The following is a 576,716-nucleotide window of genomic DNA, read 5'->3' as shown; positions in this document are numbered from 1 at the left end:
AGAGAGAGAGAGAGAGAGAGAGAGAGAGAGAGAGAGAGAGAGAGAGAGAGAGAAGGAAGGAAGGAAGGAAGGAAGGAAGGAAGGAAGGAAGGAAGGAAGGAAGGAAGGAAAGAAAGAAAGAAAGAAAGAAAGAAAGAAAGAAAGAAAGAAAGAAAGAAAGAAAGAAAGAAAGAAAGAAAGAAATCTGACTAGAATATTAATGGTCCCAGCTTAATACCAGCATCTCCTCCCAGCATGCTCAGGGGTTCCCCATGGCCCTCAGGGTGGGTCTCCAGGGTGGGTCTCCCGGCTCAGAAGGCCCCTCAGGATCAGGCCTTGCTTACCTCTCTGGCTTCTTCCTGGCAACTTCTCCCAAGCTATGTCAAATCACCTGTGGTCCCCCAAGCACAGTATACCCTTTCACAACTCTGTGTCTTTACTGTGTTGTTCCTTCTGCCAGCAATACCCTTCCTTGTCTTTTCTATCCAACAAACTCCTATTCATCCCTCAAAACCCTGATATGGCATCTTCTCCCTCATTCTGAAGTTTTTCCAGACCTCCCAAAGATAAAGGGTTTAATGCCTCCGGGCATTCTACTTCTTTCAGCAACACAGCCCTGCACTGTAATGAAAGGACTGGCTCCCCTAGAAAGCAGGACAGTGCACACCTTCTCTGTGTCTCTGTAACCTAGTTCAGGGCCTGGCACCCTGTAGGCACTACTGAGCTGAAGGAGAACACTCTCCCCAAACCTAGATTTTAGAGGTGCATTGCCTGCCCTGTCATTCATCTTCCTAAAGCCTCCCTCCTGGAGGGCCGGTCTGGGTCTTGCATTTTGCTTGTCTCCTCCTTAGCAGTAGGGCTGCAGCTACACTATTTCCTATTTCCTTGGGGGTCTGACAGGGTACCCAACTGTTCTACGCCACCAACTGTCCCTTGGGGTGAGATGGACAAGGCCTCCCCCCACCACCCTTTGTACCTTGGAGGGGAGGAGGTTGACTTCCACGATGCACATGGCTGCCATGTAGGACACTGCCAGCCCGATGGCCTTCTCCAGGAAAAACAAGATTCCAGGAACCAGCAGCCACTTCCAGAAGTTGGGCCCATGAAGGATGAGCAGAATACACATGAGGAGGTAGGCCAGGTGACTCCAACAGAACACCTGTGTGTGTGGGGGGGGGCAGTAAACTTCCAGAGCTCAAGGCCTCATGGGTGGAAAAGAGACAGGACTCAGGGTTATCCTCAAAGCCAGGACAGTGCCCAGAGCCTTGACTCTCTCCTGGGGATGGGGTTGGGTAAGAGGTTGGTGTTGGGAAGATTCTTTTTCTGAGGGCTTGGCCAAGGGAGCCTTTAAGGGAAGATTTCTGATACCAGAGGCAAACATCTGAAATATCTGCCTGGGAGGTTCTGGGCAGAGTGGCGTGCCCCACAGGGATTATGAGCATCAGTATCCCTACCCCGTGACCCATTCTCAGAAGGAAGAAAGAAAAGACAGCAATGGCTTCCTAGGAGTGGAGAAGAAATATCTGGTGGAAGACAATTTTAGCACCTTCCTCATCGGTCAAATGAGGCTTCTGATTCCTACCTCAAAGGCTTGTTGCTGGCCCAGAGTAGGTATTCATATATGTCTATTTCTGACGTGCCTAGGCCCGGAGACTGTCAAGGTCTCCAAACCAAATCCTCTGTGACTTTCTGCATCTTGAGGAGGCTGGAGAGATGGAAGCAAAGATGGAACTGACGTTTTCAAAGCACCTACATGCTAGGTATGTAGTTAGTGGTTTTACATGTATCATCGCCTATAATTCCTAAAAAAACATTGAGAATTACGCCTCCATTTTACAGATGAGAAAACTGAGGCTTGGAAAGGTGGAGTGATCAGTAAGCAGGGGAGTGGGGATTCAAAACCTGCTGAGCCTGTGTTTCTTCCCCTCCCTGTGCTGTTTTAAGCCCAACTTAACCCAAATAGGTTAAAGGGATAAGCCAGCAAAAAGGCAGACACTTCCACAGCAAAACATCTATACTTGGCAGACACAAACTACAGTCCAGTGGCAGAACCCAGCAGCAGGCCCTAAATCACATGCAAATAACAGGGAGACCAGCTTGGGACTTTCCTGGGCTCTGGAGTAAATCAGAGGGGACACAGAAAGAAATGAAGGTGGAACTCTGGCCTTGGGGCAAGCAAAAGGGCAGGGACTGGAGCACCTCAAAATGGCCACTCCTGCAGATGCCCGAGCTGGAGCATATGAACATGAGGAGGAGCAGCAGCAGCAGAGACGCCTGTCGGGGAGGCTGAGCTGTGCACCCAGCCAATTCGAGGCCTTGTGGTGAGCAGCAGCTCCCAGAACTGGAAACGGCTGGCCTCTGCCTGAGCCTGGAGTGCTGGAAACAAGCCCAAAAATCTGAATGACTGCAAGACCAGTTCTTCCCACTCCACCTTCCCTTGGGATCCCCACCCTGCACCATCAGATACTAGCACAGGCAGAAACTTTTGTCCAGAGCGTTGGTTTATCCAGGGCACCCCTTCTCTTGCCTTTGAGCAGGCAGGGCACTCAGGGGCTTGGAGCCCTGTGTTTTGGGCTTGGAGCTGCTCCAGGTTCTCCCCAACCCAACCCTGCCCCAGATCACTCACCAAAGTTCACAATGTGAGCCATGGTGTGCATGTGAGAGACAGCCCCACCACCACATAGCCCATGGGCTGGTGGAACTGGATGTTCTGGTCCAGTGGTAGGACTTGAGCCAGCCACGTGGCTCGCAGCCAGGTGAGGCAGCGTCTGAGCATCAGCACCTGGCCGGGCAGAGTGGCAGAGAGCCCCACCTCACTCTCTGTCTGCCTTGTCCCCTTTTCCCAGCCATCTCCCTGCAGCCCTCTGAGCTAGCTGTGCTTTCTGAACAGGACTCTCACCAAACTCCCCTGCCCCATGCCTGCTGCTTCCCTGGTTCACAGCTGGGGTCTCTAGAGGAGAGTCTCCAGAATTGGGGTGGGAAAGTTACAGAATGTCTATCTGTATTAATTTTTATCTAAACACATACGCTTTTACTAATATTTAACATACAGGGCAGACACAGTGGCTCACTCCAGTAATCCCAGCACTCTGGAAGGCTGAGACAGGAGGATCACTGGAGCCTAGGTGTTTGAGACCAGCCTGGGAAACACAGCAAGACCCCTGTCTCTGTAGGAAAAAAAATTTTTTTAACTAGCTGGTCATGGTGGCACACACCTGTAGTCCTACCTACTTAGGAGACTGAGGCAGGAGGATTGCTTGAGCCCAGGATTGCTTGAGCCCAAGCGTTTGAAGTTACAGTGAGCTATGCACCCCAGCCTGGGTGAAAGACAGAGACCCTGTCTCAGATAGATAGATAGATAGATAGATAGATAGATAGATAGATAGATAGAATAAATTAAGTAAATAAAATATCACTGTTGACTTGGTGCCCTCATTTAGTCCATATGTCAGATGGGTGCGTGCCATGTTAGTTCTCGAGGCACCTTGTAGGAGGAGCAGACTTTCCTAAACGCAGTGTGGTTGACCAGGGTACTCTCATTGCTCATTTGCTTTCAGTATATTTATGTGTGCCAAGGATGTGGACTTGCAGGTGCCGGTATTTGGCGTTACCGAAACTCAGCTAACTACCCCTCATAGGAAGGACAAGTAGCTTTAAAAGTTTCCCAGCAGAGAAACCACAGATTGACAGTTGTGTTGATAATGCAAGAGCAAGTGACCAAGAAAATAAGTCACACGCCTCCCACTCCTGGAATAAACTCTGTCAGCTGGTTACACTGTTAACGCAAAGCCCACTCTAGGAATGAGGACCCCATTTTACAAGATGTGATTATTACACATTGTATGTAACAAAACATCCCATGTACCCCATAAATATATACACCTACTACATGCCCACAAAAATTAAAATTAACAATTGAAAAATAATAAAAATAAATGTAAAAGAAAACCCATAAACCCACTTTAACAAGAAGCGGATATCTAGAAGCATATCTGAGCTAGAGGTGGGCATTCCTGCTCGTCAGTGATGGATCTTCCCCTGTTGTTAGTTACTTTGTGCCTTAAGTCTATTAGCTAATGATAATAGGACGTGAAGACAAGCACAAAAGGGCCTTTGTTTTACTGGGAATAGTTGTGTCATTAAAAACTCTTAGAGGCCAACTGGAGTGGCTCACGCCTGTAATCCCAGCACTTTGGGAGGCCAAGGTGGGCAGATCATGAGGTCAGGAGTTCAAGACCAGCCTGGCCAACATGGTGAAACACTGACTCTACTAAAAATACAAATATTAGGGCTGCACGTGGTGGCTCACGCCTGGAATCCCAGCTCTTTGGGAGGCCGAGGCAGGTAAATCACAAGGTCAGGAGATGGAGACCATCCCGGCTAACAGGGTGAAACCCCATCTCTACTAAAAATATACAAATTAGCTGGGTGTGGTGGTGGTCGCCTATCATCCCAGTACTCAGGAGGCTGAGGCAGGAGAATTGCTTGAACCCAGGAGGCAGAGGTTGCAATGAGCTGAGATCCTGAGATCGCGCCATTGTATCTGGGTTAAAAACCACCCCTTAGAGACCTCATCTGTAAGTCAGAGAACCACATGCCAACTCCATGATCTGGTATTCAAGGCCTCTTGTAGGGTTTCCTCTTGAAGGTGGACCTGCACAGGACCCCACCACGGGGGAACTGTGAAGATGAAATGGAGCCTACTCAGCACCGTGCCTGATGCACAGTGAACAAAAATGCCGGTTATGTTTTTACCTACTGGCTGCGTGACTGTGGACAAGTTACTGTCCCTCTCTGGGTGGCATCCACCACCTCTGGGCGTTGGCCCAGTTGATTTCTAAGGTGCCACCCTGCCCTGGCATTTCAACTGCCCTCTGTGGGTCGCTCTGTCGAGGAGGAGCCCACCTCGGAGCCCCTGCTTGCTTCCCCGCCTGTGCTGGCACAGCCTACCTCGATGAAGCTGCAGTCCAAGTTGAGGCACTGACCGCAGCCACCATGACACCGGTGCAGAGGTCCCAGTGCGTGCTTGCCGCCAGCGCGAAGAGCAGCAGGTGGAGGCCTGCGTAGGCAGAGCAGCTGGCTGCTGTGGTTGTGCCAGTAGGCTCGGGCCAGTGGGCGCGGCCGGCGTGGGTGTGGGCGGGAGGTGGGGGGCGTCAGCCAGTAGGCAGCGCTGTGAGAGAGGCGGGCTCCTCTCAGAGGGGCGCGGTGGGGCAGGGACCACGCGTGTCTGACCCTAAAGACCCCCCCCCAGCTGTGGTCGACCAAGTCTGGCAAGCAGGCTGGCTTCCTTCACACCAGGAAACAGAGGTCACGTGACTTGGTCACAGTTGCACAGCTCCGTGGAGCTGAAAGGGGACTGCAGTCTGCCTGATGTCACAACCACGACTATTTTTTTTTTTATTACTTCTCTTTACTTTCCAATGTTAAAACAGGTAATAGAAAAGGATGGAAGAATCTGAGATATGTTTTGGTAAGTAAACCCCAAGTAAGTTAATACACAGGGGCCCAGCACGGTGGCTCATGTCTATAATCCAAAACTTTGGGAGGCTGAGGCGAGGGGATCACTTAAGGTCAGGAGGTCCAGACCAGTCTGGCCAACATGGCGAAAGCCCATCTCTGCGAAAAATACAAAAACTAGCTGTCTGTGGTGGTGGGCGCCTGTAGTGCCAGCTACTCAGGAGGCTGAGGCAGAAGAATCGCTGGAACCCAGGAGGCGGAGGTTGCAGTGAGCCTAGATCATGCCACTGTACTCCAGCCTGGGCATCAGAGTGAGATTCCGTCTCAAAAAAAAAAACAAGTTCATACACAGGCAGAATTAACTACAAAACCGGCGCTATTCAGAGCCTGGAGCCTTGGGTCTTGTTGTTTTCTTATTTTCTCCACTGCACGTACTAATTTTGCGCTTCTCTAGTTTGTGTGTTTGTTTATTGGTGTGAATGATACGTCTCTCCGTCTGGAATGGGGCCCCAGCAGGGTGGGGACCTCATTCGCTGCATTATTCAGAACAGTGTGGTGGAAGGGAGCTGCTCAAACATTGACTGCACAAATAACTACCTTTGTTAAGTATTTGTGTAATCCTAGGCAACTTACTTCAGGCGAAGTAATTTCCTTTTATAAAATGAGCATTGCTATAAAATGCACTGGTATATGCAAAAGGGTTCAGCACACAGTAGGTGCCTCATACCGTGAGTGGATTCTGCAGAGACACTGCAGGAAATGAAGGCAATGAAGACAGCTGCCCTGCGGGACACCCAAGAGTGGGCTAAACAGGGGAGGGGCAGGGGCGCGGCGGGGAGGGGCGGGGCCGATCCGCGGTGAGTTCCTGCCACACTTTTGGCCGGGAGTCTCACGCCGCCGCGGACGGTGCCAGTGCCCGAGATCCGGCCGTACCTGATGGTCAGGTTCTCCGTGACTCCAGGGAAGGGCTGCAGCTGGTCCCGGAGCTCCTCGAAGGTGATGGCCCCGCTGCCTCCCGTGTCCGCCGACTAGAACAGCGCTGCGTCAGCTGGTCCAGCTTCTCGTCGGGCAGCGAGATGGCGCTCTCGCGCAGGCACGACTGCAGCACCGTGCGCAGCTCGTCCGGGTCGATGGAGCCGCTGCTTGTCCCGAGTGGGGATGAGGCCGAGTGGGGGCCTGCCCCAGCACCCCACTCTGTACCTGCAGACGCCCCCTGCCATGCACACACACTGCAAGAAGCGGTGGGCCTCTTCTGTTTACCCACCTCCAGCTCTTTGCCAATCAGTTCTCTTTAGGGGTATAAACCTTGCTCAGAAACCTTCCCTGGTGCCCGACTGCCTAGCTCAACAGCGATGGATGCCTCACCACGGGGATTGAATAATCTTTGGCTTCAGTGGACGCCTGTCTCTAGAGTCTGTAGCTTCCTAAGTACTACTCAACTTCCAAGACCAACTGCCCAGAAAAACACTCCTGCTTACTTAATCTATAAGGGGCTGTGTGGCCACAGTTTCAATTATCCAGAGGCATCCTGTATGCGGGTTAGTGCTGAGGGAGTGTGCCTTGTTGTTCAACTTGGAGCAGATGCTCTGTTTATCCTGTTGTCTTGAGAGGGGCCGCAGCTGGGCATTCCAGCCCAGCGGTGTGGCCTTATGTAAACATGGGTGGTTGAAAATGATGGGATAAGGAAGCCAAAACTACCAACAGAGATGAGATTTTTCTGTATGTATCTTATTCTTCCTGAGCAGCAGAGTCCATGATTAATGACTTCTTGGCCTGCTTTGGATATGGACACAGCGGCACCCTGCTCCTGCCCCTCCTTAACTGTGCTACAGTGGGTTCTAAGTCCTCTGTACCTCAATTTATTTATCAAATGGGAGTTATGATAATAATAGTTCATACTCATAGGGTTGAGATGAAGGTTAAATTAGTTAACTTATGAGCAACGGGAGCCATCACAGAGTGTTGAGCAATTTTTATGTTATGTATCTTTTACCACAATAAAAATGATACTGTAAAGCAATATATTTTTACATTTCAAAATGTTGACTTTTTTAAAGTGAAAAATTGCAGTATGTATATAATCCCATTTTGTTAAAAAGAAAGTGAGTCGGGTGTGTGTGTGCAACCAGTTAGAAGGCGATACAGCAAAATGTTACGGGTGATTTTTGTGTTCTTCTTTATACCACTCTGTATTGTCTGAAATGTTCATAGTGAGCTTATATTATGATGAAAAGGAAAAAGCAACAGAGCTTTTTTTTTCAAACATAAAAAAGAACAAAAGAAGGTTCTGGCCTCTGGTAAGTTGAATAGAAGGCATTTGTCTCCTGTGCCAGAGTCCTCCTTTTCTCCAGCTGCCCCAGAAAGCGGGCAAGGATCAGACAGAGAGACAGGAACGGGGGAAGAGATGCAAGGGAATGAAGTGTCAGCCTCACCTGGAGAAACCAGTCCCAGGCTGGGCACAGCAGGTCCGGGTGGCACCTCCAGGCCTAATGAGGTGAAATGGCCAGTTCTCACTGAGGACCCCCACTGCTCTCCCCACCACAGCCCACACCCAGGAAGAGCCCTTGCCATCGATGTCATACACCTGGAAGATGTATGGGGCTGCCGTGGATGAGCAGGGTCAGTGCGTCCCGCAGCTCCTGGAGGGTGATGGTGCCACTTCCATCAGAGTCAAACAGGGCAAAGAATCTCTCTGCAAAGAAGGACTGTGGGCAAGAAGGGTGGAAGACAGGCACAACTGTGGCTGCAGGGCCTTGCCTTTGAATTTGTTCACTGTCTTCCTGTGTGTGGGAGGGTAGCAAGGGGTGGCAAGGGGTGGCAGTATTCAGGCAGGACTCAGGTGCCTGAACACCCATTGTGATTGCTCAGTGGAAGACCTGTTCTGACCCCTGCAGTGAGCATGGGCTTGGTTTGGGCTTTAGGCCCCCTTCTGGTCCTGGGCTTTGTAATTTGCATGGGCTGTCTGCCCCCTACATACAATCACCCCCATCAGCCTTGCAGTCCAGGCTTCTGGGTGGCTCCTTAACCAACATGGGAAAGGGTCAGACAGGGGGTCCTCCTGTGGGCTCCTTCCAGCCCTGTCTCACCCCACTTGGGGTGAGCCCAAGGGATGAGTGAATCTGGGAAGGACTTACAGATTCCACTGGAAGGTCCGAGTCCTTTCTTTAGTTTGTTTGTAAGGCTGCCTATGTTTTATACTTAAGGCTTGTTTTTAATCACCAATTCACTCATTCACTCACTAAGGAGTCCTGCGCTGTGTAGCCTTTACCTGCCAGGCCTGGTGTTAGACACTGGGAGCACAGAAATTAAGAAGACAGGATTAGATGAGTGTCCTAGAGATGCTGTCTTGGGAGGCTCCCCTCATGGCAAGCGGAGGACCCTGTGGGGTTATAGTGTCTGACTTAATAAAACCATGAGGCTTTTATCAGAGGTCGAAGACCAACTTAATGAAATAAAATGACAAGACAAGAATAGAGAAAAAAGGATGAAAAGGAATGAGCAAAGTCTCCAAGAAATATGGGACTATGTTAAAAGACCCAATCTACGTTTGATTGGTGTACGTGAATGTGATGGAGAGAATGAATCCAAGCTGGAAAATACTTTTCAGGATATTATCCAGGAAAATTTTCCTAATCTAGCAAAGCAGGACACTATTCAACCCCAGGCAATACAGAGAACACCACAAAGATATTCCTCAAGAAGAGCAACCCCAAGGCACATAATCGTTAGATTCACCAGGATCGAAACGAAGGAGAAAATACTAAGGGCAGCCAGAGAGAAAGGCCAGGTTACCCATAAAGGGAAGCCTATTAGACTTACAGCAGATCTCTCAGCAAAAACACTATAAGCCAGAAGAGAGTGGGGGCCAATATTCAACATACTTAAAGAACAGAACTTTCAGCCTAGAATCTCATATCCTGACAAACTAAGCTTCACAACTGAAGGAAAAATAAAATCTTTTATGAACAAGCAAGTACTCAGAGATTTTATTACCACCAGGCCTGCTTTACAAGAACTTCCGAAAGAAGCATTATACATAGAAAGGAACAACCAGTATGAGCCTTTCTAAAAATATACCAAAAAGTAAAGAGCATCAACATAAAGAAGAATTTACATCAACGAATGGATAAAATAGCCAGTTAACATCAAATGTCAGTAACCCTAAATTTAAATCGACTAAATCCCCCAATCAAAAGATACAGCCAAAACCTAACGCTATATCCAAAGATACACAAAGACGCAAAACAAAAGTTTGGAGAAAAATTTACCAACCAAATCGAGAGCAAAAATAAATAAATAAACAAAAAGCAGGAGTTGCAATTCTCACATTTGATAAAATAGATTACAAAGCAACAAAGATACAGTGGTAAAAGGATCAATGCAACAATAAGAGATGTTAATACCCAGATACATAAGACTCATAACGAGATTTAGACTCAACGAGACAGAAAATTAATAAGGATATCCAGGACTTCAACTCAGATCCGGAACAAGTAAACTCAATAAATATTTATAGAGTTCTCCATTTTAAATACACAAAATATTGATCAGCCATTATTAATACCCATTTGTAGAATGAAGCAATATTCCTGTTCTCGCTCCCTCTTTTTCTTCCTCGTTCTTCCTCTCCTTCTCTCTTTTTACTTTTCAGCATCCTAGTTCCTCACCTCTACTCAATACATTCCTCTGAACACTTGATTCCTTGTGATTCTCCCGTCCCACTGAAACCTCGAATCTATTAAAAAAATTAAAAAATAAATAAATAAATAAATAAATAAAGCCATGAGGGGTTCACAAGTATGAGGTATAGGCTGAAGTCTGCCGTAGACTTATAACCATGACAGCAGTGACAGTGTGACTGCATCCACATGACAGCAGTGATGCTGTGACTGCGTTCACGCCATGATAGCAGTGACTTTTCCACCTTGCATTTACGCAGATCTTTACTGCTTTCCAAATATTTCCCGCCATCGCTACTTCCTTTGGTCTCTCCGACAGCCTGGTGGGCCAGGACATTTTGCAGAGTAGAAACAGTCGCAGACCAGTTAAGTAACTTAACTAAATGTAGTCAGCAAGTTAGAGACAGAGAGAGAGTTCAAATTCAAGTCCAGTGTTTCCTTCCATTCTGCCCCAAAGCCTTCACCCTCTGCTTAAACGCTTGTAGTACAAGATGGACCAAGCCAGGATTTAGCCCTCAGGTCTTAACTCTTCAGGCCCAGGTTGTCTCCTATGATGTCACCACGGTATTGGCTGTCTAAAGTCCTTACCCCTGGGCTGTCTGTCCTGTGATCTAAACAGAGGTGAGTGATGAAATTAGGACACTTCTGTAGCATCAGGACCCAGGAAACCAAAACTGAGGCAGTGAGTGAGGAGTTACAGATTCTTGTTGCTGTAAATGTCCCCCTGGGAGAATGGCCTTGTCTATTTCTCATGAGTACAACATAATCCTAAATGATTTAGCTACAGTAATCCTCATTCTTTGTGGATTTTGTTTTGCAAATGTGCCTACTTCTTAAAATTGCTGTGTAACCCCTGAATCAGTACTCACAGCCCATCTGTACTTATCTGTGGACATGCACAGTGCAGTGGAAACTGTGAGTCACCCAGTGGCTTGCTCGCCACTGAGGCTGGACAAGGCGCCGATGCCTGCCTTCTTGTTTCAGCTCTCGGCGAGTGTCCTTTGCATGATCTGGCTGGTACTACACTTTTCACATTTTTGTGCTTTTTGTTGGTGTTTTCACCCAAGCATAGCATTGAGGTGCTGGCTAGCATTCCTAAGCCAGCAAGGGCTATAATGTGCAGTATGGAGGAAATATCTGTTAGGAAAGTTTCATTCAGGCATAAGTTACCGTGCTGTTGGCCATGAGTTCAATGTCAACAAATCAACAATGCATATTTTAAATGTTTATTTAAATAAACACACATAAAACAAGGTTACTTACTGCTCATTTGACAAAAATATTGTGCCCCAAGGCTCACAGGAGCCTAACTCTATATTTTCTTCTAGGAACAATGGTTCCGAATTCACTAATTCAGTGTTTGCAGTGACTTTATAGAACATAACTACCATGAATAAAAACTGATTTTAGGTGTGTTTTTTTTAGATTTTATTTATTTATTTTTAAAGACGGGATTTTACCGTGTTGGTCAGGCTGGTCTTGAACTCCCGACCTCAGGTGATCTGCCTGCCTTGGCCTCCAAAGTGCTTGGATTACAGACGTGAGCCACCACACTCAGCCTGATTTTAGTTTTAAAGATTTAACAAACATTAAAAACAAATGTACTCGTTTTCACTTAAGCAACTAGACAAAGAATAAAATAAGTACCACATAAATGTAAGTACATACGATTAAATACAAAACCGGAAATTAAGGTATTAGAAAACCAAAAAAGTCATTTGCTTCAATTACGGAAATGGTTTTACAGATGTATGCATATATACTCCTCTGTTATCTGTGGGGGATACTTTTTAAGTCCCCCAGTGGATGCCTGAAACTGCAGATAGCACCAAACCCTATATAAACTATATGTGTTACCTAAATAATACACACTTATGATAAAGTTTAACTTGTAAATTAGCTACAGTAAGAAAATAATAATAGCTAGTAATAAAATAGAAGAATTATAACAATATACAATCTACTGTAATACCAGTTATGTAAAATGTGGTCTCTCTGTCTCTGAAAATATGTGATATTACTGTACTCATCCTTCTTCTTCTTGAGATCTGTGGATCTGATAACCGAGACAGCCACTAAATGACTGAGGGGTGGGCAGGGTGTATAGTGTAGATTCACTAAATGAGTGGGGACAGCAGAAAGGCTCGAGATTTCATCAGGCTACTCAGAATGACATGTAATTAAAAACCTATGAATTGACATTTCTAGAAGTTTTCATTGGATATTTTCGGCCTTGGTTGACCATGAGTAACAAACCATAGAAAGTAAAACTGTGTATAATGGGGGCTAGACTGCCTCTCAATACTCATCAAATTATTCTTTTCCTTTTTGTTTTTTTAAACTCAAGTTCTTATTTTTATGGGAGGACAAATCATAGTAAACTAAAGGAGAATTTAAGAATATTTTAAAACAAAAAAATTTCCAGTAGGCAAATCAAGAAGATAACAATCATACAAGCCACAGCTATGTGATTCTTCTACAACCTCCATGGTAAGACATCAGTGCCCTGGTTTGTCAAATACTTCTTGCCAGTACTTATAGCCACAGGTATTGCTTACTGTTTCACTGAGTCCTGGACAGAAGTTTTACTCCAAAAATTTACTAGGCATACTGAGGAATACTGAAGTACGTAAACCATAACAGCCAAGATGCAATGGTTGTGAGATTTACTAAAAGACCTGACTGAAAACATCATCATAGACACAAAAGAGATGGTCATGAGAAGCATTGCTATGGAAAACACACTGACCCACCGCTATGGCCAGTGCCACAGAACTGAGCAACGAAGCCACCATCATGAGGGTAAACATCAAGATGAAGAAGGTGTCCACCTGTGGCATTAATCCCAACAAGATTAGGAATATTACAGCCTTATTATTATAATACAGGTATTATTATACACATAAAGTAATACTTGGTAACATCTTCTTGGGTAGTAAATTAGATAACAGTTTTCCAAAGAAATAAGATGACACTCTGTAGTATCCACTAATATATTTGTGCATAAAGAGCTTCTTCTCTAGCGCAAAGAGCTCTATGACCGACTTGCTACTGAAACACTGGCTGGTAGTCAAGAAGAGAACCCGGGCTCTATTCTTGATTTCAGTAGAATCATTTTTTAGCCCAAAGCAAATGGCACCTATAATCAGCCTCGGTATGGTTGTGACAATTACCTGAGCTAAAAGCTTCCTGGGATTTACCCAGCAAGTTTTTAAATGCATGCATGGAAACCTATCTGAGAGAAGAAGGTGGCATAGATGATCTTGAAGGCTCGGATCCTCTTCTGTTACTTACCCGCTCATCAGCTTTTGTTTCTCTGTTGAAGGAGGAGTTGACGTAGAACTCAGCTAATTTTTCTGTGAGTGGCTTATCTCTCTTAGCCACAGGTCTCTGTGGCTTCAGCTTCACAGTCTTCTTCCTCTCTGTTTAATACCACAGCAGTGAATCCCCATTAATGACACCCAGGAAGAAGCATGCAAGGTTATTATAGAACTCACAGTGGAACCAGTTGATGCTAAGTACCCCAGGGTCTTCTGACCAGGCCCATGGAACATTCGTCTGCCTGAGGCCAGTAAGGTGAGGCTATTAAACAGCTTGAAGATGGAATATTCAGGCTGATGAATGGGGAGGAGACAGTGGTTCGTCCTTCCTTAGACATCCTTCTCAAGAGCAAAAAGGTCAGCATTTGCTGTGCTTGAGTCCAATCCAGTTGTGGGCTCATCCAGGAACAGATAAAGAGGATCAGGAATAGGCTCCATTCCTATACTAGTGCTTTTTCTTTTTCCTTCTGACACACCACGGATAGATTGAATTCTAACCTTGGAATCTGCTGTTTATCCAGACCTAACTCTTGAATGATCGTATTTTTCTATTTTTTTTTTTAAATAATTCATCACAGTTGTTGGAAGCTGAAGAGCTTCTGAGAACTGTAAATGTTCTCTCACTGTTGGGGTACTCATTGTGACATCATCCTGTACCATGTAACCTGAATTACATTTGAAATTGGCAGGTTGAGGTGCCCTATTTATCTGAACATCTCCAGATAATCCATGTGGATCTTTCCTTGCAACGAAGACATCTAATATTGCCTCCACTCGTGGGTCCCAGAATGGCATTGAGGCAAGGTTTCACGACCCCATTGATGTTTAATTGTATTTCTTTCTCAACTGGTTTTTGACCATGTAGAAAGCCACTCTTCACTTTTTCTCAATAACAGATGTTATGAAAGCACAGCTCATTCAGTAAATGCCTTCAGGCCTTTGGAGATCAGTTTGGGTAAGCCATTGGTATTTCCTTGTGACACTGGGATAAAAACTTCGACATTACTGGAAGACATCTGGAGCATTTCTACCTTTCTTTCTAGACACTCTAAGCACAAATGGCTTTCATTTACTCACTCTGCTTAACAGTACTTGGGTTTAACCAGTTTCCAATCTCAGGATCCATGGGCTCAGAGGCAGAGCATTGATAATCATTGATATAAATGTTGAGATGAGTCAGCTGGACCTTCCAAACAAACCCTAAAGAAGCAGCTTCCACTTAATAATGTCACCAAGCATGTGCACTGTGCTTTCTAACTCACGAGGAGCTGTCCCATATTCTCCCAGGCTTTTAAATATGCAGATTATGATACATCAATTATGCCTCAATATAGTGAAAAACACAAGTTGGTTCTTTGAAAAAACTAAGAATGAAAGTATGATTAAGGAAAAAAGAGAGAACAAAACCCCCGAATATACATTAATATTGAGAAAGGCAATAGAACTACAGATAAGGAAAGGGCCACTGAAATATAAGAGTACTGTGTGCAAATGTTTGGTGGACTTAGAAAAATGAATTAGTTCCCAAAGAAGGTAACAATCTGAACAGACCAATAATTATTTAAGAATCCAAAAGGGCAGTTAAATGTCAACCATTGAAAATAATGTCAGGGCCGGCTTGTTTTTAGAGCTGAGTTCTATCTAATCCTCAAAGAATGACAAACACAATGGTAAACCATCTTAGATCACAGAAAGAGATAGTAAGAGTCCAGTTCATTTTACAAAGCAGGCATTAACCAAATCTAATAAAAGGAGCATACAAAAAGGAAATTCCATATAAGTTTAATTTATACAAAGCTTTAACTAAAATATAACCAAGTTAAATCTAGAAATTTACTTTAAACCCACCTTAGTTTAGTAAGTTAGAACTTAACCAGCTAGAACTTAATTTAGTAATGTAATCATGGTTTAATATTAAGACACCAATCAACATAATTTCTGATATCAACAAATTAAAGAAGACAAATAGTTTTATCATGTCAATAAATGCTCAGGAAGCACCTGATAAAGTTCAACATTCATTCTTAATTAAAACTGTAAGAAAAATGGGAGGAAATTACCTAAATAGCATAGATGTTTAAAAACTAACAGTTTTCTCCCTTGTTTATAATATTTGCAATGTTTATTTAGTTTCTCTAGTTTACTGCATTAAATTCAATCTTCAAATATTAGGTAATAGTGGCTAGTTTCTGGGCTCAAGGGATATGGACCAAAACCAATGATCTATATCTATATGCATATAAAAATTGACACCTATATCTACGTATTTATTTATCATCTTTATTTACATCTTTACTATCTTATTAGCCAAAGCAGTTACAAATGGAAATTTTTAAAAAATTCTATTTATAATTGTTATCAAAAGTTGGATAATTAAATAAATGCTTTTGGCAAAATGTCTACATAGAAGAAAATAATTAGATAACTACTGTATACGATCTTATTTACATTTTCTGATCAAATTATAAATACCTAAATGTAAAAATCAGTAAAATAATGTGTTAGCAGAAATTATAGGAAATCGTATCATCTTTGAGTAGGGGCACAAGGTGGGAATCCCGAAAACATTAAGGAAAATTATCTGTAGATCCGCATAAGGAAAAATTAATGTCTGCGTGATAGAAAACACTAAATTAATTCAAAAGGTGATAGGCTGACAGAAAATTTTTAAATAAGCATGACAGAATGGTCTCATTTGTTACAAAATAATAACTAAAAGGGCAACAATAACAGTGAACGTGTTTTTAGGTATTGATAAATTGCAGCTGCGTTAGTGTTCTTTTAACACAGAAGTGCTGTAGGTTTGATAGAGACAAAAACCAACAGAAACCAGCAATGGGAAGTAGCAAAAGATAGAAAAAGACAATTCTTAAGAGAGAACTTATATTGGTTGATAAATATTTGAAAAGATGTTCGTTCAGTTCTCATGCCTAGGGAAATTGAATTTATAACAATTATGTCTTGGCCAGGCACGGTGGCTCATACCTGTAATCCCAGCACTTTGGGAGGCTGAGGCGGGCAGATCATAAGGTCAAGAGATCGAGACCATCCTGGCCAACATGGTGAAATCCCATCTCTACTAAAAATACAAAAAAAAAAAAAAAAAATTAGCTGGGCATTGCGGCTTGCTCCTGTAGTCCCAGCTACTCAGGAGGCTGAGACAGGAGAATTGCTTGAACCTGGGAGGCAGAGGTTGCAGTGAGCCAGATCACACCACTGCACTCCAGCCTGGTGCCTGGCAACAGAGCAAGACTCTGTCTCAAAAAAAAAAAAAAAAAAAAAAAAATTATATCTTTTGTAGTTGGGGAAAGAGGTATCGGAATGACAAAAAATTCCAAAGATAGGTAATACCCAATTTACATAGTAATGGTGAGAACATGAATTGTACAATCTTTCAGGCAATTCCATTTTTAGGAATGTATCCTACAAAGATAAAAGTGTTATTACATAGTGGCCCATATCCATTATCCACCTCTGTGTACTACATTGCCATGTGAAACAGCGAAGATGGCCCCAAGCCATCTGTAATAGGTGTGAATTGATTTGAATAAATACAGTAGCACTGTGTGGAAGAGAATTCATCAGGCTGTCAGGACTGAGCCTTAGAGAGACAGGACTGGAGAGGAGAAAACGACTTTCAGTTCCATGTTGCTGTATGCCTCAGTACGGTTGATCCGATGGTATTCATGAGCATATATCACTCTTGTGATAATCCCTGAAAACTCTTATTTTGAGATAATTGTGGATTCACATGCAGGTGTGCGGAATAATGTAGAGATTCTGCGTACCTTTTATTCTGTTTCTCCCAATGGTAACATCTCACAAAATTGTAGTACAATATCACAAACAGGATATTGACAGTGAGAGAGTCAAGATACAGAATTTCCTGACACTACAAGTCTCTCTCAAGTTGCTGGTTCACAGCCACACCCACACCCCTCCTTGCCCCATTCCACGGCAGGTGGGCAGTGGGCAAAGTCCTGACTCTCCACTGGGTCTCCTCTGACCATCCCAGTTGGGAGGAGGAGGGAGTACCTCGTTACTGCCAGGTACTACAATTAAAAATAAAGCAAGGTGCCGTGGTGGTGGCTCACACCTGCAATCCTAACACAGTGGGAGGTTGAAGCAGGAGGACTGCTTGAGTTAAGGAGTTTGAGACTAGTCTGGGCAACATGGTAAGACCTCATCTCTAAAAATTAGCCAGGCATGGTAGCGTGGACCTGTGATCCCAACTACTCTAGAGGCTGAGATGGGAGGATCACTTGAGCCTAGAAGTTTGAAGCTACAGCGAACTTTAATCACACCACTGCACTCCAGCCTGAGCAACAGAGTAAGAACCCATGCCTAAAAATAAAATAAAATACAAATAAAAATCAAACAAACATAAAATCCCTCCCCATCCCCTGACCTTTAATCCTGGGCCACCAGTGAGCTCTGGCCCAGGATGTGGCTCCCCAGGGAAGCTTCTCCAAAAGGTGATACCCAAGGTGTTGCTGACTTCTTATCCCCCAGCAAATTAATACCTTAGTAAAACAAACGTTTTACAGAGCACAACCTCATCCCAGAACACACCTGTGAGGTAAGTGGCTCAACAGGTACAACCCACCCATCAGATGAGGACCCGTCCTCTGAGGCATGATTCCCAGTTTAGGGGCTCCTGTGCTTGATCAGCAACCTCCATTCGAATTCTCCTGTTACCTAGAGACTCTTCACTGACACTTAGGGCGCTGAGCAGGGAATCCAGGCCCTCAAATTCAGCATAACCAAAACCTTTCAGCTTCTCTGGATTGCTGGTTCATGTGGTAAACGCACTGCGCTGATATTTAATCCTCTAAAGAATTCCTTAACTGACTCTTCTGTCACATCATAGGGTAGGTTCCCTAGAAAAGCAGTGTAGGGTGGTGACTTAGGAAGATAGTTCCAGAAGACATTGGGTTCCCAAGGTGCCCGTGGAGCAGTGGGAAGGACGGAACGGTCAGTTGGAGGTGCCCTGTACATGTGGTCATCATCACTGTGCCAAGCTGTTGAAACATCTCCTTCCAGGTCATCTGTTTCATCAGCCCCGCTGACTGGCTTGGAAACATAGGTGCTCCTGCCCCAGTCCCTCGATCCTCAGCCAGAAAGTCTGTTAGAGAGATAGTCTTCTGCTTCTTATTCTTTTTTGCTGAAGCCACCATGTTGGGAGAGGGAAAGAGAATGCAAAAGCTTGGTTTTGTTTTAAAGTAGAGTGCTACAAGAAATTTCTCCCAGTATGTGGCCCACAGTGGGAGTACCCTAAAGGAATCCTTTGACACTAGCCATGTCAAGTCTCCTGAACCAGCAGGGGCTCACTGGAAGCCCCTTTGCTACCATTCACCTACTTTTCTACCCACGGGCTCAGCCAGTTCTCATTTGTTTGGGGCCAGTCACAAGACAAGTTCTACAGAACTGCAGTGATCTTCTGGTAATCTCTGGAAATGGAGTGCTCCCTTGCCAGGATAGCAGCAATTTTAGAGGCTGCTTTAACTGTTTCAGTAGTCTTCCTGGCAAAGTAAAGAGAGAAATACAAACGCATTCGTTAATCAGTTCAGGAACAATATGCAGGAACCAGAAAATTCTTTTGAGGAAATAAGCCAAGCAGTAAATATGAATTATACTTTCAAGTTATGGCCAGTTAAGGAAAAAAAGCAAGAATGAGAAAATGTGAGACAAAGCTGCTGGTAACTGTCATTGTAACTATCTGTGTGAGTCTCTTTCTGTCCCCCTGGACTGTGAGCTCCTAAAGCCAAGGTCTGTGTCTCATTAATTTTGAATCTGAGGAAACTAGCACAGTGCCCAGTATATCATGGGCACTCCCTGTATGTTTGTGGAATGAATAAACCTGCCTTAATTCATCAAATACCTAGGAAACACTATATGCCAGGCCCTGATTGCGTATACAGAGACAAGTAAGATAATCCAGCATGGTAAATGAAGATACAAAAGTGTATTGCAACACAGCACTGCGAAGGGAGAATCAGGAAGAATTCCCTGTGAAAGTGACTGATCTGTAATGGGTTTTAGAGGATGAATAGGAGTTTGCCAGGTGAAAAAGGAAAAGGACATTCTGGACAGCTGGAAAATGATATAGAAAGGCATGAAATGAGAATGCATTCTGTGTTCTGGGAACTATAAGCAGTTCAGGTAATGACTTGGAGATGCACAACTTTGAAAGCAGAACTGGGGCAGGGAGCAGTAGTCAGGTCATGACAAATTTGGCAGGAAGAGAGCTAAAGGTCTAGGATTGTCTAGGAGCTGAGGAGCCAGTAAGCAATGCTAAGCAATGGAGCAACACATCAACACTTGCCAAAAGTTCTGACAACAATCTATTTCATATCCCAGTATCTGGATAAAATGCAAGTTTTTACAAGGGAAGTAATAAACATTATGAAAAAAAGTTTTATTTTTGAGACAGAGTCTAACTCTGTTGCCCAGGCGTGAGTGCAGTGGCATGATCTCCACTCACTGCAATCTCAGCCTCCTGGCTCAAGCAATTCTCCTGCCTCAGCCTCCCTAGTAGCTGGGATTACAGGCATGCATCACCACACTTAGCTAATTTTTGTAGTTTTGGTAGAGGTGGGGTTTCATTATGTCAGTCAGACTGGTCTCAAACTTCTGACCTCAAGTGATCCTCCTGCCTGAGCCTCCCAAAGTGCTGGGATTATAGGTGTGAAACACCACGCCCAGCCAGAAAATGTATTTTTAAAAGCATCTTTTTCTAAAGAAAGCTTCTGGAAAGAGACTTTTTTCTCTCAATGACACTTTTTTATAATTACACAAATCATAAACATTAATTATTAGTCCAAGGCTGGCAGATTGCTTGAGCTCAGGAGTTCAAGACCAGCCTGGGCAACCTGGCAAAAACCCATCTCCACCAAAAATACAAAACATTAGCTGGGTGTGGTGGCGTGCAGCTATGATCCCAGCTACCCAGGAGATTGAGGCGGGAGAATCACTTGAGCCCAGGAGGCAGAGGCTGTAGTGAGCCAAGATCATGCCACTGCACTCCAGCCTGGGTGACAGAGTGAGACCCCATCTCGATTTTAAAAAATAATAATTACTGGAGGGAAGATCCAAGATGGCCGTTTAGGAGCAGCTCAGGATTGCAGCTCCCAGTGAAAGTGCAGAGGGTGAGTGAATGCCACATTTCCAGACAGATCTTTATTGCCCACAGACCAGGAGATTCCCAGGTGGAGGAGCCCCATGGGTCACCAGCGTGGCTGTTTTGGCTGGCGCAGCAGTTCTCCATACAAAATACACTGGTCTGGTTGCCCTTTTAAGCTGGTGATTGGAGCTCCGGAAAGGCAGAGTCACCCATTCATCTGATTAAACAGGGGACTGAAACAGGGAGCCAGGCCAGGAGATTCCCGGGCAAAAAAAGCACTGCGAATCTCAGCAGTGTTGTTTCAGCCAGCGCAGTGGGTTGCTGCAGGGGAAATCACACAGATCCCAGCACCTTTTCAGCAGGCGACTGGAACACCTGGGAGAGAGTCAACCATTCAACTTAAATAAAAGGCTCTGATTTTCTTCTAGGGTTTTTATGGTGTTAGGTCTTATGTTTAAGTCTTTAATCCATCTGGAGTTAATTTTGGTGTAAGGTGTCAGGAAGGGGTCCAGTTTCTGCTTTCTGCACATGGCTAGCCAGTTTTCCCAACACCATTTATTAAACAGGGAATCCTTTCCCCATTGCTTGTTTTTGTCAGGTTTGTCAAAGATCAGATGGTTGGTAGGCTATTCATTGCTGCCTCAACTTCAGCCCTTGTTATTGGTGTATTCAGGGTTTTGACTTCTTCCTGGTTTTAGGCTTGGGAGGGTGCAAGTGTCCAGGAATTTATCCATTTCTTCTCTATGGTTTATGTGCATAGAGTTTTTTGTAGTAATCTCTGATGGTGGTTTGTATTTCTGTGGAATCAGTGGTGGAATCAGAGATTACTACAAAAAACTCTATGCACATATTCGATTAGGAAAGGAGGAAACCAAATTGTCTCTATCTGCAGATGACATGATAGTATACCTAGAAGACCCCATCATCTCAGCCCAAAAACTCCTGAAACTGATAAGCAACTTCAGCAAAGTCTCAGGATACAAAATCAATGTGCAAAAATCATAAGCATTCCTATACACCAATAACAGCTCTGCACTCCAGAGCTGTTCCTATTTGGCCATCTTGGATCCCCTTGCTCTTTCCCCACACCCCTCTTAAGACAGAGTCTTTCTCTGTCTCCCAGACTGTGGTACAATCTCAGCTCATTGCAACCTCCACCTCATGGGTTCAAGCAATTTTCCCGCCAGGCAGGATTACAGGTGCCCACCACCATGTCCAGCTAATTTTTGCATTTTTAGTAGAGACAGGGTTTCACCATGTTGGCCAGGCTGGTTTTGAACTCCTGACCTTAGGTGATCTGCCCATCTTGGCCTCCCAAAGTGCTGAGATTACAGGCATGAGCCACTGTGCCTGGTCTGATTCTCCCTCTTAATTGCCACTTCTTTCCACCTACCCCAAGCCACATTTGGCTTGTGCACAGCGCACTTCTACTTTTGCCCACTTTCAAAACTGTAGCGAGTAGGGTTTGTTTTTTTTTTTAATGCTAATTTGATCATACCAGTCCTCTTTGCTTAAAATCCACTAATGGCTTCTCATTGATCATAGGGTATGGCTAAAATATTCAATAATGCACTGAAAGCGCCATAGGATCTATTCTGACCTGGTGTATATGACACCAGATCCATCTTGTGATGCTCTTCCTTGCCTTTCTACACTCCAGGTACTTCCTGGACTTCTCATCCTTATTTTTAACTCCGGTGTGTTACAACAACATTCAAACCTTCTGTTCCCTCTGTCCGGAATGCTCGCTTTCTCCTTACGCACACCCTAATCTTTCAGACTACACCTTAATTGCCACTTTCTTGGGGTAACTTTCCCATTATTCTTGGTCTGAGGTCAAATATCTCACACCTTCATAACAGCTTATCACAACTGAAATTTTAAAATTTTTGAAATTGTTTAATGTCTATCTTTCCTGCTATAATATAATCTCAAAGAGAAAAGAAAGTAGGTTTTATTTTTGTATCCCCTAAGCCTAGCATCTATCATGTCTTGCACATAGTAAAAGGTCAATAAATCTTTATCAAACTATGAATAAATGTCTTGATAAATAAATGTGTTTGAATACTGGTCAAATCATAAACAATTACCTGAACCAAAATTATAATATTACACAATTAAACTTAATGGTGTCAGTCATACTCTCTGACAAAAGATTTGCAAAGCTTCAATGTGTATGTACACAAGGAGAAGAAGTGAGAACTCCAAAAGTGCTTAGTGACCAAAGAATAAGGTTGTATCTTAATATATTACCTAAATTTCAAAGGAGGCACACCTATATTCAAATAAAAGTTTGGATACAAGCCCCAAGTTACACTATTAAGAAAGAAAACTCGCTGGGCACACTGGCTTCATGCCTGTAATCCCAGAACTTTGGGAGGCTGAGGTGGGCAGATTGCCTGAGGTCAGGAGTTTGAGACTAGCCTGGCCAACACGGTGGAACCCTATCTCTACTAAAAATATAAAAATTTGCCAGGCATGGTGGCAGGCATCTGTAATCCCAGCTACTTAGGAGGCTGAAGCAGGAGAACTGCCTGAACCTAGGAGGCAGAGGTGACAGTGAGCCAAGATTGCACCACTGCCCTCCAGCATGCATGACACAGTGAGACTCCATCTCAGAACAAGAAAGAAAAACAGGACAGAAAACTCAGATTATCTGAAAAAATAATAAAAACCATACAATCCAAAATTTTATACTTTATGTATATACAATTATTTGAAACTATAGAGATCACAGTCTCTTAACTCATAAAATGAGTAAATTTAATCTATTCAAGTAAAATCTAAGCTTAAACATTTTAAAGATCTTCACAACATTTAAAATTAATGAGAAAAAAACTACAAAGTCCTGAACCAAATTTTTATTTTAAATTAGATTTTTAGTGCATATGACAATTGTTCATAACACGACACATAAAGATGTTGTCACACTGAACTACAAGAGAAAATATTTTTATACAACTTTTGAAATTACTAATACACTTATTTCTCCTGTGGAAAAAATGCAGTTTGTTTAAATCAACTTCGTCACGGAATATCAAGTAGGTTTAAAATTTTTATATTATTGTTTAATAACTTTTTAATAAGGTTGTGAGTCTCCCCTTGATCTACACATAATATATTTTTTAATGTATTGAATACTGTAGCAGCTTTTTCTCTCATCTCTGGTGGAACACATTTAATATCTAAATATTCATAGAGCTTAAATCTAGAATTATACAGCATGTTAATAACAGTTTCAATGTCATCAATTTTATTACTCGTTTGTCCTAGTGACAATAACTGGGATTTATACATTGTTTTTAATTTATGTTCTGCTGCTGCTGCTAGAGCAAGGCTTCGTTTTAGGTAATCTTTAGAGGCTTGAATATCTTCTCTATATTCTGGTTTGCTGGTGTCACTAAGTGCCTGTTGCACTCGTGAATTAATATCTAAAATTTTTTTCAAAATGTCATCATTATTCCAACTCTGTGGGTGTCTTCCAAATGTTGGTTCTTCAGGTTTTTCTACTGCGGTTTCACCAGAGAGCTGAGGAACATCTTCTGATTCTGTAGACATCTCAGTCCCCGTGCTCCTATAAAAAGAGGTGACAGGTGATTTGCATGAGGTGAAATATGGACTTGTAGATGATTCAGTAACAACTGGCAATATTTTTGGTGCCTTAGTTTGTCTTGCAGTTGGCTCCAGCTCTGGCTCCGGCTCTGGCTCTTCATTTTCAATATAAGGTTCCTCTGTGCGTAAAACAATGGAAACATTGTTTGGTTTTATCGACCAGAACGGGGTACTTTCCGTGTGTTTTTCCCTTCCTGTTTCTGGTGTGAAGCCTCTAGTAGGGAAAGTCGTAGTTTCTTCACTCACAGGACTGATTAAACCATCATTCTCAGTTGAAGTGTCTCCATGTGTAATTATCTCCTTAAATTTTGATCCCTTCGATCTTATAGAATAAACATGTTTTGGAGAATTAGATCTTTTCTCAAGACCTGGCTCCCTAGTGGGAACAGTTGGTATTAGGTTCTCTAAAGCTTGTATATAATGATTCAAGTTTTGTTCTTCATCAGGTGTCACAGTTATGCCTTAAGGGAAAAAAATCAAATAAATAATAAGTAACATTTATTATTATATATGACACATTGACAGAATCTACTGACCAAAATTTATTTCATATGCTATCACTTAAAAATTGAAATAAAGAACAAATAAGCAAAGCACTTTTGACACAGTTAACTTTCACTTAAATAAACAAAATTATTTCTTCAGGTTCTTATTAAAACAGTTGAGTAAGCTTATTGCAGAAGTTGCATATTAACACCATTTCCTCTACAGTTTTGCTTTTATTCTCCCACACAACTTATGGTTCAACAGGCAACTTATTAAACCAAAATTCTTGATTATGTCCTCTGACACAACGGTGTGCTGGAGTAGGCTTATACTGGTTCACTAGAGCCCATTGTTAGATTTTTATGAATCTTGTGAGCCAGATGTTACACACAGACATTTTAAAAAATTAACTTATTTACATTTACAAATAAATTATATTAAAAACAAATGTAATAAATACCCCAAACTCATCACTTTCTAATTATTTCACTATTTTCTCTGCTGGTGAGGTTATTTACATCTAGTGTATCTGTATGATGAAAATGTAATATAGATGCTGTGCTATCGTGCATCTCTACCTCCCTGCTCAGTGATGTCAACTTGATAGTTTGAAATCAACCATGGTGAGACCATCTACGCCATGTAAATGAGCAAATGCTACAAATCAGAGTTTCCTCCTCTCTCTCAAAAGCCAGTTTTAAATATTTACCAGTATACTACTGCCTTAAATTCAACAAAGATCTAACTAAGTAATGTTTTACTAGAACCCAATTAGTCTTGTCCATTTGTTTATGTATTATCTATAGGTGATTTTGCCTGCAACGGTAGAGTAGCCATAAGAGACCACATGGCCTGCAAAGCTGAAAATACTATCTGACCCTTTACAGAAAAAGTTTGCCAATTCCTGGTCTAAATCATCAACATTTCACTCTTAACAACAAAATGGTAGTTCTATTTCGTGAACCACTGACTGCACCTTCCTTCTCCTCACCCATTCCTGTATCAAAAATATATATATATTCTTGAATAAAGTCTGATCAGGAAATATTTCCTGTCTTTTATTTTAAGCATCAGAAGCCCCAGTCACCTAATGGATAAGGCATTGGCCTCCTATTTTAAGCATCAAATTGTTTTAGTTGACTTAAAAAGGAAAAAATACAGAAAACACCAAAAAAAAAGGCCAAGGGTATTGTTGGGGCATCTAATGTGGAGGGTTTTTGAGGAGTCTCCTAAAATATTTTGATAAGCAAAATTTAAAAAATGGTAGTTCTATTTATACTCCCGTTTTGCAGCATCTGAGCAGTAAAGCCTCTCATTTTCAACATAGAGAACAGAAAAGATAATAAGATATTCTGGAATTCTGGGAGTAGTTTTATTTTAAGCATCCAATTGTTTTAGTTGATTTAAAAAGGAAAAATACAGAAAGGACCAAAAGAAGTCCAAGGGTACTGTTAGGGCCTCTATCTAATATGCAGGGTCTTTTTTTTGAGGGATCTCCTAAAATAAAATATTTTGATAAGCCAAAAAAAAAAAAACCGGTAGTTATATTTATACTCCTATTTTGCAGCATCTGAGCAGTAAAGCCTATTTCTAAGGTGGAGAAATGAGAAAAGACAGTAAGATATTAAGATATTCTGGAATTCTGTTCAACTAAATGTGACTTTTAATGGTTTACTGTATTTAATGGTTTACTGTACTAAAATACTCCCGAACCAGAGTATTTTAAGTGCTATGATATTTTACTATGTGCAGTTTTAAGGTTTGCCATTTTCAAGTATACAAATTGATTTAACCCAGGGAAGGAAGTCGCTTTTTACCAAACGCTAATGTATTACTCCTACCTGAACCATCCCCCTGCAGGCTAAAGTAATAAACTTTCTGTTCAGGAGGCTCTTGTTACCCAGGCTGGAGTGCAATGGCGCATTCTCGGCTCACCGCATCCTCTGCCTCCTGGGTTCAAACCATTCTCCTGTCTCAGCCTCCCAAGCAGTTGGGATTACAAGCATGTGCCACCATGCCCCGCTAATTTTTTTGTATTTAGTAGAGACGGGGTTTCACTATGTTGACCAGGATGGTCTCAATCTCTTGACCTCGTGATCCACCCACCTCGGCCTCCCAAAGTGCTGGGATTACAGGCTTGAGCCACTGCGCCCGGCCGGGAGGCACTTTTATTTAGCTTTTTGATAAGCACAAAGTACTCAAAACTTGCCTTGTATTTACATGTTTCTCCTCCCTTCTTTATTGTTACAACTTAGACCAGATAAACATTTAATCAAAATTAAAAGCATATTTCTAAGTTTTAAAAAATTCTTAATGAGAACAGTTTAGTGAGCCAGTGTGGTAGTGGAAAGATACCACAGTTGTCTGGAGATCTTGATTCTAAAAGTAAATTCTGCATTTTACGTAATGCTTAGAAAAGCCTTGTATACTCCTAAGATCCAAATGATGGCAATAGGTGAAAAAGAAAGCACAGAACATAAAGTAGAGTTTGATGCTATCCTTATTATACTTTTTAAAAATCACTCACATAGTATCATATATTTTGTCTGTGAACTGCAGATTTTTTTAATGAACTGGAATGATAAACTAAACCCATATGGGCAGTTGCCTCTGAGGAGAGGGAGTAGGACTCCATTTGGTCAGTAGAGGGGGCTTTATAATGTTTTACTCCCTAAACCACACACACACACACACCTCAATCATTTATTACAGTAAACCATTAAAAGTCACATTTACTTTTTCAGTTTCAAGTATTTTTTCTCCTTTATTTTTTAATGACAAAAATTGTATGAAAATCACATTTTAAAAAGAAAAATAACTTATTTATGTAAACTCATATTTATAAAATGCATTGTTCAGAGCCTTCATGAAGGTAAATATTGAGTAAAATGAATATCCCTTGTGCAGTGAAAATAAAATATTTGATCCTGGTCCTGGATCTACCAATTTATAGCAGCATGACCTTAGGTAATTATTTAACTTATCTGAACATTCACTTAACTATAAAACTAAGATACTACATTTGCCTTTTTAGAACCAAATAAATTAGATATTTTAAAGCATTTTCAAAGCTACAGAGCACTAATAAGATATTATTCTTTATAAAAGTAACTGCTTATATTTCTCATTTTAAATATAAATTTTCTTTAAAATTATGTAGAAAAAACATGGTCCCTAAAAAGAACATTAAAATATGCTTTGTATCTTATTTAGTGGGAAACAGTAGAAGCTTTTCCGCTAAAGACAGGAACAAGGTAAGAATACCTAATATCTTCATTACTATTAATATTTAACATGGAGATACTAGTCAATGCAATTAGACAAGGGAAAATAATTGGGGACATGAGAATTGGAAAGAAAGAGGTAAAACTACGTTCATATACAGACGATGTAATTATAAATACAGACAACACAAAAGAATCCATTGAAAAGCTGCCACCATTAGAGAATTTCATAAATAGCAAGTCATGAACATCAATATATTAAAATGAATATACAAATATAAACTAGTTATAAGAGATGAGAAAAAAGATGCTGTTTACATAATAGAAAAAAAATGAAACAAAATATTGGCTGTGTGCAGTGACTCATACCTGCAATTCCAGCACTTTGGGAGGCGGAGGGGGACAGATGGCTTGAGCCCAGGAGTTTGAGACCAGCCTGGGAAATATGGTAAAACACCAACTCTATGAAAATACAAGAATAAGCTGGGTACAGTGGCATACACCTGTAGTCCCAGCTACTGAGAAGGCTGACGTGAAAGGATCACTTGAGCCTGGGGACGTTGAGGCTGCAGTGAGTCATCTTTCCACTCTACTTTATTTTAAATTTATTTAAAATAGATTATATATATATAATAACAAAACAATTTTCAAATGCCAAAATCAATATGAAGAGTTATAGTAGGCTAAATAATGAATATTCAAAGATATCAGCCTAGAACCTGTAAATATTACCTTAAGAAAGAAGGGTCTTTGCAGATGTGGTTAAGTTAACTTTCTTGATATGGGGCGATTATTCTGGATTACCTCAGTGGATTCTAAATCCAATCACAAATATTCTTAGAGAGACACAAAGAGATTTGACACACATGCAGAAGACGAAGAAGTAATATAGAGGAAGAGGCAGAGATCAGACTGATGTGGTCACAGTCAAGGAATGTGGGCAGACACCAGAAATTAGAAGAGGCAAGGCACATATGTTCCCTTGAGCTTCCAGGGGGAGCATGGCTCAGCCTATGCCTTGATTTTGGCTCAGGAAAATGGATTCAAGACTTCTGGCCTCTAGAACTCTAAGAATAAATTTTCTGCTGTTTTAAACTACCAAGTTTGTGGTAATTTGTTATAGCAGCTACAGCAAACTAATATAGGAATATAATAAAATCTTCTGAAAGACATAAATAACAAATAGTTATACCATGATCTCAGATGAGAAGATTCAACATCATAAAGATGCTTATATGTCATATCCTCTCTTTTAATTTATACATTTAATATGTTCCTTAAAATGTCAGTAATTTTTTTCTGGAGTTAGAAAAACTTATTATAAAGTTTATTTGGAAGAACAAATAAGAACAGCCAGGAAAACAAACCCTAGCCTTATCAAATATTTAAATATGTTACAAAGTCTCTATTATGAAAAATAGTATAGCATTGGCCATGAATAGATGAATGGAACAGAATGGAAAATACAGAAACAGACCCAATGCATGTGGAAAAATAGCTCACAATTTATGAACTATTCCAGTTAATAATTAAAGAAGCCGTTTATAATTAAAATGTGATCATTTTGCAATAATTTTTTTTTTGAGATGGAGTTTTGCTCTTGTTGCCCAGGCTGGAGTGCAATGGTGCAATCTCAGCCCACTACAACCTCTGCTTCCCAGAGTAGCTGGAACTACAGGCACCCACCACCATGCCCAGCTAATTTTTGTATTTTTTAGTAGAGATGGGGTTTCACCATGTTGGCCAGGCTAATCCTGAACTCCTGACCTTAGGTAATCCACTTGCCTTGGCCCCGCAAAGTGCTGGGATTACAGGCATTAGCCATCGTGCCCAGCCTTTGCAGTAATTTTCTATGGCATGTCTAAAAAGGTACAAAATCAGACATTATGTGTTTCCTAATGGAAAAACACACTACCACCTATGAAGCAGTCTTGCAAAAAAAAAAAAGTCAAATCTGAATCCAGTAGGTCTCCCTAGATATAACTAACAATACAGAAAACACATAGGACAGCAAGGGAGATATTAAACTACACCATGGGGATATAATCAGCAAAACCTAGACTGTGAGAAACTAAAGGATGTATGGCCCAGTTTCTTCAACAAATTGCAAGGGGAAAAACAGAGATGGAGGAAGAACTATAGATTCAAAGAGAATGAACAGGTATATTAGTAAATTATATGTATAAATCTTACTTGAATTCCAATTCTATCAAACTGGAAAAAGAGAAGGACAATCAGCAAACACTAACCAGATATTTGATAATATTAAGGAATTACCATTATAAGTAAACAATTACATTTTTGTATTTTGTAAAGTCCTTATATTTTAGTGCTTCTTGCTGAAATATTTGCTGATAAAATTATATAATGTCTAGAATTTGCTTCTAAACAATCCAAGCCCAAGAAATTGAGAAGGGTGTTCAGGGAGGTGAGAGGAAAAGGAATGTGGGTAGAACTGTCAATGAAATAGGCTTAATCATGAATTAATAATAACTAAAGCTAGAAATCACCACTAAAGAACTTACCCATGTAACCAAAAACCACCTGTTTCCCAAAAATTATTGAAATGATGATAATAATAATAACTGACGCTATTATAAATATGTGGAGATTATACAATTCTTTGTACTCGTGTATATAAATTTTTCCATAGTAAGTTTTTTACTATGAAAAATATATTAATTCTGAACAACCATCATAAGCAAATCTAAAATGTATAACCAACAAAGTTTTCAATGCTTTTAAAAAGACATTGCCGGCCGGGCACAGTGACTCAAGCCTGTAATCCCAGCACTTTGGGAGGCCAAGGTGGGTGGATCACGAGGTCAAGAGATCGAGACCATCCTGGTCAACACGGTGAAACCCCGTCTCTACTAAAAATACAAAAAATTAGCTGGGCATGGTGGTGCATGCCTGTAATCCCAGCTTCTCAGGAGGGTGAGGCAGGAGAATTGCCTGAACCCAGGAGGCAGAGGTTGTGGTGAGCTGAGATTGCGCCATTGCACTCCAGCCTGGGGTACAAGAGTAAAACTCCGTTTCAAAAAATAAATAAATAAAATAAATAAAATTTGAAAACTTCATTCAGTAAATAATACATGTGAAATATATTTTCTTTTCATAGAATGACCAATTAAAAGAGGAGGAGAAGGGTACGAAGAATAATGTAAAAGCAAATTTGCGTGAAAACTTGCTAAAACTCACTGTTCATAAAAGATATACAAATTAAAAACAATTTTGGTTTTGCCAGTCAAGTAGGCAAATATTTCTTTAATTATAAAACCTAGATTGGCATGTGTATATGTTACTTCCTTAGTGAAGTAAGTTCCATCCTACACAGACAGGGGAACAATAAAACCCATTTCCCATATCCCCTATTGTCTAGCCCCTGGAGAACACACAGCATGGCCTGTTGAGGGGTTGGGGGTGAGGGAAGGGAACTTAGAGGATGGGTCAATAGGTGCAGCAAACCACCATGGCGCACATATACCTATGTAACAAAACTGCACATTCCGCACATGTATCCTGGTTGTTGTTTTTTTTTTTAAGAAATAAAGAAAAAAAAATAAATTACATCCTTACTCCCCTTTTGATCCCTAAATCCTTCTTTAGTCTCTCTCTAGCACACTGACCTGTTCTTTATAGAATTTAGACAGTTCTAACTGTATTTGTTTGTTTAATGTTTGTTAACTGCTACACTTAGTAGGCTCTTTTGAGAGCTGTGACACATCTACTTTGTTCATTATTTCCTCTGTTCTACCCATGCTTAGAACCATACTAGACAGTCAAAAAGTATTTGTTAAATGATTAACTGAATGAACAGAATGCTGGAAAATATGTAAATTAATTGCACCTCTAGTAATTTATCTTAAGAAAACAATCACGGGTACAAACATTTCTGTAGAAGAATACAGAGGAGGAAAACTAGACTTCACGTTATGTTTAAAAAATAAATCTGCTAGTCTAAAAACTATCACATGGGGGTGCAGTTTCCCTACCCTCATTGTCCAGTAATTATTAGAGAGAAATTTTTAAATGAATAATAAGAATTTTCTTTTGTTTTAGGCAAAGTAGGCAGTTTTTAAAATAATAAAAGACACAGCTTACTATGTCTTTCTAAATTTCTAAGTGATAAGTTTATATAAAATAACATCATAAACATCATGGTGAAATAGTTCCAGTTCTCAAAGAGCCCTCATACTTCCTATAACTGCCCCTTACTAAATACCTAATATAAGTTTAGATCACATAAACTTAAGTCCTACTAATTATCTTTCATTAAATTCTATCAATCTCTAAAGTTAACACTGCATTAACATAATTTTAATGTAAGTCACAATCTTAATATTAAAATACCTTCACAATTTACCTTTTATTTGTCTTAAAATATACAATTCAATGGTTTTCAGTATGTTCATAGAGTGGTCCAATCACCACCACAATCTAAGTTCTACTGTCACCCCACAATAAAACCCATTTCCCATAACCCCTATGGCCCAATCCCTGGACAACCACTAATCTACTTTCTGTACCTATGTATTTGCCTATGCTAAACATTTCATATAAATGGAATCATATGATACATGTCCTTTTATGAGTGGCTTCCTATACTTAGCACAATGTCTTCAAGATCATCCATGTTGTAGCATGTATCAGTACTTCATTCATTTTTGTGGCCAAATAATATTCCACTGCATAGATATACATACGTTTCTACTTTGCCCTTGGCCAATAACCTTGATATGGCAACTGCTGATTGCACCCAAAATTTAACCAAGAATTACAGATGCTCATTTTGTTAAAGATTTGACTATAACTAGGATTTTTATTACAACAATAGTGAAAACAGAATGGCTTTATCCATAAAGAACTCATGTATGTAAGACTTAAACATATACCCAAGCATCCATCACTTATAGATGGTCCACACTCTGGCTAAATGTCCATAACTTTGGAGAACAAATTGCTTGTATTTTCTATATATGCCATGAAGTGGACTCACAAAGAATAAACTTCCCTTATTCAACAGCAGTTAAGTGCCAAAGTAAGAATAACTGAAAGCTGTCATCATGTAAGAAATACCAGTTAAAACATGAACATCTTCAAATTAAAATGAACTTTAATGAAGGTTAAAATTTTTAAATGAACTGAGCTGAAGAAGTACTGTATTTCCAACTCAAAGTCGTAATAATTGTACTTGATTACTGAGGTGTACTCAAGAAATGGTCATAAAAGGAAATACTAAACCTTGTTATTCATCCAGCAATTTTCCTATAATTTATTATTATTCAAATCTTAATTTTTGCTGACAGGTAAACAAACAAGTAATTATGTTCATATTACTCAGGTGTTCCAGTTAAAGAAATGTAACTTTATGACTTCGAACTTCCTGGTATTCATGTCCTTGGGTTGTGTCTTCTCACACTGGATATGGGCTTGCCGCATGTGACTCGTCTTGGCCTACAGGATATTAGCAAGTCTGATACAGCATAGGCTTAGTAAGAGCATCCATGTTGGGGCTTATAAATCTCCCTCTTGGAAGCAAACTTCCACGGTGTAAAGAACCTTGGGCTAGCGGACTAAAAGATAAGAAGTCATGTAAATACCTTGGAGAATGAGAGGCTATATTGGATATTTCTATCCATTTGATCATCCAGCTGAATGCAGCTGCATGAATAACCTCACCTATACCATTTGAAGCAGAGCTGCCCAATTCAATCTAGTGAACCCATAGAATCATGAAAAATGATAAATTTGGGGAGCAGTCTTTTTTTTTTTGAGACGGAGTCTCACTCTGTCGCCAGGCTGGAGTGCAGTGGCATGATCTCGGCTCCCTGCAACCTCCGCCTCCCTTGTTCAAGCAAGTCTCCTGCCTCCGTCTCCCGAGTAGCTGAGACTACAGGTGCACGCCACTAGGCCCAGCTAATTTTTGTATATGTTAGTAGAGACGGGGTTTCGCCATGTTGGCCAGGATGGTCTTGATCTCTTGACCTTGTGATCCGCCCGCCCCGGCCTCCCAAAGTGCTGGGATTACAGGCGTGACAGCTGGGGGAGCAGTCTTTTATGCCACAATAGACAACCAAAATAGCCTCATTAAATTATGTTTCAATTCTAGTTTGGATAAAGAGTTAAAAATTAAGACATATCCTGCTAGGTGTGGTGGCTGGGTGTAATCCCAGCACTTTGGGAGTCCGAGGCGGGTGGATCACGAGGTCAAGAGATCTAGACCATCCTGGTCAACATGGTGAAACCCCATCTCTATTAAAAATACAAAAAATTAGCTGGGCGTGGTAGCACGTGCCTGTAATCCCAGCTACTCGGGAGTCTGAGGCAGGAGAATTGCCTGAACCCAGGTGGCGGAGGTTGCGGTGACCCGAGATCACGCCATTGCAGTCCAGCCTGGTTAACAAGAGCGAAACTCCGTCTCAAAAAAAAAAGACATATCCTATGAGTAATGTTATAATTGGAACCAAAATAAACTCATGACTTTAAATATTTCTCTTCTAGTTCTGTTCACTAAAATGACAAAAATAACAGTATTACCCCACTGCACTAGTCTAGTATGTCTCACAGGCACTTTGGTCTCTAATACCATGTTCTACAACCCCCTAGAAAGACGATTTATTCCATTCAGAGTGAGAAAGACACAGAGTGGGAAAGACACATAGTGGGCTTGGAACAATCAGTTAATGTCAGAAAACAAGAAGTCTTTATAAATATATGGGATCCTATCAAAAGAACAAGAGAGGACAGCTCACAATGGCTTTAAATGGTCAAGATATGAATATTTGAGCCTCAGAAAAAAATTATACTTAGGTTAAATAAATTGTACATTTTTAAAGTGCTTCAAATATATTATATAGTGATACTAAGAGAAATTTTTTCAAGTCACTAGTATTTTATTTGGTTATGAAAAATTGTTAAGTTTAATTTCACATATATTATCAAGAGATTAAAGTATATCCATTTAAGGGGTAATATGGTCAAAAGAACAGAAAGGCAGGACTTTTTTTCCCCATAAAACACTAATGGGCAGGATAATGAAACTTCCTGCTACTGCCCCACAGGTTATCTTTGGACACTCACCTATTAGATGACATGCTCCTCATTATCTCAGACATTAATGAAGTGTGTCATGACATTTCATTCACAGGTCTGAGAGACCCTCCTAAGTGCTATAGCCTTGGCCACTAACAGTGTAAAGTGAACTTGCAGCACCAGAACCCAGTGTTATCTTTGGAATGTATTTGAAATAAAAGAAATCTGCTTTTCCTTTGAATTTATTTGGTGATAGAGTCAAACAATTGTTGCTGGTTGCTGCCTTATTATTTCCCTTGCCTTGTCTGGTTCATTAGGACAAAATCCTTCCTAATGACAATGACAGAAGCCAAAGACTGACATATTGAGCCTTATAATACCAATCTAGAAATAAGAGCTTTTGTAATCCTAGACTAAAACCAGTGCCATTAACCCTATTTTTCCTAGTCTATACCAAGAGATGATCTAGATGATCCAATTTATTTGGGAGATATCCCTGAAATTAATATTTTATTTATATTTAAAATGTTAAATTATGCAAATTCTGATTTAAATGTTAACATATAATATACTTTAATTTTATTTTTAATATTAGTTTGCACTCCCAGCCCATATTTGATGAGTTAAAATTATAAAAGACAAATTATATAATTTTAATAGTAGTTGATATCATTTAAATACGTAACTATTAAGTTAATATTACTTTAGAAGTTACTGTGCTTTTCTTTTTTTTGAGATGAGGTCTCACTCTGTCACCCAGGCTGGAATGCAGTGGTGCCATCTCAGGTCACTGCAACCTCTACCTCCTGGGCTCAGGTGATCCTCCCACCTCAGCCTCCTAAATAGCTGGGACTACAGGCGTGCCTCACCACATATGGCTAATTTTTGTATTTTTTGTAAAGAAGGGGTTTTGCCATGTTACCAAAGCTGGTCTTGAATTTCTGGGCTCAAGTAATCTGCCTGCCTTGGACTCCCAAAGTGCTGGGATTACAGGCATAAGCCACCACACCCAGCCTGTACACTTTTTTTTAAAGCAAAAAGAATTCTCATTAAGAAGTAAGTTGCACAGTATAAATACATTAAAGAGGCATGATTTTAAAAATGAGAAAGCATTTAAAACTATGGAAAAATCAGGTCCAGGAAACTGAACATATAAAGTTTTATATAGTAAAAAGCTGTTTATCCAGCCCCATCAGTGTGTGTGTGTGTGTGTGTGTGTGTGTGTATGTGTGTGTGTGTGTGTGTGTATGTAAAGGAGTGCCAACTTCTGTATACCCAAGTGGTATTTATGTCTAACTGAATTTAAATTAAACAAATACTAGCCAAACTTGGATTGGGCCAATACAAGAAGTACGGAGGTTTCAACAAATGCAGTTACTTAATATACCCATGATGTTTGTGTAACATAACCTCCAAACTGGCTAGTAGTCTAGAAACAATGTGTCAAAGCTGCACTTTTCATTATAAAACCTATGTGCCTTATCTTTTGCATCTTGCCAACAATTGTTCTAATAGTGGCCATATGAAAGAATGCATAGCTGATTTACATCAAGCTCAATTATATACGTATTTTTGTATACTTATTTTAAAAACAAAATTATTTATAGAGAAAAGAGAGACAGATACAGAGAAAGAGCCATGTACCACAGCCTGCTCTATATATTTCTTAATCCACTCTGGAAAAGAGAGGTAAACTACATTTTCCATGACATCTTCTATGATTACAATCTGTATAGAGTTTCCTCATGTCTTATAACATCTATATATTCAACACAAAATCACCTTTTTTTCTGAGAAGTGTTTTTTCATTTCCTACAACCCTTTTCTTTCTTCCCGAGAAGACGTAGGGAACATGGTGCAAAGAAAGAGAACAGGCCGTGAAATTACGGTGTTAGGCAAGAGAAAGTGCTAAGTTAAGTGGGTGTCCACGGACTCCTACCCAGCAGCCCCTGAGTACTGTGTGACAGTGTTAAAATCACTTCAATTAAAGTCTCCATATATGTTAGTCACTTGTGACTTGCTGATCTACAACTATCAAAATGCAATAACTGGTGTCAGTAATAATGATCATTGGACACCAAGAAAAGACAGTAGCAGCTTCATTATGTTCTCGTCCTTTATGCCAAGGAAGAAAAGTTTTACAAAACTTATTAAAAACAGCTACAAATTATAAGTGCTAGTATTTACAGAGCTAACTTTAGTTTTCTGGGACACTTTATCTAGAACTTTTCCCACTACTATTCATGATAATTTAGATTGTGTCATATTTTGTTTTTAAATCGATTTTTAACTAAGATCTTTTAGCAATTCTGAAACATAGATTTGCATAATCAGCATGCACAATACTACTTTTTTCACACCTGTTAAATTGGATTTATTAAGTTAACCCAAATTCCAACATTACTAAATGCCGCAGTGAACTAGTTAGACTAAATGGGTAAGCCTCATCTACCTGACTTCAATACTAAGTGCCTCAAGGTGCCCATATGACATTGTTAGTAAAGTCTTGGTGTCCCTGAATTTGAGTTCATTGGTTTTCAGCTTTTGGGGAGGGACAAAATTGCTTTTTGTCAAGTCGTTATAATCCTGCTTAACTAAGGCTTTGAATAGCGTGTGCACATGCGTGCTCTCTGGGACTGCATCATCAGGTGAGTGTCCCAGACCGCGGCCCACAATCCACACGCTCTCCAAGTTTTCCTGCACGGGTCAACCCTTTTCTGTACAGGGCCAGATAGCGAATACTTCAGGCTTTGGAGGCCAGACTGTGTGGCAACCACTTAACCCCACTGTTGCAACGTGGGAAAGCAGCCGTGGGCAATACATAAAGGAATGAGCGCGGCTGTGTTCCAATAAAACTTTATTCACGAACAATCAAATGTGAATGCCATGCTTTTCCACGCGTCATGAAGGAGCACGTTTCACATTTACATTTGAAAATGCAAAAAGCATGCCCAGCTGGCCAGCCACTTGGCGACGTGGCCGGCTGGCGGCAGACAGCCAACCCCCGCGCCGTCACACGCCCACCAAAGGCTGGGGAAGGGCCGGGGGGGCAGAGGCAGGCCTCTGGCCAGGTGAGGGGGATCCAGCCGCGCCCACGGCCTGCCGGCGCCTCCGGTCAGTCTGGGCCCCGCCGCCTGAGTCACCAGGAGAGGAGAGGGACAACCCTGGGCGTCGAGGCCAGGACCCTGGACAGGGGGAGGGAGGCATGTAGGAACACGGAGAAGGAAGGGCCAGGCTTTGGGGTCGCGGAGCCCGGGAGGTTCCCCCAGGTCCGCTGCCGCCTCAGGCCGGTCACTCACTCGGATAAGCCGGCACAGACGAAGGCCATAGCAACAGCGCAACTAGAACGACTAAGGGCTCCATGGGTGCCGTCCACAGCACTCCGCCATGCGACCGGAACGTCCTGGGGCCACCAGGCTGGGAACCTCAGGGCCGAAAGGAGAAGTGTCAGCGGCGGACCACCCTGCCTCAGGCCCTGGGACGCCCTGCAACCGTTGTCCGCAGCGCGCAAGCGCAACGGGGCGAGGGAGGGGAGCGCGAGCTGCCAAGGCCCGCCCCCGCCTGGGGCCGCGTGCTGGAGGCTGGAGACCGCGCTTCCTGCCCCTTCCCAGTGCGCATGCTCGCTCCGCCTTGGTCGCTGGGAACTTCTCGACGCCCGGCTACTGCGTGGGCGGTGAAGCCTCTGGGCGGGCGGGGGCTCCGCCCATCCTGCGAGCTGTGGATACAGCCGTGGCCAAAACGCGGTCCATGCGAGGAAGGAACTGTAATGAGAAAGGCAGAAAACCTGGCAGTTACCACAGCGTGAAAGGTCTGTAGTGGGGAAAGCAATAAGTACCGCTGCAGACAGTAGAAAACCACCCCCTGAAAGCAGATGGGGAGCTTGGCTAAGTGGAGGACAGCTTGGAGCGCTCCAAGAACTGAGCATAGTTCCGGCGAGTTGCATTGCTGGGGCTAGGAGGGCAGTTGTTGGAGGCCAGGGGGGAGAGGTATGCAAGGGCATGAAAAGCACATCGAGGGATTTGGGTGTTTTTGCTTTTCGAAAGATCACATTCGATCTCTTTGACATTCTTAAAATGATAGGGTGGGGTGAGGGGGAGTACGACTATGAAGGGATAACATGAGGGTGTTTGGGGGGGGTTGATGGATAGCGGCGGCCACAAGAATCTATACATGTGTTAAAATTCACAGAAGGCCAGGCACGTGGCTCATGCCTGCAATCCCAGTACTTTGGGAGGCTCAGGCGGGCGGATCACTTGAGGTCAGGAGATGGAGACCAGCCTGGCCAACGTGGTGAAACTTCGTCACTACTAAAACTACAAAATTAGCTGGGCATGGTGGCGCACACCTGTAGTCCCAACTACTTGGGAGGCCGAGGTTGGAGGATGGCTTGAACCCGGGAGGCAGAGGTTGCAGTGAGCCAAGATCATACCCCTGCATTCCAGCCTGAGCAACAGAGGGAGACTCCACCTCAAAAAAAAAAAAAAAAAAAAAAAATCGCAGAACTGCACATCCCAAAGAATCTGTTTTTCTGTGTGGTTATTTTAAAAAATTCACATACACTCATCTCTGCCTCAGGAAGCAAGGGGCTTGGATTTTAGTCTGAGGCAGCGGAGAGTACTGCCAGGTTTTGAGCTGGGAACGGTTGTAATTAGATTTGTATTCCAGAAAGCTTACTCTTCCTATAGCATCAAAAATGGGCTGGAGGGAAAGAAGACTAAAGGTCGGGAGCCAAGTGAGGAGGCTGTTTCCCTAATCCAAGGATGGAATGACAGGGGCCAGGACTCATGGTGGCAGAGGACACGAAACACAGGGACAGATCTGAGAGATCTTTAAAGCTGGCATCAACAAGATTAGAGAATTGATTAAATGTGGGAAAGGAGGAAGAAGGAGGCAATGCTGAAACTTCTGGCTTGAGCATCTAGATGTACAGCGGAGCCATTGATTGGAACAGAGGGTATCTGTGGGAGTGGAAGAAGTTGAGTTTCATTTTCAACATTGCTATATTGAGATGAATTTGGGACTTGGGAGTGTCTTGTCCAGCGAGCAGATGGATGTAAGACCCTGAAGAGAGCTGAGATGGAGATGGAGCATTGAGAGGCATCAGCATCTAGAAGTAGGGATGTCTGCGACTGCCCAAGGAGAGTCTTTAGAGGGAGAAGATCACTGGACCTAAGACAGAACCCTAGGAAACATGGGCAGACTATAGAGAGGAGGACAGACCAGTGAAGGGGACCAAAAGTAGGGAGAGGAATACCAGGAAAGCCCAGACCCATCACAGAAGAGGAGGAATTCAAGACTCTTAAGTGCTTCTGAGCAAACAGTAGAAGGACTCGGATGTAGCAGCAAGATTCTTGGCAGAAGCAGTTTCAGTGGAGTGGCTTGGGCAGAAGTCAGAACACAGTGAGTTGAGGAAAGAATAATTGGTGGTGAAATGGTAATAGCTATTACAGACAACTTTTTCAAGTCTTTAATGTGCTCCACCAGTGCTTAATCCAGATGCAGCATCCTGGAATCAAACAGTTGCAACTACAGTATGTGTTGCTTCACGATGGGGACACATTCTGAGACATGAGTCATTATGGGAACGTCATAGAGTGTACGCACGCAAACTTAGGTGGTATGGCCTACCTCACACCTAGGCTCTATGGGATAACCTATTGCTCCCAAGCTACAGATTTGTACAGCATGTTACTGTACTGAATACTGTATACAATTGTAATACAATATTTGTTTCTAAACATATCTAAACAAAGAAAGGGTATAGTGAACAAACAGTATTAGAATCTTATGGAACAGGCCCTGACTGGGGCTGCTGCCTTTCTTTCAGAGATGCCCTGCCCAGAGAGGAGGAATCTAGAGAGGCAATGTGGCTAAGGCAGCTTTGCGGAGCTGTGGTGGGCTCTGCCCAGCTCAAACCTCCCTAACATTATCAGCATGAGAGCACCAGCAGCTTGGTCAGAGAAGGACTTCGGCCACCTGGGGGCAGCAGAGCCTCACCAGTGGCTGAGATGGCACTTGTTACTTCAGAGCATCTCTCCAACCGTGAGTCAGAAACTGGATTTTGATTTTGTTGCAATAGATCATGTTTCGCTATTGTGTGTTTTGCTTTACTCTCGTGCATTTGGAATGCACCAAATAGCATGCAATCATGTTTAAATGATTTGATAGTAATAGCCTTTGTTCTCCAAAGTTTTCTTCACTGCTGGCTACCTAAAAGAACGTTAAACATCCAGTCTTTCTCTGACTGTTAAAGCTAGTCCACATGCAGTTACATGACAGACAGTCCTAGGCTGAAATCAGTTCATGAAATGAAACCTGGGAGCACACAGAAGAAGGCTGATCCTTGGTAATGCCCACTTTCCGCACATTCTACCCCACCTGATGTAGGCAATATACATTTTTAGATAAACTTTTATTCATTGTATTTTTTTTACTTTTGTGTTTGGGGATACATGTGCAGGTTTGTTTTATAGGTAAACTTGTGTCATGGGTGTTCGTCGTACACATTATTTCATCACCCAGGTACTAAGCCTAACATGTGGGCTCTGAATCGCCTCCATAGGATGTTTTGGATTTAATAAACGGATGGCAGAGGAATCCTGGAGCGTAGATGGCGATTGCTGGGAAGGGGTTATAAGTGTGTAAGCCTCACAGGATTTTTAGCTCTGTCCAGGAAGATCCTCTCTTTCCTATTGACTCTACCAAAGTCATGTGCATCCCCGTCAGAGTCTGAGAGTGTAGCTGGGGACTTACAGAGAATTGTGACAATGATTTATTGTCCTGTGGATTCATCCACCTAGGTGAATCCTGGAGTTCTAAAGGAATACTCAATACAAATTTAATTTGTATTCACTTAACTTTTATAAAATTAATTATGTCCTCACTACGTAGAAAGATTCTTAAGGACGGAGACCATGTCTTTTTGTGTTCATACACCAGGAACTTTTCACAGTGCCTGGCAGAGTTTAGACTCTATATTTATGTGCTGAATAATATGTGAAACTTCTGATGATTATCACCAAATCAAATAGAAGATGACTTTGGGTAAGGAGAACCTTAATCTCTGAATCTCATTTTGCTTATGCCTAAAATAATAACCCTTTGTATTTGAATTATACTTAAGTCTAAACCTTATATATAGATTAAATATATTTCCTTTCACACACACTGGGAGGGTAGGAAATATGTTTCCTTTCACATTAATCATCCTGATGAGCTGAGACTACAAGACCCAGGTCTTTTGTCTCAGTACAGCACATTCTCACTATACCTCTCTGGATTGCAAGGGATAATTAGACTAGTCAGTCCCTTGGAGATGTTCTTCTAGCTTCAAAAATGGTTCTCAGGCCACACTGAGAATTAGTGCAGAAACTTTTTTAACTTAACCAATAATCAAGATTGTGTGGTACTGGCAGAGAAATAGACACATACATCAATGGAACAGAACAGATTTAAAATCCAGAAATAGACCACACAAATATGTCCAGGTGATTTTTTACAAAATGCAAAGGCAATTAAATGAAGGAAGGATTGCCTTTTCAACAAATGGTGCTGGAGCAATTGGACATGCACAGGTAAAAACATGAGCATCAACCTAAATCTCACACTTCATACAAAAATTAACTCAAAATTGACTCACGGGTGTAAATCTATAAAACTTTAAGAAAAAAATAGGAGAAAATTATTATCAGCCAAGTCCAGGTCTGTTCTGCCCATGCACAGTAAGTCAGTCACAGTAACCTGGATTTGCAAAAGAGAAAAGATTTATTTACAAGGCTGCTGGGTGAGGAGGTGGGAGACAGCTCTCAAATCTGCCTCCCCAAAGATTAGGCTCAGCGATATTTATGGGCTAGGGAAGTGGGGTGGTCTAAGGTGTGGGGAAAGGTGATTGACAATGGGGAAAAATAAACTGGCAGGTTCTGCACAAGTGTCATTTCATAGAACATATGCACAGAAAATGCCAGTGTTAGCATGATCCGAGGGTGGAGTTTTGGCCCTCTAACATCAGAACGCCGCCTCTACAGCAATTGCACAAGCCCAGTTGAAGGGGAAGTGGTCTCAACCAGTTCAAACTGGACAGAAGCTGGCCCAAGTTCCTGAAAAACAACCCAAGTGACCATTACCATGGCGACCCATGAGTTATCGGTAAAGGAGCCAGTGAAGGGTAAATCTCAGTGTTCAGCAGCAAGGGCTTCAGCTACTGAGGCCTTCAGCTGCATGGAAACAGGAAGGGGAAAAAAATAACAAGAGGCAAACTACCAAAAAAAGCAAGCAGAGCAGGCAGACCTGACCAAATTAAGGCCTGGGTTTTAAAATCTTCAGCATCTACAATTAGGCGAAATGTTTTTGGATTTGGCAACAAAAGCATGATTAATAAAAGAAAAACAACTGATAAGTTGGACTGCATCAAAATTTAAAAGGTTTGCTCTGAGAAAGGCCCTGTTAGGCTGAAAGACAAATTACAATTTTTTTTTAATCTGCAAATCACAAATCTCACAAAGGACTAGTGTCTAGAATAAAGAGAATCAGAAGTCAACAGTGAGAAATATCAGTTTGAAAATGGGCAAAAGACACAGACATTCACTGAAGAGAATATACAGATGCAAATAATGCACCTGAAAAGGTGTTCAGCATCATTAGCCACCAAGGAGATGTGAATTAAAACTACATGAGGTATCGCTACACACATACCAGGATGACTAAAATAAAAAGAGTGACATCAAATGCTGTTGAGGATACAGAGAAACTGAATCACTTATGAATTGCTGGTGGATTTTTCCAGCAGCCAACTCTGCAAGGCAGTTTGGCATTTTCTTATAAAACTATGCAAAAACCATACAGCTCAACAAGTGCACTCTTGGGCACTTCTTCAAGAAAATGAAAACTTATGCCCACATAAAAACCTATGCATGAGTAATCACAGCAGCCTTATTCATCATAACTATCCTGGAAACAACTCAGCTGTCCTTCAGTGGGCAAATGATTATACACACTGTGGTGGACCCACACCGTGGACGACTTACTGTTCAGCAGTGGAAGAAATGAACTTCTGACACATGCAACGATACATGCAACAACTTAGAAGAACCTTCAGTGAATGATGCTGGGTGAAAAAAGTCAGTCTCCAACGATAACATATTATATGATTCTGTTTATATAACATTCTTAAAATGACAATCACAGAAATACAGTAAGGTTAGTTGTTGCAAGAGTAGGGGATGGGAGAGAGGAGTGGGAGGTAAGCAGGTGTGGTTAAAAATGGGCTACACAGGTATCCTTTGGTGATGGAAATGTTCTTATCTTTATTGTAGCAATGTCTGTATCCTAGTGGAGAGCCAGGCATGGTGGCTCATGCCTGTAATCCTAGCACTTTGGGAAGCTGAGGCGGATGGATCCCTTGAGCCCAGGAGTTCAAGACCAGCCTTGGCAACGTGATGAAAACCCATCTCCATGAAAAAATACAAAAATTTGCCGCGTATGGCCGCCCGTTCCTGTAGTCCCAGTTACTTGGGAGTCTGAGGTGGGAGAAAGGCTTGAACCTAGGAATGCCGTAATCACACCACTGCACTCCAGCCTGAGTGACAAAGCAAGACCCTGTCTCAGAAAAAAAAAAAAAAAAAAAAAAATCCTAATCCTGGTGCTGAAATTGTACACATCTTGTTTTATAAGATGCTACTATTGGAGAACACTGGGTAAAGGGTATGTGGAATCACTGTATTATTTTCTACATAAATGCATATGAATCTACAATTATCTCAAAATAAAAGTTTAATTTAAAAAAAGAAAAACCAGCCCTATCGCCAACCAATTGAATCAGAATTTTTCGGGTGGAGTCTGGACATTGGGACTTTTTAAAAAAAGAATTAGAGAATACAAAAGATTTTAGATAAGTAACTCTAATACACAACTAGAGCTGAGAAGCCCTGGACTGTAGTGGGGGACAAATGCAGCAGATGGCGCTAGTAAGCAGTTTGAACCAAGATGAAAAACTTGCCACTCTCTCTCTCTTTCTTTTTTCCCCTCTTCTTTTAGCAGAATCTTGCTCTGTTGCCCACACTGCTCTGCAGTGGCACAATCTTGGCTTACTGCAACCTCCACCTTCCAGATTCAAATGATTCTCCTGCCTCAGCCTCCTGAGTAGCTGGAATTACAGGCATGTACCACCACTCCCAGCTAATTTTTGTATTTTTAGTAGAGATGGGGTTTTGCCGTCTTGGCCAGGCTGGTCTTGAACTCCTGGTATCGAGTGACCCACCGGCCTTGGCCTCCCAAAGTACTGGGATTACAGGCATGAGCCACCACACCTAGCCCGCCACTTTCATTTATTTTAATGTCAGTGAACCATATTAAGGATAAATGCTTAATTTTCAATGTTGAAATTGGCAGATACTGCTAGTGGTCTCCGAGGTGGTCAGTGCAGCCTAGAGACGATTCAGTAGTTGATCACACAAAGGTAGACTCGATTTTTAGGTCTTTTTTCCCTTTATTCCTACTCTGAGTAGTTAATTGAAGAAGAGTAGAAGTCAGCATCTCATTGATGCTTATTTTTTTAACTGAGGTGAACGTCACATACATAAAATTAGCCATTTTAAAGAGAACAGTTTGGCGGCATTTAGTACATTCACGGTGTTGTATAATTACTACTTCTAACTAGTTTCAAAACATTTTTTTGGCAGGGTACAGTGGCTCACACCTGTAATCCCAGCACTTTGAGAGGCCAAGGCAGGAGGACCACTTGAGCCCAGGAGTCCAAGACCAGCCTGGGCAACACAGTGAGACTCCATTTCTACAAACAAACAAATATTTTATCTCCCCAAAAGAAAACTTCATGCCTGATAAGCAGTTATTTCTTATTTCCCTCTCATTGTAACCCATGGAAAACAACAGTCTGCTTTGTCTCTTTGGATTTACCTATTGTGAATATTTTATATCAATGGAATGTTATAATACGTAGCCTTTTGTGACTGGCTTCTTTTACTTAGCATACTGTTTTTGAAGTTCATTCATACTGTAGCATGCATCAGCATTTAATTTCTTTTTATGGTAAAATAACATTCCATTATATGTATATATCACAATTTGTTTATCCTTTTATCTGTTGGTGGACATTTAGGTTCTTTCCAACCTTTTGGCTGTTGTGAATAGTGCTGCTGTGACCTTGAACATCAGTGTGTTTGTTTGAGTACCTGTTTTCAATTATTGGGACTGTTATTTGAAATTACTAGATCAAACTGAAATTCTTTATATTACTTTTTGAGGAACTGCCAAACTTTTCCACAACAGCTGGACATTTTGCATTCCCACCAGCAATATACAAGGAGTTGGTTTTTTTCACATCCGTACCAAGACTCCTTATTTTCTGGTTCATTTGTTTTACTTACAGCCACCGTAGTGGGTATGAAGTTTCATTGTGATTTTGATTTGCATTTTCCAAATGACTAATGATATTACACATTTTATTCAGGTGCATTTTGGCCACTTGTATGCCCTTTTTGGGGAAATGCCTGTTCAAGTTTTTTCCCCATTTTTTAATTGTGGTGTTTTTCTTTTTGTTACTGAGTTGTAAGAATTCTTTATATATTCTGGACAGCAGACTCTTGTCAAATATATGACTTGCAGGTATTTTTCTCCCATTCTCTAGGTTGTCTTATCACTTTCTAGATATGACTTGCAGGTATTTTTCTCCTTTTCTCTAGGTTGTCTTATCAGTTTCTAGATAACCTCTTTTATACACAAAAGTTTTTAAATTTGATGAAGTCCAATATGCCTATATTTTTCCTCTGGTTGCTCATGCTTCTGATATCATATTTATGAAACCATTACCAGATCTGAAGTCATGAAGATTTACCTCTATATTTTCTTCTAAAGATTTTATAATTTTAGCTTTTATGTTTAGATTGTCAGTCCATTCTAAATTGATTTTTAAAATATGGTGTGAGGTAGGGATCCAACTTAATTCTTTTGCATATGGACAGCCAGTTGTCCTAGCACTACTATTTGGAGATACTATTCTTTCCCTATTGAACAGTCTTGGCACTCTTGCCAAAAATCAACTGGACATAGATGTGTGGGCTTATTTCTCAACTCTTAATTGCATTCCAGTGGTCTATCTGTCTGTTCTTATGGCAGTATCACAGTTTTGATTACTGTAGCTTTGTAGTAAGTTTTGAAATCTAAAAGTGTGAGTCCTTCAACTTCGTTTTTCTTTTCAAGATTGTTTCAGCTCTTCAGGGCTCTCTGTGTGTTATGATCCATGAACACAAATGTCTTTTCATTTATTTAGGTCTTTTAAAATTTCTTTTAGCTGTGTTTTATAGTTTTCAGTGTACAAGTCTTTCACCTTTTTGGTAAAATTTATTCTTAGGTATTTTATTTTTTGATGCTATTGTAAATATAATTGTTCTCAATTTTCTTTTCAAATTGTTCATTGTTTATGTATAGAAATATGACTAAATTTTGTGTTTTGATCTTGTACCGTGCAACTTTTTCAAATTTGTTTCTATTAGTTCTGACCCACTTCACTCCCCCAGGCCATTTGGAACCTTCCAGAAATAACATTTATCTTAGCGCCATTCACAGACAGCTTCTGCTTCCTGTTTTAAAAATATCTTAAAATTTACTTGGATGGTGTCTAGAGAGAGACAGATGTAGGCTTGGGAAAACCCAAGAGAGTAAGAAATAACTTGGGGAAGAAGGAAAAGCATTCTTTATTCTTTTTATCCTCCATATTTAAAATAGAGCAGTATGAATAGGCCCAAACATATAACTTTAGTTCTTTAGGCAATATATTAGCGTTGACAAGTGACTTCAACATTACCTACCTGAACCCTTTTCCTAAAAATATAGTGGGATAGATTAGTGTTTTTCTTTTTTTTCCTATGTCTATACCTAGGATGGTGTGGAGAGCCTGGTTTCTCACCAGTGACAGTCACTACTGCTTTTTGTCTCTTATGTGGACAATGCAAGTACATGATATTCAGAGTCAGGACCTAACAACAGCTCTCTGATTCTTGAAAAAAAAAGTGTTTTTAAAGAAATTCTGGTTGGGTATGGGCATGGTGGCTCATGCTTGCAATCTCAGCACTTTGGGAAGCTGAAGCAGGCAGATCACCTGAGGTCAGGAGTTTGAGAGCAGCCTGGCTGACATAGTGAAACCCCATCTCTACTAAAAATACAAAAATTAGCCAGGCATGGTGGCAAGAATCCGTAATCATAGCTACTTGGGAGGCTAAGACAGGAGAATCACTTGAAACTGGGAGGCAGAGGTTGCAGTGAAACAAGATTGCACCACTGCACTCCAGCCTAGGTAAGAGTCAGACTCTGCCTCAAAAAAAAAAAAAAAAAAAAAAAAAGAAAAGAAAAAAGAAATTCTGCCTTAAAAATAAAAAGTAATATAAATGCATCCTAAAAACTTCCAATGAGATACTTCCAGTCCCACTCCCAAGCATTAACCACTCTTAACAGTTTGCTGGGAATATAGTACTTCCTGAATTATTTATGAGCACACATATACACGTGTATTCAGATTCTTTTAATTTTTAATTTATTTTAATACTGTACATGTGACTTGTTTTCTTCTCCCCAGTTTATTCCTAACTTACTTCCATGTTTATACAAATCACCTCCTTTTTCTGACTGCATAGTATTCCACAGTCTGGCTCTACAATGAAGTTTTTAACTTTATTGTTAAATATCTAGGTCGTCAACTTTTAACTATTACAAATATTATAAAGACTCAGCAATAAGCTTTCCTTATTCATATATTTTTGCAAATCTGTGCAAATATTCAGTGCACTGGATTCTCAGAAATGACTTTACTCAATCAGAGTATATGTGTATTTAAAATTTTATATATGGGTCAAATTTATATATGGGCCATCCATAAAGCTTGTACCAGTTTACCTTCCCACAAATACAGACCTGAGTACTCTCTTCCCCACATCCATGTAGTAAGACTTAACTGACTCTCCGTTTTGGTAAAGTTGATCTATTTTCAGTCATTCATGAGCTACAGTTGCCTTTGTTTTGACTGACCTTGCAGTTTAAATCTTACTGGTGCCGTGAATGGCCAAGCCTTAAGTGGCTGATTAATGAAGCCTCTGTACTTTTTGTTCTTTTACCATTATGATATGGATAAATACAGTAGAGTACCGTCAATGGATTTCCTTAGAATTCTTTAAATAACATTTTCTTCTGTTCTAGCTTACTTTAAGAACACAGTATATAATACATGTAACCTACTAATTATGTGTTCATTGACTGTTTATGTTATCAGTAAGGCTATCAGTAAAGTTTTCGGGGAGTCCAAAGTTGCACGTGGATTTTCGACTGAGCAAGGGGTGGGCGCACCTAACCCCTGAATCATTTGAGGATCAACTGTATTTAAAACTCAGAGTTGCGTTTTTACAGATTTGGAATTTTGTTATCAACCACTCTGAAATCTAGCCTCACTGAGCTTTCCCTGAGTCCCAGTGCTTCTCTAAAATGTTTTGCCAGACCATTTCCACACCAGCCTTCCTCTCACTCCTCCACTCTTGCTGTACCCACTTTCTGCAACCCTGGAACTCCTGCTCCAGTCAGAACTTAACATCTTACCTTCTTGACAGACTGCTACCCCTATAAACCTTTGGACTGATATTTATTTCTTCTTCCTTTTAATATTTTGATTTCTTTTAACCATTGAACTTTTCAAAGGAATGCAATGTTTATATAGAACTGGCCAGAATTTCAGTTACAGTTATTTTGAAAAATTCCATTAACGTTAATTAATGGAAGGATGTTTTCCAACTAGACATCAAATAGAAGGCAAAATGGATTGCATTAATAAAAGTGAAATGCTACTAGTTATTTTGACCTGGGTAGAAGTTATACAGGTGTTCCTTTTATGACCAATCATTGAGCTCTTCCTTTCTGTCTCATATACTTCTCTGCAAATTATATTTCACAATAAGATCATATTTTTAAAATGTCAGTATGCACTGTCAAGTTGCTCTTCAAAATGTTTGTACACATCTACATTCAGACCCCCAGTGAGCCAAGCACTTCTTCCACGTGGCGCCCTTACCTGGTTGTGCAGTAGACTTCTGCCCGCACAAAGCTCATTTACTTTCAGTCATTTAATGAGGACATTTTGCAGATGTGTAGTGTCAAGATCTTCATCTATGCTATCAGTAAATGTGAAATTATGAAACATGCCATAACCATCTGCAGAAACTTTGTCCTTCCAATCTTCTATCTTGTTTTGCCATTTTGGCATTCCATCTTATCTGTCATTTGAAAATAATTCATTTCCTCCTTGCATGAAATTAGTGAGATAGCTCCAAATATTGAGAATAACATAAAAGTGAGCAACTCTGACACCTTTAAAAAGATGTTTACATCTTTAAAAAGCTGGGATCAAATTAGTTTCTTATGTTGCAGAAATAGCAAGAGTTGGTGTTTTCGAAGAATGTTTATTCTTTGTAGAATTCAAACCTCATTATACAACAATTCTTGTTTGTGATTAGCTTCCATATGATCACATAATAGAATAACCTCAAATTTAACACATACTCCTTTATGTAATTCACAGTTTTATCTATGCCACTAAGACACAATTGGTTCAGCTGGGGATTTTTTGTTTTGTTTTTTTGACAGCAAGACTTTCTCAATGATGGAACAACATGTTGGTTTACATCTGGCCCGGCTCTTTTCTCTGGATTAACTACTCCAGAATGCTTACCTGTCTGATGCACAGGTAATACATCTGTGCATTTATTATCTGTGCATCAAAAATACTTCTACCCTTAATCTCCAAATCACATAGACAATGTAATCTATCATCATTTTATACAGTTCTGAGTTAGTTGTGTTTGCAGTAATGAAGTTGGAAAAAAAAGAATTCTACTTCCATATCACCATCATGCTCAAATAACACATACACTAAAAGAATTGCTTTGTTAGCATTACCTGTACATCAGGTTCATTAAAAAATAGTATGCTGGCTTTATTTGTACCATAAATTGGTCTTCCACATAATTAGCTAGTTTTAAAATACATTGATCTATAGTGTAATTGGAAAATAGTCTTCACAGTGTCTTTGTGCAAGATTTTCCCATCATTTCCAAGTAAACATTTTTGATGAAGTTTTTGGTAATGTCTCCACAATTTAATTTTTGTCCTAGTCATGCAAAGTGCTACTTGATAAGAAGCCTGAAAAGTACTCCTCACTCTTCATATATGAAATATTGAACATTATTTTCTGTTAGCTTTTCAATTCAATATTCCTTCTTTCAATTATTTTGGTTGAAAATATATGTCTTAATGATTTGCGTGTACATGTTGCCTACATCTTGATGGTGGAATTGCTTACATTAGCCAGTATATCTCTGCAAATAACACATTCAAATTTTAGTACTTCTCAATTAATTAGAGCAATACAACAGAACTCAGTACATAAAGGATCATACTTCTGAGTCAATCTAGTAGAAACTCTTGGTTGTCATGTCTTCAAAATTACTTTCATAATAATTATTTTTTACTACTGGTGCTACAGTTAGAAAAGACATGTATTTTCTAGATTTTTAAAATTCCATTGAAAGTTATTCTAGTAAATTAGGGCTAAAAATAAATGACACACATTTTACTTTCCTAAATTGACTAATAATATTATATTATAAATTAAATAGTAGACGAGTAAATATTAAACTGGTTATAAAAGCAGGTATTGAAATGCTTACTATTTTCAGATTTTTGTGTATTTTTACATCACAGTTAACCACCTAACCTTAAACTATCACACGATGCAGTCTGGTCCTACTGTGCATGAAAACGTGAACCTTGACCATTCTTAGCTGAAAGATATAAGAAGAGTCTAATTATGACTAAAGGAGGCAAGCTGGCCCGGGGGATGGAGGAAGATGGGGATAGGAAGAAGACAGCTCCAGCTTCTCCTTGAGTGGCTGACCTGAGGCTGGAGGACTCTCTGAATGTTGGAAATTGAGCCATTCCCAACACAGAATCTCTGAATAGCGTGGGAAGCTGCAGGACTGTTGTCCAAAAAGTGCTCACTGCTAAAAACCTGGAATACAGGCATCAAGGAAGTGGAGGAATGGGGTCTCCTAAGGGCATGGATGCTAAAATTCCTTTCACATGCCAAAACTTTACTTTCCCATCTGTGACACGGTGTCATAAACGGTATATGCTGCCTGCCAATTCTTTTTCAAGTCTTCTACTGACCTAGAATGAAGCAAGAATATGTTGATGCACTTGGGAAGCTCTAACTCCATTGGCAAGGGAAAAGTCTTTGAAGTACTGCATGTGTGTTTTAAGACTAAGGTTTACCCTATAAGACCCCATATCCTCTGGGGACCACAGTGGCTTCCTGGGTTGCTATGAATTAAGGTATCTGGGTATTTCCCAAATTCTGAGTACTTCTCTTTTCTCACAGCACAGTTAGATGGTTAATTGTTTTTTCCATTAGGAATGAACTGGAGTTGGACCCTGGGTACATACTTGCGACATTATAGTTAGTCGTTCTACCCAGTTTCCCCTGTTTTCGAAGGCCTCTTGGTCTGTGAACTGGATCAGAATTAGATAAAAGGAGGCTTTAGTCCTTGTTTGTAATGTTGTTATACAAATCAAGGAGAGCCTAAGAGGCTACCCATTTTTTGGTCCATCAATGTAGTCATAGATAACTAAGGTACATCCAAAATATGGAAAATTAGTTTAAAAGAAGTACATATTCCAGCCAGGCGTGGTGGCTCATGCCTGTCATCTCAGCACTTTGGAAGCCCAAAGCAGGTGAATCACTTAAGGTCAGGAGTTTGAGACCAGCCTGGCCAACATGGTGAAACCCCGTTCTACTAAAAATAACAAAAATTAGCAGGGCATGGTGGCGGGCACCTGTAGTCCCAGCTGCTTGAGTGGCTGAAGCATGAAGATCGCTTGAACCAGGATGCCAGAGGTTGCAGTGAGCTGAGATCATGCCACCACAGTCCAGCCTGGGTGACAGAAGGAGACTCAGTCTCAAAACAAAACAAAACAAAAGTATGTATGGAGATGTCAGTATACATGTAGAAGCATATAGATATCTAGCTATAGATTTTATAGACAGATGAAGACCATATATATATATGTATATACAGAGATAGATATAGGAATAGATGTAGATGTTTGAGTGCATTCACATGTTTGTGAGTATGTATGTGCGGTTTAAACATGTTCCCTCCAAAATTTAAGTGTTGAAACTTAACGGCTAATGTGATGGTACTAAGAGGTGGAGCCTCCAAAAGCTGATTAGGCCATGAAGGCTCCTCCCTCATGAATAGATTAATGTCCTTTATAAAAGAGGCTTCCTGCAGGTTCAGCCCTCCTTCTGCCATGTGACGACACAGCATTCCTCACCTCCAGAGGATCCAGCACCACGGTGCCATCTTGAAAGCTAAGAGGAGCCCTCATTAAACAACTGAGCCTGCTAGTGCCTTGATCTTGGATTTCCCAGCATCTATTGGGTTTCTAGGATTTCTGTTTCCTAGTATTGTCCACCAACAGGGCCTGAAAGCAATGGCACCTCAGTGGGAATGAGCACATCTGATTTTCCAGTCTTGGTTCCTAAATTACATTCTTACTAAAAGGTACCAGTGTTCCTTGGGGAAATGGCTAGTTCTAGGACTGGAGCAGGGAAGGGATGAGACAAGGCTGGAAACTTTTATTGTGTCAGAAAGTGAAAAAATGTTCCATGGATATCTATCAAAAGGACATAGGAATTAGCTTTACAGAGTTCCCGTTGGCCAAAACAGGGACAATCTGAACAATCAGAATAAATAAGGATAATAATGAATTACACCTACTGAATAAAATAGGAGATCATGAGTCCACACTGATATAAACAAATAAATAAGTTGTGGGGAAAGCTCTTCTTTACAGTAGAATGCCATCTAATACATGTAGAAGGCATCATGGAAATAGAAAATCAGCATTGGCGACCATCATGGGGATGCCCAGTTGAAGTGAGAATTGTCAACAGATGCTAAGGCTGGGTGAAAGTTTGATGGGAAAAAAGATATTGCAATAATCTCTGAATACCTCTTTACAAAAATATTATGTTATCAAGGGAAGAATCGTGACCTTATGGTGAAGAAATGGGGCAATGACACAACTAGATGAGCAGGGCTAACATCCCCAGGGTTAGGATGGGTCAACATTGTGTGCTCCTGGATGGAATACCCTAGGAAGAACGCAGTGGTAGATCTTGGTGTACCCGAATCTAGTCTTAAGAAAACATCCCACATTGAAATTCCTCCCACAGAATGGAAGTCCTGTACTTACTTTCTGTCAAGGACCTAAAAAATCAGGAAAAGGCAAAAGACCTGTTGCAGATTTATGAGTCTGAGGAGACAACACAATTAAATGTAACATGTATTTCCTGGGCCAGGAAAGAAACAGAGACACTGTTAGGACAAGTGGCCAGTGAGAGTGAGAACTATGGATTGGATGGCAGTAAGGAACCAATGTTGATGTCCTCATTTGGAGGCTGTATACTGGTTTTACATCCTAGTTTTTTGGAAAATATGTGATGGTTCCTTAAAAGACTCATAATAATGGGCATATATAAGTAAAGAGAGCGGGTAAACAGCTGAGCCTGCTAGTGTCTTGATCTTGGACTTCCCAGCCTCCAGAGTTTCCTAGTGTTACCCACTGACAGGACCTAGAAGCAATGTCAGCGAAGAGAAAATTTAGTAGCCTCAGCAATTGGGTAAAGTAATATGGGAGTTACCTGCAATTTTTGGAAGTCTGAAATGATTTCTACACATGATTTTTTTAAGGAAAAAAGATCTATACATACCGACATAGAAAGGTCGCATGGACAGGACCAGTAACAGTCACCTCCTCATTCGTATTGAAGCCCAGAGCCAAAGGAGCACTCAGTAATACAGATACAGTCTTTATTTAAGACTTGGATGTTTTGTTCATTACACAGTCTTGTGTTAATTTAGATTTTTTTAAATACTGCACTGAAATTTATCTTGATTACTGAGCTTTTGGCAATTCCTCCAGTTGCTTTGAGGAGTCCCTTAAACTGTGTGCCCAAACGCCTCCCTCCCCTCACCATTATCCTGGCCCCAAAATAATATATATTGTTGAATAAAATAAAAGGAATTGCAGATGAACATGAAGAGTATGCAAAAACATAGACAAATTAAACACCTGTTCACTCGTTTCTGGACATATTTATATATAAATGCAGAGAAAAACTTCCAGTAGGAAATACAGCCAGCTGTGAATGATGATCTCTCTAGGGAGAGGAGAGAGATTGGAAACAAGATACGTGGCACTCTTTATACTGTCATTGCTTAAACATTTTTGCAACAAGAATGTTTTCAGATTTTATGCACGTAATTTTATTTTTTAAGTCAAATATTTTTCATCCAGAAGGTTTAAAAATATCGTGGGAAGGTTGCGGTAGAGGTGGTCTGTTTCTCCATTCGCCTCTACCAGGTTTAGCTGACTTCTTTCCACTGGCTAATTTGCTACAGATGTTTGGGCGGCAGTTCTGCCTCACCTCTGCACCCTTCAGACTGCATTAATTCTTTTTTGTTTGTTTTGGTGTTTTGGTTTTTTTTTTTTTTGATACAGAGTTTTGCTATGTCGCCCAGGCAGGAATTCAGTGGGGCAATCATGCTCACTGCAGCCTGGACCTTCTGGGCTCAAGTGATCCTCCCACCTCAGCCTTCCAAGTAGCAGGAACTACAGGCATGTACCACCACACCTGACCAATTTTTGTATTTTGTGGAGACAGGTGTTGTCTCTCACTATGTTGTCTAGGCTGGTCTCAAACTCCTGGGCTCAAGCAATCCTCCTGCCTTGGCCTCCCAAAGTGCTGGAATTATAGGTGTGAGCCACTGTGTCTGGCTGTTTTAATTATTTAGCACGTGATACATGAATAGCATATTCTTTCCTTAAGGTAGGCTTTGTCTCTTTTGAATGTGCCTAGAGTCTACATTTTTCATATTTTATTCATTCTCCTATTATTGGGAAATAGGAGATATTTCCATGGAATTATTGGGAAATAGACATTGAGCAGTCAGATATATGGCTGTCCCTTGGTGGGTGGGTAGTGGAAAGAAAGAGGAGCTTTCTTTTGCTAGGGAGCTTCTGATGTTTCACTATAAAAATGCTTTCAGTGAACACTGTGCATGTCAATATCTAAAGTTTTCAATATGAGAATGAGATCGTTCTCGTTTATAACCTTATCCAAGCCAGGTGGAATTAGCAATGCCACTGCTCACAGAAGACAATGTAGCATATCTAAATTGTTTCTGTATTTTGTTTTGAAAACATTTGAAGAACCCAGTGTCCTTGAATAATGGAGATGGGAGAACACATTTTTTAAGCAATTTCAGCAAGCTCAGGATACTCATTTTTAAATTTTCGTACAAAACAAATCCATTTTTTTCCTCCTCTACTTAGGATACAGAAAGCTGGAAATGCCTCTAAAATGTGGGAAAGCTAGATAAACTACAAAATCATAACTTTCCTTGAGCCCGTCTGAGGGCTGGAGTTGCCTGAGTTCCGGAGAGGGCCAGGGCCCCACCTAGGCAGGGAGGGACGTGCAAGGTCTCCGCTGAGGCTGAGCTTGGGAGGAAGGAGCAGCTGTCATACGAGAGGGCGAGAAGAATCAGCAAAAATTTTCATAAAGACCGAATGTGAAACAGACACAAGGAGAGTCTGCAATTCTCCAAAAGCTCTTTTTCCCAGGTTCTCACGGAGTGCTCAGAAGAGAGACGAGCGGGGTGAGGGCAGGGCAAGATGGAGATGAAGGCAGGGCAGGCGGTGGGAGAGCCCCTGGAGGCGCAGGTGGCAAGAGGTGACAGCCGCTTCTGCTTCTTCAGTCCTGGCCTAGAAAGAAAGTGCCCTCGGTTGGTAGAGGCAGCAAAGACTGTTGTCCTCAAGGCACAGACACAGACCTACTGTCACAGGGGAGGAGAAAACCCCTCTGTCCTTGAGAGAGGGGCAGGAAATGGTCCTGGGTTCAGTACCCTACACCAACACCAACATAGGTTAGCTACCACGAGGGAGGCGTGAGGAACTCTCTCCCACCCAAGACCAACAAATGCAGTGTTTGACTGCTGTGAGAGGGAGGGGCAGGAATGTTGAGAAAGCACCACCCGCTTCCCAAACCCAGGCCCAGGGGACCAGCCCAAAACTGAGGCTGGAAGGGCAACCCAGAGCCCACCCACCTCCCTCTCCTGCACTTTCAATCTGTACTCATTCTCATGGATGTAAGACCACCGTCTACAAACCACACTCTGAGTAGCACTGCATCATACCATCCTATGTTTTGTATATTTACATTTGTCCATAATAAGGCAAAAAACAATGTACATGTTGGCTGTGGTAACTTTTCCAGGTCTAGTGAGCTGTGTGTCTCCCACTGCCAGGAGTGAGATGGTTCTGGCTAATGGAGTGTTCTGGTTGGGTGAGAAACATCCCTTACACCACACATGTTAACTGTAGTCAAAATAGAAGCACCCGATGTTTAGAAAAGTCAGAAATAAAAATAAACTACAGCAACAAAAAAGAATTAGAAAAGTCTTTAAGAGTAGCTCTCAGAGATGAGGAAACTGGGCCCAGGAGGCGAAGCGCTCTGCCCAAGGTCACCCCTCTGATTCCTGGGGTATGGGGCCCCAGACCCCCAACTCTCGTCATACTAGCCTATCCTGACAATATTTACTAGGGGTGAAAATCTTCCAGAATGTAATTTGGGGCACGGACCCACACCTTTAGCACTGTATAACACCAATATAAAATAGTTGGTTGGAAAATTTGCATAGGTAGAGAAGTATCAGAGGCACCTGGCCACCGAAGCTCTCATTCTTTCACCCAGAGATAGGTCTGGGTACGCTGTGTGTAGCATCATGGTGGCAAATGACCCCATCTTCATAACACTATGTATACTTAGAGGTCAAAGCAAAGGTAATACTATGTTCCTTTGTAACTGCAGAAGTTGCTAGGTTGAGAATGAGACCTTGTCAGAAAGGGGGCTCCTCGAGGAAACAACATCTGGAATCAGCCTGTTCTTTCGTCAGCAAATTCAGCCCTAAGAAGCCAGCTCCCTGCTGAGCCAGGGAAAGAGAAGGCAATGAGTTCCCAGGGCCACTTCTTCTCCCCTTTTCTCTCCTCTGTACCATAACACGCTGCTGTGGCTCGTCAGTCTTTCAGGCTATTTGTGTCATGAACATAGAAAGGTTACTAAGTAAACAATGCTATCTGTTTAGTATTTTCATTACCCATTTTCTGATTTGATTTTTAAATTTTATTTATTTTTAGAGACAAGATCTGGCTTTGTGGCCCAGGCTGGAGTACAGTGGCATGATCACAGCTGACTGCGGCCTCAACCTCCCAGGCTCAAGCAATCCTTTCACCTCAGCCTCCCAAGTAGCTAGGACCACAGGCAAACACCACCATGCCCAGCTGATTCTTAAAACTTTTTTTTGTAGAGATGGGAGTTCATTATGTTGCCCAGGTTGGCCTTGAACTCCTGGGCTCAAGCAGTCCTTCCGCCTTGGCCTCCCAGAGTGCTGGGATTACAGGTGTACGCCACTGCACTTGGCTCATTTTCTGATTTTAAGGCAGCTCTTTATAAAATACTGGTCTGATCTCAAATTTGATGGGGGATGTGATAATAAGAAAACCTAACAGTTGTATGTATTTGCTTTTAAAATATATTTGTTTATGTCTTTTGTTTATGCCAAGCAATTTGCCCAAGAACACAGTTAGCAATTGACTGGGCTGAACCTTAAACTCTGTTCTTCTGACTCACATGTCAGTACTTTCCACAACCGTGAAATTGTCTTTCACCACCTGTTCTTGCTCATTTTTCAAGTGTAATTCAAGATCTGAAAAATTTGGGTCTAGAAGTTCAGCTGCAACTTTGGAGAAAAGAGCATATGTTTTAAAGGCAAAATGTCTTTCATAGGCAAAAATTTATTTTACACAAAAGTAGCCATGTTTCTCCCAAGTGTTTTCTTTTCCTTTTTTTCCCCTGAAGTACAAATTAAATTAATGCCTGTCAGACTTCCCAGATAGCTCCCTGAAAACTGTAAAGCCCCTCTGGAAAGTTCTTCAGCGAGTGCCTAGGGTGTTGGGAGCCACACCAAAAGCAGGAATAGTCAGAGGTTAGCGCCGTGTCCCTGCAGGCTCGTGGGTATGACCCACACAGGGAGTTACCTCGCGAGTTAACTGCAGTGGATGGGGAGAGATCCACAGCAAGTACTTGAACATTCTGTACTGATACTGCACATCTGTATGGCCAATGCCATACTGGTCCTACATTTATATAGACCTTAGGTATTGTCACAGAGTGGTCCATTCTGCAGCTAGTGATAACAGCTGCAGATGTTGCATAGGTTGTTCTAAACTCTTCTTCCCAGCCTGGCTCCACTTTTTTAGTGGTAAATGATACCAGTATCATGAAGCACATGTCACTGCTCTCTGCTTTCAAGACAAACTTTTGTGTTTGGGTTTTCTCCCCCATAGGGAAGAAGCATAAAACATAACGTCAATACAGATCCTTTATATTTATTGCTAAATCACAGTAAACTAAGGTGCATATTTAATTTGACACATGCTGATGTAGTTAGCAGTGAGCCCTCAATGAATAGTGTGTGGACATTTTCTACTATTGCCTTTGAAAAGGTTGCACAACGTAGCTTGAACAATTTGGCTTGTGTGTTTACTAATTTGTAGAAGGAATTCCCAGTGTCAGGTGTGTGAAAAGTGGAATGTTTTAATAATTTATTAATAATGCCATTGCTAGCACCACTCTGCTGACTTCGCTTCTTTACCTGCTCAGTCCTAGCACCTGTGGCCTCCTGTTAGTTGCCCAATTCCGACATGCAGGAATGACTGAGTGAGGCTCAGAGAAACTTGGCATGGATTCTTTCTTTGGCATCATTTAATATATTTAAACCCAGCGCTGTATCTGGAGGCAGCCAGTATTTCACCACTGGGTTTTATATATTAAATGACATATTCCAGCAGCAGACCAGGATCTAGCCTGGCTGGATTCCTGCTGGATTTCACAATTTTCTCTGGAATGTCTGGCCAACCCACTCCAGCACTGTCCTCAGTGGGGGTGGGAGGAGGGGGTCCTCTTCTTTCCTTCCTCTCATGACAAAATTCCCCTCCTCTTTATTTACTTCATGGTCTATTCGTCTAATCAACATGTTGACTGTTATTATTTTCTCTGTTTTGTGAATTGATTTTTTTTTTCTTAATTTTGTACTTCCCCTTTAGGAATGTATTTTAAATTTAGAATCAGTCAGGGTTTTACTTACAGTAATTAAAGAAATTGGCTTTCTGATTTTTAGATGTGCGCATGCAAACTGAAATCAAAATTTATTGCTATTAGTCAAAATCAAATGATACCAGTTTACAAAACATAAACAGGCAAAATATTCACAAGCGTAAAATGCAAATGATGATACACTGTTTGTTACTCAGTAATATAAGGAGAAAAAAGCTAGCTTTCATTTTTACCTCAAAGAAAAAAATTGGCTGAGCATGGTGGCTCACACCTGTAATCCCAGCACTTTGGGAGGCCGAGGTGGGTGGATCACCTGAGGTCGGGAGTTCTAGACCAGCCTGACCAACATGGAGAAATCCCATCTCTACTAAAAATATATAAACACACACGCACACATACACACACACGCACACACACACGCGCGCACACACACACACGCACACACACGCACACACACACACGCACACACACACACACACTTTAGCAACTATATCTGGGCCAAGGAAATTCAGATTTTGAGAGAATTGGTCTTTCCAGATCAACATTAAAGAAGAAACATGAGGTCTTGATATAATAACTTCACTTGCCAACAGTCATAAAATAGGAATTATTCAATATGGTGCTCAAGCCAAGAATTTTTTATTTGGGGAAAATATAAGTTAAATTACCTTTTCATATCATATGCCAGAAATGCCTAGGTAGACCAAATAGTTAAATATGTAAATTCCAGTTCATAAATAGAGAAAATAAAGTCACATATCTGTCAGGTTCTATTCACCAAACAGAATCTCTCTCTCTCTCAATGGGGAATAATTAATATCCTAAGTTTAAGAGCAATTTTAGAAACTCAGCTGGGTGCAGTGGCTCATGCCTGTAGTCCCAGCACTTTGGGAGGCCTAGGCAAGAGAATCTCTTGAGCCCAGGAGTTTGAGACCAGCCTGGGCAACATGGGAAAATCCAATCTCTACAAAAAAAAAATTGTTTTAATTAGTAAGGTGTGGTGGCATGCACCTGTAGTCCCAGCTACTCTGGAGGCAGAGGTGAGAGGATCACTTAAGTCCATAATATTGAGGCTGTAGCGAGCTGAGATTGTACCACTGCACTCCAGCCTGGGTGATGGAGTGAGACCCTGTCTCAAAAATAAAAATAAAAATAAAAAAACTCAAAAGAAAAGAAAAGCAGCAGTAGATATAACTACATTGGAAAAATTGTAAACTATGATAAATGGTTAAAATGTGTACTAGGTGAAGACCTCATATATATATAGCTATCAAGGTCCAAACAAATTATGGGCAAAAATATAAATAGATAATTATTTTTCAAAAGGGCTGAGTGAGGTGGCTCACCTTTAATCCCAGCACTTTGGGAGGCCGAGGCAGGTGGATCACCTGAGGTCAGGAGTTCGAGACCAGACTGACCAACATGGGGTGAAACCCCGTCTCTACTAAAAATACAAAAATTAGCTGGGCCTGGTCGTGGGCACCTGTAATCCCAGCTACTAGGGAGGCCGAGGCAGGACAATCACTTGAACCTGGGAGGTGGAAGTTGCAGTAAGCAGAGATCCGCCACTGCACTCCAACCTTGCCACAGAGTGAGAGACTCCATCTCAAAAAAAAAGAAAAAGAAAAAGAAAGAAAGAAAGAAAGAAACAAAACTAGTTAAAAGGCAAACAATACATTTAACCTCAATTGTTTGCAAATTGATGCAATACAAATACAATTTTGCCAAATTCAAATAGTGCGTATTACTTAAAATTGATTTTAATAAGCAATTCCGCAGTAAGATGAATTTCTGCTCATTACGTTGAGTACGTATGTTTTTAACTTTCTGGAACCTGTTGAGTGGTGTATACCAGTAATCTGAAAAGTGGTGGTATCTTTTGACATCCAGGAACCTTGAGGCTGACTGCTCCTGTGATGTTGGGCACAACGTACCTGACCGAGGCAGCCTTAGCAGTGCTGAGCTGAGTAACACAGAGAACACAGAGAAAACCACTCAGCCTTTACATCTACGACATAAGCCTTTATATCATTTTTAATATGTGAGATAATCAAGATCCGATTTTACAATTACCTCAGAAAGAAACTGCAAACATAAGTTCTATTTGTAAAACACTGGGGGAAAGGTATTTTTGAATATATGTTGTAAAAAATATTTAAATGTGAGCGTGCAATTGGTTATACATGCTTTTCGAATACTTCAACTTGCCAAGTGATTGATTCAAACTTGATACAATTAGAACAGCAACAATTAGAGAAGCCATCTTTAATTTTCTGTACCACATAGAAAAATCCATCGTCAAAATGAGTGAAGCTGGGCTGCCTCTGAAAACCGAACTGTAATGCATTCTATTTTGATTGGATTATCAGTTCAGAAATTTCCCAATACCAAATTCTACCACTCTGTATAAAGAAGGCGTTTATCAATGTGCTCAGTAAAGACTCAGTAAGTAAATAAAGCCTCATGCAATTCTCTCCGTAAAGCAGAAGGGCCTTCTCCCCACCATTACCCCTATGCCAAATCTAGTGAAATCCAATTGTTTCTTTAAATTTTGTTCACATGTTCTTTCCTCTGGGAATCTTCCTCAGACACATTTCTTCACTTACATTTTGAAAACTGCTTTACCTTTCTTCTCATAACACTTTAAACACACATTCATATACATATAATATTTATTTTATTATAATTACTGCATTTCAATGTGTTGCTTGTCAGCCTTCCCCTCTAGCCTACATCCTGGGGGACAGGAAGCCAGGCATGTCACCCATCCCTCATTATCATGCAGTTCTTCACACCCACCCAAGCCTTGCATCAGCGGGTACTCGATAGGTATGTCAAACTTGGTTGAAATTAAAAGGCTAAGAGAGGTTGTTATATGGAAATTTTTCTACACATGAATCTTCTTTTATGTAATCCCACATGGAGCGATCAATGGTAATTCAGCCACTGAGGCAAAGGCCCACACAATACTCACTCTTCCTATCTTTAAAATAAACCCCTCTTCCCAAAGGGGTTATGACCCTGTTCTTTAAGCTCAGCCATACTCCATTTCTCTGCTAGACTCTCCACATATCTATGCCCATAATTCTCCAGGGGCACTTCCTAACCGTGAATTTGCTGGATCAGAGAGAAGAATTTCCATTCTCATCAAGCACTGTGTATATTATATGCCTTTGCCAATTGGCCTGATGAGACGTGGCTTCTTTTTGTTTAAAGTTGCGTTTCTTGGATTTTCTGTGCTCCACCTTGTCTTCCTCCTCGCCCTTCTTCACCTACACACCTTTTGCTGTCCTTAAGAGCAACACTTTTCTCCTTTTATATTCGTGTTACCCTGATGTAATTAACAGGTAATCATCCTCAGTCATCCAGGGATCCCATCGTCCACCTGGGCAGAAGGCCAGAGCTGTATCAAAGAAGGCCTGCCTCCAACTGCATGGGCCACTTGCCCGACAAGAACAAAAAGACTTGAGGCAACTAGCTGTGTCAGTGCATCAGCCTGGCCTAGTTAACTGCAGCTCACTCTTCAGACCTCACTTCAAAAATCGAGTCCCCAGAGAAGCCTTTGCTGACTTCCAGATGTACCCAGGTGTTCCCATTCTGAGCTCCAATAACTATTTTTTAATTTTTTTTAAATTTTACTAATATTTGTAATGTACATGAGGACAAGGGACTGGTCTTTGTGCTGCTCATCATCTCCTATCACAGTGCTTGACACCTAGTAGGAGATCAATAAATACTTGCAAAATGAATCAAAGAAAACCATCAATTGGTAATTCTAAATGAAATCCCCAGGGTCGGGCATGGTGGCTCACACCTGTAATCCCAGCATTTTGGGAGGCCGGGGTGAGCAGATCCCCTGGGGTCAGGAGTTGGAAACCAGCCTGATCAACACGATGAAATCCATTCTCTGCTAAAAAGACAAGATTAGCCAGCTGTGGTAGCTCATGCCTGATATCCCAGCTACTTGGGAGGCTTAGGCAGGAAAATCAGTTGAACCTGGAAGGCAGAGGTTGCAGTGAGCAGAAATTGCACCATTGAACTATAGCCTGGGCAAGGAGCAAAACTCCATCTCAAAAAAAAAAAATGAATAAATGAAGTCCCCCTGGAACTGGTTATCCCTGTATGCACATTAAATCACCTGGGAAATTTCTTTTTTAAAAAAATACTAATGTCCATCCCAGCAGTAGACTTTTTTTTTAATGGAGTTTCACTCTTATCGCCCAGGATGGGCTGCAATGGCCCAGTCTCAGCTCACTGCAACCTCCGCCTCCCAGGTTCAAGCGATTCTCCTGCCTCAGCCTCCCGCGTAGCTGAGACAACAGATGTGTGCCACCATGCCCGGCTAATTTTTGTATTTTTAGTAGAGACAGGGTTTCACCAGTTGGCCAGGCTGGCTTCGAACTCCTAACCCCAGGTGATCTGTTCGCCTCTGCCTCCCAAAATGCTGGGATTACAAGAGTGAGCCACTGGGCCTGGCCAGCAGTAGAGCTTTTAAATCAGAATTTCCAAGTGATTCCTCTCATGCTACCAGGGTTAAGAAACTGATGATCTGTGCCAACCACCTTGACAAGGAAGGCCATTGGCCACCAGAGGGCGCACAAACAACACCAATAGTTCCAGGGAGCTACTTGGAGCTACCTAAGGACTTCTTAGATGAGTTCGTCCTTTCAGTGACAGTTTTACATCTGGCTCTGTATACACACACACACACACACACACACACACACACACACACACACACGATCCTGCTTCATAACACTAAAAAAAGTGAAAATGAACTGCAGAGGACATGGTGTCTCTTGTGGGTTCTGCCCCACGAGAGTAAGGCAGCATGAGTTTGGGTTTGTTTATTTGTTTGTGACAGAGTCTTGCTTTATGGCCCAGGCTGGAGTGCAGTGGCGTGATCTCAGCTCACTGCAACCTCCCGCTCTTGGGTTCAAGCGATTGTCCTGCCACAGCCTCCCGAATAGCCAGATTACAGGTGCACAGCACCATGCCTTCTATTTTTTTGTATTTATAGTAGAGAACTTTTGAGGTCAGGATTTTGAGACCAGCCTGGCCAACATGGTGAAACCCCATCTCTAAAATTAACCAGGCATGGTGATACATGCCTGTAGTCCTAGCTACTTGGGAGTCTGAGACAGGAAAATCATTTAAACTCAAAAGGCAGAGGTTGCAGTGAACTGAGATTGTGTTATGTGCTTCAGCCTGGGCGACAGAGTGAAACTCCATATAAAAATAAATAAATAGGAAAAGAATTACTATGTGATTTGATTTCCATTGTCTATTTAAAACATACACAAGCTAGTTCATCTGTGTGTGTGTGTGTGTGTGTGTGTGTGTGTGTGTGTGTGTGTGATGGAGTCTCAGTCTGTCACTCAGGCTGAAGTGTAGTGGTACCATCTTGGCTCACGGCAACCTCCACCTCCCTGATTCAAGCACCCCTGCCTCATCCTCCTGAGTAGCTGGGGTTACAGGCGCACACCACCATGGCTGGTGTATTTTCAGTAGAGATGGGGTTTCAACATGTTGGCAAGGCTAGTCTCGAACTCCTGACCTTAGACAATCTGCCCACCTTGGCCTTTCTAAGTGCTGGGATTACAGGCATGAGCCACTGTGCCCAGCAGATCTAGCTCATCCTTAACAGTCAAAAATGTTACATCTTTTTTTCTCCTTCAACTCAAAATTTTACATAAAAATATATTTATGTTTCAAAGTTCTTTTAATTGATTACCATATTATCCTTAAGTATAACTAAAATATGGGAAATTTTATTTTAATTTTAAACTTTCAGATGATTCTAAATGTTAAGAAATTCCAGATTGAGTTATCATTTCAAATATCATCCGTATAAAATGAAATATAATCTCACGGTTATAAATATTTTTTATTTATTAAGTATAAAATGTTGAATTACATTAACTGTATCAGGTTTAAATTGTATTAAATTATATATGCATTCCTTAATAGGCTTTTGTTTTTTCAGTTAGTTCATATATGCAGGGCAAATATCACTGGTTATTAAAATGAGACAAGGTTCAGAATAAATTCTATTTCTACTGTTATTTCCTTATATGTTAATACTCAGAAAATATGTTTATAGACCAGGCATGGTGACTCATGCCTGTAATCCCAGCACTTTGAGAGGCTGAGGCAGGCAGATCACCTGAGGTCAAAGTTTGAAACCAGCCTGGCCAACATGGTGAAACCCCGTCTCTACTAAAAATAGAAAAATCAGATGGGCATGGTGATGGGCACCTGTCTGTAATCTCAGCTACTCAGGAGGCTGAGGCAGGAGAATCACTTGAACCCAGGAGGCAGAGGTTGCAGTGAGCCGAGATGCCATTGCACTCCAGCCTGGGCAACAAGAGCGAAACTCTGTCTAAAAAAAAAATATATATATATATATATATATATGTATGTATGTAAAAGCATATGTATATAAACATGTATATGTTTACATATGTCACTGAGTGGAAATGGAAGGAATTTTATTATGCAATGTCATTCAACTTTTTAGAATCTTCTTCTGAGTCATATGCCGAAAATCCCATAATGATCTAGTGCCATGCTGTGCCCTTAACACACAGATGTCTGGATGATGACAAACCACGCCTTAAGTTTATGGTGCCTTGCTTCCAATTGATAATTGATGTTTCGGTGTACCATTCTTTGTTGCCCCAGAAGCAGAGACATAGTTAGAAGTGAAATGGATAAGTGAGACACCTTCCTCTTATAAAGTGAGAGAAGCAGAATTATAAAGGCAAATTAAAGGGAAAGCTTCATGACACCTGGGTTACAGGCATGTCATCAGGCAGAGATAGGGGCTTCCTGCTTCCTGTTTCCTGAGATGGCAAGCTGCGTTAATAATGCAGTCTTCTAATGTGTAAAGCAAATGTGAACAGAACTGCAAAGATAAACAGACGACTCATAGCTTCAATGGGAGATATTAATATGCTCATCTCACGAATAGGACAAACAAATAAACCAGCAAGGGATAGAGGTGAGAACACATCAGTACCTCACTTGACGTGACATACCTTTACAGACCCGCGACAACCGTCTGCAAAGCACACATCCTTCACGTCACACACAGAATGTGGTTTTTTAATTGGCTGTATACAAGGCCAAGCATGTGAGGTAATGTGTATGCTAATTAGCTTGATTTAGCCATTCCACACATAGACGTTGTCAAAATATTATGTTGTACTTTATAAACAAAATTTTTCTCAATTTTTTTAAGAAAAATGTCCAAAGACCTTGACAGTTGACTCACAAAAGATGACATTCCGATGACAGGTAAACATATGAAAAGATGCTCACATCATATATCAACAGGGAAATGCAAATTAGAACAACAATGAGATGCCATTGGCCAGGAACAGTGGCTCATGCCTGTTATCCTAGCACTATGGGAGGCCGAGATGTGTGGACCACGTGAGGCCAGTTTGAGACCACCCTGGACAACGTGTCAAAACCCCATCCACATCCCCCCTACAAAAAGGAAAAAAAAGTAGTTGGTCATGGTGGCACTCACCTGTACTCCCAGCTACTCGGGAGGCTGAGGCAGGAGAATTGCATGAAGTGGGGAGGCCAAGCTTGCAGTGAGCTGTGAGGGCAGCACTGCACTCTAGCCTGGTGTGGCCACTTTGGAAAACAGTGTAGCAGTTTCTTACAAAACTAAACATACTGCTATCATAGGATCCACAACTGTGCCCTTGGTACTTACCCAAAGATGTTAAAAACTTATGTCTACACAAAAACCAGCACAACAATGTTTATAGCAGCTTCATTCATAATTGCCAAAACTTGGAAGCAATCAAGATGTTTTCCATAGGTGAATGAATAAACTGTGGTACATCCAGACAATGAAATATTATTCAGCACTGAAAAGAAATGCGCTATTAAGCGATGGACGAACCTGAAAGGCATATAACTAAGTGAAAGGAGACGTCTGAAAGGGGTACATCTGTATGATTCCAACTATAGGACATTCTGGAAAAGGCAAGATTGTAGAGACAGTAAAAAGATCAGGGGTTGCCAGAGCCTGAGGCAGGGTGGTAAATAGATAAATAGAGCACAGAGAATTTTTAGGGAACTGAAAATGCTTTGTATGATACTATAATGGTGAATAACTATCATTATACGTTCGTCCAAACACATAGAAAGCACAACATCAGAGGCAAACTCTGATGTAAACTACAGACTTTGGGTAATCATGAAGTGCCAGCGTAAGCTCATCAGTTGTAACAAATGTACACTCTGGTGGAAGACGATAATGGTGGAGGCTATGTATGTGTCAAGGCAGAAGGTACACGAAACATTTCTGTACCTTCCTCTCAATATTGCTATGAACCTAAAATGGCTCTAAAAACATAAAGTCATTTTTAAGAAGGACATCATAGTAGTCTTCCAAAATTTATTTTTACTCCTTGTTATGTTAATCAAATTTATCCTTATTGTTTTTTGTTGTTTTTTTTTTGTTTTTTTTTTGAGACAGAGTTTCGCTCTTGTTACCCAGGCTGGAGTGCAATGGCGCGATCTCGGCTCACCGCAACCTCCGCCCCCTGGGTTCGGGCAATTCTCCTGCCTCAGCCTCCTGAGTAGCTGGGATTACAGGCACGCGCCACCATGCCCAGCTAATTTTTTTGTAATTTTTAGTAGAGGCGGGGTTTCACTATGTTGACCAGGATGGTCTCGATCTGTTGACCTCGTGATCCACCCGCCTCGGCCTCCCAAAGTGCTGGGATTACAGGCTTGAGCCACCACGCCCGGCCCTATCCTTATTGCTAATGTCACTGTTACACATTCATTTTCTCCACTTTTTGGTGTCTGCATAATTATTGAAAATCCTAAGAGCTTTTATGTATGAAGCTTATCTCCAACAATAACATAGATATTAAAAATTAAATCTGGGAATTGTTAAAAAAAATTTACTTATTTGCTTTAAAATAACAAGGACCCATTGTATGTTAACATAGAAACATACATTTTATTAGAAATGACTGTATTTCCCAAGACACAAAAAAATTTTAGTGAGAAAACTAAATCATTACTTTATAAATCTTCTTAGTGTCTGGCCAAACAGAAGACAGCCAGATTCTTATATCTGCTTCGGCATTTAATTTGCTGTGAAATGCTGGTTGGCAGAAATATTTGAAGATAATCCAAGCTCACACCGATGTGGAATTGGAGAGGGAGGAATATTTCAGGAGCCTTTACAGATCATTGTGGCCACTTTTTAAGGTTAGTTGTAGGGTGGAATCTGAAACCGTATCAATAAACTTTAATAACGCTGTCATGTTAAAATCCACTGGTCTGTCTTGCAGTTTGAATGGATTTTTGCCCCAGCTCAATTTTGCAATAATAAGATTTACACTAGCACTGTCACCCCAGCATGTGACAACCACATGTTATTCATGGGAACCCCAGAAAGCTGAGGGACCACAGGGGGCTCAACAAGTCCAAGTGGCCGACTCAATGATGCCCTTGAGATTTTCCTCTTTTCCAGCTCATGGAAAAGCACTGGAGTTTGTGGGCGGTAAGTTACACGGATTTACAGATTAAATCATCTCTTGTTAACCTAAGCAACCCTCCCAAGATGGACACGTTATAAAATTGGACTTTCAAAGGGACCTTGGATCAAAGATGTCACTAAACAAGCAAGCACAAGTGAGCAACAGGAGAATGGCAAAGCTGACACATCTGCCAATTTGCAAGGTCACAAACAGCAACCTTCAAATAATCAGGTCTGCCAAGAAGTCAGCTAAAAAGACTCAAAGTTATCAAGAAGACTTTCGGAGATACAGTCATGCCTTGCTTCGGGATGGGGATACGTTCTGAGAAATGCATTATTTGGCAATTTTGCTGTTGCGTGAACATCATAGAGTGTAGTTACACAAATGTAGATGGGATAGCCCACTACACATCTAGGCTATATGGTATAACCCACTGCTTCTAGGCTACAAACCTGTATGGCACACAACTGTACTGAATACCATAGGCAACTGTTAACACAATGGTGTCTGTGTATCTAAACATCTCTAAACATAGAAATGGTACAGTAAAAATAGAGCATACAAGAAAGAATGGTACACCTGTATAGGGCAGCTGCATTATAGTCTTTCGGGGCCAAGGTCATATATGTGGTCTGCTGTTGACTGACACATCATTATGCAGTGTGTGTCTATGTATTATTTACACCCACTATTGTTAGCCACCACCATTACTTCACATGTACATTAAACCTTAAGATATTAGCTATGAGATTATGAAGCAAAGCACTTACATTTCCTGTGTGTGTGTGTGTGTGCGTGCGTGTGTGTGTGTGTGTGTTAGTTTAGAAAGTAGGCATCAGAATAATTCCTTTTTGTAAAGAAAGTCCAAAATAGTCTTTGCTGTCGCTAGGAAAATATAAATTATTCAGTCTTGTATTTGACCTAAGTGTGTACAAGATGTTGTGTACAGATTGTTCCCTCAAGTAGCTGAACATTTTCCTACTTTATTTTCAAGAAGACGTCTTAGTTTTTAAATAATTAGAAATAGTGAATAGGAATTAAGGCTGGAGTGTTCTGAATATCTTGCCTCTGATTTGGCAATAAAAGACAAAAGAAAGGCTGTGCTCAACTCTCAAAACTTGGTGCCAATAGTGTACAACCAGTAGAATACTTAGTGCGCCCAAATTGGCACATAACTTATAATTAAGTGTGTAGTTATTTATCTCCACTCAGTGACAGGCTGTGAACAGAAGGTGACAATGGTGAGGATTATATTGTCATTGCTCTGAAGAGCAATCAGAAATTATCTGATTTTTTTAAAATTCTCCTTTTATAAATGAACAGAAAGTCATTCTGTTGCATTTTTAGGATCCCAACCAAGAAAAAAAAAAATGTATCTGATCTATAAATTCCATACTTAGGAACAGCTTAAATCTCAGAGTTATGAGATATCTTAACACTTTTTGTCTTTGGCATCAATAAGATATTTTGTTGTTTATTGAACTGATCAGCTTACAGTTTAACATGACCAGATATCACCCACTTCTCTCACCCAGCCTGGGAGGGCTGGAATGATTACTCTCTCCTTGCTCTCTCATGGCGCTTCATACATAAACGCCACATGGCACTGCCCACAAAGTGTCACAGCCACGACTCACATGGCTGCATAACTGACTGGACCAAATCCTTCACAGGCTGAACCATTTCTCATTTCTTTCTTGCATCTCCCAGAGTCACTGCCATATAGTAGACATCAGTCTATAAGACACGCTCATACAATTCATCTGTTTTATTGAACTATCTGTACCATTCTGAGCTTCTTTGGATTTCAGAGGCTATAGACTGGGTGTGATGCTCCAACCCATCTAACAAGTAACTTGTTAACACTGAATTTTAGGTGAGGCCCAAAGCAACAGCAGGTTCTGTAGTGGGTCCAGGTGTGGCACAGGCCACGCTGCCTGGGGCTCAGGATGGTGACCCAACAGATCCAACAGTACTTGGAGGTTTGTAGGAATGAAAAGCCTGTATGTAACAGGGAAGTCCCAATAAGAGAACCCTCGCATAGTGCCAGAGTGTTTTGAAGCAAAGCTACACCTTTCTGAGCTGACAACTAATCTTAGGGAAGAAGATTCTGGTTTACCTCAAGGACTTTGTAGTCTGAACATTTGACTATTTCATTGGTTCCCCAGGAAGCCAATTCTAAGATGGGACTTGACAGACAGAAGGTATACTGGAGACTGCAGTTGGGAACAGCAATCTATTAGAGAGTAAGAGAGACAGAGGAAGATGTTGAACTGTGATGGTTGCAACAGAGGCCTCAGCTGCTCACGCAGGGAACTCAAATTGAGATGTCCCTATTGAGATGTCCCTATTGAGATGTCCTGCCTTGAAAGGGAACAGGCACCAATGTTGCCATATCAACCAGGTATTAGATCTGGGAACCAGGTTACCTTGGGAAAAGCTGTTCCTGTGGGCTTTGAGAAATTTCACAGGGAGCTCAGCTGTGGCAGCCTCTCAATCCTAGATTGGGAGACATGAGCTGAGTGCCAGTCTCCACCATAAGAATGAGTGACTAAGTGGCTTGAGTTTCCCACCATGAAGTGAGGGTTCTCTGATCCTCTAAACCTTAAGGTTGGGTGTCTGCAGAAACAAACTCTTATCAAATGGAGGTGACAGCTCTGAGATCAGGTACACGTAGGTCTGGAAGGCACATGCAACTTAACATCTGCCACCTTGTGCTACAGTGCTGGTCCTCCCTCACTTCAATCTGTGCCCTTATGAGGAACTTCCATTGCCCAATAGACAGAACTTAGAGTCATTCATCTAGCTGCCCACTGCAGATGGAAGGAGAATGACGTGATAAATGAATAGATCGACCTTGAGTTTTAGGCAGTGGCTAACAGTTTGGCCACCTGGTTAGGACTTGAAAAAAACCAGATTGTAAGATTGGTGACAATAAAGTCTGGGTAAGAGGTATGAGGATGGATATATGAAATAGATATGGAGTGTGGGGATATGCACGCCCCATGCACATGTTCATCAGAGGGCATCCACTCTAGAGGAGGCTCTTAAAAATAATGGCCACATCAAGCAAATGCGATTATGGATCTAGCTTAGGACAACCAATAGCAAAAACTAAGACTGAACACCATTTCCCGGGATGATCAGTCAACTACGCACCGTTGGAATTCACTCCAGGTGGCTGGCAAAATATTAGAGAAATATTAGGGAAAGTTAGATTATAGTCTCAAACCTTTTGGAAGGCCAAAAGATTTTAATGGAATGAGCTGAAGGCAGCCAGTTCATTATGTTAGAATTTTAAGTCATAGGGTAAAAGATAGGGACAAAAAGCTTCCCCAGTTAAGTCTGTTTACCCCACATCCCTTTGTCTCTACTCTAATTTGTTTGCTCATGTAAACTTTGTGCTTGATGTCCCTCTCAGGGGGAGGTCCAAGGGGAATTACCCATTAACGGTATTTATTCTGGACCCCAGAACCAAAAGCTTTTATCATTTGTAAAATCACTCTTTTAACCATGCTAATCATCCACAAGCATGTTGACTTAGAACCTCTGTTATTAAATCTATACTGAGTAAATGTGAGGAGGTACAGGGACCTGTCATTGGTTAGCTGCAGTCACCCTCTGAAAGCAGCTGATGACCATCCCTCATCCACTTGGAATCACTGTACTGGGTGTGAGACTGCAATCATTCATCCTGTCCTTGGTCACGGTCTGCAGGACAGACCACCACAGGTGGTGATCAAGGTCTCAGGTGGTGACCCCAATGTGACACTCGGCCCAAGCCACTAGAAATTTTGTTATATTGTTCTTATCAATTTGTCCTAATTAACATAAACACCTATTTGAGGGTGCTGGTTTGTCTTCCCTGTGGGACATGGCTTTGCCAACATAATCATCTGTAAGAGTTAGAGAAAACCTTATTTACCATCATTAAATCCCATGCAATATATGTATTCATCTATGTATTTATTTTTACCAAAGTACTCACTTCATAGCAATAAAAATGCAGCAATGGGCTTCTGCTCATGGAATTCACTGATTATCACATACCCCCTCGCTCAGAAATAGGTGACCCAACAAAACAGAGAATGACCCGTTAGACTTCCTGTGGTTATGTTCCAGGAGGCAGCATCTGCAACGCTGAATTGCCACCCTAAAAGGTCTAGGAACCATGGGGTAAAATTGGGGGTGGTCTCTCCTCACTATTACAGCTAATAAAATTACCGGAAGAATTCTTCCTTTCCATCCCAAAATCCCGGGCTCTGCTCCTTCAGGAGATATAATATACTTCCATTGAACTTGAAGTTAAGTCTCCCACAGGCTGAGAAAGGATAACTATACTGTCTGGGGTAGGTAGTACCAATTATCAAAGGAAAATTGCGTTGCTACGGAAAGGACCACTGTACCTGAAACCTCGGGAGTCACTGGGGTGCCACTTGGAATAGGAAAATGTTTCAAGGATAGTAACTGCACACCCAGTATTAAAGGCCAATTAAAGCTAAAGTGCGGTGGCTCACAACTGTAATCTCAGCATGTTGGGAGGCTGAGGCAGGCAGATCACTTGAGGTCAGGAGTTCAAGATCAGCCTGGCCAACATGGTGATAAACGTCTCTACTAAAAATACAAAAAATAGCCTGGCATGGTGTCGGGCACCTGTAATCCCAGCTACTTGGGAGGCTGAGGTGGGAGAATGGTTTGAACCCAGGAGGCAGAGGCTGCAATAAGCCGAGATGGCCCCACTGCCCTCCAGCATAGGCAACAGAGCAAGACTCCCTCTAAAAACCAAGAAAGAAACAAAAAACACTAAAGTAACTCAAAGTATATGAAAGACTCAGGCCATTCAGGTATTTCCCACCAAGCAAATTACCCCAGCTAGCTAAGGTGCTGGCTGAGGGCCAGGGTAACGTGGAATGAGAAGTGGAATGGCTTTGTGACCAGTTATAGAAATGAGAACTGAAGCATCCATGCACGTTTTACATACATATTCACGATTGATATTTTTTCACTCTCCCTCTTCCTTGGGTATTTTATATAAGGAGTATTGCTCGTGTTTAATTTTACAATAAGTTCAACAGACCATGAGAAGTAACATTCAGACTAGATGGGGAGGGCTGAAATTCACCTGAACATCTTGGGCATGAGGTGGGCATAATGACTAGAGAGATTTGCACCCCTTCTTTTTGGAGGAAAGAAGAAAGCACCTGCACATGGAGGATACAGCCTTCATGTTTCATTTTGTTAAATAGAGGGGAAGGATGAGAATGAATATTGAATAGGAAAAGGGGTGGACTGTGCTAGTTCTGGGTCTGTTTCTATCAGAACCACTTCATTGGATCTGTTTCCATCAGATCCACTTGCCCTGCTCTGCTCTGTAGCTGACGGAGGCTAAGACCCCATTTCCCAGGCTTCTGAATGGGTTGAGGGGTGCTAGAGGGAGATTACAAAGAGGGTGGAAGGGCCAATCCAAGGTCCTTTTCCCCGGCCCAGCCCTCTTTACCACAAATGGCATCTCCAGAAATAGCTGGATTTCCTCCATGGGTTTATCTCCCACAGAAAAAGTGCTGTGATTCTAGCTTCCTCCAGGTGACCCTGGCCCTGGGCTTTGGTTACACCATGTTTTCCCTTTGTCCTTCCACCTAATGTAGTGCTGTCTACCTGCTGTTAACCTTTGGGTTATTTAATTTCCCCACTTTATTTCTCAGCTTTCCTATCACCTTTATGATCAATTCCTTGCATTATTATTTTTTCATTTCAAGTACTCATCACTTCGGGAGGCTGAGGTGGGTGGATTGCTTGAGCCCAGGAGTTCAAGATCAGCCTAGACAATGCGGTGAAACTTCATCTCTACAAAAAAATGCAAACATTACCCAGGCATGGTGTTGCACACCTGTAATCCCAGATACCCAGGAGGCTGAGGTAGGAGGATAAGTTGAGCCCAGGAGGTTGAGGCTGCAGTGAGCTGTGATTGTGTCATTGCACTCCAGCCTGGGTGACAGAGCAAGACCTTGTCATAAAAATTTTTAAAAGAATCATATTAATAATCACAATAGTTTATATTTATTAAGAATTTACTTTGATCCAGGCCTTGTGCTAGAGATTTTACATACATTAACTTATTCAATCCTCGAAATAACTCTAAAAGGCAAGTCCTTTATTTACCTTTATTTTATAGCGAGATGGCACAATTTGCCTGAGGTCATATAGCTAGTCAATGGCCCAAATGAGACCTGAACGAAAGTCTGTGCAACACCAAATTCATACTCACCATGGTCCTTCAGCACCATAATGCATATCACACAAACAGCCAAACAATATCTTCTAAAAATATATATAAAGTACCTATGATATAATATTAAAATTTAAAAGTAAGATGTAACACTAGATGTCGAGGATCATGGGAGGATTTTTAAATCTCATGTGTATCTATTTATCTCATAAATGATACTGGAGATGTCAAAACAAGCTATTTCCAAGTGGTACAATTGCAGGTCATTCTTACTTTCTTCCATATGCACCTGCATGCTTTCTGAATTTTCCAGTTTTAAAAAAATGGATGCGTATGATCTGTCTCCATCAAGACCAGTGTGACCCAGGCTCCTGCTCTCGGGTTCCTTGGTCTGTCTCAGAGTGCCACCTCCCAGCCTTCCCATTCTCACACCTGCCAGGAGGTAAGAAGAAGGGAAGAAGGGTGTACCCATCCCTTTGAAGGAGACGACTTGGAAATGTCACACACTTCTCTCTCCATGGCACTGAGCAAAGGTTAATCACCGGGTCAGCCCAGGCAGTGAGGGAGGCAGGTAAGTGTTGTCATCAGGCTGGTTGCAGGTGAGTTCTGTTAGTGAAGGATGGATAGGACAAACAATTGCCATTCGCCTTCACAGACCATAGAATCAGCATAGAATAAAAGTAAAATGTTGCTTTCAGTGCTCAGCTCTACTACATACTATCTAACTGATGGATTCTATTTGTATCCAGATAGAGATGCTTGACGTTTTGGCCTTCACAGGGGGTGTTGTACAGGGAGAAGTGATTTTGTTAAACTCTTTATTTTGGAATAATGTTAGACTTACAGAAAAGCTGTTAAATCCAACACAGAAAGGTCCTTTACCCAGTTTCAGTTCCTCCAAATACTGTCATCTTAAATTGCCACGGTGCCCTTGTCAAAGCTAAAAAGCCAGCATGTGCTGGATACGTTATTATTAATCAGACTCCAAACCGAATTTGGATTTCATGAGTGTTTTCACTGCTTCCCGTTTCCTGTTCCAGGACACACTCCAGGATCTCACAGGACATTTAGGTATCATGTCTGCTTCGTCTTCTCTGGTCTGCGACAGTTTCTCCGTATTTCCTTGTTTTTCTTTTTCTTTTTCTTTTTCTTAGTGACCTTGGCAGTTTGAGGAGCACTGGTCAGGTATTTACAGAATGTCCCTCAGTTTGGGTCTGTCAGGTGTTTTCTCCTGGTAATGGTTTGAGAAGAATACTAAGGAGATGAAGCGCCTTTCTCGACATGTCGTATCAGGGTACGTGATGTCAACTTGACATTGCCAATGATACTAACCTTCATCACTTGATTACGGTGGGTTTGCCAGGTTCCTACACTATATATAAACATTGGTTTTCCCTTTCTATACTCTATTCTTTGGAAGTCAGTCACCATGTCCAGCCCATACTTGGGGTAGAGGGTGGGGGTACCTTCATATAGTATTTGGTATTCTTCTGTAAAGAATATTTGCCTCTGCTCAGTGTCGGGAGGAAATTTTTAAGGCTTATAATGCATTGCTTTAATTTCAAGAAATGAACAAATGATGAGACCATCTTACAGGCGTTGTGGTCAGTGCTGGGGATACCCTGATATAGTGCTGGTTTTTGGCAGGGACAGTCTTGTCAGGGACAAAAATATCTAAGCAAAGGGTGACAGTCCAAAGTGAGAGGTGCTCTAGAAGTGTGAGTCCAAGGTGTCACGAAGCCTCGATGGCTCAGGTGAGACAGTGTACTCTCTGGGAGAGAGGAAGTCAGGAAGGATCCTGGTGGGTAGAATGATATGTGAGGTGAAGTTGAATACACTTGTCTGGTTAAGTGAATAACTGGAGATTGGCCAGGTGCAGTAGCTCTCGCCTATAATTCCAGCACTTTGGGAGGCTGAGACTGGAGGACTGCTTGAGCCCAGGAGGTCAAGACTAACCTAAGCAACACAGGGAGATGCTGTCGCTACAAAAAAATTTAAAAATGAGCTGAGTTTTGGCCGGGTGTGGTGGCTCACACCTGTAATCCCAGCACCTTGGGAGGCCAAGGCAGGTGGATCACAAGGTCAAGAGATCAAGACCATCCTGGCCAACATGGTGAAACCCTGTCTCTACTAAAAATACAAAAATTAGCTGGGCATGGTGGTGCACGCCTGTAGTCCCAGCTACTCGGGAGGCTGAGGCAGGAGAATTGCTTGAACCCGGGAGGTGGAAGTTGCAGTGAGCCGAGATTGCACCACTGCACTCCAGCCTGGTGCCTGGCGACAGAGAGAGACTGTCTCAAAAAAATAAATAAATAAATTAGCTGGGTGTCATAGCACACATCTATAGTCCCAGCTACTTAGGAGGCTGAGAAGGGAGGATCACCTGAGCCTGGGAAGTAGAGGCTGCAGTGAGCCAAGATCACACTACTGCACTCCAGCCTGGGCACCAGAGTGAGAAATCGTCTCAAAATAAATAAACAAATAAAAATAATAACTGAAGGTCCTGTTAACCATTATCAGAAAAATTTTAAAAAAAAGAACAAAAATCTGCTTTGTAGGCTACAAAACTCAATCTGTGATTTGTTGTATTTGAGATGGGAACATCAAGTAGATATTTGGGCAGCCTGGCTGGGGTCCTGGGAAGAGGATGGAATTTAAGAGACAGATTTGGAAATTTATTCTCGGGGGGCGGGGGGGGGTGGTTTGCGAGGCCTCAAGAGTAATTAAAATCTTTAGAAGAGAGAGTAGGAAGTGAAAGGGGATGGCCAAAGAAGAGGAACGGAGTCAAAGGCCTTTCCTACTTAAAAACCTCCTTTACAGTGTGAAGCAAGAGCGCCTTGGTCGTCAGGAAGGAAGCAGGTACAGGGGATCAGTCCACACCCAGCCTCAAGGCAAGTACTAGGGCGTTCTTCATTCAGGGAAGGTGCTGCAACTGAGCACGGCCCCGGAAGGATTCTGACCCACTTGGTGGCTGTGATGACGGAAGATACTGAGCACGACTTCTCTCTTCCTCCCTCAACCCTGGCGATAGAGTCTTCATGTGAGATTAAAAGTAAAAGAGAAAAAAAAAGTTTCTCTCCTGACCTTGAAATGCTCAGGTGGACCAGGCATGATGACTCACACCTGTAATCCCAGCACACTGGGAGGCTGAGGTGGGCAAATCACTTGAGCTTAGGAGTTCAAGACCAGTCTAGCCAACATGGTGAAATCCCTCCTCTACTACAAATACAAAACTTAGCTGAGCGTGGTGCCACACACCTGTAGTTTCGGCTACTCAGAAGGCTGAGGCAGGAGAATTGCTTGAACCCGGGAGGCGGAGGTTGCAGTAAGCAGAGATACCATCAGTGCACTCCAGCCTGGGTGACAAAGTGAGACTCTGTCTCAAAATAATAAATAAATAAATAAATAAGTAAAATGTTGGTGTATGTTTGTTCTAATTATATATCTGTCCAACAAAGAAAATTAATACAATTAAAGAAAATATAGTAAAAATTACTCATAATCCCACCCCACAAAATAATTAACTACAACTAAAATGTTTAAATGTGAATACACACATCTATTATAAAATGTACATCTATTATATCTACTTGTGTGTGCAAATAGATATAATGTAATAGATATACACTGTTAAAAAATTAGAAATGATAATTACATGGAAAAATTAAAGTCACCTAGGTAGCCTCCCAGAGAGTTTTTACACCTATGCTTGCATATAATTTTTGACCAAAAAATGGAATCATACCATACACATTGTTCAATATCTTTTCTTAAAAATATGCTATCATTAATCATCGTTATCACCATTATTGGAATTATTAATTATGGAGACATCTGATTTCAGGAAGGTATCATTATTCCCATTTTACAGCTAAAACACTGAGGATGACAGATGTTAAGTAAATTGTGATCTGGAGCAATTTTAACCAAGTCTTAGAGACTCCAAACCCATGCACTTAATCTATGTCAATAAATCCTCATTTAGAATGTTGGTTTAAAATTAATTATTCAATTAATTAAAGCTACTAATGCAAAAACTGCAGTTCAATTTAAAATATTAATCATGCTCTCATTCTCTTTTTACATCTAGAGGATTTTAATAATTGCTTATAAGGAGCTTGGATTAATTTTGGTCCCATTTACAAATTTAATTAAATGCTTTAATTGTTTCAAATTGAATTTTGAAATTTAATATGGTCAATTTCTTTTTATGCGTTTCAATTATATCATTAACAAAGAGATCCTTCTTTAAGTAATACTTCTAAATTTAATAAGTTAAATATAAATTGATAAGTCTTAAATGCCTTTAATTATTCCTCTATTGTTTATAAAATAAGTGACATTTAAACATTAAATAACAAGTTTAAACCAATTGCTCATTTACACATTGTAAGTTAGCATCTCAAATCTAGTATGCTAAATGATACTAAACTTACAAATATCTAAAGAACCAAACAGAAACAAATTCATTAACACATAACTATTAATACTGCTTGTTTAATTTACTTCTTCATCTTTAAACTTAATTCCAAGTGTCTTGACTCAAAACATTTATCCAGTTCCAGTTTATGTAATAAAGGAGTAGCTTGTATTGGACTAATTCTTCTACCAGTAACAATTACAAATTCTGAACAAAACATAAAAAAACAACTGTGTGAAGGCACTGGAGGGCAGCTGAAATTAGGAAGAATTGAGAATGAATGTTATTCTCGAAGAAGGGAAGCTCACTGGGTGAGGACCATGTTTAAATCAGCTTTTCCCCATCACACTTCCCAGTTCACTGTAAGGTCTGGAGAAATTGAGCTGAAGCAGAGTGACACCTTTAGCAGGCTGGTGAGACAGAAATCAGTTTGGGAAATGATCCAGAGGCACTGGAAATTGAGAGAGAGAATCCTAGAAAGGAGAAAGCCACAAAGGAAACAGATCCATAATCTTCATGTGAATTTTCCTCAAATCCTTGACTGATTCCTAAATCGTGTATGCACAGGACAAGACTCCAAGAAACCTAGCAAAGAGAAGGAGGCTAAAGAACTGAGATGAGATTTTAGCAGGTGTCTAGGAAATAAAGTTTGGCATTTAAATCAAACAAGAATATTGGAATTAGGCCAGATGCAGTGGCTCATGCCTGTAATCCCAGCACTTTGGGAGGCTGAGGCAGGAGGATCCCTTGAGGTCAGAAGTTCGAGACCAGCCTGGCCAACATGGTGAAACCCTGTCTCTACTAGAAATACAATGATTAGCCAGGCATAGTGGCACACCTGTAATTCTAGCTACTCAGGAGGCTGAGGCAGGAGAATAGCTTGAACCCAGGAGGCAGATATTGCAGTGAGCCAAGATCACGACATTGCACTCCAGCCTGGGGGACAAGAGCAAAACTCTGTCTCAAAAAAAAAAAAATTAAAAACCTCAACAATTTTTTTAAAAATTAAAATCATATAGAGTGTGTTGCTAACCACAGTGGAATCAAACTAGAAATCAAAAATAGAAAGATAAGAGAAAATTTTCCAGATACCTGACATTAGACAGCGGACTTTAAAATAATACAGAGGTCTTATTAAGAAATTAATTTAAAAAGTCTTAAAGGAAAATTTTTAAATGCATTGAACATAAAAATAAAGCATATTAAAATATGTGGGATACAGCTTAAGCAGTGCTAAGAGGCAAATGTATAGAACTAAATGCTTGTAATAGAAAAGAGAAATGGGTTCAAATCAATAATCTAAGCCCTTACCTTAAGAAACTGGAAAAGGAAGAGAAAAATAAATGCAACGTGAGCAGAAGGAACAAGAGAATAAAGACAAGAACAAAAAAACTGTCAGAGAAAATCAGTGAAACAAAAAAGCCAGTTCTTTGAAAACATCAATAGATTGACATTTAGTAGACTGACAAAGAAAGAATGAGCAAAGGCACAGATTGCTAATGTCAGGAATAAAACTCCAGATCCTATAGGCACTGAAAGGATAATAAAGGAATATCACGAACAATTCTACACACATAAATTCAATCATTTAGGTACATTGTTAGTGAAGCCATTCATTAAATTCATTTAAAAAGACCACTACTACAATTAATACAAAATGAAATAGGTAATTTAAAGATGCCTATAGCCATTAAAAAGATTGAATTCATACTTTTCAAGTCTGAGCAATAAATCTCCAGGGTCAGATGGTTTCAGTGGATGAGAATGGATGAGCAGCAAGAGAGAAATGATGCTGAATCATTTTATGCTAAGTCTACTAAATGTTTAAAAAAGAAGTAATACCAATCCTATAGTCTTTTTTAGAAATAAAAGAAGAAACACTTCCCAACTCATTTTTATGAGACCATTATAATCTTAATACCAAAATCAGACTAAGAAAGTAAAACAGACCAATGTGTCTTATGAACATAGAAGCAAAAATATTCAACAAGATATTAGCAAATTGAATCTAGCAATATATAAACAAATAATAAACATAACCAGGAGTGTTTTATTCCAGGGACGTAAGGCTGATTTATGTTCAAAAATCAATCAATATTAACAAGACAAAGGAGAAAAGTCACACAGTCTTATCAATCAATTCACGAAAAAAGCATTTGACAAAACTCAACACCCATTCAGTCTTATCAATCAATTCATGAAAAAAGCATTTGACAAAACTCAACACCCATTCATGATAAAAACCAACCAAACAAGAACAAAACCCCAAAATTCTCACCAAACTAAGAATAAAGGGGAATTTTCTCAACTTAATAAAGAGGACCTACAAAAAACCTACAGATAACATTGTATTAAATGGTGACAGACTGAATGCTTTTATCTTAAGATGAGAATCAAAGATGTCTGCTCTCACCACTGTCGTTCAATACTACTGGTAATCCTAGCCAGAGCAATAAGGTAAGAAAACTAGATTAAAAAGCGTACAGATTGGAAAGGTAGAAATACAGCTGTCTCTTAGCAAATTATATGATTGTCTATACCAAGGAGTCTTAAAAAAAAAATGCCAAGGAGTCTTAAAAATAAATAAATAAATAACCCAAAAGCTAACCTCTTAGAATTAAATGAGTTAAGAAAGCTTTGGGGCAACACGTAAAAATCAATCATATATACTAGCAAGAAACGTGAAAACCAAAATTTAAAACACAATAGCATTTTAATCACTCAAAAAAGAAATATATGGATGTAAGTCTAACAAAATATGTACAGGATATGTATACCAAAATGACAAAATAGTTTTTTTTTTTTTTACTTTCATGGGTTTGACACTTTTAAAGATTACAGGGCAGGTATTTTGTAGAATCCCAATTAATTTGGGTTTCTCTGGTGATTCCTCATAATTAGATTCAGGTTCTGCATATTTGTCAGGAATATTGCAAAAGTGGGTGCTGATTTTTCTTGTTACTTCCTCTCAGTTTTCAGGTTTCAATTTGTCTCATTACTGACAATGCTCACTTTGATTGTTTGATTAAAGTGTTGTCTCCCAGGCTTTTCCACTATAAGGTTACTCCTTTTGATTAAAAAAAAAAAATTTACACACATCAAGAATCACTCTTTCTTGGTGCATAGTTCTATGAGTTTTGAGAAATGTATATAACAATGTAACCACCCACTGTAGTAAAAATACAGAACAGTTCTCTCACTCTAGAAAATGTTTTTCACGCTGCTGCTTTGTAGTAAAGCTCTCCCCCAACCCCTTACACCAAACAACAACTGATCTGTTCTCCATCCCTACAGTTTTGCCTTTTCCATAACGTCTTTGTGCTTTAGAGGATAATGTCATATAAATGGAATCATACAGTGTGTAGCTAAAGAACGTATGTAGAATCATGCAATATGTAGCTAAAGCCACTCTGTTGTCCCTCACGGTTAATAAATATTTATGGGAAAATCATTTTAGAGTACATAAATATCTTGCTCCTCATCAAACTTTCAATTTATTTGCCTATTTAAATCAGTATGGACTTGTGGTCCATACTCATCCATCCTATTTAAGTCAATAGTCATAATCTATTAATTTCACTATGTATTTTGATGCTCAAATTGCCCCTAATTTGGCTAGCGGGAGTCCTTTCCAGCTGGTTTCTGTGTCCTTTTGAAATATCCTCATCATTTTTTGGCACTTTCTGGTTTTCAGGGACAACAACACGTCCTGGGCTTCCCTTGGACTCTTCACTATTGGGGGGCCCCTTCTCCCAGTCCCTTTCAGTAGGCAGACCACGTGTCTATATAGTACAAATATATGCATATGTACTACGTGTGTATACACAAAATATGTACATATGGATATATGTATATGGCATATATATATGCATACGCACATATATTTCTATCTATATTTATTTCTATCTATCTATATAAATTCAGAACTATTAGCTTACACCGATACCTTGAGTTCCAGCCCAACATCTCAGGGCTCATTCTAGTTTAATCCCTTTCTGGCTCCAATCGTCCTTAATATGTCTAGTTATTCAGTCTGGAACCAGTTTGGCATCACTTCCACCCACTCCTGCCTCCTGCAAAACTCATGTCCAGGCTTCAACTCATCCCCTGGGACAAGCCTCCTGCACAAACACCCTCCTCACTCTGCTCGGGCTCCAACACCCAAGGCTGGGCTGGCCTTGGACTCGGAGGCCCTGGTTTCCCCTGCTGAGGCTCTGAAGCCCCACCCGGGGCCTCCCAGACCCCCACGTGAATGCTGTCCTCACTCTGCTCAGGCTCTGACACCGTGACAGCTCTTGCTCCTCACCCTGGGTATCCTCCTCAACCTGCTTGGGATCTGCGCACCCAGGACGGAGGGGCCGCCTTTGGGAATGTGCTTCTCACCTGGCTCTGGTCTGTTCTCACCCTCCTCTCACTGCGGGGACACCTTCCCCCACTGTGCTGGGCAGCTTTCTTCCTGTTCTTCCAGCTGAGACACCCCAAACTCCCTGCGTGGACACCCTCCTCACCCTACCAGATAGAGAGATTACAACAGATCATCTTGTCCCGCTGAGGCTGCTCTACCTCCAGTTTGCCTAGGGCATCGCCTGTCCAGCCCGCACAAGTGAAGGGCCTGGGTTTTATGAGGTTCTTTCATCCATGATGAATTCTGAACTTCAATATTTGTGTCTTCATAAATATGAGACTGCCAAAATCGCTGCTTAGCTTTTTAGCCCCTTTGCACCTTTCTCTTTATTTATTTATTTTTGGAATCTTAATGCCTTAAAAGGAGATTGTGAATAGAATTTCAGGCTCATTTCTTTGTAAGTTTCCTTTTTTTTCTGGGATCTTGACCCCTCAAATCCTGGCTGTCTAGGTAGCACTGAACTGCAATTTTTGTCTCCCTGGCCCAGAAAGCTTGCTGGAGGTTCTGTGGCCAGAACTGTGAATTTGCAAACACCCAGGGGAAAAGCTACTGAGAACATCTTTAGAAAACAACTGAATGCACTTCCCTCTGCTTCAGGATGTTGGTCCTTCAAGCCCCAGCCGTCCTGCTTCCTCTGCAGCGGTTTCAAACAGCTTTCATAAAATAGCTTTTCCAATCTAGTTTTCATAGTGGTTCTCAGTAGGAGAGAAAATATGCTACCAACTATTCTGTCATACCTAGAGGCAGAAATCTACGTTTGAGTTTTGTTTTGGTGTTTTTTGTTGAAAGTTTCTTTGAGTTAGGAAGTCAATAGGTTCACTAATCCAGAGAGTAGGAGTAGAGTGTATGTAGATAATCATCCTTCTGCAGTAAATGTCTATTTTGGTGCCAGAAGATATTAGATATATTCTGTTCCTCTCTAAAAAGGGCTAACATGAAACAAGCCATCCTTACAGGGTTGTCTGTACCCGAATGATTCAGATGTGAGCAGAAACTGTTTCTCTTAGTAGATTGCCCATTCCTTCCTTTTATCACGTCTATATTATAAAACAGAGAAACTTTAAGCAAGGGTTACAAAAATTGGAGCATATTTAAAATTTTACATGTAATAAATGTGACCTCCTTTAAAATACAAAACAGATACAACCTTTACATTTTATTATTTACTCTAAGATAATTATAAAATTATTAGAATATTAATTTACACTGCACTATTGGCACTGATGTCCAATAAAGTTTAAAGTTGTAAGAACACCTTTTTCTTCCACTCAGCAGTGTACCTTATGAAGACAGATAGGGTCTCATTTGATTATAACATTCACATGTGATTCTCTGAAATGTGACTCCCTGGCCATGACAGACCCTACCTGGGACAACTGTTCAAAAGAAACAGAATTTAGAAGAAAACCCTGATTATGGACTTGCCCCTAGCCTAAAGTTGGGAGGAAAATAATTAAGGTATAAAAAAAATTTCCAACTCTGGCCAGGTGTGGTGGCTCACACCTGTAATCCCAATGCTTTGGGAGGCTAAGGTGGGCAGATCACAAGGTCAAGAGATCAAGACCGTCCTGGCCAACCCCATCTCTACTAAAAATACAAAAATTAGCTGAGCGTGGTGGCGCATGCCTGTGATCCCAGCCACTCAGGAGGCTGAAGGAGAATTGCTTGAACCTGGGAGGTGGAGGTTGCAGTGAGTGGAGATTGTCACTGCACTCCAGCCTGGCAACAAAGTGAGATTCGGTCTCAAAAAAAAAAGAAAAATTCCAGCTTTAAAGGTGTATCACTAGGTTGTCTTCACGCTAGAATGCCTATAGGTAACTAATTTAACAGACATGTCTCACTATGAGACATCCCAACTGTTGCAGGGATAAATTGTAATATTAAGATAAATTATAATAATATCCACCTTACAGGCCTGGTACAGTCGGTGGCTTGTGCCTGTAATCCTCCTTTATTGGGAGGCCAAGGTGGGTGGATTGCTTGAGCCCAGGAGTTGGAGACCAGCCTGGGAAGCACGGCAAAACCCCGTCTCCGCTAAAAATACAAAAATTAGCCAGGAGTATGGTGCATGCCTGTAGTTCCAGCTACTTACTTGGTAGGCTAAGGTGGGAGGATGGCTTGAGTCCAGGAGACGGAGGCTGCTGTAAGCTGAGATCGTGCCACTGCACTCCAGCCTGGGCAACAAAGTGAGACTCTGTCTTAAAAAAAGAAAAATCCACCTTACAGAGTTGTGAGAATTAAATGAAACAATGGTACGTGAAAGTACCTGGCAAATAGTATTTGCTCTCTCAGTGGCTATTTTCAAAGATGGTTTACGATGTGGTCAGTGACTACTAAAACTATGTAAACACAACTGGAGTATCACTTCCACATAGAGAATGCTTTCCACAGTAGCTGGCAATTAATTTCATTCATTAGTTCGGTGAGAATGGCTGTATGTAACATACATATATTCAAAGTGTTCATGAATGTGAAATGATAAAGATCTAGGAGAATCAGTAGGATTATCCTGGTTGGATCTCTTCGTCTCATAGATGAGGAAACTGGGCCCAGGAGGTGAAGGGCATTTCCGTGGGTATCCTCCTTGGTTATTGGCAGAGCTGAGACTGGTTTGTGGGGAGTCCAGACTCCTCAATCCCCTCTCCTCCCATGTGTCCACACAGATCATGTCTATTTGGAAGCCTACATTCATAACTGGCACTTTTCTCTTCTCTCTCATTATAATAGCCAAAGCAGGTCACATGGCCAGCCCAGACTCAAGGCTGGGGAAATGAACTCCACCTCCCAGTAGGAAGACCTGCAAAGTCACATTGCAACAGACATGGCTATAGGACAGGGTGAAGACTCTAGAATATTTTTGCAATTAATCTACCACAAATGGCCAATGTCTTCCACAGACCTGATCTTTTCTCCAGGCAAAAGTAGCAGTGGGCCCCATACACACTTTTTCAAGTGCCAGGATTATGTTTGTCTTTTGGCATTCTAGACATCTCTCTAAACTGTGCGGAAGTCTTGGAAAGGTCTGTAAGTATCTGCTGAGTACCTATTGTGAGCTCAGCACCACTGTGAGGCTGAGGAGAGTACAGAGGCATGAATCTGTAGGAATCAGTAAGCTGTCCCTGCAACCTTGCCAATGAGATAAGATACACATAAGAACAATCAGGAGATGTGAATGGCAGTGAACCACAAGTGACCCCAACACAGGCAGAGGAAGATGAGAGCAGCCTGCCAACAGTCAGGACAGCCACAGCTCCTTGAAAGCAATGAAACGTACACTAGGCAGGGAAAAAGACAGGACTTAAGTAGCCAGATGGAGGGAAGGGAACATGTCTTAGCTGAGGGAAATTGCATTAGCCTGGGTTGCTGCAGGGAGGTAGATGGCATTCGAGGTGGAAAGATGAGGTTAGTCTGCATAATAGAAACCTTCCGTTCAGATGGCTGGGACACAGTGAGGTGTCTGGGGCTACACCTGGTCTTAGAGGCAGGGACCTGAAAAAGAAGGACAAATCTGGCGGTATCTACGAGGCAGAGCTGGGGCAACTTCAGGAGAGGAAACAACAGAGAGAAACCTTCTTTACCAACCCAGGCACTGGTGGAAAAGAGATTGTGTTAAGAAGGTCTGGGTACTTTGGGAGGCTGAGGTGAGCAGATCATGAAGTCATGAGTATAAGACCAGCCTGACCAACTTGGTGAAACCCCGTCTCTACTAAAAATACAAAACCTAGCCAGCATGGTGGCAGGTTCCCGTAATCTCAGCTACTCAGGAGCCTGAGGCAGGAGAATCATTTGAACCTGGGAGGCAGAGGTTGCAGTGAGCTGAGATCATGCCCTTGCACTCTAACCTGGGCAACAAGAGTGAAACTCCATTAAAAAAGAAAGAGAGAAGAAAAAGAAGAAGGAAGAGGAGGAGGAGAAGGGGGGAGGAGGAGGGGAGAGGAGGAGGGGGGAGGAGGGGGAGAAGGAGGAGGGGAGGAGTAAGACGGGGAGGAGGAAGAAGTGGAGGAGGAGGGAGAGGAGGAGGAGGAGGGGGAGGAGGGGGAGGGGAGGAGGAGGGGGGAGGAGGAGCGGGGAGGAGGAGGCAGGAGGAGGAGGGAGAGAGAGACCGAGAAAGAGAGAGAGGGAAAGGAAGGGGATGGGAAGGGGAGGGGAAGGGAGAGGAGTGGAGAGGAGGGGAGGGGAGAGGAGGAGGTTTGGCAGTGGGAACCTAAAAGGAAAATGCAAAGTCTGGTTTGAAGGAAGGATAGACAGGTGTTGGAACTTTTATGCCCCTTGCATTCAGACTCTAGTGGCAAACTCTATTCTAAGGTAATTCAGTGTTTCCTGATTCTGACATATACGTACAAAGTTGAAAGTTCTTTCTTCCTTTCTCTGTTATCTCCACTCTCTTATCCTAAATGCAAAAAGAATAGTTGATTGGTAGGTAAACAGAATTTTTCAGCTTAGTTTTTCATTCTTGAAAATATTCCAGAACAAATGAAATCAAAAGTACATATGTGGAAAGTTCACCTTTGAACATGTTGTACTTAATACTGCTCACCTGCAACATTTAAAGACAATTCTATTAGGTCCAGGATTTTTATTTCAGACTGGAACTGGCCCACACGTTAGCCACTATTGAGTACTTGAAATGTGGCTGGTCCAAACTGAGATTTGCTGAAAGCGAAATATATACACTCACACCTGTAATCCCAGCACTTTGGGCAGCTGAGGCAGGTGGATCACTTGAGATCAGGAGTTTGAGACCAGCCTGGCCAACACGGTGAAACACCCTCTCTACTAAAAATACAAAAATTAGCCTCGCATGGTGGCGCACACCTGTAATCCCAGCTACTCAGGAGGCTGAGGCAGGAGAAGTGCTTGAACCTGGGAGGAGGAAATTGCAGTGAGCCGAGATCATGCCACTGCATTCCAGTCTGAATGACAGAGTAAGATTCCGTCTCAAAAAAAAAAAAAAAAAGTTATAGATGAAATTGAGGTGGAAAAAAAATTGGGGTGAAAAAAAGAACAAAATTTTTTAAAAAGGCAAGTATGTCTAGAAATATTATGTTATGGAGATGCCCATATTGCAGTTAATGACATTAACAGGTAGAAAGGTTTCTCATGTCCTGTGAAATGAAAAATTGTTCTATACATTTCTATTTTCTTCCCAGGCTGAATCTGTGATTTAGTGATAAATCATTCGAATATCTTGGAGCACATGTTATATGATCCGCTTTCAAGGACAGTCACTTGTATGATTATGGTTTCTTTTCCCATAGGGGAGGGAATACAAAAGAAAATTGCAATAAAAATTCCCATTTATTAAAAAGTTTTCATGATAAATGTTTTAGATTATTGTTAACACATGATAAATTAATGTGCCTGCATCGTTTTTGCATTAATTTATAAAATCTAAATACAGCTAGCGGTAGGCCCTCACTGAACAGGTGTGTTTTGTTGTTGCAACTGTTTAATTAGGTCTCTCCAGTGTTTCTTATCTACAGCAGTCTCCTTGCTGCTGCTGCTGCTGCTGCTTTTCATGACATTGACTTGTTGAAGATTCCAGGTCAATTCCTCGTTAAATATTCCGCATGGTGTTCTTTGACTTATCTCATCATTCCCTGAATTCCCGGAAGGTGGAGATCCGGTCTAGAGGAGCTTGCTTACACTCAGGCCATACATTTTAGTTAAAATGCTTTGTAGGTGATATTGTATGCTTAATAGTACATCATATTAGGAAGCATACATATCAAGTTTTTCTACGATTCATGATGCTGAGTTTGATTACTTGCTTAAGGTGGTAATTGCCAGATTTCTTCATTGCAAAGGTATGTTTCCATTTGCAGTTAATGAATAATAATCTGGATGATTCAAATAATCATGTGAATATTTGATTCCCTAGTAATTGTTCACTTAATGGCTGTAACATCCATTGCCAATCCCAGCAAGATCCCAGCTGGAACCAAAATTATTTTATTAGAGGTTGTAAAACGGTGACTTTAAAAGTCTATCATTCTTTTTACGTCTGCTAGCTACTAGCACTCTTCCATAAAGAATTGCCTTTGTCTCTCAATCAATTGAATTGTTTCTTATGCAATATTTACACGTAATTATGGTCATTATTCATTTTGACGCTCAAATTTTCCTGGATTTGATGAGTGTCATTTAGACATGCCCTGCCATTCTTTGAGCACTTCCTTGCTTTTTTGTACAGTGAAACGCTCACCTTGTACTTTCTCCATCCCATGTTGGGCCCCCTTTAGTGAAGAAAGACATTTAGAAGCCAAGATCTGGGCAAAACATATGCTTGGTGCTACTTGGGTCTCTCAATGAACAATTTTTAATTGAGATATGATTCACATATAAAATTCATCCTAAATGTACAATTCAAAATGCAAAACAGCCAAAACCCAACGGCATGTTACATCCAGACCCATTTCACTTGCAAGGATACACAAAGACTCAAAACAAAGGGATGGAGAAAGATTTACCAACCAAATGGAGAGCAAAAATAAATGAATAAATAAAAAGCAGGAGTTGCAATTCTCATATCTGATAAAATAGATCTTAAAGCAACAAAGATAGAGTGGTAAAAGGATCAATGCAACAACAAGAGCTAATGATCCTAACACCCAGATACATAAGACCTATAAAGAGATTTAGACTCAATGAGACAGAAAATTAATAAGGATATCAAGGACTCGAACTCAGATCCGGAACAAGTAAACTCAATAAATATTTATAGAGCTCTCCACTTCGAATACACAAAATATACATTCTTATCAATACCACATCACACCTACTCATAGGTTTAAATGAAACATGGATTGGCCATTATTAATACCCATTTTTTTTAGAATAAAGTAACATTTCCCTTCTCTCTCCCTCTTTTTCTTCCTCTTTCTTCCTCTCCTTCCCTCCTTTTTTTTCTTTCCTTCTCTCAAAAAAAGAATAAAAAGAAATCAAATTGTAGACCTCTAGATCCAGGTCGGCAATGTCTCTCTCATTGCTCAATTTCCTTCCTTCCCTTCTCTCCCTCCCTCCCTCCCTTCTTCCTCCCTCCCTTCCTCCTTTCCTCCCTTCCTAAAAAATAAAATTAAATTAAATTTAAATTTAAAAATTAAAAAAAAAAATGCAAATCAAAACTGCAATGATATATCATTTAATACCCATTAGGATGGCTGTGATAAACAACAATATCAGAAAATTCATGTTGATGAGGATGTGGAGAAGGAACCCTTCTGCACTGTTGGTGGGAATGTGAAATGGTATACTTGCTATGGAAAACGGTGGGCAGTTCCCTAAAAACTTAAAAATAAAAGCCTCACACGATCCAGCAATGCCACTTCTGGGTGCATATCCAAAAGAACTGAAAGCAAAGACTTGAACAGATGCTTGTACATGGATGTTCCTAGCAGCATTATTCACTATAGTCAAAAGGTGAGAGCAACTCAAGTATCCATGATGGATAAATGGTCAAACAAAGTGGGGCATATGTGTACAATGGAATATTATTCAGCCATAAAAAGGAAGGAAATTCTAACACGTGCCACAACATGAACGAACCTTATAGACATTATGCTAAGTGAAATAAGCAAGTCACAAAGGGCAAATACTGTACGATTCCACTTATATGAGGTGCCTAAAATAATAACTTCATAGAGACAGAAAGTAGAAAGGGTGCTTGCCAGGAGATGCAGGGAGAGGGAGATGGGGAGTTATTGTTTAAGGGGCACAAACTTTCAGTTTGGGAAGATGAAAAACTTCTGCAGCTGGCTGGTTATGATGCTTGCGTAACCTATGAATGTTCTTAATGCCACTGAACTGTACACTTGAAATGGTTAATATTTTGATGGTTAATGGTAAGTTTTAGATTATGTATATTTTATCACAATTTTTTAAATGTTCAGTTCACAGAGTTGTATAACCATCATCACTATCCAATTTGAGAACGTTTTTATCCCCCCCAAAAGAAACCCCATGTCCATTAGCAACCACAAATCTTTCTGTCTCTGCAGACTTGCCTATTCTTGACATTTCACATAAATGAAATAAAATATGTGGCCCTGTGTCTTTCTCTTAGCATAATGCTTTCAAGGGTCATCTATGTCATTGCATGTATCAGCATTTCATTTCTTTTCCTGGGCAAATAGTATTTCATTGTCTAGATATACCACATTTTGTTTGTTAATTCATTAGTTGGGGATATGTGTGTTAGTTTCCATGTTTTAACTATTATGAATAACGCTGCTATGAACATTAGTGTACAAATTTTTGCGTGAACACATATTTATAATTTTTTTGTAAACGTGAAAATGGATCTACCTCAGAATAGAATTGCTGGGTTATAACGATGACTCTATGTTTAACTTTTTGAGGAACTTCCAAGTTGTTTTCCACAGTGGCTGCATTACATTCCCTCCAATATATGAGGGTTTCAAGCGAAGAGTTTCTAATGTTGTTCTTTTCTAAACCTCTAGAAGATCATATAACTTGGTTTAAATGATAAAGACTTTGTCTTGTATTGTTTTACAAATGTATACTAAAATACACTGGGAATGCCACACACTTAAAAGAACTCTTAACTTAGAAACTATATATAGTACAAGCTCTGCTATCTATAATCCAGACACTTTTCTTACTCAACCTGTGGCCTCCTGATCCCTGGCAGACTGACAGGTAGGGCTGGATGATTTCCAGCAGGACCTGGCATGTTGTGCTGGGTAGACAGGCAGCGCTCAGCATCCTTCCCGCCCCTCCTCCGCAATGCGGAGCAGCGGGAACTACACTTCCCAGGATGCCCCCTCCAGCTGGAGTTTGCCTTGGGAGGAACTTGGGGGACATTTGGAAGGGGAAAGGGAAGGGGATCCATTATTCTCCGGAGGGGGTGACAGCCAGATGCCGAAGAGATGTGAGAGTCGCTTAGGTTCCCCAGCGAGCTCTCAGGAGCCACCCGAGTCAGGCTGACACCTTCATCTCCGCTGCCACCGTCGCAGCAGCTGCCCCGCGCCGCTCTCCGCCCTGCCAGCCGCCCTGTGAGCCTAGCGCGGTGTGCACGGGGCCCGCCACGGCCGCAGCGCGGAGCCGCCTGTCCTCCCGAGCAGCCGGTGACACACACACACACACACACACACACACACACATACACGTGGAGTGGGGTGGGGGGTTGGGAGGCAGTATTTAAATACAATTAAGGAGAACAAACCTGAAGCGTGTCTTAGAGGCCGACTGTGCTTCCACCAGAGAAGTTTCTATTTCGGAACTGAAGGAGTTCAGCCTTGCTATCCGTGATCGTGAGCATTTTTTTTAAAGCATTTTTAAAAAGTTATTAAAAACTCCTTGTAAACACCATTTAATGGTAGAATAATAATCCATCAAGCGGATGTCCCATCATTTAAGAACTAGTCCCTTAATTTTGGCATTGAGATTATTTTTCTCGTTTTTACTTACGAATAATCCTGAAAAGAGTGTTTTAATTATTTTTTGACGGATTCCAAAATGTGATATTTCTGGTTCAAAATATAGAAACATGTTAAACATTATCACTACACATCACTAGTTTGGCTTTCAGAAATGTGACAATTACACCCCTGCACGTATTGAACATACGTTATCTGGCCATACCACGGCTGCCATCGAATGCTATCATTTAACAGTAAGTTTGCTACTTTGATAGGTTTAATTTAGGTGTAAAAATTCAGCTTTACGGACCGGGCGCGTTGGCTCACACCTGTAATCCCAGCACTTTGGGATGCCGAGGAGGGCGGATCACGAGGTCAAGAGATGGAGACCATCCTGGTCAACATGGTGAAACCCCGTCTCTACTAAAAATACAAAAAATTAGCTGGGCATGGTGGCACGTGCCTATAATCCCAGCTACTCGGGAGGCTGAGGCAGGAGAATTGCCTGAACCCAGGAGGCGGAGGTTGCGGTGAGCCGAGATCGTGCCATTGCACTCCAGCCTGGGTAACAAGAGCGAAACTCCGTCTCAAAAAAAAAGAGATGGAGACCATCCTGACTGACACGGTGAAACGCCGACTCTCCTAAAAATAATAATCCACAAATTAGCTGGGTGTGGTGGCGCGCACCTGTAGTTCCAGCTACTGGAGAGGCTGAAGCAGGAGAATCACTTGAACTGGGAAGGCGGAGGTTGCAATGAGCCAAGATCGCGCCACTGCACTCCAGCCTGGTGACAGAGCAAGACTCCGCCTCAAAAAAAAAAAAAAAAAAAAAATCAGGTTTACCTTTTCCTCACCTGCTGATTAGCCATCTGTGTGCTCGTCCTCTCTGTTCTTCCTTCTTAACTCCTTTCTCTTCTCTTTTCTTTCTTTTTCTTGTCTTTTTTCTTTTTTTCTGTCCCTTCTGCCATGGCTCCTTTCCTACCCTCCTCCCTCCCTTCTTTCCATCCTTTCTTCCTTTCTAGAATTTACATCCTTTATTTACAACTCTGTTGAATGTCATTATGTTTTTGTAGACTCCCCCAACTTCCTGTTGCATTTAATTGCTTCCACTTCGTTATATACTGGGGTATTCTCATGTAGCAAAAATGTACTCGTTTACAGTTCCTAACATTACTTTTAATCATTGAAAGTTTCTTTGCAATTCAGAAAGCAGATAAATATTAACCCCTGTTTTATATTATTTATGACAATCTAAAATTTCTGGCTTTATTTTATACATTACCTTTTACTTACCAAAGCATTTTTTGTATATGTTAAAAAAAGTTCTAACTTAAGTTTTCCCCAAAATAACTAGTTGCTTGAGTGCAATTTGGACAAATCCTACTACCTTCATGTAATTATATTTTTAGATGCTCAATGTGGCTGTGTGTGTGTGTGTGTGTGTGTGTGTGTGTGAGAGAGAGAGAGAGAGAGAGAGAGAGAGAGAGAGAGAGAGAGAGAGAGAGAGAGGGAGAACATGCTTTTTTTTTTTTTTTTTTTTTGAGACGGAGTTTCGCTCTTGTTATCCAGGCTGGAGAGCAATGGCACGATCTCTGCTCACCGCAACCTCCGCCTCCTAGGAGGTTCGGGCAATTCTCCTGCCTCAGCCTCCTGAGTAGCTGGGATTACAGGCGCATGCCACCATGCCCAGCTAATTTTTTGTATTTTTAGTAGAGACGGGGTTTCACCATGTTGACCAGGATGGTCTCGATCTCTTGACCTCGTGATCCACCTGCCTCGGCCTCCCAAAGTGCTAGGATTACAGGCTTGAGCCACCGCGCCCGGCCAGAGCATGCTTTATTGGGAAGCAGACTGCTGCACAGTGACTGACAAAGACCACCCAGTGGGCACTTACACATCATACTCCAAAGACATAGGATGTTTTGCTAATAAAAACCAACGGGAACAGGGATTCCACTGGGCAACTCCCCCAACCTCATCCCTTTCAGGAGTGGAGAAATCTCCCATTTTCCTGATGGCAGCTGTGGTTCACTAGAGATAGAGCCCCTCAGGGGTGCTTTCCTGTTTCTTGCAAAGAACATTTTCTTTAGATTTTTTGAAGTCTTCATTTGTTACTTTCATTCTACATTCTCTTAAGGCCATCAGACCAGCTTCTGTACAGATTGCCTTAGGGTCAGCACCAGAGAGGGCATTTTTAGCTATGATCAAGTCGTCCAGGGTTACATCATCGGCCAGCGTCATACTGCTTGTGTAAATCTGAAAGATGTGCTTCTCAGTCTTTCCATCAGGCAGGGGGGACTTGATCTTCCTGCCAATGCGGCCTGGTCTGATAAGTGCTGGATCCAAAGTTTCTGTTCAGTTTGTGGCCATGATAACTTTCACATCTCCCCTAGAATCAAATCCATCCAACTGGTTCAACAGTTCCAACATTGTTCGCTGAATTTCTCTCTCACCACCAGAATTTGAGTCATATCTTTTTGTCCCAGTGGCGTCAATTTCATCAATAAACACGATGGACGGTGCATGTTCTTCAGCAGCTCAAAACAGTTCCCATACGAGTTTGGGCCCATCACCTAGGTACTTCTGAATAAGTTCAGAGCGAACCACTCTCAAGAAAGTGGCTGAGGTTTGGTTTGCTACTGCTTTGGTTAACAAGGTTTTACCCGTGCCAGGTGGACCATAGAGAATGACCCCCTTAGGAGCCTTTATACTCATCTCTTCATAATATTCAGGATGGGTAAGAGGAAGCTCCATAGATTCCTTAATTTCCTGAATTTGGTTGTCCAAGCCCCCAGTATTGGCATAGGTCTCCTGGGGGACCTTTTCCACCTTCATCACTGTGACCAGGGGATCAGTGTCATCCATCAGCACCCCTGTCACAGCATTCACCTTGTGGTTGAGCAGGACTAAGCAGACAGGTTCCAGCAGGTCCTTGTCTACAAATGACAGAATACTGACCTAGTGTTCTGAGCCCACAGATGTAGATACGATGGCATGTTTGTCATCAATGATCTCTTCCAAGGTTCCTGCTGACATCCAGGTGCCCCTCAAATCATCCACTTTTGATCTTTCCTCCTCTCGCTCTTCTAATGGTTTCATTTGTTCCCAATTTCTAATGAATTCTTCCTCCATGAGAAGGTAATCTTTAATTCTGTCTAACTTCAGTAATTGCAACCGGCACTGAGTGTGAGGTGTCACCAGTGGCAGTTTGCTGGCAGTATCTGGTCCCCTTGCTTTCTTCTTTTTCCCCACTCTAGCTGGTACAGGAGGTTCATATTTCTTTTTCTTGTCCTTGCTATCCTTCTTGCCACCTCCAGGACCATGAGCACCACTCCGACTTTGACCCATCTTGCCTTGGCCACTCAAGCTCAGTGTGGCTCTTTTTAATAACTAAGACATACTGGTTGAAATAGTTCAAAACCTCAGTAATACATAATGTGGGAATCCCATTCCCTAGAGATAACCATTGCTGAGGATTTAGCACATTTTAAAGTTTTTAGCTTTTTAAATTGAGATAGTTTACAAAAACAATATGCATAAATTTTATGTACAATTTGATTAATTATGTCAAATATATATAACCACCCAATCAAGATATAAAACATGGCCAGGCATGGTGGCTCATGCCTGTAATCCCAGCACTTTGGGAGCCCGAGCCAAGTGGATACCTGATGTTAAAAATTCGAGACCAGCCTGACCAACATGGAGAAATCTCGTCTCTAAAAATACAAAATTAGCCAGGCATGGTGATGCATGCCTGTAATCCCAGCTACCTAGGAGGCTGAGGCAGGAGAATTGCTTGAACCCTGGAGGAAGAGGTTGCAGTGAGTCGAGATAGCACCACTGCACTCCAGCCTGGGCAACAGAGCAAGACTCTGTCTCAAAAAAAAAAAAGACATAAAACATTTCTGCACCCAGAAATTTTCCACCAATCCTCTTCAGTCAATCTCCGTTCCCCGAAAGCAACAACTATTATATTCTAATTTCAATCACTGTAGTTTGGTTTTGACTGGCCTTGAATTTCATGTCAATAGAATCTTAAGTATAAACTCACCTGTATTTGACTTCTTTCATGCAACATAACACTTGAGATTCATCCATGTTGTTCTGTGTGTTAGCAGCTCATTTCTATTTATTGCTGAAGGGTATTCACACTGTATGGACAAACCACAATTTATTTATCCATTCCCTTATTAATGGACATTTGGGTTCCTTCCAGTTTGCAGGGATGTTGAATAAAACTGCTAAGAACACACAGGTCCTTTTGTAGATGTGTCTAGAAGAGAAATTTCTGGCTCCTAGGGGAGGTGTAACTTTAACTTTATGAGAAATGGACACATAATTTTCCAAAGTGGGACAGCTGCTCCCCTTCCTCACGAACACTTGGTACTATCGTGTGTGTGTATGTGTGTGTGTGTGTGTTAGATGATAATAGTTAATAAAATTTTGGCATAATCACATATTTAGAGAAAGTTGCAAGTAAAACACAAAGAACTTTTTTTCTGAATATTTTAGCATAAATTGCCAACCTGATGCTCCATTTTCCTCTAATTCTTTAGTGTGCATTTCATACCAACAAGACATTCTCCTACTTAATCACATGCAACCATCAAATTAGGAAATTATTGGTGCATACAACCATCTGATTCTCAGACCCTAGTCAAGCCTTTTTAAAATTTTTAAATTTAAATTTTTAAATTTAAATTTTATTTTATTTTAGAGACAGGATCTTGCCATGTTGCCAAGGCTGGCAAACTTTGGGCTCAAGTGATCCTCTTGCCTCAGCCTCCCAAAGTGCTGGGATTACATGCGTGAGCCACCATGCTCAGCCTGAAACTTTAGCAATTATCCCAATAATATTCTTCCTAGTAAAAGGATGATTCAGTAATTATATGCTGCAGTTAGTTGTCAAATTTCTTCGGTCTCCAGCTCTTCTCAAGTTTCCTTGACTTTCACGACCTTGCTACTTCTGAAGTTTACAGGCCAATCATACTGTAGAACAGCCCCAAATCTGGGTTCATCTAATGTTTCTTCATAATTACATTCAGATTATGCAGCTTTGGCAAGACTGTCATAGAAAGCACATCACTTTCAGTTGCCCCTTTTCTAATGGTGTTCAGTGATCACTTGAAGAAGGTGGTGTTTACAAGTCTTCTCCACTGAAAAGTTATTGTTTTCCCTTTGTAAGTAATACTTTTGCATAGAGGTACTCTGAGATTAGGTAACTAGCTGCTTCCCACACAGACTTTTAATTTGTTCATTTATTAATATATATCTGCATAAATTGTGGTTTCCTATGTTCTTTGGTGGGTTATAATCTATCATTTATTTTAATACTCAAATTGTACTAAATTGGCCTCTGTACACTGGCTTCTGTGTCCTTTTGACACACATGTTCCTATCATTCTTAGAACAACCTATTCCTTTCTGGAACAAGTATATCCAGAATCCCCTATTCTTTTTCTGCCCATACCTGGAATCAGCCATTTCTCCAAGGAAGCCTAGTTTATTTTAGTGGAAAACTGTATCTAGGAACCAAAATTTAGGCAGTTGGTGTGCTCAATTTTATGGCATGTTACTGCTTCCAGGGCGTCTCTCAGGTCAGAGCTAGAGAATATATGGACACACACACACACACACACACACACACACATACACACACACACACACATCTGTATTTATTTCTATACCTACATGTATTGAAAACCATGAGTGTACACGAATATTTGTTCTTTTTTTTTTTTATTTTTAGTAGAGACAGGGTCTCGCCATGTTGCCCAGGCTGGTCTTGAACTCCTGGGCTCAGGAGATCTGCCCATCTCAGCCTCCCAGAGTGCTGGTATAACAGGTGTGAACCACCACGCCCATTCTATGCCAATACTTCTAGATCCAATCCAACACCATAGAGTTCACCTTAGTTTTCCCCCTTTCTGCATCTGTAGCTCCTTTCTGACATATGCCGTTCTTATTATATTTACTTTTTTGGTCAATATGCTAAGTGCATCCAATCTCCCATGTTCATTGCCATCCCATCCCCAGGATGGCAATCTCCTCATTATGCTCACTCTCTCACACTCCATTCAAGGTCATTCCTCTACCACTGAGCCCTCTTCACCTTGCCCCACTTCTGAAATCTTTGAGCCTCCCCTCCAGTAGATGCCCTCCTTACTCCACTTATGCTCTGAAGATGCTGCACCGTCTTCACAGCAACACCCCTTTCACCTAGCTGAGGCTCTAACTCCCTAGGTTGGGCTATTTCCTTTATGGACTCTGCTCTCCTAGCTCAGGCTCTGACATCCAATACTGGGCTGCTCCTATATGGATATCCGTCTCACCCTGGAGCTCCTACTCCAATATGCCATGCTGAATTGTCCCTGGACATGACCACCTCTCTCTCTGCTGGAGCTCTGAACTCCTCCATGCCAGGCTTTCCCCCACATAACTGGCCTTCTCTCCTTACTTGGGCTCCGACCATGCCAGGACTTCTCACTGTGGGGATGCTTTACTCACCCTGTTCAGGCTCTGATCCACTGTTCTAACCCATTGTGACTGCCTCCCCCTACCCTCACCAAATCCCCATCATGTGGCGTTACTAGACATTTATACATCTTCCTTTGTCAAATGTCTGATTGAGTTTTTGCCCATTTATAAAGTTGTTTACCTTGCTTATTGGTTTGTAGGAGTTCATATATTCTGGATCCAAGTCCAATTTATTTATTATTTATTTATTTATTTATTTATTTATTTATTTATTTATTATTTCGAGAAAGAGTCCTGCTCTGTCACCCAGGCTGGAGTGCAGTGGTGCAATCTCGGCTGACTGCAATCTCTGCCTCCTGGGTTCAAGCAATTCTCCTGCGTCAGCCTCCAGAGTAGCTGGGATTACAGGCACCTGCCACCATGCCTGACTAATTTTCGTATTTTTAGTAGAGACAGGGTTTCACCATTTGGCCAGGCTGGTCTTGAACCCCTGACCTCGTGATCCACCTACCTTAACCTTCCCAAAGTGCTGGAAATATAGGCGTGAGCCACCGCGCCCAGCCACCCAAGTCCTTTTTAAATAAATGCACTGAGAATGTTTTCAACCACACTGTGGCCTGCCTTTATTTTCTTAATAGTATTGAGCAGAAATTTTTGCTTTTTATAAAGTCCAGTGTATAAGTTTTAAATTTTATGGCTAATGTGCTTTTTTGTGCATCCTGTCTGAAACAGTTATTTACCCTAAATTCAGAAAGCTATCCTCATATTTAAAAACTACTGTGTATGCTATGAGGCAGAGGTCAAAGTTATTTTTTTCATAGATACTCAGTTTTCCAACACCACTTATCGAAAAATATATTCATTTCCTGATGAATGACCTTGGGTCGTTTGTTAAAAATCAATTACCAGCTGAACATGGTGGCTCACACCTGTATTCCCAGCATGCTGGGAGGCCAAGGCGGGAAGACTACTTGAGACCAGGAGTTCAAGACCAGCCTGAGCAACACAGTGGCACTCTGCAAAAATGTAAAAATATGCCAGATATGGTGGTATGCACTTGTAGTCCTAGCTACTCAGTAGGCTGAGGTGGGATGATCACTTTATCCCATGAGATAGAGGCTGCAGTGAACTATAATTGTGCCACTGTCCTCCAGCCTGAGTGAGAGCAAGGCCCTATTTCTAAAAAATAAACAACCAAATAAGTCCATTACCATATATTGGAGATTCATTTCTGGACTCTCTATTCTGTTCCATTGATCTGTAGTCACTCTGTTCTTCTTTTGCAAGGTTGTTTTTCCTAGGTCTTTGAATTTTCTATACCTATGTGTACTGAAAACTATGAGTCTATACCAATTCCTTATTTTTATTTTTAGTAAAGGCCATTTCCCAACCTATTGTCCAGGCTGGTCTCAAACTCCTGGGTTCAAGCAATCCTCTCACCTCGGCCTCCTAAAGGAGGTGAGACCATATTTATCATATTTATTCCCAAATATTTTATATATTTGAATACTATTAAGTGATATTTTAAAGTTTATATTTCAATTGTTTCTTGGTAGCATATAGAAATACAGTTGGCTGTATATTGACTTTGTATTACACGATATTCTTAAATTCACTTTTCAGTTTAGTATTTTTTCATATATTTTTAAAGATTTTCCAAAAATTAAAAAAAAAAATTCAACCGGGCATGGTGGCTCAATCTGTAATCCTAGCACTTTGGGAGGAAGGCTGGAGGATGACCTGAGGTCAGGAATTCAAGACCAGCCAGGCCAACATTGTGAAAACCTGACTCTGCTAAAAGTATAAAAATTAGCCAGACGTGGTGGCACATGCCTGTAATCCCAGCTACTTGGGAGTTTGAGGTAGAACAATTGCTGGCACCCAGGAGGCAAAGGTTGCAGTGAACTGAGATCATGCCACTGCACTCCATCCTGGGCAACAGAGTGAGACTCTGTCTCAAAAAAAAAAATAATAAAAGATTTTCAATGTAAACAATCATGTCTGCCATAAAGACAGTCTTGCTTCATTCTTTTTCAATCTGCATACCAATTTTTTTTCCTGTCCTGCCACACTGGCTAGGACTTTCAACACAATGTCAAACACCAGTGGTGATCATGCATATTCTTGCCTTTTCCTAATTTTAGGGAAATAACATTCTAGCTCTGTCACCCATGCTGGAGTACAGTGGCACAATCTCAGCTCACTGCAATCTCTACCTCCTGGTCTCAAACAATTCTCTCACCTCAAGCTCCCACCACTTAGCTAATTTTTTGATTTTCTTTTTTTTTTGTAGAGACAGAGTCTCACTATGTTGCCCAGGATGGTATATCTTATTTTCTACCTATGTTATAAACCCTGCAAATATCTATTATGATTGTTGTTTTAATAGTGAATGGTCTGCCAGGCACAGTGGCTCACACCTATAATCCCAGCACTTTGGGAGGCCAGGGCAGATCGATCACCTGAAGTCAGGAGTTCAAGACCAGCCTGGCCAACATCGTAAAACCCTGTCTTTACTAAAAATACAAAAATTAGCCAGGTGTGGTGGCAGGTGCCTATAATCCCAGCTACTATGGAGGCTGAGGCAGGAGAATCACTCGAACCCGGGAGGTGGAGGTTACAGTGAACCAAGATTGTGCCACTGCACTCCAGGGTGGGTGGCAGAGTGAGAATCCAGCTCAAAAAAAAAAAAAAAAAAAAAAAAAGTGAATGGTCTTCTTTCATATTTACTCAGCATGATGACATGGGATCATTTTCCTCTGACCTGATAAATTACTTTAGGATTTCTTATCATGTTAGTCTACTGGGTATGCAACCTCACAGTTCCTATTTGTCCAAAGACACTTTTTTTTACTTTCATATTTGAAGGTTTTTTTGGTGGAGGGTAACAGAATTCTAGGTTGACAGGGTTTTTGTTTAGCTTTATATTTCTTTCAGCATTTTAAGGATGTTATTCTATTGTCTTCCGCGTCCCCAGATTTTTGTGAAGAGATTAGTTATCATCTTTATTGTTGTTCCTCAAGAGAAACTGTATCGCTTTTTTTCTCCAGCTGCTCTTTTTTTTTTTTTTTTTTGACAGACTCTTGCTTTATCACCCAGGCTGGAGAGGAGTGGCACAATCTTGGTTCACTGCAACCTCTTGGGTTCAAGCAATTCTCCTACCTCAGCCTCCCAAGTAGCTGGGATTACAGGCACCATCACCACAATCAGCTAATTTCTGTATTTTTAGTAGAGACAGCATTTCACTATGTTGGCCAGGCTGGTATCAAACTCCTAACTTCAGGTGATCCACTCGCCTCTGCCTCCCAAAGTGCTGGGATTACAGGCATAAGCCACACCCAGCCTCGGCTGCTTTTAAGATTTTCTTTTGGGCCAGGTGTGGTGGCTCATGCCTGTAATCCCAGCATTTTGGAAGGCCAAATAGGACAGATCACTTGAGTTCAGGAGTTCGAGACCAGCCTGGCCAACACAACAAAATCCCATCTCTACTAAGAATAAAAAAAATTAGTGGGCATGGTGGTGCATGCATGTAGTCCCAACTACTCAGGCAGCTGAGGTGCAAGAATCACTTGAACCCAGAACGTGGAGGTTGCAGTGAGCCAAGATCATGCCACTGCACTCCAGCCTGGGCAAAAGAGCAAGACTTTGTATTAAAAAAAAAGAGATTTTCTTTTTATCTTAAGTTTTCAGAAGTTTTATTGTGCTGTGATTAGGTGTGCTTTTATTATCCAGCATGAAGCTTTTTGTGAAGCTATTTGAGTCTGTGAACTTTATCTTTTATTAGATTAGAAAAACTCTCAGCCATTATTTTTCAAGTATTACTTACATCTGGCTGGGCACAGTGGCTCACACCTGTAGTACCAGCACTTTAAGAGGCCGAGGCAGGCAGATCACTTGAGTCCAGGAGTTCAAGACCAGCCTGGCTAACATGGTGAAACCCTGTCACTACTAAAAAAAAAAAAAGTATTACTTACATCCTTTCTCTTTCTCTTCTCTTTCTAAATAGTAATTACACATATGTTAGACCTTTTGTCTATGCCCCACATCTCTTTGTTCTTTTTTTTCATTATGTTTTTTCCTTCTGTGTTCCATTTGAATATTTTCTATGACTATTTTTGAAACTAGACTGGTGCTGTAACCATTCAAATAGTTCTTAATTTCAGATATTTCAACTTGCATTTCTAAAATGTCCATTTGATTCCTATTGATAAATTCAAATTAAAAAAGTACTTCATCTTTTCATCCATGTTATCCATCTTTCCCTCTAATTTTTTAAACATACTAATGATCATTATTTTGAAATCTTTGTTCACTAACTTGTATCTGAATCATCTCTGGGTCTGCTTCTTTTACTGTTTTATCTCATGATTTTTGTTTCTTCCTTTTTCTTTTTTTGTTGCATGTTCAGTGATTTTTTTTTTTTTTTTTTTTTTTTTGCATGCTGGATATAGTAAGTGATACAGTGGATGGGCTCTAGATTATATTCTTCTCTGAATGTTGAATCTTGTACTAGCAGCGTCTATTTAAATTTAGCCCTCACATGCCCAAATTGACACATCTCTTGTTTGGGAAGTGTCCATTGCCCTCATTAGGTTTAATTACAAAATTTGATCATGATCATAGTGTAGTCTCTCAAAGTGCTCTAGAAATTGTCAGTGTTTTACATGAAGAGGCCATGGGTCTCCGGAGCACCCTGAAACTGTATCGAAGTTGTACATATTTCCAAACATTTTTATTCTATTTATTTACTTATTTTCAAGATATGCAGCAAGTTTAAAACCTGAAGGTTAACAGAAACGACAAGAAGACACAGATGCAATGCTACAGTAAAATGGGGCTGGGGGTGGAAGGGGGCAGAGGGACATTGGATATCATCATGGCAACTACTGAGTGACTCCTCTGGTGCCCTGAGATCATGAGACACTTGACCATGTCACAAAGAATGGAGTAAACTAACAACTCTGAAAGACAAGTAGGTGAAAGCATTGCCGAGGTTAGACTAGGGGTCAGGACCTGGAGCTTTATCACAATAGTGATGCTCAAGGATGTCTGGGTTCAAGAGTATTCTGGTCAGCATTTTAACATCCAGAGAAGGGCTTCTTCAGGACACACTCCCTTCTCTTAACACAGGGTGAAGAAACCCAGCCCATCCTGGGTAACTGGGCCCCATAATACCTTGGTCTTTTGATGCAGAGCCGTACTACACACCACTGTGTCCCCCAGCCAGTTTCACTACGTCTGCTAAGCACCCATTTTGCAAATGGATCTCAAACAGAGGACTAATCCGGAGAAGGTGGGAGGAGCCACAGTGGTGGGATTTAAGAAACAGGAGTTGGCCAGAGGAGTAGACATGTCCCATGTTGGGACATGAAGATTGCTATCACTCAGAAACACCTTTTCCCCAGGTTTGAAGGCTGGCATCCCAAGGTAGGGGCAGCTGGCATCCCAAGATAGGGGCAGCTGGCACAGCGGAAAGTATCGCCCAGGTAGCCATTTCCACAAGCTGACTTGGGTTGGGAACTCATCTGTTTCCTTGACTTCTGTTTTTCTAGTTCTTCAGCAAGGCCACAGGGTCAGCTCTGGCAGGTCTTCCTCTTTTTCCCTTCCCCGTAAGAAGCAGCCCACTGGGAAGCCAGATCTGGCTTCTTCAAATCTTTTGGATCTAGCAGCTCATCTGAGTCAATGAGATCCATGCTGTCATCCTCCATATGACTGGCTGAGAGGGTCCACAGCTTGGCAGCAGCAGGGTACCCAGCAAGCTTCACTGAAGGAGATGACTACTTGGTAACAGAAAGCTTAAGCTGATGAGAAGAACCCACTTCAAAGTTTGGTTTTATGCCTGTGATCTGAACAAACAGCAGGCTGTCACTCATAACCCAGGTGTTCTTGAACAGACTGTTACCCCCTCAGGGCTTAAGGGGTCCCACCGCAGGAATAAATGTTTTTTAAAAAGTATGTTTTTCTCATCTCTAGTTGTAGTGCACAGCGACACATAAAAGCCTCTTACCACATGCTCTGACTAAAATTCAGATTATAAATTAAATTGTATTTTCCTGGTCAGTACTTGGAGCCCAGAAAATTTTACATTTTTATAGGGTTCTGTCTTTTATTTTCATACCTTCCATAAAACATGTAATAACAAGATAGAATATGTTTGACCTAATCTTTGTGGACTTTTCTATTATTCATATAATTGGGGTAAAACTTTAAAATTTACATACATATTAATTTTCTTGGTTTTTTTTGAGACATTTTGCTGGTCTCCCAGGCTGGAGTACAATGGCACGATCTCAGCTCACTGCTGAGAGCCACCGTGCCCAGCCAATATTGATTGTTGTAATAACAGGACACTATAGGAAGAAATATTTCTGGCCAGGTGCAGTGGCTTACACCTGTAATCCCAACCCTTTGGGAGGCTGAGGCTGGTGAATCACAAGGTCAGGAGTTCAAGATCAGCCTGGCCAAGATGTTGAAACCCCGTCTCTGCTAAAAATACAAAAATTAGCTGGGTATGGTGGCGGAGGCCTGTAATCCCAGCTACTCAGGAGGGTGAGGCAGAGAATTGCTTGAACCTGGGAGGCAGAGGTTGCAGTGAGCCAAGATCACACCACTGTACTCCAGCCTGTTCTACAAAACAAATGCATAGAAAACCAAGACCAAAAAAAAAAAAAAAAGGAACAAAAGAAAAATATACTTATTTGGTCAAGACAGAACATAGAAATACAAGTGCTCAGATTTCCTTCAAAAGTGAGGAGGGAAATAGATGAATTTTGTCATCCCATTCCTTCTTGCTTTTTGATGAATACAAAACCTAAAGGAATAAAAAGCTGTGCACAAGTACCTTCACTAAAAATGGCTTGTGCACAAAATTAGATCAGAGTTAAGAAGATCTGTAATTCCTATTTCTCCTACAAATTGCCTTTTAAGACAATTCAATTCCTGGTTAGGAGTCTAAAATAAAAGACAAGACAATTCCTGGGTAGGGGCCTAAAATAAAATGTTTATAGTAGAAAAGCCTCTGTGTTACGGTCCTAGAACCCGGAATTAAAAAAAGTTACTTGGCAATCTGTTTCCCCAGTACTCTATTGTTATTTACTTGACATTGAAGATTAAGGTTATTTAAATGTTTCAAAGATACTTTTTAAAGTCTGGCGCTCACTATGTTGAAAGTATTAAGTCATCGAATAGATATTGAATATTTCATGTTCAAATAAAAAATGAATCCAACATTTTTCTTCTCTTCAAGGATTTATTGTAATTTTGCGGGAGAGGTAAACGAGCACAGCATGTGGAAAGAGGCCACTTATTCTACCTTACAGTGTATAATAAGCAAGTTCAAGGAGAGGAAAGCTATTGTCTGTGTGGCCAAAGCAGATCACCAAAGTTTCCATGGAGGCAATGGTATCAAATGCGGTCTTAAATTTGGGGTAGAATTTTGAGTGGTGGAGAAAAAATGATGGAGTGTACAGGTGGAAGAACTGCATAGTCAAAGATAGAAAAGAAAAAGGAAAAACAGAAGATCTAATTTGCCTGGAAATTAGAGACAACACTGGAAAGGTAGTGTGAGGTCTTCTTTTGGGAATTTAATGCCAGGTAGGGGAGAGCAGGCCACAGAGAATCAGAGAGGCTGTTGTTGACTGGAGGAGCACTGGAACTGGAAATCAGAAACATTCATCTGGCCACAAGACCACATCGGGACCTCAGGGCCAGTGCTGGTCTAGACAAGAGTTTCCCACTAGCCATTCTTGAACAATGTAGTGAATTCTCATGAAATTAAATTCAATGTAGAGGAGTGTCCTATATTCTAAAGCTGAGTCCTCCCTACATTACCATTTTTAAAATAGTCTATAGAACAATAAAAGATACGTTTTTTAAAGAGTGTCTTTATCTGGCAAAATTAAAAGTTGGGAATTCTATGTTGGTCCTAAATCCTTTTTTGAAATGTTATTGGTGAGAAAACCCAAAGCCTGGGAATTCTTGGCACATGGTGCCAATTCAGACATGAGAAAGAGTGAAGTGGGTGTGAGCTTCCTTGGATAGAGAGGTGAAAAAGTGGGGCTGACAGGAGGAAAGGTGGTTGGAAATTTAGAGGATGAGGTAAATATTTGGTTATGGGAGTCAACAGAGGACCTTCCAAGGGTACCATTAATCAAAACAGGAGAGTCGGGAGAATAAAGGTAGCTTGGTGGAGGCAGAGTAGGCAGAGGCTGGCAAGGAAGAGATTTGTTTTGGAAATGTCACGTGGTTTGTCCCTGTAGGACAGCTGTTTGGAAATGTCCAATGAGCAATTAAAATGTCAGTCTGCAGCTTGGGAGGGGGGGTTATTTATTGATGAAACAAGAGGCATTTATTTTATACTTACTATGAGCCAAGCACTAAGTTTGGGGGAAAGAAACATATTTGCACGTTATTTCTATCGACTCGCTGGCGTTGATCTTTTCTTCATTAAGTACTTGTTATTAATATAATCCTTTTATCTGTTTTATGGTGCTTTGAACCTGTAAGCTAAGATACACTGGAAATATAATATTCACATTTACAGTTGTTCTACAAAACAAATGAATAGAAAACCAAGACCAAAATAAAAACCAAAAACGCTTTATTAGTGTATTAGTTACTAGCACAGGCTACAGTAACAGATAAAAGCTATAATGGCACAGCCTCATAAAAGTTTCCATCTCAGTCACAACTTACCACCACCGACAAGTAAAAAGGTTGCTGAAATGACTAAGAGACACAGCCTGAGAGGGGGTCCACCTCATAAAGACAAGGCTTCCGAGGGTCACAGCATCTCCGTCAGTATGCAGTGGCACTGTCAAGCCCTTAAGTGGCAGCATCACTTCCACTGCTAGCACCCAGTCACATGGCCCCATCTAACTGCAAGGGCCATCTAGGAAACACAGTCAAGCTTTGTGTTCAGGGAGAAGAGGAAATGGATTTTGTTGAATAATGAGCAGACTGCTATAATTTTCATTAAATCATCTGAGAAAAAAAAAGTTAAATTCTAAGAAATAAAACACTGGGTCATGAAAAACACTTAGTGTACCAATGAACAGAATCTTCAGCACTGCCTCTCTGGAAAGAAGTGATTGGCACTTATAAGAAACTTCTATTCATGTAACAGTTAAACCATGTTTTATTAGAAACAAAACAGCTGAATTCCAGTATTGCTCAGAGTCCTCACAAGGGCATCATTTCTTTTTTCTAGCTGAGTAGCTAACTGACCTGAAATGATGGGAAGGAAGACAATATTCCAGCATTAATATGTTTTCTACAAGCACATCCTTGATAACCTTCCTCTTTGTTCCCAGGAATAAAGGCCTCTTCCATGTGTTTATGGTTTTTGCATTGGTTTCACGATCAGCTTTTATTCTTCAAAACTGTCCTTCAATGACCGCATCCTGTGATGAACGCTTACTCTGTCTTTGTCTGTGACTACCTTCCTACTTCCGGAAGATTTTGACTACAAATCTCATACCCTTCATCTTAGTTCTGCACTTGAGCCTGAACTTGTCCTCAGAGTAGCAGACAGAAACCCAGTAGCAGTAATCCATCACTGCTCAAATCTTATATCATTTGATATCTAGAGGTATCTGCATTTATCTATGAAATATGTAGATTATCCTTTAGGACTAAATTCCTTGTAATTTAAAATCAAATATTTCTACTGGGGATATTTCCTTTCCAAGTCTTAAGGTTATCACCAGCTCTGCTTTGGTAAAGCCTTTTTTCTTTGAGCCTCCGTCACCCAGGCTGTAAGTACCGTGTTGGCTAGTTGCAATCTCTACCTCCCAGGTTCAAGTGGTCCTCCTGCCTCAGCCTCCCAAGTAGGTGGGATTACAGGTGTGCGCCATCCTGTTGAACTAATTTTTGTACTTTTAGTAGAGATGGGGTTTCACCACATTGGGCAGGCTGGTCTTGAACTCCTGACCTCAACTTATTTTGCCACCTCGGCCTCAAAAACTGCTGGGATCACAGGTGTCACCCACCGTGCCTGGCCGATAAAGTCTTACCGGCAACAGCAGTAATATATTTTCTTCTGGCTTCAAATTTGGAAAGGGAAGCATTTGGAAAGAAACTGGGATTTCAGGTATTAGCTCTACTTTACATTGATCCTAAACAGGTGATACAGTGTCTTGCTGGTAAGTACTAGAGAGGAGGAAGGGAGATATTATGGGAGTGATATGGAACATCAGGAAACCTTCATAGTATTATTTTGTTAGAACGTGTTCATGGATTTTTGGTTTTGGTCACCTAGCACCAGAACACTTGGGTTAGGCACAGTCCTAAAATAGACAGGAGGGAGGGTCACACATCCCACTGTGGTAGCTAAAGGGGGAAGATAATCTTTTTTCTCTGACAGCTGGGGCATCTGTAAATTCTGTAAATCTTCTTGCCAAGGGCTTTGAACCTCGAGGGAGTGACACAAAAAGGCAGGATGCTGAGATCATTGTAGGTACGGTGGGGTTCAGAGTCCACATGATAGAGATGGCTTGTGAGGTGCGGGGTCCTCTGCAGACTGTACCTAGGACAGGGATCATCTTGGCTGTGCTCCAGGCTGCCAGCTTTCCTGGCTTCTGATTCTTCCCTGGAACTTGTTTTTCCTTGGCTCTGTGACAGACTTATAAAAATTGCCTTTTTCTTGCGTTGGTCAGGGTACATTTCTGTTGTCTCCACCAAAAATTGTGACTAGCGTAAACATTCCACATATCATCTACACCTATAATTTCCATTAAAGTAACTCTTTAATTGCAAAAATTATCAATGGAAAACTTTTTAAATATACACAAAAGACCCCAAAACCAAAAACCACTATGACCTCACCACCCATTGCAAAACCACTGTAATCCAAGTTTTTAAACATTTTTTGGTACATACTCTCCAGGACCCTTTTCCTGGGCATATGAATATTTTCTGTTTTTTCTTTTTCATTTCCCTTCTTCCCCTTTCTTTTCTTTCACTATTACAAAAGTGCTATGATACCATGATCAACAAATCTGTTATGCAGCTTTGCACACTCGTATCCTGAATTTGTCTGCTATTCTCCCTTATCTATAGAATTACTTCTCAACATAAACACAGACATGAGTTGGTCTAGCCTAGTGAAAAATGTGTGTCACACTTACTCAACTTGCCTTTCAATAAATGTATGTAGAAGTGATCATTCTTATATACAAGAAGGCATATACAATAACTTCAGATACATAATTATAAGACCAGTGCAAGGCTGGGAGCCATGACTCACATCTGTAATCCCAGAACTTTGGAAGGCCCAGGCAGGAGGATTGCTTGAGCCCAGAAGTTTGAGACTGGCCTAGCCAACATGGTTAGACCTCATCTCTATAAAAAATTTAAAAATTGGGCCAGGCGCAGTGGCTCATGCCTGTAATCCCAGCACTTTGGGAGGCCAGTGCAGGCAGATCATGAGGTCAGGAGTTTGAGACCAGTCTGGCCAATATGGTGAAAGCCAATCTCACTAAAAATACAAAAATCAGCTCTGCGTGGTAGCACACGCCTGCAGTCCCAGCTACCCAGGAAGGTGAGGCAGGAGAATTACTTGAACCCAGGAGGTGGAGGTTGCAGTGAGCCAAGGTCGTGCCACTGCACTCCAGCCTGGGCAACAGAGCAAGACTCCATCTCAAAAAAATTAAATTAAATTAAAAATTTAAAAATTAGCCAGGTGTGGTGGCACATGCCTGTGGCCCCAGATACTTGGGAGGCTGAGGCAGGAGGATTGCTTGAGCACAACAGGTCAAGATTGCAGTGTGCCATGATTGCATCACTGCTCTCCAGCCTCAGTGACAGTGAGACCGTCTCAAAAAGAAAGAAAAAAAAATCCAACAGAGTAAAACGTGTTCCTCCACTGGGTAAAAGTCCTCCAACACCTATCATGGCTATCTCATTTTGTCATGTACAAATGAATTCAAGGTTTTTATATTAAAGTTGCTTGGATCCAGAACTTCTAAAGAAAGTTTAGGGTATTCATATACTCACCTGAAAAGACCCAATATTTCAATTATGTTAAAAAATTTACTAATTTCTCAGAATGCATTAAATTGATCTCTAATTCAAGAGGTGTTGTACACAACTTTTTTTTACAAATAGATTGTTACTTAGAGGTATAAATAATTGTCATTACAAAGCACAGAATCTAAGAGGACTTAATTATTGTATACATAATTTTACTATGTATACGGAAGTTATGTCTTTGCAAATAGTAAAAATATTAAAAGTTCTTAAAAAGTCTGATCTCTACCTCATATCTTAATAGATTTTAGTATTTGTCATAGAAGTAAACTTCAACTCCAGATGGATTAAAACAAATTAGTAGACTCTAAATTAATTGTATTTCTATTTTTTCGACCACAATTGCTCCTCATTCCATTATTTCTCTTTAAGGCAGGCATTTTTTTATTCCTTCATAGCCGCATCTTAATACTAAAAGTAAGAGCTTACTGCTCTGGTTTTCTTCCTGATGGACAGTAAACAAACTTCCCTTATTACTACTTCAAAACTGCCTTTAATAAATATATTTAAGAAACCGATCCACAAAATTTCTAGAGATTTCCAAACAAGTGTGAAAGTGATTTTATTTTTATTTATTTGAGACGGAATTTCATTCATCACCCAGGCCTGATGGTGTGCAATGATGTGATCTCAGCTCACTGCAACATCTGTCTCCCGGGTTCAAGTAATTCTGCCTTGGCCTCCTGAGTAGCTGGGATTACTGTCACCACGCCCAACAAATTTTTTTTTTTTTTTTTAGTAGAGATGAGGTTTCACCATGTTGACCAGGCTGGTCTCAAACTCCTGACCTCAGGTGATCCACCCATCTTGGCCTCCCAAAGTGCTGGGATTACAGTCGTGAGCCACCGCACCCAGCCTTTTTTTCTTTTTTCTTCAAGAGGAGGTCTGGCTCTGTCACCCAGGCTGGAGTACAGAGGCATGATCTCTTGCAGGCTCACTGCAACCTTCACCTCCCAGGCTCAGGTGATCCTCCCACCTCCGCCTCTGGAGTACCTGGGACCACAGGTGCATGCCAACATGCCAGGCTAATTTTTTTTTTTTTTTGCATTTTCGGTAGAGATGGGATTTCACCAGGTTGCCCAGGCTGGTCTCAAACTTCTGAGTTCAAGCAATCTGCCTGAGGCCTCCCAAAGTGCTGGGATTACAGGCATGAGCCACAGCACCAGGGCAATTTTTTTTTTTTCCTTTTCAAAAGAAACCAACCATCTTTAAGCTGTTTTTAAGATTTTTATTATTTTGTTTTTGTTTTTAGAGAAACAGATCTTGCTATGCTGTCTGAGCTGTCCTTGAACTCCTGGGCTCAAGAGATCCTTTCACTTCAGCCTCCCAAGTAGCTGTACATACTGGGGCACATCACTATGCCTGGCTTATTAATGTCATTTTAAAAGTCACAAACATGCCTGTTTTCACCAAACAGTACTTTTTCTCCATGACCAACCCATTGATAAGGTAACTATTCCATCATTAAAAAGTTTTTTTTTTCCTAAATCATCCAATACATTATTAAGCAAAAGAAAATAAGGAATATTTAACTCTTTAGATCCCAGGCTTCAATATTATTTTGCTATTCAAATAAAAATGTAGTAGTCTTCACATTTGTTACCACAGATTTCAAAAGGACAATCTACATTCCTAAAAACTCTTTATATATACAAAGGAAAGAGAAGATAATTAAGCTGGAGTTCTTCCGTATCATTATCTTTGGGGTCCAAGCAGCAGAACCATGATGTAGGTGACACAGTACTATGGCCACCTGCCAGAGTATGTGATTGAAGCTGAATAACAAAAAGTATATTAGCTCGACTCATAAAAAGGATGCTAATCAAAGGGTCTGTATCTTTAGAGCCTAAACAAGGGCAAATGAGCTACTGGTGCAAAAGTAATTGCGGTTTTTTACTTTTTTTTTTTTTTTTTTTTTAAGAGTTACTTTTGCACCAACCCAATAAAATGGCAATAGTAACTATATGGTTATTTGTAAAACAGTACTCTCTTACACATTTCAAAAGAGCCCAAGGATACTCATTGCTCATATATCTTTGAGAACAAAATAGGTTGCTCATGTATTTGAAATGGTTCTGGATGGAAGATATTCTGGGAGGCAGGAAGATCTTTCCTTCCTTGACCATCTCTCTCTCCAGCGGGTCAGACTTTGAATTGTATCTCATTTATTTTTCTCAGTGTGAATCAAACCTAGTTCCAGAGGTTAGAGACTCTACATCTTTCATAACCTAATTCCTATTGTAGAATTACTCAGTAGTTAGGAACGTTCACCTGTTCCCACTGTTTCAAAATTCAGCCAGGATTCCTTGATATGGGACTTCTTTTTATATTTTCTGAAATGCAGTGCCACTTAGAGCACTGATTTACTACTATAATATACAATGAAATGTAATTTTAAAAACAACTTCGTAAAATAAGATTGTAAGAGCAGTGTTTTTTTTTTAATACTGTGTGGGGCAAATGGCTCAGCTTTGGCTGAGCTATATTCCTTTTTTCTTTTAAATAAAAAAGCAAAATCATATAAAAACTTTCTTACAAATAGATTTGTAAAAGCAAAAGAAAATTTATTTCAAGTATGTAAGGAAAGCAGAAAGTATTTAATTGGTCACACATATACTTTTGGATATTTCAGCTTTTGTAATGACTGACATACAGTGAATCCTCTTTCAATTTTCTAATATTAATACAAAAGTAATCAAAATGTACAAAAGTAAGATGCTTCTAAAATCAACTATCACGTTTAATGTATTTTGTAACCAGGTCATGATTTTTTCAGTTCTAATTTTAATTTGTTCTGTACTTTCTCTTTAATGGGGGAGGGGTTAGCTTCTGAGTCTTCCTCTTCAGTAGAGTGAGCTATTTGTACAATGAAGTGAGCTATTTGCTTCTATTTAGCAGAGCTGGATGGGGCATTCTCTGCATTTGATTGGTTGGTTTTTAAGGGATTACTCCTCTGGAAAGACACTGTCTCATATCGCATTGCTAGCAGCGTAGTCTTAACCGTGGTTAAACTTTTAAATTGAAGATGAACACTCACCATCCAAGAGAGCACAAACTTAGGGAATCCTGTTACATAGATCATACACACTATATTTACCTGTTTTGATAAGAGCTCTGTCTGAATACAACCTTAAATACCATATCCAGAAATAACAACTGACTCAATGGCCTTAATAGGTAACTTGGGGAGCCTCATGTATTACAAAGAAGTCAATGAAACTCAAAAAAGGATAAATTCCAACTGTACAAACAGGCTTCAATAAGATTAACAAAATCTAAGGATGACCACTAAGTCAACAATTTAAATAAATTATGATTTACACCCAGATGAAATAAAACGATGACTTTTAACTTTTATGTTGCATTTCCCATCTACTCAGAGTAAACATCAGAATTCAAATTTCATTTATCACTTTATCTGAAAAGTCAAATCCCTAGTTCCAGGGCTTTAAGCTTGCGATCCATCAGGTTGCAATATTTAAGTTACTACAGCTTCTTCCCCAGTGTAACCATTCTATATGTGTTTTATTTACACTGTCACTTCTTATTTCCTCAACTTTATACGTCTAATAATGGAACTGTATTGGTACTACGTAACATTATTTTAAACTTTGCAACATACATACTTATTTCCCCCTTTGAACTCATGTTCCTGAAAAATAAACACCATGTATCCAGAAAGAGAAAACTACCTTGAGGTGTGTGGGGATGAGTGGAGACATGTAGAAACAGACACTAAAATACAGTCGTGTGGAAAGGTAAAATCAGGATGTATCTGTCCTTGTTGACGACAATCCTCGTGGTTTATTAACAGCTACAGGCAGCCAACTTACTGCCACAAGTCGGTAACGCAGTGGGCATCAGGGCTTTAAGGTCTCTTAAAACTTAGTGTGATTCAAAAATACCCAAGGCAAGCACGCCGAAAAACCTGGACAAAGTGCTCCAGTTAGAGCCTCCTTGGCAACCCGAATAGAACCAAATGACTCAGGTGGACGATTAGAATAAACTCTGCGCCGTTCTCTTTCACTAGGTCTATAAAGCCCATAAATTATGTTTGGTCCAGAAAACCAGGAGTTATGAGCACCCTCCTTTTACACCTTTTAATATTCTATATATCCAGCAACAGATCTTAATCCATGATCTTCATTCATTTATTGCCTAAACAAGATCTTGGGTGTCTCCTGGTGATCCCGTCTTCCAAGCTGACCTTACATGACAGCAAACTGAAAAGCCTCTTCGTAGCAAGGGTCGCGACCGCGCGGTAAGTCATCCAAAAGTGGAAGCATCTTGCTTTTATTGACTTATGCATTCGAGGGTGGCGATGGCGGCCACCTGACCCGGACGAGGCCGGAGGGAAGGGGCGCGCGGGCAGGGCGGCCGCGGCGAGGGTGGCTGGGGCAGCCACGCTCCCCAGCGCTACCCGCGGGACCCGGGACACGACGAGCCCCTCCCCGCACTGCACCCTGACCCCTCCCCTCCTTCCAGGCCTTTCATCCGCCCTCCCGCAGGGCAGCCCGCGGCCCCCCGGACCTCAGGCCTCCCGCCTCCTTCCGCAACCCGGTCGCGCCGCCCCGCGAAGCCCTAAGCCGGGCGGGGACCCCGACCCGATCCCTCCGGCCGCGCCCCTCCCCCTCGTAGAACGCACCTGCGGCCCCGCCCCCGGCCGAACGCTGAGGCGGCGGCGGGCTGGCGAGGCCGGGCGCCTTGGCCCTCGAGGCACAGTCACCTTCCCTTCCCCCGCCATTCCGCCCACCCCCCTCACTCAGCCACAGAGCAGCCGCCGCGCTCCTCAGCCGCCCCGAAATCTAAAGGGGTCCGTCTCCGGCACCACAACCAAATGGCCGAGCCTCCCTGGCCGGCTGCGCAGCCCGCCCATTGGTCCCTTCCCCCCCCGCCGCGGCTGCCATTGGCTGTTGCCCGGAGACCCTCGGTGGCGATTGGCTCTAGCTGCTGCCGCTCGCCCGCGAGGCCGCAGATCCCGCCTCCACGGCGATCAGGTTAGTGTGCGCCGCGGGTGCTGGGGGCTCGAGAACCGAGCGGAGCTGGTTGAGCCTTCAAAGTCCTAAAACGCGCGGCCGTGGGTTCGGGGTTTATTGATTGAAATCCGCCGGCGCGGGAGCCTCTGCAGAGAGAGAGCGCGAGAGATGGAGATGGGCAGACGGATTCATTTAGAGCTGCGGAACAGGACGCCCTCTGATGTGAGCATTTGCCAAAAATATCTCTGTCGGTCCATTCTCCTACTTTGTGTGTGTGTGTGCGCGCTGGGGGGAGGCACTTTTTTTGATGGGGGGCGCCTGGGAGGTGTGGGTTTGGGGGTCGGACTGCAGGCGAATGGCAAGGCTGGGGGGTTGCAATGCCATCCGAGCATGTTCCGGCTGCCGCCACCGCTGCCCTTGGTGTGTGACTACCTGTGCGTGTGCTCCCGCGTGTGCGAGTGTGGGTGCGAGAGTGTGCGTGCGAGTGTGCACCCATCGGGGGCCGGCGGGCGCACGCGTTTGGGTCGGAGAGAATGAGGCGAAATCACCCTCGGAGATCGCTGCTCCCGTGACTCCGTCTGGGGGGAAGATTAACGAGGGAGGAGGAGGAGAGGGGCTGCCTCCTGGATTTAACAACAAAAAAAGGGGGTTTTACATTTTATAAATGTATCCCCCCCTTCCGCCCCCCTCCCGCGCCTCCCCCCTCCCTTTCTCTCGCTCGCTCGCACACACAATAAGTTTGGGGCTTTGCGAGTCCGGTTTAGTTTCTGATAAATGTGGGCCGAGGCCCCCGGGGAGAGCGCGTGGGGAGGGGGCTGCAGCGGAGTTGGGAATGGCCGGAGTTTAAAGTGCGTCTTCATTTCTTTGCAGTGATGAGGCGAGAGACGGGGGAGCCATATTTGTAACTTTGTAGTGTTCGTGAACGCGCCCTTTCTCTCCCTCCCTCCCTTTCTCTGCCTCCCTTCCTCTCCTCCTCTTTCTCCCTCACTCTTTCCACCCCACCTTCGGGCCAGATGCTGATGTTTCTTCCTTTCCTTCCGAAGGGAGGATAAATTAGAAGGAGGGGGAGGGATTTTCGAACGTGCTAAGGCACAGATAATCCCCGCGCCTCCCAGCCTCCAGCGATCGCTGGTGCAAGTTGCCCAAAGGCTACGTCCCGGTCCCCTCTCGCTCCAGCTCCTTCCGGCCTCCCCGAGATGCCAGCCTTTGGGCCCTGGTGCCCCCCAGCTCGAACCCCCGGCCCGTCTTTCTCAGGGCTGGGCTCGTCGGCAGCCATTCGGCGCCTGCTTAATAAATGGGCACGGGAAACTTTGTCAGGACGCGAGCTGCCCGGAGCTGGCGCCCGTGGTGGGTACAGGCTGGGTCCACGTTTATGCGGGCATGGCAAACACGCAGCTCTAGGACGAGAGTTTGCCCGCTAGCCGCCGTTATTGATTGGGCAGCGGCGGGAGCACGGCCGGAGGAAACTTACACGGGTGGGAATGCTAGGCTCGAGCGAAAGCCCACCCCCGAGGAGGGGGAAGGTGAGGGTGGGTGACTCGAACGCTGGCTTTTATTTCTGCCTCACTCTCGCTTTCGAACCTGAGTGTTTTCGGCGAGTTGGCGGCTCCAGGGCGGAGACCCCGACCGACTCCCCTCTTGGCCCCTCGCGGAGACCGGGGACGCGCTGGCGGGAGGACGCCCCTAGCCTCAGCGGCCCGGGCTCCACGGAGTTGGGAGTTTGGGCAGCTCCGTGCCCTGGCCTGTGGCCCCTCCAGCCCGTTAAACCCAAATCCCGGCGAAGGCAGGCCTCGCTTCCTCTTTTCCCTAGTTCCTCCCCCAGACCTGAGTGAGACTTTTGAAAACAAGATCCTTTTTGTCTCCCCCCTCCCGCCTTAACGCAGCTGTGGACTGGAGACGTGCGAGTGCCTTATGGCGCGCAGGGCGGGGAGGGGGCGGCCGCAGGAGGGGAGGGGGCGCCGCCGGAGGAGGCCGGAGTTTCCGCGCACAATTTGCCGGCGGTTTGCCTCTCTCCGGCAGCTTTGGTCCCGACCGGGACCCGGCGCCTCGCGTTTGGGGGCTGGGTGTGGTGATGGGGGAGGGGGCCGCGGTCTTCCCGCGTACTTTCCGGAAGCCCCCTGTGCGGAGGGGGAAGGGCGCCGAGCGCAGGGCCGGGGTCGCGGCGGGTGGGTGTGGGGGCGCGGCTGGCCTGGCGAACCTGACCTACGCCGCGGGTCCCCTGGGAGCGATCCGGAAAGCGGGTCGAACCGGCTCTTTAAACTTCCCCGAGTGTGTGTGCATTGGGGAGGGGAGCGCAGCGCGCCGAACTGGGAGCGATTTCTCACGCTTCGCCCCCTCACCTCCCAGCCTCGCGGCCCACACGCCGGCCCCCTGCCTGGAGGCGGGGTGGGGCGCGGGTGGCGGAGGAGGGGGCACTTTCTGCACATGGGGGGGGGGAGGGGGAGAGAGCTAGCGAAAGAGGGACAAAAGGGGTGGGGGAGGAGGAACTGTATTTTTTTTAAAACGTTCTTAAAACAAATGGCTCCCGGAGCGCACCCCCTCCGCCCCTCCCTGCCGCGCTGCCCCCGGGTCCCCCGCACACCCACCTTCGGCACCTCTCCCAACTGGGCTCCGGGAGCTGGTGGCCATGCCGAGACGCCGAAATAGGACGAGCAGCCATGTTTCCCGGGGCTCGCGCCGCACGCCCCGCCCCTCCTCCCCGGCGCGGGGCGCGGGGCTCGGAATGCGGGCTCCGGGCTCCATGCTGCGCTGGGCGCGGGGCGCAGGCGGGCGGGCAGCGGGGGTGCAGTACGCGCGGAGGGGGCCCCGCGGCTTCCCGGGCTGGTTTCGAGCTCCAGATGTTTTGTTTGTTTTTTGTTTTTGTTTTTGTTTTTAACGGCTAGGTCCACCCGGGGCTGAGCCCGAAGGGCGGCGAGGCGTTACTGGGGGGCGGGAGCGGCCGCTAGGGCCCTGCGCGCCTGTGGCACGACTGCCGGGCGCCGGGCTGCCATTTTGTCACCGTAGCTGTTGTCGCTGTGGGGGGCGGGGGGAGCGAAGTCTTGCGCCATCGCCCCGACGGTTTCCCGCGTGAAGGTGGCAGGGGGAGCTGGCTTTGGGGTCCCCCAGTTATGCTCTGAGCCCCGGTGGGGGTTTCCGCCCTGAGCCAACGGCCTGAGGCTATGCTGGAGCGTCACGGCTGCAGCGGCGCCGGGAGGACGACGATCCTCTGTGCAAGTGCCCCCCCCCCCCTCACCGCGCGCTCCCTGCCTCCCCCGCCCTCCTCTCCGGGGTTTCGCCGTTCCTCCTGCAGGCGTTGAGACGTAGTTAAATGTGGCCTTAAGGACGCACGGATCGCTCTGGTGTTTGCTTTTTCGGCGGAAGTGATAGAGTGAGGGGAACATTAAATATGAGGTTCTTTTGGCGGGGGTGAGGGGTGTCGTGGGCGCGACTCTAGTGGCCCTGACTGAAGCCAAGGACAGCAGCCTCTTCCCCGGGAGGGAAGAGTTGTCGATGCGTTGGGGAAACGCCCTCCCGGGCTGGGCTCTCCCAGAAGGTAGGTCGCGCTCCGTGTTTCAGGTGGATGTTGTAGAGCCCTGCCGGCTAGGGGAACCCACTTGGTCTTAACCTGCTCCTTCCCTCTTTTATTTTTGCCTGCGGGGAGGCAGCTACAATAGTAATGAGATCCTAAACCGAAAGAGAGGGATGAAGGTTTGCTTTTGAAAAAAGTAAACCGCCTTTCTCTGGCTGTTGACTCTGTAGCTAGGCAATTCGTCGCGTCGGGTGCTCCGATGCTGGCGTCTCTGGGACTTTTAAAAAGCCGATATAGGTGCTGGTTAAGCACCTCACGAGCTGAACTCTGGTATCTGTGCAGAGAATAACTTGCATGGCAGTGTCCGCCAGAGGCTGCCTTGGAAGCCAGCTTTTCCTTTGACCTTTGGAATACATCGCATGATGTTTTCCAGGCTGACTTACTGCCTAATTGGGTTCAAGTAGCATGATATTAACTCCAATTCATGCAAGCCAACCAGGAACTCGCAGGCAGAAAATTGAGCCTGAGTTCCCATATCGTCATGGTCAGTTGAGTTCTGCTGCTGATAGTAGTTTCGAGTCTGGGGGCTCTTTGGTGAAGATGATGGGCTTAGGAACCACACAGACCTGGGTTTGAATTCTCCCTGCCACAAGGAAGTGGCATACGTTTGCCTGCCCTTGCGACCTTGGGCTGGTGAACCTAACCTACCTTTTTGAAGCTTGGTTTATTTACCTGTAAAATGGGATAATCTAATAGTGAATGATGACAAAACTGGCTTGATATGGCCCTCAGTAGATGCTGTCTTTGTGACAGTGTTAGTCTCCGAGACATATCAGGGTGCTTCCATCCATTACTTTGAGCTCCTTCGTGGTTTAGGATGATAACAATATTAGCTAATGCTTACATAGCAACCAGGCTGTGTCTGGCACGTTTCTAAGTGGATTACACATATCAACTAATTTAGTCCCACATCAGCTCTATGAGGTAGGAATTATCATCATTGTGCATATGGAAATTGAGGCATACAGTTATCATGTGACCAGTGAGTGGCAGAACCAAGATTCAAACTCAGCCAGTCTTATATACTCAACCTCTGTACTGCCTCCTTTGAAGCAGCACCCTTTTTCCTTAAGATGCTGTAAGGAAGAGCTTTTTCTTCTCCAGCTTTGGAGTGGTGCCACCTGAGAAAGAGAAAGAGTTTCCTATTATTGAAGATACTGAAATGAAGAGTGGATAGCAAGCATCCTGGTTGAAGATATTAGAAGGCCAGGAGGTTCCGAACCAGGGGCTCTGGATTATCATTTTATGGGGGAAGCCATGCACTGAGTTTGCACATCACCGTTGGTTAGGTTGAAGTGGATCGGCCTTTCAGGTGCTGGGGGACACATTTTAGGTAAGGAGAAGATGAGCAGGAGCTGCTCAGGCAGTCTGCATCTGCAGCCAAAAAACTCAACATAATTGGCCTGTCTTTATGTCTGGGACATAGTATACTCATGACACCTCATTGGATCATCTCAGTTAATCATCCCAGCAACTCTTTCAGGGTAGGCCAAGCAGTGCAATGCCATCCCTGTTGTGAGGATGAATCATCTGATTTTGGAGAGGTTAAGCAACTGGTAGGTGGCAGAGCTGGGTTCTCACACTGTAAAACCACAGGCCTCTTTGGTGGACAGAGACTTCAAGGATTGGATAGTCCATTGGATCCCAAACGTGGCCCATAACTAGGGGCATGTAAAATGCAGATTCCTGGGCTCCACCCCTGGTCACAGGAGTACCACAGCGATCACCAAACTGTAACTGAGCTCTCTGCTTCTGTTTGTACGAGAATTATTTGTACATGTAAACATGGCAGTCAGTTTGCTGCTCTGGAACTCTGACTTTGAATCCCAATGACATGAAATGTTATTCCCCCAAAAATAAGAATTCCACTTGTCTCGTTAGCAGATCTCATTACAAAAGAAAAAAATTGTACTCAATATATTCTTGACTTTTATCAATAAAGAAATTGTGGAAATGTGTTAGATTTTTCTCTTGTTATGAAATGTAGTGTTCTCAATTTTGTCCCTGGATAAAGTCTGCTATCTGCCCCCTTTGCAGAAAAGTTGTGCTGAAAAGGTGGCTCAGTAGATTGGAGAGTGGGCCCTCTGGGATCTGGTGTTTTGCTTTGTTTAAGCAAATGGCAAGCCATATATTTGGGTAGTACTCTCAGGTCTTTTTAAGGCCTTTTATTTCTGGTGTGCCCTTTAAGTAATTGGTGCCTAGTGGAAATCAGCCTCAACCCAGGAACCTCCATAGGAAGAGAAATTATCCTTGTTATCGGTTTAGTATCAAGATGCACTTATCATCTAGAGAATAGCCAATTGAAATTCTTCTTGTGTACTCACAACATGTCAAAGCCTTCTGTGGATCTTGTAGTTAAATGGCTACTCTTAAGTTCTAGATGTCATCTCAGAGATAGTGGGAAGGAGCTCTGGATTGCAACAGTTAGAGCTCTGAGGCTCAAACCAAAGGTGAGGCAGCGGTGCACCCAGTGGCTGACATCAGCTTCTCAGGGCCCAGATCTTTGAAAGCGACAGACAATCCTGGAATTTCTAGTTTTGGCTGCTGCATTTCCACCGTCTGTGTTTCCTGGGGAATGAACCAGCAGCATAGTGGCTTTGAGTTTCAGAACACTATTTTTCCCTCGAGCCTCTTACACCTGAGCTAATGAATGGAAGGAATGGTTATACAATTGGCCAGGTCAAGGGGAGGAGAAGATAAATTCAAGGGGACAAATCCTAGTGGCCATAACGGCAGCTGTGTTAGGACAGCAAATCACAGTTCCAGTTCCTTCTCTCGTGCAGATGGTGCACCACCAGCCTCTCAAGGTGACTTACTCTAGACTTGCACAGTTGGCCATCCTTTTCTTTGTTGTTTTTTTTTCCCCCTTTCCTGTAGCAGTATGAGGCTTGTTTCCTTATTTATTTATTTATTTATTTAATACTTTTTGTAGAGATGTGGTTTTGCCATGTTGCCCCAGCTGGTCTCAGAATCCCCAAAGCGCTGGGATTACAGGTGTGAGCCACTGCGCCTGGCCCCTTTCTTCAATACCTTTGCAAAGACACCTGATTGAACTTTGGGAGCTGGCCATCCCAGAGCTTGAGTCCAAATTAATTACATAACATTGAAATAAAGAACTTCATGGAAATTGTGTAGGATGCTCTTCAGACATCTCATGCACATTGAAATAAAGAACTTCGTGGAAATTGTATAGGATACTCTTCAGACATCTCATGCCTTCTCTATCTTGGTGCAGTCACTAAGGAAAGGAGCAGAGATCTTGGTGATTGGGCCGTGGCCCAATTGTCTGGCCTGAATTCTAACTTGGTTTAAGAGGAGGTTCATAGCTCTGGTGTCCAGAGAGGCCTTCCTTTACAGATGTTTGCCACCTGGATCTCTCCTCCCTGTTTTGGCACTGTGTCCCTTGCTCTAGCTAGTTCTCTAGTCTCCTAGGAACTACCCTCTCCCAGTCCCCCAGCATCACTGCCTTCAAGTAGATAGGGAAACATGGACTTGACTCTGAATCTTCTATTGCTTTGAAATATAATTATGTGGCCAGGCACAGTGACTCACACCTCTATTCCCAGCACTTTGGGAGACTGAGATGGGCGGATCACCTGAGGTCAGGAGTTCCAGACCAGCCTGATTTTTAGTGGTGAAACCCCGACTCTACTAAAAATACAAAATTGGCTGTGCGTGGTGGCACATGCCTGTAATCCCAGCTACTCAGGAGGCTGAGGCCGGAGGATCATTTGAACTCAGAGTCAGAGGCTGCAGTGAGCTGAGATCGCACCATTGCACTCCAGCCTGGAGACTCTGTCTCAAAGAGAAAAATGTAATTATACAACAAATGATAAATACACAACAATGATGTTTTCATTAAAGAGATGGAGTCTGGCAGGGATGGAGATTTGTGAAGGCATCTGTTATTCAGAATTTCTCATTTAATAAAATTTGTTGAAACTAGATGAGCAAAGCACCATGGCCCTGAGCCACCTTCTCAGACATGGAAGCAGCCTCCTTGTCCAGAACTAGTTCGGATGATACACAGACTCCAAAGAAGATAAAAATGCCTTTTTCTACCACATAAGCCCTGTCCTGGGCCTGCTGGGCCACACCCTGCAATCCCCTGCTTTTCCTCAGATTTATTTTGTTTTAGCTCCACAGCTGCCCCCTGAATTCATTCAGCTACTGTTTCCTTTACCAAAACTTGCTCCAGGCAGCAGATCTAAAAGATTGGCTTACTTACTACTCCACTATGATTTACTCTAATGTGGATTAAAGTCAGCACTGTTTTTCCCAGAGGTATTTACATTTGGAGATTCTGGTTTGGTGAGGAAATTACCAGAGAACTATTAAAGACTTGGATGCCATCCTCAGCTTTGCTGTTAACTAAGTTGGACAAGTTGTTTGGCTTCATGGGGCCTCTGTTTTCTCCATCCTAAAATGGGAGTGTTGAATGAGATCAGTGGCTTTCAAACTTTCTGATCCTGATGGTAAGAAATAATGTTTTACACCACTAGCCAGTATGTCCACGCATTCCTGTGCTCTGTGAAAAACCGCAGCGTGCTCCTCCCTTACTACACATAAAATACTTCCATTCATTAAAAAAGAAACTGTCCTTTTTAATGGCCAGTTTGGACCTACTAATTTGGACCTACAAATTAGTTTCATTACTTGTTAATGTTTGAAAGACATTAAAAGATGGATATTAAGGTTCCTTCATACTCAATACTTGTGGTTTGCTCGGGGGGAATGAGAGGATGCCCTTGGTAACTTAGTGAGACCTCTCCACTGAGAGTCAGTCATGACTTCTGTTTCAAATCAGCCCACTCCATCTTCTCTAGCTGCTCTCCTTGTATCTTGCTCCTCTTCCCCCAAACTTTCTCTCGGCATGAGGACTCATTATCCTGGGCTCTTACCCAGATGAGAATCTTCCAAAGTTCCTGCTGCCAGTGCCCCCCCTGCCCACCCAGCAGCCATGTTCCCCCAGCTCCTTCTCCACATCTTGTCACTCAGGAACCATCCTTCAGTGCATTGCACACTTTGAGTGCTGGGTCAGGGAAGATTGTGGAGAGAGGAGAGCACACCTGGTTTCCCCCACATAGACTGCCTGAGGTGTGTCCTGCTTCCCCACTTCCAACTGTGGCACTTGGGCACGCCCCTCTCAGGGCACCTTCCCTTTTTGTCTCTGCAAAATGAGGTCGTAATAGTGCCCACCACACTGGCACACAGTAAATTCTCGAAAAATGTTAGCTATTGTTGCCATTGGAACACCATGGCTAGAATACTGTAACTGCCATTCACTTAATTAAAACAACAACAACTTAGGGCCGGGTGTGGTGGCTCACACCAAAACGGCGGATCACCTGAGGCCAGGAGTTTGAGACCAGCCTGGCCAACATGACGAAACTTCATCTCTACTAAAAATACAAAAAAAAAAAAAAATTAACTAGGTGTGGTGGCAGGTGCCTGTAATCCCAGCAACTTAGGCTGAGGCAGGAGAATCCCTTAAACCCAGGAGACAGAAGTTGCAGTGAACCAAGATTGTGCCATTGCACTCCAGCCTGGGAATAAGCATCTCCAAAAGAAAAAAACAACTTACATTATTCGCAGACACATTACACACAAAAGTAACCTTTCTTTCAATGGAAAAAGAGGTTTTAGAAGCTAGAGATTCAAACTTAGCAGAGGTTATTTTTTTCCGACTAGCAATTCACTCCAGTCCTGACATTGGACTCGAGGTAGTTTCTATTGCGAGTAACCGACTCATCCCTCTCCTGGGTAATTCTTTTTTCTTACTGCCCTCAGCAACTATTTCAGGCCTCCACCCATTCCCTCTCAGCCAGGATGTCCTCCTCACAGAAAATGGAAACCTCTTGGTTTCCTAAGCAGGTGTGAGGCCAAACCGGCCTTACTCCCTCCCAGTTCAGCGTTTCTCTTGTGTTGTCCACTCCTGCCTCAGTTCCCTTGTTCCTTCTGTCCTTTGGATTCGCCAACTAGGGATGCTTCTCTCATCTTAAAGCAAACAAAGATACCCTTAATTGATCCTGTGTTGGGCTGTGTTACTGCCTATTCCACTCTTCTCCCTAAGCTTTCTGAATTGTCTATCTTTTCCATTCTGTCACTTCTCTTACTCCACCCTGTGAAGTCTGGTTTGCTTCCTAAATAGTGCCAAGTATCCCAACAGCCTTCATTTCTTCTCTTGCATGATGTCAGTGGCAGGATTCAGCATTCTTTTTTTTTTTTTTTTTTTTTCCCCCAGGCAGAATCTTGCTCTGTCACCTAGGCTGGAGTGCAGTAGCATGATCTCAGCTCACTGCAACCTCCACCTCCTGGGTTCAGGCGAGTCTCGTGCCTCAGCCTCCCGAGTAGCTTGGATTACAGGCACCTGCCACCATGCCCAGCCAATTTTTGTATTTCTAGTAGAGACGTGCTTTTACCATGTTGGCTAGATTGGTCTTGAACTCCTGACTCAAGTGATCCATGTGCCTCAGCCTCCCAAAGCACCGGGATTACAGGCATGCGCCGTCACATCCGGCCGGGATTCAGCATTCTTGACCTTTATGAAAGATATTACCCCTTGGCTCTGCCCTCCTCTGGTTTATCTCCTATAGCTCTAAGCACTCCACAGTCTTTGGTGTCCTCTTGCTCTCCTGTGTCCTCATGAAGTACTGACTCAGTTAAGCCTGGGCACTGGGCCTTCTTATCCTGTATTCTCTCCCCATGGAATTTCGTCCTCCCTCACTGACAGCTGCAGGAACTATGTGCTGCTCCCTGAGATTTGATGTTTACCTCTTGGGTAAGCTCAACACCCATCTGATGTCTCCACCTGGGTGCTCCAACAGTGCCCTGCTCTTAAATCCAAAGGGAACACGTGTCCTCTGTCCCTTGCCCCCATTGCCCACACACACACTTTCATGATCCTCTTTCCATCCATCACCATCACAAGCCCTGTCTGTTTAAAACGTGTTCCGTTGCTTACCACTGATCTCCCTGTACATAGGCTAGTCCTCTTGAAGCCATGCAATGACCTTCAACTAAAATGATATTATCAATGTCACTCCATACTTAAAATTCACCATTGTTCCTAGGATAAAGTCCCAAATCTTTAGTAAAACCAATAAGGTACAGCATGGTCTTGCCACTGCTGGCCTCTTCCTGTGATCCGTTCCCTTGCCCCACCCGCTCTGCTTGGGCCCCTGGCTGCCTCTCATTCCTGCAAACCTGTACCACACTGTGATGGCCACCATATATACTTAGCATCTAGCCATCTTTACCATCTCCATCGTCCTCCCTAAAGTCTAGATCTAGTTCTTTCGCCAGAAAACTCTTACAGAACTTTTCCCTTAGAGCATTTCAGTTTGTAACTATGTATTCTGGGATTAGGAGTATTTAATTAGCATCTCTGTTCCCTTTCCTAGTTGGGTGCACTGCACAATTTGAGGGACTTGCTTTTGCTCACCGCTGTGGTCCTCAGAGCTCCACGCTGCCTGGCATATGGTAAGCATTCTAGGAGTCCTGATAGAGTGAGGGATCTGCAGTACTTACATTTTCTTGTCACTTTCTTCATCTACTGGGTGGTACACCAAGCATGAAGCCACCGAAAGGAAGTGCACACATTCGCGCCCGCACCCCCATCCCCGCTGGTGTGAGTTTCTGATTCGTTTGGCCTCTGGGTGGGTGATGCATACTTCTCAGCTCACTAGTCATCACATTTTTCTGATTATCACACCGTTTATCTGTAAACAGTTTGAACCTGAGTCCCAGTATGTCTATCTAGCAGTTATGGATTATTCACACACACTGCCTATAAATATATGTTACAAAATATAATACCAAAAATATAAATTCAAAGGGATATGTTTAAAAGTCTAAAAAGTCCTGAAATTCTCACGTCCCAGTGGATTGTCTTGGGCAGTCCACATGATTACTGTTCTAATTAATTGTTTCTTTTATTTTGAATTCAGTTAGTAAAGTTCACTCTGTAAAATAAATGCTCATACCTTCTCAGACACTATGTGCTTGTTAAGATCTCTCCAGCCCCAGTGTGTGATGAGTAGGGGTGGGGGACATTCACAATCCCCCTTTAATAGGCTAGCTTGCCCGAGATCCTTGGTGAATCGAGGCTCCACTGCTGTGTGTCAGCTTGGTGCTCCTGTTTAGGCTGTGTGGACAGATCCACCAAAGTCCTGTCAGTCACACCTGGGGTCCCACAGAGGTAAACCCCGAGTTCTCTCTGCCCATGTCCTGAGAAGCCGAGAAGTAGCTACAATAAAGATTCCATCAGCCATAGACTCAGGGTGGGTGGGAGGTTGGCTTTCTCCTACTTATCTTGAAGCCGGGAACAAGTAAGAGGCAAGGTTCGTGGGCTGGATGGGCAGAGACAGAGGTGCACAGTGAAGCTTGAAAGAGAGAGGCCTGCAGAGTTTCTGTGCTGAGACTCCAGTGAAGTTGTGCTGGGACTCTGCAGCCAGCAGTGCCCAGTCTTGGGTTTCTGGATTCTGCTGCCCTCTGTAGAATTTGTGAGAACTATGTATGGGCAGGGGGTGATAGAGTAGAGGCATGGGCCTGTCATTCTAAATTTAGAGAATTACTTGCAGATTTCTTCAGGGACCATGCATCTGGAGGAGGGCTCATCTCCACTTGATGTAACCAACTGTCTCACCTTAGCCATTTGCTTCACGGGCAGGCCTAAATGGTGTAACTGAAAGGAGGCTGAAGGGAGTCCACTGACACGGCCTGTGTGCCCAGCATCCAGAATGAGGCAAGGAGTTGTATAAATGCTATGTAAGTATTTTTGTAGCAAATTTAAGTTCTTGAATCCAGTCCTGGCCTCCTGGACTGGGTAGGGGAGAAGAGAGTGGTTATAGAGATGGTGGTGTCTGGTTCCTATGGTGGAGCTGGGGTGATGGAGCATAGCGCATATACTACAGGAAAGAAGGTGTGTGGTTGGGAAAGCAGATTTCAACCCCAGCTGTGCATCAGAACTGCCAGGGGAGCATCTGAAGCAATACCCAGGCTCTGCCTCAACTGAATCAGTCTCCGAGGGTGGTGCCCCAGTCTGTGTATTTTTAGAAAGCTCTAAAGGGGACTCTAAAGCACAGTTGGGAACCACCCCATGGAGCAGGGTGCAGAGCTTCGCAGCAGGTAGGAAGAAGTAACTAAGTGGAAACTAGAGGAAAATGAAGCAGAGAAAGCAGGAAATAGGAAAGAAGGATGCAGGATTGAATCTGCTGGGCTATAGGCGTCTATCTGCTCCTTGACCTGTCCCCAACATCCCCGCCACCACAGGGATGTTCATACAACCACGTTCTGCTCATCACACTTGGAATTTGTCATTACATGTATCTCTGGATGCTGCTCCTGGGAGTGTCCAGTGGGCCTTACTGACCAAGACTGGGCTCGGCCCATCCTTCATGTCCAGCTCTTGAGAGTCTGTGATCTTTTGTCAGAGGGCAGGAGCCCAGGCGTCAGGTACAGTGGGCAGTGCTTGAGGACTGCTGAGCCTGAAGATGTTAGCAGGTCACCTCACTGAGCCTCAGTTGCCACATCTGTGAAATGGTGAATACAGTAATACCTGCTTCCTAGGACTTGTTAGGACTGAAAGAAATATGGTTTATGCCAGGTAGACGGACCCTGAAGGTTGAATTCTACCCGTCAGGGCTTGAATGAGCTGTTTGGACAGGGGTGGGGGTGGGGTTGAGCCAGCCCCTCTCCAGAAGCTGCTTGCTTGGGTGGGAGCAAGTCTGAGAAGAGCTGTCTCAGCCTGCCCCAGGAGGAGGCCTTGCCTGGAGCTGTTGAAGCAGAGGGGAGGGGCAGGGAGGCTCTGGCGAAAAGAGAGACTGCCCCCAGTTTTTTTTGTGTGGAAGTGGGGCTAGAGGGATACCAGCCAAGCTGCAGGCATCCCCTGCCCTTGGGCCTCTTCTGGGGTGGTGGCTTTTGCCCTGGCTCACCTTTTCTGTATCAGTTGTTCTGCAACCCTAGCCTTCTTTGCCTCTAAACTCCCCTCTGGCTGCAGAACTCTGGGCCAGCCTCTCCCAGTCCTTTATCTTTCATTCACACAGCTCCTGAGAGGTCCCCTTTTCTGGGAAGCCCTCCTCAACTCAACTGGAAGAAAGGAAGTAAATTGTGTCCACCCGGGTGACATAAAGTTAAAAGTCCTGGGGACTTCCAGGGCACGCAGCAGTGTTCGCCTCTCAGCCAGTAGCACTCACTTAGGTGTGCATCTGTGCCTTCCTCTCTGGTCAGTGCTCCTTTATATGTACATACCCCCTACCAGAGGGCAGCATTGAGGGTGTACAGAGCCCAGTGTGACTCTCCTGCTGCTGGGGACATAGGAAGGCTCTGTGATGATGGCAGATGTGGTTCTGTAGCCTTCTGCTTGGCTGCCAGTGGGAATAGCCTGTCTGTTCTGGCACAGGGGCCTGTTCCATATGGAGGGCCAGGAACTGGCCTTCACAGCCACCCGGGCATTCCTTCCACTTCTGCACGTCCCCCCTTCCCCATGAAGATTTGGGTGTACCCTGGTTGTGGCCTTTGAAGACTGGGCAGGCATGTACTTTGTGAAGCTTTCCAGCTGTCTCTGGTAGGCCTGATGAAGCCTATCCACAGAGGTTGGCCTGAAGCCGTAATGAGCAGTTCTGTTCTTTCTAGCCCTTGTCTAGTTTATGACTGTTGCAGACATGCCTTTCTGTATCTCGGTTAAAAGTACTAGTGTGTCTGTGCATTTAGGTGTGGTCTGAGTCTGGGAAAGCTTCTCCTTGAGGAGGGCCCTCCAGGTTGCTCTTTGGGGTAGGCTGGCTGCCCTCTTAAAGCCAAAAGGGTACATCGTTCAGGGCAGGAAGTAGGCATGTGTAGGCACTCAGGAACCTTCCTTCAGTTCCAGTGGCCAGTGTGGTCATGAACAGGAGTGACAAAGTTGATGTGGGAGTGAGAATGTGCCTCTGAGATTGACCAGTGGCCATAGACTCCAGCAAGATGTGGATCTTGGTCTGAGAGGCGCCCACTGTACCATAAACAAGACTTGTATTGTGCAAATGGCTTGTTAGCCCCACGAGGCTTATTACGGCTACAGATGTCCCCGATGGTGAGCAGCACTTGGCCACTGCTGTCGGATGTTAACCAGAGTTACGGGGGTGGTTTCTGCAAATACACAATACTGTGGAGGGGTTATGTGGCTTACCCAGAAGTGCCTAGACTGCAGAAGAAGGTGCCGTCTTTCTGGTTGATCCTTGGCTTGGCTGACTCATTCGTTCATTCATTCCACACACGTTGATGAATGCCCACTCTGTACTGGGTTCTGTTCTAGGAACTAGACAGACAGACGCATCACCTATGCTGCTCTTGTAGGGCTTCAGACAGTGACAGTAGCTGGCGGTACAAAACTGGGGAGACAGTCAGTAGTAAACTATCAAACAAAGGTATGGCTGCTGGTGTGATGAATGCCATGAAGATCCATAAAGCTGTGTTAAAAGAGATGGGTGGTCCAGGAAGCCCTCTCTGAGGAGGTGGCATTTGAGCACTCAAATGACTTAACCTCACCTCTCCCGAGGACCAGCAGAGCCATAATTGGCCAATAGTTTCATCTAGAAGCAGGCATCCTACATCAATTTGAAAGGAGCTTCTGGGTGAAGTAAGACTTTATTAATTAGCCCGTTAGGAAAACAGTTTCCCAGGATTGTTAGAGCTGGATAATTTCATGCCTAATGTTTTTCTTGGAGCTTCTAAAAGGAAGACACTAGATTTTCATCTTTGTACTAAATAGTGAGAAAAGGTAATATGTCTTTTTTAAAATGTGTTTTGTTTAACTGTTTGTTGATACCATTATGCCAGACACCATATTTATTCTTCTTTAGTCTCTATAGAAATGCTGCTGGATAAATGGTATTATGCCCACTCTGCCAATGAAGGAACCCAGGCTCAGAAAGGTTAAGTAACTAACCCAAGGTCAGGTAGTACTTAGGAGCCGTGCTTGGGTAAAAAGCCAGGTCATCTAACCTGGAATCTTAGCTTCGACCCCTTGCCTTCTCCCAGTGACTTTGTTGATAATATGGACATACCCTAGACTCTTGACTTTCCTTTCCTTTCTCTTCTCTGTTACAAAATATGCTGCATTTATTTTCCTGGGAAAGCAAAACAGATTCTGCCAAAAGTTCTGATTTTTAAAAACATTTTATTGTGAAATTGAGCACATAAAAGCAAACAATATATGTGAGGTTTAATGATTTTTGTCCTCATTTTTTTTTTTCTATTTAAATGATTTTATACTCTCAGAGATATCCTAGTAAAAGCAACTTTCCATGTGCCTTTCTGTGCCAGGGTCTTAAGAAATGTGTCTAGGGGCTGGGCGCAGTGGCTCACGCTTATAATCCCAGAACTTTGGGAGGCCGAGGCGGGTGGATCACGAGGTCAAGAGATTGAGACTATCCTGGTCAACAAGATGAAACCCCGTCTCTACTAAAAATACAAAAATTAGCTGAGCATGGTGGTATGTGCCTGTAGTCCCAGCTACTCGGGAGGCTGAGGCAGGAGAATTGCTTGAACCCAGGAGGCGGAGGTTGCAGTGAGCTGAGATCGTGCCATTGCACTCCAGCCTGGGTAACAACAGCGAAACTCCACCTCAAAAAAAAAAAAAAGAAAAAGAAAGGTGTCTGGGTTTTCCCTGTGGCTCTGACAGTCCATCAAACATCAGGGTTGGGCACGCAGGTGAGAAGCATACCCAGGTGCCTCAGAGATGCCTAAGTGTCTGGAAGGTGGAAGAAAGGCAAAAGGTTTTCCAATAAAAGTAGGCTAAGACATAATTAGGGGCTTAGGTGCTACTTTAAAAAATAAGTAGCAGTGTATTCCAGACTCCTCTAAAAAAAGAATTGCATATGGTGGGACAGGCATGGCAGTGTTGTGCCTTTGCCTGGAATACCTGGCTGCTGCTGCCCTCACGAAGACCCCTTATTGAGTATCTACCACCAGCTTTGTGTGCTCCTTGCTTGCTCTAGGTACTTGGCAAGTATTATCTTTTCGACCTTTTAAAACACCCCTCAGGTGTAGGTTTCACCACCCATTTCCAGACAGAGAGATTGGCCTAGAAAGGTCAGATGGCTGCCAGGGCACACTGAGTGGCCCTTGTGTGTTGTAATGGTCCTTTCTGTTTGTCCCTCTGAGACTGGACACTTTGGGAGCAGAAGTCAAAGACACCTTTATCATTGTACCCCCAGCATTTAGTAGGTTCTGGCATTTAGTAGGTTCTGAGGAGCACTTATTGAATGAATGGAGGTTAAGTAACTTGTCCACATAAAATGACAGTGATAAGCCCATTAGATAATAGGACTCTGGGCCAGGCACAGTGGCTCATGCCTGTAATCCCAGCACTTTGGGAGGCTGAGGTGGGTGGATCACCTGAGGTCAGGAGTTCGAGACCAGCCTGACCAATGTGGTGAAACCCTGTCTCTACTAAAATGTAAAAAAATTAGCCGGGCACGATGTAATCCCACCTACTCGGGAGGCTGGGGCAGGAGAATCGCTTGAACCTGGGAGGTGGAAGTTGCAGTGAGCTATCACACCACTGCACCACTCCAGCCTGGGCAACAAGAACAAAACTCCATCTCAAAAAAATAAATAATAGGACTCTGAAGCTCTGTGATTGCCACCCTGTAGGTCAGAAATGAGATCTGATTCCAGCTCTTACCAATAAGCTGGGTGAATGCAAACTGACATACCCAAGCTTTTGATATTGCAAAATTATTGATTACCACAAAAGGTTGGAAGCAACCCAGATCCTCATCAATAAGGGGCTGGTTAAGAAAAATGATGGCACACTATGTAGTTGCAAATAAGAAACGAAGAAGGTATTTATGTTCTCTATTAACAAACTCCATGAAGAAAAAGGCAAGGCAATGATTAGTATACTATGCTATATTTTTAGTAAAAGGGAGAAGAAATAAGATTCTGAATTTGCTTATATGTGTGGAAACATTCTAGAGAGATGCTTAGCAGGTGATAAAGTTGACTGGGCAGACAGAGCATAAGATGGAAAGGGAGGGAGAGTTAACTATCTTCTTATACTTTTGGTTTTAAAACTGTGAGTATGAATGTGTTAGTCAAACAATTAAAAAGGAAAGAAAAAAAAAAGAGGTGACCTTGAACCAGAGATTCTGCTGACCTGGGTGTTAGTCTCCCTATCTGTATAGTGAAGCAGTTGGCCCAGATCAAGACTCCTTAGTCTGAAGTGGAATGTTGTGAATATTGTAGTTCTGAGGCTTTCATGAACTTTTCCAGGAGATCCTGGCCTTGTCCCAGGGTTATCTGCACCTGACCTTGTGCAAGGGTAATCTTCAGTCCTTCCATTGGCGGCCTGGCCTGGCCCTCTCAGGATGTTTGCAAAAGGTTAGGGGGCACAGAGAGCAGGGAGCCTTCCTCAGAGGTGTCGGGCCTTGTTCCTGTCCCCATTCCTCAGAGTTTATCCTCTGAGCTCATGCCTCTGATGTGACTCAGTTGGTTCTTCCTCCAAAGTGAAGGATCACAGAAGGAGAGACTGTTCTGGAGCATTCTGGCAAAGCGCTACAATTTAATAGGAAGGGGGAAAATGACGGAACATTTTCCGGGTTATTTTTGATGCTTTTCAGCTCTGAAGCTAAGTGCAAGGCAGTGTGAGGGAATCAGTTGCATAATACCTCATTTCTGCTTTCTGGGGTGCAGAGTCTTGAGTAAGAAACATGCTCAAGGATAAAATTCATCCTAGTAACCTCTAGAACAGCCTGGCTTACCCACGATCTCATTGGGTTTCATGGAGACATGTGGGATTGGTAGGGTTTCTTCCCATTTTACAGGTGAAGAAACTGAGTCTCAGTGTAAGTCTTGCCCAAAGCAACACAGTTTGTAAGTGGTAAAGCCTGGAATCAAACCAGATTTTCCGACTGCTTCTCCTGTGTCCAAACCATCGCAATCAAAACATTCTCCCATAGGAGATTTCCAGGGACGTAGATTAGGCCCATTTCTACCTGGAAATGTGGGGCAAGTACAGGCCTGATTAAAGCTTCTCTTCTTTTAAGGCAGAGCAAGGGAAATATTAGTCTTATGGCCAGATCTCAGGTCTTAACTCCTTTTCCAGTGGTCCAGATGTTCTGTCTTGCATGGTTTGTGAAACCTACTATCCCACCACCAGTTGAATGTGGCATGTCCCATGTGGGTGAAGGTGTGTCTAACCTATAGCAGCCTTCTCTCCACCCCAGTCTCATGCAGCCACCTCCTTTCCTTCCCTTCCACAAGCTCTCTTGTACCCACCTGGCTTCCTAGCTGTTCCCCAGTAGGGCCAAGCTTGCACTCAGGGTCTTTGCCCTGGCTGTTCCTTCTTTCTTTCTGGAAGGCCCTTCCCAGTTGTCCACTTGGCCTTACGTCTCTGCTGAAAGCTCACTTTGGATAGACCTTCCTGGTTACCCTTTCTAAAGTAGTGTCCCTTGTCACTGTTGCTTGTCTGTCCCTTTTTTTTTCTTTGCCACATTCATACACATTATGTACATGTATATGCATTTATTGGTTTGTTATTTGGTTCCCCTGCTAGAATACACCCATGAGACAGGCACCTGGTTTTGTTCACCTCAGTATCTCCAGTGCCTAGCCTGGTACCTAGCATGGCATGTAGTAAATACTCTGTACGGATTGCTGAATGACTGTATCAGGTCTGCGCCCTAAAGCAGATAATGCTTGTTTAAAGACGAAGGAATCAAATCATAGCATTTTAAGAAGGGAAAGGACTCAGGGCTCTCTTTGCAGGGCTTTATCGTACAGTATTATTAATTCATCTAATAAGCATCCAGCACTGTTCATGCATGAAGCTCTTTGCAGAGCATCACTTAGAAACCTTCTGATTCATATAGGGACAGGAAGCTCCCGAAATTTCAGAGCAGCCCATTTCGTGAGACAGCCATCATGTTGTAGAGGCCCTCTTACAAAGTACACTGGGAGAAAGCTGCCTCTTTATGATTCCTGCACTCTTATCTTAGTTCTTGAACCACTGGAAAACACAATAAATGTACATGACACTCCTTCAAATAAGTGGAGAGAGATAGCGATCATGGTCTTCCCCCACCCTCAAGCCTAAACATCACTAGTTCCTTCAATTGTTCTGGTATCCCAGGTTTCAGATGCCTTCCTATCCTGGTTGCCTTCCTCAAGTTTGTTCTTCAAATTTTGGAAGTTGAGGTCTGGTTTTGTCAGTGCAGAGTGTTTGGGACCTTGACAAGGAACCCTAGTCCATCCCACGTGTTTCTGTCAGCGCAGCCCATCTGTGCTGGCTGCCACGGTAGAGGCCTCCTTCATGAGCCTCTGATGAAGACTAAGATCAAGTTCCTTTTTACATCGTCTTCAGTCATCTGGACCCTCCCTGACTTGTCACAGTTTTTTGGTTTGGGGTTTGTTTTTGTTTTTTAGCATTCCGAGATTAAAGCAGCCATAGACTTGTGATGAACTCAGCCTGTACTCTTTTTAAAGAAACAGCAAGTGTAGGTGAAGTTCTGTCACCAAACCCAGGTGAAGAGAAGGGAAATCTATAAGTTCAGCAATACCTGCAAAACCTGTCACTCCTTTCTTCCCTCTTTGTGTCTCTGTGTCTCTTCCCTCACCCCTGCCTTCATGTAGTGCATCACTTCCCCATAGCTTCCTCGCTCTCCTTCATTCCATTGCTTTTATTAATGCTCCTTCCAGTTGGAAATATGGAGCTAACATATACTGCTAGCCTATTCCATTCATTCCATTGCTTTTATTAATGCTCCTTCCAGTTGGAAATATGGAGCTAACATATACCGCTAGCCTATCTTGCACTTCCATCACTAATATTTTTGCCATAAATGTGTAATTTACAGATTTGCATGTTTCACACTTGTCTAAGGGAGAAAAAAAAAATGATGTTAAGTTGTTTCTTATGTGTAGCCCTGGGCTAATTTGTTTTGTGGCCTTGGATAGAAAAAACTTTCAGCCCCAGCCTTAGGTTCTTCTGCATGACTGGTTGCCATTTCTGCCCAAATCAGCGGTTTCCCATTGGTGTTTGGACACAAGGGCTTCAGTGCCGAGGCGGCGTTTGCTCTGTTTCTGTCATTGCTGATGCGGCTGTCATTTTCGGTAGAGGTGGCAGGGAAGGAGGCCAAGGTCGAGGTTTTGTCTGTGAGACCATTTAGCTTTCCCTGCCTCTTCTGCACTTGCAGCCCTGCCTGGGTGTGTGGAGGCTGGGAGGGGGAGAGCAGGGGCTGAGCTCAGGCCTGGGCTCTTCCTAACAGCTGATTCTATTTTCTGCCTTTCTTTCCTTTTGCTCCAAGGAGGATGGAGAGGCCTGTGACTTTGGGGGTGTGGGCCCTAAGTTTGGGGTCTTGAGAGAATGGCCTAAGCTTTGATTCTGCGATGGGGTAACTGTGTAGCCTTGGGTGAGTCACAGAGTTTGTTTCCACCCAGCTTTGTCAATTGCTAGGGAAGTTGGATTAGATACAGTGGTTCCCCAAAAGTGGCATCGATGGGGTCCTTTGGTTCTTTGAAACATTTTCTAAAAGCTTCCTGGAAGTGGAGCAGATGCTCACACCACGGCTGTGGGACATGTCTCGGCCTCTGAGTCTGATTGGCACGGTTTCTTACATGGGTTAGGCTGGGGGCTGGAATAGGCAGAAGCATTGAATTGCCAACTCCTGTATCTCTGAATTAACTTCCGTTTTGCTAATAGCTCCTCTACTCGGGGGTCCACAGCAGACTCCAAGGCAGAAACTCAGCTGCTCCCTGAAGACTCCAGTGGGATTTCCTTTGCAGACACCGCCCGCAGTCCACAAGCAGTCCCAGCCAAGCTGGGCTTAAATCTCCCAATCTGATTTCAGCAGCCAGAATTAACCATATCTGTTAGCTGAACAGTTGATTTGCCTAAGAGTAGTTTTGGTGGGAGCTTTGTCTCAGGAAGCGAATAAAGGGTTAGCCGCCTTCTATAATCTCGATGATTCTCCAGAGCCATTGCCCCCCCACACTGCAACCCCTCCCCTACTCTGTTTGGCCATTCAGCAAGCATTTACTGAAAGCCAGCCCCTCTGGGGAGGGTACTAGGGCGACACCGAGACCTCGGACCTTAGCAAGGCTGTGTTGCCGGAGAGAGATGATCGGCCTGCAGCAGCTTTCAGGGTCCCGGAGCAGTTTGCCTGGAAGGGACAGAAGAGGGTAAATTTCCTTGTCTATGAGGGAAGCACTTTGTAAACCGTAACACGCAACACCAAGTGGTGTCATTATTTTTGCTGCACATCAGGGAGGCTAGCAGAGGGGTGAGGTGGGAGGAAGCACAGAGTTTTTCCAGCGAGCACGGATGGGCGGGGGCCTGGGAATCCTCCTCTGGATTTGGACTTGATCCCCGTGGCCATTACAAGCTTTTGGACAGGGCAGTAATAAGACGTGATGTGATGTGATCCAAGCAGCGTTTGAGGAAGATTGAGCAGGATTTCCCCCCTTTGCCCTCGAGGCCCTGGTCTTCATTCCCTGTGGCTTTGCTGTTTCATGGGTGCAGTGCTGTGGCTCCATAATAAGATCGCCAAGAACGGCTGTGGGTTTGTATTATGAATCACCAAATTGCCAGCTCATGGATCTGAGTAGTGACTGGTGATTCTGGTCCCTCCCCTCTTCCCACCCCAGGCATCTTAGAGGCCACTCCAATGACCTGTGAGAGGATAGACATCAGATGGGACAATGCCTGACTCACATTCAGAACCCAGCACCCAGCGCCTCTGGGGGCTGTGTTTTTATATTCTGATATGTGGCTTTTTAAAACTTGTTTTAATTATTTTTACAAATTGATATCGTTGTACTTATTTTGGGGTTGCTGGTATGTTTTAAGAGATTAGATGATTGATTTTCCCATTTCACTCATTACCTGGGTAACTGCCCCATGTCCCAGATTTCCTTTCTGGAATCCCTTAGTGATGAATCCTGGACCCCTTGACGCATGAAATTGCCCACGTTCTTTGGGGAGCAGTGACTGAGTTCAGACGTGGGGTGGGCACTCATGCTCAAAGTGTATATACCGAGAGAATTTTGAAACTAGAGGAAATCTTAGCCCCCTTTCCTTCTCTTTCCTGCTTACCATTCACACACCGCCTGCTGGGACTCTGCTTCCAGTGCCCACCTCTTCAGTCTTCCAGCATCCACTGAAGGTGAAAAGGGAACAACCATTTAGAAGAGTCTAGTCTGTGAGATTTTCCCTGGGTCATGTAGCTTGCCAATTCTAAAACCCTTTTTCCACACTGCTGCTCACATCTCCCAGCAAAGCTAGAACCCAGACCCCTCCTTCTCTTTTTCAGACCCCAAAGTTCCTGCTTCTCTGTGAACACCTTTAAGAGCTATACATGCTCTTAAATTAGGCAGGCCTGGGCTAGGGGCTGGGCAATCAGGGAAGGCTTCCTGCGGGAGGTAGAACTGACAGGTCCTTGCTATGGAGTAGAGTCTAGACCAGCCGAAAAGTAGGAAGGAGGTTTAAGGGGAGGAAGCAAAGAAACAATATCAGGGAGGGGCCCAGCTAGGATTCACCAGATAAACAGGCCCATTTTGCAAGCCCCAAACTCAGGTCCTGCAGCCATCCCAAGCCTGCGGAATACTGCCCTGAGTCGTGTGTTTCTGGCTGAAACATCTGCAGTGAAACCAGCTCCTCTGCTTTGGTGAAGCAGAAATCCAAGTCCTCCTCACACCCGAGGGAGGAGAGAGAGGAAGCTGGTTCCAGACGGTGCAGGAGCAAGTCACAGGGTTTATGTTAATGCGGGCCCTGCCCGTGCCGGCGGCTTAGCCTATGAGCTGGGGCCCTGGCAGACAGCTTAATTACCGCTGCAGCTCGCCTCAGCTTGTGTTCCTTGCTCCCTAAAATAATAAGGATGGCGTCACCGACTTCCCTAGGCCATGTGCTCCCCGCCTGCCTTCAGAGCTCTATTGTAGGAAACAAACAAACAAAAAAAATCAGAGACATGGATGCTTTTTTCTTAGGGAGATTTTTGTTTGTTTGTTTAAAAGTAATAGGGGACTCTGCCCCTAGTTAAGGTTTTAAAGGAGCTTTGAGAGGTATGGAGATCAGGGTCTACTACTTTTGAGGCCTCCTGTTAGCAGCAACTTGAAGCTACCCGGATGATCTGTTAATTTCATGGTCTTCAATGGGGGACGTGAGTTCCAATCCCTAGTGGTGGTGTGTCTTGTGGGGAAATGAATCGCCCAGCTCACAGTGACTCTGGGTGGGCCCAGCTCTGGACCTTGCCTCTTCCTCTGGAAAAAAAGAGCTGAGCTTCACCAAAGTTTTGTAGACTGTGGGTCACATTAGACATATTTTGTTTTAAGTAAGTGTTAAGTGTTGTTTTCAGTTGCGTATGCCTGCATACACGTTAAAAATGTGTGTACTGGGCCATGGTGTAAAATGTAGAAAGCCACTGGCCTAGGAGATCCCTAAGGTCTTATTAGCTTTCGAAATGTCTAACTTTCCTCCCAGAGCTTTTACTTTTCCCCAAGATGGAACCTGACTGATTTTTGCAGGTTTTGCCACACTGGCTATTAAGCAAAACGATAGATTTAATGTTAAAACCACAAAGTGACAAACATCTATCGCCCCAGTCTAAAACCTTGGTGTCTCAGACAATCTGGCCTTCTAGCTGAAATGGGATCTGCAGCAGGGGACGGCCCATTTAAAAGCTGACCTATTTAAAACCCACGAGCACCAAAAACACAGGGTCAATTTGATATGAGTCTTCTCTTGTGTGCAAAGACTGGAACCTGAAAACCAAATTGGTCAGGGACTGACAAGCTTGAAACCAAAGCTACAAATATTTCTTAAGTCTTGCTCCGTGAAGGAAAAGACCAATCAAGGGTTAGTGTGAAAAACAAAACAAGGTGTGGATGTAAGATCCAAAGGGGCTTGTTTTGAGCACACGGTTCCTGGTTCCCCAACAGGGTGAGAGGCCTCTCATTTTCCGTAAGGAAGCCGTACAGACAGATGAGTTGATTGAAATCTGCTAACCTGCCTTTTGTTCCCATTCTTGTGCCTGGACTGAACACAACAGTAAACATGGCCGTGGATAAAGGGGAAGGCATGTGGCTTTTGCCAAGCTGGGGATGCTCTAAGTACATTCTTACTTAATCCAACCCTAGGTGATGGACATTATAGTCACTGAAGGAAACGGAAGCTTACAGTAAGCTGGCCAAAAAGAAGACAAGTTGAACTGGAGCCAGTTCTCTCTGATTCGGGAGCCTGCCTTCTGTCCACCTTTCCATGTTGCCTCGGGAAGTACTAGAAAAAGAAGGAGCAGTTCTAACTGCGCTTCATTCTCTCTGGTCCTGTCCTTCAAAGAGCTCTGTCTCAGGCCCACACTGTCTACTTTAATCAGGGCGAGCTTCGCAGGCAGGTGGCGCATACAGCGTACACTTGGTTTAATGCACTACTGTCACTGTCTTGAAATTCTTCATAATTTTTAAGCAAGAGGCTCTATGATTTTCATTTTACAGCTTTTGATATAGTGTATCTCCTCTGTTGGTCCTTCCGGGTCTCCCTCATCTGCCTTCAGTGTGCCTGTTCCAGCTGGTGGAGGCATTTGAAGAATGCACGCTGGCCCAGCCCTGGTCCTGCTACCTGGCACACTGGACTGGAGTTGTTTACTGGTCGCTGTCTCCTCCCAGCCGGCCACCACACCTCTTGCTGGCAAGGACCCCGACCTTGGTTTACTGTTTCTTCGGTGTCCCCTCAGACAACAATGTCACAGGCGTGCCCCTGTGTAGAGAGGGCTGCAGACGTGTATGCAGAACCCTGGGTCAGTCAGGTGGTGGGGGAGAGTGTGCACAGCCAATATGCCTCTCAGGGGCTTGTGCTTGTCTTGGGGCGCAAGAAAGACTCCAAAAAATACTGGTATTGTTTATAAAAGGTAGGGCTCATCCAACATTTATTCTGTTGAATACTGTTGAATATGTTTCACGACAGTTTGACTCACCTCTGTATTTCCGGCACCTAATGTTATGCCTGGCGCAATAAACAGGACATTTGTCAAGCAGTTGCTCTGGTCTCCGCTCCCTGCTAGGCTGATTACAGAGAAGGACAGTCCCTGACCTCTAGGAGGATCGGATGCTTAATACACGATTAAATGATTCATGCAGCAGCTGCCCTTGGTGCCCCAGGATGCACAGAGCTGGGCTGGAGAAGGCTTCCTGGGGAGGGGAACTGGATTTGTAGGGTAAGAGTGAGAGATGGGGGGTGCTGAGATTGGATGAAGGGGAGGGAGCTCCAAGAATGGAGAACCTTAGAGGTCATGTGTAGAAAGTTGAATTTTTCCCAAGGTAGTGAGAAGCCAGGAATGTTTTCTGGGCTGGAGTTTACCCTTCATAGGTTAAACAGATCTCATCAACCCCTTTCTACAGAGGCAGAAGCCTGAGGCCTGGGGGAGAGAGCTGAGATCATTGAGCCAGTTGGGTCCTTGCCCTCTAGGTCGAGTCCTGTTCCCGGTGATCCAGGCTGCCTCCTGACCACTTCCATCCTCAGTCACAGAGACCTGGTTTGGAGGCAAAAGCAGGCAAAAGCAGGCAAAAGTGACTCGAGGTGACAGTGACCAGCGCTGCAATGTTGGGAATAGAGAGGAAAGGTCAAATTTAAAAGATCTGTAAAGACATGATTTCAGTTTTAAAACAACAGATTGTTCCTTAGAGCAGTAACGTATTTGTGTTTATCGTGGAATTTTCGGGTCCCACTGGTGGAAAATGACTGGCAAGTCTTTGCTTCGGAGACAGGTTTTTCAGGAAGTGCAGGAGCCCCTGCACTCTGACGTCTTGGGAACCTTTAGTGTTGCCTCACTGGCCTCCCGTGAATGTGAGGGCCTCTTTTAGGTGTTCACTTGAGGAATGAAGTGAACATTGGGACCTGTGTAGGTTTCTTTTTGGGGTGTTGGAAAAGCTTCTGATACAAGCAGAGTAATTTCGGTTCAACCAGATAGAGTAACCACGTTTGGATATTTTTAAATGGCCGGTGGAATTGGGAAAGAGTCTACAAAAGTACAAATTTTCAGTTTAATTTTAACTTTGCACTTCGCTCACACCCAGGACTTGGCAGGGGAAGTGGGCCTTGGTTTTTTTTTTTCTTTTTAAAGCAGAACACACCCTGGATGGAAAAGGGATGTGCTCTTCACATGGAAGGGTTAGAGCCAAGTACAGAGGAAATGGGTTTGGTATTGTAGCAGACGTTCAGGGTGGGACCAGGCTTTGAAACTGGAGCACGAGGAATGTGTGGCCCTGTGTGGAGGCAGGCAGGGAGGAGGACGGGATGCCTTTCACAGGAAGTGTGGCCCTATGTGGATGCAGGCAGGGAGGAGGACGGGATGCCTTTCACAGGAAGTGTGGCCCTATGTGGAGGCAGGCAGGGAGGAGGACGGGATGCCTTTCACAGGAAGTGTGGCCCTATGTGGAGGCAGGCAGGGAGAAGGACGGGATGCCTTTCACAGGAAGTGTGGCCCTATGTGGAGGCAGGCAGGGAGGAGGACGGGATGCCTTTCACAGGAAGTGTGGCCCTATGTGGAGGCAGGCAGGGAGGAAGACGGGATGCCTTTCACAGGAAGTGTGGCCCTGTGTGGAGGCAGGCAGGGAGGAGGACGGGATGCCTTTCACAGGCAGCTGTTGGGCTGGTGTTTTGGTTTCGTGCTGTTTGGTGTATTTCAGTACTTCACAGCTCATCTGCTGCTCCCATTGGGACCCCTCTTCACCTCACAACAAACAGTGGGTCTTCCCCCATGTGGTTTGGGCTTTTTGGTGGTATCAGGAACCTCAGGTCTAAGCCCTGGTCCCTCCCTCCCCTCTGTGATCTCACCCCGCATGAAACAGTGGGGATTCTGAAGACCTCACCTTTAAAGAGATGGGGATTTCCCGAGGGAGTGGAAGCAGCCTCTTGCTGTTTGGGGAAGAGCAGGGTCCCAGGCCCCTCTCCGTATCCTTGCCCGCTCCTGCAGCGTCATCTGAGCCAGTGCAGGGCTGGGCTGTGTGCTTGGGTTGCTAAGGACGTGTAACCAGAGCAGAGACCTCTGGGGTGGTGCCCACCTGGTTGGTGGAAGTTAGAAGAGGAGCTGAAAGGGAGCAGTTACGGCTGTAGGGGCAGAAAGTTGTGATCCCTTTCCTCACCCATCATAGAGTTCACGGCCAACACTTAACAACAAAAGAAAAGCATAACAAATTTATTTAATCAAAGTTGTAAGTGACATGAGAACCTTCAGAGAAGACCCAAAGACCTGGGAAAACTGCCTATTTTATACTTAGATTTGATGAGGAATAATAACAGCATGAAGAAATGTGATTGGACAAAGGGGTGTAGGCTGAGAGGGAACCCAGCAAGGCCTGTCTGTTCAGATTCTTCTTGGCCTCTCTGTGTAGCATTCCTTTCTCCTAGATATGGAGAAGGGAGAGAAGAGAGTAGACTTTCTCAGCTTGCTTTGGGAAAGAGGAATTCTAGTTTTCGTGGCCCGCCTTGGGGAAGAGAAGTTCTGGATTCTCTGACTTCTAGGGAGAGAGGATGAGAGACAGGAGGGCAGGAGGAAGTCACACAGAGCTTGCTTCTGAAGCCTTCCAATCTCCTTTAATTCAAAGTATTCAGCACACCAAAACCCCTTACATTGGGGTCATGTATTCTGAGCCCCAACACAGCCAAGAACTTGTAGAATTGACTTAGGGGTCTAGGGAGAGCTTGTGCCCAAGATTCCTGTCCCAAGAAGCCATCAGGGGCCCCTCCTTATCTTGTGGCTAACACCAGCCACCTGGGTGCAGTAGACACCCTCCTGTGACCTTGTTTTGGGATTTTAGGATAAGCAGTTCGGATGTACCTTTAAAACGGAGCCAACACACACCCCAAGGAGTGGTTATGGGGATTAAATGAGACTGTGTATGAAGCACCTAGAGTGTGCCTAGCGAGTACTCAAGAAACATGCTATCATTATTTCTGATAAAACCATTAATAGTGGTTGCTTGCATATTGTCCTCGAGAGGAGAGACCACCAGTTTGGGTGCGATGGTAGAAGCCGGGGACTGGCTTTGTCAGGACTCTAAAACCTATGTCTATCTGTAGCATTCCTAGGCAGCCTGTCCCAGCAGCTGCCCCTTGGGCAGGGGTGGCAGGCAGCATTGTGCCTCTCCAGGAAGGAGGCCGACTTCCTGGACGAATTCCCTGGGCTCCCCAGCACTGCTCTCCAAGGCCCTCCTCTCCTTGGCTAACAGCAGTAAGAGGAGAAGCCATTGACCCATCTAGAAAAACCACATGCCTGCAGTCTTTGAGGGTAGACTGGAATCTCTTCTCGTATTTGCCTTGCTCTGGTGGAGCTTCAAGAATTCCCAGGGCCTTCCAAGGAAACCAATTACTAAAGAAGACTTTGAGCCATGTGACTCCAGTGTTTACTGCTCAAAGGCGATGGCTCCCCTCCCCCAGTACACTCTCCCTCCATTTGCACTGGTCCCTGAAGGCCCAGCTTCCTGGCCCTACACTGCTTCCCTGCCCTAGGGCAGAAGGCCTCACAGGATTTATTCCCAGGCGCTCTTGCCATGACCTTGAGAAGGTGGCTTGACCTGGACACCTGGATCTCAGGGACCGAGCGGGTGGGAAAGGACTGAACCTCCCCCTCCCAGACCCAACAGGAAGGTGGGCTTTGGTGACCATTTCCTAGGCTGAGAACTCCTTAGCTCCAGGAGAGGGCTGCGCTCCCTGGCTCTCCCACTCTGTGGGCTCTGCCAGATGAAAGCCACAAATTGCTGTTGTCCCGGGCGGAGCGGCATGCCTCCACCCACCACTGAAGGATGAAGACAAGGCAGCTGCAGGGCCCTGCAGGACTCTGAGATCCAGATGGACCCCAGCGCTCCCCTGCTCTGCCCACTGGCAAGAGTGGGCCGAGGAAGGGCATAGCAGGCTTCGTGTGGACTCTATTTCCATCTCCTTTCCCCCATATCTCTACTTGGCCCAGAGATCCCTGAGTAGGAGGGGCACCTGGTCATTCTGGGCCCAGTAGGAAGAAGCTAGGCAAGTTGGCATGCTCAAAGGAGCAGGAGCAGCCCTGGACAGGGACTGGTTAGAAAGCCTGGCTGCTTATCCAAGAGAAGAAAACGCCCCGAGGGGCCGGAGCAGCCCTTTGAACAATGCAGGACTGCTGTAGAGAAAGACCGAGCTTGTGCCATGTGACCCATTGGTGAGAAATCTGGGCCTGTGAAAGGAAGTGAAAGGGAGAGAGGGAGGCAGCAAATCTAGTTGATACTGGTAACTGTTTCCTGGCAGGTGCAGGGAGCTTGGGCTTCTGTATCCTGGGTTGAAGGGACTCTTTCAGATAGGAGGTGCAGGCAGGGATCACCTTTAAGGTGTCCTCCAGTCCAGAGAAGCCAGGTTTCCCAGAAGCTGGACTGCTCTGGGGCAGGATGGAGAACTGTGGGCCAGCTGCCTGGAAGGAGGGCCACACACCGGGTCTCCCTTGTTTACTCCCAGTGTCATTTTGTGCCTGCGACCTGGTTACTCTCCCTCAACCTATCTTTTTGCCTTTGTCATTAGAACCTGCAGTTTCACCTTCACCTAAGTTACCTCTTAACAGTCCTGTGAAAAGGTGGCTCTTTTCAGTTCTTTCTAGTTCATTAGAAATAAAGGATTTAGGACCCAAGTTGTGGGCAGGAGAGTTGAATGGGGAAAAGATAGGGCCACAGAGGTGCCTCCAAAGACAGACTTTGGGATTTTCTTGACTTCAGCATTTCATTATGGACCCATCCTAGGGTTGGGAGTTTCCATTCTCCTTCCACATCTATGCTGGACGGTGAAGAACAAAGTCTGGAGCTGTGCTATCCAATATAATAGTTACCTGTGTCTCTTTGCACCTACGTTAATTGAAATTAAATAGAGTTAAAAGCTCTGTTTCTCAATGTAGGGGTCTCATGAGGGCATTGGGGTGGTGGGGCAAGGCCCAGAAGTCCCCAGCAGTGCTGTGGCTGGTGCATGTGGGTTTTGGGAGAGTGCCAGAGCAGCGCTGGAATGAGACCACCAACCTTGCCAAAGGCATCAGGACTCACTCAGTTTGTCTTCTGTGGTCCAGCCGAGGCCCCTGTCTGGAGTGGCTCCCTGGTTCTGCAGCTCTGCTCACCACAGGCCTCCTCTCACCCAAATGTTGAAAAGGCAGAGAAGTCAGGGTGGGCAAATCCATCCTGTGGTCATTAGCAGCACAGTGATCCAGAAAGCAGGAAGAAGTGACGGAATGATGGGCTGCTTCCTGTGTCTGTCTCCCTGTTCTCCCAGGAGTCCTCTAACATCCCTCGCCTGCTTCCGCCCCATTCCTCACCTCCACTCACACAGTCGGTCCTTCTTGCAGGTGAAAGAACTTGTCCTGGACAACAGTCGGTCGAATGAAGGCAAACTCGAAGGCCTCACAGATGAATTTGAAGAACTGGAATTCTTAAGTACAATCAACGTAGGCCTCACCTCAATCGCAAACTTACCAAAGTTAAACAAACTTAAGAAGGTAAATAGAGTGTTTGGAGTCTGTGTGGGTCGGGAGGCAGGGGTGGGGAGGAGGAAGGTTCTTACTTTGTGTTTAGAAAGCGTAATTGAGGGGAAAGCCAGGTGCTCGCACCAGCATGCCAGACAATTCCCTGAGACTGCTTTCCCTTCTTGCCCGTCTGGGGAAAGCTGGGCAGCTCTGAGCTGGGAGCCTTTATTTTAAAAGCCATTTCTGCTTTTTCTTTCCCTGCCTTGTTTAGCTTGAACTAAGCGATAACAGAGTCTCAGGGGGCCTGGAAGTATTGGCAGAAAAGTGTCCGAACCTCACACATCTAAATTTAAGTGGCAACAAAATTAAAGACCTCAGCACAATAGAGCCACTGGTAAGTCATCCGGACCGTCCCCTCCCTGCAGGGGTAGGAGGCGGGAGGAATTGGCATCAGCGAATACTGCTTTTGCATTTGTCCTTTTCCCGCTTAATTTCTTTGACTCTCATGCTGTGCTATGAGACAGAATTGAGCTATTGTTTCTGCTGCATCCATAGAGAAACTGAGGTCCAGAGAAGTGAAATAGCTTGACCAAGGTCACACAGACAGAATGGGCAGCTATTGTACAGGTGGGGTAGAACCCTAGTCTCAATTTCTGGTCTCCTGCTTTTCCACTCAGTTTTTGCTCAGCTTTGGAAACCTGAGCTATAATGTCTTGAGGTTCAGGGCACGGCTTGTCCCTGTCTGGAAAGGTAGGAGTGATCCAAGAATTAAACTGGCCCTGGAGGTGGACTCCCGTTTTCTCCTTGGGTCGCTGACCTCTGAACTGTGGGAGATGAGTCAGTCCTGACATAGAACCATGGAGTGTGAGAGCCTCGTGCAGGCAGCCCTTCCTCAGCGTGGCATGGAGGACAGTGGCCCCTGGTCACCAGTCCTTGGTGTGACAGTGGCCAGGCCCTCAGAGACCTGGGTAGCATTTCTGGCTCCTCTGCTCATCCTTATAGAGATCGACAGCTCCCAAGCTTCACTGATTTACCAGCCAGAAAGGGGCAGGTCATGTTCAGAACACTTTACATATTACTAGGATCTGATTTGCTGTATTCCTTTGATTTTAAGGAAATCAGCTCTAAGATGTGTCACTGATGAGATAACAACTCTTTTGGAACAGGAAATACTACCACATGAAGGAAATATACCTGTTGTGAATATATACTTAAGAATCACCTCATAAGGCTGGGCGCGGTGGCTCACACCTGTAATCCCAGAACTCTGGGAGGCCAAGGCAGGTGGATCACCTGAGGTCAGGAGTTTGAGATCAGCATGCCCAACATGGTGACACCCTGTCTCTACTAAAAATACAAAAAGTAGCTGGGCGTGGTGGCAGGCACCTGTAATCCCAGCTACTCGGGAGGCTGAGGCAGGAGAGTCACTTGAACCCAGCAGTGGGGGCAGAGGTTTCAGTGAGCCAAGATTGCGTCACTGCACTCCAGCCTGGGTGGCAGAGTGAGACTGTCTCACAAAAAAAAAAGAAGCACCTCAGCCATCTAGAATCAGGAAAAGGTCAGGAGGACAATTGGCCACGTTTGCCAAATTTCTCTTCTGGGTTTATAGGGGAGGTTGGGTATCCCTCAGATTGGACTGGTGTTTTTGGGGTTTCTATCCCAAAAGGCACTCCTTGCCCTCCATGGATGCTCACGGGACTTGCTGTTGGCCAGTGTGGCAGAACAAGACACTGGCATGTCTTTTCCACGCTCAAATTTTACCTATCCATTGATGGCATTGGGGCCAACTAGTAGAATATGCTTCCCACAGAACTTCTTTTCAGGTCTTCCAGTAGTCTCTTAGGAGAAAGACAGACGATTTTGATCTGTCTGGAAGTCTTGCTTTTGTAATGTCATTGCAAAAGGAAAAAGTCTTTGAAGTTCTGTGTATGTGTGTATGGGTGATTGAGTGTATAAAATCTTTGTGAAACATTGTGATTCAGTCACCGTTAGGTATCAGGCACGTTTATGTTCACACTGTCCACTGCCCCCTGCCCAGATCACACATGTCTCAGTGCTTTCCCTACCCTGCTTGTCAGTGTGCGTTGCCTCACCTCCCTGGGGTGGGAAGCTGCTTTTGGTAGGAGGTGCGGGGCTTGCCCACACGGACCACTGTCAAGACTTCCGCCCTGCCCTTGGCTCCTGCTGAGAATGACCCAGGTCTCAACTGCAGGGTTGAAGAGACAACAACCTAGCTTCCGACACTGACTCAAAGGAGCAGTGGTTTCACTCCCTTGTTAGACCTGGTGCCCTTTGGATCAGGGTCTCAGCCTGGGATAAGATTTTTTGTCCCTGGTACCTCGAAGGTCGGTGAGGTAGGAAGTCAAAATGCAGCTCAGTTACTTGGCAGCAGTATGACCCTTCACTTCTTGGGCCTCAGTTTCCTCTACGAGCGAACAGGGATAACATTGGCGAGAACCCATCTGGTAAAAATCTTTGAATCATGTCATATACGAAGGACAGAATTGGGATCCTCCATCGGATTTTCCTCTTGTTCTCTTTTGACAGGCAGTATTCAAAGAGTAAGAGCACAGGTCTGAAGTTGGGCCACCTGATGAATTACCAATCCTGTGCCCTTCATTTCCACATCTGTGAAATCAACTAATAATTATTTCTGCCTTACAGCGGTTGTGAGATCAAGTGACCCAGTACATGAAGTGCTATGTTAACTGCCCTCATCATCCTCATTATCAGATGCAGAAAGAGTTCAAGTTGACTTTTGGTTTCCCCCCACTCCTTAGTCTCAGGGAGAGGCAGCAAACCTCTTGGCTCCTGCACTCACAAAGCCCCAGGTTAATTTCAAGTCGGTCACTGTTAAGACAGAAGCTGTAATTGTAGAATGAAAGTGTTAACCTTGGATAAGGCTTCAAAGATCCTCCAGTCCAACCCCCCCCATTTTCCAGATGAAGACACTGAGGCCCACAAACCGCAGGTGATGTGTCTGGGCAAACACCATGGCTAAGCAGAGCCAAATCCAAGCTTCCTTATCACCTGGAAGTCGTGGTCTGTCCACACTGCCTCATGGCACCCTGGCCTGTTTGCTGGAGCTGTTCCCCCGCCTTCCCCCCACAGATCACTTACTGTTGACTTCATTTTTCCACTTGCAGAAAAAGTTAGAAAACCTCAAGAGCTTAGACCTTTTCAATTGCGAGGTAACCAACCTGAATGACTATCGAGAAAACGTGTTCAAGCTCCTCCCGCAACTCACATATCTCGACGGCTATGACCGGGACGACAAGGAGGCCCCTGACTCGGATGCTGAGGGCTACGTGGAGGGCCTGGATGATGAGGAGGAAGATGAGGATGGTGGGTGGCAGGGGCTGGGCTGGGGCTGCAGGGGCCCAGCTGAGGCCTTGGGGGGTTCCTCCTTGGTTTTACAGAGTGGGGTGGGTTGGGTGTTGGGAAGCCCCCACCCAGCTACTGTGGTAGGCTGGCCAGCTGTCAGGCAGCTACCTCCTTCCAAAGCTATGGAGGGGAGCGGAGCTGTCTGCTTTGTTTGCCATAGTCCCTAGTCTGTCTCATTGGTTGACTTCCCTGAAAGAACAGAGCATGAGTCCTATGCTCATGGAACTATCCTGAGATTCTCCAACTGCATAATAACTCCTTTAAAACCATCCACCTGAATCTCCACTTCAAATTTTGTCTATTTTCCAAAGCCCCCACAGAGGGAATTCTACAGGCCTTCTATAGTGTGACCCACACTTAGACACTCTCCCAGGAAGAGAGGGAGGGGATAGAGAGAGAGGAGGGTGTGGCCTCAGGATGCCCACCCGTGCCCGCCCGCCCGCCCGCTTTCCCATCTAGGTGTTTCTGTAGTGGAGAGGAGGTCTGGAGCCAGAGGGGTTGTGGGGCCCCCTGGTGGTTGCAGGCCACAGGCCCATACTTGGGGGCACTGCTCAGGTGCTCAGGAGCCCCAAGTGTTGAGAAATGGGGGGGCTGCAGGCAGCTTCTTGGGCTCCCTGGCAGTGTGGTGTGCAGTCGGGGCCTACAGGAAGGAAGGAGGGAAAAGAAGGAAGTTCTCCCATGCCCTCCCTTGCCACCAGCACAGGGCAGCTTTCCCATGGGTCTTCGTGGCCAGATAAAGTTGAGAACGGAGACACTTGCCTGATTAATTCAGATACAGGATTTTGGTTTTCCTTGTTCAATTGGGAGAGTTTTGCAGGATACTCACACCATGTCTGCCTTGGTGGGGATCTCATGATGTGGCAGACAGCAGCCAAAACTGGCAGTCCTGGGACCAGGTCCCCTAGGCCCAGCTCAGCTAGTGACTTGATGTGTGACCTTGAAAAAGTCAGTTCTCTCTGTGCCTCAGATCCCTCACCTTCAACGTGTGGAGTTTGGCCTAGGTGGTCTTTGTGAATGAATTGACCTTGCCGCTTTCCCAGGCCCCAGAACTTGTTGCTCTGCTCTGACAGTTTCCTGGTGGTCTCAGTGTGAGAGACCTCCAGAAGGAGTCTCACATTCCTAACACTTGGGAGGGGGCTTACCTTGGGCACCACTTCAGGATGTGTTTAATTATGTCAGCACTGTTTGCGTGAGAGTTAGTGTGTTCCGTCTTTGGGCTTAGGTAGGTGTGGGAGGGTCGTGGGCCCCACACTGAAGGCACCACAGGGGCCTGTGCTGCATGGGGCCAGAGCCAGCTCCTCACTAGTTCTGTTTCCATTCCCCATTTCGATTGCACAGAGGAGGAATATGATGAAGATGCTCAGGTAGTGGAAGACGAGGAGGACGAGGATGAGGAGGAGGAAGGTGAAGAGGAGGACGTGAGTGGAGAGGAGGAGGTAAGGAGGCTGGGGTGGGCAGGGCAGGGCCACCGTCTGCCCCTTTGAGGCAGCCCCACTGAACGCCTCTGTCATCAGCCTTGGCAGCCCTGGAGCCCTGGTTAGGAAAGTTGCTCCCCCGTGGTGGGTAGTGAAGTGAGTCTGTTTCAGAGCCTTTCGCTGGGCTGGTTCTGGGGAGGCGGAGAAGGGAAGAGGATTTTGGAGGCAGGGACTCAACCTGCTGGAGTAGACCTGGCCTTTGTTTCTATGTGAAGAAGCACAGAACACATGGCACCATTTTCTGCTTTTTGTATTCATATGCTAATTACGATATTCATTGAGCACTTAAACTGTGTGTTAGAGAAAACCAAAGACTGCCTTGAACTAATAGGTAGCAGGATAACACTGCTGGATCCCGAATCAGAGAGTGACACTATGCAAATAGAGCGTCAGGAGTTGGCCATTTTCCTAAACAGATTGGCTGGTTCCCAGTTTTTTAACAAGGTCTGTGAGGGGGCGAGTCCCAGCTCTACCACTCGCTAGCTGTGTGTCCCTGGACGATTGACTTGACCTTTCTGAGCCTGTTTCTTCATCTGTAAAACAGGGATCACGATAGCTTTCTCGTAGGGTTGTTAAGAGGATAAAGTGAAGTGTAAGTAAAACGCGTAAGGACAGTGTCTGACAAGGGGTAAGTGTCTGACTGCCTGTTGTAGGCGTTCGCACCCTCCTCCAGGTTCCTGGCACTGTGTGTTGGGTTTTGTGTTTGTATGTTCCGAGCCTCTCTGTAGCAGAGTCATTGTCTATGACTTGCTCAGAATTCTAAATCAACTCTTGCAAATTGCAAAAGTTAGACCTGGAGAGCTTTCAAATGACAATAGCTTGGACAAGGTGCCTGTGTCCCCTCCCAACTCCCCCAGCAGTTTCCTGTCTCCCTCCATGGAGGATGCAGACACATCCGCTCGCCACACGGACTCGCTCAGATAGTGTCTTCCAGTCAGCCGGCCCAGACTCGAGAGACACAGGCCAATGACAATAGAAAAGCAGAGTCCGGTGTGGTGGCTCACACCTGTAATGCCAGCACTTTGGGAGGCCGGGGCGGGCGGATCACTTGAGGTCAGGAGTTTGAGACCAGGCTAGGCAACATGGAAAGACCCCGTCTCTACTAAAAATACAAAAATTAGCTGGGCTTGATGGTGGGTGTCTGTAATCCCAGCTACTCGAGGCTGAAGCATGAGAATTGCTTGAACCGGGGAGGTGGAGGTTGTAATGAGCCAAGAAGGTCGCCACTGCCCTCCAGCCTGGGCAATAGAGTGAGACTCAGTCTCAAAAAAAAAAAAAAAGCTGGTGAGATGAGCTTGGTTTGAGTTTAGTTGTGCTGCTGCATTTGTCTTCTCCTGAGGTCTGGACTCTTAGGCTCATCTCTAAAGAATATTGTGAGTATTTTACAAATAAAGTCTTAGTAAAACAGGTTTCCCTAGAAGAGGGCAGTAAGTTATATTGGCCAATAGCTCTTTCATCTTCCTTTTCCTGTTACAGGCGTGCAGCATATGGGGGGGTTTGGGGGGTTTTTAATCTCACTGACCATCTGCATATTTCCAGCTTTCAGTAAAGGAGACATTTGGAAAAAACAAACAAACAAACAAACAAAAACGCAGAACCTTAGCAAACAGACTGATGCGGGAACTCTTCGGCGACATTTTAAAAGAATATTTCCCTTGATAAAAAGAAGTCTGTCGCCAAGTTCTTTTAAACTTCAGGAACCGGGTTTAGCAAGCAGAGCTTTAACTAGCGTATGCCTTCAGGAGCAGAGGAAAGCAAGGCCCTGTGTTGAGAGTGAAAGTCTACACTTTGCTGAGTCTCAAGCTGGTTGGGAATTCAAGCCTCAGGGGGCTTGAATTTTCTCCCCCTTCCCTCCCCTCCAGGTGATCCGAGTTTGCAAGCTAGAGAAGGGGCTGGGTCAGGGGACATTGTACTTGCCCACAGAATCTGGATTTCCTGAAACTGGGGTCTTCCCTTCAAGCCAAAACTAGATTGAGGACAGATGCAAGAAAGGATGGCCTACTTTGCACAGCAGGGAGTCTGCTCGGGAACTCGTTCTCCTCAGAATGTGCAGACTGGAAAGCTGCCTGCCTTACAGGGACTTCAGATCGGAGTTCTTAACCTGGGGATGGAATCCATAACCCCTTGAAACTGCTTGCAAATATTATAAATGATGCGGGCATTTTCTGGAGAGGAGTGCAACTTTCTGCAGATTCCCACATGGGTCCTTGATCAGAAATAAATTAAGAACCTCTGCTTTATATTCCTCTCGAGATGTCAAGTCTTGGTGGGGGCTCTGAGAGGCTGGGGGTGACCCCACATTTTTGTGCTCTGTGTGGCTTCCTCAGCATGTCCCGAGGCCGGGGCATTTCCAATGTTCTCATGTCTGTCTTTTCTCCTAGGAGGATGAAGAAGGTTATAATGATGGAGAGGTAGATGACGAGGAAGATGAAGAAGAGCTTGGTGGTATGGCAGCCTTTTTACTCTCAGCTGGTAGAAGCCTGGCTCTCACTTTGACCTGGGATTGCTTAGACCCCGAGGCCCCTGGTAGTAGGCAGGACACTCCTGTTAAAGACTGCAGGTCTCCCGCTCCAGCTGTGCAGACACCTTGACTCAGTTTCCCCGAATGGCATGGCTTGCTAGTCATGTGGTCCCCTGGCTTCTAATTGGGTGGGTTAAGTTGAAGAGGCGAGATGAATAACTAATCTAAATGGCTCTTTCTTACTCTTCCAGAAGAAGAAAGGGGTCAGAAGCGAAAACGAGAACCTGAAGATGAGGGAGAAGATGACGACTAAGTGGAATAACCTATTTTGAAAAATTCCTATTGTGATTTGACTGTTTTTACCCATATCCCCTCCCCCCCTCCAATCCTGCCCCCTGAAACTTATTTTTTTCTGATTGTAACGTTGCTGTGGGAACGAGAGGGGAAAAGTGTACTGGGGGTTGTGGGGGGAGGGAGGGCGGGAGGGGGTGGAATAAAATACTATTTTTACTGCCACTCTTTATTTTTTCCCCCTACTTTTTCTTTGTGTCCGGTTTTTGTCCCTGTAAATGCGATAGCTAAGTACACACTAAGTGAGCATTTGTTCCTGACTCTCAAAGAGGATGGTTTGGAGTTCTCTTACGTCTCCTGGTATTTCCCAAGTCTCTTGGGTTGGGTGGAAGGCCATGGCTGGTCTCAGTTAGGTTACTCAACGCTGAGGAGGGGCTGAGCCCCAGCCATAATCTTTTGCTTTGGTTCATATGATACCTGCTTTTCTCGGGCCTGCTAGAGGCATCCAACGCCCTGGTTTGTAAATAGCAACCTAAAGGCGTATTTCGGCACTGGTTTGGGGACATTCCCCATCTCTCATCCCTTTTCCCCTTCACAGATGGTGGTGGGCTTCACTCTACAAAGAGGACTCTGATGTGACTCTTGAGAACTTATGAGCCAGAGAGCTGAAAACGGCAGGCTTGTGAGTTACAAGGAAAATGGATTTATTTGGTAATTATAATTAAAAGAGAAGGAAACAAACCCTCAAACTTCAACTTCTTTAAAAGAAAAAAAAAGTCCTATCTTGTTCTGTAAAATATTAGAACGCTTTGTTTTACAAAAATGATGAGAGAATTCTTCCACATGTACTTCTGTGCTTAGAAAATTTTTACGGACCTAAGCGCTGGAGACGTTGCTGCATGTCGGCTGGGTTTTTTTTTCATACACCCGAGCACGGAAAAACTAACGCAAAATTGTATTTTCTTACCTAGTGGAAATCTGAAATGACTGCAAATTCCTAGTGAATGTACAGGTTTGCTTTTGTGTCCCTCTTCTGGTTGCTTTAGAAGTGACGTGTAATTTCTGAACCCATGTTTCATCTGTATAAAAGAACATCTGCACCAGTTTTTCTCCTGCCCCTCAGAAGAGCCAAACTTTGAGTTTTATGTCTGTTTGTCATTGATAAATTTCAATAAATCTTTTTATACAATTTTTTTGGGGATGGCTTCTTTGAGTCCAACAGGCCATTGATCTTTTCAAGATGCATTCCAGATGAACTGCTAGGTGAGGGGGGAACTTCATTTTTGTTACCTGATAGAATAGCTTTTCTTAAGAGAGAGAGAGAGAGAGAGATATCTAATGTGATACTAAGTTTGGGTACTTTTGGTCTTAAAGCAAGACTGGGTGGTGTGTCTTCATTAAAAGCTTCATTTTAAAAAGTTACAGTTACTAAAAAAACCAAATACCCAAACAGTCAAGTCAGGCCAACCGTAGAACCTCGTTTTGAATATCTTTTATTGTTTTCTTTGTGATATTGTAAAAAGAATGTATGGCTAAAACTCAGGAATGTATAAAACAAATTATTTCGCAAACCCGGAGGTTTACATATGGTGTTTTATTTTGTTTCTTTACTTAACAGCATAACAATCATTTCCCTGTATCTTTAATTTTCAAAAGCATGCATATTAAATGGCTACATCGTAGTCCATCAGCTATATTCTGATTTCCTTCATTCTGACCAAATGGTTAGACGTTTTAGTTATGTCCAGCTCCCAACTTACCACTGTAGTAGATACTGTTATATTACAACTTATTCATACTTTTTGTGGATTTCTTAGTACAAACTTGTAGTAAAGTGGTAGAGTCATCAGACCAAAAGCTAAACCATTGATGAGGCTCGTGTACAAGTTTCCATTGTTTTCCAGTAGAGTTAAGCTCATTTACTGTGGTTGTTTATACATATGCACATACACTCATTCTTATGTATCCATTCTTTACAGCCTTGAATCCCGTAGCAAGTCCTAGTTCCTCACAATGTCTTACAGTTACTGTGTGATTCCTGCTGGGGAACGTGCTTCCAGAAAAGCCTGTGACCCACCTCACCTTCTGGGCCGTGCCCTGGCACCTACTGCCCTTTAGAGCAAGCTGCCTGTGGCTCTAAGCATGGGATGGAGAGGTGACCTCCTTTGGGCCAAGTGCTGTGCTAAGCACCCGGGCTGTGAGAATGAACTAGATAGGCATGTTCTTGTTCCTCTCAGAGTGAAAGAAAAGGGAGTGAGGTGAAATTGAGAGATACTCTGGTCTGGCCTCAGATTTTCTGGCCTACTCCATGGGCCTTTAAGAATCATAACTAATAGATACAGCAATAAATACTACAGGCCAGGTGCAGTGGTTCATGCCTATAATCCCAGCACTTGGGGAGGCCAAGGCGGATGGAGAGCTTGAGCCCAGGAGGTTGAGACCAGCTTGGGCAACACGGTGAGATATCCCGTCTCTACAAAAAATAGAGAAATTAGCCCAGTGTAGTTGTGCATGCCTGTAGTCCCAGCTACTCAGGAGGCTGAGGCAGGAGAATCACTTGAGCAAGGAGAGTTGAGGCTGTAGTGAGTCATCATGACCCCACTGCACTCCAGCCTGGGCAACAGGTGGAGAACCTGTCTCACAAAGAAATAACTACAAAATGTACGGGAAAATGGAAGGTGGTGAATGGGTTGATAATGGGCCTCAGGGAGGAGAACCCTTTCTGTATTCATCATGCCAAGCAATTCACATCAACCTTTGAGGAAGATCATATTATGCCCATTTAACAGATAAGGAAAACAGGTCAAGAAACGTGGAAGAAGTGGAATCACCATGAAACCCATGCCTATGTGGAGCTCTTTTCATTTCATGGAACTCAGGAGTAGCTAGAAAGCTCAGACAAAGGAGAGGCGAGAAGGGCAGAGCTGACCTTTCCTGAGCTCTTGCTCTGTGCCAGGCCCTTTGCTTCAAATGCAGCATCTCATTGATCTTACCAAATCATCAAGCCACCTTACGGAGTACACAGGCGGTTTATAGGGTAACACCCAAGGTCGCTTAGCCAGGAAAAAGCACCATCAGGAATTAACCAGGTGTGCAATTCCAGAGCCAGACCTCTTACCCCTAACTTTAAGTGCCTCCCGCATCCCGACTCCTGCTCCCCAGACTGGACCACCTGTGTGAGTGAGCCGTGTTGGAGTGGTTACCCTTGACCATGACGGCTTCAGCGAGGGCAGTTTCGCCACTCAGCGTGCTAGTAAATGCCACGAGACAGACCCTGGAGAGGGAAGAACTTTTCCTAAGTCACCTTGTGCAACCCTGTTATTTGATCAAAGAGGAAACCAAAGCCCAGAGAAGGCAAGTGACGTGCACGAGGTGGCACTGCAAGGGAGTGACGGCCAAGCCTGGAACCCAGGCCCCTTCTCACACATGGCTGTACTGTTTGGGTGGGGGGAGGCCAGCTGCAGTGTGGTGTGTTTTCCAGAAAGAAAACAGCCGAGCTTAAGTGAATAGGATACAGTGAGTGCCATGGCCGTGTGTGTGTTTTATGTAGCACTGGAATGCATCGTAGGTTCGTGATATTCACAGTGGATTTGGCTCCCTGACATTGTCCTGTCTGACACTGATCACCACTGAAGGGCTGCACATTTCCTGGTGCAGACCAGTGCCTGCAGAGGACAGTAATGACGACGCTTCTTGATTATGAGCTACTCTGTGTCATGTGCTTTCCATCCATTGCCTCCTTAATCTTCATGAATTTCACAGAGGAAATCGAGGCTCAGGATGAGACAACTAGCCCAGCTAGTAAGTGAAGGGCCTCAAAACTACATCCTTCTGACCCAGAGACCTTGGTCTTAGCCACTGTGTTAAAAGTACCAGGCAGATGAGGGAAGGGGGCGGGAGGGGGGGGGTTGAGCAATTCAGTTTGTCTCATTTGCTGACTTGCAAAGGCTGTTTTTATCCTGGTTTAGAAACTCATTGTTCATGGTTGGAAGGATTCCCACAGTGGGTCCCTAATAAGCAGCTTTGGACAACAGCAGCTCTAAGTCGCTGGTCCAGCCCGTGGACAGGCCCCTGGGGGCAGGCTGGCCCAAGGGTGAGCGGGCCAACGAGGGGGCTGGAGATGGTTGCACAGATGAGGGTAGGTCCAAGACTGGGTCATCTAACAGGCCCTCCAGGCTGGCCGTGGATGTGCTAGCAGAGGAGAGATTGTCGGAAGCTCCGCGCTCAGTGGGGCATCTGGAGGCTGCTGGCTGACTGTGAACTGGGGAGCTGACACAAGGAACGTCCGCGGGGCTGCCTGCCAACCATCCGTTTTTCTTGGCCTAGCAACAGCTCTAAGGGACCATTGGAAGGACTTGCATGGATATGGACCATTCTCCATTGCCGAAGTTCAGACGGGCTGGCCCCATCCCTCTAGGTCTTAGGTAAGCAAGTTATTTTGTCTTGGCCAATCAGCCTAGTCCAAATCCTAACCACAGTGACTGGTACAGAGAAGTACCTGGAGCCCAAATTGGTTAAATGAGGCTTGGTCCCTAGAATCTAGAAAACAAGAATATTCCTATGGGAGGTGCTGGGCTAGAGGATGAAGGCTGGAGTTGAGGAGGCAGAGCCCTTGGATACAGCCTGCCTGAGAATGAAGCCAGGACAGAGAACCAGCAAGCCTCCAGGTGATCCCTTCTTGTCCTGGGAGTCCTGATACGTACAATGAAGTGAGGACTTTGACAGATTCTTAGAACTTACTGTTTGCCGGGAACTATACATTACTTTTCTTGTGTTTCCTCATAACCCACATTTCAAAGATTGAATCCATATGAGTGCTCAATGCATATTAACTGCTTCATGCCAGACACAATAAATGCTTTATAAAAATCAAACTAGTGTTTCCCAAATTTCCCTGATAATACCTGGGGCCTGTTAGGTTGCCAGGCCTCACCTCTGGGAATTCTAGTTCAGTAGCCCTGGACTAGGGCCCAAGAATTCTTAGTTTTTCTTTTCTTTTCTTTTTTCTTTCTTTCTTTCTTTCTTTTTTTTTTTTTTTTTTTTTTTTTTGATGGATTCTCGCTCTGTCGCCAGGCTGAAGTGCAGTGGTGCAATCTCAACTCACTGCAACCTCGGACTCCCTGGTTCAAGCAATTCTTCTGCCTCAGCCTCCTGAGTACCTGGGATTACAGGCACATGTCATCATGTCCAGCTAATTTTTATACTTTTAGTAGAGATGGGGTTTCACCATGTTGGCCAGGATGGTCTCAATCTCCTGACCTCATGATCCACCTGCCTCAGCTTCCCAAAGTGCTGGGATGACAGGTGTGAACCACCATGCTCTGCCAGAATTTGTAATTTTCACAATACCCAGAGGCTTCTCATCATGAGGGAAGTTTAGGAAATGCTGCATTGAACTCAACAGCCACAACAGCCTAGTGAGGAAGATAATACTGGCCTGCCCAACATCACACAGATGGCAAGTGGAATTCAAATCTGGGTCCACATGTCTTTTACACCTCTTGTAGAAAGGGGATGATAATAGCTACCTGTGTATCTCACAGGTTGTGAGATGATGCAAAGATGGTGTGTGAGTCTGTTCTTACACTCAAAAGAAATGCCTGGCCAGGTATGGTGGCTCATGTCTGTAATCCCAATACTTTGGGAGGCTGAGGTAGGCAGATTGCTTGAGCCCAGGAGTTAGAGACCAGCCTAGGCAACATGATGAGACCCTGTCTCTATAAAAAGTACAAAAATTAGCCAGGCATGGTGATGTGCACCTGCAGTCCTGGCTACTCGAGAGGCTGGGGTCAGAGTCTCTTGAGCCTAGGAGGTCATGACTGTAATGAGCTATGATTGCACCACTACAATCCAGCCTGGGCGACAGAGCAAGAAAGACTCCGATCTCAAAAAAAAAGAAAAGAAAAGAAAAGAAATACCTGAGGCTGGGTTATTTATAAAGATTTTAATTAGCTCATGGTTCTGCAGGCTGTACAGGAAGTATGGTCCTGGTATCTGCTCAGCTTCTGGTGAGTCCTCAGGGAGCTTTTACTCATGGTGGAGGTGAAACAGGAACAGGGCCATCACATGGCAATTAAGTGAGCAAGAGAGGAGGGGGAGGTGCCGTGCTCTTCTAAACAAACAGTTTTCTGCATGAACTCAGAGTGAGAGCTCACTCATTACCTTGGGGATGGCACCAAGCCAATCATGAGGGATCTGCCCCCATGACCCAAACAAACACCTCCCATCAGGCCCCACCTCCAACACTGGGGATCACATTTCAACATGAGATTTGGAGGAGATGCATATCCAAACCATACCAGATAGGAAAGAGCAGTGGAAAGTGAAAATTGCTTTTTTTTTTAAAAAGAAAAAGTAATGGTAAAGAAGCCCAGGCAACCCAAATATTTTTTGTAACGGAGAAAACAAAATTTGAAATGGCCCTTGGTAATTGAGACAAGCCTCTTGGAAGTTTTCCTCCCTTCCCTTTAAAAGTTTACATTAGCTGAATCCACTCTTTGGTTTTTTGTTTGTTTATAAATGTAAGGGGTACAAGTGCAGTTTTGTTACATGGAGGTATTACACAGTGGTGAAGTCTGGGGCTTTAGGGTAACCATCGTCTGAATAATACGCATTGTATCCATTAAATAATTTCTTCATATCAACCACCACAGTCATGATACAGTCCATGGACTATCTTGGTTATAAAAAGCAATGAGTTTGCCCTCTGGGAGTATCCTAAATCTTGCTGATGGCCTTCCAGGTGTTACACATTCTGGTGAGACGCTCAGGAGTCAGGAGACCTGGATTCCCATCCTAGCTCTGAAACTGACTAGCTGGGTAATCGCCAAGTCACCTCTGTGTCCTATAAAAACAGTGATGCAGACTAAATGACTTTGACAGTCTTAGTCGATAGTTTGTTGTATTATTTCCCTCATAGCCCTGGGGCCTATAGTCACATCTATTTTGAACACAAAGTAAAGCATTCCCCTGCCAAAACTCTGCAGTGGCAGTAGAAAGGGTCAATGTGGGAGAAATAGTAGTCTCTCTTGTGAGGCAGAAGTGTTTTGATGGAGAATTTGCAAAATCACTTTCTGAGGTCTCAAAGTGTAGACCGATAGCCTGGTCTATACACATCCACAATTGCCTGGGTAATCCAGCTGGCTCAATAAGGAAGTGGAGGCAAACTAATCTGTATTGAGTGCCCCTTATCTGCCCAGAGCTTGACACACGTGACCTCATTTAATTCTCACAGCAGAATTCTACTTGAAGTAGTTATTGTGATTTCTACTTTCCAGATGAAGAAACTGATGTTCGGAGACATTATGTTAAGTTGCTCGAGGTCACAGAGCCAGGAAGGCACCAGCTGGTATTAGAACCCGTAGCTTCCTGGTCTAAAGTATAGAGCTGTTTTCTCAATTTTTAGGTCTTGTGCAGCCTGCAACGAACTGCAGCAAGATTCATCTCACCCAAATCTTGGCTTGATTACTTTCACACCTTTTCTCAAGAATCCAGCTCTCAGGCCCAGCACGGTCCTCCCACTCATTTCTGCAGTTCTCCAGACTTCCAAGCCTGTGACAAAACCAGGCTCTCCATAGTCCCTGGGAACAGATGTCTTGCAACAAGAATGTTTCAAACCTCAGGAACAAAGACAATGAATCTCTACTTCTGGAGAGACGAACACTAGATGTTTTGAAAGACTAACAGGAGGCCAGGCGCGGTGGCTCACGCCTGTAATCCCAGCACTTTGGGAGGCCAAGGCAGGCAGATCGCGAGATCGGGAGTTCGAGACCAGCCTGGCTAACATGGTGAAATCTCATCTTTACGAAAACAAAAATTAGCCGGGTGTGATGGTGCATTCCTATAGTCCCATCTACTCACAAGACTGAGACAGGAAAATCGCTTGAACCCGGAAGGCAGAAGTTGTAGTGAGCCCAGATCACCCCATTGCACTCCAGCCTGGATGACAGAGCTAGTCTCTGTCTCAAAAAAAAAAAAAAAAAAAAAAAAGATAAACAGCAGCTCCTTTCAATGCCTGAAAAATAGGAAGAGGCAACACAGTTGGTGGTACCATCCTAGGCTAGAGCCAGGAAGCCTGTGTGATGTTGGACTAACCACCTCTCTCTGCTCTCCACCTTCCAGAAGTGCCAAGAGATATACGGCATGCATGCATGCTGATAGGAGTGATCCAGCAGAAACGGAGGCATCAGTGATACAAGGAGAGAGGGGAAGAAACCTGGAGAAAATCAGAGGCATGAGTTCTCGTACATAAATAGAAGTTTTGCCTTTGGGAAAGGACAAGACACTTCACCCTTCTTAACAGGAGAGTAGGAGAAAAGCTATAGGTACAGGTAGGTGGGCAGATTTGGTGGAAGGAAGATGGGAGAGTTCCTGTTGGCTTTTGAAGGAAACGTGAGGCAAGGTCATCAGTGGGAGATGGGGGCCCAGAGGAGCAGAATGGGAGTGGGAAGTCTGAGGAGAGATAGGAGGCATGAGAGTTGTTTTGAGGGCAGGAAAACAACTATACCAGGGAGGCATGGGAGGGCTAAATGCCCACTTACTTGAGACGGATGAGCATGACTAAAGGGAGGCCCATCAGATGGCTCAGTAGCTTGAGTGCAGGCATGGGGGAGGCAGACAGTTGCATTAACTAGCCAGAGGATTCTACTGAGTAAAGTGCAGGCCGTGGAGGACAGGGCATTTAGAAGGCTGCAAGGATGGACCATGCATTCTAAGCTGGCTAGGGAGGGAAGTGAGTCAGCACTGATAGTGAGAAGGTGGGGAAGGTCAACAGATGGAGGAGCGCTGGAGCTGAAGGGTTGCTGGGGTGGGAGCATCGAGGTGGGTGAGTTGAATTGAGTGGAGAGTGGTGCGGTGTTGGTGAGAAGGTCAAGGACATGACCGTAGAAACAGGTGTCTCCTAGGATAGAGGAGCTGAGGAGGTGGCAGAATGGAGAGGCTGAGGTATTGGATAGTTCATCCTGGAGACTGTTGGCATTGCTGACAATGATCATGGGAATAATAATAGAAAAAAAAAAGATAATGAATCAAAGTTAAAGTCCTCACTCAGGCCAATGAAGAGGCACTCGCGCCTCTTTGAAGGAGGAGGGACAGGCCATGGAAGCAGTAATGCTGAACGGAGAACAATTCCCAGTTCCAGGCTCTGGGGTCCAGGAAGAAGGGGCAGCCATCCTCCTCATGAGAAGTCTGCAGGGGGAGTGGAGTTATCAGGCAGGGAACAAGAGAGGAGGTTCATCAGCTGCTTATCAGTGGACCACACATGGTCCCAGCAGGTGGAGAAGATGAAAAGGGTAGAAAATAGCCCTTATTTTTCCACTATAACTTTCATGTATTTTCTTAATTAATTTTTAGAGACAGGGTCTTGCTCTGTTGCCCAGGCTATAGGGCAGTGGGGTGATCTTAGGGCACTGCAGACTCTACCTTCTGGGCAAAAATTATCCTCTCAATTCAGCCTCTCAAGTAACCGCCTGGCTGATTTTTTATTTTATGTTAGTTTTTGTAGAGACCGATTTTCACTAGGTTGCTCAGGCTGGTCTCAAACTCCTGAACTCAAGCAATCCTCCCACCACAGCTTTCCAAAGTACCTGGATTACAGGCAGAAGCCACTGTGTCCAGCCACGGAGCACTTGCAGCGCAGCTAGTGAGACTAAGGAATGGTCTCATTCTTTTTTTTTTTTTTTTTTTGTTTTTTTGAGGCGGAGTCTCATTCTTTTGCCCAGGTTGGAGTGCAGTGGCACAATCTTGGCTCACTGCAATCTCTGTTGTCCTGGGTTCAAGTGATTCTCCTGCCTCAGCCTCCTGAGTATCTAGGATTACAGGTGTGTACCACTATGCTAGCTAATTTTTGTGTTTTTAGTAAAAACAGGGTTTCACCATCTTGGCCAGGCTGGTTTCAAACGCCTGACCTCAAGTCATCTGCCCGCCTTGGTCTCCCAAAGTGCCGGGATTACAAGCGTGAGTCACTGCACCTGGCCTAGGAATGAAGCTTTTAATTCTATCTAATTAATTTCAGTGTAAAGAGACACAGGCAGATATCATACTGGACAGCACAGCTCCAGGCTTTGCTCTTCAGGGTCCTAAGCATGTATATGGAAGGAAGTATTTTTAAGCTGCTGGTGGGGCAGGGCTGGGGCAGGCTGCAGAGCCAGATCTTTCTGTTCCAGAGCTTCTGATGTCCACAGAGATACTGGCTGTCTTGGCTTCTGCTTGTCTTCTCTGAGTCTTCGGAGATTGTTGGCCTCTCCTTTTGAGGGCCGCCCAACTCCCTGCAACCCCACGCCCTCACTTCTCTGTTCTAACCGGGAACAGATAGTAGTCACTGCCTGTTGCCTTGGACCCACCCACCTTTCAGACCAGTTCGGGCGAGTTCGCTGACTGAGCATCCACTTCCCAGATACATAAGTCAGGTGTCCCCTGTCACCTTCGGCCAGTGTTCCAAACATCGCCGTTACAATTCAGATGGCAGGGGGGAACCGGGAGTACCACTGTACCATCTAAGCCCCATCCAGACTATACAACAGGTGTTTTGGAGAACTGCAACAAAGGTTCCTCTGTCATCTAAATATAATGGCAGCTCCAGGGCCTCAGGCATTTAGTTCACTCTGCTCTTCTCTGAATGACCCAGGCAAAAATGAGCTGCCTGGTCACCAACGCTAGAAAGCCCCATGATTGGTCGGGTCCTGGTTTGGATGCCAACCCCTGCTTCAATCATCTGGTGAGGGGGCTCCTGCTTTAATTTATAGGCCCTCAACTGTGCAGAAAGAACTGCCTGGGCCCACTTTCCCAGAAGAGGCTGTGGGCGTGCTCACCACTTGGAGCTCCACGGGTGTCTAAAGCAGCAGAGTGCCTGAGTCTTGCTGCCCACACTTCAGCACCCTAGATCCCCCTGTGGGCCTCAGACACAGAACCTGCCTTTTCTGGCTTCCCTGAACCCTATTCATAGTCTGCAGGTGCTTACTTGCCTGGACTGGCCTCTGGAAGTCTCCCTGCCTCGATCATTTTGGTTCCTGGCACAGTCCTTACTACTCCTTACCAGCTCCAAGCTGTGGCCATTTAATTCCTTAGAAGGCAAAGCAGGCAGAAATATGGAGTCTTTGCAGTGAGGGGTCTTAAATAAGAGGATAGACCTATGGTTCTGTTGTACATTATGGAGTAAAACTTCTCAACAGATTGGATTTCAGGAAATGGACCACACTACACAAAATAGTAAATGCGAGCAAATATACAAAGAAATATAGAGGCCAGGCACGGTGGCTCACACCTGTAATCCCAGCACTTTGGGACGCCAAGGTGGGTGGATTACCTGAGGTTGGGCATTCCAGACCAGCCTGACCAACATGGAGAAACCCCGTCTCTACTAAAAATACAAAATTAGCCGGCATGGTGGCACACGCCTGTATCCCAGCTACTCGGGAGGCTGAGGCAGGAGAATCGCTTGAACCCGGGAGGTGGAGGTTTCGGTGAGCTGAGATCATGCCATTGCACTCCAGCCTGGGCAAAAAAGATATATATATATATGGAGAGAGAGAGAGAGAGACAGATTTTTTTTTTTTTTGAGACAGAATCTCACTTTGTCATCCAGGCTGGAGTGCAGTGGCACGATCTTGGCTTACTGCAGCCTCCACCTCTCGGGTTCAAGCGATTCTCCTGCCTCAGACTCCCAAATAGCTAGGATTACAGACGCGCACCAGTACGCCTAATTTTTAAAAATATATTTTTTAGTAGAAACAGGGTTTCTACTGTCCTCGAACTCCTGACCTCCAGTGATCCACCCACCTCGGTCTCCCAAAATGCTAGGATCACAGGTGTGAGCCACCTCACGCCTGGCCAAGAGCAGATACTGACCACATGCCAGCCACTGGAGTAGGTATTGGGTGGGACTACAAACCTAAGGAGGCTTGTTTTCTGCTCTGTTTCAAGACAGCAGACTGAAGCACGATTTGGAATTGAGGTGTCCCTCGAGGTTTTATAGTGACAGAAAAAATTTGAACAGGCCAAATTTGAACAGCAGCCACCAAAAATGAGAATTCTTAAAACTGTCTCAGAATGGAAAGAGGCTTCTGACAATTTAAAATACAGTTTTTGGGGCCAGGCTCAGTGGATCATGAGGTCAGGAGTTAAAGACCAGCCAGGCCAAGACGGTGAAGCCTTGTCCCTACTAAAAATACAAAAAATTAGCCGGGTGTGGTGGCAAACACCTATAATCCCAGCTACTTGGGAGGCTGAGGCAGGGAATTGCTTGAACCTGGGAGGCAGAGGTTGCAGTGAGCCGAGTTCGCACCACTGCACTCCAGTCTGGTTGACAGAGTGAGACTCCGTCTTTGGGGGGGAAAATGCAATTTCTAGCATTCTAGGAGTCTTTCTGGAAAAAAAAAATGCTGTTTCTAGCATTCTAGGAAGAAAAAGGTACAGGAAGGGATATTATAATATTTATGGAAAATAACAGAAAACGGGAGCCATGGTGGATCCGCCAGTTGTCCTGGCGCTTGAGGAGGCGAGGCTATGAGTTCAAGGCCAACCTGAGCAACATAACAAGCTGTCATTGATTAACAACAAAAAAATTAAAAAAAAAAAAATTTAGACCGGGCGTGGTGGCTCAAGCCTGTAATCCCAGCACCTTGGGAGGCCGAGGCAGGTGGATCACGAGGTCAAGAGATCGAGACCATCCTGGTTAACAAGGTGAAACCCCGTCTCTACTAAAAATACAAAAAATTAGCTGGGCATGGTGGCACACGCCTGTAATCCCAGCTACTCACGAGGCTGAGGCAGGAGAATTGCCTGAACCCAGGAGGCGGAGGTTGCGGTGAGCCGTGATCCCGCCATTGCACTCCAGCCTGGGTAACAAGAGCGAAACTCCGTCTCAAAAAAAAAAAGAAAAAAAAAAAAACAACAACAAAAAGAAAATAACAGAAAACAATTACTATGCATACAAATAGGAATAGTATGTGAAGTTTATTGTTACATGAAAAGTTAATATGCTCTAAATTCAATAAGAACAACAACAACAAAAACCGGGTTTTAAAATGAGCAAAATATTTGAACAAGAGCTTCCGAGAGCTGTGAGCATGGGAATGGGGACTGATTGGAAAGAGGCACAAGGGAACTGCCTGGGGGGATGGAATTATTCTATCTCTTAACTGGAGTGTGGATTACACATGTGTATACATTTGTCAAAATTCATAAGCATGTGAAAAAGTGCCCAACATCATGAATCATCAGGGAAATGCAGATTAAACCCACAATGAGTTCTCACTAACCCACTGGGGTGGTGAAAATTAAGGAGACTGACAACAGCTAAAGTTGGTGAGTATGTGGAGCGAGCGGAGCCCTGTGTACAGCTGGAAAATGGTCCAACCTCTTAGGAAAACATTCTGGCAATTTCTTTTAATTTCATCATTGTATACATACCTTCTGACCCAGCAATTCTTTTTTTTTTTTTCTTTTTGTTGAGACAGAATCTCACTAAGTCACCCAGGCTGGAGTGCAGTGGCATGATCTCAGCTCACTGCAATCTTTGCATGTACCCCCACCTCAACTACCCCCCTGACCCCTGGGACTCTAGTGATACCCCCATCTTATCCTCCCAAGCAGCTTCAACCACCACAGGCATGCACCACCACACCCAGCTATTATTTCTTTGTAGAGATAGGGTCTCGTTATGAGAGAGAGCTAGGCTGCTCTCAAACTCCTGGGCTCAGTGATCCACCTGCCTTGACCTCCCAAAGTGCTGGGAATAGGTGTGAGCCACTGTGCCCAGCCAGACCCAGCCATTCTATGCCAAGATATTTACTTAACAAAACTAAAATTCATTCACAAAAAGACTTGTACTAGAAAGTTTATAAATTTCATTTGTAATAGCCAAAAACTGGAAACAACTCAAATGTCCAAAAACAGACAAATGAAAAAAAAAAAAAAAAAAAAACAAATTGTGGCATATCCATACAATGGAATACTACCCAACAATAAAAATCAGTGAATTACTAATAAGCACCACCCAGAAGAATCTCAGAAACACTATGCTGAGCAAAACCAAGCCAGACACAAAAGCGTACATCCATATGATTCTATTTATATGAAATTTAATAACAAGCCCCTGCCAGCATGGGAACGGGGATTGATTGGAGAGGCTGGAGGGAACTACCTTAAGATGGATTATTCTATCTCTTGAGTGTGGATTACAGGTGTGTATACATTTGTCAAAATTTTGCCGGGTGCGGTGGCTTATGCCTGTAATCCCAGCACTAAGGGAGGCCAAGGCGGGTGGATCACCTGAGGTCAGGAGTTCGAGACCAGTCTGGCCAACATGGTGAAACCCTGTCTCTATTAAAAATACAAAAATTAGTCAGGTGTGTGGCGTGCGCCTACAGTCCCAGCTACTCGGGAGGCAGAGGCAAGAGAATCGCTTGAACCTGGGAGGCAGAGGCTGCAGTGAGCTGAGATTGCACCATTGCACTCCAGCCTGGGCAACAAAGCAAGACTCCATCTCAAAAAACAAAACAAAACAAAAAGAAACAATCATTGATGTGTTGTGCTAACCCCTATTGACCTAAGCGGGGATGGTACCAGGTTCAAGAGGCCAAAAAAGAGACTCAGAGCCACCAAATGCGACACGGAGTTTTTGTTGGGGGCTTACATGCAGGGGAGAGAGTGCAATGGTGGTGGGCCAGGCAGAAGAACTGCAACTGTTTACAAAACGCATGCCGCTGATACAGCATTTCCACTTAGCACCCTAACAACCTCCACCTGGCAACCTTCACTCAGCCCAGAACTCAGAGCCTCGATCTCCCGTATGGCTTGTCTTCCACAGGGCAGAACTGGGGCTCAGGTGTTCCTCATAGACAAGGAATGAATCTCCAGGTTGGCCACTCCTGAATTCCCTAGCTCAGAACACACACTCAGGTGTGTCTGCCATACAGGGTCATTTTCAGTGTACCTTCCGTTATTGCTATCAGGTGCATTTGCCTTACACATACAAGATTTGTGCATTTTACTGTGTGTGCACTACAAAAATATAAAAACATTAGCCAGGCACAGTGGCTCATGCCTGTAATCCCAGCACTTTGGGAGGCCGAGGTGGGCGAATCTCCTGAGGTCAGGAGTTCAAGATCAGCCTGACCAACATGGAGAAACCCCATCTCTACTAAAAATACAAAATTAGCTGGGCGTGGTGGCGTATGCCTGCAATCCCAACTACTCAGGAGGCCGAGGAGGAAGAATTGCTTAAACCTGGGAGGCGGAGGTTGCAGTGAGCTGAGATCCTGCCACTGCACTCCAGCCTGGACAACAGTAACAAAACTCCATCTCAAAAAAAAAAAATACAAAAATGTAAATATTAAACTTTTATTAATGATATGCATGCTGAGGCATTTAGAGACGAAGTGCACTGATTTCTGCACTTTATTTTGACATGCATAAATAAGATGAATTGATGTATATATGGTAAATAGAGCAAAATGTTCATTATAGAATCTAGGTAGTAAATATATTTTCAGGGTTTCAGTATCTGAAAAGTTTCATGGTGAAATAATGGTGTGAAGATAATATGTAAAACAAAGATATAGAATTAAGATTACAGCCAATTTTTAAAAACCACTGAGAACATTAATTTAGTATTTTTATTTTTATTTTTTTAAATATAAAAAATTAAACATTTCTTACACAACGTATATTTTTTTAAAGACAGGGTTTCACCATGTTGGTCAGGCTGGTCTTGAACTCCTTACCTCAGGTGATCTGCCCACCTTGGCCTCCAAAGTGCTTGGATTACAGGAATGAGCCACCATGACCGGCCTAATTTAGTATTTTTATATTTAATTAAGACACGCTAACATAATACTTGTAATACCAGAGTTTAAAAAAAAAAAAGAAGAAAAATCTCATTATAGAAATTCTGAGGCCATGCACAATGGCCCACGCCTGTAATCCCAGCACTTTGGGAAGCCGAGGCGGGCAGATCACTTGAGGTCAGGAGTTTGAGATCAGCGTAGCCAACATGGTGAAACCCTGTCTCTACTAAAAGTATAAAAATGAGCCAGGCTAATTAGCCTGGTGGTGTAGGCATGTATGACCCAGCTACTTGGGAGTCTGAGACATAAGAGTCACTTGAGCCAGGGAGGCGAAGGTTGCAGTAAGCCAAGATTGCACCACCGCACTGACAGAGTGAGATTCCGTCTAAAAAAAAAAAAAAAAAAAAAAAAGAAAGAAAAGGAAAAGAAAAGAAAAAAGAAAATTTGAAATTATGCAGAGAAGTAGAAATAACATTTTAAAAATCTATACTCTCACGACCCATGGAAAATCACTTACAATATATTAGTATATATATATTTTTTTTACTTAACATATCTTGAAAATTTTCCACTGTCAATAAATGTTCTTTAAAAAAACAATTTTTAGATGGTACTATATTCCATTGCATGTCTGTACTATATGTAAATTGTTTAATCACTCCCTGCTGTCAGATGTTGCCTTGTTTCCAAGTTTTTCTATTGTGAACAAAGCTAGGGTGAACATTGCAAAGCTAGTGCATACATCATCAACCACATTTTGATTTTTCTTTAGGTTGTATTCCTTAAATTTCGCTTACTGGGTCAGAGGCTAGGAACACTTTTTAATGTTTAATGCTAGCAAATTGTTTTCTAGAAAGATTATACCAAGGTACATACCCTAGGTGGTGTACCTGAGTGTTTGTTTCCTGCAACTTTTATATCTTTGGTTATTTTATTTATTTTATTTTTTTTGAGGCAGAGTCTTGCTCTGTCGCCCAGTCTGGAGTGCAGTGGCACTATCTCAGCTCACTGCAACCTCCGCCTCCTGGGTTCAAGCAATTCCCCTACCTCGAGTAGCTGGGACTACAGGTGCCTGCCACCACATCAGACTAATTTTTGTATTTTTAGTATTTCACCATATTGGCCAGGCTGGTCTTGAACTCCTAATCTTGTGATCCACCTGCCTCAGCCTCCCAAAGTGCTGAGATTACAGGTGTGACCACTGCACTTGGCTAGGTCTTTTTTAAAGTCTAGTTTTAATTATTTTGCCAATCTATAGGGGAAAATTGTATTATGTTATCATTGTAATTTGTATTTCTTTGAATACTATTAAATGTAAACATTTATTTTTCCAAATTCTTACTAGAGATTTGTATTTCTTCTCTGAATTATCTGTTTACATCCTCTGTCTATCATTGTGGGGGAGGCTGTTACTACTTTTACATTGATTTGTTGAAGCTTTTTGTAAAATAACTGTATTAATCTCATGCCTTATGTGTTTGCTACAGCTATTTCTCAGCTTATTGCTTATCTTTTCCATTAAACTTCTGATTTTGAAATAATTATAAATTCACATGTAGTTGTGAGAAATAATACAGAGAGATTCTGCATACCCTTTACCCAGTTTCCCCCAATGGTAAGATCTTGCAAAATGATACTATAGCCTGGGCGAGGGGCTCATACCTATATTCCCAGCATTTTGGGAGGCTGAGGAAGGCAGATCACCTCAGGTCAGGAGTTCAAGACTAGCCTGACTGACACGGCAAAACCCTGTTTCTACTAAAAATACAAAAAAATTAGCCAGGCATGGTGGCAGGTACCTGTAATCCCAGCTACTTGGGAGGCTGAGCAGGAGAATCTCTTGAACCCAGGAGGGGGAGGCTGAAGTGAGCCGAGATCACACCATTGCACTACAGCTTGGGTGACGAGCAAAACTCTGCCTCAAGAAAATAAAACATTAGGCTGGGCGCGGTGGCTCACACTTGTAATCCAAGCACTTTGGAGGCCAAGGCGGGCAGATCACCTGAGGTCGGGAGTTCAAGACCAGCCTGACCAACATGGTGAAACCCCGTTTTTATAAAAAATAAAAAAAAGAAAGAAGATAAACGATTATAGTACAATATCACAACCAGAATATTGACATTGATAGAGTCAAGATATAGAACATTTCTGTCACCACGAGGACTCCCCATGTTGTCTTTTTCATGGCCACACCTACATCCTTCTAACCTCTAATCTCTCCTTAATTCCCGGCAACCACTAATCTATCCTCCACTTGTATAATTTTGTCACTTCAGAAATATTATGTAAATGAAATTCAACATTATGTAAACTTTTGGGATTGTCTGTTTGCACTCAGCAGAATTCTCTGGAGGTTCATCCCAGCCACTGCATGGATCAGTAAAGCTTGTTCCTTTTTATGTCTGTGTAGTATTCCACGATTTGGATGTACTCTAGCTTAACCACTCACCCATTGAAGGACATCTGGGTTGTTTCCAGTTTGGGGGTATTATGAAGAAAGCTGCTACAAACATCCATGTACAAGTTTCCATGTAAACATGTTTTCATTTCTGTGGGATAAATACTCAGGAGTGCAGTTGCTGGACGGTATGGTAGTTGCAGGTTTAGTCTTCAAAAAAGCTGCCAAACTCTTTTCCAGAGTGTCAATGCCATTTTACATTTCCACGAGAATATATAAGTCACCAGTTTCTCTACATTCTTGCCAGTATATGTTGCTGTCACTATTTTAATTGTTACATTAATTAATTAATTAAAGAGATAAAGTCTTTCTTTGTCACTTACACTGAGATGCAGTGACACAATCATAGCTCCCTGCAGCCTCAAACTCCTGGGCTCAAGTGATCTTCCCACCTCCGTCTCCCAAGTAGCTAGAATTACAGGCACATGTCACCAAGCCCAGCAAAATACTTTTTTCTTTTTCTAGAGACAGGGTCTTGAACTCCTAGCCTCAAGCAATTCTCCTGCCTCAGCCTCCCAAAGTGTTGGGATTACAGGCATGAACCACTGTGCTCAGACACTATTTTTATTTTAGAACTTCTTTTTTTTTTGAGACAGTCTCGCTCTGTCGCCCAGGCTGGACTGCAGTGGCGCGATTTCCGCTCACTGCAACCTCCACCTCCTGGGTTCAAGCGATTCTTCTGCCTCAGTCACCGGAGTAGCTGGGATTACAGGTGTCACCACACACAGCTAACTTATTTTAGAACTTCTAATAGATGTGTGTAATAGCTCATGGTAGACTTAATTTGCATTTCCCTAATGATTAATTTGGAACACCTTGGTACATATTTACCATCAGTATATCCTCTTTAATGAAATACATCTTTATTTCATTTGTCCATCTTAATTCTTTTATTTTTTGAGACAGTCTTGCTCTGTCTCCCAGGCTGGAGTACAAAGATGTGATCTTGGCTCGTTGCAACCTCTGCTTCCCAGGCTCAAGCACTTCTCCACCTGAGCTTCCCTAGTAGCTGGAACTACTGTCTCATGCCACCACACCCTGCTCATTTTTGTATTTTTTTGTAGAGATGGGGTTTCACCATGTTGCCCAGGCCAGTCTCAAACTCCTGAACTCAAGTGATCCGCCCGTGTCGGCCTCCCGCAGTGCTGGGACTACAGACCTGAGTCACCACTCTTGGACCCATTTATGGATGTTCTAATTGGATTATTTTTCTTTTAACCATTGAATTTTAAGAGTTCTTTATGTTTATTAGATTGTCCTTTGTCGAAGTTAGAGTTTGCAAATTTTTTATTCCAGTCTGCAGCCTGTCTTTCCATCCTCTTGACAAGGTCTTTTGCAGAGTAAAAGTTTTAAATTTTCATGAAGTCTAATTTTTCCATTTTTCCTTTTATGGACAATGCTTTTGGTGCCAAGTCCAACAACTCTTTGCTTAGCTGTATATCCAAAAGACTTTATCCTATGTTTTACTTTCCCAAAGGTTTTATGATTTTATATTTTATATTTAAGTTTAAAATCCATTTTGAATTAATTTTTGTATGAAGTGGGAGATTTCAGTGAGGTTCTTTTTTTTTTCTTCTTAAGCCTATAGATGTCCAGTTTCCCCAGCACTGTATTTTGAAAAGCCTCTTTTGGTTGGGCATGGTGGCTCACGCCTGTAATCCCAGCACTTTGGGAGGCTGAGGCAGATGGATCATCTGAGGTTAGAAGTTTGAGACCAGCCTGCCCAACATGGTGAAACCCCATCTCTATGAAAAATACAAAAAATTCACTGGGCATGGTGGCAGGCACCTGTAATCCCAGCTACTTGGAAGGCTGAGGCAGGATAATTGCTATAACCTGGGAGGCAGAGGTTGCAGTGAGCCGAGATTGCGCCACTGCACTTCAACCTGGGCGACAAGAGCAAAACTCCATCTCGAAAAAAAAAGGCTCTTTTTTCTCCATTGATTTGCTTTTGCATCAAAAATCAAGTGGGCACGTATGTGTGGGTCTATTCTGGGTTAAACTCTGTTCTATCGATCTGTATGCCTATTACTGCGCCAATAGCAGACACTCCTGATTACTGTAGCTATATAATGCCTTGAAATTGGATAGACTGATTGTTCTTACTTTATTCTTATTTTTCAAAACTATTTTTATTATTCTAGTTCCTTCACCTTTCCATATAAATGTCAGAGAAATCTTGTCTATGTCTGCAAAAAATCTTCCTGGGATGTCGGCAGAAACTGCATAAAGCTTATATATCAATTTAGAGACATGCTCACTATGTTGTCTCCTAATCCATTCACGCAGCACATCTCCCCTAGACCTTTGATTTCTTTCATTAGTGCTTTGTGGCTTTCAGTACACACGTTCTGTGCATGTTTTATTAGATTTATACCTAAGCATTTCATTTTTTGAGTGATTACGGTATCTTATCTTTAATCTTGGTGTTCACATGTTTATTACCAGTACATAAAATTACAATAGACTTTTCTGTCTTGATCTGGTATCATGCGACTTTGCTAAACTCACTTATTTTGAAAGTTTTTTTGGTAGATTCCTTGGAGTTTTCCATGTACGAAATTATATCATCTGCAATTCGGGGCTGTTTTATTTCTTCCTTCTAAACTTCATGTCTCTAATTTCCTTTCCATGCCTTAACGCTCCGTCTGGAATTTCCTGTACTATCTTGAGTAAGAGCGGTGAAAGCAAACATCCTCGCTTTGTTCCTAAAATGCGGGGCGAGCATTCAGTCTTTCTCTAGTGAGAATAACGTTAGCTGTAAAGTTTTTGTACGCCTATTTTCCTATTTTTCTAACAGTCTTTATCAAAAATGAGTATTGGTCCGGGCGCGGTGGCTCAAGCCTGTAATCCCAGCACTTCGGAAGGCCGAGGCAGGTGGATCACGAGGTCAAGAGATCGAGACCATCCTGGTGAAAACCTGTCTCTACTAAAAATAACAAAAAATTAGTTGGGCATGGTGGCGCGTGCCTGTAATCCCAGCTACTTAGGAGGCAGGAGAATTGCCTGAACCCAGGAGGCGGAGGTTGCGGTGAGCTGAGATGGCGCCATTGCACTCCAGCCTGGGTAACAAGAACGAAACTCTGTCTCACAAAAAAAAAAAAAAAAAAAAAAAAAAAAAGAGTATTGAATTGATTATCAAATGTTGAACTGGTCTTGCATCCTGAAAATAAATCTGACTTTGTTATAATGTACGATTTGTTTTATCTTATTTTTATTTTTAATTTCTTTAGGTTTTTTTTTTTTTTTTTTTTGAGACAAGAGTCTCACTCAGTTGCCCAAGCTGAAGTGAAGTGGCACAATCTTGGCTCACTACAACCTCAGCCTCATAGGTTCAAGCAATTCTCCCTGCCTCAGCCTCCCATGCAGCTGGGATTACAGGCACCAGCTACCATGCTTGACCAATGTTTGTATTTTTAGTACAGACGGGGTTTCACCATGTGACCAGGCTGGTCTTGAATTCCTGACTTTAGGTAATCCGCCCCACTCAGCCTCTCAAAGTGCTGGGATTACAGATGTGGGCCACCATGTCCAGCCTGATTCTTTTTATATACTGCTGAGTTTACTTGCTAACATTTTGTTAAGAATTTTTGCATCTATATTCATAGTGAATATTGGATTGTCATTTTCTTTGTAATCAGATTTTTTATCTGATTTTGGTATCAGGGTAATGCTAGATTAATAAAATAAATTGGAAACTATTCCCGCTTTTGTTTTATGAAAGACTTTGTTAGAATTTGTGTTAATCCTTTAAATGTTTGGTAGAATTCTCCAGTAAAACCATCTGGGCCTAAAGATTTCTTTTTTGGGAGTTTTAAAGTTATGAATCCAATTTCCTTAATAGATATAGGTCTAATCAAGTTATGTCATATTAGGTGAGTTGTGGCAATTTGTGTCTTTTGAGAAATTGATCTTTTTCATCTAGTTTGTCAAATTAATGTGTGAAGAGTTGTTCACAGTATTCCTTTTCCTTTCGATCTCTGCAGGGTCTGTGGCAATACCCCCAATTCCATTTCGGATATTGGTAATTTATAATTAGTGTCTTCTCTCATTTTTTGTCCATCTTGCTAGAGTTTTGTTAACTTTATTGATCTTTTTAAGATGCAGTTCTTTGTTTCATCAGTTTACCTATATTTTCTGCTTTTAAGTTCATTGATTTCTCCTCTTGCCTTTGTTATTTCCTTCCTTCTTGCTTTGAATGTATTTGCTCTTTTCCTGGGTTCTTGAGGTGAGCTTAGATTGTTAGCTTGGGGATTTCTCTCTTGTCTTCAATATTTATTTCTTTTTCTTTTTTTTAGAGATAGGGTGGTGGTGGGGGTCTCACCATGTTGCCCAGGCTGGTCCCAAACTCCTGGGCTCAGGCAATCCTCCTGTCTTGGCCTCAGAGTGCTGAGATTACAGGTGTGAGGCACCATGCCTGGCCTTTCTTTCTTTCTTTTGAATATTTATTTATTTTTCTTTCTAATAGAGATGGGGGTCTCACCTTCTTTTCTAATGTATGTATTGTATTTAGTGCTAAACTTTTCCTCTCAGCACTACTTTAGCTGTCTTCCACAAATTTTCCTCTTCCTTCCTCCCTTCCTTCCTTTCTTTCTTTTTTCTTTCTTTCAGACAGGGTCTCACTTTGACATCTAGGCTGCAGTGCAGTGGTGTGATCTTCACTCACTGCAGTCTCAACATATGGGCACAAGCAATCCTCCTGCCTTAGCCTCACAGCTAGTTGGGACTACAGGCACTTATCACCACACCTGGCTAATTTTTGTATTTTTAGTTAAGATGTGGTTTCATTGTGTTGCCCAGGCTGGTCTTGAACTCCTGGACTCAAGCAATATGCCTGTCTCGACCTCCCATAGTGCTGAGATTTCAGGTGTGAGCCACCACACTAGGCCACAAATTTTCCTATGCTTTATTTTCGTTTTTATTCAGCATTATGTATTTTTAAAAAATTTTCTCTTGGGACATTTTTTAACTCATGGATTATTTAATAATGTGTTGTTTTGTTTCTAATTGTTTGATATTTTTACTCTCTCTTTTATGATATCTAGTTGGATTCCATTGTGTTCAAAGAATAAACTCTGTATGGTTTTCATTCTTAGATTTATTGTCATCTTTCTGTCAGCCTCGTCTCCAGATTCACATATGAGGCACTATGATGGGATTTAAGCCTTGAAATCATGGCATTTGTGATCAGGATTAATGGAAGTTTTTATCTGTTATCCCTTGCTACTTTAAAACAATAAAATAAAAACACTTCTAAGGCTTAAAAGGTAAATATCAAAATATTGAAAGAACAGATGGGTACAGAAACCTCATCAGCTGAATGCCTAGAACCACTTCTCTCATACCATTGGTATATTAATTTGAAACAAAGTTAAAATTCTTGTTCTCTTTTGTTTTAAATAGGAAATACATCCACATGGCTGAAAACCCATATAATATTAGAAAGGTGTGTAACAGAACATCTCACTCCCACCCCATCCCCCAATTCCTCTGTGCCCATGCCTACCTTCCTTCCAAATGACACACTTGCCTCACCTTCTTTGTATTCCTTCTTTCATTCTACAAATATGAATATATTATTATAACTTCTCTTCTCTTCTCCTCCCTTTTTAGCTTTTCTTTTTTTGTTTTTTTTGTTTTGTTTTATTTTTTGAGCCAGAGTCTCGCTCTGTCACCCAGGCTGGCATGCAATGGCACAATCTCAGCTCACTGCAACCTCCACCTCCCAGGTTCAAGTGATTCTCCTGCCTCAGCCTCCTGAGTAGCTGGGATTACAGGCACCCACCACCACTCCTGGCTAATTTTTGTATTTTTAGTAGTGATGGGATTTTGCCACTTTGGCCAGGCTTGTCTCAAACTCCTGACCTCAGGTGATCGCCTGCCTTGGCCTCCCAAAGTGCTGGGATTACACTCCTTATTTTTTTCACACAAAAGTTAGCATAAAGAACATTTAGAACATGGGCTCTGAAGCCAGATGGACAATGTCAAAACTGTAGTTCTTCCACTCACTAGCTGTGTGTCTTTACACAAGTTTCGTAAACTCTCAGTGTCTCAATTTCCTCATTGGTATTGTGAGGCTGATAATAATAGCATCTGTCTCATATGGCTACTTGAAGATTAAATGACCTAATATATGTATGAAGCATTTAGGACAGGGCCTGGCACAGGAGGATCCTTCTATCTGTGGTACTGTTATCATAGGGAGGTGTGGTCTCATGAGTCTAAGAACATGGGCTCTGGAGCAAGACTGCCCAAGGCCAAATTCATTGTCCACCTGTAAAATGTAGATTATAAAATAGTACCTATCTGGCCATGCATGGTGGCTCATGCCTGTAATCCCAGCACCAAGGTGGGTGGATTACCTGAGGTCAGGAGTTCGAGATCAGCCTGGTTTCAACATGGTGAAACTCTGTCGCTACTAAAAATACAAAAATTTGCTGGATATCGTGGCACATGGCTGCAATCTCAGCTACTCAGGAGACTAAGGCAGGAGAATGGCTTGAACCTGGGAGGCGGAGGTTGCAGTGAGCCAAGACTGCACTCCAGCCTGGGCAACAAGAGCGAAACTCTGTCTCAAAATAATAATAATAATAATAATGGTACTTATCCTCATAGGGCTGTTGTGGGATTGAAATGATCTCATATATATATATGTTTTATATATATATATGTGCATATATATATATATATATATATATATATATATATATATATATAACTTGGGACAGTGCCTTGCACAGGGTAAGCTCCATTGTATTTCATCAGATCCGAGATGCCATAGATTATAAGACACATCATTATTTTATGTACTAAGAAAGAAAACCATTACAATAAAATTATGACCTGCCTTTGATTATAACACATCCTCATTTCAAATATGTTACAAAGTAAAAAAATACACATCTAGAGAGATCGATCCAAGATGGCCGACCACTAACAGCTCAGGATTGTAGCTCCCAGTGAAAGCTCAGAGAACGAGACGACGCCACAACTTTAGACAAATTTTCGTCACTCACCGATTAGCCGATTCCCAGTGGAGGAGCCCCACGGGTCGCCAGCGCGACTCTTGTGGCCGCCGCAGCGGTTTTGCCGGCGTCTCTGCGCAGCAGCTCTTCATGCAGAGCCAACGGGACTGCTTCCCCTACTGACCGGAGTTTGGAGCTCCGGGAAGGCAGAGCCGCTTGTTGCGGACTCAAGAGGGAAGCCAGACCAGAGATTCCCGGGCAGAAGAGCACCATCAGTCTTATCGCTGCTATTTAGGCCGCCACAGTGGGTTGCTCGGATCCCAGCACTGGGAAACAATAAGTCGAACGTCGACTCAGAAACCTAATTAGAAAGGCGGTTCATCTACAATGAAGGGAAAAAAACAGCCTATGAAGGCCGAGTATACTCAAAATCAGAACCCATCAGCAACGGAACAAGCCCTGATGGAAAAGGACTCATCAGTAACGGAACAAGCCCTGATGGAAAAGGACTCATCAGTAACGGAACAAGCCCTGATGGAAAAGGACTGTGTTCCATTATCTGAAGTTGGCTTTAAAAGGTGGATGATAAGAAACTTCTGGGAGTTAAAAGAACTTGTTCTAACCCAATGTAAAGAAACTAAGAACTTGGAAAAAAGGTTCGATGAAATGTTGAAAATAATAGACAATATAGAGAGGAATACAAATGAACTTATGGAGTTGAAAAATACAACATGAGAACTTAGTGAAATATGTACAAGCTTAAACAGCCGAATGGATCAAGCAGAAGAAAGGGTATCAGAGGTCGAAGACCAACTTAATGAAACAAAACGACAAGACAAGAATAGAGAAAAAAGGATAAAAAGGAATGAGCAAAGTCTCCAAGCAATATGGGACTATGTGAAAAGACCTAATATACGCTTGATTGGTGTACCTGAATGTGACGGAGAGAATGAATTCAAGCTGGAAAATACTCTCCAGGACATTATCCAGGAAAATTTTCCTAATTTAGCAAAGCAGGACACTATTCAACCCCAGGCAATACAGAGAACACCACAAAGATATTCCTCAAGAAGACCAACCCCAAGGCACATAATCGTTAGATTCACCAAGATCGAAACGAAGGAGAAAATATTAAGGGCAGCCAGAGGGAAAGATCAGGTTACCCATAAAGGGAAGCCTATTAGGCTTACAGCAGATCTCTCAACGGAAACCCTACAAGCTAGAAGAGAGTAGGGGCCAATATTCAATATACTTAATCAACAGAGCTTTCAGCCCAGAATTTCATATCCTGCCAATTTAAGCTTTACATTTGAAGGAAAAATAAAATCTTTTAGGAACAAGCAAGTACTCAGAGATTTTATTACCACCAGGCCTGCTTTACAAGAACTTCTAAAGGAAGCATTATACACAGAAAGGAACAACCAGTATGACCCTTTCTAAAAATACACCAAAAAGTAAAGAGCATTAACATAAAGAAGAATTTTCATCAACGAAAGGACAAAATAGCCAGTTAATATCAAATGGCAGCAACCCTAAATTTAAATCGACCAAATCTCCCAATCAAAAGATACAGACAAAATCTAACGGTATATCCAAAGATATACATAGACTCAAAATAAAGGGTTGAAAAAAAAACGTACCAACCAAATGGAGAGCAAAAATAAATAAATAAAAAGCAGGAGTTGGAATTTTCACATTTGACAAAATAGATTTCAAAGCTACAAGGATACAAGGGTAAAAGGATTAATGTAATAATAAGAGATCTTAACACCCAGATACATAAGACCCATAATGAGATTTAGATTCAACGAGACAGAAAATTGATAACGATATCCGGGACTGGAACTAAGATCCAGAACAAATAAACTCAATAGAGCTCTCCATTTTAAACACACAAAATATACATTATCCACAAAATCTAACGATATATCTAAAGATATACAAAGACTCAAAACAAGGGGATGGAAAAAAACTCAACAACCAAATGGAGAGCAAAAATAAATAAATAAAAAGCAGGACTTGCAATTCTCACACTTAATAAAATAGATTTCAAAGCTACAAGGATGCAAGGGTAAAAGGATTAATGTAACAATAAGAGATCTTAACACCCAGATACATAAGACACATGATGAGATTTAGATTCAATGAGACAACAAATTGATAACGATATCCAGGACTTGAACTCAGAGCCAGAACAAATAAACATAATAGAGGTTTCCATTTTAAACACATAAAATATGCATTAACCACTTTAAACACTCAAAATATTGATCAGCCATTATTGAAACCCATTCTAGAAATGAAGTAATATTCATTTTTCCCTCTTTTTCTTTTTTTCCCCTTCTTTTTCTCTTTTTCCCTCTAAAAAAAAAATGCACATCTTAGAATTGATGAAATGTGGGATATAAGTGTTAGCTACTCCATTCTTATATTACTTAAAAATCTGTCATGAATATTGCTCTGTATTGGTACAAAGAGAGCATCTCCTTTTTTTAAAAAAATGGCTATATAGTAATCCATTGTGTGCATGAGCCGTAAATTATTTAACCTGTGTCCTATTAGTTTCCAGTCTGTTGCTGTTACAAACAATACCACAATGAATAACTTTGTAGACATGTCATTTTGCAAGTCTGCTGGTGTATCTGCAAGATAAATTCCCAGAATTGTCGTTGCTGGGTCAAAGAGCAAACATATTTGAAGTTTTGACAGGTACGCTGAGCTCAAGTTTTAACTTGCTCAAGTTTTAACTTGCAAGTCCACTTCAAACTAAGGAAATCAAGGATTAAGAATATTTGGGCTGGGTGTGATGGCTCATGCCTGTAATCCCAGCACTTTGGGAGGCTAAGACAGGTGGATTACCTGACATCAGAAGTTTGAGACCAGCATGGCCAACATGATGAAATCCCATCTCTACTAAAAATACAAAAATTAGCTAGACATGGTGTGCACCTGTAGTACTAGCTATTCAGGAGGCTGAGGCTGGAGAATCTCTTGAACCTGGGAAGCAGAGGTTGCAGTGAGCAGAGGTCATGCCACTGCACTCCACCTGGGTTACAGTGCGAGACTCCATCTCAAAAAAAAAAAAAAAAAATGTTTGAGAAGGATGGGCCTGATGGAAAGGAGAACTGAATGAGAAGAATCCCACTCAAAGGTATGGGAGAAAGAACATTCTCATTCACTGCTGGGGGCCATGTACATTGGTCAAACTTTTAAAAATGTTTTTCTTTTTCTTTTGTCAATTTTACTTCTAGAAAGCAATCTTACAAGGCCAGGCATTGTGGCTCACACCTGTAATCCCAGCATCAACCTATGTCCCTGTATCAACCTATGTCCATAATGTATTGCTTTGTTAAAAACAATACAGGCTGGGCGAGGTGGCACACGCCTGTAATCCCAGCATTTGGGAGGCTGAGTTGGGTTGATCACCTGAGGTCAGGAGTTCGAGACCAGTCTGACCAACATGGAGAAACCCTGTCTCTATTGAAAATACAAAATTAGCTGGGTGTGGTGGCACATGCCTATACTACCAGCTACTCAGGAGGCTGAGGCAGGAAAGGCGCTTGAACCCGGGAGGCAGAGGTTGTGGTGAGCCAAGATCGCGCCATTGCACTTCAGCCTGGGTAACAAGAGTGAGACTCTCTTTTTTTTTTTTTTTTAAAGACGGGGTTTCACCATGTTGATCAGGCTGGTCTTGAACTCCCGACCTCAGGTGATCCGCCCGCCTTGGCCTCCAAAGTGCTTGGATTACAGGCGTGAGCCACTATGCCCAGCCGAGACTCTGTCTCAAAAAAAAAAAAAAAATACAAAAGGGATTGCAGGGCAGCTTGAACAGCATGAGTACATTTCAATGTGTGTGTATGTGATGTATCAATCCCACAGATAGATGGATGGATTAATAGGTACATAGATAAATAGATAACATAACATCGGAAGGTCTGAAAGGATAATTAAACAATTAATGATATTCACTACAATTACCTCTGGATATGAGAGAAGGGTAGGGAAGGGGGACTTCACGCTGTATACTTCCAAATTATTTGAATATCTGTGATAGACTTGTGCTTTAAATGAGCTTGTTGTGCAGAGGCAGCAGTCCCAGCACTTTGGGGGGCTGAGGTGGGCGGATCACCTGAGGTCAGGAGTTTGAGACCAGCCTGACCAATATGGTGAAACCCCATCTTTAAATGTATATATATTAAAAATAAAAAATAAAAAAAGAGGCAGCAGTCATAGACATTTAGTTCTTGACTCCTAAAATTTTACTTTACTCCTGCACCAGTGTTACCAGAAACACCAAGAAATGGCTGGGTATAAAAGGGACTGTGGACCCTGTGAGTTGAAGGGATAAACAAAAAACGACCAACCCAGATTCAGAGACAAGTAGCGCTGACTTGTGCTAATGTATCACCTAGAAAATGATTCAGCATCATCACCTACAAAAGTAGGCCCTACCTGCTGGGCACTTTTCAAATACAAATCTTCTTTAAATGGCTAAAGTTGTTTAGTTTTCTTTGTCATTTAAAATATTATTTCTTCCTTTTTTTTTTGAGATGAAAGTCTTGCTGTCACCAGGCTGGAGTGCAATGGGGTGACCTCCGCTCACTGCAACCTTCACTTCCTGGGTTCAAGCGATTCTCCTGCCTCAGCCTCCCAAGTAGCTGGTACTACAGGCACATGCCACCATGCTCGGCCAGTTTTCGTACTTTTAGTAGAGACGGGATTTCATTTCACCACGTCGGTCTCAAACATCTGACCTTGTGATCCACCCACCTCGGCCTCCCAAGGTGGGATTACAGGCGTGAGCCACCACACCCAGCCTTTGAGCCCTTGTATAAGGGCGCTAATCCCATTCATGAGGGTGAACCCTCATGGCTTAATCACCTTCCAAAGTCCACACCTCTTAATACTGTCGTACTGAGGATTAAGTTTCAACATGCATTTTGGAGGGGGCACCATCATTCAAACCATAGCATCTACCAACTAGAGTAAAATTAAGGTATTTTATACCAGGATATGCGTATAAATGGTCCTAAAGGGAATAACTTTTTAAAAGGTGCAGGCTAGGCTGAGGTTGTGGAGAAAGTAGGCCTAGGCATGCTGGTGACGGGAAGGTCAATAATATTTCAGAAATACATGGTGCCTAAAGAGGATGGCAGCCAGCCAGGTGCAGTGGCTCACGCCTATAATCCCAGCCCTTTGGAGGCCAAGGAGGGCAGATCACGAGGTCAGGGGTTTGAGACCAGCCTGGCCAACATGGAGAAACCTCACCTCTACTAAAAATACAAAAAATTATCTAGGTGTGGTGGCGCAGGCCTGTAATTCCAGCTACTTGGGACACTGAGGTAGGAGAATTTTTTGAACCTGGGAGGCGGACGGAGGTTGCTGTGAACTGAGATTGTGCCATTGCATTCCAGTCTGGGCAGCAAGAGTGAAACTCCATCTCAAAAAAAATAAAAAATAAAAAAAAAGATGGCAGCCTCCTGCTACGATAGCCCATCTTCCACTCCTGAATGAACCCTGACCTGTGCATTCGTCACCGCCGGGGGTGGTGTGCAATGAACCCCACTGCTTCTGGGGAAGAGATACCTGTTCTCAAGAAAGAAGGAGAACGACTGAAAAATGAAGGATTAATCTTTGGAGAAAACCATTTGAAATCATATAAAGGGAATTTTTAAGGAATCAGTTTCCTACCAGGAAACTGAGAAGAGGGAGGATAAAGCTTCATCTTCCAATAAAGAACTTCTATGCTGCTGAAGTTGTGTCAGCAGCAAGCATCTATTTCAGCACGTCTGACCCTCTTAGGACAAAGTTGTTGCACCTTCTAGTTTCAGACTCTGGATAAAGTTGATAAAGTTTCCATCTAGGGAATCCTCATTCTCCAAGCCATTTTTCCTTTTTCTCATCCTTTCCCTACTTTCTGAGGAATTCAGCCTGCCTTCCTCCTTCACCTTAGCATATTTTTGCTCCCATTCTTTTGCTGAGTTTTCTGGAGTGTGGGCCATTTGGAAATCTTTCTTAGGAAAAAGATTTTTGGTTCTGCCTTCTTGCCCGTTTACCTTAAAATGGCATGTTCGTTGTGTCTTGGAGATCCTGTTTTCCCATCCGATTACTCACGTTCCTGTTTGTTACTTTTCCCAGGTGTCTTACGGGTGCCTGGGAGGGGTTTCTTGATCTGATATGGTTCCTGATCCTGTAAACTCAATTTGTCCAGAGGCCAGAGGAATCTGAAGTCTCTGCCATCATTGGAGTCCCTAAGTTTTAAGCCATATCTGGGGCTTTACAGCAAAAGGTGACTGGGTTTGTCATCTTCCTTCAGCTCTTTTCTGGCACTGCTCATCCTCACTGGTAGATATTTGCTAGGGGTGCTTGGTGATTGTGCTTCTTTTTCCCTTTTCCTCTACTTTTCTTTATTTTCCTTAACCAAAACATTGTCTTTTTATTTTTGTAGAGACAGGGTCTCGCTATGGGGCCCAGGGTGGTCTCAAACACCTGGCCTCAAGGGATCCTCCTGCCTTGGCCTCCCAAAATGCTGAGATTGTAGGTGTGAGCTTCTGTACCCGGCCAACATGGTCTTGATTTTCTTCTGCTTCATAGAACTGTTTGAAACATCTATTCTTTAAAAAAAATTTTCTGCTTTCTTTAAATTCATATTTTTTTTTCTTTTTTGAGATGGGAGCTCACCATACTGCCCAGGCTGGTTTCAAACTCCTGAGCTCATGCGATCTGCTGGCCTCAGCCTCTCAATGTGTTGGGATTAAATGTGTGAGCCACCCCACCGGGCCAAAAAAATCTATTCTTCTCAGCTGCTCTTCTCTCACAATGAAAGAGGGGCAAACGTGGATCTTGGAAGATGCCTGTTTTCTGGTTTTCTGTCATCACAAGAAGATACCGGTAGTTAGGGGTTCTCATCAGGCACTCCTCTGGGCTTGCCACCTCCTCAGCAGGTGGGACATCCTGCCCTGTCCTTCTTCTCCTTTCTCTACAGCCCTGGCACACTCGCACAAAGCTCCGCAACGCCTTTGCTCAGAAAGTTCCCCATGCAGGCTCTCATCAAGGTTATCTGCCTCCCCTGCTAAAAACAGGAACGAAAATGCTACTTCCTGGATTACATCTTTACATGAATATGTAATTTCCCGGTGACATCACTTCCTGGAGCCCACCAACCACTTCCCGACTCGATTTTGTCCTTGCCACCTCCAAGTTATTTGGAAGTCATCTTGTGGCTTTAGTCCCTGATTATGGCTTCCTCTGTTGTTTCACCTCTGGTAGCCTCTTGATGGGTCCATGAGAATGCATCATTAAGACTACTGTGGCCAGGCGTGGTGGCTCACGCCTGTAATCCCAGCACTGTGGGAGGCCGAGGTGGGCAGATTATGAGGTCAGGAGTTCGAGACCAGCCTGACCAATATGGTGAAACCCTGTCTCTACTAAAAATACTAAAATTAACCAGGCGTGGTGGCACGTGCCTGTAATTCCAGCTACTCAGGAGGCTGAGGCAGGAGAAATCGCTTGAACCCAGGAGGCAGAGGTGGCAGTGAGCCAAGATGGCGCCATTGCACTCCAGCCTGGGTGGTCACAGAGCGAGACTCCATCTCGGAAAAAAAAAAAAAAGAAAGACAGATTACTGCAAAGCAGCTTTTTACTCCAACAAAATGTTTTCCACTTAGTCCTGTTGAAGGGCAATCAGTCTTCTGTCATGTTCTTTAGTGAGATATTCTCTCTCTGTTTCTCTTTCCTGCTCCCCCAAGACTATATATAGGAAATGCATGAAACACAGATTAGAGAATACCTGTGGATCCACCATCCAGCTTAAGAAATAAAGCCTGACCAATACAATTGAAGCTTCTTTATTTTTTTTCTTCTTTTGTTGAAGCCTCTTTCTTTTTTTTAATTTTTTTAATCTTTTTTTATTTTTTTAAAGATGGGGTCTCACCATGATGGCGTCTCACCATGATGGCCAGCCTCGTTTTGAACTCCTGACCTCAGGTGATCTACCCACCTCAGCCTCTCAAAGTGCTAGGATTACAGGCGTGATCCACGATGCCTGGCTGAAGCCTCTTTCTAATTCACAATCACCATCACTCACACTTCCCCCCAGATAACTGTATTCTTATGGTTCATGTATTTTTTCTTATTTAATTTTAATAGTATATGTTATAAATAACTCATATATTATTTATTTATTTAGAGACGGAATCTTGCTCTGTCACTCAGGTTGCAGTGCAATGACATGATCTCAGCTCACTACAACCTCTGCTTCCTGGTGTCAAATGATTCTCCTGCCTCAGCTTCCTGAGTAGCTGAGACTACAGGCACATGCCACCACACTCCGCTAATTTTTGTATTTTTAGTAGAGATGAGGTTTCACCAGGTTAGCTAGGATGATCTCAATCTCCTGATCTTGTGATCTGCCCACCTTGGCCTCCCAAAGTGCTGGGATTACAGGCGTGAGCCACCATGCCAGGCCTATTATTTTTATTTTTATTATTTTTTGAGAGACAGAGTCTTGCTCTGTCACCCAGGCTGGAGTGCACTGATGTGATCTTGGCCTACTGCAACCTATGCTTTCTGGGTTCAAGCAATTCTCCTGCCTCAGCTTCCCAAGTAGCTGGGACTACAGATGCGTGCCACCACACCCAGCTAATTTTTGTATTTTTTGGTAGAGATGGGGTTTCACTGTATGTTGGCCAGGCTGGTATCGAGCTTCTGACCTGAAGTGATCCACCCATCGTGGCCTCCCAAAGTGCTGGGATTACAGGCGTGAGCCATTGTGCCCAACCGTATATTATAATATATGAGATACTTATATATTATTTATAAAGAATAAATAACACAATGAACTATAATGCAGGTCAACATGTAGAACATAACCAAGAACTATTTCCCTTAGATGTCCCCTTCTATTCCTTTTTCTTACCCCCACCCCACTATCCTAAATTTTGTGAGTTTTTTCTTTGCTTTTAAACTATATAGTTCTCTTGGCAGTCATCTTGTAAGCAAAAAAATAATAATAAAAATAAAATAAACTATATAGTTTTATATACATATGCTAAATAGTATGCTGTTTAATGTTGCTTGGTTTTGAGCTCTATAAAGATTCTATCCTGGAATTGCTTGAACCCAGGAGGCAGAGGTTGCAGTGAGCCAAGATGTTGCCACCGCACTCCAGCCTGGGCGACAGAGACTGTCTCAGACAACAACAGCAACAACAAAATTCTATCCTGGACTCTTTTACCCTCAACATTGTGATTCTTCCAAGAAGTTGCATGGAGCTGTGTCTTATTTATTTTCACGCCTGTATAATATGCTGTAATTTATCTATTCTCTGGTTGATAAACATTTAAGTTGCTTCCATGTTTTTTAAATTAGAAACATTGCTTCAATAAACAATCTTGTACATGCTTCCTGGTACACGTGTGCAAGAGTTTTACCAGATCATACAATGAGGAAGGGGTCTACAATGGTGATTCTCAAACTTTGCTGACTAGGCCGGGCACAGTGGCTCACGCCTGTAATCCCAGCACTTTGGGAGGCTGAGGCGGGTGGTTCACCTCAAGTCAGGGGTTGGAGACAAGCCTGGCCAACACAGTGAAACCTCGTCTCTACTAAAAATACAAAAATTAGCCAGGCATGGTGTCACGTGCCTGTAATTCCAGCTACTAAGGAGGCTGAGGAAGGAGAATCACTTGAACCTGGGAGCTGGAGGTTGCAGTGAACTGTTATCATGCCACTGTTTTGAGATGGAGTACAACTCCATCTCAAACACACACACACACACACACACACACACACACACACACACAACTTTTCTAACAGAATCACCTGGGGCTGGGTGCAGTGGCTCACGCCTGTAATCCCAGCACTTTGGGAGGCCAAGGTGGGCAGACCACAAGATTCGAGACCAGCCTGAAACATGGTGAAACCCCATCTCTATTAAAAATACAAAAATTAGCCAGGCGTGGTGCCAAGTGCCTGTAATCCCAGCTACTTGAGGGGCTGAGGCAAAATTGCTTGAGCCTGGGAGGCGGAGGTTGTAGTGAGGCAAGATCATGCCAGTGGACTCCAGCCTGGGAGACAGAGTGAGACCCTGTCTCAAAAACAAAAAACAAAACAAACAAACAAAAAAAACCAGAATCCCCTAGAAGGCCAATAGGGAATACAAAGAGCTCATTGAGGTGGCCCAGGGCCTGGGCCTATCTTTGTTTTTAAGCAAGTTTCATAGGCGATTCTGAATCACACCAAAGTATGGGAACCACTGTCTAGAGTTTGAAAATGTTGGCTTTCACATGAAAATGACTAATTATTTTGTAATGGTTGTACCAATTTACCCCCCAGCCCCACCAGTGGTGCAGTGAAGTAGCTGCTCAGTCACATTCTTTACTACAGTTCTTATTGTGCAACTGGTTTCACCAATCTGCTGAATGTAAAATGATATCTCACTGAGGTCTAGATTTACATCCCATTGCTACTAATGACGTCTAGCATCCTTTCATGTACTTGTGACTAGTTCTCTCGCGTACTGTGTTCATTTCTTATTGCATCTCACTTTTCTAGTGAGGTGTTATTTCTTATCGATCTGTAGGGAGTATTTTTAAATTCACTAATTCATTCACTAATTACTGTATTTATTGAAAGATTTTTTTCCTTTGTCAGACACATAGTGAATAAAACACAGATCCCTGCCCATGCAAAGTTTACGTTCTAACAGGTGACATACAATAAACATGATACACAAGTAAACCATGTACTAACTTAGAAGGGAATACATAATATGGGGAAAGGTGGTGTGCACTCTTGGTATCACTCTGAGCTGCTGCTCTCCACTAATTGCTCTGTTGTTTTTGATGATACCCTAAGGTATAATTGCTCTATAGTCTGATCCAATTAAAGGTGGGCCCTTTTGCAGTGGCAGGGTGTTGCCAGGTGTTAAGGCTTGCTCCTACCCTAAAAGGGCGCTTCTACGCTGTCTCTTACTCTGATTCTCTGTTACATTTCTAGCTGGTCTGTAATTTGGCTCCCTCTTAATTTTCCACACCAGAGTCTGTATTGTTTCCCACAGTGCCTTTAGGCATGAACTTCCCCAAGTTCCATTCCAAATAAAGTCAGGGAGCGCTGCGGAACTCTGTGTTCTTCTGGTCCACCTTTCTTCTGAGGAGAACCTCTGTACCACTGCCCAGGAGCTGAGGGTGGCCACAGCATTTACTTTTATTTGGATTCCAGTTATTCCATTGTCATTTGTTGAAAAGACTATCCCAGGCCGGGTGTGGTGGCTCACGCCTGTAATCCAAGCACTTTGGAGGCCAAGGTAGGCTGATCACCTGAGGTCGGGAGTTCAAGACCAGCCTGACCAACATGGTGAACCCCATCTTAAAAAAAAATGAAAAGACTATCCCTTTTACCATTAAATTAATTACCCTTACACCTTTGTAAAAAAGTCAGTTGCCCACGTAGGTAATTTTGTTTCTGAATTCTCTCTCTCTCTCTTTTTTTTTTTTGCGACAGAGTCTCACTCTGTTGCTCAGGCTGGAGTGCAGTGGCACTATTCTGGCTCACTGCAACCTCCGCCAACGCGGTTTAAGAGATTCTCCTGCCTCATCCTCCCGACTAGCTAGGATTACAGGTAGCTGCCACCACAACCAGCTAATATTTGTAGTTCTAGTAGACATGGGGTTTCACCATGTTGGCCAGGCTGGTCTCGAATTCCTACCTCAGGTGATCCGCCCACCTTGGCCTCCTAAAGTGCTGGAATTACAGGCATGAGCCACCCTGCCCAGCCTATTTCCAAATTCTCTGTTAAGTTCCATTGATTTAAATATCCATCATTATGTCAATACCAATTTTGTTTACTGTAAATTTATAGTGAGATAGTGAGTCAAAATAAGGAAGTGTAAATCCTTGCATTTTGTTCTTTCCTAAAGTTGTTTTGGTTATTTTATGTCCTTTACATATAAATATAAATTTCTTCAAAGGAGCCTGCTGGGATTTAATTGAGTCTATAAATCAATACGGGAAAAATTGTCATCTTAAAAATATAGAGTCTTCTAATCCATGAACATGATATGTTTTCTATTTACTTAAGTGATATGATTTGGCTATCAGCCCTCTAAATCTCTTGTTGAATTATTATTTTTTTTTTTTTTTGGAGACAGAGTCTTGCTCTGTTGCTCAGGCTGGAGTGCATGGTGCGATCTCAGCTCACTGCAACCTCTGCCTCCTAAATTCAAGCAATTCTCCTGACTCAGCCTCCTGAGTAGCTGAAATTACAGGCACCCACCATCATGCCCAGCTAATTTTTATGTTTTTGTAGACACAGGGTTTCACTATGTTGGCCAGGCTGGTCTTGAACTCCTGACCTCAGGTGATCCACCTGCCTCAGCCTCCCATAGTGCTGGGATTACAGGCATGAGCCACTTCGACAGGCCTCTCAAATTGAATTGTAATCCCCAGTGTTGGAGGTGGGGCCTGGTGGGAGGTAGATCCCTCGTGAATGGTTTAGCACCATTTCCTTGGTGAATGAGTTCACGTGGGATCTGGTTGTTCAAAAGTGTCTAGCACCTCCTTCCCTTCTCTTTTTTGCCTGCCCTTGCCAGATGATACGCTGGCTCCCCATTTGCCTTCTCCATGATTTTAAACTTCCTAAGGCCTTCCCAGAAGACTTAACAGATGCCTGGCACCATGGTTGCTGCACAGCCTGCAGAACTGTGAGCCAATTAAATCTCTTTTCTTTATAAAATACCTTCAGGTGTTTCTTTATAGCAATGCAAGAATAGCCTAACATATCAGATCTTTAATTTCTCAGTACATAGGTCATCTTGCACAGTTTTAAATCAATTTATCCCTATTGTTCATTTTTTAAATGCTATTATAAATAGTATTGATTCTTAATTTCCTTTTCTGGTTATTTGCTGGCATTTTAAAAAGTACTGCCTGGGCAGGGTGTGGGGGCTCACACCTGTAATCCCAGCACTTTGGGAGGCCGAGGTGGTCGGATCACGAGGTCAAGAGATTGAGACCATCCTGGCCAACATGGTGAAACCCTGTCTACTGAAAATACAAAAAGTAGCTGGGCGTGGTGGCACTTGCCTGTGGTCCCAGCTACTCGGGAGGCTGAAGTAGAAGAATCGCTTGAACCCAGGAGGCAGAGGTTGCGGTGAGCAGAGATTGCAGCACTGTACATTAGCCTGGAGACAGAGCAAGACTCCCTCTCAAAAAAAAAAGTACTGTCTGGTTGGTGTGGCTCACGTCTGTAATCTCAGCACTTCGGGAGGCTGAGACAGGTGGATCACTTAAGCACAGGAGTTCTAGACCAGCCTGACCAACATGGGGAAACCCCGTCTCTACTAAATATACAAAAATTAGCCGGGTGTGGTGGCGTGCACCTGTAATCCCAGCTACTCTGGAGGCTGAGGCAGGAGATTTGCTTGAACCAGAAAGGCGGAGGTTGCAGTGAGCTAAGATTGTGCCACTGCATTCCAGCCTGGGTGACAGTGAGACTCTGTCTCAAAGAAAAATAAATAAATAAATAAATAATGATATCTGTATATTGACCTTATATTCTGTAATTTTGCTAAACTTAATAATTCTAGTAGCTTTTTAATACATTCATTTGGATTTTCTTCCTATGTCTACTATTATATCATCTGCAAATAAGACAACTTTGCTTCTTTTTCTTTCCTTTTTCCTTTCTTTTTTTTTCTGACAGCCAAGAAGGGTAACCTCACCCATCAACAAACTGTTTTATACTTCAGAATTGATGAAAGAGGCCAGGTGTGGTGGCTCACACCTACAATCCCATCACTTTGGGAGGCTGAGGCAAGGGGATCCCTTGAGGCCAGGACGTTGAGACCAGCCTGGGCAACATAGTGAGATGGTGTCTCTAGAAAAAACTTAAAAATTAGCCAGGCATGATGGCATGAGCCTGCAGTCCCAGCGACTCAGAAGGTTGAGGTAGGAGGATTGCTTGTGCCTAGGAGTTTGAGTCTGTAGTGAGCTAAGATCCCACCACTGCACTCCAGCCAGGGTGACTAAAAGAGATCCTATCTCTAAAAAAAAATAAAAATAAAAACACAAAGAAATGACAAATGTTTGAAGTAATAGATAACTGTAACTTGATTACCACATATGGTATACACCCCAAAATAAGTAGAATTACCATGTGTCAATTGAAAAAAAAAACGCATTTTACGATTTAAGTGTAGAAAACGCTTAGAATTTCTTTCTGTTCTTTCTTTCTTTTTCTTTTTTTTTTTTGAGACAGGGTCTCACTATGTTTCCCAGGCTAGAGCGCAGTGGTGCAATCTTGGCTCACTGCAACCTCTGCCTCCTGGGTTTGAGTGGTTCTCTAGCATCAGCATCCTGCGTAGCTGGGTTATAGGCACACACCACCATGCCTGGCTAATTTTTGTATTTTTACTAGAGACGGGGTTTTGATATGTTGGCCAGGCTGGTCTCGAACTCCTGGCCTCACGTGGTCTGCCTGCCTTGGTCTCGCACGGTGCTGGGATTACATGCGTGAGCCACCATGCCCAGCACCTAAAATTTCTTTAGATGAAAAAGCACTTTCCTGTGACTGGATGGTGGATTCAGCACATTCCACCATAACCATGAAGGGTAAACACAATCTAGATTGTGTACAGCTAAGAGAGTTTACAGCTTATCTTTTTTGGTCTTTTATTCATTCATTTCTTTTTTTAACCTTCCTCTTCCTGATCCCCAACAGCTTTGGGCACCCGCTTCCCATAGCAGTGATTCTCACTAGAAGCAAACTTTGCTATATCAAAGTGGACCCATTGGAAGCATAGCCACAACCATTGTCCACAATCTTTTGGTCAAAATTCACAGTTTCTGGCATATACACACTAACTCTGGTTAAAACATCCAGAGAGAGGAGATTCAGAGCTTCCATGTATTTGTGGAACTCCCCATCCCAGAACTTGGGCAGTTTGGAGAAAATGAAATTGCCAGTCACCTGACTCCAGAATGCAGAATCCAGCAACTCAGAAAGCAAATCCTTGGCCTCCTCCAACAATCCTTGCACACAGCTGTTGGCTTTCTCTCCAAGTCTGTACTACACAGCTTTCTCAAGCAGCTCCGTGGCAAGCTTCGCTGTGTGCTGAATCTGTTAGAGCATCTGCTTTTTATCGGGATCTGTGATCTCATTGAATTTTACTGAAAACGGCTTCAGGGCAGCGTGAACATTCCCTAGGAGCTGTGCCACCTGGGACTTCTTCTCCCCATGTTCCTCAACAAGTAGTTCTTGTCATCAATATCCCTAATGTTCATGCAATAAAGGACATCACGTTTGAAGTAATCCTTCAACACTCGTCTCAAGATAACGAAAGAGATGTAGGACCTGGCATGCCCCGTGTGACATGCATCTTAGATGGCTGGCCCAGACCATGTCACCTTTCTGACATCTTGAGCTACACACATGTCCTTGCTCTCAGTGAGGCTGTTGCAAAGGTGAAGCTTACACGGCTTGGCTGGGCCCAGCAGGAAGGGACCATGGAGGCTGTACTCGCTGGTCTTTATCCTGCTCCCCAGAGGAAACTGCCATGGCTGGGAATCCCAGACCAGCAGCCACTGTGACAGATACTTACCCTGCTTCTTCTTTTTTAATCTGCCTACCTTTTATTTCTTTTTCTTGATTTATTACACAGGCTAGGACCTCCGGTACAGTTCTGAATAGAAGTGGCGAGAATGGCTATCTTTACACTTGTTCCCAGTCCTAGAAGAAAGCATTCCTCTTTCACCATTAGGTACAATGAGAGCTGTTGGTATTTTTTAGATGCCTTTTATCCGGGTGAGGAAGTTCCCTATCATTCTTAGTGTGATAAGAGTTTTCATTTTTTTTTTTTTAGAGGGAAAAAGAGAAAAAGAAGGGGAAAAAAAGAAAAAGAGGGAAAAATGAATATTACTTCATTCCTAAAATGGGTTTCAATAATGGCCGATCAATATTTTGAGTGTTTAAAGTGGTTAATGCATATTTTATGTGTTTAAAATGGAGACCTCTATTGTGTTTATTTGTTCTGGCTCTGAGTTCAAGTCCTGGATATCGTTATCAATTTTTTGTCTCGTTGAATCTAAATCTCATTATGTGTCTTATGTATCTGGGTATTAAGATCTCTTATTGTTACATTAATCCTTTTACCCTTGCATCCTTGTAGCTTTGAAATCTATTTTATTAAGTGTGAGAATTGCAGGTCCTGCTTTTTATTTATTTTTGCTCTCCATTTGGTTGTTGAGTTTTTTTCCATCCCCTTGTTTTGAGTCTTTGTATATCTTTAGATATATCGTTAGATTTTGTGGATAATGTATATTTTGTGTGTTTAAAATGGAGAGCTCTATTGAGTTTATTTATTCTGGATCTTAATTCCAGTCCCGGATATCGTTATCAATTTTCTGTCTTGTTGAATCTAAATCTCATTATGGGTCTTATGTATCTGGGTGTTAAGATCTCTTATTATTACATTAATCCTTTACCCTTGTATCCTTGTAGCTTTGAAATCTATTTTGTCAAATATGAAAATTGCAACTCCTGCTTTTTATTTATTTATTTTTGCTCTCCATTTGGTTGGTACGTTTTTTTTTTCCAACCCTTTATTTTCAGTCTATGTATATCTTTGGATATACCATTAGATTTTGTCTGTATCTTTTGATTGGGAGATTTGGTCGATTTAAATTTAGGGTTGCTGCCATTTGATATTAACTGGCTATTTTGTCCTTTCGTTGATGAAAATTCTTCTTTATGTTAATGCTCTTTACTTTTTGGTGTATTTTTAGAAAGGGTCATACTGGTTGTTCCTTTCTGTGTATAATGCTTCTTTTAGAAGTTCTTGTAAAGCAGGCCTGGTGGTAATAAAATCTCTGAGTACTTGCTTGTTCCTAAAAGATTTTATTTTTCCTTCAAATGTAAAGCTTAAATTGGCAGGATATGAAATTCTGGGCTGAAAGTTCTGTTGATTAAGTATATTGAATATTGGCCCCCACTCTCTTCTAGCTTGTAGGGTTTCCGTTGAGAGATCTGCTGTAAGCCTAATAGGCTTACCTTTATGGGTAACTTGATCTTTCTCTCTGGATGCCCTTAATATTTTCTCCTTCGTTTCGATCTTGGTGAATCTAACGATTATGTGCCTTGGGGTTGGTCTTCTTGAGGAATATCTTTGTGGTGTTCTCTGTATTGCCTGGGGTTGAATAGTGTCCTGCTTTGCTAAATTAGGAAAATTTTCCTGGATAATGTCCTGGAGAGTATTTTCCAGCTTGAATTCATTCTCTCCGTCACATTCAGGTACACCAATCAAGCGTATATTAGGTCTTTTCACATAGTCCCATATTGCTTGGAGACTTTGCTCATTCCTTTTTATCCTTTTTTCTCTATTCTTGTCTTGTCGTTTTGTTTCATTAAGTCGGTCTTCGACCTCTGATATCCTTTCTTCCGCTTGATCCATTCGGCTGTTTAAGCTTGTACATATTTCACTAAGTTCTCGTGTTGTATTTTTCAACTCCATAAGTTCATTTGTATTCCTCTCTATATTGTCTATTCTTTTCAACATTTCATCGAACCTTTTTTCCAAGTTCTTAGTTTCTTTACATTGGGTTAGAACAAGTTCCTTTAACTCCCAGAAGTTTCTTATCATCCACCTTTTAAAGCCTACTTCAGATAATGGAACACAGTCCTTTTCCATCAGGGCTTGTTCCGTTACTGATGAGTCCTTTTCCATCAGGGCTTGTTCGGTTGCTGATGAGTCCTTTTCCATCAGGGCTTGTTCCGTTGCTGATGGGTTCTGATTTTGAGTATACTCGGCCTTCTTCAGCTGTTTTTTCCCCTTCATTGTAGATGAACCGCCTTTCTAATTAGGTTTCTGAGTCGACGTTCGACTTATTGTTTCCCAGTGCTGGGATCCGAGCAACCCACTGTGGCGGCCTAAATAGCAGCGGTGAGACTGATGGTGCTCTTCTGCCCGGGAGTCTCTGGTCTGGCTTCCCTCTTGAGTCCGCAACAAGCGGCTCTGACTTCCCGGAGCTCCAAACTCTGGTCAGTAGGGGAAGCAGTCCCGTTGGCTCTGCATGAAGAGCTGCTGCGCCGAGACGCCGGCAAAACCGCTGCAGCGGCCACAAGAGTCGCGCTGGCGACCCGTGGGGCTCCTCCACTGGGAATCGGCTGATGGGTGAGTGACGAAAATTCGTCTAAAGATGTGGCATCGTCTCGTTCTCTGAGCTTTCACTGGGAGCTACAATCCCGAACTGTTAGTGGTCGGCCATCTTGGATCGATCTCGTGATAAGAGTTTTAAATGTGAATGAGGTTGAATTGTTAATATCTATTTTTGGGGTTTTTGTTTGTTCGTTTGAGACAGGGTCTCGCTCTGTCACTCAGATTGGAGTGCAATGGTCCCTTCACAGCTCACTGCAGCCTTTATTTCCAGGGCTAATGCAATCCTCCCACCTCAGCCTCTTGAATAGCTGCGACTACAGTGCACACCACCACACCCGGCTGATTTTATTTTCAGTAGAGATGAGGTCTCCCTATATTGCCCAGGCTGGTCACAGCCTGAGCTGTGAGCTCAAGCAATCTCCTGAGCTCAAGCAATCCTCCTGCCTGAGGTGCTGGGATTACAGTTATGAGCCACCTTGTCTGGCTGAGAGTTGCATTGTGTCACATACTTCTGTTTGTTTGTTTGTTTGTTTTGAGACAGATTCTGACTCTGTCACTTGCCCAGGCTGGAGTACAGTGGCTCAATCTCAGTTTACTGCAGCCTCTGCCTCCCAGGTTCTCGTGATTGGATTCTCCAGCATCAGCCTCCTGAGTAGTTGAGATTACAGGCATGCACCACCACACCCAGCTAATTTTTTTCATGGGATTTTGCCATGTTGGCCAGGCTTGATCTCAAACTCCTGACCTCAAGTGCTCTACCACCACGGCCTTCCAAAGTGCTGGGATTACAGTTGTGAGGCACCACACCTGGCCTCACATGCTTTTTCTATATCTGTTGAGATGCTTATATGGATTTTATCATCTGTTTTATCAAGTTACCCTTGAATCCCTGGAATAAATCCACTTGATCATGATGTATTATCCTTTTTATATTACTGAATTTAATTTGTTAAAATTTTGTTTAGAATTTTTCTCCATCTATGTTCATGAAGTATGCTAGTATGTAATTTTATTTTCTTATAATACCTTTGTTTAGTTTAAATCTCAGGGTACAACTACACTTAGAAAATGTCTTGAGAAGTGTTACTTTTCCCTCAATTTAAAGAAAGTTTATAGATTTTTTTTCCTAAATGTTTTCTAGAATTCACCAGTGAAGCAAAATGTTCTGGTGTGTTCTTTGAGGGAAGTATTTTAGAAATTTAATGTTTCAAGTAAATATGGAACTGTTTTTATTTCTTTTACAGTAAGAATTGTACTCTGTATCTTTCAAGGAATGTATTCATTTCATCTAAGTTTTAGAATATGTGGGCATAAGTGGTTTATGATAGTCCCTTATTATCCTTCTCACAGCTGAAGTATCTGTGGTAATATCCCCTTTTTAATTTTCCTTTCATTGTTTATTTGAGTCTTCTGTTTTTCTTGATCAGTTGAATTAGTTTATCAATTTTATTCATCTTATCAAAGATACAGTTTTAAGGCCAGATGTGGTGGCTTGTGCCTGTAATCCCAGTTACTCGGGAGACTGAGGCAGGAGAATCGCTTGAACCTGGGAGATAGAGGTTGCAGTGAGCCGAGATGGCACCACTGCACTCTGGCCTGGGGGACAGAATGAGACTCCGTCTCAAAAGCACACACACACACACACAAAGATCTAGTTTTAGCTGGACATGGTGGCTCATGCACTCTGGGAGGCTGAGGTGGAAGGATTACTTGAGGCCAAGAGTTCGAGACCAACCTGGGCAACGTAAGTGAGTCCCTGTTTCTATAACAACAAAAAAATTTAGCTAGATGTGGTGGCATGTGCCTGTATTCCCAGCTACAGAGGGAACATGGGGGCTGAGGTCGGAGGGTCACTTGAGCCAGGGAGTTTGAGGCTGCAATGAGCCATGATCATGCCACTACACTCCAGTCTGGACAACAAAGCAAGACCCTGTCTCAAAAAAAAAAATCCAATTTTGTACCAAATTAATTAATATTCTCTATTCTTTGTTTTGTGTGTGTGTGTGTGTGTGTGTGTGTGTGTGTGATTGAGACAGGGTCTGTCTCTGTTACCCAGACTGGAAGTGCAGTGGCGCCAGTCTCTCCTGGGCTCAAGCCATCCTCCCACATCAACCTCCCAAGTAGCTGAGACTACACGTGCACACCACCATGACTGGCTAATTTTTGTATTCTTTGTAGAGGCAGGGCATTTGCCATGTTGCCCAAGCTGGTCTCAAACCCCTGGGCTCAAGCAATCTGCCCACCTTGGCCTCTCGAAGTGCTAGGATTACAGGAGAGAGCCACTGCACCTGCCCTCTTTGTCCATTTTCTATTTCATTAATTCTACTCTTTATGATTTCCTTCCATTTTACTCTGGGTATGTTTTGCTCTTTTTTTCTAGCTTCTTTTTTTTTTTTTTTTTTAAAGACAGGGTTTCACCATGTTGGTCAGGCTGGTCTTGAACTCCCGACCTCAGGTGATCCACCTGCCTTGGCCTCCAAAGTGCTTGGATTATGGGCGTGAGCCACCACGCCTGTCCTCTAGCTTCTTAAGATAGAGGCTTAGAACACTGCTTTTAGGCACATCTTATCCAATGTAATAAATCAAAACCGTAAATTTCTCTCTAATTTATTAGAACTGCTTTAGATGTGTCTTATAAACTTTTGCTTGTTGTGTTTTTTTATTTATTATTATTTTTTGCTTATTGTGTTTTTATTTTCATTCAGTAATATTTTCTATTTTTCAGTGCAATTTCTTGTTTTTTTTTTTTTTCCTTTTCTTTTCTCTTTTTTTGAGACAGAGTCTTGCTCTGTCACCCAAGCTGGAGTACAGTGATGTCATGTTGGCTCACTGCAACCTCCACCTACCAGGGTCAAGCAATTCTCCTGCCTTAGCTTCCTGAGTAGCTGGGATTACAGGCATGTACCACCACACCTGGCTAATTTTTGTATTTTTAGTAGAGATGGGGTTTCACTATGTTGATCAGGCTGGCCTCAAACTCCTGACCTCAGGAAATCCACCTGCCTTGGCCTTCCAAAGTGCTGGGATTACAAGTGTGAGCCATCACGCCCAGCCATCAGTGCAATTTCTTCTTTAACTATTGGGTTACATGGAGGTATACTGTTTAATTTCTCAATATTTAGGGATTATCTAGATATGTGTCTTTTTCCTCTTTAATTCTGCATGCTCAGAGAATATATTTGGTATAATTTCATTCATTATAAATTGACTGAGATTGTATATGCCTTAAAATATGGCATATTTGTGAATGTTCCATGTACACGTGAAGAAGGCATGTATTCTGGCAGTGCTGGGTGTAGTGTTTTATAACTATATATTAGGTTAAGTTATTTAGTCTTTTATATACTTATTGGTTTTTTATTTCCTTGTTCTGTCAGTTAGTAAGAGATGAGTGTTGAAATCTACAACTGTGGGCCAGGCCTAGTGGCTCACGCCTGTAATGCCAGTACTTTGGGAGGCCAAGGAGGGCAGATCATGGGGTTAAGAGATCGAGACCATCCTGGCCAACATGGTGAAATCCTGTCTCTACTAAAAATACAACAGTTAGTTGGGTGTGGTGGCACAAGCCTGTAGTCTGAGCTACTCAGGAGGCTGGGGCAGGAGAATTGCTTGAACTCAGGAGGCAGAGGTTGCGGTGAGCTGAAATTGTGCCAAAGTACTCCAGCCTGGTGACAGAGTGAGACTCTAATGAAAGAAAGGAAGGACGGAGGGAAGGAAGGAAGGAAGGAAGGAGGGAGGGAAGGAAGGAAGGAAGGAAGGAAGGAAGGAAGGAAGGAAGGAAGGAAGGAAGGAAGGAATCTACAACCGTAGTTGTAGATGTTTCTATTTTGTCTTTCAGCCTGTTTTAGTTCTTTTCCATGTACTTTGAAGCTCTATTCCTTGGTGTATGCATATTTAGTTATGTCTCCTTGATGAAATGGCCCATTTCTCATCATAAAATGTCATTCTTTATTCCTGCTTATAATCCTTTCTTCTGTAGTTCACTTTGCACAAATCGATACATCCATTTCAGCTATTTTCATGTTAGCATTTGCTTGGTATATATTATATTTTCCCCATTCTTTTACTTTTAACCGACCTATGCATTATATTTAGAGCTTATTCAGGTAGATGTTTTATATAGTCTGACATCTCTGCCTTTTAATTGCAAAGTTTGGGCCATTTTTATTTAATGTAACTATAAATATGGTTATATTTAAATATGGCATCTTGCTATTTTCTATTTGTCCCAACTGTTCTTTGTTCCTTTTTCCTTTTGTTTGCCTTCTTTCTTATTCATAAAATAGTTTCGTGGTTTTATTTTATTCCCACTTTTGGCTTATTAGCTCTATCTCTATTTTACTTTTGAATGACTGCTCCAGAGTTTACCATATACATCTTTCAATTAGCACAGTCTAACTCCAAATAATGGTATAAAACTTCACATAGGCCAGGTGTGGTGGCTCACACCTGTAATTTCAGCACTTTGGGAGGCCAAGGCAGGTGGATCACTTGAGGTCAGAAGTTTGAGACCAGCCTGGGCAACATGGTGAAACCCCATCTCTACTAAAATACAAAAACTAACCAGGCGTGATGGTGCCTGCCTGTAATCCCAGCTACTTGGGAGGCTGAAACATGAGAATCACTTGAACTCAGGAGGTGGAGGTTGCAGTGAGCCAAGATGGCACCACTGCACTCCAGCCTGGGTGACAGAATGAGATTCTGTCTCAGAAAAAAAAAACAACAACAACTTCACATACTTAACAAGAACCATGCAGGTTCTGAGATCACATTCTACTTGTAAGAATATTAATTAGCCTGCCACAATTGTATGCTAGTAGAAGACTCAGGATTTTTTTCCCTGCATTTATTGATGGTATAAAAAGTAAAGAAAAACAAGACTCTGAACTTGGATATCCTGCGTCAAAGACAAAGAACCTTACAACTCATACCACAGTAGTCAGTGGACGCTGTACATACAGTGGATTTGCATTCCAACCTATGAACCCTGGGCTTAGAAAACCTCAATCTTTTTTTGGGGGGGATGGAGTTTCGCTCGTTACCCAAGCTGGAGTGCAATGGACGGATCTCGGCTCACCGCAACCTCCACCTCCTGGGTTCAAGCAATTCTCCTGCCTCAGCCTCCTGAGTAGCTGGGATTACAGGCATGCGCCTCCATGCCCAGCTAATTTTTTGTATTTTTAGTAGAGACGGAGTTTCGCCATGTTGACCAGGATGGTCTCGATCTGTTGACCTCGTGATCCACCTGCCTCGGCCTCCCAAAGTGCTGGGATTACAGGGAAACCTCAATCTTTTATAATGGTCTGCAAACACATTTGCTTATGCTTAAGTTTTGCCCTTGAGGGACGAATGAAAGCGGCTTTATAACTTTCCTCAGAATGTCGTTCTTCCGAGCGTTTTTACATTTCTCAACCAATTCCTCTGCTTTGAATGTTGTGTGTGTGTGTGTGTGTGTGTGTGTGTGTGTGCGCAAACACATACTCTCTGTGGACAAAACTGAAGTGCAATATCTCTGGTGGGCTGAAGGTCACGTTTCTTGGACTCCCTGTGAAGAATGTAGGACACAGCTGATAGATGCCTAGATGCCAGCCGCACCAAACTGGCCTCTGTGCTTCATTTCTCAGTTCTGCCATTGGCTGCTTTAAGGCCTGGGCCACACCGTGAATATTCCCTAGACCTTGATTTCCCTAGAAGTCAGCTGGGCATAATGAATAATGCCTGTATTTTCTCAGCATCTTTTTACCACTTGAAATTTTTAAGAAGTTTTTGTACTTACTGAAGGGCTCTTTTAGACTTATTTAGACAGATTTTCTTTTATCATATGTCACTCCTGTGTGCACATAAAAAACAAATATAAGCAAAATAAATTGGTTATGGCACTCCCAGGACTTCTCCGCAATTAGAGTCTGGCTCTTCTGAATCACCATGGCTCAGCATCATTGATGTCTGTGTTTTCTGACACAAGATTGTGTCAGCAGGAGGTTGAAGAGGCAGAATGTCTTTCTTTTTTTTTTTTTTTTTGAGACCAAGTCTCGCTCTGTCATCCAGGCTGGAGTGTAGTGGCGTGATCTCGGCTTTCTGCAACCTCTGTCTTTCAGGTTCAAACTATTCTCCTGCCTCAGCCTCCCGAGTGGCTGGGATTACAGGCATGCACCACCACACCCAGCTAATTTTTTTGTATTTTTAGTGGAGATGGGGTTTCACCATGTTGGCCAGGCTGGTCTCAAATGCCTGACCTCAAGTGATCCACTCACCTTGACATACCAAAGTGCTGGGATTGCAAACACGAGCCACCATGCCCATCAGCACTTCTTTTTTTTTCTTTTTTCTTTTTTTTATAAGATGGCATTTCACCCTTGTTGCTGAGGCTGGAGTGCAATGACGCTATCTTGGCTCACTGCAACCTCCACCTCCTGGGTTCAAGCGATTCTCCTGCCTCAGCCTCCTGAGTAGTTGGGATTACAGGCATTCGCCACCGTGCCTAGCTAATTTTGTATTTTTAATAGAGATGGGGTTTCTCCATGTTGGTCAGGCTGGTCTCGAACTCCCTACCTCAGGCTATCTGCCCACCTCGGCCTCCCAAAGTGCTGGGATTACAGGCGTGAGCCACCCTGCCCGGCTGAGGCCAGCATTTCTTAATAGGACAGTTCATTTTTGCTTTTGGAATTTTCTTCCTAACCAGTAACACTGATTCTGCAAGTGCAAGCAATGAAAGTATCTCAGGACTGCTGAATGATTATGAGACACATCCCAATATCAAAGATGTTGAAGTGGGAAAAACCAGGGTTTTTGAATTGGGGAAGTATCGTATGGAATGTATTTGTCCTCATGTGGTGTGATGATCAGTAAATAACCTGCCTTCCGGTTCTTCATAGTTCCTTGTGATAAAAGTCCTTTTATCATCATCTCCTTGTTTTCTGGATTTGAAACGAAATCTCAGAAAGCTAAACAAACTCATGCAAGCCACTGGAGGAAGCGTTTGTACCCAGCTGTGTCTGACTCAAAGATATCTCCTTTCCATTTCCCTTCCTATTCCTCCATTCCTCTTCTTCTTCTTCTTCTTCATCTTTTTTTTTTTTGGCTGGAGTCTTGCTCTGTCACCATGCTGGAGTGCAGTGGCACCATCTCGGCTCACTGCAGTCTCTGCCTCCCAGGTTCAAGTGATTCTCCTGCCGCAGTCTCGCCAATAGCTAGGACTACAGGCTCGTGCCACCATATGCAGCTGATTAAAAAAAATTTTTTTTTCTAGTCCATAAAAAACTTTTTGTATTTTTAGTAGAGATGAGGTTTCACTGTGTTGGCCAGGATGGTCTCCATCTCTTGACCTCATGATCCGCCCGCCTCGGCCTCCCAAAGTGCTGGGATTACAGGTGTGAACAGTGGTGGCGCCCAGTTTCAAGTGATTCTCTCATCTCAGCCTCCTGAGTAGCTGGAATTACAGGTGCCTGCTACCATGCCTGGCTAATTTTGGTACTTTTAGTATAGACAGGGTTTCACCATGTTGGCCAGGCTTGTCTTGAACTCCTGACCTCAGGTGATCCACTTGCCTTGGCCTCCCAAAGTTCTGGGATTACAGGTGTGAGCTACCAGCCTTTTCTGACTTTAAAACTTCTTATTTTGCCCTGAGGATTAGTAGGCTTTGGACACTCTGTTTCTCCAAGCCACACCAGCTTGGGGAACAGAATATAATTATATCATAAAGACCATGAATAAAACAGTGTTTCTCTGACTCAGCCTCTCCCATGGAATTGCAGGAATCTCAGAGCCTCTCAAATCTCTCCCAACCAGCTTAGGGGATCCCCAGGGGGTCTCACATGTGCTTCCCAGTTAGTCCACCTGCCCCTTCCTCAGTCAGTTTCTGTCCCTCACTTGTCTTGTGAGCTTAAAGCCAGCGGCCACATGTTCTCGGGGGAGGACTTTCATCCTGTGCCCTCAAAGGACCAAAACCCTCTCCATGCAAGAGAGGCTCTCCTGCTGCTTCTCACCGCAGGGCTTGGTCTTTGGACCTTATAGGGTCTATTTCTCTTCTGAGAGAAGCTTTTCTGGCCTTTATGGAAAATGATTCTCCCTCCTTTAGTCTTTCTGTCTCTGGCCTAGCTCCCTACCCCTCTGGACATGCTTAGATGTACAGGAATTTATAGCTGAGGTAGCTTAGGACTAAACTCTTGGTCAAGGGACCCCCCACAAAGACAGGTCCTGTCTCCCTGTATTACTTTTATTTTGTTATTATTTTTTAAAAAATAGAGATGGGGGTCTCACCATGTTGCCCAGGCTGGTCTTGAACTCCTGGGCTCAAGCAGTTCTCCTGCCTCGGCCTCACCAAAGTATTCCAGGCATAAGCCACCATGCCTGGCTAATATATTAGTTTTCTATTGCTATAGTAACAAGTTACCACAAATGTAGTTTTGTAAAACAACACCTAGTTATTATCTAATAGCTCTGTGCATGAGCAGCCTAGGGAAGCTAGGCTGGGTTCTCAGTTTAGGGTTCTCATAAGGCTGAAGCCAAGGTGTCAGCAGGACTAGGTTCTTATCTGGAGGCTGTAGGGGAGAATCCACTTCCAAGCTCATTTGGGTTGGTAGAACTCAGTTTCTTGTGGTTGTAGGACTAAGGATCCTATTTCCTCCCTGGTGGTCAGTCAGTAGTATCTTTGCTCCTAGAGGCTGCCTTCATTCTTACACTTTTCATGTCCTCACCCATTCATGTCCCCATTCAGATGCTCTGAATCTCTGACTTTCTTCTTACTCCTCCTCCTCTTTCTCTTTCTCCTCCTCCTCCTCTTCTTCTTCTTCTTCTCCTCTTCTCTTTCTTCTTCTTCTTCCTTCTTCCTTCTTCCTTCTTCTTCCTCCTCCTCCTCCTCCTCCTCCTCCTCCTCCTCCTCCTCCTCCTCTTCTTCTTCTTCTTCTTCTTCTTCTTCTTCTTCTTCTTCTTCTTCTTCTTCTCCTTCTCCTTCTTCTTCTTCTTCCTCTTCTTCCTCCTCCTCCTCCTCCTTCTTCTTCTTCTTCTTCTTCGGTTGACATGGAGTCTCACTCTGTCACCCAGGCTGGAGTACCATGGCACTATCTCAGCTCACTGCAACCTCCACTTCCTGGGTTCAAGTGATTCTCCTGCCTTAGCCGTCAGCATTCCAAGTAGCTGGGACTACAGGCACATGCCACCATGCCTGGCTAATTTTCATATTTTTGGTAGAGATGGGGTTTTGCCATGTTGGCCAGGCTGGTCTTGATCTCCTGGCCTCAAGTGATCCACCTACCTTTGCCTCCCAAAGTGCTGGGATTACAGGTGTGAGTCACCTCACCCAGCCACTAACTTGAGTCTCTGATTCCACGTACACAAAGTTCTCTGCTTTTAAGGGCTCATGTGATCTGATTGATCCCACCTGAGCAAAGCAGGATATGGCTCTATTTTAAGGTCCAAAACCTCAATTGCATCTGCAAAGACCCTTTAACCATGTAACAGACACATTCACAGGTTTCAGGGATAGGTGCATGGGCATCTTTGGGGGGCCTGCCACACCCCCGCCAACTAGTTTGTAATCTCCATGAGGAGTTGGGTGCCAGCACAGCCCTGGCACTGTGGGTGCCTAATAAAATCTATCACCAGGAGAACTTGGGGGTCCTTCTGTCTCAACACCAGGAATTATAGTGAAGAATTAAAATTCTGGAGAATTTAATTTTGAAAATACTCTTTTTTGAGACAGAGTCTTGCTCTGTCTCTCGGGCTGCAGTGCTGTGGCATGATCTTGGCTCACTCCAACCTCTACCTCCGAGATTCAAGCAATTCTCCTGCCTCAGCCTCTCAAGTAACTGGGATTACAGGTGCCTACCACCAGACCTGGCTAATTTTTGTATTTTTAGTAGAGATGGGATTTTACCATGTTGGCTAGGCTGGTCTCAAACTCCTGACCTCAAGTGATCTGCCCACTTTGGACACCCAAAGTGCTGGGATTACAAGTGTGAGTCACTGTGCCCTGCCCTGAAAATATTCTTTACTCAGAAATTGATAGAGGAAAGTATATTACCACCTTGTGGGAGGTAAATGCCTTTAACTCTTTGACTCTTGCAGGTGGGAGTCTTCAGAGCGTGGTTCTTGTGGGTGTGAGGAAGGCTTTGGGTGCTGCCTGCTGGTGGGGGAAGAGGGACAAGATGGCGCATCGGCCTGGGCAGCGTGAGTGTGTTCAGGTCCAGGAAGCTGGGTTGACAGATAGATGCAGGCTTTTCCCAGGTGGGCTTTTAGCCAGTGCTTTGGGAAATCTTGGAAACAGGCTGTGTGGCTGAAAAGAAATCCACACACACATCTGGTCAGGTCTGCTTTGTGTTGGGGTCTACCACATTCAGGACCTCACTAAACCTCAGAGAAACCCCTCTAGGTGGGTTATAGAAGCTTCATTTTACAGACAAGGGAACTCAGGGTCAGAAGTTGAATGATGTGTTCCACGTCACACACTGAGGCACAGAGGCAGGACTGGAGCCTGCTCTTCTGTCTTGCAGTCAGTGCTCTTTCTGTTTTTGTAGTTGCCTCCTGCTGGGTTGGAGGTGGGAAGCTGTGGGTTGTCCCTGGTGTATTTGGTAATGGTGGAAGCTTCTGTACTTGTTATTCAAGTCCTAGTCCACCTCTTTCCTCAGTCTATGCGAATCTCTTTCTTCTGGATTCCTACAACATTCATTTATTTCATTCATTCTGAACTCGATACATACTTATTGAGTGCCTATAACCTACCAGGCACTGTGCCAGGTGCTGGATACAATGGTGAACAAGACAGACATGGTCCATCTCTCAGTGGCTTACAGAGCTGCCTTCATTCTTGGGGAAGACAGACAACTCTATCAGTAATAATGGTGAAGTGTGATGGGTGTCGGGAAGGGGAAATTGAGGATGCTATGGGATTACTGGGGTGTGCGTTCTGAGCTATTCTAGTAATGAAAAGGACCTTTCTTGGGAGGTGGCATTGAAGCTGAGACCTGAAGGATAAGAGGAAATTTGCCAGACCAAGAGAGTAGGCAGGTGATCCATGCAGAAGGAATGCGTTATACGAAGAACAGGAGGCTGGCCAGGCATGGTGGCTCATGCCTGTAATCCCAGCACTTTGGGAGGCAGAGGCAGAGATGGAGGTGGGCAGAACACCTGAGGTTGGGAGTTCAAGACCAGCCTGACCAACATGGAGAAACCCCGTTTCTGCTAAAAATACAAACTTAGCCAGGCTTTGTGGCACATGCCTATAATCCCAGCCACTCAGGAGGCTGAGGCAGGAGAATCGCTTGAACCTGGGAGGTGGAGGTTGCTGAGAGCTGAGATTGTGCCATTGCACTCCAGCCTGGGCAACAAGAGCGAAAACTCCATCTCAAAACCAAAAGCAAAACCAAAAACCAACAAACAAAAAGAAAACGAAGACCAGGAGGCAAGACAGTCCCTGGACACAACTCAGGGAATTAGGAAAACAAAAGTGAAAGTAGGTCTGACTGGCGTGTTTTCTGACACCAACAAATGCCCTGACAGCAGCTGGGCACCCAGCAATTCAATTCAATTCTGGCACTAACTACCCAGAGTGGGTGTGGACCCCACAGCTTAAGGGCTCAGTTCCAGAAGACTGCCCCTACTTCAGACTCCAGTCCCAAATCTCAGACCACCTGTACTTCTGACCGATTGGCTATACATCAGGGGTTCCCACGAACCTCCCCTCTGGTTTGTTGATTTGCTAGAATTGCTTGCAGAACTCAGGAAGTAAATTAACTGTAATTTACTCCCAGTTAAGTGTTTATCATGAAGGATATCCTAAAGCACACAAATGGATAGCCAAATGAAAAGGTACATAGGCCGGGTCTGTAAGGGTCCTGAGGGCAGGAGCTTCTGTCCCTGGAGAGTTGGTGTGCATTCATCAACTCAGAAGCTCTCAGAATCTTCTTATTCAAAAGTTGTATAGAGGCTGGGCCACGTGGCTCAAGCCTGTAATCCCAGCGCTTTGGGAGGCCAAGGCAGGCAGATCACTTGAGGTCAGGAGCTCAAGACCAGTCTGATCAACATGGTGAAACTGTGTCTCTACTAAAAATACAAAAATTAGCTGGGCGTGGTGGTGGGTGCCTGTAATCCCAGCTACTCGGGAAGTTGAGGCAGGAGAATCGCTTGAGCCCGGGAGGCGGAAGTTGCAGTGAGCTGAGATCGCGCCACTGTACTCCAGCCTGGGTGACAGAGTGAGACTCCATCTTTAAAAAAAAAAGGTTGAATAGAGTAGTGCCTGTAATCCTAGCACTTTATGAGACCAAGGCGGGAGGATCACTTGAGGCAAGGCATTCAAGACCAACCTAAGCAACATAGCGAGATCCTGTCTCTATTTAAAAAAAAAAACAAACAAAAAAAACCACACACATCAAAACATTAGCTGAGTGTGGTGGCACTAACCTGTAGTTCCAGGTGCTGACGAGGCTGAGGTGGGAGGATCTCTTGAGTTCTGGATTTCAGTGAAGCTAAGAGTAACCTGTGATCATGCCACTGCACTCCAGCCTGGGTGACAGAGTGAGACCCTGTCTCTAAAAATAAAATTAAGGCCAGGAGAAGTGGCTCACACCTGTAATCTCAGTTCTTCGGGAGGCCGAGGCAGGTAGATCACCTAAGGTCAGGAGTTCAAGACCATCCTGGCCAACATGGTGAAACACCCCCCTCCCCCCGTCTGTACTAAAAATACAAAAATGAGCTGGGCGTGGTGGTGGCCATCTCAGGAGTCTGAGGTAGGAGAATTGCTTGAACCTGGGAGGAGGAGGTTGTAGTGAACCAAGATGGTGCCACTGTACTCCAGCCTGGGCGACAGAGTGAGATTCCATCTCAAAAAAAAAAAAAAAATTCGACTTTCCATTAGGACGATGGGGAACCACCAAGGATTTAAGTAGGGGTGCGACTGTGATTTGATTTGCATATCATAAAGGTAACTTTTGTGGCCTTGTGAAGAACTAATTACATGAGCTGGCACGGTGGCTCATGTCTGCTTTCCCAGCACTATGGGAGGCCAAGGCAGATGAATCATTTGAGGTCAGGAGTTTAAGACCAGCCTGGCCAACATGGTGAAACCCCATCTCTACTAAAAATAAAAAAGCGAACGAGTCGTGGTGGCGGGTGTCTGTAATCGCAGCTGCTTGGGAGGCCGAGGCAGGAGAATTGCCTGAACCCAAGAGACAGAGGTTGCAGTGAGCCAGAATTGCACCACTGCACTCCAGCCTGGGCGACAGACGAGGTCTCGACAACAACAACAAAAGAACTAATTAAAGGGACAGAGCTGGAGCCTGAGAAGCTGGTTAGGAAGCTGTTGTGATAAGCTGGGTGGAGACAATGATGACCTTGGAGATGGTCATGAAGATGGAAAGAAGTGGGTGGGGCCATGAGAAGGTAGAACTGGTCTACCTTGGATTCCAGATGCCTTGTGATCGCTGTCATTCTTCCAGCAATTAGTTGTGCTCTACCTTAAGACATTTATTTCTTTCTACTTCTTCAATGCTGTTGTCTTTTCATGTATTTCTTTTTTTTTTTTTTTTTTGAGACGGAGTTTCGCTCTTGTTACCCAGGCTGGAGTGCAATGGCGCAATCTCAGCTCACCGCAACCTCTGCCTCCTGGGTTCAAGCAATTCTCCTGCCTCAGCCTCCTGAGTAGCTGGGATTACAGGCACACGCCATGATGCCCAGCTAATTTTTTATATTTTTAGTAGAGACGGGGTTTCACCTTGTTGACCAGGATGGTCTGGATCTCTTGACCTCGTGATCCACCCGCCTCTGCCTCCCAAAGCGCTGGGATTACAGGCGTGAGCCACTGCGCCCGGCCGTCTTTTCATGTATTTCTATCTTGTCTCCCCAGCATTCCTTAAGATCAGAGATTGACTCTCACGCCCAATCCACATTTAATTTTTTGATTCTTTGGGCTTCCTCGTTGCTAACCTGGGGAATCTGTGCCTTTCCTGGTTTGTAGGGTTATTTTGAAGGTCCAGTATATGATGAGATAGGGTGGTGAGGAAGCTTTAAATAGCATGCAGATGCAATAGATTATTATCATAAAGAAATTACCCGTTTGCATTAGGTAAGCGCTGCCCAGAGTGTAGTCTGGTCGGAATGCAGTCAGAAAGGAGAAGGAGGAAGCTGATGTAACCTCTCTTGTCTGGTTGATATTAAGTTATGACTGAAGTTCAATCAATAATAGCCAAATAATATTGACTTCAGCCAGAGAGAAGCCTGGAGGAAAGGTTCACCCTCACAATAGACAAAAGCTGGATAGCCAATTGTTTCAGGTGTTTACTGGTGTAATTCTAACGCCTCAACTCTACATGACATTGGTGAGAACCCCATCCCTCAGTCTAGGGGAAACCCCGTGCCTTCTGCAAAATGTCTGTGAATTCCCTGGGCTTAGGTTCCATAGTGTCATCTCTGGCTCCAGATTTCCTTCTTTGCTGTCTTGTGGCCGAACCTCTATCCCAGAATTGCCTCCAAAGTTGAGCATAGCCCTTTCTTTCTTGATGCCCACCTACCCTGCTTCCACAGAGCAGCTTCTGTCGTAGACATTTGTTGGAGATTCTGGGAATGGATTACATTGGAGAGAAGGGTTGGATTGCAAAACTGCAGTCCAGAAAATTTATTATATAAGCTTAGATCTCTCTAAGAGCTTCCCCAGCTTCCCACTTACTAGGGTTTTAGCTTCTTCTTTTTTTAATGTCTGAGATGGAGTCTCACTGTGTTGCTTAGGTTAGAGTACAGTGGCACAATCTCAGCTCACTGCAACCTCTGCTTTCTGGGTTCAAGCAATTCTCCTGCCTCCCTATTAGCTGGGATTTCAGGAGTGTGCCACCAAGCCCAGCTAATTTTTGTATTTTTATTAGAGACAGGGTTTCACCATGTTGGTCAGGCTGGTCTTGAACCCCTGACCTCATGATCTGTCCACCTTCTAAAGTGCTGGGATTACAGGCATGAGCCACCAGGCCCTGGTAGACTTTTAACTTCTAATCGCATTGCTTAGCGTTCTTTTTTCCTCCCTCTTTTGTTCTTCCTTATCCCCAAATTCCTATTCATTTCCTAGGCAGCACTATTTGGCTATCTTTGTTTTTTCCTCCAAGCTCATATCCTCAGGGCCTCACCTTTTACCCCCAAAGGGTCTATCAAGGTATTTTCCCAAACAAAGACACTTCCTTCCGTACAAGGAACTCTGGTACCAGCTGATAAAATAATAACTTCTCTTCTTTGCTTGCAATGACAAGGTTGCCAAATTGTGCCTGTTCTTTGGGAGCTCCTGCATTAGCTGGGCCTTGTGGCCAATGGGAAGAGTAACCAGTCGGCAAGTCCTTGTGACTTAGGATGCACCCACCCTCTCATTGGATGTGATGCTTGGACGTTTGGAAGGAAGGCTGGGAAGTTCAGACTAATCCATCTTATGATGGGCAAAAATGGGTTTTAGAAAGTTTAGCAATAAATAACTGGATGAATGAGCTTCTGAGCTAGAACTTGGACCCAAATCTCAGCTCATTCAATTCTCTCTATCTTGGGAGTCTTTATGAAAACGGAAAATGTCCCTCGTTTGTTAGTCAAGTCAGCCGTTTGACAATGAACTTGGTGCCCTGGTGCAGAAGGTCAAAAGAGACATGAGTTATGTGGCAGATAGTTTGTACTAAGGGCTGGGGGAGAAGATAAGCTGTCAGCAAATGCTTTTCTGTGTTGAGACAGAAATGTTATATTCCCAAGATAACCATCTTGAGGCTCTTAGGCAGGGCTCTTGCTAAGGAGGAATCCAGCAGGACTGCTTTGGGAGCTACTTCTTTTTTTTTCTTTTTTTTTTTTTTTTTGAGATGGAGTTTCGCTCTTGTTACCCAGGCTGGAGTGCAATGGCGTGATCTCAGCTCACCGTGACCTCCGCCTCCTGGGTTCAGGCAATTCTCCTGCCTCAGCCTCCTGAGTAGCTGGAATTACAGGCACGAGCCACCATGCCCAGCCTATTTTTTGTATTTTTAGTAGAGACATAGTTTCACCATGTTGACCAGAATGGTCTCGATCTCTTGACCTCGTGATCCACCCGCCTCAGCCTCCCAAAGTGCTGGGATTACAGGCGTGAGCCACCGCGTCAGACCTGGGAGCTACTTCTTAAGGGCTCTCTGCCATGCCTTTCCCTCGTGCCTTTCCCTCTCCCCTCCCCTACACCCTATCTTCCTTTAAGGCCCAATTCCACGGCTGACTGTCCTCTGGGACGCCATCCCCGGCAGCCACACATGGGTTAAATCCTCTCTCCTGGAAATCCTGTAGGCAATTATTCTCTGCTTCACACCATTAGCAAGTTCTACAACAGTGGCTTTCAAAGTTTGTTGATTGCAACCCACACTGAGAAACATATTTTATTTTGCATCTCTGTATAAGTATAAGATCACTTTCTCCCTCTCTTTCACACACACAGACAGAGAAAGAGAGAGAAAAAAATATTGTGTGTGTACTATTAAAAAATGCTTCAAATTTCTTTTCTCTACTTTTCTTTTCTTTTCTTTTTTTTTTTTTTGAGATGGAGTCTTGCTCTGTCACCCAGGCTGGGGTGCAGTGGTGCGATCTTGGCTCACTGGAACTTCCACCTCCTGGGTTCAAGCGATTCTTGTACCTCAGCTTACTGAGTAGCTGGGACTACAGGCGCTCACTCCCATGCCTGGCTGATTTTTTTGGTATTTTTGGTAGCGATGGGGTTTCACCATGTTGGCCAAGCTGGTCTTGATCTCTTGACCTCAAGTGATCTGCCCACCTAGGCCTCCCAAAGTGCTGGAATTACAGGCGTGAGCCACCTCGCCAGCAAACTTTATTCATATTTAATCTGGTCATTCTGATGCTTTAAAATCTCCTGAGGTTTTTCATTGCATAAAAAGTACATTCCAGCTGCGCGGTGGCTCATGCCTATAATCCCAGCACTTTGGGAGGCCGAGGCGGGTGGATCATGAGGTCAAGAGATCGAGACCATCCTGGTCAACAAGGTGAAACCCTATCTCTACTAAAAATACAAAAATTAGCTGGGCATGGTGGTGCGTGCCTGTAATCCCAGCTACTCGGGAGGCAGAAGCGGGAGAATTGCTTGAACTCAGGAGGCAGAGGTTGCGGTGAGCCGAGACCGCGCCATTGCACTCCAGCCTGGGTAACAAGAGCGAAACTTCATCTCAAAAAAAAAAAAGTACATTCCAAGTTAATAGCCTGAATATAAGGCCCTTTGCTGACTGCCCACTCGCCAGCCTTCTCGTTGGCGTCAGAAACTCAAAGCCCTTAGGATTCTCCTCACATGCCAGCTGTTCCTTTCTTTCACTTTGCACATGCTGTGCCTCTGACTGCAGCGCTGTTCTCCCTCTTCTTGGTTAGAAAACAGCTTTCACTTGAGGAATTCAGATGACCTGTCACCACCAGGTCTGTCCTCTGTCTTCTGCATTTTGATTGCTCTGATCTAGTACTCATCACACTGAAATGTAATTACTGATTTACATCTCCGAGTCCTTCCCTGAACCAAGCCCCCAGCTCCAGTGATTTGTGTATCTCAGTTGGTTTTATATCACTGGCACCTACTGCAGTGTCGTCGTCCAGCAGATATTCATTGATAATCAGCAAAAGGACACTGTTCTCCAGTTCCAAGTCATCGTTAATTAAAATTCTTCCATTCTATATGGTCTTAAGAACCCTGGCCATTTTAGTGACCCCGTTATATACGTGTGTGGTGCAGGGAGGAAAGGGTAGCTTTTGGAAGTAGTCACAGTTGATTCTATAGTTCCTCTTTCCCACTCAGCAAGTAGTTTTCATTGCTAGAGGGGGGATCAGGATTCTGATAGCTGGAATATATAAACAAATACAAATAAAGTGCTCAGCTTTTGAGTTTCTAAACAGATTTTCAAAAATTCGTGGCTGAGACAGTAAAATCTTTTTTTTTTTTTTTCTTTTGAGATGCAGTTTTGCTCTTGTTGCCCAGGCCAAAATCCAACAGTATGATCTCGGCTCACCACAAACACCACCTCCCGGGTTCAAGCAATTCTCCTACCTCAGCCTCCCAAGTAGCTGGGATTATAGGTGTGCGCCACCACGCCCGACTAATTTTGTATTTTTAGTAGAGATGGGGTTTCTCCATGTTGGTCAGGCTGGTCTCGAACTCCGGACCTCAGGTGATCCACCCACCTTGGCCTCCCAAAGTGCTGGGATTACCAGCGTGAGCCACCACGCCCAGTCTAGACGGTAAAGTCTTAAAAGCCAAGTGTTTTTTTTATTTTTATCCTATTTTTTTTTTGAGATAGGGTCTCAGTCCTGTGGTGTCACCTAGGCTAGAATGCAGTGGCACAATCACGGTTCACTGCAGCCTCCACCTCCTGGGCTCAAGGGATCCTCCTGCCTTAGCCCTCTGAGTAGTTGGGGCACCAGGCATGCACCATCACACTTGGCTAATTAAAAAATAAATTTTTTTTAGATATGGGGGTCTTGGTATGTTGCCCAGGCTAGTTTCAATCTCCTGGGTTTAAGCAATCCTCCTGCCTCGGCCTCCCAGTGTTGAGATTACAGGTGTGAGCCACTGTGCCTGGCCAAGCCTTTTGATTTGAAGAGAAGAAAGGGCTCAGTGCCAGAGAAAGCACCTCATAAGGTTTATGCCCCAAGCAGTAGATTGGGAAGAGCCAGTGTACCTCGCCCTCTACTCAAATGCAAGTTTAGGGATTGGGGCCACCTGGGGTGAAGTGGGAGGAGATTAGTGGGTGGGACCAGACCAGGAGGATCGGGTAGGTAGGGCAGAGTCAGCAACAAGAGGATCAGGAAAAGACTGAGCATCTGCTGCCACTGGCCTGTGCTGGGATCCTATGAGGCATGCCTCACATTGAGGGGTGGGTGGCCGTGGCTGGGCCTTCTAGTTAGGACCCCACCTGTCAAGTGTCCAACGGAAGTGACACCAGGCCAGGCCTGTCTGCTCACCCCATCCAATTACCCTCCAGAGGGGCAGTGGTGATGTGGGAAGAAAAACCCCAGCACCCAAACCTGGTGAATGGAACAGAATAAGCCTGAGATTTCAAGCTGAACGACACGGTTGTGGCAAATCCTAAGCCTTTACATTTGCTTAAAATTCTTTAAAATTAAAGAATACCTTCTTCTCTTATCCTGTTACCCTGAGATAATCACTGCTAAGTGTCTCAGTCCTTCCAGACATTTCTTTCTGCACTGCATGTGAATTTTCATTATATACCAGACTGGAACCTCCCTGAGACCAAGAACTACATCTTATTTTAGCACCTACGACAGTACTGGATGCTGAAAAGGCATTTGAATAAAATAATTTTGAATGAAAACTGTCTCAAAAATTCCGGTAGGCAAAGAAAAAAATAATGTTTTCATAATTTCATTATTATAAATGACTTTCAGACAGCTGTGTGAATTTCAGGCCTGTGGGGGGTAAGTTAGGGTGGGAGCAGCTAGTGGGTGGGGAGGGGGCTTTAGAATCACTTGAATCACATTGCTAAAAAGCTCTAGGGCCTGCCAGGTCTTTCAGTGATTACAAAACCTAACAAACTTTCCCTTTTCTTTCTTCCTCTCTCCTTCCTTTCTTCCTTCCGAATGGAGATGAGGTCTCACTATGTTGAGGCTGGTCTGGCACTCCTGGCCTCAAGCGATCCTCCTACCTTGGCCTCCCAAAGTGCTGGAATTACTGGGATTATAGGTATGAACCACCTTGCCCAGCACCCAACACACGTTCTAAGACCAGCCCTTCCTCTCTCAGGCAGCCAAAGAAACATTGTGAAGCAAGGTGCAGCCAGCGCTGCTGTTGTTGGTTTATAAGGGGATTACACAAGGCAGTCTCTATCTTTGGGAAGTGCCCCATTCAACAGCAGGGGTGGGTCATCTCTGTCCCAGCTCTGGTTCCATTTCTGAGAGTTCTTCTAACCTGTCCTCTGCCTTCTTCCTCTTCCCTGCTGCCTCCCTGTCCCCTCCTTACACCCACCCTTTGGATCAGGGTCAGTTCCTCATCTCAGCAAGCTCTCTTAAGTCTGCCATAGCCAGGTGCAGTGGCTTACGTCTGTAATCCAGCACCTTGGGAGGCTGAGGCCGGCGGAGGTCAAGAGATGGAGACCATTGTGGCCAACATGGTGAAACCCCATCTCTACTAAAATACAAAAAATTAGCCCGGCACGGTGGTGTGTGCCTGTAGTCCCAGCCACTTGGGAGGCTGAGGCAGGGGAATTGCTTGAACACCCAGGAGGCAGAGGTGGCAGTGAGCAAAGATGGCGCCACTCTACTCCAGCCTGGTGACAGAACGAGACTCCATCTCAAAAAAAAAAAGTCTGCCATAACCGCTGCCCCAGGCTGGGCCCTCCCATCTCCTGGCTAGACAACCCACTAGCCCACACCGTTTCCCGGCTTGTGTTGCCCTCTAATCCCTTCCACTGAAGCGGCTAGAGGGAGGTGTCCACTCTTGATTCAAGCCCTTCCTTGGCTCCTCATGGCCTGGGTGGAGTCCAGCCTCCCAGGGCAAGGATTCAGGGCTTCCTGGGACTGGCCCCGGCCTCTTCCTTTGTGTCCTGGTCTGCACCTGGGCCTGGGAAGCAGAGGCCCTAGACAACTGGTCCTGTTTGTCTCATCAAGAGCTTCCTGGAGGCTGCGTGGGCTGGAGCGTGAGCCCCAGGCTGGGCTGGGCTGTGCTGCCTGAGCTGCAGAGGTCTGGCCTGGATACCTGCTCCTCCCACCCCTGGTTTTCTGCCTCCCGTCACTTTCCAGCTCTTCCTTCTACCATCCCCTCAGACCAAGCATCATCAAACACAGACTCTCCAGCCAGAAAGGGCCCCTCCCTTCACTGTTCCTGTAGGGAAACCGCTCAAGGTCACAGAGCAGGTCAGAGGCTGCCAGGCTGGGACGAGAACACCCCGATCAAGACTCTTTCCTGCGCTTCAGGGAAGGCCAGGCAGGGTCTCCACAGCACGAGAGGGAGGAAGGTGAGGTGCGCGCCCTCCTCTGGTCGCGCCTTGGAGACAGCTGGTCTCTCGGCTACCCTCCTCCGAGCCCCCCTTCTCTACTTGGGGTGCTTTGGTTCCTGGCTATTCTGTGTGCCTGTTTTGCCATGAGGCCCCGGTGCCTATGGTTGGATCATTAATTCTGGAGTGGGTGGGAGGTGCAAAAGGGACCCAGTTTAGAAAAAAATGGGCTTGATAGGAAGGCCATAATCTGCCACCTGCTGGCTAGATGCAAGTTTCTACAAACTCCTCCTGGTCTTTGAATCTTGCCGTCATCATTGTGACCTTGAAACCCAAGATCTCTGCTCAGGGTCCCTACCTCCCTCCTCCCACTCGAGGCCCACCGTCTTTCCTTGTTCCCGTGTCCCCTTCGCTGGATCCGCTCACCCGATTCACACCAGCATCCCAATCCCGGGGGATTTGCACATGGAGATGGCTCTGGGAAGGGCAGTGCTTAGTCCAAAGAAACTGTGTGCTAATGAGGGAATTCTGGGCAGTGTGACAAGCCAGATGCAAGGGAGGGGCTCTGGGACAGGAGCTTGTTAGAACTCCTCTCACCCGATCCTCTAGATACTCACCTTCTCTTTCTGAGTAAGGCTGACCCATTTGTGCTGGTTACTGAATTAAAATTCCAAGGAAAGACAGGCTGCAGGTTGTTCCCAAATAGGAAACACACACACACACAGAACGAGGAGCCTCTGCCAACATCCCAGGCGGGCCTCTTCCCCTCCCTGCGCCATAGCCCTGCAGTCCCTGAGCTGGCTGACCAGGGGGAGGAGAAGGATCTGGTAATGTTTCCTGTGGCTGAAATAAGTGCCTCTGCTCCAGGCAGCCCCATCACGGCAGCCCTTCCAAGCAGGAAGGCTGGGGGGCGGGGGCCTGGAGGTGGGGGTGTTTTCAACATGAAGTCATTTCCCACAGTGAAGCAGCAGCCACGTTCTGCACGGTCCACTGGCAGTCTGGGATGTTTGCCCAGCACCAGGAGAGAGTCTAAAAATGCCCAAGCCCATCTTGGGATCTCAGGAGGCTGGCTGGAAGACAACACAGGAGTCATCCAATCCCAGAACAAACTGCCCAGTCCACACTGAACCCAGCCTAGAGTGAAGCTCATCCCACTCTCCAAGGGCTCCACATCCTGCTGGGTGATATGACGCCTCTACATAGACCACTGGCTGGAGCCCCTCAAGGGCAGAGCTTGCTCTTTCCCATGTCATGGTTCCCAGCACCTCGTGCAAAATAGATGCAGCTACTTGCTATGTGTTAAACTGAGTTGAAAATTGAATTAAGTGTCGCGGGGGCGGGGGGATAAAGAGTTGTAGGCACACACAGGAGGATACGCTTGCTGATGGTAAAGGCATTAGGAACATCTCCATAGAAGAGAAGGGTCTGAAGTTTAGCCTTAAGTATCCTTACTTGGAGAAAAGAAGGGAGCAGACACCTGGTTGGGAGCATGGTAGTGGGGACAGGTTCAAACAGCCATGAACAGATCACCCTCCTACATCATTGTGATAATTACAGCAATGTGTTGGGCCAGGCAGTATAATTGGCAATGTGTAATTGGCAGAGGGGTCATCATAACAGACTAGGCATGGAATATACAGCATATGAAGAAATTAAGGATGCACAGCCAGCCAATTGGGAATTGCTGAGTTATTCAACAAAGGCAGTCAGGAAAATGGGCTAGTGGGGAGATGGAAAGCAAGTTCAAGCCCGACCGCAGACAGTGTACTATAATAAGTGATGATAAGCTGCCCCGTTGGGCTCAGAATTGGAGATTAGGTAGGACAGAGGAACATATGAGACAGATCACCTTATCTATCACCCGTTCCCCTGAGCCTCAGCAAAAGTGATTTTCCGTACCCAAGCCCTGTAGGAAGCCACCTCTGCTTCCTTTTTCTCAATAATTTTAAAAAAATCATTTGTGTTAGAGGATGAGGATTTGTCCCATCCTCTCAATTGCTGGTATAATGGAAACCTAGGATGACATACCAGGAAGGGACCCTAGAAATTGTCCCATCCCCTCATTTTATAGATGGAGAAAATGAGGCCCAGGGGAAAAAAAAAGAGCCTTACTCAGTGTTGCACAGCTAGTCCGCGCAGAGCCAGGCCTGCACCACACCTTCCTGGCATCCTGCCCACTGCTCCTCTGCAGCCCTTTACCCTTTCCTCCTCACCCCTTTTCTAAGACCCACACTGCTTTCCTCTGGCCCTTCTGAGTTTCCTGTGGTGTCCACGCTGCCTGGGGCCTGTACACTTTGCGGCCTGACAACTCTTTTTTTTTTTTGAGATAGAGTCTTGTGGAGTGCAGTGGGGCGATCTTGGCTCACTGCAACCTCCGCCTCCCGGGTTCAAGCGATTCTTCTGCCTCAGTGTCCCAAGTAGTTGGAATTACAGGCGTGTGCCACCACACCCAGCTAATTTTTTGTATTTTTAGTAAAGACAGGGTTTCACCACGTTAGCCAGGATGGTCTTGATCTCCTGACCTCGTGATCCACTGTGTTAGCCTCCCAAAGTGCTGGGATTACAGGTGTGAGCCACTGTGCCCAGCCCTGACAACTCTTATTCAAGACAGCCTTGGGCTACTGAGAGAGTGAGGATATCCAGCCTCCCTGGTCTCATAATGGGCCTCGGCCACCCTCCCAGAACAGACTCTGCCCAGCTCTGAGCCTGGCTGGTGACTGGGAGCACAGTCCATCTCTGGCTCTGGACTCAGAAAATCCAGTCCCTGTGTATTTCCCCCCCTACACTGGCTGAGTGACCTCAAACATGTCACCACTCTGGGCCTGATTGCTCTTCTTGAAAACAGGGACAATCAGACCTACCAATGAGAGCTGCTATGAAGATCAAATGAGTCAAGTGTGTGGAATCCTGCCTGATAAACCGCAAGGCATCATTCCAATGTGAAGCATTAGTCTCACCCAGACCGCAACATGGGGCTACACAGAGACCAGCATCTATTGAATCACGCTAGAACAGTTCTTAACTGGGAAGTGATTCTGATATCCCAGGGGATGTCACGTCATATCTGGGGACATTTTTGGTTGTCCCAATTGGATGGGGGTTGCTATGGCATCTGATTGGTGGAGGCCAGGGATACGGCTAAATATCTTGCAATGTACAGGGCAGCCCCCACAGCAAAGAATTATCTGGCCCCAAATGTCAATAGTGCCGAGACAAATGAAAGTGCGAAATTATATCTGTAGGTACAGACGTGGGCTGTCATGCCGGAAAGGCAAATGAGCTGTGGGTGGGGAGCTGACCATCAAGGAACCATGGTGACCAAGAGCAGGAACCACCCGGGATGAAATGAGATGCCCAGGTTTGATAAGTTGAAAACATTTTATTTCAATTCTATCCTTGGGAGGCAGCATAAATAATCACAGGAGACCACAAAGGTCAATGGGGAAGAAAAAAAAAAAAGCTCCAGAAATGTGGGGAGGAGGAGATGAGTGCTGACACTGTCTAGCTGCGGGGTATGGGGTGAGGAGGCCCTACTGTAGCTGGCTGGGAGGAAGGAGGTTCTTAGAGGAGAGGTCCAGCTCACCTGGAGGGGCTTGGGTAGCCCTGGCCTCTGTGGATGGGATATTCCATAGGGCGGCCACGGGAAAAGCAGGTGTGGAGTATGATGCGTCTAGTAGATCTAGCTAATGAAAGGGAAGAGTGGACACCCATTTCTTGATTTCCAGATCTCACCCCAAACGGTGAATCTTCTGAAAACAGTGTTTACAAACTCTTTGTGGGCAGTGGGAAATGAAAGGAGGAAGAAAGAAGGAATAAGAGAAAATGTGTGCAAGATCAAATGAAACGTGGCATCTCAGAGGTGTGTGACCTTGGGCCACTCCTCTCGGTTCCCTCATCTGAAGAAGGGTGTAGATGTGAGGCTTGATGAGATCTTATGTGTCAAAGGACTGCAGAAACTTTAAAGTGCTATACGGATGTGAGAGGCTGTGTTCATTCTACGTGCGTAAGGCTGAAAGTGGCTGAGATAGCGGTGCTGAGACACGCAGCACAGCCCCAGAAGCCATCAGACCCTGGTCTGCCTTCCCTAGGGCCAAGCTCCACCCTTCTCAGCCTCAGCTGCCAGGAGGATGAGGCTTCATCTCAGCTGGAGTCCCCTGGGGAGGGTGGTGGTGACAGCCGAGGGTGTGGACCTGAAGGACCTAGGGGCACAGAGCGTGAGGGTCCTCAACTGGGCAGTGTGGCACATCGGCACTACTGGTGCTGGGTAGACGGTAGCAGTGGCTTCCAGTTCTCATTCTCCACAGAGACTTGGGCACTGGTGAAGCCCACCATGGGATTGGCATCTTGATGCAGCGGGAAAGGTCCTGGCCTTGGGATCTGGACACCCAGGGTCCTGGCTGTGGGTCCACTGTTGACCTGCTGGGTGACTTTATAAGTCACTTCCCCATTGCACCCTCAGTTCTGTCATTTGTCAGACAGGGACACTAATCCCTACCCTGCCTGGCTCACAAATTGAATGGGAAAAGGGTGTGCAAGAGCTTTGAAGAGAATCGTGGGGAAGGCAAGGGGTTTTTATGGCCTTGGAGAGCAATCCTCTGAATTCCCTGAAGACAAGAGGGCGGGAGGGGAAGAGACAAAAAGGAGCTGTGCGGCTCGCTGCCCTCTAGGGTGAGGCAGGCTTCCGGGGCTGCTGAGGGAAGAGGGAGTGGAAAGAAAGAGGGATCACTGCAGCCTGTAGTCCAGCACTTATGCTGTGGTACCTTCGGTGATGCTGAGAGCTCCAGGTGGGAGTGCTGAGATGTCCTGGCAGCCCCCTTTGCAGGGGAAATGTCCAAGTGCTAAGTCTAGCTGGTATCCTGCTTCCCCCTTTGCTTCCTGGTCCACTGAGATGGAGCCCCCCCAACCCCAGAGAGTCTGTAGTCTTCACCCAGCTGAGGGGAAGTCTGGCTCCTGGGGTGGCAGGGAAGGGGGCTGCCGGTGGGGGGTCTCCAGGAGAAGCTGGGGACTTTTATTAGCATGAGGTCAGGAGGTCAGAGGTTGGCTTCCAGTTCTGGAGGTGGTAGGCGGGGGTCCTCGGGTTGGCCCCCGCTCCCGTCCTGGCTCTGTCTCTGGGGTCACTGGATAAGGGAGAAGTTAAGGGACGAGTAGAAACGACGGAGAGATCGGCTTAGAAAACAGCCCAGCTGGGGAGCTAACAGTTCTTGGGGCTGTTGCGCAAGTTTTTCAGTTCCAGCTGGAGTTGCCGAATGCGGATGTCCTTCTGGGCCAGCTCCTCTTTCAACCGTCGAATCTCATCCTGCTGCCGGAAGAACATTCGAAGGAGCTGGGGTGGAGGAAGAGAGTGGGCCATGGAGGGCCCAGGAGAGAGCAGGTGAGACAAGGATTTCGCAGGTGAGTCTCCACCCGCCTGCCGCCCATGCCCTCCCGTTGCCCCAGGCCTCCCACTGTTTGCTCAACGTATTCATCCCCAGTCCCTCATCATGATTGCACCTCTCCCGTCTCTAGCTCCATCTGTGGCTCTTGCTTTCCCTTGTGAGATGGGAAACAAACAAAACCTGAGTCATTAATTGATTCAGGATCACTGAAAAAGGAGTGACCAAAGAGTCCAGTTTTCCAAATATCCCAAGCTTGTCCCTTTCTGGGTCCTAACCTAATGCTTTTCTTTACCATTATATTAATAGGTGTATTAATTATTACATCTATAATACATACCAATAAATGTATAATAATACATAATAATAGATGTATCATTACATGCATTCTTACATTATTATTGATAATTTATGTATTTATTTATTTTTTGAGACGAAGTCTCACGGAGCCACCCAGGCTGGAGTGCAGTGGCGTGATCTCAGCTCACTGCAACCTCTACCTCCCGGTTCAAGTGATTCTCCTGCCTCAGCCTCTGGAGTAGCTGGGACTACAGGCACTTGCCACCATCCCTGGCTAATTTTTTTTGTATTTTTTAGTAGAGATGGGAGTTCACCGTATTAGACAGGCTGGTCTCATACTCCTGACCTTGTGATCTGCCCACCTCGGCCTCCCAAAGTGCTGGGATTACAGGTGTGATCCGCCACGCCCGGCCGATATTTATTTATTTATTTTTGAGACGAAGTCTCACTTTGTCTCCCAGGCTGGAGTGTGGTGGCGTGACTTTGGGTCACTGCAACCTCCACTTCCTGGGTTCAAACAATTCTCCTGCCTCAGCCTCCTGAGTAGCTGGGAATACAGGCATGTGCCACTGCGCCCGGCTAATTTTTGTGTTTTTAGTAGAGACGGGGTTTCACCATATTGGCCAGGGTGATCTCGAACTCCTGACTTCAAGTGATCTTCCCGCCTTGGCCTCCCAAAATGCTGGGATTACAGGTGTGAGTCACTGCACCCAGATTGTATTGATAATTTAGAGCTTTCTAAGATGCTTTGTATCCTTCTCTTCTTAAGGAGGCTCAGTATACAGAATGGAACCTAGCTTTTTTCCGACTGATGAGAAACTGTGACAAGAATACCGAAGTTTGCACTGGGCAGGGATTCATGTACTGGGTGGGCATGGGCAATGCATAGCTATCTTGGCAGATCTTCACTCAAACGACTTGCTGGTTTAACCCGCCTCCATTTCTCCTGTAAAACATCCTGACAGATGCCCAAGGAATGCCGAGCCCTGGAAGGCAGCAGGCTCCTTGTGGCTCCTGCACACCTGAGTCAAATGTTACCCACAGTCAATTGTGTTTGGTCTCAAACCTTCTGATGTGAATGACATTTGTTATTGTAATTGCGTAATTTAGTGAAATACGATATAAACTGATGAAATGAGCACAAAAGGAGAGTTGCTGTCTTTTCTTCTCCCCTCTCCTCTCCTCTTCTCCTCTCCTCTCCTTCTCTTTTTTGAGATGGAGTTTCCCTCTTCTTGCCCCAGCTGGAGTGCAGTGGTGCAATCTGGGCTCACCACAACCTCCACCTCCTGGGTTCAAGCGATTCTCCTGCCTCACCCTCCCGAGTAGTTGAGATTACGGGCATGCGCCACCACACCCAGCTAATTTTGTATTTTTAGTATTTTAGTAGAAATGGGATTTCTCCATGTTGGTCAGGCTGGTCTCAGGTGATCCACCTGCCTTGGCCTCCCAAAGTATTGGGAGTAGAGGCTGAGCCACCGTGCCTGGCTGAGAGTTGCTGTTTCTATAAAAACTTAAATGCTTTATAAAATCTTGATAAAGGTGATGCTAAAAAAGATTGCAGCTGAACTGGGTGTGGAAGATCTGGTCCTAAACGACGAGAATATTCTAAATCTTGACTGATGGCGTCTGCATGACTGCGTGTTTGTTAAAACTCTTAAAACAACACGCTACGAAGGATGAGTTTTACCATAGGCAAATTATACCTCAATGTCTCAAAAGGAGATGAGAGAAAACATTGTAAAAATGAGAACTTTGCTTTTGGATGGACTTTAAATTCTTTTTCTACCTAAAAGAAACTGAAACTGGAGGCCGGGTGCGGTGGCTCACACCTGTAATCCCAACACTTTGGGAGGCCAAGGCGGGTGAGTCACGAGGTCAGGAGTTCAAGACCAGCCTGACTAACATGCTGAAACCCCGTCTCTAAAAAAAAAAAAAGAAACTGGAAATGGATATGGTTTTAAGGTGTGTGATTCGTGTGAAAAACATGGCAGATTCCAACCAGGGAGGGCCTCCTTGAAGAAAAGGTCTTGGTCCAGCATCAAAATTTGCAAAATGAATGTATATGTTTTCTTTTCATTATTTATCTGTTTTGAGAGTGTCTTGCTCTGTCACCCGGGCTGGAGTGCAGTGGAGTGATCTTGGCTCCGCCTCCTGGATTCAAGCAATTCTCCTGCCTCAGCCTCCTGAGTAGCTGGGATTGCAGGCGTGCACCACCACACCTGGATAATTTTTGTATTTTTAGTAGAGATGGGGTTTCAGCATGTTGGCTAGGATGGTCTTGAACTCCCGGCCTCAGTGATTTACCTGCCTCAACCTCCCGAGGTGCTAGGATTACAGGTGTGAACCACCACTCCTGCCCATGATTCCCTCCTTTAACTGACTTAAAAAAGTATTGTTTGTTAACCAAGAAACACCAGTCCCGATTACATCTGTTCAGAGGGATGATATCCTATTTGCCTTTACACTAAATGACTCTACACACTTTGTGTCTTCCAAGTTCTCAAAATTTCGTTGTACTGTTTTTCTTTGGTCCACTTTTGTCAAAAAACTGCTTTATTAAGGTGTATTTCACATACCATAAGATTCACTCATTTTAAGCATACAATTCAGCGATTTTGGGTAAAGTTATTGGATTGTGCAACTGTAAGTCTCTTCTCCTGCATCAAGCTGTCAGCTGTTTCCTCACACTTCAATCAATGTGTCCACCTTTGACAACCCCAGTTTCTTTTCTGTTCTTTTCTGAGACAAAGCTTCACTCTTGTTGCCCAAGCTGGAGTGCAATGGCACGATCTCAGCTCACTGCAATTCTGTGTCCCAGGTTCAAGCGATTCTCCTGCCTCAGCCTCCTGAGTAGCTGGGATTACAGGCTCCTGCCACCATGCCTGGCAAATGTTTGTATTTTAGTAGAGACAGGGTTTCACCATGTTGGCCAGGCTGGTCTTGAATTCTTGACCTCATGTGATCCACCCACCTCAGCCTCTCAAAGTGCCGGGATTACAGGTGTGAGCCACCACTTTCCTTGGGGTCTATTTTAAAGCAAATCCCATTTATCGCATCATTTCGTCCAGCCCTGAATATCTCTCTACAATGGCATACAAGCATATTTTACGTTGATTATCAAGTTACCTGCCAATCTCCCCCTTAAGACTGTGAGGTCCGAGAGGTTAAGAAGAGTCTTATTTTTATTAATAATAGTGATAGCGGGCCAGGCATGGTGGCTCACGCCTGTAATCCTGGCACTTTGCAAGTCTGAGGTGGGTAGAACACCTGAGATCAGGAGTTCGAGACCAGCCTGGCAAACATGGTTAAACTCTGTCTCTACTAAAAATACAAAAATTAGCTGCACATGGTAGTACACACCTGCTAATCTCAGCTCCTCAAGAGGCTGGAGCAGGAGAATAATTTGAACCTGGGAGGCAAAGGTTGCAGTGAGTCAAGATCATACCACTGCACTCCAGCCTGGGCAACAGAGTGAGACTCCATCTCAAAAAAAAAAAATCATAAGTTGGTGGTATAGATGGCTCCCATGTTATCCCCTTTCCTCCAGCATGGGCTGGCCCTAATAGCTTGCTTCAAATGAACAGAATAGGGCAGAAGTGGTGGGATACCATTTCCAAGTTCAGATGACAGAAAGACTGTGGCTTCCATCTTGGGTGCCCTCTCTTGCTCTTCTGCTCACACACCCTCTTGTGAGCTGCCTTATGGAGGAGTCCACATGGCAGGGACCCGAGGGAAGCTCTGGCCAACAGCCCAGGAGGAACTGAGGCCCTCAGTCCAATAGCCCCTGAGTACATGAGTCCTGCCAGCAACCACCTGAGTGAACTTGGAAGCAGATCCTTCCACAGTTGAGCCTTCAGATGTGACTGCAGCCCCAGTGGACGGTGTAACTGTACCCTCATGAGAGACCTTGAGCCATGGGCATGCAAAGAAACTGTGAGTTAATAAGTGTTGTGGGTTTAGGTCATTAAGTTCTAGGGTAATCTGTTTCACAGCAGTCGATAACTAATACAGTTGACCTTTTTCTTTGAACACTAAATATGGGCCAGGAAGAGTGCTAGACACTTAGGAATTATCTCTTTAGTTCTCATAGCTTTCCATATCCCTATTTTACCTCAAGGAAATGGACTTACAACGGTCAGGAAACTTGCTCAGTCACAGCCAGGAAATGGCAGAGCCAGAATTCAAATGCAGGTGGGGCCAGGCAGCCATCTCCGTTTCAGCGGTATCAGGCCTTATGTCTGGCACACGGCACGGGGACAAGGCCCTGCTGAGCTGCCCCTGAAAGAGCTTGCTCCTGTTCCAAGTGGTACAAAGAGCACCTTTATAAGAGCCAGTCTCTTCCTCAAAGACTGGCAGTGTCAGAGCCCGGCACTGCTGCAGCGCCAGGGCGGGAGAGGCAGGGCTGTGATGCCGGAGGCCAGGCTTGCCCCTGTTAGTCAGGAATTGATAACTCCTGGAACACCAAATGACAGCAACATTCTGAGATGAATTCATGAGGAGACGCATAACTCCGTGCGTTAGTGAATTTGGGGTGTGGGGGTGGTGTGGGGAGCCCGTATCTCCAGACATCCCAGCTCCTATTTATTGGGGTCACAGTCATCAGAAGCCAATATCAGGCTACTTATGGCATTTGTCACAGAAAGAAAAATGTCTGAGAATGGAACTGGCTTAAAGGCCTGAAGCCCATAATTGAAATGTAAAGGTCTCACTCTTCCAGGGCCTGTGGAGGTAACTTATATTCCTTACCTCGTTTTCTGTGCGGGGTGGGACATTTTCTAATAAATCTATTCCGTTGACCACGACACTCTTCTTTTCTTTGATGGGAGCCTTAAATACCATTTTTGAGGACTTCTTATAGCCTTCTTTCAAAGACATCAGCACGGGATCTAAAGAAGGCAAGAGAAATGCTCTCACCGCCGATCCCATGGACTGTCAGGCGATGGTCCAGCAGGCTGGGCGGGAGGGAAGTTCAAGCAGGGAGATAGGCAAGGGGAACTGGGGCGAGCTGCACTGAAGGCAAAGGCGTGGGCATGCCACCTGTCCTCTGTGGAGCCCAGCCCCTGCGATACCTCGGTTGATGCCTCCCAGCCATTCATCTGGGGTCAGTGCTGGCTCCGTGCCTGGTGTCATGGGGTAAATGTCTTCCTGGTAGGAATCTGACTGCAGTGGGAGGAACAGGAGAGAGGACAGAGGGGCTGCTGGGAAAATCCCTACTCTTCAGTCAGACTTTTCTCACTGACCTCCAACCACGCTACCTGCTCTCCTGCCTCCATGCCTTTGCACTGTGTCTCCCTCCTGGAAACACCCTCCTGCACTCATGAGCAAGCCCAGTTGTCCCCACCTGAGAATGCCCCTCACCCCAAATTGGGCTTGAAGATCCCAGTCCACAGCACATCTCTCACCTGGGCTTCTCCAAGCTCATGATCAGTGGTGAGCAGGCTGGGATGCGATGCAGGCCCCCATCCCAGAGCCCAGCCCAGCCCAGCCCCACTTACCCTCCGGGGCACAATCATGGAGATGGGCTCAATCAGGCCCTTGAGAGTCACCAGCTTGTAGAAGCGGAACACCTCGCAGGCTGACACATCCAGCCCGTGCTTGGGCATGACCCCTGGAACAAGCACACGTGGCTCCATGGGGTCCCAGGAACTACCCCTCAGGGACATCACCCCATGATGTTCTAGGCCAGGGGAAAGGCTGAGGTATGTACTTAGGTTTGGAGGCAACAGCCCATGCAGAGGGCAGAGGGTGGACTGGGGCTTCTTCAATAAGTCTGTCTCTGGTTGGTCACCTCCCAAGCTCCTTGGGCCAGACCTGCCTCACCACAGTGCAAGCTTCAGAACTGGACCCTTTGGAATTGGAAGAAACTGTAGAAACCTTTTAATCTAGCCCACTCCTTTTCTAGATGAGGGTCCAGAGAGGGTCAGAGGGCAAAGGGCTTGTGGGAAGTAGAAAAGTTCCTTTTTAAAGTTTCCTTTCTTGTTAAAGAATAAGTGTGCTAATAACTTTGTTAAGCCCTATCCTATGTAGCTGTTACACATGCCATGCTTACAGGAACGTGGTACATGCTACGTCCTTGTACTTTAACCAAGATATCTGTGTTGCACGTGCTCACAGGCATGTCCAAGCCCTCCACTGCTTTTGCCTGTTTAGAAAAGTTTTAAGTTGTTAGCCAATTGGGTTTTAGTTTAGATTGTGAGGGCTGGCTCCAGCCAGTGGAGATCAGACACAGCAGTTAGGACAACCCCAAATGTGTAAGGGATAAATTTGTCTGTTTTCCTTTGTTCTTTGTACTCTCGTGGCAAGATGGCTAGTGAGAGTACCCTTCCTGCAGTCCAGGAAGTAAAAATTGCATTGCTGAAAGATCCTTTGTCTCAGTGCTGATTTTTCTTTGCAGCACCAAGCATCTGTTTCCAACAGGGCTATCCAAGGTCACAGAGCCCATCGCCCTCTGAAATGGGCAGTCATCCCTGAGCCTCCTGTGTCTCCAGGCCTGAGAGAGAAAGAAGGAGGGAGAGGCCATTCCCCATACACCCTAGAGGTCTGGACACAGCCCAAGATTGCTGTTCTGCCCTGTGTCTCCTAGAACAAACAATGTGTGCACATTGCCTGGGTGGGTTCACTAGCCACATATCCCCAACAGCCACCTCTGCTGAACATGTATTATAGGGATGAGGGGCAGTGTGGTGCTAGGAGCACAGCTCTAGGGTGGACCAATGGGGTTTGAATCCTGACTCTGTGCCCTTTCCATCTGGGAGTGCTTTGGCAAGTCATAACTCTCTCAGCTTCTAGTTCCTTGGCTGGGTCGAGGAGGACAATAGTGGCCCCACATGAGGTGGTCAGGAGAATATGTACCAAGATGCTCATTAACTGCCTGGCGCTGTGACGAGCACAGACAACATTCATTTCTTTCCCTGTATTGTGAATATGAGTTAAGGCTCTGTCTGTCTTCCACTGGGCTGGAAGCCGCTCTTCCAGATAAAGGAACTCCAGGAGCTAGAGGGAAGGGGTGAAATGGTTGCCCAAATGGGATTAGAAGCCATCAGATTGGGTTTGAGTTCTGTCTCTGCTACTGAACAGATACCACCTGCCTCTGGTGAGTTGCTTAACTTCTCTGAGTCTACAAAAAGTGCCTAGGTCACAGCAAATGCTCAATAGTGGTCACAGGTGAGGAGGAGGAGGAGGAGGATGAGGATGAGGATGAGATGAGTCATCCTGAGTCCTTCCTCCTCTCCTCTCCACCCCTCCATATCCGATACCTTAGCAAGTCCTGCTGACACTGCTTTCCAAACATCTCCTGGACTCATCCGGTTCTCTCTGTCTTCCTTCTGTCCACCTATTACCCTCTCTTGCCTGGAAGTCTACAACTGCTTCCTAACTGGTTTCCCTGCCTTCCTCCTGCCCCTCCCAAATCCATTCCATTCTCCCTACCAAAGCCAGAGCAATCTTTTTTTGTTTTGTTTTGTGTTGAGACAGTCTGGCTCTGTCGCCCAGGCTGGAGTGCAGTGGCACCATCTCAGCTCACTGCAATCTCTGCCTCCCATGTTCAAGCGATTCTCCTGCCTCCGCCTCCCAATAGCTGGGATTATGGGTATGCGCCACCACACCCGGCTAATTTTTGTATTTTTAGTGGAGACAGGATTCCATCATTTGGCCAGGCTGGTCTCAAACTCCCGATCTCAGCTGATCTACCTGCCTCGGCCTCCCAAACGGCTAGGATTACAGGTGTGAGGCACCGCACCCGGCCACCAGAGCCATTGTAACTAACACTTCAGGTCACGTCATGTTGTCTCGTCTCCCACCCAAGAAAAAGAACCCCTGCCGCAATGATTTCCTAATCAAATGCAAGCTCCTTTTCCAGGCTAATGCATCCCATGGATTCAGCCCCTGCCCGTCTCTCTGTCTCCTGACACCCTCCCCCCATCTCTTGCTATCTCATAGAGTCTACCCCAGGCTCAGCCACACTGGCCTCCCTTCTGTTCCTAGAATATGCTAGGCTCATTCCAGCTGCAGAGCCTTTGCACTAACCATGCCCCCTGCTGGGACTGCTCTTTCTCTTTCCCATCTTTCAGATCCCAACTGAACATCTCATCGTCACAGAGAGGCCTTCCCTGACACCCGTCTAAAGCAGCCCCCAGTCACTCTGTTCTGGCACACCATTTGACTCTGCCTAGGACTCATTCCCATCCTATATTTCTCTGATTTGTTTATTGCCTGTCTCCTGCTCAGTGGAATGTGAGCCCCACGGGAGTAAGGCCATGTTCTGTTTTACTTGCCACTGTATCCCCAGGCTTAGCACTGGGTCTGGTACACAGTTGGAACTCAATAACTGTTTGATGAACACCTATGTGAAGGAGCAGGAGGAGCCAAGTGCTCTGCCAGGTGCCTTGCACCTATGGTCTCTAAGCCTTACATCAGCCCTTCAAGGTAGGTTTGATTATCCCCATTTTACAGATGAGGAAACGGAGGGATTAAGTGCACACTTGAGCCAGAATATAAACCCAGGTCTGACTCCAAAGTCCAGGCTGATTTTTATACTATTTGATGCAGAGTGACAGTGGAGGTGGAGATGGCAGCGCTGGGGAAAGGTAAAGTGGATGGAATGGTGATTGGGACCTCAGACATCTCTTGGCTTCCATTTTGCTGTTGGTCACTGGAGTGGGTTCTTAGCCCCTTTCAGCTCCAATGTCCCTGAAGCTGGCCCCCAAGCCCTGTCCTCAACATGAGATCCATAGGGAAAGCAAGCTAGACTCCAGCTCCAAAGAGGAGGCTCACCCACAAAGGTGGGAAAGGGGGGTGGGGGGACTCTGATAATACATGTTTCACTGGATGATTTGGACCCCAAATGTGGAATTGCTGAATTGTATGCACTACCAGGTTTGTCCAAAGAAAGGAAAGTTGGTTGTAAGACTTTTAGTGGTGGGAGAATGTGAGGACTCACTCACTACAGCCCGCCAATGCCGGAGCCATCTCTGGGTTTCTGTCTGAGCATCTAGGGAGCTTGGGGCTGCAGTCACAGGAGCCCCTGGAACTTCTTCCTGCCCTATCAGGCAGACAGAGTTGCTGCTGGGGTCTGGGAGTCCCCGCTTCCTAGAGGCTCAGGAAGGGACCTGTGCGTAGACCCCACTGTGACCTTCAGTTACTGGACCACTTCCCACCATTGTCATAGCCACTGTGGGCTTCAGGCTCCCATCTTCGATCAGGAGCGCAGGCAGAGAGCACATGCCAGCAGGCTACTGCTGATGGTGGACGTGAGCACGGCGGGGTGACAGCACCGGTCCAGTGGGCAGTGACAGCGGCAGCAGGGCCAGCTCTTGCAGGTTCTGTTCCCACTTGCCCATGAGCTGTGGCCTTCTGAGCCCGATTTTCTATTTAAGGGAGAGGGTGACCCACGGGCCAGATATCCTCCAGTGCACGAGTGCACCAGCCGTGGCAGCCTCGGGCCCCTTACCTAGGCCTTTCTGCGGGGCTGGGGAGCGGAACTCCATGAGGTAACTCAGGTAGGGCTTCTCAGTGCTGATCTCGTAGTACCGGATGTTTCCATCGCCCTGGGTTCAGGAGAGATGGAGGTGAGGAAGGCGGCCGGAAGGGAGGGCAGAGCAGGGCCTGGTCCCAGGAGCCAGCTGAAGACAGTTCCCCACTGTGCCTCATGGGTGGTTAAAAAAATAAAAAAAATAAAAAAAAAACAGGGAAACCTGGCTTGTAGGGTCCTAGTGGGCTCGCCACAGTGGACTCCCTGAGGGTGGAGAGGTGGAGGTGGATGGGCTGGTGTGTGTGTGTGTGTAGACAGCCTTTCTGACAAACAAGGCTATATTCACCAAGGCTCTCCTGCCAGGTATCTCAAATCCCACCATTCATTGCTGACTACACTTCAGGCTCTGAGCTTCATTCCAGTGTAAAAGCCCACTCCAGCTCACCCTTGAGGGAATTCTTGGTTGCAGACATTTCAGTAAGAACGGGTGTCAGACTTGAGGGCAGGTGTGGATGGGAGAGGTGAGGCCCAGGAACTCGAGTTGGGTCAGGGGATGCCAGAGAGGTTAGGCTGGCTATTGTCAAGGGGGTGGGGCAAGTGCAGGGGTGCAATGACGGATGGGCTCTCCCACGGGCTGCCCTGGGCCCTCCCCCACCTCCTACTACCTTTCCAGCCAGGTAGAGCATGTGAGTGTCAGCATCGTAGAAGGGGAACAGGAGGCCAGAGAGTCCATCAATTTCCTCTTCGATCAGGGGCATGGACAGGTCCTCCTGAGGGAGAGGAGCTGGTCTGAGCCTCTATGGAGGCAGGATGGCCCCTCCCCAAATCCCAGCAAGGCCCCTTAGGACTGCAACTACTTCATGCTAAGTTCTCCCCTAGATGTTAAAAAGCCAGTCCGATGGGTAGTGGTAAGACTGACTTCCTTGTCAAGAAAAGCAGCCAGGAGCAGTGGAGAGGGTCTTACAAATGGGAGGCAGGGGACTTGTTTTCATTGTCCTCAAACCTACTACTTGCTATGTGTCCCCAGGTAGGTCTCTGATCTCTCTGGAGCTCAGCCCCCACCCTGGAAAAAGAGAGTGAACATCTTGCAGATATGGCCGACATTGTCCCTTGAAGCCTCTGTACCCAAGCTCTGCCTCTGGGGGTCTCTGTCTGATTTCTCTGCTGTCAGAAGCTGGTGTGCGGGCCCAGGATCCTGACTTTCTGAGCAAGTGACTTCTGAGGCAATGATGCTTCCTTTGGCCCATACCCAGCAGGCCTCCCCATGGCTGACCTGGTCCCAGAGGGCAATCTGTCTTGTGTTCCACCTGGAGACCCCTGTCGTGAGGAGCCGCTTCATGTTTCCCAGGAACACCACCCTGTTCACTCTGTGGTTTTTGCAGTTGGCCTCCTGGTAGGAACAGAGGGAGGTGGTGAGCCAGGGTCCCCAGCATGTGGGTACTGCCGTGGGATGAATGGTGGCCCTGAAAAGATATACTCATGTTCTCAGCCCTGGCCCCTGCGATTGTTTCCTTATTTGGAAAAGGGTATTGGCAGATGTGGTCAAGCTAAGGATTTGGGGATGAGATGACCCTGAATTGTCCAGATGGATCCTGGATGCCATCATGAGTGTCCTTGTGGGAGAGAGGTAAGGTTAAGCGGACAGGGAGAAGGTGGTGTGACCCTGGAGGTGGAGACTGCAGTGACGTGGCCACCAGCCACTAGAGCCGGCAACCCCAAGAAGAGGCAAGGAATGGGTTTTCTCCTAGAGCCTCCATAGGGAGGACAGCTGCTCACCCCTTGATGTGGGACATTGGGTCTCTGGAACAGTGAGAGAATACATTTCTGTTGTTTTCAGCCCCCTAGTTTGTGGGTGTTTGCTACGGCAGCCATGGGACATTAAGTACTCGGCAGCAATGGCCCCACAGATGCCTTTTCTGCCATTTCCCAGAGCAAGTGGGGAACAGGGAAGCAGAGGGGAGCCAACCTCCACTAGGTCCAGTTGGCGGCTACACCATGCGGAGCTCTCACCAGCGGCAATGCTTTTAATCCTCATAACAGCATCTACCGGAAGAAATCGTTATCCCCATTTTTGAGGATGAGGAAACTGAGGCTCAGGAGGACATGAGATTCATGCCAATTATTGCTCCCCAACTCGCCTTATCAGGGAGTGCCTCCTTAACTGAGCTGTCTTGGGCCTCCTCTCCCACCCACTGGCTTGTGACACTTGATTTCCCCCTAACACTCAACAGTCCTCAGCATCAGGTAAGTTGGCAGCAGGTTAGAAGAGAGGCTAACGGGGCAGTGCACAGATTCACGCTGGTGTCACTCACTCTGAACTCTAGTTCTAGCTCTGTCAAAGAAGTGTAGCCTGAGAGAAGACCTTCGCCTTCCCCAGGCTCATGGCCCTATCTGAATTGAAAGTGGGGTTCTCTGTTTGCAAGCATCCTTTCTGTTTGGCTTGGGCCCTGGGTTTGAATCCCAGCTTCTCCTGGAACCGTGAGAGTCAAGTCTCCCACCTTCGCTAAGGTTCAGTGTTCTCAGATATAAAATGAGAGGAGTAACAGTGCCCAGCAGAGAGGGCTGTCCTGAGACGATGCACAGAGCCCCGAGCACAGTTCCGGCCACACACTGAGCTCTCAGCAGACGTCAGTGAACACAAATCATGCTAGCAACTCTCAGCGTTCTTATTTGTGGTGGTGCAGGTTGAGGAGCCTGAAATGCTTGGGACCAAAAGTGTTTCAGATTTTGGCTTGTCTCAGATGTCAGGATATTTTGCTTTATACCTACGAGTTGAGCTCCCACATTCCAAAATCCAAAATCTGAAATGTTCCAGCGAGCATTTCCTTTGGGTGTGACGTCAGTGCTCAACACGGTTTGGATTTGGAGGCTTTCAGATTTTGGATGTTTGGATTTGGGATGCTCAACCTAGAGTAGTAGATAACTTTCCGGTCTTGGAACATTGGACTATTCCGAGATAGGCACACCCAGATCAAGCATCACTCCCTTCTTATGAAGACGGCAAACCTCAAATACCAGCCATTCCAGCCCTCGCCATGGCCAGCACACAGCAGGTGCTCAAAAAATGGTGATTGCTGGCTGAGCGTGGTGGCTCACGCCTATAATCCCAGCACTTTGGGAGGCTGAGGCGGGCAGATCATGAGATCAGGAGTTCGAGACCAGCCTGACCAACGTGGTGAAACCCCATCTCTACTAAAAATACAAAAATTAGCCAGGCGCGGTGGCACGTGCCTGTAATCCCAGCTACTCATGAGGCTGAGGCAGGAGAATCAAGTGAACCTGAGAGGCAGAGATTGCAGTGAGCCGTGATTGTGCCACTGTAATCCAGCCTGGGTGACAGAGTGAGACTCCATCTCAAAAAAAAAAAAAAAAAAAAAGATAATTGCTTACTCCCAAATGGCACTTAACCCCTTCCCTTCCTCAAACTCAAGACCCAGGAGATTCAAAGACCAAAAGTGAAGCTAAGTTCACCATCAACCTTGGCACCCCGAGCTGTTTCCTCCAGGCTCATACCATCAGGTGGCTGGGCAATATCTCCCCCTCCTGTGCCTATCACGGACTTGGTTAACACCTGGGGATGTGTGCACTGAAGGGTGTCACCTGTTCAGCCCCCAGAGCAAGCGAGAAGAATCCTCTCTGGAGATAGGGGGTGCAGTGGGGACAGGAAAGGGTACGAGGTCCCTCCCTATCTAGAACAAGGCAGGGTTCCTATGAGCCCTGAAGGGCCCAGGAGAAAGAAAGGTTGTTCACCAGAGGTGCAGTGAGATGCATGGGAGAAGGGGAGTGGCACAGCCTTTTCTTCCAGGCCTGCTGAAAGCTGAGCCCCAGCCCTCAACATCTTCCCCTTCAATCTCAAAAAATGTAGGGTTCCACCTGCAGAACACGGCCAGAGCGGGGCTCGATCACACGCAGCTTCTTGTCCTTGCATGTGGTGGTGAGCAGGCTGCCGTCCGTGTTGAAGGACATGCAGAGGATCACGTCCGTGTGGCAGTCGATCATCTTCACCGGCTCACCCACATCCAGGTTCCAGATGAGGACCTGCGAGGGCAGACGTGCAGGAGGTGGCTGCTGGGGTCCTGGGATGTTTGTCCCCATCCACACTACTGCCCCGGGGGGAGCACCCCATGGAGGGCCTGGTGTGTGCTGAGATGCAGGATGGGTTATTGAGTTCTATATGGAAAGGCTGATACATCCCTGTCACACAAATCCATCAATATCCTTGGTCAGATGCCAGCCCCAGCCTGGGCTCAGCTCATGGAAGAACAAGAAGGAGACACGTTCCTCGCTGGGTCCCAGGTGGTCAGCTCACCTTTTTCGAGGACGTGCCTGGGGCTAGGGGCTGAGGCTCCACTTTATTCCCTCCAGCAGCTTTGGTTACCCCTTTTGCCACCTCTTAGTTAAGCAGTGGCCAGGCAAAGGGTGTGGGCTGGAAGGGGCATCTCCTCCAGTCCATCAACCACCAGAGAAGGCAGAAAAGATGCCTCCGACCTCTGTGGACCCCAGGAATGACAGGGTGTACAGGAGATGCTCAGTTGTGTGTAGTGAATGAATGAATGAGCTAAAGAACAAATGAGGCAATATTGGTTGCTTAGGAAATAACAGTGCTTCCTATGGGCACCCAAAAGGCCCCCTTCTCTTTCCCAATCCCTCCCTACCCAGCTGCCTGCCCACTGTGTACCTTGTAGTCATAGCCAGCGCTGAATAGGATGTTGTTGGTGGTGGGGTGCCACTCGACCAGCCCCACACGCCGGCTGTGCCCATGCAGCTCCAGGAGTGCCTCCGTCATGTTCCGCTTCAGACCACCCTCGGGGATCTCCCAGATCCGCACCTGCAGACGGGGGTGAGGGTCCAGGCTGAGTGGTCGAGGCCAGGAGGGCCTTTGATTAGAGGTGCCCCTTCCCTTGGACACCAGGCTTTCTGAGATCTGCCTGGTGAGGCACCTCCTGGCTTGCAGCGGTGAGCAAAGCCCAACTGGGGCCTGCTGGGAGGTCTCAGGGTGTGACTAGAGAGGAGAGAGACCATCTCTCCGCCTGTGGGAGGTTTTCTCTGGGAAGTCTCTGCAGACCTGAGAACTGTTATTAATGCACGTTGCTATTGCTGTGGCCCTGCCCGGCTAGGAAGAACATGCATGAGGCCCTCTGAGCAGGTGTTGTATTAAAAAGCCTCTCCTTGCTTCACACGCCACATTCTTCTAGGAGACTCTGCCTTCCTGCTACTCTGCTCAGCCCCACTTTGGCTGTTTGAACCACATGGCCTTACCCCCGACTCTGTCCCCTACCCAGGATGGACCCCTGAGCAGAGAGAATTGCATCCAGGAGGTTGAGAGGCCCTGGGTCTCTCCTGAGAGATGGTGGACTGCAGGACAGGCACTGATCAGATGTTGGGGCCTGAGCTGGAAGGATGGGGAGAGCCTGGATATAGGTGCTATTTTCAGTCTTGTGGATGCTGATAAAGAAGTAGAAAAAGATGATCTGCAGAGAGGAGGATGGTCCATGCAGAAAGAAGCAGAGAGGAAACCATGTGGCCCCAGCTAGAGAGAGACTGAGCAGTTTCTCTGCAATCTTGGAATCACCCCCCTGATTATTTACATCAGCCCTGGTAGGCTTCTGCCACTCAAACGAAACCTCCTCTGCACAGCTTCAACTGTTTCATCCATAAGGCGGGCAGGGGGTGGGGAACATCCCTGCCCTGCTTCACCTACTGGCAGAAGAAAAAGACACAATGGTATAATAGCCGATACTACAAAGTGCTCTAAAGGCCTAAGGAATTATAAGTGATATCATTATCATTAATATAACTCATTAGAGTCTAACTGGTTGGAGAGGAAAGAGCACACGTGACTGTAATTTAGGACACCTTAAATAAAAAAAAGAACCTTTCAGCCTGAGCAACACAGTGAGACCTTGTCTCTACCAAAAAAAAAAAAAAGAGAATTAGCTAGCCATGGTGGCGCACGCCTATAATCCCAGCTACTCGGGAGGCTGAGATGGGAGGATTGCTTGAGGCTAGGGGTGGAGGTTACAGTGAGCTGAGATCCACTGCACTCCTGCTTCTCCTGCTTGGGCAACACAAGACCCTGTCTCACAAAGAAAAAAAGCAAAACTGAAAAACAGTAACACAAAAATCCTTTCGAAAATCTGAACTCCACCCTTGCTAGTAAAGAGAAAAACAGGAAAAACAGCTTTGAGATACCATTTATAATCTGCTAGAATAGCCAACCAAAAAAAAAAAAAAAGAGCCAGTGTTGGCAAGATAATACTGGAAGCTATAGATTGAATCGACGTTGGTCGTATTATAAATCAGAGTAACTCCTTTGGAAACCATTTGGCAATCTTGAGTAGGAGCCATAAAGGCATTTATATTATAGTCTTTGACCTAGTAACTCTACTCTTAAAATACAATATAAGCAAAAATCTCCATGCATGAAGATGTTCACTGCAACATCATTTATATGGAAAACGCAGATGAACTGTAAGTGATCAACATGAGGGGAACAAGGTAATACATGATATCAATACATACTAGTCAATTGATTCTAATTCCAAAGGCTATGAATAAACACGAAAAGCATGCTAAAGGAAGCCAAGGCCGGGTGAGGTAGCTCATGCCTGCAATCCTAGCACTTTGGGAGGCCACGGCAGGAAGATCACTTGAGCCCAGGAGTTCAAGACCAGACTGGGTAACATAATGAGACCCTGCCTCTACAAAAAAATTGAAAAAAATTAGCCAGGTGTTGTGGCATGCACCTGTAGTCCCAGATTCGGGAGGCTGAGGTGGGAGGATTGCTTGAGCCCAGGAGTTCAAGGCTGCAGTGAGCTATGACCGTACCACGCACTCTAGCCTGAGCAACAGAGTGAGACTGTCTTAGAAAAATAAAAAAAAGGAAGAAAGCCAAAGGCAGACTAGAGGTCCTGGGAGCAAAGCCAGGAACTGGGGTGATCAGGGGAACTCAAGGTATTCCTTGGACAAATTTCCCTTCTTGGTGCCTCTTCCTCAGACTGGAAGAATGAGCATTTTCCTCACGTGTGTTCCCCAACAGAGCCAGCTCCTGTGCCTGTCGACTGGGAGGTTTCAGGGTAAGAAAGGCAAGTTCTGTCAACGGTTTGGGGGTCACCCTTGGGTGTGCCATTCTGTTTCAGTAAAACCATTTCAAAAGCCCACTTGAGAAGAAGTCGATAATTAGGGGAGAGTGAAAAAATGTCCCATCCTTGTTATCACCCCCTTTGGTGGTTCCAGCCTTCTAGTAAAGTTAACAGTCCCACCCAGTTCTGCAGGATAGTGTGGGGGGTGGAACTGGGGGAGGGGAGAGATGTACAGGGGGAGGGGAGAGACGTGTAGGGGGCCCAGAATATCTTCTTTCCTCAACATCCCCTGCATCAGGGCATTCAGGGATGAAGACTGCTCTGAAGTGGCTGAGAGGGTGCAGGGGAACCAGTTGCTGAGTACATAACTCCGTAGCCACCAATAAAACACATTCCTTCTGCCCCAAATGGACTGCAGAAAGGTGACCCTAAAGTTACGAGACTAATGCTTGGGCTAGACACCCACATATCGCAGACATGGACACATAAACACACACACCTCTTTCTTTTCACCCAGAAGAGAGATACTATTACACCTGTTCTTTTTCAATCTGCTTTTCTCACATAACAGACAGTGGCCATCTTTCCACACCACTCCATGAACACCTCCCTTAACTTTTTAAGTGTCCAGGGAAGCATCTGTTGTATGACTGCTCCAGGATTAATATAATCAACCTTTATTAATTTACATCTAAGTTCTGTTCACTTTTATTTATTTATTTATTTTTGAGTTGGAGTCTCGCTCTGTCACCCAGGCTGGAGTGCAATGGTGCGATCTTGGCTCACTGCAACCTCCATCTCCCGGGTTCAAGCAATTCTCCTGCCTCAGCCTCCCGAGTAGCTGGGATTATTGGCCCGGCTAATTTTTGTATTTTACGTAGAGATGGAGTCACCATATTGGCCAGGCTAGTCTCTTGGCCAGGCTGGTCTTGAACTCCTGACCTCATGATCCACCCGCCTTAGCCTCCCAAAATGCTGGGATTAGAGGTGTAAGCCACCGTGCCCAGCCCACTTTTTTTTCATGGCTACAATTCATTCTATGATGAACATGCTCATAATAGGAGTTTGTGTATTAGTGTGGATATTCTTGTAGGAAAATGCCCAGAAGTGTTTCCAATTTTTTATAGTTACTGTAAAATTGTCCCCAAAAGTTGTTCCAGTTTTTAAACCACGGAGTCTGAGACTGCTTCCTTATGCCTCTAAAACTACACCTTTAAAAAACTGGATTTTTACCCATCTGATAGGTCAAAAATGCCACCTGTTGCTTGGATTTGTGTTCCTACCGTTCTTAGAAACACTGAGGACAGGCTCACATTTGTAATCCTAGCACTTTAAGAAGCCTAGGTGGTAGCTGGTTGCGGGGGCGTTTGCCTGTAATCCCAGCTACTCAGGAGGCTGAGGCAGGAGAATCGATTGAACCTGGGAGGCGGAGGTTGCAGTGAACTGAGATTGCACCACGGTACTCCAGCCTGGGCAACGGAGCGAGACTCTGTCTCAAAAACAAAGAAGACTAGGTGAGAGGATTGCTTGAGCCCAGGAGTTCAAGACCAGCCCGGGCAACATAGTGAGGCCCCATCTCTATAAAAAAGTGAAAAAATTAGCTGGACATGGTGGCATGTGCCTGTAGTCCCAGGTACTGGGAAGGCTGAGGCAGGAAGATTGCTTGAGCCCAGGACGACAAAGCTGCTAAGTGAGCTATGACAGTGCCACTACACTTTAGCGTGGGTGACAGAGTGACACCCTGTCTCCAAAAAGAAAAAGAAAAAAATACTGAGCGTCTTTTCTCATGTCTACTGTTACTCTTATTTGCACTTTAGCAGGAAGCTCCAAAGCTTTCCGATTCAGAGGGACGAGGTACTTGGGGGCAGAGGATTCTGTCTGGGGATGTCTCATACTGTATCTTGGTGCATAGACATTGACTGAGGCAGAAGAGTTGCCTCTTGCCATCAAGAAACATCTTTGAAACCAAAAGTTGAGCCTCATTAACTCCACTATCACTTCCCAAGGACCTCCCGTGAGCCTGTGGGGTGTGGTGCTGAGCTTGCCCATGCCTGCTCTTCAGCAGCACAAAGAGATGCCCACAGACAGAGGGCCTGTGGGGGCACAGAGCTGTTGGAAAGCGTGAACCCATCGGTTAGGGGGACCGGGGTGGGAGGGTCTGGGAGGAGCAGTGGTGGAAGAGAGGACGTTAAACTAAGTTTGAAAAGACAGGTTGAGGCCGGGCGCAGTGGCTCACGCCTATAATCCCAGCATTTTGGGAGGCTGAGTCGGGTGGACCACAAGGTCAAGAGATCGAGACCATCCTGGTCAACATGGTGAAACCCGTCTCTGCTAAAAATACAAAAAATTAGCTGGGCATGGTGGCGCACGCCTTTAATCTCAGTTACTCAGGAGGCTGAGGCAGGAGAATTGCCTGAACCCAGGAGGTGGAGGTTGCAGTGAGCCGAGATCACGCCATTGCACTCCAGCCTGGGTAACAAGAGCGAAACTCCATCTCAAAAAAAAAAAAGACAAGACAGGTCGAGATGTTGGAAGGGGTGAAGAGGCAGAAAAATGCCCAGCATGCATGGGGTCAGGCACAGCAGGTAGGGAAACTGCACCGGGTCAGCCTGGCTTGTGTGGAGCAGCCTGGCTGGTGCCAGAGGAGGCCAGAGGTCATGTGTGTCATATTTCCTCACTGAGGCTTGAAGAAGCCCTGCTTAGGCCCAGAGTCTCAGAAAAAACTCTTTCCCATGACATCCCCATTCCTGAGCAACCCAGTAACTGAGGCGTCTCTGAGTTACACCCATGCCGGGGTAAGGTAGTGTCACGTGGGGGCTGTGGTGTAAGCTCCAGCCTAGGCTCTAGTCCCATTTACTAGCTGGGTGACGTTAGACAAGCCAGTTACCCTCTCTAAGACTCAGGCTCCTCATCTAGAAATTAGAGACTGTACTTGTTAGAGGTGTGTGGGGTCAACTAAACTGGGTGCCTCCGGAGCCCTTGGGAGCGTGCAGCCTTCTAGACACGTGAGCTGACTTGCTGGGGCGACAGCTCTGCCTAGGAGCCTAGGGGCTAAGCCCAGGGGATGGGGGCAGGGGCAGCTGCTGTCTGTGCCCACACTGCAGCCCCTTGACTGGATTCAAGTCTCATGGAATGAAGGGCCGCAGATGGAAGCCAAGAGAGCTGTTTTCACTGAGAACTGTTGGATGTAGGGTCGCAGGCAGGGTTCAGGGGACTCAATGAATAAATATCCCACAGAGAGGGAGGGAGGTGCCTTGCTTTATCCCCATTTGATACCAGCCACTTCCCTCCCTGGGCCCCGGTTTTCTCATCTGCACATTTACTTTTGGAGATAGAGTTTTGCTTTCGCCCAGGCTGGAGTGAAGTGGTGCGATCTCAGTTCACTGCAACCTCTGTCCCCTGGGTTCAAGCCATTCTCTTGCCTCAGCCGCCCAAGTAACTGGGATTATAGGTGCCCACCGCCATGCCCAGCTAATTTTTGTGTTTTTAATAAAGATGAGGTTTCACCATGTTGGCCAGGCTGGTCTTGAACTCCTGACCTCAAGTGAGCCACTGCATCTGGTCTTCATCTGCACATTCAAATAGGATTAGTTAATCTTCCAAACTTTTCTGCTTTGACATCATTGAATACATTACTGGGAGAAGGAGACTGGCTCTGCTTGACCCATGGCTACAGCAAACAGTTGGCACTACCTGCTATAGAGCCCAGAGGAGGAGCTGGAGTTCACAGTGGGCCGGAGTAGCTGGGAAAGGAATTCCAATCCCTTAGTATTTAAGGGATTTGTTGAAAACAGAGTGGATAAGGCATGGGAGGAGCCCTGTGGAACTGCTCAGAGGTTGCTCGAGGTTACTTTAATTCAACAGGAAATTCAGTAGCATTTGCCAAACCGGATTTCTGGAAGGAAAGGGTGGAGAGAAGTGGTAAACCACTCTTTCTAGCAAGCCAGCCATGCTGGGGACTGACCCTTTCACAGGTCCCTGGGTCAGAGCCTTGTTTAACTCTGTTATATTCTTGTCTCTACATAAATATATATATATATATATATATATGCTGGTCATGGTGGTGCTATGTTTAACTCTGTTATATCCCACAGAATATACTTGGCTCCTCTCTCTGCCAAACGGATTAGATACGGGGGAACAGTTCTTAGTCTCAAGTAGCTGTCAGTCCTGTTGGGGAGACAGCAGACACTGCAGACAAGGCAAAGGCAAAGCAGCTGATAAGGACAGTCAATAAAGCTACAAAACCAACTGTCCCTGCACACAGGAGAGGGAGCAGCTGGCCGACGAGCAAGAAGCTTTGTGGTCTGCCAGCTTCGTTAGAATCCAGGCTCTGACCTTATTGGCTGTGAGATTTCCCCCAAGTTTCTCAGCCTCTCCAAACATCTGTCTTCACACCTGTAAGGATAATTACACCCACACAACAGAGCTGCTATAAAGAATAAAGATACAATGTATACACTATCAAGCAGATTACCACAGAGTAACACTTAAGGATGCTTGCTTGCTATTAAGGATCATCCCCAGATTTTATAGTGGTCAAACTTTAGATGTAATTGAGTTATAGTTTTCTTTTTTTTCAGACAGTGTCTTGCTCTGGGTGTCAGCCACCCAGGCTGGAGAGCAGCGGTGCAATCTTGGCTCACTGCAACCTCCACCTCCCAGGATCAAGCCATCCTCCAACCCCAGCCTCCCAAGTAGCTGGGACTGCAGGTACGCACCACCATGACCAGCTTATATATATATATTTTATGTAGAGACAGGGTTTCGCCACATTGCCCAGGCCGGTCTCAAACTCCTGAGCTCAAGTGATCTGCCCACCTCGGCCTTGCAAAGTGCTGGGATTACTGGCGTAAGCCACCGAGCCTGGCTGAGTTATATTTTTCATGTGCCCTTTGTTGCCCCCTGTGTAGTCAATACATATAATATAAAGTTTGTCTCCATTTTATGGAATGCAGCATAAATTTCATCTTTAAAATGCTTACATGATTGCCAGGCGCAGTGGCTCACGCCTGTAATCCCAGCACTTTGGGAGGCCGAGGCGGGTGGATCACGAGGTCAAGAGATCAAGACCATCCTGATCAACATGGTGAAACACAGTCTCTACTAAAGATACCAAAAAATTAGCTGGGCACGGTGGCGCGTGCCTGTAATCCCAGCTACTCAGGAGGCTGAGGCAGGAGAATTGCCTGAACCCAGGAGGCGGAGGTTGCAGTGAGTCAAGATCACACCATTGCACTCCAGCCTGGGTAACAAGAGCGAAACTCCGTCTCAAAAAAATATATAAATCAATAAATAAAATAAAATGCTTACATGATTATGGAGGTGTCTGGTTGGATCTCTGCTTTCTGACAGTTTGAGGGTCATGACTGCTAGTGACTTAGGGCTAGGGCTGTTAGCCCCTCTGATGACACTGCTCCTAAGGGGCAGAATTCTCCATTTAAGGGATCTGCTGCTTATGACACAGCTCTAACAAGCAGACAGCATCCACTGTCTATATATGTGGCATAGAAGTGCAGAGGAGGAGCTGGAGTTCACTGTAGGCCTAAGCAGCTAGGAGAAGATCTGAAATCCAATCCCTCAGCAGCTACTTCATAAAACAAACAAATCTGTTTGGGGTAGTGTGGGGAGGAACAGGACAGTATCAGATATGGTTTCTGGGCTGGGTGTAGTGGCTCACCCCTGTAATCCCAGCACTTTGGGAGGCCATGGGGGGCGGATTATGAGGTCAGGAGATGGAGGCCATCCTGGCCAACATGGTGAAACCCCATCTCTACTAAAAATACAAAAATTAGCTGGGCATGGTGGTGTGTGCCTGTAATCCCAGCTACTTGGGAAGCTGAGGCAGGAGAATCACTTGGACCAGGAAGTTGGAGGTCCCAGTGAGCTGAGATCACGCCACTGCACTCCAGCCTGGCAACAGAGTGAGACTTTGTCTCCAAAATAAATAAATACATAAATGGTGTCTGGGCTGGCCCAGTGACTCACTCCTGTAATCCCAGCATTTTGGGAGGCGAGGCAGGTGGGTCTCTTGAGTCCAGGAGTTCGAAACCAGCCTGGTCTACATGGTGAAATCTCGTCTCTACTAAAAATACAAAAACTAGCCGGGAGTGGTGGCATGGGCCTGTAGTCCCAGGTTCTTGGGAGGCTGAGGCATGAGAATAGCTTGAACTCGGGAGGTGGTGGTTGCAGTGAGCTGAGATTGCACCACTACACTCCAATCTGGGGGCCGAAATGAGACTCTGTCTCAAAATAAAAAAAAACAGATAGAGTTTCTGCCCTCGAGAAGCCTCCATTTTAGCTGTATACAGTACACAATCATTGGTCCCAAGCTCTCCATCTAACCAATCCCATGATGTCTGGGGACAAGCAACTGTCATGTCTCCTGCAATGATAAAAAGAAAACCTTGGAGGTGTTTGCTTAGGGCCAGGAGGCTTCTGGAGCTCCCTCCTCCCCGTTTTTTGTCAATTATTCTGTTCACTCTAAAAATTGAGTTTATCATCATTCATCTAAACAAGAGGTAGAATCTGATAGGCTACCTCGGTTCTGACACCTTCTGAGCACCAGACGCACGGTCTCCCAATATGGGAAAGAAATCCCACCAAACCCAGGGAGGCCGGGGGGCGAACTGAGGACCCAGAAGGGAAGCATTGTTGAGCACCTACTGCTGAGAGTCCTGGAAGGGTGTTGCTAGAGGGGGCGTGAAGTGGCCGTTGTGGGGCTGGATGCATGGAAGGTATGGCCGTTGTGGGGCTGGATGCATGGAAGGTATGGCCGTTGTGGGGCTGGATGCATGGAAGGTAAGTGCTGCCTGTTATTACTATGACTATAATGACTGTACTTGCACAGATAAGGACACTTGCCCAGGTGTCACCGCTGGAAAAGGAGGAGCTGGGATTCAAACTCAGAGCTGGAATCAGGCAGACTACCCTCCTCCTCTCTTCCACACCCCTGCCTGTTCCCATACCTGATTTTTCCTTTTTCCCTGGGCTGGACCCAACCCCCTGAGGAGGACACGATCTGTCCTTCTGCTTATCTATTCCAGGACACAGGGCAGCTCCCTGGCCCTAAGTATCTAGAAATCATCTTCCTTGGGGATAGCTTGGGGATCAGACAATGTGCCAGGCCTCCCCAGGGATGGTCAATCCCACCATACAGGGCAGTCTCCCCTAATTCACTGCTGTGCCCCCAGCAGGGAACCGCGTCTGGCATGTTCTAGTGCCCACGTCATATTTACTGAATGAATGGACCCAAGATTCCCCAGAATACTTCCTGTCGAAGGTCCAGCAGTGAATCCCAATGCAGGGGAACAGGCTGGTGATGGGCTGGACAAATGGGGAATCACCCCTCTAATCCTGATTTGGAAGGGGGGCATGGGTGGGGGATGTGTTTCCTGGATTTTGAGGCTTAGTATTCAGCCCAGTCTTTTTTGGAAATCAGCCTCCTATTTATGAGATATAGTGGAAAGAGCAAATAATGAGATACAGTGGAAAGAGCAGTGTCCGGGGAGCCTGGGTCTCTGACTCCCAGTCCTCTGATCTCCCATCACCAGGGCAAGTTATTTATATATATATATATATATATATGCACACATATTCGAGATGGAGTCTCGCTTTGTCACCCAAGTTGGAGCGCAGTGGCATGATCTTGGCTCACTGCAACTTCCACCTCCTGGGTTCAAGTGATTCTCCTACCTTAACCTCCTGGTACCTGGGAGTACGGGCCTGTGCCACCACGCCTGGCTAATTTTTGTATTTTTAGTAGAGACAAGGTGTTACCATGTTGGCCAAGCTGGTCTCCCTGACCTCAGGTGATCCATCTGCCTCAGCCTCCCAAAGTGTTGGGATTACAGGTGTGAGCCACCGCGCCTGGCCTGGGCAAGTTATTTAAACTCTTGGGCCCCTGCTTAAAGAAAAGAAAGTAACAGTTTATGCCTATGGAGTTCTTAAGGGACACAAAACACTTTCACATTCATCTAGTTCTCAGGGCCCGAGATCTTCCTTATTTTACAGCAGGGCAACTGGTACTCAGAGAGGTTAAAAAACAAAACTAGTCCTAGATCACAGAGCCTGGGAGTGGCAGAACCAAGATTTGAACCTAGGCTGAGGGACTCCTGAGCCTGGCTGCTGAGCCATGGAGCCATACTGCTGCTTTCTCTGTGACTGCTAAATCATTGGTGGAGACCTACTCAGCTCGCCGGCCCCTGAGGGCTACCTTCCTCCTACCTCTACAAGAGTGCATCACTCCCTTCCAGCTCCAAGAGGTATTGGTTCTGGAGCTCGGGGGCGGGGGTGTGCAGGAGGCAGGGTGGTGGGTGGCTTCCAGCAGGGCTGACATTCTGTCCATCCCATCCCCAGCTCCTCAGGGAGGGGCATCACCTACAGGGTGAGGAGAGCAGATGCAGGATGGAGGAGCTTGAATAAAAGGCAAAGGAAAGATGTGGAGCTCGGCTCACCAGCAAAAGGCATCGGCCCTGTTCTCCCCCATCCCTCTCTACTGGGATCCCTCTCTCCCTCTCCTTGAGATGACAGAAACCTCTTTCTCTCTCTGCGGCTGCTGGCCCCCGGAGAAGGGCTGGGAGCGCTAGGCTTGGAAACTGATAGCGCCCTTCCCTGCCGCCTGCCGCCTGCCAGCCGCCCTCCCTAGCTGCGGCAGAAGCTATAAAAAGCACAGCCTTCAACAATAGGTGACATCACCCAGCGGCGGAAAAAACTGGATTCTGCCAGATGCCAGGGAGAGTTATGGCCCCCACCCCTCCCTTGGGCCCGAAGCCCCTGGGGAAAGGCCTAGATATGTTCTGCTGGATCCCTGGCGGGATGGAGGCCAGACTCCAGAGGACCCCCTCCTGCTGGATTCTGGGGAACAGGGATTGATTTCACTGGAGGTTGCAGGGCTGGGGGATATGGGGAAGGAGCTGGGGAAATCAGGGGTTGTGAAATCCAACCTGCATCCTCTGGATGTTCTGAGACACAAGTGGAGGGCTGGGGGTGAAACGGGCAGGCACTACCAGGGGAACTGGGCCGGACCTGCTGTGAAGAGCCTCCCTCTGGGCCCCTGTGGGCTGGCGCCGTCCCCAGCCCTGTATGCAGCACAGTGCCTGGCGCACACAGCAGCTTTGCCGACTGACCTCCCAACCCTGGGTCTGAGTGTCGTTTCTGGTGCGCAGCAAGTTGACCATTCCAGCTGCAATGGGTGGAGGGTGGGTGACTCGGCAGCCTGAGGCGCAGGTGTTTTGACGGGGGCAGGGAGGCCCTGGCAGCAGTGCTGACCTCCTGTCTACCCCCCGGAAGCTGCAGATTCCATTTCCTTTGTACCCATCCCGTCCCAGGCTGCAGCAGGGGACTCCTCTCCTGTGCATTCCCCCAGTGCTCAGGTTGGGCCCCGAGGAGAGCAGACAACGTGATGTAAATGAATCTGAACTGTCAGCCCATCATGGCCCTGAGCCTCAGTTTCCTCCTCTGTAGAACCAGGGCCACTAGTAAGGGGCTGAGAGTGCAGACTGGGAGTCAGGGGACCTTCCTAGGATACAGACTCCCTGTGTGACCTTGGGCAAGGCACCTCCCTTAGGGCCTCAGACTGCCTCCTCCAGGAGAGGCTGGGATCCAGCCTCAGGGACCTGTTGGCTCCAATGCCAAGATCCCTAGCCCTGAGGTGGGGAGGGGTGGACAGCCGGGTAAGATGGGGTTCGGGGTTGTGCTTCTGGGGCAGCTGGCCTGGCAGCCGGAGCGAGAGCTTAGTTCCCCTCTGATCCAGAGACTTAATCTCCTTGTCTCTGGATCAGCAGCCTGGGCCAGCCCCTCCCTTCCTGTGCCCCGAGCGGCAGGGGGCCCTTCCCTTGACTCCTCCAGCCACACCCCTTCGCTCTTCCCTTCTCTCCACTGATCCACCTGCATCCAGCTAGCTCAGGCCCCATGTCCTGCATAAAGCTGTGTGTGACCCCCTCCCTCCACACGGGAGCACGTAGTGTCTTCCATGCACCACACTCGGTGGAGTCCACTGATGCTCAGACGGCTTGAGAATCACAGGTCTCGCTGCAACATTGAGCTGCTCACCCTGCACCCTGCTCTCCCTGGGCCCAGCTGCCCTTCACAGCCTCCCTTCCTGCCCACTCCTCTCACTGACTCCCACCCCAGGGCTCCAGCCACACCGGATGACTCTCCTTTTTCTTTTCTTTCTTTTTTGAGACGGAGTCTCGCTCTGTCACCAAGCTGGAGTGCAGTGGCGCAATCTCGGCTCACTGCAATCTCCACCTCTGGGTTCAAGCCATTCTCCTGCCTCAGCCTCCCGAGTAGCTGAGACTACAGGCCCGTGCCACCACGCCCAGCTAATTTTTGTATTTTTAGTAGAGACGGGGTTTCACCATGTTGGCCAGGATGGTTTGGATCTCTTGACCTTGTGATCTGCCCTCCTCAGCTTCCTAAAGTGCTGGGATTACAGGAGTGAGCCACTACGCCCAGCCAGACTCTCCCTTTTCTAAGCGCACTGTATATGCATTCCCTCCAGGCCAAGCACACTAGATATACTGGGTCTCTTCCTGGGACTCCTACAACCCTTTTTCTGCCTGTCAAAGTCCTGCTTCTCCAAAGTCCAGCTAACTACCTCTCCTCCCTGCACCTTGTTCAAAACTAATCCCTCTCTTCTCTGTGTGCATAGCCCTTTGCTTGACCTGGGTGGATTCAATGACCTCATTGTGCACTACCCGCTGCCCCTCTCCTAGGAGGGAGATGAGCAGGCATCAGTGAGGGGCCAGGCATACTACTGGGCACAGGCCAACATTCATCCTCATCACAACTGCCAAAGGGAGGTACCTACTGTTTCAGAGGCAAGCAAAGCCGAGGCTCAGAGAGGCCAAGTCACACTCCCTTGGCCACCCAGATGGTAAATGGTGAAGCTGAGATTCCAGCCCAGGTTCTACCACATCCTATGGTTGAGCTCTTTGGACCAGCAGCCAGAGCAGTGCCAGGCATACTATGGTATCTGAATCAGTGTGTGCAAAACCGAAGAGAGTCTCCTTGGCTCATGTGGTTGGGGATGCATCTTTATGTTTTTCTTGGGCACAAACCATGGATGTCTTGTTTACAAGCTGGGTCCTAGAGGACGAGGCATATATCAGGTTAAATAAGATGCAGAGCTAAGACTGGGAAGATCCTTCTCACCCTGAGTCAGGCAGGAGAAATTGAGACCTGAGGAGAGACCCAGGTGGCCAGTGATTCCAGGAGCCCTGGTCCAATCTGTCCCCACTACATCAAGAGGGGCACTGCTCTTCTCTTATCTCAGCTGGGTCCCCGGGTAAGACGGGAACCACTGGGAAGGGCCTGGCTCTTTCAGCATTGGCTGTCTGTGAAGAGGAAACTGACAGAACCTGGCTCTGCAGCAAGCAGGCCAGGTAAAATCCCTGCTCCTTTACTTCCTGGCTTGTGACCTACCTCCCAACCCTCAGTTTGTGGGTGGCAGTGCCAGTCTTACAGAGCGGCTGTAAGGGCTGAACGGATATGAAATGCCCAGCCCAGAGTGGACAGAGGAGCAGCCCTGAGTTCCAAGGCCATCTACTGACTGCTGGCTGATGAGAGCAGCTGGAGTCAGCCCTCCCCACCACTCTCCCAGCACCTCAGCAGGCAGGGACAGAGCCAGCTGTAGTCACTGCATATGGCTCCCTCCCATACATCCATACATCAATCCATCCATCCATCTATCCATCAATCCATATATCCATCCAACCATCCATCCATCCATCCATCAACAATCCATTCATCCATCCATCCAACAATCAGTCCATCCATCCATCCATCCATCCATCCAACAATCAGTCCATCCATCCATCCATCCATCCATCCGTCCATCCATCCATCCATCTATCCTATCCAATACCTGCTAAGCATTTATTAGGTACCAGGCCCTGTGCTGGATGCATGAGGTTCAGAACCAAATAGGCTATGGCCTCTGCTCCCAGGAGCTCACAGTCCAGTCTGGGAAGAGAGGGAAACATGAGCTCTGAAGTTCCTCCCCATTCCAACATCTTGAAAATCTGACCTGTACTCAGGTTCTGCCAGTGAGCACCAGGTAGATGTTTGTGGCCTGACTAAAAGGCTGGGATCTTCCTTTACCTGGGAACATCAGGGGTTTAGGCTGATCTTCCTTCGTCTGGGAATACCAGGGCCCTCCTCACCAGCTCAGCTGAGGCTCTGAAATCTCCTCTTTCCTCCAAGCTGGCATGCTGATGCTGCTCAGGGGCAGCGTGGAACACAGTATGGGACCCTCCCTCCAGAAGGCTACTCCCAGCACCTCTGACCCTACTTCCACTGGTCAAGGCTGGTAGACTCTGAGGAAGGAGTGGCCAGAATGTAGTTTCAAATTTCACTTTCCCTGGATTCTTTTTTTTTTTTTTTGAGAGGGAGTTTTGCTCTGCCGCCCAGGCTAAAGTGCATGGAGTGTAGTGGTGTGTGTGATCTCGGCTCACTGCAACTTTCACCTCCCAGGTTCAAGCAATTCTCCTGCCTCAGCCTTCCGAGTAGCTGGGATTACAGGGATGTACCACCAAGCCTGGCTAAGTTTTTTTTTTTTTGAGAGAGAGTTTCACTTTTGTTTCCTAGGCTGGAGTGCGGCAGTTCAATCTCTGCTTGCTGCAACCTCCGACCCCCGGGGATTCAAGCAATTCTCCTGCCTCAGCCTCCTGAGTAGCTGGGATTACAGGCATGTGCCACCATGCTCAGCTAATTTTGTATTTTTAGTGGAGACAGGGTTTCTCCATGTTGGTCAGGCTGGTCTCAAACTCTCGACCTCAGGTGATTTGCTAACCTCGGCCTCCCAAACTGCTGGGATTATAGGCGTGAGCCACCTCGCCAACCTAATTTTTGTATTTTTAGTAGAGATGGGGTTTCACCATGTTGGCCAAGCTGGTCTCGAACTCCTGACCTCAAATAATCCACATGCCTCAGCCTCCCAAAGTGTGCTGGAATTATAGGCATGAGCCACCATGGCCGACCTCTTTTTTTTTTTTTTTTTTGAGACAGAGTCTCATTCTGTCACCCAAGCTGGAGTGCAGTGGCATCACAGCTTACTGCAGCCTTGACCTTCCAGGTTCAAGTGATCCTCCCACCTCAGCCTCCCAAGTAGCTGGGACTACAGGTGTGCACCACCATGCCCAGCTAGCTTTTTTTTTAATTCAATTTTTTGTACAGATGGGGGTTCTCACTGTGTTGCCCAGGCTGGCCTCAAGCGATCCTCCTGCCCTGGCCTCCCAAAGCACTGGGATTACAGGCGTGAACCCACTGTGCCCTGGCCACTTTCCCTGGATTCTTCATCTCCCTCTCTACATTTTCTCTTCCCTCTTTTCCCTCCTGTCTCCATTTCTCCTATCTATTCTCTCTGTCTCCTCCCTGATCTCTCTTACTTAGCTCCGTTCTCCTGTTTCTTCTCTCTTCTCATTGAATGGTGGAACACATGGAGTTCAAACTGTGGGTCTCCCTCCCTCCTTGTTCATATTCTTTCTCTCGCCCTTCTTCAGAGAGTATAGACGAATACTGAATCACACACTTAATTTTTAAATTCTAATTCTCACCTACAAAAGCAACATCTCCAAGCTCAATCACACTGAAAACACAGATCTGCGGAATCCAGCAGGGATTTGCTCCCTTGGTTCGTTCCCGGCTCCCTTCCCCCCTGCCCCCACCCCCCCCTGCCCCGCCCATCTCAGGGCTGGCTGGATGACCAACAGGAGGAAAGAAAGGCAAAGGGCAAAGGAAGAGGGGAGGGTAGGAAGAGAGGCCTCCCAAGGAAGTGGGGAGGAGCCTGAGCCCACCCTCCTCGAGGAGCACCCCTCCACTCACCGACGTGTCCTCTGAGCATGAGGCAATGATGTTGTCGATGAAGGGGTTCCATTTGATGTCCAGCACATTGCCCTGGTGGCCGCAGACCTTGGGGTAGTTGGGCTCAATCCTGCCTGTCTGCAGAGGAGAAAGAGAGAGGGGGGGGGGAGAGAGAGAGAGAGAGAGAGAGAGGCGGGGATTAGTTTGATGGCCCTGGGGTGGTCTTGGATGGATTGTCTTTTTTCTGGGCCTCTCAACTGGACTGGAAGGTCCTGAGGACCTACTTGTGTTTTATTATTTTGTTTATTGTATTTATTTATTTGGAGATGGAGTTTTGCTCTTGTTCCCCAGGCTGGAGTACAATGGCTCAATCTGGGTTCACTGCAACCTCCACCTCCCGGGTTCAAGTAATTCTCCTGTCTCAGTCCCCCGAGTAGCTGGGATTACAGGTGCATGCCACTACACCCGGCTAATGTTTGTATTTTTAGTAGAGATGGGGTTTCATCATATTGGTCAGGCTGGTATCAAACTCTTGACCTCAGGTGATCCACCTGCCTCGGCCTCCCAAAGTGCTGGGATTACATGCATGAGCCACTGCCCTTGGCCAGCGTATTTTATTTATTTATTTATTTATTTATTTATTCTGAGTTGGAGTCTTGCTCTGTCGCCCAGGCTGGAGTGTGATGGCACCCTCTAGGGTCTCTGCAACCTCCACCTCCCAGGTTCAAGCAATTCTTCTGCCTCAGCCTCCAGAGTAGCTAGGATTACAGATGCCCGCCGCCACACCCAACTAATTTTTGTATTTTTAGTAGCGATGGGGTTTCATCATCTTGGCTAGGCTGTTCTTGAACTTGTGATCCACCCGCCTTGACCTCTCAAAGTGCTGGGATTACAGGTGTGAGCTGCTGCACCCGGCCCTGTGTTTGATTTTTGTCTTTGGGCCCTACTGGGCCAAGGCAGGCTGGGCCACATTGCTGTCCTGTTGCGTCCTCCCCAACACTGAATGGTGCCCGGAGGCTGCACAGCCATGGTGGGGCAGGTTGCTGCTTGTTCATACACACCTCAGCAAATGAGGAAAACGTGCCCCTGCATCAATAAAAGAGTTTAAAGTTAAGCTGTTACTACCCACTGGAATGACCGAAGCCTGGTGGGCAGCAGCCCTGGTGGTACACACACAGGCCCACATTCTGCCCTGTTCACGCACGCCCAGACGCTGGGGTGCACCTCCTCTCCCTGGAGCCCACACTCCCTGCCTACCCCAGGGCACAGACAGGTTTGGATCAGAAGGAGGCTCTTTCCCGCTGCTCCAGGAGTCAATGGAGCAGGCTGAATCTCTGAGTCCACCTAGGCACTCTTACACGAGAGAGCCGTTCTCTCCATGTTATGAATGGGCATCCTTGGGCAGCGGACATCTTGAACACCTGTATACAGTGCCCTGTGTTGAAAGCATAGTCTTCAGAATCACACAGCCCTGTGTTTGAATCACAGCTCTGCTGCTCTTTAGCAATGTGGCTTAGAAAAGTTGGCCAGGCACAGTGGCTCACACCTGTAATCTCAGCACTTGGGAGGCTGAGGCAGGTGGATTACCTGAGGTCAGGAGTTTGAGACCAGCCTGGCTAACATGGTGAAATGATGTCTCTACTAAAAATACAAAAAATTAGCTGGGCACGGTGGTGTGTGCCTGTAATCCCAGCTACTAGGGAGGCTGAGGCGGGAGAATCGTTTGAACCTGGGAGGTGGAGGTTGCAGTGAGCTGAGATTGCGCCCTTGCACTCTAGCCTGGACAAGAGCAAGACTCCATCTCAAAAAAAAAGGGAAAGTTTCTCTCTAAAATGAGAATGTCAATGTCTACTTTTTAGCATCGTTGTGAAGATTAAGTGAGCTAGTATGCTTAGCAAAGCCCTTAGTGAAGAGAGTATCAGTAAATGCTCAGTATGTGACAGCACTTATTATTGCACAGTGTAGATGACACCTCCTCCAGAAAGTCTTCCCTGGTCCCTTAGTGGGTGAAGATCTCCTCCTCTGTGCTCTCACAGCATTCTGTGCTTCCCTCCATTATAACACAACCAGGCTTAGCATGGTGGCTCATGCCTGTAATCCCAGCACTTTGGGAGGCCAAGACGGGCAGATCACCTGTCAGGTGTTTGAGACCAGCCTGGCCAACACGGAGAAACCCCAGCTCTACTAAAAATACTAAAATTAGCTGGGCATAGTGACACATGCCTGTAATTCCAGCTACTCAGGAGGCTGAGGCAGGAGAATCACTTGAACCCAGGAGGCAGAGGTTGTAGTGAGCTGAGGTCACGCAGCTTGGGTGACAGAGCGAGAATCCATGTCAAAACAACAACAAAAACTACAGCCATTTCTGATTTGCAGTTTGTTTCTATTTGTTTGCAAGCAACTGAGGACAGAGTCTGTGTCCTCCTTGTTTCTGAATCTCCAGCCCCTTATAGGTCTGGTACCCAGTAGGGGCTCAGTCCATGACTTCCTGGGAGGGGGCGAGTCCACAAAAAGATGGAACAAGTGTGCATCGGTGTGGAAGAGCTGTTCCATGTTTAGTGGCTACAAAGGTGGCAGAGAAGGGAGGGGGAATTGTGGGCAGAAGTTATACCTCCATCCCTCAGATCTTTTTCATGCTACTTTTTTGGGGATCTTGGAGGAAAGAAGGCAAGGAGGCTTCTCTAGTCACTGGTCATCTGCTAACAGTGGGTAGGTGGTCAGAAAAGAGGGGGGTCTAGCAGGAGGTCATACGGCTCCCTCCCTCAGATTCCTCATCAGAATAATAAGGAGGAAGAGAACCAGTTTCTGCCAAGCCCTTGCTCCTGCACATGCCTCGCACTTCCCAGTGAGATGAAGGAGAGTTATTTCAGAGTGTGTGTCCTGCCGTGACCTCTTCCCCACCACTTCCCGTCTGCATCTCATCGGCTCATTTCCAGATCGTCTGATCTTTTGCAACAGAGCCATGGCAGGATGGGCAGAGGAAAAAACAGGCCTGGAGAGAAAAGCAGTGGTAGGAAGATGCAGAACGAGGCAGTGAAAGAGAAGGAAGAAAAGCCTCAGAGGATGGACCCAGGAGAATTTCACTGATGTATGTTGTGGGAAAATTACAGGATAGAGAAAAAGAATTTGGAGACTGTTGGTATCAGTAATGAAGGGGCTCCCTTTCAATATTCTAAGAAAGATGCAATTAGGTTTGGAATATATTTTAAATTACTTCTGGGCTGTTAGAACATGATTGTTTAGGCCAAGCACGGTGGCTTACGCCTGTAATCCCAGCACTTTGGGAGGCTGAGGTCAGTGGATCACCTAAGGTCAGGTGTTTGGGACCAGCCTGGCCAACGTGGAAAAACTCTGTCTCTACTAAAAATACAAAAATTAGCCAGGCATGGTGGTGGGCACCTGTAATCCTAGTTACTCAGGAAGCTGAGGCATGAGAATGCCTCACTAGGCGAAGGTTGCAGGGAGCTGAGATCATACCACTGCACTCTAGCCTGGGCCATAGAGCAAGACTCTGTCTAAAAAAAAAAATTCTTTTTAATTTTAATGTTCATTTTTATTATTTTTTTGAGACAGAGTCTCACTCTGTTGCCCAGGCTGGAGTGCAGTGGCGTGATCTTGGCTCACTGCAACCTCTGCCTCCCGGGTTCCAGCAATTCTCCTGCCTCAGCCTCCTGAGTAATTGGCACTATAGGCATCAGCCATCACGCCCGGCTAATTTTTTATATTTTTAGTAGAGATAGGGTTCCACTATGTTGGCTAGGCTGGTCTTGAACTCCTGACTTCAGATGATCAGCCCACTTTGGCCTCCTAAAGGCGTGAGCCACTGCACCCAGCTGAATCTGATTTTTTTAAAAATGAGACTCTAAGCAGAAGCTGGGTCACATGTGACGCTGCGATTGATTAGAGTCACAACATTATCTTTTTTTTTTTTTTTTTTTTTTGAGACGGAGTTTCGCTCTTGTTACCCAGGCTGGAGTGCAATGGCTCGATCTCGGCTCACCGCAACCTCCACCTCCTGGGTTCAGGCAATTCTCCTGCCTCAGCCTCCTGAGTAGCTGGGATTACAGGCACGTGCCACCATGTTCAGCTAATTTTCTATATTTTTAGTAGAGACGGGGTTTCACCATGCTGACCAGGATGGTCTCGATCTCTTGACCTCGTGATCCACCCGCCTCGGCCTCCCAAAGTGCTGGGATTACAGGCGTGAGCCACCGCGCCCGGCCCCAACATTATCTTTAACTCTTGAAACAGCCTTGTTAATTAGCTATGAGGAAATTAAGGCCCACAAAGTTTAAGCTACTTGCCCCAGGTCAAGCAGCTGAAAGCAAAGCTGGGATTTCCACACAGGTGTGATTCTCAAAAGTGAGTGTTCTTGAACACTACTGGTCATTGTGGGCCAGCTCCCCTCCTTCGGCGCTGGCTTTTCATGGGCAGATAGGCTCTGTGTCATCTGCTTCCACAGCTCACTTGCTCTCGGACGGAGTTGTTCCTTCCATCTGATCTCAAAAGCTGCACTGGAGTGTTCCCTGAGCAAAGCTGTCTGCATTCAGTGTTTGGCACCCAGCCCAGCCCAGCCAAATCTGAGAGGCACCCAACCAGTCAGTAGGTGGCCATCAGATAACAGGAGCTTGTAGCCAGCAGCCCGTGGGTGGAATACTGGAGGGGCAGGTTGGGCAACATCGCTGGAACCTATTCAGAGCAGAAAGGAACGTATTTAGAATGGGGAGTGGACAGAGCCCTGCACTAGGGAAGGAGGCAAGTCTTTCTAGAGACTGATAAGCTCCATGGCTTTAAAAAAAAGTTTGAAAACCACTTTGCTTTCTTCTTTTTTTTTGAGATGCAGTTTTGCTCTTGTTGCCCATGCTGGAATGCAATGATGTGATCTCGGCTCACTGCAACCTCTGCCTCCCGGGTTCAAGCAATTCTCCTGCCTCAGGAGGCAATTCAAGCAATTCTCCTGCCTCCATGCCTGGGATTACAGGCATGAACCACCACACCCAGCTAATTTTGTATTTTTAGAAGAGATGGGGTTTCTCCATGTTGGTCAGGCTGGTCTTGAACTCCCGACCTCAGGTGACCCACTTGCCTCGGTCTCCCAAAGTGCTGGGATTATAGGCGTATAATCGGAAAACCACGTTTTTATAGAGACATCAAGCAAATTTTAAAAATGCAATTATTAACTCCAAGAAAAAATGTTGTCTGAGAAAGCTAATGTAGGCCAGGCACAGTGGCTCACAGCTGTAATCCCAGCACTTTGGGAGGCCAAGGCAGGAGGATCATTTAAGCCCAGGAGTTCAAGACCAGCCTGGGAAACATGGCAAAATTACACCTCTACAAAAAATACCAAAAAAATTAGCTGGGCATAATGGCACCTGCCTAGAGTCTCAGCTACTCGGGAGGCTGAGGTGGGAGGATTACGTGAGCCCGGGAGGCCTAGGCTGCAACGAGTTATGATCATTCATCTCCCCTCCAGCCCGGATGATGGAGTAAGGCCCTGTTTCAAAAAATGAAAAAGAAATAAAAGAAAAGAAGATTAATGTGATCACAGTGCGTAGTGCTTTATGTACAATATTTATATGATTGTAATAATGTAAAACCTGAATATTTATCTTTTTTTTTTGACACGGAGTTTCGCTCTTGTTTACCCAGGCTGGAGTGCAATGGCATGATCTCGGCTCACTGCAACCTCCACCTCCTGGGTTCAGGCAATTCTCCTGCCTCAGCCTCCTGAGTAGCTGGGATTACAGGCATGCGCCACCATGCCCAGCTAATTTTTTTGTATTTTTAGTAGAGGCGGGGTTTCACCATGTTGACCAGTATGGTCTCGATCTCTTGACTCGTGATCCACCCGCCTCGGCCTCCCAAAGTGCTGGGATTACAGGCGTGAGCCACCGCGCCCGGCCGAATATTTACATCTTAAACAAGAATTGTGCTATGCTGTACTGGGAAGACAGAGGGAAGGAACCTGTGTATGTGTGTGTAGTAAGGGAGACAGAGCTGGAAAAAGCTAGAGCCTCATTTTCCATAATGGGAAGCCAATAGGCCATGTCTAATATTTGAAAATAAGATGCAATCATAAAAGCATGTAATTAAGAAATATGGGGGTAAGTGCAAAAAGAAACAGCTAACACCAGAGTAGGAAATGCGGGGGTGTCACAAGACGGGACAGGGATTGTGGTTCTAGGCAGTGGTGGGCTGTGGATGCTTAACGACTGGGTCTCCAGAGAAAAAAGGCCCTGATTCATAGCGTTTGCCAATTCTGGTGGTGTAAGTATTCCCCCAGTCACGGATTTCAGGTTAACGCCATCAAATTCAGACACAGAAGAAGCTCTCAGCACATGCTTAGAGAATATTTCCACCATGCAAATGTAATAGGCACAGATCACCTCAAGAACACAGAAAATGGTGAAATAATTGGGAGCAATACATTTTTAACATTTAGTGCCTCCGTTTTTACTACAATTTAATTGTAAGTTTATTCAATGTAATTTTTAATAATGGCTCTGTTTAACAACTAGCTTGCAAAACTTGTAAATTCCTAAAAATTTTACCAGTAGGCTCTGACGAGCCGGCACAAGCCAACGCCAGCATATCACTTGCAGGGCTACAGGCCTTGGAGTATTATTAGACTTTCTGACCTCTGCACATTTATTACTTTAACAAACATAAAAATTAAAGAACAAACAAAATGCCTCTGCCAAATGTTCTAAAGGAAGCTGATTGTAAGTTGTTTTTTTTTTTAAATTCGAGCCGTCTGCTCCCCAGGCCCCACATATGCCTCTGTTGTACAAGTTACTGTTCTGTATAGCGGGTGGAACCAGAGGCCAAACCTGGCTCTGTGTGGCTCCAGAGCCTGCCTCCTAACTGCTGTACAAAACGGTTTTCTCATGCTTCACACTAATACACGGACACCAACACTAACACATGGCTATTAATAATGTAATAGCATATTAATATAAATGCGTTTATATTGATTTACAAATATCATCAAATTTAATCCTCATAACAATCCCACATTGCAACTAAGAAAACAGAGATTTAGTGAGCTTCTACGGAGCCAAGATTTTTCAGTGTTACATGACTATACAATGACTGTTTAGAGGGTCAGCTCACATAACTGTTCCAGGGGTAAGGGACCCAGCTCTAACTTACCATCTGGTCCTCCAACCTCAGAGAACTTCAGTCTCTGCTAGGGCAGAGACCTTGCTGCCTGGGGTGGGGTGGACAGCCTGTTCTTTGGAGTCTATAACCCTTAGGGAGAGCTTCACCCTGTTCTTGTGGGCGTTATCCTGGAGGGCTCACAGAACAAGTCCAGCCCTTCTTTGCTGGGACAGACCTTCAATGTCAAATGTTGAATGGCAGCTGTTGTGCACCTGGAGTCTTCCCAAGGAAGAGCCCAGGGCTAGGGATCAGGTGGTATCTCAAAGACACCCTGTGTGCCGTGTGCCAATGCCAGTAGACAGAGTTATTGGCAGATAGGGTGTATTTGAGATACAATCTGATCCCCAGCCCCAGGAGAGGGGTATAGACCCCCTGCTTCAAGACGAGTGGGAGTGTAAAGCAGGGCAACTGCCCCGGAGATCCATTTGACAGAACCTCTTCAACAGTTTTTTTTTTTTTTTTTGAGGCAGAGTTTTTCTCTTCTTGCCCAGTCTGGAGTGCAGTGGTGCAATCTCGGCTCACGGCAACCTCCACCTCCTGAGTTCAAGTGATTCACCTGCCTCAGCCTCCCGAGTAGCTGGGATTACACGCATGCGCCACCACGCCCAGCTAATTTTGTATTTTTAGTAGAGACAGGGTTTCACCATGTTGGTCAGGCTGGTCTTGAACTCCTGACCTCAAGTGATCCACCCGCCTCGACCTCCCAAAGTGCTGGAATTATAGGTGTGAGTTACTGCACCCGGCATCTAATACACTTTTAAAAGGTTCATTACCTCTGACCAATAATTCTGCTATGGGAATTTGCCCCAGGGAAATGAACAGAGCCGCACACTAAAACAGTCACTGCCATGTTATTTATCATAGGGACAGCAAGGGGGACATTGTTAAAACAAATTACAGTACACCCATAAAATGGAACACTCTGAGGTCGTTTAAAATCATATGTTCAAAGAATATTTAGTGGCATGAGCGTCGCTAAAGATCTACACTTAGTAAAACGGAATCAAGTTCTATACAGGTTGAGTATCCCATATCCAAAGTGCTTGGGACCAGAAGTGTTTCAGAGTTCGAGATGTTTTTTTGGATTTGGAAATAATTTGCGTTTTACTTACTGGTTGAGCATCCTGGATCCAAAAATCCAAAATCTAAAGGGCTTCAAAGAGCATTCACTTTGAGTACCACGTCAATGCTCAACACATTTCAGATTTTGGAGCATTTTGGATTTTGGATTTTTGGAGTTAAGATGCTCAACCTGTATATATAAAATGATCCAGCTGAGGCAGGAGAACTGCCTGAACCCAGGAGGCGGAGGTTGCGGTGAGCCGAGATCGCACCATTGCACTGCAGCCTGGGTGACAAGAGCGAAACTCCGTCTCAAAAAAAAAAAAAAAAGCACATCAAAATGTTAATAGCGACAACATCCGAATAGCTGAATATTACTAGCAGCTTCTAGTTCTAACCAACATATAAAATTGTTATGAAAAAACAGATATTATTTTTCAAAAACACCTCCCACAGCCTTGATGGAAAGGAAAAATATTCCTCTGTGGTTTCAAGCAAACAGATCTTAAAGAAATGATATGCTGACCGGTGCCTACTGGATTTACATGTTTCATAAACGTCTTTTTTCATACAGGTTTCTCTACACCCTTGTTACCACATGGATGGTTTGGAGGGTGCTCTGGCTTGAATATATTCTCCTGAGTTCATGCATTGGAAACTTAATCTCTGATGCAACAGTGTTGGGAAGTGGTTATAAGAGGTAATTAGCGCCAGATGCAGTGGCTCGCGCCTGTAATCCCAGCACTTTGGGAGGCAGAGGCTGGTGGATCACAAGGTCAGGAGTTCGAGACCAGCCTGGCCAACATGGTGAAATCCCATCTCTACTAAACATACAAAAATTAGTTGGGCGTGGTGGTGCATGTCTGTAATCCCAGCTACTCCCAAGGCTGAGGCAGGAGAGTCGCTTGAATCTGGAAGGCAGAGCCTGGGCAATAGAGTGAGACTCCATCTCAAAAAACAAAAGAGGTGATAGGGTCAGGAGGGCTGCGCCCTCATGCATGGCTTAATGTCTTTATCTTGGGAGTGGGTTAGTTGTTGTGAGTGGGTTTGTTATAAAAGTGAGTTTGGTCCTCTCTTGCTCTCTCGCTCTTGCCCTTCCGCCTTCTGCCATGGGATGTCACAGCAGGAAGGCCCTTGCCAGATGCCTGCATCATGCTCTTTGACTTCTCAGCTTCCAGAACCGTAAGCCAAATACATTTCTGTTTGTTATAAATTGCCCAGTCTGTGGTTTTTGTTAGAGCAACATAAAACAGAATAACACCAGGGAAAATACCTCTTTGAAATTAAATATAATTATATAATTAATTGAAAGCGCATTTCAGTGTGTGTGTGTGTGTGTGTGTGTGTGTGTGTGTGACATGCACCCAGGCAGCCACACACACACACTGGCCAGGCCCTCCCTTGGCCTTCCAAGGTGGCACAGGGAGTCCATGGCTGTGGCTCACCCCGCAGGCTGTCCTAGGGAGCAGTGGGTGTTCTCTGCTTCTGTCCAGGATTTATCTGAACTCAGTGAACTGACTGCAGATGAGACAGTTTCAAACCAACCTGCACTGCAGCTTCAGCTTCCTAGATTCTCCCATCACTGCAGAGCTGAATTTTGTACATGGAAGCAAAATGTTTTCTTACCTAGAGAATCAGCTTAGCAAGGCAAAAAGAACAGACTGAGCAGGAGGTAGGATTTCCACACCCGGTTCCGGCACACACTGATCCAGTGACCTTGAACATAACCCCTGGCCTCTCTGGGCTTCCCAGATTCCCAGACCCTGGTTTAATACCCTTGCTGCTTTTCCATGGCTGCCCTTCTTACTTTTTGAAGCAAGGCACATCTGCAACCACAGAGTGCCATGCTTCTGGTGTACCAGCACAGAACACGGGAATCCACGCTGAGTCCACATGAGAAAGATGGGAATGGCAATGCCAGCATACCCATGACGAAGGCAACAGTGATAGTCGAGGACTACGTGATGAGGGCTTACAAAGTGCCAGGCCTTGTGTTACGCAATTTTTTATCTGAGACAGAGTTGCACTCTTGTTGCCCAGGCTGGAGGGCAATGGTGCCATCTCGGCTCACTGCAACCTCTGCCCCCTGGGTTCAAGGCCTCAGCCTCCCAAGTGGCTGGGATTACAGGTATGCGCCACCATGCCCGGCTAATTTTTGTAATTTTAGTAGAGATGGGGTTTCACCATGTTGGTCAGTCTGGTCTCGAACTCCTGACCTCAGGTAATCCACTCTCAGCCTCCCAAAGTGCTGGGATTACAGGCGTGAGCCACAGCATCCGGTCATGTTAAGGAATTTATATACATTTTAAAATTTAATCCTTGTAACAACCTTAGAAGGTTTTATTAAATCCTTATAATGAGGCCGGGCATGGTGGCTCAAGCCTGTAATCCCAGCACTTTGGGAGGCCGAGACGGGTGGATCACGAGGTCAAGAGATCGAGACCATCCCGGTCAACATGGTGAAACCCCGTCTCTACTAAAAATACAAAAAATTAGCTGGGCATGGTGGCGCGTGCCTGTAATCCCAGCTACTCAGGAGGCTGAGGCAGGAGAATTGCCTGAACCCAGGAGGCGGAGGTTGCGGTGAGCCGAGATCGCGCCATTGCACTCCAGCCTGGGTAACAAGAGCGAAACTCTGTCTCAAAAAAAAAAAAAAAAAAATCCTTATAATGAACCATTACCTTATAATCTGGTAATGGTTCATTTTATGAATGAGAGGCAGCTCTGCGAGGTGACTTGCCTCGCCCAAGGTGACTCGGCGGGGAAGTGAGGAGCGGTACCCTCACTTGGCTGTCTGCCTCTGAGGCATCTCTGCTATGCTGGCTTGTGTTTCAGGATGTAGATGAGACGCCAAATAAACCAGGGAGGAAAGTCGTTGGAATCAGAAGTAGGGGCTCAGTGCTTCTAGTGCGTTTCCCACAGGGGCTGGCGGCAACTCAGTTGTGAAGCCCCTTACATTTGTTCCTGGAGACCCTCCCTTCCTATTCTTTTTCTCACCCAGTCTCTCTCCTGTACCTAGAGCTTGCCAAACTTGGCTACATTTTAGAATCACCTGGGAGTTTAAATAATACCAATGCCCAATGCGCAATATCAACTTAATTATCAATAAAGTGATTAATCAAACAATTAAATATCAATTTATAAATGTAATCCCAATATTCCAGAGGCAGGAGCCGGTCGTTGGTATTTCTTTTTTTTTTTTTTTTAAATGGAGTCTCACCCTGTCACCCAGGCTGGAGTGCAATGTGAGCTCACTGCAACCTCCACCTCCTGGGTTCAAGTGACTCTCCTGCCTCAACCTCCTGAGCAGCTGGGATTACAGGCATGTGCCACCACACCACGCCCATCTAATTTCTTTTGCATTTTAGTAGAGATGGGGTTTCACCGTGTTGCCCAGGCTAGTCTAAAACTTTTGAGCTCAGGCAATCCGCCTACCTCTGCCTCCCAAAGTGCTGGGATTACAGGTGTGAGCTGCCGCACCCGGCCAGGCATTGGTATTTTTAATAAGTTTCCCAAACTGAATTCAATGAACAGCAAAGATTGGGAACCACTACCCTACATGCTCCATAGACTGCTGGGGCCTGGGCCTCCTGGAGCACCTGAAATACACGTGCATTTTAAGAGTTAGCAGCTGAAGGTTAGTCTTGTCTCATGTTAGGGAGGGTGAGCAATTAAAAATATTATCAGCTGGGGGTAGAGGCTCACACCGGTAATCCCAGCACTTTGGGAGGCCGAGGTGGGCAGATCACCTGAGGTTGGGAGTTCGAGACCAGCCTGACCAGCTTGAAGAAACACCTGTTCTACTAAAATTCCAAATTAGCAGGGCCTGGTGGCATATGACTGTAATCCCAGCTACTCAGGAGGCTGAGGCAGGAGAATCACTTCCACCAGGAGGTGGAAGTTGCTGTGAGCAGAGATCGTGCCACTGCACCACTCCAACCTGGGCAACAAGAGCGAAATCCCGTCTCCAAAAAAAAAATGTTTTTGGATGGGCCACCCCTATCATCACTTTCCCTCCATTGTGTGCTCCCACATGCACCTCAGACCATCTGATTAGGTTGCTTGTAGTTTTCTTGGCTCTCTCTTCTATGATTGGAAGTTAACATTGAGAGAGAGAGAGAGAGAGAGAGAGAGAAAGAGTCATATAAAACAGGTATCATAGTTCTTCTCCCCAAAGTCCTGGGCAGAGATCAGGCTCTCTGTGTCCCAGGCTCCTGGGCCTGAAGGAGGCTTTGCCCCCAACTCACATCTGCACAACCCTTGACATTTGCACAGACATTATCTTAATTGGTATTTACCCAGAGAAACTGACTTGACAAGTGAGGACACTTGCCCCTGGTCACACCACTTGGCAGTGACAGAACCAGAATGAGTTTATGCAGGTTCCAAGCTTTGGGTACCACTGTGGGGTGGGAGGGGGTCTCATGCTCCTCAACATGAATGTCCTTCATCCAAAGTGCTGGCTGCCCCACCGCAGGGTGTTCCTGTTTTCCAGTGACTGTCCTCAACATACACATGTATATGCTTGTATGTGCAAGTGCACGCGCACACACACACACGCGCGCGCGCACACACACACCCCTCACAAGCTCCTCTCCTGTGCTCCTTTCTGCCCTGGCCTCTGGCTGTGTTCTTTCTCTCCCTCCATTCCAACGAAGACTTACTTGTCTCGTGTCCTGTATTTCAGGACCCTGCTTGCTTTGGCCAATTAATCAAGTAAACACAAGCCTTCCAAGGAGGACTGGGGGATATTGGGTTAGGCCATTTCTCCTTGCAGGTCATCTATGTACATATCGGCAGGAGCCTTTTGGAGAAAGCTGCTTGGCCCAAAAGTGTAGTCTCCTTGGATTTTCAGACTCTCAGGCAGACTTCTAGGACATCTATTTTGAGTCAAGGGCTTTATTCTTGACTCTAGAGCTGGCAGGATTTCTGAAGTGGGCCCACTGGTTTCTCTCCTTCCCTGTAACGTCCGCTCTTTTCAGTTCTCACTAATCCACCTTACACACTGTTGCCTAATTTTCCTAAGATGCAGCTCTGATTAAATAACTCCTCTACTCCAAAATCTTCAATGGCTCCCTACTACCGAGACCGCAAAAGCCAAACTCCTTATCCAGGCATCGGAGCTGCTGTCGTCTCAACCTGGTCCTGCCCTGACACTCTCCCTCAGCCCACTGCCCGTGCCAAGCACATGGATATACACCTCCGCCTCCAATGCTGCTTCCACACCGAAGGACCTGTGGTTCCTGGTTCATCTCTGCCACCAGGCTGTGAGTATCATGATCTTGACCAAGGCCACACTCTCTCGCTGGGAGGCAGAACACGCTCTGCGGAAGGGAAGTGAGGCAGGTACGTCCTGAGTTGGTGAAATCCCTGCTTCCCTGCATTCGAGGCCTTCAATTTGATGGGCGGGGAGACTGCAGAGGGAAGGTGAGTTTCCCAACATCCAGTCCCACCATGATGTCTCAATATCCTACAGTGGGGGGAGGGAGTGGTGCACAAACACTGTAACTGTTGGAAATGTGAGAGAAGTGGCAGAAAAAGTTACATGACAGCATCTATGCAAATTGTGGGAAAAGCACATTTCTGGTTTAGGCAGAAAATCAAAAGGAAAGGACAGTGCTTGCACCATCTCGAGGCTGTCACCACCAGCACGGGCTTTCTCCTCCCCCGCCACAGAGGAATGTTCTCCAAGCCGGTGGGAGTGCTCGGGACGCGGGGTCCAGACCAACACGGGAGTCAGCTCTGGGGTCTTCAGTATCTCCCCATGGCTGGGCCCCAAACAGGCCTGCACCCTTCAGGCCCCCCCTACACAGAGACCTTCCTGAACATCAGGACCCCCTCCTCAGAGGAATCTACCCCAACTAGGGGTGGGCTAGGGAGAGATATAGGTATGGAGGACCCTGGGCAGATGGAGCTCCGTCAAGGGCAGGAGCAGGTTCCCAAGTCTGACGTCCGCTTTTTGGCCCAGAGGCCTGGGTTTCTGCCATACCAGGGGCCCTCTCAATAGAGGATCCACCAGAACTTCTCCTGTGTGCCAGGGCTGTGCAGAAAGTGTAAAAACCCCTCCTTCCACTAGCCATCTGGCCCAAGGAACAGAGAGGGAAAAGAGGACTCTCCCACCTGGTACCCTTCCTGCAACACCCCAGTTCCATGCACTTCTCCTGCAGTGTGAAAGGAAACTCATTGTGAGTTGCAATGTTTGCCCAGCCCCCCTGGGATTTGGGGAGCATTACTAAATCACTGCTACAGCAGAAGAGCAGCAGCCTGGGAGGCAGGGGACCTGGGTTTTCATCTCAGCTCTGCTGTGCACTGGCTGAGTGGCCTGAATCTCTGTCTCTCTAGGTCTCAGTTTCTCCCTCCCAGAAGTGAGACATTGTTGGGGGCAAGGATAACCAATTGGTACCTTGCTCCTCTTGGGGCTTCTGTATCTATAACAGGCATTGCCAATCACTCGCTGAGTCCTACCGGAGCCCAGCAGTCCTCCTCAGTGTAGCATCTAGGGAGTCCTGACCAGTCGATTGCAGAATGTCAGTCTGGGGCCACGTGATCTCTTAGAACCCTGACAGCTGTAAACATCCTGAGCCCCTTGCTAAGCCTCTGAGACTCCCTGTACCTCCCTGTATTCAGAGAGGATTCCCAGAGGCCTCTGATGAGTTAATCCCCACAAATGCCTTTACATCTGCTCCTTCCTCTCCAGGCGCACCCTGCCCGCAGCCTTCCGGAGGCACTCCAGTCTTCTAATTGGTCTCCACGGTGCTGGTCTCTTCTTGAGCCCCAGAGCAAGATAGGCCTTCCATCATTATTACTTTCCTTGTGCAACTCCGCCAGAATCCTCCATGGCATACGTGACCATCTGTAGGATTTTTTGGCAGTTGGGCATCCAAGCCCCCTTTCTGATTTGGAGGACTTTCCCACTGTGGGCTGTCCTGGTGGGATACAGTGCCCCAGCACGAAAGCTGAAGCAGAGGCTCCCCCTACCCAGGGTCCTCTGCTGTCCAGGGACGGGCACGGAACAGGGCTTGGCCAATCAGACTCCTACCAAGGGTGGGCTGGGACTGGGCCCTCGGGAGCTTGGTGCTGATCTGGTTCCAAGTCTGGCCCTCCACTGCCCCAGCCCCGGCCCCTTAAATCTTTGAAGCCCCTAAACTCTTTTCTGGTATCAACAGATAACCTCGTCTCTGTTATCTCTGCCCCTCAATAATGTCTCCACCTTTCAGAGGCAGAAACTGAGACCTAGAGAGACAGAGATTCGGTCATGCAGCCAGTGTGCAGCAGGAATCCTGACTGAGTCAGCTGCCCTTTCTCCGCTGATCAGATCCAACTTACCTGCCTGGCCCTCGAGGAGCACTCACACCCTGTTCCCACCCCCGCCTGCCCTCTATCCTTATTCTTCAGTTTGCTCAGCCCTATGGGGTCACACTTCTCAAACTGTCAAGAGACAGACCCAATTTAGTATTTACTGGTATCTCCCCCAATCCCAATTTTGTGATGACCACATCTTTTCTCAGACTTCTCACATATGAAAGAAACACAGAACTTCTCTGTCAGATCATGTGTGTCCTAACCCTTGGTTTGGGAAAAATGCTCCTCACTGTCCCCCTCCCTGCCTTCCTTGTGATGTGGTCCTCAGAAAGGCCTGCTCCTCTGGCCTTCTGCACCCCTTAAAAGAAGCCCCAACCTCCTGCTCCCCCTGAGATGACTTTAGTGCATGTGACATCTTGTGGTCTTCCTTTACCCTCAGCTATTCTTTTCTTTTTGAGACGGAGTCTTGTTTTGTTGCCCAGATGGAGTGCAATGGCACGATCTTGGCTCACTGCAACCTCCACCTTCCAGGTTCAAGCGATTCTCCTGCCTCAGCCTCCCGAGTAGCTGGGATAACAGGCACCCACCATCATACCCGGCTAATTTTTGTATTTTTGTAGAGACAGGGTTTCACCATGTTGGCCAGGCCGGTCTTGAACTCGACCTCAGGTGATCTGCCTGTACAGGCCTCCCAAAGGGCTGGGATTACAGGCGTGAGCCACCACACCCGGCCCCCTTTCCCTCAGCTTTTCTAAGCCCTTCTTCCCGCAGCATTTCTGATCAACCTGGTGTCATTGACTGAGGAATTCCCATGTGTCAGACCTGAAGCCAAGTGTCATTTCCAGTTTTCAGCACAATAACCTTATGAAGTACAGGTCATTGTGTCCATTTTGCACATGAGAAAACTCAAGCTTAGTAGATTAACTAACGCATCGGCAAAGCCAGGACTCAACCCTTAGTCTGCCTGACTTTCAAATTAGAATATAATATAGGCTCCATGCAGGGTGGTGTTCTGTCTTGTTCTCTGCTATAGCCCCAGTGTCCGGAATCATGCTGGACACATGGTAAGCTCCCGTCAAATTTTGTTGAATTAATGACGCCATAAACGGTGGACCTAATCAGAATCCCTTGTACAGTTGTGTGAACTATGCACTGCACAAATTGAGGGGGTACTACTGGCAGGGTGCGGAGCCTTCTGTGGTGCTCTGGGCCTGACCACGACACTGTCCCGCTTCTCCATCTAGCACCGTCTTGTATTGTTTGCTTTATTTCATGGGTATTTGTTGTCTTCCCAAGAGATTATCAGCACTTTCATCTGAAATGAGATAATCATGGAGGATTTCCAGCAGAGTGTGAGGCACAAATGAAAGCTCAGAAGTAATGCTTCTTACACCCTCTGGCCTCCAGCACAATACCAGTCTCTATTCAGGATCAAATGATTCTCCAACCACACGCTGCCAGCTGCAAAGATACTGCCGTCGTTGAAGTGGGAGTGGGCCACACGGCACCAGCCACGTGCTCCCAGGCTGGGCCACTCCACCTTGCCTCTTAGGGACAGCCACCAAGAGAACCGCCAGCCGTCAGGAGCGTACACACTCTGCAGGGGCCCAGAGCCCACCATCTTCCCTGCCCAGACACCGTCACTGCCCCCATGAAAGTCATAGAGTCTGTAGGCTGGGGAGGGGACCTCTGGCTCAGACCCTCAGCCTTGCTCCATCAAGGACATGTGAAGGGCCAGAGGAGGAGATGCACCACCTCTGAGGCAATGACCCTGGGACATCTACGGCCTTGAAAATGTTCTCTACATTGTAAGTGAAAGCCCAATCCTGACATGACCAGTCCCTCCCCATCCCAAGCTCGCTCTCCACTGCATCTGTGGAGGTTGGTTGATCCTCAGGGGCTGGGGTAGTGGGAGAAAAAACGTATTGCACTCCAAGCCCCTAGATGTCAAGGTCAAGTTTGCCTCAGCTCACGCTAATGATTGACTCAGCAAGTTCCTTCCTCCCAGGGCTTCAGTTTCCTCATGAACCAATAAACACAAATTCAGTGGGCACAGCGCCTGGCACCACAGAAGCATGCAATAAACGGTATTTATTATTGTCATCTGCAAAATGCAGGCTAGCTTCCTCCCTCTGCCTCTGTGCTCTGCACAGCCCCTGGGACCAGACCCTCCTTTGTACTGTGCTTAGTGTCTCATGACTGTCACCCTCGCCAAGGCTGAGCTCTCCGTGGGTGGGGCATGTGTCTAACACATCTTTGCACAGACCTAGCATGGCCGGCTACCCCGGTGCATGTGCTCACAAAGTGTCTGCAGTGGACCTAAACCATCAGGGCCCTTCCGGCTCTGCCAGTCTGGGGTTATACGTTGAATCTCCACCCAGCTCATCAAACACAGGCAAGGACCCTCCCTGGGCCTGGAGCTGGCCTGGAGCTGGCCACCTAGAGATGAATCTGATGGGGCGGTTCCCTTGGATGTCATCTCCACCACATTCTGTCTGTTTCGGTCACGACTGTATCCCAACATCCAGCATGGTGCCAGGCCCATGGCAGAGTCTCAATAAATATCTACTGAACTCATGCACGAGGGAGAAGCAGGTGATATTTCTGGGAAGGCCCACACTGCCTGACCAGCTCAGAGGGCCAGGGCAGGGACTGGGTCCTACTGTCAAGCAGAGCTGGGCTGCTGGAGGGGGCAGGGAGGTGAACACACCCTGGGCACAGCAGCCCCCTGGCCTCTAGCCACCATCTTCCCAGTGACCTGAGGCTATGCTTTCCACTCTAATTCTCCCCATCTGAGCACTGGAGGACCAGCAATGAAGGTCAGGGTTTGGGTGTATGGGTGCCTTTGTTTTCGGGCTCCCAGGGGACACAGTATGGCACCTCTTCTGAGCCTGGCACTGGTTGTGCCACCTGGTGATCTCTGGACATGCTCAGCTGCTGTCTTTTCTTCTTTTTTTTGGAAATGGAGTCTCACTCTTTCACCCAGGCTGGAGTGCAGTGGCATGATCCTGGCTCACTGCAAACTCTGTCTCCTGGGTTCAAAAGATTTTCCTGACTCAGCTCCCCAAATAGCTGGGATAACAGGTGCCTGCCACCACTCCTGGCTAATTTTTGTATTTTTTGCAGAGATAGGGTTTCACCATGTTGGCCAGGCTGGTCTCGAACCCCTGACTTCAGGTGATCCACCCACCTCAGCCTCCCAAAGTGCTGGGATTATAGGAGTGAGTCAGCACACCCAGCCTGATGTCTTTTCTCTGTTATTGCCCTATGGCCCTGGGGTGCCCTTCTGGGGGCTCCATGTGAGGGAGGGGAGAAAGGGCTCCCATTGACACAGAAATTGGGGAATTCCTTGTCCTCCTCCCCCTACTCTTCCCATGGAGCCCTAGGCTGTACTTCCTGACTCCTTCTCTCAAAACAGCACCTGGCTCTGCCATCCTCCCTGACTCAGGGGAAAGGTTTTAAGCCCAGGGTTGCAGGAAGAGCCAGTGGCTATGGCACGGGTGCCGCACAGCTCACCTGGGGGTGAGGCCTTTGTCAGGAAGCAACAGACATTGCAGGGAAAGGAGGGCTCCTGTCAATTACAGAGGGTCAGGGCAGCCTCCTGGGCCAGGGGGCTGAGTCTCACCAGGCCTCCCAGAGTCAGGGGATTTTCACCAAGGCCTGGGAAGAACAGGAAACCCTCAACCTAGCCAATGTTCATGTTTTCTCATGGCTGCAGAGAGCCTGTGGCTGGCAGAACCAGGGGAACCCAGCTGTGGTGAAGGAGGAAACAGACATATCAGGAGAGGGAGGGCAGGAGACGCACGGAATGGGGCTGAGCAGTGGATGAGGAATTCTCCAACCCAGCAGGGTTGTTTTATCTGCAGAATGGACAGGGGTTGGCCCGGGGTGGACAATTTCCCAACACGAAGTCACCAAAGCCTATGACAAGGACAGCTATTTTCTTTCTACTCATGGAGGTTTTGAAGGTCCGCTCCCAAATAACCTTTGCCTCTCCAAGCAAATCCCTGAAACCCCCTGGAGCACAACCTCAGCATTCCTCCCTCTCCACCTGGCCTTTCCCGGAAAAGATGCCTCCCAGCTGCCCAAGGACCAGCTTTCTCTGTGGCAGAGAGGGGCCCTTAGTCCTTGGCCATTGCATGACAGAAGGCAGGTCTCAGCTCCACCTCTGCTGTGTGGCCTTGAGCCAGCCCTGTCCCTGTCTGGGCCTCACTTGTATCATCCGTAAAATGGGCCTTTGTGTGGGGTGACCCTTGAGGTTTTAGAATTTTCTTACTTGTAGGCTCTGGTGATGGGGCTGGAATTCAATTGGGAGCTTCGAAGGAAGGGTATAGGAACGAGCTTTGGGGAAGAAGGGGGAGTACTGAAGGGTGGCTGGGAGGAGAGGGAGGGTGTGCCTCCAGGGCTCCAGTCCTGGCAGGGAGCACAGTCCCAAAAGTGCTGCTAAAAGCAGGTTGTGGACTGGGCACTGTAGCTCATGTAATCCCAGCACTTCGGGAGGCCCAAGTGGGAGGATTACTTGAACCCAGGAGTTTAAGACCAGCCTGGGCAGCACAGTGAGACCCATCTCTACAAAAAAAAAAAAAAAAAAAGAACAGAAAAAAGAAAAAAATTAGCCAGGTATGGTGGTGGACACCTCTAGTCCCAGCTGCTTGGGGAGGCTGAGGTGGGAGGGTCAGTTGAGCCCACGAGGTCAAGACTGGAGTGAATCATGTAGGTGCCACTGTACTACAACCTGGGTGACAGAGCAAGACTGACTCAAAAAAAAAAATCCAGAAAAAACAAAAAACACAGATGCTGGGCCACCTCCAGGCCTCCTGAGTCAGGTCAGGGCCTCTGGGAACAAGCATATTAAACACTCTCCTCAGGTGGCCACTGTGTGCACATGCTAGCACAGAGGTGGCTGCAGGACTTGGGAACCATGGCTGAGGCCTGTGCTCCAGCTTGGGAGTCTCATGGGCTGTAGTTCAAGTCCCGCCTCTGCAGCTTTCTGAGAACAACAGCCCCATGTCACAGGGGAATAGGGACAGTGTGTGGAGGCGTCTGGCAGATAATGAGCTTTGTCAGTGAGGGTTACCCTTGCAGACCCCTCACCCCCTGGCACATCAGTCCTGATGGCTGAGGAAGCTGACCTGAAGCTAAACTGGCCCCTGGAAATTAAAGGCCAAGGTGGGCCAGGAGGCAGAAGTCCTGCTTCAATTCAGGGTCTCTGGAGGGTTTCTGCAGCTCATAATGACTCCTATGTCCCTCACCCATAGATGCAGACACCAGCAGTCATGTTAGCACACAAGTGTGGGCCACTGCCAGCACAAACATGCTAAACTGATTGGATCATAATGGGCATCTAATTCAAGCTGAGCCAATCAGATATCCTTATCTGCCCCCACTGTGCCCTTGCACACACAAGCACACAGCTGATTGGGCCAGGATGAGTGCCTAATTCAAGGATGAGTGTCTAATTCGAGCCAATCAGATTCCCTGACCACTCTATTTAAACTAAGCCACCCCTCCGTCTTCCCATACCTCTGTCCCCTTCCCTGATCAATTTCTCCTCCTAGCGTTATTCTATTCTATTCTGTTCTATTCCATAATATATTCAGTTTTGTCCATTAGTATTATTATTATTATTTGAGATGGAATGTTGTTCTTGTTGCCCAGGATATAGTGCAATGGCATGATCTCAGCTCACCGAAACCTCAGCTTCCCGGGTTCAAGCCCCCGAGTAGCTGGGATTACAGGCATGTGCCACCACACCTGGCTAATTTTGTATTTTTAGTAGAGACTGGGTTTTTCCATGTTGGTCAGGCTGGTCTTGAACTCCTGACCTCAGGTGATCCATCCATCTTGGCCTCCCAAAGTGCTGAGATTACAGGCATGAGCCACTGTGCCCGGCCTCTGTTTTATTATATATTATATTACATTATACCCTATAATCCACTTTATTATCTGTCTCTTCCATTAGAGTTCAGGCTCCATGAAGGCTGGGGTTTTGTCTGTTTTGTTCACCACTGGGTCCCCAGTGCTTCCCACAGTGCCTGGAACAGAAAGGTGCTCAGTAAAAATTTGTTAAGTGAGTAAATTCGTTCTTCCAGGAGATGAAATTGCAGCTAACACTGACAGGGAACCTACAGTGTATTCATGTTTTCTAAGCACTTTAGATATGTACTAACTTGTGATCTCCATGGTCGGGATTTTATAAAAACAGGTCTGTGAACATCTTATTTGAGTCTCACTACCTCTCTGGAGGAGTTATTATTTCCCTAACGTTAGAGATGAGACAATGGAGGCTCAAAGGTTTTATGGACTTGCTCAAGGTCATGCAGCACCTAAGTGGCAAAGCTCAAACTCGAACCTACAACTTCACCTCCCACCTCCTCAAGTCCCCACATCCTTCCAGACACAGGACATCCCTCCTATGTCTAGAAGATGCTGCTCCTGCCCTCAGAGGATTTCCTTTCCCTGGGAAGGTGAGCTAGAGGAAGCGACAGCTCCAAAGACCCAAGCAGAGGCTGAACTGCCCAAGGAACGGGCATTGGCACAGCTTGCTTCCTGCCCTCAAAGTTACTGTGAAATCCTCAGGAATGACTGACAGCAAAATGGGAGGCAGCTGCCGCAAGGGGACATGGTGACGCGGGGCACAAACATTCCAATTCGTGCTGGATTAGAAGTATTTTCACCATCATGGCTGCCCTCTTCAGATTACCTTCTGCTCTATTTCCCAATTTAAGTGTGGCTGACGGAGCTGAGAACAATACTGTATTCCAGCCTGTGGTCTGACCAGTACAAAAGGAAGGGAGAAGATTTCCTCTTTCTTCTTGACTGAGGAGTCTTTTTGCCTTATAAAGGAATCTCTGACTTTCTGGTTGACTGATACCTGAATTTCTACCATTAGGGATTCATTCCTTTGGTGTTCCACCTTGCTGCTCTCAAAATAAAATAAAAATATTCCTAAAGAAAGCATAGTGGGAGATATCATTGGTCACTGTTGACTCATTCTGAATACACTTTGAGAACATTCCTGAAGGCAGGTCTGAGGGAAAAGAGCAGGAAGGCACCAGTGGAAAGGCTGGAGGGAGAGAGAAGAAGGAAGGAATAAGGTAGCTGAGATCAAACTCTTACTCAGACCCTGCCTGGGGAGGTCACGGAGCACCACTGAGTTTGATGAGCTTTGCGCGTGCTCCGAAGAGAAGCCCCTACCCACGAGCCTCTCTCTGGCGGTCAGGGCCCCCACCCTTCCACCCCATCACCAGCGCAAGGCCAGTTTGGGGAGGGTACTTGCTTAAAGGCACCTAGTGAGTAAGTGGTGATGGCTATGCCAGGCCACACCCAGGTTCGCAGACACCCAAGCCAGTGCCCCATCCCACCTGTCAGTTCTAGATACTTTGCTTACAGGAGGGGGCAGCAGGGTGACCTGAGCACACATCAATCACGTGGGCACACATCAATCACCTGGGCCCACATCAATCACCTGGGGCGTTCGCTGGCTTCACTCCTGAGTCATAGACCCTGGCAGGCATTCCAATGGCCTCGCTTGCCTTCCTGGAACATCTGTGCAGCGGATATCTCCCACCCACCGTCCTGAAGCCCCCATCAGGGAGCTCTCAGACCCCAAAGAGTTGCTTTTTCTCTGGAAAGCCTCGCCTGGCCAGAGGGCAGTATCGTGGCCAAGCAGGAAAGCTGTGCTACCAACATTACACCAGCAGAGGGCGGTGGCTGCGCTGCTCTCAGCTACATCCAGGCTCCTAGACTGTGTGGGAGGGTATTGAGCGAGCAGGACCTCAGACACAATCAACCAACACTTGCATACTCCGGCTCCCAGTGAATCCCAGCTCACAACAGTGCCCATCACTTAGAAAATCCGCCTCTTTCTAACTTTTGCCATAAGCTCCTACTTCTGCTTCTGGATCCACCGAAAAAGTCAGCCACTTTTTTATTGGCCAGCTCTTGGGAGCTGGAGTCTCTTTCCCAGTTGGTCACCCACAGTGCTGTGGGTCTTGGCAGGACACTTATTTATTTATTTATTTATTTGAGACGGAGTCTCTCTCTGTTGCCCAGGCTGGAGGGCAGTGGTGCGATCTGGGCTCACTGCAACCACTGCCTCCCCCATTCAAGCTTTTCTCCTGCCTTGGCCTCCTGAGTAGCTGGGATTACAGGCACCCACCACCATACCCAGCTAAGTTTTATATTTTCAGTAGCAACGGGGTTTCACCATGTTGGCCAGGGTGGTCTTGAACTCCTGACCTCAAGTGATTTGCCCGCCTCAGCCTCCCAAGGTGCTGGGATTACAGGCGTGAGCCACTGTGCCCGGCCAGGACACTTTCCTTTTTTTGAGAAAAATTTTTTTTTTCCTTTTTTTGAGACAGGGTCTCACTCTGTGTGCCCAGGCCAGAGTACAGTGGCGCAATCACAACTTACCGCAGCCTCAACTGCCTGGGCTCAAGTGATGCTCCCACCTCAGCCTCCCTAGTAGCCAGGACTACAGGCATGCCTGGCTAATTTTTTATTTTATTTTTTCATTTGCAGAGACGGGGTTGCCAGGCTGGCTTCAAACTCCTCAGCCTTCCAAAGTGCTGGGATCACAGGCATGAGCCAGTGTGCCTGGCCTGCCCTTTTATAATCAATGGATCCTGATGAATTCTGAGGCTCCTTCCATATCTGACATTCCAAATGACACCCCTTTCACAGTTACTGCTGAAGGGCAGAAGAGTGCAGACTCTGTACTTCCACCACCCACCTCCCAGTTTGGGTTTCCAGCACTCACAGTGGCCCCCATTCACCTCCCCTGTAAGTTACAACTTGTTTATAGACCCTTTCCCTGGGGGTGTGGGTTCTCCTGTCTGCTGTGTCCTTACATCCTCCTGTACCCATGCCCCCACCCTGGTACCTGCCATTAAGTGCACCTTATCCAAACTGTGATGTGAGGGGCTGCTCCAAAGTCGCCGAGTTCACACTTTGTGGCTCTCACATCCCACCTGTAGTCCCTGGCCTCTCGGTGGGGGTGGGGAGGGGCAGGTCCATGGGGTGGTAGGTCCCTGCCTCATAACCTAAAGGGCCTGGTTTGCTGCCTGATGTATCTCCTCCCTCCCCACTTCTCCCTAGGCCACTCCATCCCAGGCACCATTGCTTCACTTCCAAAGCTGGGCCACTGTATCACTTGCAGTCTCTTTTGAGAGTCAGATGAATTCACTGTCCTCAGACATTTTTGTTTCAACTTCAAAAATTACATGTGTTACACTCGACTCATGTCTGTAATCCCGGCACTTTGGAAGGCCGAGACAGGAGTATCGCTAGAGTCCAGGAGTTCGAGAGATCAGCCTGGGCAACACAGTGAGATCCCATCTGAGATCCCACACACACAAAAATCAGCCAGGCATGGTGGTGCACATCTGTGGTCCCAGCTACTATATAAAAATTATATGTACTTGGCTCATGCCTGTAAGCCCAGCACTTTGGGAGGTCGAGGTGGGAGGATCACTTGATTCCAGGAGACTGAAGCTATAGTGAACCATGACTGTACCACTGCACTCCAGCCTGGGTGACAGAGTGAGATTCTGTCTCAAAAAAAATTAAAAAACCAAAAAATTATATGTACTCAAAGAAGAAGATTTGAAAGACACCAAAAAATACACACACACACACACACACACACACACACACACACACACACACCTCCCAACTACCAAGTTGCTGAGGAACAGTCACTGTTACTTCAGGTATAAACCTTCCCCATGCTGCACTCAGTGAACAAGTAGAGTGGGGTCTTTTCACCCCTGTTCATTATTTCTGTGGGCCCCATCAGGCTCTCAAGGGCTGCTGAAAAAACTGGGCACAGTCAGAATTTGGGGAGCTAACGGTTAGCCCCTCACTCCCCTAAGAACACACCTTTACCTGTTGGGCACTTTAACCCTGGGATGGTCCCCTGTAACCTCATCTCCTGCCTTACATGCCCTAGGTAGTTCCCTCCCATGTAGCACCAGGATTGGTCTGTCTTACTAACAGAATGTGGCCGGGATTACAAAAGATCCCGGTTTCTGCCTGGGCTCTCTTGCTCCCCCCGGATCACCATTCAAAGGAGGCCAGCTGCCATGAGTGAGGACACTTAGCCTGTGGAGAGGCCAGGAAGTGAGGGACTGAGGTCTCTGGCCAATAGCCTGCAAAGAATTGAGGCCTCCTGCCGACAGCTGATAGAATGAGCTTGGAAGTGTATGTTCCCCAATTGAGCCTTCAGATGACTGCAGCCCTGACTGACAGCTTTAACTGCAACCTCATGAGACCCTGAACCAGACCCACCTTGCTACATTTTGGGTAATTAGTTACACAACAGTAGAAAACTAACAGATATATTTTCTGTTTGTTGTGAGGGAGGCAGAACAGGCATTATCATCTCAGATTTTGGCATGGGAAACAGAGGCAGGTAAGCCATGTGGGTGAGGCTTTGGACCACATGTGGGTCTATAGCCAGCAGAGATGTTGAGCCAATATTCCTGGGTCTCAAACTGTGGGCACAGCCCCTGACATTCCAGAAGATCCCTCTCCACTTTTTAAAAAAGTAGTGGGAAAAGAAAAAAACTTGGGACACACAAATGAAGAATAATTACTATTATGTCCTGGTATCAGCTCCATTTTGTGCCCAGCTGGAGAGAGTGGCTGCGGTCCCTTTTCCTGGGTCATTAAACATTCTTGGACAGGATCGTTTTCATGGCTGCGTTATATTCCACCATGTGGCTGCACTACATTATGTCATACATTATGCGATGCCCTACTTCTGGGTCCATAAGTGCTTTATAATTTCCAATACTCTAAAAAGGCTAAAGCAAACATTATAGCTGAATCTTTCCACACGTGAATTTTTTAAAGGATGAATTCCTGTAAGTGAAAATGCTAGGTAATAGGTCTGCACTTTTAAAAAATGCTTTTGGCCGGGTGCGGTGGTTCACGCCTGTAATCCCAACACTTTGGGAGGCCGAGGCGGGTGGATCACAAGGTCGAGAGATCGAGACCATCCTGGTCAACATGGTGAAACCCCGTCTCTACTAAATATATAAAAAATTAGCTGGGAGTGGTGGCGCGTGCCTGTAATCCCAGCTACTCAGGAGGCTGAGGGAGGAGAATTGCCTGAACCCAGGAGGCGGAGGTTGCGGTGAGCTGAGATCGTGCCATTGCACTCTAGCCTGGGTAACAACAGCGAAACTCCGTCTCAAAAAAAAATACTTTTGTTATTAATTTTAAAATGCCTTTCACAACGGTTGTACTAATTTACACTCCCATGATCAGCAACTCAAGAGAACGACCATTTCCCTATGACCCCTGACAGCACCCAATATTATGGTATTTTGATCTGCTTATTTTCCGATGAAAAATAATATCTCATTGTTTCCCTTTGCAAGTTTGATGCCTTGTAAGTTTCGTTATATCTTCATTTGCTGAACAGATATTTGCACTGATTTGCCTGTGACTCTTCTAACGCTATGAGGTGCTCAATTATTTCCTATGGTGTCCTGGTGTTTATCTTTTTCCTAATAATTTATAAGAGCTCTTTGTATATCAGAGATATTAACTCTGTGCATTAATTCCTTAGCACATTTGTTGCCCCTTTTCACTTCTGATCCATCTACACAAACTCATGATTCTAAGTATTTCTGCTGACCGGGCACAATGGCGTATGCCTGTAATCCCAGCACTTTGGGATGCTGAGGCAGGAGGACTGCTTGAGTTCTGGAGTTGGAGAGACCAGCCTAGATACCACAGTGAAACCCTGTCTCTACCAAAAAGATTTTAAAAAATTAGCCAGGCTTAGTGGTGCACGACTGAAGTCCCAGCTACTGGGGAGGCTGAGGTGAGAGGATAGCTTGAACCTGTGGGGTAAAGATTGCAGTGAGCTGAGATTATACCACTGCACTCTAGCCTGGGAAAAAAGCCCTACCCTGTCTCAAAACAGAACAAAACAAACCACTAAATATTTCTGCTTTCCCATCTTGGTTCCAACCCAGTCCTCTACTAGTTCGTTATCTATACACATTTTTAAAATGTTTATTTACTTATTTTGAGACAGTCTGTCTGTCATCCAGGCTGGAGTGCAGTGGCCTGATCTCGGCTCACTACAACCTCTGTCTCCTGAGTTCAAGTGATTCTCCTGCCTCAGCCTCCTGAGTAGCTGGGATTACAGGTGCCTGCCACCATGTCTGACTAATATTTGTATTTTTAGTAGAGACGGGGTTTCACCACGTTGGGCAGGCTGGTCTTGAACTCCTGATCTCAAGTGATACACCCCCCTCAGCCTCTCAAAGTGCTGGGATTACCGACGTAAGCCACTGCACCCGGCCTTATTTATTATTTTTTTCTTATTTGGCTTATTGCTCCAAGAAAAACATATTTTTTTTATTAGCAGAAAACTGTCAGGGGCTTCTTTGTTGAGCTTCAATCCCACTCTTGGATTGATATTTTTAGTAAGCTGAGATTTTGTTCCTGAAGCTCACAGCTAGCTCAGAGCCAGCCTTGCCCATTGCGCTCAACAAGAGTGAGGCCAAAAGTCAAGGTCAGTCACGGGAATGGATTGCTCTCCTTGGCTGTGCTAGCCCTGGCCTGTTCATGCATTCATGCAAAGCGTACTGCAGTTTCAGTCAGAGATCACGTCCCTCCCACCAGGCTGACCACACTCTTCAGAGCCACTTCCCACCTTTGCCCTGGCCAGCGAGAGGACCTGTTCCTTTTAGGGAACCTGCCCAATTGCAGAGGTGCCAAGATGGCTGTGTGGATTTCAAACACCCATCTGTGTCCTGAGAGATAAAGCCTCCGAGTCACCTTCCCCCGAGCACAGCAAACAGGTGTGAACAGGGCTCCCCCTTCTCAAGGCCGAGTCCCGTCTCCAGCTCTCTACGGGGTGTGTTATTACTGTATTTCTTTTTCAGCGCAAGTGAGAGGTAACCTTGATCTTGAACCCTCCAATGGCTTCCCACAGCACCTAGAAAAAAATCCAAACTTTCTGGCATGGCCTCCAAGGTTCTGGGTACCCAGCCCCTGCCTATCATTGGCCTCCCGCCCTGGGCCTCAGCACATGCTTCTCTTCCTAGGACTCTCTTCCCTGTGTTCTTTAATTGACTGGCTCCTTCGCATTCAAGTTTCCAGAGAGGTCTTTCCGAGTGTCTTACCTAATACAGTCCTCGAAAGTCTCTATCGCATCACTGTGTTGGATTTCTTCGCAGCACCCATCCCTGTCTGATGTCATCTTAACGGCTGTGTGCACCCTCGTTCCTGTCTCTCTCTTGACTGGGTCACACAGCTCCTGAGAACAGGGACCTTGGCTGTGCTGTCTGCATGATCCAGAAGGTTCTTGGATCCCCTGTAGTGGCCACCCCTCCCAAACCCTGGGCCACGCCTACAGGTTGCAGGTCTGAGCACATGGGGGGCAGATGGCCCAGGCCCTCTCGCTGATGGAGGCTCGCTGTGTGTCAAGCATGGTGCTAACCTCTCGGCCAGCATCGCTCTATTGTATTCCAGTTCCATCACTTCCCAGCTGTGCAACTTTGTATAAGCTACCTGTTTCCTTATCTGCAAGATTGCTGAGCATTCAGTGGCACCAGCTGTCTCAGCTTAGAACAGTCCCTGACCCGTTGTGCGTGCTCCACAGGTGTGATTACTGTCTTAATGATAACCCTGCTGGGTGGGGTTTATGATCTCCAGTTCATAAATAGCAACTCCAAGGCTTTTGAGTGTAATAGCTCATCTAGAAAATGGCTGGGTTGGCTGGCGGGGTGGCTCACGCCTATAATCCCAGCACTTTTGGAGGCCAAGGTGGGTGGATCATCTGAGGTCAGGAGTTCGAGACCAGCCTGACCAACATGGAGAAACCCCATCTCTGCCAAAAATAAAAAATTAGCTTGGCATGGTGGTGCATGCCTGTAATCCCAGCTACTTGGGAGGCTGAGGCAGGAGAATCACTTGAACCCAGGAGGCGGAGGTTGTGGTGAGCCAAGATCGTGCCGTTGCACTCCAGCCTGGGCAAGAAGACCAAAACTCCATCTCAAAAAAAAAAAAGAAAAAGAAAAAAGAAAAGAAAATGGCTGGGTCAGGACTCTAGGTCCCAAAGCCCATGGTCTTCACTGCCACATTTTCTATTTCCAGAGATGGAAGTAACTGGTCTGAAGTCTCTTTCCTTTCCGGTAACTCCCTCCATGAAAACACACAACTAGCTCCTTCTGCACTCCTCCACATTCCCTCCCACCCATCTCAGTGCACTCTCCCATCTCACAGATGGGAAAACTGAGGCTGAGAAGAGGGAGGTAGGTGAGCAGAGAGGCCCAGTACAAACCTGGATTGTCTACAGGGCCTCACCTGTCCCACCCCTCACGCAGGGTTTTAAATCCAAACCTTTGCCGTCAAGCAGATGTGGGGCTTCGGCCAAGATTCATCATCATCACCCTGGGCCTCAAAAGCTTTCCCTGTCCGAAAAGATCCCTGTCAAGGATTCAGGCTGAACCCTGGCTGCTGAGAATGGAAAAATGAATGGATGTGTTTCCCAGCCTCAAGAATCCCGTCGCCTAGAAGCAGGGACAGGTGTGAAAACAGACCAAGATACCCCTGCCCCAAACATGGCAGGGATGTGGTGGGAAGCACAGAGCCTGCTGGCAGAGTAGAGGAAGAAACAGGATGGCTCCAGGTGGCTTCCTGGAGGTGGTGCCCTGAGCTGGGCAGGGAGGAGCATGGAGAAGGGCAGGCAGGTGGGAGAGACCAGGGCTGGCTCAGGGTCAGGTGAGGGAGGTGAATCAGGAGGGGGCAGAGTGAGCCATGCCATGCAGTCAGGGTGGGGAAGGACTTCATCCAGAAGGGAGGCCTTAGGGGAGTAGGGAGCATGAGAGTGAGGGTAGATCAGGAGCGGGGAGCCTGGGAGAGGGAAGCCTCGGTCTGCTTGCCGAGGGCCTTCTTCGCTGCAGTTGAGCTGCAGATCCTCTCACTGCCTGGGAGGGAGCTGGGGGCCAGAGCTCAGCCAAGGGCACGCAGCAGGTTTCGGGCAGTGCCTAGATTTGGGCTGGTCTACAGCCATACCGCCCTGAATGCGCTGGTCTCATCTAAACCCAAATCTGCCTGACTACAAAACTGTATATTTTTATCATTTTGTTTTTGACTCAATGCAGTGGTTGCAATAGTGTAGATAAGAAATGACAGCATCAAGGCCCTGTCCAGCATGACGTTGAGAGAGGCACAAAGCTCCCTTGGCCGCTTCCTTGCCCATCCCCCAACACAACACCCCGACCCCCAGTGCCCGCAGCCCTGCTTTCCCTGCCCCACCCCAGCTGTCCAGGAAGAGCTCATTCAGGGGAGGAGGGAAGCACCTGCTCAGTCCACTTTCCTTTCTTTGGGGCTCTGCCAGGAGGAGCTAGCAGGGCAGGAGTCATAGACAGAAAGAAAGAGAAAGGAAATTCCCACCAGCTGTCAGGAAAGAACAGTGTCATGGAAGGCCAGTCACCTGTTCCCTGGGTCCTGCAGAGTTCAGAACACTGGGGACTGAGGGAGGCCTTCATCCTTTGCCTCCTGTCACCTGACAATCACCCCTACCCACCTTAGGTCCTAAATCTGGGCTCTTCCCTACTTCTGACAACTCATGACACCTTGGACAGGGAACTAGCTGCCTGAGGCCTCACCTTCAGTATTTGTATATCTGAGCATCATCTGATGACTTGCCATGTGCCAGGTCTCATGTGGGCTACCCAGAATGTTCCCGAGGAATTATCTCTTTGAAGCCTCTTCTCCACCTCAAACAAATAGGGCACTCAGCTTGGGGAAGTACAGCAAGCTGTTAATACCATTCATCTAGGTGGTGTTCACTGCTAAATGATTTAAACTTTGCAGTATGTTTGAAAGTTTAATAATAAAATGTTGGGGGGGAAATCTTTCTTTCTCAGCTCAAAATATTTAACAGGTAAATACCGGATGCATTGCCATGAAAGATAGGAACGAGATACTGCTATGATGTGACATTTTCCTGTAGGTACCAGCCAATGCAATTAGAAAAAGATAGATATACCAGAGGTATAAAAGTTGTAAATGAAGAGGAGAATTATCACTACTTGCTAATGATAAGATAGTATCCCTAGAAGCCTCAAGAGAAACCACTGGAAATTACTATAAAGTATTTGTGAATTTAGTGACAGGCAAGATATTAACATACAGAAACCATGGCTTTCTAGTATACAATAATCAATTAGTAAATGGAATTTTAAAAGGATATACAGTACAATAAAAAGGTAAATACATGTAACAAGAAATGAACAAGAGCTATGTGAAGAAACTTTTAATGCAGCATGAAAGGACACAAAGGACTAGGAAAAGTAAACCATTATCATGGATATTTAGACTCGACATCATAAGGTGGGCATTCCACCTTATGGTTGCGTCCAGGCTCAAGCCATCCTCCTGCCTCAGCCTCCTCAGTAGCTAGGATTACATGCGTGTGCCACCATACCCAGCTAATTTTTGTATTCTTACTAGAGACGGGGTTTCACCATTTTGGCCAGGCTTATCTCGAACTCCTGACCTCGTGATCCACCTGCCTTGGGCTCCCAAAGTGCTAGGATTACAGCCATGAGCCACCACACCAGGATCTAACGTTTTTAATGGAGATGAAGGGGCTCTGCTCTGGAAAAATACGCCACTGAGAACATTGGTTAGTAAGGAAGAGAAACAAGCATCAGGATTTAAGGCAGAAAGGGATAGGCTAACTCTACCATTTTGTGCAAATGCAGTCAGGTTTATGATCAGGACTACCCATATCCGTGAAGCCACTAACCCTCAAGCCTTGAAGGGAAAAGATAAACCCCAGTTGCCAGTCTTTGCACAAGAAGGCCTGGATACCCAGAACTCCTTTTCTGGATTGGTTGAATGTTTTGTCCCTGAAAAACTGCCTTTTAAAGTTCTTTTGATATTGGACAATATCCCTGCCCACCCAGAATCTCACGAGTTCAACTTTCCCCTAAACACAATGCTTCTAATTCAGCCTCCAGATCAGGAAATCGTAAGGACTCTTAAGACTTATGACACATGGAACTGACCAGATGCAGTGGCTCACACCTGTAATTCCAGCACTTTGGGAGGCCGAGGTGGGTGGATCACTTGAGGACAGGAGTTCAAGACCAATGTAACTGAACAGAAATATATCGTAATTTCTTTCTGGCTTTTTCATTTCTCTAAAAATGTTTCTATATGGTACCAATTCTTCTTTGACCATGTGCCTTAGTTTCAGTGCCGGTATCACGGGAGGGTCTATATCATAAAAGAAGTCAAGAGCAGTGTTGAATAATTGGACCCTCCTGCCAGATTGTCCAGCGTCAGTTCGTTTGCTGCCACTGCTTCTTCCATGGCTTCCTCCGCATTGTCAGGCACCGGTTCAAGCTGTCTTCTGTTCACTCCTCTAGTGTGATGTCTATTGGCTCTTGAACTTCTTCAAGAATCCTATCTATTTGTTTGTTTGTTTGTTTGTTTTGAGGCAGGGTCTTGCTCTGCTGCCCTGGCTGGACCTCAGTGGCATGATCACAGCGTCGACGTCTAGGACTCAGGTGATGCTCCCACCTCAGCCTCCTAGGTAACTGGGACTTCAGGCATGTACCACCATGCCTGGCTAATTTTTACATTTTTTGTAGAGATGGGGTTTCATCACGTTGTCCAGGCTGGTCTTGAACTCCTAGGCTCAAGCAACCCACCCACCTTGGCTTCCCAAAGTGTTGGGATTACACGCATGAGCTACTGCACCCAGCCAAGATTCACATTTTGAACCCTTCATTACTACATACCTTTTTTGCATATCCACAGTCTTTCACGATTTCCTTAACTGGCTCTGTGGTAAATCCTGTGAGGTCAAGCACAACAAGTTTTCTCCAATAGTGGGAATTTATTGCTACAGGCTTGATGACTCTGACAGGTTTTTCTGTAACAATGATGGCATCTTCAACTATGTAATCCTTCTAGACTTTCATGATGTTCTCTCTATAGAGCTTCTCTTCCTTAGTGTCGACAGTCTCTTCCATCTAGTACCATGTGTAATGGTGGAATGAGTCTTTTTTTTTTTTTTGAGACAGAGTCTTGCTCTGTCACCCAGACTGTAATGCGGTGGCATGATCTCGGCTCACTGCTACCTCCACCACCTGTGTTCAAGCGATTCTCCTGTCTCAGCCTCTCTAGTAGCTAAGATTACAGGTGCCCAGCTAATTTTTGTATTTTTAGTAGAGACGGGTTTCGCCATGTTGGCCAGGCTGGTCTTGAACATGTGACCTCAGGTGATCTTCCTGTCTTGGCCTCCCAAAGTACTGGAATTACAGGCATGAGGATAAAAGGATAGACTTTTATAATGATCCACTTCCACTTAATGAATAGTAAATATATTTTCTCTTTCTTATGATTTTCTTTTTACATTTTTAATTTAAAAGTTTTTTTTTTTTTTTTAGAGACAGGCTCTTACTATGTTGCCTGGGCTGGTCTCGAACTCTTGGCCTCAAGTGATCTTCCTGCCTGGGCCTCCCAATGTGCTGGGGTTACAGGCAGAAGCCACTGTGTCCAATCAGTTTCCTTCATAACATTTTATTTTCTCTAGCTTACTTTATTGTGAGAATTCAGTGTATAACACATATAACATGTAAGATGCATGTTAATTGACTGTTTATGTTATTGGCAAGGCTTCTGGTCAGCAGAGTTAAGTTTTGGGGGAGTTGAAAGTTATATGCGGATTTTCAACTGTGCAGGGGTCAGCACCCCTAACCCTCGCACTGTTCCAGGTTTAGGTATGTACATATAAATAATTTTGCAAAAGACACTCCAGCAACTGCTAACAGCAATTGCCTCCTAGTGGAGGAATTGAGTGACTGGAAGCTAGGAGTGAGAGGCAGACCGTCCACTGCGGGTACTTTGCTTCTGAAGTTTAAACTGTCCAACTGCGAAGCTTTGCCTAAATATAAGTGCTTATTTATAAATAGATAAGTTATTCTGAGTGGGGAGAGTTGTATGCATGTGGATAATGGTGGGCGAGGGCAATCCAGAGGGAGGAACAGCCGGGCCAAAGGCGTGTAGGAGAGAAAGCTGGCTGCAAAGCTGCCTGTGCCTGAGGACAGTGGCGGCACTCCACCAACATTGCACAGGGGCTCATCAGTCCTTCAAGTTGCGTTCCGATCAGTGGAGGCATTTCACAGTCCCAGGTACAAGCTCTCTCTGGACGGGCCCGTGGCCCTGAGTCGGCACGGTGTTGGGGCACTTTTTCTCCTCTGTTTCATTTACACCTTGTTCCAATCCCAAGGAGTAGGGCTTAGAAATGATGTCTACTGGACAGAGAAGAAGAATGAAGCTCAGAGAGGTTAAGTAACTTGCCCGAGGTCACAAAGCCATTAAGCAGCCAGGTGGACCTAGGACTGTGTATATTCCTTCCTATTCAGAATTCTATAGATCAGGGTGAGAAAAGGTGGGAAGTGGGTGGAAAGAGTTAAGCACCCAAGAGTGAGCAACCAGGCTCTTCCCTCGATTTTCTTGGCCAGCCCCTCCCGCTTCTACCCAGGTAGTTATCTGGCCTGGGCCCCATCCACAACCCCCACTGCTCCCCCACCGGCTGAAGTCAGGAAGGAGGCGCAGATGGCAGGCGGGGAAGAGGCCCCCAGCCAGGCTCACCCAGCTGTCACTTTGGAGAGCACCATGCATCTCGCCCTCCTCCTCCTCCACTGAACAATTGGGAGCTGGCCAGCCTGGCCCCAGCTGTTCCCTCTTCCTGGTCCCTACCGACCCAAGCTTCTGGGGTTTTGTCTCCAGGAAAGGAGAAGCCCAGAGTTTCAGAACGTCACAGCTGGCAAGACCTCAGAGGACAATGGGCCCAACATCTCGTTTTACAGATGGGGAAACTGAGGCACAGAAAGGCAAAGAACTCGCCCAAGGTTACAAAGAACCAGGCAGAGAAGCTAGGCTTCCTAACTGCCAGTGAAGCGTATGAGTTTGGGGTGCCCCACAGGAATGAGGGGTGCTCAGGTCTACTGCATTTGCCCCCTTCCCACCAACTTTCAGCCAGTGCAGTTCTGCCTGTCCTGATTTTATACAACATATTCCCCTCTGATTTTATTTCCACAGTCTTTAATCTGAGTGGGGCCACAGACTCTGCTAGGAGGTTTGTGAGCCTGGGTAGGAGAAAATTTACATCTATATTTTCACCAGCCTCTAACTGAAATCTCACATTTCCTTTGTGTATACGTGTAGGCAGCAAACCCTCAATAGGATTAGTTGAACCTATAATGTGTTCATCAATAGACTTCACAGATATTTTCAGTTTGCTTCTGTTACTATTCTCTCAAAATATTTACACTCATGATGACTTTGAAATTAGCGTCACTACTGTGTCCTACACTTGGTCATAGCATCTAATGCGTTGACATAAAAGCACTTACAATACAGCACAATTCTGGTACACATTGCGATAACTGTATTTCTTTTCCTTCTTTTTTTTTTTCTTTCTTGAGACAGGATCTCATTTTGTCACCCAGGCTAGAGTACAGTGGCATGAGCACGGCTCGCCGCAGCCTCGACCTCCCCAGGTTGGAGTGATGCTCCCACCTCAGCCTCCCGAATAGCTGGAACTGCTAGCGGATGCCGCCACACCTGGCTCATTTTTTTTGTATTTCATGGAGATGGTGTCTTGCTCTGTTGCCCACGCTGGTCTCAAACTCCTCTGCCCAAGCAAGCCCTCCACCTTGCCTCCCAAAGTGCTGGGATTGCAGGTGTAAGCCACTGTGCCTGCTCTGTGTTTCAGTATAATTGGTTTCTCTTGTGATCCTATTTTCTACACTTAACAACTTTATTCTGTGAAGGAGTCTATGGATTTTTCTAGACTGCCAAAAGGAAGTAGGCCTGACTCCCCGCAAAAGTTAAGAATCTGTTTTATTTGAATAAAAGTATTCAAGGGCTGGACGCGGTGGCTCACGCCTGTAATCCTAGCATTGTGGGAGGCCGAGGTGGGCGGATCACAAGGTCAAGAGTTTGAGACCAGCCTGGCCAACATGGTGAAACCCCATCTCTATTAAACATACAAAAAATTAGCCGGGCATTGTGGTGTCGCGCCTATAATCCTGGCTACTTGGGAGGCTGAGATAGGAGAATTGCTTGAACCCAGGAGGTGAAGGTTGCCATGAGCCAAGATCATGCCATTGCACTCCAGCCTGGGTGACAGGGCAAGACTCTGTCTTACAAAAAAAAGTATTCAAAATAAAAGTTAGTACTTCAGATTAAAAGTTTTGATTAAAAAGAATACTTTTGGAATAAAGAGTATTGAAAAAGTTAAAAACTAAAGTTTGCAAACTTTTGTACTCTGTTTGTGACCTCATAACATGAAAGCAGAATTCTCATGAGATAAATGAGCAAACTGGGGATCAGGGGACTGCACCCTAGCTGGGAAGGGTGCATCAGAGCCCAGCAAGCCAGGATCACACCAGCAGACTTGCACTGAAAGGTATGTCCTGAGCCAGGCACCTTCCAGGGTTTACAAAACACCTCACTGACTCCTCAGCGTAGCCTCGGGATAAGGACTAGCATGCCTCTCATTCTGCAGCCAAGGAAACTGAGGCACAGCTCCATTAGATAACTTAGATAACTTGTCCAAAGAACACGGCTAGCAAACGGTATAGTCAGGATTTACAGGGAGGCCAGCTGATGCAGACCCTGCACCCCTAACCACGGGGCACACTGCCTCTTTGCCTAGGTAGATGAAAGCCTCTCACGGGAAGTCCCTAAGGTGTTGCTGTTGTTTAGGTGCTTCTCTTAGTGGGGGAGGGGGAGGGGGAAATGGGATTGTCCTGAAGTGTTTGCTGCCAGATCAATCATCTGACACATGGGGCACTAACTAGCTATGCAACCTTGACCAAGTGTCTTGCCCTCTCTGGGCCTCAGTGTCGCCATCTATAAATTGCAGTGTTCTAAGCACATACCCTCTACCTCTCATGCTCACCTGACGACCCACTTGGAAACTCAGGCAAAGGTTGCTTAGCAACTGAGGTCTTGGCTGGGAGGAATGGAAAGCGGGGAGACAAGAAGTGGTTATGTGATGCTGATGTCACACAGCTGTCTCTTGGAAGAGGCTGTGAATGCTGGGACCAACACTTCTTCCTCTCACGCCCCTCCATCAAGTCAAGAGCCTTGGGATGGGAGCTGGGGGCAGGGACATGACGAAGGCCCTTCCAGAAATGGAAACTACCCAAAGGACTAATCAGGCCTCAAGTTTCTCAGGCACGGCAAACAGGTGGCCATTGTTCTGGAAGGTGCCAGAAGAAAGGCCTCAGCCAAGGCCTCTGGACCCCAACTGCCCCCAGGGAGATGCTCTGTTTCAAGCCAGGTGACTTTAGCTCCTCTCCCCAGGCCCTTCCTGCACCCTAAATCAGTTTTGTTCCTTGAAGTGCTGAGAGTCACAGACACATAAGGAGAGTGCTTCCAAAGCCACAGGCTCCGACAAGAGATGACAGGCAAGGGGGGGTGGGGCTTGGGGACACCCACACAGGATGCCCTGTGTGCACAGATCTCGTGCAGACTGAAATTCCACTATGACCAACACAGTCCTTTGGGTCTCAAGAGTTTGATCTTAAATCTCACCCCATCCTTAACCAAATGCAAATGTCCTTGGTAAATGAAAGCCATTGTTACCATCCACACTTTAGTAGATGTGAGTTTGGATTCTGAGAAATGGCTGAGGGCAAGGATTCTGGGGAAGGAGGTGAGAGGGTGTCCAGACATATCATGTCACCTTGGATAAGACACTTCTCTAAATCAGTCAGGTATGGCGGTGGGCACCTGTATTCCCAGCTACTCAGGAGGCTGAGGCAGGAGAACTGCTTGAACCTGGGAGACAGAGGTTGCAGTGAGCCCAGATCATGCCACTGCACTCAAGTCTGGCCAACAGAGAGAGACTCTGTCTCAAAAAAACAAAAAACGACACTTCTCCTTTTTGAGATCAGGACTTGTCGTGGGCACAACAACAAAGTGCTTGAATACATATCCCTAGGGTCCCCTCTGACTCCGGCATTGTGTCAGTGTAAGGCTGGGATTGGGGCACTGGAGAGGGGGGCCAGTGAGAGGCACGGACTGTGAAGACTGTGTGGCTTCAGGCTGGCTTGGAGCACAGAACTTGAGTTCATTCAGTGGGGCTGTGCCTCCATCTGAGCCAGCTAGACTCCACAGAACCCCCGTCTCAATTCCAGCACCGTTTTCTCCCACCAACCTGGATTGTTTAATAACAGAAGCAATATAGCTCGGATTTGCTGAGCACTTGCTTTATGCCAGGCACTGTGGTAAAACCGTTACATGCTGGTCAGGTGCGGTGGCTCACGCCTGTAATCCCAGCACTCTGGGAGGCCGAGGAGGGCGGATCACAAGGTTAGGAGTTTGAGACGAGCCTGGCAAACATGGTGAAACCCCATCTCTACTAAAAACACAAAAATTAGCTGGGCATGATGGCGGAGACCTGTAGTCTCAGCTACTCCAGAGGCTGAGGCAGGAGAATCGCTTGAATCCTGGAGGTGGAGGTTGCAGTGAGTCGAGATCATGCCTTTGCACTCTAGCCTGGGCAACAGAGCGAGACTCCACCTCAAAAAAACAAAAAACTAAAAACCTTTACATGCCTTCCCTCATTAAACCCTGGCAGGCAGCCCAACTCCAGATAAACAGGCAGGCTAGCTTGGGAGGGGCATCAACAGGCTCCGTGACAGCCGTGGACCCTCCCTAGAATCCCCCACCTCCAGGCACCCAGCCTGGCCAACTCAGCCATGCCTCCCTGGAGACCCTGCACCACCACCCCTATTCCCTTTTAGGCACAAATGACTTACCTGTGGGTGGCTTCCTCTCAAGGTAGCTCACTGCTAGGAATACTCACTGACTGTGCCAGACAGCAGTAGCAGAAAGGCCGAAGACAAGCCTCCCACAGGCTCCAAAGCCCACCACAGGCTCCAAAGCCCACCAAAGCTAACAGGCTATTGCTAGGACAGGGTGGCCCGGAGATGGGCCAAAGTCATGGGCATCATCATGGCTCCCATTTACTAGTAGATACTATGGGCCAGGCTACTTGCTAAGCACTTTATACAGCACCTTATTTATTAAATAAGCACCCGAGAAACATGCACTATTATTATTTCACAAACAGGGAAGCTGAGAAACAGACATTGGGTGTCTAGAGTTTCACAGCCAAGGGGTGAAGCTACAGCTTCCCAAGGCATGGGAGGCTCCAGGCCTTGAATGGAAAATGGGTAGCAGATCAAGCAGACTGGCAGATGCTTCAGAGGCCAGGCCAGAGCCTCTGGGCAGAGTTAGAGCCCATGGCCTGACTTCACAGAGTCCTAGTGAACCAGCTACTGTAATTTTCAGCCTCCCTGGCTCTGCAAGGAATGGGAGGAATGGAGCCAGGAAGACAGCTCAGCTGTAGACCCCGGCCCAAGGCAGAGGGATGGATTCTTTGACCTCCCATGACACCCACCAGCCAGGCTGCATCTCCAGCCCCCGGGACTCCAAATCCAGAGAACACCCATTCCATAACCTTGCAATAAAATGAGAGAGCGACATTGCCATTTCTGCTGAAGGGCTTGCCTTCACTTTCCTCAAAAATCAGCAGCCATTCTTCCAAAAAAGGAAAAGCACAAAGCAAGGCTGTCAATCTCAGGCCTCAGACAAATGAAATAAAGTTACGACTTTTCTCTTTGAGAGAGCTTTTCTCCTCCCTCTTCCAAAGTCACTTACTGTCATGGGCTTTGAGATGCAAATTGCACCAAGCGGAAGGCAGCTTGAAGAACAAAGAACGATTGAGGAAAGATCTGAAAAATGGATTTGGAAAAGGCTCTCTGAATTCCCTTGGAGAGGCGGAGACCTCACTGCAGTTCGGTGATGAAGGTTCAGGCATTTTTTTTTTTCCCCAGGGAAGAGAAGGTTTGAGGAGCTCAGAGCTGATTGTGGGGGAGTGATGGGGTGTTAGAGAAATCTGGAATGGGAACAAAGGCTTTGAGTGGGCAAACAAAATATGATTTTATTACAGTCCTCAGCCACTGAGCTGGGCACCTTTCCTCCCGACCCTTCTTTTAATATTAGGCCTTAGACATGTTGTGAGCTATGGAGCTAATGGATCCACCAACTTCTAGATTCAACTCCAGAGTTAGGACCAGCCAGGTCATGCAATACCATTCTAAGGACTTTTAGGGAAGGATACAGCCCCTTTCAGTCTGGGTAGCCCCTGCAGCCCGCTGCATTCTCGCTGGGATCTGATGGGGATGGGCTGCCAGGATCAGCAAAGAGACCCGTCTCAGGGGAGGTGGGCATCTGCCTCTGTGACCGGCCATAGCTCAGCCCAATGGCCCTTGGCTAAGGACCGACTGTAAGCCCCTGTGCAAACCAGACAAGTTCCCCACGCCTGTGGGCTCTCGGTCCAAGAGGGGCGGCCAACTGGACTAGAAACTCCATGTGGTCAAGACTTGGTCTTGTTTACTGCTTCCTCTTTGGTCCAGGAACTCTGACTGAAACCTAGCGGGTTTTCAATACCCGTCTGTTGGATGGATGGGTGGGTGTGTGGGTGGGCCAGTTTTGCCTCGGGACTGCACGAGCGATGCTATCTCGTCTGGACCTCTGCTCCAGGACCCTCCCCTGCTTCTCCTTGCCAACTAGAATTGTTGCTTCATTCCTTCAAAGAGGAAGCTTCCCCATGATCTGCTGCACTTGTATGGAGTTTGGAAATACCTACTTGGCTTTCCAAAGAGATGGACACACGGGGTTATCAGCCCATCAGAGAGGTGTAATAAAACGTTCGTTGAATTAATATTCATGACAATCCTCTAAGACATCCAAATGGCAGTAGTAACAATACAAGGCATATTTATAGAAATGCTTCCCTCTAATCCTCTGTAAGGTGGGCAGGCACATGTCTGGGAGGGCCCTGGGCTAAATTCTGACTGTTACTTCTGGGCTGTGTGGTCTTAAAGGAGTTACTTGGCTTCTCTGAGCCTCTGTTTCTTTATCTGTAAAATGGGGAGAATAAGTATACTTTCATCATAGAACTTGAGGTGAGACTCAAACACAGCAGGTACGTTAGATCCTCAGAAGCTCCTCAGGTCACACTATTGTGGTGAAGGAGAATGTACCAACCTAGCCCCAGAGACCTGGTGTACAGCTGGGACTGAGCACGGCTGGGTTAGAGGGAGAACCCAGACAGGTTTCTTCTCTTTCTGCCAGGTGCCAGTTGGGGTAGCAGTAACTCTGTTTCTAGCCCTGGTTTTCCTGTGGCCTCGAGGTGGCAGGCAGTCCTGGTGGAGTGCAGCAGGAAATGGGTGGCGCCCCTGGGGAGGCCCCAGTGGTTAATCAGGCTGCTGGGCACAGTGCCTGCTCTCTGGAATATTCATAAGGCCCCTCCAGCTGTGCCAGGCAATCAGGGTGCTGATTGCTCCCCCATCTGCAGCTTAACATTCCACTCCAGAGAGCCAGCGGCTGAATGTTAACGAGGGAAAAAACTGGTACTGGCCTTCACAACAGCAGCCTGAATAAGAGATCCCGGGAAGACAGACCCACTCCTTCGAGATCTACCAGCCAGAACTTACGTGTTTACCAGCATCCCGGGGCGGTGGAAAGAACTGAGGATTCAGAAATAAGTGAGCTGGTTTGGGGTGCATACTGTATGCCTGGCTCTGCTGTCTCAGCTTCCCCAAGTGTGAAGTGGGGATGGATCTACCCACCTGCTAAGAGGATCAACGAAGACAGAGTTTGCTGGAATGGACAGTGCTATACAAAGGCAAGGCATCATCCCACCATGATGGCTGGCAGTTTTTGTGAACATGGCTTCCTACTCTGTGGAAGAATTTTTAATCATAAATACGGAAATCTCAAGCAAGCTGGCTTTGAAGGGAATAGATCAGGGAGAGAAAAGCTCTGTGGACGCTTCTGAGCCTCTCTCAGGAGGTGTGGCCTTGGGACAGGGATTTTGGGATCCTGGGCAGGTGTTCTTTTCTCTTCTAGTCCAAATCTCTCCAAAAAAAAAGCAAGCTAGGAATGAGGGGAGATGCTGGACAGGGAAAGACATTTAGAGAACTACCAAAGTAGACAATTCTCTGCGGCCTGCTGTTTGCTCAAGACAACACTGAACGGATATGCTGTATCCATTCAGCGTAGGGACAAGCCTGTCCCACCATCAAGTCACAGTTCATAACTAACGCTCAAAGTGATGATTTGCAGTCACCAAGAAGCAGCCAGAATCTTTTCTGTGTTTGTATTGAAATACAGGAAACTGTTTTCAGGGAGATTTCTATAAAACTGAGGAAGGAGAAACTGGAGCTAAAATAATCTGATCCTTTTTCTTCCTAGAAAATGGGCCATTGTGGAACAGCATCTCCACCGCTGCCATATCAACCAAGGGTTCTGCCTTGGGGCTGATTCCCTCTCCTCCCACACCCCCAGCACCAACCAGGAGGCAGTCCTTTGCCTGCTGGCCCAGCCCTGGCCACAGGGGGCGGTAGAGGGACGGCCGTGGCTTGGGCAGCCAGGGAAACTGACGCTGGCTTGAGTACCTAAGCCACACGCTTAGGAGGAGGGACCCTGCGTCCCACAGTCCCCAGAGTCAGGGTCCTGCCTCAAACTACGTGAGCCTCGCAGATCAAAGAGCTGCCTCACCCTCCAACGGAGTCAGGAATCCACCCCATCCCTCCCCATGCCTTCACTCTGGGTCCTGCAGTTCTGCCTGAACTTTCTGGGGCAAGCCCATACTCAGGCATGACTGGGAGGAAACACTTGCAGCATACACAAGGGAGGGCTGATGTTCAAGGTAGATGAGAACATCCATTTGGCCGGAGAGCAGCAGGCACACCGAGCAGACGGGGCCCCGCGTCCGTGCCCAGGTGCATATCCTGCACTGAGCCCTTCTCCAGCCTGCAGGGTCTCTGAAACTTTAACGGCTCCCACTTCCCATCAGCGAATGCCTTTTTTTTTTTTTTTCCCGAAAGTACAAAACATTTAGTGCTCCTTGTTAGAAATTTAGATCATATAGGCAAGGGAAAAGAAAATTAAAGCGCACTCATGGTCCCAGTACTTGGGAGATAACTTCTGACACTTGAGGTATATTTTTGCAGTCACTTCCAGATAGGTAAATGGATAGATATTTTTAATGTAATTAATTATATATTGCATTTCTTCACATAACACTGTATCATATAAACAGTTTTCTCTGGTTAAATATTACTCTGTATCATTGGTCCTCAGTGTATGGTCTGGGGATGCCTGGAGATCCCCAAGACCATTTTATGCAGTCCACTGGGTCAAAAGTGTTCTCCTAATAATAAGACATCATCTGTCATTTCACTCTCCAGTGTAGAGTGGGGTTTTCCAAACTCTGCATGGTGTGTGACATGCAAAGACAACCAGCTATCTTCTAATAAGCCGGACTGATATTAAAGAGATTTGCAAAAGTGTAAAATGATGCCATTCTTCTCAACGTTTTTGTCTTAAAAAATAATTATTATTTTTATTTATTATTATTATTATTTTTGAGACGGAGTTTCACTCATTGCCCAGGCTGGAGGACAATGGTGCAGTCTTGGCTACCACAACCTCCGCCTCCCAGATTCAAGTGATTCTCCTGCCTCAGTCTCCCAAGTAGCTGGGATTATAGGAATGTGCCACCATGTCCAGCTAATTTTGTATTTTTAATAGAGACAGGGTTTCTCCATGTTGGCCAGGCTGGTCTTGAACTCCCGACCTCAGGTGATCCACCCACGTCGGCCTCCCAAAGTGCTGGAATTACAGGCATAAGCCACCACACCTGGCCAAAAATAATTATTTTTAATAAAATACGTTTTTCAGAAGAACTTATCATTATGTAAGTTATGAAATAGACATCATTATGTAAGTTAATTAATGCATATTTTAAAAGTTATTCATTTTTATTTAGAATGTGCTAAATATTGATAGAAATAACTCATATAAACGAAAGTTCTTTGGGAGCCTCAGTAATCGTTAAAAGTGAAACGTGATCCTGAGACTGAATGCTGGAGAACAAGACTGCTCTAAAGCATCATTTTAATGACTGCATAGTGTCCCTTTGTGTGGCTCTCCCCTAATTTCTTTACCCCATTTCCTTATTGATGGACTTGGCAGGTTGTTTCCAACCTTTTCACTGTCATAAAAATGTTGCAGAGCTGGTCACGGAAGCACATGCCTGTGAGTACCAAATCAAGTACAAAAACTGCTGCATTCTGGGAGGCCGAGGCAGGCGGATCATCTGAGGTCAGGAGTTCAAGACCAGCCTGACCAACATGGAGAAACCCCATCTCCAATAAAAATAGAAAATTAGCCAGGCATGGTGGCGCATCCCTGTAATCCCAGCTACTCAGGAGGCTGAGGCAGGAGGATCACTTGAACCCAGGAGGCAGAGGTTGCAGTGAGTCAAGACCGGGTCATTGCACTCCAGCCTGGGCGACAGAGCGAAACTCTGTCTCAAAAAAGAAAGAAAAGAAAAAAAAAGCTGCACAATCATTTAGTACGCATATAAACTGAAAACTTCTTGAAATGAGAGAAAATAACAGAAATCAATTGGTAGTGTGAGTTGTCACAATGAGTCCATGATTTTTTTTATTTTTTGAGACAGAGTTTCGCTCTTGTTACCCAGGCTGGAATGCAATGGCGCGATCTCGGCTCACTGCAACCTCCGCCTCCTGGGTTCAGGCAATTCTCCTGCCTCAGCCTCCTGAGTAGCTGGGATTACAGGCACGCGCCACCATGCCCAGCTAATTTTTTGTAGAGACGGGGTTTCACCATGTTGACCAGGATGGTCTCGATCTGTTGACCTCGTGACCCACCCGCCTCAGCCTCCCAAAGTGCTGGGATTACAGGCTTGAGCCACCGCGCCCGGCCAAGTCCATGATTAATCAAGTTAAAGGAAATGTATTATACAGCATGTGAACTAAGTTTAAAAAAAGGCACATATTAAATATACCTTATACATATATATGTATATTTATATAACATGCTTCTATATAAAAAGAGACAAACTGCAAACAGCACCTTCTTTCCTGCTGTGCATGAAGTCCTTACAAAGTCCGATCATATTCTAGACCAGTGCTACTGGTGGTCTAAAACATTTTGTCACCGTTATAGAAATTGAGAGGAAGCGTTTAGAAACGTTTAAACAATTTGATAGGAAACTTTATTTCTATTGAGTATAATAAAAAATTGAGGCTTATAAAAATAATCAAGTACTAAAAAATGCTGCACACATATTTTTTAAATACACTTGAGAATATCTCTGTAGGATGAATTCCTAAAGTGGAATTCCTAGGTCGGTAGGCATGCGCCCTCAGATATTAATAGAAATTGCCAACTTGCCTCATTCACATCTTATCAAGAATGTATTTGAGCACCTGCTCTCTCACACTTTTGGCAATACCGAAGATTACTCTTATAAATCTTTTCCAATTAGTAGGTTAAAATATATATTTTGTCTTCTGTGAATTGCTTATTCATATCTTTTGCTTATTTTTCTTCTTTCTTTCTTTTTTTTTTTTTTTTTGAGCTGGAGTCTCACTCTATCACCCAGGCTGGAAGGCAGTGGCACGATCTCGGTTCTCTGCAACCTCCACCTCCTGGGTTCAAGCAATTCTCCTGCCTCAGCCTCTCCAGTAGCTGGGACTACAGGCACATGCCGCCACACCTGGTTAATTTTTGTATTTTTAGTAGAAACAGGGTTTAACCTTATTGGTCAGGTTGGTCTCAAACTGTTGACCTCAGGTGATCCACCTGCCTTGGCTTCCCACAGTGCTGGGATTACAGGTGTGAGCCACCACACCCAGACTCTCTCTTTCTTTCCTTCTTTCTTTCCTTCCCTTCCCTTCCCTTTCCTTTTCCTTCCTTCCTTCCTTCCTTCCTTCCTTCCTTCCTTCCTTCCTTCCTTCCTTCCTTCCTTCTTTATTTTGACACAGGATCTTTCTCTGTTGCCCAGGCTGGAGTGCAGTGAAGTGAAAATAGCTCACTGCAGCCTCCAATTTCTGAGCTCAAGCAATGCTCCCACCTCAGCCTCCCAAGTAGCTGGGACTTCAGGGGCAAGCCACCTCGCCCAGCTAATATTCTTTTTTAATTTGTAGAGACAGGGTCTCAGGGTCTCACTATATTGCCCAGACTGGTCTCCAACTCCTGGGCTTATGTGATCCTCCTGCCTTGGCCTCCCAGTATCGGGATTACAGGCATGAGCCACCATGCCTGGCCCCAGTCCCATTTTAATTTTGGGTTCTTTTTATTGATTTTTCTGGAACTCTTTGTATATTCTTTTCAGAAATACTTTGTCTATTATATATTGCAAATATCATGGTCAAGTATGTGGCCTGACTTTTCATTTTGCTGAGGTGTCTCACTGTAGTACAGAAACTATTTTTTAAAATATATGCTAATCTATTAATCATTTCTTTTACAACTTGGGGGATTCCTGTCTTTCTTAGGAAGCCTTTCTTCATTGCATGATTTTAAACATTGGCTCCATTTTCCCCTAATACACGTGTAGCTTTTCTTTCTTTTCTTTTCTTTTTTTTTTTTTTTTTTTTTGAGATGGAGTTTTGCTCTTGTTGCCCAGACTGGAGTGCAATGGCACGATCTCGGCTCACTGCAACCTCCACCTTCCGAGTTCAAATGATTCTCCTGCCTCAGCCTCCTAAGAAGCTGGGATTACAAGCATACACCATCACCCTCAGCTAATTTTGTATTTTCAGTACAGACAGGGTTTCTCCATGTTGGTCAGGCTGGTATCAAACCCCCGGCCTCAGGTGATCCACCCTCCCAAAGTGCTGGGATTATGGGCATGAGCCACTTTGCCTGGCCTCTTTTCTTTTTTTAGTGTTTATATCTTTAATGCATCTGGAATTAATTTTTGCTATGGTGTGAGGTATTGACTGTTGACCCTTGTGAGCCTAAAGAGGAACATGGCAGGGTGCCAGCAATCGGTTTGAGCCTCAGTAAGAACCAGCCCACCTGTTCCTGGGGACCTGCAGGCCTGGATGGATGGAGCTGAGTGCGTGCCTGAGGCGACAGAGACTCGAGGTCATCTGATTCGGGAGGGAAGGAAAACTGCATTTGAGGATCCTTCTGAATGTGTTAGAGCAGCTGTGAGCCTTTGCCAAGTTGCCCAGCAGAGCGGATAACTTTCCCAGAAAAGTAACCAAACATCCTTAACGTGATGTGTGGTTCGCTAGAAGCTTCACGTCTATCATCTCGCTTAAGGCCAACGTGGCAGATGTAGGCAGAGGAGGATTTCTGCTTTTACCATTACAGGAAAATAAGGGTCGGAGAGGTGAAGTGACATGCACACAGTCACAGGCTGGCAAGTGCAGAATCCAGACCTCCTGCCACCAAGTGCATGCTCCGCAGACCTCTCTGTGCACCAGGCTCTGTCCTCAGTGTCCCTGCAGCTGCCCCTTTGGTGGAAAGGAAAATCTTTTCCAAATCTGTGCTCCCCCACTGTGGGTAGAAGAGACTGGAAAAATCCATCCTCCACTACCAGCTGACAGCGAATTTTGAGAACCAAAGCTTCCTTCCACATGCACCTCTTCCTCCCCCTGAGTGATTTGGCGGAGGGTGGGAGTGGGGATGAGTCAGCCTGGGAAGGGGGAACTCAGCCATAAACAAGTGGGACTGACAGTGAGCACTTTCCCTGAAGCGCGTGACCTCCCACAGGCCTCTGGGGACTCCGCCTGAATGGCTATAGCTTAAAAATTTCATGATCTAGGCTTTGCAGATTTAATCTGCTATATTCAGGTAAGCAGCCACAGAAAGGGGAAACTCTTTAGATAGGAGATGGAGGATGGGGAAGAAGGTAAATTATTTCCAGTCTCTCAGTGCAGAACAATTAAAAAAGAAATGAGTGGGCTGAGTTCAGTGGCTCACGCCTGTAATCCCAGCACTTTGGGAGGCTGAGGCGGGTGGATCACTTGAGGTCAGGAGTTTGAGACCATCCTGGCCAACATGGTGAAACCCCGCCTCTACTAAAAATACAAAAATTAGCTGGGTGTGGGTGTGGTGGCACGTGCCTATAATCCCAGCTACTTGGGAGGCTGAGGCAGGAGAATGGCTTGAAGCTGGGAGGTGGAGGTTGCAATGAGCTGAGATCGTGCCATTACACTCCAGCCTTGGGGACAGAGCAAGACTTCATCTCAAAAAAAAACGAGTGGATCATTTTTGCAGATGCTTGGTGTATAATACCTATGGCTGGGTCTTCATCCCTTCTGGCTCCAAACCAAGAGGACACTCAGGACTCAGGGCACAGAGTGGTAGAGCTGACCTGGTCTTGGACGTCAGAGTGTTCCACTCTCTCAGGGAATGGAACCTTGCGTACACCAAGGGAGTGGCTTGTCCAAGTGCACACCTTCAGGCAAGCTCTGGAAAGCAATCTCAGGCCTGCTGGGACCAGGGCCTGAACTTGTTCTGCTGGATCTCAGGAAAACTCTAGAGAAAGCATGGTCACTAGATGCTTGATGAGGAAGTAAAAGGTGGGAACTCAGAGAGAAGTAGGGGCATCAGGCCCAAGAGAGACCAAGAAGGGCTTCTCTCTGCCCTGGAGCTGCAGCTGGGGTGAAGGTAGGGGCCACCTACCTGCTCCAGGGGGATGACGAGAAAGGAGCCGCCCCCTGCGCTCTCGGTGACGATGGCCAAGAAGCGGGCGTTGACGGCACAGAAGTGGTTGTCGTGCACATTCTTGGTGATGGGGATCCCATCAAAGCAGTGCTCCCGGTTGGCCACCTTCCCGTAGACGTTCCGGAACTTGGAGCTACGGTATTGCGGACGCCAGGACATCTGTGAGGGGCCAGGAGAGACAAGGGTCAGGCTGGGCCTTGAGGGAGGGAAGCTGTGGCTCAGAGGTGCAGCAGGTGAGCAAGCCCTGCATCCCCCATCAAAAAGAGGTGGAAAGGAAAGAGCATCAAGAATTCTGGGCGCGCTCCTGCGCCTATCCCGTTCTAGTGGAGTTAACCTTTTAATATCATCTTACATGAATGAAGACTGGCATAGGGGCTTTTGGTATGCATGCCTACCCCACTTTCTTTATTTTTATTTTTATTTATTTATTTATTTTTTAACTGAGACGGGGTTTCACCATGTTGGACAGGCTGGTTTCGAACTCCTGACCTCAAGTGGTCCACCCGCCTCGGCCTCCCAAAGTGCCGGGATTACAGGCGTGAGCCACCACTCCAGGCCAGATACCCCACTTTCTAGAAAGGTTGTAGGGTCCTTTTTTACCCAGGAATCTATCATGTGATAGAGCAAAGCAACAACGCACACACTTCCTCCTGAGTGTCTGGAACTGTGCTCGGTTCAGCATGGGAGGTGCGGACAGCTGAGGCCAGCCTTCACCAAGATTGAGGACAACGCCACGGCAGGAGTAGGGTGGGGAGATGTCCCTCCATGTGCAAAAAGGCAACCCCCCTGCCTACTGTCATCCCCTCCTTGGATTCTCTAGCATTTCTAATCCACAAGTACACCCTCAGAAATCTCTTGAGTCCTGGATACTAAAACCACATCGTCAGGCGCAGAGAGGTTAAGTGACTTGTCCAAGGCTGCACAGCTGAGTAGGACCATGAACACAGGTCTCCTGACTGGAAACCTGAGATTCTTCCCATGCCGGATTACCCTTTGGAGCAAGGTTTCTCAGCATGCAGCCCACAGATCACCTGTATCAAGGTCATCGGGGGTGGGGGAGGTCTCTGAACTTCCTATGCCATTTATAAGAAATGCTGATGACCGGGTCCCGCTCCAGACCTACTGAATCCAATATTTTGAGGATGGAGTCCAGGAATCAGTACTTTTCCATCACAGCTGAAGAGTGTCACGTTGTGATGACAAAGCACATGATTAAAGTGATCTGGATTGCTGAGTCACTACATGAGGCACCGCTGTCTTGATCTGGATTGCTGAGTCACTACATGAGGCACTGCTGTCTTGGAAGGCTTACGGAATCCATAGCGGACTTTGTATGAGTAACAAACGTCTGTTATAAGCTGCTATGATTTTGGAGTTAATTTGTTATTACAACATATCCTAGCCTGTTCTAACTGACACACGTTGTGCAGGATTTTGTTTTTGTTTTTTTCTTTTTGTTTGTTTTTGAAATGGGGTCTTACTCTGTCACCCAGGCTGGAGTGCAATGGCAAGATCTCAGCTCCCTGCAACCTACACCTCCCAAGGTTCAAGTGATTCTCCCACCTCAGCCTCCCGAGTAGCTGGGATTACAGGGGCGCGCCACCATGCCCAGTTAATTTTTGCGTTTTTAGTAGAGTCGGGGTTTCATCATATTGGTCAGTCTGGTCTCGAACTCCTGACCTCGGGTGATCCACCCACCTCAGCTTCCCAAAGTGCTGGGATTACAGGCATGAGCCACCACACCCAGCCTTACTTTGTACACTTTTAAGTAGCTTATCATGCTCTCATTCTCTGTCTTAACAAAAACAATAAAAAAAGACATCAGCATATTGATCCCGTTTCCTTGCCTACCCACCACGTGAGACAGAAGCACACCGAAGCCTGAGAGCCCTGTTCTAGAGAATGGAGTGGAACCCCATCTCACCCCTCTCTGCCTACCACTGACAACACAGGCTCCAACCAACCAGCAAGAGATGTTCCAGTGGCTCCTACTGTACGTCAGCCCAAAACCAGGCACAGCAGAGAACACAGACGTGCACGTGTGGGTGCATGGAGCACAGAATGGGTAACCCTCAAAGGAGCTTAGCTTCACCATTGGATGCTGCCGTCTATGGGGAATCCCTGCAAATGGGCTCCATTGCAGAGTGGTCCTGGGGTGCTGCCCTCCTGGTAGACACATATCTGAGTGCCATGGGCCACAGCAAGTGCCCAGCCCAAGGTATGGCACACAGCAGGGCTCCATGAGTGCTTTATAAAATATATATGCTTCTGGTCCAACAGACATTGGCCTCATCTATCCCCTTCCCTTCTGCCATATCTCCTGATGTGCCTTGAGTCTCCCACCCCATCTCAGGACAGAAAGGGGCAAGCTAATTTCTTCACTGAAATCTCCCCACGGAGGAAAAACGAAAGAAAATACCACCACAGGATCAGGAAACCAACACTGGGAATTTGGCTGAAAACAAAACTTTGCTTTTTTTTTTTTTTATTTTGAGATGAGTTGTATACTCTGTTGCCCAGCCTGGAGTGCAGTGGTGCACTCAGCTCACGGCAGCCTCTGCCTCCCAGGCTCAAGCGATCCTCCCGCCTCAGCCTCCCAAGTAGCTGGGAGCACAGGCATGTGCCACCATGTCCAGCTAATTTTTGTATTTTCAGTTGGCCAGGCTGGTCTGGAACTCCTGACCTCAGGTGATCTGCCTGCCTTGACCTCCCAAAGTGCTGGAATTACAGGTGTGAGCCACTGCGCCTCCCAGCCTGCATCTGATTTAAATCAAACCAGGAGCACAGCCACAAAGGCCTGTTTATTGAAGGAAGCAGTTCAGAATCCAGGAGAATCCCAGGGAAGACTCCTCACCTTCAGGCAAATCCTCTTCCACTAACTCTCTCAGCCCCAATCCCTCCTTCTCCACTGTCTCTTCCCTACTTCCCAAGGCCGCCCTCCATCCACCAGGGCCAGTCTCCCTGCTCTCCACTCCTCCCTACTCCCCTGCCTTTGCCCACACTGTGTCCCTGTCCCACCTGCCTTATCTCTCTGCTGAGTTCTGCCCCACACTGTCTGGATAAAAGTCATGCTGGAGAGGCAGGAGCACTGGCTGGGAGCCTGGTGGGTCACTGCCGACTGTGGGACCTCAGCAAGCCCCTCTCTCCCAGGCTGACTGTGTGACCTCAGCAAGTCCCTCTCTCCCAGGCTGACTGTGTGACCTCAGCAAGTCCCTCTCTCCCAGGCTGACTGTGTGACCTCAGCAAGCCCTTCCCCTCCCAGGCTGACTGTGTGACCTCAGCAAGCCCCTCTGTCCCAGGCTGACTGTGTGACCTCAGCAAGCCCTTCCCCTCTCCAGGCACTGGCTCCTCATCAGGACACCAGCTATTCCCAAAGCGGAGTCCCGGGTAGTCCCTTACATGGTACAGAGATAAAGTTTTTCATTTTAGCCATTCGTGTGTTTATTTTCATTTGCTTTAGAAAAAATATAACTTGCACGCCAAATCCATGATTTCACAGATACCTACTGCTAATGAGGCTAAGTTTTAAAAAGTAAATCAATTCAAAGAAAAATACAGTATGAAAAGCATAGTATGGGTGGTTGGTGGACCTGGCAAAAGTTTAACCTGAAGTGAGAACACTGGAGTGAGAACATTCTCGATGCCAGTTTCCACAGAAGAGAAACGAGGTGTTCAGTTTGCTCACTCCAACTCCTGTTCCTTGCTGGTTCAGTTCTATCCTGGAATGTCTTCTCTGTGCAGCCAACTCTCAGACAATTTTTTTTTTTTTTTTTTTGAGATGGAGTCTTGCTCTGTCACCCAGGCTGGAGTGCAACAGCCTGATCTTGGCTCACTGAAACCTCTGCCTCCCGGGTTCAAGCAATTCTCCCATCTCAGCCTCCTGAGTAGCTGGGACTACAGGCACACATCACCACACACGGCTAATTTTTGTATTTTTAGTAGAGATGGGGTTTCAGTCACCATGTTGACCAGGATGGTCTCAAACTCCTGACCTCAGGTGATCCACCCGCCTCGGCCTCCTGATCTGCCTGCCTTGGCCTCCCAAAGTGCTGTGATTACAGGCATGAGCCGCCATGCCCAGCCATACCCTCAGCCTTTAAGGCCTGACTCATTTCTGACTTCCATAGGTCACGGTGACCTCCTCAAAATCCATGGACAGCCAGCACCTCTCCCTCGGTTCCTAGTCTAGAGCTTGTCCTAGCCCCTCCCATCCTGGGGGGGGGTGGGTCGCTGCTCTGTGATGGCAGGAAGTGATACTAGGGTCTTCTGAAAGGGACTGAAGACTAGTGTGTGCTTTTCCCAGGCAGCCCAGGTGAGTCCTGGAGGCCACAGGGAGACCTGCTGGGCAAGTGTCCTGGTGGCAGCCCCAGCCCATCTGTGAAGGGATCGCAGCCTGGTGGGGAGACAGACAGTATAGTTCAGCACCCACCAGAATCCAAGGCTCAGGGAGCTACTTCACACACCATGTGTGGTGAGCAGGGATGGCAGGTTCTGTCTCTAACCTCAGCACAGCCTGTGGCTGGGCACCGGGGATGGTCTGCACAAGGCCTGTTTCTAGACTGAGTGCTCAGCTCTGTGCTCTTCCCCGTGCGGACTTCACCACAGGCTCTCCTGGGGGGCTACGCAGGGAAGGGTCACAGGAACCGGACTGGAAGCCACGCAGACCTAGATGCAAATCCCAACCCTGTAGTGTAACTTGGGCAAGTCACTTAACCTCTCTGCACCACCTCCATCTACTCACATATTAAAGAGGCTAGTGGGCCAGGTACAATGCCTCATGCCTGTAATCCCAGCACTTTGGGAGGCCAAGATGGGTGGATCACAAGGTCAGGAGATCGAGACTATCCTGGCCAACATGGTGAAACCCAGTCTTTACTAAAAATAGAAAAATTAGCTGGGCACAGTGGCACACGCCTGTAATCCCAGCTACTCAGGAGACTGAGACAAGAGAATCACTTGAACCCAGGCGGCAGAGATTGCAGTGAGCCGAGATCGCGCCACTTCACTCCAGCCCAAGCGACAGAGACTCCATCTCAAAAATAAAAATTAAAAAAAGCCTAGGCCAGGTGAGGTGACTTACTCCTGTAATACCAGCATCTTGGGAGACTGAGGCAGACAGATCGCTTGAACCCAGGAGTTGGAGACACCAGCCTGAGCAACATAGCAAAACCCCGTCTCTACCAAAAACATACAAAAAATTAGCCAGGCATAGTGTTACGCGCCTATAGTCCCAGCTACTTGGGAGGCTGAGGTGGGAGGATGGCTTGAGCCTGGGAGGTGGAGGTTGCAGTGAGCTGAGATTGTGCTACTGCACTCCAGCCTGGGTGACAGAGCTGATCCCTGTCTAGAAAAAATAAATAAAAAATAAAGGTAGCTAACCATCCCCATCACCTCCAAGGGCTTGGGAGGAGCCGATACCAAACTGCCTGTGATGTGCCCAGCACAGGACACGCTGACCTGATAGGCTCACCTGAGCCCACCCGGCAATGCGCACACTTACCCCCGGTTCCCCAGGTGGAGCGCTCAGCGGCCCGCAGTTCCTGTGCCTGCTTTCCCATCTGACTTCACCTCTTGCTCGTCCACCCTCCCCCTTCTCCTTTTCCCTGCTCCTTCTGCTTCCTCCCACTCTCTGCCCTTCTTTCCTCTCTCTCCCTTCACCCCAGCTCCCCAGTCCTTAGGGTGTAGACAAGGGAAGGAGGCATTTGTGGTGAAGGCTCTGGGGGGCACGCATGTGGTCTTCTTGAATGACACTCCTTATCCATCTCCTGTTGCCCCCCACAGCCCAGCTAGCACTTCTGAACTGGATGCTGTGTGCTGGGGGACCGCAGCACTCAGGCTCGGGGTGAGCAGGCATGTTCTCGCATCGAGCATGTTCCCCGTGGATGGGCCTGGGCAGGCCCTAGAATGAGGCAGGCCTGCTTCCTGGGAAGAATGGAGAGTGTCTGTCTCTCCAAGGGCTTGCTCTCAGCAAGCCTGGGCTGGCCTCTCCACAGTGGCTGGTAGGCTGGAACTGGATCTCCATGGAGATTCTCTTGGTAGGGCCTTTGGAAGGGCCAGGGGAAGGGAGGTCAGGGGCTGCTGTTGATCAATGGCTCCACGTCCCTGGGCCTGAAGTTCCAGGTGAACCTATGCGCAAGTGTTCACATGGGACCCTGAGCTGGGAGTCTGCAGTCCTGGCTCTGCTCCCCATTCAGACTCCTACTGACCTTGGGACTTCCTTGCTCCAAGCACCAGTTGCCCCTCCCCCTCTACCCCAGCCCTTCTCTTTCTTTCTAATTCTGTGGAATTATGGGAAAAGAACTTGCAAAAATCATGACTCCTACTTCCTTATTACGTCAGCATGCATTTCCTACAAAGGAGGGCAATTTCCTTAGCACATCACCATCATCATATCCAAGAAAACTGACCATGCGTCAATACCATGTAATGCCCAGTCCATGTTTACATTCCCCCAAATGGCTTTTATAGCTATTTTAGTTTCTGAAGTAGGATTCAGTGAATCCTAGGTTCATGTGTTGCATTTGGTTGTGATTTCTCTTTTGCCTTCTCTAACCTAGAACACTCCTATCACCTTTTTTTCTTTTTTGAGATGGAGTTTCACTTCTGTTGCCTAGGCTGGAGTGCAATGGTGTGATCTCAGCTCACTGCGAACTCCGCCTTCCAGGTTCAGGCGATTCTGCCTCAGCCTCCCCGGTAGCTGGGATTACAGACATGCTCCACCACGCCCAGCTAATTTTGTATTTTTAGTAGAGATGGGATTTGTCCACGTTGGTCAGGCTGGTCTCGAACTCCCAACCTCAGGTGATCTGCCCACCTCGGCCTTCCAATGTTCTGGATTACAGGCATGAGCCACCGCACCCACCTTTTTATTTTATTTTATTTATGTTTTAATGGCATTGCCTTTGGAAGATACCAGGTCAGTTGTCTTATAAAACGTTCCAATGATTTGTTTCATGATCCTTCGTGGCATTGCCAAAGTTGTTCCTGTGTCCCTTGTACACTTTAAGAGTTAGGTCTCAGGCCTTGATTTGATTCGAGTTAAAATGTCCTCATTATTAGTCACTTGGCTTTGTTAAAACATGAGAAAAGAGAGGAGAGAGCAGAGGGAAGGCGTAAGCACACACCTGGTCTGGCTGGTAGCAGTGAGGAGGCTACCTGGCCAGTGCCAAGGGTTTGTTCTGGAAGGTGATGGACAGAGGCTGGAAGGCCAGGCCAGGTGCCAGTACACACTGTGGGCCAAAGCTGGGTGTCTGCAGGAGGACCTGCATGACTAAGGGGCTGACCTCACTGTGAGGTCAGATGCATGGATATGCAGGCAGGGAACAGAAAAGACTCCTCCCCGCTCCGCCAGAGAGAGGAGACTGTGCTAACTAAAGCTGCAACTGGGGAAAGGACCCAGATCTCAAAGGGAAATCGGTGGGGCCGGCCAAGAGGTGACCTGAAAATCTGGCCCTTTGTCCTTTATCCCTAAAGACCCTGCCCAGATCCTGGGAGATTCCCCCTGATTGGTTCTAGTGACAGCAGGACACACTCTCTCTAAATCTTTTAGGACCAGTGAGCACCAGGCGTAAAATTGGGACATGTTGGTTTTGAGATTGGTTTTGAACTCCGTAAAAGAAAGGACTGCCTTTTTTCTTTTTCTTTTCTTTTTTTGAGATGGAGTTTCACTTTTGTTGGCCAGGCTGGAGTGCAATGACATGATCTTGGCTCACCGCAACCTCTGCCTCCGACTCCCAGGTTCAAGCGATTCTCCTGCTTCAGCCTGCCAAGTAGTTGGGATTACAAGCATGTGCCACCATGCCCAGCTTCTTTGGTATTTTTAGTAGAGATGGGGTTTCTCCATGTCAGTCAGTCTGGTCTCGAACTCCCAACCTCAGGTGATCCGCTTGCCTCAGCCTCTCAAAGTGCTGAGATTACAGGCGTGAGTCACCACACTTGGCCAAGAGGACTTTCTTAATGGTTAGAGCTGCCTAACTTGGAAAAAGAAGCTGCCTTATAGGTAGTGAGCTTCCCATCCCTGGTGGGATTTAGGTAGATGACCTCTGGTTAAGGACAATGTGGACTAGACAGAGCTAGATCGCCTTCCAGTCCTGAGATAATAGAGTTCCTCTACTTTATTAAAGACGTCGTGTTGGAACACAGAGGAGCTTTGGGGTCTGCCATCCTGGTTCTGCCACCGTGGCTGGGGGTCTTCCTTCCTCCTCTATATTCCCCTATTGCGGTTTGATTGCTGTGACTCTGAATGACAACAGCTCTTACGTGGCAATAGCTGTTAGGGCGTCCCACAGAGCTGATTAATACTTGGCACTTACTTCAAGCTTTAGATATGCATGTCTTCTTTCTCCAGTTACTAGATTGTAAGTTAGCAGATCATCCAACTCCTTCTGGCCCCTGCACAGCCCCATCCCACTTTATGCCTAGTTCAGGGCTCCATTATGACTGAGCCTCATAGCGACTCTGGTTGAATCATGTCTCAGTACGGTGGTGGGGCAAGAACCAAGGTCGGGCACAAGGAGGTGCCTCCTTCAGGAACCTCACTCCAGGGCTGCGACTCCAGCCTGCTGAGGTTTCACATTTTATTTTCAGGCTGATATGCTGCCCTTGCCCACAGGATGGGGGTCTGGTCTTTCCCCTCCCTCATGAGCCCTTCCTCTACCACATTCATCCTTGTGGTCACAGAGGCCTATCTCCATTAGGCCCCTTGTCACCAGGATACCAACACTTCTGAACGCAGTACTGCTGTCAGGCTGGGCCTAGAGTCCCTTGCTGTTGACAGCACAGAATCAGCAAGGGGCCAGTACCTGCAGAACCACCCTGAAAAGCCCACCTGCCGTCACGATCCTCTCCGGATACCACCTCAGTCAGCCCTGCTGCTGTCCAGCGGGCAGAGCTAGCCAGGTGCTACAATCCCATGTATAACAGAGTGTATATGTGACTGATGGAGGAGTTAAGCGACATGTCCGAAGTCACAAGCTATCAAAACGGTGTGGCCAAGACTGCAGCCAGGAACTTCTGACTCTTTTGTCTACTGTTCTCTCTCTCTCTCTCTCTTTTTTTTTTTTTTTTTTTTGACAGAGTTTCTCACTTGCCCAGGCTGGAGTGCAATTGCACTATCCCGGCCCACCTCAACCTCCACCTCCTGGGTTCAAGTGATTCTCCTGCCTCAGCTTCCCAAGTAGCTGGGACTCCAGGGATGCATCATCATGCCCAGCTAATTTTGTATTTTTAGTAGAGACGGGGTTTCTCCATGTTGGTCAGGCTGGTCTCGAACTCCCAACCTCAGGTGATCTGCCCGCCTCGGCCTCCCAAAGTGCTGGGATTACAGGTGTGAGCCACCGCACCCGGCCTCTACTGTTCTTTCCAATACAACACACGTCTCCTCCTTCAGCCTCTCCACCTCAACTCTTATCCCTCCCCAGTAGCTCCAAAAAAATAGAGCCCTACAGAAAAGCATAAACTGTACAGTAGGCAGGGTTTTAGGAGTCAGAAAGAATCCGGTGGCTTCTATCTTGGCTCTGCTACTCGTTAGCAGTACGACTTAGGACTAGTTACTCAACCTCCCCGAATATCAGTTTCATCAACTGTAAAATGAGAATAATGTCATCCAGCTCACTGTGACAAAATACAAAGTGCCTGGCAAAGAGTCTGGCCCAGGATGGGTGCTTGCTCAACACTAGCCCTCCCCTCTCTCTTCTCCTGTGAGGCAGCATCTCTGATTTCAAATAATCAAGTGTTTACTTAGGGAGGTCAGGCTTTGCCAGCAGGAGGAGGAGGAGAGGGCTGGGCTGGGCTGGGCTGGGCTGGGCTGAAGATCAGGAGGAGGGAGGGAGAGGTTCTGGATTCCAGATGTGCACAGCTGCTGGGCCTGCTCCCTGGCAGCCTCTCCCTGGGCCCAGGGCCATCCTGGTCTCCCTCCCAGATGGGGAGGGCCCTGAAGGAAGAAGTAGTCATTTTGCAGCTGAATGGCCCTTACAGCCTCTCAAGAAATGCAGATGGCTTTTTTTCTCCTCCGAGATAATCACTATGTACACTCCACATGGAAGTAAATTGTATCCTGTATCCCAAAAATGATTTATTGTGGCCAGTGGGTGCATTTGCTAGATGATGACATGACTAAAATTTAGTTTTTAACTGGAAAACAAAAATGTAAGAGGACAGCTTTTTTAGCTTCTGACTCAGGTGAGAGGGTAACGTGGCTACAGTCACATCTCAGGGCTGGAGGAAGCCCCCAGTAAAGAGTTGTGTATCGCAGGGAGTCCAGGAGATCTCTCAGATCTGCCCTGGTAGCTCCCACAGGGCAGCCCATCAGGACATATGGCAGAGCCGCTCCCTGCTCATGTGCTGTCAGAGAAAGACTGGCACTTTCATCTCGTTTGGTCACTGGCTGTGTGACGTGGGACAAGCCACCTTCCTTCTCCAGGCTCAGTGTCCTCTTCTGTGAAATGTAGGTAGCAACTGCACCTGGGTTCTGGAATCTGCATGAGGATGGAACATGAGAACACAAGAGAAAAGAGTGTGGCACTGTGATGAATGAAAGACAGTTATCAACAGCCCCATCTCATCCACAGCATGCCGGGTCGTGAGTGAGAGCTGATCATCTGTTCCTCCTCCACCCAGGAAAGCTGGACGCACGGGAGGAACATAGTGCATGTTTCCAAGCTGGAGGGAGCGAAGGGAGCCTGCCCACAGTCCCAAGGAGCTCGCCAGCCTGGGCAGTAATTCCCAGTGGACTCCAGGCTTCAGTGTCCTCCTCTGTAAATGTCAAAGCCAAACAGACAGGGAGGTGCACGAACTGCACATTTCCCTCAGCATAGCATCTCTCAGACCCCTGCCCGGATCAGTTCCAAACTTGGTTATCATCAGAATCATCTGAGGAGTGTGTGATGAAGGCATGTATCTGTGGAACCAAGGGAGTATCTGCTCTTGCCTGTGCACCTAAGACTGGGCTCAAATTGCACTGTCCCATAGGGTAGCCACTAGCCACATGTGGCTGTTTAAATTCAGGTTAATTAAAATTAAATTTAAAATTCTTCCTCAATTAGACTAATCATATATCAAGTGCCCAATAGGCACGTGTGGCTAGTGGCTACCATATGGGACAGCAGAGACTACAGAGCATTTCCATCACTGCAGTGTGTTCCATTGGACAGCACTGGGAGAAAAGACATCAATTAGCCTCTAAAAGAAGTCGTCAATTAGCCCCTAAAAGTCATCACTTAGTCCTGAAAGTTCCTGGCTAGGGTGTACAGGAACTTAGGAAGGGCGTGATTTGGAGTCACTCCACTGTCTTTCCCCACATCTCTAGCAAACATGGAATTCTTGGGTTTCGGGCCAGCTCTCCTATCAATTCACAGGGCTTCTTGGGCAAGCCTCTCATTCTTTTCACCCATGAAATGGGAATTCCTCCTGGTCACCCGGCTCTGTCCTGCCTCCCTCATGCTATCAGGGAGTGGATCAAAGCCAAGTGGGAACAGGCAGGGCTAGGACGGCACCTTCTCAACAGTCTCTAGATGCTCTACGCAGCATGCATCCACCATCCAATGCAAGCCCAGCCAGAGACACGGTCTACTCTGTACCAGGCCTCTGCCCCGAATCCCTGCAGCCTTTCCTGCTCTGAGGAACAAGGTTGGACGTGAGAGGAGAAGCCTGCAGCCTCCTCTGCCTGAGTCTCTTCAAGACAGCTTCCCACCTCCCCCAGGATGGTCACTGAGCTGGGAAGTTGTCCCTGAGGCCCCCAGATTCCCTGCTGTGCTCCCCTTGCTCCTGACTTATCACACTAACAACAGCTAACGTGTGTTTAGTGCTTACGATGAGCTAAGCATTTTACATTCCTTATATCCTGCGATCCTTAAAATAACCCTGAGAAATAGGTACAATTATCATCCCCATTTCCAGATGCAACTGGGTTTGTCCAGGTCCCTTAAGTGGAGGAGCTGGGATCTGATTCAGAGCTGTCACCAGGGTCTCTGCTTGACTTGTCTGCTCCCAAATGACCCTGGCTGTTGTTGAGGGCAGGGACTGCAGCTCGTTCTTCCTTATTTTTCCAAGCTTGCCATTGGGCTTAACATCATCTTGATAAATGGTTACTAAATATAAGAGTGAGGGAAGGAATAGGAGGGAAGGGACAAGGAAGAGCAACCCAAGTCTTTGCCTCAAGGCCTATGAAAGTCCCCTTGTCCCCATATTCGCACGACCAGATCCCACAATATCCACTCTGCACAGAGAGCCAGGAAAAGGAAATGTCCGCCTCCCCACAGGCCCAACTTTTCCTCCATGTGATCCTGCCACAAAAAGGCTTTCATGGAACCATACCCTGCCCGAGCAGAAAAGGACTCACAAGTCCACTAAATCCAGCCTCTGAGTTCATAGGCCCAGAGAGGAGGAGTGACTTGTCCAAGGTCACACAGCAGGGTCTCTGGATGACCAGACCACACTGCAAGCTTCCTGCCCTGGGGGTCGTAGGATCTGGTGCTGCCGCCTCTCCCCTGCAGACAGATCCTGCGGGAGTCTGGCCGGCTGAGCAGGCAGTGGCAGAGCAGCACCCAGGCCCCACCCAGGGAAGCATCCACGCTCCATTGGGGTTCTGAGTTCTGTGTTTCTCTGGCCAGGCAGAGAGGGGCGGTGGAACTCAAAGCACAGATGGTTTCTATTTGCAGCCACTGAGGCTGGTCTATGCCAGACTCCTGACCTATTTTGAGGAACTGAAGGCCCTGCTGGCTCAGAGATGGCCTCCAACTTGCACCCCCTTAGCCCAAAGTCTGGCAGGAGATGGGAAGTTCAAGTCCAGTGGGGAGAGGAGTGAAGGTGGAAAATTTTGCAAATGAGGCCAGGGTGGATGGTCTGCAAGCTCAAGGTCCAGGAAACAGATCCTCGGAATGCAAGCTCCAGGTCACCTGAAGTGTTTGCGGAAATGCAGGCTCCCGGGCCCCACTTCTAGCCTCCAGAATCACACACTGTGGGAGTGGGCCAGGGAATGTGCATTTTAACCAAGCCCACAAGGTGATTCCCGTTTGGGATCTTCTCTATTCAGTGGACTGCCTGGCATTACCTGGGAGCTGGTCAGAAATGCAGAATCCCAGGCCTCACCTGTGACTCAAATCAGAATCTACGGTTGAACACGGTGGTGTCCAGGTGGTTCGCATAGATGATTAAGTTGAGAAACGCTCTCCAGCTCAGTGCTTCTCACACTTGAACACCCACCACAATTACCCAGTGGGCTTGTGAAAACACAGATTGCTGAGCCCCGGAGCTTCTGATTCAAGAAGTCTAGGGTGGGGCCTGAGAATCTGCATCCCTAACAAGTTGCCAGGTGATGCTGCAGCTACTGGTCCTGGAACCAGGCTTTAGTGCTTCAAGGAGCACTGGGCCCTCCGAAGCTTCAGCTCTGTGACCCTGTATCCGTCCCTTTACCTCTCAGATCCTCCATCAGAAAAATGGATACAACCCATATTTTTCCTAGGATGATTATGAGGATCCAGGGAAACAGTCCTGTGTGTGAACGTGCTTTGTAAACTGTGACTGCTCAACAAAAATTATTTTGTCAATCAATCTGCACCTTCAAAAGTGCTTTGGGTCATCCCATTTGCCCTGGACAGCCACGCTGCAGGCCGGCAAGTGAGTAAAAGATGAGGGATGCCTAATGTATCCCTCGAGGGCTTTATTCTGCATTTCTGGACTGCCATGCACAAGATTGTGCACACAGCAAGCGCTCAATAAGGGCTGGTGGAATTGAACCCAATTCCCTTTCCACAGTAGGTCCTACTTCTCACGCCCTCCTTTATGGCCTCCAGCCTCTTGGTAGGTGAGGCTGAACAACTTCTTTTTTTTTTTTTTTTTGAGACTCTTGTTACCAAGAGTAAGTAACTGGGTAAGTTTCACTCTTATTACCTAGGCTGGAGTGCAGTGGCACGATCTTGGCTCACCACAACCTCCACCTCCCGAGTTCAAGCAATTCTCCTGTCTCAGCCTCTTGGGTAGCTGGGATTACAGGCGCACACCACCACACCCGGCTAATTTTGTGTTTTTAATAGAGATGGGGTTTCTCCATGTTGGTCAGGCTGGTCTTGAAACCCAGCCACTGAACAACTTTTTAAAAATGCCGTTTCATAGTCAAGGCTAGAGGCTGAGCTGGGAAGATGCCAGGCACAGCTGCCACTGCCGAGGCACCCTGCCTGTGACATACCCTGCCCAAGTCTCAGGATAACTGGGATCCTGCATTCAGAGAGCCTGGCCTGCCCCTGGCCCACAGACCAAGACCATGCTCCCTGTCACCTGGCAGTGCAGAAAAAGATGGACTGATAAACTGTCCCGGGGGAATGTGGTAACCGGCGATGGGTCTTCCCCTTCCCAAGAGATAATCTATCTACATTACAGCCAGGGGATGGCATGGTATAGAAGGATAGTCTGCTGGCTCTGTTGTAGCATCTCTGTTAGAGTAAAAGGAAGCCCATCTCTCAGTGCCCCAAATAAGAAAGAAGCTGAAGTTTTTTACATTACTGCCAGTCATTTTGGGTATAAAAAAGGGTAGTAAATCAAATTGTCCATAGAAAATAGATACGAGGCCACATACACAGAGCTTACTTGGAGATAAACTCTTTGCACTGTCCACCCTGCATCGTCCCCAAGGAGATTTTGTGTGTGTGTGTGTGTGCACGCGCACAGGCGTGTGTGTGTATGTGTGTGTGTGTGCGCGCGCACACAGGCGCGTGTGTGTGTGCGTGCGCGCACAGGCGTGTGTGTATGTGTGTGTGTGCGTGCACAGGCGTGTGTGTGTGTGCGTGCGTGCACAGGCGTGTGTGTGTGTGTGTGTGTGTGTGTGTGTGTGTAGGAGTAACCATTTCCTCTTGGACTTTGGAAACAATTCAAGGGACCTCACCAGCTGAGGGTCTAGACACTACAGCAGAAACTTTTTTTTAAATTAAACTTAATGTTACTGAGGAAATCAATGGGTTTTTGTTTGAAAGCACCCCTGATGACTGTCTCATGATGTTCTCTACCTCTCACTTGCTGTCTTGTAAAAAGAATCCAGTAGTTAATTTAGGACCCAGCAAGAAAAGAGGAGTCTTCCTGGGATTTGTGGCCGACAACTTCCCTACAACGACCTCTGTTCCCCCAATTTCACAGGGGAGGCCGCCTCAGTCTAGGTGGGCGTGTAGCATCCCACATGACCCTTCAGTGCACAGCTCTGCTCCCTCAGAGTGACCCACACTCAATGGTGACGACAAAACCAACCAGCTCCTCCCCTTGAAGGGTTTAAATGTGAGCTACATTGTGCCACTCGTTGGTGGCAGAGGCAAAAGCCATAAGTGGAGGGAAGAGAGATGGAGAGGAGGTCAGAGAGGAATGGAAGGGGGATCATTGTAATTTTAAAATAATGTTAGTGCCCTGTATTCTGCATTTACTAGGTGTGACCTTCCTGCTCTCCCTCTAAATGACATCCATTTATTGGCTGGTCATTGTGGCTCACACCTGCAATCCCAGCACTTTGGGAGGCCAAGGCGGGCAGATCGCTTGAGGTCAGGTGTTTGAGACCAGCCTGACCAACATGGTGAAACCCTGTCTCTACTAAAAATACAAAAAGTTAATCAAGCATGCTGGCACACATCCATAGTCCCAGTTACTCAGGAGGCTGAGACACCGGAATCACTTAAATCCAGGAGGCAAAGGATGTGGTGAGCTAAGATTGCACCACTGCACTCCAGCCTGAGTGACAGAGCAAGACTCTGCCTCCAAAAAAAAAAAAAAAAAAAAAAAAAAAACAAAATAAATAAATGACATCCATTTATCCAGGGAGAGTTAGGATTGTTAATGCAGGACTCAAAATATTCACATTCTGGGCCGGGTGCAGTGGCTCACGCCTGTAATCCCAGCACTTTGGGAGGCCAAGGTGGGCGGATCACAAGGTCAGGAGATCAAGACCATCCTGGCTAACACAGTGAAACCCTGTCTTTACTAAAAATACAAAAAAATAGCTGGGCATGGTGGTGCACACTTGTAGTCCCAGCTACTTGGGAGGCTGAGGCAGGAGAATCGCTTGAACCCAGGAGGCAGAGGTTGCAGTGAGCTGAGATCGTGCCTCTGCACTCCAGCCTGGGTGCCAAAGTGAGACTCCATCTCAAAAAGAAAAAGAAAATTCACATTCTGATATCCAAGATAGGATTCTGCAGCCCCAAAAGATCTTAAGAGCCAGAACTGACGAGAGAGGACTTTTCTCAACTCCCGTCTCTCCGTGTTAGCAAATCACTCCATTACAGGGAGGTCCTGTCTGGTTGACTCCATCACAGGGAGGTCTTGGCCGAACACCAGGCAGAGGGGGAAAGTCTGGCCCTTATAGCCTGCAGGACTGTGGGATAGGAAGGGAATTAGAGAAGCGGATGTTCAGGAGTGTGCCCAGATTTCCCGTACCTGGGGCCAGATCCTCAGGGGGAAATGCGTTGAGGGTGCTCTGTCTCACAACATAGGAATGTCTCTCCAACCTACTGGCTGAGATTCTGGAAGGAGAAAGGACACTGTTCCAAGCAGTGGGTCAAACAGAAGTTGGCTTCACTGAATGCGATGGTGAGGGGTCAGGCCAGAGAGCCTGGAGCATGCCTTTGAGCCTCCTTTGGTGCCTGGCTGGTGGAGAGGACCCAGCAGTCCCCGTGCAGCCCCAAAGCAGGGTCTGAGAGCCACAAGCCAGCGAGAGATTGCCATGGGCAGGGGCAAGGTGTGGCCTTAGAGGCTGTGGATTAGATAGTCTAGGCCTGGGCAAGATGTAGTGAGATTCAGGTTCTGAAATCTGCAAGGCCAGCCAGGGCCTTGCTGGCGATGCATCCCACTATCAGGGCCAAGAACCAAATGGACAATGAGTTCTTCAGCTGTAGACATCAGCAGGAGATGCCCAAAGAATGCTCTGGGAGAGGACAGACCAGCCATACCTCAGGGACATCAGCCAAGATACGTTTAAGGTCTACTGGGGAGCCAGGGCCCTTTTCCTCCAACCCCTGAAGTCACATGAGCCTGGCCCATCTCTAGCCACAGAGGCCAGGGAAAAGCTCTAAAAGATGATTCCTTTGGAGTCATCCAAACAGATGTCAAATTATCCCCACCAGGCATGGTGGCTCATGCCTGTAATCCTAGCATTTTGGGAGACTGAGGCAGGTGGATCACTTGAGGTCAGGAGTACAAAACCACCCTGGCCAACATGGTGAAACCCCATCTCTACTAAAAATACAGAACAAATTAGCCAGGTGTGGTGGTGTGTACCTATAATCCCAGGTACTTGGGAAGCCGAGGCAGGAGAATCGCTTGAACCTGAGAGGTGGAGTTTGCCATCAGCCAAGATTGCACCACTGCACACTAGCCTGGGCAACAGAGCAAGACTCCATCTCAAACAACAACAAAATTATCCCCCAAAGGGTGAACCTGTACATTGTAAATTACTCAATCAGACCTACTCCACTGGACCGAGCTGAATGCTTTTTTTCTGCTACCTAACAGGTGGGGCTCCTGGATGACACCAGACAAGCTTCACAGGAAACAAACTTGTCTTTTCTTTGCACATCCAAGTCATCAGGGCTGCCAGCTGAGACCATGAAGGATGCCCCTGCACAGATGGGCCTTGTGGATGAATAGCATCTGAGGGGTTATGCCACATGGGGGCCATGGGTGCAGGAGGCACTCACATCACCATTCCAGAGACCCCGCTGCAGCAGTCAAGATAACGGGAAACTCAGTACCTTCTAGCTCCAAAATTCCAGGCGTCTGAGGCCTAGAAGCCTGGGAGGCCTGGCTGCTGGTCACTCTCTAGCCCAGCCCTCCTCATTACTAAAAGTCAACAGAATCTGTTGCTAGCAACCAACAGAGAGCCCGCTCCAGCGATGCTGAGGGATGGCATGTGGCCCTCCCTGGAGGCCACCCAGAGTCATTCCAGCAGCCTGTTTACACTCAGGAGCATCTCCTCCTGGCAGCTCAGGAGGGGCTGTCATTGTGCAGGTATCAGCACTTTCTCTGGTGTGGCTGCTGATGTCAAGAGATAAATGAATTCGCCCCCCGGGGTCCCTGACCATCCCATCCCCAAGGACCTACCCAGAACACCCAAAGCATTTCCTGGCTGCCACCCTGCCCTCTGGCACCTGGTGTGTACTTCAGGGTTGATCTGTTCTTTTTACATGTGTAGAGATTAACTTCTCCAGGAGGCTGTAAGCTGGGCCCTGGTGTCAGCTCTGAGAGCTGGAATGCACAGGAGCTCTAAAGGTTGCAAACTTCCTGGCTGAGATTCTAGAAGGACGGAGGACACTGTTCCAAAGTGGGCCAAACAGAGGATGGCTTCACAGACAGATACGGGTTTAACTCCTAGTTCCAGCACTTACTAGGTATCTACCGAACACGTTCATTAGCTTTTTGGAGCTTGAGTTCTCATCTGTAAAAATGGGGGTAACACTGCCTCCTTCTCAGGACAGTCTCCGTCCTCTCGGTCTTCCTCACAGTGCCCTGCACATGGAGACCGTCCGTAACCCATTGACAGGCAAGTGACTGGCCTTTGGGGGACACGAGGAGTCCAGCACCTCTTCAGAACCCAGCCATCCAGGTGTGCCCTGGGAGCACTGGGATGAGTTTCTGAGGAAGGGAGGCAGGCAGATCAGCTGACTGGACCTGGACCCACCATTCCCAGCTCCACACTCCCCGACACCACCACAGGAACACCCCTCACCTTTGGGAGAGGGACCAAGACCCAACTGCGGCCAGTGAGACATAGAAGGAAGCACACTAGGGGGCTTCTGAGAAAGATTTTTGCTTCAATAAGAAGAGAGAGACATAAAAAGTTATTTCTTGGCATACTGGTGGACACATGGCTTCCTTCCTTTGCTTGCATAAGAAGCTGTAAATCCTGGCTCTCCGGCACCCATTTTGGAGCCAAGAGGTAAGAAGCCTACAACCAAAAGGCCAAAATGATGAGAAGGCAGAACAGAAGGACAGAAGAGGCCTAGGTCCTTGATGACACTGTGGAGCCACTGACCAAACCTAGGACCTCCTCCCTCCATCACTCTTATTTGATAAACCACGAAAACTCCATAGCTTGAGTCAGTCTCCATTGGCTTTCTTTGTTACTTGCAGCCTAAAGCATTCCAATTGATGGAAATGAAGAAAAGGGAGAGAGTAGTAGATCTCTGAGTCTTTGGACAATGCCTGTGACCTGTCCCCATGAGGTCTCTCTGCCTCCGCAGCAAAGAACCTTGCTATTGTAAGGAGGCCCAGAGACCACACAGCCCCATCCAAGCCTAACAGACCTGCTCCTTCCAGGAACAAAGAAAACATTTTGTTTCGAGGTTTTTCTCTCATCCCTCAGCACCATTCCTTGGGGTGTGCTGATGCAGCTCCTGTGCCTGCCACGCAGTTGCTGGAGAAGCTGCACAGCTCAGGGGATAACAATGACCACATGGGTCACAGCGAGGGATAATCAGGTTCATGCTTCCCATTGCACGTGACCACCCCACACAGCATCCCCTGGGTCCAGCAACACCGCTGAGCCTTGAAAGGAGCTGTTTTCCCTCTTTTTCTTTCTTTATTGCACTGAATGCTGTCATTGCTACAGAAACCACGAGGAAGAGGAGTGGAGAGGAAAATGAGGTAATGGACACAGAACATCTGGCACGGTGCCTGGTGGGCACTGAGCAAACCCCAGCACCCTCCCTTTTCCCTTCCAACATAATGGGGATGCTGGGTGACAGAATCTGGCATCAGGCAACTCCTCCAGGGCAGCGGTACCTCTGGCGGGGATGCTGCCTATCCAAAAGGGTTCCTTGTTTTTGAAGGACTCTTTCTACTGGGGTGCTTTTCCTTCACGGTGTCCACTTAGACATAGTGTGTGTGTACTTGCACACACACACAAACACACACACACACGCACGCACACACGCACGCGCCCATGCTGGTTTAAGAGCCCAAGCTCCTGACCCCACAGTGAGTTGGATCCCAGGCCTGAGGTCAGGTTTCTCAATGAGCTTCTGCCTCAGCCTCATCCAGGTCCCTCCTGATCTGAAAACCACAGAAGCTGCTCCTATCACCGACCCTCCTGCTGGTCCCCTGTCCATTTCATAAGGACGTTCCGAGGCCCCGGGAGCTGCTCAGTGCCCATCCTTTCCCTGAACACTGTTCCATCCCAGCGCCCAGGTTCTTTGCTTGGGCCCTCCTGGTTTCTGTGAACGTCAAAGTTGCCTGAGTACCAAATCGATGGCATAGTCTAGCCTCTCTAGGCTCACCTTTGGGGATAAAGTCTCTCTTCTCACCTCTTCTCCTGAGTCAGGACCACTCCAGTCCATAGGGCACTTTTGTCAGAATAGAGAAAGATGCCTCTTCCTCTAGCAGATTCAGCTCCAGGCTCAGTGAGTGGAACATGGACTAGATTTCAGCCCCCACTTACCCCCTGCCAGGTGCCTTTGTGCAGGGCACAACTCAGACAACCATATACAGCAGACCTGCAATGGAGCCTTTCCAATCACCCTCCTGAGCTTCTGATCTAAATGCTTTCCTCAGACACTGACTCATTCGGAACTACTCCAGAATTTCCAACGTGGTGCGGCCCCGCTCAGGGGACAACAACTTTGCAAAACTCCAAGATACCTTCAACATTCCCCAGCCCGATCCCAAGGCTGCCCCAGCACACGCTGCTGGTCTCACCTTCCTGGCTCTCCTCTGCTGACTCTAAATAAAGTTATAGCATCTCTGTGTCCAATTACACTTCATCCCTCCCTGCCCCAACTGGAGGCAAATGGCACATCTTCCCAGGAGACCCGGTGGTCCCTACCTCCCACATTCTCATCCTGCCCTTTCCTCAGCTTGCCTTATCTTCGACATCTCATGGGAAACTGAGGGGCATCCCTCTCAGCAGAAAGGCTCTTGTACCCAGCGATGCTTAGGCTCAGGGAGTGAATGGAGAGGCTGGGTGAGACCCTGTAGATTCCGGAGGTGGAAGGATAAGCCCTGGTAAAAGGCCTTTGTCTATTAGCTACCGCTGTGAGCAAGTTGATCTACCTCTCGGGGCCCCATTTGTCCATCAACTGGTGATAATAATGGTGGCTCCTCATGGAGCTGATGTGGGGATTCGATGCAAATGCATGTACAGGGACTGTCACATTACTTGGCTCACACCATGTGCTTAATATTTGGAGCTAATGTAAAGTCCCTTGACTCAACTGTTTCTGTTTCCTTGTTATAAAATGGATAAAGGGATATGTTACACATTTTAATGTACTTGACACTTAGTGTGTACCTGCTACATGTCAGGTACTATTCTAAGCATTTTGCCAATATTGCCTTCCTTAGTCTTCATCGAAACCTTCCCCGTATCCCAGGGGATGAAACTAAGGCACAGGCATTCAGTAACTTGCCCAAAGTCACCCAGACAAGAAGGGACAGAGAAAGGATTCAAACCCAGGCCTTCCACTCCACAGGACGTGTGCTTCGCTGGGCTATGGGGTTTCTCTGTGACTATTTTGAGAATTAAACGAGGGCATGCCTGCAAAGTGCTTGGCACACAGAAGGCTCTGGCGATCTGGTCATGATGGTAATGTGCCATTAGTGTTGAGTATATATCATTGTTATTACTAATATATGCAAGGCCCCACCCAAATGATGCTGGCCCTTCCCCTTTTCTCTCGCTCTCCGGCACTGACGTTGCCGGTTTGGGTGGTGGTAGGGTTGAAGCAGGTCTCTTTACGGAAGGCTTCCGGCTGTGTTTCCAGTTTAGGGGGCAGGGAGGAAAGATTTCAGGCCAGACGTAAGAGTGAGTAAACTCCCTCAGTACAGATCCTCGTAAGACTGGCACACTAGAAGCTCAGCAAGCTACGTTAGCTCCGATACAGGGAGGCGTGGAGATGGGGATATGCTAGGGTGTGTGGGGCAGGAAGGAGGCTGTACCCATAAGCCCGAGGGTCTATGACAGGGGTAAGCAGACAGAGGGAAATGAGGCTGCCCATGCAAGACTCAGCTCAGCAGATAAGTGAGTCACCTAATACAATCACCGAGGCTGAGAGCAGATGCCATTTCCTGTTCACGTCTCCTGTCCCATCCTGCAGATGAAGACCACACTTGTCACAGTGCCTCTCACCCAACCACGATGCAGGGTCTCCTCTCTCACGAGCTCCTTATGCTATAGCCAGGCTCTCCTTAGAGTCCCAGGCACGTGGTTACCTCCACCTCCCCAGCTGCAAAACAGTCCAAAGAGATGCCCAGCCTCTTCTCTCTGCACCCTGGAATCCTACTTATCTCTCGCCCGACACACACCTTCCCTGACCACCCCTCACCAACACACTCTTTCTTCTCTTTCTTCCTGGGGACCCACCTGCACTTGAAGGTCCATAAACCACACTCTCGGGCACCGAGGGCAAGCGGCCCTGTCCTGGTGCACTGCTTTTCCTGTGTTCGGGTCTAACTTCCAGGCTCCTTCATAATTGGGATGATGCCTTAGTCACTTCTGAATCCCTCATAAGAGACCAGCACAAGGTCAATATAACAATGAATACACAAAAATGAAGTAAAACAAATAAACAAGTAAAAATGAAAGTGTATAAGTATACATTTAGAAGCAGCTTACAGGAATTAACTAATTTAGTCCTTATTATCCACATGAATCTGACATTACTGTGCCCATTTTGCAGATGTAGAAACAGAGGCAGAAAAGGTATTGGCCGGGTGTGGTGGCTCACACCTATAATCCCAGCACTTTGGGAGGCTGAGGCAGGTGGATCATGAGGTCAAGAGATCGAGACCATCCTGGTCAACAAGGTGAAACCCTGTCTCTACTAAGAATACAAAAATTAGCTGGGTATGGTGGTGCACGCCTGTAGTCCCAGCTACTTGGGAGGCTGAGGCAGGAGCCTCACTGCAACTTGGCTCACCTCAACTTCTGCCTCCTGGATTCAAGCGCCTTAAACCCAGGAGGCGGAGGTTGCAGTGAGCCAAGATCGTGCCATTGCACTCCAGTCTGGGTAACAACAGCGAAACTCCGTCTCAAAAAAAAAAAAAAAAAAAAGGAAAAGAAAAAGAAAAGGGTATCTTGCTAAGGACCCCCCAGTTGGCAGTGGTGGGACTGGAAGCTAAATCCGGGAGTCTTGCTCAGAGTCCTGTGCTCAGAGCTACACTTTGCTCTCTCACTGGCCATTGATGAATGACTCAGTGATGATGGGGCCTGAGCCTCTGTATTCTTGAGCTCCCTACAGTGAGAATGAAAAGCTACCACTCTAGAAGCAGTGATTCCTGTGGAAACTCTTTGTCTCTTGCTCCCTCCTCCCTTCACTCAAAGGCTGGGAGTCCCACATCTGTGTCAGCCAGGCCCCTGGCTCCCACCTTCTGTTCACATCACTCATCCCCAGAGGGCACAGGGGGAGCAAAAAGAGCAAACCTGTCTGAATCTCTAGCACTCAGGACCGCATAAGCCACAGGTCATAAGACAGGACTTAATCTAGCTAGCCAGCAGCTAGCAGCCAGTACAGTGATGAAACATGTTCTAAATTAGTTGCCAACACGGTTTTTTTTTGAGATGGAGTCTTGCCCTGTTGCCCAGGTTGGAGTGCAATGGCACAGTCTTGGCTCACTGCAACTTCTGCCTCCTGGATTCAAGCGATTCTCCTGCCTCAGCCTCCAGCGTAGCTGAGATTACAGGTGCGCACCGCCACACCCGGCTAATTTTTTGTATTTTTAGCAGAAACGTGGTTTCACCATGTTAGTCAGACTGGTCTCGAACTCCTGACCTCAGGTGATCTGCCTGCCTTGACCTCCCAAAGTGCGGGGATTACAGGTGTGTGCCACCACAAGGATCTTTAAGAAAAACCCAGACTTCTTTCTTTTCTTGAAAAATCAAAAACTACCATCCACCCACATCCCACTAAGGGCCCTTCAGAAGGGGAGCCGATGCTCCAGTTATACCCAAGCCCCCTCCCTCATTATAGTTCTCATCTGAGCCCTGTAATCGCTGGAACTATGTGCCCTCGCAGCAGCACGTAGTAGGAAAAAATTTTTTTAATTGCTGAAGAATGAGTCTTTTTGACTTTTGAAGCAGCCGTGCAGAAAGATTTACATATGAATCGAACAAATTGCATTTCTTGCTAGACAGCATTTCTGGATGAAAGAAACAATTAAATTACCCCAGGAAGAAAAGCTGTGGCACAGTCACAGGACGGAATACAAACTCAGCAATAGAAGGAGCGAACTACTGATGCCCACACACCACGTGTGACTCTCAGATACAGTAAAGCCGGGCTGGGTGTGGTGACTCGTGCCTGTAATCCCAGCACTTTCGGAGGCCAAGGTCGGCAAATTGCTTGAGCTCAGGAGTTTGAGACCAATCTGGGCAACATGGTGAAATCCTGTCTCTACAAAAAATACAAAAGTTGGCTGGGCATGGTGGCGTGCACCTGTCGTCCTAGCTACTTGGGGTGCTGAGGTGGGAGGATTGCTTGAGCCCAGGAGTTCGAGGCTGCCGTGAGCCGTGTTCGTAACACTGCACTCCAGGCTGGGTGACAAAGTAAGACCCAGTCTAAAAACCAGCAAAGCAAACAAACAAACAAAAAAACCTCAAAACACAAAACAACGAAAAAGAAAAAACCTGTAAGCAGACTCAAAGGCTGCATACCCAATGATTCCACTGATAGAATATTCTCGAAAAAACCAACTTCTACAGATGGAACACAGATGCATGGTGGCAAGGCCTGGGGGTGGGAGGAGGGCCTGACCACAAATAGGCAGGAGGGAATTTCAGCAGGCAGTGGAGACCTTCTGGATCATGATTGTGACAGTGGTTACACGATTGTTTGCATTTGTGAAATGCATAGAACCAGACACTTAAAAAGATGGGTTTTTTTCTGCATATAAATTATACCTTGAAGAAGTTGACTTAAAAAAATTAACTGAAGGAAATTTTCTTCCCATTCTAGATACAGAAAGTTGCATAAAAGAAACTGTGGGGAAGCTTCAAGTTTAGAGATTCCTAAACCTTGCGTAGCGGCTGAGAAGCCTGGGTCCCTTCAGCATACAGCAGCGAGCTCTGCAAGGAGGCTCAGGAACAGCCATGTGTGGTGCAGAGGAAGGGGCCCGGGGCACGCAATCACTTGTCCTGCAGTGTCCTTGACTCTGGGCAGGAGTGGTCATCGACCACTAGCACTGGAGTTAAAAACAGAGACACAGTCGGGCACAGTGGCTCATGCCTGTAATCCCAGCACTTTGGGAGGCCAAGGAGGGCAGATCATCTGAGGTCAGGAGTTCGAGACCGGCCTGACCAACATGGTGAAATCCCAGCTCTACTAAAAATACAAAAATTAACCAGGTGTGGTGGCAGGCACCTGCAATCCCAGCTATTCAGGAGGCTGAGGCAGGAGAATCGCTTGAACCCAGGAGGTTGCAGTGAGCCGCGACCATACCATTGCACTCCAGCCTGGGTGACAGAGACAGACTGTGTCTCAAAAAAAAAAAAAACAAAAAACGAGAAACAGAGATGCCCAGCCCCACCCTAGATGTAGTGAATTAGAATCTCTGGGCATGGACCCCAGGAACCCTTCGGTGTGATGTTTGAAAAGCCCCTAAAGTGATTTGAATGCAGAACTAGTACATGATATATTAGTCTAAGGCACGAGAGACAGGAGTTCCTAACATTAGTTCCAGGATGGAGAAAACACAACCTTTCACAGACTCATGCTGTGCTTCTCATGATTGTCATTTGTGCTGGTAGCCGTGCTTGCTGTTGATTCTAATGTCATTTTTGCTGTTATCACCGTCTTTAGAGACACGGTCTCACTCTGCTGCCCAGGCTGGAGTGCAGTGGCGATCAGAGCTTACTGCAGCCTCAAACTCCCTGGGCTCAAATGATCCTCCTGCCTCAGCCTCCCGAGCAGCTGGGACTGCAGTCTCACACCACTGCGAGTCTTCGGCCATGGCTGATTCTAATATCTGACATTGGCAGGGTGGTGCTCAAGTTTACAGAGCACCCTGACGTGGATTACCTGACTAAAGCTGGGCAGTTGGCTTTACTTTTTATCCTCACTTATGGGAGGAGGAGACAGAATTAGAGAGAGGTTAGGTCACCTGCTCAAGACAGCACAAGAGCAGGACCTGCCACCCCGTCCTTAGAGTCCGTCTCAAGGCTCTTCCCATCAACCAGTCTCTAGGGCTGAAAATCCTCCCTTCCTGTTGGAGGCTGAGCTGAGGACTGGGCAGAGAGCAGGAGAAATTAGAAAGGGCGTCTTCCCAACACAGTAGTCAAGGAATCAGTTTGTGTAAGCCATGCTCAGCTGCAGAGAGAAGCTGCTGTAATCCATGGTGTCGACAATGGAGGGGCTGGGACTGCTCAAACACACCCGCCTCCAACTTCATGCTTTGCAAGTGGCACAAATGGGGATTACCCAGGAGCCATGACCCAGCACTCGGTAATCCTCACCCAGCCCCGCCTGCCCTCCCGCCTGATGCTGCTGCTCCTGGGAGCAACAGGCTCCTGGGTGCCGGGATGGAGACACCCAACAGAATTTCTGGAGCAAAGGAACCTGAAGCTGCTCTTGGCTTCTCCTACTAGGAGTCCACCCCACTGCCCCAAGATGACTCCTGGTCCTCTAGCCTCTGTTTACATGCAGGGTGGGAAAGGCTGACCTCACTCACTTCTGTCTCTTTGGGATGGGATGGGATGGGATGGGATGGGATGGGATGGGATGGGATGGGATGGGATGGGATGGGATGGGATGGGATGGGGTGGGGCTGAGGAGGTGGCGTAAACACAGCTGTGGGTGGAGCAGACTGGAGGTTACTCATGTCAGGCTTCCACATGTGTGGACACTGATGGGGCTTCCACATGACCTTCCAATGATGGAGCAAAGCACCCAGAGTCTGCGGCCAGCAGCTTCAGTCAAGGCCCCGCTCTACTGCTCTGGCAAGTCTCAGTGCCTTGATTCAAGAGGCAACATGGGCCTGGGGTTAAAAGAGCCAGGCCGCTTCCTTGCAGTGTGACCCTAAGCAAGCAACATCACTTTTCTGTTTCCTCGTCATTCATTCATTCATTCATTCATTCATTTATTTGAGACAGAGTCTCACTCTGTTGCCCAGGCTGGAGTACAGTGACGTGATCTTGGCTCACTGCAACCTCCGCCTCCCAGGTTCAAGCCATTCTCCTGCCTCAGCCTCCCAAATTGCTGGGACTACAGGCATGAGCCACCAGGCCCAGCTATGTTTCCTCATCTTTAAAAGAGAGATTATATTAACGGGGCTTGCCTCCTACGGCTGACATGAGGATTAGATTCCCTAAAGTATACAAAGCACCAGACACATGCTAAGTATCTATAAATATCAGCCATCACCATCACCACCACCACCATGTTTCCCAGTCTGTTAAATGGGAAGCATCTTAATCCCTGTTCTGCCTACCCCTCAGGGGTGCCGTGACTTAAGGTCAACAAAACTGGAAGCTCTGGGAAGACAGAGCCTGTGTCTGCCCTGGTCCTCTGTTATGTCCCCAGGATTCAGAATCGTATCTGGTAAAAGGGGTGCTCAACAAATATCTATGAATGAATGAAAGGAGTGTGGGGGTGAATCTTGTGACTCCGAAGGCGCTCCATAGGGCTGAGCTGCTTTTGTTTCTAATGAGTAGTCGGTGAGGTTCAGCAGTCGGATTTGCTGTATTGAGAGGTGGTGAGTTCCCCATTGCTGAAGGCAATGAAAGAAACTGGAGGTCACTTGGCACAGGTGTCAGAGATGGGACTCACACAGCAGGTTCAGGTGGAACTGAATGACACTGGAGAATGTCATTCACCACAGACCAAACCTCACCCCAGACCCAATCCCCGCGGCCTCCAACAATGTCAGGCAATTCTTGCCCAGTGAGCTCACACTCAAGGGAATGTAAAACCAACTCTCACATCCTCACACTACGGTCAGACAGTCCACCCAGCCGGGCGGTCTCCAAACACGCCCATGCCCACACACACTCCACTTTGCACAGGCAGCCACTCACCTAGCACCGTTGCCACAACGGTCATTAATGTACTGAGCACCCACTACAAACCAGCTATGGGTTAAGTCCCTCTCCAACTTCGTCCCATTTCATTCTCACTCGTAAGGAAAAGGGATCATCCCCATTTTAAAGATGGAAAACCAAGACTCAGAAGGTCACATAGTGGCTCACATCTGTAATCCCAGCACTCCGGATCAGGAGGATCACTTAGGGGTGGGAGGATTACTTAAGCCCAGGAGTTTGATACCAGCCTGGGCAACATGGTGAGAATCTATCTCGACACATAATAAGAAAATCAGAAAAATTAGCCAGTCATGGTGGCATGTGCCTGTAGTCCCAGCTCCTTGGGAGGTTGAGGTGGGAGGATCACTTGAACCTGGAAGGTCAAGGCTGCAGTGACCCATGATTGCATCACTGCCCTCCAGCCTAGGTGACAGAATGTGGCCCTGTCTAAAAAAAAAAAAAAAAACAGCGAAGCAAACTGGGCTTAGAACCCAGGTCTGTATATTTCAAAGCTTGCCCCCTTGAGTCACATTGCCTCCCTGACACAAACAAACATCCAAACAAAGCAAGGCCAATCCACCATCACAAGGCTCTGGTAACCCACCCATCTGGAAAGGCGGAGTTATGAAGCCAGAGGCACAGTTCATTCCCATCCCAGATGTACATGTGCTGGTCTCCAGTTTCGGCCAGTGCGGAACCTTGGGCAGGTCCCCTTTCAGGAATGCCTCCTCCTCATCTCCTCCTGCCAAATCCTATTCAATAGCACGAGTACAGTTCAAATGTCTCCTGTGCTGCGAAGCCTCTCTGGTCTCTAAGAGAGAACTCAGCACTCCCTGCATCATGCTTGCTCCAGGCCTCCATGCTGCATTGTTCTCTGGCTAGGCGTTTATGCATCTGCTTCCCCTAGCAGACAGAGTCCCGTGGGGCTGGGGGAAGTGTCTGATTCATCTGTGCCTCCATTCCAGCCATGAACACAGGGCCTGGCACCTCCAAGATGCTCAACCGCTCATTAAACACTGTGGCTAAATTGCTTATGGCCTGGAGGGTCCCTACACCTGCACTGGCAGGGTTTACGGTGATCACATAGCTGAGAATATTTACTGCTGATCTCATCCATCCGCTCCAAGCTGAGTAACACAGAGTAACACAGCCCGGTAAGCAGCAGGCGAGGAGAACATCTGTGGCTCCTTCAGAAAGTAATAGCTTCCTGGAAGTGGAGCAGCGTGTAATAGGCCGCATACCGTTCTCTGCGCTCCCAAGTGGAGCTGGGCCAGCAGACTGCCTTGAATTTACCCCAGCAGACTTTCTACCCTTTGTTGGGGGATTTCATCACAGAAACTGGCTCCCCGCCCAATTCTGCCTGACATGCACAGTGGGAAGGCCTGGAAACCTTCTAGCCCCGTCCTGCCGGCTGGCTGAGTGATGGCAGGCACACTCCCTCTCTGGACCCCAGGTTGTTTATCTGCACAACAAAGAAATAATTACCCTACTATACCTAGTTGATAAGACTCAGATTTAAAAAAAAAAAGGAATGAGAGAATAAAACAGAGAAGGCATTTTGGAAATATAAAACTGATTTAAAAGCAAGATGTGGGACCAGGCAATCCCTGAACTCAGACTTTTGAATGAGGTTGGAAGGGGAAGATCCTCTTTACCGCTGTGGCTTAGAGTGACTTACCAGACTCATGGACAAGGGTTCCGTCCTTCCTAGGCCCCAGTTTAGTCATTTGTCAAACAAGAGATTGAATGGAATCAGTGTTTTCCAGACTTCCTAATTCGTGTACCGCTGCCAACGTGTTCTTGCTGCTTCTACGAATCACCCGAGCCATATTCATTTTGAAATTTTCTTTAAATTGGTTTTTTCTAAAATTTAAGTATCTGTACAAACATCATTCTAAGCCATTTTAGCCATGACACCACTACTCTGATGTGCTGGCTACCAGTGTTTCTAAAACACATTAAATAAATATATGATAATTAGGCCAGGCACAGTGGCTCACACCTGGAATCCCAGCATTTTGGGAGGCGGAGGCAGGCATATCAGCTGAGGTCAAGAGTTCGAGACCAGCCTGGCCAACATGGTGAAAACCTATCTCTACTAAAATTTAGCCAGGCATTGTGGTACACACCTGTAATCCCAGCCACTCGGGAGGCTGAGGAAGGGGAGTTGCTTGAACCCGGGAGGCAAAGGCTGCAGTGAGTCAAGACTGCACCACTGTACTCCGGCCTGGGTGACAGAGTGAGACCCTGTATCAAAATATATATGACTCCACTTTCATCTTCTATAAAATGAGAATGATGATGCCAGCATTGTCCACCCTAAAAGGAAATAATATAGCAAGACCTAGAGTTTATCCAGACCTACTATTTTACACTGAGTTTGCTGAAAATGAACATGTGTGTACACACATGCATGTGCTCATATGTATATGACAATTATACCCAACCATGTTCACTCAGGCCTCCCTGAGACTATCTTGTGAACCCCTGGTGGTCTATGTCCATTTGTGAGCAGCAGAGGGAGAGAGGACCCTCTGGAACATTTCCAGCTCCAACAGTCCAAGGTTTACATCTATGTGATGTGCTCATCTGGCCCCAGTGCCAGGACAGAAGCCCCAGCAGATGGAAAGGCAGCCCAGCCCTCTAAGACCTTTCAATCTTGCACATACACAAAATGCTCTCCAGTCGCTTCAGTGTGTTTTATTTGTATTTTATTTAAATCCTGCTCTAAGGCATCATACTAAAAAGTGTACATTATAGCAGGATTAAAATCTTAGTGATAAAATTCAGACTAAAGGAAAGTAAGGATAGGAGAAATAAAGCAAGGCAAAATGAGTATATAAAAGGCTAACTAACAGCTCTTGAATGCTTCCTGGAAGAGTACCACAGACTGGGGCCCTGAGCTTCCTAGCAGTCAAAGTAAAAAGGGAAACAAGATTTGCTCTCCTTTCATTCTTATCAGTATGTGATATATGAGCAACATCCTCAACTGCATCTCCAAGATAAATATGACGTCATGGTATTTGGGGCTGCTGGCCTGACTAGGGAGATGCTGTTACCATCTTCTGACAAGTATCCCTGCCTCTTCTTGAGCCCATCTCCTATGCTGATGCCACTGTGATCCTCCCCCAAATAAATTTTGGATCATGTCACTTCCCTTTCTCAAAATCGCAAAATGTTTTCCCCTTCCCTACAGAATGAAATTTAATATTTTCAGGCTTGCATTCAAACATCCCCTTGAACCAGCTCAAAGTATTTTTAGGGCCACATCGCTAGGAACCTCGTATTTAGATCACAATGTAACTGCCTGAGTTCAAATCCTGGCTCCACCACTTAGTAGCCACGTGACCTTGGGCAAGTTATATAACTTCTCTGAGTCCCAATTTCCTCTTTTGCAACATGAAGAGACAAAAAGCCCCTGTCTTGTGCTCGCTTCGGCAGCACATACACTAAAAAGTCCCTTTCTTAGAGGGTTATTGAGAACCAACTGTGATAAACCGGGAAGAGCGCTGCTCATGCGCCAGGCACCATCCGCGCCATCTCCTCAGCTGCGCACTCACACCTCCCAGCCTTCGATCGCACTGTTGCTTCCATCTGGCTGCCTTTTCCCTTTTCCTGTTTACTCAAATCCTACACACATCTGGACTCAGCTCAAGTGCCACTTGAACTGGAAGCCTTCCCTGATTTTCCCAAATTAATTCATTTTTTGCTGTTTTTCCATGGCACATAATTTATATGCAATACAACATGTGTAATATATACAATGCTCAACCCGTGTTTCTCACACTGGAGGGTTACCACCTACTAGTAGGTTATGAAATCAAAGTAGTAGGCTGCTACCAGCATTTTTAAAAAATGAAGCAGAGTAGAAAAGACTAGAAAATAGAGCGCATATCATAATTTTTGGTTTTGTTTTGTATATACAACATGTGTGTGTGCGTGTGTGTGCGTGTGTGTGTGTGTGTGTGTACTGGGTCACAACAAAATGATTTTTCTCACTAGCAACTGTAGCAAAAAACTCTGAAAGCCACAGCGCTAACTGGGTCCCTGGAGGGCGGGGACTGACTCTGGTTCAACTCTGACCCCAGCACTTAGTAGGAAGTTTGGGACACAGTAGATGCTCAATAAATATTTATTGAAGTGAACTGAATAATCCAGAATAGCATGTTACTAGGGCATTCCAGTTGCCTAAGATTCAAATGCAAACCCCCACATTCAGCCATAATTTCCAAGGGCTCCATCCAGGCACAGGACTCACCCACTGGGATAACAACCACCCACTGGGTATTTCAAGGTGAGATTGTTAGGAGTGAGTGGAAGAGCACAGTATGGCTTAGTCCCTCTCATCCAGGATGCCCTCTTAAGACTACACTTTCATCTTCTGTGAAATGAGAGTGATGACGCCAGCACTGTCCACCCAACAGGGAGAGAACACAGCAAGGAAAGACCTAGAGTTTATCTGGTCCTACTATTCACACTGAGTTTGGTGAGAATGAATATGTGCACGTGTGCACATACACACACGCATACACTCAACCACATATATTCAGACACACACGTACGCACATACACGCACACTCACACACTCAACCACATATTCACAGACATGTGTGCACATGCATACACGCACACACAACCACACATATATTCACAGACACACACGTGAGCACATACACTCAACCACACATTCACACACACATGCGCACATACACACACGCACACTCAACAACACATATATTCACACACACGTGCGCACATACACACACGCACACACACGCACACGCTCAACCACATATATTCACACATGTGCGCACATACACACACGCACACAACCACACATATTCACACACACGTGCGCACATACGCACACACGCACTCAACCACACATATATTCAGACACACATGTGCGCACATACACACGCACACACACACGCACACACTCAACCACACATATATTCAGACACACGTGCGCACATACACACACGCACACAACCACACATATTCACACACACGTGCGCATATACACACGCACATACGCACTCAACCACACATATATTCAGACACACATGTGCGCACATACACACGCACACACACACGCACACACTCAACCACACATATATTCAGACACACGTGCGCACATACACACACGCACACTCAACCACACATATATTCAGACACACATGCGCACATACACACACTCAACCACACATATATTCACAGACACACGCACACACATACACACACACATGTACACACTCAACCACACATATATATTCACAGACACACACACACACTACCCTTCATTTTTTTTTTTTTTTTTTGAAACAGCGTCTCACTCTGTCGCCAGGCACCAGGCTGGAGTGCAATGGCACGATCTCGGTTCACTGCAACCTCCACCTCCCAGGTTCAAGCCATTCTCCTACCTCAGCCTCCAGAGTAGCTGGGACTACAGGCGCACACCACCATGCGCAGCTAATTTTTGTATTTTTAGTAGAGACGGGGTTTCACCATGTTGGCCAGGATGGTCTCGATCTCTCGACCTCGTGATCCGCCTGCCTCGGCCTCCCAAAAAGTACTGGGATTACAGGCATGAGCCACCACACCCGGCCTACCCCTCATTTCATAGGTGGAAATGTGGAGGTCCAGTATGGGCAAGTGACCTGCTCAAGGTCACACAGCTGGTGAGTAGCAGAGCTGGGACTAGAACCAAGTCCTTTGGTTCCCAGTCCACCAGTGAAGGGAGGACAAAGGATACTTTAAACAGAAAAGTGCTTGAAAAACACAGACGAGTGAAAAGTGGTGTCAGCCCAGCTCCAACATCTACAGAAACAAGAAGCCACGGCCCACAGTGGCTGATGCACCTGATCCTTCCTCATTGCCTCTGGGTTCCCACCCATCCCCAACCCCTACTCCCCACTGCCACCAGTGCCAGGACAGCACTCGTCCAGCTCCGTGGAGCCCAATAAAGCCAATGTTGTTGGAAAGCAGGGGCTTGGAGGCTGACAGACCTGGCTTTGTCTTGGTCCCAACAACTCTTGGGCCATTTTTTTAACCCCTCAGAGCCCTACTTCCTCATCTGGTAATCATCTGTGTATGTAACCTCCACATACACCGTTCTTGGGAAGATTAAATGAGACATGGCAAGATAAATATCTAGTGTTTATAAACTTTAGTTCCTCCCTTTCCCTTCCTCCTTCGAAACCCTTTATTTCATCCTCAGACATGTCTTCCAAATAAAACAAACCCCAATTCTGCAAGGCTTCTCGGATCCATGCAGTTGGAATTAGTCTGGCTGTATGTGTCTGGTTCCAGCACCAAATGCAGTCCGGCACACTGTGCCACCCCCCCTCGCATGCCCGTCTGTCTTCCCCAGGAGACCGTGTGCATTCAAGAGGCAAGACCCAGGTCTCGGGGCCCTTGGTAACGCTAGGCCCTCAGCCATGGGAGATCTCGCAGATGACATGGGATTGCCTGCCTGCGCTGGGGCCCACGTGCTGACACAGCCGTACTCACCGCCTGTCAGAATCATTTGACTGCGGCCTGGAAGACTTGCACAATTGCCCACGGCACGCAGCAGGCGGTTTGATTCTGGATCCAGGGCAGTTGCCTGCTTTTAAGGGAGTGAGGCATGGCTGGGCAGCAAGAGACCTTGGTGAGGGCTCAGTGACCTTGAGCAAGACCTTCCCCTTCTGTTGGAGTCATCGTAAAGTTTTAAAATCTATAAATAAGACTAAAAATAACACTAAGTACTTTCCTGAGATGAAACTAGGATGACCAGAGAGCTTTTTAAAGCTGTACATATCCTGCCCAAGATTCTTAACCCTTCTTCCCCCAACCAGTACATCTAGGGTGATGGGGAAGAGGCTGGGGTATTATTTTGAAAAAGCTCCTATGATCTTTCTGATTAGCCGTGTCCCCAACAGCAACCCAATGATGCCCATTATTCTGTTTACTACGACAACACAGGCCCCAGAGTCAGTCCCTGGACAATTACTTAATCAGTCTGAGCTGGGTTCTTCAATCACAGAATGGAGAAAAGGCTTCGTGCTGGACAGGGCTGCTGGGAGGAGGGAGCGAGCTGCTGCATGTAAACCGCCCAGCAGGTCTGGCCCACAGTAGGTGTTCTATAAATGGCAGCCTCCTCCACCCTGCTCATCTGGGCGAAGTTTGTGTCTCGATCAAGCCACAAGCATATAGGAAGGAAGGCTTTCTTTCTTGTCTCAGTCCTTTCAGGCTTCTGTAGCAAAATACCATAAACTGGGTAGCTGATGAGTAACAGAAATTTATTTCTAATGGTTCTGGGGACTGGGAAGTCCAAGATCAAGGCACTGGCGGATTTGGCGTCTGCTGATGACCCACTTTCTGATTCGCTGCTGGGCCTTCTAGCTGCTTCCTCACAAGGTGGAAGAAGGAAGGGCCTCTCAGGGGTCCCTTTTATAATTGAACTAATCCCGTTCATGAGGCCTCAACCTTCATGATTTATCATAAAGGTGACTGGTTAATGACCAATCACCCCAGGGGCCCCACCTCTTAATAACTTTGGGGATTAAGATTTCAACAGGGATTTTGGAAGAACACAAACACTCAACTGTGGCACTTCTGCTTCTCATCTAAACCTAAGGCTCAGGAATGGGCACAATGCAAATATTTGCAAACCCTTTTGCATCTCACAGACATCTGCTGTGTGGTTGCCCCTGCACCAGCCTCCCAGGTTAGGCGGACACAGAGAGGAGCAAGACCTGGCTGCACCTCTGAAGAGTCCTGGTCCAGCGGAAATGACTGATTCTCTGTCTGCTTTGATTAGAAAGGATGACATCAGTCCTGTCTCATGGGTGCCCTAGGGAATTACTAACTAATTGGGGTCACAGTTACTCAGAGAGCCCCAGTTAATGATCCAACAGTGCATCCTGAGCAGACCGAGGAGCCCTGAGAGGTGAAGGACCATTTTTCTGGCTGCCCTGAACCTGAACTAAACCATCACTCCTGCTTCAGCCAGGAAAGCCTGCTGTGGCACTCACAATGCCGTCACCTCTCTCCTCTCAGAGGTTGCATTGAGAAGTCCAGCTCCTGTACACAGCATCCCCACCATCCCACCCTCTTGCATCCCAGTGCCTGGTAAACAGGACTCTGTGGGGAGCAAGCCCCCACCCCACTGACTTCCACACACAGGAGCTTTGTCCGGGCTGCTGCTGCATAATACATGGGCACAGGCCCGGACCAGCCTCGGGACCATCTTGGACAACAGGCCCGTCACTAAGCGGCTGTGAGGGGCACAGCCAGGACACAAAGCCCTCCAGTCAGAATTGAGAGGAGCAGATAAAGGGCCTGCTGCAGCCCTGGAACCAACCCCTCCCCCAGCACACACCACAGGAACAGAAAGGAAGCTGGTTCCCCAGAGGGCTCCCGGGAGTCCTGAAATCCTCCCATTACTTTCCAGTGCAGCCTCCAGGCACATCCTTGACCTTGAGGGTTCAGGGGCTTTCCCCGCATGACCCTCTAAAGTCATTCAGGATCTCTCCTTGTCTTAGTCCCCATATCTCTTCTTTAAAAGAGTTTCTTCAGCAAGTTGCTGACTTGGCGGGGTCTGGTAAGCTCCTCCATGTCTTAGCAGTAGTTTTTAATCTTGGCTGGCCCAGAGCTCCTCATCTACCCAAACCCACGCATCAGTGGGAAAACAATCAAGAAAGACAAGAGAGGGACATTATGACTCACCTCTCAGGTACTTCCTAAAAGAAGCTATGCACAATTTTATGTGATTTGCTTTTGTTTTTTTCAGTTGGAGTCTTGCTCTGTCGCCCAGGCTGGAGTGCAGTGGTGCGATCTCTGCTCACTGCAATCTCTGCCTCCTGGGATCAAGCGATTCTCCTGCTTTAGCCTCCCAAGTAGCTGGGATTATAGGCGTGCACCACCACGCCCAGCTAATTTTTGCATTTTTAGTAGAGATGGGGTTTTACCATGTTGGTCAGGCTGGTCTTGAACTCCCGACCTTGTTATTCGCCCACCTCAGCCTCCCAAAGTGCCAGGATTACAGGTGTGAGCCACTGCGCCCAGCCACAATTTTATGTGATAATACAGCACCCTCCTTTTGAAAGACATTTAAATAGAACAAATCCAGATTCAACTATATAAAAGCAAATTGGGGACTTACGTGAATAACTAATTTAACAATAAAGAACTGGGAGACTGATTTCTGAACCACCCTGATAACACATTAAAGATATGTTCATAGGTTCTCACTGGCACAGAGACATATATTCTAGGGACCACTCCGAGCAATTCTGATTCAGGAGGTTTGTGGGAGAACCCAAGAATCTGCATTTTAACAAGCACCCGAGAGATTCCAATGGAGGTGGTCCACTGATGACACCACCTTTAAGGCACGGTGGTTAATGAAAAATTATAGGCTTCAAATATACAAGTAGGTACCACACACTGGCAGTTAACTGAACTCACAGCAAACTAAATCTGTAATAAGGATGCTAAAGTCACAGCAGTTTATAATTGAAAAGCGGGAACAGCAGCAATTGGACACTGGAGCCAATTCAAGATGACAATGAGGACGAAGTGTTTTTACTGAGACTCTCAGGAGCTTCAGTCATCTATACAGGTACACACAGTAGGAGCTTCGCCAAGGGCTGCAAAGATGCCAGCCATCTTAGTAGAATACTAATTTCAAGACCCTTAAAAACTCTAGCCATGTGCTAATTTAGGTTTTGAAATGCCATGGTTTGATAGGACCTGTTGAATTCAGGAGGATATCTGTAAGCAGCTTTTGGTTGTGTATGAAAATATAAGTCTATAGAATTGTGTGTCATTGGTTCTTAACAAGCCAAGGAAGTGCTTGCAATTTCAAACCTGTTCTCAATCCTTCAGGGAGAGCCTTGGCAGCCACCAGGGTACTGAAGACTGGTCCTTCAAGATTTGCCGCATAGAGAGAAAGAAGGGAAGCCCTGAGAGGGTTGAGATGGGGAAGAAGTCAGGTTCAATCTATTTTGATAAGCCTCAATTTGAGAAGCCATTTTAATATGCCACTACTACCATCACACGGTTTTTTGAAGCCCTGAAGCTCTGGGTTTGAAGATTTGTTTTTTGCAGAAATCGCTCATTTCCTGTTCTTCTATTCTGGATTCTGTTCTTCTATTTTCTCTCATAGTAATACAGTCTTAGTTTTTATCAGGGAAAAAGACTACATTTCCCAGGTGCCTTTGCAACCTAGTATGTGGTCATGTGATAAAGTGCTGGCCAATGGGACATAAGCTGTAGTACAGTGTGGCACTTCCCAGTCATCTATGAAGGAAAGACCCTTTCCACAGGTAGAAACATGGACATGGTGCGGAGCCATCTAAGACAACAGAGCAACATGACAAGGAACCTGGGACCCTAACAACTTGAAAAAGCTGAGCCACCTTCACAGCCCAGACACTTACATCCAGACCTAAATGTCCATTGCACTCCAGCCTGGATGACAGAGCAAGACTCCGTCTTAACAGAAAAAGATTTTAAAAACAAAAAAAGAATATCACAGGAAATAAGAGCTTAATAAGTATAGTGCCCATTTTTATCCCTCCATATTTACTGTTGGACTCTTCAATGTGTACATGGATCTGCATCCAGAGCCTCTAAGATCCTCATTTGTTTTGTCTCATTCTATCTATTCCTGGGAATCTACCCCAATAAACAGCGAGCAGTGTGGACACATTTCATGTACAGGGATGCTTCTTAAAAGTAGAACGTTGAGGCCAGGTGCAGTGGCTCATGCCTATAGTCTCAGCACTTTGAGAGGAGGAGGTGGGTGGATCGCTTGAGCCCAGGAGTTTGAGACCAGCCTGGGCAACATAGCAAGACCCAGTCTCTAGGAAAAATACAAAAATTAGCCAGCATGGCAGTGCATACCTGTAGTCCCAACTACTTGGGATGCTGAGGTGGGAGGATCACTTGAGCCTGGGAGGCTGAGGCTGCAGTGAACCAAGATCATGCCACAGCACACTAGCCTGGGTGACAGAGTAAGATCTTGTTTCAAAAAAAAAAAAAAGTAGAAAGTTGGAACCACCTACATGTCCAATATAAGAGGATAATAAAATATGTTTATGTTCATATGATAAACTATTATACAGGCATAAAAATCATGCTTTTGAAACATATTCCATGTCTTATTAAATCTAATTCAATCGATTATAAAACGGACCATTATTTTACATTCCTCTAGGGAAAAAAATGTAGTAATTAACTATGACATGTTTTCAATTGAAGATATATCCAATCAGAGATGAAAAAATTTGAATATTATAATCAGTAAAATATGGTATAGATAACACAATAGGGAAATGCTCCTGACACAATGTTGTAATGTCAAAGGCAAAAGGTAGGAAATTGTTATATACACTCGGAGGGAAAAACAAACAAGTGAAAGGAAAACGCCAAAATGCAAAGGGTGGTATCTTGTGAGGGTACGATCAAGTATGATTTCAAAATTTCATCTTTACACTTTTCTGATTTTTCAAATTTTCTAGAATGAACATGCATCATTTTTATAACCTGAAATAGACATTGTTAGTTTTTTAAAATCTATGTATATAAACGGATACGGTGGAACAAGAGAATCACGGAGCATGTTATTCCAGACTCCGCATTCTTCTCTTCCACCATCTCCAACATTCGTGTACGTACACAGAGCTGGTTCCCATGAGTCATGCTCAGTGGCTCACTGGTGGGACGCATTCTCTCATGCTGATGAATCGAAGTTGGATTAGCTTAGTTGTTCAGTACGTGAAATGATTCCCAATTGTTTTGCTAACACAAACAAAGCTTTGTACAGAGTACTTCTTTTTATTTTCCCCCTGGGATTCTTTCCTTGGCTGCTTCCGGGGTGTGGAATGGAAGGTGCCATCAACTCTGGGTGTTAGTTCACATCTCTGTGAGTGGGAGTCAAGGGACAGTGTGGTGTCTAAGGTTCATTTCCATGCTGATGCTCTGTTTCTCTCTGTGAATATTCTGAACTGGCCTGATGCCCTGTTGGCCTCCCAAACCTGCCTCACATAAATGGAAATCTTTGACTGGGCCTCAGAGTACCCTACTCTGCAAGGTGATAAGTCATTTTAATAAGTGAAATCAACACATCAGTGCCTTGGGAGGAACATATACTCAGGTATAGAATGTAGACGTAGGATCTAGTCTGAGACCAGATTTCTACACATTTAAATGCACAGAATGCTGGAGGAGGGGCTTGGGGATGGAAGGATGGGCGAACAGCAGGGGATAGACGACATATGAGGGAGGAGATGTGAGCAGAAGAGCCAGGGGTCTGCTGTTCCTGGAACAAGGGAGTCTGGAGATCAGGGAGGAAGACAAGCCTCGGGCCAGGCAGCAAGGGGTCTTAGATGTTAAATTGGGGGGTAAATTGTAACAGGATGCATGCAAGGCCTAAGCCAGCCCCAAGCCTTCCCTGGGTCTTGAGGACAGTGCAGAAGTTCAGGGCAGGGAGTGGTTCAGCCATTTGCTTTGTAAACTAGTCGCTGGAGAAGCTGTCTCATCCTATGAAGCCTTAGCTCCTCTTCTGGGCTGCGTCCGTTGACATTTAGTGAGGGCTGCTGACACTGGGACCAGGGGGCTGCAGGGTCCCTGAGGATAAGGCCTCTTTCCCCGAGATTTCTGCGTCGTTCAACGCTACTATCTAAGATAAGCTCAGTGATATTCACCTAGTTAGTTCTGAATAACACACAGAATCATCACCGCATCCATTTTCTCTCTGAGCCTGAGCTTCTGGCCACGTTTTATCAAGAAAAGGCGGGTGGGTAGAGGGGAGAGGCTGGCTGCACAATTACAAGCCCCCTGGGGATGGGCTAGTTGGCCAATGGGGATGATTCCTGTGGATTCCAGGTCAAGCTAGTGTACTGAACCGGACCACTACTCCATCCCACCTGCCTGCCATCACAGTCAGTGACGTGGCCCCAAAAGGCCATCCACAGGCTGCTGTACAGTAGAAAGCAGCCCTCCAGTCCCAGGGCACGGGCTGACCCTGGGCAGCCAGAGCAATTGCCTTCTATCAGCAGCTTTTATGCCTTTGCTTAAGTCACAGGATGTCCTGGGAAAAGGATGGCAGTGAAGGAGCAGTGGGGAGGGGACAGCAGGCTCAGGCCTGGCAGCAGAAGGAGCTGGGAGACCAGCAGCAAAGAGGAGATGAAAACCCCATTTACTCCCCCAACTGCAAGGAAGATGCGGATTTGGGATGGAAGGCCCCAGCCCTGGAGCTCAGACATTTTCCTTCCTTTTCCTCTCCACCCAGGTCTGGGTCAGAAACTCATTTCCTCACACCTAGATGCTTGGTGTGGACCACAAACTAATGCCCTGCCCCAAAGCCAGCACAGCTATGGCCCTCTTCTTAAATACAGGCCCTGCTGGGAGAAATAAGATGGTCACGAACAGCCGGGTGTGACTCAGTTCACCAAATCCTCTTTTCCTTTGCCAGATAAGGCTCAGACAGGGAACAGTGGGGGAGGACAAATTCTCTTGACAGCAAATGCATCCCCTTCAGGTGACCATCCTCCTCCCCCCCCCCCCCCCCCCCGCAGACCCTATGCTTATGTTGTGCTTGTCACCGGCAGTCCTTCTCCCTCTCCCTGCCCATCTGCCTGACCCAAATCCCAGCCATCCCCAGAGGCCCAGTTCCAGTGCTGCTCCTTCCTGGCACCCAGTGCACTGTGCAGGCAGCCAGGGGCCTGGCCTCAGCATTTTGCCATGCGCATGGCTTCTAATTGTCAGTTGATTTCCTCTCTGCTGCCCCTTGAGGATAGGGTCCGAGTTTGAGTGTTCATTATCTTGTTCTCTCTCTGTTCCTAGTACCCAGTGGAAGTTTTGATAAATACTTGTTGAATGGGTGGATGGAGGCTGAAATAGCAAACACAGTGGAAGGGAGTGATGATGCGGAATTTCAAGTCCCCTCCTGGAGCCCCAGAACTCTTCAAAGCCAGCTGTGGGAAGCCTGAGAAAGGGCATTCATGAGTCTGGTCAGGGGAGGAGCCAAGAACAAAGCCATGAGGCTCCAACCATTCAGGACTCAGGAATTCTGGTTCATGAGGAGTTCCCTCCCCAGGAGAGGAGGAACTGGGAAGAAGAGGGGAGTACATTCCCTGACCCTTAGGTCTCTCATCATTCTCCAACAGATCCCTTCACTGCACAGAGCCAAGTCCTTGAAAAACAGAATGTCCCCCAACACACACTCACGCACGTGTGCACACTCACACAGAGCAATACCAGGAAGTGGCTAGGGGCTTCCTGGGGGAGACAGCTGGGCTCTCAGCCAGCCAGTGGGTCAGCTCGGGCTGCCTGGCCTGGCCAGGGGAGTTGTCCTTCAGGCCGAAGTCCTCTGGGGGACAGAGTGTGGGGGAGAGAGAACCTGCCTTGCTGGCCGTTCTCCCAGGAGGCCTGGAAACTGTAGCCACCAGTGTTCAGGTCTGGACTGGCCATGCGCAGCCAGCCACAGGAGGCCAAGCGCTGAGTGCTTCACCCTGGGCCCCTGCCTAGCTCTTCAGAAAGGAAGCCTCTGGGCCTGCAGTGGCCGTGCTCAGGCCCCCAGCTCTGGTTTGGGTTGCCTAAGTGCAAGAGAAGGAAACCTGGGCCCAGAAGTAGGTAGCAGGAAAGGTGGGATATGTCCTTTCACACTGGTGGCATTTCACCAGTGTGAAAGGACATAACCCTTTGCAAAGCTGTATGGTCTGGCAGCTGCAGCTAAGCCCATGCAGACCCCTCTCTCCCACTCACTCCCGAGGCCCTGTTTCACGAGGTGCAATGCGCAAGGGCATGTGATTTTGACTGGAAGACAATAAAGGCCCGAGGGTCTTGCTGCATGGCATCTGATCCTGGAGTCCTGGTCTGACCTCTCTTAGAGAGGAGTGAAAATGAGAGCTAAAGAGGCCTTTTTTTTTTTTTTTTTTTTTGAGATAGGATCTTACTCTGTCACCCAGGTTGGAATGCAGTAACACAGTCATAGCTCACTGCAACCTCAAATTTCTGGACTCAAGCAATCCTCTCACCTAGGCCTCCCAAGTAGCTGGGACCACAAGCAAGCATCACCACAACAGGCTGATTTTTAAATTTTTTGTAGAGATGGGGTCTCGCTATGTGGCCCAGGATAGTTTCAAACTCCTGGCTTCAAGAGATCCTGCTACCTCAGTCTCCTAAAGTGTTGGGATCACAGGCATGGAAGCTCATGGTGGAGGTTAGGTCATAAGGGGTCATACTTCCTCATTTGCTGGAACACTTGCTCCTGGAGCCCCACGTCATCATGTAGAACATCTGACTATTCTGAGGCTGCCATGCCATGAGGAAGCTCAAGCCATGCAGAGACACCATATGTAGATGCTCCGGTCAGCAGTCTCAGCCCAGTCCAGCCTTCGAGTCATCCCAGTCCAGGCACCAAACATGAGTGTGAAGAAACTTCCAGATGATTCTAGTCCTTCTGATGTCTGAGTCACCCCTAGTCTTTTAGGTCTTCCTAGCAGAGACCCTAGACATTGTGGAACAAAGACAAACTATCCCCTCTATGCCTGACCCACCAAATCCACGAGGCCCCTTGCTAACCCCTCCACCTACTTCAAAAGCCCAATATTTATCTCAAGCCTGGTGAGCCAGGGAGAAATCCGGGGAAGACTCAAGCTGTTTTGAGAAGACTCCTTCTTGTAGTGCCCTCCGGCTTTGGGTGTGAAGGCTCTGACCAGCTGGCTCGCCCCTTTCCTGGCTCCAAGTCAATGCAGTCAATGGAGGATATATTGAGCACCTAGGAAGTGCCTGCCCTGTACCAACAGCTCCAGGGGTCCTGTAATGTCTTCCATGTCCACCCCTCTGTGCTCAAGAAACCCCTCCTCTATCTGGGGCTAGCAGAGGCTGACTGAAGATACCTGAGTAAACATAACTCCATGTTCAGTTATGCTCCGGATTTTTCTGTGCCTGTCCCAGTTTCAAATATTCTGCCCCACTCTACCCATGAGCTAGCAAAACATTCTCATCTTTTCAATGCTTCTGTATCCCAACTGTATTTTCTACATGGCCTTTTCCACTCAGAAGCAGCTCAAAAATTCTCTCAGCTTATGTTCCAAAATTTGGGGTATGGAAAATGTTTAAGGAAAGCGCCTGACCAACAACTGTACCATTCAGTGCAACAGGACAGGTACTAACATGTCCCGTAAGTCATGCTGCCCACATGGAAGGCCTGATGCTGGGGGCCGTCAGTGCAGTCCTAGAGTCACTGGACTCATCCAGGGCCCTGGGAATAAATGCGGATGCCCAACCACAGCCCAGAGGCTATGATTCACTGGCCTGGAGGGATATCCAGGTGACTCAGATATGGTTGCTTGGCCGAGCCCACCACCCTGTCTTTGCCTGAGGTCATTCGTGCTGCTCAGGGCTTTTTTTTTTTTGAGACGGAGTTTTGCTCTTGTTACCCAGGCTGGAGTGCAATGGCGCAATCTCGGCTCACCGCAACCTCCGCCTCCTGGGTTCAGGCAATTCTCCTGCCTCAGCCTCCTGAGTAGCTGGGATTACAGGCATGCGCCACCATGCCCAGCTAATTTTTTTGTATTTTTAGTAGAGATGGGGTTTCACCATGTTGACCAGGATGGTCTCGATCTCTTGACCTCGTGATCCACCCGCCTCAGCCTCCCAAAGTGCTGGGATTACAGGCTTAAGCCACCGCGCCCGGCCCATGCTCAGGGCTTTAAACACCATCTACAAGCTGATGGCTCCAAAATTCCCACTCCCCGGGTCTAGGCCTCTTTTTTGATCTGCGGACCCTCCTTTTGGATTCTTGTAGTCACCTTTGACCTAACACGCTGGAACTAAACTACTGGTCTTTTCCCCACCCCAATATGCTTCTGTACCACCGTGACTTTCAGTAAACGAGGCTTCACCCACCCAGCTGCTCACCCTCAGGACCCAAGAGCCCTCTTCGACTCCTCCCAGCCCACCTAGAATGGCTAGGTCCCGTCCATTCTCCCTTCACTTTCCAATCTCGAAGCATCTGTACTTTCCAAATAACTTTTACACAGTGAACATCATGATATGCATAAAACGTTATGTCCCACCTTTTTCACTTAGCACGAATGTTTTCCCACACTGCCATATCATTTTAGTACTATATATATATATATATATATATATATATATTTTTTTTTTTTTTTTTTTTTTTTTTTTTTTGAGACAGAGTTTCACTCTTATTGCCCAGGCTGGAGTGCAATAGCATGATCTCAGCTTACCACAACCTCCGCCTCCCAGGTTCAAGAGATTCTCCTGCCTCAGTCTCCCAAGTAACTGGGGTCACAGGCATGCACCACCATGCCCAGCTAATTTTGTATTTTTAGTAGAGACGTGGTTCCTCCACGTTGGTCAGGCTGGTCTCGGACTCTCGACTTCAGGTGATCCGCCAGCCTCAGCCTCCCAAAGAGCTGGGATTACAGGCGTAAACCACTGCGCCCGGCCCGATATTATAATTTTTAACAGTTGCAGAATATTCTATTGAGTCAATGCTTCCTAATTTACTCTGTCAGTCTCATACCATTAGGCCTTTATTTTGCTCCTAACGTTTCGTTGTTATAAATAATGCCGTGATGAGCATCTTGATGCATAGAGTTTTTCCCTGCCTTTGGATTATTTCCTTTGGATAGGTTCCCAGAAGCAGGATTACTAGGTCACAGGATATGGACATTTTTATGGCTTGCGATGCCTGCTGCCAAACTGCTCTCCAAAAGTACTTCTTTACTTTATGTGTCTATGATAATGGCTTATACAACTTTGGATGACACTGCCATAGGACCCAGGACAGTGCCAGGCAGCTGGGAGACTGGAGATTTTCTTTTCAAAACTCCTTAACACATTGCTTAATTTTCTCCTGATTGTTAAAGTAAAAAATGCACCATCTAGAAAGGCAAACATAAAAGTATAACCAAGTAAACAAAAGCACCCATAATCCCACCTTTCCATAGGTTCTCAGGTGTGATTTCTGATTGCTGGAATGCTGGGATGAGGAACTGGGGCTGAATTTACATAGAAGGGAGGTTGTTGTCTTTAATCGTAACCGATACGGAGTGAGGACTCCAGCCTTTCCAGGGTGGTCCTCTGGGGAGGACATGCACATATTCTAGCCACGCTGTTGAGATCAAATCACCTTTAAAAAAAAATACACAACTTTTTAATTTCCTGGTTTGAAATTCTGCTTAGGACTAGTAAAGCATTCTTAGGGCTATCCTCAGTGACAGCCCTGTCTCTAAACACACAGGGGGTTAGAGCTTCGACATATGAATTAGGGGGATACAATTCAGCCCACAGCACCATGTCACCCTAACTCTACCCTGAACTCACAGACTCCTTGACATCTGCTGATGACCTTGCGCTGTTGCTGCAGTCTGTCCTCCACCAAGCCTCTTCTGTCCCATGCCGCACTTTCACTCATCTGTGCATACCCTCCCATGCGTCCACTCATTCATTCATCCAATGCGTCTAGTTATTTGGCAACACGGTCATCCAGCAACTAGTTTAGTAAGCACCTACTGCCACCAGGCATTGTGTTAGCCCTGGGACTTCAATGGTACACAAGACACAGCGGACAATTCTGCATCCTAATTCCAGCTAACCCACTCACTTCTTTCTCCGTCTGTCTTACTCTCTCACCCCAGGCAACCAATGTCTCTCACCTCCTATCCTAACAGACCCTTGACAGACCCCTCCTTGGGCAGGAGGCTCTTTGACACCTTCCTGCTCAGGGGAAACAGATGGTGTTAAGCCACTGTGGCAGCTGTTTCTAAGCGAGAGATTGCAAAGCTGTGTGTCCACCCCCTGCCCCAAGAAAAGAGAATTATACATACCCCAACAAGGGAAACACATGTGCTTGCAAGATTCGTATAGGCAGTCCCTCTTTGCCCAGGAAACCGGCTTGCTTCCATGAGACATTCTTATAGAAAACAGAAAGGAACTGCTTCTTAGTGTTCTCAGAGCGGAAGAAGGTGGGTGTTGCACGTTGCACAGAACTTCCTTCACTGAACTAGAGAACTATGAAACTCATAGTCACACCTCACATTTACCATCTCTTCCTCAAGGGGGGCAATAAAAGGAAGGGAAACCCCAAAGCAGGCAGAGCTATGAGGCTCCCACCAGCCAGGCTGATCAGAGCCCTGTGAACGGTGGAGGTTCCAGCTGGATCCTGTGTAACACAGTACACTGTAGGGAGAGGCGGTCAAAGACACAGCAAGAGCCCTTTTTGCTCATCTCTCTCTTAGTGGCCTAACATTTCCATATCAGAGTGAATTACAACCTGTAGGTAAAGTAAGTGTGTGTGTGTGTGTGTGTGTGTGTGTGTGTGTGTGTGTGATCAGCCCCTAATTTGGGCTGGACCAAATATCTCAATCATGGCAAAAACTTTTCCTGTCTCTCACTTGTTCCCTTCCATAGCACCAAGAGTGTTTCTTAAAAAATTATTTTCTACATATAAAAAAATACATGTCAGAGTGGTTATTTTTTTATTTATTTTGGGATGGAGTTTCGCTCTTGTTGCCCAGGCTGGAGTGCAATGGTGCAATCTTGGCTCACCACAACCTCTGCTTCCTGAGTACAAGCAATTCTCTTTCCTCAGTCTCCCGAGTAGCTGAGATTACAGGTATGCGTCACCACGCCTGGCTAATTTTGCATTTTTAGTAGAGACGGGTTCCTCATTGTTGGTCAGGCTGGTCTCGAACTTCCAACCTCAGGTGATCTGCCTACCTCGGCCTCCCAAAGTGCTGGGATTACAGGCATGAGCCACCGTGCCCCGCCCAGAGTGGTCTTTTAACACATAAACCTGTTGTCAATTAGTCGGCTAAGTAAAGTGTAAAACAATTATTGACTGAATAAGCCAGCCAACAGTTCCCTCCACCCCCACTTCAGGAGCAAGTCCATGGTCCTTACCAATGAGATTATGAGGACTGCTATGGTTTAAATGTGTCCCCACCCAGACTCAGGTGGTGCTGATGTGGTGGTATTCAGAGGCAGGTCCTTGAAGAGGTGATAAGGCCATGAGGGCTCCTCCCTGGCGAATGGGATTAAGGCCCTTATTTAAAAAGCCTTTGCACAGCGTTCTGCCTTCTGCCACGTCTGCACAGTGTTCCTCCCCTCTGAATGGTGAAGTCTTGCCAAACAAACCAACTTGCTGGTGCCTTGATCTTGGACTTCCCAAGCTCCAGAGCTGTGAGAAATCAATTTCTGTTGTTTATAAACAGCTCAGGTGTTTTATTATTAGCAGCACAGAGGGACTAAGACAATGGCCCTCCCTGGCCTGGGCCCCATCCCAGCACAACTAAGTAAGCCCCAGATGCACTCAGCTTCTTTCTGCTCCTCAAAGGCCTCATTTCTTCTCCAACCTTTGCACACAGCCATTCCCTCGACCTCAGCCATACTTCCCAGCGGTTCCCTTGGCCAAATCCTCCTCTTCCTTCACATCTCTGCTTCTAGACCACCCCCAGGGCAGGCCTTCTGATGCCCCGATACTGTGTGGCTGCTCCTCCTCCAGGCCCCCACAGGCATCCTCATCCTAGCACTCCTCACACCATGCACTAATGGCTGCACTCCCTACCTGACACCATGCACTAATGGCTGCGCTCCCTACCTCACACCATGCACTAATGGCTGCGCTCCCTACCTCACACCACTTTTGACTGTAAACTTCAAGAGGCCGAGACCTCTGTCATACTCACTGTTTTATCTTCGGTGCCTACTGAAAGGCACAGCACCTGACAATGCTCAGAGGATGCTGGCTGAGTGAGACCCAGGGACAGGTGGGACTCTCAGCCTCCCAGTGCTGCAACCCCATTCTGTCCCTGCCTGCCATGCTGGAGCTCAGGCGCAGTATCTCAACCACCTCTCCATCCCAGGGCCTGGCACAGAGCTTAGCACTCAAGCCAAGAAATGTTCAAGGAACATTTGCTGCACTAAGGGGAGTGGGTGTGGAGAAGTGAGGAGAGAATGCAGCTTTCTGGACAGCTTTTCAATCGCTACCTCTGCCTGTCCATTCACACACCCACAAAAGCTGCATGCCACCCTGTCCCTGTCGAAGGAGGCACACACACCACAGAAGTGTCCCTGCCTTAAAGGTTGGCTAGGAGGTGTCCTGTCCCTTTTAATTAAAAGTCAGACAGGCAGCCTCCTCCCTACTCATTCCTCTCTCTCCGGTCATTTCTAGAAACTGAGAATCAGCAGGACAGCTGGGAAGGAGGTGCTGTGGCTGTGGGGAAATGGCTGGGATCGCTCCCTCCTCACCTCCCTCCCACGCTACATGTCTCTCTGTGGGGGATCAGGCTGAGGGGCTCAAGGGCCAGGAAGCTGGAGCCTGGGCCAGGGCTGTCCCACTTACTGTTTTCATTTCCTCCTATGTCCTTTTTTTCTCCACACCTTCCCCAATGGCCTGGTTTTAGGGCATCCTCTCTTCCTTAGATAAGGAAAGCAAAGTGCCTGCCCCTTGGTCAGCACCCATGGTCATAGTGGGCAGGAGGGTCTCTGAAGGCCCCAGAAGCCACATCCACAGAAAAGCCCTCCAGCCTGGGTCCGGGAGTGGGACCCAGTTCAGAGAGGGGCTGTTAACAAAGCCCCTTTGTCTTTCTAAGTCCTACACAGCCCCAGGTCCAGGGCCCCAGAGAGGAGGGCAGTGGATGGTTACCCAGGCTGGAGGAGCTTGTCTGCTGGTGTGAAGGGAGCATAGTGTGTACTCAGGGAAGTCCACCACCAGGCAGATTGTGCTGAAAAATGTCCCTGGGTCACAAACCAAGCACAGTGGCAGAATGGGGCTAGGAAAGATATGAACATTCAGGAAGGCTTCCTGGAGGAGGTGATGCTAGAGCCAGGCCTCCATAGAGGAGTGCAATTTTCACATTTTAGAAAGATTTGCAAATCAGGCAGCACTTTGGCTACTGGAATCTGATGTGCTATGTGTGTGGTTTTTAGATGGAGCCTTGTTTGTTTGTTGAAGAAATCTTTGGCCAACAGTAAGGCTGTGGGATCATCCATCTGTGAGTTATCTTTTATCCCTGAAGCACTGAGACAGACTGTAGGCTACATGCGGAAACTGTCTCTATTCCCTCTTCCAGCCCCAGGTCCCCTCCTGGAGGGGGCCTACGCCAAGCAGCAGGGACAGCAGCAACGGTCTACACCAAGGGGTGGGAGGGGCATGCCTCCTAGCCAGTCTCCAAGGACCCAGTTCATTAGGATGCATCCTTCGTTGCCATGGAGACCCCAGGGCCCACAGAGCCTGGCTAATAGTCCCTGAATTCACTCAGGCCTCAAGCACAATTAGACAAGATTAATTTTTGAGTCAGAGCATAATAAGACCTGGATGTCCGGAAAGAGTATGGCAGCCTCTCAGGGGAGGGGAGAGCCTGGGGAGGGTACACTACTGTCACGAGGTCACCAGGGCACTGCCTGTCTTGGGTGGGAGGTCTGAGAGGCAGTGGAGAGTGCGTTCCCTCCTTTAGAATTCTGCAAGGGCAACCCAGATCTGTCTGGACAGTGTGGGGGTGGGGGTGGGGGCAATTGAAGAAAGGAAGAAAAAGCTCCCTCTATCTGTCCCAGGCCCTTGTGGGGACAGAGTTGGGTGGCTCTCTTCTGCACCCTCTGATGAATTTGCCAACAAATGATTCTCATATGGCTGAAGCTATGTAGCATACACAGAATAGATTCTTATATCTGTGCAAAAAATATAAATATGTCATTCTAAAATCTGTACTTGAACATCTACAGGACCAGGCACGGCAGGAGCACACAATGGGATCGGTGGCGTAACGTGCTCCCTCCCACTCCGGGCATGAGGCTCGCCCTCTGGCAGGGGAGACAAGACATGTTCAGATATCATGATCTCATCAGGGCAGTGGCATGAGAAGGATGGAGTCTGGAGCAAGGAGAGATCAGAGAAGGCTCTGTGGAGGAGGTGGCATTTTGACTGGGCTTTGAAAGCAGGAATCAGACCTTTCAAGTAGAGAGAGCAGAAAAGCAGAGGTTGAGTTTGGGGGCAGCAAGTAGACCAGTGTCTGGTTTGGGCAGGAACCAAGGAGGTAAATGGTGACAAGAGAGCAAAGGCTTTGATGCCCAGCCAAGTGGCTTGGGCAGGGCTGAGACAAAGGATGGGGCGACAGGCTCCAGGAGTATAGGCTGGTGGATCCCCTAACCCCCAGCCCCACTCCCCTAGTCCAGACCAGCCCCAGACCCAGCTTGGGCCTGTTCCCAGGACAGACTCACAGCACAGCTGCCCCCGCTCCCGTCCTCATCAGCTTCCCGCAAGCAGAGTCACTTTTCCAGGCCTCGGGAGGGTCTGGACAGAACAGAAACTTTCTTCTGGCAGCATTTCTGCACAAACCCCCAGATTTCTAAACAAAGTCCAGTTAGCAGATTAGCTCCTTGGTGCCCAGAAAAGAGATGGGAAGGTACAGAGGAGAGGCAGGTTTGCTGCAGAGTTAAAAGTCCAAAGTAAGGAGCCAGGGAGATTGGGCTGCTGCTGAGGGGCGTTCAAGGCCAGGCGGGCTCCAGGGCAGGAACAGAGTCTGAAGACACGCATGCCCGAGCTCACCAAGGGACTAGCTTCTCTAGGGTGTGAACTCCTGGAGTCTCTCAGGTCGAGGCCTTTTTTAGAAAGCAGGCCTACTCTCTAGAGAAAATTGGACTGCTGCCCTCAGATCATTTTTTCCCCAGAAGGTTGCTATTAGTAAAAATCACTGACCACGCATAATAGAGAAGCAGAGACAGCAAAACTTCCAGCTTGTCTCCACCCCCTACCAACGCACACGCTCACGTGTGCACACACACAACAGTTCTAGAAGGGTTTAGCCATGCTAAAATCCTAAATCCCACACAGCCTGGGCCAGGAACAGCTCAGCTCCCTGAGAGCTGGGACACCCCAATTCCAGCCAGACTGCCCACCTTCTTCTGCAGGGGCTGCCTACAGAGCCCGGGGCACTGAGCTTCAGCTCAGTGGGATCTGATTTTCTGAAACAGTGAAAATGCTCTGAGCCAAGTCTATGGAGCAAGGTAGATGATGCAGGTGGTGGAGGGGGCTGGATCTGAAACAGGTAGAGAAATCAGCGCCACCTCTTCCTCCTGGGTTCTCCGTCACCCTTGACTGTGTGGCGCGGTTCTCCACTGACTTCTAAGTCATACCCGCCCCCACAGACTCATCAACTTCCAAAACGTCCCCCTGCCCCCTGCCCTCCTCTCAGCCCTCACTGGTTCTCCCTGGCCAGCTTAGGTCTCTCTCCTGGACCACCACAGTGGCCCCCAATGGGTCAGATGCCTCCATACCTGCCAAGAGCAAAGGATCTAACTCTGCAGGCCCCTGGGAGAGGGAGAGGGACAGGAACAGAAGCCACAGGCTGGACTTTTGCCTGGGTTTCCTTTCTGCCCTTGTTGACCATAGTAACTCTGGTGAAGACTCTGAGCTACATAGCAGTGGAGGATTTTGTTTGTTTGGTCTTTTTTTTTTTCGATGGGAGGGAAACAGTAATTAGGGAGACACAACTGGCTAAATGCAATGCTTTTGAGAGGCCAAACAGCCAGGCAGTTAACAGCGTGGCCCCTGGAGCACATTGTGGATGCAGGAACCCTGGTTCCACTTCCATTTACTAGGTCTGTGACCTTGGGAATGCTGCTTAACCCATTGGAGCTCAGTTTCCCCATCTACGGAATGGGGATAATGGTAGAAGCTGTCTCCCTCTGCTTCCTAGGTGTTGAAAGGGTGATATGAGATGCATGTAAAATAATTAGGACCGCCCCTGGAACATGGTGAGCACTGAATGAGCGTTAGTGGTTCTGTCCTACTTGGTAGTATCTTGTTGCTGGTGAATTACAATCCTACAGCATCTCCCCTCCCTGCCACCCCAAAACCAGGCCAGACAGGAAAATATGTGCCAGCAGCCAGGCGAGCAAAGCCACCTCTCTCTGTCATTTCTCCTTGACCCGAGAAGGCTGTGCCTCTTAATTGCTCTTTGGTTTTATGCAATATGAAATGAGCAGGCCACCAATTCCCTGCAGGAAAAAAAATATATATATATATATGTTTCTGCTCAAAATACTAATGAGGTTGGACTTGAGGTGAGGCTGGCAGGGGAAGGCGGTCCCTGCAGCCTTCCATGGAGCCCTGCTGGGCCTGCAGGAGGATGTGGCCCAGTTTGGAGCACCCTTGAGAAGGCAGGCAGGAGGAGAGCCACTGGGTGGGCTCCAGGGCCCCAAGTCAGGAGGCCAGAGCGGCTTGGGCGGCCCATGGGAGGGGGCGTGGGGAGCGCTCTGCGGTGGTTCGCGGCCATTTCTCCCCATGGGTTTGTGGATCTAGATGTTCTTCCAGGAGCTCCGGGAACACCCCGGCTGCTGTGCTGCTTCCCGCTCCTCCCACACTGTCCCCAAGGCCTTAAGATGCATCTTCCCTGTGCCCTCTGCCTCTGCCCTGGCTCCATCCTCATCACCTCAACATGGCTGCTGGGCTCCAGGCCTCCAGCCATATCCTCCTCCTGTCTATCCTCGCAAACAGTCAGCCTGAAGCATTAGAGAGCAGCCAGCACAGGCCAGCCTTATGGGAGCCAGAACCCAGCTTGCTCTTCACTCTCCTTTCCGAACAGACCTGGCCTGCTTGCTGTACTTTCCATTGCAGGGAGGATCCTGCTAGAGTCTCAGACTTGCTTCTCTCTTGGCCAGAAAGATTCCCCCTAGATTCCATGGGGCTCCATCCCCACTTCATTCCACAGGGGCTCCCCTTCTCAGAACCACCCCCACCCTCCACCTCCCACCCCCCATGCCCCTGTATTTTGCTTAAGAGCATTTCTACCACTTGACATCAGGATATTCATGCATTTGTGTTCTGTCCCGTCTCCTCACCCTCCCGAGCCTGGCCCTGAGGGCAGCAACTGTTCCAGCTTTATTCACCCATGTGAACTGTCCCATCACCTAGGGTCATGGGCATAGTGCATGCTTAATGAAGGTGCATCATGATGGAATCTAATGGCTTGGTCACATCTCTTTCCTACAAAAGGCTCTTCGTGGATGGACTGATACACAAGGGCCCAGGAACAGCGCCCCTGCATGGCTCCCACCTCCCCTCGCGCCACCCCCAAGCCCTCGTCACCTTTCTTGCCTCTGATCCTCCCTCCACACTCAAACCAAACACACTCAAACCTCACCCTCATGGCTCGGAAGCACCCCAGGGAGTCACTGCCACTGCCTCCTTTCAGACGCCCGCTCAGTCTCCCCAGGGTCCCTGGGAGTTTAGGACTCACATTCAATGCTGGGCCAATCCCTTCATCTGGATTTGTTTGCCCCTCTGCCTCCCAGGCAGAATTCAATCAACTTCCTTAAAGGCTGGGAAGATTGGTCCCCTCTGTGTGTCCCCTGAGCCAGCACAGAGCCTGGCATGGAGCAGGTGCTTAATGGATGGTATTTCGTCTTAAGATCTGGATTGGTCTAATGATAATAACGGTTATTAACTTTACCATTCATGAGGTCCACCATGGGAAAGGGGAACAGCAAGCCAGTCACAGAGCTGAGAACAGAACCCACCCCTGGGAGAAGACCCTGCAGCCGTGCCCAAGGGGCTGAACTGAGGGCAGGGGGTCCCAGTCCCCTAAGGGAGGACAGCAGATGATCTGAGGCCTGCTGCATGGCTCAGGGCGTGGAGCCACAGGCTTCTACATCTGGTGATAAGGCGTATCCCACTGTCATGGGGAAGTGCTGCCTTGCTTCACTGTCTGCAACTCCTAGGGATGTAAACTGGACATCCATGTCCCTCTTCCTGGGAGGAAATCCTGCCAGTGTTCTTAGGGACACGGGATAGCAGGGCTTAGCTGGAGGAGGAAAGAGGGAGGGGGGCCCCTTTGTCCCAACCTGAGGCAGGGTTGGGGCCAGCTCAAGAGAACACTCCCTCTGGCCTGACCCCACAAGTCACAGCTGAGACAGCCACTTGGCTGGTGACTCAGCCAGCTCTCTGTCCTTGAGTGCTACAGAGCTGGACCTCTGCATGGTGCAATGCTTCCTAAACCCACTTTACTGCTCAACTCATCTGGCTCTCAAAATACTATCGAGGGGCAGACAGAACTAGGCTGACAGCTAGAACTGAGCTGACAGTTCCCTCTTTTCAGAATTGGAAGAAAAGATCCAGAGAGGTTAACAACTTGCCTAAGGTCACACGGCATGATAGAGGCAAAGCCCAGAATAGAAGCAAGGCTGAGATTTCAACTGTTATTTGGAGTCACCAGGAAAGTATGTGCCAAAAAGCTTTCCTGGGACAGGAGGCAGGAGGTTGAGAGGGCTTTTTGTCCTCTCCAGGAATCCCACCCCTCTTCCTTCTGCAAGCACACAGGCTCTGTCTGGCTTCAAACCCAGAGAAATTCCATCTCTGCTCATTGACTCGCAGACACGGGAAGTGGCCCATTCCCCTCGGCTTTTTCCCTGGAGGATGAGTTCCATAAACAGAGCCCCTTTCTCATCTTCCTGCATAAATATCACAGGAGACAGAAACAAACAGATCTCCTTTTGATCTGCTGCTGGTTATTCAGAAATCAGGGCTCCTCTATCCCAAGCAGGGACCACCCCGCCCAAGGAATTAGTGTCCACCAGGCCATGAGAGATACAAGATAGCACCTTCCTGCCGGGGCTGCTCACCTGGGCTGGGGAACCTGGTGAGGGTTGGAGAACACAGCTCGGCTTGTACCAAAAGCGCTCCACCTACCCATCCACCCACTGCTTGCTGTTCCTTGAAATAGGAGGAAATGGTCTGCTCCATGTCTGCTATTCTTGGGATGCTGCAGTCACTGCTGCCCTGGACTGTACCTCAGGGGACACCAGGTTCCTCCACACACGCAACGCCTATGGGGAAGAGGGCGCAGAGCCTTCCATGCCAGGTGAATCAGGGTTCTGGCTACAAACCTCAGCGACGCAGAAGGCCAATCCCCTGTAAGTGTCCCCCAACACCCCTTTTGTTTATTCCTTCAGATGTTTATGGAGCACATTATTCTTGGATCCAGAACATTCAGCAGCTCCCCACTGCCGACAGGATTCTGATTTCAGACCGTCATTTCCTGTGCCACCCAACCGTACTCCAGTTAGCCTACTTCCTCCCTTTCCCCAAACAAGACCTTCCCTTTCTTAAGTGTATTCTGTCCTTTTGCCTTTTTTCCACTTCAGGTAACCCCTGAAAAGTGGATAGAACTCCATCAGATGAGGGCTCTCCCAATGAAATAGGCAGCATAAGCTCAGGTGGGGTATATCCAAGAGACATGAAAGATGCTGACTCAGAAAATTCCCTTATATGTACAAAGGGCTGGAATTTACACCCAGTGTATGAAAATGAACACAAAGGTTGAGACTTCCTCCAAGTGGAAGCAAGCAAGCTGGCAGGACTCAAACTCTGGTCCTCAACCTCCAAGTCTCATGAACTTGTCACAGCTCTTGGCAGTCTGGAGAGCACATGTGGTTGGAGGACACGGCGCAGAAGGAGACACACTGGCTGCCGGGTCTGGGGACACTGGAGAGGGAAGGGTGAGGAAGGGCCCAGGGCTGGGCAGCATCAGGGCATAAACTCACATCCATAAGCTCACTTCTGCACCCAGCCTCAAACCAGGTGAGGCAATCCCCACCCAGAGGAGGAAGTGATCAACCCAAGATCACACAGCCTGGGAGGGTCAGAGCTGGGGTTTAGGCAGGAGCTCCCGAAATCCCATTCCAGTGCTCTTCTTGCCATGCTATAACCATGTTTTCCTAGAAGGAAACTTCTGGCCCTCTGTCCCCTCCTGTGTTCTCAACCCTTAGATCCAACCACCTGGCAGCCCAGGCAGATGGGAAAGGCCCTTGCCACGGAGTGGTCCAGGCCAGGACGCCCTTCTTAGGGTAGAGTGTGGCAATGTGACACTCAGCTCTCAAGCACAGGGAGAGACCTTCAGGGAGTCCGGGTTGGGGGCTCAGAAACCCCTTCCCCATCTCATTGCACACAGGCTTTGAGAACGTCCACTCACCTCTCTGCCTCTAGGGCAACGCGGGTTGCGGCAGAGCACCTAACGTGTAAACGGGATCACATCACACCTTTGCTTAACACCCCTCTAAGGCTCCCAGCATCACCACAGGATGCAGCTCAAGCTCCTTGGCTTGGCATCTGAAGCTCCCCACGGCCCCTGCCTGCCTGTCCCGCCTTGTTTCAACCACACGCAGAACCCCTCCCTTTCCAGCCCAGCAGCACCCACTGGTCTCTCCTAGAATAAGCCAAACGTGTTTCCCCTTCCATGCCTTTGTTCACGCTGCCCGCTCAACCTGGAATGCCTTTCCTGCCTCTTCATCTGTCTCTGCCTACTCATCCTGGAAGACTGAGGGAAGATCTCTCCCAGAAATCTTCCTTGGCCTCCCCAGCCCCGACTCTCACAGCTTCACAATTCTGTGCACATGTCCCTGTCTTTGCTGTCCCACGCCTCCACCCATCAACCTCCCTTCCCCAACATGCCTGCAGCCATGTGTCCTGAGTGGCCTGTGTTCCCCGCTAGACTGGGATCCCCCTAGGGAGAGAGACTGCTTTGGTTCACCCCTGCACCCTCAGTGCCACTTAGGAGCCGGCACACAGGGGTCAGCAAATGTTTTTTTTGAATAATCTCTGCCCTCACTTTATTTGCACAAGGGTAGGGGTGGGGAAGGCAGCCCTGCGCAGGAGAACCAGGCAGTCAGTGTCAAGAGGAACACAGAGTAAGGTTGGCTGTCCTCTCCACTCCACGCTCACTTCCCTGGCAAAACTGGCTCCCTCACAGCAACCAGCTCTCCCTCCTGCCTCACTTGGCTCTCAGGAAGCCCTCCTGCACCTCATTAGTTACTCAAGTGTTTTGTTCCCAGCAGGCTGGGCCCAGTCAATGACAACCACTTAGAGCATTATGACCCCTCCCAGGGGGATTGTATTTTAAGAACACCTAAAAGACCCAAAGGGGGCCGGGGCGCAGGGGCTCACGCCTGTAATCCCAGCACTTTGGGAGGCCAAGGCAGGTGGATCACGAGGTCAAGAGATCGAGACCATCCTGGTCAACATGGTGAAACCCCATCTCTACTAAAAATACAAAAAATTAGCTGGGCACGGTGGCGCCTGCCTGTAATCCCAGCTACTCAGGAGGTTGAGGCAGGAGAATTGCCTGAACCCAAGAGGTGGAGGTTGCGGTGAGCTGAGTTGGTGGGTTCTAAGTGAGGTGGAGGAGGAGGACATTCTAACCAGCCACCCCGGCAGCACCCTCGGCCGTCCACTGCCACGCCAGCTGGCCTGAAGCTCCCGCGTTTGTGTGGGGTGGTGCAGCCAGGGGTTATGGCCCAGTTTGCCCTTCTTACTGTGAGAAGCAGGACATGCCATCCGCTCGGAGTCTGTCTCCCCCTCTGAAAAGTGGGGAGGACAGCAGAGTTATGGGGGCACCTGAGAGAACAGAAGTGCAGGGCTGGACATGGGGGGAGCCTCCGGAGAGCCTTCTTGTTGCATTGTCCCCGCTGCTTTTCAAAAGCCAAGGCCCACAGAGTTTGTGGCTCCCAGGCTGCTCCTGCACTCTGGTCCTGGGAGGGAGGTAGTGGCGCAGAGGGACAGCTTTGTTTGTGGCTCCTGAGCACCCCCTCCCCTTCCCCCGCCCCGCTCTCCCTCCCTCCCTCCAAGCCAGAGTCCCAGGGAAATCTTGGCCGGAGACTTCTCAAGCTGGTGATAAGGTCTGGCCAGAGGAAAGCTCTTAGCAACCCAGGCTCCCAACTCCGCGGCCCTTCTCACGGTTTCAGAGAAACAAAGGAGGGAAAGATTGCTGGCAGCCCAGTGTGCCAGGACTGCAGCTTCCAGGAGGGAGAGTCGGGGGCCACGGGCCACTGTGGAGGCCAGGGGGCAGCCAGGCACATAGGGCACACACTGCCAGGTCTGGACAGCCGCAGCCTGATGGTTGAGCAGAAAGGGCTCCGAAGTTGTGCCTCTGCCACTGCCACAACCAGGCCTCTCGTTAGGGCCTTCCTAGCTGGTCACTTGGGGAGCCAAGTCTCTCCAACCAGGTGCCCCCTTCCATCTAGGTTAAGTTCTCAAAGTCTCCGTTCTGGAACTTTCTCCCACTCCCCACTTTCTTATCAGTCCTTGGCCTGCCAACATCAGGCAACTACTAGAAGCCTGGAAAAAAACACAGAATTGAAAAACCTAACCTGAGTCTGCCAGTAACTTGGGGGAGCCCCACTCCCCACTCAGCCACGTCTTCCCTATGCCTCCTCGGGAAAACTTTCTGGGGCTTCAATTTTCTCCTCTGCAAAATGGGGGTGTCTACTGTACATCTTTAGAGTCCCTTCCGGCTCTAGAAGTCCACAGATCTTAATAGTAGAGATTTTGCCCAAGCAGCAACAGGGAATGTTTTAGTCTTGCTCCAAATCCTGCCAAATCTTCTATGTCTATACCTGGTATTCCAAAGATCCACAACATTCTTACTGGCGTGCATAACACTTTGATGAGTGCTGTGAAAGGTACTAAAAAGAACCGGACGTAATCTCCAGCTTCAGCAAGCTCACAAGTTAGGGAGCCAAGGACCACGTTCTTAAGCTAATCGGCAAACATGGCACATTAGGCCTTTACCTGCTGGACGGTACCAGGGACCACGTGCTACAGGAGCTCCAAGGATTGAGAAGTTAATGCGGATCCGGCCACTGAAAAGTCAGTTTAACAGGACAACTCAGGCCCTGAAACAGCCTCCATCCGTAATAACTTGAGTTTGTTCCCAGATATTTTAATGACTAAGGCAGGAAGGCAGACTCACAGTCTCTAAAGACAGACTTGTGATGATAAAGTTATTAGCTGGCCACTCAGGTATGCAGAAATCTCCTTTCCCAGAATTCTAGATTTCTCGGAATCCCAAATTTCCCCGTGCATTTCTGCAAACCGGTCTTTCACCTGGAGGTCAGCAGGGCGGGCATAACCTGCAACGTCTTCAAGAGTTAAATAAAAATCTCAGGAATTCAACCCTCTGTCGCCTTCCACAAACACCTTTCTTTCCATCAGCCGTTCCATGTCCTGGAAATTCCACCAGATTCCAGATTATAAAACCGTTAGTTCTGAAATCAAACTCAAGGTGTTTCAATGATTTGCTGTGAATGCCTCAAGCTAGCAGAGGCTATTCCTTTCCATAACCTAAGGGAAAAGCAAGTCTGAGCCCTGGTTCATCGGGATGTATCTAGAGCAAAGATCAAGGTCATTTGACAGTGGGAACCTGGTCTCTCTGCCCAGGGACCCAGGTAGGACTGTGCTCTGGGACCTACCTTCCCTTGCCTTCCACAGGGAGCTCTGATCTACAGAGAGCTGGGATGAAACAAACCAAGGTTTGGATGCTTTATTTGGCTCACTTTTCAAATGAAAGCAGGACACCACATTTTTATAGCCAGATTATTTGTCCCAAGCATATTAAAACAGCCAAAATAGACAGAACAGGAAGAGAGAAAAGCAACTTTTCATCTGCACCAAACTAGCCTGACAGAGTAAAAACAGATAGAGGCTGTTTGGAAGAGATGAACTTTTCTCTTCCACCCACAGGGTATGAATCAATTCTGAAATAAGGACTACAGCAGGGGAGAAGTGGGCTCGCTATTGGAAGGAACTGCCTAAATCTGAGGGTGAGGAAGAGGAAAGGAGGGGGCACAGAGTAGACATCACTATAAACCCTCTCCTGCCATGACACCTACAAAGCACCTTATTTACATCTTTCCATGTTACTTACATATTAGAGCACCCTACAGAGATAGCTACTCTGAGCCTTTCACAGAGGCTCAGAGACATCCAGGGACTAGCCCAAGGTCACACAGTAAGGAGCAGAGGCAAGAGCAAGGCTGGGGTCTTCTGCCTACAGGTCCCATGCTCTGGACCACATGTTTCGGGGTCATTCCCACCAGCCTGACAAAGTGACAAGGCAGAAGGCCTGTGTGGCAGGCGGAGTCCCTGCCTGGCTGTGGAAACACTGTAAAAGTTACCTTCTTTCCTTCCCTGGGCCTCCATTTCTGCAGCCATAGAAAGGGGGATACTAACAGCACAGACTTCATAGGCTGTCACGAAGCTTACATGAATTAATACATATAAAAGATACTGCGTATGCCTGGCATAAACTAGCGCTCTGGAAGGGTTAGCTGCTTCTATTATTGTTGTCGTTGTTCTTATTATCTGTTGGTCGTTTGAAAGCAGGAAGTTAACACCTGGTGAAAGCCTAGGACCTGCCAACTAGTAAATTAGTAATTTTTTCTTTTTTGTTGAGAAGGAGTTTTGCTCTTGTTGCCCAGGCTCAGGGCAATGGCACGATCTCAGCTCACCACAACCTGCGCCTCCCAGATTCAAGTGGTTCTCCTGCCTCAGCCTCACGAGTAGCTGGGATTACAGGCATGTGCTCACCACCACGCCCAACTAATTTTTTGTATTTTTAGTAGAGATGGGGTTTCTCCAGGTTGGTCAGGCTGGTCGCAAACTCCCGACCTCAGGTAATCTGCCCACCTTGGCCTCCCAAAATGCTAGGATTACAGGCGTGAGACACCATGCCCAGCCAGTATTTATTAAACTAATCTAAATTAAAATTAGGAATCATTCTTATATTCCTAAGAAGTGTAGAGTGCTATACAGGCAGAGGGCTGGCCCAGATAACCCCAGACATCTCCAGAGTTAAATACTGATCATGGAGGCGTCCCAGGAATTAGCATGAGCACCAACCGAGGGTGAGCCTCCACACACTACCACTCTGGGCAGCCAGAGCCTCCGGGGGTGGTAACATTTGTCTCATACAGTAAGTGTAGGCCTGTGGCATGAACACCATGTAAAACCTCCACCTTCTCTGCACTCAGGTAGAGAAGACACCAAACTGCACACCCTTAGGGTGTTTTATTTGTTTTTTAGAGATGGAGTCTCACTATGTTGCCCTGGCTGATCCTCCTGCCTCAGCCTCCTGAGTAGCTGAAACTACTAGTGTGAACTTTTAACACTTTAGAAAAGATGTGTGTGTGCGTGTGTGTGTGTGTTTGTGTACATATCTCCCTATAAAGACCAAGGCCCAATGTAGATAATAAGAAAGATTTAAAGACAAAAATCATCATAACTGAGCCCACTAAAAATATAAGGTGGAAATTTTCCTGCCAGAGCAAAGTTTCCTTTTAGAAAAATAAATGACTTCTCCCTCCTGCCTGAGAGCCAGAAGGGCCTCTGCCCTCCTTACATCGCTCCGTGAGGCAGGCGGCTGGGCCACTGAACTTGGCACTCCCACACCCCCCTTGCCTGAGTCCGTTTTAGAAGCAGCCAGGGTCAGCCCGCCCTCCCCATCACCAAGCAGCAGGCAGGGGGAAGGAAAGTGGCCGGAGTTCGCAGTCCCGGGTCTGGACCAGCTCCATCCTGCCTCACTGGGCCACCTTTTACAGGTGACTTGGCCTCTCTGTGCCTGTGTCCTTATCTGTACAGTGAGGATGATAACAGTAACCTATGTCGTGAGGTCGCTCTGGGAATTAATTAAATGAGTGGAAACTGTACCATGCTCTCATCAATGCCCAGCCTGCAGGAAGCGATCATGGTCCGCGGCTTTCAACTCCGGACATTTGCCAATTCATCCCCAGCCTGTTGCTCCCTCCTCAGCTCCCCTCCTTCCACCTCCTACTCATCCTTCATGACGCAACTTAAAATCACTTCCTGAGGAGGTCAGGCCCCCTGCTATTCCCAGAGTTCCCTGTACTGCCCATTTCATAAGCCCCAGGACACTCGTTAATTTTCTGTCTTCCTGAGAATAACAGCTAACGCTAGATGCCAGGCATATGGTAAGTGCCTCACATGGATCGGCTCACTTAGTCTTAATAACAATCCCTGTAAGTGCTACTGTCGTCAATCCCAATTAATGGATGGGGAAACAGATGTTCAGAGAGGTGAGGCAACTTGCCCAAGAATACACAGCACGTAATTGACAGGCCGCCCTGTGTCTGACTTCAAAGGCAGCATTCCCAGCCAGTGGCACCCCAAATCATCAGGGGCTATCTCAGGAAAAGGCTGCTTCTGGTAAGGGCTGTAGGCCTGGACCATGGACCCATGTTCTCTTAACCACACCAGCCTCGGGGAAATGGAGAAGGTCGTTCTGCCTCTGTCACTGCTTCTGCGCTGGGCTGAATGCCCTGCCCAAGCAGCCCAATCTGATGTCAAACACCATGTATAGGACACCCTCCTCCCCCAGCACCCTTCCCCTAATTATGTACAAGATTCCCAGCTCCAGTAAAGACCACAGGCAAATCTAAGCAGGACACAGCCATAGTGTCACCCTCAAGGCAATCAGCCTTTGTCCTGCCCATCCTCAGTGGCAGGGCCACAGACACAGCAGACCACAGCCCACTGCATCGTAGGTGGGGGGCTGGGAGGGAGTGAAAGCAGAGTAGGATCATGGCCCAGGACCAGAGGCCTGGAAGTGAGATGAACGTGTTCTCTGGAGTCCGACAGCCTAGGTACAAATCCCTGCTCCCCACCCATTCAACCTGTGACCTTGAGAAATTCACCCACTCTCACTAAGCCTCACTCTCCTCCTCTGGAAAATGGGATGCATAATAGCAACTACTCCATGATTGTACAGAGTAAATGCGATCGTGCATGCCCAATGCCTGCTTAATAACTGTTATTTTCGTGATGATGGTGATTAATCTTCACAGTTGTGGACCATTATGTGATCGGATTGAAAAGGTTCTGGCTCAAAGCCAGAAGATCTGGGCGTGCATCCCACCTCTGACCCACATTGGCTCTGGGACCAGGGTGCGGTCATCTCTCTACTCAGACACTCTGTTTATCCATCCCAAAATAGAGGGGACCCTCCCCACCACAGGAGAGCTGACGGGACTCAGGGTAGTCACCCACATATGTATTCTGTAGGAAGGACAGCCTGAGCGAACCTGGGAGCCTCCCATAGCTACGTTAATTAATTGGAAGGAGAGTACCAGCCAGAAACCAATTACAAAGTCCCTTTAGGGGCCTCTGCAGGGCAAAAAAGGAGGAGTGAGGAAGGGCGGTGGTGGCTTATCCCCCACTCCCCACCCCCACCCACCCCACTTGTGTCTCCTTAGCAGCTGGTCCTGCACTCCAGGCCCACAAAGGAGAGGCTCATTCTAAACAGCTTCTTTTCATGTGGAAGCCACTGGATTTGCATCTGTCCTTTCCTGGCAGGGCCTGCTCCATGCCAGCTGCTCTAAGTTCACCAGGCTGCAGGATGCGCCAGGCCCCTGGGCCTGAGCCTGCAGGGCCTACAGGGAAAGGAATGGGAACCCAACGGGGCTGATAAGGAAAAGAGGGAAGGAGACAGGGCTGGGCACAGAGGGAATCTGCATGCATTCTCGTCTCAGATGGACCTCAGATAAGCTCTGTGGCCAGGCGTATTCAAATCAGCATCAGGGCTGCCCAGCTGCCAGGAGCCAAGACTCCACCAGCACTGGGCCTGGCTGAGGCAGTGTCTGCTCCAGCTGGCTGGCCTGGGAGAGAAGTGGAAAAACTTACTCTGTCCCTGAGATGCCAGGGCCTAATGCCGCCAGGACATTGGTTCAGAGAGTGTCCACACTCCCAACCAGCCAAACTCAAATGTGTGCCAGCCTCACAGGGCTGGACAGGGTGGGGTGATTCTGGGGGCCCTGGAGAGCCTCACATTTTCCCCAGCTTCCTCTAAGAGCTGCCACAGGTGTCAAGGTGGCATTGCCTGGGGGGAGGGGAACACAGGGCCACTGGGGACAGTCAGGAAGAAAGCACCTGACAGAGCTTTTCTGGAGAGTGAGCTTCATGGCCCAGCAGGAGAGACAGTAAAGAAGGAAAGGGCCTGCGTTTATTAGGCACTTACAGTACGCAGGCAAGACAGACCTCTCCTGGTTTGTGCCCACTGGACCTTGAGACTCCAAACTCAGGGCTCTGGCCTTTCCATGTTCTTCTCCTCTAAGGTCCTGGATCCCAGGGTCTGTGGCATTTGTGTCCCTAATGCTTCACAAGGGGCCTGGCCCAGAGTAGGTGCTCAGAGGGAGCTGGCTAAAGGAACGAATGACTGCTAGCCACACACCTCCTAGCACGAGAATGCTGGCTATCTGGAAGAAGGCCTGGAAGGGAGAGGAGGCAGAAAGGGTGTGTGGGCAGAACAGGCAGAACTCCCACCCACCTGCAAGTGTCTAGGAGCTGGATCTGTGCTGGTAGCCCCACTTCCTCTTCACCAAGGCCCCCTGAGGTGCTGGCTCTCCCACTTCCTCTCCCGGGGAGATCCAGCCAGACTAGAATGAGGTACTGGGATGTAGAATGTCTGGAGGGTCAAATATCTCCTGGGTAGCTAGATTCTGCGCCAGGGAACTGGAGGCAGAGGGGCCTTGCAATCCCCCTCACCATCTGACTGGAGGTAGAGCAAGGCTCCTCTGGAGCCTTTGTGCTCCCCTGCCCCACATCCTGTCCCTCCTCCCATCCCCACAATGCTTTTTCCATCTAGCGTGTCCAGCAGAGGGAAATCCAGGCCCCGGCAGGACAGGCAGGGGTGAGGGCAAAACATCTGTGCCTGCTCAGGCTGCCCCAGGACCCCTTCCCAGGGCAGCCAGATGGAAAGAGCACTGACCACGAATCAGGAGGACCCAGGTGCCAGCCCCTCCATCCTCAAACTTGCTGAAAGACTTTGGGCAAGTCACGACTTCTGCTCCTAGGGTCTCCGTGCCCTCATGTCTCAAGGGAAAGTGTTGGGTGATTCGATTGCTCCAAAATCTTATTCTCCTACGGATGACTCTGTAGGGGCCCTAGAGAAACATGACCTTTGGCAAAGGCAGGCCTGCTATTACCTGGGCAGAATAACATCGTCCTCAGTCCTTTCACATTCAGTGGGAGCCATTGGCTCCTATCAGTAGGCCGTGCCCTGCAGGGGCTGGGGCAGGAGAGAGAAAGCTGCCCACAGAAAGAGGGGCCAGGGCACAGCTGATGGTGCTGCTCGTGGGTCTGCTTAGCAGGGAGGAGAATGTTGACATCCAAGGTCTTCTCTTTTCCCACACTCCTTTCCCTAAGGCCTTCTGTGGTGCAGCAGGCCATTCTGCTGCTCAGGGCACCCGGACTGCTGACCCCCTGAGCCAGGCTCAGGAAGCTGAAAAGAAGTCAGCTCACTAGCATCTAACTCAGCAAGGCATACCTGCAAACTGGGGAGCCTGTTCACTATAAGCCACCTCCTCCCTTACCTAGAAGGCCCACCTCTGGTCACATCACAGCCAGCAGCCACTCAAAAGAACCTCTGAGCAGTACAAAGCAGGCTGCAAAGGTCTACACTTCAGCTCCCAGGTTTCCTTATAGGCCATTAACTTGTACTTTACACACAACTCTATGAATGTACCTTGTCCTCTGCCTTTCCAGGTGATAGCAATGTAGAAACAGGTATTTAGAAGTGGACAAGCGCTGCTAGTCTGGTCCATGACCGAGATGGAACAGAAAGAGAAAAGTATACAAAGCAGTCAGAAGAACTTGAAACATAAAATCAGCTGGAGCTACTTGTCTCGGGGAAAGCAGCCTTGGCTCCCTCACCCTGAGCTGCCCTAGGAAGCACATTGGACTAAGACTGAGAGGAGGCAGTGCCTCGACCTCCTGGGCATGTTCACGGCTCTGCATCAGAGCCTTCCCTCTGCTCTTCCTTCCCTTTTTCTGCCTTTCTTCTGTTTCTCATCCCATAAAGGAATTAAGTTCGCCTACTAAATTATATACAATAAAATAGAGTTTAAAACATAACCAGGAGCCGGGTGCCGTGGCTCATGCCTGTAATCCCAGCAATTTGGGAGGCCGAGGCGGGTGGATCACCTGAGGTTGGGAGTTCGAGACCAGCCTGAGCAACATGGAGAAACCCCATCTCTATTAAAAATGCAAAATTAGCCGTCCCTGAAATCCCAGCTACTTGGGAGACTGAGGCAGAGGTTTCAGTGAGCTGAAATCGCACCATTGCACTCCAGCCTGAGCGACAAGAGCAAAACTCCATCTCAAAACAAACACACACACACAAACAAACATAACCAGGTAACCAGGAGAAATACCATGGGGCTAGAAGGTCTCCAGGGCTCTGTGTTGTTAAGGCCAGTTAGGGCAGGAGTTCTTCAAAAACCCACAGGCTAGCCTGCAGCTTCAGCAGCTGAGCCTCACAATTAGGAGGGGAAGGGAATATATGAAAGAGAGGCGGAAAACAGCAAACAGGCTCACCTCCTCTACGGAAAGCCTACGGAAGATCTAGCAACTCTCCATCTGGTTTCCTCTTCTCCACTTGCCAGGCCTCTCTGAGCTCCAGAGGACTCTGCCCTCAGGGGACCTGACACAAGGGCTAAGGCATTCGTCCAAGGGGCAGGAAGCTGGGACCCACCCATGACCCTCTGCCTGGAGGAGAAGCAGCAGAGAAGGCTGGAGCCCAAGACATTGCCCTGGGAGCTCACTCAAACTGATTCCCCTTCCTACCGCTCCCAGTGTTGTCCAGCTCTCACACTGTCTTTAGGGTTCTGCTTCATAACTGTCTTGTAAACAGACTGCCCCCCAGAGAACAAAGAGTCTCCCAATCTCCAACAAAGGTGGCTTTCTTGCCAGAACTGAAGCCGTACCCAGGCTCAGTGAAAGAAGCCCTGGAGATCATTGGAACAAAGTCCCACATTTGACAAACGGAAAAGCAGAGGCCCAAGGATGGAAGTGACTGACTGGTCCAAGGTCACACAGCCTGTTGGTGGCTGAGCTGGGACTAGGGGCCAGGCCTTCAGACTTCCAGAACATGGTGGCTTTCCCTATGGTACTGGAGGAGCCACTACCAGCAGGCTTGTAGACAGCAAGTCAGTCCCCAGGGCTTCTCCTGCATCCTCCTGCTCCCTGTTTCCCACAGGGACACGCCGGTCTGTTAAGGGCCAGCAAGGGGAGAGATGATAGGGTTAAGGTGGGGATTTTATTTAATCCTCTGAGCCGGCTTAAGCCAGAACCACATTTGTTAGAGCAGGAGGTGAGCGACACTACACCGAGGGGTTTGTTGGGGGCTGGGTATGGAGGTGGAGGAGTGTTGAATAATCACTGGATACCAAGAAGCTAGGCCTCCCACTGGGCTTAACAGGGGAGCACCCACTTTCGTGGACTCCCTGTCCCATCCCTGCTTCGATGGTCAGGGCTCCAGGCAGTGCTCCTGTACCAAGGAAGTCCTCCAGTAGCCACGATGCCCGAGAGTGGAGAGCAGCGCAAAGATCACTGGCCATAGGTTGAGACAGACCTGAGGGCACACCCCAGCTCTGCCACATACGTGCTGTGTGACCTCAGACAAGTCATTTCACCTCCCTGAGCCTCAGCTCCTTCCGCTGCTGAAGAGAACTGAACATACCTTCCTTGCAGGCCTCCAGGGAAGGAAGGCTGCAGGAGTTCATGTACATAAAGAGACACAGGGGAGGCGCCGAGTCAATCCTCAGCGCTGTTATTAAAACCTCACATCCTTTATCTCTCCAGCCGGGCCCATCCATTACTCCTCTGTCCCAGCCTGCTTGCATCTTTGACATGAACAACCTTAATGATAATAATCCATCCCAGCTGAATAGCATCTGTATCACTTCAAAACACTAAGCATCCTACCCTCCATGGTCACCACAGCCCCTCCAGAAGTAGCCAGAGCTGAGGAAGCCCCTGCACCCTCAAGTTCATCTTCTCACAATGTTCCCAAGTCCCAGAACCAGGGCCAATGGCAAAGTTTGGAGTTGGGCCCAAGAATCCTCACAAACATGCAGTCTTGGGGCAGATCTCATGAGGGCATGGGTAGGCCCTGACTTACCAGAAGGAGCCAGAACCACCCCACCTCCATCACTTGCACCCCAACCCTCCATCTGGCCCCTCTGCTGTGACCACAAGCAGTCCCACTTTGGCCTCCAGCTCCCCAGTTCTGAGACCCAGCTGGGCAGCTGGAATGGGTGGAGTCTGGCCCTTGCATGGACAGCCAAAGCCAAGGCCAAGCCCAAGGCCACCGCCAGACTGTGAGCTCAGTAACCAGACAGATCCCTCTGAAGAGCGTGCGTTCACACCCTGGATTTTATGGGTTCATCAACAGCCTGTCACCACCCAGGACCCATATTATCACCCTCACAGCGCACAAGAAGAAACTGAGACCCGAAGTGGACAGAGGTCATCGGGGGATTTGAAATAAAGCTGGGGACTGAACTCAAGTCTCCCTGGTCCCTTGACCCTGACACTTTCCACTGTCCCATCAACTTTCTTTCCTCTTAACTCTTTCCTCCCTACATCTGGGAAGTCCCTAAAGTCTCCAATAAACGTGGGCCCCCATGACAAGGCCCAACAATCGTCCTCCAATATGGGGTCTGTCAAGATGCCCACCTTTGCTTCCCCTGTCACATTCCCTCCCCACATCTTTAAGCCAGCCACCTGGACCTGCCCTGTCTCTGGTAGCGGCTCCCGGGACTGGGCAGCGTCTTCCGCACTGAGTGGCTTTGGAGTGGAGCCAGCGCTCCCGGCATGGGCTGCAGAGCCCGGCAGGTGGGGTGGGGTTTCCCCTCCTCTGGCCTCCTCGGGGCAGCAGGCCTATCCCCACACCCACTGCTCAGCACCAGCCCCTGCCAGTGACGCTCCCCGCCGCGCGCTCCCCGGAGGGACACCGCCAGCCGCCCAGCCCAGCTCTCCAGGGGTTAAAAATGCAGCATCCCAAACAAGGGTTAAAAATGCAGTCCCGGGGTTGGGCCGGGCGCGGAGGGCTGTTGGCCAAACCACCGGGGCTGCCAGAGCAGCATCCTCCCCCGGCCTCCGCAGTCCTTGCGGGCCGGAGTGACTCGAGCGGCTGGGGGAGCAAGAGAGGCGCGCGCAGCACCTTCCCGGCACCGGCGCCCCCTCCCCACACCCACACCCCAGCGTCCCCGGCAGCCCAGCCTAGGGGCTGCAGGCGCCGGCGGGACCCGGGCACGGCGGGTGAGCGGCGCTTACCTTTGTGACAGTCATGCAGAAACTCCGCGGCGGAGCGGGGGCGCGAGCGCGGCGTGCGGGGGCGGCGGCTGCCGGGGGCGGCAGCGGGAAGAGGGTCCGGCAGCTCCCGGCGCGCTCCCCGCGCCCCGCCGGCGGCTCGGCAGAGCCTGGGGGCTGCGCTCCGGGCTGGCAGCGCGCTGGGACCGCTCGTCGGCGCTCGCCCGCCGCTCGTCGCTGATGTCAGCCCCGAATGTGCATTTATAATAGATGAGCCTCCTTCGCCGCAGGAAGGCGAGGCAGGAAGAAAGGGAGAGAGGGAGAGGGCCCGGGCTGGGGGGCGGGGGGAGGAGAGGGGCCGGGAACTCGCTACAAAGGAGGAGGCGGAGGGAGGAGGAGGAGGAAGCGCAGCCAGCCCGCGGCCGTGCCCCGCGCCTCCCTCTGGATCCCCGGCCACCGGGCACCGCTGCTCCCGGAGCCGGGAAGGGCGCCCGGGCCCGCGGCCTTAACCCCTTCGGGCCTGCGGACGCCACGCGGCTGGGCGAGGCTGGCTCCCGGCACCTGCCGGCTGGGGGCGCGGATGGCGCCCCTGGCTCTCGGATGCCCCGCTGGCCCAGGGACGCTGGTGAAGTCACAGGCTGGACGGCCGAGGCGCCGCGCGGGCAGAGAAGGCGGCGGGGCTCGCCCCCTGGAGGCTTGCAAAGTCGGCCCATGGGCCTAGAGTGTGGCGGGCGGGCTGGGAGGGGCGTGGCAGCCGCAAGCCCGGGAGCCCTGCCCGCACCCCAACCTCGCGCTGACCCCGGGCACAGGGTGGCCGGACGGATTTGTGTAAACGCGCGTTCCAGTCTAGTTCCCGCCGCGATGACTTGCCCGAAGGCCGCCTTAGTTTTACAGAGGAGGAAACTGACGACCAGAGAGGGATGGATGGACGTGGAAAGTGACTTGACCAGAGCACAGGACCTACGGCCCCGAGTCATTCCTTCAGCTCTTTCCACTTCGCCGCCAGATCCCTAAGGGACCTCTTGTTATAGAAGCTGCCCTGCCCTAGGACTGTCTACACTACCACTGAGCGCCGCTCTACTCCTGGAGGGACAACATACATGTGTCCTGTGTGTGGATCCGATCCTGACTCGGGGCACACTGTGACCTGGAGCTGCTGCGGGGATTTTAGGGACAATCACCTGAAGGTGACCTCGCCGGTCTTCACAAAGGAGTCTGCCTCCCAAGTACCTGGGCATAACCAGTTTCCGCAGATACAGAACCGCGGGAGGGTCAAGGGGAGGGATTGGCAGAGGTGGAGGCAGAGGGGTCCTCCAGGCACCACAGCCTGGCAAGCCCAGAAGAGCTGGCTTCCTGCTCCACGGTAATTGCCAGTGCAATTCACCAGGACAGCAATGGAAACGTCATATATGAGCACCTGCTCGGTGGAAAGTGCTGGGGGAACAGAGGAGATGGGATGCCTGCCTTACAGGAGACCAGTGTTTAGATTGGAGCAAAAATAGTAGAATCACCAGCCTCCAGGAAGTGCTTTGTGAGTCTTCATGCTATTTAAACTACATTTTCTTGGGAACCATAAATGTATCAGTGTGAGAAAGAATTACCATCCCCACTTTACCAGTGAGTAAACAGATTTAGAGAAGGGAGGGACCCGCCCAAGAGTGCAGTGTCAGAGCAAGGATTTGAATGAAAGTCTACTTAAATCAAGGCTCAGCATTGTGCTTTGAATCTGTGAACTCCAGGATCCATTCCTACGTGCTGCCTTACTTGAGTTTCACAGGTGTCTTAGGACGCAGGTCAGCAACTATTCATTCCCCAGAGGAGTTCCAGGGACTTACTAAATCTCTTGGGTAGCAGATGTGCCGCAGACCTCAGGCATCTCTGTGCCAAACCCTTCCTAAGGCATATTCCCCTGGTGCTTGTCTGCCAGGAATGCTCTTTTATTTTTCTGCACTAACCCACCTCTCAGGGCTCCACCTCCTTGCCGCCTCTTCTGACAACATGGGCCCAATGACTCTCCCTGCTGCATTTAGTTCTGGTCTCATTTTCAAGAGCCTCTGAGCACAGGGTCATGCCTTCTCTCACTGTATACCCCTGGGCACATAGTAGGAGCTTAGCAAATACTTAATGCCACCAAGAACAAATCAAGCAAAATACGCCTTTAATCTGAAGCAGAGGAAATTTAGATTAGGCCCACGAAAGCATTTCCTACCAGCCAGCTGTCCAGCATGGGAAGCGGTCAGAGTGCCTGTCTCAGTTGTCTTGGGCAGGTCAGCCTCTAGCCAGGAAGATGGAACTCAAGAGCTTTCAAGGGTCCTTCCAGCCCTAGGACTCCATCAGAAGCCTGTAAAGGGCAATTCGAGGACATCAGTCACCCTGCGCCCATGGCTGTGACTTGTCTGTCCACTTTTATAGCTCACAAAGATTTCAAATCCCAGATTGTCATCCTGAGCTACCCAGCATGCGTCTTGGCACCTTTCCCGCCATCCGCCGTTGTTGTGAGCTCTGGGAATGAGACAAGTACTTAATATCAGCTTGAGCCAAATGTAATTAGGAACATCAATCTGCTGCCCCCAACCCATGTGACATTCTCCAAAGGCAGAAGGGAAACGTTTCTGATCCCTCCTGTGCTGCTGGCTCACCTCCTCTGTCAGAAGGGAGATCTGGAAGAGCAAGAGCCAGCTCAGACAATGCCACATCCCTTGTGCCCAGTCAAGGCCTCTGCCTGTAGGAGATACTGAGAAATACATGCATTTTCTGTGGTGTGACTGTTAACACCACAGGTATTGGAGGACTCTGTGGGGCTTCACTACTCATCCTGGGTCTCCAGTAGCATAGCCCGTCTTAGTTCCCCACAAAGCAGAGCCTGAGAGAGGCATTGGATGCAGGGATTTAACTGGAGGGTGATCTTAAGAGTGGAAGAGTGGGGAAGCAGGGGAGGGGAAGATGACTACACCAGTATAAAGGTGTATTCTCAGGATCACTGCAGAAGGCATCCAGGGGAGGGATGCTCAGTTCCCCAGACACTCCTGGACTGGATACAGAATTGCCATCGGATGGGTGGGGTGTTTATCCACGCTTCTCTTCCCCATTGTTTGAGGGCTGCCCCAAGGGCATTACCCCCTTGCCCTTCAAGGCTGTGCTTTTGGGAGGGCAGGGCAGGCCCATCAGCATCAGAGAATGTCCTGGGGCAGAAAGTGAAAAGTCCCTGGTTCTTATGGAGGTGGGATGCGGTCAGCTCTAGTCTGGGCTCTCTAAGATGTGCTGAGCTACAGGTGGGATCAGAGGTGGGCTAGCCTGCAGACATACGGTACACAGTCGGGAGTGGATTAAGAGTTTGCTGTGCTAGCTCTGGTCTTTTCTAGACACTTTCATGCCTCAGTGCTTTAGACCACACTCTTTCCTAGCCCTCTTTCTCAGCATGACAAACTCCTATTCGCCTTTCAAGGCCCAACTCAAGCATCAGCTCTGCATGTAGCTCTCCTGGCACTGTACCCATGATGGCCTGATTCACTCTGTAGAATCATAATGAAATATATTTGCTACTCTCTCTTTATGAGCTCTAACCATGTGCTTGTTCTCTCTTTTCAAATCACAAGGGCGACATATAGGAGATGCTGGATAACTGCCTCACTGATCAATGAGGCTGTGAGGGGCACCTTTACTCTCAACCTTGATAACCCTCTGATTCAAATCCAGGAACAGCAAGGTATGAGGGCCTCTCGGTGTGAAGCTCCGCCCTGTCTCGTGTGCTTCTTTGCCCAGCATTTGCCCAGGCCCTGTACTGAGTGCTACTCTACAGAGTGAGGAGGGCTTGGGCCTTGCCCACCAGAAGCTTGGTCTCTTAGGAAAGACCCCCAGATGTGGGCGCCCATCCCAGACCATGGGTGAGTGGGTGCTGCATTGCAGCAGGGGCACAGGGAGATTCCCAAAGCCTTGGAGCCCCTAAAAGGGGGATGCTCCTCCAGCCCTTGCTGCCTGCCTTGTTCATGCCACCCAAGGCAGCGTGCCCACATGCTGGCCCCCTCAGAGCTTCCAAGCCCTGCAGATCTTACTGCCCCTGCAGCTCTTGAGTTCTCTCCCTCCTCTCTGTCTGCATGGGGACTGCCCTAGCCCAGCATTGTCCCTTACTGGGCCACCTGGACTTATCCTCTTGCTGACTGTCTTGTGCCACTCAGTCCATTCTCCCCCAGCAGCGTATGCTGCTTGAACCCCATCAGGGTTCCCTGCTGTCCTCAGGATGAAGCCCCACAGGGTCCTCCAATACCCGCCCCCACCCCCTGCATCTCCAGGCTTCCTGTCTCTCCATAACCTGGTCCTTCTCTCTCCCTCAGCACCTAGGTAACTCTTCTTTAGTCTTTCTTTAGGTGTCACCTCCTCCAGGAACCCTTCCTAGATCGTGACTGGAATGGTCTGGCTGCTTAGCCTCTGTGCTGCTTTCCACGACTCCCTGAGCCTTGTTCTCTCTGCTTCTGTGCATAGTTTTAATGTTTTCTGTTTGTATATTTCACAAGCTCCTGGAGAATGAAGCATTCCTGGCTCGAGGAGGGGGGCTGACTCTTTTCTTAGTAATTCCAGCACATAGTGCTGTGCTCAGTCAGCTTCCGGTCCCTCCTTCCCTGTGTGTGGGTCTCCCATTTCTCCCTTTCTGTCTGTCTGTCCCAGCCACTGTCCCCCACCACACGCCTCATCTCCCACCCTGCCCTGCTTCTCTGCCGCATTCACCTTTCCACACTTTGCATCTCCCTGGCGGTTCCTTCCCCACACTTCCTCAGGGATGCCCTGGCCTGCTTTCCCCTTCCTCCCCTCTGCCCACTGCACCCCGCCCTGCTCTCCAGCCTGGCAGAGGCACGCCTCTCTGCTGCCCTCCCCTTGACCTTCATGGTTTCGCTCTTCCTCCTGCCTCTCCTCCAGCTCTGCCCCCACCAGATCCGTTTATTTCCGACCTCCGGTTCTTATCTCTCTGTGCGTGTGTCTCCATCTCCCTGTCTCTGTGGATGTCTCTCTCTCTTTGTCCCACTCTTAGTCTCTTTCTTGCTTTGTCCCTCGCGCTTTCTCCATGACCTCTGTACAATGCGAATATGCTGACTTTGGCATGCCGGGGTTCTGGGGCGGGTGGGGGCCCTGCCCTGCCCTGCCCTGGGGTATCCTTTTATCCTACCTCTGAGGGGTGATGACTGAGGAGCCACCTGAGCACAGGCTGGTCTGGGCTGCATCCTTGGCTGGGGGGCCCTCACCTAAGCAGCCACCTCTTGGTCCTAACCCCCTCTGCAAGTGTGTGTGAGTGTGTGTCTGAATATGAGGGTGAGTGTGTGGGAATGTGTGTATCTGTACACGCATGTACATGTGTGCAGTGTGTGGAAATGAACTAGGGAGAAGAAGCCCCTCGTCTGGGCACAGTGAGGGGACCCCAGGACAGCCCCTCCAAGAGGGCTGCTCCCCTTGCTTTCCTGGAGCCATGACGGCGAAGAGGACCAGTCCCTTGTATAGAGCCACCTGGGACTTGGGAACCAGATTTCCAGCCTTTAGGTCATTTTGGATCTAAATTTTGATAACACCTAGTCAACAGTTCTCAAAGTGTGTGCCCCCAACCAGCCTCAGTTCCACCTGGGAGCTTTTTAAAAATGCTGGCAGGTGCGGTGTCTCATGCCTATAATCCCAGCATTTTGGGAGGCTGAGGCGGGCGGATCACCTGAGGTTGAGAGTTCAAGACCAGCCTGGCCAACATGGAGAAACCCCATCTCTACTAAAAATACAAAATTAGCCAGGCATGATGGAACGTGCCTGTAATCCAGCTACTCAGGAGGCTGAGGCAGGAGAACCACTTGAACCCAGGAGGCGGAGGCGGCAGTGAGCTGAGATCACGCCACTGCACTCCAGCCTGGGCAACCAAAGGGAAACTCAGTCCCCCCCCCCAAAAAAATGCAAATTCTGGGGCTCCATAGCAGGCTTACTGATTAGGAAACCCTGGGGTTGGGGGGCGGTGAGTAGCAGAGAGGTATTCTGACACTCCTCCCCCAGTTTGAGAATCACTGATTTGCGGCATAAGGTGTGGTGAATGCCCTGTCAGATAAATCATGCCAAACAGATATGAAGGGGTTGTTTCACCTTCCATCTCTCAGGCAACATAGCTGAACAGCATAGTCGAATTTTCAGCCTGAGTCAGAGGCTTTTTAGATCTTTCCACGGAAGACAAGGAGGTTACAAGCATGGCGGGGAGCAAAAGCAAGGCAAGTGGCAGGTAAAAACAGCTCCCGCAAGGGACGGTGGCATTGACTTCTCATGCTATGGTAGAAAACCCTATGCAGAATTAGCAGCTTCTGGGACCATCCTGGACTCTCCAACTCTTCCCTCCAAGGCTGAACCTGCAGCTGCCTCAGTGACGGGAAGGGCAAGTCCCTGATTGCTTCCTGAAAGAGCTGCTCCTCAATTTCAACAGCGAGGATGGGCCTCTAGGATCGAGAGGAAGGTCTTGGAGATCCACTGACAGCCTGAAGCCCCTTCCCAGATGCCCCTGGGCCAGACCAGTCCTGAGCAATGCCCCCAGGTCCTACTTATTCCTGTCCCTCTGTATCTGGCCCCCTCAGGAGTTCTCTCCTCTGGGGATCAGCAGAGTGCCTTCTCATGGCAGTGGGGACCCCTCACCCCACCACCCCATCACATCATTTTATTACCTGCACTGAACTCCCAGCACTTCCCACCCCTTTGGGGCTGACTACCTCCAGGCATAGCCATTGCTGCGTTTCGGTCCCTCATGTTTGTAAAGAGCAGGCTTTGGTTGCCACGGTCTCTTCTTGATCAAAGATGTTCCAAACTCCTGTTCCCGAGAATAAGGCTTATCTCCCGGGTTACTGGGGGGCCTGTGTGTGGGGCCTGCATCTACATAAACAATTTGATTTTAAAGTGTAATTAAAAATTCTTGGCCCAGGGCCGGGCGCGGTGGCTCATGCCTGTAATCCCAGCACTTTGGGAGGCCGAGGTGGGCGGATCATGAGGTCAACAGATCGAGACCATCCTGGTCAACATGGTGAAACCCCGTCTCTACTAAAAATACAAAAAATTAGCTGGGCATGGTGGCACGTGCCTGTAATCCCAGCTACTCAGGAGGCTGAGGCAGGAGAATTGCCTGAACCCAGGAGGAGGAGGTTGCGGTGAGCTGAGATCGCGCACTCCAGCCTGGGTAACAAGAGCGAAACTCCGTCTCAAAAAAAAAAAAAAAGAAACTCATTTAAATGTTCTTGGGCAGCTCTTTAAAGAGATATTTACCATCCAGATCACTATCCCAAAACTCTTCCACAGCCTGGGACATGGCTTTTAGATGTCAATCATCCATTCCCTCCTCTCTGCTTCCTTCATACTTTCTTCCTAAAGAACAAAATCCTGATTAAGTGCTTTCTGCCATCCTCAAAAATAGGAACTCAAGCTTAAGAATAATAACATAGGAGACCGATCCAACATGGCCGACCACTAACAGCTCGGGATTGTAGCTCCCAGTGAAAGCTCAGAGAACGAGACGACGCCACACTTTTAGACGAATTTTCGTCACTCACCGATCAGCCAATTCCCAGTGGAGGGGCCCCACGGGTCGCCAGCGCGACTCTTGTGGCCGCCGCAGCGGTCTTGCCGGCATCTCGGCGCAGCAGCTCTTCATGCAGAGCCAACGGGACTGCTTCCCCTACTGACCGGAGTTTGGAGCTCCGGGAAGTCAGAGCCGCTTGTTGCGGACTCAAGAGGGAAGCCAGACCAGAGATTCCCGGGCAGAAGAGCACCATCAGTCTTATCGCTGCTATTTAGGCCGCCACAGTGGGTTGCTCGGATTCCAGCTCTGGGAATCAATAAATCGGACGTTGACTCAGAAACCTAATTAGAAAGGCGGTTCATCTACAATGAAGGGAAAAAAACAGCCTAAGAAGGCCGAGTATACTCAAAATCAGAACCCATCAGCAACAGAACAAGCCCTGCTGGAAAAGGACTCATCAGCAACCAAACAAGCCCTGATGGAAAAGGACTCATCAGCAACCGAACAAGCCCTGATGGAAAAAGACTGTGTTCCATTATCTGAAGTAGGCTTTAAAAGGTGGATGATGAGAAACTTCTGGGAGTTAAAGGAACTCGTTGTAACCCAATGTAAAGAAACTAAGAACTTTGAAAAAAGGTTCGATGAAATGATGAAAAGAATAGACAATATAGAGAGGAATACAAATGAACTTATGGAGTTGAAAAATACAACACGAGAACTCAATGAAATATGTACAAGCTTAAATAGCTGAATGGATCAAGCAGAAGACAGGATATCAGAGGTTGAAGACCAACTCAATGAAATAAAACGACAAGACAAGAATAGAGAAAAAAGGATGAAAAGGAATGAGCAAAGTCTCCAAGAAATATGGGACTATGTGAAAAGACCTAATATACGCTTGATTGGTGTACCTGAATGTGATGGAGAGAATGAATTCAAGCTGGAAAATATTCTTCAGGATATTATCCAGGAAAATTTTCCTAATTTAGCAAAGCAGGACACTATTCAACCCCAGGCAATACAGAGAACACCACAAAGATATTCCTCAAGAAGACCAACCCCAAGGCACATAATCGTTAGATTCACCAGGATCGAAACGAAGGAGAAAATATTAAGGGCAGCCAGAGGGAAAGATCAGGTTACCCATAAAGGGAAGCCTATTAGGCTTACAGCAGATCTCTCAACGGAAACCCTACAAGCTAGAAGAGAGTGGGGGCCAATATTCAATATACTTAAAAAACAGAACTTTCAGCCCAGAATTTCATATCCTGCCAATTTAAGCTTTACAATTGAAGGAAAAATAAAATCTTTTATGAACAAGCAAGTACTCAGAGATTTTATTACCACCAGGCCTGCTTTACAAGAACTTCTAAAAGAAGCATTATACCTAGAAAGGAACAACCAGTATGAGCCTTTCTAAAAATACACCAAAAAGTAAAGAGCATTAACATAAAGAAGAATTTACATCAACGAAAGGATAAAATAGCCAGTTAATATCAAATGGCAGTAATCCTAAATTTAAATCGACTAAATCCCCCAATCAAAAGATACAGACAAAATCTAACGGTATATCCAAAGATATACAAAGACTCAAAATAAAGGGTTGGAAAAAAACTTACCAATTAAACGGAGAGCAAAAATAAATAAATAAAAAGCAGGAGTTGCAATTCTCACAACTAATAAAATAGATTTCAAAGCTACAAGGATACAAGGGTAAAAGGATTAATGTAATAATAAGATATCTTAACACCCAGACACATAAGACCCATAATGAGATTTAGATTCAACAAGACAGAAAATTGATAACGATATCCAGGACTTGAACTCAGATCCAGAACAAATAAACTCAATAGAGCTCTCCATTTTAAACACATAAAATATATATTATCCACTTTAAACACACAAAATATTGATCGGCCATTATTGATACCCATTTTAGGAATGAAGTAATATTTCTTTTTCCCTCTTTTTCTCTTTTTTCCTCTTTTTTTTCTCTTTTTCCCTCTTTTTCTTTCTCTTTCTTCAAAAAAAAAAAAAAAAAAAAGAATAATAACATAGCTGGGTACAGTGGCTGATGCCTATAATCCCAGCACTGGGCAGCTGAGGCTGGAGGAGGGTTTGAATCCAGGAGTTTGAGACCAGCCTGGACAATATAGTGAGACCCAGTCTCTACAAAAACAAAAATGAAAACACTACGTGTAGTGAGCCTGGCTCCACCGTCAGCTCTTTCTGCTGTGCCATGGGGTCTTCTGATTGTTTGAACACAGACCCTTTCTTTCCCTAAGGGAAATACACTGAATATTCCCCTCAGTGTAGCTGGGACAGACCACAGCTTCCACATCTTTACTGCACTTCAGAAGAGAACAAAGGGGCAACTTGTAAGCACTTCAGCCTTCCCATCTGGGGCTCCTCTGGTCAGTTCACTTTGTGGGCACACTGCTTGTTCTCAAAATCTTAGCCTCTGTTCTTGCCTTGATAGAAGAGCACCAGCTTATGAGTCACCCCCCCAGAAGTTTCCTTCAATGTCTTATGACTTCGTGATCAAGATCCACAGTACCCCAAACTTGTTTTATGGGGCCAGCATTACCAAATCCAATGAAGACATCACAAGAAAAGAAAGCCACAGATCAATATTGCTTATGCAGACAGATGGTGTAAGTTCTAAACAACTGCTGTGTTTACATGCAAGTACTCTGTATGCAGAGCCTCCTTTGCTCCTTCCAAGAATCCCATGAAGTTGCCCTCACCTAGGCCGGAAGAGGCTACGTGACTTACATGCAGCCACATACCTAGGAAGTGGCAGACCTACAATCCGAGCTCAGCTTTTCCTACCACACCTCTTGCCACACCTCTGCATATGGCAAGAGAAACAGTGGACCCTGTGTGTTTGCACCATTGCTCTTATCACCTCCGTAAGGCCTCTTGCCCATTTGATCCACCAAAGTAGCCTCTCTCTGCAGGTGAGAACCTTCCCAAGGCCACAGACCCCACTGACCAACAACTCTTCAGGCCAAGATCACACATCAGTCTGTGCACTGTAAGGGTTATGTGTGCGAGAAGGAGGTGGTGTGGGAGGGCAATTCTGCCACTCCCTGGGCAAGTCTTTAATTCTCAGTCTCCTCATCTGCAAAATGGAGACAAAGCTCTAAACACTGACAACACCAAATGCTGGTGAAGATGTGGAGCCACGGGAACTGTCATTCATCGCTCGTAGGAAGTGCAGCCACTTTGGAAGACCACGTGGCAGTTTCCTATAAAAGGAAACCTACTCTTACCATATGATCTAGCAATCATTCTCCCTGGAGTTTGCCCAAAGGATCTGAAATCTTACGTCCACACAAAAACCGGCACATGAATGTTTTCAGTAGCTTTGTTCAGAATTGTCAAAACCTGGGCACAACCAGGATGCCCTTCAGTAGGTGAGCAACAAATAAACTGTGGTACCTCTAGACAATGCAATATTATTCAGTGTTGAAAAGAAATGAGCTATCAAGTCATGAAAAGACACAGAGGAAGCTTAAATCCACATTATTAAGTGAGAGGAGCTAATCCGCAAAGTCTGCAGACTGCATGATTCCAACTAGAGGACACCGTGAAAAGGCAAAGCTATGGAGACAGTGAAGAGATCAGTGGTTGCCAGGGGTGAGTGGGACGGGATGAACAGGCGGAGCACAGAGGAAGTGTAGGGCCGTGAAAGTACTCTGTGTGATACCGTGATGGTGGATGCATGTCGTTATACATGTGTCAAAACCCACAGGATGTATAGCACCAAGAGTGAGCCCTAATGTGAACTCTGGACTCTGGGTGATAATGACATGTTAATGTAGATTCACTGATTGTAACAAATGTACCACTTCGGTGGAGGATGTTGACAGTAGGGGAGCTTGTGTGTGTGGAAGCAGGGGCCATATGGGAACTTAGTGTATTTTTTCTTTTTTGGATGTGCCTTTTTTCAAAATTTTATTTTCTTTTAGGTTCTGGGATATACGTGCAGAACATTCAGATCTGTTACATAGGTAAACGTGTGCCATGGTGGTTTCCTGCACCTATCCATCCATCTCCTGGGTGTTAAGCCCCACCCCTTGGGTGCATTAGCCATTCTCCCTGGTGCTTTCCCTCCCCCACCCTCCTGGCAGGCCCTGGGGTGTGTTGTTCTCCTCTCTGGGTCCATGTGTTCCCATTGTTCAGCTCCCAACTCGCTGCATTTTCTGCTCAATTTTGATGTGAACCTAAAACTGCTCTAAAAAATGAAATCTGGCCGGGCGTGGTGGCTCACGCCTGTAATCCCAGCACTTTGGGAGGCCGAGGCGGGTGGATCACGAGATCAAGAGATCGAGACCATCCTGGTCAACAAGGTGAAACCCCGTCTCTACTAAAAATACAAAAATTAGCTGGGCATGGTGGCGCGTGCCTGTAGTCCCAGCTACTCGGGAGGCTGAGGCAGGAGAATTGCTTGAACACAGAAGGCGGAGGTTGCTGTGAGCCGAGATCGCACCATTGCACTCCAGCCTGGGTAACAGGAGCGAAACTCCGTCGCAAAAAATAAATAAATAAAATAAGATAAAATCTTAAAAAATGGGGGCAACATCACTCAGGTCTCAGGCTGGGGTAAATGAGCTAATACCTGTAAAAACAGTTTGTAAACGGCAAGATGGTTTACTGACATAAGCGATGGGTACTATTATGTTTTAAAATCCCAGATGTCCCAGAAAGCTACAGTGGGAGTTCAAGTCAATCACTTTGACTTTCAAGGTCCCACTGTCCTTATCTACAAACCAAAATAATACTGCTTGTTCTTTGTTTCCCTCCCCTCCCCTCTGACAACCACTCAGAGGATAAAGGGCAGTACGAATGATGGTGGAAATGGTGATAAAAATGGTGGCCACCACTTGTGTCTAGGCACTCTATACACATTTTCACTTAATCTTTATAACCACCCTGACTTTGCAGATGAGAAAATGAAGCACAGTTGTGGGCTGGGGGTGAGGTGGGGGCAGTGCCGGGAAGGGAGAGAGAAGTAACTTGTCCTGGGTCACACCGCTGGTCAGTGGCAAAGCAGGTTCCGGAGACTCAATAGCCTGTACTCAACCTCCAGCTTTACCCCTGTATCTCCCAGGTTGACCCCTACAAGGGACCCCAGGGGGTGGCTCCATTGCTGGTCACTGGGATTGGCCTCACAATAACAAAAGATGATCAGAGCCAACATTTCTTTTTTTTTAAGACAGAGTCTCGCTCTGTCACCCAGGCTGGAGTGCAATGGCGCAATCTCAGCTCACTGCAACCTCTGCCTTCCAGGTTCAAGCGATTCTCTGCCTCAGCCTTCTGAGTACCTGGGATTATAGGCGCCCACCACGCCCAGCTAATTTTTGTATTTTTAGTAGAAACAGCGTTTCACCATCTTGGCCAGGCTGGTCTTGAACTCCTGACCTCATGATCCACCCACCTCGCCCTCCCAAAGTGCTGGGATTACAGGTGTGAGCCACCACGCCCGATCTTTCATAGCCAACATTTCTATAGGACTTGGAAGGAGTGAAGGACGTGCCATCCCCAAATACACCAAATTGGTGTATTAATTATTTTGAGTTGAAAACATGGGAGAAATTGTAGTTTCAGAAAGGGCAAGCTGACCTGTCTCTTCTGCATGCAGCAAGCCCTAAACATTCCTCTGGGAAGGGTCCTTCTCCTTATGAGGGAGAGAAAAGAGCCCTTATCACCAGAGACTGAGAATTGGGAGTTGCAATGGTCCTGCATAAAAATACTCCCCAAAGTAACCCTTATCTTCCACTAGCTTTATGTCTCCATGTATCTCCTGGTGGCTTCCTTAGAAATTTACTGCCCCTACCAGATCCCCTGTGTCCTGTCATTTCGTCTCATATTTATCTTTCTTTGTCTAAGTATAAATGCATCTTTTTTCTTTGGCCACTTTGAACTTCACTCTCCCTCTCTCTCTCTCTCTCTTTTTTTTTTTTTGAGAGAGAGCCTTGCTTTGTCGCCCAGTCTGGAGTGCAGTGGTGTGATCTCAGCTCACTGCAACTTCCTCCTCCTGGGTTCAAGTGATTCTCCTGCCTCAGGCTCCTGAGTAGCTGGGACTACAGGTGCACGCCACCATGTCAGGCTAATTTTTGTATTTTCAGTAAAGACGGGGTTTCACCATATTGGCCAGGCTGGTCTCGAACTCCTGACCTTGTGATCCACTCACCTAGGCTTCCCAAAGTGCTTGGATTACAGCAGGAGCCACTGTGCCCGGCCAAGCTTCACTCTCTTTTGAAGATCCCCCATGTAGTACAATTTGTGTGCTTTCCTCTGGTTAGTCTGCCAGTTGTCAGCAAGGTTTCAACCAAAGGGCCGAAGGATGGTTGGAGGTGATCTTGTGTCTCACAACTTGCTGTGACACAGGACTGTTCCTAGGCACATGGTATGCACTGTCATCGAATTCTTCCAGCAACACCGTAATATGGGTCCTATTATGATACCCACTTCACAGATGAGAAAACTGAAGCACAGAACCCAGGGAACAGAGAAATCTCAGACCCAAGAAGGAAAGTGGGGACCGGCCAGTCTGAGTCATTTGTTGGACACGCTGCCTCCTTACAGCTGCTCAGGTTCTTGAGCAGCTGTAAGGCAAACTGCGACGAGGTGAGTATGCGTGCGTGTTGCACGTGATGCTGTGTTTGGTAGTTTTGGGAGCTACCAAATCAGTGCCAACGGAGGCCATCCCTGGGCCTCCAGAACCCTGTGTCATGCTGAGTTCACCTCAAGGGTGCCTGGCTGAACAGGCTCCCTCCCCACCCAGGATGACTTTTTGTCTCCAAATTCCAGGCCAAGAAGGAAAGGGAAGTCAGGAGCATGGAGCTTTATTTGCTGCTTAACCACAGAGGAGGCCTGTGGAGCAGGAATGGGGCAGAGTCAGGGGAGGGGGCAGGCAACAGCCCAGGGAAGCAAAGCACCTGGGACACCGAAGAGTCCGCTGGATATCCTGACTCCCAGTAGGTATGACCCAAGGCTGGAGGGGAGGGGAGGAACCAGCATTCCTGCAGGCACCTCTCATTTGGTACCCACAGGCTCGAGACCCAATTTTAAGTAGGTGTTCCTTCAGAGAGGATATCTTGGGTAGTGATCGAGAAGATAAGGCTTTAGAACCAGCCAGCCTGAGTCCAAATCCTGCCTCTCCTCTCTCTAGCTGTGTAGACTTGGTTGAATTACTTAACCTCCCTGGGGCTGTTTCCTCTCCTTTCAAATGGGGATAATGATGGCAGACACCTCACGGGGGAAGATCTGTCTATAGCCTGGTACAGGAACTGGCACAGAGTAAAGACTCAAAACACATCAGCTGCATCTCCGCCGTCAAACGGGGTTTCTAACAGGACCCTACCGTGCGATGACGGTTAAACGAGCAAAATACATGGAAAGTGCTTAGGAAGGATCCTGGCACAGAGAAAGTGCTGATGGTTTTTACTGTGAACATCCTCCTTCTCCCCGCCCCTTCTCCTCATCCAGGCGCCGGGAAGTGGACTGCTTGACTTCAGTGTGCAAAACGCAAAGATGGCATTGTCAGCTGCCTCCCCACAGAGGTGGAAGAAAGATGGGGCTGCAGGAATTCGTTAGCACCAATTAACACCCTGAGGCTCCCTTCTGCTCTCACCCTGGTCTGCTTCCCTGCTGGCTGGGGGCCTGGAAGCACATGGCAGAGGAAGCAGCCAGGCCCAGGGGAGAGGGGAAACTGTGGAACCATCAGCAGAGACTGAGGTGCCCCAGCCAAGTCCAGGCAGGTATTATTTCTATCTGGAACGGAAGGCTGGGGCAGGTCTGGGTCCTCAGGGCTATAGACAAATACCTCTCCCAGCCAGTGGCATCTGATATGTGGATGTGGAGTGGGGTCATCCGGTCCACTACACGACAAATGTCCTTTCGGTCAGAATCTGGAAATAAGAGAAATAAAACAAATGTTGGAAAAGAAATGCAGACAGAGAAAACGTTTTGTTGAGCTTTATAAATACATATATATTTTTTTTTCTTTTTTTTTTTTTTTTTTGAGACGGAGTTTTGCTCTTGTTACCCAGGCTGGAGTGCAATGGCGCAATCTCGGCTCACCGCAACCTCCGCCTCCTGGGTTCAGGCAATTCTCCTGCCTCAGCCTCCCGAGTAGCTGGGATTACAGGCACGCGCCACCATGCCCAGCTAATTTTTTGTATTTTTAGTAGAGACGGGGTTTCACCATGTTGACCAGGATGGTCTTGATCTCTTGACCTCGTGATCCACCCGCCTCGGCCTCCCAAAGTGCTGGGATTACAGGCGTGAGCCACCGCGCCCGGCCCAAATACATATATATTTTTTATTTTTAAAAAATGTATTGGCATGCACGTGAATGTACACATTTGTTCCTTAACCACAGAGGAGGCCTGTGGAGCAGGAATGGGTCAGAATCAGGGGACAGAGCAGGCAACAAATATCCACATGAATACACACACACACACACACACACACACACGTACTCATCTGCATGCCAATAAAACTTATACATATATATTCATATGCATGCCATAAAATTATTTTAATAAAAATGAAAAGAAGGGAAATGGTAATGGATTAGTACTTTCTAATTATATTAGTGTTTTTCAAAACAGGAGAAAACCTATATCAATATATTAATCTGTCACAGTAGCAATTAAAAACATTACAGCTTGTGCAAATCCGTGGATAACAACATAAAATTAATCTTCTTAAATTCATGTTCAATAGATAGCAAAGTGATATTTGTCCATCTGTCTTTGCTTGTAATTAAAGAACACTTTTTAATTAATGGTTACTTTGAAAAGTTACTTTCACATGAAGCAACAAATACGTAAATTAGGAAAATCTTAAATATAAGGATAGATTTTATAGAGATGCTGAAAATTCCATTTCACAAAAAAATTCCAGAAATTTCAATACTGTTTCTATCTTTGTTTCTTCAGGATCAATCATAGTGGTTTTCACACGTTTCTGGAGCCAAAAATTTCTCATAAAATATTTTCAACCGAAAATTTGTTCATTCTAGTTGGGAAGTGCCTTCTGAAGTTTTTGTTTTGCAAAAATCAGAGAAAATGGCTGAAAGATGGAGAACGTTGACATAATTTGACCAGTTAGGAGGGGTGACCAAACTGAGTAATTCAGGTTCTATCTCTTTATCTTTACAACAACTCTATCATAATCAGTGATAATTTTGAATCCACTACGATTTAAACTATACCAGAGGGCTTGAAAGATTTCACTGCTTTGGACCAGGCACTGTGGCTCACGCCTGTAATCCCAGCACTGTGAGAGCTGAGGAGGGCCCATCGCTTGAAGCTAGGAGTTTGAGACCAGCCTGGGCAACATGGTAAAACCCCATCTCTACTAAAAATACAAAAAATAGGTGCGGTGGCTCAAGCCTATAATCCCAGCACTTTGGGAGGCCGAGGCGGGTGGATCATGAGGTCAAGAGATCAAGACCATCCTGGTCAACAAGGTAAAACCCCGTCTCTACTAAAAATACAAAAATTAGCTGGGCATGGTGGTACACGCCTGTAGTCCCGGCTACTCGGGAAGCTGAGGCAGGAGAATTGCTTGAATCCAGGAGGCAGAGGTTGCGATGAGCCGAGATCGTGCCATTGCACTCCAGCCTGGGAAACAAGAGTGAAACTCCATCTCAAAAAAATAAATAAAATACAAAAAATAAAATAAAATAAATTAGCTGGGTGCAGTGGCGCATGCTTGTAGTCCCAACTACTCAGGAGGCTGACAGGGGAGGATTGCTTGAGCCCAGGAGGCAGAGGTTGCACTGCAGCCTGGGGGACAGAGTGAGATCCTGTTTCCCCCACCTCCAAAAAAAAAAGAAAAAGAAAAAAAAGATTTCACTGCTATGAAATTATTCTCCAAGTGATTGCATACAACAGCAGAGTCTAGGTGTGCCAGAGCCCACTGCATAATTCAGAGTCCTCTGAATTAACTCACATGCTGAAAACAATGTTTATTAAAGAGTAAGTAATAATAAGCGCCAATTTGCAGTGTTCTGTCATCCTCTGCAACGCATTCGACAATAGGCACAGCAATTATGTAGCACTTAGACCATCTCATGTTTGTAAAACGATATTGACAATAGTTTCCTTTTCTTTTTCTTTTTTTTTTTTTTGAGATGGAGTTTCACTGTTGTTACCCAGACTGGAGTGCAATGGCACGATCTCGGCTCACTGCAACCTCCGCCTTTTGGGTTCAAGCAATTCTCCTGCCTCAGCCTCCCGAGTAGCTGGGACTACAGACGCACACCACCATGCCCAGCTAATTTTTGTATTTTTTAGTAGAGATGGGGTTTCGCTTTGTTGACCAGGATGGTCTCGATCTCTTGACCTCGTGATCCACCCACCTCGTCCTCCCAAAGTGCTGGGATTATAAGCGTGAGCCACTGTGCCCGGCCGACACAGTTTCCTTTTCTTGTGATGTCTGTTTGGATTTCATATCAGGGTAGTGCTGGGTTTATAGAATGAGCCAGGAAGATTCCTCATCTTTTTTCTGCAAGAATCTGAGAGAATTGGTTTTGATTCTTTAAATGTTTGGTAGAATTCACCAGTGAAGGCTTCTGGTCCTGGACATTTCTTTATTGGGAATTCTTGATTATTTACTGAATTGCTTTATTTCTTAGAGCTGTTTAGGTTTCTTTTCTTCCTCGGTTTTTGCACTTCTAGGAGATTGTGGATTTCCATCTAGTTTTCTGGCATACAATTGTTCATATTTTCTTATAATCTTTTCTTCTTTCTGTAAGGTTGGTAGTAACGTCCCCAATTTCATTTCTCACATTAGCAATTTGAGTCTTAGCTCCTTTTTCTTAATCAATCTGGCTAAAGTGTGTCACTTTGTTGGTCCTTTCAAAGAACCTGCTTTTGTTTTAATTGATTTTTCTCTATTATTCTGTTCTCTATTTATCTCCACTCTTTCTTTCCTTCTTCCTTTCCTCCCTCCCTTTCTTTCTTTCTTTTGCTTTCTTTCCTTTCTCTTTCTTTCTGACTCTTTCTTTCCCTCCTTCCCTCCCTTCCTTCCTTCCCTTTCTTTCTTTCCTTCTATCTCTCTTTCCCTCCCTCCCTTCCTTCCTTGATAGGATTTCGTTCTGTTGCCCAGGCTAGAGCACAGGAACAATCAAGGCTCTCCACAACCTCAAACCCCTAGACTCAGGTGATTAACTCTCAGCCTCCCAAGTAGCTGGGATTACAGGCACTCACCACCCATGCCCAGCTAAGCTTTATATTTTTTTTGTAGAGATGCAGTCTCGCTATGTTGCCCAGGCTGGTCTCAAACTCCTGGGCTCAAGTGATCCTCCTACCTTGGCCTCCCGAACTGCTGGGTTACAGGACGGAGCCGTGGTGCCCGGCCAATCTTCACTCTGATCTTCATTCTTTCTTTCCTCTCCTTGCTTTGGGTTTAGTTTGCTCTTCTTTTTCCAGTTCCTTAATGTGTGGAGTTAGGTAATTGATTGAGCTCTTTCTTTTTTTATAAAAATTTATAGAATTTTATAAGAATTTACATTTCCTTGTAAGCACTGTTTTCGCCAAATCCCAGACATTTTAGTATATTATGTTTTTGTCTCCATTGTCTCAAAACATTTTATAATTTTGTCATTTCTCTTGTAATTGTTCTTTGATTCAGTTATATTTGAATTTTAAGAAACAATGAATAATTTTTTAGCATGTGTATTTCCCACACACTATTTGGGTGCCTTTGTACTAAAAATCATTTGTTTTTTATCTGAAATTCAAATGTAACTGAGCCACCTGCATTTTATCTGAGAATCCTATTCCAATAAGAATGTGAAGACTCAAGTGCTACACTCTGGGAATGTCTGATGTGAGGGAAGAAAATCGGACCATCCTAGGGAGGCTCCCCTTCTGAGGGAAAAATATAACTCTTGTACAGGGAGCTAAGTCTCAGGAGAAGAGGAAGTGAGGGAGCAGCACAATCTTGCCTGGAAGGTGAGGGCGAGATTGCAAGGGTAGCTAGGCCTTTGCACCAGGACCTTTGCTCTTTCCTTCAAGGCTTCCCCATCTGCACCCCAGAGTCTACCCATTGCTCCTTCTGTGTAGCCCTGGGACTCCACCAGCCGCTTCTTCCAAACTGGATCTCCCTGACAGATGCCAGGGAGGCACGGGAAGGGGTGGCTGGAGGACAACATCATTAAGGCCTTTCTCTGCACTTCCTGGGCCCCAGTACCCATTGGGTAGGAGCTTGACCCAGTTGGCCTGCCTTTAGGGTAGAGAAGGACAAGGCTGGGGGGGGATAGGGCACTTACAGCCCTCCCCCAAGTCATCCACATTCACACACATGTGCACATACTCACAACACACACTCACGGTCATGCTCACAGGTACCCGTTTACTACATGCACATTCCCATGCATGACTACGCACACAGGCTCATGAAGCACACTAGCCGGATAACCATGGCCTCATACACTCAGACCCACGGAAGCATGCTCCGCTCAGACAGGCACGCGGCCTTGCACATATTTGCATACTTGTCTTCTCTCGTTGAGCCCTGTACACGATGACAGACAGATCACAGTCACAACAAATCCTGTACACTTTCCCACCCTCTCTCAGGCTGTGGGTGTGCATGTTTCTCTGCATGTTCTCCTACTGTCTGTATCTGCATGGTCCATCCTCCACCTTCCCACCCAGCTGTCTGCCACCCTCCCTGCAGCAAGATTGAGGGAGGAAGGGCAGGCCTGGTTTCCTTGACAACCAGGGACCCTCTACCTGTCCTGTTGAGCCCCAGTTGGCTGGAAGGAGAAGGTGCTGGGAGGCAATGTTGGCTTGTCCAGGCGCTTGCTCTGAGTGGGACTGGGGGAGAGGGCAGGGAGAGTGGGGAGGGAGGGATGGGTGACCATCTGGACGGGGGAATGTGAGCTGCAGGCACTGCCCAAGTGCTCCGAAATGGCAGATGGGCATCACTGTGCCTGCAGGAGCTGTGGGGGGGGGGGCAGCCCAGAGTAGCATATGCAGGAGCTCCTCCACTGCCACAGCCCAGCCCTCTCCCAGCCCCTCCCCCTTACCTGCCAAGCACCTTCAAGCCTAACTGATGCTGGAAAAAACCCTCTTCAAGCTCCCTTTCCTGGGACCCAGCCAGTATTGAGAGGTAAAGTTGTTCTGGGGGCATGGGGGATGGGGGCGGGGGGCACACACCCCTTAACAACCACCAGAGCTCTATGCTCTCTGCGTGCCATTCCCTTGAGGGAAATGCAGCTCCTCCTACATTCCCATTTTGGATCCTATCCCTGGAAGCTGCTAGGGAAAATTACCCTGGCTGTGCCATGGGAAACCCAGAAGCGTGATCTAATTTGCACAAGTCCCACAAGAGGGTGAGGAGAGCTGCCGCTCCACTTCCTCTCAGCCCCTTGGGTTGTGCAGGCTTTTCCCTAGTACAGAATCCACTAGGAAGACGACCGGCTTATGGCTAGCATCCTGCCCTCAAGGTCCTGAAAGCGGCTCTGAAAGGCAGGGGACTAGGGAGGACAGCTGGAGGGGGGGCCCTGAACAGCAAGGAGCAGACAGGAGGAAGATGAGTTGCGAGTGGAGGATGGTGCTTCCAGAGACAAGGCGCTGCACGCCGCGGCTGCTGGAGTTTCCCTTCAAGAAAGAACCTGCAGGCCAGGTGCAGTGGCTCAGGCCTGTAATCCCAACACTTTGGGAAGCGGAGGCTGGAGGATCACTTGAGGCCAGGGGTTCGGGACCAGCCTGGGCAACATAGTGAGACCCTGTCTCTACCAAAAATTTAAAAAATTAGCTGGGCATAGTGGCATGTACCTGTAGTCCCAGCTACTCCAGAGGCTGGGGGGGGGGGGGGAATCGCTTGAGCCCAGGAGTTTGAGGCTGCAGTTTGAGCCGTGATTGCACCACTGCATTCCAGCCTGCGTGACAGTCAGATCCTGTCTCAGAAGAAAGAAAGATGAAAGAAAGAGAGAGAGAGAAAGAAAGAAGAAAGAAAGAGAGAAAGAGGAAGGAAGGAAAAAGAGAAAGAAAAGAAAGAGAAAGAAAGAGAAAAAGAGTAACAAAAAAGAAAGGAAGGAAGGAAAAAGAGAAGGGAGAGAAAGAAAAAAGGGTGAAAGACAGAAAGGAAGAAAAAGAAAGAAAGGGAGGAAGGAAAAATAAAGCGAAAGAAAAAGGAGAAAAAAAAGGAAGGAAGAAAAAACAGAAAAGAAAGAGAAAAAGCGAGAGAGAGGAAGGAAGGAAGGAAAGAACTTGCAGACCAGCTGAAGGGAGCGCAGCGAGCAGCCTCCAGCACCTCCCGTCTGGCACACTCAATGTCCGGCTCTTCCCAGGCAGCCCCTAGCCAAGGCCTGAGCACCGCACGGGTGCAAGTGCCCGGCCACGTCATCCCATCGCGGGACTCTTCAAACCGGCGGTCTCCACCCGGATCTCCCTGCTGGGCTGGCAGAGACTTGGTCCGATCTGCATCGCTCTCCACCAATCGTCCTTACGCAGGTTTAAATCCCCAACAAACCTATTGCACTCCTAACGCCATCTCAGCGTCTGCTTACCAGAGGACCCCAACTGGCACAGACGCCAGGAGCCTCACGCCGTGTGCTCTCCGCGCGCGCGCGTTTGCGGGAGACCTGCGGCTCCGAGGAAGGAAGCGGACCGCGCCCCCTGGTGGGCACCCCGTGGAGCTGCACGTGGAGCGGTCTCGGGCGCTGCAGCCTCAGACAGTTCCCTGGGAGAACCCCAGAGAGCACTGCACCAACCGGGAAACGGAGACCCAGACAGGGAAAGGGTTAAGAAGGAAAAAGACTGGGGGCGTCTTACCATCAGCACGCTAGTTTCCTCTGCTCCCCGTCTGGTTCCTGCAGCTCTTCCCGCGAGCCGGCTTGGCAGGGTCGACTTCGCCCTCCCCGCCCCCACCCTCGCCCCCGCCCCCGCCCCCGCCCCCCGACGCTCCCTTCTCGGTTCCCAGGCCCCAGACTGGGGCAGGAATTCTGCTTGCATGAGTACTCCATATCATTCAGATGCGCGGGGGTCTTCTGAGCGCACTTTCAGCACGATTGACCAGAACTTCTAAAATGGATGCCTCGGAGGCTTTTAATTCTGAGGCACGAGAGTGACCCACACTCTCTGAAGGCTCTCTCTCTTCCTGCCAGTGGACAGGGGAATTAACCCGCTGATTATTTGTTCTTATGCCAATGTTCTCCTCAAAGCCAAGCCCAGGGTAATTTCTACCTCCGATTTTTAATGAAATGCGCTGTCACTTTGAAATAGCCCTGACGTCACTGAGCCAGGCCTGCTCCGTGCCCCTCTGGGGTGCCACTCTCCTGGCAATGCCCGGCCACATCTCGCACCTTTCTAGGCACTTACCCCTCCCAAGCAAGAAGAATGGCGCTTAGCACGTGGTAGGAGCTCGGTAAATATCTACTGATTAAAACTGAAGATGGTAAAGTAGGGAAAGAGAAACACGCTCATTCCTGTGTGGCCGGCGTGGGTCACCTTCCTCACCCACGATCTCATTTTATTTCTCACAACACCTGCCTGCGATGTACACCAGGACTGGACATGAAGGAACTGAGGCCAGAGAAGGGATGCAGCTTGTTCAACGGTACACAGTCCCAAGGCAGGGCCGGGACGTGGCCTGAGGTGGCTCCTTGCGACTCTCCTGCAGCCTCCACAAAAGCCTAGGAAGGAGGCTGGTGGCCCCGTGTCCACACTCCCCTTTATATCACAGACCACATCTGTCTGGAGTCAAGGGGGAGACAGGCCAGCACCGTGGCTCACGCTTGTAATCCCAGCACTTTGAGAGGCTGGGGTGAGAGGATTGCTTGAGCCCAGGAATTTGAGACCAGCGCGAACAACATGGTAAGGCCTCATTTCTACAAAAACTAAGTCACCTGGGGAATGGTGACGCATGCCGGTGGTCCCAGCTCCTCAGGAGGCTGAGGCAGGAAGGAGGATTGCTTAAGCTTGGGAGGTTATCAAGGCTGCAGTGAGCCGTGATTGTGCCACTGCACTCCAGCCTGGCTAACAGAGCGAGCTCCGGTCTTTAAAAAAAATAAGTGGAGGGGAAGGGAATTTTTGCTTCTCCACCCCACCCTCACCTTCCCAGCCATTTGGGGTTCCATCAGGACCCCTGGGCCCACCAGGTGGGGGCAGCAGCAGACAGCTTCCTGAGAAGCTGGGCTTGGGTGTAGAGTGTTTGCTGCCTGCGAGGCTCATCAGCCCCCCTGTGTAGTCCTGCAGCCGGTCAGGGCACCAGCCTCACCTGTCAGTTTCTCGTCTGCCCTCCCCCAGGCTGGCCCAGCTCCCTGACTCAGCCCTCCCGAAGCCTCTGTGCCTTTGCCTGCCCTCCCAGCCATGCCACTGCCAGGCTGCCCTGCCTGCCATTGGGTTAAGGGATCTCCTGTCAAAATACCCCAAAGGCCTATCACAGTGCCCAGCGTCCTTCATTTACCTTAAGGTGTGTGTTGGGGCCTTCCGAAGTCTAACTGGACAGACATAATATATTACCTGGGAGGTGTGGACCACCACCAGGGCCTTGTGCTCAGTGGTGCTGGCAACCCTCACGCCTGTCATTTGCTGCACCTGCTCTTACCTAACTCCTGAAAGATCATGACTAAGGCCATGGAGTCCCCGTTAGCCTGGTGCAAACTGACGTCAGGCTGCCTGGGCTTTCATCCTGGCATTGCCACCTTGCAGCTCTGTGACCTTGGGCATTTACTTAACCTCTCTGTGCTTCCAAGTGATGATGAATGGAATGGTTGCATATAAAGCGCTTAGCACAGTGTCTGGCCTGTGTGAGCCCTCACTGCTGCTCTGGTTAGGATGACGCCTTACATTTGCAAAGCTGGGTACCCAAGGCACACTGAGGTTTCCATCCCTGCACTGCCATTTTTCAGATGTATGACCGCGGATAGATTGGCCCCTGAACCTCAGCTTTAGTATTATTATTATTTTTTTTTGAGATGGAGTTTTGCTCTTGTTGCCCAGGCTGGAATGCAGTGGCGTGATCTCGGCTCACTGCAACCTCCACCTCCCAGGTTTAACCTCAGCCTCCTGAGTAGCTGGGATTATAGGTGCGCGCCACCATGCCTGACTAATTTTTGTATTTTTAATAAAGACAGCGTTTCGCCATGTTGGTCAGGCTGGTCTTGGGCTCCTGACCTCGTGATCCACCAGCCTCAGCCTCCCAAAGTGCTTGGATTACAGGTGTGAGCCACCGTGCCCAGCAAACCTCAGCTTTTTTATGACCTTGGGTAGATTGGCCCCTGAACCTCACCTCTGCCGTGACTGTGGATAGACTGGCCCCTGAACCTCGGCCTTGTTATGACTTTGGATAGATTGGCCGTTGAACCTCAGCTTTGATGTAACCTTGGATAGACTGGCCCCTGAATCTTAACCCTCCCAGGGTTCTGTTCAGAGTTAAGCTCTGTAATATAACCCTTTCCTCTGCTGGGAGAAGCGCAGGCAGGGCAGGGTCCTGTGCTGAGCCCACCACCTCCTGGCAGAGGCAAGTAGGCTTTGCATTTCCTTACCCGAGGGGACATTCATGGCCAAACCAAAGCAGAAGTTGCCAGCAATAGCCATCTCTACCTTTTGACTTTCATTTTGCCAAAGCTGGAAGGCTGTGAAAGGGAGTGGTCATGCTGAGTCCTTGGGTGAGGTCAGAAGGGGGCTGATTATGACAGAAGGGAGACAGACTGGGGTGGGGGAGGAAGATTCTCGTGAGTCCCCTCCTCACTAGGAAGGGAAAAGAGGCCCATGGATCCCACAAGGAGAACTCTAGGAGGCAGCCAGGGCTTCACAGAGGTGGCGCCATGACAAGGTCACGTGGGCTTGGGCAGTGAGGCCCTCAGCAGCCACGGTCACCAGTGAGTCCCTCAGGTCGTGGTGAGATCTGGGAGCCAGAGGAAACTCTGAACAACAACCAAGTGGCCTTTCTTACCAGTGCGGGATGAACTCTCCGCAGAGTAAAGATTTGGTGGAAACAGAGTGGGACTCGCCCACACCCAAGTTTGGGACTGGGCTTCAGCTCCGCACACCAAGCCCTTGTGCTCGGTGGGGCTGCCTTTGGGGGTCCTTTCGACCCTCACGTCTCTGGCCTGAGTGTGTGGGTCCTGGTGTTATCTGCCTTGCACTGAAGGACCTTGTGGGTGTGGCCGACCCTCTAGCTGGGAAGCAGGACTCCTCCACAGACTCACATCTGTGTCAATGAAGGGACGTGGGTGAGGAGCTGCAGGGACCTGCTCGTGGCTGGAGAAGGGGAGGGGTGCCTGCAGCAATGACCCCAGCCGGCTGCTGGTTGGAAGCCTGGGAGAGTTCGGCCACACTCACTCCCTGCCACTGGCCAGTGCTCCGAGGGGCGTGGGCACTGCTCTTCCCAGCGGCCCCAGTGCCCATCACCCGTCTTTCTTCCTGTTCCTGTCATCCTGTGATGACGAGGCATTTTGGGAAGGTGGAGAGCTGGGTGGCTCTCCCTTCTTCTGTTCTTCCCTCCTTCCTCTGCCCGGCCTGTCCCCGTCCTGTCTACGGGCCTGTCCTCACCCCACCTTGTCCTGAGCCAGGTACTGAGTGAACGGTGGGGACAAGTGGATTCTCTTCCTTCCTTCTCTGAACGCAGCTCCTTTTTGTGCCCACGACGAACCTTCCCAGTTCTGACAGTTTCAGACCATCTCCCACAGCTCCCAGGTCACACGGGGGCGGGGGGCGGGGGGGCGCATGGCCGGCCGTGGCCCTCGAGGCTGGCCCTGCTCATTTTGGAGCTTTGCCCCCAGCACAGACCCTCCTGTGGGACCCCAGCACCTGCCCCCCTCCTCCCTGGCTCTGCCACCTGGAATCAAAGCAGCATCAGAGACAGGGGTGCTCCCCTCAGACTTCTCTGCATTCTCCATGAGGAATGTGACCACATCAACTGCAGAGCAAAGTCATTTTCTCGTTTTCTTCTCTGACAATTTAATATCATACATGGTTCATCAAGATGCAGAAACAGAAATCTACCACCACATCAAGTAACCTGGGTCCCTCCCCAGCATCTGGCACCCACAGACACCTGCTGGCAGCAGCAGAGAGTAAGGGGTGAGTCCCAGCCCTTGGAGCAGGCAGCCTTCCCTCCCCCTGCCTGGCCCCCAGCCTCGGGGTGGGTAAGCAGTGGTTTGCGAGTCAGGGACTGTGAGCTCTAACTGTGGCTTTGACGTGACTGGTTTGGGTTCCCTTGAGTGGGGAGCTCATTCTCTCAGTCCCTCTATTTACTCATTTGCAAAAGAGGAGGCCTGGACTACAGCCCTCTCCAGCCTTGGTGAGAGGGGACTGAGGAGGAAGCGAGTGAGGATTTGTGCGTGGAGAACACACCTGGTTGGGGACAAGATGGCAGGGCTGTGCCTCCATGGGGACAAGATGGCAGGGCCGTGCCTCCATCAGGATTCACTTTTCCCAATCACCTGGGCAGGGGGTTTAACATAGCATCACTCTTCCTCTCCCAGGGCAGGGGAGGAAACTGAGGGTCTGCTATCACCCAGCGTGGGGGTCAGGCTGCCACTCAGGCAGCTAGGACGGAGTCCTGAGCCTGTGTGACCAATACCCACATCCTGCTGCTTCTCAGCCAGTCCCCCACCAAGCTGAGCTGAGTCTATTTTGCAGGCAGCTTCCTTTCACAAGGCACCCTCAGAGCCTCCCGATGACCCGGCAGGAAGCAGGGCTGGCTGCAGGAGGCTGGGTCACAGGCAGGGACTGAAGCTCCGGAACCAGGCGACCGACCTAGGATGGGGAGCAGAAAGCCAGGGAGCAGGGTCTGGGCAAGGACTTCACGTGGGAAGTGAGGCTGCGGGGGCGCCAGCCTGGAGGGCAGAAGTGGGGCTCGGCTCGCACAGCCAGCTGGCTCAGCCATTGGCCAGCAATTCTGTCCTGCTTCCCCCACACAGACAGTGCCACGGGCCTTTGGAGACAAAGTCTCCAATGGCCGTGATGGGGGTCCTTGGGCCCCAGGAGAGAGTTGGTGCCCCTGAAGAGTGAGCTACAACGTGGCCTGCCTAGGTGCTGGACAGTGTGGGAAAGGGGCTGCCCACCCCAGCCCCAGCCAGGCGGTAGGGTGGGCCAGGGAAAGTCCCCACAGTGCAATCCACTCCTCCCTGCACTCACACACCCCTGGGGGTGGTGTCATAAGTTTTGGAGTCAGACAGGCCTGGCTTCAAATCCCACAGCTGCCTTTCCCTGGCTGTCGAGGGTGGCCTTGTCTGACCCTGCCCGCACACCCTGGGGGCCTCTCCCTGCAGCCCTGGAGTTTGATTCTCTGGGAGGAGCCCTGGCCCCACCCCTTCTTAGTCACGGGACTTAGGCAACTGACCTGTCATCTCACTCAGCTGCTCTGAGCCTCGGTTTCCTCATGTATAAAGAAGTGAGAACAGTATCTTTTTTAAGAAGTGAATGAGAAGATTAAACAGATGATGCGGGTGCTGGCCTGGCACGTGGGGAGAAAGCGAGAGATGGTGGGGCGGGGGGGCCGTTACTCTGCACATGAGGAGACCGAGGCCCAGCAGTCGTAGGACCTCACATGGGTGCATTTCAGGTGCCCGTCTTTTGGCTAGGTCTGCAAAAGGAAGGTGCTGGCCTGGAGGGCTGCCTGGGGGAGGAGGTAAAGATCAGCTCAGGCTCTGGCAGCTGGAGGTTCTCCAGGTGGGACTCCCTGGTTTCCAGATAAACATCTCCTAGCCTCTTTGGGGTTTGCGTGGGGCGCTCAGCGGAGCTTGGGTGGGATTTCTGCTCAATATTCCATCCACCTTCCCCACTCCCGAGGCCGGGATCCTTGGAGTGGATCCGAGGATCCACAATGGGCACCGAGTCCAATCCCCTCAATTTCGGCTGCTCATCTCCCCAAATATGACCAATGGCGCCACCTGCTGGCAAAGCCAAAATCTGTGTGACTTGGCTTTTCTCCCTGTCTCCCGTACTCAGGTAGCACCAGAGCCAGACAAGCCCACTTACTGAGCCCTCCCCACGGGGGCCCTGTCGCCGCCTCTCCAGCCTGTGTTTGCTGTGCTGTGAGCATCATCTTCCTGGACTCCAACGTGGTCTCCCCATCCATTCTTGCCCCTGTAATCCTTTCTCCTTTCAAAAGCCCGTGCCCCTCCTAAGATTCCAATAAGACTGACTCAGCCCTCCCCCACTCATAACCTTCCACGGCTCTGCATTGCTCTCAGGGGCACATCCAAACTCTTTTGATCTGGGCCCTGCCCTCACCTCCTTCCTCCTGGCTGAGACCTTCATCTCCTCTCCCCAGCAAAATCTTCACTGTGCTGCTTGCAGGGCACAAACCCTCCAGGGCCGTCCTGCTTCCAGCCTCTGCCCAGCCTGATGCCTCTGCGGCTTTGCTGGACTCACTCCTAGTCTTTTAAATTCTTGTAGACATCACCTCCTCCAAGAAGCCTTCCGCCTGTAACAAATGACCGCAAATGTGGTGGTTTATAACAACGCAAACTTATTCTCGGGCAGTTCTGGAAGCCAGAAGCCTAGGACGAGTGTTATGGGCCTGGAACCAAGGTGTCGGCGGGGCTGCATGCCTGCTGGGTGGTTCGGGGGAGAACCTCACCCTTGCTTTCTTTGGCTTCTCAGGCTGCCTGCATGCCTGGCTCTGTCTGGGCCTCCCTTGCTTCCATCACTCTCCTCGCTCTCCGACCCTCCTGCCTCCCTGTTACAAAGATCTTGTGATTACATTCAGGGCGACCCAGATAATCTGGGATAATCTCTCCATCCCAGGATTCTCACTGAATCACATCTGTGGAGTTCCTTTTGCCACATCAGGTAATGTTGGCAAGTTCTGGGGATTAGGACAAGGATACCTTTGCCGGCCACCCCTCTTTCTCCCAAGCATGGATGTGATGCCTTTCTTCTGTGCGTACATGGCCCCTGAGATATCCTCTTTGTTGTATACATCCACATCCACCCGTGTGTAACTGTCCTTTGACTGGTCTGACTCCCCTGCTGGTCCCAGTTGCAGGGACTGAGCTGTTCTGTGTGCCCGTGTTCCCGGGGCCTGGCACAGCGCCTGGGATAGAAGCACCATGGGCTGAATGTTGGGTGAACACGTGTGTCTCTCTGGCTTCTTCAGTCACCTAAAGACCGACAGCAAGAAACGCAGCTCTGAGGCAGCCTCTGCCACCACCACACGTCCTGGTCAGGATCCCCGCTTCCTTCCTGTCTGCTCCTGGGAGGCAGTGACCCCAGCAATCCAATAGTTTGGGAGGACTTTTTGAGAAAATGTCTGCCAGCGGGATCCGTGATGTTGAGATCAGAGGGGCTGATGATTTGGGGTAACTGAAGGAAGCACGTGATTCTGTGATGAGGAGTGATGGAGAAGGCAGGGGAGAGGCAGGAAGGGTCTTCATCATGGTACAGGGGCCTCACATGTGTGCAGGAGGCTGTCTGCAATGGGGGAGGAAGTGGTTCCAGCCAGCTGGTGCTAAAAAGACTGGAGACTCGTAGGCACACACTCCACACAGACTCCCTCTGATGGGGCTGTCACCGAGGCAACAGATAAAGCTGGTTACCCAGCAACAAGGCCCTGCCCCTCATTCCTATGGCCATAGCTGCCCCTTGGGAGTTTTATGCCCTTTCTAGATTGCACCAGTGTTTAGATGGAACGGGATCTGTTCTGTGTCCAAACACCAAGGGTGAGCAGGTGAACAGCAGTCCTTTTGTGATTGCTGGGGTCAAAGGTCATGGACTAGGCATCAGAAGAGATGGGGGCCAAACTGTCCCAGGCAGGGAGAGGAAAACAAGGAGATGTTTTGGCCTCATGTTTCCTGGGTGCTTTAGTTTCTCTGGGTGTACTGAAGTGCAGCTGGAAGAATGCCAATCTGGGATCAGGAGACCTGGTTCCAGGGTCTGGCTCTCTCTCTCACTTGCTTAGCATTTTGAGCAAGCAGCTTCCCCTCCTTGGTCCTGTTTTCCTATCTGTGAGAGGACACTTTGGGGAAGCTGATGACCAAGGCTCCTTCTGAGCTCCAGAACCTCAGGGGTGGAGACAGAGCAGGCAGCCCTGTGCTCCCTGCCAGGGCTCCACCCCCCTTCCCCCCTTCCCATCCTCGAGGCCACATCCAGGTCTGATCTATGGGAAGAGAGGGGACAGTGGGCCATTGGCTCTAGGCCTCACTTCCATGAAGAACCCCAAATAGACTTCAGATCTCATCACTGAAGAAGTTTTTAAGAGTCATTGTCATGTTTTAGAAGTGAAAAGTAATAATTTGTCATTATAAACATCGAAAATAAACTAGCCTTTGTAACCCTATTTGCCATTTTTTTATTTAAAAAATATACCTTAGAAGGTGCCATGCCTCTGTCCATCTTCAAAAGCCCTGGTTCCTGCTGCCCAGTTTCCCTCACAGGGGCTCTGGGGGTCTGGGCTGCCTTCTGTGGGAGAAGGAAGTGACACAGACCTTCAGAGGAGTGAGGTGGTTGGTCAGAGCCAGGGCTGCGGGCGCAGGAGGGTCCAAGTGTTGAGGAGACTCATTCCTCAGGAAAGAGGAGGCTGGGGAGGCCCAGCTTGGGGAGAGCTTCGGGGGACAGCTGCAGTGAGCCACACCTCTGCACACACAGCCCAGTGGGGACTTTGAGGCAAGGCTCTCAAAGGTGAGATGAGCTACCCTTATGCCAGGTTGGTCCTGGGCCTGCAGGGAGGACCCCTGGGGGCCGTTAGCGGGGTCTCCTAGTTTCCAGCCCTTTGAGAGTTAGGGGTGAGGTAGGCTGGGGGTCAGGCCCTCACTCAGAATGAGTCCCGGAGAGCATCCCGGCTCCACACCGTGTGAGCTACCCCTCTCTCCATCACACCTTAGCTTCTCCCCACTGCACCCCTGTCTGCCCACTTCGGAAACTGAGTGCTGGGAAAGGCTGAGTGAAGACCCCCATTCAGAGTCACCCTTGGGCAGTCAGACTGGGCCCTTTTCCCCCCAAAGTCAGGAACCTCTTCTCCACCAAGACACGCACCCAGTGTGCTGCGCGAAGCTGGTCATCTCAACCTCTCTGAGGATCCCGCGCTCATCCTGGGGGTGGGTGGGGTAGCCCATAGGTGGGAGGGAGACTCGGGTGACCTCCTCTAGGAGGCAGCTGGACTGGTTCGAGCCCCGGCTCTCCCATGGCGGCAGGAACACAGTTCGCCCATTTTAGTCTTGGGGTCCCCCTTTGGGAAATGAAGAGGCTGGACCCTCCAGAGCCCCCTTCATCTCAGATGTGCTCTGGCTCCAAAGCCACTACCTACCTGCCTTTCGGAGAAAACCTCCCCGCAGAGCGCCTGGGGGAGATTTGTTCTGAGACAGCACCACCTGCTGGACATTCTGGGTAGGACGCCTCTCCCTTCTCAGGTGATCCCAGAATCCCAGAACTCAGGGGCGACAGTAACAATGGCTCCTAAAAAGTACCATTGCACTTTCCATACTTTGTACTCGGATCATTTCATTCAATTCTTACAATCGGCCACGAGAGATGAGTGCTCTCGTGGTTCCATGTTATAGATGGTGAAACTGAGCTTCAGAGAGGTTAAACAACTTGCCTAAACTGGTCGGGGTGTGGCTGAAATTCAGTGCTGTCATTCTGACTCCTTAGCTCCTGATATCACTAACCAGGCCTCTGGCTTTCAGAAGAGGTCCTGACGCCCGTGGTGAGTGACTTGCCAAAACGTCATGGCAAGTCCATGCCAAAGCTGGAAAACAGCCTAAATCAGCTCGCTGCGTAATTACATGCTGGGGGTTCTTTTAAACTCGTCTTCGGGGTCTGGCTCACTCTGTATTTTCATGCTGGTAAGAAAGGAGCAGCTTCAAATCCGCCCAGGCAAGCGGGTTTCTCCTTAGAGCACCCCTAGCGCACCTGAGGCCCCGCCCCCTCCTGCCCCGCCCCCTCTGGCCCCGCCCCTTCGCCGACTCTTCCCTTCTCCCAGGACTGGAAACCCTATCAAGTGTGGTTTGCAGCCCCCAGGAAGCAGGAAGCAAGGAGTTTGCCAAGATTCAGAGAAGCTGAGGAACTTGCCCAGGCCACCAGCAACTTTCTCGTTTTGTTTTTATTTATTTATTTATTTTGAGACATAGTCTTGCTCTGTCTGTATGCCGGACTGGAGTGCAGTGGCGCAATCTCGGCTCACTGCATTCTCCGTCTTCCTGGTTCAAGCGATTCTCTTGCCTCAGCGTCCCGAGTAGCTGGGATTACAGGAGCACGCCACCACGCCTGGCTAATTTGGTTTTTTGTTTGTTTGTTTGTTTTTTTGTATTTTTAGTAGAGACACTATTAATTTCTTTTGTCTTTTTTTAAACAATGAACATTTACAGTATCTCCAGGTCACAGGGCATACTATGTGGTGTGTAGCTCTTTGAGAATTTGCTTTAGCACTTTCAAAGTTTGTCAGTCTTCCTTCCTGGAGTTTACGTTGGGGTCTTTCATGAACTGGGGTTTTGGGTTTTTTTTTTGTTTGGTTGGTTTTTTTCTCTTTTTGTTTGTTTCGAGACGGAGTTTCACTCATTGCTCAGGCTGGAGTACAATGGCTCAGTCTCGGCTCACTGCAATCTCCACCTCCTGGGTTCAAGCGATTCTCCTGCCTCAGCCTCCCAAGTAGTTGGGATTACAGGTGTGCACCACCACGCCCAGCTAATTTTTGTATTTTCAGTAGAGATAGGGTTTCACCATGTTGGCCAGGCTGCTCTCGAGCTCCTGACCTCAAGAGATCTGCCCTGCCTTGGCCTACCAAGGTGCTGGGATTACAGGCGTGAGCCACTGTGCTCAGCCACCAGCAATTTTATGCTGCAGCAGGGACCAGAATGTAGTGATCCAGCTTCCAGCCCAGGGTTTTTCCCATTCCACCCTCCCCGTGGTCCCTTCACCTCGACCCACAGGAGGCCTAGGCTGGATCAACCAGGGCTTAGCAAGGGCCAAAGTGGGAGCAGGAGGGAAGGAGCTGGAAGTCCATGCTCAAGAGAGTAGGAGGTTTTGATGCCGCAAGAACAGACATGTTAAAACAATCAACCAATCCATAAAAAGACAAACAACTGTTGGGTGCGGGGGTTCAAGCCTGTAAGCCCTTTGGGAGGCCGAGGCGGGTGGATCACGAGGTCAAGAGATCGATACCATCCTGGCCAACATGGTGAAACCCCATCTCTACTGAAAATACAAAAATTAGCTGGGTGTGGTGGCGTGGGCCTGTAGTCTCAACTACTTGGGAGGCTGAGACAGGAGAATTGCTTGAACCCAGGAGGCAGAGATTGCAGTGAGCCAAAATCATGTTACTGCACTCCCGCCTGGGTGACAGAGCAAGACTTCGTCTCAAAAAAAAAGACAAAAAAACCAACTAACCAAACAAACAAAACACAAACCAAAAGCCCCAGATCATGAAAGATCATCGTAAACTCCAGGAAGGAAGACTGACGAAATTTGAAAGCACTAAAGCAAATTCTCAAAGAGCTACACACTACATAGTAATATGCCCTGTGACCTGGAGATATACTGTAAATGGTCATTTAAAAAAAAAAAAGACTGGCCGGGAGTGGTGGCTCAAGCCTGTAATCCCAGCAGTTTGGGAGGCCGAGGCGGGTGGATCACGAGGTCAAGAGATCGAGACCATCCTGGTCAACATGGTGAAACCCCGTCTCTACTAAAAATACAAAAATTTAGCTGGGCATGGTGGCATGTGCCTGTAATCCCAGCTACTCAGGAGGCTGAGGCAGGAGAATTGCCTGAATCCAGGAGGCGGAGGTTACAGTAAGCCGAGATCGCGCCATTGCACTCCAGCCTGGGTAACAAGAGCGAGACTCCGTCTCAAAAAAAAAAAATACCTTGTTCCTGTAGTTTAGTTTGGAGACTTCTAGTCAATTATACTCAACTGGATTTGATGGACCAACATCTTTATAGGTCATATGGAGGCTGAACATGAACAGTGGTTGCTTCTGAGTCATAGAATTGTGTTTCTTTTCCTCTTCTTGACAGCATGTATATATTTTCTAATTTTTCTGTATTGTTCATGTAATAAGAAAAAAATTATTTGTAAAAAGGAAGGAAGAAGGAAATCTATGATTCAGAAAAGAGGAGAAAGAATTTCTGAAACAAAGCATAAACCAATAAGAACAAATTTAACAAGTTAAAGATATTTGCCACTTATATAATCGGCAAGGAATTGTGATATGATATATAAAGAAATGCTATCAATCAATAAGAAAAATATATATAACTTAATATAAAAAGGACTAAGCATATGTGTAGGTAATTTGCAGAAAGGGAAATCTAAGTCATCGATAAGCATGTGAAAATTTCTTCAGCCTCACTGGTTGCACGAGATCTCATTCATCGTGTTGGCAAGAATGGAAAAGTCTGAAAGTATTGAGTATCTGGAAAGATTTGGAGACATTAATACTCTCATAAGCTGCTGGGAGGAGTGTAAATTAGTAAGACCACTTTGGGGAGAAATTTGGCAATAACTAGCAAATTTGCAAATGCACATAGCAGTTTCATTTTGATATATATTCCTAGAGAAACTTTCATATCTATGCACAGGGAGATGTATATGCTGTGGAGTGCTGGAGCTGACTTGTACAGCTTGCAAGACTGATGGTGTTCAATTCTTCCCAACTCTGCATTTAGCGATGTCCTGTTGGCAGCTTGAAATCAGTCATGGCAGGAGTATTTTAAGAGAGCTGATGGTTAAACATCTGCCAGCACACCACTGCAAATGGGTTCTTTGAAGCTTTTATTTTAAGAGAAAAGCATTGGCTGGTCTAATGTAGACTAGCCATTAGTAGAAGAACAGGCAAGTAAAATGTAGTATTCTTATTCTATAAAATACTGTACAGAATTGAAAAGAAAATAATTAGACATATGTATCAACACAGACTGATTTTTAAACACACACACACACACACATTTTGAGATGGAGTCCCATTCTGTCACCCAAGCTGGAGTGCAGTGGTATGCACTCACTGCAACCTCCACCTCCCCCATTCCAGTGGTTCTCCTGCCTCAGCCTCTCGAGTAGTTGGCATTAGAGGCATGCGCCACCACACCAGGCTAAGTTTTGTATTTTTAGTACGGACAGGGTTTCACCATGTTGGCCAGGCTGGTTTCAAACTCTGACCTCAAGTGATCCACCCACTTCAGCCTCCCAAAGTGCTGGGATTACAGGCATGAACCACCATGCTTGGCCAAAAACATACTTCTAAGCTAAGAAAGTGAGTGACTGAATGAAATATTCCATAAACTATGACTATGTTGATTGAAAGGAGTATTTAATATTAATGGAACATATGTCTGTGTGTAAAATAACTTTTAAATGGACTGGGAGGATAAATACCAAATTTACCATGCTAGTTGTCTTTAGGGAGAGGAGGGCTATAGGAAGGAGATAGAGGACTTTATCTGAGGAGTTTTATTTCTTTCATTAATTCTGTATAATAAGTAATGCTGGCAAAATATTAACAACTATCATTGTAGATGATAGAGTTGAGCGTGTTCGTGATGGTCTCTGTATTTTCTGTATTTTTAAAAAGGAAGCAGTCATATAAACTTTCTTGCTCTATTTATGATTACTATAATTAGGGAGGCTATGATTATGGGTACGCTTACTTTACGCAGAGTCTAAGCTTACTTCCAAAACTGTTGAGTTTCTCTACGTGATTTGCCTTTATTTTAAGGACACCAAGGAAGATTATAACTAATCAGGCTGCTCTCTTTGCACTGGCTGGTAGGAAGCTCAGCTGCAGCTATTTGGCCTACCTCTGGAAATTATACTGGATCTCCCATTTGCATTGACCTCATTCCTTGTTTTACCTTCTGTTTCTTACTCTCACGTTCCCTTTGCCATGATTTCTGCATTTATTTGTTTTATAATTTGTAACATATTTAAATTTAGAAACCGTTTGGGTCTTTTCTATAACAAAGCTGGTCATAAATTATTTTTGAGATCCATCAGGCATGTAAGAGGGGGAGAAAGTCTCCTGAGTGCTCACTTCAAACATTAGCTAATTTTAGAGGAGCGTTCCCTCCTTACAGAGCCAGGAGACGGAGTGAACAGAAGTTTGCAAATACTAGTTAAGATCAAGGCCAAGGTTAGTGGAAGAGAAGGCCATCATAAGACCAGAGCGGGGGCAGGTAGAAGGCAGGATCAGGAGTGTAACAAGGCCATGCTCACCATTCATTTATTCATTCACTCATTCATTCATTTAGTAACTATTGGGCACCAGGAACCAGGTTAGAGGTAGGCAGGCTGCAGGGAAGGAAGAAAATATACTGACCTGGGCAGGGGAGGCAGGCCAGGCAGAAGGGCGGCAGCAGCTCCATCTACACAGCCCAGGGTCTAGAATTACCAAAACCCAGCTGGGGAAAACCCACACAGAGCAGCCAGATGATCTGGGCTGGAGGTGGCTGGTTGTTCTCACTGACAGGACTCCCCGTGGGCCCCTGGAAATCTTGGAATCCCTTGAGGTAGCTAAGCCAGGATTCAAATTTACAGACACTCATTCCACGCACAACCCAAACTGGTGCATGGTATTGCAAAGGTGAGAAAACAGAAACGATTGCAACTAGATGGTGGGATCTTAAAGCAACTACTGGGAAGCAAATCACTCAGGGTCCCTGAGACGCACTTTGTCTGCAGAATGGACACTGCAATTCCTTGTCTGGTCAATCTCCTGACTGCGGACGTGCAGGTGAGAGGACTGGAATATAACGGCCCATCCACAGGACAGCAGTTTTCTAGCATGAAGAAGCGCCAAGTTGATTTTCTACCCAAGCAACTAGGCCCACTGTTGGTTTTCTGCCCTCTGCAGTGAGTGATGTGAGTTGACAAAAGAGGGAGGGCAGAGCGGCGTGGGGTCTAGGGGTTTAGGAGACGCCATGTTGAGCAAATGAGTCCTTTTGGGAGGAAATGCCAATCTCTGAGTGCCTTTGGCCTTGACAGTTTTCCTGGGCCCCGGCACAGCTTTCCACTGCTTTCCCAAAGCCATACCCTTGAGGCTGGGGCTGGTGACGCCCCCCGATGGCAGCTCCTGTGATTCCCAGGGCCACCCCCAGCCTCCCAGGCATGCCTCATTTACCTGGGCTCTTCCCCCTACTGTACTGGACAATGGTCGTTTCCTTTCCAAGGAGTACTTCTGTCAGGACCTGAGGAAGGGGAGGCTTCTTTGGCTCCTTCAAATGCCATCCTGGCTGTTTCCCAGTCCCCCTCTCCCAGTATTACCCCCTCCTGCCTCCCGGTTCCAGGCAGGGGTATGAAGGGAGGGGCTCTGAGACTGGTCCTGGAGCCTGGGGCCTAGCCTCAGGGAGCTTCCAGGATGATGGGAGGCCAATGAGGAACCCCCTTCTTTATCTCAAGAACTTTATCTCAAGGTGGAGAGCAACCACACAACACACAACTCAAAGAACTGAATTTCCCACTGGGGGATGACAGAGGCTGGAGCTGGGGGCGGGGGTATAGTAGGAAGGCCACGAACTTTGGAGTCATGCAAATTTGGGATCTGACATTTCTAACGCTACACGCCTTTCCATAGCAATACACATTTAAAAGTGAGAATAAATGAATTAAAAACCAGCATTGAAAAATTAGGGGAAAAACTCATGAAGGCTCCACAGCAAGGTTTTCTGAGGAGGGACATCCACCATCTCCCAGTTTCTCCTCCAGCCTGTGTCACTCTCAGACAGGCCCAGCCCTGCAGCTTCATGTGGGGCGTGGGTATCTATGGACACCGATTCCCACCTGTGTGAGAATGCGCCTTGCAGACTTCCAGCTGCAGAGAGCATGACCGATCCATTTGCTGTGCCCCGTGTTCCACTATTGTCAAAGCAGAATAATAAGACCTCGGGTACATAGCATGCAGCCACTGATTTGGTGAATACGTTTTTTTGTTTGTTTGTTTGTTTGTTTATTCCATTCTGGTTAGAAAAGAGGAGAGGAAACAGTTCACTCTGAGATGGGAAAGATAAACTATTCATTGATGGTTTTGCTCCAGGACTGTAGGAACTGTCTCACTCACTGCTATGATACAGGCTGAAGATAACTGTACCACCTAGTCATCCTCAGAACCTCACATGACCTCAGGGAGATGACATTACGTGTCTGGACAGGACCAGCCAGAAGTGGCAGATATGCTGGAGGCGTCGGTAAGACAAGCGAACTCCCAAGGGTGGAAGATAAGCCCCAGAAGGATTCAGGGACCTGCCACTTCAGTGAAGTTTAGGGGTTCGGTGGTCAGGAGCTGTGCTGAGATATTCTCTCCAAAATAAAAGACCAAGTGCTGCATCTTGCATCTTCTACCATGATGGGGAAAGCACAGCCTCAGATAGATCTCTGCATTCTGGAGGCCACACATTTCACGTCAAGGAATATTGCTCTAGCCCATATCCTGGGTAGCTGAGAAGACAGCAAGGGGTGGGACCCAGAGAAGAGAACATTCTGCAGCAGATCCAGGCCAAGGTACAATCAGCCCTCTGTCTTGGGTCATATGATCTGGCAGATCCTGTAGTGTTGGAGATGTTTGTGGTGGGAGAAGACGATGCAAGGAGCTTACGGCAAGCTCCAGGACTGAGGCAGAATGAAGACCCGGGCATCCTGAAGCAAAGCCCCGTAAGCCACAGCAGAGAATGGCACTCCTTTTGTGAAACAGCTCCCAGCTGGCCTGTCATGAACTCTGGCAGAGACGGAACACTTGATCGTTGGAGACCAGGTGACCCTTTGCTTGGAACTGCGAATTATGATCATTCGCAGTTTTGTTCATTCCTGCAAATCATAAAGTCAGACCGAGAGTGATCCATTGGCAGAGAGAAGTGGTACATCTGGATCAAGTTGGGGCAGGACCAGAGGCATGAGGAAGGTGCAGGATCAGGCAGTCAGTCTAGACTCCCACGTCACCTACCCACCTTGTACCAACGATCGTCCCCTGAATAGCACAAAGTTGCATGTGTGGGTGTGTGTGTGTGTTGGGGGATGTTCCCGTATGACTAGCAACCAGCTGAAAACGAAGGAAAAATCTTGAGTTTGGTTAAAGATGGATCAATTTAATACGTGGATACAAAGAGAAAAGAGATAGTGGCTGTACTATTGTCACATTCAAGGTGACTCTGAAAGACAGTGGGGAGGGCGTGTCTTTCTGATAGATGGAGTCATGATAAGTGCACCTGGTCCCCTTTGTATAGTGGGAGAAGCAGTCTAGAGTGAGAATATATATAGATTGTTGGGCATTGGCCAATGCCCTCACCATCTGATCAGGTGTGTGGCAGATCAAAGACAAGGACGTATGGGGAGTGGTATATGGATGGGCATCTAGAGTAGGTATGGAGTATGAAGACTGCCATATGAAAGGTTAGTGCCCACCAAGAAACATCCACCACGGAAGAAGCACTGAACAGCCCAGTGGACAGAATAACCTGGGCAGTCAACACTCACCATCCTTATCACTGGCATCCCAGAGCCAGCATGACAGGCCCGGGAGCAGATTGGCTGTGATGGCAGAGACCCGAGGCTGCTACTGGATGCACCAATGACATGGGCTCCCACCTACCCAAGACTGATCCAGCTCCTGCCACTTCTGAATGTGCAACTTGTCCATGATGAAAAGCCAACATCGAACCCTTGAAATGGTGTTGTTTCCTGAGGAGACCAACTGGCCCCTGGTGGTAAGCTGACCACATCAGTATCCTCTCATCCTGGAAGGTGCAGGAGGTCATCCTCAGCATCCTACGCCTGGAACAGGATGGGTACCATCACATGATATTCAAACACAGTGTTTTCTCTCCTATTGAAGCAGGGCTCTTTGAGGGCACAGATGAGTCCTAGTGAGTAGCTCAGACCCTGCAAAAACCAGGGACTCAGTCCATGTGTGCAGGGTGGATGGGCCAATAGACATTAAATGGTGGCTAGTGCCACACGCCCATGCGCACACACTGCATATTGTTACATCTTGTTACTCTTCCCAGTAGCCCTCAGGGGAAGATATCATCAGTATCTCCCTTTTACAGATGGGGAAACTGAGCCAGAGAGAGAGAGAGTCGCTTGCTCAGGATCTAGGGCCGGGTGTGGATCCACAGTGGGTCATCAGCACCTCTGCTCTGATCACTGCACAGTTGTCTGTCTACAGAGCTTGGGGAAAGAAGGCATGGGTGGGCTGGGGTGGTCACCAAGGCTGGGTCTGAGATGCTCCTTAGATAATCACAGGAAGGACTGGGACAGATACTCTCGGCAGAGAAGCATATAACCAGTCCAGCAGACAGCTTTGTCTGAGTAGAGGACTTGGGAGAGCTAAGGGCCAGGATCTGGAGTCCTGTTGGGGCTTCATCCTGTCACCTGGGCAGTGTGGGAGGCTGCTGGGCAGGAGGCTGGACAGGGTGAAGCCTGGTTTCGCCGGTCACTGTAGTGTGCATCAGGAGGATGGATGAAGGGACTAGGGCAGGAAGACAGAAAGAAGATGTCTGCAGCTGTCTTGGAGGAGGAATGGAGACCCTGAGCTCAGAGGCAGGCACAGGAGTCATGACAAAGGATACAAACAGGAGGGTCTGTCTGTATGGGAACCATGGACTCTGCTCCTGGGAAATTGGCCTTGCTGGCCTTTTTAGTTATTCTCACAAGCCCCTGGAGTGGGAGGAGGAAGGAGAGAACAGGGTTGAAAGATGAGAGTTGGGGATTCACCAGCCCCCATCCTCTTAGTGTCTGTCTCTGCAATGTCAGGAATGGGCTCAGACACCAAGATAAACAATGTGTTGACCTGGCCCAGGCTGAGAATGATGCTGATAGTGACTATGAATCAGCCCTAGGCTTTGGTCCAGGAGAGAGAGCCATTTCCCAGTCAGGGGGAAGGGAGCAAGCCAACCACTGTTCTGGAAATTTCCACTCACATTATCTCCTTCTGACAGGGGAGCATACTGAGGGCTCCGGAGAGGACATGACTTGTTCAAGGTCACATAGCCGGCGAGAGCCAGTATTTGAAAAGGCAACCTCTGTCTTGCAGGCCAGAGTCACTGCAACTTGTGGGGATTTCCGGCCATGCAAGACCCCGCCCCCCTGTTGGAATCCTTCCTGAGTTGTCTCCACCGGTCTCACCCGATGCATTTTGGACTCACATTGCCGGGGTAGTTAGGAGCCTCCTTTGTTCTGCAGTAAACCAAGGCATCCCGAAAAGCCTGGAGCCAGGCATTCCTTTTCAGTACATCGGGGGCTGATTATCACTCAGCAAGTCACGCTTTGATTGCTGATGGTCAGAGCTAGAGCAGAGACAACAAAGCGAAGCACACACGCCACCTGGGCGGCCACTAGGGCTGCTGGAAAGGCTCCCATCTCCCTCCTTGCTGGCACGTGGTAGCACGACACACCTCTGCTCTTTTTGGAAGTCAAGTGAAACCATATGACTTGCCCTCACCTGTAAGCATGTGAGCAGAGGTGACAAATGACCCTTCTGGGCGGAAGCTTTAAGAGACATAGTTGGCTATGTCTCTTTCCTGCTTGCAGGGATGAAAGCAGGTGTTGTGACGGAGTCACAGGTGGCCTGGGTGCTGAGTGACTCCCATGAGGGAGCCCCTCCCTTCTGCTCCATGTTGGAGCCAGAAATAAACTCTTACTGATATTAAGGGGGCTTGTTGTTAGCACAGGTTAATCTAGCCTATTCTGACTGACACAGAAGTTTGTACTTAAAATTGGAGTGCTGGGTTTTTTGTTTTTTTTTTTGAGACGGAGTTTTGCTCTTGTTGCCCAGGCTGGAGGGCAATGACATGATCTTAGCTCACTACAACCTCTGCCTCCCAGATTCAAGCAATTCTCCTGCCTCAGCCTCCGGAGTAGCTGGGATTACAGGAAGGTGCCACCAAGCCTGGCTAATTTTTGTCTTTTTAGTAGAGATGTGATTTCTCCATGTTGGTCAGGCTGGTCTCGAACTCGCAACTTCAGGTGATCTGCCCACCTCAGCCTCCCAAATTGCTGAGATCACAGGCGTGAGCCACCATGCCTGGCCCAGAAGTGGAGTGCTATTAAAGCAAATGAAAAACAATGAAAAGATGCACTTTTTCCTCTATCCAACTACTGTAAAGCCTTTGCTCATACAGCATTTTTTATGTCACTGGGTGTGAACTCATTTATGAACTCACTCCTTCTAATGCTAGTCCTTAAAAATAAAATAGTACTACTTGGTGCCAATAGGACTCTTATTCAGATGCACATGATGACCCTGAAGTCACATTATGGTCCTTAGTTACAAGATGTTAATTAGACCAATGATTTTCTTTCTTTTCCTTTTTATTTTTGAGGCAGGGTCTGGCTCTGTCACCCAGGCTGGAATCCAGTGGCACCATTTTGGCTCACTGCAGCCTCCGCCTTCCAGGCTCAAGCCACCCTCCCACTTCAGCCTCCCGAGTAGCTGTGATACAGGCACACACCACCACAACACCCGGCTAACTTTTTAATTTTTTTTTTTTTTTTTTTTTTTTGAGACGGAGTTTCGCTCTTGTTACCCAGGCTGGAGTGCAATGGCGAGATCTCGGCTCACTGCAACCTCCGCCTCCTGGGTTCAGGCAATTCTCCTGCCTCAGCCTCCTGAGTAGCTGGGATTACAGGCACGCGCCACCATGCCCAGCTAATTTTTTGTATTTTTAGTAGAGACGGGGTTTCACCATGTTGACCAGGATGGTCTCGATCTCTCGACCTCGTGATCCACCCGTCTCGGCCTCCCAAAGTGCTGGGATTACAGGTGTGAGCCACCGCGCCCGGCTTAATTTTTTTTTATAGAGATGGGGTTTTATAATATTGCCCAGGCTGGTGTCAAACTACTAAGCTCAAACTATTTACCTGTCTCGGCCTCCCAAAGTGTTGGGATTACAGGTGTGAGCCACCATGCCCGTGCTGAGGATCTGAAAAGTCACGACTATTTTCATGATAATCCTAAGAAATGAGTGCCTTTTTTTTTACTGTGTTAAAATGTGCACTGATGGTGTAAAAGCAAAGGTGGATAAAACTGCTGGTGCTTTTAGCATGAATCAGGACGGACTATACTGACAGTCACTGACTGTGTGTGTGTGTGTGTGTGTGTGTGTGTGTGCGCGCGCGCGCGTGTGTGTGTACCACCATACACTTGCAGTTTAAAAAAAAGCCAATTTTACTTAAGAATGTTCTTGATGAGGCAGTTAAAATTATTCACGTTATTAAACATTGACCCTTGAGTACGTGCCATTTTACTCTGCTAATTCAGTGTGACAAAGTGGGAAAATGTAGGCGTGATGATTGTTTAAATGAAAGGGACCCGTGGGATTGGGCTGTGAGCCAAACTATGCGCATTTTTCACTGAACACTCGTTTCACTTGAAGAGCAGATAAGGTAAAGTTAATCAGACTTGTGTATTTGGCAGACATTATCTTGAACATAAATGAAAGGAGCCTGCCACTTCAAGGAAAAGAATTGACAATCGTTGTTGCCAATAATAAAATTCAAAATTTCAAGTGCAAATTAGAATTTTGGGAACACTTGCATTTGCCACTGTGGGACTGACAGCTTCCCAATACATTGTGATGGGTGGTGAAGTGAAGTGATGTTGTTTTTTAAATACTGTGTAATTAAATGTGTCAACATTTGGAAGATCTACATAATTCAGTGAACCAATATTTTCCAAGTGATCAATGTATGATGTTTCAAAGTCATGCACAGGCAAAAATCCATTTAAAGTGCAAGGTTGACAAATGGATTTTAATATTACACAGGATGAAAAACACGCTGATGCGATTTCAAATTCCTCATTGCATCGCATCTTGAAGAAACTCCTACTTGCTGAGTTTTGGTGCATAGTTAATGGAGAATATCTACAATTATCTTCAAAAGCTGTTAAAATACTCCTCCCTTTTCCAACTACACACTCGTGAAAAGCCAGATTTGCTTTATATATTTTAACCAAAACAACATATCACCATAGATTGACTGCAAAAGCAGGAAGGAGAATCCAGCTATTCTCTCTTAACCAAACAGCAAAAAGATTTCCAAAACAATGCGACTCATTTTATTACTTTGGTTTGTTTGGGAAAATACAAATATTTTGATTAAAATATGTTAATACATAATACGTTTAATGCTATTATTTTTAAATGCATTAATAAGTATTTGAAAATTTTGTTTTTCTATTTGATAAATATTATTATTGCTATTATTTATTTGAAACAGGGTCTTGCTCTGTTACCCAGGCAAACTCAATCTCAGCTCACTGCAGCCTCAACCTCCCAGGCTCAAGTGATCTTCTCACCTTATGCCCCCGGAGTAGCTGGGACTACAGGCACACATTGCCGTGACTGGCTATTTGGTTTTTATTTCTATTTTTTCATAAAGATGGGGTTTTGCCATGTAGACCAGGCTTGTCTCAAGCTCCTGGGCTCCAAGTGATCTGCCTGCCTCAGCCTCCCAAAGTGCTGGAATTACAGGTGTGAGCCACTGCAACTGCCATGATAATTATTCATAGGCATATCTCACATATTCCAGTTATCAATTTACGGACTCTTAGTTCCAAATTTATCCTCCACTACCAGCTCTGCAAAAAATGCAGCTGGGCCCATTAAATATTTTTCTTCTGCAGGCTGGCACAATGGTAAGCCCGTTGTCAGTAGGGGGTGCTACAGAGAGACAGCAGAAAGAAGGGATTTTCCTCCCACTGTGTTCTCTCGACAGGCAACAGGCTCCTGCAGCTTGTGGCTTCTCTAGTGCCCAGCTCAGCTGCCTTGTGACTAGCCTTTATCTTTGGTTATTGAACTGTATCTGATGCCTCTAGATGCCTGTGGGCATTAAGTAGCTTAATACAATTCAATTATAATGCAAATATTTGAATTTTGACACAAAAACTGAGATGTAAAAGTGAGATTACCATTCTGTGGTATAAAAATAAAAACGGATTGATGGTTTTTCAAACCATAAACACCTTGGGACTTTAGCCAACTGACCTCTTAGAAATGAAGATTCTCTGGCCGTATCTCCTTCTCCAGGCTGCTGGAATGACCCCTCTTTAGCATGTGAGAAGTCCGAATAGGTCCAGCGATCCTCTTCTTCTCCCCCAGTAGGTCTAGGCAGGTTGGGAGATAACGATAAAGCTGAGGGTTTTGTTGTTGTTGTTATATTAATAAATCTGTGAGTTTCTTCTCTCTAGGTAAAAGCTTGTTCATTTAAAGTGAACTTGAAGACTGAACTTTAATCAAAATAATAAACTCAAGGGACCAAAATGGGGCCAAATCAGCTGGGACAATGTGAGCTCTGACCATACAGAGAATAAGGGAGAGTAATTCATACATTGAAGCCACTTCAGACTCCAGCAGTGGACACCAGGGCAACACCCAGGACCTCTTCACAGTTACCAGCCCAGGAAACACCCAGAACCAGCCCCACTGCAGTTGAGGCCAGCAGTTCCAGGGGACACATACTGGGTCAGCCGGAAGCCCCATCTCTCCTGTACTGCCACATCCTGTGTCTTTTTACCTGATGAAGCCAAGCATAACTTTGAAAATAGACATTATTTTATGCAATTAAAAGTTATCAGGGAGCAGGTGGGCCTCCTGGAAAGACATGGCTACTCTCCTCTTTCTTTGCACACACCAAGAGTGTCAGTGAAGGCAGAGAGAAAGAGAAGGAGAAAGGAAAATATGTACTGGTATAAATTAAATTGTAGGATTTCTTTATTTCTTTCTTTATTTTTTGAGACAGAGTCATGCTCTGTCACCCAGGCTGGAGTGCAATGGGACAATCTTGGCTCACTGCAACCTCTGCCTCCCAGGTTCAAGCGATTCTCCTGCCTCAGCCTCCTGAGTAGCTGTGATTACAGGTGCGTGCCACCATGCCCAGCTAATTTTTGTATTTTTAGTAGAGACTGGGTTTCATCATGTTGGTGAGGCTGGTCTCGAACTCCTGATCTCACGATCCGCCCACCTCGGCCTCCCAAAGTGTTGGATTACAGGCGTAAGCCACTGCGCCTGGCCTAAATAGTAGGATTTCTTGCTTCTGTTACCCAGTGGATAGTGATTTGAAGGAGCTCAGGTCAATTACTAGAGAAAAAAACAAAATAATGTATTTCTGTGAACATTTAAAGGTAACATAAGTAAATGTGTGACCTTGCTACTTGGATATACTTTATTGTTCCACCTAAATGATACCCACTCTGTGAACAAGGCTCCTCCCCACACACCAAACAGCTGATGCTCAATAGATACTTATTAAATGGAAGTTACTAAACTCCAACCAGATATTTTATAGCAGGTGTTGGCAAACTTTTTATGTACAGGGCCAGATAGTAAATATTTTAGGTTTTGCCACATGTAATCCCTGTATCGACTACTCAAGTCTGCTGTTATGGCTTAAAGGCAGCCACAGACCATATGTAAACAAGGCCTTGTTCCAAGAAAACTTTATTTAAACACCGCATGTTCTCACTTATTAGTGGGAGTTGAACAATGTGAACACATGGGTACAGGGAGGGGAATGACACACACTGGGGCCTATGGGGGAGGTGGGGGGAGGGAGAGCATCGGGAAAAATGGCTGACGCATGCTGGGCTTCATATCTGGGAAATGGGTTGACAGATGCAGCAAATCACCATAGCACACCTTTATTTATGTAACAAACCTGCACACCCTGCACATGTACCCTGGAACTTAAAAAAAAAATTAGCAAAAGACCCCAAAACTTGGCCGGGCGCGGTGGCTCACGCCTATAATCCCAGCACTTTGGGAGTCCGAGACGGGTGGATCACAAGGTCAAGAGATCGAGACCGGCACGATAAAAACCCTAGAAGGAAATCTAGGCAAAACTATCCAGGACATAGGAGTAGGCAAGGACTTCATGAACAAAACACCAAAAGCATTGGCAACAAAAGCCAAAATAGACAAATGGGACCTAATGAAACTCCACAGCTTCTGCACGGCAAAAGAAACAGTCACTAGAGTGGATCGGCAACCAACAGAATGGGAAAAAATTTTGCAGTTTACCCATCTGACAAAGGGCTGATATCCAGAATTTACAAAGAACTCAAACGGATTTACAGGAAAAAAACAATCAAGCCCATTCAAAAGTGGGCAAAGGATATGAACAGACACTTTACGAAAGAAGACATATATGAGGCCAACAATCATATGAAAAAATGCTCATCGTCACTGGTCATCAGAGAGATGCAAATCAAAACCACATTGAGACACAATCTCACGCCAGTTAGAACGGCGATCATTAAAAAATCTGGAGACAACAGATGCTGGAGAGGATGTGGAGAAAAAGGAACACTTTTACACTGTTGGTGGGAGTGTAAATTAGTTCAACCATTGTGGAAGACAGTGTGGCGATTCCTCAAGGCCTTAGAAATAGAAATTCCATTTGACCCAGCAATCCCATTACTGGGTATATATCCAAAAGACTATAAATCGTTCTACTATAAGGACACATGTACACGAATGTTCATTGCAGCACTGTTTACAATAGCAAAGACCTGGAATCAACCAAAATGCCCATTGATAATAGACTGGATTGGAAAAATGTGGCACATATACCATGGAATATTATGCAGCAATCAGAAATGATGAGTTCATGTCGTTTGTAGGGACATGGATGAATCTGGAGAGCGTCATCCTCAGCAAACTGACACAAGAACAGAAAATGAAACACCGCATATTCTCACTCATAGGCGGGTGATGAAAAATGAGAACACATGGACACAGAAAGGGGAGTACTAAACACTGGGGTCTACTGGGGGGAAAAGGGGAGGGCCAGTGGGAGGGGGAGGTGGGGAGGGATAGCCTGGGGAGAAATGCCAAATGTGGGTGAAGGGGAGAAGGAAAGAAAAGCACACTGCCATGTGTGTTCCTACGCAACTGTCTTGCATGCTCTGCTCATGTACCCCAAAACCTACAATCCAATAAAAAATTAAAAAAAAAAAAAGAGATCGAGACCATCCTGGTCAACATGGTGAAACCCCGTCTCTACTAAAAATAAAAAATTAGCTGGGCATGGTGGTGCGTGCCTGTAATCCCAGCTACTTGGGAAGCTGAGGCAGGAGAATTGCTTGAACCCAGGAGACTGAGGTTGCGGTGAGCCGAGATCGTGACATTGCACTCCAGCCTGGGTAACAAGAGCGAAACTCCGTCTCAAAAAAAAAAAAAAAAAAAAACCCAAAACTTTATTTACAAAAACAAGCAGTGGGCCAGTCTGACCCATGGGCTGTAGTTTGCTAACCTCTGCTCTAAGTCATAATAATAGCAGCCAGAGTGCCCATGCTATTGCCTAGTAGTCTCTGGAGAATAATGGCCTCTCCTCTTTCACCCTCCAGATCTCATGTGAGTGCCCTCACAGCCAACTCAAATCCAGAACCAGACTGAAGGGAATTCTGGGAAATATAGTTCTTGGCTTCTCCTCTTAAGAGAATGGCAGTGATGCTAAATTGACAACAGGTAATCCAGCACACCAAGGTGTCTGAATCACCTAAGATTTATAGGCCGAGGTGCCAGGATGATAAAAACGAAGTCTCATAATCACCTATTGTTCTTTGGATTAAAACACTAGATTAGGCTTGCGTGTGAGTGAAACAGAATCCAAAATAGAAGTGCTTCAATGAGGCAATTTAATTCTGTCTCATATCAGGTAGGTTTGAGGTGGTGTTCCACAATGGCAGGAGCTCTCAATACTCCACCATTTGTGGCTTCCCTGCCAACATCACTTCCTGGTTCCAGGTGGCTGCAGGAAGTAGGCCAACATTCCAGCCAATAGGAAGGAGGAAGGGCTGAGGACCGGCATAGTCCCTCCCATCTACAAATATTTTCCAGAAAGTGTCTTTGCCACTTCTGTTTCCATGTTATTGGCCAGATCTTAGTCACAACAAGGACAAACAGCTGCAAGACAGGATGAGAAATGAAGTTTTTATTTCAGTTTTTATTCAGAAATTTAGTTTTTAGCTGGCCACGTCACAGCTAAAAATCAGTGGTCTCTGACCAAGGAAGAAAAAACAAATATTAAAACGCTATCAGTGGTCTTTCACATACCAAGGTATCACAATCACACTTTGCAAAGGCTAAGATTCTGAAACCACATCAGGTTATTACAGGCCAATGTTTCATGGTTGCATCATATTCTTACTGGCCAATGTTCTGAAATGCTCTGCTATTATAGACCAGGGATTCTGAATCACTTAAGACTCTCATTGGCCAAAGTTCTAGAATTAAATAGCAGTTTTTCAGGCCAAGATTCCAAAGTCACATAAGATTCCTACAAGCCAAGATGAAAAATCACAAAACCTAATAAACCAACCTTTGCAAATCACATGAGATTCTTGTGATCAAGCATTCAGAAATATATGAGATTTCTACAGAACAAGTTTTAAAACTTATGCAAGATTCCTACAAGGCAAAGTACATGGAAATCAAGATTCCAAAATTAAACCGAACATCTTGTAGACTAGGCTTTCAGACTCACACAATATTCTTGTAAAGCAAGTTTCTGAAGCCTTCTAGTGTGATTATAGTGCTATTCTGACAACTATGATCCTGGAATCAAGCTTATTTCTTTCAAGCCAAGGTTTCAGAATCACATAATGTTTTAATAAACCAAGTTTTCAGAACCATATAAGTTTATTATAAGTTTCCAGAAGCACACAAGCTTACAAAATGGCGTAACATTATTAAAAGCCAAAATTGCAAATCACGTATCATTTTTACAGGTCAATGTTCCAGAATCACCTGAACTTCTTTCAACCATTGTATGTAGAAATATACAGCATTCCTAGAGCCTAATGTTCTGTAACTCCATGAAATTCTTACAAACCAAGTTTCCAGAATCAAATGTTCTTAAATAACCTGAGTTCTTGAATCCTACATAATTCCTGCAGATGACATTCCTGATCTCTGGTTCCTAAGTCTCCCAAATGAGCTAGCAATTGAAGTTGACTATGTCTTCTTCCAAATTAGGATTCACAAAATATTACCTTTTTCAATGCCAGTGGCAGGTGCTCTCCCTCTTGGGAATTCCAACTATTGCATAACCCATAACAGATTCTAGAAATGTCCTGTGAGAGGCGGGAGGACCAAAGTGGTATCAACACCATATGAAAGCTTAATAATAATAATAATTAGAACAACATTTATTCAGTGCTTACCATGTGCCTCATACGAAGTTCCTGACATACTTCATCTCATTTAATCATATATCCATCTCAATAGATGTAGAGAAAGTATTTGAAAAAACTCAGTGGTGATTTATGATTAAAATTACTAATGAACTAGGAATAGAAGAAAACTTCCTCAGCTTGATAAAGAGAATATATGAACATCCTATGACCTGATAAAGGGCATCTGTTAAAGATAAAAGACTGTATGGTTTCCTTCCAATGTCAGAAACAAGACAAAATATCTGCTTTTATTACTTCTATTCAACATTGTCCTAAAGATCCTATCCAGTGCAATAGACAAGACAAAGAAACAAAAGACATATAAATTGGAAAGAAAGAAATAAACTGTCTTCATTAGCAGACAACATAATTGTATACACAGGAAGTTCAAAAGAATATATATTTTTAAAGGTATGAGAACTTGTAAGTGATTTGGTGACTTTAAGATGACAGGATGTAAGACCAATAAGTAAAGATCAGCTGATTTTTTTCTACTAACAACAATAGCTAGAAATAAAAATCTACAAAATACCATTTACAGTAGCATCAAGTAATAGGAAACACTTTGGGATAAATTTGACAAAAATGTGTGTAAGATCTATACTTTGAAAACTACAAAATACTGCTGAGAGAAATTTTAAAAGAACTAAATAAAGGGAGAGCTATACTATGTTCATGGATTGGAGTATTGCTAGAATGTTAATCCACTTTATATTGACTGATAAAATTTCAGAGGAAAAGTAATTGACAAGCTTATTGTAAAATTTATATGTAAAAGATTTAGAAAATCCACAACAATTTTGAAGAAAAAAAAATAAAGTTGGAGGACTTATATTACCCTGTTTCTGTGCTTATTATAATGCTGCAGTAATGAAGAGAATGTGGCACTGGCATAACATTTGTTATATAGACCAATAGAACAGAATAAAGAATCAAAAATAGACTTACAGATACATTGGTCAATTGATTGTTAACAAATTTCAATAAAGGAAAAAAGAATCTTCCAACAAATGGCACTGGAATAATTAGATATTCATATGGGGAAAAATAAATCTCACATAAAAATGAACCCAAAATAGGAAAAAGGTCTAAAGGTGGATGATAAAACTATTAAACTGATAGGAAAAAAAGGAGAAAATCTTTTTAACTTTGGGTAAGCAAGAGTTCCCTAGCTGGGAAAGAAAAATAAAAAAAACCACAAAAGAAAAGATGGCTAAGTTGATCTTTCTATTAGTTTGCTAAGGCTGCCACAATAGAATACCACAGACTGGGTAACTTACATTACAGTTACTTGTTGGGGGCTGTAAGCCCAAGATCAAGGGGCCAGCAGGTTTGGTTTCTACTGAGGCCTCTCTCTTTGGTTTTCAAACACATGCCTTCTCACTGTGTCCTCCCATGGCCTTTTCTCTATGCATGCACCTCTGTGGTGTCTCTTCCTCTTTTTGTAAGGAAATCAGTCCTATTGTATTAGCACCCTACCCTATGCTCTCTTGCTTACCACCTTCAAGACCCTGCCCTCAAACACAGGCACACTGGAGGTTAGAGCTTCAACATATGAATTTTGAGGGAACATGATTCTGTCAAAAGCAGAACTTTAAGTTGGTGCATTCCACTAGGTACATATACACAAAGACACTCTATTTTAATAAAGTAAATAATCTTTATCAAAATTTAAAACTTCTGCTCTTTGTAAAACATCTTTAATAAAGGATTAGACAAGCCACAGGCAGGGAGGAAATACTCATATAGCTGACAAAAGCTATATGTAAAGTGAACATTATATCCTGAATTTATAAAGAATGCTCAGAACTCCATAATAACAAAAATTTGAAAAATGCTCAATAGATTTAAAAAGATGGTTCTTGAAAGAAGACGCATGAATGGCCAATAAGCATATGAAAAGATGTTCAGTGTCAGTCACTCTGGAAATGAAAACCTAAACCACAGTGAGTTATAACTGCACACCCATTAGAATAATGTTAGTACTCAAAAGCTGACAATTCAAGAACTGGAAGGACGTGGAGCACTGCTGGTCACAGTCTAAAATGGTATAGCCCCTTCAGGAAAGTTTAGAGATTTCTCATAAACTTAAATATACAGTTATCATATGACCCAGCAATTCATATGACCCCTAGGCATTGACTCAAGAGAAATGAAAACAGTCAGTACAAAGCCCCATCTGTGATTGTTATAACATCATAATAAAATCCAAAAACTAAAACCAACCAAACTGTACATACATAAACCGGTGAGTGGATAAATAAATTGCGGTATGTGCATATAATGGAATCAGGCTCAACCATAAAAAGTGACAATGGATACATGGAACCACACGGATAAATCTCAAAATAATTACACTGAATGAAAGAAGCCAGATATGAAAGAGTATATACTTATGATTTCATTCATTAGAAACGTCAAAAATAACAAAGATATGTTCCAGTGACAAAAAGCTGATCGGTGGTTGCCTGAAGCTGGCTGTAAGAGTGATTGATTGGGACAGAACATGTGCCAACTTTTGGGGGAGAAAAAGTGTTTTATATCTTTATTTTGATGTTGCACATGAGTGTATACATTTGTAAAAACTCATTGCACTGTCAACACTAAGTTGGCACATTTAACACATACTTTAATAAAGTCAATAAAGTTAATTAAAATTATTTTTAATCCAGCAAGCCAAGTTTGACTCTTTACCCAGTAGCTCATTCTGTAAGCAAAGTTGACAATTTTGACCCTCTTGGAGCGGGGTGGGGGGTTGGTTTCTGTGCCGGGGATAGACATGAATTAGGCTGAATTTGGGACAAGAGTTTGGAGATTTGTAATGAGTGAGCAAGTAACAGAAATTGCATTTCTACTTTTTAACAAATGAAAAACATTTTCACTAAACCCTGCAAGCTCTGTCAAGAATCAAGTTAGTCCTCAGCTGGGTAACTTACAAAGCCTTCTTGAGTCCTCCCATGACCCAGAATAAGGGGAAGCTGTCCTTTTCCAAATTTTGACAGACTCACTAGTAATTTGCTTCAAAACATCTGTAGTTCTTCCTGACTTTTCCAGCAATGTTTCACAGAAAGCTCTTCTTTTCTTTTCAAAATACTTCAGAATTTGCTTTGAAAACCAAGTTTGTATCTGCCTCCTGCCCTCCCGGAATTTTGAGTGACTTATTTCAGAAATGGCTTCAATTTACATGCCTGTCATTTTAGACCATAATAAGCCACATTAACTGTTGTATGATGTCAGTTTGCTTTAATTTTGTTTTTGGGGTTTTTAAGGGGGAACGGGAGGGGGTGTTAAGCTGCCTGTCTGAGAGTGGCAGATTTGGCTGATTTAGTTATACCCAGATGTGCCTAAATATAAGACAGAGAGGAATAAATACTGAGTAGGAGTTTTAGTGAATTTATGTTGTACTTCTCATAAATTCCTGCGGGTTCCTTTTGGCACCAGAATTTAATTTATTGTTCTCTGTTCCTTTTTAAATAAGATCTGATGCAACAGTTAAGGGCCAGTGTCAGGCTGGGAGTCTCTGCCTCAGATCAGCTGCTACAACATAATATAAATCAATTCAGCCAGTAATGCCAGAGCATCCACTATATACTTAGACCTCTAGTGAGTCCTGTGGAGTGTTCAGGAAAAGGTTCTGGCTTCGGGGAGCCCACAATGGAAAAGTAGCATGAATGGTGACTAGACTTTGAGCTGGAAAAACTAAGTTTTAGTTAGGATTCCTCTACCCAATTACCAGCCTTAGAAGAATTTATTTAACTTCTTTGTTAAAGAAATTTTTATGAGCTTCAATGTCTTCAGTCGCAAAATGGAAAAAATGATCTCTACTTATTCCACACTATCAGGGCAGGGTTCAAAGAAGGGAATGCTTAGGATGGCACTTTAAAAAAGGCACGTATAATAAAATGGTGACGTTCATTTATTAGAGTATGACTGGGGAGATAAGCCCAAGACACCTCAGCAAAAAGTTCATGAAAGGATTCGTGATTTAGTTGTTTATTTCCTCACAGCAAAAAGGGATTAGGGAAAACAATAGATTTTATTAACATTAAAATAATAATCATTAAAACAAAATTTTCCAAGCTATAAGAGTTATATTTTTACTTCTGGTTACAATAAAGTAACTTGCATCAGACCAAAGTTTCTACTGAAATGAAATTTTGTTTTTGTTGCCCAGGCTGGAATGCAATGGTGTGATCTCGGCTCACTGCAACCTTCACCTCCCAGGTTCAAATGATTCTCCTGCCTCAGCTTCCGAAGTATCTGGGATTACAGGCATGCACCACCAGGCCTGGCTAATTTTTTTGTATTTTTAGTAGATACAAGTTTTCTCCATGTTGGTTAGGTGGGTTTCAAACTCCTGACCTGAGGTGATCCTCCAACTTCGGCTTCCCAAAGTGCTGGGATTTCAAGAGTGAGCCACCACACCTGGCCAATTTTTTTTTTTAAGACAGGGTTTTGTTCTGCTGCCCAGGCTGGAGTGCAGTGGCACAATTACGGTTCACTGCATCCCCCACCTCCTGGGCTCAAGCAATCCTCCCATCTCAGCCTCCCAAGTAGTTGGGGCCAAAAGCATGTGCCACCATACCCACCTAGTTTTTAAGTTTTTTATAGAGATGAGGTCTCACTATGTTGCCCAGGCTGGTAACTCCTGGGCTCAAGCAATCTTCCCGTCTTGGTGTCCCAAAGGGCTTGGATTACAGGCATGAGCCAGTGTGCCCAGCCTTAGAAAAAAATATTTTTAAAAATCTCTTTGAAGAGTTGTAGGAGCCCTTATTTGAGGGGCCAAGATTTTGGAGAAAAAAAGAGAATTCTTTGAAAGATCTCAAAATTTGGGTCGGGCACAGTGGCTCATGCCTATAATCCCAACACTTTGGGAGGCCGAGGCAGGCAGATCACAAGGTCAAGAGATCGAGATTATCCTGGCCAACATGGTGAAACCCTGTCTCTACTAATAATACAAAAATTAGCTGGGTGTGGTGGCACATGCCTGTAGTCCCAGTTACTTGGGATACTGAGGCAGGAGAATCACTTGAACCCAGGAGGTGGAGGTTGCAGTGAGCTGAGATTGTACCTTTGCACTCCAGCATGGAGACATAGCAAGACTCCGTCTCAAAAAAAAAAGATCTCAACATTTGGTCATCCCTTTCCCCCTTGGGATGTGGGAGGCTGCAGGGCCTGGTAGGGTTTACTCACAAGGAGACAGAGAAGCCAGCAGAGCTTTAGGCTATCTTACAGAGCAGAGAAATGAAAAAGGACAGTTCTAGGCTCTCAAGGCAGCTGACTTGAGGAGCCAAGGTCCAAGAGACAGTGGAGGCACAGAAAACTAAAGCTGACAGTTGGCATTTTTCTACTTGAGACATTTGTCAGTTCTTGGCTGTGCAAGGTGGGACACTAATAAACTAAACAAAAGGCAGCTGGAAAAACTTTCACAGTCTCTGGGAGACAAAAATTTGAATTTAGGACCAGTGCAGTGGCTTATGCCTATAATCCCAGCATTTGAGGAGGCAAAGCGGGGAGGATTGTTTGAGCCCAGGAGTTCAAGACCAGCCTGAACAACACAGGGAGACCCCCATCTCTATAAAAAAGTAAAAGATTAGCTAGATGTGGTGTGGTGTGCCTGTGGTCCTAGCTACTTGGGAGGCCGAGGTAGAAGGACCACATTAAGCCTGGGAGGTGGAGATTGCAGTGAGCTGTGATTGTGCCACTCTGCTCCATCCAGCCTGGGTGACAGAGTAAGACCCTATGGAAAGAGAGAGAAAGAAAGAGAGAGAGAAAAGAAAGAAAGAAGAAGAAAGAAAGAAGAAAAAGAAAGAAAGAAAGACAAAAGAAAAGAAGGAAGGAAGGAGAAAAGAAAGAGAGAGAGAAAGAGAGAGGAAGGAAAGGAGGGAGGAAGGAAAGAAGGAAGGAAGGAAGGAAAGAATTTAAGATTTTCTAAGAATGAGTGACCCACACAAGAAACATCCCTGGACCTAGAATCACTGGAGAGCTGTACTTTTGGAGGAAAATTGACCAGAGAAAGAACAAATTTGTAAAGACTAAAACCAACTTCAGGCCAGTTCATTCTTTGATTGAATTAAGGTAGACAAACAGCCCCTACTCTAACTGCTTGCCAGAGAATAGAATAAATCCTCTATAGAAGAAGATGCCATCATCCAAAGCCTCCACAAGTTTTAGTAGAAACTCTCCGGCATTCAGTAAAAAATATTAAGTATACCACGTTACAAGACCAAGAGAAAAAACAGGCAAGAAAAACGGGGAGGAAAAACAAACTCATGTGCAACTTAGCTATTAAAGTTATCAGACATTAAAACAACTGTGATTAATATCCTCATAAAAAGATATAACAAGATGAAGAATTTTGCTTGGGAACAGCAATCTATTTTTAAAAATCAAACAAATTCCAAAACTAAAAGGGAATATAATTGATGAAATTAAGAATTCAATAGATGGCTCAAACAGAGTGGCACAGCTGAAAAGGATTAGTTAAGTTGCATGTAAGAGACATAAGAGACTTGGTTGAGAGTTCCAGTATTCATACAATTGAAGAAGAAGAGAGAAGAATGGAGAAGAAGTGGTATTTAAAGAGATACAGAAATAATGACTAAGAATTTTCCAACAATGTCAAGACAGCAAGCTAGAGATTCAAGAGTGCTGCAAAGTCCAAGCAGGATAAATAGAAAGAAAATCACATCTAGTAACAGGATGGTGAATCTTTGAAAATTATAGATAAAGAGGATATTCTTTAAAGGAGTCCATGCGGCCAGGTGCGGTGGGTCATACCTGCAATCCCAGCACATGGGGAGGCTGAGGTGGGAGGATTACTTGGGTCCAGGAGTTTAAGACCAGCCTGAGCTACATAGGGAGACCTTGTCTCTACAAAATATTTTATAAATTAGCCAGGTGTGGTGGCACATGCCTTGTCTGTAGTCCCATCTACTTGAGAGGGAGGAGAATTGCTTGAGCCTGGGAGGTCAAGGCTGCAGTGAGCCATGCTCATGCCACTGCACTCCAGCCTGGGTGACAAAGCAAGATTCTGTCAAAAAAAAAAGAAGGAAGGAAGGAAGGAAGGAAGGAAGGGAGGGAGGGAGGGAGGGAAAGAAAGAAAGAAAGAAAGAAAGAAAGAAAGAAAGAAAGAAAGAAAGAAAGAAAGAAAGAAAGAAAGAAAGAAAGGAGGGAGGGAGGGAGGGAGGGAGGGAGGGAGGGAGGGAGGGAGGGAGGGAGGGAGGGAGGGAGGGAGGGAGGGAGGAAGGAAGAAAAGAAACGAGTCCATGGTGAAAAGACACATAACTTCAAAAGCACAACAAAAAGATGAAAGCCAGAAGACAATGGAAAGACAGCTTCATATTTCTAAAATAAAAATACTTGACAATCTAGAATTCTATACCCAGGGAAAAAACTTTCAAAATGTAGGCAAAATAAAGTTATTTCCAGACAGGCAAGAACCAGGAGAATTCAGCAACAGTAGACAGGCATTAACATAAACACTAAAATGAGATTTTCAGGCAAAGGTAAAATGACCCCAGATGATAAAAAGGAAATATAAGCAGGAATGGAGAACAACAGAAAGGGTAAATATGTGGGTACATCTAAATAGACATTGACTTTACAAGAAAATAATGTAATGTGACATTCAAAATATATACAAAACCAAAATGTGTGACATTAATAGCACAAAACGAAGGGGAATGAGTTAAAATGTTCCACGATTGTAGCATTGTTCAGAATTTACAAAAGTACGACTTTATATTAGACTCTAATAAGTAATCTATGGCAATCTCTAAAATGATAGTAAAAGAATGTAAAACTGACAAACTAATGGGGGAGATGGAATAATGAAAAATATTATTAATTCAAAAGAAGGCAAGAAAAGGGAACATAAAACAGGTAGGAAAAATAGAAAACAAATAGCAAAGATGGTAGATGTAAAGCTAAACTTATCAACCGAAGAGCGAAATACTCCAGTTAAAAGTAAATGAATTAAATGCTCCATTTAAAAGACAAACCTTTTTTAAAATTTTTTTATTTGAGATAGTCTTGCTCTGTTACCCAGGCTGGAGTGCAGTGGCATGATCTTGGCTCACTGCAACCTCTGCTTCCCAGGTTCAAGCAATTCTCCTGCCTCAGCCTCCAGGTAGCTGGGATTGCAGGTGAGCACCACCAGGCATAGCTAATTTTTGTGATTTTTTTTTCAGTGGAGACCGGGTTTTGCCTTGTTGGCAAGGCTGGTCTCAAACTCCTGACTTCAGGTGATCCACCTGCCTCAGTCTCCCAAAGTGCTGGGATTACAGGCATGAGCTACTGGGCCCGGCCCTCTTAGGACTGAATTTTTAAATGATATGCTGTTTACAGGGGTCTTTAAATACTAAGCTGAACCACATTCATGTGCTGATATTTAACCATATTTGACTTATAAAAATAGCAGTTTCTTATAGTTTAACCCAAAATGAGGGCATAGTGAAGCTGAGTGTGAGGCAATCCTGGACCCTGTATGCTCTGCTTTGATCCTGTGTGTGTACGTTCAGGCCTGGAACAAGGCAACTGGAGCATGTTACCTGAAAGCACTGTCTAGAGAGCAGAGGTCCAGCCCAGGCTCCTCCTCATAAACTAGAGGTCTTCCCAGGGTGCTCAACCAGGGATCTGGCGTCCCAGGGTGTGAGGGACCAAGAGCAGATGACTTGCTCTGGGTCTTGCTTAATGTTTATGGCTATCAAGAAAAGAAGCCTCTTTCCTTCAGCAGCCCCCACCCCTGCCCCCTCCCCATCAAAAAGGAGCAAGGGAGGGCATCACAGGGTCCCCAGGGAGCCCTAGGGTAGAGATCAGCCCAAAGCCTGTTTCTCTAGCCACAGCCAAAGCTGTGCCCAGAAGGCCCCAAGTCTGGCGGTAAAAGTGCAGTGCTGCTGATTGGACTCACCTTGGAAGGCAGAAGCTGGATGCTGCTTCCCAGGCAGCAAGCGGGAAGAGAGCCAAAGGGAGGGGGAGAGAAGAGAGCAGGGAGAAGAAGGTAGGAGGGCTGAAAATGGAAATGGACAGGGAACAGAAAATGGGGTGGGAGTGGGCAAGACAGAAGGCAGGGAATGAGGACAGGGGAGGGGAGAAGAAAGGAGAAGGAAGCAGAGAAAGAAGAGCTCGGTCCTCGTCCCTGCCACCCACACCTTTCATGTGCTGCCTCAAGATGATTTGCATTTTACCAGGGATGGTGCCTGGAATCCTAAAGCATGAAGCACTCAGGATGGTATTTCAGGCACAGCACTCTCAAATGCAGGAGCCTGCCCTCAATCCACATCTTGGAGGCCTCTAGCTTCCCTGCCGAGGCTTAGGATTCACTCCAGGAAGCCGGAGCCTACCCACTGGCAGCTGAGAGCTAGAAATGGGAGAAGCTTTTCTTGTGTGTTTTCAAAAGGCTTTGCTCTTTCAAAACAACTTCTTTTCCATGAGGACCTTGAAACCCAGAATGACTCCCAAAGGATAAAACTACCTCTCCACAGCCCTGCGTTCTAGATCGCAAAAACTTCTCTTGCCCTGGGACCTTGGGCTCAGACCCTCCCCTGGCCTTATGAGGGCACATAGAGTTTGAGGAATATCATTCTACAGTCAGGACAACTAGATTAATAATAAATCACCATTTGGCCTGTATGGTTTGGCTCAGAGGCTATTCTGGGGATGGTGATTCAAGGCAAAAGAATCTGCCCAATGGTTTTTCAGTCCTGTGTTTTCATGATTCTGGCCCTCAGAGACCCCCCTTTGCTCCTCACCTCTCCAGGCCTTTAGCCAGGACCAGCCTCCTCTCCCTGGGCCCTCAGATTCTAGGACTTAAGCTGGTCTGTGGCCTGAGAGGCTGGATGGAGGAGGCAGTCCCTCCTGTCGGGAGGAGGAGCAGTAAGCACTGCCCAGCTGCAGAACAGGGCACTCCAGCAGGGCCAGGCAGCGAGGCGAAGGTGGATTTCCAAGTGGAAGGCAGTCAGAACTATGTCGGAATCCACCTCCAGAGTCACGGAATTTTTTTTTTTAAACGTCCCTTTCCTCACATACTTTGAAAAAATATTTAAGGGCAGGGGAAATTAATTAGAGTCCTTCGTGCTGGAATTGTCATCCACAGCGTTCCTTTAGCAAGCAAAGTAAAAATAGAACATGTGAGTGTCTGAAAATGCACTGCACACAGAGCTCATATTTAAGAGCCCAGCTAGGCATGACTATTCAAACAGGAAGAAACGGAGTTAATTATTTCCATCACTGCAGGAGGGAAACAGTGGCGGTCTTCTGGGGTCGTTGGAAACAGCCTGAAAACTGGAAAAACCCGTGGGAGGCTGGGAGAAGCCTTTCCGAGGGACAGACCCTGCTTGTGCCCCTTAGAATAATCATCACTTTTGTCCTGACTTTGTTACTGATGAGGAGTGAGGAAATCAGGAAAAATGAGTGGAGAAAGGAAAGAGTTTGGAGGTTATTTAAAATCCCTCCTATTTATGCAACATTTGACTTTTTTTTTTTTTTTTTAACACATTTTCCCATTCATTTGCTCCTCAACTAACTCCCAGGAAGCAGGCTTGGTAGGCATTTTCATTTTCTACAAATGAGAATGCTTGATGAGTCTGAAGTCACACAAAGATGTCACTGGCAGGCTGAGTAAGGCCCAGAAGTCAGGTGGTCTGATTCTCATCTGGCAAAATTTCAGTATCACATAGTGGCGTCAGTGTGGGCTTCAGAGCCAGGAACATCTGAGATGAGGTCTGACAAGCAGCCACTCCTGCTCTCAGCCTTGGTTTCCACATCTGTAACAGTTTTCCTGGGACCTTAGGGCCTACATAGGGTCCCTTTTAAGGGCTGTCCTGAAGATGAAGTGAAATAATTTGTCTAAATAATTAAGCACAGTGCATGACCAATAACAAGCATTTGGTCAAATGCTTGGGTAAATCATACAATCTTTAAGACTCCACATTCTCATCTGTAAAATGGGGATGATGATACCTTCTGTGGCTGAGGCAAGGCCATGTGTTCACCATACCATTTCTGCTTCCCGGGTTCACAGTAGAAACGACATTTTCCAGCTCCCTTGTGAGATCAAGAGCCCTGTAATGATCGCCCTGTGTAGTCATTGTCACTGTCATCAACATCATCACCGTCCCCCACCCTGTAATAGCACCTTACAGTTTTCACAGTAGAGTTCCACATTTGATCCCATTTCACTCCTACAGAAATTCTGATCCCTATTTTATAAACAAGAAAACATAAGTTTGAAGAGAGCAAATGACTTTGCCCACTCTATGGAGGTAGAAGTAGGACTTGAACACGGGACCCTTGCCTCCGCAATGCAGTGACCCTAGGTAGCACACTCAGGCATCTTCAGACTTGTCCTAAACAGACACGTTTTCCTCCATGGCGTCTCCTCTCTTCCTAGGTTAGCCCCCCAGCCAGCCTCTAGGGAGGTAGGTGGGCACGGGGTCACCTAGCTCTGAGTGAGCTGAGCAGGGCTGCCTCCCAGCAGAGCTACCTTGCTGTATCGGAAGCGGAGTGATAGACAGCCCCAGAGCTCTAAGTGGAGCCCGTATAAGAGGTAGTGCCAAGGTTTGCCATGGCCTGGGGCGCTAAGAGGGATCTGTCCAGAGCATATGCTGTAAAGACACCCAGAACAAAAGCTGTTTGGCCCAAGGGATCAGGTGTGGGGCTCCCTGCACAGGGTGGTGCCGGGAGAGCTGCTCATCGGGCCAGGGCTATCCTCAGGTCCCACATGGGCTGCTCTCTGGTTGATGGTTCCAGCCACACATTGACTCCTAACTCTAGCTATGGAATGACCTCAACCCTGGCCATAAATGAACCCTTAAAACCAGGCACAAACCAGCCCCAAACCTCACTCACAGGCTGACCGCAAACCCAGTTACAGTTACCCCACCTAGAGACTGACTCCAAGCATGAACCATACTTAAATATTGACCCCAATTCTCAAAGGCTACACCTCACTGCCATGAACTAACCACTCACCGACCACAAACTGATGTCTAACCCTGGACCCAGAGTGGCTTATTGTACTCCGGCCAGACTGACCCTAGATCAGCAGCTCTCAAGCATATGCCATTGGTCATACACGCCAGAGAGGACAGGTGGGTCAGCCCAGCACATCTTCTGTCAGAACACTTAGACCCCCGTAGGGCTGGGGAGGGAGACCCAGGGTCATCTCTGTAAATGGATGTATGACCAGAATCGTACAATTTGGCATTTCATGTCTGTTTGATCATACCTGGTACCTTCCTTATACTACCATATTTCAATTGTAAGAAACACATTTTAACACTGTTATAATGAGGGTGTGTTTATAATAATCAATGAATCCTTGTGAGTTACTGCTGGCCTGGTGGCTGCTATGATGTTATTATACATGTAGGAATCTGTCCATGGCTGTTCATGTCATTGGCACTTCAACTGGGCACTGTTTTTCATGGTTGGTACCACACATATTCAGCTCAATTACTGTTTAAAGTATCTTTTAAAAACAACCACTGTTATTTGACATTTAAACAAAAAGGTATTATGCTCAGAGAAAGGCATGGTAAAAGGGCAGCAGATGGCAATTTGATTTTAGTGAAAGAAGTTGGAAGAAGAAGAATAATTTTCCCATTTTCTTTCACATAACAACTGAATGTTTTACAAGATCCAAGAAACTTTATATGGAGTGTATAAGGAAAGTATAGATGATTTCACTTATGCCCTAGTTACAGCTCTTCATAAAACATTAGTAAATTATTTTTAAAATAGCCAATCATGACTAAGAAGCATTTATTCCAGGAATTTAAGAATGGTCCAGTATAAGAAAATCCATCCATGTATTTCACCACATTAATAAACTTAGGGAGAAAAATCACGATATCTCAACAGATGCCAAAAAGTATTTGAAAAGTTTCACATCTCTTTGTGATAAAAACTCTCAGATACTAAAAACAGACAAGAAATTCTTTAACTTGAGCATGGCTCTCTACTAAGATCCTACAGCAAATATACTTAGGAAAATGTTTAAAATTTTAGATACATTTTTCTTATGTTTAGGTCCAAGACAGAAATGACTGCTATTATCCAATATAGTACTAGAGGGCATGGCCAATGCAATAAAGTAAGAAAAAGAAATGAGGATTGTAATACTACTATTGTAATGGAAGAGATAAAACTATCGATTGTGGATAATATCATGATCTACAAATAAAAACTAACCATCCCACACAACTTACAGAACTGCAATAAATAGTTCTTCAAGAGAGCTGGTTAGAAGATCAACCTAGGAAATTCATTAGAACTTCTCTAAAATAGCAATAAATTATCAAATTAAAAAATAAACTTCTAGCCAAAATAACAGCAGATTTACAAATCATCTAGAAAAGTGTACAATTAACAAGACATTTGTGGATCAAATTGTAAAACTTTATAACAAAGATAAATACTAGCTGGATGTAAAAGGTAAGTCTAAAAGATATATAGAAGGCTGGGTGTGGTGGCTCACGCCTTTAATCCCAGCACTTTGGGAGGCTGAGGCAGGTGGATCACGAGGTCAAGAGATCGAGACCATCCTGGTCAACAAGGTGAAACCCCGTCTCTACTAAAAATACAAAAAAAATCAGCTGAGCATGGTGGCGCATGCCTGTAATGCCAGCTACTCAGGAGGCTGAGGCAGGAGAATTGCCTGAACCCAGGAGGCAGAGGTTGCGGTGAGCCGAGATCGTGCCATTGCACTCCAGCCTGGGTAACAAGAGCGAAACTCCATCTCCAAAAAAAAAAAATATATACATATATATATATATATATATATGACATACTAAGAATAGTAAGACTGTCTCAGAATATCTGTGACTGGGGGAATGCTTTTGTATGCAAGGTCCCAAAGGGACACACTTTTAAAAGGGAAAAGCAATGATTTGTCTATATCAAAATTAGCATTTTCGTTCAGTAAATAATACAATGTACAGAGTTAAATTAATGATAACTTGGGAGAAAATAGTTTAAATGAATAAAATAGACTAGATCTGGAAAAAGACATAAGAATCTCTTGCAAATCAACAAGATATCACAACCCAATGTCAATCAAGAAATTGGGAAAGGAGATAAATAAACAACTCACAGAAGAAAAATGCCAAATGTAAGAAGTATTTGAAGTGATACTTGAGGTGATACATGGCCCTCAGGGAAATGCAACTTCAGACAAATATGACATGCCTCCTTACACTCATGCTACTGACAAAAATCAGAAAGTCAGATCATCTCCAATATTGATGGCGAGGTCAGGTAACAGGAGCTATGATGCCCTGCTGGAGGGATTGTAGATAGGAGGCATCTATTCCGAAGACCAACCTGGTAGTACTTAGTGAATGAATTGTGTGCATTGCTCAGAGGCCAACAACTGCACTTCTGGGCATACAAGAAGTATATAGAAACTCTCTTACAAGTCCATGAAAGAAATGCTTGATGACATTCACCTCAGACATGTTAGTGGCCCAGAACATTGGCAAAAATCTTAGCGTTCTAAGTAGATTGTGGCTTATGTGTACTGTGCAGCACATATAGCACTAGGAAGAGATTTTAAAAACTTAGCTTTGATAGAACAATATAAGGAACTGTAAGAGCTAATACACAATAACATTATGTCAGTGAAAAATATATACACATAAAAGCACTGTATATTTCCCTTGTATCTAAAAACATATTAAATATCTAAAGACATGTATTGAATACATTGGAATGGGGGTCAATGTGAGGAGGGGCATTAGACTAGTTTGGGAGATAAAAGCAAAAAGTGAAACAGAACAAGATAGGGTATGTGTTTTCCTATTGCTGTCATAACAAATTTCCACAAAATTAATGGCTTAACACAACACAGATTTATCAACTTACAAGTGCTGGAGGTCAGAAATGCAAAATCAATGTCACTGGGCTAAGGTCAACCTGTCAGCAGGGATGACTTCTGGAGGCTCTGAGAAAAAACTGGCTTCCTTGTCTTTGCCTTTACTTGTAGAGGCTGCCTATATTTCTTGGCAGATGACCACTTTCCTCCCTTCTCTAGCCAGCAGTACCACTTTGTCTCATCTCCCCATCTGACTCTTAGCCTGCGGCCTCCCCATTTTAAGAATCCTTGTGATTGTAAACATGCGCTCTGAATGAAGAGACCCCCTAAACAGGCTTTTTGTACACAAGGCTGTTTATTCACCCTGTGCAAGTGGGCTGAGTTCAAAAAGAGAGTCAGTGGAGGGCGGTGGGTTAGGAGTTGGTTTTATAGGTTTGGTGTAGGCCATGGAAAGTTATGGAAGTTACAGTTCAGGGCAGCTTTTGCAAGCTGGGAGCGGGTCGTAGGGTCTGGAGTCACGAGGTTGACCAAGGTTGGATACAAAGTCCAGTTGCCTTATCAATTGAGGCAGGAATGAGGAACAATAGAGGAATGTCTCAAAGTTAATTAGGTGCCACAGGGGTTGATCATTCTTCTCCTTTTTTGTAGTTTTCCAATTACTCCAGACTTTCTAGTTCCAGGAACTTATCTGGAGTGTACTTGCAGGTAACAGAGGTTACCATGGCATAGTCCATGGTGCAGTCAGTCAGCCTAAAAGACCTTACAATGATAACACTGGGCCCACCCTGATGATCCAGTATCATCTCCCATCCTTCACTTAATCACGTCAGCAAAGTTTGTTTTGCTGTATGAATTAATACATTCCCAGGTCTCAGCTTGAACAGGGAGGCAGAGAGAGATAATTCAACCTCTCTCTACCTTTTTGTTCCACTCAAGCCCTCAACAGGTTGCACAGTGTAGACACTGAGGGGGGCCATCTGCTTTACTGAGCCCAACAATTCAAATGCTAATCTCTACCAGAAACACCCTTATAGACACACCCCCAAATAACATCTAACCAGGTATCTGGTGTGCATGTGTTCCCCAAAAGTTCATATGTTGGAAACTGAATCCCTCTGCTCTCATGAATGAATTAATGGGTTAATGAGAGCTCTACCTTGTGAATGGATTAATGTCAAGGTCACAGGAGTGGATTTGTTATTAGAAGTGGCTTGCTTATCAAAGTAAGCTCTCTCTGGCTCTCTGGCACTTGACCTCTTGTCATGTGATGCCCTCTGCCATATTATAACGCAGCAGGAAGGTCCTCACCAGATGCCTGTGCCATGCTCTTGAACCTTCCAGCCTCCAGAATCATGAGCTGAATAAACTTTTCTTTATGAATTACCCAGTTTCAGGTGTCAATTGAGAAAAAAATAAGACAAGTCCCAATCACTTAAGGAGGTTTATTTGCCAAAGTTAAGGGCACCTGCCCAGGAGATAGGTCTATGCCTTTCTCTGAAGATGAGTTTGAGAGCTTCAAATTTAAACAGGAAGGGATGAGATATTGAGAAGTACACAATTTTCATGTAAGAGGGGGTAGGGAAAAATAGCCATTCATGCCTTTGTCTACCTCAGTAAATCATCATTTTTTTTTTTTTTACTAAAGATAACATAAACAAATGGGGTAGAGGAAAAATGCAGGGAATCTGCATTTTTACATAAGATAACATGGACAAAATGGGACCGGAGAACATTCAGATATGCATTTGTTTCTGGTGGGCAGAGAGGGGGTGACTGCACCTGTAAAGATAAACTATCAATTTACATTGCCATGGTGAAATTTTAACAGAAACACTTTAGAGTGAAGATCTTGGTGCTTACTGGGAATTTCCTTGTAGGAAAATTATGGGGGAGGCGTGTAGCTTTTCATCTTGTAGCCATCTTATTTAGGAACCAAAAAACAGGGAGGCAGGTTTGTGTGACCCAGTTCCCAGCTTAACTTTTCCCTTTGGTTTAAGGAATTTCCTTTCACACAGGTTTTCTGATATAGCAACAGAAAACAGACTAAAACATCTGGGCATCCCATGCTCCGGTCAAGTTGACACATAAAATTAACCATCGTTGGCCCCAAGCAGCCTGGCAGGAGGAGAAGCAGTAGATGCCCTGTCCTGGGAGTCAGAATGTAAAGGGGAATGCTGGTCACACCTGGAGAATCAGGGCTGAGGCTGGGCTGCATTTGCCTGGGGACTGAGCCAGGGGCCCCCAGGTGCCTCCTGGCTGGATGCCTAGTTTACAGGAATTAGATTGGGCCCTGAGGCCTCTAGGAAGGTGGAAAAGGCCTCAGGGAGCCTGGCGTGGGGATTCTGGGACTCTGACGTGACAGCGTTGGAAGGCAGAGAGCTGCTGCACACAGGAGCTGGAAGATAGGCCTTGGGGCCTGTAAATATCATTATCCCAAAGAGAGGTATCTGGCTGTCCAGAACTTGCAAATCTTTTGATGAAAACTAACCTGTTCATGCTTCAAGAATTTGCTGGCTGGCTCTGCAGCAGCCCACTCCTGCTTCTTCCCTGGGGATGGAGTTTCCTGCAAAACCAGGCCAGGTGTGGGACGTTGAGGATGAACAGGAGGGGTGGTGAGCTGCTGTTTAAGGAGCATGAACTAGGTGGGCATTGGGCGCAGCCTCTGTGGCCTGAACTGGCTCCAGAACTCAGAGTGGACGTCAATGTCTCCTTGGAAAAGACAAAGAAAAATCCCTGCTGGCAATTTACAGAAACCTGAAATTCAGTGGAGCAAAATGAAGAGAAAAGGTACATGAAGGCAGTAGGTCAGATGGGAACTGGAGCCTGCATAGCAGCAAAGATGATGGGCAGTGTTCTTCTGAAAGCCACTGGCTATTTATTTCTTTGAGCCTTTTCTTCCGCAGTTCCTTCCACTCTTACATCCTTGCTGCCTCTCTCTGACCAAATCCTTCAGTTTTTCAAGGCCTTGCTTAAATCTACCCCATTTAAGGAGACCTATCTTATTCCCTGGACTCTCCCATGGTTGCACTCTGAATAGGTCACTTTGAAGAGCAAATAGACACAGCCCAAGAAATGCATGGCCAGCCCCACCAAGGACTCTCCAGTGCAAGCCCACATTACTCTCACAACTACAGGTTCTGTTTGTTCTAATCCCCAAATACCCCACCTTCCATCTGCTTGGAGCAGAAGCACCGTCTTCACCCTGTCCCTGTGTTAAACACATGCTCTGAATGAAGAGACTCCCCTTAACAGGCTTCGTGTGATTCACCCAGGTGTGGGCAGGCTGAGTCCAAAAAGAGAGTCAGTGGAGGGCAGTGGGATAGGAGTTGGTTTTACGGGTTTGGAGTAGGCAGTGGAAAGTTACAGAAGTTACAGTTCAGGGAGGCTTTTTGCAAGCTGGAAGGGGGTCATAGCATCTGGAGTCACGAGGTTGACCAAGGTCGGTTACAAAGGCCAGTTGCCTTATCAGTTGAGGTGGGAATAAGGAACAATAGAAGAATGTCTCAAAGTTAATTAGGCACCGCAGGGGTTGGTCATATCTTCTCCTGTTTGTGGTTTTCCAGTTACTTCAGACTATCTAGTTCCAGGAACTCATCTGGAGTGTATGTGCAGCTCACAGAGGTTACCATGCCATCCATGGCCTGGTCAGTCAACCTAAAAGACCTTACACTCTGTAGAGTTCAAGGAGCTCTGCAGCTGGGCTATGAACATCTAAGCTTCTTGGGCAAGTATCCAGTCTAATGGAAATATGACATTACCATTTACAGTTCTAACTTCTCTGAATCAAACCCTTCACTTGCCCCCTTTATTGACCCCAAACCCCTCTGGGTCCCTGCAGTAGCCATCCTCCAATATGGCCCCAATGGCCTGCCTTCTTACAGCCACACCTGCCATGGTCTCCTACCCCTAAGTACCAGGATTGGTACTGAGAAGATGGCAGGCCTGAAGGTGGGAGGCTTCCAAAATTCAGTTCTACGAGACTCTACAGCTTCCTTCTTCATGTCCCTCCCCCACTCAGTGGTCAGTCACCTTGGGGGAAGTCAGCCGCCAGCTCGTGAGTAGCCCAGTAGAGCAGGAGGGACTGAAGCCTCCTGCTGACAGAAGGTGAGACTGGCGGAGCTCCCCCAGCATCCAGCAAGCCCTGGGAAAACAGCTGCCCTGTAGACAGCCTGACTTCATGAGAGGCCCCGGGCAGAGCCACCACTGAGTGGCCCCCAGATTGCTGTCTCTCGGAAACTGTGGGAGACAAGAAATGTTCACTGTTTTAGACTGCTGAGTTCTGGGTGATTTTTATGCAGCAATAAAGAGTTAACATGGGGTCTGGGCTTGCCAGGGAGCATACATTCAGCTGCTAGCACAGGGAAGAGGGGAGGAAGGGAGGGAGGGGAGATTTTACTTCTGGGGCTGGTGGTGTGACTGAGAAGAAGCCCCAGCTCTGGCTTTGTTCCCATGCAGTGGCAGCAGTCCCTGCAGTTGGAGGGCCCTGGCTGAGTGTGTGGGGCATTTTCCTGGCCAAAGCCTAGCTTTGCATCTCTACTCCATGGAAAAGGCACCCCTTTTTGGGGTGGTGATGCCCCATGCTCAGTAAATCGCAGTTGCTACTCTAACAGACTGTGCTATGCTCTTGGTTTTGGCCCCTCTCTTTGGTAGGAGGGTGTCAGGTTGTTGTAGGCTCTGGAAGTTCCAGCTGTTCAGAGCAGGCTGGGCATGCATTCCCAGAGTCCACTGCTGTGGGGAGGCTGCCATGGGCTGAGTGAGGCAGGTGTTCGTTGCACAGGGCGCTGCAGGGTTTACCAGGGCAGTAAGTCCATGGCCGTCTTCCAAGTGAGACCAATGGGTCAGGGAAGAAAGAAGCCATGGCCTGCTCAGTGGGCTCATCAGGGCCTAGGCTCACCAGGCCCCTGAGCTCTGCAGGGCAGCTAGCCCTTGCCTGGTGACATGGGGTATCCTAGAGGACATAGAACCAGCCCATGTTATAAGGGAAGGGGTCTGCAGCACTGTGGCCAAGCAAAGATGGAACTGATAGCCACAGGGTCTGGCCCTGTGCACAGGCCTGTCATGGCAGGGCCAGTTGTCCAGCCCTCCTCCACGCTGGTCTGAGAAGACGTTTCCAACTGTGGCACTGTGTGGCAGTGAGGACCCTTTCAGTCGCTGGTGGAAGGAACCCAGCTCAGAGTTGTTAATAGATATTAAGGAAGACCAACATGCTTACAGCGTGCATTGGCTTTAGGTACATGAGCTCGCTTAATCCTCACAACAGCCTAGAGGCAGATGTTCTTACTTCCATTTCACAGATGAGAAAGAGGAGTCAGAGGTGGGCTTAACTCAGATCTCACTGATGGCAAGTAATAGAGCAAGAGTTGGCCAAGGCAGGCTGGCTCCACAACCCATGTCCTTAATCCCCAGAGGGAGGAAAATCCAGACAGAGAGATTTCTTCAAGGAAGGCTGCATCCAGAGGCTCAAACAATACCCCTAGTGCCCACTTCCCTTGCCATCCCTCACTGGCCCATGGCATGGCTTTGGTCTCTGCCAGGCCTTTCCATGTGGTGGCCACCAGCCTCTCAACACCTATAGTACCCCACTGTGCAAAGAAGGTCCCAGAAGTTAATCTCGCTGGGCTCCTGGGGTCACATGCTACCTCCCAGCCTCCTCTACAGCCTAGGGCATCTGGTGCTTTAAAGGGCCAGTATTGGGTCACAGGCTTCATCTGGGAGCCAGGTCTGGCATCAGAACCTGAGAATCTTGTAACCTGGGCGAACAGGTGTCACACAGGGAAACACAGCATATGTGCCTGAAACAGTGCCATTTACTACCAGTATTTTCTAAAGGCAGGGAGGGAGTAGGGGAGGGGATCTAACATCACCATTAAGTAATGTTCTAGAAGCACACACACCCCACTGTGCCTCCAGCCAAACATGATAGCTCTTTTTACTCTTGGTCTTTCCCTCTGGGCCTTATCTGCCCACACACATTGTTTTGAAGCTGAGTGTCACGGCAGGAATAGGAAGCGTGGTGCCCTTTCTATCCTCCAACCACTGCACAAAGCCTTCTGCCACGCTGTTTCCCTGAGGTCTCGTGTCCATGCTGCCACGTGGGGATGTACTGTTATTACCTCTGTTTCACACGAGGAAACTCAGCCCAGAGAGTTAAGCAACACCGTCAAAGTTACAGAGTTAGGGAAGGCGCAGCCCTGGTTCCAACCCCAGCAGTCAGAGCCCACATCCACAGCCGCTTTGAGACAGGGAGCAGAGGTGAAAGGGCACGGGCTGCCCAGAGCTACATCCAAGCTTTGCCACTGGCAGACTCTGCGCTGGTTACTCAAAATCCCTGTGGCTTAGCTTCCTCAAGGGTAAAATGCGGGTAACTTTAGTGCCACTTCATAGGGTTATTATGAAGGTACATGAATTAATGCCCATAAAACACAGACTCTGGCCAGGCACATAGTCAGTGTTCAGTAAATGCTAGCTGTTAGTACACAGTGTTGCAAAATTTGAAAGAGAGTGAGTCTTCACCAAAGGGGCTGAGTGCCCTGTTCTAACAGAACACTGTCCCTGACACAGGTGGGAGTGCAGGAAGGAGAGACAGACCCAGAGATACATGGGTGGGATGACAGACAGGTAGGGTGAACTCAAGCAAGGCAGACCATGATTTATTCTGAAAAACCTGTCAAACGGGTCATCAGAGACAAGGAAGTTGCTCAATTCTGGGTAGAGATCTGGAAGGGCTTCAAGGAAGAGGCAACTTTTGACTTGGACTTTGATAGATCAGTGTAGGAAGATGAGGTGGAGACATCTGAAGCACAGGCAAAGAGGTAAGTAAGGCGGATGGGAGTGTTAGATCTCGGCACGTGGCGAGAGGAGGATCAGTGCTGGGATAAGAAGAGGGGAGAGAGAGATGGGAGGGACTAGGGGAGGAACTCTCAATGTCCAGCAGAGACCCCCCCAGGATCTTAGGAGTGCTTGCTCAGAGGGGTGGGCTGCCTGGGAGCGGACAGGGTGTTTATGATGAAGCCCTTCAGCCTGGGCCGAGCTTACCACCACCCCCGTCTCTGAGAACTCATGGCTCATGGGCTTCAGAGGCCCATCCACTGCCACCTGGGTGGGCTGCACTGCTTGGCATAGGATCACTGGCAACCCCCGCTGTGCAGCGCCCAGGGGGGAAAGCTCTCACTCCACTCAGACTTAATCCCTCTACCAGGCCCCTTCCCTGAACAAAGCCAGCATTTATGGTTCGGCCACGCTGGGGTAGGGTTACCCGGGCTGTTCATTGCTTGGGATAGAGCATTTTCCTGGAGAGCAGAAGTCCCTTTCTGTCCTGTCTGAAAACTATTTGGACCTTTGGAAAGGGTCTGGGCGATGGCATTTTGCCCTTAAAAATACAGTGAAGACTAGAACCTGGAAAGAATTCCGATGAAGTCATTCCTCCCTCCCAAGAGCTGATTAGGCCCTGATGCCACTCCCAGGTTTCAGAAATTTGGGAAGCCCTCAGAGAGCAGCCATTTCAAGTCAAGAGAAGCTGTCATCCAGGACAGGGACCCACAGCATCACAGCAGCAGGCCAGCCTGCTGGGATAGGGGAAGAGAGCTCCAGGTCCTCTCCATGTGTGCCTGGTGTCCCTCTCCTCTCTGGCCCAGATGCTTCTATGAAGGAAGGAGATGAGGTTGATGGACTGCTGAGCTCTCAGGCCCTCCCTGTGGCCTTCTGAAACCCCTTCAGGCCAGCACGGGAGGGCATGGGGAGAATTTCCAGCTGCATCCACCCTGTTAGTAGGAATCATGGCAGGTCTTTTGGCTCAGAGACTCATCTCATGTCCCTGTGGGCTGCCCAAGAATCCAAAGGTGTGGGGAAGATGGGCGACCTCTAGTTCCCCTGGTCCTCGCCAGAGCATGCCTCCAAGCTGTCCTCACCTCCTACTGCACTGTGTGATTTGAGGGGCTCCAGAAAACCTTTCCGTTCCCAAATTCTTCCTCCAAACCCTGCATGGGCCTGCTCTGGGGGCCAGAGATTTCCATGGTCAGACTCACAACTCGGGGTCCAGGGTCGGTGTCTCCAGAAGGCTCCTCTTCCAAGTAGGCATTCCATGCCAGGAAAGAGCAGGGGTCGATTCGGGGCAGGGGACTGGGTGAAGGAGGCGGAGCCTGGGAGGATCTGGCAAACTCAGGAAAGAGGGAGTTTGGAGAAGCCTTTTGAGCAGAGTTTCAAATCTGCAGGATGCTGAGAAGTGGAGAAGAGAGGAGTAGAAGCAAGCAAGGGAGGGAAGAAACAGAAACTTCAGGGGGATGGAGGAAAGAAGCCGAGGGGCTGAGAACCAGGAGGCAGGAGGCTGGAAAGGGGGAGGTCAGAAGGAGGAGTGGGAAGGGATGGAAGGGAGTATCCAGGGAAGGGGGAGGGGAGAAGGCAGAAAGGGCAGCTCCGGGACCCTGGCCCACCCACTCTCCTAGGTGCAGCCATGGTAGGTCCCGGGGTGCAACCTCACAGGACACTTCTCCCCTAAGGTCTGGGCCAGAGACTTTCCTCACTCACTCTTTGATCTGGGCCTGGTGTGAGCTTTTTATCTCCCTCATCAACCCACCAGTTTATCACCAGCAATCAGCCCCTCTTTCCCTTGGGAGGGGGTGGGGAGGAGAAGGGGCCTCTCTCCTCCCATGGAGATGTCATAGGTGCTGTTCTGTGGTTCTTTCCACAGCTCTTTTCCCCGTTTCTCATTCCTGCGTCTCAGCCTGAAATTCCACCATGAGCTCTTCCATCTTTTGGTATTAAGATACTATTTCCTAATCAGAATATAAGTATTCCCAGGAAAGTACAGCTCATTAACTCTGGGGCAGACACTTCATTACCTATCTGACAGGCACATACACACACAACACACACTCATACACACACTGCAGGCCTGCAGTGCCCAGTAGAGTAGACATGTTACTTTGTATTACAAAAGACAGATATAGAACCTTTGCCTCACTGCAGAAAACGCTACTGCCCAGCTCTGCTCTAGACTGTGGCCAGGGCCCTCACCTTGCTTAGGTTCTCACCTTCCCGTGTAGAACACACGGGAGGGTGATGCCCAGCCCCAGGCCCACCCTAGGAGAGGACACTGATCAGACTAAGTGAGTCTTGGTCATTCTTTCCCCTTTGCCAGTGACAGGTTTAATCTGAGCATGTGATACAGCTCTAGCCAATGAGTAATAAAGGGAAGGGGACAAGCTACTGGAAAAGCTTCCTCGTGAATGTACAGAGACACACAGCAGGAAACACCCTGCTTCTTCTCTGAGTTCATCCTGCCTGCATGAATCCTCCTACTTGTTCATGGTGGCACTGAGCCCTGAATTCTCTAACCCTTGGGACTAGACTGCTTGTGTGTGATGTCACATTTTCCCTCAGGTTTTAGAGATATATTATCTGCAGCCAAAAGCATCCTAAGAAATACAAGTTTTTAATGCAAATATTAAAAGGCTCTCAAGAAGGTTGAGAAATAGGGACTGACTGATCTAGGCACACGATGGATATTTACATGGGGAGGCAAATTTGGTCTCCGTTGCCCAGGCTAGATTGCAGTGGTGCGATCACGGCTCACCTCAGCTTCAACCGCCTGGGCTCAAGCAATCTTCCTGCCTCAGCCTCCCATGTAGCTGGTACCACAGGTGTGCACAACCATGCCTGGCTAATTTTTTGTACTTTTTGTAGAGACTGGATTTCACCATGTTGCTCAGGCTGGTCTTGAACTTCTTGGCTCAAATGATCTGCCTGCCTCAGCTTCCCCAAGTGTTGAGATTACAAGTGTGAGCCACTGCACCTGGCCTCAGTGGAAAATATTTGATTTTTGGCGAACATTAATGGACCATTTAATGGATGAACATTAAACTTAGAACAGACAGAGATAAGATCTAGACCTGACTCTCCCCCCACTGTAGCCTTGGACAAGTCAAATATTATCTTTGAGTATCCCCACCTATGAGGTGCAGAGGATAACACATCCTTCTTAAGAAAGGAATGGGATGGCCCCATCTCTACTAAATATACAAAAATTAGCCTGGCGTGGCAGCAGGTGCCTATAATCCCAGCTACTTGGAAGGTTGAGGCAGGAGTATCACTAGAACCTGGGAGACACAGGTTGCAGTGAACCAAGATCCCACCACTGCACTCCAGCCTGGGTAATAGAGTGAGACGCTGTCTCTCAAAAAAAAAAAGGAAAGGCATGGGGTGTAAGGCAGGTATTATTACTACTGATATTAATATTCCCTTTTGGCTGGGCACAGTGGCTCACACCTGTAATCCCAGCACTTTGGGAGGCCGAGGCAGGGGGATCACAAGGTCAGGAGTTTGAGACCAGCCTGGTCAACATAGTGAAACCCTGTCTCTACTAGAAATACAAAAATTAACCTGGTGTGGTGGTGGGCACCTGTAGTCCCAGCTACTTGAGAGGCTGAGTCAGGAGAATCATTTGAACCTAGAAGGAGGAAGTTGCAGTGAGCTGAGATCATGCCACTGCACTCCAGCCTGGGTGACTGAGTGAGACTGTCTCAAAAAAAAAAAAATTCCTGGCCGGGCATGGTGGCTCAAGCCTGTAATCCCAGCACTTTGGGAGGTCAAGGTGGGAGGATCACGAGGTCAAGAGATCGAGACCATCCTGGTCAACATGGTGAAACCCCATCTCTACTAAAAATTCAAAAAATTAGCTGGGCATGGTGGCGCGTGCCTGTAATCCCAGCTACTCAGGAGGCTGAGGCAGGAGAATTGCCTGAACCCAGGAGGCGGAGGTTGCTGTGAGCCGAGATCGCACCATTGCACTTCAGCCTGGGTAACAAGAGCGAAACTCCGTCTCAAAAAAAAAAAAAAAAAAAAAAAATTCCCTTTCCTTTGTACAGTTGACAAATCATTTCGTTATCTGATCTATAAAGACCCTGTTGAGATGGGAATTACTGCCCTCATTTCAAAGAAGAGGACATCGAGGCCCAGAGTGCCCAATGTCATCGAGGATTTTGCCCAAGGTCACAGCTCTTGAGTTGCAGAGCTGGGATCTGTAGCTAACATCAAATCCAGAGTGCTGTCTGCTCTGACCTGGGAGGGTGTGAGTGGCATTCATGCACTGTTTGGAGTGAGTTAGATTCAGGCTCTGTCCAACTGATGCTTAGTAGCTGAAAACCAGCCTCTAGAAAAGAGGTCAAGATTGGGGAAGAGGCAGAAGTTTGGAAGGTCTGGAGAGCTGGCTCCACTGAAGGAAAACCTAAGGAAAGCAGGCAGGTGAGCTAGCCCAGGTGCTAGGCCATGTGAATGCGCATGGGTTGGGGGCTGGCACCTTCAGGTGTCTAGTGTTGAGAAAAGAGCATTGGGAAACCAGAGTTCAATTCCCAACTCTGACCTTTCTAGCTGTGTGATGGTGGCCAAGTTCCTTAACCTCTCTGAGCCTCAGTTTCCCCACCTATAAGATGGAAACAATAATTTTTGCCCATCCCACATTGATATTACACAGGTCGAATGAGGTGCTTTAGAGAAATATAAGCAATTTCTTGAAAGGGGAAAGAACAGCAAGGAAGAAGAGCTATATATGTTGGCAGACAAGGCACAAGACCTCTGGTTTGATGGGGCTTGGGTCCTGCTTTGGGGTCATCAGGACTTATCCCAGTTCTAGGACAAATAGTTTGCCTGGAAAACGTTGACAATGAGCCAGAGCCCACTGAAGGGCAGCTGATTAAAAACCAACCTGGTGAGGCTGTGCCGCCGTTAATGAGGTGTCAAGACCTGGGTGGATTCTGCAAAAAGCCTGTTGGCTTTGATCCCCCTTCTCCTATAAAATGTTATTTCTGCTCTTGGCCCCTCAAATTCCTAGACGGACGAATCAGTCTGGGCTGCCCGTGGAATTTGCAAAGAATGAGTTTTCAAAAAAACCACGCTTGGGAACAATAGTTACCAGAAGTGTCTGGGTCTCAGAGGAAAAACAAACACATTTACCCCAGTCTGCAAGTGTTTACCAAGCATCCTTCCACCTAACACCTTCCCCCAGGCTGACACCTAACATGAGGCATGTCCTTTAAAGAGGAGCTAATTTATCCTGTGCTTCTGAGCCACAAAAAATAAAACCCCACCAGACACAGCAGCTGCTGGGTTGGAGCAGATTCCCCACCTCCCCTTCCCTAGGGAATGAGTGGCCTCAGTAGCAGCTGGGCCCAGACCTCAGGGTCTGCCGATTGGGAGGGACAGCATTTAACTTGTCTATTACCTATTTTTACATTTTTTAATTTAAATTTTGATTTTAATTAAAGCAATGTATGTTTTTAGTTTTAAAAAGCCAAATAGGGCCAGGTGCAGTGGCTCACACCTGTAATCCCAGCACTTTGGGAGGCTGAGGTGGGAGGATTACCTGAGGTCAGGAGTTCGAGACCAGCCTGGCCAACATGGTGAAAACCCATAGCTGGGTGTGGTGGCACATGCCTGTAGTCTCAGCTCCTGGGGAGGCTGAGGCAAGAGAATTGTTTGAACTGAGGCAGAGGCTATAGTGAGCTGAGATCATGCCAGTGCACACCAGTCTGGGTAACAGAGAAAAACTTTGTCTCAAAATAAATAAACAAAAAAAAAGTCAAATAGTACCATAAAATTTATAATAAAAACAACAGTCCTCTGTATTCACCCCTCCCCATCCACAAGAGGCAATCATTTTTAACACCTTTTGGAGTATTTCACTGCATATTTCTATATAACAAGCCTGTAATTCTGACCCTTGATTTTTTTCTGTTTTCATTATTTTTTTAAATTGACAAGTAAAAATTATGTATATTTATGGTACACAGCGTGACATTTTGTATACATATGCAGGGTGGGATGGCTAAGTCAGGCTGTTTAACATATGTATTATCTCACATGCTCGTTTTTGCGGTGAGAACACTTAAAACCCTATTCTCAGCATCTTTCAAGTGTACAGTACACTGTTATTAATCATACACCGTGACACACAATAAACCTCCGGAATTTATTTCTCCCGTCTAATTGAAATTTTGTGTTCTTTGACCAACATGACCCCAATCTCCTCAACCCCCAGCCCTTGTTAACCATCATTTCGGACTCTGTTTCTATGAGTTTGACTTTTTTACGTTTCACCTCTAAATGAGATCATGCAGTATTTGTCTCTCTGTGCCTGAGTGGTTTTTCTTACCATCTCCTCCAGGTTCATTCATGTTGCAAACGTCAGGATCTCCTTCCTTTTCGTGGCGGAATAGTAATCCACTGTGCAGATACACCATGTTTTCTCCATCTATTCATCCATTGAGGGATAGGAGTTGATCCCATTGAAGGAAACACATATATTCCTTTCTGGAACACTGGCGATTGTCGAGCTAAAGATGATTAAAACACAGGGGGACACTCTGCCCTCCCTCTGCTGGCCTAATGGTGATTTACAGGGGCAGGTCTTCCTGCCCTCCTCCCTGCCTTTTCCTCCCTAATGAGGGGCTTCTTTCCAATCTTCCTTATCAACTCAGAGAGAGCAGTGCCAGAGGTCAGGCAGACTTCACTCTTCCCATAAATTTACCTTCCCACATTTTTTTCCTTTTGGAAGCCTTCAGCTGCTCTCTTCTTTGTCTTGTCACTATAGGATTTATGGCTGCTTTAAAAAATACTTTTTAAGCAAGGCCCCTAAGCCACTGCCTTGAGAGAGAAATATTCCCTCTCCCCTGTGATGGGTACAGCACACCCCAGTACACTTCTGCTGGGTTTTTCTTGCTAATTTTGAATTTTGATTACAGGAGAGCATCGCAGATAAGAAGCTTTGAAGGAAAAAAAGGATGTCCTATTTTCTCCCCTACATGCTATCTTGGCCATAGTGAATCATGCTATAATGAACATGGGAATGCAGATATTGTATCAGCATTGATTCTTGACTTTTCTTTTTTTGACATTAGCCATAACTGTCAAAGATGATAGCTTAGCTCTCTTATACTTCTCCCCTAATTCTAACATACACATACATACATGTGTGTGCACACACACACACACACACACGTGCACATGCAGACACACTTCCCAGACTCTCATCCTCTCCATATGATTGTATCAGTTTTTACATGTCTCTTACTCAGTATTGACATGATTAGGATTATATAAATATTGTTCACAGCTGAGCCACCTAGTGTACTATGACTGTATTTTCTCTCTTTTGAACAGCTTTTGTTTTTTTCAGTTAATAATTACTTTTCCCATTAATTTGTTTACTCTCTGGGAACCTATGATTAATTTAGCCCTTAACTTTGTCCAGAACTGTAAACATTTCTATATGGAGTTAAATACACCGTGTAAGCTCAGGTCTCTGTTTCCTGGAGCCATTTCTATTGAAACCTTCTGTCTACCTGCTCCCTCTAAACTGGTTACATGCTAAGCCTCTGTAGATCTGTCATCATCAATGACAGAACAATTCAGATAAACAGGTTTGAGAACAACAGCCTATGATGGTTAATTTTATGTGTCAACTTGACTTGCCAAGGGTGCCCAGATTAAAGGTTATTTGGGGCCGGGCGCGGTGGCTCACGCCTGTAATCCCAGCACTTTGGGAGGCCGAGGCGGGTGGATCACGAGGTCAACAGATCGAGACCATCTTGGTCAACATGGTGAAACCCCGTCTCTACTAAAATTACAAAAAATTAGCTGGGCACGGTGGTGCGTGCCTGTAATCCCAGCTACTCGGGAGGCTGAGGCAGGAGAATTGCCTGAACCCAGGAGGCGGAGATTGCGGTGAGCCGAGATCGCGCCATTGCACTCCAGCCTGGGTAACAAGAGCGAAACTCCGTCTCAAAAAAAAAAAAAAAAGGTTATTTGTGGGTGCCTCTGTTAGTATGTTTCTAGATAAGGTTAGCATTTGAACCAGTGGGCTCAGGAAAGTGCAGTGCGCTTGCCAGTGTGGGTGTGAATCATCTGTTCTGAGAAGAAAAAGACAAAGGAAGAAGAATTTGCCCTTTTGCTTCCTGCCTGCCTGTTGATCTGGGACATCTCATTTCATCTTCTGTATCCCTTGGACTGGGATTTATCCCATCAGCTCCCCCAGTTCTCAGGCTGTTGGACTTGGACTGAAACATACCACTGGCTTTCCTGGATCTCCAGCTTGCAGACAGCAGGCTGTGGGACTTGTCAGTCTCCATAATTGTCGGACCTTCTGGTTCTGCTTCTCTGGAGAACCCTGACTAATACATCACCTTGATAAGCAGATTCCACATGGGTAGGAACAGAGTGTGAGGGCCAAATAGAGGGTAGCCTACTAGCAATGTGTTCTTCAGAAGAAATGCAAGGCGTTGGCTAGGAGTGAGGAGGTTATAATGAGTATGTTATAATCAGGTTGGCTGGGAATGGAGAGTAGGTAATTGTTCTTTCTGACTATGGAAATCAGAAGACTTCCCAGTGGAGGTGACGTGTGAGCTAGGCTTTGGGTGACTAGTAAGATTTCAATATATAGAGAAACGGAAAATGCAGAACTCAGTTGGAACAGAGGAAGCATTCTGAGGAAGGGAGCAGAGACTGGAAGGTGAACAGTAAGGAGTGGTGTGCGCTGCCAGAGCACAACGCGAGAGGAACTCGTGCTGGGAAATGAGGCTGGAAGGGCAGCCACCGAGCCTGGTCCTAGAGGGGAAAGCATGCACCCAAGGAGTGTGTGCAAGTGATGGAGGTACCGTTCATTCTATTCTAATGATCTCGTGTGCTCTGGCAAAGAGTCTGCGCTGTATCCTTGCTAACATGGAGCCACTGAATATCAAGGTTGTGAGCAACAGTGTCCCTCTGCTGCAAAACAGGACACACAAGGAGAGGGTGGAAGGGAGAATTCAAGCAAAGCCACGAGCTGGAGGGTAGCCTCTGGCTCTGTAAAATGGAGGGTGCAAAAAATGTGCTGCTACTTTCTGAAAGTCTGTCTCATTTATCATGGTGTCCCCAGGACCCAGACGCAGTGGGGTTTTGGTGAGTGTCTGATGAAAGAATGCATCTTTGAAGAGGCTGGAAGCCTCCCTAGGCAGACAGTACAGCCATTGGCCCAGGAGGGTCCCCCAACTCATACACCCACAGATTTTCAGTCCTTTTCCTGAGGACTGGAGAATCCTCCACTCTCCGTGGCCACCTCGCCTTCCAGAAGCACTGTCTGTGCCTTTCTCTGGCACCATCTCCTCCGTAAGCTTGGGCTTTCTCAGAAGTCTGAAAAGATGTTTCCAACACACTTCCCTCACATCTTTGCACAAAGCCCTGAAGAGAGGGAGATCAAAATTCCAGCTTCAGTCTCAGAGTGGGAGAGAACTTGATGGGAAAAATGAAAACCAAATAGACCTCATCCTCCTGATTCTTCTACAGAGCAAAAGTAAACACAAATCAGTATCTGCACACTTAGCCCCGTGTCTGGCATGTGGTGGGTTTTCCAGCCTTTCCATTGTTGTTATTTGTAGCTGCTGCTAAGTCTGTCTGAGTTCACCAAAGGGACCAGCCTTGGCCCCTCCCTCACTGTCTGACCTCCCTCCCTTCCCAATCTGTCAGCGGCAGAGACTGGGAATGATGCCAGTGTCAGGGTCAGTGCCCCTGGCCATCCTGTTGAGGTCTTCACTGGCCTGAGCTCTCTGCACACTCCACTGAGCCCCAGGGAGACGTTTATGAGGTCACCTCTGGCGAAGGTTTTTCTAGACACTCCCCTCCACATCCTCCTTTCCTTGAGTCAAGGCAACCCATGATTCAGCCTCCAGGGAAGAGGAGTGAAGAGCAGCTTTGGAAACAACCTGCAGAGCAGGAGGCAGGAGGCAGCAGCAGGACTGCCTGAGCACCCATGGGTCACAGGCAGCAGATGGGAGCTTTGCTTCTAGATGCAGAGAGATCACAGATCAAATGCCTGCTCTCTGCAACTTACCAGTTTTGTGAGCCCTTGGATAGTTCTAACCCTCTTGGAGTCTCAATTTTCTCATTTCTAAATTGAGATTCATAGTCCCTAACTTTTGGATAGCTGAAAGTTTAAAATGAACAAATACCAGTGCCTGAACGATGCTTTCACTGGTCTGCGGTGAGATGAAGATAGATATGCAGAGTAAGGATTCAGAAACTTCTACAGCACTTTAAAAATGCCTGACATCCAGGCACAGGCTCCATGGACTTGTCTCATTGAACAGGACGCAGACCAAAATATTGCTCTTCACTGGACTGAAATGCGTTTTAAAAACAAAAACCCTGGTTCTTTACCACCAATAGTGTGGGAGGCACCATCGTGAAGAATATAGATACCCAATAAACGCATCCTGATGAGAACACTGGAGTGCTGAGTGGCACCGGATTTGGTGTGGTTCCTCTCTCCCCAGGCTGTCCGGGTTGGTCTATGGCAACCTCATCCTTCCTGTTGTGAGATCCGAGCCTGTCACTGGGCTCGGGACAGGAGGTTCACATCACCTTTGACTCACGCCTCCAGCTCAGCCCTCACATCCAACCAGTCGCCAAGCTCTGCCTCCCCCAGTGCCAGTGTGTTTCCCATTTCTGCCTCCTTTCCTCCAGCCCCTCTGGCCCGATAGGACACAGATCCTTGCCACCAGTAGGATGGTGACGGCCTCCCACACATACTCTCTACATCCTGACCCTCCCCACTCAACTCCATCCTCCACACTGCCTGCAGAGGGAGCAAATGTTTGTATTCAAATAAACTTATTTGAGAAGAGTTTTCAGTTCTCTGTAAACTGAAAACTTGCAAAGATAGTACAGAGTTCCCATAGACCCTTCACCCAGTTTCCCCTATTGTTAAATGCTTCCATGCGTTTAACATAACTAATGAACCACCACTGGTACATTACTATTAGCTAAACTCCAGACCTGTTTGGGTTCCATCAATTTTGCTGTTCTTTTTCTGTGCCAGGATCCCATCCAGGACTCCTTACATTTAGTTATTATGTCTGCCCCACCCTCTCTGGTCAGTTTTCCAAGAGAGGGAGTATTTCAAAGCAGACCTCACAGGTTTCCACTATGCTACAACCTCAGTGGCTCCCCCACTGACTTACATGACCTGGCCCATACGACTCACACCTCTTCTTCCATTCACTGTATTCTTCACCCATGCTGAGGCCAACATACAGACAGCCCTGTGTGGGGCTTGGCTCCTGTAACTTTCCCAGGCATGACTTCTCTCTTTCCTGCTCAGTATATGAAAATCCTTCTTGTCATTCAAGAATTAGCTGGAATAAAATCTTAGCCTTCCTGGCCATCTACACCTGGCTGCCTCATGGCTCACTGCTTATTCCTCTATTTAGCACGGATTCTGATCTACTGCCAAGTCTTTCTCCGCACTAGACATAAATCCTCATTAGCCAGGTGGCTCTAGCATAGTGGCTATGCAGCAGGAGAAACCCGATTATGTTACATTGGGCAAATGTCTCATCGTCTCTGACTCAATGTCCTCATCTGTAAAATGTGGCCGAAGATACATACATATCTCTAAGGGATGAGGTAAGAGCTAACGTAACCAACGTGTTACATACTAAATTCTAAACAAATGGTGGTTATAGAATCAACCTAAGTGCCCATCCGTGGATGAATGGGTGAAGAAAATGTGGTACATACGCACAGGGGAATAGTACTCAGCCATAGAAAAGAATGAAATCCTTTCATCTGCCAGTAAAATGGATGGAACTGGATGTCATTATGTTCAGTGAAATAAGCCAAGCCCTGAAAGATAAATATTGCATGTTCTCATTAATGTGGGAGCTGAAAAGTGGATCTCATGAAAGAAGAGAGCACATTTGTGGTTACCAGAGGCCCAGAAGAGGATGGAGCGGGGGGGGGGAGATAGACAGAAGTTGATCAATGGGTACCAATACACACGTAGGTAGAAGAAATGAGACCTTAGGTTCAATAGATAAGTAGGGTGACTATAATTAACGTGAATTTACTATACATTTCAGCTAGAAGATAACAGTTCTAATGTTCCCAGCAGAAAGAAAGGATAAATGTTTAAGGTGATGGATAGCCCTGATTTGATCTTTACACATTTTATGAATGTATCAAAATATATAATGTACCCCAAAACATGTACAAATATTATGTATCAATTTAAAAAATTTTTAATTGAAAAATGCTATAGTTATATTACTCTCATAGTTACCACTTTTGTGTGTACCTCAGCCCCTCTGTGCAGAGGCTGGCACACAAAAGTCAATCAGAAATCGAATTTGGGTGGGTGCTGTAGCTCACGCCTGTAAACCCAGCACTTTTGGAAGTCGAGGCAGAAGGGTTGCTTGAGCCGAGGAGTTTGAGACCAGCCTGGGCAACATAGTGAGACCCCATCTCTTAAAAATAATTTCATGATGATGTGCGCTTGTAGTCCCAGCTACTGGAATGCTGAGGTGGGAGGACCCCCTGGAGCCCAGGAAATCGAGGCTGCAGTGAGTTATGATTGTGCCGCTGTACCCCAGCTTAAGTCACAGAATGGGACCTCATCTCTAAAAAGTAAGTTTAAGTAAAGAATTGAATTTTATTTAAAAGCTCCATCACTCCACGAAGGCTTTTAGCATTTCTACAGAAAACCCGCCAAAGGAAAGGGCAATGCTGAACCCGGTGGAATAAATCACAAATGGCAGAATTTCAGGCAGCAGCAGAAGAGGTATTTGGGGAAAAAGCATTTCCTGTCTGTGCTCCTAGAGTCACACCCGTCTGCATCCAGCCATGAATCCTGGCCACAGAGTCCTTCAGTGCAGCTACCCTGGCCCTAGAGAATCCTAACCATCTCCACAACAATGCTGCTGGAACCAATTCCCATGATCACAGTGTGAGCAATTGTCTCTAGGGCAAAATTACCCAGACAATACAGAAGTCAGCTTTGGAGACTGACACGCGGGCTCTGTTTGGGCAGACATGGCCAGCAGAGTTTCCAGTTACACAGGCACACTGCTGTCATTAGTCGTCAGATGTCAGTGAGAAAGAGGCCCTTGGACATCACCTTGGTGGACAGATGAGGAAACTGAGGCCCAGAGAGTAAAAGGGCATTTCCCAGCCTCAGTTGCCATCCATCCTTTTATTTGTTAACCCATTCATTCCATAAACATTTGGGGAACATCTTTTCTGAACCAGATCCCATGCCGTTGGAGACAAAATGATGAATGTGATTTTACAGTTTAAAAAAATGCAGCCCAGGCTCAGTGGTGCAGAGACATCTCCAGGATTCCTTTCTGGCAACCTCCGCCTGCCTTGGGGGTAGAGTGACTTAGTTTGCTGTGGAAGGTGCATGAACGGTTCTGGTCAATCTGCTATGGAGCCTGAATCTCCCAACAGGTGCCATTCCTTCCAGTTCAAGCTTTGAATCCACATCAGCCACTGGTCCAACAATTCTCTTTGCTACCCTCAAGCCATTCTCTGCCCTTCCATGTGCCCTGTGCCAACTGTATTCACCCCTAGAACCCTAGCATCAAGAAGAGCGCCAGCACATGGGAGGTGATACGGTTTGGCTCTGTGTCCCCACCCAAATCTCACCTTGTAACTCCCATAATTCCCATGTGTGTGGGAGGGACCCAGTGGGAGATGACTGAATCATGGGGGCAGGTCTTTCCCTCGCTGTTCTTATGACAGTGAATGGGTCTCATGAGATCCAGTGGTTTTTAAAATGGGAGTTTCCCTGCACATGCTCTCTCTTTGCCTACTGGCATCCATGTAAGACATGACTTGCTCCTCCTTGCCTTCTGCCATGATTGCGAGGCTTCCTTACAATCCATTAAGTTCATTAAACCTCTTTCTTTTGCAAATTGTCCAGTCTCAGGTATGTCTTTGTCAGCAGTGTGAGAACAGACTAATACAGGAGGTGCTCTGTAAATATTTGCCAAACTAATGGAAATGCTCTCAGTAGCACAATGCAATTACTGGAACCAGTAGCAATGTGGTTGGAAAGGTCACATGTGGTTGTGTTCAGTCAGTGTAGCTGCTAGGGCGGGTCTGGGTTCGAATCTCAAGCCAGCTTACGACTAGACAGCTAGTCAGGTTACAGAGGGAAAGCCACTTCCCTTCTGCAAGCCTCAGTTTCCTCCTCTGCCTCACAAGATTAAATGAGATGGTGCTTCTTAAAACACCTGGCGGTTTGTGCACCTGTCACACAAGGGATACCAATACAACAATTTGGTTACATTTGGCTTTTGTTGCTCAGTTTGTCCTTACATAGATGGGCAGCTGGATGTTAGGGAAGAACAGGGACAGAAAATGGATTCCATCCAGTGGCTTTCTAAAAATTCTCCATTGTTATCAGCCACTGAGAATGTGGGATTGTTTGTTATCACAGCGTTACTTAGTCTACACTGACTAATACAGAGGCACTTTGAGAATCTGATGGAAGTTCAGACCACAAGACAACTGTGTATTCATGCGAAATTAAGAATCTCTCAGCTTTAATGTCTTGAGATTTCACTGTTTCTGAGATCCCTGATGCCCCACAGCCTCCTCTTCTCAGCCTTGGAATCTGAGGCACCTGGGTTGTAAGTGGTGCTGCATCAGGGTTCACAAACGTTCACAAGGCTGGGATGTGGCAGGGGGGAGCTGACCTTGACACTGCGGAGCAAGGCCCACGTGGGCAAATGAGTCATGAGCTGAGAGGAAAGAGCTTGAGCCTGAGCTTGTCTTTTTTTTTCTTTTTATGATGATTTTGAGTCTGAGCTTGCTTGCCAGATGCTTTCACTAGCCTCAGCTTGTTGCGGATGCTTTCTCCTGCCAGCTACTTTATAGCCCCTCCTGTGTGACAGCATCTTGCCATCAAAGAGCTGCAGAAGAAGGGGTGCTTGTTGCTATTGTGAGCAAACACTGCATAAACAATCAGCTCACATGTGTGTCCCAGAGCATATGACCAATGACCTGGAGAACTCTCAGGCTGTGGGGTGGAGAGAAGGCCATTCTGAGGTCAACTGAAACCTCACTTGAGGGGCAGTTCCGTATATGGGAATGAGGAGAGAGTCATGGCCACAGCCACAGGGCCGGGGAGAGAGTCATAACTGCCAGACGGAGCTGAGGACAGAGGGGCTTCAGCAGCACGAACAGTCCACACTCAGCTTGAGTTACTCTTGAACCCTCTCTGGTACACATATTTCTCCCTGGCTGGAAGGCTGAGTGCTCCAGGGCCAACTGTGAGGTCAGACAGCCACCCAGGGATGTCTCTGACCACTCAAGGGTGTGTACTTCAGAGCAGTGAAGGGTGGGTCAGGGGCAGGGGAAGAAAGGATCCCTGGCCTGGGGGTCAGACCACTTGGTTCAAATCCCGGACTCACCACCAGTCTCGTGGGGAATCTGGGGCTGTGCTACCCATCTCTGAGTATCTCACCATGTGAGCCCCTGATAGCTTTGAGGGGCAGAGGACCCCTCTTCCAGGCCTAGGGTCAGAGCTGGCTTCTCCAGAGTTGGCAAGTGACTGGGGCTTGAGCACCTCTTCCTGTCCGAGGCTCACACCTCTGTCCCTGGGCAGGAGCCACTCTCTGCACTATGGAAGCCTCACTGCTCCCCAGCATCTTCCCCACTGGTTATTAATATTCAGTGCAGGAAGAGGAGGCCACTCACCTGCAATTTCAACAGCCATCCAAGACCTGAGGTTCCACCATCAGAAGTCCACCCCCTAGGAAAGATGCAGTGTTTCCTGCAAAATGTAAGTGCTCCCAGGCAGAGGTAGCACCTGAAGCCACGATCAGTTACGTACACCTTAGTGGGAGTTGATTAACAGACCTGTCACAAGAGTCAGCTGACAGGGAGCACACGGGGGCAAAAGGGAAGCCGAAAACTTGGGTGCCTGGAGGAAAGGAACAAATGTGAGTGGGAGTATGGCAATAACATAGATAATAGCAGACGTTTACACATCGCGCTTGTGTGCCAGGCACCGTACTAAGCACTGGATAGGTAGACAGATAAGTGGAGAGAGACAGAGAGATGAATGGATGGATGGATGGATGGATGGATGGATGGATGGATGGATGGAGAGACAGACCGACAGACTGACAGACAGACAGACAGACAGACCAACAGACAGACAGACAGACAGACAGACAGACAGATAGATAGATAGATAGATAGATGATAGATGATAGATAGATGATATAGATAGATAGATGATAGATGATTAGATAGATAGATGATAGATAGATGATAGATGAGATAGATAGATGATAGATGATATAGATAGATGATAGATGATTAGATAGATAGATGATAGATGATATAGATAGATAGATAGATGATAGATGAGATAGATAGATGATAGATGATATAGATAGATGATAGATAGATGAGATAGATAGATAGATGATATAGATAGATAGATAATAGATAGATAGATGATATAGATAGATGATATAGATAGATAGATAGATAGATGATATAGATAGATAGATGATAGATGAGATAGATAGATAGATGAGATAGATAGATGATAGATAGATGATAGATGATATAGATAGATGATAGATAGATAGATGATAGATGAGATAGATAGATGATAGATGATATAGATAGATAGATAGATGATATAGATGATAGATGAGATAGATAGATGATAGATGATATAGATAGATAGATAGATAGATAGATAGATAGATAGATGATAGATGAGATAGATAGATGATAGATGATATAGATAGATAGATAGATAGATAGATAGATAGATAGATAGATAGATAGATAGATGAGATAGATAGATAGATAGATAGATAGATAGATAGATAGATAGATAGATAGATAGATAGATGATAGATTTACTCGTTTAGTTCTGGCAATAGTGCTAGGCCGTGGATATTGTTATCATCACCATTTTACAAATCAGGAAATGGAGGCCCAGAAAGTTCACGTGTGCTGGTCTTTGCCCTCCAGACCCACCCTCCACCTTTCTTCTCCCTGCTGTGTGCCCTGAGGGCTGATCTCTGCCCTCAACTTTACCCACTGCCTTGTCCTCTGGCTTCTAATTGGGCTCAGTCCACAGGGGCGTTGGCAGGAGTACGAGGGGTCAGAGTATTTGCCCAGCTCCCTTCCTGCCAGCCTTCGCTTTAGCAGAGCTGCTTTCCTCTTCCTCTCGCCACAGGTCTCACCCTCGGCCCCTCTCCCAGGGCTCCAGCTGTCACCACTTTCCTCACATGACCCTCACTCCTTGCTCCTGCCCCTTGGGTCCCAGAGGTGGCACAACCTTCTGGGGCGGCCCCATGCTTTGTGAGTTCTGCACACACCTCTGTAAATAGCCCCTCCTGCAAACTCTGTTCAAACATCAATTTCCTGTGGGACCCTGCTCAACATCACTCACCTGGTAAGAGGCAGAGGTGGAATTCAAACCCTGGCCGTCCAGCTGAAGGCTGCCGGGAGCCTCTCAGCCACGATGCCCATGCCTCTTGTCAGTTATTGTTGGCAACTCCTGGGCCTGCTGTGCACCAGGGTCTCTGTGCATTGCTCTATGGAATGTGATCCCACAGGACTTGGGTCCTGGGTTTAGTGTCTATGATAGAACGTGGCATGTGTGACTTTACACATCAGTTGTGCTCAGCAGGATGGCCTCACCTGATGTTCACAGGCCTGAAACTGATTGAGGGTCTGGAATCTTCCTGACACTTGTCTTGTCCTCAGTCCTAACTGCATCTTGAGCACTCAGCCAGATTTGAGCACAATAGCCACATGCCAAAGATGAAAATCAGTCCAGGCTCCCTGCTTGACCAAGGGGGAAATTGAGGCCCAAAGAGGGGTGTAGCTTGGGCCAGGTCGCCTGGCTCCATATGCCAGAGGAGGCTTACAGCTCTGGGCAGGACGGATGACTGTTTCCATAGGAGAGTGCCAAACACAAGGCTGGCAGGAGGGGTTGGAGCTCAGCATCCTCGCCACCACTGACATTCCAAGGCTCCTCCGTAGGAAGCTGTCTTTGGAGCCCAAACGCTGGTAACTGGGAGAAGGCAGTGACTCATGTACCAACGCTGTTTATGTTTTTCCTCTTTCTTAAAAATCTCAACTACTGGCTATTTTTATTTCAGAGCCAGATTTGATTTCGTGGTTTTCTTTCTCCTCTTCTGGGATTTTTTTGCCCTATTGCCACAGAAACCCTGGGCCCCTTCCCCAGCTGTCATGAAAGGGCCTGAGTGATGGTCAGAGAGATGACCGGAGGGGCCCACCAGCCACCACAGCAGCAGCAGCCAAGGCGGGACTGAGCCTCCACACCCCACATCTCACTTGTGGCCAGCCCAGGACGCCTGCCTCTCCTGCCCTGTGGTGTTGCTGTCCTCACATGACCCCTCAGTCCCCCGACATGTGAGTCTCCTGGGGACCCAGACCTGCAGCTCCTCACTCACTCAGTCTCTGCCTGGGCACCCCTCCCACCAGAAAGTCTCCTCCCCCGGCCTGCTGCCCTCCCCACAGACACCCCCTGGTCTCCCCAGCCTCCCCACCTCTAAGCATTTCACTTGTGTTCTTCTTCCTCGTGGCTACCAAAGTCATTTCTTGCATCTAACTTTCATTTAACCAAAATATCATATAAGCACATTATTTTCAAAAATAGTGCTACCAATTCAGGAATGCAAACTAGGACTATAAATAAACTGTCTTTTTCTCTCTTTGTCTCTTCCCTCCCTCCCTCTTCCTTCCTTCCTCTTTCTTTCTTTCCTTCCTTCCTTCTGTCCTTCCTCCCTTCTTTCCCTCTCTCTTTCCTCCTTTCTTCTTTATCTCTCTCTCTCTCTCTCTTTGTTCTTTCTTCATTCAAAGTCTTGCTCTGTTGCCCAGGATACAGTCATAGCTCACTGTCGCGTTGAGTCCCTGGGCTCAAGTAATCCTCCTGCCTCAGCCTCCCTAGAAGCTGGGATCACAGGAGTATGCCAACATGCCTGGCTAATCTAAAAATACTTTTAGAGATGGGGTCTCATTGTTGTCCAGGCTGGTCTTGAACTCCTAGGTCTCCAAGTGGTCCTTCCACCTCAGCCTCCCAAAGTGCTGAGACTACAGGCATGAGCCACCACACCCGGTCAGAAATGAACTTTCTTTTTTTTTTTTTTTTTTTTTTTAATTTTTTATTGCGTTTTAGGTTTTGGGGTACATGAGCAGAACATGCAAGACAGTTGCGTAGGTACACACATGGCAGTGTGTTTTGCTTCCTTTCTCCCCTTCACCCACATTTGGCATTTCTCCCCAGGCTATCCCTCCCCACCTCCCCTCCCACTAGCCCTCCCCTTTTCCCCCCAATAGACCCCAGTGTTTAGTACTCCCCTCCCTGTGTCCATGTGTTCTCATTCTTCATCATCCACCTATGAGTGAAAATATGCGGTGTTTCATTTTCTGTTCTTGTGTCAGTTTGCTGAGGATGATGTTCTCCAGAAATGAACTTTCTTAATCTGATAAAAGAGTACCTACAAAAATCCTACCGCAGACGTGGTACTTGGAGTACCATCGAGAATGAGACTGGCATGGTTGCATTGCCACATCTACTCATCACTGTACAGCAGGTCTTAATCACCGACATAAAAAGATCGGACAAAAGGTGTGAACACATTTCCTAAATTCCCAATATTGCAAAAATATTTTTAATTATTTTATTCCTTAAAAAATAATATAAACGACCTCAAATCCTTAGAAGGAGCAAGGGAGATGTGGAAATTAAAGATGCCACCAATTCTTTGCTGCTGCTGCTCTGAGTCAAATTTCTCTCTCCTTGAAGCTGGGCTGGCTTTAGGGACCTGCTTAAGCAGAACACGGTAGAAGTGACGGACTGGGACGTAAGAAACCTTGAGAATTTCACCTGGCCCTCACTGTCTCTGGGAGCCCTGAGCCATCATAGAAGTCCTTCCTGTATTGAAGATCCCCAAGACCTCCATTACCGGAAAGGGCCTGTGCCGATACTCAGACCAAGAGTCCAAACTGAGCTCAGTCTGCCAACTCGCCGTGCCACGATGCCAGAGGCGTCTGTGAATGAGGCCCTTCTAGACCCGCTCATGCTCATCACCCAGCTGAGTAACCTCCACAATTTCAGGCCGAACACGGAACTGCTGATTTGAACTCTGCCTGAATTTCTTGGCCCACAGAACAATAAGATATAATTAAAAGGCATGACTTACGCCACTATGTTTTGTAATTTGTTTGACAACAAAAGATAACAAATAGTGAAAACTGTAGCTTCTACATAAAGATATACATGGATATTTTCTTCTTTTTTTTTCTATTTTAATTGGTTTTAGAGCTGGGGTCTCACTCAGTGTCTAGAGTGCAGCAAAGTAATCACAGCTTACTGGAGCCTCGAACTCCTGGGCTCAAACAATCCTCCCACTTCAGCCTCCTGAGTAGCTGAGACTGTAGTCGTAAGCCACCGTGCCTGCCTGACAGCTTCTCTTTTACAAAAATTCATGAAAAACTGTCATCTCCTGCCCCCCCAACCCTTGATTCCTCTCCCTGATAGGAACCAACTTTCAATTCTTTTGGCTCTTTCTTCTGGTTTTGATTTCCACGTTTTTAAAAATAAATATATATGTGTTCATAATGTTATTACTTGAATTACTTGTTTTTACAGAATCTCTTCACTTCCTGTCCTGGTAGTCTGGGATCTAACACTTTACCTGGGACTCTCCCACTTCCTTTATTCCCGTATTTCCAAAAGCACACATTTTAATTAAATCAGAAAGCAGCATTTCTGTGACTATACCTGTGTAGAAATTATTCCAGATGGGTCACATCGTGACTATGTTTATTTCCTTTGGCATTTAACTCTTTCTCACCTGTTAGACCTGGCCCTCGGGATTCCTGTGCTGGCCCTATGCTGGCCTTCCTCTGACTGCATGTCTCCAGAGAGGTTGAGGAACTCCCAGGGCCAAAGGGATGTCCTTACCTGGGGCCCCACACCTCCTCTCTAGCCACACTTTGAGTTCCTGAGACTCCTGAATTCCCTGATCAAATGTCCACAGGCCCATTTCCAGGAAGTCCTCCCCAGAGCCACCCCTTCTTAGGAGGGGACACACCCCTGGCCCCTAAAGGAGGTCAAGAGGTGGGTGTATTCTGCAGGGGTGTAGACAGAGTGGAACCTGAAGGCCAATGTGTCCCCATGCTCGGGAGGTGAGACATGGAGACCAGCCTCTCCAGGGGCCTGCCCTTGGTCTTGTGCAGGGTCAGCATTAGAATGAATGGCTTTCTCCCTGTCCCCCACCCGCCTCCATTGACTTGGTTTTCTAAATTCCCACAGCCATTTATCCATGGTATTCCAGACACATCTGTCAAGTGTCTATCAGGGATTTCAACAGATGCACTGGTACCTCAAACCATCTCATCCATCCATTTCATTTCCCCCTTTGGTGTAAAAAAAGAAAAACTAAAGAAGAAACACTCAATAACGACTAGATGCCAGGCAGTGTGCCCAGTGCTGGAGCAGGTGTGATACATAAGGTCGGCTCCTGTCCTCAGGAAGCTTGCAATCTGGTGAGAAGGAAATAAAGTTTGAGGTTATCTCCTGAAGGCTACTGCTACAGGATTTTTCCTTAGCTCAGCTAAAGACAGCGTTCTTTGTCCCATGACCATGAAAATTCAGGCTCTCAAACAATTTGAATGGTGAGTAGAGAGGGTTTTATTGGGTGAAAAGGTAAAAAGGAGAGAAACAGGGACTCTCACTAGGCTAGACTCCCTTGCTGGAGGGCTTTTTGCTGACAGCTTGAATCCCAGATTCCATACAGGAAGAGGAGGGGCCAGGGTCCTCCCTACCACAAATGGTGCACACTTCCTCAGACTCCACCCCAGGGCTGGAGTTTCTTGGGGGACCCGCTCCCACCTGGCTGTCTCACTCCCTACACAGGTCCAGGTTCCCAGGGTGACTGGGGGCACCCAGATACATAAAGACAGGCAGAAGGGGATACACGGTGGGATGTTTTCATCCTGGGAATCCATAAACTTCTTCATATAAAATTTGTTCAAATTGAATGGGAAAAACATAAAACCAACAGGAGAGATAGAAGCGAGCTGTTTATGGAAACTATAAACAGGGGTGGCTCAGAACGCAATGTGAAAATCGCTTTTCCAGGATATTATACCAAGGGGTTTATAGCCATGTCACCTTTTTTGCAACTAGAAGCACCAAACAGGAATGTGCTTTTGCTTCTCACTCCATGCATGAGTTGAAATTAAGGCAAGGCTTCATTAAGCCAGGGGGACAGAGGTTCTCTACCCTTACCTTAACTCACAGCAGAAAATGGCTAAGAGCAGGTGCAAGCAAGGGGTTAGCACCACTCTGGGGGCTGTTTGATCAGGGGAGTGGGCTTGTATGTTCTTCAAATTATATCATGAAGACAACCAGACACTCCAAAAAGCACCAGACACCCTGTCTGGTACCCATCTCTCCATCTTTTCCTCCATTTATTCACTCAGCTCATACATTTGGGGAGCACCAGGTTGTCAAGGTTCTCTGTTAGGTGTTTGGGACTACTGCAGAGAACCAGATAGCCACCCTGGGGTCAGTAAAGAAGATAAGGCCTGTGCCACAAGAGAGGTACTGGTCGAGTGTTACAGGAACTCAGAAGTGGAAGAAATCCCCACCAGCTGAAGGAATCAGGGAAGGATCCCCGTGGGAGATGGCACTGAAGCTAAGTGTTAATGTCTGATGGGACCTGGGCATGGGGAATCAGAAGAAGTCCATTTCAGGTCAAGGCCCTGGTTGGGGAAGACCCACGGTTCTTTTCTGCCAGCCAGAGCACAATGGGAATGGAGGGGGTGGAGCAGTGGTGACATACACCCTCTCAAAGCCGCCCTGAACCGAGGCCCAACTGGGCAACACCTGGCTCATATGCGTGCCTGTTCCACCTGGGACCATTTTCCAACATTTGCCATGTGTGCAACCTGTCCAATCAACTCAAGTGAGAGCACCCCAAGGACCAGGACTATTTCATCTTCCATGGAGACAAGCCAGTGCATGGAGGTGGAGCATAATAAGTGCTTGCTTGCCTCTTTGTTCATGCAACAGATGTTTACTGAGCACCTATATAGTAGTATATCAGCCTCCATTCTAAGCACTGGAACAGAGCAACGAACAGAAGAGATGTGGCCCCGCCCCTGGGGCACTGACGAGGCAGTGAAAGCTGCAGGCACAGGCTCTTTTCCGGCTTGCTAGACTATTGTCCTCCAACTCACCTGGATGATTGAGAAAAGCAAACGAGGGTTCTCATCTGAGCTCTGCGTAGCTGTGTGGCTCAGGGAAAGCTCTGTTATGCCTCTGAGTTTGCATCCTTGTTGATAAAAACAAGGTGTTCATGATCCCACCCCACACTGGGGCTATCATGGAATGATGTGGGGAATAGAACAGTCTGTGAGACATCCCCAGCATGGTGCCCGGGCCTTGTGGTACCTCTGCTTTACAAATATTAGTCCCTTTCCCTGCCCCACGCTAAGGCCTCGGTTTTCTCATCTTTATAATGAGGCCAGTTCGGGCCAGAGCCTCTGCTCTCAGAAGTGCTTCCCGTAGCTGTAACATTCTGTGATTTCAAAATTCCAAAAAGGCAGGAGCAGTAGGAGGGCTTGTGTGTTATTCCTCACAGTCAATCAGCTCCCGTATGAAGTCACCTCGCCTCCCTGGCACTCCTCAGGTTTTCCCTTTATGAGGTTTGGGACCTGCCGATTTCTTTAAGCCACACTGGCTGCTGCTTCGCGTGTAAATGACTTTACCATCCGTGAGTGCAGCTTAACCATCCCCCTGCAATCCTCCGGGGAGGAAAACGGCCCCTTCTTATGCAACCCTGTCTGGAGAGACAGACAGCAAATGAGCACAGCTAAAAATATTACATTTTCGTGTGCGGTGGAGGGCCAAGGGGGGGTTGTGGGAAGGTGGGTGACATTCCGACATGCTCTGGATTTTTATCTGTGTTTTGCTAGGAATATAAGAAATAAGAACACAAGAGTGGCAGCTCAGGCCGCTGTGAATCCATCCCACAGTGCTTTCAGTCCAGGATTCTGAAATGTCCTCCTCCTCCTTCCCAGATAATGCACCCAGCCTCATGGTTCTAGCCAACCCCATTAGCAGACAACATCGCTTCCTGCCCAGACTCCCTCAGATCTCACCTTCTGGCTTTTTAGAGATTTACTGCTAATGGCAGCAACTGTGACCTTCAGAGCAATGTTCTTGGACACTGGCACAGCCTCACTACAGGGAGACCTGGACATAGGAAGGATTGATCCTGACCCACCCAAACTCCATAGCCAATGCCTCCCCCAATCTCAGAGCTCCCCCTGGGACCAGGCTGAGCATGGGACTTCACATGCCCTGGAACCCTTGCTTAGCTGCTTCCCCTAGCCAATCCTGCCTCACCCACTTCCTTAGCACTCCTCCATGGGAGCACACCCCAGACCAATCCATGGCACCCAAATGCTGGCTCCGGGTCTGCTCCTGGTAGAAGCCCACCTATGAGGCCTGTCCCCCAGGCGTCCATCCTGACTCTAGACCAGTTGCCTTTTCTGCACTTCCCTGGCGGCCAGGCCATCACAGCCTGGCCTTTCCATGATGGCAGCAGCAAGGGTCCAAGCACTCCCTTTCCATGGGCTCTCACCCTCTTCTCCAGTCACTCATGCAGCAATTCTCAGGGCGCAGCACCAGAATGACCGGGGTGTTTGTAAAAAGAAGATCTGCGTTCTGATCAGCCGCCCACTCCTCAGATTGTTCTTAAGCACACTATAATCCTGTCTAGAAGATTCTTGAAATATTCGTTATCTCTGTTGCCAGACTGCAAGCTCCTTGAAAAATAATAACTAGTTTCATACACTTTGTGCAAAAGGTTTCGATATTCATCAAGCCATTTGATCCTTCCATCCATACCATGTATCCCACGCCCCAAAATGTGTTAATATCCCTTTTGTAAAAAACACAACTCGAGAGAGTATTGAATGGGTGGTCTAGATGGCCTTTCAGATCTCCTCCAAGTATGACCTTTTAATCTATTCTTTTCTAATCTTCTCTGTGACTCTACCCAAATTAATGAACAATCCAATGAAATTACTATTATTATTACTTATTTCATTATTATTCATACTTTATCATTATTTATTTTAGAAATAATACAACAGACTCAACGTGGTTAAAAGAAGGAATAATAATGACTTTTTCAAGTGCCCGTGACAGAAACCTCTTTCAAATTAGCATAAGTAAAAAGGGATATTAATTTCAGTATTTTCCTCGAGGCCTGGCTGGATCTAGGGACACTAACAACGTCAAGTTACTGCTTCTTCCAGGTGGCTAAGGAAGAAGATTCTAGGCAGTTCCTTGTGATTCTTAGGGTCTGTGGTTCCAGAGGAAAAGAAGGTGTCCTTTCGTATGTCTCCTGGCGGGGAAGGAGGAAGAGGAAGAGACAGCTTGAGGAAGACTCTCATTAATCTTGCCTTGATCACAGCCTGATACCAGAATCAGTCATTCTGGCTAGATCGATGAGTCTCTGAATGGCCTGACCACAGTCCTATGCCCATACCTGGCCAGCAAGGACAGGTCAGCCCCATCTGAATCACAGGGAGTGGAGGAGAGAAATAGGGAAGACCACGGCACTGAGTTAGAAGTGATTTACCAAAGGCCAAGGAGTTAGTAAGTGGTAGAGTTGAGATTTGAACCCAGATGCTCTGTCTTGATGCTGAGGGTTGATTTCATTATACCACTGCTGTGATCCACGATGCCTATCCAGTACTAGGGGCATCTCATGGTCAACATCAGCAGCCATGACACCCACTAAATCTATAGGACATCTTTAGCCTTTCAACTCACTTTGACCAATGCTCTCTTTTTCTCCATCCCCAGAAAACTGCAAGACATGTAGACTAATTGTAGATTCATATGCAGTTCTGAAACAATACTGGGAGATCCCAGGTATCCTTTACTCAGTTTCCCCTAATGGTAACTATAGTATGCTATCACAGCGGGGAAATTGGTGCTGGTATAGTCAAGATGTTTTCCACCACAAGGATCTCCCATGATGCTCTTTTATAGCCACGCCCACTTCTTTCCTATCCTTGCCTCTTCCTTAACCCCTGGAAACCACTAGAGGATCTGTTCTCCATTTTTATAATTTTGTCATTTAAAGAGTGCCATATAAATGGGATCATATGATCTATCACTTTTTGGGATTGAGTTTTTTCACTCAGCATCATTCTCTGGGGATTCAGCCAGTCACTGTGTGTATCAGTGGCTCATTCCTTCTCTTGTTGAATAGTATCCCATGATCTGGATGTACCAGTTTGTTTAACCATTCATTCACCTGCTAAAGGACCTCTGGATTGTTTCCAGTTTGGGGCTATTACCTATAAAACTGCTGTAAACATTCATGTATAGTTTTTGTGTGAACATGAGTCATTTTTCTGGGATAAATGCCCAGGAGTGCAATTGCTGGGTCATATGTAGTTGCACGCTTAATTTTTAAAGAAATTGCCAAAGTTTTTCAGAATGGCTGAACCATTTTTTTTCATTCTCACCAGATTTGTATGCATGAGCCAGTCTCTCAGCACTAACACTTTTTATGTTAGCTGTTCTGAAAGTTGAATGGTGATGTCTCATTGTACTTCTAACTGAATTACCTTAATGGCTAATCATGATGTGCCTCTTTGCCATCTGCATGTCGTCTTTGGTGAAATGTCTGTGAACATCTTTTGCCCTTTCCTAACTGGATTGTTTGAACATTTTACTGTTGAGTTTTGAGGACTTTATTTCAGACACTAGTCCTTTGTCCGTGATGTGGTTTGCAAGTATTTTCTCCCAGTCTGTAGTTTTTCACCTGCTTAGCAGGGTATTTTTCAGAGTAAGTTTTTAATTTTGATGAGGTCTATGTATTAGGCCATTCTTACATTGCTGTAAAAAATATCTAAGACTTCATGGTTCTGTAGGCTATACAGGAAGCGTGATGCCAGCATCTGCTTCTGGTGAGAGTCCAGGAAGCTTTTCCTCAAGGTGGAAATTGAAGCAGGAGCAGACACTTCACATGGAGAAAACAGGAGCAGGGAGGGAGGAGGTGCCACACACTCTTACATTAGCAGATCTCATGAGACCTCAGTCACTATGGTAAGGACAGCACCAAGCCATGAAGGATCTGCCCCCATGACCCAAACACCTCCCACCAGGTCCCACCTCCAATGCTGGAGAGTACATCTCAACATGAGATCTGGAGGGAACATCCAAACTGTATCAGCACAAATTATACATTTCCCTTGTATGGATCATGCTTTTCGTGTCAAACCTAGGGACACTTTTTTTTAAAGCCCTAGATCACAAAGATTTCCCCCTATGCTTTTTTTCTAAAAGTTTTATAATTTTATGCTTTGCATTTAGGCCTGCAATTTTTGTATAAGATGTGAGGTTTATATCAATTTTCCCCCCTTTTGGCCTATGGATATTCAATCACCCCAGCAGCATTTATTGAAAAGGCAATTCTTTCTCTATTGAATTTTTGCATCTATGTTCATCATGGATATTGGCCTGAAGTTTTGTTTTTTTGTTTTTTTGTTTTTCGAGTCTCTGCCAGGTTTTGATATCAGGATGATGTTGGTCTCATAAAATGATTTGGGAAGGATTCCCTCTTTTTGGATTGTTTGGAATCATTTCAGAAGGAATGGTACCAGCTCCTCTTTATATATCTGGTAGAATTCAGCTGTGAACCTGTCTGGACCTGGGCTTTTTTTGGTTGGTAGGCTATTAATTGCTGCCTCAACTTCAGCCCTTGTTATTGGTCTATTCAAGGTTTCAACTTCTTCCTGGTTTAGGCTTCAGAAGGTGCAAGTGTCCAGGAATTTATCCATTTCTTCCAGGTTTACTGGTTTATGTGCATAGAGTTGTTTGTAGTAATCTCTGATAGTAGTTTGTATTTCTGTGGAATCTGTGGCAATATACCCTTTATCATTTTTTCTTTTTTTCTTTTTTTTTTTTTTTTGAGAAAAAGAAGTGGAAAAAAAGAAAAACAGGGAAAAAGGAATATTACTTCATTCCTAAAATGGGTTTCAATAATGGCCGATCAGTATTTTGAGTGTTTAAAGTGGTTAATGCATATTTTATGTGTTTAAAATGGAGACCTCTATTGTGTTTATTTGTTCTGGCTCTGAGTTCAAGTCCTGAATATCGTTATCAATTTTTTGTCTTGTTGAATCTAAATCTCATTATGTGTCTTATGTATCTGGGTGTTAAGATCTCTTATTGTTACATTAATCCTTTTACCCTTGCATCCTTGTAGCTTTGAAATCTATTTTATTAAGTGTGAGAATTGCAACTTCTGCTTTTTATTTATTTATTTTTGCTCTCCATTTGGTTGGTGAGTTTTTTTCCATCCCCTTGTTTTGAGTCTTTGCATATCTTTAGATATATCGTTAGATTTTGTGGATAATGTATATTTTGTGTGTTTAAAATGGAGAGCTCTATTGAGTTTATTTGTTCTGGATCTTAGTTCCAGTCCTGGATATCGTTATCAATTTTCTGTCTCGTTGAATCTAAATCTCATTATGGGTCTTATGTATCTGGGTGTTAAGATCTCTTATTATTACATTAATCCTTTTACCCTTGTATCCTTGTAGCTTTGAAATCTATTTTGTCAAATATGAAAATTGCAACTCCTGCTTTTTATTTATTTATTTTTGCTCTCCATTTGGTTGGTACAGTTTTTTTTTCCAACCCTTTATTTTCAGTCTATGTATATCTTTGGATATACCATTAGATTTTGGCTGTATCTTTTGATTGGGAGATTTGGTCGATTTAAATTTAGGGTTGCTGCCATTTGATATTAACTGGCTATTTTGTCCTTTCGTTGATGAAAATTCTTCTTTATGTTAATGCTCTTTACTTTTTGGTGTATTTTTAGAAAGGGTCATACTGGTTGTTCCTTTCTGTGTATAATGCTTCCTTTAGAAGTTCTTGTAAAGCAGGCCTGGTGGTAATAAAATCTCTGAGTACTTGCTTGTTCCTAAAAGATTTTATTTTTCCTTCAAATGTAAAGCTTAAATTGGCAGGATATGAAATTCTGGGCTGAAAGTTCTGTTGATTAAGTATATTAAATATTGGCCCCCACTCTCTTCTAGCTTGTAGGGTTTCTGTTGAGAGATCTGCTGTAAGCCTAATAGGCTTACCTTTATGGGTAACTTGATCTTTCTCTCTGGCTGCCCTTAATATTTTCTCCTTCGTTTCGATCTTGGTGAATCTAACGATTATGTGCCTTGGGGTTGGTCTTCTTGAGGAATATCTTTGTGGTGTTCTCTGTATTGCCTGGGGTTGAATAGTGTCCTGCTTTGCTAAATTAGGAAAATTTTCCTGGATAATGTCCTGGAGAGTATTTTCCAGCTTGAATTCATTCTCTCCGTCACATTCAGGTACACCAATCAAGCGTATATTAGGTCTTTTCACATAGTCCCATATTTCTTGGAGACTTTGCTCATTCCTTTTTATCCTTTTTTCTCTATTCTTGTCTTTTCGTTTTATTTCATTAAGTTGGTCTTCGACCTCTGATATACTTTCTTCTGCTTGATCCATTCGACTGTTTAAGCTTATACATATTTCACTAAGTTCTCGTGTTGTATTTTTCAACTCCATAAGTTCATTTGTATTCCTCTCTATATTGTCTATTCTTTTCAACATTTCATCGAACCTTTTTTCCAAGTTCTTAGTTTCTTTACATTGAGTTAGAACAAGTTCCTTTAACTCCCAGAAGTTTCTTATCATCCACCTTTTAAAACCTACTTCAGATAATGGAACACAGTCCTTTTCCATCAGGGCTTGTTCCGTTGCTGATGGGTTCTGATTTTGAGTATACTTGGCCTTCTTAGGCTGTTTTTTTCCCTTCATTGTAGATGAACCGCCTTTCTAATTAGGTTTCTGAGTCGACATTCGACTTATTGATTCCCAGTGCTGGGATCCGAGCAACCCACTGTGGCGGCCTAAATAGCAGCGATAAGACTGATGGTGCTCTTCTGCCCGGGAATCTCTGGTCTGGCTTCCCTCTTGAGTCCGCAACAAGCGGCTCTGACTTCCCGGAGCTCCAAACTCCGGTCAGTAGGGGAAGCGGTCCCGTTTGCTCTGCATGAAGAGCTGCTGCGCCGAGACGCCGGCAAAACCGCTGCGGCGGCCACACGAGTCGCACTGGCGACCCGAGGGGCTCCTCCACTGGGAATCGGCTGATGGGTGAGTGACGAAAATTCGTCTAAAGATGTGGCGTCGTCTCGTTCTCTGAGCTTTCACTGGGAGCTACAATCCCGAGCTGTTAGTGGTCGGCCATCTTGGATCGATCTCCCCTTTATCATTTATTATTGCATCTATTTGATTCTTCTCCCTTTTCCGTTTTATTAATCTGGCTAGTGGTCTGTCTATTTTGTTGATCTTTTCAAAAAACCAGCTCCTGGCTTTATTGATTTTTTTAATGTTTTCTTGTGTCTCTATCTCCTTCAGTTCTGCTCTGATCTTAGTTATTTCTTGTCTTCTGCTAGCTTTTGAGTTTTTTTTTATCTTGCTCTTCTAGCTCTTTCAATTTTGATGATAGGGTGTCAATTTTAGATCTTTCCCTGCTTCTCATGTGGGCATTTATTGCTATAAATTTTCCTCTAGACACTGCTTTAAATGTGTCCCAGAGATTTTGGTACATTGTATCTTCATTCTTGTTGGTTTCAAAGAACATCTTTATATCTGCCTTCATTTCATTGTTTATCCAGTTGACATTCAGGAGCAAGTTGTTCAGTTTCCATGAAGCTGTGCAGTTCTGAGTTAGTTTCTTAATTCTGAGTTCTAATTTGATTGCCCTGTGGTCTGAGAGACTGTTATGATTTCCATTCTTTTGCCTTTGCTGAGGAGTGATTTACTTCCAATTATGTGGTTTATTTTAGAGTAGGTGCAATGCAGTGCTGAGAAGAATGTATATTCTGTGGATTTGGGGTGGAGAGTTCTGTAGATGTCTATTAGGTCTGCTTGGTCCAGATCCGAGTTCAAGTCCTGGATATCCTTGTTAATTTTCTGTCTTGTTGATTTGTCTAATATTGACAGTGGAGTGTTAAAGTCTCCCACTATTATTGTGTGGGAGTCTGAGTCTCTTTGTAGGTAGTTAAGAACTTGCTGTATGGATCTGGGTGCTCCTGTATTGGGTACATATATACTTAGGATCATTAGCTCTTCTTGATGCATTGATCCTTTTACCATTATGTAATGTCCTTCTTTGTCTCTTTTGATCTCTGTTGGTTTAAAGTCGATTTTATCAGAGACTAGGATTGCAACTCCTGCTTTTTTTCTCTCTCCATTCGCTTGATAAATCTTCTTCCATCCCTTTGTTTTGAGCTTATGTGTGTCCTTGTACATGAGATGGGTTCCCTGAATATAGCACACCGATGGGTCTTGACTTTTTATCCAATTTGCCAGTCTGGGTCTTTTGATTGGAGCATTTAGCCCATTTACATTTAAGATTAATATTGTTATGTGTGAATTTGATCCTGCCATTTTGATGCTAGCTGGATATTTTGCCCATTAGTTGACACATTTTTTTCATTGTGTGGATGGTCTTTACCATTTGGTATGTTTTTGGAGTGGCTGGTACTGGTTGTTCCTTTCTATGTTTAGTGTGTCTTTCAGGAGCTCTTGTAAGGCAGGCCTAGTGGTGATAAAATCTCTCAGCTATTGCTTGTCCATAAAGGATTTTCTTTCTTCTTCGCTTATGAAGCTTAATTTGGCGGGATATGAAATTCTAGGTTGAAAGTTCTTTTCTTTAAGGATGTTGAATATTGGCCCCCACTCTATTCTGGCTTGTGGGGTTTCTGCCGAGAGATCCACTGTAAGTCTGATGGGCTTTCCTTTGTGGGTGACTCAACCTTTCTCTCTGGCTGCCCTTAGCATTTTTTCCTTCATTTCAACCCTGATGAATCTGATGATTATGTGCCTTGAGGTTGCCCTTCTTGAGGAATATTTTTGTGGTGTTCTCTATATTTCCTGGATGTGAATGGTGGCCTGGCTTGCTAGGTTGGGGAAGTTCTCCTGGATAATATCCTGAAGAGTGTTTTCCAGGTTGGATTTATTCTCTCCATCTCATTCAGGTACACCTAGCAAATGTAGATTAGGTCTTTTCACATAATCCCATATTTCTCAGCGGCTTTGTTCATTTCTTTTCACTCTTTTTTCTCTATTCTTGTATTCTTGTTTTATTTCATTGAATTGGTCTTCAATCTTTCATATCCTTTCTTCTGCTTGATCAATTAGGCTGTTGAAATTTGTGTATGCTTCGCTAAGTTCTCGTGCTGTGTTTTTCAGCTCCATCAAGTCATTTATATTCTTCTCTAAGCTGTTTAGTTAGCATCTCATCTAACCATTTTTCTAGGTTGTTAGTTTCTTTGCATTAGGTTAGCACATGTTCTTTTAGCTCTGAGAAATTTGTTATTACCCACCTTCTGAAGCCTGCTTCTGTCAGTTGATAAGATTCATTCTCCATCCATCTTTGATCCCTAGCTGGTGAGGAGTTGTGATCCTTTGGAGGAGGAGAGGCATTCTGGTTTTTGGTGTTTTCATCCTTTTTGCACTGGTTTTAAATAAAATAAAAAGATAATTCAGCCTTTACTCTGGCATGGGGTTTTCAAACTGTGTTTCATGAGGGTAGTTTGAAAAAAGAGCTTCACAACTCTGCCTGGAGTTTTTTAGATAAAAGTAAAACTTCAGCTAAATTAAATTTAAAGACGTTTGAGCAATGAACAATTCATGAATCAGACAGCCACCTGAGCCAGAGTAGAAATGGGAGACAGAGCAGCCCATTCAACTGAAAGAGAGGGGGCAAAGACAGGGAGTCAGGTGATCTGGCTCGGCAGGTACCACCCCCACAAAACAAGCAATCTGAAACGCTCTGGATTGAGAGTTTCGCAGCAAGTGCAGCTGGACCCAAGATGGTCCAGCTCAGTCGGGGGACCATCCATTACCAAGGCAGTTCACACAGCAGCTGGACAGAGCCTGCGGCAGCTCAGCAATGCCTATGCTGGCAGACCATGACTACACTACTCCATGCGGAATCACCTGAGGTCAAGAGTTCGAGACCAGCCTGGCCAACATGGGGAAACCCCATCTCTACTAAAAATACCAAAAGATTAGCCAGGCATGGTGGCAGGCACCTATAATCCCAGCTACATGGGAGGCTAAGGCAGGAGAATAACTTGAACCCAAGAGGCAGAGGTTGCAGTGAGCTGAGATTGCGCCATCCTTACTCCAGCCAGAGCAACAAGAGCAGGACTCTGCCTTAAAAAAAAAAAGAAAAGAAAAAAAGATGTGGCCAGGTGCAGTGGCTCACACCTATAATCTCGGCACTTTGGGAGGCCAAGGTGCACAGATCACAAGGTCAGCAGTTCAAGACCAGCCTGACCAATATGGTGAAACCCCATCTCTACTAAAAATATAAAAATTAGCTGGGCGTGGTAGTGGGTGCCTGTAATCCCAGCTACTTGGGAGGCTGAGGCAGGAGAATCACTTGAACCTGGGAGGCAGCGATTATAGTGAGCCAAGATTACGCCATTGCACTCCAGCCCTGGCAACAGTGTGAGACTCTGTCTCAAACAAACAAACAAAGAAATAAATAGTGCAGGACCCACATGTTCAGTGACATCCCCTGAGGGGAGTCTCAGGGAGCCCTATGGATGTGGGGTGGTGCTGGCACTGCCAGGGCAATGGTTACAGATGCCCTGCATGGCTGGGCCACCACTTCCTCTTGCATGCTCAGCAGAGAATGCCTCAGACTTGCAGAGCCCCCACGACAGACGGGCTCTGAAACTGAAGCCTCAATAGCTTTGCTGCCAATCACCTCTGCAACCAGGGCTCGTGACTAGGCCAGTTCTGCTCCTCTGAGGTCACCAAACCCTAAGGGATGGCATTGGTAGTGGTTGCTGTGTCTCTCTGGGGCACCCAAAGGAGGGCAAACAAACTACGGCATGGTTGTGTCACTGAGAGCTCGAGGGAAGCCAGGCTCAGTGACCCCAGCATTGCTTTCTCTAGTCATTTACTCAAATATTTGGTGAGCATCTACTACGTGCCTGGGTCTGTTCTGGGAGCTGGGGTACAATGGACCTGATGGAGCCCATCTCTTCCCTATGGGAGCTACCTTCAGGGAAGAAGGCATCAGTTTAAGTCTGGGCACACCTGCCTGTCAGAGTTAAGTGTCCCCAAGTTAGGCCTCCTCTGGCTTCTGCTTTTACTCCCTCAAACCATCATGTGTCTGTTCCATGCACACTGGGCACATTGGTTCATTTACTCCTGGGTTCCTGGTGCCCAGCACGAAGCTGGCATCAGCGCATTTGTTGAATGGAGCTAGTTGACAAGAAAAACCCAGGACAGGGAGATTGCAGGCGATATGATAATGAAGGAAATTGAACTAGGACTTTCGCCCTCACCTAGGAACATCCCCAGCTTGTTCTGCGTTCTGAAACCAGCCACATGCAAAGTGGCTCTCTCTCACTTCTGTCTTTAGTGTGGGGAGCAGGGAGAATCTGATCTGCTGGCTCTTTCCTGGGGTGAGGGAGTGGGGGAAAGTAAGAGCGTGGTCTGGTGCTTGGGAGCAGGCAGTGCTGGATTCAGATCTCTGCTGTGCTACTGTCTGTCCTGGGGCCTCCCTGAGTCTCACACAGCCACAGTCTCGTTCTCTGCAAATGATGACAGATGCCAGGCACAGTAGCATCTCCTGGAATAACATCTGGGAGGCTAGAGAACTAGAAATCCACAGGGGCTCAGTACAAGATCCCAGCTCTACTGGGCATGCAAAGCCTCTCTGCTCTCGGGCCTGACCTTGCACTACGAGTAAGCTTTAGGAGGGCTGTGCTCATTCGTACCCCCATGTATCCTTAGCATCTAGAACAGGGTCTGGTACACAGCCAGGACAAGATAAATATTTAACCAAAGATGAAAAGATGATACTGCAGAAATAGAATAAATACAACATTTTATTGTCAAAAATGACACGTCACTGGACTTGTTGCTTTGGTTAAAACGACTTCCTGGCTATAAAACATCTGGCCTCAAAAATGTGTTTTCCACTTTTCAGGAGGACTAAATGCCAATTCAGTGCTATTTGAAGAGCTCTCTCCTTTGCTGGTCCTATTATTACTAATTCACTGTGAAATGTTCAATTGCAGACTAGGAGAAGTAGAGAGCTGGCCTGGAATGAGATTGTCATAGCTCTGCTCACATGGCAGAAAGCTGCAATTATTCCCCCCTCCTTTCCATTCTATACTTCAGATGTCCCAAACCAACCTGCCAGCAGTATTTGTCACCCTGTCTTCCCTCCAAGCCACCCTTAGGAATCTCAGCATAACAAAGGAAGGAGGGTGACCTTGCGTGTGTGTGAATGCGTGTGTGTGAATATGCCTGAGTGTGTGTCTTCCTGTGTGAGTGCATGTGTGAATGTGTGTGTGAATATGCCTGAGTGTGTGTCCTCCTGTGTGAATGTGTGTGTGAATATGCCTGAGTGTGTGTCCTCCCGTGTGAGTGTGTGTGTGAATGTGTGTGTGAATATGCCTGAGTGTGTGTCCTCCTGTGTGAGTGTGTGTGAATGTGTGTGTGTGAATATGCCTGAGTGTGTGTCCTCCTGTGTGAGCGTGTGTGTGAATGTGTGTGTGTGAATATGCCTGTGTGTCCTCTTGTGTGAGTGTGTTTGTGAATGTGTGTGTGAATATGCCTGAGTGTGTGTCCTCCTGTGTGTGTGTGTGTGAATATGCCTGAGTGTGTGTCCTCCCGTGTGAGTGTGTGTGTGAATGTGTGTGTGAATATGCCTGAGTGTGTGTCCTCCTGTGTGAGTGTGTGTGAATGTGTGTGTGAAGATGCCTGAGTGTGTGTCCTCCTGTGTGAGTGCATGTGTGAATGTGTGTGTGAATATGCCTGAGTGTGTGTCCTCCTGTGTGAGTGTGTGTGAATGTGTGTGTGAAGATGCCTGAGTGTGTGTCCTCCTGTGTGAGTGTGTGTGAATGTGTGTGTGAAGATGCCTGAGTGTGTGTCCTCCTGTGTGAGTGTGTGTGAATGTGTGTGTGAAGATGCCTGAGTGTGTGTCCTCCTGTGTGAGTGTGTGTGAATGTGTGTGTGAAGATGCCTGAGTGTGTGTCCTCCTGTGTGTGTGTGAATGTGTGTGTGAAGATGCCTGAGTGTGTGTCCTCCTGTGTGAGTGTGTGTGAATGTGTGTGTGAAGATGCCTGAGTGTGTGTCCTCCTGTGTGAGTGTGTGTGTGAATGTGTGTGTGTGAATATGCCTGAGTGTGTGTCCTCCTGTGTGAGCGTGTGTGTGAATGTGTGTGTGTGAAGATGCCTGAGTGTGTGTCTTCCTGTGTGAGTGCGTGTGTGAATGTGTGTGTGAATATGCCTGAGTGTGTGTCCTCCTGTGTGAATGTGTGTGTGAATATGCCTGAGTGTGTGTCCTCCCGTGTGAGTGTGTGTGTGAATGTGTGTGTGAATATGCCTGAGTGTGTGTCCTCCTGTGTGAGTGTGTGTGAATGTGTGTGTGAAGATGCCTGAGTGTGTGTCCTCCTGTGTGAGTGCATGTGTGAATGTGTGTGTGAATATGCCTGAGTGTGTATCCTCCTGTATGAGTGTGTGTGTGAATGTGTGTGTGAAGATGCCTGAGTGTGTGTCCTCCTGTGTGAGTGTATGTGTGAATGTGTGTGTGTGAATATGCCTGAGTGTGTGTCCTCCTGTGTGAGCATGTGTGTGAATGTGTGTGTGTGTGAATATGCCTGTGTGTCCTCTTGTGTGAGTGTGTTTGTGAATGTGTGTGTGTGAATATGCCTGAGTGTGTGTCCTCCTGTGTGAGTGTGTGTGAATATGTGTGTGTGAATATGCCTGAGTGTGTGTCCTCCTGTGTGAGTGTGTGTGATACTTCTCTCCCCATAAGGTATTCAGAACCCAGGCTTCACCTGGCACCTCCTGTGAGCTCTGGAGCCACGTTCTCCACTCTGTCATACCACAGTTGCCAGGAGAAGGGCCCATGTACCATGTCCAGTAGACTGGAACACCATAAGGGCGACCCAGACCTGCAGATGATCTGCCTGGAGTTTGCCCAGCCCTGTCCAGGTTGCCTGGACCCACACAAACACCCTGTCTCCCTGGAAATGTAGGTGCATAGCTCACTTCCCTAAATGCCCCTTCCTCAACTTGGCATTCTCTTCTCTCTTTATTCCTACACCCCCAGCAGCAGCTACTACCAGCCTATGGAGGCCAGCAGTCTACTGCAGGGGTCCTTGCCTCCTCTAGTCTCACATAAGATCCAGCCTTTCCTCAGCACAGTCCCTACTCACCTTTAGAGTCTTCCACTTCCCCCTCACTCCTCCACCCTAGGACTCCTCCTTTATGACCTCCTCACAGGTCATCCCTCTCTGTTGTTATTCCTTAACCCCACATCTTATTGCATCCTTTTGTTTTGTTTTTGAGACACGGTCTCACTCTGTCGCCCAGGCTGGAGTACAATGGCGTGACCTTGGTTCACTGCAACCTCTGCCTCCCGGGTTTAAGCAATTCTCCTGCCTCAGCTTCCTGAGTAGCTGGGATTAGAGTTACCCACTACCATGCCCGGCTAATTTTTGTATTTTTAGTAGAAATGGGGTTTCACCATATTGGTCAGGCTGGTCTTGAACTGCTGACCTTGTGATCTGCCCACCTGGCCTCCCAAAGTGCTGAGATTATAGGTGTGAGCCACTGCACCTGGACACACTTTTTTTTTTTTTTTTTAGGCAGAGTCCTGCTCTTGTTGCTCAGGCTGGAGTGAGGATGGTGTGATCTCCACTCACTGCAACCTCCACCTCTGGGTTCAAGTGATTCTCCTGCCTCAGCCTCCCATGTAGCTGGGATTATAGGTGTCTGTCAATATGCCGGGCAAATCTTTTTGTATTTTTAGTAGAGACAGAGTTTCCCCATGTTGGCCAGGTTGGTCAAACTCCTGACCTCAGGTGATCCACCCACCTCAGCCTTGCAAAGTGCTGGAATTGCAGGTGTGAGCCACTGTGCCTGGCCTCATTGCATCTTACTGCACCCAAGTAAGAACATCACTCATCTGCTGGTGTCTCTTTTCTTCCTCGTTGTCCTTGTGGGATTATTCCTTTTCTGCTATCAGGTAAGCTCCATGAGGGTCTGTTTTACTCACCAAAGTGTCCCCAGGCCTGGCCTAAAGTAGGTGATCAGTAAATATTATTGAACACCAACAAATTCATAGTCTGGTTGAGCAACTGGCTAGTGGGTTTGGAATTAGCTCAATTTATCAGCTTCTGAAGCATTTTTTGAAATCCCAGTAGCTCCAGAAATAATGTTACTAAGGCCTCAGGAAAGGAACATTCTATTACTTAATAAACAACTACCAACTCCGTCAAGAATTTCATCCTTCTTTAGCCAAATCCACTTGGGGAGAAAGAGCAATAGAACGTGCCAGGTGTCCCCATTTTGCCAGGTACATCTCTGGTTTCCTTAAGAGCTCTGGTTTGCAGTTTTGAGTGGGCATCATAATTCCTGGAGAGTCTGTTTATTCCTGAGCTCTGTACCCAGAGGCTTGGCTTTCCTAGATCTGCATGATGCCCAGAATCTGCATTTTAATAATCTCTCTAACCAATTTAGAAGCGAGTAGCAATCTCCTGTCTCAGTTTGAAATACTATATCTTAGACTTTATAATAGCAAATGGAAATTCAGCAAAGATATGACCTGTCATGAAGGAGGCTAAGGGAAGTCAGTTGATAAACCAAGCATCACACATTCTCAGGAGCCTCAGCTGAAGAAAGGACATTATGAAAGCTGAAAGGACAGGCAGACACACAGCCAAGAATGAATCGCTGAATAAACTGATGAATGCTTTTTAAAGGAAATGGATGTGAGTTCTTAAGGATTTGTTTTGTGAAGGAGAATATGGACTTCATAGGTATTTCCCCAGGGGGCATGAGTTACAGGGAAACAGATTTCAGCTCAGCAGAAGAAAGAATTTTATCACAGACTCACCCTGCAATATACTGGGTTAAAAGATTTGCTTGAAGATTGGAGAAAACTATTTACCATCATTCCTTCTTTGAGATACCATTCATAGGGCTAGAAAAGCGAACAATGACCAGCAGCTGGGTTTAAGAATGGAATAAATGCCCAAAAAGAAATCTTCCATAACAAAATTTTTGTTTTGTTTTGTTTTTTAGCTGGAATTTTGCTCTTGTTGCCCAGGTTGGAGTGCAATGGTGTGATCTCAGCTCACTGCAACCTCCACCTCCCAGGTTCAAGCAATTCTCTTGTCTCAGCCTCCAACGTAGCTGGGATAATAGGCATGCACCACCATGCTTGGCTAAATGTAACACCATGCCTGGCTAATTTTGTATTTTTAGTAGAGACAGGGTTTCTCCATGTTGGTCAGGCTGGTCTTGAACTCCCAACCTCAGATGATCCTCTTGCCTTGGCCTCCCAAACTGCTGGGATTATAGGCATGAGTCATCACCATTGTTAAATCACTGCTGCAAGGGGAATCTGGAAAACTGTGGCCTTTTTCCTTAGTGGTGAATGCAAATTCGGGCCAGAGCTGAACTGCCAGGCAGAGTAGTAAAGAGCTGTGTGGGGAAAGGGTGAGGGAAGTGTACCACTGACGCAGCAGGGTAGGAGAAACTTGGGGAGGTCAAACAGGATAAGAAAGATGTCTGGGGACCTCTACTGTTATGTTGTATATGACATTACTCCCAGGCTTCTGTCTTACCTCAAAATCTTCATTAAGCTTTAGGGTTTTCACCAACGTTTTGGGGGGTGAATTTGCTTTTGAGGGACATGGTAGTCTTGACTGCTGATCAAGTTGGACCTGAGACAAAAACCAAAGACTGCTCATAGAAAGAGTCAAATATTAGTTTTAGCATTGCTAATAACCACTAGCAACGGAGCTCTTATTGTGTGCCTCACATGCTGCCAAGTACATTAAATGCAGTAATACGTTTACTTTTCACTACAATCCTCTAAGGTAGAAATCAGCATCCCTCTTTTTCAAGAAAGAAAGCTGAAGCTCCAAATCTAAATAAATGCACACACACACACACACACACACACACACGTGTGTTACCCAGGCTGGTCTGTCTCGTGGGCTCAACTGATACTCCCACTTCAGTCTCCTAAAGTGCTGGGATTACAGGTGTGAGCCATCGTGCCTGGCTGGGGCCCAAATATGTAAACAGATTGCTCAGTCCTGAAGCTGGGATATCAACCCAGGTCCATTTGACCTCAGGGTCTATATTTTAAAATACTCCTTTCCCACAAAGTAGCTTTTCTGGTCCCTGGAAAATGTCCAGTGAAAGGCTGGTGAGCCTCTGTCAGGTATGTGGTAGAGAGATTTGAGCCTGCCAGGAGTTTGGGCCATGAATGATGCCTACATATAAATACACTGGATGTGAACACACATATGCACACACACTTTCTGAGGATGCACACACATGTCTTTTGCATACTTGCAATGGCACTGAACCATCCACAGCTCTCAAGTCTGCTGTGTCTTCCTCTTGGCGCGTCACGTGACCTGTGTTGGGAGCTCTTGGGCCACAGGAGTCTGGTACCAGGAAGACTCAGCATTTCCTTCTCCCACACTACATATCTTGTATGGGCACTCATCCCAGGCCACACAGGGTGTAGAGATACAGGAATGGGCACTGGGGATATAGGAATGGGCAAAAGCAGACAAGCTCCCTGCTCTCATGGAGCAGACAGAAAATCAAATAACCACACAGACAAACATGCAATTGCACCATGACTCTGCTGTGATAAGGAGGTTTGTGGTACTATGAGGGCGATAGAGCCTGAAGGCCTGGGACTGAACTGGGTTTGGAGACCCAGAGACCAAGGTCTGAGGTTGAGCAGGTGCTGGTCAGGTAGCAGATGGGGAAGAACACTCTGTGCAGAGAGAACGACATGAACAAGGGCCCTGCAATGGGAGGGAGTGTGGCCCTGGAGAACCGGCTGAAGCCGGGCGAGGCCTGAGCAGCCACGGGGGTGGCATATGGCCCCCAAGAAGCTGGGGTTAAGTGAGCTGGCCAGTCAGGTATCATGACAGAGACAATTCCTCGAGAGTAGTAGGGAGCCTTTGATGGGTTTTAACAGGGAGACCAGACAAGTCAAAACAGATTTACATCTCAGGAAGCAAACTCTGGCTTCAGTGTGGGATAAAAACAAAGGGGGACTAGTGGGGACATGGTGAGTCCTGCTGGGCAGTGACTATATGGTCCAGGGCCATCACTGTTGAGATGATGGTGGCAGTGCCAAGGTCTTTCAGGACACTGGGTCTCCCGTCACCAGCCCGAGACCTCTGTCTCTTCTGCAGGGCACTGGGGCCCCAGAAGGGATGGTCAGCTTATTGGCCCACCTAAGAAAGCAGTAGGTACTGGAAGTTAGTACAAAGTCCCTGTTTTGTCCTCTGAAGACCATCTCCTCTTTGGCTCAGCTCAGGCATTCTGTGAAATGGTGGGGGAGTGGAGGAGGGTGAAGAAGAGAGGCAAGTTCTCTAATTTCTGGGCCATTTTCCCATTTTTTTGTGGGAAAGTGCCCTGCAGTTATCTGCATAGATTGTCAGATTGTCTGGCAGAAACCCCAGCTGGGGCCCTCTGGGGAGAAGAAATGCATGATTCAGCCAGTGGAATGGAAACAGAAAGGTTTGCAATTGATGAGGGAGGCTAGAGGGAGGCTGGGGGAAGGGTAGGGAGTGAGGGGCATGGATTCCTCCAGGCAAGAGAGCTCTGGGGAGCAGGATAGGAGACTGCAAGGAGACCCCAGGTAGGCCAAGCAGAAGGCAGAGTCCTGAGCACTACTTCCCAGAGGCCAAGTTGTGCCACCAGGGAGCCAAGAAATAATAAGATAGGACTGATCAAGTGACTGATTCAGCAGTGGGGTTGCTCTTGGTCCAGGCCCAGCCTGGAAATTACAGGCCTGGGTTGCAGCTTCCGGGACAGCTACTGGAATCAGGGGCCTGCTGGTGATTGTGGTCAACAGCCACATGGCCCTGCCTTGCCTTCCTGGGCCATGGTCATCTCTGACTGGGGGAGGAGCTCTTGCTCATGGACCAGACTGGAGAGCTGCTCCCACGGAGGCCCTGCCAGGTTGCCCCAGCAGCACAGATGTCGGGGAATGCTCCATCCACTCAGCACTGCAGAAACTAGCCTGGCCTTACCTGAGTCTACAAGACAAGGATGGGAAATTCCAAATCTCCATGCATGGTGGTTGTGAAAATGCAGGTCTTCAGGAGCGCTGTCCTGTGCAGAGGAGACAAAAAGTGGCTTTCTAATCCTGGCGCTGCCATCGCTGTAGGACTTTAGCAAACTCACTCCCCCTTTCTGAACCTCAGTTTCCCAATCTGGAAATGGAGACAATAGTATCCACCCTGGCTCACAAGACTTGTGATGGCCAAATTTCAACACTTTGAACAAAAACTAGATAAGACTGTGATGACTAACTTCCATCACACATGCTCACAGTTACAGTCCATCTGACTTTCCACCCCACTGCAGAGATGAGAAAGCTGAGGTCACGGAAGTTAAGTGTCTTGATTAAGATCTAGTGGATGGTGAGCGGCTGAGCCAGCACTCTACTCCCATCCACTGATCCCAAGACCAAGGTTTCCTCCACCACCCCACAGCTGCCTGTGGGTTAGTCTGGAGCCAATTTGCATTTAAAGAGGTTTTTTAAAAAATATTAGTTCCAAAATTCAGAACCAGAGACAACAGTTGCCTTGTTAATTTTCAGACCTAAAAGTAAGACACGGTCAGCTCCTAACAACCTCTCCGTGAACTCCAGCCAAATAAAATACCAGAAGCTTTGCCCCCCCTCAAAAGCTTTGAAACAGGAGTAGCAAGGTTAGAGTTGAGTGGGTTTTTTGTTTTATTTGTTTGTTTGTTTTGTTTTTGTGGAGATCACACAGCAGGAACTGTAGAGATCAGGTATTTGGCCTCCACCCATCTTACAGATAAGGAAACTGAGGTCTGTAGAAGACAGGAACCAGCGTGGTGTCACTTGTCCAGTTAGAGGCAGAGCTAGGATGAGACCTTGAGTCTTTCTTATTCTCCATATGATGCTCTTTCCAAAATGGCAACTGCCTCATATATTCATCACATGTGGCTGGGTGGTCTCAGCAGGTGAGGGGTGAGACTTTCAAGAAGCCCTTCACCAGGTTGCAGGGAATCCTGGTCTCTGCTGGGTACAAAGACCTCTTTACATGCAGGTTCAAGACCCATCCTTACCCCATCGGGTCTCGTCACCTATCCTATCGTCCCTCATCTCCCCAGCTCTAACTGTATGCTCTGGCCTGGAGGGCTTCTCACCAACCAGCCACCACCTTCACCCACCCCTCCCTATCCCCTACCTCAGTTTCCCCCATTGCTGCCATCCTTCCCACATATCTAATTTTTCTCTGCTTTTAAGGGAGACATTGTACCTGCTCCATGAAGCTTATTTGAGGTTCTCCAGCCCCCTCTGCCTTTTCTGAACCGTGATTACATGATGATAACATATTATTATAGTTAAGATTTAGTGAGACCTAGTGCATACTAAATGCTGTGCTAAGAGATCACATCGTGTAAATCCTAGGTGCGTTACTGCTCCCCAGTGGGTACGTATGTATATATGGGGTGTGATCACCATGTCATCATTAGGCTACTCTGATGAGCCCCCTTGGCTGCACCGTGATAGCCGAATAAGCGTTGTCAATGCCAGTAGCCTCCAGCGCGTGCTCCCTTGGGAAATTAGACCAGGGCAGTAGTAAGCCAAGTGACCTTCAGAGACAGATTGGTCCCCACATCAGCAAAACCGAGTCATGTCCTGATGGAAAGGTCCAAAGAAAGAATGTGTAGGTCAGATCAGGGAGGGGCTGGCTGATCACAGAAAAGTGAAGAAAGATGATGTGCCCAGACCAACACTGGCAGTGCCCGAGAGGGCAGAGGAGAGGCAGCCCTTGCCCGTGGACTGGCCACATTGCCATTCACGTAACAAATCCACGTCATGCAGTCTCTTGTCGTTCATTTATTCCCTGGCCATGCCTGTGTCAGGCACTCCGCTAGGGTCTAGGATTTGTTGGTTCGTGGAACAGATGAGCTTTCCTTGCACGTATCTCATGCGTAACTTTATTTTTAGTGGCTTCTTGGTTATATGTCACCTTCATGGTTGGGCTTTAAGCTCTCTTCTGTTCGATGCTGTATCCCCACTGCCCAGGACGGAATCTTCTTCTCGGTAGCAACTGATGAATATTTGTTGGTTGCATGAAGGACAGGTCACCCCTATTGAGGAGAGAGACAGGACATTTTATCAATGACTATGAGCATGCAGCCTCACCGCAAGACCACCCAGGTGTGACAGGGATATGCCTGCTCCACTTGAGCACCCGAGGCCACTTCCTGATGGTGATAGTGGCCCCCACTCAGTCCCTTTTCAGGGAGACAATGTGAGCACCCCACCTGAGTACTTTGTCCTTGCAGGTGAGTAATGCAGTATTTAGGTTTATCCCTCAGATTCACAAGCTTTATTCACAAGAATACTCTCTCCCACACCAAGAGGCTCATGCTGGGGGCCTCAGGAGTGTGCCTGGTTGAGAGGCCTCGTGCTGACAGCTCCCCTGAGGCCTTCTAGGGGGTGGCCAGCCAGCAGATCCCAGAGACCACCCCTGGCATGGCTCCTTTCTGTTGGAATGTCCACACCAACAATGGGTACACTGTAGCTCCCCGGCCTGGAGCACCACCGCATCTATGCTTAAGAACTGCTTCTACTCCTCCATCACTTCTGCAGAGCAGGAGACCATCTGGGCAGAGGACTCTTGGAGGTCATCCTTATCCATCCTCATTTTATAGTAATTATTTATTATGATATACATCATACGTAACGGGAGTGCACAGAGACAGGCATACAGTTTACAGAGTCGCCATGGACACATCCCCTGAACTAGGAAAAGAAACATTGCCGACATATTAGAATGTCCCCTTGCCCCCAACATTCCCTGTAGTCACTTCCAGCCTCCACACACCAGAGGCAACCATATCTTGATTCTTAGTTAACCAGTGTTTACTTTTAAAAATAGTTTTACCAGCAGGGCACTGTGGCTCATGTCTATAATCCCAGTGCTTTGGGAGGCCAGGACAGGAGGATTGCTTGAGGCCAGGAGCTCACAACCAACCTGGGCAACATAGTGAGACCACCAACTCTACAGAAAAAAATTTTTAAAGTAGCCAGATGTGGTGGTGTTCGCCTGTAGTCCCAGCTACTGTGGAGGCTGAGGTAGGAGGATCGCTTGAGTCCAGGAGGCTGAGCCTGCAGTGAACCGTGATTGCACCACTGCACTTCAGCCCGGGTGACAGAGGAAGACCACATCTCATAAACAAATAAGGAATTAAGTTTTACCTTTTGATATTTGTCTTTTATTATGATTGAGATGTAATTCACATTTCATAAAATTTACCCTTTTACGATGAACAATTCAGTGGTGCTTATTAAATCCCCACAGTGTGCAACCATCACCACTGTCTACCTGCAGAACATTTTTATCACCCTTCCAAAACAAGCCACGCCCTCATCAGCAGTCACTCCTCGTTCCCCTCTCCCCATATCTCCCGGCAACCACTAATCTGGCTCTCCATTGCTATAGATCTGCCTACTCCAGAAAGTTCGTATAAGCAGAATCAGATGATGTGTGGTGTTTTCTGACTGGTTTCTTTTACTTAGCATAATTTTTCGGGGATCATTCACATTGCAACAGATGTCAGTGTTGGATTATGAAACACATCAATTTGTGATAATAGTTACATGACTGTGTTTGTCAAAATTCATGGAAGTATGCATTGAAATGGGTACTTTTTAAAAATAAAATGGAAATAAATTTAATTGTGCTGTAGGAATTATTCCATGACATTGCTTTCACCCAGCATCGTTTTGACATTCGTGTGTGTTTTTACACAGCTGTAGTTTGTTCACGCGACCTCTGTATAGCATTTCCTTGTTTGAACATGCTGGAATTTATTCTACAGCTGATGGACATTTGCATTGTTTTTCTTTGAGGGTTAGTACAAACAATTCTATGAACATTCTTTAAAGTGGTCCCTGGTGCACATGGACAAAAAAGCCTTTATCTGTAAGTGGAACTTGAGTCATAGGGTTTTTGCATAACTCTACTAGCTAAATTATTTTCCAAATAGTTTCATCAATTTATACTCCCATTGGCAATGGAAGAGAGTTCCATGCCTCTGTATCCTCACCAATACTTGGTGTTGTCAGACTTTTTAATTTTTTTTTTTTTTTTTTTTTTTTTTTTTTTGAGATGGAGTTTTGCTCTTGTTACCCAGGCTGGAATGCAATGGCGTGATCTCGGCTCACCGCAACCTCCGCCTCCTGGGTTCAGGTAATTCTCTTGCCTCAGCCTCCTGAGTAGCTGGGATTACAGGTACACGCCACTATGCCCAGCTAATTTTTTGTATTTTTAGTAGAGATGGGGTTTCACCATGTTGACCAGAATGGTCTTGATTTCTTGACCTCATGATCCACCTGCCTCAGCCTCCCAAAGTGCTGGGATTACAGGCGTGAGCCACCGTGCCTGGCAGACTTTTTAATTTTTACCTGTCTCATTAGGGTGTAATTTTGTATCTTGTGGCTTTCATTTGCATTTCCCTCATTGCTAATGAAGTTAACCCTCTTTTCCTACACTTGTAAGTCATTTCTGTCTCCTCTTCTATAAAATCTCTGTTTATATCTTTTGCCTTTTTAAACTGTCATTTTCTTGTTGATTCTTGTTTATATACTCTAGGTGCCACTCAATCTGGTGTTACTTTGATGTGTGTCAACTCTGTTCTCCTAGTTTGTGGCTTGTCTTTTTATTCTCCTCACAGGGTCTCTTGAATGACAAAATTCTTAATTTTAATATAGTTACATTTATCAATCTTTGTCTTTATGGTTTGTATTTATTGTGCTTTACTTAAGGAATCTTTTCCTACCCTGAAGTCATAAATGTATTCTCTTATAAATAGACTCTAAAACTTTCTCTATAAAACTTTCCAATAGTTTTATAGTTTTTCCTTTTATATTTAAGCCTTTATTCCATCCGGAATTGATTTTTGTGTATTGTATAAGGTAGGAATCTAATTTCCCCCCCTTTTTTCCATATGAATAACCAATTGTCCTAGCACTGCACATCTGCAGCATCTGGTCTGTCATATATGAAGCTTCTACATATGTGAGGCTTTATTTCTGGGCTGTCTTTTTCATTTCATTTCTATGCTAATATCACACTGCCTGAATTACCATATCATCATGATAAATCCTGATATCTGGCCTGGTAAATCCACCACTGGTTTGATGGTTCTTTTTAAAATCAGAATGTGTTGGCTATTCTTGACCATTTTGCTCTCCCATATAAATCTGAGAATCAGCTTGTTAAAGAAAATAATACTGTTGAGATATTAATTGGAATTACATTAAATTTACATACCAACTTAGGGACAACTGACATTATGATGATATTATATCTTCCTATCCAAGAACATGGTCTATCTCTTCATTTATTTAGATCTTCTTTAATGTCTTTCAATAACATTTCACAATTTTATTAAGGGCTAGCCTGTCTCTGTTAGATTATGCCTAGTTTTTTTTTTTTTTGCTCTTCTCATATTTGGTAATTTGATATACATTAGTAAAATGCATATATCATAAGAGCCCACTGAATTGTTACAAACTGAACACACCCATTTATATAGCACACAGATGAAGAAATAGACCATCAGCTGGGCGTGGTGGCTCACACCTGTAATCCCAGCACTTTGGGAGGCTGAGGCAGGCAGATCACCTGAGGTCAGGAGTTCAAGTCCAGTCTGATCAACATGGTAAAACCCCATCTCTACTAAAAATACAAAAATTAGCCGGGCATTCTGGCGGGTACCTGTAATTTCAGCTACTTAGGGGGCTGAGGCAGGAGAATTGCTTGAGCTGGAGAGGTAGAGGTTGCAGCGAGCCAAGATCATGCCATTGCACCCCAGCCTGGGCGACAGAGCCAGGCTCCATTTCAAAGAAAAAAAACCAAAGAAATAGACTATTAATAGCATCCCATAAATCCTTCAGGTTCTTTGCCAGTCACTAGAGCCTCCAGGGGTAAGCACTAACCTCACTCCTCCTCACCCAACTGAGTATCAATTCATCTCACCCATTTGTGAACTTCATTTAAATGAAATTACACGTATATACTCATCGAGACCTGACTTCGTTACTCAACATGAAATTTGTGAGATTTACTCCTATTGTTATGTGTTATTGTAGACCACTCACTCTCATTTCAGCACAGTAATACATTGTGTGAAAAGGCCACAATGTATTTATCCATTCTTCTGTTCATAAGTACTTAGTAGTTTCTAGGTAGGGGTTATGATAAATAGTATGGTTAAAAACATTCTAGTCCATGTCTTCTGGGAATATATTCTGGAGTGGAATTGCCTATTCCATCTAACTGTGGGAGACACTGCACTGCCCAAGAGTTTTCCAGAATGACCAATTGACTTTCCCACCAGCAATGCAAGAGCGTTCTGGATGCCTGTTATCCTTGCCATCAATCCACATTTGCTGTCTTTTTCATTTCAACATTCCAGCAGGGATGAAGCTGTATCTCATGTGCGTATGTGTTCAAACTGCTTTATTGAGACATAATTTACATACAGTAAAGTTCACCCACTTCAAGTATACAACCCAATGGTTTTTAGTTTATTTATAGAGTTCCGCAACCATCACCATAATCTAATTTTAGAACATTTTCACCATCCCCAAAATCAAAAAGAAATCTCACAACCCTTTAGCAATCACTCCCCACTCTTCCTTCATTTGCTCCTCCTTCTATTTCAGCCCTGGGCATCACTAACCTAATTTATCTCCATGGATTTATCTATCCTGGATATTTCGTAAACATGGAATTGTAAAATATGTAGTCCTTTATAACTGGCTTCTTTCACTTACATATATAATCTATAAGTGAAATTCATTTCTATGCTAATATCACACTGCCTTAATTACCATATCATCAATTACCATATATATCATAAATTTCTCCCATTCTGTGAATTGCGTTTTACTTTCTTGATGATGATGTCCTTGGAATCTCAAGTGTTTCAATCTTGTTAAATTCCAACTTAACAATCTGTTATACCGTTTGTGCTTTTGGAGCCACATCTAAGAAATACCTAATTGATCCAAGGTCACAAAGATTTATGTCCATGTTTTCTTCTGAGTTACACAGTTTTAGCTCTTACATTTAGGTCTATGATGCACTTCAACTCAATTTTTGTGTATATGTGAGGTAAGGATCGAAATTTATTCTCATCTCGGTTTTAACTTGCATTTCTCTGATGACTAAGTTGAGCACCTTTTCATATTTTTATTGGTGATTTGGAAAATCCTTTGGAAGTGACTGGTTCATCATATACTTCACCCATTTATTAATCGATATGTTTGTTTTTTTCTTACTGATTTGTAGATGTTCTTTATATAATCTGGATATGAGTACTTTGTTGGATAACCCGTTTTGTGGGTTACATTTCCATTCTCCTGATGGTGCCTTTTGCTAAACAGTTCTGATTTCTATATGGTTTGATTTATCATTTTTTCTTTTATGATTTGTGCCATTTAAAAAATCATTGCCTACTTCAAGACCATAAAAATATTCTGTAATATTTTCCTCTAATCTCTTTATTGTTTTGTCTTTTACATGTAGATCTGTAAACCCTCTGGATTTGTCTTTGTGTATGTTTAGAGTAGTGAGCCAATCACACCTGTAATCCCAGCACTTTGAGAGGCCAAGGCAGGCAGATCACAAGGTCAGGAGTTCAAGACCAGCCTGGCCAATATGCTGAAACCCCGTCTCTACTAAAAAAAAAACAAAAATTAGCTGGGTATGGTGGCACACACCTGTAGTCCCAGCTTCTTGGGAGGCTGAGGCAGAAAAATCGCTTGAACCTGGGAGGTGGAGGTTGCAGTGAGCCAAGATCGTGCCACTGCACTCCAGCCTGGGGTGACAGAACAAGACTATCTCAAAAAAAAAAAAAAAAAAAAAAGAAGTAGCCAAATACATTTTTTTACATGTAGGTAATCAATCAACCTAGCACCATTTATTGAAATGACAATCCCTTCTCATGCAACACTATAGTGTGTCCTTTATCATAACAACTAACAGAATACTTATGAATCTGTTCATGGGCTTTCTTATCCGTCCCATGGGTCTGTTTGTGTATCTACCACGCTGTGGTAACTACTATAGCTTTACAATAGCCTGTCACCTGGTAGTGAAACTTCTTCAGTTTAGTTGTTAGAGATTGTTTTAAATATTTTAGATCTTTTGTATTTGTAAGTGAATTTTAGAAGCAAGTTGTTTATGTTCACCAAACATATACATACACACTGATTTCGATTGGAATATATTGAATTTATATATTAATTTGGAAAAATTGACATTTTTACAATAATGAATCTTTCCATTTTCAATCTGTGAATATGGCATATTTCTCCCTTCATTTAGGACTTTTAAACTTTTTCTCAATAATGTTGTGTAGTTTTCAGAATAGATCTTGCACACATTTTGTGAGACTCCTAAGCAGTTGGTGTTTTTTGATACTAATGTAAATTGTGTCCTTTTAAAGTGCCATTTCCTCTTTGTTTCTGAGCTATAGAAAGAAAATCGATTTCCCAATGTTAACTTTGTATACAGCAGCCCAGCTGAGTTCGCTTATTAATTTCAATCGTGTGTTTATTCTTTTCTGATTTGCTAGCTCTATATTCATGTCACCTGTGAATACAATTTTATCTTTCTTTCCAATTCTTGTACCTTTTATTTCTTTTTCTTGTCTATGGCACTTGGTAGGACCCTCAGTACTATGTTGTAGAGATGAGATAGCAGGCTTCCTCTTCTTGTTACTAATCCAGGGAGAAAGTATACAATATTTTATTTCTAAGCATGAGGTTTACAGTAAGGGTTTTTAAAAGATACTTTTAACACTGTAATGATGTTTCCTCCTATTTCTAGTTTAATATGAGATTTTATCATAAATAGATACTGAATTTTGTCAAATGTACTTTCTGAATCTATTAAGATGATCATAAGATTTTTCTGTTTTCATTTTGTAATATTGTAAATTATACTAATTGATTCTATTTTTGTTTTATGAGGTTTTCAGCTTTACTTGTTTTTGTTTCTTTGAGACAGAGTCTCACTCTGTCACACAGGCTAGAGTGCAGTGGTGTGATCTCATCTCACTGCAACCTTTGCCTCCCAGGTTCAAGTGATTCTTCTGCCTCAGCCTTCTGAGTAGTTGGGATTACAGGCATGTGCCACCATGCCCAGCTAATTTTTGTATTTTTAGTAGAGATGAGATTTCACCATATTGGCCAGGCTGGCCTCGAACTCCTGACCTCATGATCTGCCCTCCTTAGCCTCGCAAAGTGCTGAGATTACAGGTGTGAGCCACTGTGCCCTCCTAGAGGTTTTCAGCTTTATTGAGGTACAAGGGACAAAAAAACCTGTATGTTCTCAAGGTGTATATCATGAGTTTTTTATATACATACACATTGTGAAATGATTACCACAATCAGGCTAACATATCCATTCTCCCACATAGTCACAATTTTTGAGTGTGTATGGTAAGAAGACTTAACATCAAATTTCTTAGCAAATTTCAAGTATAGTATAGTATTATTAATATAATCACTATGCTGTACAAGTGATCTTCAGAATTTATTTATCCAGCATAACTGAACCTTTGTACTTTTTGACAAATGCCTCCCATTTCCTTCACCTCCTAGCCACTGACAGCCACCATTCTATTCTTTGCATCTATGTGTTTGACTTTTTCTATTCTTTGCATCTATGTGTTTGGCTTTTTTAGATTTCACCTGCGAGATCATTCAGTATTTGTTTTCCCGTTCTGGCTTATTTCACTTAGCATCAGGTCCTCCAGGCTCATCCACGTTGTTGCAAGTGGCAGAATTTCCTTCTTTTTAAATACTGAATAATTCCATCTCTCTCTCTCTCTCTCTCTCTCTCTCTCTCTCTCTCTCTCTCTCTCTCTCTCACACACACACACACACACACACACACACACACACTGCATTTTCTTTGTCCATTTGTCCATTGACAGACACAGGTTATGACTATTTTGAAGAATACCATGAAGAATGTAAGCATGCAGATAACTCTTCACGGTACTTACTTCATTTTCTTTGGATATATACCCAGAAGTGGGATTGATGGATCATACAGCAGTTCCATAATTGTATGCAGAGCTTTCATGCTGAATGGCTGTACCAATTTACATTCCCACCAACAGTGTACAAATGTTCCCTTTTCTCCACATCCTCACCAACCCTTCTTATCTCTTATCTTTTTGATAACAGTCATTCTAACAGGTATGTCTCTGCGGTTTTGATTTGGATTCCTCTGACGATTAGTGACGAGCACCTCTCCATATATGTGTTGGCTATTTGTATCTCTTCTTTTGAGAAATGTCTACTCGGGTTCTTAGCTCATATTTTAATGGTTTTGTCGTCGTTGTTATTGAGTCGTTTGAGTTCCTTACTTATTTTGGATATGACCTCCTTATCAAATATATAGTTAGCAGATATTTTCTCTCATTTCATAGATTGCCTTTCACTCTGTTGTCTCTTTTGCTGTGCAGAAGATTTTAGGTTTGATGCAATCTCACCTGTCAATTTTTGTTTTTAGTGTCTATGCTTTTGGTGTCATGTTCCAAAAAAGTAGTGTCCAGACCAACATCAAGAAGCTTTTCTCCTATGTTTTCTTCTAGTAATTTGTTTCAAGTTTTTTTGTTTTTGTTTTTGTTTTTTTTTTGAGACGGAGTTTTGCTCTTGTTACCCAGGCTGGAGTGCAATGGAGTGATCTCAGCTCACCACAACCTCCACCTCCTGGGTTCAGGCAATTCTCCTGCCTCAGCCTCCTGAGTAGCTGGGATTACAGGCATGCGCCACCATGCCCAGCTAATTTCTTGTATTTTTAGTAGAGACAGGGTTTCACCATGTTGACCAGGAGGGTCTTGATCTCTTGACCTCGTGATCCACCCGCCTCCGCTTCCCAAAGTGCTGGGATTACAGGCTTGAGCCACTGCGCCTGGCCGTTTCAAGTCTTACATTTAAGTCTTTAATCTGTTTTGAGTTGATTTTGGTATATGGTATGAGACACAGATTCAATTTCATTCTTCTTCATATGAATAGCCAGTTTTCTCAACACAATTTATGGAAAGAAAGAGAATATTCTTTCCCTGTTGTCTGTTCTTGGCACCCTTGTTAAAGATCAGTTGACTGTAGATACAAGGGTTATTTTTGGTCTCTTTATTTTTTTTTGTTTTATATGTCTGTTTTCATGCCAGTACAATATAGTTTCAGTTACCATAGCTTTATAATATAGTTTGAAATTGGGCAATGTGATGCCTCCAGCTTTGCCTTGGCTATTCAGAGTCTTTTGTAATTGTATATGAATTTTAGGATTTTTTTTCCTATGTCTGTAAAGAATACCGCTGAGATTTTGGTAGTGGTTGCATTGAATGTGTGCCACTATGGGTAGTGTGGACATTTAAAGAATATGAATTATTCCAGTCTAAGAACACAGAATGCCTCCCCACTGACCTGCGCCTTCAATCTCCTTCATCAATGTTTTATAAATTTCAGTATACAAGTCTTTCGCCTCACTGGGTAGGTCTAACTAAAAATCCCTAAGCATTTTATTCTTTCTGCTGCTCTTGTTAATGAGACTGCTTTCCTAATTTTCTTTTCAGAGAGATGGTTGCTTGTGTAGAAACACAGCTAATTTTTGCATGTTGACTTGGTGTCCTGCAACTTTAATGCAATTATTAGCTCTAACAGATTTGTTGTGGTCGTTCTTGAGTCTTTAGGGTTTTCTACATATAAAGTCATGTCATCTGCAAACGAGAGATCATTTTCCTTTTTCCTCTCATTCAGATTTGATTGCTTGTTATTTATTTTTCTTGTCTCATTGCTCCAGTACTATGTTTAATGGAAATGGTGAGAATGGGCAAAGTTTCCTTGGATGGCTAAACGGATGAACGGATTTCACATTTCTGAACTTCAACTTTCTCATCTGAAATTTCTCATCTCCATGTATCTTGCTAGAGGCAGTTTGTCAAAGAGGTTAAAATAATTAACTTAGGAACCAGATCAACTAGGCTTAAATTCTGACTCCACCAATCACGTAACCTTGAACAATTTCCTTAACACTGTATGACTGAGTTTTGCCATTATAAAATGAGGTCTAAATGACTTAACATATATTAGCACTCAATGATGTTAGCCATCATTATTGATTTGCATGGTTAGTTTTGAAGAACATATTAGAATGCATATGTAAAAGACCCTAGAGGATTGTGGAATGAGTGGTGGCTCTTTGGTGATGTCCCACTTCTCCTGTCAATCATTTAAGATGGACACTGCTGGCTGCCTGCCCAAAAACCATTCCGCTCCTTCTCTCTTCCTTCCTAACGGAGCCTAAATTTTGTTAAGGAATTCGCCTCTCCTACAGACAACTCAAAGAAACACGGCCCCATCCCCAACCACAAACACTGTCCATCAGGTGATTCTCTAAGTCCATCAGGTGATTTTATTCCCTTTGCCAATGATTGGTACAAGCAATGGGATCCAATTCTGTTCAGTGAAAAGTGAGGAGAGGTGTACCAGGGGCTTCTGGGGAGTTTCCCTTTTTTCCTCTGGATGTCACCATGATGGATGTATTTCAGTGGAACACTAGCTTCTGTCTTGTACCAGCCAGAGGACAATGAAAGAGCAGAAGAGGAGCCAGGGTTGTGATAATCTCTGTTTAAGGTTCCTCTACCTCTGCATTTCTATCAGGGATAATACATTCACTCATTATTTAAGCCCATTTGTGTTCAGTTTTCTGGTTCTTGCAGACAAAGCATCATAACTGATATAATTCTTCTTGCATTTGGCACTCTTACCCTCTTCCTCTTGCAATCGATAGTTCTCAATTTTCCTCTCAGTCTCTCATGGCATTTCAGTTGCAGCTTTTTTTTTTCTTTTAATTTGTCCTTCTCTCTGTCTAGACATTAAACTTTTAGAGAAAGGGAGAGTGTTTGTGCTCCCTAGATCAGTGCCTGGGACTTAGCATACACCCAACAAAAATTTATGAATGAATGAATGAATGAACCAATCTCCTAGTCCTCAAGTTGTTCTTAGATAAGACCGAATAAAATCCCTATGCCAGCAGTAGTTTGTTTTGACTTGGAAATTCTCGAAGGTTTGCCAAAAAATTCTTGCTGAGTTTTACTAGATATTATTAAAGGCCATCATTAGGAAATGACATTGTCGTATTTTGAATTTCACTTCCAAGTTTGGCAGCTTGAGTGATCTAGGTAAATTCTTCCTCTAAAGGGAACTTGAAAAACTGGCCAAAATATTTTCCAAAACTCATCTTAGAAGAATGAGAAAATTATTAAGGTAGTAGAAAAAAAATGCTGGACTGAGATGTGAAAAAGAAAGGAAACTGAAAGATGTAAGCCTGACATTTGGGGTTGCTTTTGCCCTGGAGGCATTTGCAAATCTGGAAGATGCAGCTGAGACTGGGAAACATTTTCGACAATATTTGTGGGTAGGAGAAAAAGTTGTACTTCAGGTTCTGCCGAAGTGGGGATCACAGTAAATTCTCAACACCTTAAAACTCGAAAGGGTTATTCTCTAAGAGTGAGAGGGACCCATCAGTACACCAGTCATCTCACAGACTGTGACCCAGCCTTCAAACGTCTGGGTACCCAAGAAAGTCTCAGTTCCTACAACATTATTAACAGGATTAAGGTGATTTGAGTGGTCTCAAGAACCTAGCCAAGAAAATAGTTCTCTTTGGAAGATAAAATTCAAGTTCTCAATGTATTTTTCACAAACAGTTTTCAAGAATAATGACCTATGCACAAAGATAATGAGGAAACAATATACAATGTAAATAAATCGTGAGGACTCCAGTTTCTTAGACCCAGACTTTAAAATAATAATTTTTACTGTGTTTGAGGAGATGAAAGACAAGATTTAAAATTTTAACAGAGAATTTGTAGAGAACCAGATGGGAAATTTTAAACTAAAAAATTAAGTTATCAAAATTAAGAACTTAAAAAATAGGTTTTGGCTCAGCTGAGGAAGACTTAATAAGTTGAAAGATAGGGAAGAATATATCCAGAACAAACCAGAGGAAGAACAAATTGACAAATGCAAGGGGAGGATAAGACACAATAAAACATGGTTAGAAATTCTGACAAGTGTTTAGCTGGAGTTTCAGTGGCAGCAGAGAGAGAAAATGGGATGGTCACAATATTTGAAGAGGTAATAACTGAAAATTGTCCTACTGATGAAAGGCTTAAATCCACAGATAAAAGAAGCCAAAATGGCCGGGTGTGGTGGTTCACGCCTGTAATCCCAGCACTTTGGGAGGCAGAGGCAGGTGGATCACGAGGTCAAGAGATCAAGCCCATCCTGGTCAACATGGTGAAACCCCATCTCTACTAAAAGCACAAAAATTAGCTGGGCGTGGTAGCACATGCCTGCAGTCCCAGCTACTCAGGAGGCTGAGGCAGGAGAATTGCTTGAACCCAGGAGGTAGATGTTGCAGTGAGCTGAGATCGCACTATTGCACTCCAGCCTGGGTAACAAGAGTGAAACCCTGTCTCAAAAAAAAAAAAAAAAAAAAGGAAGCCAAGTTAACCTCAGGAGAATAAGTAAAAATAAACCCACAACATACCACAGTTTCTCTAAACCAAAATTAAAAAGAAAAATCTTAAAGGCAGCTAGAGGGGGAAAAAAGACATTTTACTTTCAAAGGAGTGATGATTAAACTAAAAATGGACTTCTCAACTAAAACAAGAATCAGAAAACAATGAAAGGATAGTTTCAATGGGCTAAAAGAAAAAGCAGTGCTGGTCTAGAATTTTATGCCCAGAGAAAATATCCTTCAGAAATAAAAGTGAAATAATGGCATTTTCACACAAACAAGATTGAAGAGAATTCGATACCAGAAACTCTGGTCCTAAAGAAAACACTAAGTAATATTCTTCTGGCAGAAGAAAAATGATTTCATATGGAAAGTCAAAGAGGCAAGAAAAATAGTAAATATGTGGATAATTCTAAATTTTGACTGGCTGCAAAAAAAATAATGTCTCCTTCTGTTTAAAATATAGGGAGAATAAATAAAAATACTTGTTTCTTTTCCTTTTTTTTTTTTGAAAAGGAGGAAGAGAAAAGGGGAAGAGAGAACAGGAGTCTTGCTCTATTGCCCAGGCTGGAATGCAATCTAAAAGTAGTTATTAAAAACCTCTTTTATGCTGATAATTGTGCTTAACAGTGGAGACAGGAAGGAATAAGGAAAGAAAATAACAAACAGCCAACCATCATTTCATTTAAATCTATGAAATGCTGTGCAAATGCTGAGGAGTGATTTGCTTCCATTTATGTGGTCACTTTCAAAATGGGTGTAATGTGATACTGAGAAAAATGTATGTTCTGTGGACCTGGGGTGAAGAATTCTGTAAATATTCACTGAGTTTACTTGTTCCAGGTCTGAGTTCAAATCATAAATGTCCCTGTTATTTTTCTATCTCATTGATCCATCGAATATTAACAATGTGGTGTCAAAGTCTCCCGCTATTATTGTGCGGGAGTCCAAGTCTCTTTATAAGTCTTGAAAACTTGTCTTATGTGTCTGGGTGCCCCTATACTGGGTGCATATATATTTATGATCATTGACTCCTATTGTTGCATTGATCCTTTTATCACTATGTAATGTCCTTCTTTGTTTCTTTTAGTCTTTATTACTGTTGTAGTCTATTTTGTCAGAGACAAAAATTACAACTCCTGCTTTTTTTTCTCTCTCCATTTGATTGGTGAGTCTTCCTCCAACCTTTTGAGTCTTCGTGTGTCCTTGCTTATGAGATGGATCTGGATACAGAGTGCCAATGTGTTTTGACTTTATATTCAGTTTGCGTTTCTATGTCTTTGATTAGGGCATTTAATCCATTTAAATTCAGGATTAATATTGATATTTGTGAGTTTAATATTGTCATTTAATGCTAGCTGGCTATTTTGCCCATTAGTTGGTATAGATTCTTCATTTTGGAGATACTCTTTACTTTTTGGTAAGTTTTTGGGATGACTGATACTGGTTGTTCCTTTCTGTGTGTAATGCTTCTTTCAGAAGCTCTTGTAAAGCAGGCCTGGTGGTGATGAAATCTCTGAGTGCTTGCTTGTTTGTGAAAAATTTTATTTTTCCTTCATTTATAAAGCTTAGTTTTGCTGGATATGAGATTCTGGGTTGAAAATTCTTTTCTTTGAGGATATTGAATATTGACCCCCCACTGTCTTCTAGTTTGTAGGGTTTCTGCTGAGAGATCTGCTGTGAGTCTGATAGCCTTCCCTTTATGGGTAACCTGACCTTTCTCTCTAGCTGCCCTTAGAATTTTCTCCTTTATTTCAACCCTGGTGAATCTAACGATTATGTGTCTTGGGGTTGCTCTACTTGAGGAATATTTTTGTGGTGTTCTCTGTATTACGTGGAGTTGAGTATTGTCCTGCCTTACTAGGTTAGGAAAGTTTTCCTGAATAATATCCTGAAGAATATTTTCCAGCTTGGATTCATTCTCTTCATGACATTCAGGTACACCTATCAAATGTAAATTAGGTCTTTTCACACAGTCTCATATTTCTTGGAGACTTTGCTCATTCCTTTTTACTCTTTCTTCTCTAATCTTGTCTTCTTGTTTCGTTTCATTAAGTTGGTCTTCAACCTCTGATATCCTTTCTTCTGCTTGATCAATTCGAGTGTTTAAACCTGTGCATACTTCTCAGAATTCTCGTATTGTATTCTTCAGTTCCATTAATTCACTTATATTCCTCTCTAAATTGTCTATTCTCGTTAGGATTTCGTCAAACCTTTTTTCAAAGTTCTTAGTTTCTTTACATTGGGCTTGAACATGTTCAGAAACATACTTGTTTCTGAATCAGGAGGGCAGCAACTGTGGTGTAAATGTTCTGAGGTGCCTGCATTGTCTGAGAGGGGGCAAGTTGAAATCTCAAGGAAACATTAAAGAATAGCAAATGAGTTTATTGCTTCCAACGTAGCAGAGAGAAAATGGAATAACTACAAATGATCTATCCAAAAGAAACGAAGAAAGAAAATGGAACATAAAGGACAAATAGAAAATTCTAAGATAGTAGATTTAAGATCAAGTATAGAGGCAATAGAATTAAATGTAAATAAACTAAGTGCTCCAAATAAAAAAACAGATTGAAGAGATTAAATTGAAAAACAGTTATATGCTGCTTACATGAGATAGGTCTAAAACACAGATATAGAAAGGTTGAAAGGAAAAGAATGGGAAATGGCAGACAGTCCATGTAAACACTAACCCCAAAAAAGCAGTTAGTGATGCTTCTTTGCCTTTCAGTCTACTTGGATATGGTTATGATATGGTTATCAGACAAAGTAGACTGAAGGCAAAAAGCATTACTAAAGATAAAGACACCTGTAATAATAAAAGGTTCAAGTCACCAAGGACATACGACAATTCAAAATCTAGATGTATCTAACTACTTAGACTAAGCATCTATAAAGCACACATCGACAGAGACAGAACTACAAGGAGAGACACAATTCTACGATCTTTGTGGGAGATGATTTTGTTTTTTATATTTGTATAATAGTGCTTTGTTACTATGTGCCAAGCACTTTCCCCAACACGTCACATGTCCTAGCTCATTGAACCCTCACGAGTGTGGCATGCGGTAGGTACCCTCACTAGGTGAGTATTCTGAAGCACCAAAAGCTTAGTAACTTGCCCAAAGTCACAGAACTGGTAAAGTATCAGGGCTGAGATTTGAAACCAAGCGTTCTAGCTCCAGAGTGTTACTGGCATGCAGTGGGAGACAGGAACAGTATTCTCTTAGTAACTGCAAAGGCACACAGGCCAAACATGGTCAAGGCAGGAGGTTTGGGTGTAGTCCTCTATTACGACGGTGGCTCTTCTAAGCCCAAGTTTTACGGCACGATTATGTCTAGTGGCGGATTGTCATGAGGTCGAAATGAGATCACGTGTTTCTTAACTGGAAAATGCTGTAAAAAATGTTACTTCTGTTGCTTTACTCTTGACCTCCTACTTTATTTTCTTTTTAGGTGATTTTAGGTTTGCAGTATCCACTTTTGTTGTCACCCCTTCATATCCCTATTGACCAATTGTTGTATCACAGTTTATACAGCTGAGTATCAAAATGTTTGTGTAAATAGAATCTGAGTTAAACACATTAAAGGGTCACATACTGATGATACGTGGGCATTTTTTAAATCCCACACTTTGTGTGATTCCACTTCTCGGGTATCAATACAGACTTAATGAAGGAGGGAATGACCGGAGAGCTGGTGTGGGACCCTATGCAAGTCCCTGACCTTCTCAAGCCCATTGTAAACTGCCCATTGCCTTCAAGGAGGGTCACAGGAGACATAATTGGGAAAGCCCCTTGAATTATATACAGAGCTAAACAAATGTCAGGCATTGTTAAGAATCTCAAAATGATGTAGAGAGTTCGAGTAGTCTGTTGCCTGCTGTTTCGTATGTTGTTAATAATAAAAGCCAACATTTATCAAGAGCTTGTCACGTGGCAGGCACTGTGCCAAGCACTTCTTAGGCTGTGCTTTGTCTCTTCCTCACAGTGACCCAAGATGCAGAGTGGTCAAGGGCACTGCAGCCAGATTGCCAGAACACCATCTCCAGGCCCTACCACATTACCGGCCAAGTGTCCTTTCGTGCCTCACGTGCAATAGCGCCAACTTCATAGAGCTGTGATTATCGGGTGAGTTAATGTTATGTCAAGTGCTTAGAAGTGCTTCTGGCACTTGCTAAGTTCTCTGTAAGAGCTTGCTATTTTATCACTTTTATTTTATAGGTAGTAAATGGCTACAAGTAAATGGCAAGTCACCCAGCTATTGGGCCAGGCTGGGATTCTAATCCAGGTCTCACTGACCACAGAGCCTACATTTAACTAATAAACTTCCTACCCAGCAGCCTCAGGAGCAACTTCAGAGTCCATCAGCCATTCGCAGAGCCTGTTTTGAGGCTCTGCAAAGACCAGGAAAATGCTGTCTCCACTTCCCTTGCAACAATCCCCCAAATGATACTTGATTTTTAGCCTTAACTGAGGGGGACACTCCCAAGAGGTCTTAAGCCCAATATCTGTACCCATATTTTTCTCACTAATGCTCAGCAAAGAAAAAAATACTCACAGAAGCATTTGTTACCCAAACATTGACAAAAACACCCACATACATCATACCTTCTCCCCTCCTCCACACCACCACTTGGCCTCTGCCCCCAGCTGCAAATTGCTTGGGATATGTTTATTTCTGGGACATGCTTGGGGATGAGCAGCAGCAGCTGGGGCAGTCTGGGAGAACCTTCCCTGGAAAAACAAGAATGTTGTCCTCTTTGCAGAAGTAAGTGTAGACAAGCAGTCTCTAAGCCGGCACCGGCTGGTGGCTGCCCCAGCCTAGCAGGCATTTGATCACAGGAACAAGACCATCCCTTCAATCCTGTGTCAGAAGGGAAGGAGAGGATGGCTGCATCTTTTTTATCTTCTGGCCACTGGGCTAGTGAGGCTGACTAACAAGGCTGGCTGGAGGTGGAGATTGGCTAGTGGGTTTCATTAGTGCTCATATTGTCATAAACTTTTTTATGGTTTGTCTTGTGTTGTGCTCTTCTCCTTTGACTTCCAAGATCAGTTATGCAACCTGTGATATTCAGAAATTCCTGCATGCCCTTCCGGACCGAGGACACCAGCCCAGAAGGCTAGGACCAGCTCCCAGCTAAATGGAGAAATAGAACATGCTAATTTTCATCATCCCTCAGCTCTCTTTCTAAATGTCTACTTTCTCCTACTGGGCCCTCGAGCTGCACAAGGGCTGATGACCCATACTCCCTGGAAAATCATATTCTTTCTCTTCCCTATTAAAACTCCTCCTCTGTTCAGGGACCCCGAGGAAGAAAAGGATATGATAAATAAGTTCACGCTGTAGGTGAATGCTGACATTAGTTTCATAGGTTAATCGACTTCCCAAAGGGGATATTCTTTGTCAAGGAGGGTACCCAGAGCCAGAAACTCAAATGGCAGAGTTTCCGGCATTCCCAGACACCCAAGTGCTTGGGCAGATGTGAGCAAGTCTGGAGCCAGTATACTTAGCACAGTGTGGAGGCACTATCAGTGTTCCTCCCACATCCCCGGGGTTCAAATCCTGACTCTGCCACTTTCTCGCTACAAAAATTGGAGCAAGTTGCTTCACTTCTCTAAACCGCTTGCCTTAGGTTGGACTTCCTTGGAAGTAGACTCTGATACCAGGGCTTAAGTCTAAGTTGTTTTATTGGATGAAGTGGTTCTAGAGAGCACTGGCAAAGCAATGAGGAAATAAGACAAGGAAGGAAGCTGATAAGTGTGGAGCAGTGAACAGGTTACCACTCTGGGTGGCTGGGGTGCAATCCCATGGGGCACTGTTGGGAGACTGTTGGAGAACACACCTCAGAGTGGTCCCTTGGAGCGGAGGGAGCTGGGGTACTTATCCATCAGCTCCCATCAGTTATTGGTTGAGGACTGCTCCCATTAATGCCCCACCACGCCCAGTCACTGAGAGGTGCTCTAGAGGCTAGAGAACACCTTCAGGCTTGTCGTTGGAGACTGTAGGATCTGGCTTTCACAGGAATGGTGAATGTCAAGGAAATCTATTGGAATGTTGACAGAGACTCAATGCCGTCTGTTCAGTGGGAATAAAAAGACCCACTACATGCTGAGGGATGAAATGAGGTCAGGGAGAGCATGCAGCACAGTGCCTGGTCCGTGGTCAGGTCTTCATCAATGATGGTTGGAGGTCCTGTTATTCATATTCCATGGATGCTGAGTACTAGCCAGACAGGAGTATGTGGTTTGTTTTGGAGAGAGGCAGGAAAGAAAATAAGGAAGGCAAGAGTAAGCCCCCATTAAATAGGGCCTCGAAGGACAGCCAGGGCACAGGTTTGATCCTGTGAGCAGCAGGGCTGGGAGGTGGTGCAGGGCACTCAGGTGAGCAGAGGGTATGGGCACCTGGGAGCCCAAGGTGGGGAAAGACAGCATCTTTATGGGGGCCCAAGCACCCCAGCTCCCTTCCCTCCAAGGGACCTCTCTGAGGTGTGTTCTCCAACAGTCTCCCAACAGTACCCAGTGGGATTGCACCCTAGTCACTCAGAGTGGTAACCTGTTCACTGCTCCAGGCTTATCAGCTTCCTTCCTTGTCTTATTTCCTCATTGCTTTGCCAGTGCTCTCTAGAATCACTTCCTCCAATAAAACAACTTAGACTTAAGCCCTTGTATCGGAGTCAACTTGCAAGAAAGTCCAACCTAAGGCAAACAGTTTAGAGAAGTGAAGCAACTTGCTCCAATTTTCGTAGTAAGAAAGTGGCAGAGTCAGGATTTGAACCCCGGGGATGAGGGAGGAACACTGATAGTGCCTCCGAACTGTGCTAAATATACTGGCTCCAGACTTGCTCACATCTGCCCAAGCACTTGGGTGTCTGGGAATGGTGGAAGCTGCCATTTGGGTTCCTGGCTCTGGGTACCCTCCCTGACATCACAAGATGCCTTTGGGGAGTGTGAGGAGGCATCTCAAAGATGACCCATGAGGCAGTGACACCTCCTTCACGAAATCTTCCTTAACTGGTAGAAAGGACACAGGCTTCTGTCCTGACCAGTGTGGACATAGTCCTACCCTCGTCTCCTCCATCTCCTTCAAAAATCTCCAAAGGCTTCTCATTACCTATCAAATCAAAGCCATATTCCTCATGACATTAAAAATCCCCCACAATGTGACCCCAAATTATTTTTAATCATTTTATCACTCCTTTCCCCCCCAAAATAATTTGATCTGCCCCAACATAATAAAAAAGATTAAAATGTAAAAACTTCATCAGAGCCTTATTTATAACCAGAGAGTGTCCGCCAGGGGCTCCGTCCCTGGCATTTGAGACATGGCTGCAATGACTCATAACTCTTAGGCAACATCTGAAAGTGGGAGAAAGAACCATGAGAATCCAACACTGCTCTGAGAAATAAGGGAAAACAGTATCTTCAAACATGTGGAGTCATCTGTACATTTGAGGTTCACTTAAGGAAACGTTTCTCTTCCTCAGCATGGATTTGGATTGTGCTGGATCTGAAGAATATTGTTTATTATTGGGAGGTGTGTGTGTGTGTTTGTCTTCCCGTCATGCCCACTTAAAGCCCACAGAGAGGGGGCAAATGTGTACCTTGCTTCCTCTGCCAATGGAGAGACTTATAATTGACCAGACTTAGACCAAAGAAGTGGCTTCCTAGGGAGTCAGGAGTCAGGAACCATGAGGCAGATTTCCTTTCTCCAGAGGGAGTTTACCCTTACTCTTAACGGGGCAGGAAGCTGAAACTTGGGTTTACTCTGTTCTCACACTTCCGCCACCTCTAACTATTCCTCACTCCCTGGAAGCAGATCAAATGCTTACTCTTTTGCAGAGTCTGGTATGTTTGCACTTCCTCTACTTAGAATGTTCACTTCACCCCTGAAAAACTCCTACTTCCAAGGCCCCCTCAGAGGTAACCTCCTTCTCTGGCCCTCCTATGTGCTTCTCTGTTCACACTTCTATTTAAGCCCTTATCACAGTCCCATTTACTATCTATCCAGGGCCAAAAAGCAATGAGACCAGTGGTTAGGAGCTTGGGATCTGGAATCAGGCAAGACCAGGCTCAAATCCTGGGTCCTTCTTTTACAAGTTCTGAAAGCTTACCTCTCTGAGCCTCAAGTTCTTCCTCTGTAAAAGGTGGATAGTGATTATACTACTCTGTAGGGCTGTCATAAGATTAAAGGAAATACGAGGGCAGCATCCAGCACAATAAGTGATCGATAAATGGGAGGCGTTGTTTTGATTATACTGTTCACGTTTGTCTCCTCTCCTAGATTTGGAGCTTTGTGGAGAGGCAAGAACACATCTGGTTTGTCCCTCCGCCCCCAGCAGGGTGCCCGGTAAATGCATTAATAGAATGGCTCAATTCCTGTACCCGTGCCCATCTGCACCCTTGGCCCTGAACCCTATGCATTGTGGGAATTCCTCACTCTGCCGCTGCATGTCTTGTTTAATATCATGACTGTTTCCCAAGACAGGCTTCTTTACCCCTGGGCGCCACATCCAGACCCTCACTTTCATGGCTTCTCCCACACATAGCGCAGCCCAGGCAGGACCAGGATGGAAGCCCTGAAACCCACCCTCCCCCCCACCCCCGGTGGTGCTGAGGACTAAAAAAAAATGATACAAGAGCTGCAGTTCGCTTAAATTAAGTGCTCAGTTGAAGGTATTCTTCATGTTGTTGTAGTGATTCGATTCTGATGTGGCTCTTCCAGTCTGGTCCAATGTCAAGGGTTTAGCCCACCTAAACCCCATCAGAAATGACGTCTCATCTGGAACCTTGACTGATACCTCTAGACTTTTAAAGCATTTTATATTCTCTCCTACCCTTTGATGTACTTTTCCTTCAAGGAGATGTTTCCCTATCCATCCTGCGTGTCTTTCTGTGCTGTCCTCCTTCCCTTCGATATCTTCACTGCACATGTTGTACATACTTGTGGCTTGAGAAATGGAGATCACAAAATAACTTTCTAGATTCAGTATAGATTGTGTACAGGGCTTGATCCTTGTAGAAATTCCAGTCACTGACCTTCAGGCACAGGATTAGGAAGAATGGCGGCATCCACCCGGCTTGAATATTTCGAGTTAGACTTTGAAGTGGCTGGGACAAACATACACTACTGGTGTAAACACACTTCTTCAAAGTTAACCCGCTTCACTTTGCTGTTGGGGATGAGACCTGGCATGACAAATAAAAACCAAAGGGCACCCTCTAAGCCCACTCGTGCGTGACAAACGTAGCACCACCTATCACAGAAGTCATTGGTCCACAATGGTGGCACACATCATTCAAACAGCAGATAACAAGGCGATCTGGTGGCTTTTTTTTTAACTTCTTTTTTTTTTTTTTTTTGCCTTTGGAATTTATTATATCGCTTTTTGGCAGAAGATATGCCTTCTCAGTAACTGTAAGTTTGCTGAAGTTTATCTTTGAAATAAAGTTTGCATTTCCTAAGCACAAACCAACAGATAGTACAGGGAGGAGGCAAGATCCATTGGGGGCCTACAAGGGCAGAAAGGAGCCCAGAAGCCAGGGAGTGCCTCAAGGTGGAGCCCCCATGCTGATTATGAGACTGGCTGCATTGGGGGTACCCAGGAGTAGGGCAGAAAAGGGTGAAGAGAAATAACCAGAGTGGGAGAGATGGGGGAGTGTTAGAGAAGAAAGTTGGAGAAAGTGAGGCAGACAGCCTAAGATAGACACAGGGAGGCCAGTTCATCCCAGTTTGCCAGAGATTGTCCCCCAGTGTTGACACTGACATCCTGCTTTCTAGAAAACCTCTTAGTCCCAGGCAAAGAAGGACAATGGATCACCTGAGGTCAGAGAGGTGAAAAACTCAGAGAAAGGGTAAAAAGAGAGAGGCACTTCTCTGAAATGAGTGCAGATCAGGCCACCCCAAGAACTTTTCTGGAAGAAGAGTGCATTGGGACCAGGCGTGGTGGCTCCTGCCAATAATCCCAGCACTTTGGGAAGCCAAGGCAGGTGGGTCACTTGAGGTCAGAAGTTCAAGACCAACCTGGCCAACATGGTGAAACCCCATCTCTACAAACAAACAAACAAAAAGCATAAACACACACACACACACACACACACACGTAATCCCAGCTACTGAGGCAGGAGAATCACTTGAACCCAGGAGGCAGCAGAGGTTGCAGTGCGCCAAGATTGCACCACTGCACTCCAGGCTGGGCGACAGAGCAAGACTCCATCTCAGAAAAGATTTAAACAAAGAGTGCATTGGTCCTAACTAAGCCCAGGCCTCTGGCGTCCGTGTTCTAGCCCACTGCTAGTTTCCTTTAGAGAGGACGGCATCTCCTCGCTTTCCCTACCTAGAGAAGCCAAGGTCCTCCCAGAGGAGCATGCTCAGACTGAAAACTTGGGAGCCACAGGAGCTGCCCACAGCACCTGTCTCTGAGCTGACCATGCTCACACAGTCTTGGCTTAAAATACCTACTTCCTCCACCCAGTTGGGATGTTGAGATTAGTTCTCAATCTGCTATCCGAATGTCTGGGTTCCAATCTCAGTTCTGCCACATAGATGCTGTGGAATCTTGGGTGAATCTATTGCTACTTTGAGTTTAGATTTTTTAGAAACTATGGATTTGTCTGTCCCGTCTACTTTGCCATCCTCCTTTTTCTGGTTTCTTTAGGAAAGTCCTCTCCTATAATATGTGGTTTTGGTGGGGCTGTCAGTCATGGCGCCTTTCTCCTCCCAAGTCATGGGGCTGGGTGTGTGTCCCAGACTGAGCTAACTATAGCACTGTATCCTTTAGACACTAGGACTGGTTCAGGGGCGGGCATGAACCAAAGCCCTAGACTTTTCTGCTGGATCTAGGAAGGGAAGGCTGTCTCTCTCCCTTCAGAATCTACACAGTATAAGCTTGGAACTGCTAAACAGGCAGAGAAACTCTTCTGCTGCAGGAAAGGGAAATGGAGTGAAGCAAAACTAAGAGAAGACAGAGAGAGCAGTAACATTGATTTGAGACCCTTGATCCAGCCATACCTGCAGCTGTCTGTACACCTTTGCACTTCCTAGTTACACGACCTTTTACATTGTTTTTTCTGCTTCAGTTTGATTGTGTTGAATTTGTCGCTTGCAACTGAAAGGATCTTCAACTACATGATGTCTTTATCTATGAAAAAGAAATACAATTTGGTACAAGACTGTTGAGTATTAAATTAGATCATGGGTGTGAACGGGATTTTAAAAATAGTAAAACACTGTACATTTGTTGGTAGGAATGTAAAATATGCAGCAACCGTGGAAAACGGTTTGGCAGTTCCTCAAAAGATGGAGCATAAAATTAGTACATGACCAGCAATTCCACTCCTAGGTGTATACCCAAGAGAACTGAAAACATACATTCACACAAAAACTTGTGTGAACATTCCGCTAACACTATGCTACATTCATGAATGGTAGAATTGTCATAGGCAAGACCAGCAGCACAAATGTCATAGCCACATTATTCATAATAACCCAAAGTGGAAACACCCAAATACCCATCACTTGATGAATGGATAAACAAAAGGTGGCGTGTCCATACGATAGAACATTACTTGGCAATAAAAGGAAATTAAATACTGATGCATGCTGCAACATGGTTGAACCTTGGAAACATCATGCTAAGGAAAACAAGCCAGATTCAAAGGTCATGTGTTGTATGAGTTCATTTATACGAAATGTCCAGAATAGGCAAACCCATAGAGACAGAAAATAGATTTGTGTTTGCCAGGGGCTGCTGGGAAGGAATGGGGAGTGTCTGCTCAGGGTTTCTTTTTGGGGTGATAACAGTATTGTGAAATTAGTGTGGATGGTTTTACAATCTTGTGAGCATACTAAAAACTACTGGATTCCACGGTACATGTTATGGCACGTGAATAGAACACTGTATACATGTAAAGAGTTATTACTAATTATTATTATGATTATTCAACAGAAACCATAGCTTTCAGAAAGCCCTTCACCCAATTCTCTGCAGTTCTCTAGACTTAGAGTGTGGATTGTGCACTTGACATTCATATGCTGTTGCCTTGGGTGTGATTTAAATATTGTTTGATAATGATCAAATAAATTATTTTAAATATATTAATAAATAATAGATTATGATTAGATAAATAAATATGTGGTTATGTCTAGTCTCCTCGGCTCCATCACCAGCTCCCTAGTGCAGGCTGCAGAGCACAGGGGCACAGTAGGCACTCAGTAGGATTTGTTGAAAGAACAAATGAAGACACACCTCTCCCTCTACCCTCCCATGTTACACAAAAGCACACATAGCGATCCTCAGGACCCCCATTCCCCAAGCCCCTGTGAGGATGGTGAAGGTGAATGAATGGTAGAATTTTCACCAGCAAGACCAGCAGCAGCACCGCCAGGACAGCCACCGCAGCGTGCCCCTTCAGCAAGCAGCGTGCAGACTGAGCGCAAGCTGCAGAGCACCCACATGTCAGAGGTGCCTGGGGCGCCCACCAGCACTCCCTGATCCTTGGGGAATTTGCGGTCTTTGCACGTGCTCCAGGTTATTCTGACACACCTGGAGATCTGTGCAAGGCAGGGACATGGGCTGCAGCCCATTCCCTAGCTGTGAGGGTGTTCTACATTCAATTCAACTGGCTTAAACTCAGCTCAATAAAGGGGATTCACTGTCACATAACTAGTAAGTCCCGAGGGGAACAGGGTAAAGGGGTGGCTTCATTCAAGGGTTCAACGAGATTCTCCATTCTGTCATCCAGTGTCCACCTCGTCCCAAGGCCAGATCCTCCTTCCCTACCCTAACCCCGTGAACTTCTGAGACTACAAAGTTCCTTGTCCCAGCCTAGGAGAGGAGGCGGGAGAGGGAGAGGGGGAGACGGGGGGTGGGGGAGAGAGAGTTAGTTCATCTGTCTGTTTGTTCTAAGGGCTCCTTTAGAAAGGCAAGAAAACTTGCTTCCTGGAAAATGTTTTTCTTTAGTCTTTCTGAAACTATGGGCTGGGAAGGGTAACATACTGATTTATCTTAGCCTGAACTGCATACCTCCCTCCATACACACACACCCCAGGGATGGAATCACCTTCCCTGAGTCTGTGGCTGAGTGGGAGACGTGAAGATTCTGAAGTAAAAACCCAGAAAGCCACCCAAAAGAGTGAGATTGGTAATCAAACACAATGCCACATCACTCATGTGAACCTGGACCTTTTCAAACTCCAGCTTATCTTCAGGGGCCCTGACTGAGCAGCACCCCTTCTGGGAAGCCCTTCCAATACTTCCCAGATAGAAAACTCCATCCCTGTGCACCCACACACCACCTGTACTCACTTATCCATCCACCCACCCACCTACTTGATTCCTGAGTGTTAGGGGCTGAGTACTCCTCTGTGAACCGGAGCTTTCTACACTGATGGTTTCAGTCTGCACAGGAGACAACAGTTAATCAAATGATCACACCAATTGATGCCTAGCTTCTCCACTAAGCCGAATGAAGAAAAATGAGGGAGAGTGGGATGGGGAATATCAGCATGTGTCTGGGACCCCACCCGGTGGGGATGGTGATAGGGGTGAAAGAAGGCTGGCCTGAGAGAGTGGGGGAAGGGCGCTCTGCTGTGGCTTTCCCTGCATCCTGACCCTCCTACCCTCTACCTCAGCTTCCTCCATTGCTGGAAAGGCCAGCCTCGACATGTGGGATGGAGGTCCAGAGCCTGGATTTAAAGCTCTTGAGATACATGTGCATTGAATTTAACTGTCAATGATTACAAGGGGGAAAGAAGGTGGCAGGGCTCCAAAGAAGAGCTTCGTGCTTCGTGCAATGTTAAGAGCAGGTGCGCGGTGCACCTGGGTGCGTTGGAATGTCTCAGGTGTGGAGGTTTGGGGAGGATGGCAGTGGAGGCGAATCTGCACGTATTCCAGGGTCAGCAGAAACACTGCAGCCTCTACAATTCAAGCTTCAGGGTGCAAGGAGACACGGGGATGTCTCAGAATGGACCTTAGAGGGACATCCACTCTCTTGGCCAAGGGGACCTGAGTTTTAGCAGGTGTTCCTGAGCCAGCTAGCGCACTCTGAGTTTTGCGGAGCTCTTTTCACTGAGAAATGGGAATCGAAACCCCTTTTCCTGAACAGAATCTGACTGAGGCGGTTGGTGCTGCACTGCTGAGAGGGTTCCCAGGAGCGGTTCTCTGGAGTATTCTCCGGAGGATGAGGTCGGGTCGGAGAAGGAGCGCTGCGAAGGCGCGTCGAGGCAGCGCGCCGCTGCCCAGGTGGCAGAGCAGCCGAGCCTGGCCGGGAGCCCGAGCCGGAGTGGTGTCGGGGCCCCTCCCCGCCGCTCGAACCCTCCCACTTCCTCTGAATGAGCCACGGCTGTCAGGGAGCCGCGCGTCCCGCTCAGTGCAGGCTGCAGGCGCCGCGCCGAAGAGGCTGCCGCTCTGGCTCGCCGCCCCCCGCCACTGCTGCACACCGGACCCCGCCGCTGCACCGCGGGACATGGACCTGCCCAAGGGCCTGGTGGTGGCCTGGGCGCTCAGCCTGTGGCCAGGTACGTGCCCACACCCTATCTCCCCTTGCCTCTCGGAGTCTCTCCCTGGGCCCTCGGGGCTTGGATCCAGCGGCCGGGAGCGGGACTCGACGCGCCTCCTAGGGTCAGACCTTGGCTGCTCTTGGGGATGTAGGTCCCCCAGGGACTGGCCGCAGTCTAGTGGTTCTGTCAAGCTCAGCAAAAGAGGGCGGTGCGCGGAGGCTATTGAGAGCCGGGACTCTTTGGTGTGTTTGGAAGGATTTGAAGAGGTTAGAGTTGAAAAGCGTCCTGATCTGGTGACACTCCAGGGTGCCTCCAAGGGCCACGCGGAGGTTCCCGCACCGCTGCCAGGGGCACTCGGGTGTGCCGGGAGCGCCGAGGGCGCGCGGCCACGGCTGGGAAAGCGGACAGAAGGCGCCGAGCGAGCGTGCCCCGGCTGCCATCCTGCCTGGCGCCGGGGAAGCGTCTCAAAGTTCGGAGAGCGGGTCGCTGGGGCCCCGGAGGGGAGTGGGGGTGGGGGCTGCCCAGAGTCCCTCTGGCAGAAGACAGAGCAATTCCCCGGGGCCATGGCCCGTAGGCGGGGGCTTGCCGTCATCGGCCCGGCCAGTAGCAGCGGGACGCAGCCACGCAGCCCAGGACCCCCGGAAACGTTACCTGACACCCGGGGTAGGGACCCGGCATCGCTTCCCAACTCGCGCTCGGAATTATGCAATTATTCAATAATCTGGGGAAAGCCGCCGTCTCCTAGACGCGCTCCTTCGCCTAATGCACTCCAGGTGTAGGGGCTCGGCAGGAACCTCCGGCCCGAGGGGCACGCGGCCGGTATCTGGAGGCCGGCCCTAGGCTCTCCGCCGAAGGGTACCCTGGCCCGGCGGTCCCACGCTGAGCTCCCCAGCCCCACCCTCCACGAGGGGCGGCTGCCCGTGATGCTGTTCTGCAGAAGGCGGCCGAGTGCTCCGGCAAGGGCCAGCGCCTCGGGTACTGGCCGGGTATGAGTGCTCGACCTGGCCTCCCCTTCTGCGTGGGCTCCAGGCCCGAGCTGGGGCCGGTAGTGGGGGACAGATGCAGTGGTAGCGGTAGAGGTGCCCTCAGGGAGTTCAGGTGGAGACCCGCATCCCGCAGTTGGGATGCTTGCCCCAGTGTCGGCTTACAGAGGAGCTTCTCAGAGGGCCCATGGTTGAAAGGGCCTCTGGTTAGTGGAATCCTAGAGTCCTGTGTCCTTAGATCCCGAATAGTCAATACCTTGAGTGCTGATGCTAGGGAAGACAGACAATCGCCATGAGTGCTAGTTACGTGCCTGGCATTCTAAGCATTAATCTTTGTGATAACTCTAAGTTCTATTATTACCCCCACTTTGTAGGTGAGGAAACTGAGGCACAGAGCCATAGAGTAACTTGCCAAGGGCACAGAGCCCTAACTGGCAGGGCCTAGGTTAATCCCGGGCAGTGAAACTCCAGGGCCTTCGCCCTTAGTGTGTCTGATCTCACTTTGTGTCTTTAAATCCTACAGTTTAAAACGATCATTGGTGCATTGAGTTGTAGGGGGCTTGGAGGGGAAAGCAAGGGAAGAACTGCCACAAGGCCAACATGCATCTAGAAGCCAGCTGCAGGAGAAGGCCAAACACATTTAGGTGTATTTAGACAGGAGGGGAGCGTGTTCTCCAGGACCTGTCCTCCTATCACGAGGAGATCCAGCCACAAGAAAAGAGGTGCACTCCTGTGTGATTCCAGATAGGTGGCTCCATCAGAACCTCGGGAAGGAGTGGGTGCCTTAGGGGCTAGGGACGCCTGGACCTCAGGAAGCTAAGAGCAATGGCTTTGGAATCAGACCTGGCTTCCACTTGGCTCTGCACCCCTCAACTGTTCGATCTCACACTGGTTATGCATCCTTTCCAACAGGTTTCCTTACGTAAGGAATGGAGATACAAATTCTGAGTCTGTGAGGTTGTCAGGATACAGTAAGACACTGTAAGAAAGGCCCCAGACACAGGGCTGGGTGCACAGTAGGCTTTAATCAATGGTTGTTGTTTGTTACTCAAGGAGGAGGAGGGGAACAACAAGGACGTTAAAGGACCTCTGAAGACACAGGATTTGTGAGTCAGAGCTCCACGTATATGGCAAAAACACTCCTGAGTTATGTCTGGTCAGTTGCGTTGTTGAAATATGGGATTCATTAAACATATCAATCAATGTTGGAACAACGACATCTGCTAGCAAGGAGCTGGGGGTGGGGCCCAAGCATGTGTGCAATTTGGGTCCTGCCTGTAACTGAGAGCAAGCCAAGGCCAGGGAAAGCTAAACAGAGGGACGGGGAGTGAATGGCATGGGGAAACCAGGGGCTGGGTGTTCAAATAAGAGAAGTTCAATTTCAGCCAGACAAGCAAGGAAGGCTTCCTGGAGGAGGAGATATCATTTGATATCTCCTGAAAAAGTGTGTAGAGTGTGAGTGGGCCTTAAAGTGGGAATGTTCATATTTTGGAATGTTATTTTCTGGGACTAGTTGAAGAAGATGATGAATATTTTAAAACCACTCTGGTCAGTTGAAGACTAGAAGGGTCTCAGGGATCATTGGGTTCATTCCTCAGGCTCCAGGACAAGATTGATGTTGCTCTCTGATCCGTGCATCACATGGATTCAATGTGAGCATTACCAGGAAGCTTGTCTACTGGTGATAGCAGTTTGGCTGGGCAGGGGACCTGTCAGAGGCCAAGGGAGAGTGAGACCTCAGACCAGCTACTCTCCCAGAGCTCCAGCTGCAGGTTGGACAGTGTGATGGGGTAGACAAAACTATCAGGAAAGCCTGAAAAAAAAAAGGTAGTAGTCAAGTCCGAAGACAGAGGAGATCCACTGGCCAGGCCCATACCACACAACACGACCCTTGTGGGTGGGGGTCCTACCCAACAGAAAGCCTCCTGTGGAGAGTTTTACAGTCGTGACCTATCTGTAAGGGTGATGATTCTTAGAAGCACGATTTTTGCTGAGCACCTGTGATCTGCCAGGCTCCATAAAGACACAAAGTGAGATCAGACGCACTAAGGGCGAAGGCCCTGGAGTTTCACTGCCCGGGATTAACCTAGGCCCTGCCAGTTAGGGCTCTGTGCCCTTGGCAAGTTGCTCTATGGCTCTGCGCCTCAGTTTCCTCACCTACAAAGTGGGGGTAATAACAGAACTTAGAGTTATCACAAAGATTAATGCTTAGAATGCCAGGCACGTATTGAGCACTTGTGGCGATTGTCTGTCTTCTCTAGCATCAGCCGCAGCACTCAAGGTATTGACTATTCAGGATCTAAGGACACACGGAGATGTAACTTTCAAACTCAAGTTCATAAGAGAAGTTTAGAGGAAGTGTAGTGAAGAAGCAGCAGAGATATACACGCCAGGGCCCCAAATAAGCGAAGACTTTCCTAGCCCCTCCCCCAAAGCCCTGGCCCAAACTCTTGATCATAATAACAACTCAGGGTTGTTTTGTCTGTTGTTTACCATGGAGGCTGTCTTGAAGTCAGTATGCTCTTGATGTGGGTGTACTCTGGTGTGGCGCAGGAGAAGGCCCATACCACACAGCATGGCCCTTGTGGGTGGGGGGGTCCTACCCAACAGAAAACCTCCTGTGGAGAAGCACAGTGCTAGGCACCACAGGTGTGCAAAAGCTGCAGAGGTCCAAGTCCTGCTCCCAGCCTCTCCTTCCCAGTGGACAGCAGGGAAGAAGGGGAAGGTTGTCACTTTGCCACCCCGTTGCCCACCTGCTGGGAACTTGTCAGCCAAGCGCCTCAGTTACCATTAGCTGAAGAGCTTCTGGATCTTTCCGTATCACAAACAGACCCTGGAGTGAGTCTCACTCTTTCTGCTTACTCACCATGCGCCCATCTCTACCCCACACTGGAGCCCCAGAGTTGGGATGTCTAGCTCCATGCTCTTCCCCCCATTCCCAGCCCATCCAAGCAGGGCTGTGAGCCCTGGAAGAACTCACAGTATCTTACCTCCACCTGCCCTCTCTGAGCCTCTTTTCCTACCCTGCTGTAGTGGGAGTTCTTCCTTCTTAACAGCAGGGACATTCCCTTCTATTCTCCCTCCCTTCCACCAACACCCCCAGATCCTATCACTTAGGATAAAACTATGTTCTGAGCTGCGCTGGCTTGGCTCTTGCTATGTAGAAGGGAATTTGGGGAATTTTAAACGCCCCTGTTTCTTCACAGTGCCTGGCTTTGGGTGTTATTGTCTCACCCTGGCTTCCAAAGCTGACTCTGGGACTCAAAGTTGAAAACAGTTCTAGGATCCACCATAACCCTCCCCAGGCAGCGATGGGCTCTGGCTGACTCAGGGAGGGTCAGCTACAAAATCAGCCTTAAAAAAATGGCATCGCTGCTGATCCTCATCACTTAAATCCCCCTCCCTGCCCACCCACTCCCCACCAACTGAGGGCTACCAGCAAGGATTCACAGGCATTTGAAACTTCCCCCTAAGCAGTTGTGAGCTCCAAAGACACCCACACACCTTCAGCATGGAGTGCTTGCTGTAGGAGCTGTGGTTCAAGGACGACCCTCCCCAACCCCAGCATGCAGAGCCTAACTGTGTGAATTCTTCATCAGACACCCAGAAGTTTGTTACCAGTGACAGGAGGAGGAGAGGAGGAGGCCGGTGGTGTTCATCTTGTAAATCAAAAATCAATGAGCTGCAAAAAATTCCATGGAGGGTTTTCATACTGTATACTTAAGACCTGAGTCACAAGCCATGTGAAATCCCACCTGGAGGAAGTCAGTGTGGCCAAACCCACTCCCTGCTGTCTCTCACTTCCTCCTTCGCCGAAGCACGCACCAAGCAGCAGAAATAATCGGCGTGTGTGTGGGATCAGGACCCAGACTGCCCGGATACAAATCCTTTCTAGCTGGGTGACCCTGGATGAGCCCCCTGGGCCTCATTGTTTCTCAGCTGTAAAATGGGCAGAATAACGACTTCGTAGGCCAACCATGAGGTGCAATGGTCCGTATGTAATTCATTTGTTCAAGTGCTGAGAACACTTCTGACACCCAATAAGCCCTCAGCTCCCAGAAGCGTTAGTACTCTTCCCCTCAGTTAACTGACGCCAGGCACTGTGTCAAGCACTTTCTCATATCTCAGTAAGGCCTCAGTACCGTTGCACGAAGTCACTACTGCAATTCTGCCATTCCCGGGATACACATAGGAAGTTAAATGGCTCATTCAAGGTCACGTCCATAGAGTAAGGCGCATTGTCGGGATTTGTCTGACTCCAAAGCCACTGCTTTTTTTTTTTTTTTTTTTTTAAAGACAGTGTCACTCTGTCACCCAGGCTGGAGTGCAGTGGCACGATCTAGGCACATTGCAACCTCCACCTCCCGGGTTCAAGTGATTCGCCTGCCTCAGCCTCCCAAGTAGCTGGGATTACAGGCCTGCACCACCATATCCAGCTAATGTTTGTATTTTTAATACAGTTGGGGTTTCCCCATGTTGGCCAGGCTGGTCTTGAACTGCTGACCGCAGGTGATCAACCCGCCTTGGCCTCCCAAAGTTCTGGGATGACAAGGGCCACTGCTTGTAATCCATGCACCATACTCTTTGAAAGAAATGGACCGCACAGACAGACAATAAGTGGTCCTTGTTGAAGGCGATGTCTTGAGGGGAAATGAGATCAGTACACAAACACCACTCCCACAGGGACACTGGCTTCCAGGCTCATCTATACAGTGATTCTTCCAACAAGATGCTGGCTTGGTAGAAGTGGTCCTCTTATAGTGCCTGATTATGTGAGAACATCTGTCCCCCTCCCATCTCCCCACTGGGCTCAGGGCCCACTGGGCTCTGACACCTGCTCCCAAATGCCCAATGCCCTAGAACGCCGTCTGCCCAACTGTCCCTCCAGCCCACTCTCAGGGTCAATCTCCTCCTCCCTGCCCTGCCTGCTCCCATTCCCCTAATCAGAACCTGCTCTGAGCTTCAGGCCTAATGGCATGCTGAATGGCACTAATAAGTGATGACAATGTGATGTGTTCCACCCAGAGGGATTTCCATTTCAACTGGCTGTACCTTGAGCCCGAGGACTGAAGAGCTAATGGTGGGATGTCAGGCACCAGGGCCAGCCAGCAGGTTAAATAGGTGAGGCTGGACCTATCTGGTGTAGTGAAACTACTCAGCCCCCTACTCTATCACTGGTCAGATGCGACCTACACAGCCCTCGTTGCGGATGGGCAGCCTCGTTCTATAACGTAGAAGAACCCAGCTTGTGGCTTGGGTGATGCAGCTCTAAAGCGGGCAGAGGTTTTTCCACGTGGCATGTGGGGTGAATTAGGCAAGTTGCTATAGCAATGCACTCCGGGATTCCAAACAGGATGACACAGAGAAGGGGTTCCTGCCTACACAGCTGGGGCTGACGGCTTTCTTCCCCGGGCAGCATCACTCAGCTGGGCCAGGCGACCAGAAATCCTGACCCTGCGGATTTTCAGGGCCCGTTTCTTCCCTGCAGATCAGAGGACTGGGCCTCAGGAAGGCCATGGAAAAATCATGAAATGGGCAAGGGGTGTAGATCTCACCAGTCTGCAAAGAGCGCTCCCAGATGTTCCTTCTATGAGTCAGACCAGGCCAGCTGAGGCCAGAGGTCCTGCTGAGACAGGTGAATCCATTAGATGGATGGAGAAACTGAGGCCCTTGCCCCCACCTCCTCCAGGCAGAAGGGCACAATGCAGTCTCCATTCCCTCTCCATCTCCTGGAATTGCTCTCTCCCTGGCACTCGTAGCCCTTCATTCAGAGATCAGTGGCCCTCAAAGTCCCATCAGTAGTTTGTAGACAGGGTTCTCTGAGTTTATTCAAACCACATACAACACATGCAGGACCAGTTACTTAATCAGAAGGACCCAGTGCAAAATGAAAATGTGAGACCCCTTGTTTTAAAATGATTAAGAATTTCTAGATGGCCACAGCAGGGCGTTCATTCAGCGCAGGGCCTTTCTGAATGCAAGGCCCTCAGCCGCTGCCCATGCCAATCGTTCATCAAACCAGCCCTGCCCACATGGCTCTCCCCATGGGCCTGCCATTTGGCAAGGAAGACACTGGGATCCCACTTTACAGATGAAGAAGCCAAGTGGCCTGTCCATTTCACCAGCATGTGCTGAGCACCCACTAAACCCCAGGCACCTCCAGGTTCTGGGAATTCCAAATTAGATAAAGCATAATCTCTGCCTCAAGGAACGTGGAGAAGGCACCCCAGAGATCCCACAGACTGCACGGCTCATGCCAAACACTGATGGTGTCCGTGGAGTAATTCTAAAGGCACACAGCAGACTGTGAGGTCATCTTTAAACCATGGAATTAGATGCTTCTGTCTCCCGTTACTGCCCCAAGACTGCTTTGGGAAACTTTTTAGGGGATCTCTGCATCTTCAACGCTGGGCTCCGGAGCTTCCATCTTGGCAGAGTTGAGAAGCTGGGACTTAAAATTCCGGGCCGTTTGGCAGCCCCAAGTATTTGTAGTGGCTTTCCAGGGTCAGTACTTCTAACTAAGGGGTGACTCCTGTTCACCTGCCCACATGGGCCTCTCATCTTATTCTGCCATGGAATTATAGAGGGTCAGTGCTAGGAGGGAAGGCAGGGACCAGCAGATCCAGTGGTCCTCCATCCTGGGCAAGCATGAACATGATGTTGTAGAGGAAAACTCTCATCCAGGCCCCGCCCCAGAACACAGCATCACTCTCCACACTGGGGCCCAGCAGGGACTTTTTTTTAAGCTTTCCAATAATTCTAATGGGCATCCAAGATGGAGGATCACTAGAATAATCTAAACCCAGTCCCCAGTCAGGCAAAAAAGCAAACACTCTCCAGGGAAGGGAAATGACTTGCCTAGGATCACACAACACAGGTGGTAAAGCCAAGTTTTAACCAGCTATACTGACTCTCAGGCCACTCTTGTGGCCTGCAGTACCACAAGAGTCACAGCTGGGCTGGGCTTGAGAGTTTGAGAAGCTGAGTGCAAGGTGGACTTTGCAGATTGGAGTCGGTCGGTGGGGAGTGAGACATTGATGATACTCTCTGTGTACCCTACAAGGCATAAGCTGCCTGGTCCCCGTGTGGCCCCAAGGGGGAGACCAGGAAAACCAAAGAGGAGCTATAGACAGATTGATTTGGCTGAGGATGCCAATCAAAGCCATCCACAGACAGATACACCAGCACTGGAGTGGGGTGTGATGGGAGGCGTTGGCAGGGGTTGGTCAAAGTCCATTAGGGTCATGCCAACCCTGTGCTCCTGGGCCATGTTGAAGTGAGGGCTCAGGTGATGGAAGCACCTGACTCAGGATGGGGCACTGGCAATGCCAAGCCCAGGCAGGGTGAGGAAGGACTGCTCGATCGACCAGGAGGAGGAGGCTGGCCTGGGGGGTAGGCCAAGCAGAGGGACCCCTGGGACCTCCCTGAGGTCCCCAGCTCAGGTTTCATTGTCCTTCCTGCCCCCTTCATCCAGAGCTTTCTCCACAGTGGCCAAAGTGAGGCTCAAACACACAGAGTTGTCTTCTTTCCTCCTTAAATCCTCAATGGCTCTCTATCGTTGGGTTGAGTCCTGACTCTCTGAAAGAGCCAACCAGACCAGGCAGGAATGGCCTGCCCTGGCCTACACTCAGGACTCACCTGTAGCAGAGCCATAAGTATGGGGTGCTGCACACCCCAACAGCACCCCAACGAGCCTGAGCTCCTTCGTTTCTTAAACACACTGCGCTCTCTCTGGCCTTCACTCCTGTTGCTGTCTCTGTCTGATTCTACCCTCCCCCTCACTTCTCCTGGCTACCCCCCCAACACACTTATTCCTCAGCTCTCTGCTTGGTCACCACTTCCTCCTGAAACCTCCCCTGATCCCCTCAATCAGTCAAGTGGGGCCCCACTTGTGTGATTCCAAGGTGTCCTGTACTTCCCCCGTCGCACAGTATTCCAGCTGCCTGGACCCTCCCCCACTGCAGAGGGAGCATCAGGAGAGCAGGGACCACACCTCTAATCAGCCACTGCATCCCAGGTCTTGCACAGCACCAGCCCAGACATGGCAGGTGCTCAGTTAAGATGTGTTGAATGAATGAAAGAACTCTCTGCCAAGTAAATGGAAAGTGATTTAAGGGCAGGACAGATGTCTTAAATTTCTTTGCACATGCACTCCAGGAGATAATAGCACAATAGCCTTTATGAGTCAGGCCCTGGGAGGTGCTCTGGGGATAAAAGAGGAGGAGAGAGAACTCTGGCCTTTCAAGGAGCTTATGGTTTAGTAGGAGAGAGACTTTTGGATAAATAACTCAGTGCAAGGGAGGAAGTAATGCCTATGAGAGAGCTACAGATAAAGGACTCTGGGATTTGAGAGGTGGGAGAGAGTCATTTGTAAATGCAGGAAGAACCGGATCTGGCAGCAAGAGGGTTGGGTAGAGAGTTCACCTGGGCACACTGCCTGAGGTTTGGTCAGCCGGATGCTGGAGTATGTGCTGTGAAGAATGGCAACAACAGAACAGTGGGCTGAGGCCGCTGAGAGGAAACTGAAAGGCAGCTAAGGCATTTGGATTTAGCAGATGGGAGCCATGGAAGGTTTTTAAGGGAGAGCAGTGACGTGTTCTATCTGTACTTGGAAGAGCTTCCTCAGATGGGAGGGGGAGCAGGTGGAATGATCAGATGGCTATTGCAGTGACCCAGCAAGGGGACGCCAGAATGAAGTGAGGTGGTGAGATGCAAAAGGAGTGAACCCAGGGGAACAGAATCTAACAGGGCCCAGTCACCAGGGAAGGAAAGGTATCTGGGAGGCCAAGGGTGGGTCACCAACTGAAGAGAGATGTGAGAGGATGAGAGGTTTGAGAAGGGAAGTCGAGTCAGGCCTGGATGCTGACTTTGCAGTGCTTGTGGGCAAGTGGAGGTGGCCCTCAGGTAGTGGGGATGTTGCTTGGGAGCATGCGAGTGAGTGGTCAGACTCAGAGTGGTTTGACTGGGGGCTTTCACACAGATGTGCCTCAGTGATGCAGGCCTGAGTGAGAGGGAGCATCCCATAGCATGGAGCCTCCATCCGTCCACCCCTTTCCAGGCCCAGAAGCAGTGATTCATGCCCCAGACTTAAAGAGAACTCAACTTCTGACTTTAAAAGCCTTTCAGAGCAGAAGAAACCAACCGGAGGGCCAGGCCAGACCACAAGCCAAACATCAGCTGTGGAATGTGCTTGCTGCTGACGGTGAGGCCAGCCAGGGGCAAAGGCACAGGCAGGCCCGACCATCGTCCTGAGCGTGTCCCAGTTGCCACTGAGAGTATCACTCACTGCTCTTAACTTTCTTTTTACAATTTTTTAATAAACACATAATCATGATTGTACATATTTCTGGGGTACATAACCTCCTCTCTTTTCAGCGTGGATCTGTCTGCGTTCTAGCCCATCCGAAACCCAGCTCCTCACCCCCACTCCAACCCTTACCCAGTTGGCCCCACATCACCCTTGTGCGAAGGCTCTGATCTCCCATCCATCTTCCCCACTCTGCTCAGCCCCAAAGACAAACACCAGGAGGCAGCCTGCATGAGGGGTCAGGGGACAGAAAAGCTCCCACGGCCTGTGGCCACAGCCCCCTCGCTGGCTGCTTACATCTGCCCTGGTACCCAGGAGCCAGAGGGCTGCCGCCAGAATATAGGTCACATCACGTCATGTCCCCACTCTGCTCCAAAGCCTCCAGGGCTCCCTGCTTACTCTGAGTAAGAGGTCCCGTGTGATCTGGCTCCCCTGCCTTTCTGACTTCATCCTCTGTGCCTTCCCCACTCGCTCACTCTGCTCCACCCCCAGGGCCTCCAGGCTGTTCTTCACACACGTCAGGCACCCTGGGCTTCGCACTTGCTGTTTCTTCTGCACGAACGGTCCTCCCAGAGAACCTCTCTCACTTCCTCAGGTCTTCGCTGCAACATCCTTCTCCCACGGAGGCCTTGCCTGGGGCTCCTAACTAAAATTCACCTCCCCTGCACGAACTCACAGGCATAAACTCCCCTCCTATCCGCCTTCCCTGCTTTCGCCTCTCCGATGCTTCTAATACTCTCTCACATTATTACCTGTTTTATTTATCCATGTTGTATATTGCCTGCGCCGATGGAATGTAATCTTCCTGACAGCAAGGGGTTTTGCCTGTTGAGTTTACTCAGGCACCCCAGGGCCCAGAGCAGCACTTGGCCAGAGTACACAAGTGATAAATACTTCAAGAATGGATCAATCGATTGGTTAAAATCTCCCTACCAGGCCGTCACCATTGCTACAAATCCCATTCACTAATCAATCACCCCTTCTAGATAAGCCAATCACCCTTCTTAGGACCCCAGTCCACGAGGTGCGTACATTCCGTCCTGACTTTTCCCTGGCCATCTGGCATCAAAGGCTTTCTTCCCAAACAAGAACAGGTTGAGGGCCATTGAGCATCATTTACAAATGGGCCGGGCAAGGGAAGTTGCTGAAGGGAGGAGGGGCTCTGGAAGGGAGGGAACCTTAGAAAGGGGCAAATTGGTTCACAGCAGGCAGTCCAGGTCGGCCCAGCTGGCCCTGTGCTGTTCATCACTATTTACTATGGCTCTGAGAGGACACAAGGAGACAGGAGAAAGGCCTTTTGTTTTGTTTGTTTGTTTTATTATACTTTAAGTTCTGGGGTACACGTGCAGAACGTGCAGGTTTGTTACACAGGTATACACATGCCATGGTGGTTTGCTGCACCCATCAACCCGTCATCTACATTAGGTATTTCTTATGCTATCTCTTCCCTTCCTTCCCTTGCCCCTCATCCCCTGACAGGCCCCAGTGTGTGATGTTCCCCTCCCTGTGTCCATCTGTTCTCATTGTTCAACACCCACTTACAAGTGAGAACATGAGGTGTTTGGTTTTCTGTTCTTGTGTCAGTTTGCTGAGAATGATGCTTTCCAGCTTCATCCACGTCCCTGCAAAAGACATGAACTCATCCTTTTTTATGGCTGTGTAGAGTTCCACAGTGAATATGTGGAAAGGCCTTGTTTTGACACAGTGAAAACCTAGGTATATAATGGGACTTCCCAGGAAACAAGGGCGTGGGAGACATGCAGCAGAAGTTTAAAATGCCTCATTTCCCACAAAAGGCATCATCCATATGCCACAGAATGTGGCCATGTCATTTAGCACCCAAGAAGGAGCTGGAAGTGTCCAGAGAAGGTGGTGGGAGCTGAACATAGACCGCAAATTACAGTCCAATCCCTGAGAACCGCAACACCAGAATCTGCCCTGGTGGCTTGGGAGAGGACATGAAACCCATTGCACAGGTGGGGAGACTGAGTCTGAGCCTAGCAGTCCATAGAGGAGCTTGTTCCACTGCATGGGGTTTCAACACTAGTCTTAACACTTATTAGGAGTGTGCCTTGGGCAAGTCACTTCTCTTTAGAATGTATAACAAAAATTATAATGCTTTCCTTGTAGGATTAATATGAAAAATGAGAAACAAAAATGTCCCAAAACAAACAGAATGTCTGGCAGGGATGAGGTGCTTGATAAACACACATGGCGGCAGTAATACTAGCTCTAATAGAAGTTAAATGACTTAGCCAAGATCGGCCGGGTGATAAAGTCACAGCCTGGCATTTGAGCCAGGCAGTCTGACTCCAGAGACTGCGATTCTGAAGGTCAAGTGTCTTGCCCAAGGTCATACATCTGTTGCTAAACAGGAGAGCCAGAATCCAAACCTCTCAAGACTTCCATTCCATCACTTCTAAACTCAACGTTTGGCCTTCATGTTTCTAAAAGCCCTTGAGGGGCTGTGCTTCCATGCTTCCATGAACACTTCCTGAGGCAGAGCCTCAATTCTGATTATAAACACAGAGGTAACAGGAGATAGACGTTGACAACAGGGACTCTATTTCCAAACAGTGGGTCCCCCCAGTGCATGGTTGCCCCTTCCTCGTCCACACGTTCAGGAGGGGTCCTGTGCCTTAGGAGCTCCCTGAGAGGCCTCAGAACCAAGTATCTGGCTGGGAGGGTCCTTAACAGAGCCTGAACATCACAAACAAAGGGCCATCCTAGGCTTGCGTCCCTCCGGTGACGGGGACTCGCCACTTTGCATCGTAATCCTTCATTTTCTAGCAAAGTCAGATGGAGTCATGAGCCCTTGACTCCTTTAAGAACCTAAAAGTAGCCGTAGACATTCGAGATGATTTTGCAACCCTGAAAAATTGGCCTTACTGAAAACCAAAAAGACCTCTGCATAACTCTCAGAGAACAAAAATACTTCCGCTCCCCAAAGTCCCCCCTCCCCACCAAGCCTAGACCATGGCCTCTGGTGAATCTACACTAAATTCCATGCAGCCAGAGAACTTTTCAGATGGGTGTGGGTACATCCACTGTAGGGCGGGCCCTGCAGGCTTGGAAGGGAAGGGCCCCCACAATTCCTTTTTTTAGTTTGCATTCAAAGAGCAGGGCAGACTGGCTCGGTAGTTCTCTGGGTCCTCTTCACCCTACTTCCTCTCGTCTGAGGGAAAACCCTGCCACAAATTGCATGTCCTGAGCCTGGTCTTGCTCTTATTTCGCCCAGACACTCTCTGGGCTGCGGCTCGTCCCCCTTGCACAGGGCTCTTGATCCGCACACCCATGACAAGCAGGAGACAAGCTTAGGAGCTGGAAAACCAAAACCAAATTGTCTGAGCTCTTTGAGATGGTTAGTATGCCAGGAAAGGGAGGGACTCCCCGTCCAATTCAGCTCCATCTGAAATGGCCTGAAGCCAGAATGTGTGTGGGCAGGGCCGCCACGTACAGCTGTACTGGTTGTGCACTGCATGATTAACATCAACGATAATGTAAACAGCATCCTCTGCAGCTATGTAGTAAAATGACCCCAGGAGGGGATGAGGGAAAGAAAGTGGTAAAGGTATACACAAATGGGCTTTTAAAAATCCGACACGGGGACTTAAAGCATCTAGTCCTGTGTGTGCTTTTCACAGACAAGAAACTGAGAGCCAAGTAGAGTAAGAAATTGGTCCAGGCCGGGCGCGGTGGCTCAAGCCTGTAATCCCAGCACTTTGGGAGGCCGAGGCGGGTGGATCACGAGGTCAACAGATCGAGACCATCCTGGTCGAAATAGTGAAACCCCATCTTTACTAAAGATACAAAAAATTAGCTGGGCATGGTGGCGCATGCCTGTAATCCCAGCTACTCGGGAGGCTGAGGCAGGAGAATTGCCTGAACCCAGGAGGCGGAGGTTGTGGTGAGCCAAGATCGCGCCATTGCACTCCAGCCTGGGTCACAAGAGTGAAACTCCGTCTCAAAAAAAAAAAGTTGCAAAGCAACTTAGAAATCATACTGGCAATAGAACCAGGACTTCTGAAACCAAATCGCATATAAGTTCCTTCCCTCCCTGAGGTTCTATCACTTTCCCCTTTAACCCCTTGTTGGCAGGTTAGTGTCTTAGAAGCCTGAATATTTCTATTCATTCTTTCCGTCTCATTTAACAAATGTATATAGTTCACCTATTGTGTGCTAGGCATTGTTCTAGATGCCAAGGATAAAGTGAGGAGACAGACACACGGATCCTGGTTCTTGGGATTGGAGGGAAAGCGTGCCTATCATTCTTATTCATAATATTTGCCAATAGCTGTGATGTAAATCCTCCCGCCATGGTAAGTTTCAAGCTACCAACATGACATCACTGAATGGCAAGATTGCACACAATCCGCTCTTGTGTGCAGACTCCAGCACACGCCGGTCCCTTTCCTTGTAGAACTTCACCTCCAGTGGAAGAGCAGACAGTGTCCAAGTAAGCAAACACCCCTTAAAACCACATGTAATTCTTTTTAATTGTAAAATACATAACGAAGATGCTGTGAGGGAGAACGGATTCTCCATAGCATGGATTCTCTCTTCTCGGAGGCCATGATGTAAAAAACGGAGGTTGAGAAGGGGCCAGCTGGGCAAAGTTCTTGGGGAAGACTGTTACAGACAAAGGGGACTGCAAGTGCAAAGACCTCAAGGTGGGAAAGGGCTTGGCGTATTTGAGGAACAGAGAGGAAGGTGATGAGGTTGGAAGGTAGTAAGTGAGAAGGCAAATCTGTAGGGCCTGGTGGGCCCTGGGAAGGGTCTAGAATCTATTCTAAATGCAATGGAGGGATTCTTGGGGGCTTTAAGCAGGGCCAGGATCTGGTTGACACTTTTGAGAGATCACTGTGGCTTCAGTGAAGAGCATAGCTTAAAGCTGAGCAAAACTGGAACGAAGGACCAGTTGGGAAACTCTGTGCAAGTCCAGATACAGAATGAAGAGGATGGCTTGGTTCGAGTATGGCGAAAGAGACAGAGAAGAGTGGGCACATTGGAGAGGAATGGAGGGCTGGAACCTGAAGGATTTGCTGAAGGGAAGGGAAGGAAAATCATGAGGAATGACTTCCACGCTTCTGGCTTGAGCCATCTGGTGGGTGGTAATGCTGTTTCCTGCAATGGGGGAAAACCCAATTCCGGAAGAGAAAGCCTGAGTTCCTTTTCCACCATGTGAAATGTGAGATGCTATGAGATATCCAAGTGAAATGTCCCATAAGCAGCCAGGAAATTGATTGTGGGGCTCAAAGGGCGGGCCTGGGCTGGGTGGGGTGAAATATGGAGCTAGGGCCACTTTGAGGCCAAGGCCCCACACATTCGCTCAGATCCTGTCTTGGCAAGGTCCCACAGGTGGATATTTGTGGTCATATCTCTTGAGACCTCAGTTTTCTGCATAACTTGGGGGACTGTCATGTGAATGTGTGTGTTGTATGTGTGCATATGCATGTATATGTGTGTGTGTGTGTGCATGTGTGAGTATGTGTGTACATGGATATATATTTATATGTGTGTGTGTGGATATGTGTTTATATGAGTGCATATGTGTGTATATGCATTTGTACTTGTGTGTATGTGTGTTTGTGTTTTGGTCAGGAGTTTATGATACTTTGGGTGAACTTGCAATGAAGAGATTCATAATATCAATATTGATGTTTACATATCTTCATAGCAGCCCTTGAAAGCTGAAAGAAGGAGGTCCATTTCGATCACTTCGCCTACACAGAGAAAGTGATAAATGATGTAAGACAGAAAAATACACTAGTTCTCATAAAGCCATGGCGGTGGTTCTTGAAGGAGGCGATCCGCTGTCTGGAGACATGAGATGGCTGTCCAGGGCTTGGAGGAAAAGCAATGTCCATTCCAGTCGATCTCAATGTGCTGTTTGCTGCTTTAAAGCTTGAGGCCTGTTCTCTTTGAGCTTGAACTTCTGCTTACCCAGCCCATTGGCAAACCCCTGATTTCCCAGAAAAAAGATACAAAGGGTGGCCAAGGCTCTCACCAGCACTTGCTTGTTCTCTGCCTCCCCGTCTCTGGATGCTTCTCTGAGCATCTCTGTTTCAGCCCGTGTGCCCCCTACCCTAGCCGGCATTTAGTCTCCTCAGCAACCCCAGCAAAGGGACCCTCACTCCTCCACAGGCTGCCCGGCTCCTGATGTGTTGGTTGTTTCTGATTTGGAGAATTCTTCCTCATACAGAGCTGCAAATGCCTCAGTGGCTGAGGGGAGGGTCTTGTGACAAGTCACTCATTGACAAACAGTTTATCTATCACAGAACAGGACATGGAGGGGAAGGGACAGATAACAGGTAAGGCTTTGATGAGATGACGAGACTGAAGTAGGACGGAGGGAGGCAGGCCAGGGCCGGGGTGCTCCAAGGTTGCAGGCACCCAGTGTGTGATGAGCATGCTCCAGGGCCCGGCTGAGAGAGGGGAGGTAGAATTGACAGACGACAGTGGGTGAATGGCAGGCCGCCCTGCGTCCCTCTGCTTAGGCCCTTCTTGGATGAATGAATATCAAGTTCATGTGATAAGCTCACCCTTGGCAGTGGCTGCACCTGCTTCATTCTTTCTGAGCATCCACATCAAGGCCATCTGAGTCTTCAAGACTCTCAGCGGAAGTGGACCCTGGAAATCACCTAATGATGGCTCCCAGCCCCATAGGAGACACGTGAGAAAGGGCTCTGCTTCCCAGTGTGTTCTTTTTCACATGCTTGACGTTCAAGAGAATGTGTGAGCACCTCCCTATCTAGGGATCTTCCTCCCGGGGAAGGTGGACACTGTGGCTGTAGCTCCATGACAAGGGGATTGCCTCAAACCACTGGCCCGCTCGGAGCTGCTCCCTGCCAGAAGCAGTAGTGGGTGTGGACTGGGGATGTGCTGTTTCCCAAATGAGATCATCTCCCCCAGAGATCCCACTAAGAAATGAGTGTTGTGCTCATGGCCTGGGGACAGATGGCACTTTTCCATGGAAGCCCCCATGCTGCTGAAATCCTTCTCCTTTCCTTTCTGTGGCCAGTCTCTATCCAGTCTTCACATGAACAATGCCCTCTATCCCTTGAACCCCTCCCCTTTCTCTAGATTCCATTAGGAGAGAACATTTCTTCCTCTCGTTATTCCTCCCCATCTGCTCCAGTGAGCTGTGTTCTGACCTGCGCAGAGGCTGGGGAAGCCAAGAGCCACATCCAGAGACGAGGAAGGTGGCTGACAGTGATATTATAGTTGGAAGAATAAGGAGCAGGAGAGACTCCACAGAGCTTCCTTCAGAGAAAAAGGCAGGGGGATGAGGCCCAGTTAGCAGAGACTGGCAGTCCACCCAGGGGCGGTCATTTGGTAGAGAAGGAAGATGCTGATGAGTTGATAGAGAAGCCAGAAAACAGGGAGGTACTTTGCAAGAGTAAAGAGGAGGGATGCATTCCTCTCCTGGAAAGACCCAAGTTTGAGCAAATTTTCTCTAGCACACAGGAGGGTATCAGGGTGGTAAGAACTAGCTTGGCATCACCAGGCCAGCCCCAGTGGCAGCCTGCAACTCTAGCAGCAGGGCAGGCCCAGGTGGGCTCTACACTTCGGAAAGAGGGCTTACAGCTCACCTTCATGAGGGGCTTGAAGCTGAGGGACACTTGTCTGGACCTAAGTGCTGGAGGGGAAGAAGGGGATACCCTCAGTCCCAGAAGCCAATCTGATAGATGCTTGCAGAGGCACTGGCCCTCAGGCTGCCCATCGGAGTGCCAGTGCCCATCTGCCTGCTCCTCCCCTCTGAGGGGAGATAGATTTGGAAATAAGTCCAGAGAAGGAAGAACACACAGACTCAGAACATCACTACTGGAAATGTTTGTAGACCGCCTGGCCCCACTTCCTCATTTTCTAGAAGAGGAGACAGAGGCCCAGGGAGGGAAAGTATCTTGTTTCAGTCACACAGCCAGTTGAGAAACCAGGTCTTCTGATGTCCGGCCTGGTTCTCACCACAGTGGTCTCAGCACTCAGGAGAGGGGGAGTTATACTCCCATGTCCCCTTTGCTGAGTCCTGGAACCAGCTGTCCCAAAGTCAGAAGTTCAGCCTATGGCCTTTGACCTTAGCATTCTGCCCTCCAGCCCCATCTCCCCAATAACAGTTCCTAGAAGACCTCAGGGAGAGAGAAGCTTCTGTCATTCCAAGGCCACAGGAGCTGGTGCTCCTTGCCCGCCGTCCATGAGTTTTGAATTAAGAGGGGGTCTGATGGCAGCCTTGGCGCCTCCTGCCCACTTGCCCTAAGTCACCTCACTGAGGTTTCAGCAGCACAGTCCAGCTCTGGGACTAGGCTGGGCTTTCCATAGAAAGGTGACCACATTGCCTGGACCCTCACCAAGGCCTCTGTCTTCCTGATATCTGGGTGTGTCCAGAAGCCCCAGCCAGGGCAGAAGGGCCCTGCGGCCAAGTCTCCATGGTGCAGGCAAGTGGGGAGAGAGAGAACTGGGGCCTGGATGATGCAGAGCATTTGATGGTGATTTTCTTTCGTTCTTTCCTTGGCTTGGGAATGCAAAATATTATCATTTTTGCCTGGAGATTTCCCTTCCTAAATGCACTTGGCTCTGGCCAACATTAAGATGAGTTTGCATTCCTCCACACTGCCTGGTTTCCAATTCTAAATTGTTTGCCGAGACTCAAGACAGATGCTCGAGTGCCGACAACTGGAAGTCAGCTGCACATCTGCCCAAGGGAGCCTCACTGACACGGGCCGGGGTGGGTCTTCGATGTTATGGAGCAGGAGCCTCTCGTTTTACAGATGGGGAAACTGAGGCCCAGAAAGGCATCGGGGCTCTCAGTGGACATCTGGCTGAGTTCATGACAAAGCTGGGATTAGAACCCAGATCACCCCACCCAAGTCCAAACTTCCCTTGACCTCGCTTCAGGCTCTGTTGACTTACAAACAAGTCTGTTGCCTACCCAGAGTGGCTGCAGGCTCTGAACACCACAAGTGGTGTCTCAGACAGCTTGGTGTCCCCACTTCCTATCATGGAACCTGGAGCTTCGTGGACTCCAGAGGTTTCTTGATGTAAAGGGCTGTAGAGGGGAGTAACACAGGAGGGGTAGTGAACATCAATAAGGATGAAGACAGGCTGGTGACCTTGGATATATTGCCACCTTGCTCTAAGTCTTCTCACTTACAGCAACAAGCGTTTTAAACCCAATAGAGTGGTTCTGAAACTGCGTTCCAGGAAGCCCTAAGGTTTCAAAGAAGTGTCTTAGATCTGCTACTGAGGGTGGGAAACTCCCTACCCCCAGTTCTAACCCCAACGTCCAATTTTGTGTCTGTTTTTAATGTATAGAGTTTATTCAAAAAATGTGGGATTCACTATAGAAAAACAAAGTTTGGAGGCTAATAGATTATTTGATCTGGAAGATTCCTATTTGTTCTTAAAGATAAAATCATGGCTCATGCCCATAATCCCAGCACTTTGGGAGGCTGAGGTGGGTGGATCACTTGAGATCAAGAGTTTGAGACCAGCCTGACCAACATGGTGAAACCCCGTCTCTACTAAAATACAAAAATTAGCTGGGCATGGTGGCACGTGCCTGTAGTCCCAGCTACTTGAGAGGCTGAGGCAGGAGAATTGCTTGAACCCAGGAGGCAGAGGTTGCGGTGAGCTGAGATCACACCACTGTACTCCAGCCTGGGTGACAGAGTGACACCTTGTCTCAAAAAAAATAATCTAATAAGTTACCCCTCCCTAATAACATTTACTACACACCACCTTTGACCCAATGGGAGCTTGTCTGGTAGACAGTTCACGTCATGCCCCCTGGCAACTGGAAAGAGAGAAAACGGAAGCTCCATTCTGCGCAGAGCTGCTCCAGAGCCCAGCATCCGTGTGAGTGCCTGGCTGGCTGCTGGTCTGTGTCCGCCATTCTCTGAATGATTCAGGACAACCCAGCTATCAGACCTGGTGCATGGCTGAGGCAGGAAGAGGCCATGACTTGCTTGCTAGGCCACAGGCTACGTCCGGGCCCAGCCCTCCCTGATGTTGGGGCTTCCTGATGAGATCTTGAGAAGGAAATAATTGGGGTGCTACCCCAGAAAGCATGAGTCCCCAAAGATCCCCAGCTCCACTTTTCCTCGCCCTTGTCCAGTCATTCTGTGAAACTGTTTCTCCTCCTCCCTGATGGCCCATCACTTAAGAGCTGAGCTGCATCAATTGCCAATGGCTTTAATAAGGTTCTGTAACAAGTAATACCCCCAAATCTCAGCAGCACATAATAATAATTGTTTAGCTCACGTGTCTGTGGTCAGCTGGGGGTGGGGGAGTGAACTGATCCAAGCTAAGCTCAACTGAGTGGCTCTGCTGGGCTCACTGGGCTTGCTCGTGGCTTTGGGGGTGCTGACCTCAGCTAGGGTGGGCTGGGGCAACTCAGCTGTGGCAGCTCTGCTCTGAATATCTCTAACTCTTCCTAGGGTCAGTGGACTAGCCGTCTTACGCTGCTGCCACAAGTGTAAGCAATTGGAAATAGACAAGGCGTCCTAAGGCCCAGACTGGGAATGGGCACACGTTATTTCTGCTCATATGGCCTAGCCCAAAGTCAAGTGGTTGGGGAAATACACTCTGCTCTTTTAGAGGCAGGAATTGCAAAGGCCCAAGGCAAAGGGTGTGCATACAGAGAGGTGAAGAATGGAGAAGGACTCAAGCTGGAGCAGGACCACTTGGTTTTGTATCCCAGCTCGGCCACCCACTAGATGTGTGACTTGGGGGCGATTTACACGATCCCTGTGCCTCTAGTTCCTCACTTCTGCTGCAAAGTCATCCGGACTTTTAAGACTTTGGGTCTCTGCTCTGTCCTTCTGGTATACCTGGTTTTCTGTGCTCTGCCTGTTGTGATCAGGGAGCCACCACTCGGTGCTGTAGCAAGCAGAGGGCATGGGCCCAGGATGGGTGAGTTTTGAAGAAGAAGGGGTGTGTGGGAGGGGGGTAAGCCTGGTTGAGGCCACTCTAGGGTTGTTGTTGTTGAGAATGTGTTGTTGTTGTTGATGTTGTTAGAGCTGAATTCTGAATTTTCTACTTTAGCTCAACACATTTTCCTGAGCACTTTGTGTGCCAGGCCTTATGGTGGGATAAAGGGATAAGTAGAACCCAGTTCTCCTTACATTGCTCAGACCTAAGATGGGGAGAAGACCGCAAGGAATCAGCTCTGCTCGGTACACACGTCTAATCCTATTACTTAAATATTCACTCAACACCCTCCATGTGGCGATGCAGGCAGAGTTGCTACCCATGGGACGCTCATAGTCCACTGTGAATTCCCTGTTGGCCAAGCAGCTGCCCATGGGGGTGGACTCACACACTCTCCCCACCTGCCTGGGGGCTTCCCAGGGTGAGGGCATAGTTACTAGGTCTCCTATGAGAGCAGCAGGTCCCCAAGGGCAGGCTCCCTGCTTCTCCCCAGAGTCAGAGGGTTCCCTGAGCTCTTCTGCAGTACAGACCTTCTTCCCTCATCAAGGTATCAGGGAAGATTCCCAGGGGAGGACATGCATTTGTGCTGAGGTTTGAAGGTGATGGGAAGCTCATCAGAGAGGCTCAGGCAGAGGAAATGGCACGTGCAGAGACTGTGGGGCAGAGGAATAAGGTGCATCTGGGGGAGCAGAAAAGGGACCTAGAGGAAAACTCACACAAGACACAGCTGGGAAGAGGCTGAGGGCCATGGGGCCACAAGGAACATTTTGGACTTTCTCCCAAGAACCCGGGGAAGCTATTTGGAAGGAGGAGGAGAGGCAGGGAAATGGAGCAGCCCAGCAAAGTCTCCTTAAGCTGGAGCGAATGCTCCCCTCGGAGCTATTGAATGGCCTTAGCCACGTGCTGGCTAGCAGCCCTCAGCACCTGGGACCAGGACTGCCCTGCCTGGTGGTAGGCGGCAGCCTCCACCTTAACCTGCCGGGAATGGAAGGGCTTTGAGAACTGTGAGCCCCAAATGATGCTCTGGCTTGATGTTGTGGTTTCCATCCCTTCTTGAGAAGTTCTAAGTGCTCTTGCTAGGAGCTTCTCTGATGCGGGGACCACATCCCCTCATTCCTCCCTTGCTCTGTCTCACTGGGGCCTATTACAGGAGCCTAGACTTGGGTCCTGGGGTTCCATTAATACTCCCAGACCTACCATTGCCTTCCTTCCTAAATACTAACGATGGCCTTGGGCAGAAGGGCAGGCTGGCTGGCAGCAGAGCAAGAAGCCCCATATCTTCCTTACTCGCCAGGGCAGCAGGGGCAGCAATGCAGAGCATGTGGAGAGCCAGCCATCTGGACTTCTTCCTCACTTTCAGACGGGTGGCTTTTCCCCCCAGCAACAGGAGGTTTGCTTTGCCATATCTCTTTGCTTAGGTGGTTTATGGTCTTTTCTCCCTCCTCCTCTCCCTATCTGTGATTTGCTTTTAGATGTGAAGATTCCTGGGGCCCAAGTAAAACTGGGAAGAGGGAGATAATACCAGAGATTCTTAGTGATAAGGCCCGCCTCCCTCACCCCATCCCAGTGTTCTCCATCCAAGGAAAATGGAATGTCTTGCTTACACAGGTGCAGCTGCAGCATGGAGCCCTGCGGCTGGGCAGCGGGGAGGCTGCTGGGAGGTGTTCATGCTTAGCTTCCACAGAGTGGCTTCCTCTGGTCATCAGCTCCAACCTGGTGCTTCATCCAGACCTTCAAGGCCCTTGGGACTGTGGCTCCATCCTTCTGGTACACCACTTGTTGTGATCAGGGACTCACCAGTCAGTTCTGTATTGAGCAGGATCTTAGAGCACGTGGCTGGGGAGGATGAGTTTGAGTGTGTGGGAGGGAGACACGCCTGGGTGAGGCTACTCCAGGGAGGATTCAACTGACTGAGGACAGTGGGTGACTCAAAGGGGAGAGAAAGAAGGCCTCATGGTGATGGGCTAGACAGCATGGAACCTATGAGGCCTCAAAGTCATCCGGGCTCTTCTTAGCTGTATGACCTTGGCCAGTTGCTGACTTTCTTTGTGCCTCAGTTTCCTCATCTTTAAAAGGAGAATAATAATATACTTACTCCAAAAGATTGTTATAAGCATTGACTGCATTTAGAATAGCGCTTGGGACATAGTAAGAGCTTTGTGCGATTATTTTTATTATTATTATCTAAGTGGTAGGGTACTATCAGTTCCTAAGTCAGGGAGCTAGGAGGTAAACTAAGGCAGGAGGCGCCCATGGTACTGATTCTGAGAACAGATTCTCAGAAGGTGAGAAATCTAGTAGGCAAATCTATCTGCGTCTTTTAGGTACTGGGCAAAGATAAAAGCCATTCATGGATCTGGCCTTGAATAGCATATAACCTAAGAGAGCAAGGCAGACGGGGAGGTAGCTGTTAACCAAGGCACGCAGTGGCAGAGCTATGAGCAGCCCACGCTGAGGGCCCCAGAGGAAGGACCATCTTGTAGCAGAGGTATCATCAGAGGTGGGCCTTGGAAGTGTAGGATGAAGGGAGGAAAGGCCTTCCAGGCGTGGGGAACTGCATGGACAAAAGCACTGAGGCCAGCCCAGAAAACATCGTGATCCAGTTGAATTCAACCAAGATGGATTGAGTGCCGTCCCTGCACCAGGCACTGCCAGAGCCTTGCTACTCCCTTTAGTCTTGCCAACCACTTTTCCGGATATTATGATTCCTGTGTTATAGATGAGTAAACTGAGAATCAGAAAGGGGGAGTGACTCCCCAGGGTCACCCACTTGTGAATGAGTGCTGGAGCCAGGCTTCTAACCAAATCCTCCCTGAACTGGAAGGCCCCCTCTCTTCATGCCTGGCCTGACTCTCAGGAGCCTGGCAGGATGGCAGGAGGAGCCGGGCAATTCCTGACACCTCCACCCAGATAGGCTGCTTTTTCCTGGCTCCACATTTGCTACAGGAAAGCCTGCCTAGCATCTTTGGGCCACTTCACCTATTCTTCCACATGGCCCTTCAAGGCCAGAATCACACCTTCAGAAGCTTCCTGAGCACCCAGCCCATGTGGTCCTTCTCTCTAACAAACACGGCGTCTGCTTACAGGGCACACTTTGCACTCCACGTGCTTCCTGTGAGCCACTGTCCCAAGCTGGTAGGACCCATCCTCTCTTCTTATCTTGCCCTCCACTCATCCCCTGTGCTAAGTGCTAGACCTAGCAATGAATAGTGAACAGACCCCGTCCTGCCCTCATGGAGCCTGGGTCCTGATGGGGGAGAAAAGAGTGATAAGTCACATCCATAGAGTAGAATTACTGACTGATAAGAAAAGGAGAGGTCACCAGTCACCTGTTAGTAAAGCACAGGGGTAATGAGATCATTAAGAGCTGATGTAATCAAGGTATCAGGGAGGCTTCCCGGGGGAGGCCAGGGGAGGATGTGCATTTGCGCTGAGGGTTGAAGGTGATGGGAAGCTCATCAGAGAAGCTCAGGCAGAGGAAATGGCACGTGCAGAGGCCCTGAGGTGGAGAAAGCAAGGTGCATCTGGGGAAACAGAAAAGGAACCTAGAGGAAAACTCCAACAAGACAAGGCTGGGGAGAGGCTGAGGACCATAGGGCCCCATGGAACATTTTGGACTTTCTCCAAGATCCCTGGGAAGCATTTTGGAGGAGGAGAAGCAGGGAAATGGAACAGCAGAGCAGACACTCCTTAAGCTAGAGTGAATGCTTCCCGCAGAGCTGTTGAATGGCCTTAGCTATGCATTGGTCAGCCACCCTCAGTACCGCCGCCTGGTGGTAGGTGGCGGCCTCTACCTTAACCTGCCAGGAGTGGAGTGGCTTTGAGATCTGTGAGCCCCAAGTGATGCTCTGGCTTGATGCTGTGGTTTCCATCCCTTCTTGAGACTGACTGATGCTTTTTTCGAAAGACAGACAAGATTCTATGAAAGGGAGTAACAGTTGACGTAACTTTGGCCATGGCCCACAGGAGAGCAGCCCAGGAATTGTGGTTTTATTGTCCCTTCTGTCATCAATATCAAGAGCAGAACGGTGGCACGCTGCCCAACCAGGCTCCCAACATGTCTTCATACCCATCAAAACAACTTTATTTTGTGTTGTTGGTATTTGGAGGTCGTCAGTCTCTGAGAAAAGCACATTCCCCAAACATGAAACCCATCTACCATAAAAGGAAGAGGCCAGAGATGCTGTCAGGACCTGAGGTCGGAGACAGACTCGACTGACATCATTTTTAGGAAATCTACTCTCTGGTTGGTTCGGTTTGGTCAGAAGCAAATACCAACTGGTCTCTGGGAAAGAAACCAGCACTTCATAATTTAATGCCTCCTCCTTGTGGCCAGATCTCACCAATCCCGTCCCCAGTGAGGTTGGGGCTCTGTCTAGGACTAGTCCCACCTCCCTCTGGGCCCCCAGCACCCCCTCACTGGGCACCTCACTTTGGCTACAGGATGGAACGCAGGTGGCCAGCTTTCTCTCCCATTGAATCTCCCAACTGTAACCCAGAGGCAGAGGCGATGGGATCTAGGGCAGGAAGCGGAGACCCTCTTCTCTGAAAAGAATTTTCCCTTCTCCCCAGTGAGTCCTCCTTATGAAAGGCTGATCTAGAGAGGAAACAACACATCACCCTGGCACCCTAAGCTATGTGGTCATGTTTCTAGCTAATCTGTTCCCAAGTGAGTGATTTGGGGCAAACTATTTAATCTCCCAGAGGTATGATCACATCTGTCTCACAGGGTTGATGTGAGATTTAATTGTTAATGTAAAACTAGTGCTTAGATGTCTGGAATCGTGCCTGGAATATATCAGTGCTCAGTCAGTGTTCCTTCCTTTCTCCTTTTCCTCACTGAGGGGAGAGTTTGTCCCAGCCGAATGAGGGTCATGGTCTCTAACTCTTTAGTCAATCAGTATCTATAAGCTGGACCTTCATTCAAGACATGGAGGATAACAGCAGTAAGGACACAGTAGAGTCCCATGGCACTTAGGGACTATGGGAATATTCTAAATATCGGCCACATAACAATAAATAAATGTCATGTGTTTGTGATAAGTGCTATGAGGAAAAATGGGGTGCAGGAAGGGATCCCTGGGGTGCTGTGGTGGCCTGGTGATGGACAAGATGGCATTGAAACAAAGATGGTAGGACTGGAGGGAGGGAGCCTTCCAGGTAATGGGAGGAAGAGCACTCTAGGAAGAGGGAACAGCCACAGCAAAGACACTGAGCAGAGAACGAGTCTGACATTGGAAGGACAGTGAGGGTCAATGTGGCTGGAGCAGAGGAGGAGAGGATAGAAATTAGTGGGGCAGAGTGAACGGGGTGAGGTCATGGAGGACCTTGCGATGCGGAGTTTGGCCTTGGTTTCGATGGGGTGGGAAACTCATCCACAGAGGGGGATGGAGCTGAGGGGTGAGGGGGTCTAACAGGTCTTGGAAGCATCCCTCCGGCCATAGTTGCACAAGAAGCACTGATAGAGGCCATGGGGTGGACAAGACCCCAAAGACATGATCTGTGCCTTCATCTGCACTGACCCTCACCCCTCTGTAGGCCTGGAAGTGGTAGGTTGTCTGGATTTCCTGACAGCTGGAATATACCTTCCTCTTCCTGCTGGGATCAGATGCAGGAAGGGGAGGACCTAGTCTCTAGTGGGCACCAGGAAGCCGAAGTGTTGTCCACAATCAGGGTGTATGTGGCCTGTGCATGCGTGTGTCTGTGTGTGTGCACATGCATGCATACATGCATGTCTGCAAGTGTATGAGTTGTGCATGTGTATGTGGATGCATGTGTGTTCATTCCTGGGACAGATTTGGAGAGAGGATGAGTTTCTGTCTGCCACTGCAACACTACTTCTGAAAGTGGCATCCTCTCTCCAAATCTGTCCCAGGAATGAACACACATGCATCCACAGGCTCCCAGCTCTGCACAGGTGACATTGGTGCCTCTCGGTCTCTCTCCTCTGTGACATGCCTTCACTGGTGGGGACCTGTGTTCTTCACGACCCTGTGCTCACCTGACCAGAGTCCTCTTCTCCAAGGCTGCCTGCTGCTAACCAGGCATGGTTCCTTCTTGGCATGGGTTTTATAAACCAGGCACTAACAGGTCCACAGGTGACATTGGTGCCTCTCTGTCTCTCTCCTCTGTGACATGCCTTCACTGGTGGGGACCTGTGTTCTTCACGACCCTGTGCTCACCTGACCAGAGTCCTCTTCTCCAAGGCTGCCTGCTGCTAACCAGGCATGGTTCATTCTTGGCATGGGTTTTATAAACCAGGCACTAACAGGTCCACAGGTGACATTGGTGCCTCTCTGTCTCTCTCCTCTGTGACATGCCTTCACTGGTGGGGACCTGTGTTCTTCACGACCCTGTGCTCACCTGACCAGAGTCCTCTTCTCCAAGGCTGCCTGCTGCTAACCAGGCATGGTTCCTTCTTGGCATGGGCTTTATAAACCAGGCACTAACAGGTCCACATACGCCTCTTTCCCAACCCCCACTCCAGGGCAGTGACACTTAATTCATGTGGCAGATTAGAATGGCAAAGACAGAGTTGGCAGCTACATAGTCACTTGTCCTCCCTTGTACCCATAGCTATCAGTCACACTCTTGCCCGTGGAGCCCAGACTTGACCTCAGAATCTTTCCTCAGTGCTCCAGAAATGCTAATGATCAATTGGCATGTTCAATAAGGTAACAGGTATCTAACGTCCCTACTTGTAGGTCCCTCAGTTTTACTCTGGGGACTTGAATTCTATGACTCTAATGATGAAATTTTGGCCACTGTGTCTGTTTGCTGAGCGGGGTCAGGGGCAGGGGGTGGCTGTGGGAAAAGTCACTTGTTTCTGTACAATAGGCTTTATTCAAGTAGGTACTGCAGGGCTTCCCCCTTGAATACTGAACGGGTTAGTGCCCAGGGAAAGGAGAGTGGGGCACTCACAGGTCCAAGCCTGAAGTTCAGAGCCCTTACCCAGTGGGCCTGGGGCCATGGGCAGGTCAGTTAACCTCTCCGACCCCGGGTTTTCCCTTTTCGGCCCACCTTACAGGGTTGTCATGGAGATCGAATGATAACATACACGTGAATCATCTTTGACACTTATTAAGTAGCCTGCATGTGAAAGGGGCAACAATGATAAAAGGTCTATTCTATCAACTGGTTTTCACTTATCTAAAAGTTTTGGCTCATGGCAGGATCCCACCCCTCGTATTTAATGCATCCCAAGTGTGGTGGTCTTGTGAGTGGTGACAACCAGGCAGAGGTGTGACTTGGATGGATACCAAGGCCAGATGTGCCCTGAAAATGCCTTGTGGAGGGGAGGCATCACAGAGTAGGTGTCTGAGGTCCTAGTTCTGATGCTACCACCGACCTGCTCTGGTGCTGTACCAAGTGCATCTGCCAAGTGAGTCACTCATTCTCCAAGGTCCTGTGAGAGCAAAGGATGGCAGATGTGAGGAGGCCCAGAAACCAAAGTGCTACACAGATGTGAGTTGCCATTTTATTTCTTTACCCAAAGGGGTAAAGCACAGGCTCCACACAGGCTTCCCGCCAGGAAGAATTAGTTAATTGGCCAGTGACTTAAACAAACAGGAGCCACCCTTGGGGCCAGATCGAAGGGGTTGTGGGGCTTTCTCTGTGCTCTGCTTTAGCTGCCCCAGCCAAGCAGAAGCCCCTGCCGAAGCCAAACAAAGCTTTGCCAGCTTGTTCAGAGGGAACTGGGGAGCCCAGTGCTGGAGCCTGTGGCCACTAGGACCTCAGGCTTGCGGGGGAGGGGTAATGTCAGCTCCCTGACTCTTCAGCAGATAGGGGACAGGGGAATGAGGGCAGGAGGAGGGAAGAGAAAGGAGAGCAGGAGAGAGGAGGAAAGAAAAGAGGAGACCAGCAAAAGCCAGAAGCAGCAGGTGGGAGGAAGGAGTGATGGAGAAGGAGGGAAACTGGCAGTATTGGGAGTGCTTCTCCCCTTTGGACAAATCACAAGAAATAACAAAAAAATGACTCACATCTGTATAGTACTTTTGGTTTCTGGGCCTCGTCACATCTGCCATCATTTGCTCTCACAGGACCTTGAAGAATGAGTGAGCATCATCCTCACTTGGCAGATGCACATGCTACAGCACCAGAGAGGTTAAGAGGTTTGTCCAGGGGTGCACAGCAAGTCATTGGTAGGGTCAAAACAGGTTGATGAGAGCAGGTTTTATGCCTCCCCTATCCGTGTACAGGGTTTGTATCAGGCCTTTCTTTGTGGGGCTTATAGTAATGCCTGAGACTGGGCAATTTATAAAGAAAACAGCCCCAGCCAGCATGGTGAAACCCTGTCTCTACTAAAAAATGTATAAAAAACAGTCAGATACTGTGGCATGTGCCTGTAGTCCCAGCTCCTTGGAGGCTGACGCACAACAATCACTTGAATGCGGGAGGCAGAGGTTGAAGTGAGCCAAGACCGAGCCATTGTACTCCAGCCTGAGCCACAGAGTGAGACTCTGTCTTGGGGGGGAAAAAGGAAAAGAAAAGAGGTTTATTTTGGCTCACAATTCTGCAGGCTGTACAAGAATCATGGCACGAGTATCTGCTGCTGATGAGGGCCTCAGGGAGCTTCCACTCATGGTAGAAGGAAAGGGGAGCCAGCATGTCATATGCAAGAGTCGGAGCAAGAAAGAGCGGGGAGGCCCACCCTCTTAAACAGCCGGATCTGTGGGAACTCAGAGTGAGAAGTCACTCATCACCAAGGGGATGGCACCAAGCCATTCATGAGGGATCCGTCCCCATGACCCAGACACCTCCCACCGTGCCCTACCTCCAACATCGGGAGTCCCATTTCAACATGAGATTTGGAAGAGATACACATCAAAACCACATCAGGCTCCTCCAGGACAGGGGTGGGATCTCTCCCATCAGACTGTGGGCCCTTCCAGGCAGGGACCATGTCAGCCACCTCATCCAGGGACTCCCCAAGATGAAGAAACATGCTCTCCCCACAGCCAAGACCCTCCCAGGTTCATGACCTACCCGGTGGGCCCTGACACAGCCCAAGGCCTACGCCTCTGCCTGTCTGACTCCCCTGCTTCTCTTCTCTCTCCTCTTCGCCTGCCTCAGGGTTCACGGACACCTTCAACATGGACACCAGGAAACCCCGGGTCATCCCTGGCTCCAAGACCGCCTTCTTTGGCTACACGGTACAGCAGCACGAAATCAGTGGCAATAAATGGTAAGTGAGAGCGGCCGCCCACACCAGCCCTGTACCATTCCACACCCAGCCTCTCCATCCTGCCCCTGTGCCCCAAGGCTGCCGCACTGGCCCTCACATGGACACTGCCATTTCCAGTGACTTGACTCTGACCCAGCAGGTCAGAGGCTGCACAGGCTCTGCTCGTGATTATGAAAGCTTCAGTGTTCGCTCTCTCAAGCCCTCTATCTTCTCATCTGTGAAATGGGGATGAATGAGCCCTCTTTCTCTGGGTTATGTGACAACGCAGGTAGCAGGCACCTGGGGACCAATTGTTAGCCCCTGGTCCTGTCTACCTGGAGAGCTGCTGGAGGTGTCTCTGAGAGAGTGAATGTGTGTGTTCTCAAGCTGAAACCCAGGAAGCGATGGGGCAAAGGGGAGGGAGAGCCAGACCAAGTGGAGGGAGAGGGCAGGAAAGATCCCCAGGAGCCCTCCAGGGCAGGGGCAATTAGGAAGAAGAAAGAATTCACCTGCAATTTTAAAAGTAACTTTATTTCAGCATATTTTATCATCTAATTCACTCATTTCAGGTATTCAAGTCAATGTTTTTTTAAACGAAAATCTCCCATGTTGTAACTCACAAAGCCATCCCCACAAATCAGTTTTAGAATATTTTTATCACCCCAGTAAGATCTCTCACCACATTTACTATGAGTCATCCTTCTCCCGACTTGGTCTTTATCCAGCAGAGGCAAGGTCTTCCTTCCTTCCTGGGATGGAGGGGGCCGGGCCTCTGCATGGCCCTTTTAGAAGCCCTTGCACGGTCAAGTGACCACATGTACACTGGTGACCAATGTTCTCCGCTGCCCTCTTCCCACTCTGGCCCCTGCCTACCCTCCCCAACCTCTTCCGCTTCTTGGGCTCCCCTCACCTCCTTGCTTGTGCTCAGTGCTCCAGCCACATGGCAGGATCGCAGCACTCCCAGTTCCCCAGACCTTCTTCAAACATGCTCTTCCCTTCTGCGACACCCTCTCCTGACTTCTCTGCTCACCCCCCCACCATCTGGCTAATTGGTTCATATTCTTTTTGAGTTTTGTAAAGAAATATCTTACCTGTTACCTTTCTACCTAGGTAACATACATACACTGAAGTGTAGGTGTCTTGAGTGTAGGGTTTAGTGAACCTCCAGATGAAATACACTCATGTAATCACCTCTCAGAGATACACACCATTTCCAGTGTCCCAGAAGGTGGTGCCCAAGCACTCCACCCAGTCAGTGCCCCTCCAGGTACCCACTATGCTGACTTATCGCCGTGGATTAGTTTGGAACTTCGCATAGGAGAAATCATGCAGTAGGTGCTCATTTGTACCTGACCTCCTTCATGCAACGTTATGCCTGTGAGGTTTAACACGTGGTTAAATGTACCACACTTCATACTTCCATTGATGAGTCCTATTCCCTTATGTTAACCTACACAAGGTATTAAAGTTTAGTGTTTATTTTACTCTATTTGGAGTGTTTCCAGTTTGGGCTATTGCAAATAAAGCTGCTATTGGCATTCACGTACATGTTTTTTCATGGGCGTATGTACTCAGGGATAGAAACTGCTGAGCGAAAGGGCAGTTATGTGTTTAACTTTAGTAGGACTTACCAGGCATTGGTTTCGAAGTGGTTTGCCAATGTACACCCTCTCTAGTAAAATAACAGTTCTGGTGTGGCATGTCTTCACTAACGCATGACATTTTCTGTCATTTTCATCTTCGTCATTCTAGTTGTGTTTGGTGGTATCTCGTGGTGGGTTTGATTTGCATTTCTCTATTTACTAATGATGTTAAGCAACTTTTCTTAAATTTTATGGCCATTTTTATATCCCCTTTTGTGAAATGCTATATCAGGTCTTCTGCCTATTTTAAAGATTGTGTTGTGTGTCTTTTTCTTATTGATCAAAGGACGTTAAATATATACATGTATATTCTGTATGCACAGCCTTCGTGAGATAGAAGCTTTGCAAGTATCTCTTCCCAGTCTGTGGCCTTTTCAATTTCTCTTCTTCTTTTTTTTAATTGCATTTTAGCTTTTGGGGTACATGTGAAGAACATGCAAGATATTTGCATAGGTATACACGTGGCAGTGTGATTTTGCTGCCTTCCTCCCCTTCACCTATATCTGGCATTTCTCCCCATGCTATCTCTCCCGAACTCCCCACCCCCTGCTGTCTCTCCCCTATTCCTCCCAACAGACCCCAGTGTGTAGTGCTCCCCTCCCTGTGTCCATGTGTTCTCATTGTTGAACACCCGCCTATGAGTGAGAATGTGTGGTATTTCATTTTCTGTTCTTGTGTCAGTTTGCTGAGAATGATGTTCTCCAGGTTCATCCATGTCCCTACAAAGGACACAAACTCATCGTTTTTGATGGCTGCATAATATTCCATGGTGTATATGTGCCACATTTTCCCAGTCCAGTCTATCATCAATGGGCATTTGGGTTGGTTCCAGGTCTTTGCTATTGTAAACAGTGCTGCAATGAACATTCGTGTGCATGTGTCCTTATAGTAGAACGATTTATAGTCCTCTGGATATATACCCAGTAATGGGATTGCTGGGTCAAATGGAATTTCTATTTCTAAGGCCTTGAGGAATTGCCACACTGTCTTCCACAATGGTTTAATTAATTGACACTCCCACCAGCAGTGTAAAAGTGTTCCTATTTCTCCACATCCTCTCCAGCATCTGTTGTCTCCAGATTTTTTAATGATCGTCATTCTAACTGGCATGAGATGGCATCTCAATGTAGTTTTGATTTGCATTTCTCTAATGACCCGTGATGATGAACATTTTTTCATATGTTTGTTGGCCTCATGTATGTCTTCTTTTGTAAAGTGTCAGTTCATTTCCTTTGCCCACTTTTGAATGGGCTTGTTTTTTTCCTGTAAATCTGTTTGAGTTCTTTGTAAATTCTGGATATCAGCCCTTTGTCAGATGGGTAAACTGCAAAATTTTTTCCCATTCTGTTGGTTGCTGGTTCACTCTAAGGATTGTTTCCTTTGCTGTGCAGATCCCATTTGTCTAATTTTGGCTTTTGTTGCCATTGCTTTTTGTGGTTTAGTCATGAAGTCCTTGCCTATGCCTATGTCCTGAATGGTATTGCCTATGTTTTCTTCTAGGATTTTTATGGTGTTAGGTCTTATGTTTAATTCTTTAATCCTTCTGAAGTTAATTTTAGTGTAAATTGTAAGAAAGACGTCCAGTTTTAGCTTTCTGCACACAGCTAGCCAGTTTTCCCAACACCATTTATTAAACAGGGAATCCTTTCCCCACTGCTTGTTTTTGTCAGGTTGTCAAAGATCAGATGGTTGTAGATGTGTGGCGTGGCCTCCAAGGCCTCTGTTCTGTTCCATTGGTCTATATCTCTGTTTTGGTACCAGTACCATGCTGTTTTGATTACTGTAGCCTTATAGTATAGTTTGAAGTCTGGTAGTGTGATGCCTCCCACTGTGTTCTTTTTACTTAGAATTGACTTGGCTATGCAGGCTCTCTTTTCATTCCATATGAAGTTTAAGGTGGTTTTTTCCAGTTCTGTGAAGAAGGTCATTGGTAGCTTGATGGGGATAGCATTGAATCTGTAAATTACTTTGGGCAGTATGACCATTTTCACAATATTGATTCTTCCTAACCATGAACATGGAATGATTCTCCATCTGTTTGTGTCCTCTCTTATTTCGTTTAGCAGTGGTTTGTAGTTCTCCTTGAAGAGGTCCTTTACATTCCTTGTTAGTTGTATTCCTAGGTATTTTATTCTCTTTGTAGCAATTGTGAATGGCAGTTCGTTCTTGATTTGGTTCTCTTTAAGTCTGTTATTGATGTATAGGAATGCTTGTGATTTTTGCACATTGATTTTGTATCCTGAGACTTTGCTGAAGTTGTTTATCAGTTTCAGGAGTTTTTGGGTTGAGACGATGGGGTCTTCTAGACATACTATCATGTCATCTGCAAATAGAGACAATTTGACTTCCTCCTTTCCTATTTGAATACCCTTTATTTCTTTTTCTTGCCTGATTGCTCTGGCTAGAACTTCCAGTACTATATTGAATAGGAGTGGTGAGAGAGGGCATCCTTGTCTAGTGCCAGATTTCAAAGGGAATGCTTCCAGTTTTTGCCCATTCAGTATGATATTGGCTGTTGGTTTGTCATAAATAGCTTTTATTATGTTGAGATACATTCTGTCAATACCTAGTTTATTGAGGGTTTTTAGCATAAAGGGCTGTTGAATTTTGTCAAAGGCCTTGTCTGCGTCAATTGAGATAATCACATGGTTTTTGTTTTTGGTTCTGTTTATGTGGTGAATTACGTTTATAGACTTGTGTATGTTGAACCAGCCTTGCATCCCCCAGATGAATCCTACTTGATCATGGCGGATAAGCTTTTTGATGTGCTGTTGCAATCGGCTTGCCAGTATTTTATTGAAGATTTTTGTGTCTATGTTCATCATGGATATTGGCCTGAAGTTTTCTTTTCTTGTTGAGTCTCTGCCTGGTTTTGGTGTCAGGATGATGTTGGTCTCATAAAATGATTTGGGAAGGATTCCCTCTTTTTGGATTATTTGGAATAGTTTCAGAAGGAATGGTAACAGTTTCTCTTTGAGTGTCTAGTAGAATTCGGCTGTGAACCCTGGGCTTTTTTTGTGTGGTAGGCTCTTAATTGCTGCCTCAACTTCGGATCTTGTTATTGGTCTATTCATGGTTTTGACTTCTTTCTGGTTTAGGCTTGGGAGGATGCAAGTGTCCAGGAATTTATCCATTTCTTCCAGGTTTACTAGTTTATGTGCATAGAGTTGTTTGTAATATTCTCTGATGATGGTTTGAATTTCTGTGGGGTCTGTGGTGATTTCCCCTTTATCGTTTTTTATTGCATCTATTTGGTTATTCTCTCTTTTTTATTAATCTGGCTAGTGGTCTATTTTGTTGATCTTTTTGAAATACCAGCTCCTGGATTTATTGATTTTTTGAAGGTTTTTTGTGTCTCTATCTCCTTCAGTTCTGCTCTTATCTTAGTTATTTCTTGTCTTCTGCAAGCTTTTGAGTTTTTTTGATCTTGCTCCTCTAGCTCTTTCAATTTTGATGATAGGGTGTCAATTTTGGATCTCTCCACTCTTCTCATATGGGCACTTATTGCTATATATTTTCCTCTAGAGACTGCTTTAAATGTGTTCCAGAGATTCTGGTATGTTGTGTCTTCATTCTCATTGGTTTCGAAGAACTTCTTTATTTCTGCCTTCATTTCATTGTTTACCCAGTCAACATTCAAGAGCCAGTTGTTCAGTTGCCATGAAGCTGTGCAGTTCTGAGTTCGTTTCTGAATTCTGAGTTCTAACTTGATTGCACTATGGTCTGAGAGACTGTTTGTTATGATTTCCATTCTTTTGCATTTGCTAAGGAGTGATTTACTTCCAATTATGTGGTCAATTTTAGAGTAGGTGTGATGTGGTGCTGAGAAGAATGTATATTCTGTGGATTTGGGGTGGAGAGTTCTGTAAATTATGAGGTTTGCTTGTTCCAGGTCTGAGTTCAAGTCCTGGATATCCTTGTTAATTTTCTTTTTGGTTGATCTGTCTAATATTGACAGTGGAGTGTTAAAGTCTCCCACAATTATTGTGTGGGAGTCTAAGTCTCTTTGTAAGTCATTAAGAACTTGCCTTATGTATCTGGGTGCTCCTGTATTGGGTCCATATATATTTAGGATCATTAGCTCTTCTTGTTGTATTGATCCTTTTACCATTATGTAATGACCTTCTTTGTCTCTTTTGATCTTTGTTGCTTTAAAGTCAATTTTATCAGAGACGAGAATTGCAAATCCTGCTTTTTTTGCTCTCCATTTGCTTGGTAAATCTTTCTCCATCCCTTTATTTTGAGCCTTTGTGTATCCTTGCATGTGAGATGCATTTCCTGGATACAGCATATCAATGGGTTTTGGCTTTTTATCCAATTTGCCAGCCTGTGTCTTTTGATTGGTGCATTTAGCCCATTTACATTTAGGGTTAATATTGTTATGTGTGAATTTGATCCTGCCATTTTGATGCTAGCTGGCTGTTTTGCCCATTAGTTGATGCAGATTCTTCATTTTGTTGATGCTCTTTACCATTTGGTATGTTTTTGAAGTGGCTGGTACTGGTTGGTTCTTTCTATGTATAGTGCCTCTTTCAGGAGTTCTTGTAAAGCAGGCCTGGTGGTGACAAAATCTCTGAGTACTTGCTTGTTTGCAAAGGATTTTATTTTTCCTTCACTTATGAAGCTCAGTTTGGCTGGATATGAAATTCTGGGTTGAAAGTTCTTTTCTTTAAGGATGTTGAATATTGGCCCCCACTCTATTCTGGCTTGTAGGGTTTCTGCAGAGAGATCTGCTGTGAGTCTAATCGGCTTCCCTTTGTGGGTGACCTGACCTTTCTCTCTGGCTGCGCTTAGCATTTTCTCCTTCATTTCAACCCTGGTGAATCTGATGATTATGTGCCTTGGGGTTGCTCTTCTTGAGGAATATCTTTGTGGTGTTTTCTGTATTTTCTGGACTTGAATATTGGCCTGCCTTGCTAGGTTGGGGAAGTTTTCCTGGATAATATCCTGAAAAGTATTTTCCAGCTTGAATTCATTCTCTTCGTCATATTCAGGTACACCTATCAAATGTAGATTAGGTCTCTTCACATAGTCCCACATTTCCTGGAGACTTTGTTCATTCTTTTTTGCACTTTTTTCTCTAATCTTGCCTTCTCGTTTTATTTCATTGAGTTGATCTTCGACCTCTGATATCCTTTCTTCTGCTTGGTCAATGCAGCTGTTGAAACTTGTGCATGCTTCGTGAAGTTCTTGTGTTGTGTTTTTCAGCTCCATCGATTCAATCATATTCCTCTCTAAGGTATCCACTCTTTTTATCATTTTGTCAAATCTTTTTTCAAGGTTCTTAGTTTCTTTGTATTGAGTTCGAATATGTTCTTTTAGCTCATGGAAGTTTCTCATTACCCACCTTCTGGAGTCTGATTCTGTCATTTCATCACACTCATTCTCCATCCAGCTTTGTTCCCTTGCTGGTGAGGAGTTGTGATCCCTTGTAAGAGGAGAGGTGTTCTGGTTTTGGGTGCTTTCCTCCTTTTTGCACTGGTTTCTTCCCATCTTTGTGGATTTATCCACCTGTCGTCTGTGTAGTTGCTGATTTTCAGATTGGGTCCCTGAGTGGATGTCCAGATCATTGATGATGAAGTTATTTGTTTCTTAGTTTTCCTTCTAACAGTCTAGTCCCTCTGCTGTAGGATTGCTGAGGTCCTCTCCAGGCCCTGCTTGCCTGGGGATCACTGGCAGCAGCTGCAGAACAGTAAGGGTTGCTACCAGTTTCTTCTGCTGCTATCTTTGTCCCAGAATGATGCCCACCAAATGTCAGTCTGATCAGTCCTTTGTGAGGTGACTCTTTGGATATATGGGGGTCAGGAAGCTGCTTGAGAAGACAGTCTGTTCTTTATTAGGATCTCAAGTGGTGAGATGTGAGCTCTGTTGTTCATTCAGAGCTGCTAGGCAGGTACATTTAAGTCTGCTGCAGCAGAACTCATAAACCCCCTTTTTTTTCCCCAGGTGCTCTGTCCCAGGGAGTTAGGGCTTTATTCATGAGTATCTGTTGTGCTGCTGCCTTTTTTTTCAGGGCTGCCCTGCCTGGCAAGGAGGCAGCCTAGTCACTGTCTGCCTGCAGAGGCTTTGCTGAGCTGCTCTGGCTCTGCCCTGCTGCTATGTGAACTTCCCTGCAGTCCTGTTTATATGGGTGTGGTTAGAACTGCCTCAGCAATGGTGGCCCACCTCTGTAATGGTGGACTCTCTTTGTTATGGCGGGTTGCCTCGGCAACGGCAGTCTGCCTCAGCTGTGGCGGACTACCTCTGTAGTGGTGGAGTGCCTCGGTAATGGCGGATTCCCCTCCCCCACAGAGCTGGACCATCCCGGGTTCAGCTGTGCTTGCCATGAAACTCTCAACCCCAAGCGTTTCCAATTGCTGTTTTTTGTTGTTGTTGTTGTTGTTGTTGTTGTTGTTGTTGTTTTTGTGGGGGTGGGACCTGCCAAGCCTGATCACCTGGTTCTCTGCCTCAGAGCCTTTTTTTTTTTTTTTTAAGTTGAACGGTTGAGTCTCTCCCAGGTGTTCCAGTCACCTGCTGAAAGGGCGCTGGGATCTGTGTGATTTCCTGTGCGGCAACCCACTGTGCCGGCTGACACAAAGGCACTGCCCGGAAATGTCCTGGCCTGGCCCTCTGTTTCAGTCCCATTTAATCAGATTAATGGGCTAATCTGCCTTCCCAGAGCTCCAATTGCCAGCCTGAAAGGGCAACCAGACCAGTGTATTTTGTATGGAGAGCCGCTGCGCTGGGGCACCAGCAAAACAGCTGCGCCAGCAAAACAGCCACGCCAGCCGAAACAGCCACGCTGGCCAAAACAGCCGCGCTGGCGAACCGTGGGGCTCCTCTGCCTGGGAATCTCCTGGTCTGTGGGCAATAAAGATTCGTCTGGAAATGCGGCATCCACTAACCCTCTGCGCTTTCACTGGGAGCTGCAATCCTGAGCTGCTCCGAAAGGGCCATCTTGGATCTTCTCCCGCCTTTTCATTTTCTTAATTGATCTTTTCATAAACAAAAGTTCTTCACTTTACTAACGTCTAATTTATCAATATTTTTTAGAGTTAGAGCTTTTTGTATGTCCCATTTAAGAAATTTTCACCTCTCCCCATATCATGAAGATATTCTTCTGTTTTTGGGGGGTGGTTGTTTTTGTTTTTGAGACTGAGTTGCATTCTGTTGCCAGGCTGGAGTTCAGTGGTGCGATCTCAGCTCACTGCCACCTCTGCCTCCCAGGTTCAAGCTATTCTCCTGCCTCAGCCTCCAGTAGCTGGGATTATAGGCACTCGCCACTACACGCAGCTAATTTTTGTATTTTTAGTACAGACAGGGTTTCACCATGTCGGCCAGCCTGGTCTTGAACTACTGACCTCATGATTTGCCTGTCTTGGCCTCCCGAAGCACTGGGATTACAGGCATGAGTCACTGCACCCGGCCATCTCTGTTTTCTTCTAGAAGCTTGATGCTTTTGCTTGGCCATTTAGATCACTGATTCATCCCAAATTAATGTTTGTGTAAGGTGTAAGATAAAGGTCAGAGGTTTTTTTTTTTTTTTTTTTTCCATATAGATAGCCAATAGATCTGGCACAATTTGTTAAAGACTATTTTCCCCATTGAAGTCTAGTGTCATCTTTGTTGAAAATCAGATGGCCATAGATATATGGGCCTATTTCTTGACTCTATTTGATTCCATTTGTCTATTTATCTAAACTTGAGCAAACAAAAAGCTGCTTTTTTATTTCAACTTTTATTTTACATTCAAGGGGTGCATGTACAGGTTTGTTACATGGGTATATTGCATGGTGCAGAGGTGTGGGGTACAAGTGATCCTGTCATGCAGGCAGTGAGCTAGCCAATAGGTAGTTTTCCACTCTTGTTCCCTCCTTGCCTCCCTCCCTCCCTCCCTCCCCACTCTAACAGTCCTCAGTGTCTATTGTTCCCATCTTTATGTCCATGTGCACCCAGTGTTTAGCTCCCACTTATAAAAGTGAGAACACATGGCATTTGGTTTTATGTTTCTGTGTTAATTTGCTTAAAATAATGGCATCCGTGTTGCCGCAGATGACATGATTTCTTTTTCATGGTTGCATAGTATTCCATTGTGTATATGTACCATGGTTTCTTTATCCAATCCACCATTAATGGGCACCTAGGTTGATTCCATGTCTTTGCTATTGTGAATAGCACTGTGATAAGGAGTAAATGTGATTGGGGTAAATGGTTTATCTTCCTTTGGATATATACCCAGTAATGGGATTGCTGGGTCAAATGGTAGTTCTATTTTTAGTTCTCTGAGAAATTGCCAAACTCTGAACTAATTAACATTCCCACCAACAGTGTATAAGCATGTCCTTTTCTCTGCAGCCTTGCCAACATCTGTTATTTGGGAGCATTTTAATTACAGCCATTCTGACTGTGTGAGATGATTGCTCACTGTGGCTTTCATTTGCATTTCTCTGGCGATTAGTGATGTTGAGTATTTTTCCATGTTTGTTGGCTACTTGTATGTCTTCTTCTAAGAAGTGTCTGTTCATTTCCTTTGCCCCCTTTTAATGGGATTGTTTTTCTATAACAAGAGTGTTTTAACTATGACAGATCCTTTATGTTTCCATATGAATTTTTAAGTCAGCCTGTCAATTTTCCTCCAACAAAATTTGCTGAGATTTTTATTGGAGTTATACTGAATTTATATATCCAAGTCTATGGATAAATTTAAGGGGAAATGAAATCTTAATAATATTGAGAATTCCAATCCACTAACATGTATATCTTGCCATTTATTCAGTTTTTAAAATTTCTCTCAATAATGCTTTGAAATATTCAGTGTAAGTTTCTACATATCTCTTATTGCATTAGTAAAATATAAAATATATTTACATTTTATACTATCAAAAATGAACTATTCTTATTTCATTTTATACTATTTATTTCATTTTATACTATATATTTACATTATGTATAATATAAATCATATATTTAATGTAAATATGTTTATATTTCTATTTATATTTATGCTATTAAAAATATTTTGTCATTTTCTTTTTTAATTTATTTATTTAACTTTAGGTGCATACTATATCTGGCATTTCTTCCCATGTTATACCTCCCCACCCTCCCCTCCCTACCCACACCCCACTGTCTCTCCCCTATCCCCCCCAACAACTGCCCCCAGTGTGTGATGCTCCTCTCCCTAAGTCCACGTGTTCTCATTGTTCAACACCCAACTATGAGTGAGAACATGCAGTGTTTGGCTTTCTGTTCTTGTGTCAGTTTGCTGAGAATGATGGTTTCCAGATTCATCCAAGTCCCTACAAAGAACATGAACTCATTGTTTTTTATGGCTGTGTAGTATTCCATGGTGTATATGTATCACATTTTCTTTGTCCAGTCTATCATTGATGGCATTTGGGTTGGTTCCAGATCTTTGCTATTGTACACAGAACAGGGCTGCAATGAACATACATGTGCATGTGTCTTTATAGTAGAACGATTTATAGTTCTTTGGGTATATACCCAGTAATGGGATTGCTGGGTCAAATGGAATTTCTATTTCTAGATCCTTGAGAAGTTGCCACAGTGGTTGAACTAATTTACACTCCCACAAACTGTGTAAGAGTATTCCTATTCCTCCACATCCTCTCCAGCATCTGTTGTCTCCAGATTTTTTAATGATCGCCATTATAACTGGTGTGAGATGGTATCTCAATGTGGTTTTTATTTGCATTTCTCTAATGACCAGTGATGATGAGCATTTTTTTATATATTTGTTGGCCTCATATATGTCTTCTTTTGAAAAGTGTCTGTTCATATCCTTCACCCACTATTGAATAGGGTTGTTTTTTTCTTGTAAATCTGTCTTAGTTCTTTGTAGATTCTGGATATCAGCCCTTTGTCAGATGGGTAGACTGCAAAAATTTTTTCCCATTCTGTTGGTTGCTGATTCGCTCTAATAATGGTTTCTTTGGCTGTACAGAAGCTCTGGATTTTAATTAGATCCCATTTGTCTCTCTTGTCTTTTATTGTCATTGCTTTTGGTGTTTTAGTCACGAAGTCCTTGCCTATGCCTATGTCCTGGATGGTTTTGCCTACGTTTTCTTTTAGGGTTTTTATGGTGTTAGGTTTTCTGTTTAAATCTTTAATCCATCTGGAGTTAATTTTAGTGTAAGGTGACAGGTAAGGGTCCAGTTTCTGCTTTCTGCACATTGCTAGCCAGTTTTCCCAACACCATTTATTAAACATGGAGTCCTTTCCCATTGCTTGTTTTTGCCAGGTTTGTCAAAGATCAGATGGTTGTAGATGTGTGGTGCTTCTTCTGGGATCTCTGTTCTGTTCCATTGGTCTATGTCTCTGTTTTGGTACCAGTAGTATGCTGTTTTGATTCCTGTAGCCTTGTAGTATAGTTTGAAGTCCAGCAGTTTGATGACTCCGGCTTTGTTCTTTTTGCTTAGGATTGCCTTGGCTATGTGGGCTCTCTTGTGATTCCATGTGAAGTTTAAAGTGGTTTCTTCCAGTTCTGCAAAGAAGATCATTGGTAGCTTGATGAGGATAGCATTGAGTCTATAGATTACTTTGGGCAGTATGGCCATTTTCATGATATTAATTCTTCCTAACCATGAGCATGAAATGTTTTCCCATCTGTTTGTGTCCTCTCTTATTTCCTTGAGCAGTGGTTTGTACTTGTCCTTGAAGAGGTCCTTTACATCCTTTGTTAGTTGTATTCCTAGGTATTTTATTCTCTTTGTAGCAATTGTGAATGGTAGTTTGCTCTTGATTTGGCTCTCTGTTTGACTGTTATTGGTATATAGGAATGCTTGTGATTTCTGCACATTGATTTTGTATCCTGAGACTTTGCTGAAGTTGCTTATCATTTTGAGAAGATTTTGGGCTAAGACAATGGGGTCTTCTAGATATACAATTATGTCATCTGCAAATAGAGACAGTTTGACTTCCGCCTTTTCTAATTGAATACCCTTTATTTCTTTTTCTTGCCTGATTGCTCTAGCTAGAACTTCCAATACTGTATTGAATAGAAGTAGTGAGAGAGGGCATCTTCGTCTATTGCCTGATTTCAAAGGGACTTCTTCCAGCTTTTGCCCATTCAGTATGATATTGGCTATAGGTTTCTCATATATAGCTTTTATCATTTTATGATACATTCTGTCAATACCTAGTTTATTAAGATTTTAGTATGAAGGGCTGTTGAATTTTGTCAAAGGCCTTCTCTGAATCTATTGAGATCACCATGTGGTTTTTGTCTTTGGTTCCATTTATGTGATAGATTACATTTATGAATTTGCGTATGTTGAACCAGCCTTGCATCCCAGGGATGAAGCCTACTTGATCATGATGGATAAGCTTCTTTTTGAGACAGAGTTTCACTCTTGTTACCCAGGCTGGAGTGAAATGGTGTGATCTCAGCTCACCACAACCTCCACCTCCTGGGTTCAGGCAATTCTCCTGCCTCAGCCTCCTGAGTAGCTGGGATTACAGGCACGTGCCACCATGCCCAGCTAATTTTTTGTATTTTTAGTAGAGACGGGGTGTCACCAGGTTGACCAAGATGGTCTCGATCTTTTGACCTCGTGATCCACCCGCCTCGGCCTCCCAAAGTGCTGGGATTACAGGCTTGAGCCACCACGCCCGGCCCTGGATAAGCTTCTTAATGTGCTGTTGCAATCTGTTTGCCTGTATTTTATTGAAGATTTTTGTGTCGAAATTCATCATGAATATTGGCCTGAAGTTTTCTTTTTTAGTTGAGTCTCTGCCTGGTTTTAGTATCAGGATGATGTTAGTCTCATAAAATGAGTTAGGGAGGATTCCCTCCTTTTGTATTGTTTGATACAGTTTCAGAAGGAATGGAACCAGCTCCTCTTTGTCTGTCTGGTAGAATTTGGCTGTGAACCCGTCTGGACCTGGACTTGTTGGATTGATTCTTTTATCATTATGTAGTGTCCTTCTTTGTCTCTTTTGATCTTTGTTGGTTTGAAGTCCATTTTATCAGAGACTAGGATTGCAACCCCTGCTTTTTCTTGTTCTTCATTTGCTTGGTAAATCTTCTTCCATCCCTTTATTTTGAGTCTATGTGTGTCTTTGTATGTGAGATGGGTTTCCTGAGTACAGCACACCAATGGGTTTTGACTTTTTATCCAGTTTGCCAGTCTGTGTCTTTTGATTAGGGCGTTTAGGCCATTTAAATTCAATGTTACTATTGTTATGTGTGAATTTGATCCTGCCATTTTGTTCCTGGCTGGTTTTCTTTCCCATTAGTTGACTCGTTTTCTTTCCCATCAGTTGACTCATTTTCTTCATTGTATTTTTGGTCTTTGCCCACTGGTTTGCTTTTGCAGTGACTGGTACTTGTTCCTTTCCATGCTTAGTGTTTCTTTCAGGAGCTCTTGTAGGGCAGGTCTGGTGGTGACAGACTCTCTCAGTAATTGCTTGTCCGTGAAGGATTTTATTTCTCCTTCACTTATGAAGCTTAGTTTGGCTGGATATGAATTCTGGGTTGAAGGTTCTTTTATTTAAGGATGTTGAATATTGGCCCCCACTCTCATGTCTTGTAGGGTTTCTGCCAAGAGATCCACTGTGAGTCCGATTGGCTTCCCTCTGTGGGTGACCTGATCTTTCTCTCTGGCTGCCCTTAGCATTTTTTCCTTTGTTTCAACCCTGATGGTTCTGACGATTATGTGCCTTGGGGTTGCTCTTCTTGAGGAATTCTTTGTGGAATTCTCTGTATTTTTTGAATTTGAAATTTGGACTGCCTTGCTAGGCTTGGGAAATTCTCCTGGATAATATCCTAGAGCGTGTTTTCCAGCTTGGATTCATTCTCCCCATCATATTCAGGTACACCCATCAAGTGTAGGTTAGGTCTTTTCACATAATCCCATATTTCTTGGAGGCTTGTTGATTTCTTTTCACTCTATTTTCTCTTGTCTTGCCTTCTCTTTTTATTTCATTGAGTTGATCTTCAATCTCTGATATCCTTTCTTCTGCTTGATCAATTCAGCTATTAAAACTTGTGTTTGCTTCACGTAGTTCTCGTGCTGTGCTTTTCAACTCCATCAAGTCGTTTTTGTTCTTCTCTAAGTTGGTTATTCTAGTTAGCATTTCGTCTAACCTTTTTTCAAGGTTTTTGCTTTCTTTGCATTGAGTTAGAGCATGTTCCTTTAGCTCAGAAAAGTTTGTTATTATTCACCTTCTGAAGCCTGTTTCTGTCAATTCATTGCACTCCTTCTCAGTCATGCTGTGATTCTGTGTTGTTGAGGAGTTGTGGTCCCTTGAGGGAGAAGAGGTGTTCTGGTCTTTGATGGTTTCATCTTTTTTGCACTGTTTTTTTCCCATCTTTGTGGGTTTACCTGGCTGTGTTGTCAGGGAGCTGCTTGATGAGGTCACTTGTCTGTCTGTGGAGGCACTACTGTGTTTCTATTTCATTTTTAAATATTTTTTACTAATATATAAAAATACAATTGATTTTTGTATATTTAAAACACATCCAGCGACTTTACTAAAGTCATTATTTCTAATAACTTGCTTTTGGATTCCTGTGGACTTTCTATGTATACAGTCAGATCATCTGAAACAATTGCAGTTTTGTTTATTCTTTTCCAATTTTCCTACCTTCGTTTATTTTTCTAATTGCACTTGCTAGGATTTTCAGTGCAAGGTCAAAAATAAGTGGCTATACTGAATATGCTTTTCTTATTTCTGCTATTATAGTAAAATTTTCCAATATTTCATAATTAAATAAGATGTTAACTCTAGTTTGTTCATTTATTTGTTGTAGATATCTTCAGATTAAAGAAGTTTTTTTCTATTCATAGTTTTCTTAGGTTGGTTTTTAAAAAATTGTGAACAGATGCTCAATTTTATCAGATGATTTTTCTGCAACAACTGACATATGGTTCTCCTTCATTCCGTTAATGTGGTTAATTACATTGATTGATTTATTTTTTACTATTAAACCAAACTTGCATTCCTGAGATAAACCTCATTTGGTCACTCCGTATACGTCCATGTACATATTCTCAGGACTTTTGTTTATATTGGGGTATTTGTATCTGCTTTTTTGTGTGTGTGAGATATTTTGACCTGTAAATTTTCTTTTTGGAAATGCCCTTATCAAGTTTTTGTATTACAGTTATTCAGACCTCATAAAATGTGCTGAGAAGTGTTTTCACTTTTTCTGTTCTCTAGTAGAACATAATATCTATATTATTGCTTCTTTAAATGTACAGCATCTCTAGGGTTGTTTTGTGGAAAGATTTTTCATCATTGATTCAACTTCTTAAAGATAATTGATTATTCAGACTTGCCATTTCTTCTTCCGTTAATGTTAATAACTTGAGTTTTTCAAGTAATTTGTACATTTCATTCCAATTTTATCCACAAATGTTTGTATTAGCTTCCTATCATCTTTTCAAAGTCTATACGATCTATAGATCCTCTTTTTCATTTCTCTTTTTGGTAATTTGTGTTGTCCATCTTGTTTTTGATCAGTCTTGCTATGGGTATGTTAATTTTATTAATGTTTTCTAAGGATCAACTCTGGGCTTTATTGATTTTTCTCTACTGAATCTCTGATTTCTCTTTCATTGGTTTCTATTATTTTAATTATTCCATTGTTTTGGATTTAATTTGTCTTTTTCTAGCTTCTTAAATTGTTGACTTCATGACCCTTTTTCTTTTCTAAAATATGCATATAAGGCTATATATTTCCGCTAACATTGCGTTAGCTGCATCCTACAAATTTTGATGTTTTCATTACCATTCAGGTTAAAAATAATTTCTAATTCTCATCATGATTTCTTCTTTGGACCATGGTTATTTAGAAATGTGTTTTTAATATCCAAATATTTGGATATTTTCTAGTTGTCTGTCTATTATATTTCTAATTCAATTACATGGTGGTCAAAAGAGATGCTGTATAATTTAAATGCTTAGATGTTTGTTGGCAATATTTTAAATTACTGATTCAGTCTCACTGCTTGTGATTGGCCTGTTCAAAATTGCTGTTTCTTCCTTATTCAAGCTAGGATGGTTGTATGCTTCTAAGAATTTATCCATTTCCTCTAGATTTTCTAGTTTGCTCTCATAGCAGTCTTGAATGGTCTCTTATACTTCTGTGGTGTCAGCTGTAATATCTCCATTTTCATTTCTAATAGAGCTTTACAACCTACTTGCAATTAGTATTCTTACCACTTTCTAAGTAACACAAGAACTTTACAACAGTTTGATTCCAGTTCCCTGTCCTATACTTAGTGTTATTGTTGTCATATATTTTACCTTTGCATATGTTATAAATTTCACAAGACATTATTGTTATTGTTGCTCTAAACTGTTCATATTTATATCTACTTACCCACATAGCTACCCTTTCTGGTGTTCTTCATCTTGTTCATATAATTCTGTGCTCTCATTTGAGATAATTTTCTTTTACCCAAGAACTCTGCTTAGTATTTCTGTGGTGTAAGTCTGCTCACAATAGTTCTTTCAGCCTTGGGAGTTGGGTTTTCTGTTTGTTTGTCTGAAAAGGTCTTAATCTCACCTTATTTTTGAAGTATTTCTTATCTAGTTTTTCTTTTAGCATTTTAAGATGTTGTTCCATTCTTTCAGCTTTACAGTTTCTGTTGAGATGTCAACCATCAGTTTTATCATTCTTTTGAATGTAATATGTCATTTCCTGTGGTTGTTTTCTTCTTTGTCTTTAATGTCAGCAGTGGGACTATGACGTATCTAAATGTAGTTTTTTTGTATTTGTTCTGCTTAGGGTTTCCAAAGCTTTTTGCATCTGCATTGTGGTTTTTAATAAGATTCGGAAAACTCTCTACCTTCATTTTTTTTAAATATAGCTTTTGTCCTGTTTCTTCTCTCCTTTTCTTTCTAAACATCAATTCTATGTGTATGTTAGGCCTTCTTGCCATGTTTCTCATATTCCTGTTCAGTTTTTAATTCCACTTTTCTCTTGTTATGCTACAATGTACGTATCCTCTATTCATCTGTCTTCAGGGTCACTAAACCAGCTTTCTGCTGTATCCAGTGTGGGGCTAACCCTGTTTGATATACTCTTTATTACAGATATTTTATTTTGCTCCTGAATTTCCACTGGATTCTTTTTTTACAGATTCTAATTCTGTCACCATAATCTGTCTTGATCCCATTTGTCCATCTTTTATTCTATTTACTTTAACATGTTAATTATTATTATTTTGAAGTTTTGGTTGGTTAACTCCAATATCTGGATCATCTGTGATCTGCTTCTAGTGACTATTTTATCTCATGGTTGTCCATTGTTTCCTGAGTATTTACTTATTTAGTAAATATTGTGAACATTGTGGATGTTACATAATAGAAGCTATAGATTATGTTACCTTCCTTTAAAGAAAGCTGCGTTTTCTTTTGAGAGTCAGCTAAATTACTGGTGAAATCATCTAGATCTTACCAAGGTATCATTTGGGCCTTGGTCAGGACAGGTCTAACCTAGTTTTGCCCTTATTCCTAAGATGTGGTCTTTACTCTTAGAGTGTACATTTTCTGGATGCTCTAATGAAAGCCCAGAGTATTCACTAAGGTCTCTCCTTTCTGACTGGGCATGAACCCCACCACCTCCCTCCAACACTAGGAGGCAACCTCTAAAAATCTCTGCTTTCACTGGCTATTTTCTGATAGATTTTTTCAGTGTATCACACTACGCATACACAGCTTAGGAGTCAGCCAAGAATCTGAGGGAAATTTTAACAGAGCTTTTGAGACTCTTCCTGTTGCTATCTCCTTTCTGGTATCCTGCCCCTCCCAAATCCTAGTCATCTTTGCAGCCCCAACTCCAATCCCTGTTTTCTCTGTCCACCAAGACGGCTACTCTCTATTCATTTCCCTGTGCTCCAGCAAGGAACATGCCCTCAGAGGGAAAGCTGGGATGAACAGGGGTTCAGCTTCTTGCAACTACTGAGCTCTGCTTTGATTGCTGTCCAGTGCCTGAACATAGTTGCACAGTTTACATACTTGTTTATGGCTAGAATGGAAAGTCTTCTCTCATATTCTTTTATCAACTTAGATGTCACTTGTGTGGACCACACAAATCCTACTTGGTTTTCTTCTGAGAAACTTTCTCTGACCATCCCTTCCCATTACTGTATAAGCTGCCCCCAAAGAATTCTGTGTTTCCCTTTTCATGGAGTTTATCAAATTGGATAGTAATTGCCTGTATCATTATCTTTCTTCCTGAAGGCAGGGGTATCATTCCTGGTATTTAGTAGGTGCTCAAAGAACTTACTTCGACAGACTGAATTAAGGATTTGAGCCTCTTTCAAGCAGCCCAGACATAAGACGTATGATATCCATGTTGTTTACCTGGTGTGAAAGGTCCAAGATTAAATTGAACTGACTTTTCCGAGATAGAATTCATTTTGACCAATATTTGTTTATTAGGCATCTGTTAATGAATTTTACTAGACTCGGCAAAATATTGGTATGAGTAAAACATGGTTTCACTCTCAAATAAGTCACAGACCAGTTAAGGAGGCAACATTAATACCCTTGAAATAATTTAAAACCAATGCAAGACAAAATATGACCTGGTATTAATTATATGCATCTATGAGGCTACTTTCTCCACGAAGGCTTTCCGAATCTTTCTCCTAGCCTAAAATGACCTTACCCTCCCCAAACCTTTTCTCTGATGACACATGTCACTTCCCACTTTGTGTTGGAGTCATGGGGGCCCATGGCCCATCCCCCCATTGGACACCAGCTTCATCTCCCTGCAGCCCAAGAGCAGTCAACACAGCATCTTCCTCACAGCAGAAACCTGGCCAGACTCTGAAATGAGAAATTGCTGTGCCTGGGGTCTCTGGGAGGGCTCCATAGAAGAGGGCATTTGGACATGGTCTTGGATGTTGGGCATAGAACAGCAGAAAGATATGACAGAACCAACTCCTGGCAGCTTTTGCTGATCTGAGTGCAGCCTGGAGCACCATAGGAGAGAACTGGTACCTCAGGTGGGCAGGGTCCCACCCATTGCATCCACTAGATCTGAGCATGTTACTGCCACAACTAAATTGAGAGAAACAGGGTGGCCTTGGGGACCCCGAGAGCTAAGCCACCTCCAGAATGGACAGAAGCACACTGGGCCTTTCTAGAATCTCTGTCCCCACTTGTGTGGACCCCACCACAAATCCTACTTGGTTTTCCCCTCCCTGCTTCCTCTTCTGGCCCCATCTTCCCTGTCGTATAGGCAGTATTCCAAGAATTTGACTCAGACCTAGGACCCTATAGGTATTGATCCTGGGAAGGAGAGGTTGGTGCCAGTATCTTTTAGGAGACACTGGCTGACTATTAAGCATGACCCCAGGGGAGATGTATTGATTCAGCTCCGTGCCAGGGCATACCTCAAAGGAAGGACAGGAGCAAAGTTTCAAAGCGTGAAGCCTCTGCCACATGGGGGAAGAACCTTGGGCGGATCTCTGCCAACCTTCCCGACCTTCTATTTGCCCATGTGTAAAACAGGAATGGGTGTACCTGTCCCAGGGAGCTAGGCAAGCTCAAAGAATACCCAAAACATGATTGTATTTTGTAATCAGTAAAACAGTAAACAAGGATTGAGTCATTGCAGGCTCTTCCTGCCTCTGTGGTGTGGACCTGGCTTCCAACACTTCAGGCAGAGTTTGCGTGCCTGGGTCCGCATCTCCTGGGCCTGTGGGGAGGCCAGGAAGCTGCATGTTTGAAAGAGTTTCCCAGGGGGCTCTAGCAGGGAGACTGTGACCCCCGAGATCACTGTCTCCACTGAGCATGTAAGACAGAAAGATTCCAGTGAGAAAGAACATCACTCCCCAGCCACAGTCCCCAAATCCAGGTCCCAGCATTGCCCCCAGGGAAGAACCCACCACTGACTCCCACCTCAGGCACCAATGAGATATGCCCCGTTTACCCCGCCGTGTGCCTCCTTGGACATCGAGGGCCTGCAGTAAACAGCTGGAGGGTGAGAGGAGAGACCTAGTGGGGCAGTCACTTTATTTTCTTAACCTTTCTCCTTGTGCCCGCCTCACTCCCAGCTCAGAGCTCAGGCTCGGCAAGGCTGATCATCCCCCAACGCTTCAGACATCTTGAACAGTTTTCCACAAGGCTTGCTTTTAACAACAATAACAACACGCGCAGATACACGAAAAGGAAAGGGAAAACAAATTCCTCTCGGGCTGAGTGTGCTCGGCCCCTGCTTTTTAAGCCCTTGTGTATTTTCAAAGAAATGTAATCCACATGACTCTATTGCATTTACATTGAAATTATTAATTCAGTGGGTTTGAAGACCATTTGATGTCCCAGCAGCTCTGATACAGGTTTGCAGAAGTCCTCTCTGAGCCTTTGGTCCCCTGAAACAGGAAGCCTCCTGGTGCTGAGAAAGGGGCTGGGTCTCAAAAGTTTCCCATTTTTCTCTGAAGCTCTCACCCCTGGAGAGAGGAGAAGCCTCAGCTCTCAGCAAGGCGGAACATTTCTCCTCCCCTCCTTGAGAGCGCTGGGGAGCAGAAGCCTGCCAGTCCCCACTGAGCTCCAAAAAGAGTCTCTCTAGGAACGTGGCGGGCTGTAAGAAAGAGAGACCATGGTGAACTCCCTGGGTCCAGGTGTGCAGACAGGAGCAACTTGTAGGGGAAGTAGGTTTGTCCCCATTTTACAGGCAAAGCAACTGAGACTCCGAATGATGGCGTAATTAGTAAATGTCTGAGGCAGAGCAAGACTGGAGCCCAGATCTGTCTACTCCCGAGTACCTGTGATGGGTTCTGGAAACTCAACGAGAAATCGAATTGCAAGGTCCCTGCTCTGATTAGTTTGTCTATCATCTGTCCGATGGTTATCGATGCATTGGAAATGCATTAAGCAGGGTAAGTGGGCTTGGGAACAGTGGTTGAATTGAGGGCTCTTTATACAGGCTGTCTAGGAAGGCCGCTATGATAGGATGATAGTGATCAGAGACACGAGGGAAAGAGAGAATCTGAGAGAATCGTAGTTATCTGAGAAAAGTGTATTCCAGGCAGAAGGAATGGAAAGTGCAAAGGCCCTGAGGTAGGCACATACTTGAGATGTTCAAGGATCAAGTGTGGCTGGAGTAGAGTGAGCCAGGGCAAGAGCAGAAGGAGGCAGGTCTGGAGATGCAAGAGGCTGCAGAGTGATTGAGGACATACCTTGCTGACTAGGAAGACTGTGGGGTCCTTTGCACAAAAGCAAAATCTAGCAATGGGGTGCAGGCTTTAGGAGTTCAGGGGAGCTGAGCTTTGGACTCACTGGTTTGAAGGATCCAAGGGCCATCCAGGGGTAGGGGAGGGGGCCTTCAGCTTGGCAGGGAGATTAGGGTTGAGGCCCAGATGTGCATCAGGAGAGCTCCATTCAGCAGGGAGGAGGAAGCGGGGTGGGGAAGAACTGCAGAGTGCAGGGCATCCACAGGTGTAAGCAGGGAGGAGGAGGAGGCTGAGAGGGAAGGGTCAGGAGGTGCTGTGTCTGCAGGCAGAAGAATGGAGCCGCCTTCTGAGGAAGGACTTCCAGCTCTAGGAGGGAGAGCAGCAGCCAGGAGCGCCTCTCCCAGAGGCAGCTGAAGGGGCCTGGCTGGGCAGCATCTACCAGGACTGGAGCCTGCAGATGTAAGGGAATGTTTGTAACGGACATTAACACGCACACCAAATCTCGAGTCTTTGCAAGGATTTACTGTCACGTGTGTCATGTGTGAAGAGTCCGGAATTAACAGCAATGATTGTCAAACCTTAGCGTGCATCCCTGGAAGGCTGGCTAGAGGGGATTGCTGGGCCCCACCTCCAGAGTTTCTGATTCAGTAGGTCTGAGTGAGGCCTGAAATCTTCTTTTCCTGAACTTCTCAGGTGGTGCCGGTGCTGCAGGTCTGCGAGCCACACTCAGAACCACAGACAGCGGTTGCCATTCTCCATGTCTTAAGCTGATGGCAGCAGGCAGAGGCAGAATCACCATGTAGATGCTTCCATGTGTGGGGCCACGGAGAGCCCAGAGACAGCGGGGCTGGGGCTGGAGGTGGGTGGGGAGGACAGAGGCACTATTTTTGAGGCGATCTGTTCACACTTTATTCTTGTGATCCATCCAGAGACCCCTTCCCTCTCTCCCTCTTATCTCGTCTCCTACCATCCCATTTCCCTTTTCCTTCTCATTGCCTATTTCTACTTCCGGGTTTCTGGGTTTTTCACCTTCCTTTCTCAGGTTTTCTCCTCGTTCTCCTCCCTTTCTCCCTCCTCTCCTCCCCCATCCCTTCTCTTTCTTCCTTGCCCTCTTCACTCCTGGATACGGTGTCCAGGGACAGGTTCGAGGAAAGGGCCTCCAGGGCCTGTTGTTTGAGCAGAAAGATGGATCTTACACAAGTCTGCCCTTCTTTGTCAGTGACAGTGCAGGCTGCCAGGCCTGGGGCAGCCTTGGTTGTTGCTGTGGAAGCCTTTCTGAGGAACGTATTTTGCTCTTTTCCTGGCCTGGCCCCCAAGAACAGGCTCCTAACACCACAGCGCATAAATGTTATCTGCTATTTTCTCTTGGAACAAATAAAATCTGGCATCATGACTCATTCTGGTTAAAGGATAAATCACTACAGAAGCAAAGCCCAGGACAGGATGAAACCACCCAGTGCACGAGAGGGGGGGAGAGAGAGAGAGAGAGAGAGAGGGAGAGAGAGAGAGACAGGAAAAACTGCATTCGTGGGGAAATGTTGGCCCAGGGCCCCAGGCCAAGCCACCCATTAGACCCTGGCAGGCATACACAGACAAGAAGAAAATGAGCTGCAGAAGGCTGGGAGAGTGGAAATCCAGACACTCGTCCTCACTAGCAGGAGCTGGGGCATCTCCAGGCCCTCAAAAGCACAAAGCAGCAGTAAGAGTGACCAAGGAGAGCAGGCAGCCCCAGAACCAAGAAGTCCGGGGCAGCGTGGATTTAGGATGCAGCCTGCAAACAGCTCCCGGGGTTCCTTGCATCTCTCGGGTGATTTTTTTCTCTTCTCTCCTTGCTCTTTCATTCCATCTCCTGTTTTGTTTTGTTTTTCTAATGTCAAACCACACAAGAAAGTCCCAGAAATTGAAGAGATGTCAGTGAGGGTCCAGAAAACTTCTGATACACACACAAACTGGTCAACCAGAGATGGAGCTAATCTCAGCTCCGTCCTCTAAGGCCAGGCCTCAGGGCCATGGAACATCCTTAGTGCTGACCTCGGAAAGGCAGGGGGCCAGCCATCACATGCTTTTAGGGGTAAGACGCACAATCGCGGTAGTGGAAATACTGAAAAGAAAGTCTCCTGGTTACTAGCTTCCAAGAAAGAAAATAAATTTAATGTGGGCAGTTTAGGGAAGCCAGAGGGGTTTGCCAACTCAGCCTCTTTTCCACCCGTCTCTTCCTACTCCCCCACCAGCCTCCCCCTAGAGCAGCCGGTGGGCTCCCCACAACCTCCCTTCCGTTTCTGAAGCCAACACTCCTGATTCTGTGATGTCAGCATCCTCCCAACGTAGTGCAGGAGAGGAAAGGGGAGCTTTTTACATGAGGTGGAGAATAAACAAATGTTGAAATTCCCTATATCTTGAGAGTGGCTTTCTAGAATAGGTTTGAATGTTTAAGACTGGTACTGTTTTGAATTGCTCCTTGGCACATTCTCTGCAATTATGATAATTGAGCACTAGAGGGAGCAAGATAGCCCTCTAGTGTCTTCTCTAGTCAATCACTGAGGCTTCCCATAGATGTCGCTCAGGGTAGCATGTGCTTCCATTCACTTAGGCTATAAAATGTGAAACACATAATTTCTTATTGAAAACCGCAAGGTGTAATGTGCATGTTTTAAGGTTATATACAATTAGAAAGACAAATGAATGTCCCATAAATGCCTTTTCTTACTAATCTTAACTATAGTTAATCACTATGTAACCTAACCCTGGTTTTCTGCAGGCTTGGATAAAATCCCTCCTTCTAACTTTCCCTGACTCCTTCATGAGGAATCAAGGGGTCCTTGGGATTTCAAACTCTTTCAAGTCTCTCTTTCAGCACCTTCTCTTCCAAGCAGCCACAACACTCAGACACACAGCCAATAGCAACATGCTTGTTATCAACCTGAGACCCTCTTGACAAGGTTTTTGTCATCTTCTGTTGAATTCCTACTTTTACTCCTGAATCCTTGTTTATCTGGGATGAGTCACCTTGAGACAATAATGTAGAGAGCCGCGGAAAGAGAGTTGTAGAAAAAGCCCATCAACAAAATGGAAACTGGAATGGGAAAAGGAAAGAGGAACGATGAGATGGAAAATAAAATGCTAACCAGAGAGAGAAGAGGGAAGGGAGGCTGTGAGCCCCAAGGGTGGGGCTTGACTTTATTCATCTTGGCCTCTTCAGCATTGGCACAGGCCCACAGATGGTGAAGAAGAAAGGAAGGGAGAGAATGGTTCTAGAACTCTGGATATGACCCAAAGTAAATCTCAGGAAGCCCAAAGTTGGATGTCCTTGTATTAAAGGGTCTGGGGACCATGGCCCCTGGATGGGAGATGTTGAGACTTTTTTTTTTTTTTTAATTTTCCTTGCAAAGCTTGGAAGGGCCCAGCTAAAGTGAACTCAGGCAGGAGATCAGGTGAGTGGTGGCTGGCCTGGCCCAACCCCAGGACAGCTCACCCTGTGACAGCAGCTCTTCTCTGCAGTGTCCCTTCTGCCACTTCCCAACTGCTAAGCCAATGATTTTATAACCCAGGAGGGGAGGACATTTCCAAAAATGTAATGACATACTTCACCCTCCAAGGAAGCTAGCTCACAGTCTTTTTGTTTCTTTATGGCTTCTTGAAATAAGAATAATTTTGCAAGAATGGCTATTAGTCACACACAGAGGGAGAGGAGGAAAATAAATCTGAGCTTTGAACCAGACAGAAAAGACTTCAGATGAGTCCATGTAAACAGTGACTCTCTGGGGCAACCCAGGGCTGGCTTCTGCATCCTCTGCTCTCCTACCCTCCGTCCACCTCCCAGAGGTGGGGCAAGGCCTGGGTAGGAGAGTGAGGCCAAAGAGCTGCCCCTTAACCAGCTGGGTGACGTTGCCTCTCTGAGCTGTAGTGTCCTCAGCTTCAAAATTGGAATGTTGCTGGGCACAGTGGCTCACACCTGTAATCCCAGCATGTTGGGAGGCCAAGATAGGCAGATCACCTAAGGTCAGAAGTTCAAGACCAGCCTGGCAAACATGGCAAAACCCCATTTCTACTAAAAATACAAAAATTAGCCAGGCATAGCGATGGACGCCTTTAATCCCAGCTACTTGGGAGGCTGAGGCAGGAGAATCACTTGAGCCAGGGAGGCAGAGGTTGCAGTGAGCCAAGATGGCACCACTGCACTTCAGCCTGGGTGACAGAGTGAGACTCCATCTCAAAAAAAAAAAAAAAAAAAAAAAAATTGGAATGCTGTCTGTGCCTCAGGGTTGAGAAGATTAGGTAAAGTCAGAGACATCCCTAGCACAATCCCTGGTCCATAAGAAACTCCCCCTAAAACATCCATTCACGCATCCATTTATTTGCTTATTCATACAAAGTGCTTTGAAAGAAGAGGAACGCATGTCCCCGTGTTTAGTTCTGGGTTGGGCATCCTGTCCTCTTTTCCCATATGATGTGTTTTCCATCATCTGAAAGCCTCGTGGTCACCTGATAAGATAATCCAGGGGTTCCTAAAACTGGCCACAAAACAGAATCACCTATGAAGGTCAAAGAGAATGCAGACATCTCAATCAAGTCCAAGAATTACCAAGACAGACCCTCTAGAGCTGGTGCCTGGTAATCTGTATTTCCCCAGGCGAGTCTAATAACGAGCCAGATGCTGGAATCACTGACTTAATCCTCCCTAAGAGGTCTGTGAGTTCCCATGGATCCATAGGTTAACTCTGTTCCAGGCTTACACCGAGAGTGGCCCTCAGCACCTGAATCCAAAGTGGGAAGACCAATGGCAAGAAGTTAAGAACCCCAGAAAGCAGGGAGAGGCGATGTGACCGGGGACGATGCTGTGCTTGTCATCCTTGTAGGCATCTAAACATCTGTCTGTACTTAGGGCCACTTTAAGTAGAGCTGTCTGGACAAGTGAGGCAAAAAGGGAGAGGACTGGGAACGTCAGGAAGGAGGAACAGAGATAAACCTCTCGAGGATGACTGCCACAAGCTCCATGAAGGCAGGGACTTGTCTGTCCCTCCAGATCCCACCTCAGGCCCAGCCTTCATCATGGAAAGCAGCTTAGAAATAATGCACCTGAGCGCTGGCACCATGTGGGACCCCAGCCCTTTTTTTTTTTTTTGAGATGGAGTCTTGCTCTGTCACCAGGCTAGAGTGCAGTGGCGTGGTCTCAGCTCACCACAACTTCCACCTCCTGGGTTCAAGCAATTCCCCTGCCTCAGCCACACCTGGCTTTTTTTTTTTTTTTTTTTTTTTTTTTTTTTTATTTTAGTAGAAACGGTTTCACCATGTTGGTCAGGATGGTCTCGATTTCCTGACCTCGTGATCAGCCCACCTCAGCCTCCCATAGTGCTGAGATTATAGGTGTGAGCCACTGCCCCCAGCCAAGCCCCAGCCCTTCTTCACCTGAGTAACACCTATTTATCATGCAAGCCTCTGACCAGGAGTTGCCCACTCCAGGAAGGCTTCCCAGACAGCATAGCAAGAGCCCTTCCTCTGTGCC

At 46.3% G+C, this 576,716-nt stretch overlaps 5 protein-coding genes, 4 long non-coding RNA genes and 4 pseudogenes across 44 annotated transcripts in view; 4 read left to right on the top strand and 9 right to left on the bottom strand.

The window, feature by feature from the left end:
• Nucleotides 1–9,096, bottom strand: part of NOX5 (NADPH oxidase 5) — an 11,778-nt gene extending 2,682 nt beyond the window's left edge. The window contains 12 exon segments of the mRNA XM_078333501.1: nt 956–1,138; nt 2,179–2,248; nt 2,250–2,355; nt 2,606–2,636; nt 2,639–2,761; nt 4,930–4,973; nt 4,976–5,046; nt 5,048–5,149; nt 6,370–6,478; nt 6,481–6,578; nt 7,986–8,033; nt 8,035–9,096. Coding sequence (XP_078189627.1) covers nt 956–1,138; nt 2,179–2,248; nt 2,250–2,355; nt 2,606–2,636; nt 2,639–2,761; nt 4,930–4,973; nt 4,976–5,046; nt 5,048–5,149; nt 6,370–6,478; nt 6,481–6,578; nt 7,986–8,033; nt 8,035–8,291 — 1,242 coding nt within the window. The 5' untranslated portion in view covers nt 8,292–9,096.
• Nucleotides 9,097–13,519: 4,423 nt separating this feature from the next.
• Nucleotides 13,520–18,638, bottom strand: LOC128928740 (broad substrate specificity ATP-binding cassette transporter ABCG2 pseudogene; annotated as a pseudogene). The gene has a single exon (XR_013520781.1). The product of XR_013520781.1 is annotated as a broad substrate specificity ATP-binding cassette transporter ABCG2 pseudogene (transcript).
• Nucleotides 18,639–23,407: 4,769 nt separating this feature from the next.
• Nucleotides 23,408–38,417, bottom strand: SPESP1 (sperm equatorial segment protein 1). The gene is made up of 2 exons (XM_002753279.6): nt 38,215–38,417; nt 23,408–24,631 (listed from the first exon to the last, which is right to left on the bottom strand). The coding sequence occupies exons 1-2, from the start codon at nt 38,276–38,278 to the stop codon at nt 23,586–23,588; spliced, it is 1,110 nt and encodes a 369-aa protein (XP_002753325.4). The 5' UTR covers nt 38,279–38,417; the 3' UTR covers nt 23,408–23,585.
• Nucleotides 38,418–38,524: 107 nt separating this feature from the next.
• Nucleotides 38,525–157,434, top strand: ANP32A (acidic nuclear phosphoprotein 32 family member A). Of its 6 annotated transcripts, none has more exons than XM_054239403.2 (8): nt 38,525–38,723; nt 40,743–40,957; nt 148,518–148,667; nt 148,906–149,028; nt 151,781–151,979; nt 153,357–153,454; nt 155,875–155,938; nt 156,206–157,434. In XM_054239403.2, exons 2-8 carry the CDS (start codon nt 40,850–40,852, stop codon nt 156,265–156,267), a joined length of 804 nt encoding a protein of 267 aa, XP_054095378.1. In that variant the 5' UTR covers nt 38,525–38,723; nt 40,743–40,849; the 3' UTR covers nt 156,268–157,434. The 6 variants fall into 6 exon arrangements, with proteins under 6 accessions (XP_054095378.1, XP_002753320.1, XP_035114927.1 ...); XM_078333503.1 differs by lacking the exons at nt 38,525–38,723; nt 40,743–40,957 and adding exons at nt 120,980–121,167; nt 128,607–128,685; XM_002753274.7 differs by lacking the exons at nt 38,525–38,723; nt 40,743–40,957 and adding an exon at nt 117,660–117,857.
• LOC118144804 (uncharacterized) lies at nt 78,742–120,319 on the bottom strand. The gene is made up of 3 exons (XR_013520782.1): nt 120,221–120,319; nt 86,865–86,966; nt 78,742–79,323 (listed from the first exon to the last, which is right to left on the bottom strand). It is a non-coding gene; the product is annotated as an uncharacterized LOC118144804 (long non-coding RNA).
• LOC100398864 (26S proteasome regulatory subunit 4 pseudogene) lies at nt 95,848–98,647 on the bottom strand (annotated as a pseudogene).
• Nucleotides 103,027–109,505, bottom strand: LOC100401032 (anamorsin pseudogene; annotated as a pseudogene).
• Nucleotides 157,435–196,126: 38,692 nt separating the features above from the next.
• LOC100894897 (cysteine--tRNA ligase, cytoplasmic pseudogene) lies at nt 196,127–224,147 on the bottom strand (annotated as a pseudogene).
• CORO2B (coronin 2B) lies at nt 223,877–400,702 on the bottom strand. Of its 27 annotated transcripts, XM_078333488.1 has the most exons (16): nt 395,851–397,432; nt 394,422–394,545; nt 390,924–391,008; nt 389,289–389,493; nt 377,783–377,914; nt 305,663–305,863; nt 256,568–256,684; nt 240,337–240,486; nt 239,532–239,696; nt 236,932–237,048; nt 236,324–236,428; nt 235,638–235,734; nt 231,685–231,797; nt 231,259–231,349; nt 230,936–231,075; nt 223,877–225,840 (listed from the first exon to the last, which is right to left on the bottom strand). In XM_078333488.1, exons 5-16 carry the CDS (start codon nt 377,798–377,800, stop codon nt 225,709–225,711), a joined length of 1,446 nt encoding a protein of 481 aa, XP_078189614.1. In that variant the 5' UTR covers nt 377,801–377,914; nt 389,289–389,493; nt 390,924–391,008; nt 394,422–394,545; nt 395,851–397,432; the 3' UTR covers nt 223,877–225,708. The 27 variants fall into 27 exon arrangements, with proteins under 27 accessions (XP_078189614.1, XP_078189620.1, XP_078189617.1 ...); XM_078333494.1 differs by lacking the exons at nt 394,422–394,545; nt 395,851–397,432 and adding an exon at nt 400,611–400,702; XM_078333491.1 differs by lacking the exons at nt 394,422–394,545; nt 395,851–397,432 and adding an exon at nt 397,897–397,996.
• On the top strand, nt 375,425–390,929 carry LOC144577286 (uncharacterized). 2 transcript variants are annotated; one of them, XR_013520780.1, is made up of 3 exons: nt 375,425–377,104; nt 379,170–379,279; nt 389,574–390,929. It is a non-coding gene; the product is annotated as an uncharacterized LOC144577286 (long non-coding RNA). The 2 variants fall into 2 exon arrangements; XR_013520779.1 differs by lacking the exon at nt 389,574–390,929 and having other exon boundaries at nt 379,170–384,406.
• A 10,066-nt stretch (nt 400,703–410,768) lies between the features above and the next one.
• LOC118144802 (uncharacterized) lies at nt 410,769–435,277 on the bottom strand. The gene is made up of 4 exons (XR_004729579.3): nt 435,082–435,277; nt 420,982–421,100; nt 415,587–415,768; nt 410,769–414,805 (listed from the first exon to the last, which is right to left on the bottom strand). It is a non-coding gene; the product is annotated as an uncharacterized LOC118144802 (long non-coding RNA).
• A 27,842-nt stretch (nt 435,278–463,119) lies between these two features.
• On the top strand, nt 463,120–468,000 carry LOC144577533 (uncharacterized). 2 transcript variants are annotated; one of them, XR_013521665.1, is made up of 3 exons: nt 463,120–463,576; nt 467,236–467,422; nt 467,600–468,000. It is a non-coding gene; the product is annotated as an uncharacterized LOC144577533 (long non-coding RNA). The 2 variants fall into 2 exon arrangements; XR_013521666.1 differs by lacking the exon at nt 467,236–467,422.
• Nucleotides 468,001–518,699: 50,699 nt separating this feature from the next.
• Nucleotides 518,700–576,716, top strand: part of ITGA11 (integrin subunit alpha 11) — a 163,017-nt gene continuing 105,000 nt past the window's right edge. For both annotated transcript variants that reach the window (XM_002753273.5, XM_078333479.1), the window contains exons 1-2: nt 518,700–519,077; nt 549,348–549,459. In XM_002753273.5, coding sequence (XP_002753319.5) covers nt 518,741–519,077; nt 549,348–549,459 — 449 coding nt within the window. In that variant the 5' untranslated portion in view covers nt 518,700–518,740. The remainder of the gene's footprint in view (nt 519,078–549,347; nt 549,460–576,716) is intronic.

The sequence above is a fragment of the Callithrix jacchus genome, chromosome 8 (assembly GCF_049354715.1).
Source record: "Callithrix jacchus isolate 240 chromosome 8, calJac240_pri, whole genome shotgun sequence".
Taxonomy (NCBI): domain Eukaryota; kingdom Metazoa; phylum Chordata; class Mammalia; order Primates; family Cebidae; genus Callithrix; species Callithrix jacchus.
The sequence above is the reverse complement of the archived record's forward strand: the minus strand, read 5'-3'. Positions and strand labels throughout refer to the sequence as shown.

Bases quoted from the DNA above. Each gene is read 5' to 3' on its own strand.
- SPESP1 (XM_002753279.6), bottom strand. From the start codon at position 38,278: ATGGAGCCCTTAGTCGTTCTAGTTGCGCTGTTGCTATGGCCTTCGTCT. The intron at 24,632-38,214 runs GTGAGTGACCGG...TTTTCCCTTAAG, and splicing joins GTCTGTGCCGGCTTATCCGA to GCATAACTGTGACACCTGAT.
- CORO2B (XM_035259025.3), bottom strand. From the start codon at position 352,603: ATGGAAGCAAGCCGGTTTCCTGGGCAAAGAGGGACTGCCTATACGAAT. The intron at 305,864-352,525 runs GTATGTATAATT...GGCCCCTCACAG, and splicing joins CATGTGTTTCCCTTGTTGGG to ATGTCCTGGCGTCCGCAATA. The intron at 235,735-236,323 runs GTAGTAGGAGGT...TCCTGAACCCAG, and splicing joins TGCTCTACCTGGCTGGAAAG to GGCGATGGAAACATCCGGTA.
- ANP32A (XM_054239403.2), top strand. From the start codon at position 40,850: ATGAGAGCACCAGCAGCTTGGTCAGAGAAGGACTTCGGCCACCTGGGG. The intron at 148,668-148,905 runs GTAAATAGAGTG...TGCCTTGTTTAG, and splicing joins AGTTAAACAAACTTAAGAAG to CTTGAACTAAGCGATAACAG. The intron at 149,029-151,780 runs GTAAGTCATCCG...TTCCACTTGCAG, and splicing joins TCAGCACAATAGAGCCACTG to AAAAAGTTAGAAAACCTCAA.